Raw genomic sequence first — 549,967 nt, 5'->3', positions numbered from 1 at the left:
CCGGTGCTGACGGGGCATCCTGGGTCGGACTCCCCGCGGCCGCCCGGAGCGCCTGCCCGCTGCCCTCTCAAGCGGGAGCGCTCCCGCTCCCCCTGCGCCGGGCAGCCATCTTCTTCTGCCAAGCGCCTTTGGGCAAAAGCCGAACGGCGCTGGAGGCCGCCGCTGGGCAGAGCTCCTGGCGGCTGCAGGCTTTTCCTCGGGCCTGCCAGACGGGCAAGCATTGCTGTCGGGCCCTTGTCTCCTCAGATCCCCCTTGCAGTCATGTCCCAGCCTTCAAAGCTGATGTTCCCAAACCATCCCCAGCCCTCAGGCGCAGCAGTGTTTTCTGTGGAGCAGCCAGGCAGGGAGCTGGCATCCACAGCACCATGCTGCCCTCACGTTCCACTGCAGCCCTGAGGGGCCAGTGGAGCATCCCAGGCTCCAGCTGGAGCACCCTTCACTGGTTGTAGGCAGCCCCAGGGCATGGGGTTGGTGCTAGGATAGATGAAAACCCAATCCGTGTAACGATGGCTCTCCTGATCGGAGGACACCATCCTGCCCCACATACTTGGGCCATCTCTCACACAAAATGGCTCGAACAAACAGGTCTGGGGCTTCGAGCATTTCTAATGATAGCTGCGAGCACACAAAATACTTTATTCAGAAGTCGGGCCACCACTTACTGAGCTACTTTACATGCAGCAGTACCTTATATGAATATATATTGACTTATATGAATATATATTGACTTACATGAATATATATTGCCTGTGTTACTCAAGCAGAGCTGGCAATCTCGCTGCCAAGGACGGCTGGCCGCTGCGAGCGAGCGTGCGCGCGCACACAGCCTTGTGCTGCCTGCTGCTGCACTCTGCCGCGGGCCAGGCAGTGCCACCCACTGCTTAATATTGAGCAGACCAGGGCAGGCACATGGAAGCAACAGGGACTGGAGACAGACGGGGGCTGCAGGACCAAACGCCCCCAGGGCTTTGGGCCTTAGACCAGCGTGTTTCAAAGGAAAAGGTCATTCATTCTGGTTCAGGTTTAGCAACTACTTGTTACTTACTCCACCATCAGGCACATTACTTCCATCAAAGATACTTTAAAAATTTCTCTATGAGGCTCTCCTCAGTGCTGACATGTGTATATCTGGCCAATTTGCATGTGCCTTTCACGTGGCCTGCTTTGCTGCCATGAAAGGTGGTCTTATCTCCTCGAGAAAGTGAGTGTGGCTTGTTGGGGAAGGGCTGCACCAAAAAGATGATGTCTTGAGTGATAATGAGAGATCCGTGAATGCTCTGAAACTGTGCTTTGGCTCTTGTTGAGACTACCCACGCAAAACAGGGCAGTCTGAAATAAACAGGCTTGCAACAATCTATGGAGGAAGCAGGCAGGAGAACTGAACAAAATTATCTCCTAGTACTGTAAGCAACACTATTCACTAGGCACGTTTAAACAAGATCTTAAGCGTGGTTATCTGGCCCACAGATATTGCCTGGTCTGAGATCTGCTGTTTATTAACAGCATATATTGTATATATGTAATATGTATATATTCTGTTGTAAACTCTTTCCTCACATTGATACTATGCGTTCACGGGTGTCTCGGCAGAGAAACAGTGGGTAGCAAATCACTTACCATGCACAAATAAAAAGACTGATGTGATTAAGTGGTTAAAATATAGAAACGTAACTAAAAACATAAGGTCAAGATTTGGACACTGGAGTGACTAAAGGCAGACTCTGAAATCTATACCTCATTGTCCAAATAAGTAGTCAGATTTCCAAAGACTCTGTGGACCTTGCAGTTCCCTAAAGATTGTTTCGCTTTAGATTTCTCATCCGTTTCCAGTTTCATGGGAATTTGGCTGAATGAAGCTGCTTGTTCCTTTCTAGCTAAAAGACAAAGCATGCATTACGGAGCTGGTTCAGGCAGAGAGCAGGATAGCACTACACAGAGATGGCCAGAAAGCCAGAAAGCCAAGTGGAGACAGGCAAAGAACTGAAAAGAAACAGGCATCTGGCAAGGAGCTCTCCTATTCGGCCAGCCGAGCAGGGACAGGCAAGAATACAGGCAGAGATGGAGCTGGCTGTTGGGGCAGTGTCACCTGAAGAGATTTCTCCAGCAATTCCCAGTGGAAGGGACTCCATTTGCCTACGCTCTGTATGTTGTGTGTGAGCCTGTATTAATTGTTACTCCCGATGATCAAGGAATAGTAATAAATAACCAGAATCAACACGATTTGTGGCTCCCTATAGGTATTTCAGAGGGCAAAAGGTAGCTTCACACTTTAGAGAGTCCCCTCCTGAACTGAGGATGGCCAAAGACAAAATGGGAAAAGGAGCTATTCCCTTCATGCTACCCATCCTATTCCTGACTCCTTTCAGCCACAGCATGCAACCACAATATTTCTTAATCTGAATTTTGTAAGGTATTTTTATTCTTCCTTTAAAGGCACTGGTCAAGTTCTCTCATTTGCACCAGCAAAGCCAACAGGATTCTATCACTAACTGAAATGTCAGTCTGGCCTTGTGTTTTTCCCAGGCAATGAAGCTTGACTGCCAGGACATTCCTCAGCCACTGAACTTTATACAAAGTACCTCCCCAAGAATTGCCTGCACGCACCTTGCTTTAACCCCTGGAGGCCCAGAACCACATCAGCACTCACACAACTACGTGCTGCCATTTCTTTAATGCAATTATTCTACAAAGCTGTGCCTCTTTATGCCTTCTGTCACTTCTGTTAAACTATTTAACAAAATTATTATTTAAAAAAATTTATTTAAAAATGTGGCTTCCATTAAATAATGCAAATAGAAAAATAGTTTTGACTTCAGAGGGAGAAGGTTGTAAGAACAGCCAGTAGTATCTCACAGTTCCCAAGTGATTTCCCTTGGCAGTTATCTTTACTATGTCTGCTCAAGCACTCTATCTCAGGTCTTTACAATTTGCAGTCAAATCATTCAACAAAAAATAAAATTTACTATAAACAGCAAATATCTTATTGACAAAACAAACTCTCTGACAGAGCCAAGAGAACTAGCTTGGCACTGTTAGACTATCGTTATCACAACACAAACACAGGCTGCTTTGTTAAGAGCACCATGTCCAAGATACCTAAATAGAAGGACAGAACGATAAATGAGAACAAGGTGTCAGAAGATGAGAGCGGAAGAAACTCTTCCTCTAGTAAGCAAAGTTGTCATAGTTCTGCAGGTGGGAGAGAGCATTACGTTCCAGACACAGTGCTGCTGAAAACTTACCAAAGGGGCAAGGACACCAGCCAGACCAAGTCCATGTGCCAGAGCCCCACTGAAGGCTCAATCCTATGTGGGAAAAAGCTTGCACAAAAACAAGGCAGTACCTTGAAACACCTGTTTGAGGTACTTGTCTCTCTCCGCAGGGAACTTAGGCTTCATATCGTAGTTCTCTAAATTCCACCTATGTTAGAGGCTTAAAGATGTTGAAAATGGCCTTTGTGCCTAGTTCCCTTACTCTGTTTCTCCTGGGCTTGCAGTGTGCCGACAGACACAACACAGACCTGCAAACCTCTGCCTTGCTTCTCTTCCAATCACCAATGACAAGTTCATGCAGCAGAAAATAAGAGACTGGCAGCTGTGGATCACCTCACTGCATAAACCAGTTGCTCGTGGGAGGACCCAGTGGGAGGGCCAGGAAACCATTGCCCTCCGGTATTTTGTCAGCTGGTTTTGATCATGTTACGGTCATCTCGTCACACTTCACACACAGGACATAAAGACACTCGTGTGTACTATTCAAGCCAGAACTTGAGTGAGAGCATATGTTTTGTATATACAGTCTTGACTGGCACAGAGCAAAACAATGGAGAATTCCCATTTTCCTTAGGGAGTCATCCCAGGGGTAACTCCAGTGTTATTCTCAGTATTAATAACTCATGCCTTGTTTCATCTCTGGATTTCTCCGATTTCACCCTCCAAGTACCAGATTACATTAGGTCTTTTTCTGCTAGATTAAGAAGCCATAAACTATCATTGAAGTAGCCTGTGACAAAAAACTTAACTTTCTCTTCTATAAAATACACAGATTTAACATCTCTCACAGTAATTAATGTTTTCTAGTGCTTGTATTCTCATAGGTTTATCTAGATCATAGATTAGACAACTGGAGCTTAAAAAGTAAATTTGGGGTTGTTATCTGCATGCTTGTGTGTGCCTGTTGAACTCCTGTTCCAGAGTGGAGAAGAAAGGAGGACGGCATGTGGGAGTCTTCAGGCTGAGGAGAAGGAAAACAGTCCTTGCAAGTGTATTTGTTTTGTGTGGTCTTTCTGTGTCTGGCATGGCCTGGTATGCAGCTCATCAGGCTCCCACATACCACAGCATGCTTTGAATCTTTTTGTGAGTCCACAGGCTACAGTGGTAACTGCTGTGCAAGTGATGCCATACATGATGTATCTCACAGGTAAATTGTATCAGGCCCGGATGCTGCAGCTATGCAGACAGAGCTGGCTCAACAGCACTTGCAAAACTGAACGTTGCTGCCCTAAGGATGAGGGGCCCGGCTGCTCCTGCCAAGGAAAAGGAGGCATAGAAAGAGGGGAGGTGGAGCTGGGACAAGCTGCTGGAAGGAATCAGGGAGAGCCCTGGAGAGTTGGACCTGCTGCTCCTGCAGCCCCAGTGATGTGAGGGATGGCCACAGTTCTGCTGCTGCAAAGGAGAGACCATATCCCTCGACCCCTCCTTGAATGGCAGCAGCAGGTCTGGCCTCCCAGGAGTGTAGCTCAGGCAAAGTAGGCAGCAGCCTATGGTCATTTGGCTTCCCCAGGTTTCCTGTGAAATGCCAGGCAAATACCTATTTACAGAGCTGGTTCTGGAAGCACAGTGCAAAAAGCTGCACTAGGGAAAGAGACCCAAACCATGTGGGTAGCAGGGAACAGATTACTGGTTTGAATTCAAGCCAAGTAATAGAAATAAAAACGTGCTACCCTCTGACAAGCTGCAGCAGTGACAGCTATATGGACAGCCTGATCACCCTAGCCCAGTTCTTAAACATCAGCTGTCTGAGGGACATGTTTACTAGCAGTGAGCACCGAGGAGGCAATAGTGTGTGCTGCAGGTTGCCAGAGGAGCTCCATGGCATAGCATAGACCTCTATTACTGCTATTGTTGATTATAGTTCTGCATCCACCCATCACTGCAAACAGCTTCTCAGCAAAAAAACTCAGACCACAAGGGTTCATGGGGAGTGAACTCATGTCTGATCCCCACTAGAGCTGTGAAAACAGTTGTTGGATGGGAGAGATTTGGGTAGGCCAGGAGAAGGGGGTGTCCTTGTCCCTACTGTACCCCTATGGCAGAGCTGGGGGGGAATTCATTTCCAGAATTGTTAAATCAATACTTTCAGTAAAGAGTAAAGTGGGTCCCAGCTTGCCCTCTGCTTGGGTGCTGATCTGAGAACTTTGGCATGGGCACCTGGGGCAGCTCTGTTGTCAGAGCAGGAGAGGCTGCACAAAACACCATGCTCTGATGGAGGATCCCTGCCTCTCCACTACTATTAGGGTGGCCTGTACTGGCTGGGAGTGGGGGAGAGAAGACACTAGTAAGAGATGGGGCTAGTCTGTGGGAAGGGTTTTGGCTGCCTTCCCAGTCTTGCACTGAAGTCATGCCTACAGCTGCCAGATGTCAGGATGGGGTGTGGAGAAGAACACAGATCCCTGCCGTAGGACTCCTACTCGCAGAGCCTCCGTTGCTGGAACCAGTGGGCAGACTGTCCTCCATGGGAGTGCAGGAGGGAGGCTATGTTAGCTGGAGAGGTTTTTGGCTCCTTTCCTGGTCTCACACCGGAGCCAGGCACACAGCTCCCAGATGTTTGTGATCTCTGCTCTGGGATCTTTCAGGCTTGTCAAGGCGTTGTGTAAAGGGAAGACTTATTTCACTCCCACATGGGGGGTGGAAATGTTGAGAGCCCCCCGGAGATCCCTCTGCCTGCTTCTCCAGGAGGGGTCACCTGCAGGTGAGCAGCCTTGGAGAGGGCTCTGTCTCTCTGCAGGCGAGATCCCCAGACAAAATACTCCGAGAGCAGCGGTTGCTGAGCTTCCCTGGCATGGCTCTGTTCCTGCCAGTTTCCATGGTGATCCACAAAACCAGCAGAAAAGCACGGATCTCTTTTGGAAGACAAATAATAGGATGTGATGCTGCCTGTGGCTGGGGAGGGGGACACACCCCCACTTTTATACTGTTAACTGAGTTCTGGGGTCAGTTCTGGGGCTTGCCCCCCCCACCCCCACCCCTAGTTGGTAAGGAAAGCATTGCTGTACCATTCCCAAAGGGCTAGTAGCAGCTCAGAGCAGTAACTGCCACTTGTAGGTGTTACAAGCTGCCATAGGCAGGTTCAAATGATACTGCATATTGGTTTTAATGGACAGCACTGGCAAATGATGTCAGCAGGCAGCCTAAGCAAGCAGTGTCTGATAGTACTTTGACTGGATGGGGTTAGTGGGAAGTGCTGATGGGGAGCCCAAGGTATGTCACCATGTGGCCCAGCATGCAAGCACACGCACAGAGATACGACATACAGAGAAAATGTGCACACTGCCCTCTGTTCTGTCACGTCTGAAAGCACATGGACAAAATCTCAAACCTTTCATCTTGGTCATAGAGGGAAACTCTCCATGTGCAAGGAACAAATTCACAGTCTTACCACGAAAGTATCATGTCACCAAGACTTCACCCACTGCCCTGAAGGTCTCACCCTGCCCTCTTCTCCATTACAAAAGCGGCAAGCGTTATTCAGCACGCTCTTCCCCATGCAATTTGGAGGTGCCTGCCTGCCTGATATCCACCCACCCCCTTGCACGCAGCAACAATGGCCAAACAGCACAGCTGCCAGGATGAAAGGACATGGAGGTAATGGGTGGAGGGGTGGCTTTTCTGATCTGCATCATTTTTGTGATGCAGTTTAAGATTTTCAGAAAATTCTGGAGGAGGGGAGGGGTAAAACTGATAAAGGATAAGACGGCTTTCAAACACAGCCAACAAGCATCTTACAAAGGAAACCTAATTTTGTGTCCCTCCACCTCTGGGCAAAATGTTCTTGGCTTGGTTTCAAAGGTGCCAGGAAATTCAAGGGTTGGGTATCTCTGAAAACCAGTCTCAGGGTACCTGCAATAGGGTGACCAGAAAAAGGTGCCAATTTTGAAAACGTCATCTTAAATTTTTTTGATTTTGTAATTTCCTATCAATGAGCAGTCCCTGGGAGGCTCAGGGATTGATCTAGAACTTGTCTTTCAATCTACACACTGCCTGAGGCAAAAATCCGTGTAAGAGAAATGTCACCTTGGCTGTAGATTACAATGGCGCTTGGATTTCATTGCGCTGACTGCTGCCATACGAGAGACTCCCACCCATTTCCTCATGTTGTGCTCCCTTGCCCAGAGTCCTGTGAGCCCACAAAGGAGCTTCTGAAGTTGAGGTCGCTGCCCGGCCTCTCCCTCTGTCAGTGATTGCCTCCCCTGCCCTAGGGCAGCCCTGTAACCTCAGTCCTGGCGTAGAGATGTACTGTCTCTCGTTGGGCCCTCAGAAACCCACGCCAGGACGCAGAACAGCACTAGACAGACAGCTAATTAAAACAGCTTGAGCAGCTCCAACACAAAACTGAGTTAAGACCTTCTGCAAAGGAAGTAATGGGTAATTTTTAATTATTTAATTAGTGTTAATTGCACACAGTAGGAGGTCAGAACTCAGCCTGCAAACGCTCAGTCAGCCGCGAAGCGCGAGTTCTCCAGCCATTCTGGAAACCCTGGTCAAGGAGCAGGAGAAGGAGGGGGATTTGCACTTGGCGTCACGATGGTGGTGACGGCGGGGGAATGAAACTCTGGGGTTTTTTTCTGGAGCAGAGGGAGGAGGAGGAGGACCAGAAGTATGGGGAGCTCAGCCGGGGAGCCACCGAGGGGGTGAGCAGGCGCCCTGGGCCCCCTCTGCACTGGAGAGACTTCAGCACACCTTCCTGGCTGCACAGTCACTCTCCCTAGACAGTGACCGGCAAAGCTGTCCCACCAGCAAGGGCTTTCTCTAGATATTTAAATTGGGGTGTTTCAATTCAACCTTTCCCTTTGGGGTTTTCTTTTGGTCAGAACTGTCTTTACATTTGTATTTATTATAAAATATACTGATAATATTATATATTTATGTATGCATGTATATGTAATAATGTACCTACCCATACATGTACATATTATCTGTATAATTGCATAATGTCTAATATGCTATAGTAATAAGTGTATTATATAAAATCACAAAAATATGAAAAAATACACAAATCCATTCTGGTATTCCTTATTGCCGGAGGACAAAAGCGCGGAGCCCGCGCTGCCCGGCGGGCCGAGGCGGACCAGCTGCCCCGGCGGTTGGTAACGGCCGGCGGCCGCTCGCGCCGCGCGCCGCCGCCCCCTCCCGCCGCTGTGCTCTGGCGCCACCTGGTGGCGGGTGGCGGCGCGGCGGGCGACTTTCTCCTTGGCGTGTTTTATTCGGGGCTTTGCTATATCGAGGAAACCCACCCAAAAGGGGTGTCCTGAGAATGGGCGATGCCTATGTTCGGTTTAACTTTTCTGTGCGTACATTTTCCGATGGGAAAGTGGCCTGTATATAGGGACAATTGGGTGCAGAGTCAGTGGGACACATCTTCTGGCGGGGTGGTTGCCAGGCTCAGCCATGCATACCTGTGCCCATAAAGCCCTCTGTCATTCTTCTAAAACATGACATCACTAACTCACGCCGTTTTAAATTGGCTTTCAAATTCCTGGAAGCATGAAAGATTTATCTGGTAATATTTTCGGAAAGATTTCACAGCACGAAGCTCTATGGAGGCCTCATTTTAAACAGAAAAGTTCCACCGCACAACACTTAATTGCATCCAACAAAGTGTCCTCATAAGCCATGAAACGTGACCTGGCTTACAAAGGGAAGGATACAGGAGGTGAGCCCTTGTGCTTCCTTGGCATTGCATTCAGCCACTGGCCTAAACACTCGGCGACTCTCAATTTGTCTCTTTACAGTTTAGCAAGTTCTGTCTTAACAGGGAAACAAACTTCCCAGTGGGAAACTCAGTCATTGCCCTCTGACAGACATAAACACAACTGTGCATCTGCACTGTTTAGGCCCTCTGCTAATTACAGCTAACAGAGATTTTTCTTCAGCTGAAACAAATAGAAACTTTGGATCACACAAATGTGAGCTACACCCAGGCTGTTCCTACAGAGCATCGTGGTGGTACAGCTCTGAGGAGTCAGGGAGGAACGGGAGTATGAATGGCCATAGATTTGTTATGGGCTCTCTGTTGGAGGGGTGCTAAGATTCAGCCCCAAACCATGTCTCTGAGACACTGGATGCACATGCTATCGTATAATCCTGACTCAGGGGGCACCTGGGCAATTATTCTTAAAAAGCAGATAAGCATTGGATTGTTTTACCAGACAAACATATGGGACTGTGCAGGGGAGTAGGAAAAGGTGTTCCTAGGGCAATGGTTGCATACCTTAGCTATGTTCAGTTCAGGCATCAGTTCAAGGAACCAGTTTTCTCTTTGGTGCAAATCCACTAAGCACCTTAAGACTTTTTTCTAACTTTTGTTAAAGCTGGACCCACTCCCACCCTTACAACAGGTCAAAATTCAAGCCTGATATTTCTGTACAAGACACTTCTCTCCTCTCAGCCTTGGATTTTTTCTCATAAGGGCAAATTAACATTAGAGTCATTACCATTTATGTTTGCCCAATGATTATTTAGCTTCTTAGAAGACATCACAGAAATCAGAAGCCTTATATTAAACCTTTTATAAATTAAGAACTTCAACAAAACATTTTTCTGCTGGATCAAAATCATAATGTGATTCTTCTAATGAGGAAAAGTAATGCCATCATTACTGCAAGAAAGGGTTGCTTTTGCTTTTAAATCTAGGAGAGCTTTTGAGCCTGTACTGCTAGCTTTACATGCCCTCTGCAAAGCACTCTGCAGCCATACAGAAATGCAGAATACCAATTCCAGATTTCTATAGTCTTGTCCGAAATCAGTGCCCATAGTTTACTATCTGGGCTTAGACTGACTAGATTTATATTTAAGGTAAGCCTGCTGTCAGAAAAAATACTCTGTGAATTGTAGGCATGTAGGCATAAAAGGAGAGAAGATTCAGGACATCTTCCACCAATTTTCCTGCACAGGATCAGGCAAAATCCCCCTGCTTGCAAGAGGTTATGCTCACATGGGTTTGTGACTGGGTCATGTCTTTCAACCTCTGTAGAAGAGACAGCAGGTTTTGGGTAGCAGCAGCTGTACTACTCCTGCAAGCTCATATTCATTCCTCCCAGAGACCAAAATCTCTGGGAACTGCCCTGAATTTCCAGTGTTTGCTCCACTATCACAAAATCAATCACAGATGGTGCTTTTGATGCTGGCGGGTTGGAAAAAATAATCTCTTGGCTTATATCCTGAGCACATTTGATCTGGACTGACTGGGTGGAATCGTGACAGGCCATCATCTTGTCATTGGTACAGAAACACTTTCCTGACTGCAGCTAATGTTTGGGCAAGGATGAACATTTTCCTTTAAATAGCAAACTTCAGCCTTAAATAGTTACACTTTGCCCTTGCTGTTTGGCTGTGTTGCATACCAAAGACTTAGCTCTTAGCAACATGAAATCCCATCCTAATTAGCTTCTGTTTAACAATACCACTTTGTACCACTCTCAGAATGCCAAGCTCCTTCTATTCTGGGGCTATAGAGGAGGGGAACATTTCATATCAAGCCCAATGCAGTTCAAGACTCTTTCTGCGAAATGTGATTTTTTTTTTTAATTGTAAAGTAGTCCTGTATGTTAAACCTGAGCCACTCTGTATAAGTAAAAGTCACACTCAAGAAATTAAAGACTATTAACCAAACATAGCCCAGTGTAAGCACACAAAACTGCTGTAAGAAGTTCTGGAAAATTCAGCAGTGTCATAAAGTCAACATAAATGGTGCATGCTAGACATAAAACTTGTGTATAAGTGGTCAGGTGGTGTAATTCATTCCAATTTGACACTCAGCTGGAGAGAAAAATGGGTATCATTTACTCACGGGGGAGTCGGTGAGCATGTATGAAATAGAGCAACTCTCACACATACAAATAAGCCATCTTCTGCATTTGCATCAACACTTCCAAAACCTCCCAAGACTTTCAGTACCAAAAGTAGCTCTGTTTAAGCCTATACTACTCTTCAAAAGGAAGTAAAGTCTTGGCATACCTGACCCTATATCTCAAATAGCTGCAGTTTCATGTCTCACAGCAACATTAGCGTATTTTCTGATGATAAAACTTCCACCATCAGTTATAGGACTTCTTATTTGATCCATTGTTAGGAACTGTTCATGAACATATCGACAGACACGCAAACATCGAAGAGGAAGCAATAAAACACCTTACACTGAAACCTTAAAAACATTGGCATAACAGTGTGACCATCTGAATGTATAGGGCTGGCTTTTTTTTTTTTTTTAATGCAGGCCTGGAGAATCACTTGCAGAAAGCATCAAGACCCATGTACCTCCCTAGAATAAAAAATAAACACGATGACACATGCAGCTCTGCCCACCATAAATGCCAATGGTTAATGATGATCATTCACACATGCGGTTTTGCATTTGGTCCTTTTTTTATGCTACTATAAATATTTTCCTCACCTTACAGGAAAGTCCCTGGATTCAAGGAAAGTTTCTTATCTGAAGCTGTCTGAAGATACATAGAGTGACAAGGCCAAGCTATTTTTCTTTTCAGCCTTTCAAGAAAACTTTTTACAATCTGTTTCACTTACTATCCTTGAAACTTTGACCTAATTTCCATCCCACAAATCTACTCCCCTAGACAACATTATCACAATAATGAAGACTGTATGGTGACCCCAAACAGGTCTATTTGCTTTGAGTTCTAATATTTTGTGGTTATATAGAATTCCATCATTTTCTGTACATTGTGAAGTTGTGCAACCAATGTGTTCACATTCGTTAAAAGAAGTTTTTGTATCTTTTAAAGTGAACAAAAGAACCCCTTCTTGAGATGGGTTTGGTGCCTATTTTAAAGGAAAAAATCCGCTATCATATAACACATTCCAACCACTGTAGGTAAGTATAAAGCAATCTGAAAAAAACTTTGCTCAAAAAGCTTTGCTGAGATAAACCTAAGGCTGCAAGTTTGAGTGGATACTGGAGGCACTGTAAATTGGATTGGTCTTGGTCCTGAAATGTAATACCCAGCAAAGCTTCATTTTTCAGATCCCAGTGCCCATAAAGCCCTGGAGGCAGGAACTGAAATTTGTTGAGATAAATCCAGCATGTTTTGGTCTTTCAAACTCAATGGCATGCAGGGTGCAGGTAGGAAGCATACATCAGTGCACCCCTTGACCTCCTGCTCTGTGTGGATGACAGACAGCTCTGCAGAGCTATTACATTTGCCTCAGATGATAGAGCTAAAAGACTGTGTGCTTAGCCAGCTCTGGGGTCTGAATAAGGGCTAGCTGGTGGAGGTTGCTTCCAGATAAGATTGTTGGCTATTATTCAGTGTCACCGAGAAACCTGTATTACCTCCCGTCAGTGATAGAGTTTGTATTTGTTAATCAGCCTGATAACCTGAACTTTTTTTCACATTATTACCTTTGGATACCCAGGTATCAGCATGGACAAAAGTCACAGAGGAGCTGTTCTGATGCCGTAAGAAGAGCTTTCTGCAGATTATTTTCTCTCCCTCTGTCATCCAGCAGGTGGGAGGAGATCAACACAAACAGTGAAATATAGGGCTACTGGGTGGATTGTTCCCCGGGGATGCCCGATTTGCTTGTGCACAACTCCTCAGGGCATATCCAGTTGCCCTAATTTTCATACAACTATCTGCCAGCCTCAGGGAACATGACAGCACCATTTTTTACTCTCTTGGAAAGAAAGGAGTTGGGTGTCACGGTGTCAATATTCATGGATCACAACAAAGGGACACAAGAACTGCCCAGCAATGTCTGCACCTAGGAACTGCCAGCTGGGGTTACAGGACTGCTGTCAGCAGGTGGGGGCAGCGTGGACATCGACTCATCCACCTGCATCTTTTCACTAGTTGTTTGCCCATCAGTTTTAGACATTTCTAAGGTTACTTCTGTAAACATAGCTTCTCAGGACATCCAGAAGGTGTTGTCCTGCTATGCCAAAAATGCCCTAAAAAAAGATTATTAGCACAAGTCTCGTGAAGTTGATCTGCCAGAAAGTGTTAACTTGACTGCTGAGTTGCCCAGCTGGTAATGAACTTTGGTCATTTTTCCTTATCCTGATTATGGGGCAAGGGCACTGAGAATACAGGGAACTTAAAAATTGGGAGAGAGAGAAAGGTAATGGACCTGTTGTAGTGTAAGGGAGAAGTGAGGGACAACATAGTCTGACCATGGAAGCAGGGCTTGTGAATTCCTAGTTTATCCAAGCTTTATTTGTGCCGCAGTGATGCTTGCAGGTAAGTAACAGCTAAATGTTCACAGAATTATGAGCGCATAAATGTTTTATAGTCAGTGCAATATAGTTAGTAGTGGTGGTTCATGTCTGGGATCATGCTAGAGAAACAGCTTATTTGGGGAAGATGTACTATTTCTTTGTCCTCTGGTCTTATTAGGGGGTTCAGAAGAACATCAGTTGATGGTTAAGTCTGTACCTCCGAGACTGACTAATAAAGAACACTTAATTGCTTGTATTAGTATAGATATCCCTTAAGAAAATGGCCTACTGAAAATGTAGCTGACTCCAGAAGGATTTTACAAGCTGATATCATCTTTGGCTGTGTTAAACTATGATAGAATATTTATCCCTAATAGCATGCCCAATGTTACAAAAAAATGTAAAATGGCTTTGAATCAAAAAGCAACTATGGCTTTTTTTCTGAAGAAGCAAAATTCAGTACTGGCACTTTTACTCTCAAATTCCCCTTCTATTAACTTGTATTTTTCCTTTGGAAGGATATAAAAGAGGGAATTTAGTTCTCATTTGCAAAGACAACCATGAAAAAAACTTCTGAAAGCATTTGATGGCATAGGTGTGATAGAGGTCAAATTATGAAAGAAGTGAGATTTACTTATGCATCAGAGCCTAATTTGGGCTCCTTTCTGACTCATTTGACCAGTTTAGGATCTGTCTCATGTAGTTAGTCAGGGTGTTATGAAACAGGAAGTACCTAGTTTGACCATAAGTCTGGGATTATTTTGCCTGACTTCAGCTACCCAGAAGTCAAGAAACAGGCCTGAACTACTCATCTGGCTCCATCTATCATCAGTGGAGACAGGGGAACTTGTTCCATCTCCTTAGGATGGAGTGCATCATCATCCAGAAGTGTCCACCTCTCACGACTGAGTAAATAGGGAATTACAGCAGATGGAAAGCAAAGGATCACAATATTCTTGTAGGCAGAGAATAGCCAATACAGAACGAAGTTACTGGGATGTAGATGTAAGTATATCACGTTAAGAAATCGGGACAACCCTCCATGTTTGCAGCACTGTTAAGAACTGGATCAGTCCATAGATGAAGAGCTATGACTAATTGTGCAGATGACTTTCACAGCCAGGGAGCTGAGAGGTGCATCAGGATCTTTGCTCAAGTTCCAGCTCACTCGATCTATTGTTGCGCTTACATTTCTGAGGTTGATTTCTCATTACCAGCATCAGTTATACTAGTTGTAACTGGAAGTTTTGCAGGATGACTGGGATTATTTGGTATCTGGAGCATCATTTCTGGTCTCTTCTAGAATAGAAAGTCCTATAAATTATGATTTTGAAGTTCACTAGGCTGGATATTGTTAAGCTGGCATTTGTAGTCAGTGTAAAATATCTGATAATTATAGATTACAGTATGACAGAAAATCTAATTTCTTTTGGACATGTCATGAACTACACACTGTTCAGGGCTAGGTACTTACTTAATCCCATGAAATTCTTCACAAAAAGTCTCCTTACTAACTTTCCAGACTGAAAACTTACTCTTTAGACAATATCATGGCCATCCCTATGGAGTCTATGCTGGGGTGATGCCTACTGATGGGGAGTTCTGCTGTATAAGATATAGATGAATATTTGATGAAGTAGTTATTTATTTAGTGTATCTGTAGAGACAGACAGTCTTTTTGATGTGACTCTTCTTAGTCATCAAAAAGATTTGGGACCATTTGGCTCCTACCCCACCTGACCCGCTGACATTTGTTGGGATCACGTGTTTGTTGTGGGACTGCTACCAGGACAGTGACAAGATCCGAAAGGAAAGGAAGGAAAGGAAAAAGCTACTTTTTAAAAAAGTGCAGTAAGCTCCTTGTGTATCACTTTGATGTGTTCTTCATCATATGCATGTATATGGCAGTTTAAATAGATGATGAGGTTAGGTGGCTGCTCATCCAGGCTTCTTGGTATTATCTTCAGTCCTGTGTGATGAACTTCAGACAAACTTCTCTGTGCCTGAGGCTATCCGCTTGAATGGGAAAAATATTCATATGTAATGCATTCTGAAAGTGACATAACAAAAATAAGGTAACAGTGAAATATCAGCAAAGCTATTCAATGAACAATGCAAAAGGACCCTATTTCTAGTGGAACTGTTGTGTAACTCAGCCTTATGGACAAACTGAACGAATGTCACAGAGATCAAAGCAAGGAGGAATTATTCAGCTGTTTATATACTGCTGCTAAGAGTGGAGGTAGCAGCACAAAATCAGAGATATTCATTGTTAAGAAGAAATTTAACCAGCATTCTGAAACCTGCTGCAATAATTTATACAGTAAAATCTCTTGGTTTAGTTTGTCTCCGACGAGAGAGTGAGTAAAAGAGGAGTACGAGAAGGAGACAGCATAAGGAGGATATGCTCTCTCTTAAGGACAACTATTGAGTATTTTGGAATTATTAGTAACTCAGATCCACCGGTGCTTTAATGCATAATGGCTCAACGTACTAAATAATAACAAAGCATAGGATACCATTGGGGAAGAAGAGTCTCTCAGAGACCACTGAATCAGATTAGAGAACAGGACAAAACACAGCAAAGCTGAGGAAGAGAAGCTCAGACAGAAAAATATGGAAGATAACCAGAAGCTGTTTAAAAGTCACTGAATTTTAAAAAAGTCTCAATTTCATATGCATAATAGAGAACAATGTTGTTTAAAATGCCATCCTGGGTCAATGTATGAAATGAAGCCATAGTTAGAAAATAAAAAGCCTACATAGCAAATGGATAAAACGGGAAATATATAGCAATCAATATAAATTAGAAATTATATAATGTAAAAATAGACAAAAAAAAGACAACAGAGGAAAATCATTGGCTGGCAGGCCTTATGACAATAAAATGAGTTAAGAGTATATTAAGAACAACAGAAGTCTTAACAAGGGTACATGCTGCTGCTTGATGCAGATGATGAAATGATAAAGTTGCAGAAAAGACAAATATTCAATAAATATTTCTGTTCTGCATTTGGAAAGCAGAAAGATGATGCACTTATATCAAATGGGCTGATGAAAAATTTTCCACTCCATTAGTGACCAGGAGGAATGTAAAGTATGTACTGGGGGTAAATATTTTAAAATCAGCAGGTCTGGATAGCTTACATGGGAATACTAATAGAGCGTATTTAACTGATCTCTAGCCTACTGATATTGATATTTCATAAATCCTGTAATAGTGAGGAAATATCAGAATTCTAGAGGAGTATCTGTTCTACACCAATATTAAAAAATGGCGAAGTCAATAATCCCAATAGATGTGCACCAGCAAGGCTAACAACAGTTCAGGGAAAAAAAATGTTAACTGATAGAGAATCCTCTGACAAACAATAAGAAAATCTAGGGATGTATTTTCCAGCATCAAAATAATCTTGGGAAAAAAAAAAGGTCAAGAATAATTTAAGCATCCCTGCCATGAGCAGGAATATGACTAGAGATGCTCTTAAAGTACTTTCTAGCCCTACCTTCTGTCGTTCCATGAAGAGATAACATGGTTACCAACAGAGTACTCACTGGACAGGAGTGAATATATGTACAGGATATGAATTCTGCTTGACTTTGTTTCTTAAATTGTTTTCTCACTGAGTGCTTCTTCATGTATAGCATTCAGAACAGGGGCAGTGCTGGTCCTTTGTACCTGGATGACTCCCATTCACTGAGAGAAACATAGGACACAGGATGGTTGAAGCATAGGGAAAACAGTCCAGCCAAGTTTGTCTGCTGGACATAAAGCAGAACAGAATAAAGCCATGTCACCTGTGCTTTGCAAAAGCCAAGGAAGTAGTATTAGGATGAATTTTAGATTCAGTGCTATTCAACATTTTCATTGTTGCCCTAGAAGTAAATATAAACTCACTGCTGATAAAATATGCAGGTATTAGGAGGCCTGGTGGAATGGCAATGATGAGGGGAAAGCATTTATATAGAGCAGGCTGGATCACCTAGCAGATCAGACATGTTCAAGTAAAAAGCCTTCTACTACAACCAAATGCAAAGTTATGCATGTGGGAACCAGATAGGAGATTAGGAGATGTGTAATCAGAAACTCTAGCCTGGAAAACAGCGCTCTGAAAAGGATCAGGGTCGTCAAGAGTATGGAGCAGTTTCACTCCAGTGAGATACTGTGGCAAAAAGGGTGAAATCAATCCTTGAATGCATAAACATGGGAATAACGAGCAGAAGTACCAGGTTGCTTTTCTTCCCTTTGTGGTACTCATGAGACTAATCATATGCAGGATATTTATTTTCAAAGGTTGTTGAAAAGCTGGGGAAGGTGCAAAAGAAGCTTGGTAATTATTCAAGATCTAAAGAAAATGCCTTATTGTAGAAGACTTACAGTGCTCAACCTGTCTGATTTACTGAAAATGAGATGACTTGATTTACAGCTTGATTAATGAATTGGTACTGTTGGAGGCATAAAACACTAGCAAGAAAGGGCTCTGAGCAGACTAAGTCGTACTGAGGACTGAGTGCAGGAATTATGAAGCCAGACAAATTCAAGTGAAGAATGAGACACAGAAAATGATTAACCACTAGAACAAGCTAATGTGGTGAATTCTTCATCTCCTTATGTCTTCATATCATGACTAGATGTTTTTCTTATTGGCCTACAGCCAACTACAAATTGCCAAGCATGAGTTAGAGCATTTAATACTGGAATATATCCACGAAAATTAATGGTCTATGATATCTAAGAGGTCATTCTAGGCAATAGTGATCTCTCAGATCCATTATGCTGTAGGAGAGAGATATATTTATTAATTCTTATGATTATGTCAATAAGCAGCAGCTAAACATGCAACTTTCCCCCTGTTCTGCCCTTTAAGTGCTGCCATTTAATGATAATAAGATGAATTAAGGTTGTCAAGATAACTAATGAAAGAAACTGGAGGACTCTAAAAGTCCATGATTGATTATCTCTCTTTAGATATTCCAGTAGACGGTCACTTTACCAGGTGGACTGGCATAATACATGGGAAATATAAGTTGCTGGGTGACTTCCTTTCCCCTTCTTTGTTCCTCTGTCTAGAAACTTCTTTCTTTGGCTGTGACATGCACCTATGGTAAGTAAGTAACCTGGCCTCAGGCGCACATGGTATTAACAAAACCAGCCAAAGTATTTTTGGAAGACATGAATGGAAGTGGAGATGCCAAAAATAGGTTCTTACCCAGAAAAGTAAAAAAACCCCTCACAACATTGCCATAGGAGGCAATGTTTTTAACAGTATTTTGATGCTTGAATATGGGAACCTCCTTTGCCAAAGTGATATTTGATGTTTGGATCACCAAAACGAATAGGCATGAATTGCTGCTAATTTGATCTTGAGAATCCCTGTAGTAGCGACCTGCATAGCTGGGTGTCTAAATGCTTTTAAGAATTGGGCCCATGAGAACTTTCATCCCATATAATCCCAAAGCACTCTGGAGGCTCTAGGGGAAAGCACGGGTGCTACTGATAGTGCACAGCCTTTCAAAATAACTGTTTAAGAAAGAAACTGAAAAATCTCATCACTAATGCAACTTCAGGGGAAATTCAGGGAATGAAGAATGGAGAAGGGCACGGTAGATAACTCGTGTTTATAGTAGACAGCTTATCTGACAGATTTAGCCGCTTCTCTTGCTGCTTCAGCACTGTTTGTGAACAGCTTTTGTTCATCTCGGATGTTTTTGTTATTCAAAAAGCTCTTGGCCTGTGGAATGTTCTCGAGCAGCTCATTGTGAATATTTGATACATGGAAGTAGAGAGTCAAACTGTGATTTTTAGCTCTGAATCGCTTTTATGTATTCCTTTGACTCATCCACTTTCCACATCATTTCAAATCTCAGAGGAACACTTTTTCAATTTCATTCATACTATTTAATTGCTCCCAACCTTCTTCATTTATCTTTTTTTATATTGTAACCCTTGTCTTTTCCATCATTTCCCCTCATCCATTCTCCTCCTCTCCCTGGTTTATTATCACTACTTGACTAATGTTTGAGAATTGTATAGTAAGTGACTTGGAGCAGACACTTGTCATTTTACTGTTGCAGAGCACTTCGCATACATGTCGCGTTGTATAAATAAAAACTGCAGCTCCAGAAATATTTAGTCTCTCAATTATATTTTGCAGTATAATATGTACCAGAGACACTATATGAAATAGAATTATTTATTATAATTATCCCATCTTTGGTACTGACATTCAAAAGCATTTTAGGTAAATCATGTGCCTTCTCTCTTCTCTGTCTCAGTTTCTTAGCTAGCTCAGAGTTACAAGATGTGTCAGTGAAGTGCTAGCATTGGGTTGTTTGGCATTCTAGAAACCCTTCAAACGTAACACATCTTTGCTTATCCTGCTTTCTACTGGCGTGTCTCAAAGCCTTCTAGCAAAGGAAATGTGTTCCCTCTTTTACAGCTGGGGAAACAGAAAAACAGAGAGGTGAATTTGAGGGCATTGAGAAGACCTGGAGCATATCTGTGAACACAACCCAAGTCTCCAGGGCTCCAGCCTCCTGGCATTTTTAGTGGGCAACACTTCTCCACAAAACAGATTATTGGATCGAGTTGGACTGCACATGTTCAGCTTTGTATAGTGGCTTGCCTCTCCCCAGAACAACATGTGCATTTTGTTAAATCTGGCAAAATAACAGAAAACAGAGTTGCCTCCAAACCCTTCAGGATCTGTAATTTCCACATACATGGTATTTGCTTTTCTTCTGCCCCTGAATCCCAAATAGAAACCATGAGGGATTCTTTAATATATTTTTATTAAGAATTCAAGCAAATACAGGCTTACTTAGTCAGACATCAGTCACGCCTCTGGTAAATCTTGCCTGCTGCTTGTTCTAGAAGAAGTCTCAGGCTGCTCTGTTCTGAAGGACCCGTCTGGCATCTAATCCACATGAAGGCAAAGGTGGCAGGAGGTAGTGGAGGATACTAGCGCTCTGCCGAGCAATTTATCTGTCAGTTCAAAGAGATGATCCCTGAACAACATCCCAGAGAAAACTCAAAAGCTTTGACAGTCTCTGTGAAAATGTCTTGCTAACATTCATTCCCATGGATACCTTGAACGGGAACACCCCTGGACAGGGCTTTCCTAAACAGGCTACCCTGACAGTAAGAGATGCTTTGCTGCATGGCATTTCAGTAGCAGCTCTTAGGAGTAAAAGTTTCCTATCCACCGTGTTTAGGTTTAGAGCCAAGCTCTCACCAAGCCATAAGGTATGGCAGGTATCTATTACAGAAAAATGTCTTAAAGGAAAGCAGATGATAGCGCAAAGCTAAATATTAATGCAAATTTACTATTACAATTTATATCTAGAGGAAAGAATATGCTCTGAGTAAGTGAATGATTTCAGCAATCCCAGAGAGAAAGGCCAGAGTTTTCAAAAATAGCTCTGGGTACCTTGGGGATTGCTGCCCAGCCTTTAACGTTTTGAGGCTGATCCCAAGGACAGCACTTTACTGGCACAGACTGGCACATGCACGGTTAAACGAACAAATGTTTAGAGGGCTTCAATTTTGGACAGAGATACGTGCATGGACGTTAAGAACGTGCATGGACGTAACTCCTGCCTCAATCCCTTTGTGAATCAAGCACTTGTGAGGAGTGATGAATATGGCGTTAGTGTCTGAAGCCATAAAAACAACCCAAGTATATTTTGATAGAGCCTACAAGGGGGGGGGGGGGGGGGGAAGCCCCTGCTACAAGCAAAAGAAAGAAGAGAGGAACCCATCAGACCAGGGAGTCTCCAGCTTGAAGGAATCATGTTTGAAAGCTTCCTTCACGTTTTCTTCAATAAACTCACCGAATGAGTGAAGGCAGTGAAAATCCACGACTTGTAGTTTTTCTACCCTCACCAGAAAGAGACAAAGGAAGCAACTTCCATGTTATTGTATGAAGACCTATGCAAGCTGATCTGAGACATTATGTGATTTGTGGTATTCTTCAAAATGCACTTCCTACGTCAGGGATTTGAAGAACATTTGTCACCACAGTGATGGGGGCCCCCACAGAAAAAAAAAAGAAATTTAATTTCTTTGCAAGCTTCAAGATTGCTCTTTGTTCCTCAGTTTCCTGACAGAGAAGCCTGTATTTTGGATGTACATCTGTGAGGGGTTTATTAAACAAACACAGAGCATCTCCTCTCTATTCTATATGCCCAGGGAGTTGAAATTCCCAATTCCCAGTTGCAGGACCTCCTCAGGCAAACAGGAGAGAAAAAGCCAAACCTCCCCAAGGATGGGAAAACCCTGATTTCAGCTTGAGAGGTTTTAAACAATTGTGATGAAGTTTTCCATGCTAGGTGTCTCCTTCAATGCACTGGCTGGCTGGCTGCAGTCAGACTGAACCAGGGCTGGGTAGAGAATGGGGAGTGTTACAAGGCGAGATTCCCGTTTCATTTGTTGCAGAACCCTCTGGTATGTAGAGAGTGAGACAGGAAATTAGGGTAAGGGTGATTTAATGAGCCAGGTGGTTAAGCCCTGCTCTGGAAAGCTGGATCCCATTCCTCATTAGTTCCTAAGCAATGTCAGACAAGTCACTTGGACTAAACTGGTAAGACTAATGGAGGTTCCTGATTTTCCAGGTGCTCCTTTTTCTAGACTGAGGCTGGATTTACAGAAGGGATGAGCATCCACAACTGGAATGTAAATATAAGGAGCCGTATAAACCTAAATTCTCTGGGGAAAAAGAGATGCTATGAATCTCAAATTTATGATTCCTTTTATCTGTAACATGTCTGAGCTTCAAACCCCAGTCTGCAGAGGGAGATCTTACCTCACTGGGAATGAATACACTGGCAGCAATATTTGTGATGCACTCAGATACCAGTGTAACAACCAAATCAAAGAGTTCCTGAAGAAGTAAGTAATTTTTTTTCATTGTAACAATTGTGCCATAAATAAAACACAAATTACGGTGAGGGAGTAAGCTCTGCCAGACACAAAATGGATGAGTGAGGAACCAGCTTGCGTATTGCTGCACTGCACTCCTTAGTGTGCCCAGATACAAGAGTATAGTAGCAAGCAAATATGATTATGCTACTTTCCAAGATGTTTCCATACAGTCAGGTGTGATGCTGCACCCAAATGAATAAACCCTTCCAGAACCAGACAGGATGGTGCAGAGACATCTGAGCTGGCTTTGGGCACACATATAGAGGAACTACATCAGGTGTTACATATGATCTGTGTTATTCCAGATAAAGGCAACGCACGCATGTTGGGATTATGAGATCATTAATAAGATCAGCTGCACCTCCTGTGCCTGTTTACAAGTGGCTGCAGAGGGGCTAGAGCATACTTAGGTCACTGCAAACTCTGTTCATCTTGGAGCCAGCTTCCTGCGTACAAGCCTGGATGCTCTGCAGAGAATGGTGCTTGCTCCCGGCACCAGGCCTTGGAGAGCTCACGCCTCCTGGTGAATGCCTGACAAAAGGGCAGTTCTAGAAATCCTCTCTCCTTTGTCCCCGAGGTTTATCCTACTCCCACTTTCACTGTATTATAATCTCAACTCCATTGTTTTTTTCCTCTTCCATTACTAGCTCAGGCTGAAAGAAACAAGGCTGGACAGAAAAATAACAGCTTTTCTGGACCAGCTAATGCAGCTGGGGAGAACTGAACAAGCTCTCAGGTGTACAGCACCCATCACCAGGTGCTCGCTCTGACATTTCTCCCTCCTGCCTGTCCCCTCAGCACAGTACAGTGTTTGTCTTCATTCCCCTCACCCCTGCCTCACTGCCTCCTCCTTCCTCCCTTCTCATTCTGGGAGCCCTCTCCTTTCTCCTCACCTCCTCCTTCCTCTCTCTGCTTGCTGTGACTAGACAGGAGAATACAGATTTATGTATTCCCTACATGTACTTCTCATTTTTTCCGGTCCATCTCTGGCTGTTGATTTCTCCTTCTCGTAGGTGAGTATCTCTTAGCTCTCTTCTTCCTTTCTCTTTGACCTTTCCTCTGCTCCTTGTAAGGCATTCTCTCCTCTCATGCTGTGAAATGTTCATGCTGTCTCATACTGTGAAATGATCTCTCTCACGCTCTCTCTCGACTATGTCTCTAGCACGGTCCTCAGTGCTTTCTAAAGGATGCTATTTCACAATAAATACATAAGCACTGCATCAAGCTGCTGTCCTCTGTAGCTGCCTAATCAGATACGGTATTTTAAAGGTGCTTCTTAGAACATCAAAGATGCCTTAGCTATCTTAGCATTTTCCTTCTCAGCTCTGTTGAAATATATATAAAACAATTGGTTTTTTTTCATCCAGCCTGAGGTCACCAGCACATGCAGTGCTGTCCTAGCTTGCACAGCTCGGTTGCTGAGGTAGGGCTAGCTGTGCATTATTCTCCATTTCCCCTTTAAAATGCTCCATCTTTCTGACACTCCAGCTCTCGCAGTGAGATTGTGCAATCAGGTGACTCAGTGACAGGCTTGTTTGCTGCATTGTGGCATCCTCGGAGCAGCCACAGGGGTTTGTACACAGAGCTCCCTGGGCGAACGCTGATGGGAACGCCAGCCAGTAACCCGGGCACTCCTGGGTTACGCAGAGCTATGCAAAGCAGCGGCGTTTTTCGAGTGTGCAGCGTCTGCCGGCCCTGCAGTTCTGGGGCTGAAGGAGCAGCCTCTCGAGAGAATACCTGCCTTTGAGAGAGTCACTGCGGCCAGACATCTTGAGAATCCTTCATTATAATTGCCTCAGGGCCTGCACAGATCCGATGTTGCCTCATCATTGGGACCATTTATTATTGATATCAGAAACGCTGAGTCATCAAACAGAGGACATAAAAACATCCTTATTCTGCTAAAAACATGAGCTCATCATTTCTGGTACTACAGAAGCAGGAGAGACCAGGAAACCTGGTGCCTGTGAGAAAGAAAATGTGGACTGCATCAGAGGCCCAGGAAGACCAGAGAAGAGCCCAAAGTCAGTAGCTAATTAGGAAAGGCAGGGCGTTGCTTAAACACAGGGCTCTGGACTCAGGATCAGTTGCCACTTCTGAGTTTGTGTCACTTGAGGTTGCCATTTTACCCCACAATACTTTGATTTCTCTCTCTGTAAAGGAACAAAACTAAAAATGTCCCTCACTTCTGTCTGAAGACTATAAGGCACTTCAAGGCATTAACTAGCTAATCCTCACTGGACAGAGCTGCTGTCACTTCCATTTTTCAGAGGGAAGCCAGAGGTACAGAAGGGTCATTTGTTTGCTCGTGAACTCTAGCTCAGGATTGCAATCTCCCAATTTCTAATCCTAGAGAAAGGTATTTTTCTCCTGTGTTCTCATGCTGCTGAAGAGTTAATGTAGAAAGAGAAATGATTTTAATTTATTTTACTACCTATGCTTTAAATTTATTTTCTTACTCCTCTTCCTCGGGCAATTTTCTGAATCTGAAGAGATCCTTCTGGGTGGAAAAACACTTCCTGTAGAGATTATGTTTCACTATTCTAACAGTGAAGCTGCAAATATTTCCTTTGATAGTTGTGTTTGATTTCCTGCACTGCAGGGATGTCCTGTCAGCATCCAGATTCAACAACAGGCGCATGGGGGTTATATCCCTTAGCTGCTTGGGTTTTTAATTTGTTTTTGTTATGGATTTCTTTAGAAGAGTAAATATGAAGAACCCATACCGTGGGGTCACCAGCCAAGAAGTGTTGCCACATCATGCGCCCAGCCAGAGCAAACACTCCAGGCTTTTTGGGAGCTTTTTCATAGAATCATATAATAGTTCAGGTTGGAAGGGACCTTAAAGATCATCTAGTTACAACACCCCTGCAGGGACACCTTCCACTAGACCAGGTTGCTCAAAGCCCCATCCAACCTGCCTTGAACACTTCCAGGGATGTGGCATCCACAACCTCTCTGGGCAACCTGTTCCAGTGCCTCACCACCCTCACGGTGAAGAACTTCTTCCTTACATCTAATCTAAATCTACCCTCTTTCAGTTTAAAGCCATTAGCCCTTGTCCTATCACTACACTCCCTGATAAAGGGTCCCTCCCCATCTTTCCTGTAGGCCCCCTTTAGGTACTGGAAGGCTGCTAGAAGGTCTCCCCGGAGCCTTCTCTTCTCCAGGCTGAACAACCCCAACTCTCTCAGCCTGTCTTCACAGGAGAGGTGCTCCAGCCCCCTGATCATCTTCATGACCCTCCTCTGGACTCGCTCCAACAGGTCCATGTCCTTCTTATGTTGGGGGCCCCAGAGCTGGATGCAGTACTCCAGGTGGGATCCCACGAGAGCAGAGTAGAGGGGGAGAATCACCTCCCTCGACCTGCTGGTTACGATTCTTTTGATGCAGGGTGTTCCCGCCACACACCTGAGCCCACACCGGCAGGGTCCGGTTCTCCGGGGGAGGCACGTCTCCCCCCCCGTGGGCTCCCTCCCGCCGGGTTTAGGCTCTCTCCCCCCCGCTGGTCCCGGCAGGCCTCGGGGGGGACCACCCGGCAGGGCCTCCCCGGCTGCGGACCCAGCAAACCGGCAGCACCTCCGCGGGAGGGCGCGGTGCCGGCGCCCGGGGGGGAGGCTCGAGGGGGCCGGGCCGCTGCCGCCGCCCCGTCGTTGGGGAGGCAGTGCGGGGCAGTAGAGAAAGAGTTAAGGGAAGGTGGCGGGGCAGGCCGGCTGTCGGAAGCGAGCATGTGCAGATTGCACCCGCATCCATACTACGGGCGAGTGTCACTGGCACACTTCACCTCTCGCCGCCGCCGGCCGCAGGGCACCCATGGACACCGGTGAGGCGATGAGCCGCGGCGCGGCCGGGATGGCGGCGGGGGGGGGGGGGGGGGGGGGGGGAGAAGCCGCGGCACCGGCACCTGCCCGCGGCCCGCCGCCGCCCCCACGCCCGCCCCACCGGTAGGTGCGCGGCGCCTTCGGCGGCCTCCCCGCTGCCGCGCGGCGGCGGCGGGAGATGCGCTGCCCGGGGCGGAAGGAGGGGGCTGGCGCCCGGCGCCGTTGGTTTCGCTTTCTGGCGGCAGGAGGGCCGTGCCGCCTCCGCCGGGCTGCGGCCGCGCTTCCCGCCGGGCGGGCGTTGCGCGGGGAAGCCGGGCGGGCGCCGGCCTGAGCGAGACAAAGGCGGGCGGCGGTGCCCGGGCGGCGAGCGCGGCGGAGCGCCAGCTTCCCCGCCCGCCGGCGAGCCCCGCGGGGGGCCGCGGGAAGGCGCGGCGGGGCCCGGGAGCGGGGTGTCGCCCCCTCCCGGGGAGCGGGGCCGCGCGGCGCGGCCTGAGGGAGCGGCGTCCCCCGGGGCGCCGCTCGCGCCGCCCCCGTCGGCTGGGCCTCGCCGCCCCCCGCAGCCCGTCGGGGCGAGCGGCGGGTGTTGCGGGGGTTTTGCTCGGGAGGCCCCGGCCCGGCTGGGAGGCACTCGGGGCTCTGGGGGGGCAGGCTGGAAGAGTTGTTGAAATTGGAGCCGCTTTTCACTGAAAAGTGCCCCTTTTTTGACAAAAATGAAGTGTTTTGAAACATCTTTTTGTGATGATTGCAGTAAAACTTTATTCCAGGAAAGGAGAAATAGATCTGAAGCAGCCCAGCATTTGCAGAGCATAATTGGGAGGTGCGGGCTGGCAGTGGTCCTTTTAGTGACTTTTCTGCAACCTTGTGAATTGCTCATGTGTGTAAAGCCCAGAGGTCAGGGACCCGGATATTACAATCAGCTGCAAATAAGAGTTTTTCCTTTTTTTTTTTTTTTTAAATTAGTATCAAGATGTTTGTTCTTGTTCCATTTTTGGTATGGAAAAATATTCAGAATAGCTGAATTTTGGCGAAATGGAAAATCTGATTCCTTCTGTCCCCCATTCTTTGTGCTAGGATTTTGAAAATTGTCTCTAGGATGCTTAGGAGCAGCGATGCTGGGAGCCTGGCCTGTCCCTCTCCTCTTGAGTTGGAGTGTTATAGTGGGACTTCTTAGAGTGTTTGGCATTGCTGGTCCAAGATTACCAGAGAAGTACGAACTTGTTAAGACTCCTAATTACATAGCAGAAGCAGTAAAACTGTCACATGAAATATTTTGTATTGTTCTCTGACATCATTTATTTGACAGGTTTGTCCTGTTTACCTCTTAATTCTAAGGAAAAAGCAGTCCCTGCAGGAGCTGAATTTTTTTGCAGACAAGGTGGTAACAGCGGCGTGACTGCCAGAGCTGTGTGTGTTGGGGATTTGCAAGAAGAACAGATTGCCCGAAGAGCTCTGTTCTGTGGTTTCCAGGAACGCAAATGCATTAATATATGTACGGCATCGGTTAGAGATGGGGCTAGCTACTGTTTGGTGGTAAATAGGAAGTCCTGAAAAGAAAAATTACCACAAAATTATTAGGAAACAGAAGCGGAAGGCTTACTGACATGGAATCGTTAATGCCTGTAGCCGCTTTCAGCCAGCACTGAGGAGAACCCTGTAGGAAGTCTGTAAGACGCAGATGCCCACGGCAAACCCCGAAGGTCCTTCCTGAATCCCAGCGCCTAGTCCGAGTGAGAAGGTATGATCTCTTCCATGCAGGGATGTTGGTTTTTCTGTGTGTGGTGACAACAGCTTGCTACTGTGAATGAATTAAGATTGTTCACTTGATTTGAAAGTAGGTATTTTCTCCCTGAGGAGCTTTGTGCGTATGTCTGCAAATTTCATAGTTCTGTGTTGAGGCTCCCACTGAAGAACACGGGCGTCCCCCTGTTTGTAGAAGGGGAAACTGAGGTACAGAAAGGTGGCATTTCACAGGTAGATGTCAAATTGAAACACAAGAGTTAACTCCAAATCGTTTGGTTTAACTAGTAGCTATAGCGGCTTCCTAAACAAAGGTCAGCAGAAGTGTTACAAGCAGCTTATTCAATGTCTGTGAAACATTTTGAGATCCTCTGATCACAGGAAAAAGGAAGTAGTATAGTCTGGTGGAAGGGAAATGGAGGGTCAAGCAGGTGTTGAGGTAGTACTGCTTGTGACTGCAAAACATCTCCTTGCTGAGGCTCTGGCAGCACGTCCGTAGCCTTGGTCAGTATTGCTGTTCCCACTCTAGTGTGGGGTGATGGTGGAGGCAGAAAACGAGCTGCTTGGTCAGGAGAGTTCAAACTTGCATTCTTGTGGCAAGATCCCATAGCAGTTTACAGAAATGGTCAAGGGGGGTAAAACAAGAGTTGTGGATAGCTTATTGACATGTGGGTTGAGAGTAACCTAGATTTCTGCATACATATGGAAATGACACCTGATAGTGGGGACTCTGTGGTTTTGCTGGCAGTGTCATAACGTGATGTGGTGCCGAGCAGTGAAAGGCAAATTTAACCTTGAAGGGAGATGCAGGTTCCTGACTTTGAGTGTAAGACAGGAAGAGGTTTTGGGTAAGGTGGTGGAGTCATTAAATTGAGATATCTTTTTACAATCTATGCTTAAATTCAGCATCTTGGAGAAGTCCTAAGGAGTGAAGATGTAGGGATCCCTTTGGCCTTGTAATTTGTGGATCTACTTATTCCCACACATCAAGAGCTCTGGAGAGGAGGAGTTGTTTTGCAAATGTGCTTGTAATACCTGTCCATTTGGTTAAGACAATGACTGTACTCATCTCAAGTGCTTCAGGGCTGCCGGCAGTCACTGCATTGTGTCCAGGAAGGGTATTGCCTCTCATGGCATAATTAGCCAGATGAATTTAGTTTTTGCCTTCCTCTGAAGCATTAGAAATGAGCTACAATCGGGGATTGAGCATGCCAGGAAGGAGGAGGTCTTGGGGGAATGGGGGAGAGGGAGAGGAGACTGTTCACTCTTCCCTGGGGAAAAAAACCATCTTTTTGCTGTCATCACGTGCTTTGATGGCAAGTCTTGTTTGTATCCTCAGAATCGTACTTACCACAGAGTCTGTGGCCAGACTTTGTAGGTTTTCTCTTTCCTCTACAGCACGGGATGGGTCACTAAGGGTCATCTGTGAGAGACTCATTTGAACAGTCCTTTTGCCAGTTTTGGAGTTGCCACGCTGGCTGTGGCGTGATTTCTTGTACTCTTTGTTCATGCAAATCTGATCTCCTTAGACTAAAGGACTTCTGTCCTTATCCAAGTTACTGAGCTCTGTTGCGAGAAACTGCATGAAATTTTAATAAACTGTGATATGCAGGAGGTTTGACTAGATTTTAGGCAAAGAGTCCTTTCTGTTGTTCAACTTTCTGACAGCAGAAGGAAGTTTTTCCTCATGGAAGATGAACAGAAAGTATCCTGAAAAAGCTCCTAAAAAAGAGAAGCCTAATATATTGAGGAGGTTTAAAGGGTAGTGGCATGAAGGAGACCTGCTTGTTCTGATGATGAAATCATAGAACTAATGGGAAATTTTATTGTTGCCAATTGTACCTTAGGATTCTTTGTTTCTGGATTGCCTTTAATAAATGCCATGTTTGAGAAAATGAAATTAAGTTGTTGTGTTGTTTTGTTTTGTTTCTTTTTTCAGTCTCAGGCAGCCTGCTATTACATGGTAAGACAAGAGAGGTAACAACATGACTAATTAAAGGGCAGCAGTGCTTCATTCCCTAGGGCTAATTATTCTGTAGAAAATGGGTCAATTACATAGAGAAATTGTTTGCCAGAAGGAGGCAGGAAAAGCCTCTCTTCCCACTCCTCACCTCCCTTTTGTGGGAAGCACTGCTTACCTCCATAGGCAGTTTCAATACCTTGGTAAGCTTTCAGGTGCCACAGCCTTGTCCTGGAGATGGGGAAATGGAACCTGAGCAAACTTGTATGTGGTCCCTTCTGTCCTGTGTGTTCCTGTATAGCTGCAAACAAAGCAGCGTCCAACAAAGGTGTTCCTGGGTTGGATCTGGAGTGACAGACGTGAAGTTGAACAATACAAGTGGGAGTTCTCTTTCAAAATAAAATCTGCCTGTTGTGAAAGGTGAAGTATGGTATTTTTCCTTTTCTTCTTCTGAAAGATTGATCGTCTAGGTAGCTAATGTTTTCTGACATAAAAGGTATTACTGCTTGTGGCTTGCTTGGTATGGGTTTGTAAATGATCCCCTTTTACTTCTCAGATCTGCTTCCTGGATTTATTTTTGTATTCTTTGGTGACTTTATCGCCTGACCGTGTTGCTTGCTCTTAGCTCTGTAGGCTCAGTACAGACTGGGTGGGGGAGCAGAGGGCTGGTTTGCCTTGTACATCAGAAATAAACTGGTCTGCTTTTCACATTTCTGTGATGGTACGTGAGGCAGGAGTGTCCAGATGGTTTCTGAGCTCCTAGGTAAGGTGGTTGTGCAGGCAACCAGAAAGAGTCCTGAAAGAAAGCCAGACTGGGCAAAGGCTTTGGCTCTGCAGGAACAGATTACCAACATCTGTGCCAATTGGGAACAACGTGCTCTTTCTGGTTAGTCAGAGCGCTATGTTCCTGGTTGTACATGATACACCCAATAACGTCTAGTGCAAGCCAGAGCCTATGCACCTTGCAGTCCAGCTAAAACAAGTGTAAAAGACATGTATTTGCAGGTGTGCACTGCTCTTTAACATGTCTGTAGAGGCTAAATAAAAGCTAGACTGCTTTAGAGATTTGTTTGTAGGCATATCTAAATGAGAATACCTATCAGTTACTAGTTCAGAGGTGTGTAATCATGGCATAAAAGAGAGAAGTGTTTCATGTTACCCTTTCTTTTGTTCTGGATTTTTATGAGTGTCAGTGCACAAGAGTTCACCACAACCTTACTTCAAAACTCCCCCGCCCTCACAGGCTTCTGTCAAAGCTGGATTAAACGACTGAGGGAATCTTCCCTACCACAAATGCATGCTGTCTTGCTTTCGTTGCATAAGATCCAAGCATTAGTAGTTGTTAGGTAAGTGTTGATAGCATAGAGTGGTGAAGCTGCTGTTTGACTCCTTCCTTGCTGGATCTTTGCTCTCAGGTGCACCATATATTGAAAGTAGCCTATATGAAGGACTTCTGTGGAGCACCTTTCTGTCCCATTCTCCTTGACTCTGCTGGGAGCATGGAGGAGATGATGAAGTATTTCTGAAGGGGGAAGCTCTCTCTTTAGCATGGGTAGCTGTGGCATAGTGCTGTGTGTACTGCTGAGTGCCTTCTGGGGATGGGGAGTCTGTTTTGTTTTGAATGTTTTCACCCATAATACATGCACAGAAGATGGTCAAACTCATTCGGCTCCACCAGCCTAATCTGGGCTGAGAAATCTTGGCTGGGGCTGTGTCTATGCAGAGCTCTAGGTAGAGTGGTTCCTAGCTACTTGTGGCGGAGAGTGCTTGATGATAGTGGTGTATTTGGCTGTTTCCTCTCCTGCTAACCAGCCTAGCAAAGCTGGGCTTGCTTAACCCATGGGACACTTTGGCCCATGTATTTTCTTTGTATTTCATGTCAGTGGAGGTTTATGGAAAGGATGCTTCCAGTAAGTTCTAGAGGAAGAATTATTTCTTTTTGTGATTTGTGGTGTTTTCAAGATGTGTATGTAGTTTCCCCTAGTGGCATGGGAGATACCATGTGATTTGGTTTATTTTGATCCAGCAGTTCTTTCCAAGGCAGATCTCACAATTAAGCTTTTAATTGGAAGTGGACTTGCACAAGAGCCACAGGATGTAGGGCACAGTTTACAAAAATGCTTGAATGTCTACTAGGAAGAGAGGAGCCGCTGTGAAGGTAATGTAATGATTCCTTAGCAATATAGAACTTGGCTGTTGTTGCTTTTGGTTTTAAGCTTTGCTGCTTAATACTTTAGCATGTTGATGAGATACTGAGTTTCCAAAACATCAGCTTCAGTCACTTGAGCTGACAGAGGCTAGCAAGGTATCAGGAGCACCCTGGGCAGCTAAGCTGTTCCCGTTCTTTGCACTGGAAGACTCAAGTGCATATATAAAGCGGGCAGTTTATTATGTTATATTGACATATAACTTGTGGATGTGCAAAAAGTCAAGTTCTAGAATCCAATTCCTCCTGTTAGATAGTAATATCCTTTTGGAAACAATGCCTTAGTTTGGTGTTTGTGTAATGAGATATTATGGCTCACCATAAAGGCAACTAAATGCTTAATTCTTTCATAGATTAGCTACAGTGTAATTAGTTTTTCAAAGATCAGATCAATAAGTAGAGCATGTTGATTTCTAAAAATGTCATGTATGCACATGTTTTGATTCACCTCTGATTTTCATGGTGTGAGCTCCAAGAGCTGCGATAGTGCTTAGTACTGCAGCTTCAAGTTGGGGTATGCTACCTTGTGTGTGGGGCAGTGGGAGTAGTTTCTTTGTTTTCTTTTTTCTTTTCCCAGCTACGTGTCAGACACAGAAGACAGGAAAGTGTCATGTTCTGATGGGAGAAATGTAGTTTTCTTGGTTTGAGATCCTTGTTTGAGAAACAAGGACTGGACAATGTCATGACAATGATTAAAATTTGCTACGCTTTGGACCAGGGCTTAGCAATGTTTGGAGTACTAAAAAGCTGTAAGTGCTAACACCAGCACTTCCACTGCATCTTTCATCTGAGAATCTCCCTATTAATGAATTTTCAGTGTGTCTCTGTGAGGCTGATATTATTAGTGTCATCTTGCAGACAAGTAGATAAAATAAAATGCTTGTATAAGCACATTCAGCAAGCCAGAAAAAGGCAGGAATAAAATTCAGGAATACTAATGTTTTAACCTGTTTTTGACCTACTATCTTGTACTTTCTCTTTTGCCAGAAGAGAGCCTAAAGCCATTAATTTTGGTAGCTTTTCTCCCCCCTTTTTTTTCCCATTGGGTTAGGCAGGATAAAAGTGAGACATTTTTATGCAACATATCTAAGTGTGCATGTGATACTTGAGAAACTGGTAATCAGATAAGTTGCTAGGCAACAGTACCCTGCCTTCAATTACCAAAAAGCCAGTGAGTTTGCTTTCATAATATAACGTGTTCTGTACTTCTTCATAAAGCAAGTGTAGGTGGAGTTTGCTCCTTTTTAACTCGCCTCCTGCTTAACCTGCCATATTGCGAGGTCAAATTTGACCTGTTTAGAGAAAAGTATTCACAGAACCTGAAATCAACAGAAAAAATGTTAGATGAGCTCTTAAAGATAATGAAGTGTATGTAAGTGTATATAAGTAAATAACTGTTCCCTCCCATGGGTCTGTGGGTCTTTGATGGTTCAACAACTTACGGAAAGTAGACTGTAGCTCATCCTTGGGACCATGAAAATAAGAAAATGGGTGAGAGATTTATATTAAAACATAAATGGCAGGGATATGTGGCAAGCTGTGAGAAGGCTTAAAACACTTGCAGTGGCCCGTTGGCCCAAAAATGTTGAGAGCTGTGGTAATGCATGAAAACCTGAATGTAAACCCAGCTAGTTCGTTTTCATTGCCTTAGCAGGAACAGAATGGAGGGAACATAAGCAGGGATGAGTGTACACGGAGGAAAAAGTACATGAGAGTCTAATGATGTAAGACAGATCTAGCAGCACGAGGGAATTTGATTGTGTGTTTGTTTGAAACCCGAGTTTTGGTTGGTGTTTTTTTTTTTTTTTTAAAGACAGATTGCAGGATAACAACAACAGAAAATAAAGACTCTTGGCAGTTACACTAAACGCAGTTCTGCTTTTGGTGATAAATAGCCACAGAAGCATTTGCAGATACTGTAGTTGCATGTGGGTGCGGGCATCTGCCCAAGCCTCTTCAGCTGTTGGGTGGTGGCATGGCTTTTAAAAGAAATCTGAATCTCTGGAGGTCTAATGTGCTTCTCAAGGCTTTGCCAGAAGTTTTCATTAGAGATAGGGGACCCACCTGGAGGTATCTGGGAAAGGACGCACCTAACCTTGGAAGTCACTTGTTTCCCTCTGGTAACTGCAAGTTGTTGCTTTACAGAGTTGTTTTTCCAATTATTTTGTTGTTGTTGTTGTTCCAGAAGAGAGGCATTTCCTTTTTAGGAGGTGGGGACTGTGTAGCTGTGCATGCCCTAGGTATCTCTCTGAGATAATTCAGTCCTTTTGGGAAGGAAACTCAGCCAAACCTACCATGTTTTGTGCTCTGTCTACCAGTCTAGGTTCAGAGATGTTCAGATCACAGCTGGTCTGTGTGCAGGTTCAAAAGTCCTCATCAAGAGGTGTGTTGGGACTTCAGTTGAAGGTGAAATCTGCATCACCCTCCGTGTAAGTCCTGCCAGAGCAGGGTGAGTTTCTGAGAAGACAGATGCTCGCTTTCTGTTTCCAAATTTGGCACTTTCTTCCCAGGAGAATCCAAGATAAATCACAGAGCAGTGTTGTGACTTGGTTTCTCTGTTGGGCAGTTTATCACCGGGTAGTTGCATGGAGCTGAGCTTGCTTTTTTGGAGCACTTCGGAAATAACAAAGACGTGTAAATACTAAAATAGACAGTTGAAGGAACGCACAAGTAACCACTTCCCTGTCAGGAATTTGCTTTCCTTTTTGTTTGCTTGTTCTTTGTATTCTCATTTGATGAGCACTACTGCTAAATTATGCTAATATGCAGTCCCCAACCTGCTGACACCAGGAATGTTGGTGTCTGTGTCAGAGGAACAGTCAGAGCATGGGCAAGTGCTGTTTTGGGAAATCTGAGTCTGGCCTAGTAGTGGATTTTAGATTTTAACTATTTCTGTGTATGCAGTTGAATGGTCACGCCACTGTTGTTGGTTTTTTGTTTGTTTGTTTTTTTCCCTACTACGAACATTACATGTTTTTAATCATTAGTATTTCAACGGAAGAAGTTCATTTATATACAAAAGAAAAAAAAATCACCTTTTCTGAACAGCTTAAGCTTTGTATTAATCACGTGAGCTTTAAGGTCGAACCTTTATCTTCAACTCTACCTCTCTGCTCATGTGTGTTACGACATAGGCTTTGCTATTGAAGAGTTTCTTCAATGATTATTTTCTTTAAAGTGTAGATACATGTGTAAATAAAGGTATGGTTTCCCCAGCACTTTGAGTTCATAGAAATGAAGTTTCCTGTTGAAAAAGGAACTTACTCCTGCTGGGTGGTGGCCTGTGAGCCAGATCTGAGAGGTGATACAGCTGAGAACTAACAGGCATTGGGGTAGCACGGGGGTAGCATTCAAATGGCTGATGAGTTTCTTGGTCTGGCTCCCTGTGAAGCTCCATGGGTGGCCTGAGTGCTAGTGCCAGGGAAGGGGCTGAATTGAGTGGGACTGCGTTGTCCTAAAGTTAGGTTGGCTTGAAGCCTTTTGTAATGTTCGTATGTCTGCATTGCAGGAGTTGGGAGTGTGTTGCAGTTGCTTATTTTGAATGATTTTGTTCATCACTCTTTTACAAATCAAATTATAGGCAAATAGATCTGATTATGTAAAAAGCGTTCTCAGTGTTCTTGTGATTCTAGGGAAACGCTTTTTAAAATTTTGTTTGCATGTGTCTGATAAATAGTTCAGTAGAAACCTATATCCAAATGTGATGAAATGCATATAATGAAAATAGAACATGTGCAAATAATTTTTAGGAACATCAACTTTAGAACAATTTATACCAGAGCTAGCTAACAACCAAGTTCTTTCCCAATTTGATGTACGAATACCTAGCTGTTAAAATAGCAACTGTTTCTCATGATAAGAAGGACTCCAAAGTAGATGCAAGCCTCAGTGCATAGGCAGAAGGTACTAAATGTGTCTCTATAATACCCATGTTACATTGATTTAATTAGTGGTTTTATGCTATTCATTGCCCCGTTAATCTTGGTGGGAAGGTTTTGTTGGGGGAGGATTAGTTATTTAATCTGCATTTTTAATTGGAATGTTTTTATAGTTCAGTGTTATCTAAATAAAAACAGTGTAGGTTTTTTATTTTTTATTTATTTTTTTTTTTTAAAGGAAAGTTTTTCTGTTGAATTCCTGTTGGACTTTGGTGCTCGGAACCTCTGAGATTCATTAGGATAACGTGAAGATCCCATTTGTTAAACAGTCTGACACAAATGTCCTTGCTCTAACTTCTTCACATGCAATTAATCCGGAAAAATGCTATGTGTAGACAAGCCCTTGGTGTGTAAGATCTGTGAGGCTGACGCGAGTATGATGTTAGATACTTGTGTGTTGGAGCTGGCACCTCGAGGCATGACTTCTGTGAAAATCGGGAGTGTGGCATCCTAAATGTCAGCGCTCGAAGAGAAGTACAGACCCAGCTCACGGGCTCCACTTGCTCGGGTCATGCAGCTGTGCTGCCCGAGCCAAACACGGAGGTGAAAGGCATTTGGGTCACCGGAGCGGGGGGAAGAGGCAGCGCCGGTGCCCCCAGGAACAGGCTGGGGTGGCGGATGGGTGGCAGTGGCAAGGGCCTGCTTACACAAAGGCCACGCTCTCTCCCGGAATGGGGAAGGGAGAAGAAGAAAAGTGTGATGATTGCAGAAGTGAGGAGGAGAGGAGGTGGAGGAGATAGGGAGGCAACGTTAGGAGAGGGAGGATGGGGATGAAAAGGAGTCAGCAGTGAGGCTTACTTCAAAAATTACGGGATTGGCCAGGAAAATAGAGATAAAGCACTTTCTGTAGACTCTTGAAGGGTTAACCGAGACCTTGGCTGAGATGGTAGCAGTGAGGAACCTTTGGTCACTGGCTCCAGTAAAGTTGCTCTGTGTGTTTGCTGTGGCTGGGATCCAAAAGGACAGTGGAGAGTCGAAAGGCTCAGCCTCACCAGAGGAGAGGCAGCTGCCAGGGAGCCACCCCGGGCAAGGGGCAGGTACAGGTGCCTGCCTGGGGCTCTGAAGAAGTCAGGTCTTCCAGGGCCCAGTGTACCAGAGCTAAGCTATCCATACACATAGCTCTTTCAGTGTTTAAAGCCTCTCTTGCACTGTGCTTCATTAGGATTAAACTGTACTTCTTTGGTTTAGGAAGGCTAGCTGGTTGGTGTATTAGCTGTTGGTCACAAGCACCTGGTCCGAAAACGGCTGGCATCTGAAACGGCTTGGACTTGCTGGAGGCAACCCGGTCAACCTGCGGATGCTGTGAACCAGAAGCTGACCAAAGAGCGGGAGAGCTCCAGGATTTCTCCCCAGAAAAGGTAAGGGCTGGAGGGTAAAACTGGTGGGAGTGCACTTGTAGACCAGGAAACCAGAGCAGCTCTCTGAGTACAGAGCTGACTGCGTTGTAGATGGGACCTTTGAAATTTTAAGTATGTAGAGTGCATAAAGGATTGTCAAGATGTGACATTATTTCCATTGGTTCAAACTGCAAGTTGCTTTCTGAAAGTGTAAGAAGGATCACCGTTTGCACACATTGCCCTTGATTTCTGTCTGCTTTGAGTCACATCATTCTGATTGCTCGTAATTTATATTGCCAGACTTATTCCAGTGTTATTGTCGCTTTAAAACCTCACACTCAGATAGCCTGAGGCAGTTAAAACAATCAGGACAGTGGAGCAGTATCTCTGAGCTAAACCAGAGCAGTAGGTAAAGAGCAGAGGGTTGCTCTCTCATGTGGTGAAAGCACAGGTGTGAGTCGGATGATGAGGAATCTATTCCTGGCCCTAACAACCAGTGCAGTCTCTGCACCTGATTCACCAGTGTGTTACTCTGCTAATCTTTTTAGGCTCATCTTGCCACTGTCCTGTATCTATGGCAGTCTGTTACACTTGCAACAGAGTGGATGTAAAATGCTATCAGATTGGAAGGGTGATTTATATCCCAGAGCGAAACTTTATATTGATCCTGGCAGACGGGCTGGACATTGTGGGACCAGAACGACAATCTCCAGACCCTGCAGTATTTTCAGAGTGCTCTGTGTGTCTGCAATATGCAGCGTGGTGTCCTAACAGGAGGTTAAGCACAGGTGCTGTGATACAGCTTGCAGCAGTTCAGGCTACAGTATTGTTTTCCCTATTGTGGATAAGGTTTCGTGGGTAGGTCATGCACAGTACTTTATCTGTAACTGGGAACTCGCTTTCAATATGTAGGTGCTACATATATAAAATTCAGATTCATGTAGCACCTTCCTCCCTCAGCCTGTCCTATCTCAGGGGTCTCATTACCCTCTCCTAGTGGTAGTGCCCAAGAGATCCTATGCTAGGGTATTCTGTTGTCCCACTCTTGTAGGTATTTTTGCTCTGATAGACCCCTGTCCCTCTCTGTGACTGGGGAGCAGACCCAGTCAGCTGCTGAAGGAAAGCAGTAGACTTAATTGTGGCAATGCTAACAGTGTGAATAAGCAGGGTCAGCTGCTGCCTCAAGCTCTGACTGTGATCTTGCTGCCCGTTGTATAGCTGAATACAGGGCTTCAGTTGATCAAAAAGTGTCATCTACTGAGCAGTAAAGTCCAGACCAGTGCTGCAAGGTTATGACAAAGTAAGTGTCAGCAGCTTCCCAGGAAGGCTGCTGGTGATGGACCGAGCCTTGGAATGGGTCCAGCCGTTTTGTCAATGATGCAGCCATGAGTACTTCTGAAGAAAGCTGTGTCTGGCAAGCACTCTTGTGTATGGTACTATTGCTGTGAGTACAGCAAATGCTGCTTATCGCCTGCCCTAAAGAACCATCAAAGGAAGCGCAGACGTCTCCTATTACTGTTAAAACAAAAACTGAGCGCCGTATGAGCACAAGAAAACATAGATCCATTGGCAGCAGAACAAGACTATGAATTATTCATTCCTCCAATGCCTCCTGTATGTTCCATCCACTCAGGCTGTTCAGGATGCTGTCTGCTGGAGATGCAGACAGATCTGCTTCCAAAGCCACGGGGACATGACCCTGCAGATTGTGATCACCACTCCGCTCAGCTTGTCCTCCATGAAACTGGCTTGTGCGTTGTTGTGACATCCTTGAGGACACAGAAGTAACCTTTGATCATCCTGTGGGCTGTTGGTAGGAACTCTTGTAACACCAATAAAACTGGGACACGTCTGGTAATGCTAGCCTGGAATTGGCTGTGAGGTGAGGGCAACGAGTTAGGACCAAGATGGAAGCACTGACTGCTCTGGCCCATTTTGCAAAAGGGAGGTGGGGGGCTGCATCTTTTGTGTAGTATTGCTTTGGTTTTTGTAAGAGAACTTACACTATGTCAGTTTGTTCCTAGCTCTGTCTTGCTGAGAAGCCAAAGTGTCATCTGCTAAAAGTTCCCTGAGCACAGGCAGGATTTTTCTCTCAATGCAGAGTGCTTTAGTGGAGAGGAGTGTATTTAAATGGCTGTTTGGGAACATCTGTGAAATACGTAGTTTCTTCTCAGCTCGTTTACTAGTGGGCATTTGTGTATGTAATGGTTGTCAATTGGCAGCTGAAGTTGAGAGGCGCTCAGGACTTACGGAGCTGCAGAGACTAAATTCTCCTCCGATTCTTCTGTGAAGTGCTCTGAGCTCAGGTAAGAGGTGCCCAGTGTGAGAGAAGGCGTTGCTATTCAGAGGCTGTTCCTCAGCATAAAATGCACATACTTAGATGCACAGGGGTTTTTACTCTTTTTTTGCTTTTTGCCTCCTACTGGTTGGTATGAAGATTCCTTCAGCCATTTCACATACGCAGGCTGCACCATGCATGCCATATTGCGGACTTTTGAGCATTTTTCCCCGTTTTCCTTCTGCATCTTCCAGAGTTTGCTCTTGGCTATTAGGCTTTTGCTGAGAGATATTCAGATTTTTAGTGTGGAAAAGCTACCTGTAACTAGCAACTGCGGTAGAAATGATGGGCTTCTTAAAGCAAAAGTTTAACCCTTGCATTTACAGCTGTCTTGTAACGTGCCCCACCCCGTTTTGAGAGCACTTCAAATGTTCTCAAAGAGCTTTGAGGAAAGGAAGTGAATGATACTTCAGTCAAAACAAGACACTATAACTTGTGTCCAGAACAGTTTTCAGCTTCTCATTATGCCAGCCAGCTGGATTTGCCCTAGAGTGAGCCACCTTTGGAGTTGTCGTAGTCCAGAAGCTGAGGGAAGCTGTGGAGGCTAAGATAAAATCTCAGACTGTGTTTAAAGAGTCCTCACTGAAAGAAGTGGTGGAAGCATCCTGGGGGGAAGATTGCCCAGCTGGGTTGAGAGGAGGGGTAGGTTTCACAAAGAGGGCTCTCCAGGAAGAAAGAGTTGGTCCTGAAGCAGGTAAAACGTGTTTGTCCTCCTGTGGTCTTGACAGAAGTGAGAAGACCTGGAAAGATAAACTGGAAGAATACTTTACTTTTTTTTTTTTTTTTTTTGATCAGCGAAAGAAGTAGACAAACAGAGCAGGCAGTGGATTTGTGGTTTCCATAGTGATGTAGCTGTGGAAGCTTTTGTATGGCTGAGCTTCACCCTCACTGCAATCACACTTGAAGGCTATGAGTATTCAGCTTTCCTGCCAGGGAAATGTAAATATACATCAAACACAGAAATGGCTGAAAATGCAACTGCAAAGTTCATGATTTGTTATGTTTGCTATGTTACCTGAATATGTGGATGTTGGGAAGCTCAGCTCTATCGTGGCTTATTTCTCCTTTATCTGTTGTCCTGCACTGAAACAGTGCATCGAACTGTCATAATACCACAGTCCTTGCTGCACCAGGCAGTGATATGTTGACCTGTATTCTTTGCTTTCTCTCATCCATACATAAACACACATCCCACAACACTGATGCCTGTGACTCTCTGCTCACCCACGCTGATTTCAAAGATGCACTGATCAAGAAACGTATGCCTTACTCTTTCAGGGCATGTTAACTGATCAGAGCACCACCTGTGAAACTTGGAGAAGTGTACTTCATGCTGTTCGTAGCCGTCACCTCACTCGTTCCTGTGGGCCACCGAGATGCGCTGCATGTGACATTAAATCATGGTTTATTTTAATGGGCATTTTGAGAGTGTTTTAATAGTCAAAACATATGACCTTTGGGGAATTTTTGCATGTGGAGAGAGCTGTTTGTGACTGTGAATGGTTGAATTTGAGAGCCTTTAAATCTGGCTTTCAAAATAAATTGGAGTGCGGAATTTTTCAGCATCTCAGCTGATGGATTATCAGTGGGTCATAGAGGTAGAGGAAGGAAAATGCTCAATGTGAATGCTGGATGCACAACATCAGACAGTTAGGCACATACCAGTCCTGCACACCCACTTGCATAGTCCAGTCTTTGTGAGTCATGAGCATTTGCACCTCGTCGTCTTCCTTTTTACTCGTACTGCTGCTGGATGCTTCTCTTGCTGTCTCCGTGAACAAATCTCCATTACCTTTGGCATTTGTTTTGCTTGTCTGATGGATGTAATGGGTCATCTGTTCCCTTTATAGAAAGGAATGTTAATTATTTTCAGAAGGCTAATTAGGTTGCTAATGAGAAGCTCTACTGCAGTAATATTTCCTTTAATTACTCACTCTTAAGTGCTGTACAGAGAACCTTATTGAATATGCTGTTAAATACAAATGCTTGTATCTGGCTTAGAGATGCCCCTTCAAGCTCCCTGAAAGAAATGCTTTGGTAAACTTGGGAATCCATGTGACACAGATGACTGACCAAATGAGACTGGTGCTGAGAGCCGCCTAGTTGTGCAGCCTTTTTGACTTCGTGTGAAATTGGTGAATTCTGTGAATTCTGCAAGTGACTGGCTACAGTTGCTCTCTGTATTCCAGTTTTGCTTGACGGCTTTTGGCTGTATCGGTAACCAATTGTGCTACCTGCCAAACTAATCTGTAGTTAGATGCAGCCCTTGCACCAAATAGTTTAGTCTAATTAGCCAGAGGGCAGCCAGAGGCACAGAGAGGTGGAGTGACTCATCCAAGGTCATGTCTCAGATCATGGCAAACCTGGTGATAAAGCAGAGGTTTCGTCAGTCCTGTGTTAGTGGCTGCACTGTTTGGCCCCTTGTGCCTCTCTTAGGGCCAACGTAGCTCAGTACAAGACTTGCATCAGTTTGCATATTGCTTCGTGAGGCAGCACAGCTGCTCAGCAACCTCATCCATGTATCCACCTTGGCACTGACTTGGAAGGTCCTTTTGCTTCTCCATCTGAGTCCTGGCTGCTACTTGCTTTTCTCCTTTCTTCACCCTTTGTTATAGAAATCTCAATGCCTTTTAGAATTGCTCTGAGAGAGCTACTGTGTTCTAGATGATATTTTAGTTTTAGTACTCCCAGGATGAGAGGTGTTGGGGTGGATCTCCAGCATCCCCTGCTTTTTGAATGCTGAGCCTTCCTGCAGGTCTGCAAAAGAGCTTCACTTTTTGGCAGCATCCTCTGATGTCCAGTCCAATTCCTGTGGCTGCTCTTAGCTAGGCTCTTGGAATCTTTACACACCATAGCTCTACCAGGGAAGATTATGAGGGAAGGCTGCTGAATGGGGGCCACTTCCAGGCATCAGAAGATGCTCCCTATGCTTATATACTGATCATCATAGACCCAGTTGGAGAAGGAAGGAAGAGCTGTCAATGTGGATGCAGTGCAAAACTTCGTATGTTGTCCTGTGCTGTCAAAGTATCTAAGTGCAGGTGACTCTGCAGAGTGACTTAGGCATAAGAAATACCCAAGAAAACTATTATCAGCATGAGATAGCAAAAGTCACCCTCCAGTTCTTTTCAGGAACAGATGTGCACTACTAGAACAACTTGTATCTGTGCTCCACACGTGCATGACTGCCTTGGCTGAGGCACATTCATTTAAAAGTTAACTTTGCATATGTAGCATTTAAGTTAACTTTGCTTATCTTTACAGCTGTGGGAACTCTGAGAGACAATGAAGATATAGTGAAGCAAGTTGGTTAGCTGCAGTGTACATACAGGTTCTAAGTTAGTGCAAGCCTATGCACAAAGAGCACACTTGAAAAATGTCAAGGTATCTATTTTGAACACCATGGCATTGCTATGAACTGTTGTGCAAAGTAGTGGAAATAGTGCTGTTTAGCATCTGTGTAATGTAACGGGTTTGTTGTTGCATGTATCAAGACTAGTTATGTAATGGAAGCATATTTAGGTTGTTTTACTCATGGTGGGAGATAAAAACTTAAATGCTTACTCATCCTACCAACAGTGTATTGCTTAATACCTAGTGATTGTCATAAAAGTCCTTACATGCTGCAGGTTTGTGTACTTCTAGAAAGGAATGGACAAGCTGACCAGAATGTGTGCCTCCAGGACTGTCAATAGTAGATGCATGATTCAGGCATGAACATGACAGCTCTTAAGCATTTTACGTAACCAGGGACAAGATAACATATGGTGCCTCTCTGGTTCCATTTGCTGTGGGTCACCTGATGCTCTGTTTGTTGAGCAGATTTTAAAGATGGTTTAAAAAGAATTTAGGGTTTGGGATTTTTTTGGTGACCAGTGTGAGCAGTGTCAAACTGTTTTACTTAAAACTGAAGAATTCTTTTCTAGTCTTATCACAAGACAGTTCCCAACACACAGATGAGAACTGGCATCTTTGTTCAGCTGGCTCTTTGCCCAGAGGCATAAGGTACCTATTGTTGCCCAGAAGGAAAACAAGATAAAGAAAAAATCTTGTTTGATAAGACCTGAAATTATGCTGTGTAACCTCAGGTATTTCACTGAGGTGGATAAATCAGTGTTGTACATGCTTTAAGCACCTCTAAGTAGGTACTGGAAAGATGCAGGAATGGTAGCATCAGGAATGCTCAAACTCCACTTTTGTCTCCAGGATGTGTCCTTCTCTAGCTACAAATGGGAGCCTGCAGAGACAAAGCTTGTAACGAAGGTACCTTTGTTAAGTGCCTGAAATTAATGAATGAATTTGGGCCTCTGTGTGTGGGGGGGCAATGTTTATATGAAAGTCAAAAGCTAGTAAAACTGTGTCATGCAAATAATTAATTTGTTAGAATGGTATCATGTTGCAGTGATAGTGTAAGGCAGGTTACTGGAGGCTGAATCTCAAAGAACAAGTTGCTGTCAGAGGTGCGTTTCAGTCAATGAGGGCTCAGTGCCTACACAAAGGAGGGATCAGCTCCTCACTGCTTAACTAACAACTGTGCCTCCTAAAATAACAAGCAGTTGTTTAGAATATATCTTTAAACTTTTATCTTCAGGAGATGGCAAAATAAAAGCTGAAAACGTAAGTCAGGAGTTAAGGGCACCACAAATGAAGAGCTGGGCAGAAATTCCCTGGCAGAAAATAGTGTCACCATGGGAAAGCCCTGCCCTGTTTGGGAGCTCTGTGGCCAGTCATTAACAGGGCAGGACACTCTTGTCACCCCTGGCCAAGGCCATTCTGTCTAAATACAAAAGGACAATTACATGGTAGCTGGGTAAAGCCTTTGGTTACAGTTCAATGGAAAGAAGCCAACTGAATTGCTGTTCCATTAAAAGGCCTCTACTGCTGCATGAGACTCCAGGATGGCAGGCTTACCTCTGTGCTGCGGAGGATGGCGCAGCCATGGTTGTTTTCTTTTTTGGTTGTGCTTGTCAGGCCCCATGGGGAAACTGAGTCCTTCCGACCAGGTGCAGAGTGGAATAAGCTTCCTCTGACAAGTTGACAGAAATTAGTGGAGGCTTGGTACTTGACAGAAAGAGAAACTAATTACAGGAGGAGTTAAGAATGAACGGAACTTCATGGATGGGAAGTCATGATCTTATCACTTCCTCTTACATGTTCCTGTCTGGTGTAAGTGGCTCTGTAGCACATAGCCTGGTAGATAGCATCTCTTCCAGTGTTTCAGCTGAGAGTTTCCTGCGTTTCATAGGATTTGGCCACTAGGCTGCCATGAGACTTCAAAAATAAGCCTCTTCTGAGAACCAGGTGAAGTATGTTCAGCTCAGTATTCCCTTCTCTTCAAAGATCAAGTGCAATATGGTTTTCTAAGGAGAGGTAATACGTTTTGCTGGGTCAGCTGATATTGTGGAGGTGGGCAATAAGTTTCAGATTCTGAGGCCAGCTTTGGGCTTGAAGCTGTTTGAAGTCGAGTATCAGGTTTCTGTCTCTGATCTGACCAAAGTAGTAAGATCAAAGTTACTGAAAACACAGTCTGGGTCTGCAGTAGCTAGTTCTCCCTGGCATGAGCATTTTGCTTGTAGAGCCCAGCAGTGGGAAAGATTGTGCACATCACAACCCCAGCTGAACAGAGCCACTGGGCCACCAACTCCTCCTCCTTTGCACTTGTGTCCCCACATGTTCCTGAAGCCCCTCTATGACCATCACAAACACTTTTGGAAGGGGAATTCAGAGTTCGTGAAAGGTACTGTCCGGACTGTCCAGAGGGACATCTGTGCTTTTGTAAATGAAAGAGAAGGTCTGACAGTGAGAACATGAACTTTCTGTGTTGTGCATCAACATGAGTTATCTGTTCTGGAAAGAGCAGCTTCCAGAGACAAGTAAAAGAATCCAGAGGCAGGTAAAAGAATCCAGAGTCAACTGGTGTCTGGTCTCTCTTCTGAGATGGCCAAGGACCTGGGCCACTTAGTGCCTGTGTTTGCATTATGAGGATGTCTTGTCAATCATCAGGAATTAAACAAATATATATGAAAAAAACCAAGAGCTATGTGTGTTTCGGAACATTTTCTTTTTGAAGCCTGAAAAACAGAATAAATAGGATTCTGGTTTCTAGATCTTCCTTCTGCAGCAGCAGCGAATAAGAAAGATGACATAGTACGACACATTCTTTGAGGCACAGGCTGTCTTTCCATTTGTTTGTACAGACCTATGGTACCTTGATTTACTGACACCTGGCCACTCCTTCTGGTAGTAATATTAAGGGAATATGTGTCTTACTGTGAAGTATTCTGACACAACTGAAGATGCAAGGAATTCAGTTGTCTTAAACTTCTACTTTAGAAAGGCAGGATGTTCAATTTCATCTACAGTGTTACCATTTGGGACCGAGATGCATTTGGAGCCTTCAGCCAGTGACATGTGCTGCTAGCCCAGGGCTGAGACTGCTGGAGACAATACACAAGAGCCTGTTCCTGCTGCTGATCATTCTGTCGGGGTGCTAGTCAAATGACAGCCATGCTCCACTGCAGTGCCAGGTTAGTGGAGACAGGTTTTAAAATAGTTGTCTTCCCTTTTTTGTAAGGGCAAAACAGGTCAGTGCAGATAGTCTGGCTATATTCAGTCATTTTCTCTTCTTTCTGCATGCAGCAGCTGCTGGGCTTTGGACAGAAGGGAGTGCTGAACTAGAGAAGCACGGTGAACTCCCGCCTGCAGAGCAGAGTAGAATTTACTTTTAGTAAAACTAAAATTGTGTCTTCTATCAAGAGAAGCTGTTACTAATGTAGCCTTCTAAGCAGAGTCATCTGAGACAAGAGACTGGTAGAGAAGCAATCTTGACTTACCTCGGCACCTTTCATTGTTGGGGTTTTGTCAGCTGTCTGACAACATATGCAGTCAAGAGTCATAATCTTAACTTTTCTCCCAGTGCTCTCAAGATTATTTTTCATCCCAGAGCAGCCTTTTGGTCCATATTCCACCATCTTCCTCTTCCTCTCCCCATTCTTCTGTATTCCAGCAACTCAGCTTCCAGGCAAGACTCACAAAGAGCATGTCTCTCCTAAGCCAAGCATGGATCTGTACTGCCAGGTTAACTTTGCCACTGAGCAAAACTCTCATTCTTTGTTCCAGCTGCACTGATTCTACAAGCATTGGTGCAGGAAGATGATGTGGCTAAACTGCTCTGATATAACTTTCATAAGTCTTTTGTCTGTTGCCCTGTTTGGCCACTGAGAGACTTTTTAACGTGCCTTCCCCATCTCTTCTGACTTTAGATGTCTTGTCCATACCTGAGTGCTGCCTCTTCTCAGCAATTGCTCAGCAGCTCAACATGAGAGAGGAAAATAGCCTCACTTTTCTGGGCCATTTTCTGGCCTGTCATGGTTTAACCCCAGCTGGCAACTAAGCACCACGCAGCCGCTTGCTCACTCCCCCCCCACCCCTGGGATGGGGGAGAGAATCAGGAAAAAAACCTCGTGAGCTGAGATAAAGACAGTCTAATAGGACAGAAAGGAATGAAAAACAATAATGATAATAATAATATGACAATAGTAATACTAAAAGAATTAAACTATACAAAGCAAGTGGTGCACAGCGCAATTGCTCACCACTCATTGACCGATGCCCAGTTAGTTCCCGAGCCGCGATCCGCCCCTCCCAGCCAGCTCCCCCAGTTTATATACTGGGCGTGATGTCATATGGTATGGAATAGCTCTTTGGCCAGTTTGGGTCAGCTGTCCTGGCGGTGTCCCCTCCCAGTTTCTTGTGCCCCTCCAGCCTTCTTGCTGGCTGGGCCTGAGAAGCTGAAAAATCCTTGACTTAGTATAAACACTACTTAGCAACAACTAAAAACCTCAGCGTGTTATCAACATTATTTTCCTACTAAATCCAAAACACAGCACTATACCAGGTACTAGGAAGAAAATTAACCCTGTCCTAGCTGAAACCAGTTCAGGCCCCATTAAGGTTCCCAGCCAGGCTGGTTTGAAGGATTCTGTTAACTTGGGGTTGGTAGCCAGAAGGAGGATGGAACATGTATCCAAATTTTTATCTTGTCATTGTAGTATCTGTGGAAATCTATGGAACTTCATTGTTATCTGCTTAGGTGAAGTTAATGATTAGGAAATAGTGATGAGTTTACTTCCCTTACATCTGCCCCCTACGAGGCTTCAGCTACTAATACACTTACAATTTTACTTGTGCGTTCTTCCTTGTTTCCCTCTACAAATACTCCACGGTCTTTCCGTCCTGCTTCTTTTAGATGCATCTTCTGTTCTCAAGGCAAGGTTCTTGCAAGGCTTTCCCAAATTAATTGTTACCAGCTTTTCCTCTCTTTCTGTGCTTTGGCTCACTGCATCCTAGAGAAGCCAACACAAATATGGTAGTAACTTTAAGAACCAAGCAAGAAAATTGCTCTGCCTTCTACTGCAGCAGCTGTGTGTGTGGACTCAAATTCAAGTCTCCTTTTATCATTGTGCTTTGACCTTTTACAACTGTGCCATCTTTCTGCAGCTGAGAGTGGAAAATGTCTTCTGTGCAGATTGACAGCTGATAGGAGTGAAGAGGTGAGGAGTATTTTTATCTCCTTGCTGAGTTTAGGATTAGAGTTAGCAGTTCTTAAGGATTTTCTTTTCTAAGGTGGAAGCTTAATTCCTTTTTCAGGTGTTTAGCAAGTAGGTGGTATTAACATGATGCAGTTAAATTCCACGAGTCCTGAAGCAGATGCATGTTAGCTGCTATTCACAAGAGATGGTCTAGAATTTTTCAGAAGGCTGACTGTGTAGACTGGATCTGGGAGAAGGGATGAATGTGAGTAGGGTCTCAGCACGGACCACAGCCATAAACTGCTAGATTTGCAAAGCAGTCTAAAGATGTGGTATTGCTTTATTTCATGATCTAGGCTACCCTGTGCTATGAAAGAGGAATTCCTGGACTCCAGGCATTCAGAAGCATCTGAAGCATCCCTGTGCACATACATATAGACTTTTCTGTCTTAAGGAACCTAAAGCCTTACACTTACGCTGACTAATAAATATAGGCACGTTTTGAAAATGCTTTCTTGTATTGGAGCAATGAATCTGTTTGTTGGTTTTATTGGGGAGACTGTTCAATAGAGCATGGTCATTTGTACACACTGCAGTCACAAAAGGAGATGTGGAAGAAGGGTATAAACATAACATTAAATGGATCTGCTTTCAGAGGGGTTGTGTAAAGGCTGGAACTGAGCATGCCCTGTGGAGCTGTGATAAATGATTGGCAGGCTGCAGGTAGGAATCCTGATTCCAATAGCAGTGTTTGTAAAAGGTCACCTCAGCATAAAAATGAACACAGTCAGAAGAAGCAATTATAGGAAAAAAAAATCCATCCCCTTCAAGTAGAGGGGAAGAGAGGTCAAATAAATCAATAAGGACAACTTATAAACGTGTCTATGTATCTTTATATATCTATACATCTGTAGATAGAATTAAAAATTATGTAGGCGTAGTGGTTTGATTTGCCTTCATTAGAGCTGGTATCTGTGGTCCAGTCCAAATTAGAGCGTGAGAGAACAGTTCAGTTCTGTGATTTGGGAGAGAGGCAGTAAGAAGCTCAGAAAGAGTTGGAAAAGAACCAAGGTGACATCAGCTGTAGTCAGGGGAGACGCGGGGCATCCTTATGACCGAGCTCCCTGGCTCATGAGCTGGAGTGCATGAAGCTGCAGCTGAGAGCACATGTTTCAGTTGGAAGAACAGTGCTGGGACACACATGGGACTGTACCTTCATAAGCTAACTGATTGGAAAAGGAGGGAGCTGTGGGACGCAGCAGTAAAAGCTTATGGACCAATGCTGAGTTAAGAAATTGATGTCTGAAGAGATAAGAGGCTTCCTTGAATGGCAGGCAGAAATAGCCTGGCAAATACCAGTTCTGCGTGGGGCACAAATGCTGAGTTATTGCTTTATTTAAAAGAGCTCTTGAGTGTTCAGCTTACCACCTTCCAGAAGGCTGAGAGTTTCAGTCACGTTCCCTGTGGGAAAGCTCTGGTGCTGCCTTCTTGGGACACGCAGCACATAATCAGATGAATGAATCTGACTTGAAGGGGAGTCATAAACCGCTAAACAGTAGAGGTTTATGGTGGATCTGATGCTTCAGGTTTACAAAAGAGAAAAATGGCAGGCATGCCTAAACCATGAAGATGGTGTGTTTGTAGTTGTAACCCGAATGCTAAGTTTCCTGATACCTTGAGGAAATAACAGCACTAAAAATGTAAGCCTTCTTTTGCAAAGATGTAAATAGCAACGAAGTACCCAACACAGTGGAGGGGTATGTCTGCTGCGTAGGAACTAGGCCCTAAAACCTAAGTTTTTGTTGACTTGTTATTCAGGACTGAGAGATTTGACTGGTCTACGAAGACAGGTTTACCTAAGTGATGCGCTTACAGGCTGCTGCTTGTTTTTTCTGAATTGAAATAAACCTGAACAATAGAGTACAAAAGTCACCACTAATTTATTTGCCCATACAATATATTTCAACTGCTGATTACGTACTTTGCAAGCCAGTGATGGCATGATTAATCCCCATAGTACGCTAATTGGTGGGGACTAGTGGGAGAAACTCTGGGAAACAGCTCAGAGGAGCTGCCTTTCCTAGCTGTAGGCATGGTTGCCTACTTGAGGATCTTGTCAGACACAGTGAGGTGGTCAGTAGGATTCTGAGATTTATCCTCTTCTCCCCTTTCTTTCCAGGATGTTTCTACCTCTGAGGACCTGTGTGAACTTGAAATTAAGAAGATGCGGTAGCCACCATCTTGGAGGCTCCACAAGGATTCCTTTGGTGAAAAAGAATAATTTAGCAATCTGAGACTGCTCAAGTTTTCTCCACCAGGGCTGTTAGGAGGAAACTTGAGGAATCACAGCCTGGTGAATAGCAGATAGCACTTGGAAGACCTGGTTCTTTCACATCTCAGCAGTAGTTTAATGTTAGGAAGGAAAATATATATATTGAGGAGGAAAAATTATTTTCTGTAGAATTGCTATCAAAAGACTTCCAAAAGGGGAAAGAGATAAGAAAATTTTTTATGACAGTCTCAGGCTGTGTTTCTGAAGATGCTTAAAAGTGTGCTCCCTCATGTTTCATCTGTCTTTATGCAGTGCCTTCTGCTTGCAAGGTTTAAACCTAACTCAGCTTAGACCAAGGTGGTAGGTTTCTTTATGGTCTGCAGCAGTTCTGTTCCTCCTAGATGAAGAGTGACTGTAGTTGCTAGCTGGAGGTGTTTACACTATCCAGTTACCTACTATCAGTTGAATACTGGGAGTTTATAAAGGCTTGTGCACTGGCGAAGAGTAATACAAGGAGAGGGAAATAGTTCTTTACAGTTGTGTATATGCAGCAAGAATTTCCAGTAAAAGAAGCAGCTAACTTTCTGAAATACTGCTTTGAGCTTTACCTGCAGCAAACTAGGAGAGACTGCCTTGGATCTGTCAACAGTTCTAATTTTTTTTTGTCTTTTTACACACACTGTTGTTCTTCACAAAGTGACTTGGATTGTGTCAGGGTATTAGCAGGCTAGGATTTTAGATACTCTTACTTCGCTGCCTTGATCATAATATTTTTCTCTGCCAAGCTTCATTTTCAATGTGAAATGTGTTTGGGTTTTTCGTCTTTTTTTTTTTTTTTGCTAAACCTGGCTTTCCTCCATTGCATGCTGATTCTGGCTTGTTTCTGCAGATTGTTCAGAAGAGCTGGGCTAAGCCTATTTATTTGTTACTGATACTGACCTCTGTGAGTTGTCCAAATCAATTTATTATTGTAGTGTTGGAGTGGACTGGTGTATTTGCTTTTCATTTTGCTTTGGAAAGAAGATGGGGGCATTTGCTAAGAAGAAAAAAAAACCCTTTTCAAAAAAGAACTGTCTGAATTTCCAAACAGCTTGAAGAAACCATGTAAGATGGGTGACACATGATGTCTTGACCTTAATGTTGTCTCTTCTTTACGTCTGTTGGCTCTCTAGTACAGTAGAAAGGATATTGGCTATGGCAAAATCTTGTAAACTCTCAGCATGTTCTCAGGATAAATTCTCTCTCTCCATTCATCATTCTGTTTTGGGCTGCTTTTTCCTGGTAAGCCATGATGTGCATTATGTTCTTTGAATGTCAGATTTGCTTCGTTCAGCTAATACAACATGTTAAGCTCAAGCTTTCAAAAACAGCCATGAATTTTGATTGCCACGGTACTTGAATGCACGGTTTGAAATGAAGCTGAAATGAATACAGCTCCCAGAAGCTTATGAGTCAGGCAGTTGCCCGTCAGGGAACTATGAGTGCTCAGACCTAGGCCTGAAGTCATGGGCTGTAAACTTGCGGCAGCTTTTGAAAAATTGGTTCTAGGAACTCAATTCTGCTCCCGCTGCAGAGAATGAAGTCAACCTGGACTTACTGTCCAGGTTAAGATAATGGTGAATCCTGCAATGAGCACCCAAAACTGGAGGGCGGCTAATACAGATTCTCAGGGCAGATTGTGCCCCCCGGACATGCCATCTCCTTGGGGGCAGACCCTCCATAGTGCTGGCTCCCTCCTCTGCAGTGTTAGTGGGAAGCTCTGCCCGCTCCTACAGCGGGGTCCTGGCTTCAAAGTCTCTGCTTTGTGCTGGGGCCGCTTCAGGGGCACTTGGGCCCTTGCTGGACACTTGCTTGTTTGAGAGCTGTAGTATCAGCAAATGTTGGGGACTTGGGGCAGTTTTTCCAAACAGAGGAGGGCAGCAGGTAAGGCACAGGAGTCTTCTAGCAACAGGCTTGGAGAAGGACGTGACCTTACCTGAAAGAGATGCTGGGGAGATTCGGTGATAATACTTCTAGGTGCCGAGTTTGGACTCAGTCATTTTTCACAGATTTGTCTTGCACATCTGCTGCTTGCTTGACTCTTGACGGGTCTTAACTTCTGTCAGGAACATAGGAAACATCCCTCTTGGTCGCTGTAAGTAAAGAGCTGCTGCCTTAATTTGTTCTCAGGTTGGAGTGGTCACTGTGGGCTAAGGTGTGTTTGAGTAACATGATGCTATGTGTGAGGCAGGGCATGGGAAGTCTCAGCTTCTGCACTTCTATTGCCATTCATGAGATCACATTAGTCAGAAAACTGTTCTTTAAACTAACAGTGTCTTAGTGTTTTCTCTTTGTTCTCTGAACAGCTCCCCCTCTACACTCCCTCCCAAGAAAACCCTACCTTTCTCCTTCCCATTGTGAAATGGTGCCTTCTGGGCAGCCCACACACAGGCATTTCCAGTAAGAACTACACTTCCCCATCCCTTTGGCTTAGCCTGGTAATTGGATTAATTTAATCTCCTTTTGTCGTCATTCTTTTTTACTGTATCCCAGTTCTCTTTGGAACAGATTTGAAAGATAGGCAGAGATCAGAGGCTGCCAGCAGGTACAGAGTGAACCAGGCAAGGTAACGAGGAGTGGCAGGGAAATGATGTGCCTTCTAAGGGAAAGGAGCTAGAGACGAAAATGAGGGGAAAATGCAGATTGGAAATGGGCTGTGCTTTCTTACTCACAATACATGGCGGTGTGGGTAGAACTCAGAGGAAGGGAGACAATGTGCATCCAGATGGAGGTGGAGTACAGAGAGAGATGCAGCAAAACCAGATGATTAATACATTCAGAACTGACCAAAATCCCAGGACTCCAGATCTATCCTGAAAGCGCTAAGAGTAAGGAATGGACATCAAGTCTGTATTTGGAGACATCTGTCTGTGGCATGCTTTTAGCGTCATTGCAGGGCTTGATTAAGCGATCTGCTGGAACTATTCCACACTTCAGTACAGTCGAAATTCTATTTTCTGAGCCGCAGTTAATTGAGGCTCTCAGGTACCTGAAGGATGAATATCTCCTCAGAGTTATGACTTCAGCACATAAGTACCACTAAGACTTTACTGCATAAATCTTTAAACACTGATGAACTAATGTCTTGGGGCCAAATCCAGCACCAGTGTTCTGTAAATCTTTATTCCTAATGGTTTGTGTAAGATTTATATGAAAATGTTGAAGCCAGATTTGCAGCACATTCATTGAATGCTGTCCATGGTTGCAAAGGTGTGCCCATTTGGCGTTTACTCACAGGGAAAATACAAAATAAGAGAGGAAGAGTTATATTTTAAAAGGTATTGCCCAAAAAGGCATATCAATTTTTATCAACACATCCTTGTATCTACTCCACTCTTGGTTAAAGCAGAAAAGCAATACACGTCTGATTCTCCCAGTCTGAAGGAAGAACACAGGAGCTACAATGATGTGCCAATGAAAGTAGTTAAAAAAGTAATGAAGAACGGTTACTTTTATGTAAGTACTGTTTGGGTAAGAAGGGTCTGAGGAAGGAGAATATCATAAGCAGTAGAGCTTACGGTCAGGGAGCGGCAGGTGCCCTCTACTTCAGAGTTGTCTGCTGCTCGCAGTCCTGTTGTTTGGAGGGACTGAAGTATCCTACTGTCACGGAAAGAGTCATGCGCTTCACTTGTAAGAGAGAAGCAGCAATATGTTTATTGATATAAAACAGCGATTTAACAAAGTTTGATAGTAAATGCGACAGTGGTTTAACAAGATTTGATGGCAAGGTACACTTGAGTATTTACTGCATAGAGGACAGGGTCAGACAAAAGTGTCAGGGAGACCCTCCCGTTGAGTCATGAGGTTCAGAAGGGACCCCCTTGGGTTCTAAACTCCTTCCCAGAGAGGAGTCTAGGTGCAGCTGGATCCAGACTTAGTCCCATACTTGGTCAACAGTTTATGTCTAAACGATTATATATGTGCAATCAATCCTTTATATCAGTTAGGTAAGATTTCAAAGTTTCAGCGCTCTTACTCCCAATTCACTTACCAAGTGTCTGATGTGATAAGGATTCTCTCAGCCTCGAGGAGTAACCTTGAGAGGCCTCCCTACTCAAGGGGAGATCCTGGCGTGCAGCCCGCTGCCGTGCAGGAGAGCTCAGTGTGCCCTGGGCTGTCCACTATTTATGGAGTAAGATGATTGACTTACAGTCGTATTTGCATACCAGCCATATTTCGGTTGGCACATGCTCAACTAGCCCTTGGCTATTGTGTTGTTATCTGTCTCCCCCGAATCCACTTTGAGCTGGATGCAGCCTTCACGACCAGACGCCACTGGTGGTTATCACTTGAGCAGGGTTACGAGAAATAAAGGTCAGGTTGCGGGGGGGGAAGCACATTGTCCCACTTACTACATCTGTGCCGCCTCTGTCTGCAGTTACTCTTTCAAATTAAAAAGTAATTATGAAAAGTAACATAGGGTTATAGATGTATCTAAGGCATTTCTTAGAAATATGAACATGCATGTTATAAAACTAAATATTAATAAATACTTAAAATATGAATTTGTAAAATAACACTGTGCCCTAATTTTTTAACTGGCAGAAACAACCGGGCACTAAGAATAAGGAACTTCCTGCAGTAGTTCAAGTTCACCTGCGCTGAATCAAGTAGCTGACAGAATTTATAGCCTCAGGCCATCACTAAGCAAGGGAATTGTCTCATGGAGGTTTTTTGTTTGTGTTTTTCTTTTATTAGCACTTCAGAGTTAATTCAGAGTATCTTGACGAGGTCTCATTATACCCATCCAGAGGCTGTGAGTCTAAATAATTCTGCTGGAGTAGAGGGAACAGAGACAATCTGTGAGAGACTTTTTGAAGCACAGTTTGGCTTGGTAGCAGGGAAACAGGCAGAAAACCACTGCAAAGGAGAGCTTTGAAAAAAATGAACCAGGCAGTGCTCAAGAACTTAATCAGGCATGAATATGACATGCACTGATGTCTCCCCTGCAGTGCTTGTGTGTGACAAATCTGCCATTACTTCTTGGTCTACCATCAACCCATTTTCCGATCACTCGCCTCTTGCCTGCCCGGGCTGCGTCACCTGCAAAACCGAATGCGGGTATGGAAGTGCTCCTCTTGCACAGAAGGGTCTTGCACGTGAAGTGAGGCAGTCTGGGATTTATATCCTTTCTCCTTATTTGGCCTGGTGCATCAGGTTTATCTGTATCTTACCTCAACCTAGGGGATGATTAATATCCATTTCAGAGTTGATATTCTAAAATATAAAAGTATAATCTTCGTGGTGTTACAATATTATTTTCTTGCAGCCCTAAGTCAAGAGTCCTGCCCTGATCCTCTGAACCAGATTTCTGTAGAGAAGCACAGTCCTTCATACACTTCCCCCTGTTAGGCTTGTGCTTGTTCACTGTAGGTGGAGGGCCTCTTGGCCCCTGTGTTGCCAGCAGCGTTATCCACACAGGCAAGGCAGTTGGGGAAAGGCCTGTGTGTTCCTCCAAGGCCCATGTGTGGTTTCCATAGACTTGCCTTTTTTCTTCTATCAGCAAGCTGGAAAAGAAGGTCCTACTGGAGAAACAGGGAAAATTTCTGTGCTGGCTTAGCTCAGGCTTCCTAATAACATTGTATTAGCAGAACTATTTCTACTTTAGCTCCTTGAAATATAATTTGCTGATGATGGAAAGCATTTTCACAGCTTTGAATTTAGAAGCTCCCTGTTTTCCACAAAACAACACAGTGTGACCAGCCTCAGTACAAGCATGGCCATCCATGTGCAGTCTTCATGACTTGTTTGCTCTCTGCTGAGACAGTTGTGTAGGTGGCAGCTGTGTTTCTGGTTTTCAGGATGCCGCTGCCCATCCCACTGTAACCACCTCAGTGATGAGTGTCATTTGTTTTCCTCAGGAGACTGAATAGCTATCATATGTTCAGAGCTTTTTGGTCTCTATTACTGTCACTCCATTAAAAGTCTTGCATCACCAAGTTCAATTATCTACTTGAGGCTTTTCACAAATCTGCATCTCTTACTGAATCCAGTCTTGGCCTTCTGTTTGGATGCTTCTCCCACTAATGTCCTGCAACTACTTTTCAGCTTGATCCTTTTATCATTAATTGCTGCCCAATAAAACAATACTTTTCTCCTTCATTTCCCTCTTGAGACCTTCTTGTTCTGTATTGCCTACCAGGCACCAGCCAATTTGGTATGGCTGGGAAATAAGATGCTTGGGAACAGCTGCAATTTTAATTGTTTTGTAAATGCTCAAGTGACTTGTAACCATTACATTGTACAGTCCCCAGCTTGTGCAATGATGTGCTGTAGCTTGTTGTAGTCTCCCTAGGTGTCCTCCATTCCCTTCTATGTCTTACTGTGTACTTCTTGTTTTATTTTGAATGAAATATTTTACAGGAGGAGCTGTGATTTATGGATTTGCTTAGTGCCTAGCACAGTGGAACCAGTTTATGTTTGGGCTACCACAGTTCGGCATCTGCCCTGTCTTGGGATGCTCTTAATCAGCCGGCAGCCTGTGAGGACTCTTTCAAGCATATGATAAGAAGGACGTTCCCATCGAGGTTGGGCTGACTGGGCACGTGGCAGTAGAAGGCAAATACTGAGACAGTGTCAGTGCATTGATGCTTGTCTCCTTGCAGTTGTGGTAAAAGGCTCAGGATTCAAAAGAAGTCAACAGTGGTCTTTGCAATGGGTTAACTTGTATTGTAGATGTTGTCCCAGACCTGGTCTAGATTCAGTTATTAGACTTCTAGTGTAGTAACTAGATATTTTGCAAAGTGTAAAAAATAAACAGAGAATAAATAGATAATTATTAAGTACGTGGTATAGAACCAGGAAAGAGAAATATTCATTGCATAGAGGAAATAGTGTGGGGTAGAACAGGACGTGGCTTGTTGGATATGTTTCTGTGAGTCTTTGGCTTTGGTGGGCAGGTGTAAGGCAACAGAAATAATTGGTGAGGGGATCCTTGGAATAAGAAGGGAGGGACTGAGAGGGAAGGACCTTCTGCCCATTTCATCCAACTTTGTGAAGAGATTTTAAAAATTACAAGGAAAACCTTACAGACAGTACTGCATGCTGTGGATGCTCCTAGCTAACAGTTCAAATACATTTCATGTGAAGCTGTAGAGGGAAGTGCAAGGACTAAGGACCACAAGTGGAAAAGCTTAGAAAGGCTTATTGAAAAGAGAGGAAAACCATACAATCCCTTGGCAGCTTAGTAAAAACTTTACAATCATTTTCTTCCCTGGAGAATGACATTCCGTATTTCCTCCGTGCCTTACCTAGCAATAGGTATGACTTCTAAGGCCTACGCATATTGTGATGTCTGTCTCCTCAGATATAAAAATTTCTCCCTTCCTGCTGCAGCCATATATCCCCATTCTGACAAAAGATACCTACAGTCCATTTCCTTCTTACTGCTTCCCTTACTCCTGTACCTCTGACTGTTGATTTGTTCTTGAAATTATGCGAGAATGGAGGAATGATACAAGGATTCAAACTCCTAAGCTTATCAACTGTGCTGGCAAAGTACATTGACAGACTTTCATTCTCCTCCGAGAGAAAGCTTGTGGTGCCCTTACACATCAGCTTCTTGTGGACTGCGTGGAGATATACCCCCTGCATATTTCTCGTGTGCCACCTCCACTGCTGTCTTGCAGCGTCTCTTGGGACTGAACTGTTAGGAGACATGAGGTTGTTTGGGTGTCCATTTAAGAGACGAGTGAACAGGTCATGGATACAGCTCTGTCCTTTCCACTTTCAATATTGCCCTGTGAATATTCTGTATATCTTCTTTATGTTCATTATTATAGTTCCTTTTTCCTTATAAACGTTTCTCTTCTGTCAGCTCCTATCAGAATTTCAGTCACACTGCATGTTAATACTTTGTTCAGAGAGGCACTGCGTTTACAGGGCAGGACAGGAACAGTCTCTTTCCAGATGGCATTGGAATGACTGCACGTAAGGTTAGTGTGGTCCTTTCCTAGTACCTTGTGCCACAGAACTGACAAGTGCAGAGCAAAGAAGTTAAATAGTGCCTGATGAAGAGTCAAGAGAAACCCAACTTGAAAGAGTAAGTTTCTAAGAATGAAAGGTCAAATTCACCCTGTGTAAATCTGTAAGGTTTCAGTAAAATTATGCTTAAAATCAGCTTGGGCCAGTGACTGTAGCGTGGCAGAGCAATGCTTAGGACCTTGTAAATCTCTACAAAAAGTGTAAAAACTAGTTGTGCTGAAACAGTTCAGTGATAAGCAAATAGTGCCCTTTCAAAACCTCTTCACCAAGTTTCTTCCTGTAGAGACAATTAGAGTTTGTTCTCCTTTCCTATTTATCATGACTAACCACCTCTCTCTATGCTCAGCTGTTCCTTTTTATTCTCCTCCTTTGTGTTTTGCTGTCCTGAAGCCAAATCTGAATGAATTTCAATGGCTCTCTTGTGCTTTTTGACTTAGTATCGGGCAGTGTGACACCATAAGAAAATTATTTTCCAAATCCTAGCCATACAATGCATGAGTTCTTTAACAGAAGAAATAACAGTTCAGCTGAATAATGGGTGCAAGGTATGGTGTCTGAAAGTGTAAAACCTCTGAAATTTTCTCCTCCAGTTCCCTTTCCATAGCTCCCATCAAAGCTCAGTTTTTCACTACAGTAAACATTTTGGGTATAGAGATTGTAGGTGACAGCTGGAAGGGCCCAGGTTTTCAATGCTGTGTTCATCTAATCTATTCCATATTAGAATCAGAAAAGTAGGGCACAGTGCTGTTTCTTGAAAAGAGCAAAAAGGTGATGTGCGCTCGTTGTGAGATGACTGTATTTTTCTTCTGACTTGCAACCAGTAAGTTCTTTGGCAGCCTCACCCCTGGCAAAGCCCTTGTACCTGTCAGCTCCCTCCTTATCACCAATGCAATACCAACTGCATCCTGCTCCTCAGGCAGAGCAGTATACGCTGTCCGGGCCCATTCTGAGCCTCGGAGCCCGGTAAGGTGCCGCCTTTCCCCAGGACTTAAAATTTGCTGTGGTAAAGACGAGACGATTTAAAATTCACTTCTTTGTCAGGTTTGTCCTTTGTGGATGTTACAAGTTTGTGTGTGTTGCCACCTGGGGGATAAGGACTTGTGACATCCTTGTTGACTCCTCTCTCTCTCTCTTCATTTCAGAGTGCTTGCTGGGTTGTGCGCAGAAGAATGGCTGCGGCAGAACCTCTGACTGCTTTCTCCCGATGGTACCTCTACGCTATTCATGGCTATTTCTGTGAGGTGATGTTCACAGCTGCCTGGGAGTTTGTGGTCAACTTTAACTGGAAGTTCCCAGGTGTTACCAGTGTGTGGGCGCTCTTCATCTATGGCACCTCCATCCTTATTGTGGAGAAGATGTATCTATATCTCAAAGACAAGTGTAACATTTTAGTGCGCTGCTTCATTTACACACTTTGGACATACCTCTGGGAGTTCACCACCGGCCTCATCCTACGTCAGTTCAATGCCTGCCCATGGGACTATTCCCAGTTTGATTTTGACTTCATGGGCCTGATCACCCTGGAGTATGCCATCCCATGGTTTTGTGCTTCTTTCATCATGGAGCAGCTGGTGATCAGAAACACCCTGCGCTTACGATTTGATGAGACTGCCGAGCCGGGGGCCCCCACCGTCCCCGTTGCCTTGGCCAATGGCCATGTGAAGACTGATTGAGCAGTGACTAAGAACCACACTTAGCAATCTGAGAGAGCCCAGACCTCTACCACGGACTGTCAGCTCTGGCTCTGAGGTACTGCTCCTTGCTGTATGATAAGATTCATAAACCCCGTTTTTCTAATGGGGGTGTGCATGGGATATACCAGAAAAAAATGGAACCAATAGATTTTCTATGGATTTTACTCTTTGGGCTCCAAGGACCAATATCAGTTACTTGTTAGTTAGGTGATTTCTGATTTTAACTTATTACAGATGAAAGCAGTCCTTTTGCTTACACTTTTATGTGGAGAAAGAAGAAAAAGAAATGCTACGGTGGAAATGCATCCAAAAAGAAAAAAACCTAATTAGTGGATGGGCATGGACATGCCAGCTAAGTTAGTGATTGGCTTACTCCATTAGGCAATATTCAGGTGCTTGCTTGCAACCAATACCTCCCGTGGGACCTGAGATGCTGCAGGAACAAGGAAAATCCATCTGCTGTTGAGAAGAACCTAAGACTGGCAGTCTGCTGGCGAGGTAGATGGTGTTCCCCTCGCGAGGTCCCATTGGCCTCTCCCCAGGTTCTTTGTTGCACCGTGAATAATCTGGTGCTGGACATCTTGCTGAATTTATACAGATCTTGTACTTTTTGAAATCTCAGTCCTGATACTCACTAGAAATTTTTTTCCTTTTTTTCTTTTTTTTTTTTTTTTTTTTTTTTTTAATAAAGGCCTGTTTTGCCGAGTGAATTTTACCATAATCTGTGCAATCTGAATCTTGGCAAAAGGCACAAGAAATAGCGTAAGTCTTCCCATCTCCTCTGTCCCCCCAAAGCAGACCTTGCTTGAGGGTCTGCTGCAGATTCCAGCTCCCATGTCAGCCATGCAAACCTTGTAGAAACTGTACAGGCCACAAGAGTTTTCTGCCTTCCTTCCCAGGGATTCCTCTGTTTCTGGTGATGACGATGACTTAGTCTGGCTGCAACCCATTGTATTTGAAGGTCAAAACCTTCATGTGGCTAATGTGGTATCCAGGATTTGGTCCTCTGGCACTGACTCTCACCTTCCTTCAGCACTGGCAGGTCTTGGCTCAGTTCTGCCCAGTGATCTCCTCAGTGTGTCAAGGGGATTTGCTTTTTCTTCCCAAATTCTGCTTTAAATAACTACAACCATATTGTCATGACAATAATTGGAGGCAACAAGAGATATGCCATGCTGCCTGATACATTATTAAAAAAAACAAAAGCAAAAAAACTCCTCTGTGAAGAGCACTTCTTCATGCTCTGCCTGAGTGAGGCTTTGAGTTAGGGTGCGAGAGCAGCAGTAGAGAGGTGGAGCAGGAGGGAGTGCTGTGGCTCCATTGTAGAACTACCTGCACCGGGGACAGCTTGAAATTTAACCTATTGGGGACATTTGAGGAGTACAGGGAAAGTTGCAGTGCAGGGAAAGTGCTTGATAGTGGCAGCCACAGGTTCATAATTCGCTCTGGCAAGTCTTGGCTTTTGAAGTTAGCAACAAACATGGAGCTTCCAGCTGTCAGATGTATCTCACCCCTAACTGGTTTATGGGGAAGGTTTGCTGTAGTTGCCCTGTAGGGCCAGATTAATTTTAGGTGTTCTTCCACCATAGTCAACAGAGCTGCACCAGGGATCAGTTCGGCTTGAAATGCAAATGTGTTGTAGGATTCCACTCTTGTATTGGAAATGGCTGGGCTATTTCTGTGTGGGTCTCCTGTCCCTGGTAGGGAGTTCTCAGCTGTGAACCTGCTCCTTGCCCTGGGACATGCATTCCTGAGGGGAAAAGCACTCCTGGCCCTGTGAGGGGAATTGTTTGTTGGTTCTGCTCTTATGAAGGCAGTGTTAATCCTTTTTTGTATCACACAGAGTGCAATTATTTTATTCCTCCCCTCCCCCTTTTCATATGGCATCCGTTGCTGGCAATGGACGCATGAAAACACTGGCGGCAAGGAGTTAGTCAAATCTGCCCTGGGGTATACGATGTCTCCTGAAGCACCCAGAATACTTAGGTGGGTATTTAGAGTCCCCTTTTTATAGTTCATTAAATTAAAAGAGAACAAACACTGAACAGATTTTTTTTTTTTTTTCCATGCTGTGATGCCAGTATTATGAAATCAGAGGAACAATATGTAGTTTTATCAGCCTTGATGGTCTCGGGCGTGTAGACCCAGGCAAAATAGTCACCTGACACTGTACATGGGAAAGAAAAAGGGATGAGATTTGTACATGGGGTAATGTAGATGAGCTCTACTGGACCAGAACAAGAATTGCAAGGTGCAGGTGCGAGTTGGGATCTCCCCATTTTGGCCCTGGTTCTGTCAGGGTCACTAAATGCGGTGTCTAAAGCTGGGTTGTCCTCTTACAGCATAGCTTAAGTGTCATCTCGTGCTGCTTCTTACACCACCCCTGCATCATCTGAAACCCACAGCTTCATAGAAACATCCTTAGGATCCCCGCTTTCTCCTTAGCTGTTAGAGAATTTTAAAAAGGTTAAAAGGAGTTAGCAACGTGGTTTGGTGACTCCTAGCTGCAGCTGGGACTGGGGGAGGAGGAGGCGGCTGTCCACAGAGCTAACCTGGTGCACAATAAGAGTCATATGTCTTGACTTCGGAGGGTCCCCACTAAATGACACTGGTTTTGCTCAGTGATGTAATATTTAGATGCTCAAACTACGGAGGGGTTTCCCAGCAGCATCTAATATCTTATTCCATTATCCTTATTGCCTGTGCCGTTGTAACAGCTATTGTAGTCTGCTTTCCACTGATGTCTGACATGTACCACCCAGCTATTGCATCCTCATGGAGTGGTAATTTACACCCAGAAGTGCACTTTACTTGCAGCTTGCACACCAGAAACAGAAAGGGACCCAGCAAATTCTTAAAATCAATTAAAATAATTATACATAATACCATGTACCTAATGCAGCAGGATTAGCCAGACTTCTCCTTTCTGAGCAACATGGCTGCAGTCAGAGCTTTGTCTTTTCTGCAAAATCTCCCTTTTTAATACATGTGATGCTTCTTATAACATCTTACAGAAGTGCCCAGAACACATTACTGGGGTCTCAGTGGCAGCTCAGCAAAAGCTCGGGAGCTGGACTGAAGTTGTGGAGACATTTACATTAAGAAGAAAAAAACGCACAAGGCCTAACATTTGTTCATACGTGTATCTTCCTCAGTAGATTAAAGTTGCCTGTTTTGAGTTCACCAGCAATAAAAAAAACCTTGTGATTTATCTACCTTGTCCTAACTGCAGCAAGGAGAGAGTGGCCCATCGCTGCTTTTCTTCTCCGGGGGGTGGTGGGTGGTGGGATATGGACTCCAGTTACCCCCAGGTTCCAGTTTTGCCTCCCATCTCTTGCTTATCTCTTGTACGGTCCACCCTAAAGGATCTCAAAGTACATGATGAAATACAGAGTCTGGTGTCCTGTGCACATGAGGCAGTTCAAGCATTACTGTGATGTCTGTTCATACTCCAAAGATCTTGCCAGAGGGAGATGGTTGATTTACAGCAGGACCAAACTGCGTTTTGGTCTTTGGTGTTATAACTGAGAGAAATGTGAACATATGTACCAGGTACTATTGCGCCTTTGGTCTGAGTGCATTTTGTAATTAAAACAGAATAATCCAATCAAGGTTTTGCTTGACTAGTCCTGTGACTATAAAAGGTAAAAAAAGACTGCAGGGCTTTAACTGCTTTGAGAATTAGAAAGCGGGTGACTGAAGTCCTCCTGAGTTCAATAACATTGCTCTGCTGCTGACTGGTTTTCTGAAACCTGCACAGAAAGAAAGGGGATTTCTTCGTTCATGGGAACTTCTGCCCTTTCTGTACTATGAATAAAACATGAGCCACCACTAAGATGTGAACTGAAACCAAATGTTTTTCTATTTTAGTTTATCCTGGGCCCCGAATACATGCAATATGCTCTGTATTCAAGGGGGAGGCTTGCAGATCTGAGTTCTTTGCTTCAGTTCTTCTGCCTGCAAACTGCAGCTGAATCATCTGAGAAGGAGACTGCTCTCTTCCCCTTCCTTCTTGCACATCAGCAGCTACCAAATCCCTCTGCGATCCATCCCCTGTTGTAGAAGGAAATCTCTCTTCTGGTGCAGCCCCTGTGTTGTGGTTTAACCCCAGCCAGCAACTAAGCACCACGCAGCTGCTTCCCCCTCCCCACTCCCAGTGGGATGGGGAGGAGGGGAAAAAAAAAAAAAGGTAGAACTCATGGGTTAAGATAAGAACAGTTTAATAACTAAAGTAAAATAAAATACACTACTAACTAATAATAATAATAATTGTAATGAAAAGGAATATAACAAAAAACAAAAAAGAAAGAAATAACACCCAGGAAAAGACAAGTGATGCACAATGCAATTGCTCACTACCTGCTGACTGATGGCCCAGCAGCAACCCGCCCCTCCTGGCCAACTCCCCCCTGTTTATATACTGGGCATGATGTTCCATGGTATGGAATACCCCTTTGGCTAGTTCAGGTCAGCTGCCCCGGCTATGCTCCCTCCCAGCTTCTTGCACACCTGCTTGCTGGCAGAGCATGGGAAACTGAAAAAATCCTTGACTTGGGATAAGCGCTACTTAGCAACAACTAAAACATCAGTGTGTTATCAACATTATTCTCACACTAAATCCAAAACACAGCACTGTACCAGCTACTAAGAAGAGAGTTAACTCTGTCCCAGCTGAAAGCAGGACACCCTGCTAAACCAGAAGCTGTGCCCACTGTGCGTCCCTTTGCCCAGCTGCTTTGGCACCTAATGACGGGGTAGGGTCACAGAGCTGGTGAGACCTCAGGAGCGTTGTCCTTGTTCGGCAAATGGCCTCCACTTGCACCTGTCTTCCCTTACTCCCCTCGGACTGTCCTGAGCCAGCCCCTGGGGAAGGGACCTTCCCTTCCTTCCACCTCCCGCCCCAGGCAATGGAGCAAGCTTTGCTGCTGCCCTGGGACCTCGGTGCTGCTCAAGATTTTAAGCTAACAGAGGTCGGTCTCTGCTTGGGCAGGGGAACTTTGATTTTAAGAACTGTAAGGCTCTGGGCTTCAGGCTTATTACTAGCAGGTCATCCACAGGCATGATAGTGAATTTGTACCACGTGGAATGACTTGTGTTCACTGCTTTATGAACAAGAGGGTGCCCCCAGAACCTGCTCTGCTTTTGCCCCCTGGGCAGCTAGCACAGATGCCAAAGGAAAAAGTGGTGTCTTGACAGAAGTCCTAGGGAGGGGCTGGGGATGCACTGGTTAGTTTGTGTCCAAAGGCACCACTTCTTCAAATACAAAGCTGCGCCTTCCCACTGAGATCTTTACTACCTGCAGCAATGCAAAAGTTGTCTGCTTGCCCCAAAGTATATGATTGCCTGAACTTACTCTGAAGTAGAAGGGATGTTTAAAATCTCTAGTCCTCTTTTCTCTAGGAGATTCCTGACTTACATCTTTGTGGAAAAATACATCACCTAGAGATATGTGAGCTAGTGCTCATTAAGCCACTATAGGTACTAAAAGCCATACAGTGCTGTGCTCCATCCTGCTAAGTTAATCATGCTGAGAAGCAGAATACCTTGGCCCACAGAGCATGCTGCCCTGTGGCTATACCACTTCAGCACCTGAATTAGTACAAACGCCTCCTCAGGAATGCATTTTGCCTTATAAAATGTACTCTTAGTTGTATGGGTTCCAGTGGAAATGTTTGTCGTGCTTAAGAGGGAGAAAGACTGAGATCCTATATAAGCTTCAGCACTGCTTGTGATCTTACTTGAGAGCATCTTGTTTAAAGTTTCAGCTACTTAGCTGAGACCCTAGAGACCAAATGTGGAAGGTGACTTGTCACAGCCTTGGAGCAGGTCACTAGCATCATGCAGCTGCAGACTGCATTGCACGTGGTGTGCTGTGCAGCTCCAGTGCGCAGCCAGGATGAGCTTCCACCGTACAAGGACTGTGATGAGTAGAGGGTGTGATAGGAGCGCTGCTGGCAATGGTGGCAGAGCAAGGACTGGTGGTGACATCTACATTCCCAAATCTTCAAGAGCTGGACAGGTTGGAAGCAGCTCTTCCATGTTCTCTGTATTTGGGACTTCTCGCAGGTCTAAAGCAAACCGGCAGGTTTTTTATTCTAAGAGAAGCAGACCATTTCCTCGACTCCTTATTCTGGAGTCTGGGTGGCTCACTCCTCCTTTTGTAGCCACTGGATTTTCTGATGTGAACGGCCTTCATTAGTGTCTCAGAAAATAGCAATTTTTAAATGGTAATCCCAAATGCGTGACGTCAGTTTCTATTTATGCTTCAGTCAATTTAGGAGCTAAAGACCCTTAAGTATCTGGTGATGCTGTTTGTTTATACTGTTGTGTGGCATGCTGTCCTGCTTCGATGCTATAATGAAGAAGAAAGAGAAGGAAATACAAGCAATTTGCTCTTCAATAAAAATAAGTAAACATATGCAGTTGAGACAATATTTATTAAATATATGAGCTGAGATATGCATAATGCTTGTTGATCTCTGGCCTTTCAAATATGGGACACTTTCCAGTGCAGAGTTTCTCTCTCCTTTGTGGTTAATCCCCTTTGCAACCTATCTATATTGCTACTTCAGTATGGTTCTTTATCTAGTATTTTGGGGATGAGAATAACAGTATTTGCCTCTCTTTTTCAGTTTTCACTGAAGGATCTGTAAGTGCTTTTCACAAACTATTGAAATAATTCTCACTTCAGGCCTTGAAGTAGGTCAGGATTAACCCCAAATAGCACTGATCAGGAGCTGATGAAAACGTCCTGACAGCTCCCAGACGGTCATTTCACACCTAGGAAAGGGAGTTTAACATTCTACCTGTTCACCAAGTTTCCAGATTTGAGGAGTGAGTTAATAAAGTTCCAAGAAAGTTGCGGAACTGGGAAAGCACTACCCTGTTTCCACCATCTGAAGCTGGCCCAGAAATGGTTTTGTACGTCATCACATCGCTCCATCTGCCCAAGTTAAAGCCGGCACATGAAGGGACTGTCAGAGCTGATCGGCAGCACATTCTATCATCTTGTACAAAGTAGGACTGATTTCCCTCTGTTCGCTACATAATCCCATCTCCATCAGTAGAGTACTTTTGGGTAAATATTGCTAGGGGCAACAAGCCATGTTAGAGGCTAAACTGAGGTGACCATCTGCTCTATCAGCTCATGTTGTTGCAGTTACTGCAGAGCTTATCTATATTGCCGTTTCTGTTGTCAGACCACTCATCTGACACCACAGCTCTTCCTATTGCTCCTGTTTCTCGATCAGCTGCTTTGGTAACCTGTCCCTTTCCGTGCCTTACCTCCACTGCAAGTCCATGCTGCAATCACAGGTACCCTAAGCCTCCTGTCTGAACCCCACCTTTGGCAATTTAACACAAACGGGCTGATTGCTGATGAGCTGTAGCTTCCATTAAAGCCTGCAACAGCTGCAGTTGTCAGTGCTTTGGAAGGCAGAAAACATTTTATACACTTGCCTTCAGGCACAAGTATAGCAGCAAGTTTGCAATTATTGTTCAGTGCCTTTGCTATAACATCCACACAATGGTACATAATAGGCTTTCAGGGCTAAATTCAGCAAAAAGCTGCTCTGGTCAATCTCTTTGAGTTTCAATGTATGTGGAATAATACATGATTTCAACCGATCCTTCATATAAACGCATATACACATAGTGAGTGTGTGTGTTTAGATGCATGAACATAGCTGATGGCCTCCATGCTGCACCACTGACTGCATCATAACTTCTACTGGCAGAGAGGAGCCATCACCTGCTTAGCTGCCAACACCAGTCTGGGCCCACTCACTGCCACTTTCTTGAGCATATGAGATCCAGAGAAGATCCAAAGTGAAGCTCTGCATACACATGAAGCAGGTTAAGATGAGTTGACTGCTCTTGACCTTGCAAGCTGCGTGACTGTGTGCTTTGGTACGTGGGAAGGCCTCACTTTGATCTGGCAGGGAGTTAAAGCTTCTTACCGATGAGCGCTCAGCTCAGAGAGAGGGGTTAGGCCCATGTTTTTCAAACATGTTTTACATATCAATTTTAAATCAGATTAATGTCTAAGGCAAACATGCCATGCTATCCTGCTCCATCTTTAAAAAAAGGGGGAGTTATCACCTTGGGGACCTTCTGATGTTTTTGCTAGGGTTTTTCTTCCCCTCTGTGTGCACTGTCTTATTGCTAATGAGAGTGGTGTGTACCTAGCCTGAGTCAGACCCATCCACTCCTCTTCCTCAGCTAAGGCATCGACTGAAAGTACTCCCTCCCACCCAGGCTGCCGTGCCGATCCTAGGCATCCTTCTGTTCTGCTGCTGCTCTGTCTGTTGGCCACTGGTGCCTATCTGCCATCTCTAATCTCAGTCACGTTGCAAATTCTCCAGGCCAGGACTTGTCTTTTTGTTGTAACATTGATGTGAGCTTGTTCCCAACAGGATCTGTAAGTGCTATGATATCATAGTAAGCATTAAAAAAAGTCTCTTGAAGTCTTTAAGGATAAGAGTAACCACCCCAGCTCTGTTCCGCTAATAAAACAGCTTGGCCAAGATGGGTACCTCTGTTGCCCCTTTCCATCCAGCCTTGTTCCCAGCGTCACACAGGAAGGCAAATCCCTGCCGATGACCCGAGCATGCCAGCGGCGCCAGCGGAGGGGAGCACGGCTGGTGGCACACTAGGAGCCTCCTCCCTGGGACTCCTCTGCAGTTGACACACGGGTGTCCACATTAGCCGGATGCTGGCATGCTCTAGCAAAACAGATTTTTAACATTATTGGACAGTCATCTGGCTCTTCAGCAGAGGCTGATTGGAGTTAGCACGGTAATTATATTTTGGTTGACAAATGTGATGACAAAGCACAGCTGCCCTTTGATCTCGCAGTAAAAGCAGCATGGCCCCCAGCAGCGTCCTTATGGCGGGACTTTGTGCTGTGTGACTGCTGAAAGCAGCATGAACGTCTCCAAACGCTAGCATAGGCTACGGTTGTCCTGGCCACTAATCTCTGGGCAAGAGCCAGGCACCCAGCATGATGCTGGTGGTGAAAGTGGTGTTGCTACCACACTGTGTCCCAGCAAGGCTGCCTGTGACCTTACGGCTACCCACAAAGCCAGCCGGAAGCCTGGCCTTGGCTGCCGCCATGTATGGTCCATTAAACCCTATTTCTCTGCTTTATCTTACATCGCCTCAGTCCTGTCTTTCCCCTCCGCCTCACCAACTGCCTCCTGGCAAGGTCTTATTGCATATTAGGGCTTTGGTGTTCGTCTCAACTTCCTCGTTTGGATCTGGTGACTTAATCCTTGCCATTTGACAACTTTTCCTTGGCTGGGGCTCCACAGCACTGTCATCTCCAGCTCTTCGTTTTCATCCTCTCACGGCCTCTCTGTTGTCTCTCCTCCTCCTTGGGAATCCCTGCTCAGCTCAGCTGTGTCCTCCGTCTGGGTACCCCCATCCAGTTACATAGCTTTTACTGCCATCTCATCCTCACATCTCAGACCTCTGCCTCCCTCCTAGCTTGCCACCATCTCTCCACACCTGCATTTTTCCTGAATGAGTTACCAGCAACTCAAACTGCCTGTAGCCAGAGCGGACTTCTGCTCCCCTTTTGCTTCTCACGTTCCCCACTCCCATCCTTTCTCCCTGGCAGACACATAACAAATGGGGGAGGCAGAGACATCTTTGACCTTCTCTTCTGCTCTTCCTTATTATCCTGGCCTTTATGTCTTACCACCTCGTCCCCATCCCCTGAGTTCTCCCTGCTGGGCTGGTGCTGGTGTTCCACATGCCTGTTTCCCGTTACTCATCCCATACACAAGATGTTTTCTTCAGCTGACCTGCTAGAACATACCTTTCTCCCCATGCCAGTCTGTCTCGCTAGCCCTACAAACCCCAGCAAATTAAATCATCTGCATATCTATTTCACATATTTATGAGTGAGATACTAATCCCTGCATAGTGAAAGGGTCATATGTACAAAAGGGGAAATGAGGACACAAGCATTAAAGGGAGAAGTGGGGGAAGGGAAGACCGAGAGCAAGGGTAGGGCAGATGTCAAGGAGGCGAGTTTACAGTGTTGAAAAAAAATGCAGAAAACAGAAACAACAGCAGATCAGAGTATCACTGACAAGCCACATCAATGCTCTTTCCTTACTAGTTCTGCATTTAAGCTCTCACTTTTTCCTGCTCCCTGCACCTATGTCTTCAGAGCAGAGACCAAGTCCTCCAACTGGCTAAAAAAAATGTATAAAGAAATTAAAAAACCAGCAGACACCTGTTTTCTCTGTGCCTTCTGTGATAACAGACACCTCTCCTTCCCTTTCACCCCAGTGGAAAGCTGATCCATTTGTGAAGGCAGCCCTCCCAGGGATCCTTGCCGAATGCTCTGTCTGAGCTTCTGCCCCTGTGCGAGCAGGAAAGCTCTTTCCGGCTTCCCCGGCACAGCTCACGCGCCGTGCAGGTCCCAGCGGGCGAAGGATTTGCATGTGATGCCGTTACAGTGACCTCCCGAAACTCGGCTCTGTTTCCCATCTGTTGTGTGCTATTACTTTCCCAGGACACAAAAGCAGGTGAAATGTCTGTTGGATGCCACAGAAACCTCTCAGGCTGTAGCTGTGGTAAAATAACCCTCCTTAAAGCAATACAGAGAGATCTTTTTGTGTGCAAGAGCTCCTTTCAGATTGGGTTGGGGTTTTTTATTGCCCTATAAAGGATTCTGCAATGAGTAGCTGGAGATTTGACAGTTGCATCCCAGTCATATTTTAACACAACGCAGACAGCAGATGCTTCAAGAAGATTATATTTCTTCATGTACATTGGGTCTCCAGGGAGATTACACATTCAGGGTCAAGGGCTTTAGGGGGCTGGCTCTACGGCCCCGCAGGAGGATTCTTCTGTTTCCAGCAAAAAATATCTGTAAAGCACAGGGCATTCTGCCAAGCCTTCTATATGGAGTCAGCAGGAAATGCTGCTCCCAAAAGAGATTTTACCTATGGCTCTGTCAGGAATAGCTTTTATTATAGTAATAGCAGTTGATCAAATAGCCCCCAGTGCTGCAACACCTTGCAGCCTGAATATTGGGCTGCGCCTGAGCAGAGGAGCAGTGCTTACTCATTGGACTGTAAAAAGGTTATTCATGTGGGGGAAAACTGTCTGCCTCTGTAAAGGCAGGCAGAAACGGGCACTTTGTAACACTATGGTGTTTTTGAAATGCAGATATCTTGGCCAAGGCAATCATCAGCTGGCCAGCTCAGAAGACCTTGCAAGGGAGAGAATTATGTCCAAAGATGCAACAAAAGCCCTCATGGGGTCCCCACTGTACACAACCGACAAGCCAGAGATGATCTAAGTTTTAATGAGGTTTTACAAAGAAGCTGCCGCCTCCTACTCCCAGTCCTGCACTACTGTTAATTTATCTCCTTTGTATATTGAAGGATTAACACTGAGCAAGCCCTGCTAGAATGGGAATTTCCAATTCCACAAGACTTAGGAATCCAAACCTTGATACCAGCCCCTCTAAAATCCTGTCCTGAGAATATCAGTAACTATCAGTAAAATTCAAGTACAGATACAGGCACTCCAGGGTGCCAGCTCACAGCCGTGGTGCTCAGAAGCCATTGGAGCCCCCTCCGGCACCAGCATGGCCCAGTGCAGGCAGGTGGTGCTCCCCCAGGCTCCGGTGGGTGGTGAAGCTGGACTATCCCAACAGGGAGTGCCTCTGCAGCCCAGCCACTTGCAAGACGAAAACATACACCAGCACAGACGTGGCCCTTCCCATGCCGGTTCCTGAAAAAAAGGAGAAGGTAGCGTCCTTGGTCCGGATTAATTTCTCCGTTGTTCTGTGTCTCATGCAGTCACTCATAGCTCGCAGGCTGAGTGTAAAATGCTACTAAATCACAAAGGGAATGTTTTATGCTCACTGGATGCTGCAATAAGTAACAGCACTGGATGAGAACCAAGGGGAACACGGACCTCACTTATTGCTAAATCCTACCTCAGACAAAGCTGCTTCGAATTTCTATGAGTGTTTTCCTAAGGAAGGAGCAAACGTTAACCAAGGAAACCAGGATTTACCTCAAGTGATGAAATCTGCACAAGAGAAAGGAGCTGGTTTTAGCAGGTGCCCTCCAGAGCCTGCAGAGCCATATGGGGCATCGGTTTGGCTTTGCAGTGCAGCTGGCCTTCAAACATGAACAGCCCCACCATGTTCCCCCCACCTTCAGGCACAGAGTTTAATGGTGCCAGAAACGGTAAATGTCAGGAAGTGTTTGTGCGGTGGAACGTACAAACTATGGTTAGATAAAGCAGTGATCACAAGAGAGGCTGCATATCTATTAAAGAGCCCTTAAACAGACGTCACAAATAGCCCCGATTTCTCTCTTTACCCTGCGAACAGCTGCCATGTGCTATAGTCCCCTTGTAGGGGAGTAAATTTAGCAATAAAAAAAGGATGGTTCAGGATGCCTGTCAGAATGTGCTTTCCTGGCACCTAGCCCGTGCCCTTGCCAGGGATCAGCAGCGCTGCAGTAGCCAGCAGATCCAGGGGGATCGGGGGGTCAGGACATCCCTGTGACATCTCCTAGAGGAACAGGGGGTCTGTGGTAATTCTCTGAGCTCCCCCAGTCAGCAAAAGAGATAGAAACACCACGTTTCGCCATGACGTTTGGATCTAGATCTAACCTTTTTCAGGCTTGGGAGTAAATGAGTTTCTGAGGGGTATGCCTGGAGCACAGTTATTCAGAAGCAATGCGATAATAAATTTCATTTTACTCAAGTCATCAGTCCGTCCGCCTTGGTGTATATGAACAATGTCTTGCCCTTCTTGGATTCCCTCAATGTCCACAGTTTTGTGGCTGAAGTGGTGGCAGCAATTCCCTTTTTTCTGCACATTTTGAACAGGCAGAAGGAGGAACGGAGGCACTGGTAAGCAGGGAAAGTTAGGAGTGGGGAGGAGAGACTGAGGGAATTCATGCCCATCCCAACCTATTTTTTCCATTTCTTTTAAAATATGTAGTTTTGATGTTATGTGTTGACTTCGGTTGTTGACAGACTGCATGAAAAGAGGCAGTGTGTTACTCTAGGCATTTTTGGCAGATATGAAGGCCAGCTATCCAGTTAAGATCAGCAGCTAACCCACAACAAAGCTTAATCTCCAGCCAAAAGCTTAATCCAACAGAAACCAAACATCTGCCCTTCTCGGGCACTCTGGGATGGAGACAGAGGTCTTGGCTTCTGGGGCAGCTCCAGAATTGTTCTTCATCTTCTGACTCCTCCCAGACGGCAAAGCATGGCATGTGCACTCACTCTGTGGTTTAGCTAAGAGACTGCGGCACGGGGTGGCAGATGCCAGGCTCTCAGAATTACAGCTACAAAACCTCAGACTGAACCATACGTAGATCTAGTACAAATAACAGTATCCCTCCCTTGCCCTGTAAAACCTTCTGCTATTTCTGGCCTTTCTCTCCCAGGATCTCTTTTCATACACAACAGATTGAGACCATTATCCCTGGAATAAGAGTGTGCATGCTGCTTTTTTTTCACGGTATCTCATTCCTGACCTCGGCTGCTTTTTTACTATTCTAGTCCTGGTTTATAATAGGAAATTGAAAGCCCAAAGATTTTCTTCACATCTGACATTCATTCATCCTCCCAGCTTCTTTTTTTCCCTGTCAGATTAAAGGCAGAGAGAAAGAAACAGCCAAAACTGTGTGTTTATGGTCCGTATTTTTAATACCCAAAAACCTGATTCTGTTCTTAGTCTTGCTTTGTGTAACTTTATTCATTTCACTGACCTTATTCTGGATCCTCACCAATGTAAGAAGGAAGTCGGGTGATATATTTAAAGAGTATTTGTTTTAAACATAACTTTGAGAGTTAAGACAAACAAGTCTCATGCTCATCTGCCCATTTCCCAACCCTGATGACTTGTCTACATTCTTGATCTTATCATTCAAGCCCAGATATTTGAAAAGTGACCACAGATTTAGAGTGACTCAAGTTTTACCAGTTTAGGACATCTCTATCCTTATTTTCTTCAGATGGCTCCAGTTAAAAGTATGGCAGCTGTGCACCCCTGGGGCTGAAAGTATTTCAAGCTGGAAGCCCTAAAATCAAGCCAGCTCAAATCAGAGGCTTTTAAAAATCATTTGGCCTTTGTATGTGAATTGGGGAGTCCCCACTGAGAGGTGATGGAAACACGCAGCTCCCAGTGAAAGCTGAATGAGAGCCAGTTGAATTAAACCTTTGGTACCATAAGGCTGTTGAGTCACACAGCCCAGGATACACCTGTCCCCGCTGATGCCATGACAGCCACAGCTATGATGAAAGTCAGTGACGAATGCAGGATGGCTCCATCTTCTGTCAGCTCAGAGGCCCCTTTCCTTATGGTGCACTTTATTTTGCAAGGCTAGGAGTGTTCTCATTTCACGTCCTTCCCCTCGTGTGTGAAAACTCCTGAGGTTTAGGAAAGTATGCCTTCAATGACTGGATTGGATTGGACTGTGATGCTTCCTGCAGATTTATAAGCCTATATCCTAAGACCACTGAAACAAAAGTTCAGTTATCAGACAATTAATAGGACCCCGGTTCAGCAAAACAGCTAATCATGCATTCAGCTTCTTGCTGTACAAATGGCCTATTTTACTTCAATTAAGTATAGGCTTAATTTGCTGCATAGTTCATTTCATATAATTTGCTGTAGTGATTTAAAAAATAGCTATGACTCTGTAAAATCAATTTGTCATGGGTAGTCAGTGTAGGATGAGGATAATGTGATCATAGCTATGGCATCATGCCTAAACAATGAATGGCAAACATGCTTGCCTGGATACTCTCTATAGTAATTGAGTTTGTGGTAGTGGAGTCCTGGGGTGACATTTGAATATATTATTGTTGTGCGCTCATCCCAGTAAAATGGATAAGAAGCACCATGCTTTGAGGTAAAAAATAATCACCACAGAATTAATTTGATGTCTTCTTTCCTCTGTGGGTAAATTCTTCTATAATCATCCACTAAGAGATCTCTTGCATCTGTTCGCCCACACTGCTAAGACACAGGACACTGGGTCTCTGGTTTGATCTTGTTTGAGACTGCCGAGTTCCTTGTAGGTGGTGTGTGAAAGTGAGTGACATTCAATTGCTGGGCATGAAGATGTCTCATTCTTTCAGGGCCAGGCAGAAAACTGTAAGGCACAAACACTGTGGGAGCATAGACCTTCCTCTACTTTCTCTGCCCAGCTTTGGTGATTTCTTCTCTCTTCCATGCCACTCAGCCACCTTTGGAAACAGTTCAGCAACATCTTCTGGGGAGGATGGTGAGGACGTCTGGAGCAGTTTCCTTTGTAGTCCCAGCCATAGGGATCTCATTCATCGCTTTAAAAAGATGTAGAATGAAAAGCATGCAAGAGCCAAAGGCCCCAGACTGAAACGATTCATGGAATGAAATATTCCAGGCTTTGTTTGCTTGCTGGTTTGTGTGTTTGTTGTTTGAAATAAGAGCTATTGGGCTCAGTTCAGCTGCTGGGTTATCAGAGCAATTAATCTGTAACATCACAAAGTGAAGGCTTCTTTTCCAAAAACCAAGGCATTTTCACTGCCATTACTGATTTGGAACATGCTCCTCGGGTGGTGAGCTGAACAAAAATAGTCACATCAGGGTTTTTTTTTACATTGTACGTGAATGAGTCTGTGTTTTTTTCAGGGGCACCCCCATTTCTGGCAACTGCACAGCGATGAGTGTCTAGGACCTACCCTTCTCTGCTGGTGTTGTTCAAGCAAGAAAGCTCATCTCTTGGTAAAGTCCACTGGCTCCCATTGTCTCTTTTCTCCACTGAAGAACTCTGCAGATGGAGCGAGGGCTGTACCTGAAAGCAACAGATGTCCTACCATGACTGCTAAAACCAGGCACCATCAGCACTAATTTCATGGTGTCTGACTCTGTGTATGATGACAAGGGGTAGACAGTGCACCTTCTCTACTGGTTGCTCCAGGTGCTTGGATTTTTCTAGTCTAACTGCGGCTTCTCAATATAGGCTGGCTGCTGTGAAGGATCACAGGGTGACATGCTGGATGCGCACGTCCCCAGAGAACTGGGCTGATCAAAGGGGAACCACTGAGCTACTGAGTTTGCTTCCCTAGCTGGTCACAGTGAAACAGATCTGCTTCATAGGACAAAGTCTAAATATAGCTCAAGTTTCTGAGTAATAGGGTATGTTGCAGTTTTTCCATGCTTTAGCAACAAAAAGCTGCAGTGGAGACCTAAGGATTACCTCAGTCACATATTATCGGCTTTGTGCAATGCTCCTAAAGGCCTACTGCTGTGATATTTGTCATTTCTTGGTCTACCTCAGCATCCCAGGGAAAGCTGCAGGAAATTTTGTGGCGAGAGTGGCAAGGCCTGGTGATTGCAGACATCACTGCTGGGACAACCCCAGCACCTCAGTAAACAGAAACTCAAGACAAGGCAGTAAAAAAGGGGTGCTGGTAGGGCACAGGCGAAAGGCAGCAGCAGGTCAGGTTTGTCTTATGTAGGGTAAATTTGGTTTAGCATGTACTGGTAAAGAGCTGCTCTGGTAACAACAACTCCACATTGATTATTATGCTGCCACTCTACCAGTTCATGGCCTTCTCATCTAACAGAAACTTAACAGGGAAATATAAAAAGCCCAAAGACTTGAATGACTCCTGCTGTCCCTTTAACCAGAAAAAGCTAAATGAAGTAGGAAGCTGATCTTGGAGGGTAATCTGCTTAGATGAGTACAGGCTAAAAGTGGAATAATCCCTGAGGTCTGTCATTTTGTATGCTGTAGTTTGGGCAGAAAGCAAATGCAGCTGAATTTTTCAAAGCTGTGCAGGTGGGTCTGTCCTTCTGCCTGCAATAGCAGCGAAGGTGGCTAGTCTGCTTTTCTGTAAAAAGGGTAGGAGGTACAGATGCTCTCTTTCAAAAACTCTACAATACTGCTGAATATTTCTGAAATGGTTTTGGGGGTGATGGGTAATTCTGAATCCACAGCGGCATGTGTGAAGAGGTAGAAAACAGAGAAATGCCTTCTGCCTGTCCTGAGAAAAAAGCTGCTTTTTCCTGGGTGTAAATATGTGTGGTCAGACAGGGCCTCACTAATAGCTGAGGAGGATTCATTATAATTGGGTTTAATCCTTCCTGAGCACGAGGAAAAAGGTTAATTGCCTGGGGAGAAGCATTTATCTGGTCCACAGACTGTTCAGAGGACTGGGGGAGGGGGAGAATCAGTCAGAATGAGAAGATGGGCTAATTTTTCACACGTTCTTGATTTGTTTATTATAGCCAATGATAACAGTGAGGTTGTGCTGAGAAGCTTGTAGAAAGAACAGAAAGATGGTTTCCTTTCCGTCTACCCCATCCCTGGAGCAGATGCAGCTGGGAAAGTCTCAAGTGAAGTAGCTTTGCTGAAGCCGTGCTGGTATGGACAGCATGGAAAATAAAGCATTTTTAACCAGGGTGCAGGCCTCCTTGTGAGATATTTTAAATTCCCTTTTTTGAGATGGGGGAACCTCAAAGGGTTGGAAGTAAATGTCCATCTCCTTTGGGGAGACAGCAACAGAGAGAATACTTCATTGGAGGTTTCTTTGTGTACTGTTATTGAGCAACCTCTTGGGACCTTAATCCCAGGAAAGCATGGGCTGGTCTATACTTGCTTTCCAGTCTCAGGAGCACATGGGTGGTTTTTTTTGAAGAATGTGGTAGGCAACAAGTAGATAACCCCAAGGAATAAGAATATATTAGACTAATTAGACACTATTCAGCAAGCATAAGGTGGGGAATTGCTCTGAATATCTGGATTACCCTTGTGAGTCAGAGTTGTTGCTGTGTTCTCAGAGTGAACTCTTTTGGGGAGACACTTTCCTTTCACAGGGGTAGGGGAACACTGCTAATTTTAAGGCAAGAATTGATAGTTGGAAAAAATAGTAATAAACCTGGGGACTGTAGTCAGTATCAGTGAGCTGATGCTGTGTTAGTAATTAATGAATGATGTGAAATGTTCCAGAATGTGAAACTATTATCTGAAGATGCTCACAAAAGGCTGTCTTGGGTTTGAGGAAGAAACTTTTCTGTGGATTCTGTTCCAGAAAGGAAAAATTCTGCCATTATCTTTTCAATTCTGGAGGCTTGCAGAGTTACTTAACTGCTGAGTATTTATTTGGATAAGAACTGGTAAGTATTTCATCCTGTGCCCTTCAAATCAGACTCTGTCCCTTTCGGCTTGCCCCTTAGCAAGCTAATCACCATTCCCTTTTTTATTGTAATTGGCGTGTTTGATGTTAGAGCATTCTGCTTCTATGAGACTTCGTTTGTTATTGCTGTTACGCTTCGCCTTTCTGTAAGTCTTGCTCCAGTGTTGCCAGCTTAAAGGACCTTCTTAAATTAATGTGGTGAAGTTCAGTTCTTGTAAAGTAATCATCTCTTAGCTTTATTAATCCCTTCTTATTATGAGTTCCAGGGGCAGCTAAAGGCTTAGACTAGAGCAGCTTCTCTGACGTATCATGCCTGACGCATAAGTCTATTGGGCCAGCACTACTTACTCAGTTTACAGTCTAAATAGGTAAAACCAAAACTGAGAAGGAAAACAGATACCCTATCATTAAGGGGCTTGACCGAGGTCACAGAGCAGAGCTGTTTCCAGAGTGCCGTGATTCCCTAGTGACTACTGTCCTAGTCAAACATATGGAAGCTGTGGAGCTGCCTGCCGTGTTGCTGCTTGAGAACATTGATGGTGACTAGGCGTATGTGAACACTTCTCTGATTATCCTCTGGATATATAATATTAACTTTCTCGAGTTACACGGAGAAGATGATGCACGATTATTTGCCAGTAGATTTAGAGGTGTATCTGCATATCTGAGAAGTAGAGAGTGGAACAGTCATGACTCCACTGAGAAATGAGATGCAAAGAACTTGCAGGAGAGGCACCAGGTTATATTGGTTTTGCTCACAAATCTTCTAAACTACCTGGCTGGTAAGATTTGCTTGCCTCACTCAACATCCCAAAACAGTTCTCCGTTTTAATACAGGTATTCTGTTTTTGTAGAAGATGGGAAGGAAGCCTGTTGGCCTGGAGGTGAAGGGGAACCCTGCTGCATTTGTGAGAGGGAAAAAAGTCATCAAGGCAATGTTACTTTTTCCTGCACATCTGGTGGGAAGGTAGGGCTCCTGCTACCCCTGTACCAAGCAGGAAATAGTAGTACCTGACAGAGTTATACTATGGTCATGCCCTCCTGTTTCCACTGAAACTAAAGAGCAGCAACAGACATCCTTCCCCTTCCCTTAGACAGCTTTTCTCAATTGTGACTTAGATTTTTCAAGTCAACTTTTAAAGGCCAACTACACTAGGAGGAGCTCTTCCTCCATTTCATCTCTTCTCTCCCTGTTCAGCTAGCTATTCACTAAAGCTCTGAGTTGCTTTTGTAATGGCTGCTTACTCCCTGTCCAGCTTCTTAAATCCTCTGGACTTCTTTGGGCATGTAAGCTCCCTTCAGGGTATGAATGAAACACTAATTCCACTGACCCTTTTTGATACTATGGTTGTTGGGCATGTCATGATAGTCAGCTTCTTGCTATGTTTCTCCTGTTCGCTAGTTTGGAAAAGTGGCTGAAGTGTTCTGTATTTCACAGCTTCACTGCAGCATTTCTTTTTCAGTACAGACAAAACCCCAGTCATGCAGTTCCCAATGCAGAGGCCTTCAGTAAACGTCCCAGGTAACAGTGGTCTGTTTTTTTCTTCGGTTAGGTTAATTTCTAGAACTGTAAAGATTATGCAGACAACATATATACAATACTGACTTCAGTACTTTCTAGTACAAGCTAGAGTTGGAAAACTCACCCTACAGACATTAGTAAAGCCATGTCAGTCATGTTTGACAACTGATTCTCCCTGTTACATTCATATTACAGGGTAATAGCTTCTTCAGTCAGAAGGCATTTCTCCCAGAGCTGGCAGCAGACCAGACGTTTGTAAGCCCTCAATTTGAAGACAAGAATCAGCATTCCAATATTCTTTACTAACAAATGAACGTATACATAGCACTCTTCATGCTGAAGACTTTCAAGTTTTGTAGATGCTTTATGTGCAGAGGACAGCAGGAATTTCTAGGGTAAAGCATGGAAGCACTGTGAAAGGCAACCCCCGAGGATGCCCCCATCAAGGTTTCCGTGCCTGGAGCACACTTATTTAGTCCACCTCAACAGCCTGGCCCGGCGGCTCCCACCTCTGGGGAGGCGCTCACGTTCACGAGCGGGGATAAACACTGAACACCCCCTCGGCCCCTCCTTCCCCCCAAAGCTGCTTCTCTTCTGATGGAGCGGGTGCAGGAGGGGCGCTACCCCGGGCCGCACACCGGTGGCGGAGGCGGCCGCAGCGCCCTCACTAGGCCGCCGCCGCCGCCGCCGCCGCCGCCATCACAAGCCACAGGGCGGCGCGCGCGCGCGTGCTCCCGCCTTCCCGCCCGCCCCCGGGAACTACCGCTCCCGGCATGCCCTGCGCGTCGCCGGCTTTCACGGGTGCGGGGGGATTGGTGGGAGCGGAGCCAATCGCGAGTGCAGGCCTTGCGCGGGAGCCCCGCCTCCTGGCGCCCGCCGCGGGGAGCCTTTGAAAAAGTTCTCAGGTGCGCGGGGCCTCTCTCCTCCCCGGGCGGGCCTGGCCCAGCCCGGCCCCGCGGCAGACCCCGGAGCCGCGGGGGGGGGGGGAGGCTGGTTTGTGGCGGGAGCGAGGTTTCGGGTGCCCGCGGCGCTGCCGAGGGCGGGGCCAGGGCCAGGGCCAGGCCGGGCCGGGGCTCCGGCTGCGGGCGCAGCCCCGGGTCCCGGGCCGATGGGGCGGGCGGGCGGGCGCGCGGCTGCGTCACCTGGGCTGGGCGGCGGGAAGGGAGCGCGGTGCCGCCGCAGCGCGGCCGCTGCTCGCCTTCAGGTGTTGGGGTCGTAAGTTCGTTTTCTCATTCCAGATGAAGTGATAGTGTGAAGCTCTCTTGCAGCGCCTGTGTCACCCGGTGTCAGTCCGTGCCGATATATGTGTGTTTTTTTCCCCCCTCACGAGTGTCCTTATCCACCTGCCCGCCCCGGGACCACAGAGAGGGCACAGGCAGCGCTCCTGCAGGCATCCACTGTGATCGCTTCGGTCACAAAATCAGTTACCAGAGGTTGTGCCTAGGCTTTTGTTCAGCTGCAGCAGTATGTGGTGTATGTGCAAAACCAGAAACCACCATAATGCTCGAGGCAGAGTGTGCAGTTTGTATGATAAATTGTTATTAATACAGCTGGTAACTTGAGGGACACTGAATGCTTCAAATGGTTGATTTTCTCCTGTCTAAAGAGGATTTTGTAGAGGGGGCAATAAAGTTTCCATCTTGTGAAGATGTGGAGGCCTATGCATCTGCAAAAGTTGTAGCAATTTTGCATTATTTAAAAACCTTTTTGTTTTGCCTGAACTTCTGGCTAAATAAATACTAGGAATATTGCCTAAATAATATGTATGGAAAAGCTATGTGCTTGAACATACATATAGGTTAGGAAAACACATGTGATTTAGGTTGTACTGAGCTGAACACCATCCTGTGGAGTTTTGTTCAGTAGAATGGAATGACAAAAAAAGAAAGGGACAGATGCAAATAGCTGAGGGCTAAGGGCAGAAGGATTCGTAGTGGCAGTGTAATTTTTATCTGCTATGTAAAATAGTCTTATGGCTTATCTGAAATAATCAGATGCTCTTTAAGCAGGAATCTCGAGAAATACAATTTGCTTAACTGACTGAATATACCACAGTTGTTGCTGCCTTGGTCCAATGGTATTTTTGTTCACTTTTAGAACAAAATAACATTTACGTTGTAGTTCTTGTGTTCATATGCTTAGCTTTGGCATCTGGTTTCTTTTACACTGTTGGCTAAATTAAAGAAATCTTTATTAACTGTGTTTGTTTCATAAATTGTTACATAGAACGTTATGAGATGGGTTTGACTAGTTTGACGATCTTGTGTCTTGCATGCTAAAGTATGTTTCCAGCCCTTCAGTCTTTCTGGTGGCTCCTTTCTGGGTCCTTCCTGTTCTTTCAACATTTGTAATGAATTCTGGGTCACCAGAACCAAGTGTTGTGTTCTAGCAGTATATGTTCTAGGGCTAAATACTTATCGTGATTACTATTCGTGTTTAGGCATCCAAAGATAACCTTATTTCTTTCCATTGAAGTATAGCATGAGGAGTTCTTGTTCAGTTCACCACTGAGTAATTTCCAGCTTTCTTATGTCCCAGAAACATCTGTCCTATAAATATTGCCAACTCTTCTGTTCTTACTGGCATGATCTCATACATGGTCAAATATGAGGAGATATAATTTAACATAACTGCTTTCAGAGTGGTAATATAATTTAATGTGTTGTAGACTTATATGGTAAGTCTATATCACATTAAATTTTATATATATACACACATACACGCATGTGCGCACACTTTCCTGTTCTTTAGCAAGGAGTGAGTGTAATTGTTTGCATAGCCATATTCCAAGCATCTTTCAAAAAAAATTTTTTTTGTTTGCCCTGTAGATTGGGGAGCATGGCTGCTAAGAAACTAAGAAGAGCAAGGTTGTCTCAGGAGCTGTGTGAAAGGCTGAGTCGCTATCAGATCACTACCTGTCAGGTGAAAGGGTTATTTTATGTTTGTGGGAGGTGTTTTTTGGGGGTTGGTTTTTGGTTTGGTTTTTTTTGGGGGGGGTGTTTTAATGCATGTACTGTTTACTTTTTTGTATTTTAATTTACAGGGAGCTTTACTCCCTATAAAGTAGGGGGCATTTCAGACTCCATCTGGCCTGCTGCCTTGTAAAAATACAGCTTTAAAATGATAGATGCCTAACTAAAACACTTAAACTTGTATGTACTTACTACCTTCACATCTAAGGAACCTGAAGGTGCTTTATTTTAGCAGGGGTATGCAGCTACTACTTGTATGGAGTGAAACATCCATTTGTGAACACTTCACATAAACACATGTATACTACATAATCTAGTGTGTGAACTTGCTGTGATGTTACAGTATCGGTTATGGGTTGATTCAGCAGTACGTTCTAAAGTTGTTCTTATGAATGCTCACCTAAACAGAGCCAAGAGGCCCTATATATTTCAGTAGTATGCATCATAAATACAGGATCTAGCCCTAGGACTGCAATCTAGAAGACGATGTATGTTGAATGTTTTTCAGGTAGACAGAGACTTTTGTGGGCAAAAAGGTGTTATCTTGTTGCAGTTCCATCACACAGTTCTTGAATGTTTGGTCCTTTGACTCCATGTCCTTTAAAATATGAATACAATTTCTTTTAATATACTGGTATCAGAGAAAGGTAGGAGAGATACAGCGTAACAGTGTATAACATGGCACAGTTGGTCAACCTGTGGAATGTATACTAGTTGTGTATAAATTGCATCAGTTTAGTCCCCAGTCTTGATTTCTAGGTTGAGCTCTCTGAACTGTTCTGTCATCTTTCAGGACTTTTTATGTCTTTCCCTCTTGGAGCTAATGAAAGTGACAGGACAGAGCTACTATGATGTGCAGAAGCTTCTTTGTAAAGTCAGCCGAGCTTGTGCTCCCAAAATGCAGACAGTAAGTATGCTTGTGTTGATTCTGTTTTTGATACAATATCTGGGAAAAAGCTAAACAGTGTCACTCATCTTTTTACCTGGGAGGTTTGTGATGTCTCAGTTTGATTGCACAATGAAATAATACTTTTATTTTTAAATTTAGATCTCTGAGGCACTTTAGTTTGATGCAGTGACTTTTATTAGGCATTATAGCCTCAAGAGATTGTTTAGGCTTGCAGAATCGGTTCTGAGTGCAATAGGGAAATACGGCATTCTGTCTTGCAATCCAGCATATAAAAATTGCTTCCAGTTTGGACCGTGAAAAAGAAAAGCTTTAATACAAGCAAAGAATAAGAATTTCAGTATAAATTGGTTTTAGACATAAAATTGGTGCCAAGAAGTGAAGTGATCCTGAAAATAACTTCTTGAGGATTTTTTCCATCCATGTAAATGAGCTGTAGTGTGGTTTAGGCTACAGGTAGCCTAACTGGGGAGAGTGCAAGATGGAAACAGATGTTAGCTGCAATGCAGTGGCTGGATTTTGTTTTTTTTTTTTTTAATTCAGGTGAAAAGATGTCAAAAATGGTGTCTTTTTAGAACTGAGAGGACATGGACAGTTCTGACCTGTGTCAATGCAGCCTGCTTTTTTTTCCTGAAAAAAATAAGCCATGTCAAAGTTTATTATGTGTAATTGGCGTAGTCATTGTAGCAGTAACTCGGTGAAACTTTAAATTCACAAACATACTGCATTAAAGTTAGTGATATGCAGAATTAATATGACTTATACTGAATGGATTAAAAGCTAGCTAATTACTAGTTTTCCATCAATAACTGTTAATAATCAGTAAATTGAAGACAGGTGGAAGTTTTAAGTAGAGTTCTAGCATTTGCTTTTGCCTGTCATCCACATATTGCTATTCAGTCAAATTTCTTTGCCAAGAAGCTTGGCAGATAGTAAAGTTTGTCAGACAGCAATTGTCAAGGACTGTTAATACAGAGCCAGCTGACAGATGACCAGCTATGTAAGTGCATACAATACAGAGCTGTACTTCCAGAAACAGAGGACGTTAGCTATTTTTAAGGGATGTGGATTGAATCTTTGCAAACACAGGATTTCAAATGGACTTCAGGTCAGAGTGACTGATGTAACATCATGACTGGTGTAGCAAGAAGGTTTGACAATATCTTTGTGTAAAAAAAATAAATAGATAATAGGAATTATAAATATGGGGAAAATGCTGTCCAGATATAACATTGGAAGCTCTGACAGCAAAACTTGAGAGTATGCCAAGATGTACAGTAAAACTCTAATTTCTGGAAAACTTGCCTTGCAGTATGAAGTACAGAGTGAAGCCTACTGAGCTCATCAGAGAGGAAGTTAGTTAAGGGGTGACTTGATCACATTATATGCTGAATAGAAAAAGATAATTATATTAGAGGTCTCTAGAGCCTAGCTGAACAAAAAGCTGAACAAGATCCAGTGGCTGGAAGATAAATTAAAAAATAAATCCCTGAAATGGGAAGTAATAAGAAAATCTTTAGAAACTAATGTAAGTTACCATTGGAAAAGGTTGTCTAAGGGTGTGGTTGTGGTGGGTTGACCCTGGCTGGATGCCAGGTGCCCACCAAAGCCGCTCTATCACTCCCCCTCCTCAACTGGACAGGGGAGAGAAAATATAACAAGAGGTTCGTGGGTCAAGATAAGGACAGTTTAATAAAGCAAAAGCAAAGGTCGTGCGCGAAAGCAAAGAAAACCAAAAGATTTTATTCTCTACTTCCCATCAGCAGGCGATGTCCAGCCACTTCCCAGGAAGCAGGGTTTCAGTATGCATAGTGGTTGCTCTGGAAGACAAACATAAATAACGAATGTCCCCCACTTCTTCTTCCTTCTAGCTTTTATTGCCGAGCAGATGTCATATGGTATGGAATATCCCTTTGGTCAGTTTGGGTCAGCTGTCCTGGCTATATCCCCTCCCAAGATCTTGCCCACCCCCAGCCTACTGGTGAGGGGGGCAAAGTTGGAGAGACAGCCTTGATGCTGTGCAAGCACTGCTCAGCAGTAGCCAAAACACTGGTGTGTAATCAACACCTTTCTAGCTACCAATACAGAGCACAGCACTATGAGGGCTGCTATGGGGAAAATTAACTCCATCTCAGCCAGACCCAATGCAGCGGTAATTTTTCATTCACTTGGACTCCTGATTTAACAATTGAATTATATATATTTTTTTTTTTTTTTTTTTACTGAAAGACAGTCTGGTTCAACCCTAATTTTGTGGGTTAAATACAGAAATCACTGGGTAAAATTTTAGAGTCCATGTTAGGCAGGAGAGCTACACTAGAATATTGTTTCCATGGTCTACAGGGTTTGTTTCCAGTCTACAGGGTTTAAGTCCTGTCAGAAGTTAAACGAAAAATGATTAAAGTATGTTGCAAATCCTTCTTCATCAGTACAGGTATTCACTCTTAAAGTGAATCTGAGCATAAACTCCAATCCCATTTGAGTGAGGTAAAATTAATTGTTTTTTGTATTGGCCTGTTCTGTGTCTTGAAAGCTATTTTTTTGTGTATTTCTCCTTAATAGAACTGAAGAACAGAGAAGAAGGTCTGAATGAATTTCAAATACTATTCTAATATGCTACGTGTCATAATATAGGGAAGAACAAGCCATATTATATTCCATAATATAGAAAGGTACAAGCTATCTTATCTTAGCCTGCTGGTAGAACTAGCTGGAAATTTTTCTGATCAACTTCAGCAAAAAAAGCTCACTTGTTGGCCCAACAAGTATGGACTAAAACATCTAGCATTCAATGGTGTGGTTATTTACTTAGTTATTGATGATTCCTGTGGAGGTGCTTCCATAATGCACCATACTCCCAGCAGACTGTCTTAAGACTGGGATAAATCTGATGCCTGCATTTCTCTCGGGCATAGAGAAATAAGGTTTTCTGGAGTGGTCAGTCATGTCAGGTTATGGTGGTACGCTGTGACAGGGCTTTGAGAATCTCTGTTGTTGGGCCAGGAGTCTGAAACCTCTGGGAACTCGTAACTATAACTAGAGCAACAACCTTTAGATCTTGGACTGTTCCTTTTAAAAATCAAACTTCTGATGTTCAGGATGCTCAGTGGTTGAGGGATGTGTCAGTTTTAGCAGATGTCTGCAAGGTGTGAGCAAGACCTGTTTCTTTTGGAAACATCAGGTTTTGGTGTTTCTAGATCAGCATTTCCATTTTGTTATTTCTTCTTTGTCTGGTTTAAATTGATTCCCCAAATGAAAATAATTCTTATGAACTAGAATTCTGATCTTGGGCCAGTTCCTCTAGTCAGTGGAGGAACTAGGAATTCAACTATTTTCAGTTCTGTACCTGTCCTGTCTTCTTGACTAGTCTTCCTCACAAAATTGGAAAATTAGGAATGGCTACAGGATCAGCCCAGGCTTCTTCAAAGACTTGGGAATCTTTAGCAAACCTTTCCTTCAACCCAGGTGGTTTCAAATCGGTAACAAATGTTGGCCAAGGAGTTCTTGGTTTTAGGTTTCATGTGAGTGTTCTGCATTGGTCCCTAACCATACATACAGTGTTTACTTGTTTAAAAATTGGAGTTTTATGAGTTGAAAGCAAGCCTTGTTGAATAGGAGCATAGAAAACCTTTGACACATCATTATTAAAGGCTTATTATTTAATATTGTGGTGAGGGAGATACAACAAACTTTTAAATTTACTCTGTGAGCTATAAATGGGACATAATTGCGAGGAAGGGTGATGAGCTAAGAGAGGACTATAGCTGAAGATAGGAATAGTTTGCTCATTGGCAAGTGTTAAGTCATTCCAGGTTGATGAAAGCAAATGGGAGAAGTTCGCTATTTCCATTTAAAAAAAAGGGCATTTTCTGATTTGTGTGTTTGTTTTCTTTTTCTTTTTTCCCCTCCTTTTGTAGGCTTATGAAATGAAGCTGAGGAAGTCTGTCAATCCCTCTTCAGCCTTTTTATCCACCACGCTGCATAGTTTGGATAAAGCCTTGCATGGTGGAGTGCCCTGTGGATCCCTCACAGAGGTAACTTGTTTAATATATTTTACTGCAGTTGCACATCACACCTGGAAGTCAAAAGTCACAGATAGATTGGACTGTCTCGTGTCAGGTGCTTTAAACACAAAATACACAAAAATTTTGGATGAGAAGTGCTTTTTTTGATTGGTAGAGGCTGCACTTTTTTTTTTTTGGTGGTGTCTGTTTTTTTTCCCCCAGCATGTCAGGTAAGTAAGAAAATGAAGGAATTAAAAAATTTAGTGACCCTATTTTCCTTTAAAAAAGTGAAAAATTTCCCAGGAAATTTGGGAGAATTGTTGGCTGGATTTTACAGTGGGGAAGTTGCAGTGTGGTTTTGTGGTCAGAGCACAAGGTGCTGAATCAGGAGTCTGTCCTTTTAATACTGACTCACTCTGACTTTACCAAGTCATTAGTTTTTATGAAGGTACAATAAGCAATTATGACAAAAGTGTGAAGCATATAAGCATGAGAATGACTTTACAGAGCTTTTATATATAAATGTAACTAATTTATGCAATAAACACGTAATGTGTTCTTTTTAAAAAAGACTGTAATTAAGGCCTGTATTATATGTGCATACATTGCAACACTACAAATTGCATATCTATCTATCTATAACTCTGTCACTCTCTGGACTTTGGATGCAATGCTGCTTTGTTGCCTAGAATTTTCTTTTAAGAACAAGGGAGCACTTCATCTTCTAGTACCTGGATTTCTCTACGGCCTCGCAGAAGTTGATAACAACTTGCAGTTTCTATAATCTGGAAAGACAGGATTTGTGTAGATGCTCATAGGAGTCATTGAGTATTATAAAAACACAAAGATGCAATCTCTGGCTTAGGAATTTGCTGAGCTACAAATGGAGGTGGAGAAACGTATACATTGGAGGGAGTATCAATATATGAGTGCCCTGTTCTTATGTTATTCCCCTAGCCATCTGTTGTCTCGGTAGAGACAGAATCCAGAGCTAGATGGACGTTGGTTTTATGCAATATGTCCATACTTCCCTTCTTAAAGTAAAGTTCTGAACTCACCTGTGCACTTGAAATGAGTGGAAAAATATATATTGTGTGCCTCATGCTCTGAATTTAGACAGGTTGAAACCATTTTTTTCCTTGAACATTTCAACAGTCCTTACCAAGGGCTTTTCTTTGTCTACTGTGGCAATTTGCCACAGTAGAGGAGTACAAGTGAGAAGTTATGAAAATCTCACTGTGAGGAAAATACATTTTTTTTTCCCCACACCCTATAATCAAACTAGATTGGTTTTGATCTCAGATAGAAATCACTTATGAAATCCGATAGTGGCTTAAAACATGTTAGTGTTTAAGCAACACTGAGTTTAGACTGTAACAGTTTCTGCCCTAGTAAACTCTTATGTAATGAGGGGATATTACTTTTTAAAGATTCTGAGTATTTCTTTTTGTATACAATGTACAGGAATATACACCATACAGGGCTTAATAAAAATGTTTAAGAACATGTCCGTGAACTTACATTGATCTGTCAGAATTAATATTTTCTTCATATTTAGGCCTAGCTTTGTTAGTAATTTACTATAACAAAATTGGATCAGAAGAACTTAAGATGAATACTGCAAGTCTTTAAATTCTGGGAGAAAAGACTTCCTAAATTCTGTTTCATTGAAGAGGAAAGAGCTGTTCTTATAAGTAGCAGTGGGATACGCAGGGTCCTGAGATTGTAACGATGCTACTGTTGAGGATAGTGCCTTCAGCAGGAGATGAGTTTCTGGTTCCTAAAAATATTTTTATGAGCAAAGCAGTGGCCACACTAGGTGTAGTTTGACTCCTTTTCTTTTGGATTATTGTTAATGCAGTCAACTGACAAAATAGCACAGCCCGTGTTTGAAATGATGCTCGCTTGTGGCTAGGATCTGGCTTTCTGGGATTTCCATCTGGTCCGCTAACATTTCCTCGGTGGAGGCAGAGAATGGCTGTTCACATGCTTATGCTGCTTAAACTTCTGAATTGTGCTTCTTTAGTTGAAACATAGAGCCACTGCTGCACAGGTAGGAGAAAGAAGTAGAACAGACGTGTCTTTTCTGTGATATGCTGACTTGTCCTTGAGCCTGTGACTGGCTCACGAGTGGTGCCCAAAACATGGATGTCACCCTTCTATAGGTTAGCCCAGATAACCCAGTGTATTTTGCCTTCCTTCCTGTGGCTTGGCGATTTTGAGTAAAAGATGGCCAGAGTGTAAAAGTTTGCATTAAAGGATCCTGGAATACTTTTTTCCTAATTAAAAAAATAAGTGGATGTGATCCTTTTGGGTTGGAAGAGCCACGCAGTTAATTTACAAGGCTGCTGATAACAATGTCGTGAATATTTGTCTTTTTTCTTAATCCTAAGCATAGCTATCATTCAGCTGTCAGTGCAGTCTATCTGACATGTTCTTGCCTGAAGACCAGGTAGAATGGCTCTGGAGCACTGATAGACTTTAAGCTTGCTGATTGCCATGTTCTTGGCATTGCTCCAGAGGGAGATCCAGGAAAAGCAGTGGTTGACATGCTGGGAGTTTTGCTAGAGTTTAGTTAACCTTTGACTTCTAAGTTTTGTTTTGTTTTTTTTAATTTTTTTTTTTTTTACTTGAAAGTAAGTTCTGCAAGCAGTTAATCTCAAAACATGGATGTCAAATATAATTTTCCTGAGATGGTATAAAATAATGCTCTTCAGGAAGTAAACGCAAATGCTCAATTTTCCAGGGCTATGTGTTTTTTAATACTTCTCAGCTTGGTTGATTATCACAATACTCAATTTAAAACTTTTTCTTTTCAGTGTTTCCTTAAAACATTTAGATATGAGAAAATCTGGGAAAGTGTTGCTAAACTCTATTTTAAGAATGGTCATACTCCGTATGTATTGATGTATTTAAAGGTAGTTGGGCGAAAGGAATATATTCAAAGCTAGGCTGAACTTTTATCTGATTGTAAATGAAGAGCACTGCTCCAGGAAAGGTGTTGCACTTTAAGTTTTTTTCTGAAAAAAATTTTTGAATGTTAAGTTTTTTGTATTCTAACATATTTTGGTTAAAAATACAGAGACCTGCCTAATGCTGTTATCTTCAATAGGGGATCTCAGTAAGTGACTGAGATATTGAAGTCTGTACAAGACATCTAGTGGATGAGACCAGAACTGCAAGCACTATGTCCTTCCAGCAGTAGCTTGGTCTTGGTTGTACCCTCATGCCAGATTGACAATACTGATGCATAATAACTATTTAATCAGAAATATTATAGAGAGAACTAGGTAGACTCCAGAAATTAGGTGACTAACTTAAGAGATTAGAGGTTTTTTTTTTAAAAAAAAAAGTGTATTGCTTTTTATTTGCCTTTTAGGTACTAAATGTGGAAAGCGATTAGGGCATGTATTAGGGGTTTCTCAGCAAACGTAAAGGCAGAGAACAATTAACTATGCAGAAACTGAGTTTCTCGTTTAAAGCCTGGTTCTGGAGATTTTTAAAAGCATTTTTGCAAGAGTCATGAGTTCTGAAGTAGTTTCAAAGGTTGGCAGCACTGCAAATGTTCTTCAGCATGATTGTTAGATGAAATTTTAGTAGAAAGCTATCAAGTGTCTGCTGCTGCTGCTTTGATGCTGTACTGCAGCTTGCAAACACTTTCAGGTCATGTTCTTTTTGGATTCAAGTGACTTTGGAACTGAATAATTTTAATTTGCTTTTTTGCAGTTTACTGGAGCATAGCTGACCAGCAGATTGCCCTTCAGTGTTTTTGTTATTAGGCAGATATTCCAAGTCTGAGAGAAGTTCTCTTCAAAAGTATGTTGTGTGCAGCATTTACTTCCTGACTGGTGTGGCTAAATCATTGTGTTCCTGTTACTTTACCCAGCAGTGAGAGTGGTTGGAAACTTGGAATTTGAGTACATGAGCCACAGGGTTAAGACTTGGTGGTGGTATCTTCTACAGCCAAAGCTGCTTGCTTTTTGAGTGCCAGAGGGATTTGATTTGTGTTACGCTGTCTCGGACCATTTTTTCCCAAACCACTATTAGGTTTTAAGTTGGAAATTAAATCGTAGCTGAAATTTTGTGGTCAGATGTCAGAGCTTTTGGCCAGCTCCTCTGAGGAAAAATTAAAGTAATGACTTTTTGAATATTGAAGAGTTTAATCCCCTGGTAGCTGAAGAAGAATTAGCTCCTTGTGACTTCATCCAAACCCTACAGATGTGCCAGAGAAAATAATATATAGCTTATTGAAAAATAAAAGTATATTTTATTAGGCAGAGATAAATTAAAAACTGTTGTAGTCTTCACATTTCTATCTGGGTGGACTTGATTTTTTTTTTCAGAGCAAATTTAGAGTGAAACAAACTAAGCAAACTTTTTGCAGACATTCGATTTAAATTATATTAGAGGAATTTTAGTTTTTTTTTTTAAACTAAGATTGTATTGTTCAAAACACTTGCTGAACCAGTGGTAACTACAATATAATGTGGTAGTTCTTTAAAACTGTTCACTGTGGATTATTTAAAATCCCATTTTAATGCCCTTTAAAGGAATGCTGATAAAAGATGAACCGTTGTTGTCTTTGGGAATAGAAATTCTCTCTTGCTCCATTGGCTTACTTCCTTGTACTAGTTCGTACTGCAAGATTCCCTGTCTTTCTCTGATATAATGCTCATATCCTCAGACATTTTTACAGCATCTTTGCTGAATTAGCTCCTGCATCAGCCACTAAAATAAATGTTGATTCCAATGTACCTCCCAGGCAAGGGTGAAACTACAAACGTTTTTATGAGGTCTCCTCACAGTTGTCCAAACATTTTAATTTAACAACCAGATTGATGCCGTCCCCTCATTCATTTCAGGTCTTCTTTTTAACTAGAAACAGCTGGTGTGATTCCTTGGCTGTCACAGTCTAAGGAATGTGTATTGCCTCTGCAATCTTTATATATGCTTTGGGTTCATATTAAAGTGTGGCAGCTATTGTTGATATGATATTTTGTAATTTAAGTACACTGGATGGAGGACAGATAATTGCATAAATATGACCGATTCCTTATCTGTAATTCACTAAATGCAGTGTGTGCTTCTAAACAAAAATCATCTCATGCTTCTCTTGCATTAAAGCTTTAAGTAGATTGACTGGTATGGCTTGGTTTTCAGGCCTTGTTTAAAGACAAAAGTGATTAAAAGGATTTTAACCAACTGTTAACAGTAGCTAATGTGTAACTAGCTAATGCAGTCCCTCAGTGTTTCCCTGTAAATTTTCTGTGCTTCAAGTCATGCCACTGCTTAAAACAAAACCATAGCAATACTGTAGTATCTTGTGGTGAAAGGGTGTTTGTATTTAAAAACGAAATATTGTGCATTTAGGCTCAAAAATCAGTTTCATTTTGAGTGTCTGTTGTAAGGTTTCTTTTTTAATTTAAAACAACAGCTCTGTACCTAAGCCTTTGTTTTGGCAGTACTAGGTGTTTTGAGGAGGTATGCTTCATTTTGTAGTTTAACTTCCCTGGAGAGGCTTACTTTTATCCTGCATTATTATTTAGTCCCTACTAGCATCAGAATGAACCCATCACTCTCTGTTTTTAGTGCCTAAAGTCACTTCAACTTTATATTTGCTGTTTTTCAGCCCTCTTAGTATTTAAGATGTCATCATCTCCCTTCCCAGAAGCAGTGACAATGTGATATTGTATTTAAAGACCCACTGTAGTAGTAATGAACATATGATTGTCTGAACACAGAGCCCAGCATTCACTTACAATCTCTGCAAGATCTGCAGTGGATGAAGAACAGCATACTGCCATCTCTAGTAGAAAAATCTTGCTCTCAGAAACTGGGGATCTCATCAAACAATGTATTCTTTTGATCCTTGTGGTTTTTCTCTTGGATCAAAATCATACTGGAACCATTTCACACAAGTTGAGTGTGCTCTTTTTGAATACTGCTTAACCGCAGTAGGCTTTCAGTAAGCACAGGTGAAAGCTTAAAATTGGCAAACTGGTCTGAATCATTAAATGGAGTTCATGTTGAAATATGGTAGTAGGGTGTTAACACCAATGACAAAACACATGCTGCATAGCAGAGTGTAGTCTCTGGGGCAGACAAAATCTGTCATGTGTATATATGGTTCATATTGAACATTCAGCCTTTACAGGACGTAAGTGGTTATCCTTGTGATTTCCAAGGGAGACCTGGTTGTAACCAAGGTAATGATGATTCCTAAGCATTCATTTACATCTGTGAAATCATTAGCTCTGGACTTTGTTTTCAGCTCTAAAGGCCATTGATGTCGTGTGAATGTCAACTGTGAATCTTCTAATTCTGCTCTATTTTAGAAGGTAGCACAGAGGAGGAGATGGAAGAGAACTAGGTGTGGCTCTAGGGAAGGTCTTGTAAGAGGAGGGGGAGAGTAGGGGTCCTCAAATATGAGAGGTAATAAAGGATGTCAAAGAAATAAAGTACAAGCATAATGCTGTGTCTGAAGAAGAACTGTTTATTCTTCAGCAGATGAGTTTGACTGCAAGGCACAGATCCAAGAGTAACTGCAAGTTGCTCTTTGTGGGCTGCTTTCTATCTTTTTGTGGCTGTCTACTCCTTTGGTAACTGAAAGAACAGAATTTGAGGAGTTCTGGCTGATGGGTCTTATTTAAAAGTAGGATTAGGGTGAAATGAATGTGACATCTCTTGTTTATGTTACTAATCTTTTTTTCTTCCAGATAACTAGCCCACCAGGTTGCGGCAAAACTCAATTTTGTATTATGGTGAGTGTTCTGGCTACACTGCCTGTAAGCATGGGAGGACTAGATGGGGCTGTTATATATATTGACACAGAGTCTGCATTCAGTGCTGAAAGGTAAGATGCAAAATTCTAAAATACACGCTTGCAACTTCTTTAGCACCTTTTATCTTGGAGCCTTCAATTATTTTCTGAGCAATAATTAAGCATTTATAAAGTAAATACATGTGGTAGTTATTAAGCATTCATCTGATACGTGCCCTTATTCCACAGATGATGAAATTAATTTAATAGAATGGTTTGCTCACCTTCCTAATTTGTATGATGTTGCAGATTCCAGTTGTGGTATGACAAGGTGGATGGTGCGATCTCTAATTTATAAATGGTCTTAACAGTCCTGTACCTCAAATCTTTCTTTGCAGTTTAGTTTGTGGAGTTAGCAGGAAGGTTTTGAGGATGTAAAGGCCCAGCATTTTGAGTACAAAGGAAATGCAGGTTTTTCTATGAACAGTAGGACTGACATAGCCAGTTTTCCTTCAGATTTCTATCCTATTTCTGCTGAGTGGGGCCCCCTGCCCTTCTTCTGCACTTCTGATTTCCTTCTGCAGTAACCTTGTGTCTCTGCTGTATCCTTAGTGGCCATGCAGTACTATATTCCCTTACAGCTATAACATCTCTGGTTCTTCTAATATCTCCTGCTTTGCCCATGTGACTGAAACTGCTCAGCTATGCACTTACGGTATCTTCTAACTGCTGAATGGACAGGAGACATCAGATGCTGTATCTGCTTGAGAGTTACAGATGTATGCATGTGTTGGTTACCACTCTTCCCATGTTAACTGACTGATTAACTGTTGAAATAATTCTGCAGTATTTCATTAAAGGTAGCTCTAATTTACTTTACTTAGCTACCAACTTTTCTAAACCATAAGGATTTGATGTTTTTGAGATTTCTATTCCTTTGTCACTGTTGTTTGGAATTAGTTCAAAAGTTATTAAGGGTCTGAGGGAGGACAAGAAGTATGGTAGTCTCATCCTTGTTTGTGTAGGAAAATGGGCAGAAAAAGGTTCATTGAAATAATTCATATATTTCAGATGACTTCGCAGTTATACCCATGGCCTGAATCTGGAGTATCAAAGCAAATGTATTAGCATTGTTTAATCATTTGAAGTTATCATGGATGAGAAGGTGGGGTTTCTAACCCTATTTTTGTGAAGTTAATTTCACAAAAGTTTGAATTACTTTAAACTGGAAGTGTAATATGTCAAAGAAAAAAAGCTTCAAGCAATGGCTCTACAAAGTATGGTGATCCCTTCTTACATACCACTTAATTTTTATTTCGGGGCCCTGAAGTGTAGATAGGTCCTACCCTTTTTTACTAACGGGTGAGTTAAGAGTTGTTGCTTAGAAGCGAATACTAAAGAAAAGGAAAACAGGGGAATGTGAAAATGAAACTGCTGAAAATAGAGTAGGATGTAGAAAGGAAGCATGGTAAAAATAACATTATTACTAAGGATGAGAATATTTATGTATTAAATCATATTTAGTATTGCTCAGTTGGAAACGATAGCTAAACACAATTTCAGCAAACAAGCTATATCTTATACTTTCTGTGTTGCAACCTGTAAGGAGCAGCACCAGCAGAGTGAAGGAAGTGCTTATCCCCTTCTACTTGGTACCTGTTAGACTACATCTAGATTCTGTGACCAGTTTTTGGCTCTCAGTATGAGAAAGACGTGACAAACTGCAGGGAGTTCAGCAGGGGACGTCCAAGATGGTTGGGGGCTGGAGCACTTGCCCTTCGTGGAGAGACTGAGGGCTTGCTCAGTCTAGAGGAGAGAAGGCTTTGGGGGGATCTAACAACAGCCTTCCCCTACCAATGAGGAGGCCATCAAGAAGATGCAACAGTGGTGCGTGGCAGGGAGACAGCAGGCATATATTGAAATCCATTTCTCTGCTGATATACGAAGAAACTTTTTCACCATAAGGACAGTCAGGAATTGGAAAAGGTTGCCTAGAGAGGCTGTGCTGCCTCCATCCTTGGAGACTTCCAAAATACGACTAGATAAAGCCTCAAGTAACTAGTTCTGACTTCATAGCTGGCACTAGTTTGAACAGGATGTTGGCCTGGACATCTCCTGAGTTCTCTTTCTAACCTGAATTTTCTTACGATTCTGTAATCCTGTGTTATTAATAGATGGCAAGTAGAAGAGATATTGTTTTTGTTGTCGTTCTAAACACTTCAGATAAGAGGGCAAATATTCATTTAATAGCAACTTATTTTAAAGGGGTTAATGGAGACATTTAGCTGGCACTCTTTTTATTTAAAACTCAAAAGTCTCTTCAGAAAGCCTGAGTGTTTGTATCCCTGCTGCTTTTTAGGGCTGAGAGTTGCTAAGTTGTAGCTGTCGTACTGGCTGTAATGCTGTGCTGCTTCTAGAAAGATGCTGCATAAAGCTGGCTAATTTTATTTCCTTTGCTGAAAGGCACTTCTCTTGTCATTCTGCCTGGCAGGTCTTACTTCAGGGCAGGGAGCTTTTTGCTTCCACAAACTTTCATAGTCTTATTACTTATTCTCTAATGTCACAGTTTAGTTCAATCTAATAGCAATGCTGAGAAGAGTGATCAGAATTGAGGCTGGTCTTCTAAGATATGCCACTGGTTTCTGTAATTTATATATTTTTCTCTTGTGTAAGAGAAAGCCGTAACAGTGCAGATGGTGTCCGTCATTCAGCTTTGTCAGAACACGGACACTAGGACAGGCAGATGGAATAGCCATACTAAGTCTGGAAATCAAAATTGTTTTCATCAGTTTTGTAGCAATCCAATTCAACTCTAGCCAGCTATTAACAGAAAACATACCAGACTTATTTAGAAAGTCTGAAAATAATTTGTTTGTTTTGCTTTTCTCTCTAGCCATACTTATTGCTTGTGAAAAACTCTAGATACAAATTTCTGTGAACCAAAGCTGAGAACAAACATATTTTCCACCCTATGGGCCTCTGTCCTGACTGCATGTTCTGTGCAGTTTTTGGTCTCATCATGACAAACAGGATTTAGATCTTAAAGAACTTTGAACCTGCATGGAGCTCTGTGAACAGTACTGCGATCTCAGCAAGATTTTGGCATGTCATTTTAAGTCAGTCTGTATAATTATGTTCTTTGCGATATGCATGTCCATTAGGAAGCGTACTGTAATATCATTTCATGCAGACCATTGAATGACAGATCACTGTTGCCCAAATGGTCTGTGTGATTAATTGTGCAAATGGAAAGACAAGATTCTGTCCCTGGAAGTTCTGCAGGACAAGTTTAGATGTAATAAGTAATGCATCTAATAAATGAGATTCAGGCTATTGTAATGAAACTGTGTGCTCAGGGTAGGTATATTAACATTCAAGCTTAGTGTTTCTATTTTTAAACCAAATCTGATTTAAAAGAATTTTTCTAAAAAAGCTTTAACATTTTGGGTTGTAATAAAAGGGGCCTAAATAAAAAGCATCTAGATAACCAGTAAGTTGTGCCCACAGCTATCATCCACTAGATGCCACTCTTGGCAAGCTATAGGCGGTTGGATACGTCTGCTTAAAATACAAACAATTAAGTATTTTCTGTTATTAAAAAACAAAATCTTCGTTGTGGAAAAAAATGTACGGTGCTCAGCTTGTAACTATGAGTTTCTAAGTTAAATTCTTGGATCATCTATTTAAGGACCTAGATAAAATTGCCTTGTGTTCAGAGGGGTGGAACTTCTTTCCACTGACTTCCGAAGAGTTTGCAGGCAGTCAGCATTTCTAAAGCGTATACCATTTAGTGTCCTCAATGATTTTATGTGTAAAGTCTCATTTAACTGAAAATGTTGGCGCCTCATCAGTAAATTGTTTAGTTTTGCATCTGTGCGAGAGTTTTTTTTCAAAGCGTAGTTTCTGAATATAAAAGTATTTTGACAACAAATAATAAATATTCAACTTCCTCTGACTTCCTTTGGTGTTATCACCAGTTATCGAATACGCTTCCTTAGCCTACTCAGATAATACACAGTGGTATGCTTAACAGTTGTAATTCAAGGTTTTGAAGGGTCATGAATTTGCTAATAAGGTAATTTAGACATTTAATCATGGAATCCCACATTCAGTTCTATCAGTGAAGCAGTCACTTAAACTGTTTAGTCATTTCATTATATCAAGTCATGCCAGTTGTACCTGTACTATCTGAATGGATGGATGTTCAGTTGTAGCAGCTGGAGCCTCAGTCACTTTGTGACACAATGCTAGGGTTTTTTTTTTTTGCTATGTTCTAAAAAGTATATTTCCTTAAGATTTTATAAGCCCTTTTTACAAAGAGATAACTGGCACAATGGAAATGGTTTCAGTGAAAAAGTCTCCCATCCAAAAGACCTTATTCTTGTTTTTAAGGAGAGGTGATCTGTGAAAAGATTTTCACTTTGGCAGGCATACTTCCCATATATGTACTGCTTGTGTAAGTACTTGCAGTCGAACTGGACTCTGTTCTTTGCAGTCCTGCTTCTGTGTTGGCTGGATCTTGTAATGGATCTTCTGCTTGTTATCAGCTTGTTAAATTTCTGTGGTGACATAAGGTCCACTTTATGATTTCACTGCAAGATAAAGGTGGAAGGGAAGATGATTTGAGTTGGAGAGTACATTTGTTGAAAATAATATTTAGATATAATAATTAAAATATTAAACGCTTGGCCATTGAGTGGAGCCTCTTGTACAAAACTGAAAGAACTTTGCATTCAGTAACTATAAACTTTGCAGTTTCCTTCTACAGGAGATACGCTGTTTCTTTGCCTACCGACACATGATGTCTTTCCATAGTGTACCGCTGACTAGCATCACTGGGAAGAGAACCTAACTGACTAGCATCACTGGGAAGAGAACCTAACTGTTCTGACTTCCAGTATTTCAGTCTGACTGCTAAAGTATGCCTCTCCTTTGAAAAAGATTTCCAGTATTAGTTGGTATCTGCTTATCATTCAGAGGTTTTCTTTGTGAATACTTGATGCCTTGTTATTCCTTTTGCAGTGTTATGCCTTCTGTTTTTTTGATAGATTGATTGAGATAGCAGGAAACAGATTCCCTACTTATTTTGACTCAGATGAAAAGCTGTTCTGCATGACCCGTAGCATTCACCTGTATCGAGAGCTGACCTGTGGGAGTGTACTGAAGAGGTATTCTTTTCCAGAGTTTAAAAAAAAAAAAGACCATTTTGACTGGATCGTATATAACTATTTGTTTTATATCAAAGTTTTATGAAGAGCAATTCATTTATTTGAGGCCTTTTCATGTTGATAACAGCATGGTCTCCAACAAAGTAAAATTGCTACAGAAATCGTGCTACAGCATGTGACTAATCCTGTTGAGGCTTTCTAATTTCTCATAGACAATTTCTATATGATCTGATCCCTGTAAGCCTTTAAAGGGGAGTGTTCATATGACAGGTCTTATCTTGTCTTGGATTGTGGAGAGACCGTAGTATAAGAGTTACGTTTTCCATGAAATAGGAGTTTGCTCCTCCAAAGCACAGTTTACTTCCAGGAAGACTGGGACCCCTCCAGCAGTGGGAGGGAGAAATCGTTTAACAGTCATCAGCCTGAATGCTGTTGTTGGCAGTGTTGTATTGTCATGTTGTTACCTTATGTTAATTTGTGAACACATTTTGCAATGAAAATGAATTGTTATATTTTAGCATCATCTTGTGTATTTTTATGTTAGTAGGAGAATTATTCTAAGAATAGTTTCTTATTCTAGTGCAGCTTTATCAGAGAACAGCTAGTAGCATATTATCAACGGATTAGGTTTGGCATGCTGTCTTTGAAGGTATATGGAAATGGATTTGACCTTACTGCATACATAGACACCAAGGATTCTGGTGTTGGCATTGGGACACTGCTACTGTGAGCAAAAAGGCATAGTTTCAATGTCCACTTAACTTGCTGTCTGCCATTCAGGTGTTGTACAGTGTGGTGTTGCTAACTAGAGGTTCTTCCAAACCCCTCTTTTGGAGAGGTCTTGCCACTGGAGCCTCAGATTCCTTTCCAGATCTCTTCAATACATGCAGATGTTAGTGGGGGTGGTGTGTGAGGGGGAAAAAGAGGGGCTGACTTTCTGCTTATTAAAGTAAACCTTCTATTTAAACAATTTCAGGGTTATAAAATGGTTCTATTGTGTAAGTAATGTTATCAATGAGTGGTGTTTTTTGTTGTTTTTTCTTTTTTAGGATTATGTCTTTGGAAGAAGAAATTATTTCAAAGAAAGTTAAACTCATAATTATTGACTCTGTTGCTTCAGTTGTCAGAAAGGAGTTTGACACAAAACTCCAAGGCAACCTGGCAGAGAGAAGTAACTTTTTGGCTAGAGGAGCATCAGTGTTGAAGTATTTGGCAGAGGAGTTCTCAATACCAGTAAGTTCTTCCTCCTTTCTTAAGTTTTTGCCTTACAGTATCAAGTAATAAAATCTGAGAAGAATGAAAATGACAGGAAGATGAAAACCAGAAAAAGCTTCTAGCAAGAATCTTCAAGCAGGTACCAGCTGGAAAATAGTTGGGGAATGGGGGAACAGTAACTGTTCTGCTTGGTATTTTTTGTTGTTGTTGGGTTTTTTGTTTATTTTTTTTATTTAGGACTTCAGATAAGGTTTTACAAGATTCTTCAGCTGTGTTTCAGTGCTTTGTTTTCTAATTTTTTTTCTTAAATCTTTTATATTCTATTTTGCTGCCATTAAATATTGCTTACCCTGATGGCTCCCTTCTAATGCAATGCTTACTCTAACTAGTGCATACTCTGACTAGGTGAAGATCTTTTTCTGCCTCTGTCTCTTCTACTTAAATTTATAGAATCTCAAAAGGCCTCATGCTCTGGAACAGCGTAAATTCCTTTTGTGACTGATAATGTATGCTAATTAATGCAGAAAGGAAGGTAACAGCTCAGCAAATCCTTGTCTGTATTTTATGGGCAAGTCCACAAAGGAAGACACGGACACTCAGTGCAGGGACTGGGTGGAACTGATGGAAAAGTGCTTTAGAAGATGTAAGCTGCATAAATGTGTGTGTGTGTTCCTTCATTATATGATCCATGGAGGATCATATCAACTCAAAAGATGTCATTGAGACTCAACTCTTGGAATTATTTCCTAGTATGGGTAACCTACTTGTCACTCCAGTGTAAGAGAGAAACTGTGACAAGAACTTGAGTAAGACTGGTGAGGCCTTTTCCCTCTGACGCTCCTGAGGTCACAGCAACTATCATACCAGAAATATGCACGTCAGAGGTGTGGAACTGGCTGACTTCAGAGGAATGGATTTCCTTCTGCTGTGCAATTTCTAAAGACTTTTGATGGAGAAGATAAAACCTTGCGTAAGTGCCTTTAAAGTTCAGGTACAAAAGCTAGCGTCCTAGTTAGCGCACCCAATAATGTTTATAGTACTTTAAAAAGCCAGGAAAGAATTGTGTGTAAGTATGTATACTCTCATATTTTGGGAAAATATTATGCAGCGCTTTGAAAAAGGGGAGAAGTTTTATGGGAAGATACTATTTTTCTCTATTTCTCTATTTTCTTCCCCTTTAGACACCCCCTGCTTCCCCCTCCAACTTCATTAAAATGGTGAAGCTGAGCTGGATTGGAGCCTCTGACAGTTCAGGCTGCTGCCCTGCTTACAGTCAGAGGGACAGTGTTGATATTCACAAAAGTCTTAGAGTTCGGCAATATGAAGTAGTCTAAGATTGTGATCCTAATTCATCCTATGTAAGAAGAAAATAAAGCTTGAATGTTTAAAGGTTTCCATTACATTAAAACTAATGTGTTTGCTTTGAGGCATTTGTGATACCTGGTGTGCTGCTCTGTCCTTGTTTCTCACTGTGAACACTTTGGTAAGGAGTTCTGGGATCCTGGGCAGGAACTTGTGCTCTGGTCACAGCTCTGTCTTTTTGAATTGGTCCGTGAGGTATTACCTTTTAAATAAAATCTTTAAAGATCCATGTAATTATATGTAAATACACAGATTGAAAGCTTGTATATTTTTAAAGCACCTATTGATGAAGTTTATCAGTTTATTCAATGGAAGTCCAACTCTATTTTCACTTATAGTCATCTTCAACACACATTGCTTGTGGGTTGGTTCTGGAGTATTTTAAAGATTTGTTAAATTTTATGTTACAAAATAAACTGTGGTAACTCCTATTAGTTAAGAATTCTAGGAGGGCCTTGGCTAGAGATTTGGATTCTTGCAAACACAGATCCCTAGGCAAAGCTGTGTATGAGTAACATGCAAAATCCAACATCAGCGTGTTATGCATCTGCAAGTCTTGGTGCATACTAGTCTGCTGTTGCATACATTGCATTAACCTCTGCTACTTGAGGTTACAGAGTATCCAAGGTTCTCATTGTACATAACTGTTGGAATGATTTCAGATGTTTTTACGTACCTAGAAAATCATAAATATAAATTTGGGACTAAAAGAACATTAGTAAGGTTGCAAAGTGGTTTAGATCACTAATAAATTGCACACATGAAACAGTATCTAACACTTATTTCATGGCAGAATCAATGCAACTATATACTAAGTTGGGCAACAAGTAGTGGGACTCAGTCTGAGACTCTGAAAAAGATTTGAAGTTGATGACTGATAAGGGTTGAACTTGAAGTCAATCCTTTTGGCTGTAGCTAAAAGGTCTGATGAAAAACTTTGAGTAGTTGAGCAAGGGAATCGGAAATAAGGAGGTTGTGTCTTATCTATTTAGCTATAACTGTTACTGGAGCAGTACATCTGGTGTTAACAGTCCAGGGATGATGGTGAAAAATCAGCTTCCAGAGAATAGCCTTGAAATGACTGGGAGAAGGGGAGAGCAGTCTTAGTAATTAAGATGTAAGGTGCTTACTCTGTTTAGCTTAGCTAAGGAAATGTTAAGGGTTTCTTCACTAGTCAATATGTACCCACTTGAGGAAGAGGTATTTGATAAAAGCAACCTTCTCTTCAGCTGACAAAGGTGTACCACAGTTCTGTGGTTGGAAGCTGAATTAAGCAAGTTCAGACTTCAAATAAGGAGTGTGTTCTTACTGGACTAATTAATCATTGGAATGCATTACTGAACATAAATAGCTTCTTGTCACTGAGTGTTTTTAAATGGGCTTTTTTTTTCCCATTTCCTAAAAAGAAAATGGGTTCAAATAGGATTAAATTTGTGGAAACCCTGTACTACCATGTTACGCCAGGGTTCAAATGAGTTTAATGCAGTTCTTTCTGTTGGTGTTGTAAACTCTCTAGCTGTTTATAATTGTGTGTTCATGGTGTCAGGATATTGAGTTTGATGTGCAAAAGGGACTAGCATTCATAGCTTTTACTGAGCTCAAGGGGAACTGTTTCAAACCCAAGTAGCTCTATATGGTATGAAGTATTTGGAAAAAAGCTGACCTTAACTGCCTCAAAACTGATGGCCATTGTTCAGTAACCTCTTTGCACCTCTGTTTTCAGTTTGTAAAATGGGAATAACAGAGCTGTTAGTTGTGAGGATGCTGTGAAGACAGGGTCATTACTGTTGAGAAAGCACTCATACTGTGTCCATGAACAACGTTGAGATGCTCATTGGAAAGTAACACTTGCCATCCTCAGTGTAAAATTTAAATGATGTGTAGTAAATGAAACCTTAATCCATCTTTTGAGATGAGGAAAAAAATATTAAACATATTCATTGAATGGCACCATCTTAGCCACTGAATGAAGTGACAATGTTGTGTCATTGTAACTTTTTGTTTGACTTAATGGGTTTTGGATTTTTTTTGTTTCTAAAGTACAAAGAAGCACAAAGCTTTTTTTTCTTCTGTATGGACGTTAGTAACACATAAGTTGTTTCTCAAAGTGAACTATGATGCATGATTTCCTTTTTTGATCCCTTCTTCCACCTAACTTAGCAGTAAGCCCGGTTCCATCCTAGGATCTTTAAATAATGCCAGGGCAAGAGGCAGCACAAGGTTTGGATTGCTTCTGGTCTGTTGACAGGCCACCTGGCAGCCATACTGATGACTGAACAGTCACTGAAGCTTTTTCCTCCATGGGGCACTATGTAGCAGTGTCCCTTTTTCCCTTCCCTGCACACAGCCATGGCCAAACCCTACTTTTTTCTGCAAGGTTTAGTTGAAACTAGCCAGTCAGATCAAAAGCGACTGCTAGAAACTGAGAAGGATGGTTTGACTATAAATCAAACAAAAAGCCCTTTATTTTTGAAATCCAGTGAATATGTAAAGCTGTATGAAAAGTTTACGTTACATTTGTCTGTTTTAGAGCATGTTGTACTTGAGAGCATTTGGATCTGAATGTTTTCTGTTACAATGTATGTTGATGCTGTCTACCAGACTACATATTTAAGCAGCAGTAATCAGTCCTATATGTTTCCTATCCAGTTTCCTGACTTCCTTAGTATTCTTAAAAAGAATAGAAAACATAATACACTTTGGATTTTCTTTCTTCTTTTCTTCCATATTCATAGGAAACTATTACTAGTAAGTGGTATTCAGTAAAAGTAGTTTAGTGTTCATGCTGGTTGAGAGAGAAACAATGTTTCCACTTCAGTGAAGAGCTAAAACTAAACCCCAATATGACTAGAATTGTTCTTGAGATTTAACTGTTTAGCTTATAAAAATTGTTATTTATAGAACCTGGTCTTCTAGTTGTTAGTACTTGAGAAAATGTATGAAGCTGGCTAGACATCTCTGTGGAAAAGCACTCTAAAGCACTCTAAAAGTGTATAATAGTGTCTTTCAGGTTTTTTTTTTAAATTGTTCTTTCTGAGAACATGAAATAGCTTAGGAGGAGAGACTTTCATCTCTCACTTGTGATTTATAGTGCAAATGAAAGACAAACCTTTTGTAACTATTCTCTAATGCTTTTATTTGCTATGCTAAATAAGTTAACAGTAGTCAAGAAGCCCATAATTTCCACAGGTAATATTTTTTCCCCTTTAGATGCCACATGCTCCATTTAAAAACTAAGAATTCACTTTATCAGTATTGATAATATGACAGCAATTAAAGCTGTCATAGTCAATTTTCCTTTCACACTCAGTTCTCACATTTTTTGTTTCAGTGCTTCACACTCACTTATGCATTCTGCTCTGTAAACTTTATACCCAAGATTTTCATTTTCTTTGGAAAGCCAAACGTTTAGCTAAATATATATTTGTTTTTAGGTTGTGTAAGTTTTTTCTTCTCAAAATCAATTTATATGTGCAAATTACTTGACATCTGCAGTGCCTTTTCTGCTATCTTTGGTTAAGTGTGTTTAATTGTATCATTTCAGCTTCCTGCAGTAAAGTGTCTCAAGATTGAAGTGCTTCTGTTGGCAAAGAGAATATTCAAACTGTTAATTTTCCCTTTCTTTATAAGCAAGTATTTCCATTTGGCCTCATCCTTGCTTCTGTTTTATTCTGTTTCCACTTAGATGGTTGCTTGTCAGCTCCTCTGCACCTTTGCTATTGCTGTTCTGATATTCTAATATTTGAAAATATTGGTTTATGGAGAGCTAAACAAATTCCAAAATGGAAGATTTCTGAAGAAAAGTTGTTTAAATGCCAGTTCCCTTTGAATCGGTAATAAATATGTAGAAAGTTTGGAAAAAATGGATAGTTGATTTGTTGTTACAGTATGTAACAACACTGCATGCTGACTTTTCTAAAACTATGGAGATGTATTAGACTTCCAGGTGAATTTGTCTGTACCTGGACTGTAAGCTACTGAAATGCAAACTTTGTTTTTATACTCTGCTATTAAAAAGTATTTTTAATACCAGTGTTACAGAAACAGTAATTGAATTATCTTTGCAAGTTGTTTAAACCTAGAATAAGAAAAACTTTTCTCTACTTCCAAAACTTAGAGAACTGGTTCCATTTTGAAGTTTTCTAAAAAGAGAAATATCTTATATGTTGTACCATGTCGAAACATGTGTTTCTTTAATGAGGAGCTAACCTTATCAGAAGAAAACATTTTGGAACTGAGTTACCGGAATTTTACTAGCCATATTTAGGCCAGATGTGGTTCAAACAGTTTCTAGTGGTGAGAATTCAGTGGAAAGTATGGGTCCTTTTCTGTTGAGCTGCTGATATTTATGTAAAGTGTTTTGTTGCTCAAGTTTCAAGCATATTTTGTGTTTGTGTAGGTATGTGAACTTGAATACCCTTCCCAACTGCTAGTAGAAGGATCTTTATATTTCTACATAATCACACTGAACTCCTGGCCATCTGCTTGCTGCAAAAGGTTGAGGTTTACCTAATAATGTAATTCTCCTTTCAGTCTGGGGCTGCTACTTGCTTTGTGTCGCTCGCTCTGTCACGATTGCGCGCTCTGTTGTGCTTGTGCTCTCTGTCGTGTGCTCTCTCTGTCCATGTGTCGTGTCCGTCCACACCCCCCCCTCGCCCCGCCCCCCCCCCCCCCCCCCCCCCCCCCCCCCATGAGTAGCTTTGGTGCTTTTTTTCATGAACTCTATATATTCCTCTAGGGAACAGTGTGAAAGTTAAAACAATTTGTGACTGTTTGCTTAGAAGACACAAACAGTGCTTCTGAACCTGCAGAATTTTATTAAGATGGTTCACCAGCTTCTTGGAGAAACTGAGTTGTCCTTCTATGAACTCAATCAGATGAAAAGATACTAGCATCTTATGCTAATCATATTGTGAACGTTAACCACAGAAGCATAAATATTTAGAATAATGTAGATATTGCAGAATTTGCTGACTTTTATTATTCTGTATGAATTAAAGAAACATTGAATAGCCCTAACTTTGTTTTGAGCCATGGAAAACAGAAGTCAATTTGTTTCCTAATCAGGAAAATTGCTTCCAAAACTAACTTTCTTCTAGTAAAGACCAATTCTTGCTCTCTTCAAGATGTTTCACTCCCTCTGCACCAAAATTCAAGCTGGTGTTCATGTCCTCATTGAATGGTGAACTGAGCAGCATTAGAAAATTATGTTCATACTACCTATGAACATGCTAAACTTTTGGTTTCAAACATACTCTCTTTGGTGCAAAGAGGAATACCTAACCTTCTTCAGTGTGCTTCATCAGTTTAAGTAACAAATAGTTTGTGAAACGAACGAAACATTTCATGTTAAGATTTCCTCCCATGTTATACTTAGCAGTGTTTTCGTGCCCAGAACTGAGTCTATAGCTTTGTTTTTTTTAATTAAATATTCTAGTGTTACCCATTGTTTTCTTACAAAAACCTGCTTAAAGAAGTGCATATATGTGAACACTGCTGTTTGTAAAGTGTGGTTTGGAATGAATTTTAATTTGTGTTATTGTCTAATTAGGAAAATAAAATGGCTAAAGGGGACTTACAGACCAGAGTTCTTTCTTTGCCCTCACTAAAACTTCATAAACCCAGTTTTTGTTGGCAGATTGTTTCAATTATCCCTCTGCTCCACAGTCCTGAGCAAAAAATAATTTTGATAAAAGGGAGTTAATTCAACTGCTAAGTGTCGTTACAGTGGCAAAGTTAGATGGTTTTGTCTTCTCGTGTGGCTGTTAAAAATTATTCTCGGAAGGCACAACTTTGTTTTAGTTTAAAATGACTCGTTAAAATGTAATTATAACTATCTTCAGTACTGCTGCCATCTGTGTACTTTTTTATATGTGTCTGGAGAATATACGTTTCTGCAGTTTATGGCCCAACACAGTGTTCCTTTTGGACTGTCTATGCTCGTAAAATGTTTAATTCTGCTGAGGAAAAGGAATGAGAAATGGTAGAGCAATGTTTCCTGCTTTCATGTGGTGGTGAAGTATAGAAAAGGAGGTAGTTTAAAGTTATATGATACTGGAATTCAGTTTTCTTTTTCTTTTAAAGTATGCCCTCCATTGCTTTTTCCATTTTACAGTGCAAGTGACGTTGCCAAAAGCTATCATTCTGCACAATTGCACATATGAAATTATGCAGAAGGAAGGCACCAGTATTAATGTATAGGAGAGGGAGTTGAGAGGAATGAGATTTTATTACCAGATTTGTTTTTGATCTGCTATATGATCATGGACAATGCTTGCTATAAAGGAGGGCAGACACTTTCCCTGATATATCTGCCTTGACTTGAATTTCTGAAAGACTTTATCCAAAATAAGTTAGCGGTTTCTTGCATCTTCTAACCCTCATTCTTGTTATGCTTCTCTGGGTTCCCTTCAGCTGATTTACATCATCTTGAAAGTGAGGTGCCCAAAACTGAGACAGTATTCCAGATGAATCTCTACCAATGTTTCGGTATGGAGAAGGATTTCTTCTTATGCCTTGCAGGACATCCTCTTGTTTATGTATCATAGTACACTGTTTGCTTTCTTTGCAACAGCCTGATGTCGTTTACTTACCATTCATTAAAACCCTGGATCTGCATCTGCTGACTTTGTTACTTAGCTAGTTGCTCCTCCTTCTAATGTGTTATTTTTCCTGACTTGTCAAGATGGTTTTGAATTCTAATCTTGTATTCTAGTGTACTTGCAGTCTCCTCCCTGCTTTCCTGTTTTTGCAGGGAAAATGATCATTCTTTCTATTACAGATTCTTCGTGTAACTGTGTCGTGGTTTAACCCCAGTCAGCAACTAAGCACCACGCAGCCGCTTCCCCCTCCTCCTCCCAGTGGGGTGAGGAGGAGGAAAGCAAAGGGAAAAAAAAGTAAAACTCGTGGGTTGAGATAAGAACAGTTTAATAACTAAAGTAAAATATAATACTAACAATAGTAATAATGAAAATAATAATAATAGTAATGAAAAGGAATGCAACAAAAGAAGGGGGGGAAGGAAAAAAACCAGTGATGCACAATGCAATTGCTCACCACCCGCTGACCGATGCTCAGTTAGTTCCCGAACTGCGATCCGCGCCTCCCGGCCAGCTGCCCCCTGTTTATATACTGGGCATGACGTTCCATGGTATGGAATACCTCTTCGGCTAGTTCAGGTCAGCTGCCCCGGCTATGCTCCCTCCCAGCTCCTTGCACACCTGCTTGCTGGCAGAGCACAGGAAGCTGAAAAGTCCTTGGCTTAAGATAAGCGCTACTTAGCAACAGCTAAAACATCAGAGTGTTATCAACATCATTCTCACACTAAATCCAAAACACAGCACTGTACCAGCTACTAAAAAGAAAGTTAACTCTGTCCCAGCCGAAACCAGGACAAACTGTTGGATAGAAACAGTCTTCGAACAGACTATACCATTTTGTTCAATAAGAGACCTTCAAACACTGGTAACTGCTATGTGTCATTTTCCAATAAACTTTGCATCTACCCTGTAATAGATTCATCTAGGTTATATTTCTCTAGTTTAAGTAACATACCTATATAAGATGTTCTACTGCTAAAATAAAAATACAGTGGTGTGGTTTTTTTTTTTCCCTGCCCTGTCATGTTGTTACTCTGTATGTGCTGTAGAAAACAATAGTAATTGTACTGAAGGGCTTTTATGCCTTTTATTGGGAGTTTAGGGTTTGGCAAGATGTACTGTTTTGACTGTGTGAAAAATTGCCTGAACCTTTAGGCCAATAATCTATTTGTGACTCTGCAGAGAAGTGCTTATGTTTTGAGTATTCCATTCTTTTCGCATGTTTTCTTGTGCATCCTTCTTGTCCTTTGATTTTTATTTAAACTGTAGGTGCTCTAGGAATATTTCTGCATTTGCATAATGTGTAACTGAAAGTGATTCTAGTCTCTAGACAGGATAGCAATACAAAGAATAGTTGACCAGATTACAAGTTTTTGGAAAAATCTTACCTGTATGAGCTCAGTATAGACTAATTAGTGGTTTGATTTCCAGATTCTCTAGAGTTTGTTTGCTTTATGGTTACTCAGCCCCAGGGCTTCTGGGAATAAAGAGGACCTGCTCTGCAATTGTTACTCCTAAATAATATTGTACTAGCCCCCTGAGGCGTAAAGCGATGAGGATAAGAGGAAATTAAGATTGGGCAATGCATACGTCTGTTACAATACAAATGTGCCCAGAGATCAAAAGGAAAATCTTATTTGCTTGGAAACTGGTAGTAGTAGAGATGATTGTATCACTTCCCTCTTTGTGTCTACAGGACTGCTTTGTGAGAATATTGAATTTGTGTGGAACCAGGTACACTGCTGGGGCTGCTTTTTCATGAAGTATGATCTGGAAGCTTCATGATGCAGTCTGCTTGCTGCTGTTAACTAGAGAACCTGCCTTTTTCAAGTCTGCAAAATTTCCTTTCCTTCCGCACATGGTTGGATGGTAGTAACAGACTACCAGACCAAACTATTGCAGCTAGATGGTTGATGATCCTGTGCTGCCTTGAAAATAGGAGTAACTAGGTTTACAGGACAGGCTTTTCAGTCTGCACTTTTTCTTCTACTGTTGAGGTTCTCGTGCATTAGAAGAGGTACGGGTTTTGCTCTGGTTTCCCTCCTCTGTTTTGCTTGGAATTGGAATCTATGAGCTGTAACGTAGGGTCTCCTGAGCAACTTCATTCTGATTTTTCTACACGACGACTCCATCTTCTTTATTGAGAACATGCATGTTTTGTATCATTGTTCATTGAAGTTGCAGCTATCTATGTTGATTTATTCACCTCAATTTTCTATTTAAAGAAGGAAACCCATCATTTTAACAGCAAGCATTTTAATTCATTTGGCAGAAGTTCAGTATAATCAAACTGAGGGAGACTCATTCCAAATACGGATTCCAATGAGAATCTACGTGATTTTGGTAACCTCATCAAAACTGTCATGTTGCCTCTCACTAAAATGCATAGCTGTGTCTTATTTGAGAATATAGTACTTCTGTTGTAATATTCTAGGTAAACAAAATTAGATTTAGAGGTTTTTATTAAATAAGACTGAGCAGTCATCTGCAGAATTTTAATTAGACAGGAATGAATGAGATGCTGTTTTTTGTTGATGAGACTACATCTGAATTTTAGTAAGACAGTCTCTCCCCCCTGCCCCCCCAATACTCTGTTAACATTTTTGATACGCTGATTTGGATGAGCTGCATTGCCCACCCCAGAATACAAATCGCTTTCTTTGTCTTTTGATTCCAGTATTTTCCATACTTTACTTTTGTATTTATCATTTCTCATACGTTTGACCTGGAGCAGAGAGTGCTTTGCTCTTCAATGATATCTGAGGTCTTGACTGGATTCTTGGCAGACTGTGGTATTATATTTTTCATGATGTGCTGGTTAGCAAAATCACCTGTAATATATGAACTAAACACTACTGTTTCATGCAACTGAAACCCTTAGTTCTTGTAGAGGAAAATTGCTTTAAAAATGCTTACTGCTTAGATGCTTTTTGTAACTTCATAAAGATCCTCCCTAGGGAAAAGGGGGGCTTGCTTAAGGCTGCAGGTACATACCAGTGTTCCGGGTGCATTACTTCTCGAGAACGTTAGTTTAAGCAAACCAGCTTCAGATGTTGGCAGTCTTTGAAATACCAAACTGAAGTTATTTGTCTGTAAAGCCTATGAACAATACTAGCAAGCTACAACTGGATAACTGGAACTTTGATGTAGGGCTGTATGTCTGTTTATCAGTCTTAAATTTGTGCATCACCAAATGTATGTTAAGTCTTTTTCTTCCAGTAGTCGTGAGAGAAGATGCAATGAAAGGTAAGCTAGGTATGAAATACTACGATGACTTTTTTAATTTAGACTCTTGTCTTCTGTTATCTTCTGTGATTTCCTTAAACAATGTCTTACTCTAACAAACCTCAGGTCTGCCCAGAGAGGTTTGGAATGACATCTAAGAACTGTTCCCTTACATCTTTAGGAAATTCTCTCAGTTCTCCAGGAACAGTTCAGGAGCCTGCTGCTCACCTTTTTAGTGGTATGTCCTTTTCCATATAATTTTCTAGATAGATAGTGAAGAGCTTGTTTGGAAGAGGGATTGACTGATAAAACATTCAAGGTTTGCTTGTGTCAAATTGTTTGTGGGGAAAATTCTTAACCTGAAAAATCTTCTGAATATACACTGTCATAGGACTTCCTTGGGGGGTATATACAACCAGCTGCCTAAGGCTGGCATGTGTTGGGCTTGTATAACTTTCTCTGGTTGCATGGGAGAGCTCCATGTCATGGCCCTTCCTGGCATTGTAATGGAAACAGTCATGCCTGGACAGTGAGTACAAAGTTTCTGAGGAGGCCTGCGTACAGAGCATATGCACAGAACTAGTATACTGTGTTAGAACAGATATGCTCTACTCTGCTTCTCCAGTGCCCCTAAAATGGAGCTACTAGAAGCAAACAGATGCTGCTGAAACAATTTGTGAAGCCTGCTCCTGCTTGTTGTATTTTCAAGGAGCAGATTGGCAATAGTAAAGGAGATTGTTATTGGCTAGAGATACTGTTTGGGGTTGGCAGCAATGCTTACTGCTGTGCCTCCTTTTTCAGTTGGCTTAAGGGAGCCACAGAAGAGAGGAACTAGCAAAGTGATGAAGCTGCTGCCTGGAAATCCACTGACCTGCAGCCTGTTCTGAAGTTGTCCCTAGGAAAGAAGGCCACCAGATACAAGCTGCAAGCAGAATAAATTATCTGTGCAAATCACAAGTGGCATGTGGGTAGCAGGTTAATGAAGCCTGCATTACAGAAAGTTTGAGTAATCCGAAATCAAGAGGTGGTCAACCAGTGTCAGAGATTAAACAGCAACAAGAGGACAATACGTGCTTTTTTCTTCCTACCTGCATTGTAATTCATTTCAGTATAGAGCTTGCAACTGGTTCATACTTGCTGATGAGCCAGAACAAGGATGTAAACCAGCTGAAAAGCAACCAAGGAAAAAAAAATGTAGTGGGCAATTGTTGTGCAGCTGAACAGGCACTAATGTAGGCAGAAAGGAGGGGCAGGAATGTGTGGTTTCTGGCAGCAGCACAGATTTTGAATGTAAAACTGCATCTTCAGTAAAAAGGGTAAGCATGAGTAAAAATGCTAACCACGTTATTACTCAGAACAAGCAAAGGAAGAGTGTTAGGTACTTGGAACATCCTTTAAACTTTTAACAGCTCTAGGAAGGATTCTGTTACATACTATTACTACGATGCTTTGTACTTTGACTAAAGGTGAGCAAATGCCTGGCTGCACACAGCCTGTCCTTACATTGCTTAGGGCTTTTGTACATCATTAGGTCAGTGTCCTGGTTTTAGTCTGCATGTTCTGGTTTTAAAATGCATCATAATATACTGTATTTGCAGTTGTAATATATCCACGCATAATGAATTATAGCTGAGGTCAGAAACTATGCTGAATAGTAGACTTTCAAACCACAGTATTTCTTCCTATGCTAAAATTCAGAATGAAATGTATAACAATCCATAAAATAGCTGGTACAGTTCATAACATGCTTGCATTCCTTCATTATTAGTAGTTTCATATTCATCTGTCAGCATGCTATGGCTAAACCATTAGCCAAGTTTTTGCAGCTGCTGCTTTACAAGTCTGTAGAATGTAGTTATCTCCAGCTCCTTTTTTTTGTCTACTAGTAAGAGGAAATTTTACAGAGAACTTACTAAATTGTCCAAGACTGGAAGTTCAGTTCTAGGTGAAAGTCTGTGATCTTGATTTAACTTACTCGGCCTGTGGTACTTTTCTTGTTATTTCTTTTGTTCGAACTACAGTGGTCGCAGCAGTTGTTTCAAGTAATAGTGGTTTGTTTAATCTCGTTAGAAGTTCTGCACATAGTTGTTGTAGTCCTATATTTTTGTAGTTCTATTTTTAAAGAACCTTTTGTGCAAATTATAGTTGCTGATTTGTTTTGAAGATAGAGCCCCTAGAGAGGTCTGTTTTGAGATGAATGCGTAGTATGTGTGGGATTTTTTGTTTTGACTCACTCCATTAAAAGGTGGATGAAGATGAATATTGTTTGCAGCAAAGACAGCTATTGATGTAGAAAGTAGTATGTATGTAGACTGCCAAACTACTTTGTGCATGATACTGAACAGTTACTGGAGAATAACAATTAAGATTATTGCTAAATCGAAATAGTTTCTTCCTAGTTACTTGGAGACACAGTTTCTAGAAGTATTTTTGTGGTCCAGTACCACTGTGTGTGTGCGCATGCTTTTTAAAATGCCAATACTGTCAAATTCCAAAGGCCACAATTTGTAAATCACGATAGATACCTGCTTCTCTCCCATTTTTGGTGCCAGATAAAATCTGTTAACATAAATATGAAATTTCTAAATGATAAAATAATATTTGTGTATATTTACAAGGTTCAGTCTCCTAGAATAACATTATTTATGCTGATAGGATGTAATGAAATATTTGCCATCTTATAAAACCCAGTGCTAGGGAATAAATTGCATTTTGCATACTTGACTGTCCCACCTGCATTCAGTCCAGTCATTCACCTCTAACTGGACCACTAATGTGTCAAACCTCTTACCAGTTTAATACAGTGGCTGTTGAAATACATACCAACGAGTTATGTTTCCATTCATTTCCAAAGCCTTAAACTTGTTATTTCCATGCCAAGAGCCAACTATTACCAGACATTATTATAGAGTGGTAGCAGACTGGTCTGTTACTAGGCTTGTATTTCAGTTGCCTTAATGTCATTTGCTTGTTTTTTCTGATGTTGGAGTGTTCCTAGCGGGGTTAGTTTGAAAGAATATCTGTCTTCTGTTTGGTTAATACTCATTTTTACTTCAAGTGCTCTGTTTGCCCTTAAACACTGCTATTTTTAATATTGTTTGAAGCTGGCTTTGCAGTTCCTTCTGAAGGAATAATTGACTGGCAATAATAGCAATGTGTTTCTCCTCTCAAGGACAAACAATTTGTGCAGAAGCCTGTACTGTTTCTTCTTGGTCACTGCAATTGAGTCCTTTGGATGCTAGAGGTAAGGTTTGCATACTGGTGAATATGTCATGAATTGTTGGTACAATGACCTAACAGCTGCTTTTTTTCATAGACCCGCCCAAATATAAGGAGATAATAAACGGAGGAGATCTATGAATAACCAGGAGATGAGAGCTTGTATAGCAATACCATTTACAGAACTTGATTTGCTGTTAGTGGAGTACAGTAAACTACTGGATCTCTGTAAATTTCACCAACTTGTTTGGAATTAACGATGCAGCCTGAATGTTAGGTGCTGCTTAAAAATGTGAACCTGGCCCTAGTACAGTTGTAGAGCCTTCTGGAGTTTTGAGCAGAAAACATAAGAATTTGTAGCCAGGCCTGAAGCATATGCATGTCATGCAGACACTGTAATTGATTCTATTAAATATAACTTCAGTATTTATGTTTAGTTTTTTGTAGCTGTAATGTTCCTCAGATATTGAGAATGTCCAAAGAAATGGTAGGTAATTAAGAACAATCAGTTACGTTGCCCCCGTTCATCTGAAGGATAGACAACATTGACTATCTGGGTGTAGCAAACTGCCTTCTTTCTAGTAGTTGAATACCTGACACTTAAGATTCTGTTGTTTAAGAAATCATATAAGTCATTGGCATTTTTTAGGCAAAATAGGATATAGATTTGGTCCATAAATTTTGCTATATGTGAAGAGAAAAACTCAAGGAAAATAAAATTTCTGTGGTACCAGGCAAAGATGCCTGGTTCGTAATGCTGTGATATCAGTGATAAAAGTCATATAGGTTATATTCCTGAGCTCTAAAAATACACACAAACTCAATTACTGTCACATGCTTCTGACAGAAACTATAGATGGAATTACAATGTTACGTTTTTTTACCAATACCAAAGTTTTTCAATAATCCATGTACTGACACAGTCTATGACCTCAGAATATTTTAATTACTACAGCTTTTTTCTTAGCTTCAGTAAATCTGCTTCCTAGTTCAGAGTTGTAACTGATGGGGTAAGGATAAAGTGAAGAAAGATTGATAGGGAGTGGTGTGAAAGTTTTTTATTAGCTCAACTGATACAGTCAGGAAAAGGGAGAGCTTTTCACTAGAAGCCTGAAGAGGGGCTTGGGAAAACCTGCCTGTCGGTTGGTCTAGTAAAGGAGAATATTTCTGCCTGTAGACTTTTCCTCATCTAGTTTAGACTCTGTAGAGTTACTGATGAGCAGAGACATTAAGCTTTCCTAGTTTTTCTGTGTCGTTTAACCTCAAAATTTCTTTTATGTTTAAATTGCAGTTTTGTAATATACTGTAAGACACCAAATGCTTGTGGTCATTTGCATCCCTTTGTATGCGAGTGATCTAGTGAAGTGCGCAGTACTGATATGCGTAATCATTTGGCATTAATGAATTTTTGGGGGGATCCACTCTCCTAGTGTAGGTATGTGGAAGTTCTAACAGAAGAATAAAGGCAACAGAATTTTTTGTTAAACAGAAATGCTTGTAAAACATTTTGTAGAGTGGGCAGCTTATAGTTTGTTTTGATGGTACTGAAACGGAAACAGAAAGCTGACACTCCTCCCCCTTCCTGCACCAAATTTTAAAGCAATTGGAAGTGAAAACTGACACTGTTCAAACCTCTCTTGAGTTTTTGCAGTCATCACCATGGTTGATGTGTATCCTTGATGTTTCATCTATTGTATGTAGCAGCTGAGAACATCTGTCTTATTCCTAAAAGTTTTCTTTTTCCTTTGCTTCAGTATGTACCTCAGAGGTATCTCCAAATGGAGTCCTGTTTTGCAGGTGATTATCTTTCATTGGTTTGTTTCTTTCTCTTATCCCCTCTAAACAGGTGATAAGAATCCAGTTTAAAGACACCTTAAAATCTACTATCCTGTTATACCAGTCACAATGTTAAATCTAATTTCAATATCAGGAGTGAGTTTTCCTTGGAAATGGTGAAGAAAGTGGCAGCATAAATTAAAGTTACCCCCCTTTGTGTTAATTTCTCGCCAGTCTTTTTTCCACTCCCCTCTTGTATATTCTTCATTTTATCTGTTCACGGCTGAAGAGAGGTTATCCACATTCTTTACAACAGCAGTCAATTTACAGTGCCTGTTTAGTCACTGGTGAATTTCTTGGATTTTATGTTTTCGGAAACAAACAGAACCGTGTGTGTGGCTGACAAATTCAGACTGTACTCATCAGACTTAGACTCACAAATATTTCATATTTGTGATTGAAGGTGAAATTTCACTGGTAACTTTTTGACAATGCTATGGGCTTTTTTATATATATGTATGTGTATCTATACACACATAAATGTACAGCTTATGTTACCTTTTTTGTTCTTACAGAAGCATTTATGCAGCCATATAGTGAATTGAAGTGGGGAACTGATCCAGCTGAAAAGTGGTCTTTCAGGTTTTTTTTCCTGAATAACTTTTCAGCTGAATGCAATATCTTTGCATCTTGACTTGTTGCTTGTATTCCACTATAGTCCCTACATCCTTTTGTAAAGAACACCTGTGTTGCTAACAGGTGTTTATTTGTAAACTTAGTTATCCTTGTAGCAGCTCGTGCTTGTGCTTTTCTTGAATTGCATCTCCCCCCCTCCTTTTTTTTTTTATTTTTGCAAGTATTTCTCCAGTCTTTTGAGACCTTCTTGAAGGCTAATCCTGTCTTGTCATAGTCGGTTCCTTCCATTTATGGTGCTGATGCACAAGCATTTTGCTGGAACAGTGCAGGGGACTTTAGTGCTGCTGCTGCTGAACATCGTGCTGTGGTTTATCTGTTCCTCTCACTAGAATGTAATAATTGGACAAGATGTTTTTTTCAGCTGTATGGGTTAGGACTAAAATGTACTAATTCTCAGGTTTATTTTCTGTATTAATATAGTGAAATATAGGGATGGCAGGTGATTTGCAAGCAAATAATTTCATGCAGGGTCTCTAATTATACTGAAACTACAGGCACTGACTTTTGAGTCATCAGAACTTGAAGACAGAATTAATTCCCTGTGCTATAAGTCATTGCAATCCATTTTTTTCTTCATCATTGTAGACATTGAAATATTAGCATTTATATAAAAATGCTAACTATAGAAACATTTTCAAGAACTGCAAGTAGATTTTATATTCATGTGGGTTTTTTGGTTGCTCATTTTGTGTAAATTGCATAAACGCTCTGGCAATGTTGGTGGAATATGGAGATGATATATAAAGGAGTTGACTAGCTTTTAAAAGAGGAATCACAGGCATTTTCTGCTTTCCATACTTTGCAAATACCAGGAGTATAGATATTCTGAAGTGTATTCTGTTATTCATTTTGTATTCCATCAGCCCATTGTCATTAATTTTGTGTTCCATCAGTTGCTTTCAGAATGTGTTTACAGTCTTTTGATAGGAGGACATATTTTCTAGTAGCTAGACATTGAACTAGAAGTTGTTCGGGTTATGTTCTTAGCTGTGTTGTCTGGTATCTCCTCTGGCCCAAGTTTAACGTGCAAAGGAAAAAGAAGCTTTAATGAAAAGGCCTGTGGATCAAGGATTCTATTTGTGGCAAATACTGTTTGCTCACCAACTGAAATAAGTACAATATTCTTATTCTAACTTCCAACATACTGTCCTATAGCAATTTTGGGTGTTTTATTTCAGACAAAGGTAGTGGCTGTGTATTTTGCACAGTGCCTGATTAAATTTGGTTTTGACTGTGACTGCTATTTGCCTATTGCTTATGGAAAAATGATATTATTTCTACATGCAAATCAATTATGTTAATTTAGATCCTTGCAATAAGTGTCTAACCAGTGCTTGCTGGAGAAATAATAAATATAGGTGGGATAGTGGAGAAGCTTACTGTTGCATGTTACAAGTTAAATTCCTTTCCTTGTTAAGATTTTGCATAGTTGGTTTAGCTTAAGAACTTCAGTATTCACTTTGAGATTAAATATAACAAAGCCGTAATTACCCACTTTGGTTAGGCAGAATGCTTTGTTAGCTGAAACATGCTCTGATATTTGTTATTTAGTGGTAATTTTTTCATTATATAAACCTTTGATGTTCCCATTGACAGAACTGGGAAATGGCTGTACTGGAATTTTTTCTGCCAGTTGGTGAAGCCTTTCTCTCAGAGCAACATCCACAAGGTGGTGCCTTTTCATCACCCGAAAGGGAAAGTTTGCTTTATGAAGTTCTTGTTGGCTTTTGGCCTGTTGCTTGGCAGAAATGGGAAGCTCAGATACTGAGGTGAGAGTATCCTTTTCTCCCTGAATATAAGTGAATGCTATCGTTCTCCGTTCTTTCCAGCCTTCGTGGTTGGAAACTGACCGTGATGCTCAGAAGTTCAGAACTAGAAGAGAAAGGTAGCGGCTTGGAAATCAAAACTGAGCTGTGTTGGCAGAATCATGAAAAGATTGGCCCTGGAATACTGAAGTTGTGCAGGCCAGGGAGAATGTATACTGCCAGAGCATCTTGTGAAATCAGAGCTAGAATTGCAACAACTTTTATATGTCAGGCTCAGGCCACCTTGGTGGAACTATGCAGGAGCCTGAAAGTGGAAGAATGAGAAGTGCTTTAGGCAAGTGCTGTGCAGTTTGGGGGGGTGGGTGAAGGGGAACTGGCATAGCACTGGCAATTCTCTTTTAGTTACGTCATAATTTATCTTTGTAAGGTGAATTCAGTTGAAGATGAGGCTGTTGGAAAACGTTCTGAAATATTACCCTCTATTGCAGAATAAGACCTGAGAACAGAAGTATTATAAAGAAAGAGTTTTTCACATGACCTATATGTAATTCCCAGCTGTGAACCCTCTGGCAATGAGCATGAAATCCAAAACACAGCTGATAGAGGAAAGGGCTGTTGTCAGCTCAGACCAAACACTTGAGTATTCATAGCATGGTGCTTTTACAAACAGACATTGGAGTACATCAGAATAATTTGGCTTTGAGATCTGTGCAGGAACCTCCTCCTAGCTGTGTGCGCTTTCAGATACAGTGGCAATCAGTGCTGAAGGAGAACCAGGTGTGCACCATATTGTCCTAGTTTTCCTCCAGAATAGCAAGCCTCGACCCTGCCCCCCCCCAATACCTCTCTGCCAAATTTCCTGCTGTAAATTGGTCTTATGTTTGCCTTTATGTACCTTGTGACCCCTTCAGAATATTTGTGGTATTTTAAACCCTGCATTGTGTGCATGACACAGTGTTTAGTTTGGAAACAAAGTTTAATTTAATCACACATGCTGATTGTGGTGTTTATTTTGGAACCAGTAAGTAGGAGGCAACCTTTTATATTTTATTAGTCTGGATGAATTCTCCCTGTTACTTGATAACCATGTATAAGTTCAAATTAAAAAAATCGATATTCAAAGGAATGCTGAAACACGGATGGCACTTGAATATGGCCTCTCATCCACTCTGAGCTTGGATTCTGTTGGACACCTAAACTCCTTGTGTGTTTGTGGTTCACTGTGGTGGTAGTGATAGAGTGGCTATTTTGTTTTTGAAGGATTGTGTGTCATTCCTCTTTATGTGCCAGTGGAGCTGGAGAGGGAGCTGTTTTGGAAAGAGCAACATTCACATTAGAGGAGAGGCTTTTTCTGTTTGTTTCTTCCATCTATTACAAATGAAGGGAGCTGTGTTTGCAGAGGGAGGTTATAGCTCTGTGGCTCTGGCCTTGTTTCGTGTGCTTCCCACATGTCTGCATTTACAGCAGAACAAGCAAGTGTTAGAAGCTGATTTGCTACTCCTTGCAAACTGCCCCCTACCCGTAACATCCTAGCAAAACTGGTCCCGTGGTCTGCAGTTAATAATGCATGTGGTGGTAATTCTAGCCCCAAATCTTACCTTTCTCTGTGTGCTGAGGGGCTTGGGGAGAAAAAGGGGGTGAGTTTCCATGAGCCCTCTTTAATAGAATGTGATGGAAAAGGATGTAACAGAAAGCTGAAAGGAATCCACCAGCAAACTTAAATGCAGCATTGCAAGGACGCCTGTCTTCAGTATTTTGACTGCTGAAGTGAAGCAATTTTGATGCAAAGTTCTGTATGTCATGAAATAGCAGATACTGTATGAGATAAAGCTGTGTGTTTGTGTGAATAACTCCAAGCTGTGTTTTTCCTGTAATATTCTACTTGTGTTCTTCTTCTATAAGAAGCTTTCCTTAAAGAGAAGTGTTGGAACTCTCCCCTAATAAAGCAATGCACTTAGAAGACAAGATTTGATAATCCAGGGATTTTTGAGATACCATATGTTTTCTATTCCAAACCCCTGTGTAGCAAAATGCAACGTTATTTCCATGACAGTTATCTGGTGGCTCTTGACAAATGCTGTTTTTCTGGTGTTTGCTGTAAGTTTTTTTCCATATCTGATTTCCTTGATCTTGTGAAAGAAAACAGGATGTTATGAAAAGAGCATAATTAAGATGAGAGGAAAAACAGGCTAATTCTTTGTTGTGATTGGGGTTTGGGTTTTTTTTTGTTTGGTTTTTTTGTTTTAAATTTTAATTGAAAATCTGAAGATCTGCTTTAGATCATTATATTAACTTGGATTCCATACCTCAAAGGTGACTGTCTAGTCTTCTGAGCATAGCATGTGTGTTAATCTGCATGGAGGACAATACTTGAAGGTATGGTATCAAATTTGGCATAAAATTGATGAGTTATTTCTGTATGATGTTTTTGGCATTATCTTCCATTTGTTGTCTGTAGAAATACTGCACTTGAGTGCAGACACAGTAGATGGCACTTGAGTCATTAATTTATGATGTAGGAAAGAAAGCCAAACTCAGTTATGGAGTTAGCTGTTTGTAGCAATAGGAACATTTTATTGACAGAGCTGCTTCAAAGCTTTTGCTTTCAGTTACTTAGTCCTAGAAGAAAGTAAAACATGCACAAATTCTTTTTCAGTACAAGCAGGCCCTCTCCAAGTCCTTGAGTTTGTTGAATTTTTGAAAAGACAAATGGGCAGGACATGATCAGCCTGAATCATAAATATATAGTGCCAGACTCCCTTTAAACAGATTGCCAGTGTTTGGTTTTGTAATCTGTTGTTTACAGCATGTTCTCTAATATAGTTTCTTCATTTATTTTTTTCTAGTCTTGCTTACTCCATCAGACCATTTGTGATGCGACCTCTGATAGCAGATGAAGGATAAAAATCTGCTAACAAAGTGGATTTCTAACAATATTGTCTTATCAGAACAGTTTGAATACTTCGTTCCTTACTGTGGCTAAGTCTGACAACCAAGGCTAAGAGTATGCTGGTAGTTTTGCTAATCAAAATGTAAACATATGATTTAGGGTATTCCAAAGTGGTTACCTTATGCTATGTTTGCTGCTGTACCCTTGGACAGTACTGTTTGATCATTTGTTTATTCTCAACATTTTCAATACTAGCATTAGGTAGTGGATTGACAGTCCTGAAAGCTGAAGCGGCAATACAGACTTCCCCAATAATATCCTGTCACTGTGATTCAGCACTAATGTTTATTGCTGAGTTAAGAAGGTGGAGTCAGACTTAGTTCATGATTCATTCTTTGGCCTTTCTGCTGATGCTCTTATAATACTTATTTTAATGAGGATGCTATTGGACTTGAACCCAGGAACTAGCTTCATTTATGTTCTTCTTCCTATGTTGTTTTATCACTCTGCCAATTCCAGGTTTTAGAGTTCATAAAAATGTTTGAAGGCCAAAAAAGGATGCTTATTTACTAGAGGACAGAGTTCTAGCTGTATCTTTCATTTTGTTTAACCAATTTTTGTAAAATAGGTAGAGATATTTATGTATGCTTTACTAATGTTTATGTGATTGTTACTACATTTGGAAGAAAATGCTGCATGTTAAACAGGTGTTACCTGACATGGAGTTTGACCAGTGTGACTTTGCAGGGAGCTTACCCCTTGGTTTGTTTTGCTTTGAGTATTTGCCAGTAAGTTTCATCTCTCAGTACAGCTCATTCTGACTGGTTATACGGATGTGTATTGGACAGAAATGTAAAAACTAAGAGAAGAGTGTAGGGAACTATGCTTGAGGGTGTAAATGATTATAGCTGCTTACTAGCATGGTCTCTTCATCTCATGATTAGGACAAGTCTTCTGATGTTGTAGCTGCATCTGCCCCTGATTCAGGATGCTCTGTTCAGGTTAGAGAGTAATTAAATCCTTTTAGCAGCTAGTCAGTTTTGTGAATGTTTTTTCCTTCCAAAAAGTGAGCTTTTTCCTCTTTGATTGAGACTCCCCAGCAGGAGGTACCTTTTTGCTTTGCCAGTTGGAGAAAGCCCACATCCACTTACAAAGACTATACTGGAACTCACAGGCATTTCATTTTAATTCCAGGCAACCATCCCTTTGCTGCTGCCTTTGGAACAGCTCAGCTGTGGAAGAAGTGAGCTAATCTGGAAATTTGAAAGTGAAGTACTTAGTGAAGCCCTGGGGTTTACAGTTGGAGTAATTAAGGAGAGGAATTGCACAACCTGTAGTTGATTTTTGTTTTAATTAGTCTTCCTTTGATCTAGTCTCTCAATTTAAATTTTAAGATTTGAATCAACAACCTGCCACAGTATATTGCTTAACTCCTCTCCTTCTCAGCCTGTAGAGTAGATGTAGAATATTGTTTATGCTTTCTGTTTTGTATTTTGTTGGGGAAGGTTTTGGCTGTCACTCCTGCTTCCTATTTTCTACTGGGATTCTTGCCATCTCTCCCATCCTCCCTTTTCCTCCCTTCTCCCCTCCCAGTCTACTTTCTTTATCCTAGAACATCTTCACCAACTTTCCATTCACTTTAGGATGTAGTTGAGAATTGTTGTTACTTTTAGAAATCTGCCTCAGGCATCTTTGTAGATTGTCTCCTTCACTATGAATCAGTCCTGCTCCTTCCATGTGACTTCTTTTATTGGAAGAGTTATCTTTGTTGCTGTTGCCAGTTGGCACAGGCTTCCTGTACTCCTCTGCCTTGCTGGATGAACCAGCTAATTTTAGCTCTTATTTGAAAAATCCTTTCTTTATTTCTACCTTGGCATCTGAATTCCCCTTTTCTATGTTAATATATTCTATGTCTCAGTTTATCACCATGTTGCTTTTGTGATACAGCACAAGGGTATTTTCACATACACTGTATCTGCAACTTGAATGTTGAAGCATGCTAAAGTCTACTGTGATCGTATTAATGATGAATATTCTTTGTTTTTCTAGCAGGAATTGATAAGTGTAGTCTATGGTTGTTGTGCAGGTCCTCTTTGATGGATAGAAACTACCAGCTTTAGAAAGAGAATGGCAATTTAAGTCAGAGGCATCAGGCCAACCATGATTTCTTGAAGAAAAGTCATGAAAACATTAATATCAACATAAAACAAATAAGATTTTAGTTTTTGAAGTCTTATCCAAAAAATTTTCCTGCCAAAAAGCTGCTGGGCAAATATGGTAAATGGCATAGGAACCTGGTTTATCTGCTGTGGAAAAATAAAACTTTATATTGACATTACCAAGATTTGAACTTTGCTTCTACAAATTGGATATTTTAGAATTAATCTAAGCTATGTTACTATTAAACTTTTGTTGTCTCTGAGTGGACATGTGCCCTTTTATATTTTATAAATAAGCAGAAAAAGTTTGGAGCTACTGATACAGTTCAGTGTACAAAAATGCTTATGGATACATGCTGTAGTTGTGATTTCTTTTTGGCAACCAGTCAGTCTTTTTTTCTTCAAGTGGAAGGAGACTGCTACTGATTTTTCCATGATAATTTGCCTGATCAATGATATAGCTACCTATTTTTTTTCTTCCTACTCCAATGTATATATTCCTGGTAGCTTTTAAATGTTCCCTCCTTTATGTTTCTTGTTTTGTTACAGTCTCTGAGAATCAACAATGCGGCCGCCCTGTGGCCAGTGGAATTGCTAGTAGATGGATGGAAGGAGACCTTGGCTAGTGCTTTGCCTTATTTGTGAATTTTAGCTAGTTGCTATTTACTTTAATATCAGTGTTACAAGGTTAAAATTAGTTTTCTGGGTTTCTTTAAAGTAGTTTGGTTATCTAGTTGCATCTGTTGCATTTTGAATTAACAAAATAGGAAGGCGTTGTGTAGAAATTCTTCTCGAATGTAGTGGAATCTAACTTTCATAACTTGTGTTTACTCTCTGGTATTATGCATCTCATCTTTGATAATTACAATGAAAAGCCTAATCAGTTCTAGTCTTATGTGATTTCATGGTATAGCAGGATGTTAAGTTGAAATATACCAGGTGTATTTTTCTCCTTCGAATGATGAAACTTCTATAGCCCTTAAGCAAGCAAACAAAACCTAACGTACCAGATGTACCAGAGAAGCAAGTGGGTAGAAGCAATTATCCAGTATTTTAAAAATATGAGTATGCACCTTAAATAGTGTAAGTATAACCTTTTTATGCTCCTTGTGTTTGATTAAGGTTGTTTTTGGGGTTTTTTTGAGAGATATTTTTTTCTTGTCGTAGTTAGGACAGAGTTTCCAGTGGTAAAACTGATCTTTCTTGAGATTTTGAAGAGCAGCAATGAAATAGGTGGTAATTACCAAGAATACTGGCTTGGCATTTTTAGATTTCATACCCTGTTGTATTTTTCACAAATGCTGGGCCACATCAGATTTTCCATTAAACTGTTGTTTGTGATGTCTACTAAACAGAATATATGCATTTATTTCAACAGTTCTGATGATTACTCTTACTGGTTCAGCTGGGATTTGTCATTCACATCGAAGCTGTTCTTACAGTAGTTGACACTGAGGTAAAATTTTTGAATGTGGTTCCAAATCAAATAAAACCATATTTGAAAAGCTCTAAGATAAGTGTAAAATCGCATCTTTCCACATCTTGCATATGGAGATGACTGTTGGTTTATCATAGAATATTTCAGACTGTTGCTTGCTCAAGGAATCTCATAATCCATACCTAGTAATGCAAGTGACGCTTTGCTGCTGCTTTTAAAGAATTTCAGTCCTGCAGGTTGTAGGAGAACTTGGAGGGAAGTAACTAAATCTTATTGGGCTGAGGCTTTCCCATTATCTCTGATAATTTGAAATACAGATGATAGTGTGAGTAGCTGGATATGTGATAGTGTCTCAGAATTGAGTGGGGTAAGGCTTAAGACAGGAGGAAGATAAGAGTGGGAGTCCTCTGAGTTTTTCATGGTGCAAGAAATTTCTGCTCTGCCTTGCCTTATATATTATCTTTTGAATAAAAGCTGATTAGATGAAATGTAGGTGTGACAGCCTTTCTCAGAAAACTGCATAGAAACGCATCCCCTTAGGCCAGCGATCTTTGAACACAGCGCTGAAGAAGGGGATAAAATATGCCCAGATTGTATTGGCTCTATTTTAACTTGAAATCAAGAAGTAAAGATAATAGTCAGATGAGCAGGGTCAGCCCTGATAAAGAAATAAATATTTTTTACTGTTGTCCATTCCATCACAGTAGGAACTTAGCCTCCATCTGGAAGGTTGTTTTCCAGTTGCTCACCAATCCATTGATTCTGCTTTTGATTATTACAGTTACCCATCTCTGTAATAATGTGAGTTTATTAGGCATATTACTATGAAGCTTTGTAGTCTATAAGAATTCTATTCACAGTTTCTCTTTTAATCTTGCAGTCTGCCATAGGTTTGACCTCAAGTACTTGAAGGACTTACAGTTTCTTTGAGTATGGTTTTGACTGTCTTACAAGCTTTCTAGAAGAAAGCAATGAGATAAGAGGCTTGCAAGCAGAATGGTGGGGACTTAAAAAGGAGCTTCACCAAAGGCTTTCATTTCTAGGAGAAATAAGAAAGGTTAAACAATTAATTATTTTCACAAAGATACAAATACAAAATTCATTTTGACTGCTTGGCTTTTGTAAGGTCTTTATTACATGCACAGTTCCATATTCTAAGCATTAAAAGCGAAACAAAAAAGCCATGATCCTGTAAATAAAATTAATTATATCAGTACATTGGAAATGGAGAAAGCAAGAAAAAATTGCTGCTGTTTTAGATCTGAGGAGGTTGATGAAGTACTGCATTGTGAATTGCACATCATTATCTTGATTACTTGTTTGGTTTTTTTGAAGACATACAGGATAGTATTTTTCTGGTAATAACCTTTAAATAAAAGTTCATAGTATTGCGACACTGAGTGAGTCGATTTCATTCTAGGTTTTGAAAAAGCAAGGATGAGGAATGGTTACATGGTTATTTTGTTTTGCCTTGAAGAGAAAGCACTTTAATATAACACAGATGTCTGAACTGAATTCTGAGTGATTATGGAGATTCACCAAAAATACAAAAAATGGAAATTTTTCCAAAATACAGGGAAATTTCAGATTGTTTGGATAAAGTGATCCATCTCTCTCATGCATGGTACATATAAATATCTATGTTCTCTCTGTTGGATCCATTGTGGAATAAATTAGAAGGAAGTAAGAAAATGTAAACTAATTATTTAAGGAATAAGCTGTTTCCCCAGTAATCTATCTTTGTCCAGTCTTGGAGAGCTATTAGCTTGTTTCATGAGTATGCTGCAGTATAGGATTCCATGGGCAAGAACAGCTTAAAAAAAAAGACATGGGAGTTTTTTAATAACATGACACGGAATTTTGAGGATTGTATTAGCAAAACAAATTTTTTTTTTTTTAAATCATTTGAAGACAGAGAGCCTCCCTTTTCTGGCTGGCTGAGAACAATATCCATATGTTACTTTTCATATGACATCAATAGCTTTTAGAGCATTCTGTTTTGGAACCAATGACTGACTTTTAGTTTAGCTTTCATAGCTTTTCTTAGCTCCATGCAAATTAAGTCCAAAGCTTGTTTAATTAATGGACCTCACAGTAGTGGATTTGGGGGGATGGGTGGAGGAGATCATTCAGAACTGAGAGGAGCAAAACCTTAAACAGAGCTTTAAACCCATGTAAGATGAATAATTTTAAGATTGAGGGGATGGAAAAGAGAGCCTCTTTAGCAGAAATTTTGGGATAGTTGATCTGAGGGAGCAAGAATTGCTCAGTTGTTCCCTTTTCATGGCAGCAAAGCCCTGGTGTGTTGTGTTTTTTGGTGTGGGTTTTTTTGGGGAGTTGTTTGGGTTTTTGGGGTGGTTGTTTTTTTGGTCCGTCCGCCCCCCCCCCCCCCCCCCCCCCCCCCCCCCCCCCCCCCCCCCTTGTGCTCTTTCCCAGCCCTGGTTCTGTCTGATAGCCCATGCTATTAGCACACCTTCCCATCCTTTGCTTTCGCTGGGTCTGGCCACTCTGGAATGAATCCTGTGCTATTCAACAAAATTTATTAGCTTAGATTCTGCAATACGCTTTCCCTTCGTAAGGTGGTATGTATCACTAGTGAAGCTGTTTTGGTGGGAAACTAGTTGCCTATGTGAGTTTTTAGAAGCTTAGTATTTATGGAAAGGGAGTCCTGTTTTTTCCCTTTAATAAGTGCATAGTGTCTGAATGGATTTGCATTGTGCTACAACCGTAGAAATACTGGCTGTGTCAAATAGATCACACTTATTTCTGTCATGCTGGCTTTATCAAGCCTCGCATGGGTACCTGGGTGTCATTAAAGGAGGAACTTTTCTACTAATGAAAGATGTATTGAGTAGGTGCTTGTCTTCACTAGTTTATGAATGTTATTAACTTGTTGAATTTAATTGGCAAAAATAAGTGGATTTTCTTCACCTATTTGGTCTTAGCTACAAATATATGGGTCAGCTTATACACATACTGTACAGTTACAGTAGTGCAATCATATCTCTAAGATGAGACAGCAGTCAAATAATGTGCCCAAAAATATGATCAATGATTTGGCCACATCTGTTGGTTTTATTAGAAATGCCATGAGATTGTTGTCTAGTCAACAGAGGAAACTTAAGTTTTTACAGTCTCATCTGAAAGATCTTCAAATGGTAAACTCTGCTTGCTTTCACCTCCATCCTGCTGCAGATTGAAGCTGTGGTTCCAGAGAGTCTAAGTATTTGAAACCTGAGGCGGAGAGATGCAGGTCATTCTCTGTAGCGTTTAATGGAATGACAACATTTTGCTTGTAAATCTAGTTAGATATCAGCTAGTAAATGGAGAAGGAATGAAAGACAATGGAAATGCTGTTTCCATTTGGAAGTATCATATACCCTTCTTGTTTTGAAATGCAAATACTGAATGGAGACTTAGGAACAATAACAAAAAGGCACTATATTTTCCCCCTCCCCCTGCCACTTTTTCCACTACAAAGCAGATCTTTTAGTATTTTGTCAAGTGCCCTGAGCCTTTCATATTCAAGCCATAAAGACTGGCTGACTGGAAGGTTTGGGAAGGATAGTTAAATGGGTGGGAAACAAAGGGGGTGTGTGTATTTACTTGTCAAAGATGTGGAATTTACAGATATTAAAGCAGAATTGGCCAAGGATTAAAACCTAAAGGAATGTACAAAAAGTTGTGCTGCTTTGGGTAGATGCTATTTTCCCTGTAGGCATTTGAATCTGAGTGAGGTTGTTTTTGTATAGCTGAAGATGATTTATCATTTCAACATGCCCAGTGGGCTAAACCCTGAAAATGTTTCATAACAAAGATAACCAGAATCCATGGTATACAGATTCTGTATTCATTTGAAGGTGAACCTCAAAGTAAACATCACTGGTTTCCTGAATGTTTAAGTGGTACTTTGCTATGTTTGACTAATGGGTGTTGCAAGTTTGAGAATTTCAAATAGCAGGATGGATTTCATAGAGAATAACACTTAATGAAACAGTGGTCTGTCCAGCGAGATTTCTTTTAACATAACTTTCTCGGTCATGTAAGTTACAAAAAGGTTGTAAGTGGTCATCATGCAAGAAAATCAAGTCTCTTTAATATTCAAAATGTGTGTTTGGATGCTTAGCATGAGTGTTTAATCTCTTAAAAATATTGTTCTGTTTGAGTGATAGCCCACATAGATGATTGTTGTTTCTTTTTTTAAATACAAAATAATTTTAAGATTGTAGGAATGGGGGGGAAAAAAGGTATGTACAAGACAAATGTGTGGCCTTTAGTTTATATAAAGATAGGATATTCAGAAATAGAATTGTTGTTGAATGGAGTTTGGAATGGGGGAGAGAGCTTAAGCATTGTGACCTGCCCTGAAGTTACAGGGCAATGTAATTTCTCTTCAACTCTGAGTACAATTTGCACCTCTAGCAGCAAAGCAAAAGAGCAAGAATATTAAGGTTTTGCTGTAGATGGTACCAGATCCTTTAACTTATCATTTGATTGTTGAAAATTATTTCTCTTCCTTTGCTAAAATAGCATCACCTGATAACTTGACCCTGAAGCTTAGGTTGTAGTGATTGAGCTTTACATTGAAATGCTTGCTTGATCATAGTCCGTTTGAGGCTTTTATTTATTGCAACAAGCGTATATTCAACTGCTGTTGGTATACTTTATCAATGCTGAAGTAAAGGAAGGCTATTTTTAAACTCATAAATCTAATATGGGTAGTCTGGTTACAAGGTACACATCAGTTTTGAGATTGTAAAGGTAACAAATGTCTTGTTGACCTCTCAGCAGCTTAGATTCAAGCCCTGACAGTGTTGTAAGCTCCAAATGTTTGTTACTTCTGATCCATCTGTGACAGTGTTGTAATTATGCCTGTGAATCTTTTTTCAAAACGTTTCTCTTCCCCTTAAAAAAAAAAGTCAGCCTGTCAGCTAGAACAACAGTATCATAGAGAACCTTTCTGTTGCGATAGGGTTTTGGTTGACCCGGGTTGTGCTAAGTTTTGCCAGTTCGGATACCATTCCTTGTTTTAAACTCTGCTGAAGCGTGGTTATGGTGAGTGGCTGTTTCCTTTCATCCTTCTGTGGCTGTATGCACTGCATATAGTTTATGAAAGAGATTGGGATAGTTCTTCCGTGTCAAGGACTCAGTGGGACTACTGAAATTTCAAATTAGAATAAGGTGCCTGGTGGAGAATTAGAAACGTGAATTCCTTTTAGATTATTTATGCAGAGATCTTAAAGCAGCCCAGGCAACCGGAGAAGTAGGATGGGAGGACCAGAAGGATGGTGTGAGTAGTTTACCACATGCTTAGTTTGCTAGAATTTACTCTTAATGAATGGCTCTTAAAGCAAGCTTTGCATGCCCTTATGCATACACTTCTGCTACAATGGAGAACTTACCAGCTGCACAGAACCTGCTGGGATTGTTTAGGACTCGAAGCAACAAAATGATTATGTGATGCTGTGCAGCACTGTTATCCCTTGGGCATTTTCTGTGTGTACACTGTGCTGTGTAGGGTGTGATATGCTATATGTACTAATAGTTGTATGTACCTGTATTGAAGGAAAGGCGTTTCCTTGATTCTGAAGTCTGTCTGATTTTTATTTGGAGATACCATTGGCTTGATGTGCTGTGTGTTAATGAAACAGGTATATTGGTGTTAATAGGAACTGTACCTTAGTCTTCTCTAGCTGGGGATAAACATATGGTGCTAAGGTTTTTCTCATGACTCTTCCATGCAAAATACTGTAAATATGCAAACTGATTACTGCAATTTTCATCACAGAATCTGAACTATCTTTACAAACCATGAATTTGGGTCCTAGTTCCTACCTCAGCAGACTGTTATCCCATTTCATACAGATGAAAACTGCATACAATGTTAAATATATTTCAGGGGATTTGTAGAGATGTTGGTTGACCAGGAGCTCCCTCTGATTTTGATTTATCTGTGCTCAATATGCATAGACATGAGGGCTAAAGTAAGTTGGTGAATGCCTTGGATTAAATTAGCAGAATGAAAATGAATGATGCGCAGTAAATGCATCCATAAACATATTTAGATAGATGAGGCTAGCAGCAACAGGGATCTGAGTTATAATTAAGAAGTTGAGCAGCAACAGTTCTCCAGTTTGTAGTCTGTTTGCAGTCTGTAGAGGAATAAACAGAAGTGGAAAGCTATTTCATTGTCAAGTAGTGCTAGAGTAACACAAACAGGTAGATCAGGCCCATCTGGCAGTGAAAGACTCTGACTTCTGTTTCTTACTAGTATACTGTCCTCTAAGTTCCCATCAAACGAGAAAAGTCTTTCCACCTCTGATATGTTATTTGCTGTCAAGACACTGTCTTTATTTCTTTATTACGCATTAATATCATCTAAGTCATTACTTGACTGCTTTCTATTACATTGAAAATGTGTGTTCCTATAAAAGAGTCTGAAATTGTACACAAGATACCAGTAGTTTTATTTCTCAGAAAAATGACGTTAACATAGTTGGCAATTGTAATATAATTTGAGAAAGTACTTAATTTTCAAATGTTAATAGCAGCTGACCAACTTAGTGGTACTTTTGTATAAACTACTTCTGTATAAGAAATTATGATAAAGGAGCAAAATACATGTCTGCTGAAAGGTGTAGAGGGCAGAATCTGTCTTCTTGAATTTAGCAATGGTAAAGAGGCTTCTAAGTCAGCATCTTACACCAAGTCACTATCTTTTAATGGAAATTTTGAAGAATAACTACTCCTGCATAGATTTTTGTTGTTCCAAATTGCTCCTTCAGTTTTACTTAACTATTATGTCTCTGTCCTTTATTATTCAGTACTATGAAGTTAGGAGCTACTACAAGATTTATATTTGTTTGCTGCAAGTACGAGGTCACCCTGATGGGCTTGCTTTCACTCACCATTGTTAAATTTTGTTTTTCAAGTTTTATTCTTATATAAAACCTTTTCACTTCTGTCTCGAGGCTGTCAGCATCATTTGTTTGCATCTAGCTTTTCTTTTCTTGGATTTGTTTTCACAGAAAGAAAATTAAAGTTCAGGTAACAAATGTTTTGATAGTGCTGGGGGGACCTGAGAGGCTGATGTTCTTTTACTCTGCACTGTCAGAAAACTTTTAGTCTTTCTTTTTTCACTCCCCCCCCCCCCGCCGTTGTAGCCTTTACTGCAGATTCTACACCCCACCCCCAACTATTTCTTTACCGCTCTATAACATGTTAATACCTAGAAATGGATGCAAGATGACCTTCTTTTAGTTTCTGGATTAAACTATTTGTGGCCCATTTAAACCAACAAGTTATCTATTTCAGAATACATAATGCAGATGAATGCAGTGCCATGGAAACTGATATTAGTTGTATTGCTATTCAGCATTAGTTACATTGCTGTTCTGGCATCTGCATGCTAAATACAGGGTATGTAAATAAAAGTGTGATTTGGATAAACATGATCAGGACAGGGTTAGGAGTTTGCTATTAATATCTTAACTAACTAGCTTAATATTCTGTGTTTTCATATATGTCTAAAAATAAGCATGTTAAATTTTTACTGATGGTTCTAATGAAAGTGTTGCCTATTTGTGCATGTTTTGGAATGTGATGGTGGTGCTTGTTTTTCTGTCTTGTTTTTTTTTTTTTGTTTGTTTTGTTTTAAGCTCTATTCCATAGCATGAATGTTGAGCAAACACTTAATAAAGCACCACAAGCAATATCTTTCTGGACAGTTGTCCTTTGTTTGTAAGACTGGCATAAGCCTCTCGCTGAAGGGGGTTAGGTGGAATGTGTGTAGTGTGGATGGAGTTGAAATGGGCATGGTGCCATTGGCAACCAGTCATGAGAGAGAGAGAGATATAACGAAAGTGTGTCTGCAGTTCGAAAGCATAACTCCTAAACTTTAAAGAAACTTCTTGTAAGAAATCAATTAATAACCAGCTTAATGCTGTATATGGGAGAAGAATGCTTGCTTTTCTCAAGTATTACACTGGAAAAAGAGCTGCATCTTGACCTGCTGCTGCACTGTGATTCAGCCTGTTCTGATTGTGGTGTAAATGTATTTGTTTGGGTGCTTATTTTTTCCATAGTTACCAGCCTTAGGTCCATTGAGAGGGAGATATTTCTTAACACTCTCTGTTTTGGCAGAGAAGTTGCCTACCTTAATTTTGTGTTTTCTGGAAAACTTGCTGTGTTTTGTTGTTTTGGTAGATCACAGGCATTGTTGAATGCTCTATTTTTATTAAACAAGTACGTATAACTGGGTATCTGTAACAAAGCAGGCTTCCAGCTTCTTTGGTAAGAAATGTGATAAAATATGTTTCTGTTTGTTTCAGCTGGTGCAGGAACTTAAATACATTTGTTTCTTGGCCTCACTGACCCTAAGTACATCAGATTAATGGTTCAGAAGTTACTATTGTCTTTTTCATTGCTATAAAACCTCATACAGGCTACAACTGTGTCTTTTTGTAGTTGCTCAACCAGATATATAGGTAAGTAGATGATAGTGACCTGGTAAAAGGAAAATGTTACGGACCAGTAGATGAAGCATTTAAAACCACCTTTGTTAAAAAGCCTTCAGGTAAATGAAGTGTATGTAATATTAAACTCTTACAGATGTGCACTTTCTCCATGATCACAAATAAGGATGAACTTAGTCCCCAGAGGAAATGTGGGAGCTGTGTCTTATTGTCTCAGTGAGGAGTAATGCCGTGTGAAATGATTTATTCCAAAAATGTTCCCTCCAGCACGTTTGCAGGACTGGCTCTAAGCCTGTAGGTTAGAAAGCAGAAAGTGTCAGAGGCTCCCAGAGCAGTACAGGTATTAAATAATGAGCAGTTCATGTGGTGTGATCCCTGCAGTGCTGCAGAGTTATGCTTGTAGCCAGTTTGGCAAAAGTAGAAGGATATGAAGGATATATCTATATTTTAGATAGATGAGGAGCTTAGCAGGCCTCATATCTTTGCATGGTTCAACATCTTAGTATGTGTAAATGAAAAACTGTTTTAATTAACTGTCATTTTGGAAATGAACACAGGGAAGTACATTCCAGTTTAGGGTTCTTATAGCTCAGAATTTTGACTAACTTTTAAAAGTTATGTAATTTTATATTCTTGAACTGCATATGATACTAAGCAGGTTTTTTCCTTGAAAACATATATACACACACACATATATATATATGGCCAGGTTATGGGTTCTGCTGTATTAACTTGAAGGTTTTGGGGTTTTGATATAGTCTTTAGTCACTTTCCTTAGGTAATGAGTAGTACTGCTTTTGAATATTCTCTGCTAGAAGTGGTTGCTTTATTGGTGAATACAAGGCTCCTTTCAGTTTAGAGATTCTGCTAGAAGACGTATATAAAAAAATTTCACAAATTTCGTGGTATTTTCTTAGATCATCTGTTAACTTCTGAGAAAAATGAGGACAGCTGTCAAAATCTTTACTGAAGAGCAAAGGCTTCAAGGAAGGAAAAATAAAAGATACCTGGTGCTTCTTGCCTGGATTATTTGGTGTACTTAAAACCTTAACTCTTGAACGGACAAATGTCTGGCTTTTGTGGCCCATACATGCCTCAGGTGTCACTTTCCAAAAACTACGCTGCTATCATATTAAATAAGAATTTAAAATATATTCTGTTGCTCTTTCCATCAGGAGCTGTTTTTCGGAGGTAGATGCACTTTGGTCACCTGGTCACTTGTTAAGGGGATGCAGTCAAGATAAAGATCATGGTTGTTGATCTCTAGTCTGGCTGAGTTGTGGAATAGGTTAGGCAGGCACACCTCACCTCATTGGTGAGGCATTGGTTATATACCATATTGTCGTGGTTTAACCCCAGCCGGCAGCTAAGCACCACGCAGCCGCTTGCTCACTGCCCCCCACCCCTGGGATGGGGGAGAGAATCAGGAAGAAAAAAAACTCGTGAGTTGAGATAAAGACAGTTTAATAGGACAGAAAGGAATGAAAAACAATGATAATGATAATAATAATAATATGACAATAGCAATACTAAAAGAATTAAACTATACAAAGCAAGTGGTGCACAGTGCAATTGCTCACCACTCGTTGACCGATGCCCAGTTAGTTCCCGAGCCACGATCCCCCCTCCCAGTTAACTCCTCCCAGTTAACTCCCCCCAGTTTATATACTGGGCATGATGTCATATGGTATGGAATAGCTCTTTGGCCAGTTTGGGTCAGCTGTCCTGGCAGTGTCCCCTCCCAGCTTCTTGTGCCCCTCCAGCCTTCTTGCTGGCTGGGCACGAGAAGCTGAAAAATCCTTGACTTAGTATAAATACTACTTAGCAACAACTAAAAACATCGGTGTGTTATCAACATCATTTTCCTACTAAATCCAAAACACAGCACTATACCAGCTACTAGGAAGAAAATTAACTCTGTCCTAGCCGAAACCAGGACACATATGATTTAGAATTTGTGTCTGTTGCAAAAAGAGGATAAGATCCCAGAACATGGCAGCAGACAATTATTTACGAGATGCAATTTTGAGTAATGACTTTTCTTCATGTTCGGTTTCCTTTTAAACTTGGAGGACAACTAATGAGTCAACGCAAATATTTTATACTAGTGCACAATCCATATTAGTTTTTTTAATCAAAACCATAAGACTTTACATACTAAAAAAGAATAATTCACTTTCCATTGAAATGGAAACTAAGAGACAAAAAAAAATTGGAAATAATGAAACAGGGGTTTAAAATTATGTCAGTTTTTAAATGACCCATACATCTTTGTCAGACCAGCTCACCATCATCTAATCATGTTGTGAAGATATGGTGCTATTTGTTATGCATAAGTGTGCTGGAAATTTACTTGAGGTTTATGTTGGTTTGAAAATTCTTCTGGTGATGCTCTGCCAGTGGATATACTAATGTAAGTGTAATGCCAAATTAGTAACAGAAAACACAATCTTTTTATCAAAAGTCATCCATACTTTTCAGACTTCCTGGTTAGTAGAAATGTTGATAAATCTGTTAGGTTTTGGAGCTGGGATAGCCCTGGTTGTCATATCTTCTTATAATGTCAGATATTGTAGAAATGAGAGATTCTTTTCAAGAATTATTTTGATCTCGGCTGCTACGTTATATTTAAGTACAAATCAAAAAGATTACCAAAAAGATGCAGAACTTGACATCTGCCTACAGTTTCAGAAAAATGCTTGGTATTTACAATACAGAATTGAGATAGATTCCTGTTCTAGAAGTTACTAAAAAGAAAAGACATCTGTCAGATACATAGTGTTAGTTTAGAGGATATAGAAGCAGCTCTGAAAGAATTTCACTTTATAGAGACCTGTGGAGATCTAATGAGGGAAAAATAATGAGTAACTTTAACAAACAGGTTAATAAAAACCTCCTTTTTGTAGATGTTCCTTTACCCGACCACTATCTTGAGTAAGGTATGGTTATTTTCATCTAAGTCCGAAGTTAAACACTCTACTGATTTCATTTATTTAAACCTAAATAAAAAACAGTGGTTAAATACTTTAAATATATTTGTTGGACTTTCTTGGGAAAAATGGTTTGTTTATTTGGCAAAAATTCAGCATGATAGAGCTGTAAGAAAGTAAAATTTGATACTTCTAGTGATTTGGGTTTTCAGGCAGCTAGGAAACGTTTTTTGATGCATTTATCTTTTAGGTAACTTAGGAGCATTTGTTAGCTTGGACTTGGTGCCATGTTGTGATCAGCTTGGGTTGTGGACAGAACAAGCCTTGTGTCTGTTAAGGGCACAGCCTTGTCATCTGCCTGCAAAAGGTTATATAGACCTTAAATGTTGTCTCAATCCAATACAGCTTGCTTATTCTGTTTCATGCTAGCAGCCTGCCTGAAAGATATTCTTTGTCCTAAAATAGTGTCTCAAGTTCACTGGGATTCAAGTATTACCTCACAAGTGGTAAGGCTGTTTCAGGAAATGATGAGACTCTTGGATCCCCTACCAGGTTGGATAACTTAACATCCGAGGAGGATGTTTGCAAGTCCTTAATCCGTGAAATGTGTAAAGAACCTTGCTTAATGCATCTCCTAATTTCCCAAAAGAAGAAGGTGAGCTCATTCTCTCAGATGTTTAGTGCCAACAAAATCATGGAATAAAGTGCTGTTCACACTGGCTAAAAAGCCAGGAGACAATTTAGGGGAAAGGCTCCCCTTTAAGGAGGTCCTCTGCAACATCTACTTCATCTTGCCCCTCTGATCTTTATGGCTTTGAGGAATTAATCCAATTAAAAGATATTTATACTAGCATAAGATGGGATATCTGCCTGGGGTGTTACTGCCTTGAAACTCATGGTTCGCTTCTTGAGTTGGTGTCACTGTGTGTTGCCTTCTGTAGTCATCAGTGAGTATGCCCTTCTTCACTATTGTCACCTCAGGTAAGGGGGGTGGGAAAGATGCCAGCTCTGATAGCAGACATCCCTTAGGCATTTTCCACCTTGAGAATATATCCTTAATGATAAGGTCCAGGTGTCTCAAATATAGAAGTGGAATTTCTGAGAAACAAATCTTCTCATCTTAAGCAAAACTTCATTCACCTGGGGTTTCATGTGTCCTTGCTGAAGGCATGTTCTGTTCTTTTTCTTGTAAATGGCTGAATAATTAACATCACTATCTTGGCTTGTCACAGGTACAGTGAGTGGAGAGCAGGCTCTGGTAATCTCTCACTGAAGGCTTTCTGAACCAGTCTGTGATGGCATAAGTGTGAATTAAGACATAGCCATGTTTTACTATGTTGCATGTATCTGTTCCTTTTAAGGTGCTTCCCCCTCTATCCCCCTCCCCTGCCTGCACACAAAGTTCAAACACTGGCAATATCCTGAACATCTGTAACACGGCTGTCTGGAACTCCTTGCATCCTCCCAAGGTGACATTATGCAATTTCTGGGGCCTCCAGAAAATTCTTTCAGTTTATTCTTTTGAGGCCTTTTATGTGTGATTCCAAATGAAGTGGTGGCTGCCTTAGAGCTTCTCACAGAGGCATGTGTGACACAGACAATAACTTGCAAGAGAAAATGACATGTGTCTCAGTTGCTGGAGTTTTTTGAGTTGTGGTGCCATGTATCCAGTCCTGAGTGTAATCTCTCTCTTTTCTGCCTAGCTGTGTATGGAGTGTGGTAGCTGAGCAGAAACCTATGTCCACTCTCTTGTCTTAAAGACAGACAGGCACATGCACGTCATTTGGATCCCTCAGTCCAAAAACAAATCCAGCACTCTTGTGAACAAATTGCCTGTTTGTGAATGACTTGTGATGGGTTTCTTATCATTCAAAATAGCGCCTAGAAGATCTTTTTAATCAACAGTAAATTTATCTGAGAGTACCTAATGTGATGAATGGCATCGCATGGTCAGAGTCAGCATTCAGTATGTATTGAAATGTCTGGAACTGGCTCAGTTAAAACCACCTTATAGCTGAGCTCTGGTCTTGCTCTTTTGAATGATACAGTGCAGTTTGCTGTAATATTCCCCTCTGTCTTTTTGGCCACTTCTTATTTTTTGTGGACTGTTTAGAGTTGTGTGCTTTAATGCTCTTATGTGTGGGTTTTTTTTGTTTTTTTAATGAATGTAAACCAACTTGGAAAAGGAATTACTGGCATCTCCTAATCCCTGTGACTTATTAGGGAAGAAAAATTAAGTTCTCCTAAAAATAGTGATTTGGGGTGAAGCTTCTTTTTCAGGACTCTGGATTTCCTGGACAGTTGTCAGTTTGTTTCACAGCCTTAACATCAGTTAAGTGTAGCTTGTTTGATATTTAAGTTGTCTTTTTAATAAAGGGGGGGGGAAGGTATGAGAGGTCTTTAAAATACTACCTTGTACTCAGGAAATGAAATGTTTTGGCTTCTTAAATAAATATGATGTTTGGCCATTTAGGTAACAAAAAAATAGGGGCTGCTATTTGCCAGATAGTCAGAAAGGACCTGGAAGGAAAATATTCGGTCCCCAAGAAACCAGTTAATCTGTGTATATCTCACATCTTGGATGCTGGCCCATTGTAATGGATCTGAAAGCTTGTTGCGGGCACTGTCTTAGAAGGCCGGGTCTTGGTCTATCACATTGTGCTGTGGTTCCTATTTGTGAATTGCACCCATGTCTTCTTCCTTGGGATCCTGCCTTCTGTCTATATCCCCAAGTGTTCCATAAGAAAATCACATGAAGTGGGGAGGGGAAGACGGCTTGGATCAATCCTTTCTAAAATTGAAGAAATCCTGGAGTGACTCTTAATAGATAGAAGTAAATGATAGAGAGAAAGGACATTATTAGCGAAATACTGGTGGTGACCTGGGAATGTTGGAAAGTTAGCTCTTAGTGCAGAAAAAAAAGTCTTAATATTGTAATAGAAAAAGAAGAAAGGGCCTTTAGTCTGCAAAAGGGGGGGAAAGGAGTGATGGATGGACTTGGTGCACCTGTTAAGACAGTGGTGAGGATTTGAGTTGGTTTACTAGGTTTACCTACTTCAGTCTGGATAGAAACAGTATCTTGAAGTCATTTATCATTAGGTTTTGTGGACTACAGAAAAATCTCAATGTAAAAGTAATTCTGATACACAAAGAGCAAGGTGTTGTAATAGGCTTATTTTTTATTTCAAAGCTGTCTGCTTTCTTAACAATAGCACTTGTGAAATGTGATGTTTTGCAAACAGTATCCAGAATAACTAAATATTTAGCATTAACAAGACTGTAGAAATTATGTAGGAAATAAAAATTGTGATGGTGTGGGTTTTTTGGGGGGGGGTTGGTGTTTTGGTTTTGGCGGGGTTTTTTTTTGTGGCTGTTCATAGTTTCATTGACATCTCTGCAGAAGTTGAGGGGTGATGTTTTTGGACAACAGACTGTATCTCCAGATCCTTTAACTTGCCTTCTTTAACCCAGTAATTTTAGCACTTTTCCAGGGCGATTACTCTTGATTTCCTGTTCTCTGTTAAGTCTTGCTTCTGTGTGTGTTGGCTAGATGTCAATGTCCATTTCAAATACTGATGCATTTAAGTGTTGTTTATCAAATTATTTGTATTCTTACTAGCGTAATGATCTATAAAGCTCATATTTCTATTAATTTGAGAAGCAATTTCTAGGTCACAGATAGTTAGCACTGCCTGACCTTGTCTGAGAGTAGATTAAATCCTTGTAAAACAGGGAGTTAGAATAAGTGCGCAAATTCAGTTTAAATTTACAGACAAAAAAATATTTTTTTTTAGCCTAAAACTTGGTTTCTTGCAGATTGATACACACATGAGGAGAAACTGACACACATTTTTTTTGATGTTCACCTGCTTATTTATAAGTGGTGTACCAAGTTTTTCTTGTCTCAGTGCCAGCAGAATCAGACAGACAAATAGTTTCTTTGCTAGTATTTTGGAACTACTGTCAGTCAATCCTTAATCCAAAAATTCTTTCTCTAGCAGTTTCAGACTTTCTCTGGAACTTCCTTTTCTATTTATTTCTATCTGCTGTTTCTTCCACGTGAGTATGTATACATACCTGTTCAAAACAACTATCAGCAAATCAGTGGAATTCCTTCCTGGATTCTCCTATTTAGGAGAGATAATCCCTATAAGCCTGTGATTGGTTTTAGACTTCCTTTGCATAAAACCTAACTGTGTCTTTATAATAGCTTAAACACAGAATATAATACCAAACTTCAATGAAAAATTTGCTTAGGAAATGTAAGCAGGTTAAGCTCTGCATAAAATAATACTTTTTTTTGGATGTGAGTATGCAATGCAAATCAAAAGTTCTCTCTGCACATGCACTTCTGTCCTGTGAACTTCAAGTTCTAGAGGACCTGGTGTATAATCTGTTAATATTTCCATTTAGCTGAACCAGCTTTGGGTCAAGCTTGGAAGCAATGCAATGAGGGCAGTAGTCTGTCTTTGTGAGTAACTATTCAGTGTCTTCAAAATCAGCAAGAAGACTTGTTTCTTAGTCTTGTAAGGTCAGTGGAAGGCAAAATGTGGTATTTCTCAGGCACTGATGTACTAATAAAATGTCTTTTGTGCCTTTTCCTGATGCCATTCTGTTGTGGGTTGACCTCACCCAGCAGCTAAGCACCATCTGCTTGCTTCCTTCCCCTCAGTGCGATGGGGGAGAGAACTGGAGGAGCAAAAATGAGAAAAACTCATGGGTAGAGATGGAGACAGTTTAATAAGTGAAGGGAGGAGAAAAAAAGAAAAAAAAAAAAGTGATGCAAAGGCAGTCACTCACCACCTCTCATCAGCAGACCACTTCCCAGCCAGCATCCAAGCAACAGCCAGACCCAGTACACATACTGAAGCTCTGATTGACATTACTGGGATGTTAGGAAGGATACCTCGCTTCTCTGGTAGTAGCATGTGCAAATAATGAGAGCTAAGATCAGTCAGACTGAGATGTGGTGTTTGAGGCAGCTTGATGTTTTAATAATATTACTGTACTGTCAAGCTTTAATTTTTATGTGTGTGGGACTTTGGGGGAAGAGTATCAGGACAGGACTCTACTGCCAAAGTCAAAACGGTGAAATGGAGAGGGATTGACTTGTAGGCCATTAATTTAAAAACAGATGTGATAGGTAGAAAGATGAATGTGTTTTGCTATTTGAGTATTGAGTAATTACAACATAATAAGTAACAAGTTTCAGACTAGTTTCTTTGTGGTTAGCATTCACACCACAGAAGTTTTTCAGCTTACATTAAGAGGAAAACTTGTTGATTAGTTGAAGCAAAGTTGACTTCCTTTGGGCATTTTAGGTTTCATCTGAGGTATGTTAGTGGGATACCTATGTGAAGTCTGTGTTTTGCTTTTGCTAAACATTATTTGGGAATGTCAGTCTTGAATTTGTAAGCACTTTAAGACTGGCATTTTCAAATCTAAATATTTAAGGTCAATTGTTGAATTAAGACTGAGTTAGTGCATGACTTGAAGTTTGTGTGTTCTCTGCTCAGAAAATCAAGATGCTGATATTTATGTATCTACTTCTGGTTTTTTTCGTAACCTGACTTTTAACATGGATGTATGAAAATACTAGCCAGTTTTCACAGAGACTTTAAGGGAGTAGGTTGCTGTATTTTTATTAAACTGTTGTTTTGCTCCATAAAATATTTTGTAAAGTAACACCCTAACAGTAATTTCAGTTTTGCTAAAATATTTTATCTTGGGATCTCAAAATGTTTTACAAACGCTGATGAATAAAACCTCCTTTCACTTCTGTGAAGCACATGGTAGTATTCCCATTTAACGTATCGAATGGAACCCAGATGTAGTAACTTACAGTCCTGTGCCATAAACAGCAAATCATCTCCTCCCCTCTGTTTTTACACGAATCGTCTCTGCTTTCCAGTTCTTCACTTTATGAGACTTTTAAGTGCACAGTGCAGTGATTTACTGTTGATCACTTTTCTAACATTTTATTCTAAATGAAACAGCCCTGCAGGTTATGAGTTGCCAAATGACAGAAAACAGGAGCTCCCCCAAGTTCAAGCTGTTTTTAAAGTCTAAAGATTTATAATAAAGAAAATAATTAAGTGAATGGTGTCAGAGAGGCCTGGGTTTTACTGTTAAGCTGTCACCGACTCAGCTGTTAACATCTTTGTATTGACAAGTTTGTGGTTGCTCACTTTTTTAAAAAAACTGTACTCCATCACTGTTGAACTTGCAACTACCATGAAGGCCTGTCCTTTTTGGTTTTGTTTAATATCTCTTTTTTTAGTCACAGTGCCTAGTGGCGTGGCCATTTTGTGTCTGATAGTTGTAGCATTGTTTCAGAACTGCTGACTCCATAGGTTTGAATAAACTCAGCACATCTGTGATGTCCTTTAAAGCTGTAAGTAGGAGACAAATATCTGTTGCTGCAATTGTTCTTATTGTATGCTAAAGACATTTTAAAAAAAATGCATCAGAGATGGAGGTAACTGCTGTACTCCATCAAAGGTTCTTGTGGAAAGGTCTTTTACTGGTGACACTGTGCTGAGCGCCTGCTTGTCTCGAGTTTGGAGAGCTGCAGGCGTTTTGGGAGATTCATCCTTGATCTGCAGAAAAAAACAGATGTACATGGATATAATTTAATGAGTTGATCTCTGTATAGTGCCTCCCTTCTCTGATGAAATTGTGTAGCATATACAGTTTTGCATAATTTTAAAACAGTAGTTTGGAAGCCCTTAGCACTGGGATATTGGAAGAAGTTGTAGATGCATCATCAAGCACAAATTGCATTGCATCCTGTTAGTGTACTCTCGAGATACCTCAGCTAGCTTAAACTGACACCGAAAGGAGACTAAGAGCTCTCTTTCTCAGGTATTTAGACTTGTTTCTTCTTCCAAGGAATGGATTTTAAAATGAATCTTTTTGTTAAACGAGCGTATGTAAGGCTGGAGTGGAGAATTACTTCTACAAAGCATTTAAATGTAATACTGCTATAAAAAGGCCTTCCCTCCTCCCCAACATTACAAAGCAACTGTACTTTTTCCAGAATAAAGAATCAGGAAGAATGAGGAAAACACACACTTTTTTTTTTTTAATCTCCATGTAAATGAATGACTGCAACAGCTGGTCAGTGGGTTTTTGTGCAGAAAGGATGAGAGAAGAAAAGCCAAAAGGTAAGGAAGGGGATGAAAAGCAAAACTTTTCTGTAAAGATGACACCTGAGAAGAGAGAGGGCACTTATTTGTGAATTTGCTCTGGAAACCAGTCTGATAACAACTTTGAACAACCATCTCTCTATAGCCAAGATTATCTTCAAAGTTTTCAAACTTGGTTGCTCCTAGAACAGCAGCTCCACGGTACTAAAATTAATGCATTGTCAGGAGTTTTGTGCACCAGGAAGTCTCACTGATCTGAGTAGAAGCCCTGAAGAGTAGGATGCTTACCTGAATGCTCATGTCAGAATTATGAGCTTCACATTTTCATTGTGGTATTGATATGACTGCTATCGAACATTGCTATGTGTGTGCCAGTATAACAGGATAATTTTGAAATAAGGGGGAGGGAGTGAGCATTTGGCTAGTAACTTGTAGTTTTTAGCAGAAGAGTCTCTATAATTTTTATTTCTTGAGGACAGTTGGAAGAAGAGAAATGATATATCAGAGAAATTGGTAGTTTTCTGATGAAAACTATTTTAACTTTATCTGCACAAGTTCAGTTGATAGATCATTCTGTCTTAAGTTTCCTGACAGTTCTTTAAGACATGTTTAAAGATAAACTATGCCACCAATGTTGCATAAACAATTTAAATTGATTCCTCTAGATTTTTGCTTATACTTTTTCTGAAAAAAAAAAGTGTCAAAGTGACTTACTTGGTGATGAAAACACTGTATAGGAAGACCTTATGCATTTTAAGTAGGCTTTGTAACTACTACTTCCTTTCCTGGCACATTGATAATACAGTGTAGTGATGACAGCATTGAGGCTCTTTTGTAAATTAAATTATAAATTATGTAGCTGGTCGTGTACATGGATTGTCTGGTTCTGAGTAAACCTGTCCATCAACAGTTTAAGCTTGGAGACATTTCTCACCTAGACAGTGTTCATGTTCCTTATCTCTTTTGATTTGCATGAGTGACCTAGGGGCAGCCAATTCTTCACACTCCCCAGCTCATTTTAACTTCCTTAATTCAAGATTCAAATTTTAATTCAAGACTTGAGATTTCCTTGTTTTGGGCTACATGACTATTCAAGCCAACTGAGGCTTCATTTTCACTGTGCTTTGGTCAGACCTTTGGCACTTGATGTGAGGGTCTGTCCCTCCTGTTCAGAGCTATGCCAATCAAACATGGCAAAATGTATGAAACTACTACTCCTGGGGATCTTAAGTTGCTGGGATATGTTGTGTTTGTAAATTGCTGAGTTCCTGATGAGGAAAGGCTAGTGTTTTTGCTAATTGTAGAGGCAAACCCATGTCTTTACTGCTTTTCACTTTTTCTTAGGCACAAGACATACTACAAAATCTGAACTAGAGAATATTAGATTGTTACAACTCTGATGATAACAGCCAAGCTTTGACTGCAGGTTTGGGCTTAGCTCCAAGGAAAATGTGTGTCCTCACAGAAACAAAAAGTTACGGAATTGTCAGTAAGCTTGAATAAGATAAAGCACAACTGAGGAACAGGTATGGCCAATGTGCAAAATCGTTAGTGGTAGGACATTTGAAATCTGAGTATGTTTGATGAACAACTCACTTTTGCTTTAAAATAAACGCAACGGACAGTAGATTTAACTGTTGTGGTCAACAGCACTTGCTCAAGGTATGCAAGTAGTGTGAAAATGTAAAATTCAGTAATATACAAATATGCTAATTATATGCTACAAAATTACCTCATTTTAAAAAAGGGAGGAGAGAAATTTATGAGATAGAATATTAAAAAATACTAACTGCTTCTAAAAGACAGACTTTTGTGAATTATTATTATTTTTGTTTAAATTTAAGGAGAAAGGCAGGTGGTATGTTGGGAAAAAAGCTGTATTGATGGACTGTCACGTTAGCGTTGTGTGCGTGCAAGAGCGTTGTGTGCACAGAACGGGAAAATACTAACAGGAATGAAAATGACGAAGAAAGTCTTAAACTCCAGCAGCTCCAGAGCTAAACTATCCAGTTTGAATGTACAGTTTCATGGGCTGCCCATTCTGAGGAAAACCATCCGTTATAAATGATGATGAACATGCCAAAGCACAGTAATTGTGATAGAAGGTATCTTAATTCCTGGTCACAGAAGTGTCAAGGGGAATGATCAATGGGCAAGTAGTTACATAGCACTTGCTTCCTATTTACCATAGATGACTTTGTAAATAAGGCTTCCTTTTTCTTGGAATCGTTTGTCTTAATACTCCTTTGCACTTGCATATTTAAATCCCCAAATACTTCTAGGTCTCACTTACTTTTAATGTGCTCTTTCACTTTATATCCCCTGCCCTTGGAAGCAGGATCTAGCCATTCAAATTCTATGCCTGCTTGCAGAAAATTATTGGTTATGTGTAATGGGCCTTGTACCTGCTAATAGATGATCTGAAGTAAAAAGTCAGGTGATTGGAGTTAGAGGAAATGTCTTTGAAGTAATGATTGTTTTGCAGTTTGGCTGTAGACAAGCCAACCTATGGTCTGGCCATGTTTTCAGAGTCATGTTTATCCTTATAGCTTATTCAAAATAAATAGAAGGGGAAATTACTATTTTTATGTTAAATCAAAGATTAGCTTAGAAAGATGAGATACTAATAACAGTTGTATCATAGGCAGGGTGATTCTAGATTCAGGGTTTGGATGCATGTGAAAACTATTTTAACCTATAGAGGACCTCAGAAGACAGCTCCAGATTTCCCCTTTAAGTTGTACCAGATGTTTGTTATTTTACTCAACATGGTTACCTTGTTCCATTGTCAGTGACGGATGTCTCCTTTGGTGCTTTGGGAGGTTGCATAAATTCTGTCACTAAAAACCTTTAACGCTATCTCCAGCTTTGGAGCAGAAAACAGTGACAGAGTTGCTTCCTTCTGATCATCTTAGACTGGCTCTGTAAACTGGCCTGTCACATGTGATGGGAAGAACTCATCAGAAATCTCGTTGGGATGTGTACTTTTTCTTCTGATGTCTATGTAAACATGGGCTGATGTGACACTGAAGAGCTAGTGTGACTTGTAAGGAAAAGGCAACGTGACAACTTCAAAGACAGAATGTCCTTGCAGCTGTCTAACAGCAATAGAGTTGCACATCTATTTTTCACCAAATTTGAAATTTTTAAGGATTCACAAAACTGGAAGTACAAAAGAGAGATCTTTGTTCTAAAGATCCCATTAATTATGATTAACTGTCAGTCACATTTCAAGGAACTTGCACCCTGCTAAGATGTTGCAGTTGTTCCCTCTGTTGTCATTCAATATATTTTCTTATTTTCTGAGTGCATCATAAATATGTTGTTCTGGAAGAACGATTTGTTTCTTGGTGAAATAGCATACGAAGGAGGAGTGCTTCCTAGGCAGAAGCACCTTCCGCAAGGAATGGACAAGTGGCTTCAGGAAAACTGGGAAGAATGTAAAATAGGGAGAGCATAAAATCTGGTTATAAATGCTTACTAGGAATTGGGAATGCTCAGTTTGAGGTGTGATGGGGAGCTGCGTGCATGTGCTTTAGGGAGACGTGGGGGGAGGAAGCTAAAGACAGTATCAGAAAAGCAGGTTTGAAAAGGATGCATCATTGAAGACAGCCAAACAGTAAAAATGGTCTACGAGAATATACTGCAGAACTCTCAATATTTCATATCCCTATAATCTACCTTTACAGGGAAAACTGTAAATAAACAACTTGAGAATTTTAAAAAAAGTTACTTTCATTGTCCAACCCGTAGTACTTATTTAATTGCTAATAATCAGTCATTGAGAATGCACATTAAATGGATCAGACCATTGGCTGGGAGTTGGACTACGTTTGTAGTTCTGCCACTGGTGTGGTGTGACCTCAGAGGTCATAGCAGATGACCTGATAATGCAGACATGTCATGCCACCTCTTGCACCAGCCCTATCCCTTACCTTTTCTGTCTGTTTAATTTCAGCATGGGGTTTAGTGGAAGGGTTAATGTTTTTACTTCGCAAGGCACTGATTAAGAATATAGTTGACCCAAGGCTTTCTTCTGCTTCTATGTAGTACTGAAATGCATATTGTTGTTTGTTTTTTTAAAAGTAGAATAGTTAATACAGTTTTTCTTCCATAAAGATGAAGCTTCTTGTTGCTAAGAATATCCTGTGTTTACAATGTTTGGGTGTTCCTCAGGGACTGATGGTGTCACAGATGAGGTCAGTTTTCAGCAATATAGTTAGTGCTAGCAGAGAGCTTGGTGATGCCACTGTCAATCAGAAACCTTTTAAAGTCCCTGTTAAAAATGTTAAAGTTCTTGCCAATCAGAGGATGCCTTTTCATATGTGTCATTCAGGGGTTTGAAGGAAAAAGCCTTGAAAACATTTTTCTCTACAGATCGTACAAACTTCCATTTTTAATCCCAGATCCTGGTAAATTCCAGATGTTTCAATATTTTTGCACCAGCTTGTTCACCATTCTAGTTGATGTGAAATAAAGAATGCAATGTAGAAAGCAAATAATAACCCAAAGTACACTCCCACACAACCGCCCTGTATCTAATTAGTCTGAAATGACCAAGTGGAACTAACTGGACAAATGATGCAGGCCTCAAGCAAAAGTACCTTCCTAAAAAGTTAAGAAATTCTTACAGGCAAGTTTGTTCCCCTCCCTTTTTTTGAAAGATGGGGTGGAGCTTGCAGGCAATGAGAAATGCAAATAACAGAAAGTGAAGCCTCTGAAACAATCAGAAGCAACTTGCTGAAATAACACCTTTATAAAGATGTTTTGTGTACTATGACTATGTAGTCTATTCCAGTAAGGTTACAGTAATTACCTCAAGTTTTGCTGAAAGTATCTTAAATGTGCTCCACCCACCATAAGCTGGATTAGTTGGCCCTAAATGAGGGGAAGTATATTTCTCCTGAGATCAGGAAGCCTAAACTGCAGCTGTTGTCTATGCTCTGTATGTGAGCAAAGCCGAGCAACCTCCTCTGCCCTTGTGCTTACAGAGTCTTAAGTCAGAGGAAAGCAGTTTTCCTGTAACCTACACTTGATTGTACTGCTTTTGATGGTTAACTTCATTACTTATGCTTTTTTTTGTACCAAGTCCAAATAAAACAATTGGACTCTGAACCAGCTTCTGTCTTGATTAAGAAATGTATTTGTATGGGGTAGCATATGGAAGCACAACCTGTTAACAGCTGCAAATTTTGTTGATTAAACTAGGTGCAGACAAATTTACAAGAGGAGCTGCTCCGTGAAAAATTCCAGTTCACTGACATACAAAGGTATCCTGACTATTTTCTTACCAGTTTCCAGTTTCTTGCCAAGAAGAATAAGAGGTTTCTTGCAAAGTGTTGACACTGGAGGTTCTAAATGCTAAATGTTTTATCAATCATTTTGAGTTGTCTTGAATCTCAGTAAACAAACGTACATATCTATGCAGACACCTGGAGATACTCTTAGCCCTTGAAGACCACATTCTTTTCAAGCAAGCTTTCAGATCCTTGTGTGGCCACAGCAAAGTTTGTTTGCATCATCTGCTGAGATGCGCCACAAGGTAATGGAAGTTACAGGACACTGTGGCTTAATTTTTGTTCCTTACAGAGTTTAGTGAAATTTAGGGATAATAATACTTGCAACTCATTTGGACAGGAAGACCATATGAGTCCTGACCATGTCAAGCAAGACTTTAAACATTCTGAAAGCTTAAGATATTTTATCTTACAGTCTCAAAGCACATTGCAAATAAACATGCCTTTAAAAATCTGTTTGATATAAAAGAAATTAATCTATGGATAAGTAAAGCATGGAGAGTATAAATGACTACTTCCAAGATTACTGAGTCAGTGGCAGACCCAGCATTGATGAAATAGTCGAGAATGTCAGAAGATTTGAATCTCAGGTTAGCAGTGAGACCAAATGCAATATGAAGTGATAGTGTCAAATATGTAATGTTTAAAATGAGACCAACTTTTTCACTGTTGCATAAATGTCCAAACTCATCTGTCACTATTTGTTTTTTGGTTTAAAGAGAAATACATAAAACTTTCTTGAATTGCTGCTAGGAGCTTCATAATCTGCTTTAATGGCCTGAAGTGTGTTTGCAGTGCTAATAAGTGAGTAAATTCAACTGCTGCATTTGCTGCTTTGGACTTATAAATCAGCCTGCAGGAAAAATCTCTCTTGAAGTACAGTGGTATGAATGGAAACAAAAATTTTTATGGATTGAAGTTGCTAATTCTTAAGGGGTGATTATATATATATAAACTTAAAAAAATTCCATACTCTCAAGAATCTACTGAAGTATTTGGTACTAATTAAAGTAATTATGTCCATACATATAAAGAACAAGGCTATACTGGAGCTGAGGTAATAAAATTTTGAGTTAAATGTCAAACAAATGTAGTTCTTATGTAAATATTCTTTATTGTGAATTACAGATGGAATTTGTTATTTGGTGCGTCAGAAAGCAATACACTCCAGTATTACAGAAGAAACAATTGTGCTTCAAGATGAACACATTATTTTCTTTTCTGCTTGTGTTTTTGTCTAATATCTTGCAGCAGATGTATATACATCTTTCTTTTGTTCCAAGACAGTAATTTTAGATAGCAAAAAGGCTTTTTTTTTTTTTTAAAAAGCAGAGAATAATCTAATTGGTGCAAATCATATTTGTTGATGGACAGATTTTTAAATGAGAAAATTTAAATATAGAGAGCACCATAGGTATACTATGAAAAGAGCTCCCAGACTAAAGCTGTCTTCTGGTTGCTAGTTAAGGAATATTGAGCTTTTCACCTGTAAGTCAGCTATTCATACCTAGACCATGAGCTCAAACGAATCAGAATAAGGGATAATCTTTAATAATCTTACTAGAATCCATGTGAAAACAAATATAAAACTGTGTTTAAAAATATCAAAACATTATTGAGGGTAGTATGATGGAGAGTCAAGAGTTAGAGAATTGGAGATTAAATTTTTCTATGCAACCTTAATTTTTCCCTTTTGGTATTATGAGATAATCTAATCGCACTGTTGTGTATTTTACATGATATCTCTGCCTCAGTCTGTTCAGGGAATGGGTCTGTTTGCAGTGAAGGAGACTGTTTGCAAGATCATTGCCTCACTGGTTGCAAAAGTTGATTTTTCTGAAGTGAATAAGACCTCATCAAGACAGCTGCATTCTTCCTTGGAGAATCAGCTACACCTTTGGTTATATAAACATATATAAGTATACTTAAGGATGACTAAATCATTACAAGCAGATTTTTCACAGCTGATCATTAATAGTACATTTGATTTTCTGGATGCTTGGTTTGTGAGATTAAAAGTGAAGTGCTCACTTCTACAACTACATTCAGTAGAGGCTGTTCTTTTAACAAATTAGATGTTACCTCATGCCGTATTGAACTGAACAATCAAGTCCTGAGTGGCTCAAAGCAGGCACCCAAAACTCTTTACATTAATCTATCTGTGGCTCCATTCCCTATCTGTAAATGGGATTAATCTGTCTCTCAGCACAGAAGTATTCTGAAGGCAAAGCAGCTGTGAAGCACTTAACACAGGTTTCAGTTGCTAAAGAAAAGAGTAATTTGGTGTTCAGAATAGAACTTTAGCAGTGTGCAGTAAGTGAGGGCTTGGATTACAAGCTTCAGAATGAAGAGAAAACAAAATGAATAATTTCTTGTTGAGAGCTGTCCTGCACACATGTAATTGTCTTTTTATAGCCTTGTTTTAAGTCTGATCCTGGAAAATTAAAACAAAATAGGTCAAGTTCAATAACGTTCTATGGGACTGAAAATGAATTATAATGGGAAGTGCTAGATAGTAAAGGGGGCTGACACCCCCATCTGTAGTAACTTACGGATAGGATCCTAATGCATATTGTCACTGAGACAGCATTTTCCTAAGCGGAAGCCTTGTGGCATAATGCAGTCTTGTAATTCTGGCATCTTGCTTGAGTGCCAAAAAAAGGAATTAAAGTAAGCTTCCCCCTTTCTGAAAATTTTATGCATATAAAAACTTTGTGACAGAAGGTGGTTAGAACTGTTTATTTAGCAGCCTCCCATTGCATTGAGTGTAAACTAGTGGTATTTTCTAGTAGCTGTTATTCTTAGGGTGAGGTTTGTAGGTAGAGTTGGTAACTTCTATTAAACCATCTAAGATGGACAAAGCACTGTAATGTTGGGGGCAGGAGAACTTGATTTAGATGAAAATGCTGGTGAAATGCAGCTTAAATGACTATGCATCTGCCTTCTGCAGCACCTAGGGTAAACTGTATTTAGGACTGCAAAAGAAATTAATATGCTACTTAACATCTCATCTGAGTAGTCTTGTATTTTTTCAGTTGTTCTGCTCTGTGGTGCTTGTGAAGCCTAGTGTTGAGATAATTTTGATTCTCTTGTGCTTGAATCCTTAAAAGATTTTAAAAATGCTCATGATTCCCCAGAGTGTGTGATTCTCTCTTATTTAGGAAGTGGAGGGAGACATCATAAGGTGAACGGAAATGGAGACTAGAAACTATGCAAGTTGTGACTTTGCCTTGGGAACAAGAGAGAGATAGAACAGAGTTGTTCTTGCCTCTAGAAATAATGCTGTCCTGGAACTTTGCATGTTCCATTGCAAGAATTTTTTTCTTTTGTAGGTTACATCACAGATGATTCATTACCTCAGACTGCAGATTAAAAAATAAAAAAATCCCACCATAGCTTTATTTTTAATTATCCATTGTTAATTCTCAGTTGGGGGGAAAAAACATGGGAGAGGCTTCTTAAAACAGATTTCTGTTTGGGTTTGTTTTTTCTTACTTTGTTCCGTTTTGGAACACAGAAGGTTTCAATTGTGCTAATAATTGTGCAATATGAAAGAAATATCCTTTTTGAGAGCATCTCACCAGTCACATGATGTAACTTAAAGCTGAGGCTTGCAGTGTACTTAAAGCAAGAATTATGCTTCCTTATATGTGAGAATTGAAGTGCATGTCTTCTAAGACAAGTATTTTTTATAATACAAGTTGGTTTATTGAAAGCTTTTACAAATTACTTATTTCCCCGAGATGATAGTGATATTAAAATAATGTAGGCTCTTCTTCTCATTAAAATTCTTTGAAATAACATGAAAATGTTGTAAACTATGCTGCTGTCAACCTAAATTTGTTACTGAATTTGTCTATGTCTTATGATTTATCCTAAACTCATCCTGATGTATCCTTCACTGCACGTATTGGTACCTGCATTAGCCAAGCCCAAATGCAGTGGCAGCTTAAGTCCTGTGCTTACTTAAGGTTTGACAAGAGGATTTTGGGGAGAAGAACTCTAGTTTTTAGGTCTGAATTGTTCTATGAATTGTTTTGCAGTATAATGGGGGGAGAAACATTCCAGACCATTCTAAGCCTTACATAGAACTTCACCAATCTGCCAAGTTTGTAAAGAAAAATATTTTGAGTGAAGTGTGTGCTCACTTCTGACTGTGCTTGCTTTTCTGGTTAGCATAGTAAATCATACATACTATAGTGTACGCACATAGTAAACCTCAGAACAATTACTTGAATCCTCTCTTCTTTCTGAAATAATTCTTTTGGAAAGTTGAAGATCCAGCATAGGTGATGTGATAAAGTATTTTGTAATGATTTGTTATCTTGAGATGCCAGTGGCATGCAGACTATATGTATACATTTTAGTGTAGTGGAAGTAGATTCGAGTTTCAATAGGGATGATATTCCTGTAGGGGATAGATCTGATAGATCTCATACACTGAGTGGTAGGACCACATCATACAGACACCAGATGACTGGAAATTTCCTGTGTTTGGAGATGTCATCTATCATGGAGCTGCCCAAACAGCTTGCTCTGATTTTGTTTTTTTTTTTTTAATGTCAGGTTGGTACAAGTAAGACAAGGGCTGTACAAAAGCAGCTTTCTGGGGCCATCTGGAATCTGGCTACTCCCAGCTGCTGCAGGTCAGAGACTAACAGTCTTGTGTTGGCAGGTTAAATGTAATGTAGTGGTCTAAGAGGAAATCATTGCTTTTGTTTGATCTTCCTATACTTGTTTCACAGGCTTTCATATACCACTCGCTAATCAAGAACACAGTTAAGTGCTAAGAGAAAGGAAGTAGTCCAGCTGCTATTGTAGTAATCAAAGTACACTAGGAATTCATAATCAGCTGTATAAATAGCTTCACAATAAAACCAATCAGTGTAGTGTTACAGGAAGGGGAATTGTATACCATCTGTATTCTTGCTCTTCTTTCCCTCTGAGCGCATAGGGTAGCGTTACGTTGTTAAATCTGTTTGAGGATCTTTGCACCACAGAAGTGTGAGCTATGTGGAGGAAGTCTACCTGAGATTGCAGGTGCTGGGATGTGCTGCCTTCTGTCCATTGGTCTTAAGTACCTACTGGAACAGTTAATTTTGATCCTGTTGATCTAACTCAGTCTGTTTTGTGGAATACTTGGCAATTCATCTACTCCTCTCTTTCTGTCGTCTTCCCCATTCTGCTTTAACACATCAGGAGGTCATTTGTACTCAAAGGCTTTTTATGTGTTCTCCAGCAAGTTGCACTCCTTGTCCGCTCCCTGTCTTGTTCAGAGAAGAAATGTCAACCAATGGAAGATCATGTTTTGCTCTAAGGGAAGAAAAACTTAATGTTCTATATCACAGCACAGGTGAAAGTTGCGTGTTTTTCCTCTGTGTGCACCTATGTTCTGCCTCAATGTTGTCTGTCTTAACTGATTCTGAAGTTACCAGGCCACCAAAGGGAGTTTTAATTAGTTTGGTTATTGCATTATAATTACTATGTTTACTATCTGTTAAGATCCTCAGGGTAATAGGGTTGGGTGATTAGGACATGATCTGTGGATCTTTCGTTTTGGTGATCTTGTTGTTTTAGGCAGTCAGGGCATTGAAAGATTTCAACTTGCCTAACTTTCCAAACTGGAAGAGGTTGAAACTTGTGTTAGCCCTCTGACAGAAGGCCTCTCTATTTGTGACTGACTTTGTTAACAAATTTAAGGTGTGAAATTCTGCTAGCTAGGAAAACATTAACTTGGTGACAATACTTAAACTTTTATGTCAGCCTGTTTTTTTTTCTTTTTTTTCTTCCTTTTAGCTGCTTCTTTCTTTTAGGCGTTTTCTCAGATACCTTCTCGAGATACTACAGCTAATTACTAAACTGTGTCTCCCTTCTATAATCTGGAATATGAATGAGGTGCCATTTCTTATAATTATGTGCAATTTGCTCTGCAATGGACTCTTTACCAAAGTTCACAGCTTTTAGTTTTCTTTTTTTAACTAAACTATGGTCTTAATGCCAGTTAATAATTTCAAATACCATTCATGAGTTCTTTTCTGCTGTTACTTGTCATCTTGATCTTAATCCTGCTGGTGCTCATGGAGCTGCTATAACCTGATAATAGAGAACATAATATTATTTCTTCTGAACTGCTACTCTTTCCAACCCAACCAATATCTTTGTTAGGAATGCGAATCATACAGTTATAGCCTGTGTCATCCACCAAACTGTATGGTTTTGACTTCACTAGGTGTACTTCTTGATAGAGCTACTTGTTTCCATGGTGACATTGTTGCAGGCTGTGTTCTGGACATTGTTGATGGTGCTTATGATCTGTTTATGCTTTCAAGTTACACTCAGAGAAAATTAAGAAAAAAATACTGGTGTATTTAGAACCTCATTATTATATACACTATTACTTTTTTTTTTTAATTTATCTGTATGCTTTTTCAGCCAGTCTAAGAGTGCTTGTAGGAAATGTTTCAGATTGCAACTCAGTCTCATAACTTCATATCTGAACAGCTTTCAGTGCTTCATTTGAAGCCTGTGTAGAAAACATAGTCCCCTTTGCTGGGTAAATGTTAATACTCTTGATGTTAGTACAGGCTTCAAATCTTTCAACTTTTGTCTTTTGTCCTCCATACTCTTCTTCATCCTTCAGAAGGTTTGCTCTGTGGTAGGGTGTTTCACTTCCAGAATTGGCTCTCAAGTTGTAGAAACACTTCTGAGAGAAGGTAAAACAGATTTTATACTACTTCAGAGCCTCCATGTGTATTTGGGTTTGCTCAATTCTTACAGGTGGTCTAGCCTAATTTAGGTAGGCCTCGTAGGAAATGTGTCCTCTTGCAACCACCTTGTCTCTGTTCTCAAGAAACAACTCTTTCATAATCATAACTGAAAAAAGCGATGAATCAATTGGTACCCAGTTGTGTCTCCCTGCTTGTGACAAGGATTCTAGTATGTGTAAATTGAAGGCTACAGCTTTTGCTTTCCTTATAGCAAAAGCTTTTCTTTGTTGTGCGATCTGTATAGCTCAGTCTCAAAATCAATTATCTGGAGATTTTTGATCTCATCCTTGTCCTTCCATGCTCTGTATTTTCCTTCTACTTAATTTTTTTTTGGTTCTCTTTTTCACTTAGATATATGCTTATTTTGTAATTGCATGTAGACCATTCATAAATACTTAATACTCAGTGAATTAATGGCTTAAGGGTAGCATCTTTCAATGCATGCATGAAAAGGGTTTCTTCTTTCTCCTTTGTAAATGAAATATGTATATCTACACTCATAATGTATTATTCTGCTTTTTGTGATATAAATGTAAAATACTTGGGTCTTTTATGGTGCCCTATATCTTTGCTTGAGTTCTGGATGTTTTCTATTTTTATATAGGTGCCACATCATGGGATATGGGTCTTGGTGGGTTTTTTTTATGTCTCTGGTTTTTAAACTTTAGCTTTTTATTCCCTCCATGTTTATCCCCTCCATGTTTATTTTTACTTAACTATGCTATTTTGCAATGTTTGATCTCTTCTCTGAGGCTTTTGTTTGTGTTTGCATTTACTTATGCCCTGCTGGTTGACATATGAATGCCTTTGTAATCATGTGGTGTCCATTGCTGAATATATGTTCACATATCTTTTTGTTAGTATTCAAGTTAATAGTATAGTCAGATTCACTGGAATCTGGTTCCATATCTAGAATATACTTCTCCTAGGAATGTAACAATAACCAAGTTTTTGTTAATTCAAAGCTCTCATTCTCTTTTCACCCCAGTAACATGGAATGCATTGCACTTGCATTGGGCTTATGCACCACCTGTCACCAACTGCAGGGCAAATTTTCTGTTTACCTTGTTTTTACTTGTCCCTATGCAACCTATTAAAGTCTAAATTGCTGCATGAACTTTTTCCAAATTGAACTGGCAGATTTATTTGTTGTAATTGGAAAAGCCTCACAACATGCATATTCCTTTTACTTTATACCCTGTTTGTAGACAGGTAGTGCTTTGATCACATATTTGCAATCTAGTAGTTGTTCTCCTCGGTTTACATGTAATCTGTGGCTTGCCTTCTGATGCTGTCTATGTTTCAGTGATTACTTGAGCTGTCCTAAAATTTATGTCAGTAATGATGCAAAATTATGCAAATACAATGCTGACTCTTTTATAAACTATAAACCAGACCAGGCTGTGGTCTTTTTTTTTTAATTCTCTGAAGCAAGTTCTTGCCACTCTGAGTGAAAGTCGAAAGAGAGAGTATAAATCTGCCTTTAAAGTTGAATCTCTTAATGTTAAAAGCTGCTTCATAGCATGTGGGTGTCTCAAGTTTATACCACACAGTTCTGTGAAACAAGCCTGTTACAGCCAGCAATAGTTGGCACCTTCATTGATAGCTTCTGGAGATCAGAAAGTACGTAAAAATATATTTCACTATATAATCTGAACACTTTTGTTTCTTTTACTCTATAAAAATGGTTCTCTTGGAGACAGGGAGGGTGAGGTTGAGTAACTTTAAAATTGCCTCTGTTGTACCAGATCCTTTGTACATACAAATTCATCTCCAGGACTGTCAGGCAACTGAATTGTCTTACTAAAAAAATTGTTCAACTGAAAACCTTATGTGATCTTTTAATGTAATCCTAGCACTGGATCTGACATACGATAAGGGTGGTAAAAGTGTATTGTAAACAAGTACAAAAATACCAAAGGAAGTCATGGGAGTAATGTAAAGGAAATCTTCCTTGGGTCACATTTTTTAATTTTTAATTAAATTTAGTATTTTTTTCATAAATAATGCAAACCACAGCTGTAAAAAAAAAAAAAAAAAAAAAAAAAAAAGGAGGAAAGCAGATGTAGTTTCCATCTTTTGAAATAAGCAATCATTCTTGACAGAATATAAAATAAGTTTTAGAAGTTCTGACTCCTTGTAACGTGGTCACAGCCAGTCACCAACGCGCCATCAGAGATTGTGTCCATAATAGGTTTACAGTGCAAAATTGTGTTACTGCAATAGAACAGTGCTCGGAAAGGGCGAGAACTTGAAGCGTGCTGCTCGCTGCTGGTGCTCAGAACTGCAGAAAGCTAACGGGAGCAAGCAATAGGCTGAAATCAGAGGGAAGGTACTTTGTTTTATGCTCCTACTTACCCGATTGGACACTATCACCCTGACATAGAATTAGAGTGGGAATTTGTTCATAGTTGAATGTATGACCATCTTTTACCTTTTTGTTCTCTGTACATTTTCATATGGAAAGGAAGATCCTAAGGTATCCATGGGTAGATATTTTTGTTAGATTTGTTTAAACATTTTCATAAAAATAAGACATATGTTGGTTTTGATTACATCAGTTCTCATTTTTTCCATAAAACAGTAGTCTGTTTGGATGATGCAGTTTTATATAACTGGTTGTCATAGAAATATAATTATAGACTGTGTTTCTGAAGTTTATTTGTTATGTCTATTTCAAAGAGCATCCTGGATTTTAAATACAAAGAATCACCTCTGATTTTAGGTGTTTCAGTTTTGAATTGCTGCTTCTGTGATGCTTAAGCAAACAAGAATAGATTATACTGAGTGTCTTCAAATGTTTTTGCCCATCAGGTTGTCTTCATGATTATGTTACTTCCTCATTTTGTTGTCCCTCCTGTTCTGTTTTTTCTTCTCTTTCCTCTCTACTGCTTTTTACATTTAAACAGTTGAGTTCTTGCACAGTAGGGATGATCTCTCTAGTGTGGCTAAGAAAATTGTGTTTTAGTGAGGTAAGACACGAATTTTTAAGAGTACAACCATCTGCATGCCTGCCTTTGTTTCATCTTGCTTTTAATTTGGCTTCAGTAATGAAAATAAACTGACCTGTTTCAATTTTCTCTGTAGTCAAATTCTTTTAACTTTGCTTTGTTATGCCTCTCTCTGCTGTTGTATATAAGGTCACAAAATTAAAACCAAGCATTTAAGTTAAAAATAATAAAGGCACCCTTCTATTCATAATTTTCACAGGAGCGATTGTGACCATATTGCACACTATTATTAACTAGAATAAACTGGAACTTTTAAGTCCTTCCATCTTGCTCCTATTGCAAATGTATTTTAAATGGTTTTCTGTGAATCTAATATTATCAAACTATGGTGTGTTATTCAGTCTCGTTTATTCATGCTTTCATATGTAAAAAACCTCATCAATTTCAGTAATCCTGTAGGCAAAGTTTTGCCTTGTCTGTTTGTTGTTTTGTAGTTTTGGTTATCCCTGAAAATTTATGATTAGAAACAAACATTTTCCAGAAATACTGTGGAGCATTTGAAAAAGCACTTGATCATCTTTAATTTCTGTTGGGAATATTTTCTAATATAAATTATCATTTTAATACAAAATTCTGTGCCAATATCATGTAGTTAATAATTGGCATAACTGCATTAATACTTAAGATAAAAATTTGTTATATACTTATGTTTTTTTTTTTTAATCTAAAGATACTGAATAAGAAGGAAATTCGTACTTCTGGGAGAGCAAGGCTGAATGTTAGGGTAAATTTGGGGTATCTTGAGGAGATGGCTAAAGTAGAGTTCGACTGGTTTCACACCCCGCTGCCACTTGTCTAAGGACATAATTCAGATTGTAAATATAAGTTATAATATTGTAAGTTATTATATTAAAACTTATAAACTCACACAATCTCAGCTATAATGATTGACAGATATCTAGGTTCCGGTATGATGTGCAGAATGGGTTTTCTCATTTTGTAAATGAGGAAACACACACAGCTGTGCAAATTCAGTTTGTTAAAAGATTATTTTTCAGACATTGACTGGAGATGTGACTAGATTGTGTGTAATCCTTTAACATTATCTTGTCTCACGGAAACAATTTTCTATTTTGAAGTGCTGTGAATGTGTCATATACTTTTCAAAAGCACATAATCTATGACTGTCAAAAGTGTGTTTTGTTTTTCAAATAGGATGGCTGAAAGCTAGGCTGACACAGTCAACCATCTTGACACCTCCTGTGAAAAACAGCTTAGTTTGCAGAACTTGCATTAATCTGTGGTTGGTTGGTTTTTTCAAAATAATTAGTAATCAGTAGTATGTAGGCATTGGAGTTTTTTCTCCCACACCTTTTATATTACTATCTTTTATTCCTGCGACTGAAGCAATCTATTGTGCTGAGTATAAAAAAGTAAGTTGAGTGTGGCAAGGTAAAAGATACCGTAGAACTCATGCACACTGTAATATTGTAAAGCTGATAAATATATTAATGTATATTTATACAAAATCAATGATATGTAACATTCTAAGCTGTCTGGCTACATGCTTTGTTCATTGTTGTATGAACCCATGGCTAGTAAATTATACAGTAGGGTAAAAATGATAACAGTGAGTTAAGCTTTATATAGTTGGCTTCTTTATGTTAACACAATCTTTTCCATCAGCATGCATAAGTGGGTGATATTCTTTAGAGGTCGGTGTTCCGTAAAACCTGAAGACATTTTAGTCTAATCTGTTTTTAAAGAATGAATGTCATTCAGATTCCAGTTTTAATTTCTTTTATTGTCTATGGTTGTGTACTTGTGCCTATGGAGATTTTCCTCTTGCTCTGGCATCTGTTTTCATGAGAGCGCTGCTCTACTTTATGAATTGAGTAAACATTTTAATAAGCATGACTTTGTTCTGCTCTTGGGGAAACTCAGGCTTATCAGCATGGGTCTATTGAGAAAGGTGAGCAAAGGTCCTCTGGGTATGCCAAGTCAGCAGTCTGTGCATGCCGGGGCCAAGAAATCCATTAAAGAGACTGCAAGTTTAACAAGTCAGAACATTTTCACTATTTCCATATTTATCAAACATGTCAAGGAATGTGATCACAAGGCCTTCCAGGGATTAACTGCTCTAGTATTTTGGTTGTTTTTTTTGAAACTGTGACAAAAGCCAAGTTCTCAATGTACAGCAGTGCTTTCATATCTATGAATGTGAAGAATGACTGGCTGATCTTGGAGATCTGTTCTGAATGGCAGGTTGCGTTCTCTAAATGTTTAATCACACCCTGCAACTGATGGGGACTTATGCTTTGGGAGATGACTAGTATTTTGGCATGTTTCCCATGACCAAAAACCTGGAATGAATTTTCTGTAGTGTCTGTAAATATACTTCTGTAGATCAACCAGTCAATAATACTTCAAAACACGCATGTGATCTGCAGTGAATTTAATCTCTTTAGGCTTGCAAGTGTTATCAAAGCATTTTGAATATGCTCTCTTAACAGTGAGCACAAGATTTTGAAAATTGGAATGGGCGGGTTATGTTCCTACCAGAAAAGGAGAGCTAACCAGAAAGGAGAACAAGAAATGAGGGAACCCAACCACATGAGAGAGACACCTGTAGATAGAGGTCTGTTTGCAAAATGGGTTTGATTTCATGACTAGCTTGCTGAAACCTGACCCTAGGGGTTATTCAGTAGATTGATCTATCCCACTTACTGGTGCTGTGTACTTTTGTTGTATCAAAATTATGAACAGGATGATGGTAAATGAAGTGAAAGTTGTATATCAAGTATCTAAAGGTGAAAAATATAGGTAAGCATTGGAAGAGGTGGAAGGGTTTTCACTATTTTTGATACTTTTTTGTTTTCCAAGAGTTACATTCCCCAAACTTCGACTTGATAGTTTGAACTCATGTTCCTGTAATCAAAGACACAGGATCACATGCATGTGTGTGCATGTGCTCGCGAGTACGCGTGCAAAATTGCCTTTGAACTTCTGGCCAGTTTCAGCCAGATTTGACAGAAGATTTAAAAAAAAGTTCTTATAAATGTGGTGAAAGTAGATGACCAGCTTAAGAAGGTGAAGAACAACTGTAGGTGCCCCTAACCATGACAGAAGATTCAGCAGGTCCTCAAAGTTCTTAACCTATTGCAAACAAACAAGTAAAATACTCTGAGTGCAGTATAGCCTGTTCTGACTTTAAAACCTTTGGAAGAATGATGATGAGTTCTGTTTGAAGAATTTATTTTATGCTCCAGTAAAAAAACTGGAGTAACTGGAGCCTTTGCAATTAATGTAGGAATATTGATGAAATATAGAAAGAGACCATAAAAGAGTCCTTTTGATGTTAGTCAGTCTAGAAAATTGTTGCATCTTGTTTTCATTCACAGTGGTTAAAAAATCAGTCATGTTTTTTGCCATAGGTTTATTGTGATGAAATAGAGATTTGATGCAAGCTGTTACTTGTTTTGGGTACAGTGCCTTACTTTTTTTTTTCCTTGTCATCTTTTTCTTGTTATTTTGGCATTTTGAGTGGTGGGTTTTTTTTTCTTCGAACACTTGCATTTATGCATTTATGTGTTCCAGCTGGTAGTTCATGGGCTAGATCCATGGGACACTTTGTGTCCTGCTGTCTTTTCCTTGAGGAAGAATGGACCGCATGTGAAGGCTGTACTTGCAACCCATGCTGATTCCTGCATGTGGGCAGCAGTCATAGCCCGAGTCACCTGCATGTCAGTGTATAAGAATAAGGTGGAGGTGAACCTCCTGGTCATGCATTTGGCTTTGCTCTTTCAGCTGCTTGCTTCTGCTGCAAGGTTGGGCAAGCTTAACTGGAGAAAGTGGTATTTTGTGCTTAAGTCATTGTCTAGAAAGCTGTATAACAACGTGCGTGAACAGCGAGTATTAAAATACGTTTGAATGCTTCTTGGTAAAGATCAGGGTTTTTTTCTGTAGCAGTTTTGAAAGAGAACAAATTTGGTCAATGTTGGTCAGAACTCTGACTATTAATGAAATCATCAAATATGATTTAATATTTCTTAATGTCCAGAAGGTGCTAATGTAGCTTTCCAAGTTAAGGTAGGAAAGAGAACTTAAGCATGTTATAGATTGCTCTAGGTTAGCTCATCTGTTGATAGGATTGATTTAAAAAAAACCCAAACAGTTCATATACAGTGAAGTCTGTCTGCACTAGCTAAGTATTTTAGCATCTCCTGAGCCCAACCTGTAGCTATATATGGTTCTTGCTGAGACAGATCTCTAGTATATACAGGGCATGAGGTGAAAGAAATATTTACTATTAAAATCTGCTAGAGAAATGAAAATAGCAATAATGCTATTTCACTCTTACATTGCACCTTTCATCTAAAGATTTCAAAGCACTTTAATACCATTTAATTAAGCTTTAAAATGTCCCTCTGTTATAGATTGATTATATTCCTTGTTTACAGATGGGAGAAATATAACTAAGTCCAGTACAAAACATTGCAAACGGAGCTCTTAATAAGAGCCAGGAATAAAACCCCAGGAATCTTAAATCCTAGTTTTCTGCTTTAAGCTTAGATCCAGCAAATACTTCTGCAGGTGTTTTAATTCCTGCACTGCTCGCATGCTTAAAGTTAAATACCTGAATAAGTACTTGTAGGAATGGGGACGTAACAATTAGGAGTCTTGCCTTTTTCAATCTGAGAAACGTAAAATGCCAAACATATTTCAAGCTGGTCTTGGGCTTTGTGCTCTAAAATATATATTAATAAATAATTCTGTGGGAAATTATGCTAGATAAGTGATTGTTTTCTTTTTTAAAAACAATCAGTTCCTTACCTCCTACAGACTAAAATGCAGAAATTTTAAATATATCCTAAAAATGCAGTTCTATACAAGTTTGGCTTGGAGTGGCTTAAGAATTCAATAGTGTGAAAATTCCTCCTTTCGTACTGTCAGACATCCATACAGAGGAAGAGTGAAGTGTACTAAAGGAGTTGAATGCCCTTGAAGATCGGCTCAGCAGAAAATGTCATTGAACAGTGTCATAAATAGTGCAAGGTCATGCATTTATGTCCTAATAACAGCAGTGTATTTTGTAAAGTGGTGGTAGGTCATCATTTGGAAACAGGGAAAATAGCGTTGTGTAAGCTAGCTAGTTTCTTGGAGAGGACTGAGACATGCATGGGTAAAATGAACCTGGGATTTTAGAAGAGGTACATCTTACAGATAAAGGGAAGTCCGAATGCGATCTCATAAGGCACTCTTGAGAATTCGTGTAGAATTTAGTGGGAAATCAGCAGTGTTTAAAAGATATCAAGAAGAAATTAGTTTAAAGAAGACTACAACTGTTGTCAGGAACACCAGGCCTCTCTTTTGAGAGGAGACTGAAATACCTTTGCTTGTTTACTGTACCAGGTTAAAGATATGAAGGGATAGGAACGTAGGGGTTGTCCCTGTGCAGGAGAGGTGAAGTATAAGCTGAACTCCTCTGACGGTACAAAAAAATACTAGCTAAGTTGAAAAGTAACTTATGCTTATTGTGGAAATTAGAATTGGTTATGTCATCAGTTAGCAGTGTAGTTGTAAATCTGCCCACAGTAGTGACTTTTAAATGGGCTTTGGTCAGCTTGAGGAAAGTACTATATTTTGTTGCCACTCTGATAGGAGGAGACTAGACTTGATGTCTTGAGAAGCCTCCTGCTTGTGCATTCATTTTATAAATATAATATAAATGTTTCATAAATACCGAAGAAACTTTGGGAACAATGTAGTACCATAGGGCTAAGTTCTGATACAGCATTGCTGTTTTTTTAAATACTGCTTCCTCAGTCTGTTTGATTTCTGCCATGTGTTTGCCTTGCCCCAGTAGCCTTAACATGTTTTCAGACAGCTGAGAAGCACTAGCAGCATGGTTTACTAGGACTGTGCAGAAGTGTCTTTCAGCCATTCCTGTGCTTGCTGGGTCCTCACTGAGCTGCTGCCTGATGTGTTTCAGAGCTGTTGGAACAAGCTTCCATTTGCTCTGTGGGTTTATTTTAGCAGCTGGCTTTGCCATTCTGTGTTGCAGTGTAGAAATGTGACAGTGAAGGAGCCGCAAGGGGCCTCTATCATACAAGATCCCCTGATAGGAGAAAATTTTTCAGTGGCAGTAATACCCACAGACATGGCAGCTTGACATCACAGCAGAGGTACTAAGCTGTTGCAGAATCATTTAAAAAAAGAGAAAAAGTAATCAGTTGTCTTCCACCCAGTCCACTTGTCACAACAGTGCCAGCGGATTTGAACACAGTTTGAACCGTTTCTTTTTAACTAATGTTAATGTAGCTAATGTTAAATTAGTGAAATAATAACTAAAATATAGCTTATATGTCAGCGAAGTGCTTTGCAGGTGATGCACCTTTTAATTGTCTGAATATTAATGTGAAAACGGACACTTAATGATCTTTTTCCATTTTCAGTTGCAGAAAAGTTGTATGCTTTTTAAAAATAGTTACATTGTGGTATGAGAAAGGGAGGAAAAACTTGTTTGAAAAGCTTTGTTAAGTTTACGAAAAAGCAAAAATTTATTGTGTAATTATTTAACGATTGTTTATTTGGTGATTGTAATACAACTAGTTTACTCCCACTTGAGCTGATAATTAAAAATGTAGGAAAGAGGAATATTTTTGTTTGGTATTGCAGCAGTGAAGAATGACAGGCTCCCTTGTGTTTGGCTCAGGCAAAAGGGGTGCTATAGTCATGAGACAAATAATGTAGAACCATTTACAACCCATTCATGTTTCTTAAGTAATTTTTCTGCTTTTTTTACTGCATATAGGCATTCAGACACAGCAGTGTATATGATGCCGCTTGTAAGCTAAAAGCATAGAAGTCTGTCTTCCTGTTATTTTGTGAGATGTCAGGTAAAAAAATATATTCCTGACAAAACATTTGTTTTCCTCTGCTACTGGTAACCACTTACAAACAGTGAAATATTGTTTAATTATTTAAAACAATTTTATCTGCGTAGTACATTCTTGCACTCTTTTCAGTTTGGTCAATGGAAGCATGTTAGCAATTTTTAATAGGTTTTACTTTCAGACTAGTACACAGAAACAAACATCTGTGATGTTTGGATTGCTTATGCTGCAGGGTTAAACTTTACTCATACGTCATGCACATCACACAGAAGCACCATATTCTACTTTTGCCCTTTGGCTAGGATCTCAAGTGCCTGATAAGATGGCAAAGACAGAAATTTTTCCTTGAAAATGCTGCTCTTTGATGGTAGGTGGTGTTAAGGTACCAGATACAAAAGCATCCAGAATTTTTGTACGTCTGTATTAGTTTGTAACCTTCAGGCATATTCTACAGCATGAAAGAGGAAGAAGAAATAAAAGGTGCATCTACTCCTAGTGGGGTTGTGTGGCAGTAAGGGACATGGAATGGTCTGATGGCTTTATTATTTCCCTGACTACTTAGGTGGCTGAGCATCATGTTAGCGTGACAGTAGTGCTGGTAGTACCTACCTGTACTAGCGAGACGTAAGCATGAGTTACGTACTGTGTGTTACGTACTGTGTTCCTGGGTCCTGCAGTTAAGAGGCACTGAGTGTTTTGAAGACTCTCCCTTCTCCTCTTGTCTCCTCTGCCCAATGAGTTACGCACCATTTATTCACGCACATAACTTTAAATACTCAGGTATAGTCACTATTCAATGTCAGATGTATTTTCAACTCATTTCTTCTATTTATGTTGTCAGTTTAAAAGTGAGAGGCTATTGAATTTGCATCACTTCAGTAAATTTGGGGATGTGCCTGATATTTGGAGGTTGTGATGAGTTGAGGACAGAACCTGAATCTTGTGGTATGACAGGACAGAAAGAGAATGTAGCTGATGGAGTAGGGTGCAGGCGTACCAACTAGGGCCCCAGAGATGCACCAAACTTTTCAAATTCACTTTAACACCCCTGTCCCCACTCTGTGTCCCTTCTGTGCAGAAAATTTCATGGAGATTCCCACATTTAATTTTCATTTTCTTTGGCTGTAACTGGTTCCTGCCACATCTTCTGAGAAATTCGGAGAATAAAGTACTGTCTCCCTAATACCTGTGTTTGAAAGAAATACTGATTGGTCATCACTGATGAGAAATATAACACAGAGTTATACTGTAGTGGGCAGGTGTGCGCGCAGTGTTTTTTGTAAAAGCTGTTCTTAGATTTTTTTGTTGTTGTTGTTAAAAAAAGAAGGAACAATAATGAGAACAATTATTCATCTTGCCAAACCTGTGTTCTGAGTCAAAATTGACTTTACTAAGCTATAATAGGACCAACAATTTCAATAGCAGCAGCATTTTCCCCACCATGTGACTTGGTGAGAAAACATGGATGTAGCTGAAATGAGGGAATGAGAGACCACAGAGTCTAGCAGAGGAGGGAAAAAATTATTTATTTTCCACTTGGGTTGTAGCCAACAAAAAAAATAATCTAATTTCCTTTTTCTTCTCTGGGGTAACATAATGGGAAACATAAGCAACAGAAATATGGACAAGTTTAGAGAAGAAAGGTACAAAGACGGCTAGCTGGTTTGACCATGTCTGTAGTCATTTGTGCAATCAAGTCAGTCCCAGGTTCCCCTGCCTCACCCCCTTCGCTTGCTGATGGAGCCAGATTTCTCTGCTACTTTGAGAGTTGTGTTTGCAGCAGCCACCTCCCTGTTCAACAGCAGCACCTCCCTGATTCTGTGGGAGATCATCTTCCAGGAAGCTGACAGCAGATCTGTTTACCAGCAGCAACTGGGGACAGAGTAAATCGAAGCAAGATTTTTTTTCTTTTGTCTGAATGAGTGAATGAAGTGTTGAGATGGGACCTCATCCAGAAGAAACTGTAAACCATATGACTTTGTCTTGGTTGTGCTGTATTAAAAGTTGCACTGTTTTCTTAAAATAGTGTGTTTTGTGTTATTTAAAATGATGTGTGTGTTTGAAAATAATTTGGCTTTAAAAAAATAAGTCATGCCAAGTAGATTGACTATCCTTAGTTTTATATTTAAATTTTTTACTCCAGGAGTATGTAGGATGATAGAATGTGACTAAGGCTGGGAACCCATTAGGCTAACGTGTGTAGAGCACATATGCACAAGATGAGGTGGTTTGGGCCTCAGAATGCTTACAGTCAAAATGAACATTGAAATTTGGGCTTGTTTTGAAATCCCAGCTCCTACAAAGAAGGGAAAAAATACTTGGTTAAAAATAGTCAGGATTAGAATGTAGAAAACCTAAACAGATGGGTGTATGTGTTTCAGGACGTGTGCTCTTAACTTTCATTTCTTTAACAAGAGATTTGCATGCTGAATTGATTACTCCATAGCTGTTTCCTGCATAATTTCTTAGGTTTTTGGCTGAAACATCCTGTACCAGCCATTGTAGAGACAGGACGCTAGACTCGGTTGGAGAGAGTACTTGGATTTAGTAAGTCTCTCTTCTCCTGTTTGTGGTCTATTGGAATCCCTCCTCCGGGCTGGCTCATGACTTACAGCATGGGAGGTGTAACCCCCATAGTGCTTCAGACTGCTTATTCTCAGTCTCCATTTTACTTCAGCCCATCTTGCCCAGTCCCTGTCCCAAGGTCAACCTTTCTGTCTGGTCTGAGGGTCCTATTAATGTTTCACAAATATTTGGAAAGTGGATGTAGGGCTTCTACATGAAGTAGTAAGACATAATTACTAAAGCTTTCTAGAATATTTTAGTCAGTCTTAAGATTAGGTTTATTTTCTTAGGCCAATTTTTTTTTTCAGACAAATGTAAAGCAGTGCTGGAAATGCTTATACTGTGATAGAGATGGGAGACAGCTTAAAAATAAATCTCTTAAGTTTCCGTTTGAGTGGAAACCCAACTGGGAATAAAGTCTCATTACATGTTGAGTGATTGCAAAAAGGCCTTTAGAATATTAACCTTATCTATAGATGTTTCACATACCACTTCATTAACATTGCATCCCGATGAGTCTTTCTATTCGTGACTTCCAGAGCTGGAATTTCTAGGGAAGAGGCAGCAGCTAGCAAAAATACAATTAGATCTAATTATTGTGAAATAAGTATTTTATTGGCACAGATGACAAGAGTTGAGAAATACACACTATCTTTCATCTGTGCATTTTAAATCACTTTCCAGATGAGCTAATTAGGCCTTCTAGATAATTAGATGTAACTTATAAATAAATAATGGGAAGTGACTTGCCTAGTATCACATAGCATATCAAAAGCTGCCTAAAATGAAACCTGGGAGACCTGGCTCCAGGTTTCCTGCCATCAGCACGCAGTCAGTCTGTAGCTCCCGATGTTGCATCTAAGAAAGATGTATTTGCACAAGACCATGAAAAGTTGAGGGCTTGAATTTTCAGATCTCTGCTGCAGCTCGTACTTCATTGTACAGTATTTCACAAGGTTGTTGCAGAAGAAGAGCAGAACTCCTGCTTTGCTGAATGAAGTAATGCTTATTTAAAAAGGCAGGCTATGGCGAAAGCGTGGGGAATGCCAGTATGTTACTGTAACAAGGTGGAAGCTTTGACTTTGTTAAATTGAGTCCTGCTTTGGGAACAGTCTCTAGGTTAAATAAACAGTATTGATGTTCCCCTAACACAAAGGATTGCTTTATTTGAGGCACTGCATGTGCTTGAATGTTTTTGGTTGGTTTTTGTTTGTTGGTTGTTTGTTTTGGTTTTTTTAGTTGTTGTTTTTTTTTTTTTTTTAAACCGAAGATCACATTGATCCTGAAATGTCAGTATTTGTTTTTCCTGCCAGTGTTGGTAACGTAATTTCTTTATCTTGATGAAAGAATGGGCTGGTGTGTTGTCAGTGATTACCCCCTTTTGGTTGCTCCAAACGTCCTCTTATGAACTCAAGTCTAAACTATTATCCTTGGAGTATTGATATTGATAAACTTCTGTTCATGCTGTCTCTAGTGAAGAATGACGTACCCCTTTGGAACTGTATGCATGTAATTTGTGAACTAAGGAGGCGTCAGGTACTTCATGTGCATCGAATTAGGGTGCCTGTAGCTCTTGCCTCAGAACTTCCAGTGTGAAAAGCATGCTACTGACCGTACAACACTCACTGGTGTACTGGAATGTGTAGTGACACTCAAAAGCAGTAGGTGTTACTTTGAGTATCTTTGCTTATATTTGAAATGAACCTTTTAAAGGCTTAAAACAAAAGTTTTTGTCCCAGCTCCTTAGTCGTTTGCTTTGATGCGTGTGCTTGTGGGACCCTCTGGTGGTACCCACATACAGTGAGCAGGGCTAACATGCTGTATCGAGCTCCCCTGGAAACGGGAGGTGTTTGGAGTTCAGAAAGAGACTTCCAGCTTGTGAAATTTTATCCAGTTTCTTTGAAGTTTTGGGGAGAAGGTTCAGGAAATTGAGTACACTTCTGTTCAGAAATCAGGGAGTCTAAGTCCTTATGGAAGGACAGAATTCATGTTTTCATGTTACAGGAATCACAAAAAAAAATTAAGATGTCATTGTTCATATAACAAAACTAAGAACTTCATAATGTTGATGTTTGTGAGGATATTTTGGCATAGTCTGATCTCATTATGCAAGGAATAACCATACAGGTTCTCTCTCTGAATAACAATACACCTTTTTGGTAAGTTTTTTTTTCCTTTCCCTGAAATTAAATAATAGCATGAGAAAGACTCTTTCAAGTCATACTGCAGCATTGATAACTTTTTTTAATTAATAGGAGTTATATGTTTTGCATACATAAGCATAAACGTTACTTGGCAAGAATTACTTCTTACCACATTGTTCTTAAGGTACAAGTAGAAAGGCAAATCAATTTCTCATGGGAAACGTGATGTTGATGAAAGTATGCAGCAAATCAGGGTATTAATTTAAATAATGTGGTGTTAACCAAACTGAGTGATGAGGCAACATGAACCATGATGAACAATGATAAATTAGTTTATCCTGAAGACAAATTCATTATAATTAAGTTACAGACACTGTAATAAAAACTACGATTCTGTGACTTACATAGAGAAGATTAAATAGCAGTTGTATTAGAGAGAGGTGATTGTTGTGAATGTTTTATAGTGAGACCAGATTCTACTACCTTTCCATAAAATGATACCATGTTCTGAAAACAGTTCTGTCAGCTTCACTGGTGCTACTTGTAGAAAAAAATTACTGCTTAACATGAGTAAGGATTGCAGATAGCGAATATACGGCATTCTTACATTGACAGAACCAATACAGCTGCAAGAATCTCTAGCTGAGTTCTGATATAGAATGGAATCCTTTTAGGTAACAAAATACATTAATAACTCATTATGAAAGGTACATTCTGCTCTCTGATGTTCATGAGAGATTAAAGATCAGATTTGAAGAGACAGCCAAGCTAAATTAGCATTTTGTTGCTACTGGGAGTAGTCCTGCTTCTTTTTCCTCCCTCGCTTGTTCTGATGTTCATCTGATTCCTTGGTAAGTTGATTGAGGTTACCAACTTGCAGAAGGCTCGTTCTGGATAGATTAGCTTTCTGCCAGTGAATTGACTCACTGAAGGATCACATAAACATCAGAGCAGATACAAGGAAAGTGTCAGGAATGTGTGGCTGGAAACGGGAATGCTAAAAGGAGGAGGGAGTATGGGACCTGTTTTTGGCAGCAGTTGATCTGTAACATCAGCTCAGCTGAGTTCCTCTTACTGCACCTTAGCATCTGACTGCTTTAAATTGGTCTAGTTTTCAAAATGCCAGTCTAAAATAATCAGTATATTCAGAGAGGTGAGGCTACCTGAGAAAAGTAATGACTAGAAAATAATTCAGTCCTACCAACAATGAATTACTCTGTCAACTGGGAATAATAGACTTTCTGCTGGTATGGTGAATGACTTTGACTTTTTGAAAGAAGTCTTGTTGATAAACAGGAGAAACCTATTACTTTCAAAGCTTGTATTTCTCATTTGCCAGTATTCTACCATCCTATGAAATTAATTCAGTTGTTTCAGTCAGCGATATTGTGGATATCGTGTTGCAGCACAAAACCAATGTATGTGCTAGGGCACTGGCCCTTGCAGTCATTCATGCTGCAGTCCTTCCTGGACTGGGATAAATAGCAAAGTTCTGCTGCATGTGCTGTAACTGTACCAAAGAAATACACAATGTCTTTCTCCTTAGGTGATCCAGAATTCTTTCATCATCTGCAGGCACAGACTTTTTATGCTTTCAGAAAAAATACATATGCTTACAATCATTTAAAATATACTATTGGATACATTGTGTTTATCCTAAAGCTCTTCAGCTGGAAGTAAAAAGTGCAGAAAGCCTCAGAGGCTTGCTGTTCTTTAGTGCATCTGAATAACAAGTGTTCTCAGTGCTATTGATTGCCTTTGCAGTGTGCCAGAAGAGTACTTGAGCTCATGCTGCCAGGCTTAGTTTTTTCTTTTTATTCCAAGGCAGGATACAGAAGGATCAAGAGAGTCTGCCTTTTACTGACCTTCTAATTGTCTGTGGACAGGCAAGAAGTTACATATTTCCCTTTTAAGGTTGCAAAAATGGTCTTGTTGACTATCTTAAGCCAGGATTTTAACATATTCCTCTGCCTTTAGAGTTCGATGCCTCCATTATACTGGATTGTAGCCTTGCTGCTGTGACCCTGTCTTTTTATTACCACATTACTGGTTTTCTTGTATGTCCAAGTATAGAGGACTTCTGTACTCCAGTTATGTGCTTCTCAGTAAGCATTTGCACAAACGAGAAGGCATGGTAAATAATCTTTTGGGGTGAGTATTTAAACTTAACAGGTTTATGTATGTGATTATGAACATAAGCATATGAAATTAGCCTTTGTGTATGTCTTCTATCAAAAGCTTCCGTCAAAAAGCCCAAACAAGTCAGAGGTTTGTTAAAGTACCGCAGAACAGGATCAAGAATGAGCAAAGTAGTGTTAATCATGCATGTCAGCAGTGCAACATTACCTCTTCCTGTAGTGGCTATCCTGTTGATATCCAGTTAGGGATGATTCTTGCTTGCTTTTTATTGGAGAAACTGTGGATTGTAGTTTGCTAAAGCTTTTCTGTAAGAATATTCATGTTTCCTGCCTACACATGTCCTACAAACAAATGCCCTGTGAAGTCTCTCGCAGTTCCTTGAATCTTTGATTAGAGGTAAATTTAAGTATCATCTCAGAACAACAATTTTGGAGGGATTCCACAGGTAATAGCCGTATTTACAGTGAGTAGAGGTAGCTTTGTGGTGACAGTCTAAGAGCAGAAATTACGAGGTCTGAAATCTGTTCCTGCCTTTGTCCTAGACTTAGTTCTTAGTATAGACAAGTCACAGCATGTCTCTGCTGTGCAATGAGGATTATACCTGCCTACTTAACAACAGCGTACGTAAGTTTGCTATCCTCTCTAAAGAAAAAAGATTGTAAAAGAAGTGCAAAGTGCCATTTCAACTCTGTTTGCTTTTCATTTGTATTCTGGATTTCCAGGGTGAAGGAAAATGAGTATTTGTTTTATTGTCTCAGACCCCTTTGGATCGAAAGTACTGCAGCTGGAAAAAGACTTTTTTCTCACCCAAAGCTTCCAATTTTTTTTCTTTCTCCTCACGTGTTTTGAAAGCATTCTCATGTTGCTGCATCTGCCTTTATCAGTTATGCCAATAAACTGTTTCCATGCTGACACTTTTGAATTTTTGTCTAATATAAATTTTTTTCCGTTTCTGATATGCTTTAATTTCTTCAGAGCTGAGCCTTGGCTGCTCTGCACATGCAGCAATAGAAGCCGTGAGGGCAACTAAAACCATGAACCATTTGACTAATGGCAACTGGCTTTTTGTTGTTCCTAATTAAAATATGAAAATGGGAGAGATAGCCATGTTAGTGTCACTTTTCTCTTTGTATTTCTGCTCAGTAGTGACTTTTGACTCTACAGATTGAAATGTTTTTGTTGCTTTATACCATTTTTGGTATTGGTATAGAGATTTTGAAGCCAGCAGGTATTTTTTTTCTTTTTATTGAAATACTCCTTGGTTTGGCTTTTACGAACATTCCCACCCAAGCTCTGTTTTATTCAGTGCTTCAGTGCTGCTTTGCTTTGCTCTTTGTATCGGTTAGGAAGTGAAGACAACAAGTAAATAGTGTTCAAAACATGGAAGTGTTGGTTGTATGTTTGCCTGTTGGAACATGTAACACACCGTGCTGTTCCCAGCTCATCTTTTGTGACTCGTTCGTGCCTTTTTGCAAAAGGTTGCTCCTTCTAGGCTAAGGGGAGGGTGGAGGGAGGAGGGGGATCCCTCTTCAGCCTTTTCATGTGTTTTGTTTTAGTCCTCTGTATTTATAATGGCCTGGCTTGAAGGCTAGCACCTTCCTGTGGGTGCCACTACCTATTTTTACCAGGCGTTGTCCTTCCTTGCATTGAAGACTTAAAACTTCATACTTTGAGATTAACAGATAAAGCAATTAACAAGGCTTCAAACAGCCTCTTTGTGGAACAAATCTATTCGGGCACCTTTACACAGTGTTAGTAAATTGCTGGAAGTTTGCTTCTTATGCTTTATTTTTTCTACTTTCTTTGGACTATCTTGATAAGTTACCTGTTTCTGGAGTAACAGATAGATTAACAGACGACATAAATATGAAAAATACCATGTTGCTCCTTTTTTGTAGCTTGGGGTGCCTGGTAGGAGTTTAAAATAACAAACATCCATCAGTGTTGTTTTCCTGGTTCAAATGGCAGCTGTTTGAAACAACTGCTGTCTAGCAGTGTGTGGATAACATACTTCATGAGAAGTCACATGTCTGGAGAGTTGCATCTGAGCCAGTGTGTTTTAATTTTTTTTTTTTTACAACAAGCTATGCTGCAAATCTTTGCTCAAAAACTAGGCTTTTGGCTGATGTTCCTCAACCTCAAAGCATGTAATTTGGCTGAAGGAGATATTTTATTCTTCAACATTTGTGAAGCATATAGGTATGTGAAGAGCAACAAACTCTGGCATAAGCAGCTTGTCATATTATTCAGTCATTTTTGAGCTAAGCTTATTGCTGTTGATCTTACGAAGCACTCCTAGATCTTGGCTATGGTTGCCTTTAGAAATGGGGGTCAGCACGAGTTAAATACAGATTTTGATCTCGTTTCTAACAGCTTTTTATGCTTATTTTTTTCTACCTGCTCTGTTGGTATATTAATATAAATCACTGTAACTTGTTTGAAGGAAATGGAGCGATGCTGAGTAACAACTGCTAAGGTTTTGGACCTTATTTTTTTTCTAATGTGTTTGTTTTAGACGACAAAAGATTGCATTGTGAGAGAGAGGTAATATTTAAGCATCTAGTTTAGCATTTAAAAGGAAAGGAATAACAACACGCAGAAACAAACTTTTTTGTTACTGTGATAGCCAACCTCAACAGTAGATCCAATATTTGAAAGTTTGATGTAGCAAATGGTGAGCTGTACTCTGTCAAGATTCCAGTTTACGTAGTTGCACTAGTTGAACTGTTAAGGAGTGAAAAGTCTGTCTAATACATTTTCACAAAACTTTTAGTTGTGAAGACATGAATATAAATATTTGCGGTTGTGAAGAACTTTGTACACATCAGCGGGGTAAAATGGAATAATACAGTCTTTTGTTTGCCTCTTTTTCAGTGGTTTTGAAGAACCAGAGAAATGTAAGTATTCATCATAATTTAACAAAAGGCAATATCTCAGTTTTCCACCTAAGTCCAGGTCCTACAGTCAGAATGAGTTGAATTCAGAGGAGGAAAAGGATTCATGGGGACGATGGTTTTCAGCTGCCTTTATGTTGCCTAGGGCTGGGGGTTTTTTTGTTTGTTTTTTTCCCCAGTGTGTGGTATTGCAGCAGTCTTTGGCCTCTACCCAAAAGGTGATTGTGATGCTCAGAGATCATCTTTCCACTTCACTCACAATACACTTCATCTCCCTTCAGCTTCCTCTTGAGCATCAGAAGGCAATAACACCCTGATGGTGAAGTGTCTCGCAGCCAGATTGCCACTACTTTTCTGTACAGCAGAATCTTTCCAGGTGATTGCTGCTTTGGTGAACTTGCCGGTTATAATTCACCCTTGCTCCTTAAGCCTGTGCCTTCTGTTTCTTGTCAGCTACTTCTGTGGCTGAGAAGGAAGAGTGAGGAGCTGAAATTAATTCTGTCTCTCCCTATATATGAACATTCAGCTCTTGTCCTGATGTCTCTGGAGGCATTTGCATTACTCTCATTAACTGGTTAATCCTAATGATGCTAAATACTTATAGATTAAAGAATAATCTACAAGATTGTTAATGCAGGTTCATTTTCACGGGGTGTCACCACTTCATTTTGTCTACAACATATGACAGTTACTTCAGCACTTGGAATATTTGCCTCCCACTTGGCCACTGAGCTCTTTAGCTCGTACGATGGCAGACTCTGTTACATTGAGAGGCTTGTGGCAACGTTTGCTGTCAACTGTCTTTGGAGAAATACTTTGGTTTACATTGAGAACTAAGTTCATGAGACTAACAGGTATAGTAGGCATGGCAAGCACTTTTTTTCCCCAGGTTTTCCCACAGAGCCCTGAGAATCCTCCCTGGTTGTTAAGAGGCTCCAGTTTGTAGTAATTCTCCCTGTGGCAGAAACTTAAATGTATTTGGGCTAACCAGGGGAACTGGTAGAAAGAGGAGTGCTCAGTCCACGGCAACTCTATCAAGTTAGGCTTTAGAATATTGCTGGCAGAAGCCATATATTAGACATCTCTATAACAGCATTGCCTTTAGATTGCACTGCTTTGGTGTTTTGAATGCGTATTGGTAATGTAATCCTGTGCATAACCTAGAAGTGTGTATTTTTGAGATAACACACAGCAAGTACAAATGAGGTTAGAACATGTTCAATGACAGAATAGTATTTTGCCCAAAGACAGCTGATTAATTTTGCTACATCAGGACTCTTCTGTCCTCCCCAGTATTATGTGCGGACTTCAGAGCTGAAGCTGTGCTTCAGCTTTCCTTCTTTTTTAGGATAGATCATGTAGATGTTAGTGCCATTTACCAAATCATTTTAGGCAGCACTGTTTCCTTCTGGTGTTTTGTGCACAATGTAAAGCTACCAAGCTGTAACCTGTGCTAGCAGCGCTGTATGTCATCTATCAGCTTCTGTGCTCAGTATTCTAGTTTTCCCTCTCAATAAGGTTGTTCCCCCGTTACTGACTCTGTTACTTACTGACAGGCCTAGAGAAGGACTCTGTGGTCAGACTGTCTAGTGGGAGGCTGGGAAAGAATTGGGATTGAAGCTTCTTGCAGAGCAGGTGTATAGACCCAGCTATGTGTTAGGATTGTGCATGGCGCTGTCCTGGTTGAAGGTGGGACTTGTAAAACCGCAGTTCTGCTTCATTACTTAGAAAGGTACTTGTCCACCAGAACATCCATGATATTAGTAGTAGCCTTTGCGTACTCTTTTCAGGAGAGGAAGTACCTTTAAAGGCTAATTGTATGCTTCCTCCACTACTGTGGTGGATGGACCCCAGCTGGCAGCTTGCTCACTCTACAGAGGGATGGGGGAGAGAATTGGAAGGGCAAAAGGAACCAAAAAAGTGTGGGTCAAGATAGAGACAGTTTAAGTGAAGGGGAGGACACCACAACAAACACACCCACACACCCTCCCCCCCAACAGGTGATGCGAGGGCAGTCACCACCAGCAGACAGATGCCCAGCCAGTATCCGAGCAATGGCTACTTTGGAAAAACTCACCTCCCTGCCCTCCCCACCAGACCGCCACCCCATTTTATGGCTGAGCATGATGTTAGGTGGTATGGAATAGCTCTTTGGTTGATTCAAGTCAGCTGCCCTAGCTGTGTCCCCTCCCAACCTAGCAAGGGTGGCAGAGCGAGAAACAGAGGCGGCCTTGATGCTGTGTAAGCAGTGTTCAGCAGTAGCTAAAACACTGGTGTGTCAGCAACAGTGTTTTGGTCACCAGTCTAAAACACAGCACCATATGGGCTACTATGGAGAAAGTGAACTCCATCCCGGCCAGACCTCGTACAACTGTGTACTGTTACTGACCGTGAGGCTGCTTTATTTCAGAATTTCCCCTGTAACAGGTGCATGAGTACATATTGCTGGTCAATAAAGATACAAGCATTGCTTAGACATTGTAGTGTATCCAATCCAGTAGCTGAAATCAGACCGAATTCTTGGATTAAGCTGGGATTAACTTCTAGCATAGTCTATGCAGTAGCAAGGATCTGAAAACAAAGATTCTGAAGTTCAGTGTTTTGCTTGTAGTTTAGTCATTATTCAAACCTGACTGAAATATTTATCATTTTAGTTTCAGTATCCTCAACTACAAAATGGTAATGTTCACTGATTTCTTAAGCATGTGGTAGTAGAAAGGTAGTAATGCTAAAGGTAGGAGTGTTTGTAAGGACCCTTTATTTCTTAGGAATACCAATAATTAACAAAAAAAAAGCACTATGTTGTTATTCTTGGATTTTTTTTTTTCTGAATAAGAAAACATTCTTGAGAATTCATGGACATCTCCCAACTTTGTCTTCATCTTGAGACATTTGACAGCAATGTCAAATAACACTGTAGCTATTGTTAGAAGGGAACCTGATATTGTTGTTCCACTTAAATGGAGTTGTGCGAGGAAATGCCAGCTCTCCTATTGAGGGAACTCAATCAACTGGAAGAGTTTTTGGTTTCTTGCATTACTAGCTGCCAAATGAATGAGAAGAACTGATTTTATCCAAGTATGACAGCTTACTCAACAAGCATCTGAAGGAGTGAAATGTAAATGAATTGTCCTTTGCAGGGGAGATTTCTGGAATGTAAATCACAAGTGCGAAACAGAGGTTTTGAGCTGGTAGATCTTACATACATAGACAAAAGTCTATATATTTTAAAAGTTGATTAAATTAATGTAGAGTGAGGCAATACAACAGTTCACTTAGAGTATTAAGAGAGAGAGGAAGAGCAGTTAGTTTGGATTAACGGCATTTCATGGAATTCCAAAGAAATTTTATTCTATTCCAAACTTCTCACTGTTCCTTTTACCAGATCTTTTACTTGCACATATGCTGGGTAGATAGTATGTGGCTTAATTCACTCACAAAATCAGAGGAATTAGCAACTTTGACTTGAGTGACAAAATACCTTGACATTGAACTGCTTTTTAAAATTTGGGTTTCTCAGAACTGTTAGCTTGACTTGTGTCATTGAGTTACTTTAATTGAATTTAATTTTTGGGCCAGGGACTTAAAGCAAAACAAAACAAAAAAATGGTGTTAATGAAAACTGGGAGGGAAGAGTCACTACTTAATTTAAGATGGTAGAAATTCACATAGACAGACCAGTCTGTAGGTTTTGAAGATTCACTGCAGTTGGTTAACATTAAATACTTCCTGTTTAAGTCACACTAGCACAATTTTTAGACATGTTTCTGTTTACTTCTATGGCAGGTGTGAGATATTTACCATTTAAAAGTAAATAAAGAACCTGGGAATATTTATGTAAAATCAGCAGTGTTTAAAATCTTGGTACTTTCTACAGGTTTTAGCTCTTCAAATTCCCTCTTCAGCTTAATTAGGTGTAATATGAAACTGTATATCCTAAAGTGCAAGGTAAAGCTTCTTGTAAACGAAGAGCTTTGGGATGCATTGGCGTGAAAAATATTACGGAACTAAAGGTAGCGTTGTTTGGTTTAGACTGTTGAGAAACAAGTGCTGTTGTTTGGTTTAGACTGTTAAGAAATAAGTGCTTGGCTGATGTTGAATACAGCTAAAAGTTTAACTACTTTTCATGTACGCTAACTAGACATGGTGTAGGAAGTGCAACAAAATAAATATAAATTTTATAATCTAAATTGATTGTCAATTTTGTAACAGCATTCACTTGACTGTAGCAAATTTCCTGAGGATTAAGGACCAGATGGAGTTAATTGGCTCCTCCCAGTCAGTCACTAATCTTCAGGGAGTTAGTTTCAGTGTTTATGCTTAATTTCATAGAATTCAGTGAATTTGTATTCTGTGTAGAGGGAGGAAGGATGAATACAATCTTGGCAAAGTTTCAGTAATGTCAGTGATCATCTCCGAATATCTATGCTCCAATATCAGCAACTAATTAAAAAAACTCTGCTGTGTACCTTTCTCCCATAGTAGTCATGAATTGCATGTTGTGGTATGGCTGTATTTCTCTGCAGATGCAGTGTGTCTCACATAGGGAAAGTGGTTCCTGCTTGTGGCTATTATAATTTATCATATAAAAATAATAATTAAAAATTATCATGTATTTCCAGAAATGTTAACTGCAGATTTCACTGTGTGCCCTTTTTTGCTGCCGGCACTACAGAACAGATTCCTCACCCAACCTGTCTCAAATCAGAATGAGCTGGGGCGTAAACCACGACAGCTGGGCAAGGCTTCCAGACTACCTGGTCCATCACATGCTCATTGGACAACCACTTCATTAAAACTGGGGCGAATATTCCTTTAAAAGTGAGACAAGTCCCAGAAACACAAGCCAATGATGTCAGCTGAATGAGTCCATGCAATTTTTAGTTGGTATTTTTAAGGTCAAGAAGTGTAGAAGTTCCAGTATTTCTTGCCAGGTCCCATTTAAAGGGCAACTTCTGTTTCTGTATGAATGGAACTTCTGGTAGATCAGCAGTCTTTAGTAGTAGACAGTGGGAGCTTTGGGCTAACTGTGTTCCTTTGATAAAGTGGTTGGAAGGAGGGAATTTCACCCAAGGGAAACTTGGTTTTATGGCTTCTTCATAATCCTAACTGTGATAATCTTTAAAACAGATAATTATATAGTTGTGGTACCCAAAATGTATTAAGTGTTTTGAAGTCCTTACTATGAAAAATAACTCAGATATGTGAAAGGTAGAGGAAATGCAGATATGTAGTGAGTATGATGATGGCAAAAACAAAAGAAAATACTTGATAAGTAGGTAACTGCATGAGGTGAATCGGGTTTTATGGTTTACTTGTGTTTGGGTTTTTGATTGGGTTTTTTGTATATGAGAATGGCCAGATTGGGGAGAAACTAGGCATAGCGACGAAAGAAAAAGGAGTTTTAATGAGGCTAGGGGAGAGAGAGATGAAGGGAGTTTGAGGGAAGAGGACTGCGTGAATGGCTGATTCTCTAAGGAGGACTGGCAGAGGAAATGTGCTTGGTTGGTTTGTCGTCATTTTCCCTCCCTTTTCCTCTTCCTTTTCTAGTCAGCAGTGATTTTCCTTCAGTCTTGTTGATCACTCACAGTGCCTGGAAAGATGCCAGTAAATAGGCGGAAAGATGCCAGTAAATAGGCAGAAAGCTGCCTACTTTTTGCCTGGCAGTTGTCTTTAGCACTGAGCTTTTCTGGGCTCCCAATAAGGATGCTGTTGTTGTCCAAGCAAGAACCAGGGCTTGGCAGGCTCCAGAGCTGTCATGGAAGATTCCTAGCAGGAGGGGAGTGAGAGAGGGTGTGAATCTCTTCAGGATTTCTGGCCCCAGAAGCTACTTGTTTTATGGAAGTACTTCTTCTAAAGTGTTTCCTCTTTCCTTTATGGGCAGGATTTGCAAGTGACTTGACATATTTTGAAGTATTTCATTTTTCAGACAAAACAGGAACTGTTTTATCTCCAGATAATATCACTGTTGACATCAGAGACAAGCTTCATTGCTGGTATAAGCAGGTGCAACTGTATTGACTTGAGAGAAGTTGCACACATATTTGCCAGAGGTGAACGTCTCCTGTTTCCACCCACATAACAGTTGGGTAAATAATGATGCACACAGTTCTCGTAAGGGGATTATAGCAAAGCCACAATGGAGTTTATTCAGTTTTGATAGAATCAAGTGACTTCACTTTGTAGGCTGATAATGCGATTTACCACCATACCAAGGATTCAGGCCTGAACCAGATACAACTCGTTTCACTTGTGCATACAAAGCATTTAACTCAGTTTGAGATACGTGTTTTCTGTCAGCTCATTTATGAGTTATTTAGTGCAGGCATGTTTAGGATCAACCATCCAAGGTCCTCTTGTGTCTAAAAGGGACTAAATTAAGAGCTTGTGATGCAGCAGTTTTTACTGGCATGGAATATATACAGGGGTGAAAATAAAATAAACTTTTCTGCAAGCATGTCTTAAGTCATATTGGTGTGTTTATTTGGGACTCAGTATGAGGGGGTAGGCAGGGGGGCTTGTCTTTCCCAGGCTCTGTACACACTTCATTAGGGTTACTTTATTTATATTACAAGGTCAAATGTGATCTTGGTGCACAGGCCTCCAACTTAAACAGAAATTCCCTTGATTGTTAGTAAGATTTTTTTTTTTCCTCCCAAGTCACTTTCTGATGTCTGGCCTGATTGAAAACAGGCAGAAACTGGCACGGAACAACATTATGTCATCCTTTGCTTATATTTCCTACCCACTCATTCTTTATTTTAATGTTATATGAAGTCTTCAGCGGAGTGTGACATATTGTTATAATTACATCATTTGGAAATGTGTTTATCCCCAAGAGTTGTAATTTGATTTAGGAACTGTTTTCCCTGCTTTCAGTCTGTTATTCATAGCATGCCATGACCATCAGGCTTCTGCAGCAGGACTTGACACACCACTTTAAATATTTGCAAACCAAAACACAAGAGTCTATTGATGCATGTGGGGAGGAAAAAAGGAAGGGGACATGATTTAAGATTCGATAAAATTCTTGCAGATTTAATAAACTCTAATAATATTGTTGTAGTTTCTGTGTAAAGTATTAATTCATTCATATCTCTTTGCCATATAAACAAATGGAATTTTATGAGTGTTTTTATATGTTTCTGTAGGGTGCTTGTAATGGACGTCTTGGCCTTGTGCAATGGGAAGCAATAGCTCTTGAGCATGTTTGTTAAGAAAATTGCTGTGACTTTTAGCCATGGTTTTTGATGCCTGCAGAAAAACATATTTAATTAGAACACAGAAGTTAAGGAAACTTCAGAGTAGTGTTCAAAAACATTTCAAGATCTGCCCTATGAATTGAACAGCTGTGTAAATGTGGGAAACTGCCATTTTTATGATGATAAGAAGCAGAGTCCCATGATGTTCATCAGACGTGGAAGAGCTGCCACCAGAGGTATCCAGACCCTCCAGAGATGTGAAGTTCAGACTCCGTCCAAGTTTTTGAGGCTTGCTGTTACACAAAATGTATGTATCATGAGAATATATCCAAAGGCCCAGAAAAAAAGTATGAGGTGTGCCTTTAGAAAGAGTAAACTAGAGCTGTTCCTGCAGCATTATATTGCTGTCTATAGTGATCATTAAGGATCATTAAACTGTTTGCTTTTAAACTTCCTGCTTAAGAAATTGTTGTTGTTTTTTATATTTATATATACAAAATGAGAGAGACAACATCAAAACAAATAAATGAATGAAAGCCCACTAATCTCATCTTTTGTAACTAGTTTGAGATTACTCATGTGAAAAGAACTTTGTAGGGCCGTACCCTGGACTGTGTTTTGATTTGTGCCGGATTATTAGAGCATTATATATATATATATTTCACTTATGTTCTCCTTCAAGGAAGAAACATTTACCACATTTTGATCAAAACCTAGAGTTCATACATGGAAGAAAGGAGTATGGCTTAACTTTTCCTGCACTTGATTCTTAACTGTACCAGAATACATTTGTCTCAGTGCTGAGCCTGGGCAGATCGCAGGTGGCAAATCTTGACTTCCTGTTTTTCAAAGATACCCAGCCTGATGTAAAGAAAAGTCATCTAGGGACTCTGCAGAGTGTTCTTAAGACACACACATCCCTCATGGGGAGTTTCAGCTGCTCTGCTGGCCTGACTCTGCTATCAGCCTGCGCAACTGTCAGTGAGAATTCATATCTGTTCACAAAAATGTATTTCTTAAGTCTAAGAGTAAGAGTTGTTGCTTTAAGCAAAAAGCAATGTTATGACCACTTGCTACCTTTGTCTCGTTGTCCTCAGGGAACAATAGTGTTTATTGAGGTCTAAAGAATGGGCCCCTCAGAGGGAAATAAAGGTCACATTCACACTTTAGATCTGCATTTCCTCTTCTGAGTGCTAGTTTTAGTTGTGGACTTAGGGTGTTGAAGGGAATGCAGCTGGTTTGGTGTACTTGCACCATCCTTTCCAGCTGCCCTGCTGCCCTGTGTTCAGAATTGAGGAGTGAGGGAGACTCGTTTCAGTAGACCTTGCTGTTGCAATCTAAACTGCTGAATCCCATGAGCATAAAAGCGTACACCTTGGAGAACTTTAGGTCAATAATCTTAGTTTCTGACATTTTCCAGTCTTTTAAGCTATTAACAAATTATATAAATGTATTTTTTAATATTCTGCTTAGCAGGCACTTTGAATTTGTTTGATCATCTGAATTGCTGGATTCTTCATCAACTCAGGCAAACATTAAACTTCCTCTTACACTATGTCAAGCTCCTTTTAATAGGGTATGGTTTTGCAGCCTGGATTTGTTTTATGTCTAAGCATAGGGAACAAATTCAGGGACTTTTATTATCTCATTTGTTTTTTGGTGTACTCTTGCTCACACTGCTTTTGCAGTGGATTTCAGAATTCTGCTGGAGATACTTGTTCATGAGATTTGCAAGTCATAAACTAATTCACTGAAGAACTTCATCCCATATCTGCATGGAGAAACCCCACACATAATCCTGTTTTTCTTCTGTCAGAGCCTTGCAGTCCAGGTGCATGTTTATGAATGGGCTTTGCTTTTGTATTTCTTGGAAAATGTACAAAAGGTGTTAGGGTAATAATTTGGTTTTTATTGTACTGATTGCTTCTAGGCACTTTCTGCATTCCAGAAAAAATTCCTCTTGCCCTGTATTCTTAAGTTTCTCCTCTGGCCTTTGTCTGTTCTTCGCTGTCAGTTCAAACCGGTGCTGTAAATTACCTCTCTTCCTTAAACTAGCATTTTGCTTTTTTATTTTTCACTTGGGAGATTGGTGTGAAAAAGGCGACCAGTTTCAGACTAAAGCTTGACATGCTTGTATTAAATCTTGACTATATCTCTAAAGCCAGAGAAAATTAGTTCTTCACAGTCATTCTCACAGGGAGAACTTGAAATGATTTTGAGAGTTACATAACAATGAAGTGCAGCACAGCTGCTGGAAAAGAGCTGGCTGGAGGCTGGCATTAATAATTCCGATGTTATGCTGGGTGGGAACAAGTGCGATGCTTAATCAAGAAGTCTGTTTTGACACTGTGGAATAACATCAGTGGATATGAATGTTAAAGAGAAATTGTCGAAATTAAGTTTAGGTATATTGAAATAAGTTTTTTTACAATGGCAAATAATTAAATTTTAAATTAACATCAGTGTCATTGAAACTAACAGAATCCTAATATATTTGAGTTTCTTATGTGAAAAAGAAACCTTTTTGTAAACAATCCCCTGCTCCCCCAACACTCTTAACTAGGTTTTCTCCTCTGGCTTTGTAACCCCACCTATTTTAAAAGGATGAATATTCAGGATTAGTGTAGTGATCTTTTAAGTATTCTGATGTTTAAAAGAGATATCTCATCATATTGGTTGTTTGATTAATGACTGACTGCCACATAATAATTATAGTAGCTCAGATCCTTGAGCTTAAACACTCCCTCAAAAGTTTTGTTTACAGGCTAAGGGACCATGAGCAAAGCGGTTTCTTCAAGGCTCATTTTTGTCTTGGGTAAAATGGGACATTGGTGTCCTCTTTAAAAAACTATGCTATTAAATAGCTGTTAGCTAAATGTACTCTGTAATGTGATAGTGCATTTGCTATGAGGTCATCAAACTTTTCTTGCTCCTTTGCATATCAATGTGAAGTTCATTTAGCTCAGATCTTAAATCTGCCAAAAATGTGTTTCATCTCAAAATATTTTTTCTAAATTATTTTCTTCTATGAAGTGGTGGTTTATATTATCATATGTAGAATTTGTCATTGTCACCTCATTTCTGCTGTGCTTACTTGTGGTAGAGTATCTAAAAATTACTTGCTGGGGATGTTTAATGGATTTCATGGTCAGAGTGGGTCAGCGAAGAGTGGGGGTTTTTTGGTGTATTTTTTTTTTTCTTGTCTCTGATTTCTGGAGTTAGATTCATGTTTATAGGTTGTAAAGTTGTACCAAGTAATGCTAGATGATATATGGTTACGGGAAAAGATTATGAAGAATGTGAAGAAATGTTGAGGTCGCAGAATGAGTTACAGATCTCACTTCTTCCTTCTGAGATAGGTGCAGATACGCTTTTGCTATTATCAGCTTGTATGTATTGACCAAATTCATCTCTTGTGAAACAGTTGACTAAAACAAGTTACGGTTATATGAAACTTGATCTGAGTCTAGTTGATAAGTGCATATCTCTGAGCAGAAAGATTGCATAAAATTAATAAACGTGGGGTTTTTTTTGAAGGATTTTAAGGTAAACCTTTACATTTCTCCATCTCAACGTATTTTCTGTGTTTTGCATTAAGGCAGTGTATTAGGTAGCAAAAGGGGGGGATGTTAGCTGCTTTCTGTTCATAAGTTACTTGAGAAAACTGTAGTTTCTGAAGGTAAAACAACTAGCCGCTAGAAACTGAATTTCACTACCTTTCAAAATTAGATTTTTTCAAAATCAGATTATCACTTTTCATGTACATACCAGTGTACATTGGAGTGTTCTGGTATTTGAAAAGGTTTTTTTGAGGACAGTATTTCGAAAGCACTGAGGAAGAGCAAAGCATTAATGTTGTTCCTGAGATGTTTACCTCATGGAAGAATGCACTGAACTAACAAATGTTGAAGAGGAATACGTCCAAAACCCCAAGCTTTTCAGCCTTGTGTTTATTGTCATCCTCAGGCTCTTGGCTAATTTCTAATTGTGTGTAATGTCTCAAACCCAGGGCTCTAATTCAGAGGTAATTATCATATGATCAAGCTGTAGTTGTTATTTTAGTGCAGATTTGGGAAATAAAAGCTGACAGCTGTGTTCCAGCTGCATTTCAGCTGCACTCCATTAAAAAAATAGACTGGAGAAGCAGCAGCAGCTTTGCGATTTTTTCCATCATTGCTGAGCTCGGTGAAGTTGCCTTATCTGGTTGCCCTGTGAAATATTTGCCATGTGTCTCTGGAGCCTAAATGAATAAAACAGAAAAAGAAGGTTCAGTAAATAGGTGGAAAGATTGTAAGCAGTAGACTGAACACGCAAACACATGTATGTGCATTTGGCTCTGCTGAATATGTAAGAGATCAGCTATTAATTCCTGCCAGAGTTTCGTGTAGGGTGGATCAGAGGTTACTAGAGAGGTCAGTTCCCTTAAGTAAACCAAATTCAAGATACATTCAGTGACTTCCCTGTTATGTCTTACTAAAAACTGTCTTATATCTGATATATAGAAAGCAGTTTTAAAACTTTTACTAGGCTGTGATTTTTCTAAAAGGACTGTATCAGTTAGGTCATTAATTGCTAAAGCCAGAAACCCTATTCCTTAGGCAGGAATGAAGTTCTTTAATGGTTGGGGCACATTGGTGCATGTTTATATACCGTTAATACAGAGTCCTGAGAGAAACAGATCATGTAAAAAAAGGAAACACAAAGCTGAAAGTTGGAGCTGTAACTGATTGCTCTGTAAAAATGCAGAATGTACAAGCTCTGCAGATGAAAGCTGAGATACACTGACAATTTGGGCATCCATTCTAAAATTTAACTTTTCCTTCCATTTAGAAGTATTTGATCATCATAGGGATAATATTTTTCAGAAGTTGCCAGCTCATTCAAGAGCAACTGATGTTAAGACAATGTGCTGTAGGCTGTAATTATTTTGATGCAAAGTTTTCTGATGTTCTCTGGTTTGGCTTGCTGAATTTTTATTTAGGTTGCTTAAAGATCTCTCAGCATATATTTGTGTTTTAATTGAAAAAAACCAAACAAACCACCAGTGGTCATGCCCTCTCAATCCACCACTCAAATCTGAATTCATACACATGGTGCAGTTGAAATCTCTGTTTCTTTGATAACTGGATGAAGAGTTTGTGATTTGGGTATTTGAGGGGAAGGTATCAGATGTTTATTTTCAGAGTTATGAGTTGAAGTACTTGTGAGCTGATACTACAGAACTACTGTTTCTCAATTTTCTCTCCGATCTCTCCAGTGCAAAAGAATCTGTTTTCTAGAGAAAAGAGATGGCATTCCTTTGGGCTGCTCTCATGTGAGAGCGAGCAGTCCAGAAAAAGAAGAAAGAGCACAGTGTCTCAGCTTTGGAAAAATGGCTGATGAATGATTGTGCATCTCATTTTTTCTTCTTGGTATCCTGTAATTTATCATCAAAACTGCAGAATATTGAAGCTTGAATCAATGAAAGATGTAACAAGTCTCCTAGTCATCTTCTGGTGCCATCTTTAACTGATGTGCTGCTGCATTATGTGAGCACAGGACTTTAAAAGAAATGCTGCTTGTTGAAATCCAGGAGCAATGGCGTGAGCAAGTGCTTTCAGGTTAGGGAACAAGTGAACCACGTTGATAGGAAGTATATGGATGACACTTGAGCAACTTTGAGTGAGGTTGATGAATAATATCCACAAGTAGCATGTACATTAATAGCATGACTGGGGTTCTTGGCAGCTGAATGGCTGCCTCTGTGTCTTTCTTTGCTGGAGGCTGCAAGATGCATCTGCAGTGGTGCTGATGGGTGAAAAAAAAGTGGTATAGCTTAAGTTACCCCTTTTATTTCCTTGTTAAGCACTCCTAACTCATGCCTGTTAACACAGAAAAATGTGACACCTTTGAAACTTGCATGGTTTAATAACAAAATAATTTATTAAACCAAAGACACTTTCACAGAATTTAAACTGACTGGTTCCACAGTACATCTTTTTTGAGAATTGTTGCATTTTTTTCATAATTTGTAGATTAAATTGCTATAATGAATCTTAAGGGACTCACAATTGGCTTTTTTCCATGTAAATCCTAGAGTTCTTCTGTAACATGTTTCATATTTAATAAGTTGTAACTATATTTTTCTGATCAACATCTCTAGTCTCAAGCAAGAGAAGCATTGGGGCGATCCCATCTTCTGAGTTAGATTTATGATTGACCTATTTGTCTTTCTCATGCTCATTATTTCCTGCCTAATAGACTAATTAACTTATTATAGACAACATCATGCTGAATTCTAGTTTATTTATTTCAACAAAAACTGAGATTTAGCTCTGTGTTGACAAATATTTTACTGGGGGATTTTTTTCTTTATATATATTTTAGTAACAGCTGTTTTACTGCAAGAGAATAGCATTGGTTTGTGTCTGGGAGCAATGCCATGCCTATTCTTTAGAAACTGTCTTTTGAATGCCACCCAGAGGACAGAGAGTTAGTGATTAAAAAATTGACGGAGAGGATTGTGCCCATCAAACTGAAGAATTAAAGAACATACCCATGGCTTTCGGTAAAAAGTGTACATATACCAGCATGATAAAGTTTGTGCTTCCATAAAAACATGTGAAAACATAGACTTTAGAGATGGAAAAAGGCTATAAGGCTTCATTCAGTTCTACTTTTTTGCTTTCCAGTCCCAGTCAGTCCAAGACTACTCCCAAAATTGTGCTGCAAACCAAAATATCAATCAGACATCTATACAGATTGTAATGGAATTCTATCTAACTTTGTAGCCATTTTGGAAAACTTTCAACAAAAGAGAGATTTCAGAAGTGAGACAAAATGGTTGTAGTTGAAAGGTTAGAGCCAGCTAGACTCAGTGCATTTGGGTGGAGGCAAAATGCGTACTTGGATGGGAGACTCCCTACATACTGTGGAAAAATACCAAAAGGGATAGCTGCAGATTTCTTAAGGTAATTGGATGCTTTGGTTTTTGACAGCATGGCCTAGATATAATTTTCAAAAGTGATTCAAGTCAGAAACCCTAAATCTTTTAAGTCAGTGAGATGTTGCAAATTAAATACCTCAGCCACTTTTTAAGAGAGTTGAATTCTTCAGCCATTTATGGCCTTGTGTTGCTGAGTAGAGAACAATGTCTGTCTGTAACCTCAAGGAAGTCTGTGCTGAAAAGCCTGACAACTTAGCCTAAGTCTGTCAAGTACAGAATCCAGTCTTAGGACAGTCCATTAGTGACAAACTAATACTGGAGTTCTTGTACAGCCCTCAAACTCCAGAATGAAGTTCATAGTCAATGGATGCTATGTTTCTTTGAACCTTTCGTCATCTATGGCGCTTTCTCCTTTTGAAGGCTTATGCATATTTCGTGGTAGGTTAGCTGAAAAGCGGGAGCAGCCTGTCTGACCTGAAGGAACACATCTTGTTGTGTTGGGATTTTAATGAATATGTTGCAGAACATTCTCCAGCTGTTGCCCTCGAGAGGAAAATTATCAGGGTCTGTTAAGGCAGAATTATTTTCTAAACCACCAAACGATGTGCTCTGATACCAAGCAGATAAGTAAACAGCTTATGTGTGAAGCTTAATAGAAACTATGACAGATTTGCAGTCGGAAGGTGGAAAATTCCTTAAATTTGTTTAGATCTGATGTGACAGGACAGCTCTTGTGCAGTAGAAGGATACAGTTTCTTAAGACTTTCTTGGAATTTGTCATGCTTTCACTGCAGCTTTGGGGAAAGTGTGTGATGATCAAGTCAGTCAATAAAAGTGTTGACAATATTTTTGTCTGCTTATTGGGTACTGCAGCACTTCGGTGAGTAAAATCCTTGATGCACAATCTAAGGAGTTATCCATGTAGTCTTGTCAACATACTTCATCCTACTTTTTTTGTCTTGCTGCGTGTTGTCTGTTATGCTCATTTATTGCGTTTCATTTCTAATTAGACTGCAAACTCATTGTGGATGACTGCTTGTTTATATAGAAGTTTAGATAACAGCATAAAGTGATCTTGGTCCTTGTCAAGTCCTTTTGCTAATGTGTAAGGTAGATATTGCATTCTGCTTTTCAGATCACCTAAGTTCCAATACAGTTTTCAATTTTGTCTGAACATAGACCGAGGCCTCCAAAACTGTTCTTTTATATCAGCATGTGTAACAGATGGAGTGTAAGGTTCTACCTTCAAAAGTCAAAATGTCAATCAGGAAGCAAGTTCTTAAAAGATTGTTCCTTCTTATCACATGACAAGATGCTGCTGCTATTTGTTTTATGAAAGTGCATAGAAGCCTGAAGATTGAGATATTTTTGCATTTGGAATTAACAAGCACTCACCTCAAAAGAAAATACAGTTTAAGTAGTCAAGATAGGCAAGGGGGAAAGATGGCAAAGCCACATGTACTGTGTAACAGGCTAATATAACTAAAGCAGCTGCTTTTGCTCATAAAAGGCCTTATCACATTGGAGTTTTTACCAGGATATAGCTGATGTTGCTGCTATTGTTGGAGAGTTAAGATGATGTCTAAGCTGTCAGTTTGCATAGCTTAATTCTTTGGTTCAGCACCGATTCAGTTTAAAAGATAATTAAAATATTTATGTGTGGGTGAGTGAACATTGATAGCTAATGGAGGTTATTTGGTGTTGGCAATGTTAGGCAATTTTTAAAGTCAATACAGCCTAAATTCCAAAGTTGTCAAAGAGATTGGTGGTGGGCTGGAGTGATTTTGACACAGTGCTGTGAGGACTGAGACTAGAATTAAGGAATATTTCAGCCTTCTGTGCAGAACCGGCATGTCAGACACTGTTCTGTAGAAAATGTGTATGTGAGCATAGGGCTTAATAGTACGAGATGATCCATGACTTGGTTTAAAAGCAGAGATGGGCTTAGCAAATGTTTGAAACCAGAAGACGAAGGAGCAAGCTAGCATATAGATCAGCACTAGAGTATTTTTTCAGGGCGTTAATTTAGGAAAAGGGATTCTTGAGTCCAGTTTGACAGAGCTAGGAAGAAAAAAGGTTCAGAAAAGAGAAACAGATACAGATACTTCTCTGTCTGCTATAGTCTTTTTCATACCTTATGTATTCCATCCTTCCATTCCTGTTTAAAAACATCAAAGAAGCCCCTAGATAATTATTTGTGGAGGGCTTTTTCCTTCTAATATTCGACAACTAGATGACATGGTATCCTAGAGACAGCAGTGATTTTTCTTTAGGTGCAAATGAATCATAGTAATTAAAAGGAAAGATTCTTTTCAAAAAACCTGCTTTAAGCTGCAGTATGTCAAATAGCTAGTGGAGAATTAAAAAGATTTAAGTCAAGGTAATGTTTTCCATTTCACTGGCTTTCTGAACATCTTTTTAAAATGTGAGAGACTCCATTATCACAGGAGTTGAAATTAGAATTGTGAATGCTTTGGGTAGCAGATGAGATAAAATGAGTTGCTTTGTAAATTTGCTATAAAGCTTTATTAAATCTTGAAACATTAGGAGAGCAGTGGATATATAACTAAGGAAGAGCAGCTTAAGCTTTCTGTGAGTGTTGCTTAGCTTAATCTGCAATAATACTGCACTTGTGGGAGAGGAACCCAATACACACCACCACCCCCCAGGTGGGGAAAAAGGTAGTTTTATCACATAGCATTCAGGTTTGCTCAAGTTGCAAACATTGCACAATGTCAACACAACTTTTTGCCCTACTGAAAAGTACTGAGGAGGGAAACCGGAGTGGTCTCACTAGAAATCTTTGGTCATCTTTTTACTTTAAAGCTCTCAGGACAGTGTACAACAATGGATAATAAAGTATGATGAACTGAATACCAAAAACACTTCACAGAAGCAGATTGGATTTCTACATGGTTGGGGCAGGGTCCAGCAATGCTTTGTTGAGATGGTTCGGAGCAGCAGAGCCCCCCGGCTGCTGCTCCTTTACGTAGTCCATGAGTAGCTCTCCACTTGCCTGCTTCTCTGAGGAGCTGAATTGGAAGGGACTCTAGCTCTCCTGTTTTTATGCTTTTTAGACGTATTATCTCAAAGGTTTGGGTGTAAGCTGCTGTTACCCAGATCTCATCCTGTGAAGCATTGTAGCTTTCCTCAGTCACTGTGTTTCCCTTATCTTCTGTTTGTTTCTCTGAGATCTTGATGGCATGGGCAGACGGTTGCTGCATATTTAGCTGGAACAGTGCAAGAAATTACCCCAAGTGTTGCTTGTTATTATCACCAAGTTGGCAAACAGATTGCATAAATACCCTTTGGACCATTCATCAGAAAGTCATCTGGGTTGGCTTAAATGGCTAGTACATGAGAGTTTGCACTGAAGCAGATGCAGAGCACTTACATCACCTGATCTGTTAAATCAGCTGTAGAGGTGTAACAGCCACTGACAGAGGTTAAACTGCTTTCCTTTTTCCAGAAGACAGGATATGTCTTTGTCCTAATCTAACACTGACCTGTGCTTCCTCAGCTATTTCTGACTTGTGAATGGAGTGTAGAGTAGCACAGTGAAAACTAATTCTGCTGTCGTTCATTTCTCTGTACCCTGTTGGAGTGCGCCCATCTTATAAAGGGGAAGATTTTTTCCCAGTTGTTGGACAACTCTTACATAATAAAATAGCATAGAAATAATTCCCAAATAGGAGTTTATCCTGAGTATTGAAAGCCCTGTTATATTTTTAATTACAGACAGTATTTTTATGGATCATTAGTATTTAAAAGGCATAGTTTATTTGTTTTTAGGTATCTGGAAGAAGTATTGTTGCTTATGCAGCTGAAGTTAAACTATGATCTGCCCTGGGGAGAATTTGGGTACAAACCAAAGATTTTGTGGGGTTTTGTAAGAAGAGACAGGGATGACCTCAGCCTGTTGCTCAGGACAAGTGTTACTGTGCCAGGTAATGCTAGTGATTGCTGTTCACAGAGCTCCTGCTGCTGTATTTGTTTGGAGCATTCACACAATGTCTTCCATCCCATTTAACAGATGGAGTTGACAACCTGTAGGGAAATAAAAGGATTATTTTTTTTTTATTGCCACTGGCTTTGTTCTTTGATACATTGTATGGTGCAGTTTGTTTTCTCAAATTAATAGTGAGGCTATGTGTTACTGTATAGTTTGGTAGCAAGCTTTTTTCCTTTGACTATTTCTTCTGAAGTGCAAAATTGAAATAAAATTGCATTTAAAGAATTCAAATTATTTTCCACACTTGTGTGCCTAGCAGTGGCTCAGCAATAGTAACAGCCTATTACTGGTTTTCCCCTTTTCATCATCTTTTTTTCTTTTTTTCTTTTTTTTTTTTTCCCCTGCCAGCTATCCTTTCTTATGCTGAAAGGATAGCCAACTGGTGATGATTAGCTTGCAAAATTTGTTTCACTTGGAAGAAAGGATGCAATGGAAAGCAGTGGTCATTTCTTAGCTGGTAAAAAAAAAATTCTGTTAGAGCTTATGATAAAAGGAAATTACAATTTGAGGAATTTTGAGCACTCAGTCTTAACTTTGTGTTAACTTACAAATATGCTTCCTTCAGTATATTGAAAAGACACTTGGATTGAATGTTACGGGCCTCACAGGCCAGCTGCATGAGACCTGCTGCAGAGCTCTTCCAAGAACTTTTCTCCTTCCTCCCTCTTTAGTACTTGTTAAAAGTGTTCTCCTTTCACATTTAGATTGCTGTATTTTGTAGCAATGGGCTTGAAAGGTTCTCATTCTGTATTCTTTTACTTTTTCCTTGGGGTGTTATCTTTGGTTCTACCTTCTTGTATTATGTATCTTTCCACTGTCCATTTTGTGGTCCTGTGATGTCTTCCCCTTTGAATTTAACTGCTGTCTCAAGGCTGACAGCTTTTATGTCTGTCATGTGCTATTTTATCTTGAATCTGAAACTGTTCCTGGAACGTGTACCACAACTCAGACTCAGTTCAGTGTTGAAATCCTTGAGAATCTTGACCTGGCTCCTTCCCAGCATTACAGCTGTGCCGATGTGAAATCTCCAAGAGACCTGAATGAATCTGGGAAACCAAATACCTACGAAAGAGTTAACCTTTGTCATTTTTGGTCTGAAGTCCAGGGCTGCAGAGCTGGTCTAATGAGGATGTCTGGAGAACCCCCTGCTCTTGCATGTGATGTTGCTCTTGGTTGCCTTTAGCCACTTCTTCCCATATGAGTTTCAACATATATTTCATTCCTAGAGGGGTTTACTCCCAACCATAAGCATGTTTTTCTGAAAGACATGCTAAAATAAAATATAGTTCAGACCCATACTTAGAGTTATATGTTTCTCCTGAAAAGGCCCATGTTGTTGTCCAGTTTGACTGCAACAGTGCAATGACTTGTGTTTCAGAAAGTGATTCGCAAGCATTTTGTCTGTCAGAGAACCGTCAAAAAGTGTTTTCCTTGTTTCTTTCCTTTCAAGAGTCAGGGAAAAATTGACATAATAAATAATTACCTGCTGGCCATGTCTAGGCTTCAGGTACTCTTTTCCAGAAGCCTTCCCTTGGGAGTATTATATTATAGTTTTGGCTTTTAATAGCAGAACATTATAACAGTTTTTCCCTGTCAACCGATATGGTTGTTTATACTACGGAGTACATGTACATGACAGGTTTTGGTGAAATTTTTAGGCCCTTATTGGAGCTGAGTGTGTGATCTTAGGTCTCAGTAATTTTATATCTGGGATTCAGTTACTATTTTGTACATTCCTCTCCTACTTCCGTGCATGTCCACTTTAGAAGTTGTACTTTCAAGTAGACATTTTATGTGCATACATCACTAATTCATGTTTTGCTAGGACTGTTCTGAATCCACTTTTTGCTCCCCTTATTTTGCTTAATTCTACTTTATTTTACTTATTATTGTGACCCATTTCTGCTTTGTTTAGTATCATTCTAAACCACTGCAAAGCTTCTATTGCTCCAGCCCTGAGGTTTATGAATTCTGGCAGGATTTAAGAATGGGATTTTCCTAAGGTCTCGGTCAAGGAGCGCAGAAATGTATGGGGAAAAACAGCCAGAGGCTGAACCTTGAATTATCATAACTGTAGGATGGAGTAAGAAGAAGTTGCACACAGCTATATTATTTTCACTTTTTACCCAGACTGTTGTGTGCTGTTACTGTGAGCTGCAGAAGAGCTGCTGTGTTCAACTCCAGAGGTACTTAAGCGTGTGTTTTCAGATCATTGGACATGAAAGGCATAGCAGAAACAAAAGTTGCTATTCTTATTTTCACCCTCTGTATAATTAATTTCTCTTTAGGGAAGTAGAGCAAGATAAGAATATAGTTTGACCTCAACAGAATTGAGGCATAGGAACATATGTCCCACTGGTCAGCATTACCCCAAACACAAATATTTGAAGGTGGAGGGAGCAGAGCAATAGCAAATGAACTGTGTGCCATTCTGTCCTCCTCTGCTTGAGAGCAAGCCGTGTGTTTATTGAAGGAAATGGTTCTGCTGAACTAGTCCTGATGCTGTTCCAAGCCAATTGGTGATTACCTTTTCCATGGGGACTGAAATGAATGTGTTATATTTTAAAATAAGCTTTTTCACTGCTGCTGCTATTCAGAATTTCTGTCTGTTAGTTGTTTGTTCAGCTGGATTTGACAGCTTCTGTCTTAACTGTGCAGAGAGGCACTAGTTCAGCTTTAGTTTGGCTTAGGTTCCCCTCCTCTTTTTCCCCTCACATTAGTGTGCTTATTTTCTTTCTGATCTTCAGAACTGTAATGTACGATGAAGGAAGTCTATAAATACTAAACTTAAGTATAAAATAAATTGACATTTATTCTGCATGGCTGTAAAAGAAATAATGCACTGATTTATTGTGATCCGGGAAGTTGTTCTGAATTTCTGACTATTTAGCCCAATCCTCAAAAAAGCTGCTGGGCTAGAGCCAACTAGTGTTCGATCTGGAGAGGAGAGGAAGGGAGAAAAAGGGAGGAGAAGATCAAAAAGGTGAAGTCACATTTCTTGAATGTTACTTCATCTGCAAGGTTGAAATCGCCCAAGGTGGATCTGGAATCTGATGAAAATCTGAGTTTCCTCAGACTGTGGGGGCAATGGTGATCTAAGATTCCCTTTGAAGTAAACAGGCTTGGACATTTGAAGGAGAGTTGTAAGGTTCAAATCTGAAATCAGAAATACACCTTAAATATTGGGAAACTAACTTCTACATTTTTGTTCATGTATATCCTCTTATTTCATTATCAATTAGTGCAACAAGATAGTAATAATCAATACTAACATCCACTCTGTGTTCCAGATTGTTTGAGCTGTGCTGAAGTGGGCTGTGAATACAAGTAATTTTGTCAAAGAACTGTATGCATAAGTATATGGCATGTTTTGCTCATGCTCCATGGAGGAAAAATTGCCGTCCACAGTGACGAGTAAACTGCTGTCAGTTGTTTAACTGAAGTGGTCTCTGTGTACCTGAGATTACTTTCTTTGTTTTCCTGTTTCGTTATTTGTAAGGGAATGGACAACCTTTGTGGAAATTTTTGATTAGGTGATAGATCTTTTATCCGATGTCATCAATTCATTCTGCTGTGTCCTTGTTGAAGCTTAGACATAAATATTGTTTTCATTTCCATAACTTAGGCAACACAACAGACCTCTGGCTGGGTGCGTACAACAATGCTTAAAAGGTACTGCAGTGGTTAATTTTTTTTTTCCTAAGTATTTTTGGTTTGAGTGTTCTGGTAGCTGAGGCATCAAAACCGGTAACGAATAATGCTGTAGGTAGGGATTTAGGTATTCAGCCAGTATGTTTCTTCTAGCTTCCTGTCACTCTCCTCTGGTTTCAGACAAAGGATAGGATTCTTTAGTGATTGTATATGGTGAATAAATCATCTGGTGGAAGGATGGAGAAGGTCTGAAGTATACACAAACTAGTTCTAGTTCCAGTTTAAAATAAATTTGTAACTCTCTAAGTACCCAGTATAAACAGAGTAAAGGAGAAACAATGTGAATAGTTGCTTTCTGAACATACAGCAGAGAAGATGACCAGCTAATCAAAATTCTGATTACAGAAATGTTACAATGTAAGTGTCTCATTATCATATCATCTTGGGTACTGTGTTGAGGATATGTTTCTGAAGGGAATAATGAATGAGCATCTCACTGCTGCTAGACTCTCAGCAGATGATCATGGTCATGTTTGTTTTCCAGACCTAAAGATTTTTGCTTCTGATAAATGTACATCTTTTATCAAACTACATAAATTGGTATTATTAGGAACAACAGAAGAGTAGGAATTCCTTCATTTTATAATACATACATTAGATTCCTTAGAGGGTGGCTTTCTCGGGTAGGGCTGCATTTCAAAGGTGAATCAGAGTTGATGAAGCTTGTGTATTGAGGCGTGAAAAAACGGAAAGAAGTGACTCTATTTAGGTTTTATGGATCATACAGTAGTTTCTTGTTTCTTTGTGTACTGTGGTAGGGTCTAAGAGTCCTAAGTGGTAAGACCTGAATGTTGGTAGGTTGTTAGACCCCAGAATTTTTCCCTGTTTAATTAAAACCTAACACAGTATATCTGTGGTGGGTTGACCCTGGCTGGATGTCAGGTGCCCACCAAAGCTGCTCTATCACTCCCCCTCCTCAACTGGACACGGGAGAGAAAATAAAACGAAAGGCTCGTGGGTCGAGATAAGGACAGGGAGATCACTCACCAATTACCGTCACAGGCAAAAAAGACTCGATTTGGGGAAAAATTAGTTTAATTTATTGCTAGTCAAATCAGAGCAGGATAATGAGAAATAAAACCAAATCTTAAAAACACCTTCCCCCCACCCCTCCCTTCTTCCCAGGCTTAACTTTACTCCTGAACTTTTGACCTCCTCCCCCCCCCCCCCCCAGCAGCACAGGGGGACGGGGAATGGGGGTTGAGGTCAGTTCATCACATGTTGTTTCTGCTGCTCCTTCCTCCTCAGGGGGAGGAGGACTCACACTCTTCCCCTGCTCCAGCGTGGGGTCCCTCCCATGGGAGACGGTCCTCCATGAACATCTCCAGTGTGAGTCCTTCCCATGGGCTACAGTTCTTCACGAACTGCTCCAGCATGGGTCCCTTCCACGGGGTGCAGTCCTTCAGGAGCAGACTGCTCCAGCGTGGGTCCCCTGCGGGGTCACAAGTCCTGCCAGCAAACCTGCTCCAGCGTGGGCTCCTCTCTCCACGGGTCCGCAGGTCCTGCCAGGAGCCTGCTCCAGTGTGGGCTCCTCTCTCCATGGGGCCACAGGTCCTGCCAGGAGCCTGCTCCAGGGCGGGCTTCCCACAGGGTCACAGCCTCCTTCGGGCATCCACCTGCTCCAGCGTGGGGTCCTCCACGGGCTGCAGGTGGACATCTGCTCCACTGTGGACCTCCATGGGCTGCAGGGGGACAGCCTGCCTCACCAGGGTCTTCACCACAGGCTGCAGGGGAATCTCTGCTCCGGCGCCTGGAGCACCTCCTCCCCCTCCTTCTTCACTGACCTTGGTGTCTGCGGAGTTGTTCCTCTCACATCTTTTCACTCCTCTCTCTCTGGCTGCAACTGCCACTCCCCTGTAACTTCTTTTCCCTTTCTTAAATACGTTATCCCAGAGGCACTACCACTGTTGCTGATGGGCTCGGCCTTGGCCAGCAGTGGGTCTGTCTTGGAACCCACTAGCATTAACTTTATCGGACACAGGGGAAGCTTCTAGCAGCTTCTCACAGAAGCCACCCCTGTAGCCCTCCCCGCTACCAAAACCTTGCCATGCAAACCCAATACAATATCTTAGACACAATGTTAAAAATTATGATAAAGTTCATAAATTACAATAAAAGTAATGACAACGTTGTCTGTGCAAATTCAGCTTGGCTTCTTTGATCCTTGTAATAAATATACATAAGTCTTCATGTTTATCTGTCATTTTTCTGCCAGAAAAGTTTCACTTACCTGATATATAAAGTAGTGACTGACTTAATGTCACAGTTCACTGTGTGAGTATATTTTCTGAATGTGTGACGGTCCATGGGATATCATCAATGCTCAGGAGTTACTTCCACTTTTGTTAAATTGCATCCTTTCCAGATCCTAGAATGAGTTGTTCAAAAAGCCTTAGATCTTAATTTGTCTCTGTATGTAGTCCATATCTGCTTCATCTTGTGATTAATGTGTTATTCTGCACCCCTGCTTTATGTATATAAACTGATTCTTCTCTGCCGTTTCCTGTGCATCAAGCCTGAGCCCTGCGAGAGCAGGAAGAGGCTGGCCTGGGAGCTGGCTGCTTTAGTCTTGCAGGATTTTTAGGTCATTGGCCTGCAGAGTTGTGGCAAAAGCTTTGTGTGTCATTTTTTAGAATGTGCCAAGGAGCAATACCAGTGTGATCTGGAGGGGAGAATATATTCCAGTGAGTGTGGTAAAGCATCAGTACTAATATATTCAACAGTATTGCATATGCTAAGGTATATAGCATGGAAAATACTGACTTTTCTGCATGCTTATGTGGGGACAGTGATGGTGATTGTGTTTTAAAACAATTAAACAGTGCCTTGGGATGACACCTTTTATAAATTGAAATAAATAAAAATCCCCTTACAAGTAAGGTGCTGCCAATTCCTTCATTTGAGTTTCATGCTGTACAGCCAAACATTTATTCTGGATAGGTGAGGCTGGTGAAAGCATAAAGGCATAGTCACAAGACTAGTTTGGTTTCCTATTGTTTTTCAGTGTTAGAGATTTATTCTTCAGTGTTCTAGTGAACTTATTTATGAAGAGACTGGATGCCTGTGAAAATTGAATTGCATATAAGTTACAGTATGTGAAAAAAATGCTAGTAACACAACAAGACTTTAAATGGATTTACATTTTTTGTTATTGAAGTTTCATTAAATGTAACAAAACAATATAAAAAAGCATTAAAGGTATCAAATTTAATATTGACCTTGAATCTTAAGTCTGACATGAGTAATTTGATAATGATTAGTCTTTGTAAATGTCTTATTAGGCTTGTATTCTATAAGGAATTACACAGATGTTCTGGACTTTACTGATGTTACTCATGTCTATAGTTAGAAATGTGCATTAGGGTGTAAAGGACTGGGACCTTATCACAGCAAATAGCAACAAAGTCAATTTTGTTTGCTGCTGCTATGCAGCCAGTTGCTGGAGGTAGTAAAACCGTCATTTAAGAGAGCAGAGCAGCGCTGCATAAGCCTGTGGGATGTCTAACATCAAATATCCCCTGTACAGTTAAAGCTTCACAAGATTTTGAGATAAGCTGCGGTCAAATATACCTGGAATTTAACACAACAGTGACAACACTTTTGTTCCTGCCAGAAGTTCATGGAAGTCTTTCTGCACAGTGATACACTTTCTTCATTTGTCTCCACACATTGGCTTGCAAAAGGGTGTATGTTTAATCACCAGTACTATTTCCTTCAGCATCACAAACCTAAATTTACTGGAAATTCATGGCCACAGATAGCTTTCATCATCCCTGATGGCTGCAGTACAAAGCTCTGTGCGTAGTGGTATGGGAACCTGGAGCATACCTTTGTGGAGGGTGGTTCGTGATCTTTAGTTCACGTAGGGGCACCTGCCCTGCAGAGTTCAATTAAATTTAGTTTGAGCAGCACAAAGGAGTGCAACAGTAGAACTGGCCAGAAGGTAACAGATCGCTGACACCTCTAAGCCCTCTGTTTTATGTAGGTAAAGCAGCTCTTACCCTTAGTGGTTAAAGAATTAAGGTGGGGAAAAAAAAAAAAAAAAGTCTGGCTCCCTAAGATTTGTAACAAATGTCTTTCTGAACTGCTAGAGTACAGCTTGCTTTCTATTAACGCAAGTCTGGCAGACCTTAAGCACATAATGCAAAATGATAGCTCTTAAATGTAATTGTTGTTCTGTCTGATGTGCTAACTGGCAAAATTGGAACCATCTACAGTTTCCACATTCATAGTATTTTGGTTGGAGTGAGCGTACTTCCTTTAGGAAATAAGTGCTGCTCCACCTATGGTTCTGGAGACACAACTATATGCAAGCGTATAAAATGAAAATGATAGCAATTTTTAGTAGTAAAGACTGGACTTCTTTTAAAACAAACAAACAAACAAAAAATCTCTACCTGATTTCATAAGGTAAGTTCTGTTAAGAACATACAACATGCAGCTAAAGCAGTACTCTCCAGTGTATTTCACTCTTCATAGACTTTAAAAGTTTTTTTTAATAGAAAGAGAGTATAAAAAACCCAAAAACATTTAAGTCTCAATCATGTGACAGATGCACAAAGATTGTAAGAGTAATGATGGTAGTACTTGGAAGATATGTATTGCAACATATCTGCCTCAATATTTAAGGGTTAAGATCTTCCCTGAGTACCTGGACTACGTAACAGCAATTCATGTTAAGTACCTTACTGGGAGAGAGGAATTCATCAAGCCTGCTCTGAAGACATTGATTTGGTAGTTTCTGGCATTTTCATTGTGTAAAAAGTTGGCCAATGGATGCATATATTGTTCCTCTATCTTCGTAGTAGTCCTCCATATTCTCATGCGGCAAGGCCCCAGGATTGGAAGCAGAGACTGTGGTTGGTATTTGTCAGTAAGTTTCTGACTATTCTGTAGCACAAACTGGAGTCTGCACTGTCTTGGTGTCTTGCTCCCTTCCTCTGCACAACTGGTCTGCATTCCTTCCAGTTCTGCTGGAGATATTTGCACAGTCATGTCTGTGAGTCAGGATTCATCCCACACGTACTACATTCCTCTAAACTTCTGAGAGATGCAGTTACAACCCTGTCTGAGCTCTTGCTTGCTGACAACTATCTGTAATAGTATCGCTTGCTGGGTCTTAGCGGTGTTCAAAGGTTGTCACTATGTTCTGTCCTTTCAGAGAGATGCTGCAAGAGTCCATAATATGGGTGTAGGACCTGTGGCTTAGCTGCTGTTTTGGCTGAGTTGGGCAAAACTAGTGCAGAGTTATCTTACCTAAGGGATAAGGGACCATAACATTATTAAGGTAAAGACACCTGGCATTAAAAAGAAGACAGTCCAAAAGAAAACAGGAAATCAAATCAAAAGGGAAGTTGATGACTCTCCAAAACTCTGCAAATTGAAGGACATTGACAAAGACCGAGTGGACTTTTGGAAGTAGTGAGGAAATTAGTGATTTGTACACAAACATTTGCTAGTTTTCCATACAACAGCTCTCAGTGACTGTGTTCTCAGTACTGATGGCCAAGTACTCCCCTTTTTGCTTGCCTTCCAGGAAGTGTAATTTTGCAGAACTACCATGTCCTGGTCACACAGGTAGAGATTGCATAAACTCAACTGTTTGATAACTGTTACAAGAATATGCTTACTCTGTCCTTCACCCATTTTAACAGTTAAGGGAAAAAAAGACAGAGAGAACAATCTTTGTTCAGAGCATATGCTGACTGAAAACCAAAATCAGAGAAACATAACAACAGGTGAATATGTTGCCAGTGAGAGAATTGTTTCTGACTGGAGAATAATGATTTACATTAATAAATATGTAGCAGTTGTTGGCGCAATTCTTTAACCTAAGAATGCCTGTTATAAATAATTTTGTCAATAAGGCTTCCACCCCACCCCCCCCGAATTAACCTTCTTCTCTATAGAGAATACGGTATAGGTCTTCGAGATTTTCTTCCTGTGCTTCGCATGTTACTAGTTGTAGTAGGCTTCTATCAGCAAAGAAAAGAACTCGGTAAAGGAAGCTGTTTTAAATTTTTGGCATAGCAATGCCATAGTCTCTGTATGGACGTTCTCATGTGAATAGAGCTGAGTTGATTGATTTCAAATTCTTTTCCCATTGATGACAAAATAATACTCTCTATTGAGTTATCTTGTAAGAAGTTTTTCTCCTTTGTGGTGCTTCCTAATAAGAGCTTGAAGTAGCCCTATATGAAGTAGTGTCAGGAACTGGTGTGTGTTATAGTGCAAACATTCCCACACGTTTTATCTAATACTGGCTTTTTTCTTTGCGCTAGGAATTACCTGCCCTAGTAGTGTGATAACATGGTATTCATGAAAATGTGATATCTAGCATTAATAAAGAAAAAAGGAAAGTTGTTTTTTTTTCTTTGGTGTATTGAGTCTGAACCCTTTCTTCTTTTTTGTAGTCTTCAGTCTGATATCATTATGATGGTTTTTATTTTGGGCCTCAGGTTCAAATAAACCCACTTGGATACTGCTGGTTGTATAACAGGGTTGCCTGGGTGTGTTGGGTTTACGTGGCAAGGTTTTGGTAGCTGGGGCGGGCTGCAGGGGTAGCCTCTCTGAGTAGAGACCAGGGGCTGCCCACGTGTTAGACAGCTAATTAATAATATCTGTAGCATACACAGAACTTGAAAGAGAGTCCAACACTCTTCTACTACTTTGCTGCTGTTGGTAGATACACTTTGCTAAATGGTTCCATGGGTGTCATTTACATGCTTTAATGCTGTCCACATAGAAGATAACATCTACCACTGCTGTAGTGTTCTGGTTTTTCCTTGGTGTTTAGGGTGTAGCTCCATACTTTTTTTCCTACAAACAGTGTGATGCCTGCTCTGAAGATTTTTCATGTCTTCATGGGATTTTACTCAAGACTATAGGATCTGTATGTTTCACAAACAGTTGGCTTTTCATTGTATCTCAATGGGAATGGAATATTTTCATCAGCGTTTTAGAAAAAGAAACAGATGAGACACATGTAAGGCAGGTAAGACATACTAATTTTGGAAAATTTGTGCGCCCTGTTTTGAAATACGTTTGACCTGTTTGATTTGACTTGGTGTGGAGTGTTACACTTCTGACAAACTGAACTGTGGGGTCTTGAGTCAAGCAGTTAGTTGAATGAGGAGCAACAATTAGCAGATACTCAAAGTTTGGTCCAAACAACTTTCAACAACAGATTTGAGGAACAAAAATAATAATTTCTCATTTACTAGGAACTAAGTCAGAAATTCCAGTTAAATTCTTCTTGGTTTTTTGTTTTACTCAGCTGGTCTGCAGGTGTAGAGGATTTTGGCCGAGGTTTCAGTACTTGGAGACTACAGTCATTACTAAAACTCCTGGGCACACATTTCTGTTGGAATGCAGCTGGTGTCATGGAAAAATCAGGACCTTCGTGGTAACCCCTAACAACCAGAGGTATAGTAAACAGTAAATGTTACCTCCACCAAGATACTCGATTTTAAAGAGACTTGTTAGGATGGTGCCTGTGTGCCAAGAAATATAAACTTTTACTGATTTAACTACAGTTTTCCTAAAGGCACCAGCCTACTGCTGGGGTTTAGCCATGATTTTGATATGCCTAATAAAACCAGAAATAGTTCTGTTTAAATCTTCAAATACCCAGAATTTACTGTTCTTTCCACCACCTAACAGTTTTATGGTCCTTCACATCAGAAATCAGTGATGGTATGTTAGTTACATGGGAAACAGCACTGTAATTTTCATGATTTGCAAAACATAGTTTCTTTCCAAGGTATATTTTCCCTCTAATTAAATGAGTGAACAGGGTTTTTTTTCTTGTAGAGTTGTGCAGAAATGTAGAACTGTACAATTCAGTTTTTTGATTTTTTTTTTTTGTTTTTTAAATGTCCGTTCTCAGCTTCAGGCTGTGCATACTGTTTTGTTTTCACAGGGTTTCTTATGACTTCCAAGATAATTTAGAGGTTTGTCATCCAAGGGACATTCACTCCTTTACGTGATTTGTATGGTTTCATTTTTTTTCTCTGTTGATAGAAATGCAGGTGCCACACCTGTGAAAGCCCCACCACTTCGACCTTGCAATATGAAGCTTTACTTTCCTTTGTAAGCAGACAGTAATATGGGGACAAGGTTGAACAGTGTAACATTGTCTTTTTGAGAGCACCAATATAGCTCCTAGTACGCTTTTTCTGACCAAGTTGACCATTAGATGTTGTGTATGTTTGGTATTCTTTGGCTTAAATCTTGAGGTGGTTGTCAGTTGCTTTGTGCTTCTAAAGGGGACATACCTATCTATAATACTGTTGTCATTTAAAGATACTTTTGGCAGGATAGATGCCAAATGCTTTTTTGCTGGCATCTCCTTAAGCCTTGCTTTCCTTGGGCTTAGATGAGGACCTAAATCAACTTCCTGTATAGTAACAGTGGTACAGGACGAGCTTTGTTACTGCATACTTCAAAAACTTAATTTGCTGTAGACTTGACATCCCCTAAGATAACTGCGAATTGGACTTCAGAAGTAGGAACAGTAGGATAAAAAAAAAAAGTAGCTGAAACATTTGGAAAATATACAGCCATTGTACATAGGGCTTGAATGTGTCTGTGGAATATTAGGAGAATTGAGGGTTTTCTGTGGTTCCCTGTGAGTTTCTTGATTTTCACTCAGGTGTCCAGCTGTTTTTTTAAGAGAGGTAGCATAAAGTGAGGTGTTATCATGCATCCACTGATATCTTAAGCTGACTCACAAAACGATCCTTATGTTTACCAACATTTATCCAGCAAAATCATGGGAGTTGATCCGTGGTCTGTGATGAAGTCAAAATACTACTGATTTAGTGATCTGATACCTTGAGTCTACCCACCATCTTGGAAGAAAATGTTCTACATTCCACTGCAGAGCTGTGGGCCTCCTCTTTTTGTTAGAATTAAAATATTTGTTTCCAGTTGTGACTAATTAAAATGTCTGTTTCTAGTTGTTTTGACTTATCAGAACATGAAGGAATCCATTCTGTAACTTCTGGGCTTTTTTGTCACTACTGGGTGTTCTCATACCTTGTAAGTTATAAGAACATCGTTTCGCCCACTTACCCTGTTGGAATTTAAAGCACAACAATTTTTGAAATTAAGATAATATTTATGTTTACGGGCAGGAAAAGGAGAATGGGGAAACCATTTTTGGTAGATTTGACTTGTTTTAAATAGTAGCTGTTCAGGTTGTTTAGAAGTTAGAAATATTAGAAACAGGCCTAATTATTGAGCAGACTACAGGCAGGACAGTGAAATTCTATAAATAAATGCAAAACCACGTGAGTTTCAAATAGCAGTGTTTATTTACATAATCAAAAAATCAAAATGAATTGCTGTTTTTTTCTTTACTCTTGTAGACTCCACAGCATGCTGACCTCTCCCACTTGCGTGGGCCTGAGGTGCAGCATCACGTTCAGTTTTGGATCAGAGACAAATGTTAAGTCTTCCTTATGATCTAGAAGAGAGGGAGAAATAGAGTTTAGATCTTCTGGTCATGTTAAAAACATTCTTCTATTAAATGGCTGGGGGGAAGGAGAGCAGGGCATCCAGGAGAAAGCCTAAGAGTCAGCTTGACTTTTGAAAGCTGGCTTGGGTACTAGCAGTTAGCACTTGGATTTCTCTTTATCTTAACTCTGGTAGATAAGACCTGCAATTTCACTACTTACAATTTTTTTCTGAAGTTCAGACACTTTTGGGGCACCCTTTGGGACTTTCTGGGTATTGTAGCCTTACCATTTTTGCTTGCTTACATACCTGTAAAGACTACGTGCTCATCTGTATAATATTGAAATTGGTTACCAATGGCTATAAAACTTACAAAAGCCCCTAAAACTCTTGATTTAGAGACGTAGGAGTTGTACCAAAGGCACTTCTCTTAACTATGAAACGTTTGAAAATGCCTGCAAGTGAACAGCAGTTATAATGGTGCTAGTGAAAATAGCTGCCTCAGCTCTCGTGACCAGGTCTTGCCGAAGCCTCTATACAAATAAATTGTTTCATTCAGTGAAATTCATTCAGTAAAATCTGGAGTGTGGAAGGGGCATGTTGTGTGGATGTGCCAGGGTTATGTTCTACTGGGGCACTGTTTGCCCAAAGTGGTCTTTTCTGACGAGGAAATGACTCCTCTGTGGAATCTCGCCAGCCTGTGCTACTGGATAGCACACGTCTTAAAGGTTACTGAAAAGAGATGCATAGACAGATCTAGAAGGATCATCAACTCCAGTACAATTCCCTCATCATCTTCCCAAAAAATAATTGCTGACAAAATGTCTGTTTTCCCTGTTAAAAGCATGGATCCCCCCCCACCCCAACTTCAGATGAAGCTGAGCTATTTCTAAAATACAATTTTAAAGACTTAAATTTGTTTGCTGTGCAGAACCAAAGTATGGCAGAAGCCTTGTGAGAATATTTCACATATGTATTTCTCATTTCCTCCTAATTCTACCAAATTTGTAAAATTTGCTTTTGTCCATTTGTAAGGAGCTGAGGGACTGCTGCTGACAAATAATGGGAGTTTTTTCAGACATACAGTAGCCAGAGGCAAAATAAACTGGAGTGAGTCAGAAGTCTGAGCAGTTTATGCTTTCCTTTATTTTTTGCTCGCTCAATAAAGTGTACTCCTTAAAGATAATAAATTGCTGTGGGTTTTGGAAACTGATCTGTCCTCAATAGTGAGAATAACTATCAGTTATATTAAAAATGAGGTCAGTTGCTTCCTCTAGATCTAGTGTTTTCTCAAAACTGGGAGCTGGTTATCACTATGCCCAGAGCAATATCCTGTGCTTTATGGAAAATAAACTCTTGTATCCTTGATATAATAGCTTAAAACAAACAAAGCCTGTTGTTTACACACTTGTGAAAATTTCTCTTATTTAAGCAATTTACAGAGGTTCTGACAGGAAAATTCCAAAATAAGATATTTAAAAGCTCTACTAAATTGGTCCTTGGAAGGATGGTACGGCACTGTCTGTTATTGCCAGTTGCTTTCTTCAGTATTAAATAAGCCAAATAATGGACTTTATAGTTGCGGACTAATAGTTGTGGGGTTTTTCTTGGCACTATATTTACCTTGCCCTTCACTGTAAATCAGCTCTTAGGCTTTGCTATACTTCTAAGTAGCACAAGATTGCAAGCCTTAAGCATTCAGAAGCTGAGGTAGAAACCTTAAAAAGTAATAATTTCTTAAAAACAATTTTAAAAATGCTATTTTATTCTCAGTTTTTTTATATTGCCACCTTTTTGTGGGTTTTTAGGTATTCATATTTTCCATCTTTCATTTGTGCATTTGAGGTAAAAAATGCTGAAGATTATAGTCCTTGTGTTATTAGTGTTATGATTCAAACAGGATTCAAATATCAAGAAAAGTGCCAAGCATCAAAAGTTCAAGATTAAATGAGGAGAACTGGCAGGGTGATTTATAAGCTAAATGATTTCTTTCCTTAATGACACTATGTTCCAGTTGCTTACAGGTGTTTATATACGATCATACTTTGTTAATATTTTCTAATAAATGTTTAGCATTTCTATTCTTTCTAGTTCCAGCATTATTTTTCACCACTCCTTTCAGAAATCTTTGACTTTTTTCCCACCACTTAGTGTGTTCTCATGGGAGAATGGCAATTAAAACGTACAGTTCTCCAATTTGAGACTTTCAGTTACTTCACAGCCAGCCAGTGTATTTGGAACTCGGACTGACAGCAATTATCCTGAATTTTCCTCCTACTCCCCTTTATGCAGAAGAATTGCTCTGTGCTTCCTAAATATTATATGAAATAAACATTGTTTTAGAAAATGGTAGGGCCAGAAAATACAGAAAATAAGATCATGTGCATTTTCTTCTGGTGGATTTTGAATAAAATGCAGGTATTTAGTAGTCAAAATATTTGTTTATTAACACCCAGTGCAAAAAATGTCCAAACCTCACCAAGGAAGTGACAGCCTTGCATCTCCTTCAAAAACAGAACAGCTCTTAAAATTGGAGTTCAGCTAAGAGCTTTTATGGAGAAGTGGGAAGTAGAAGAGAAGTCAGTTTGTTCTCTTATGATTGTGTGTTTGTTCTTCAGTCTAAATATTTTAACAATTCTGATTATGAAGATAACAGGGAACATGACTAAATGAAGAAGGTGCTGTTCTCACTGTTGTTTTTCAGCTTGTAACTATACATACAGTATAGTTACAGGCCATACAGTTTTGTCTTATACTACTTGCTAAATGCAAGTAAAATGTAAGAAGAATAAATGTTAGTTTACTCTCTCTAAATATTTCTTACTTAAGCTGTATCTCAAGAAACAGTGCTATTCTCCTGGATTTCTTTTGTTTTGTTTTTGCTTTTCAGAGCAACAGCATCATTAGTTTTTTTGCTGATAACCCAAGGAGAAGTAGCTCTGCTCTACTCTGTTCATGCTGTCTGTAATCAGGATAAATCATATGGATTATCTTAATATAATGGGAGCTTCAAATTAAATTATGCCTTTAAATTGTAGTCAGTACAAGATCTAAGGCTATAGGTGACTCCATAAAGAAACAGAGAAATTTTAGACAAATACTGGTTGGTTAATGTATTGGTATCCAAGTGAAGACCAGGCAAAATCTTCTGTTGACAATAATTAAGATAAACTTAGATGTTGTACTAAGATTTGTGTTTCAAAATATATTCAAATATGATCAAATATTTGATCATAGCACATTTGCTACTGTTTTTCAGGTTTGTCTCAGGTGATGACTTTCCTAATGAAGTTAGATCCAAGAGGCAGGGAGTTTAGAGTTCAAGGTGGCTTGATGTGTCTGAATGAGAGGGAGATGTTTTCACAGTCTTTTTCTGGTCTCCTGGTCTTTTTTGGCTGAAGTTTATCCATGAAGAAATTAACACTTCTGCAGAATTTGAGCTTAGATTTCTGGCAGTGGATATGTAACCAGTAGTTTTCATATTGCTGCCTGAAGTGTTTCTTTTCTGATTCCAGTGTAGGTCCCTTCTGTCTTTGCCCTATTCTTGCCTGTAAGTGTAGTTGCCAAAATCTCAGTACTTCACCTCTATTTTCTGAAATGTTAGTTGCTTTCAATTGAAAAGATTGAGCACCTTTTGAAATCTTGTCCTTTCTGGGCTTTTGTATTTCTAGCCTCTTGTAGTTGTCCTTTTACCTCTTTATCCTTTTTCTTTTAGCATGTCACTTGGAGTATTTTTCTCTTTACTCTCTCTAGCATTTTGTGAGAAGTCCTAATAGCTTGATCCTTGATTCCTTTCCCTTCTCTGGATAATCTTTCTTCAGTTTCTGTTTCTATACAGACAATGGCACGATCTTCCACTTTTCCTAAGACTTATCCTCTTTGTCCAGAGTAAAGTCTCAGCCTTTCTTGCTGATATTTTGCAGGCTAATCTCTGGGTTAAAAAGTTCAAAAGACTCCCTATCTTCTCCATCTTCAGTCATCCATCCATCTTTAGCAGCTATGGACAAAACCATTGTTCTTGTTGTTTGGGCCTAGCTGCACCTTTGTTAGAGACTTTTTCACAAATCCTCATTATCTTGGACACGTGAGTCTCGCAGTTATTTTTTCTGCACAATTAATCATAAACACTGCCAAGAAAAAACCCTCTTGCCTAAAGAGCTCCTTTGCCATGACACCTATTAATTGCATAGCACAGTTCAACTGTAGACAGGTTATGTTTTGACCATGTCTCTGCTGCTTTCTTTGTGGTCTCCTGTCTTCTGCTTAAGAATTGAAGCGCTTTTGGGGTAGCTCTGGCTTTGCTGTGTATTTGTGTAGCACTTAACACAATGATATCCTGGACCATGAACAGGAATTCTTGTTATTGTGGTGATAAAAATAATAGATAAAAGTAAGTAAATGTAATGCACAGAAGACTAGAGTTGGGGCAGGATACAAGGAGCCTCTAGTATAGTCCACATGCATGGTCTACAGAGGCAAAAAAACCCCAGGGGGGTGTGTGTCCCTGTATCATTTTCCTTACAGATCAGTGGAATACCCATTAAAACTATGAGTAACTTCACAAACAGTAAATAGATAATGGATAAATGATGCCTAAATGGAGGACACAACTGATACTAGCTATTGCAGTGGTGATACTGACTTTACCAGTAGTGAGTGATCTGAATACTCTTCTCACACTATATGCCTTTAGCACAGAAGAAAATTGGACCATGCACCATCTCTTAGTCGGTGTAAAATGAGAGATAAGAGCAAGTAATGAGATTCTGAATAAGATCCAAATTTCAAACATTCCAAGAGTCAGTGAGCTTACGGTCCTATCATTTTAGGTTGAATACCCCTTCGGATGTATGTTTCACAATGCAGATTGCATCCTGAGGACAATCTGAAGGTGACAGCAGTGGTTGGAGACAGGCTTGCAGTAGTATTTTTAAGAACAGGTTTCTGATGTGGTAGTTAAATTGTCTGCATATCTGTTAAGTACCTTCCAGCCGGTGTAATTTTGTTACTGGTAAACACTGACCAAAGGTCCCATGTTCATTTGTCAGAATTATGGCTGTTCCCATGTTACCAATAAATAAAATATAACACTCCTTTAGATTTCCTTGCCCAAGGTCAGATACAATATTTCATACACCTGATGTATTTGTCTTAGGTAAATCAGATGAAGTAAACAAAACTGGGAGATCAACTCATAAACACCATGGTTAAGTGTCAGATTAATACTGCAAAGACTGAATGAGTTACATGTCATGTTAAACAATTTCTATAAGGTAAACTTTTTATTTGTTGGTTTAGGATGCTTCTCAAGTTCTTCCAGCAGTTTGGGTAGCAGCTTGCTTTCTGGTGAATTTTTGGAGCAAAATGATTATTTGAAAAGTACCACTGGCATTGAGGGAGACTGTGTGTGTACATGAGCTGACAGATTTTAAAATGCAGGTGAAAATTTTCATCTTGCTCTTTGGTACTTCTACCCTGGTTAGCACTGTAGGGACCACCTCTGGGTGAAAAAGTTGTGAGGCTGCTATTGCAGTCAACAGCTTTTGCCAAGACTGAGTGTACGTACTCCTCTTACCTTATAGGAAGTAGCCTTTGTATATCAGATACATAACCCGTAGCAACTTAGGAAAAAGACTGGTCAGACTGAAATTGTTTCTGATCACAAAAATTCTACAGTGAATTTTGTGGAGATAATTCATATCTTACAACAGGAAGATCTACCTTGGCATACCAGCACCGTGAGGAAGAGCAATCAGTGGTTTTCAGAGTGGGTTGGAGCTAAAAGGTACTTTCAAGTCTGCCTCAAGTCAAAAGCCAAAGCTGGTTTCATAACCATGGGGATGATAGTCATATGTACAGAAGAGAAATGGTATTGTGTCTTCATTTCCGCTGATGATAGTTCCAAATTCCTGAACAGTTGGCGAGTTCTGCTAAAATGGTCATTATTAATATCTCTTTTAGGTAGTGAAGCATCAAAGTTAATATCTGTAACTGAAGTAAGAATTTGCATGTCACCCTGTTACTGGTCTTATTCAGCCTCTCAAGCTAATTGTGGATGAACTTCATCTAGAATAGAATATAGACATATATAGAATATAGACATATATAGAAAGCTTTCTTTGTAGCCAAAGGATTTTTTTTTTAAGTTAAACAAGCCCTCTTATATACATCATCTCCTTTAATTGAGGCTCTGAATTTTATTTCTAACTGAGTATTTTAGGGTATTACAGCTCACAAGATTCTATATGTAATTCTAAAATAAAAATAAGAAGCTCAGAGAAACTATAGCTTCAGTAGTTGTCCACATCATTCAATGTATATGTTAAAAGCACCACAAAATAAAAAGTTTCTACTGCTTCCCAGAACGTAGTATCCAAACCATCTCACTTGCTCTTCAAATCAAGCATTAGATGTCCTCTTCTAACAACACACTGTACACTACTAAATAGAAGTCAACAATTATCAAGCAGATCTCCTGTAATCCAAAGCACGTAGGAAGCTGAGGCTCTAGCTGGTTGTGCTGCCCGTATTCTGCCCCAGCATCCCTGAGAGTGAGTGTGTGCATGTGCATTTTGTTAGGGGGCTGCTGTAAAGCACACTGCAAATAAAGATAATACCCTACCCTCTTCTGTCGGAGTTTTCCTGACTCACGCAGGTGCCTTCCACATACTCCTGTAATGTCTTTGATGTTTATCACTAGTATGTTTCTCTTAAATTTATGTTAGGTCATGCAGAAGTCACAGTGCCCTGTCTGAAAACCTGGTTTACGCACCTCTGGCAGATTAATAAGAGTTGCGTTGTCACATGACAGTTTGCTCTTGCAGCATTATGTGACAGGCCAGGTAAGACCAAAATGCATACTTGTTTTGTCACTTGAATTAACTTCTGTGCACAATAGTTCTGAGTAGATGTGTCGTTATTCCCTATTCCAGGGGCTATTTATATGTTTTGCGTATGGGCATTTAGGATATTATTAATGACAGTTGTGAACATGGCTACAGGCAGAACCACTGCTTCAGTGCCTCATAAAACTGAGTAACTGATATGAGATTGCTTTAGGCTTCCAACACCATAAGTTCTCCAAATAATGTTTTCTGACTTTGGAATGAATGAATGAGGGTTCTTGTATCTGGCTTAAATGTCTGGTGAGATTTTATCTGAAGAGTATTGGGTAGTTCTAGGAACACACATAGAAATATCACTAAATCTGTATCACAGTGATTGAAGGGAATTATGCCTCAAATCTCAAGCGGAGAGAAGGCCAGTGCTTAAGATGTGTACCAGTATCTTCTGAAAGGTTATTACCTAAACTGTGTAAGATCCTGTAATTAAGGTATTTTAATGGAGGCAACTGCTGCTCAAAATGTCTGATTTATACTGTGACTACCTGTAGCAGACTGGTTTAAATGAGAATATTGTGTTGTGTTCATTGGGGAAGGGAGCAGATGACCTAATTCTTCATTTGACTGCTATGGGTCCTTAAAAAGGAATGAAGGTAACTGTGTGACAATGCTCATCACCCAGCAGGTTGCAAAGTACTGACCATAGGACTACTAAACTCGGCATCTGTGCATACAACACTATATAAGAGGCCATAGGTTACTGCAAACTTTCTGTCCTTTCTGTGAAGGTTCAGGTATTGGTCATCGCTAGAAGCAAGATCACAGATTAGGTGGTAAGTGGCCTGGGTTGTCCTGTTTCTGTGGCAATGAGGGTCATGAAGAAATATTATTCAGTTAAGAAAGCTGAAAATTGTCACTGCTTTACAGGTCAAATTTTGGTGTGCATCTGTTGTTGTTTGACTTCCTGAACATCCGTGCTGTCTTCAGTGTGCAGTTTGGAAGCTGGAATTTAGATGATGCAAGGCAGCAGGTTTTAATTTCTGATGGTTTTTGCTTCTTTATAAAACCCAGAACAAGGATATTTCAAATTTAGATTCCCTTTCCTAGGTTTTTTGCTGGGGACTGAATGCAGCATTACCACATACCAGCAGAGGAATTCACGTTGAACAACATTCATTTTCAGACTCTTCACACAGAATTGTTTAGGCTGGAAAGGACTGCTTGAGATCATCTAGTCCAACCCCGAACTTACCACATCATCCAAACATTAATCTATAAATAGACTGATGTGGGCCAAATCTATTATCAGTCAGTGCTGTATGTTTTTTGTTTACCCAGTCTTTACACCAGGCTTTTGAACAGCCGCACAGTAAAAGAAGCTATAATTGTAATAATCACAAGAGTTTTTAGAAATTATTTTTTGAGGTGTCACACCCACTTGAGCAGTTTTTATTTGATGTACTTTCCTGAATTTACTTAGATTGATTTAACAAAAACAAGAAAGGCAGTGTATCAGTGACAAGCGGCTAGTACAAAGCATTTTATGCAGTGAATTTGATGTTCACAAGGTCAGTTTTTGCTGCTAAATTGTGACAGCATATCGGAGTTTATATGTGCAAACGCCCCTCATATTTCAGTTCTGGGTTCTTTGCTTTGCCGGTGAGCCTCAGTCTATTTCTGCTTTGCTGCTTCTTCCTCTTACAACGCTGGTCCAAAATATACTTTAGGAGATGAATGTAGTAACTTGGATTTAAGTTTGATGTTAATATTGAAGTTTCCAGCACCCATTTATCCATGCTGACTCCTTGCTTGTGGATTTGAAATTCTCAGTAGCAGTCTCGGGAAACTTCAGTCTGCCCAGTTGAGTATATGCATCATGAATGCTTTTTCTGCAGCATGGTGATGTATTAGATGCATCACTTTTGGCTTGTGTGCAGTCTTAGGTACAGTCTTTCGTCATCAGGTTAAGTAGACATCTTACAGATCTTTGGAATTGAAGCCTTTTACTGGAGAGAGTTTTTCAGTCTGCCATTTGCGGTAAATCTCTTTGTAGTAGTGTTATTTGTCATCCACATCAGTGGTCAGCTGCCTGACAGCTGACACAAAGGAGGACCTGGTAATGCAAACAGCAGGGGAAGTAAGGGGCTGCTCCTCTTGGCCATGGTGTGGTCTAGTCAGCTTAGGCCAACTTAGAAACTACATCCGAACAAAAACACTTGCAGTCAAACAAAAAGCTGCTTCTATGGAAATAAAGGCAAAAGTACATGGATGTGACTTAAGCACTAGAGTGCTCTCTCCCACTCCCTGACTAGATAATTTGTCACTGATAAAAGATACAGGCTTTTGGTTTGAGCTATAGACTTCTTTCTCCGGTACCTTTCGGTAGGTAGACAGAGTTTATACAGTGTGCAGTACTTTCACCCTTCCATTTAGGCTAACTGGAACTATCTGCTGGAGATTTGCTGCTTTATTTCAGACAGTGCCTAAGATTGCAGACATGATTCCTGGTTGGCTGGGAAAGAATAAATTAGAGAATATTTGGTGTACATGTGAGGAGTGATCATTCACCAGCTGGACTGGTGACTCCAGCTGCAATGTTGTTAGTAGTCAGTGTAGGCAATATAATTGCAATAAAGCATGTAAAGGGAAGAAGTCTGCATTGTAGTCAGGCACTTTTAAGATAGCATTACAGCTAATGTTCAAAGATTAACCACAGGCTTTGTGTGCCGGCAGTTGATCACTTCCTGTGATAGTTTATGTTTTAATGTGTATTAAACAATACCAAAAGCAGTGGTTTCCACCACAAGAACACTGTGAACTCTCAAACTTTCTTACAGGCCGTACAAAAGAAACAAATTTGGCATTTTCTCTTAATGGTGGTTCCTGGCACTGGTTGCAAAATGCTGCCAATTTCCAGACCATGGTTTGGGAATCAGCGCTACAGAGAGTGATTGGAAAAATGTTAGGAAAGATAGCGAGCCTAAGTCTGTAATATGGAAATAAGAACAACAAATACAGTCCTGAAGGCGTTTGACCTAGAGAGGGATTCTGTGTCGTTGAAGATTACGGGTGTTACTAGATGGCCAGATGCATCAGCCCCCAGCTGCTCTGCTGACCTGGGTGCTGCCCCTGTCTTGTGAATTTGACAGCTGTAAGACTATACTATATAATTAGTGACTTCCCTATACGCAGGTGAGCTGACCTGTTTCTCCAAGCCCAAGGAGGGCTCTGAAACACCCATTGCATTTGTTCTCTTTTGGAGTGAAGTTGAATCCTTTGGCAGAAACCCAGTGGAAGTGTCAAAGATGGTCACCTCCTGCACTGCCATCGGTGAATGCTCCTGGGGCCTTTTTTCCTGCAGGTTGTGATTTCAGAATCTGATACAAGAAGCTTTTTCTTCCCTCCTGCCCTGCCTACTTCTCTCTCAGCCTCTTCTAGGAAATGCCTGGCACTTCGCAGGATGGGTTGGCTTTGCACCTCAAACCTTCCTATTCCTAGTTACATGCTCTCAAAAAGGTGGATGAGAAGGAGAGAGGGTGAGCAAAATTACATCTATGTTCATACCTACCCTTTTGTAGAGCTGGCCTCAGGCTAAGATGAAGGGCTTGGGAGGTTTGAGACCTCGTGGATTCTTTTCCCACTGTGTCATTTCCTTTCAGCAGTGTCTGGTCCTTCAAGCTCACCTGGGTGTGTTCACAGGTAGCCAGACCTGTATTGTGAAAGAGAAATTAGACACTTAACCTTGGCAATAATTAACTCCCATAGCCTTGTTTGTTACCTCTTTGTCATGCATTTATTGTCCTTTGTTTGCTCACTTCTAAGGAAATTCTTTTTGGCATTTTATCAGGTTTTTATGAATCTGAGCAAGTGAAGAATTAAACTGTGAGGCTCAGGTGCAGAGGAAAGGTCCCTCCCCCCCTGCCCCTTGGCAATTCACCTGTATAAACATGTATCAGGGATGAGTGGAGCTCAGCGGCAGTGATAGTGGTGTGGAAACATAATGAACAGGTTTCGCATAGTGTTTCTTGCTAAGAGCCTGCTTGAGAAACCCCTAATCGTGTCTTCCAGACCGATAACCTTCCTGTCCTCAGCAGGGTGAGGAGGACTGGGTGAATTGCTTTGCTCTTTGTGTAATGCGTGCTGAGCCCCGCAAAAAGGTAACTGGAATCTCCCCTTGCCAATACCGACATGTCAGGGCAAATAACCACAAGAACGACGAGCCTGGCTATTTAACTGTTGTGCTCCCTGACAGAAAATGATGAAAGCCATCATCTTGAATGCGTAAATGCTCTCAATTATTGTAATCCATATTAAAAACTGTGTGTTTTCCAACGTCACTTTTTAACTCGGGCCTCTTGCTTTGTATGTCTTTTCTGTGTACACACAGTGCTTTGCAAAACACTGGTGCCTGCTTAGGAAAGCATTGCTTGCCAGCTAATAAAAAGGAGCAATGCACAGCTGTTGAGGGATACTTACTTAAGCATATGGGAGTGAGGCTTGATCTTTGTGATTTAAAAAAAAAAAATTATTTTTAATTGGAATGTCTTATATGTCTGGCTCTTTTGTGTACACAGGAATACTTTTTTTGTCTATTTTGCGTTGGGGACTATATCAGAAGCCAGACTTGGGTCTGTGTTGAAGCACTCCAAATTGACTTTCCTATACAATCAAGTTGTTCTTATCTACTGCTGCATGTGCAGCAGTGAATTGCTTCTCTAATTTCCCATCAAAACATTTCAAGAGAACTCAGATGTACTTAGGCTGCGGTTTCAAGGAGCAAAGTGAGCTGATGTACTAGTCCTTTCACCCAGTGCTTTGCTCCTGTGACATACCTTGCTCTAGTTTCTGTGTTCACTGTACTCAGGAAAAAAAAAAAAATCCCTGGACAGTTTTCTCATCATCTCCCTTTGCACTGCCTTCAGTGCTTATCTGGTCTTCTGCTGAGGCATTATATGTACTAAGGCAGAAGAAAGTACATGCAACAAAACAAGTGGTTAACTTTCTGTAGGGTTAGCATGCTGAAATGGCTCAGTGCAGCGTTCAGTGAACAGAGAAGTTAATATGAGCAAGTGGAAACACTTGAGTAGGGATCATGGGAGGAAGATGCCCAGCATTTAGAGTGCCCTGAAAGTTGAAATTGATTCTCAGTGTGCCTGTTGATGCTGCTATCAGAGACGCTCTTTTGAGATTTCATTTTCCTGTGTGAACTTAGTGGACTTATGGAAACTGCAGTCCAGCAGTCCTATCCTGTTTTGAAATGAATATTACTCCAGATGATATCTTATTGATGTCTTGCATAATACAATTTTAATTTCATTATTGCTGACATTTTTCAGACACTGTCAGAGAATTTGGATTACTTGTAGCAGTAACCTTCAAGATGAATAAATCTACCTAACTTATTCTACTGAAGAAAAGATAATATTGACGTGATTTTTAGCCCATCTAGTTGTCTTTTTTTTGTCTCTGTACTTGTCTTAGTATTACTTCATACTTGTGTCTCCTTTCACATTAGTGTATATTGTTTGTTTAGGTTTATGTTATGTTCCCCAACAAATGGGTTATTTTGCTTCTGAAATTCCTGAAATGAATCCTGAATGAAATTGAAGACTCACATTCTTGGTGTTGATTTGAGATGGTAGCAGGTGATCTGACTGGAACGTATGTCAGTACAGTACATACAGTAGGATTCTTACAATAATGATCAGTGGACTAATTGAATCATTCCATGTTTTCTGTGATGTTTTCTCCTTATTGACATTATCTCAGAAGTGATTTTTGAGCTTTAAAATGCTTTTCTTATTGTAGAAGTCAGATTAATTTTTTTCAAAATTTTGTTTTGTTCCTTTATTCTCATCCTGTACGTGTAAAGAGGGAATGTTGTTCTTTACAAGAATATAAATTAGAGCCAACTGAAGAAGGGCTTGCCAGAAAGGCTTTTTGGTTTTGTACTAACTACACCAGTTGGTCTAATGAAACCAGAATGGCTGCTTTCTACAAACTTTTCTTGTTTAAAGTATTGGTGAAAGGTGGACATTTTCTTTTATTCATGCATTTGATTTAACATGTTGAGAGGTGAATGTAGCTTTTGATTCAGGGTTTAAAAATAAATCAAAAAAGCAAACTGCCTCAAAATGCAAACTGAACTTTGAACTTTGAAGTAGATCTACGGACTCTAACATATCTATTTAAGCTTCTTGCTAAACTGCAGTCATGAGATGTATCTACAGGTGGTTCTGGTATTTGTTGTGGAGCCCATTAAAAAGGTGGATATTAGCTCCCTTCCCTGTGCTGTGCTTCATAGCCCTTCAATGCCAGCCTAAGGGTTTATGGTGTCATGCAGTGAAATAGCTTACTGAAGTAATCTAGGCTAAAAATAACCTTCTGAAAAAATGTGGCATGAGACGATAATGAGTAGCTGAAGGTAAGCGAGGTTGGCAATTTTTCAAGCCTGCTTTGCTGCTGAAACAGAAGCGCCATGTAACTGCCCCCACAGTGATCATTCCCATCCACGAGCGGTGCCAAAACGGCTGTGGCAGGCTTTGTGGTGTCTTCACCCAGTGCTTACTGGTGTCCTCTAAAAGGTAGCTTCTGTGGTGCACTTCTCCCCTTCTGTGCTCAGTTGGGTCGGTACGACTCTTTTGCAGGCCACCTGTGAACTGGGTCAAGAAACATGAATGAATTAAAAAAACCTGTATAAAAAGGAAAAAATGTGGGGTTAGTTTAAATTTTGACTAGTTTCCCTAGCTTGACATGTGGTGCTGCAGAAATAGTACTGATGTGAGCTGCTCAGGTTGTCAGTGCTGCACAGGGAAACATCTGTGGGAGCACTGCCTGAGCCGGCGGGGGTGTCTGACGAATGAGAAGGTCCTAAATTGCTGGAAGCGTATGTTAAAACTTTCAAGTATTAAAAGCATACATGTGAAAAATGGCATATTTGACTGTATTTCTGCCATTTACTGCATATAATATATAAAAGAAGATTTTCTGGCAGCCAAAATGCTGTACACTCGGTTTTACTTAAGAGTTGGGAGTCTAGCATAAGCTCTCTGTTTAAGAATGTTTAAGCATGATGATGTGGACACACAGAGTAACTGCAAAGCGTACAACAAACCACCTCTTAATCTGTAATGTGCAACTCAGGCTCTAATGTTTTACATCCCCATTCAATGTGGACATTCACTTGACTTCAGACTTTGTGCATACTGGACACAGGAAAAATGAGCAGTGAACTTTACAGATCAGAAATTAAAAGACAGCCAACACGTGTGTAGTAAAGAAGTTCAAGTATTTCAATTGTTAGGCTGGAAAAACAGATTTTCACTTAAAACTCACATCTGAAAAGTAATTATTTCTAACTGATTTTTTAGTAGAAAATCATGTTTCCTTAAGTACTGTAATTATTTTGTGTGCAAATTCTGCACTCAGCAAAAGTGACATTTTCCATGAGAACGGGTGTTAATTGTCTTATATCCATGTCTTGGTGTGCATTGCCTGCTGCATTTTCTTGGAGTTCCATGTGTTTGTAGCATTCTTAATTTCTGCCCCAAACTGTGCTGTGGTGTTCGTGACTGAATATGCAGTGCATCAGTTTCAGCTTTGTTTCATCACCATTTCTATGGATTTATGTTTGTTTAAAATAATAAAGATTGACTCAACATATTACTCTGAAAGTTATTAATGGTTTGTCTGTAGGCCACTACATCATGAAGAAACCAAAGCATGCTTTGAGAGCATTTACTTTTTTCTCTCAGGATTGCTGACATACAAAATACAGCTGTTCAGCAGTGCACATAATACTTGCTAGCGGTACCAGATAAAAACAAACACTACAGGAGAAATGCAATACTGAGAAAAGCTTCAATTTTCTTTTTAATAGAAAAAGAGCTATTTGTATCTCTGAATACAGATTTTAGTAAAAATTAATAGTATTAGAATGGGATAAAGCTGTGCATCAAAACTTCGTGAACTGCTCATAACCTCTCAGTATTGCTGTTTTCTAGTATTTTCCATGTAATAATTATTAATATTTTGTGTGTGTCTGATTCTTGAGTCAGTGTATATCACCAAATACCTATACTTAATCCTTCTGCATCTAGGTTAGATAAGCACATGGTGGGATGGTGAATGTAGGAGCTTCTTTTGCAGTTGGTATCTTGCATGCCTCTTTGTGAGTAAATATAGAAACCAAAATTGCTTTTATCCAGATTAATTTTGAGAGACATCTATGAATAAGTAAATGGTAAATGATGTCCTTTAATTGAAATAGTAATTAAAAATACCTTAAGCTACCAGAAGCTGAGCTTTTTTGAGAGGATTGCCTTTATTACTGTTCCAGGTCCAGTTGAATCAACTGTGCTGTGCATTTGTTCTGAGTAATTGTCTCTTGTAGAAGAAGGTCTGTTAAGGTTAGAAATCAAATTCTTCTCTACTACAGTAAATGAATTGCTGCTTTCTGCTTGCCAGAGGCACTGCTTCAAAACCAAACCAAACCAACCCAGAGGGAGTTAAAATATTTTTGTCCTAAGTCGTCATGTCTGGCCGAGGAGTGACCTCAACCTTCTCCTGCTCTGAATCATTGTTGAGAACCCACGTGCTCTAAATAGACTGAGGTAGGTTTCAGTGCCAGAAACTGTTTGTCTTTTCATGTGTCGTGGATGGCTAAATGAGTACAACCTTGACATTGTTAGAAAGGGCGCAGCTACACCCAGTTACTGTAGGTGTAGTAGCAGATTAACCACTCTAACTACTTTCGTGTGTGTAATCTTTCTAATCTTGATCAGGTGGCCATGTTGCTTTTCTCCTGTGGCACGTAGGCAGAGCTTGACTGGTTTTAATCCTGAAGCTGTTTTTACAGTGGTAGGTGCAGACAAAAAAAAAATATTTCAAGGAGTTGAAGTATCGCATACAATGTTATGTTGAGAAGATTAGGCTGCATTTATGTGAAAACCCCCAAACAATATATTTGAATTAAAGGAATTTATTAAAGTGATCCTTCAAGAAATGTCTGAGAGCAGTGCTTTTCATACTTACCCAAATTCTGTGAACTCAAATTAATGTAAGCCATGATGTAGTCAGTCTAACAAAACCAGCACACAGTTTCTGGCAGTAGTCAAATTAATACTTCAGAGGGAGAAGAGATGCTGGAAGCAAAGAAATTATTTCCTGACTGTTTTATTCTTGCATATATGATCAAAACCATAAGTTGCACAATTACAAAACTTACTGGTGAAAAGGCTGTTAATGCTGTCCCTTACTGTCACCCATTAGGGTATGAATGAGAACTTGCTTGCTTTTAGCAGCAGAAAGGAGAGCTGGTCTCTCCTGGTACTTGTGAATTACAGTAATTCTAGTTAGGCTGTTTCGATTTTGCAAAGTGTGTATATTTTGGGTTTTACTAGTTTTGTTTTCTGTTTTGGCAGCAAAGAAGAGGAGCTTAAATTCATTGGTACCTTCTTAGTAGCTTCCAGCTTTTTGTTTTCTTCTACAGGTTTGTCATACTCTGGCCTAAGTTTCACTCTCTCTGAAAGGGAAGAACAGTTACTTGAACAGCTTTGTTTTCTTCAGATAGCTTTCCTGAGCTTATGGTTTCTTGTAATGGGGCTGTCCTCTACTCTCCCTTACTTAGTACTTTCACTCACTTCATGACCTCAATCCAAAACATATCCTCTAAGATAGTCTAGCCAGCAGTGCCAAGCTCTAGTGAGAGAGTATGTTGTAGTATAACATGAATATATTAACTGAGTAGCTCTGTACTGTGTTAAGTATGGTAATAATACTAATATCATGCTTGTAGTTTAGAAGAATACACAAGAAGCCTTCAATTTAGAAAATAACACTGAGATCAAATACAGTAGCAGTTGCCATTGGAGCTGCTTCCATAAGCTGCTTCTGTCATGTGGAACAGCTACCTTATTATGCTCTTCTGCTTTATATAGGTCCTTGTACTTTTTTTATCCTTGTGATATCTGAGCATTAAATGATGCTAATGTCAGTAAGCTATTAAATGCTGTTACTAACACCTGTTTCATGTGACTTATTGTCTTCCATATGTCATGCACAAAAATGTGTTTTCCAGTTGGTTTTGGTTTTTTTTTTCCCCAATAGACATCATCTATTTGGAAGTAATCTAATATACTGTTTGTATTAGCTGATGTGTAGGAGATACTCCTTATATATATTTAAGTGTAAGACATTCCTTAGCCTGAAATTGTAGAAGAAATTTCCGCAGCCACGACAGCTGTAACCATACTGTGGCTTTCGTGTCTCACTCCCTGTCACTTCTGCAATAAAATGGACAGTAAGGAATGACAGACAGAAGTGGAAACACATCAAGATAGAAGGTATCACTATATAAGCATACCTTTTTGCTCAGCAGGGCCCGAGAGACCACAGTGCTGGCTAGCCAAATGGCTGTGGTGCAGTGCTGGTGCAGAAGCTCCTAATGCCCTCTGACACAGTCTGGTGGCATAATATATTTGCAGTGCAGAGTGAGTATTTCTGGGAAGGGAATCTGCATTAAAGTTCAGTAATGTGGACTATAAGAAGTTTTCATTGAGTCTCCTGTAACCAAATCAAACACAGCATTCAGTGTCAGTGTTGTGGTTTAACCCCAGCCAGCAATTAAGCACCACGCAGCTGTTCACTCACGCCTCCCCCCTCCCAGTGGGATGGGGAGGAGAGTCGAAAAAAAGAAGTAAAACTCGTGGGTTGAGATAAGAACAGTTTAATAACTAAAGTAAAATATAATCTAATAATAACAACAACAATAAATAATAATAATTGTAATGAAAAGGAATATAACAAAAAAAAAGAGAGAGAAATAAAACCCAAGAAAAGACAAGTGATGCACAATGCAATTGCTCACCACCCGATGACCGATGCCCCAGCAGCGATCCGCCCTTCTCAGCCGACTCCCCCCGTTTATATACGTTCTGTGGTATGGAATATCCCTTTGGCTAGTTCGGGTCAGCTGCCCCGGCTATGCTCCCTCCCAGCTTCTTGCACACCTGCTTGCTGGCAGAGCATGGGAAACTGAAAAGTCCTTGGCTTAAGATAAGCGCTACTTAGCAACAACTAAAACATCAGTGTGTTATCAACATTATTCTCACACTAAATCCAAAACACAGCACTGTACCAGCTACCAAGAAGAAAATTAACTCCATCCCAGCCGAAACCAGGACAGATAGTAAAGATAAAAGCTTTATGTGTCTAAATAAAAGATCTGGGTTTATCTTTTGCTTTTTGGAAGGTAATCATTGTGATTAACATTTAAGAACATTGTACTGTACATTTAGCCTGTTAAATAAGAGAGCACTGGGAGCAGAGGGGCTGGAGCAGGCCAGTAGGTGAAATTCTGTCTGGTTTGCTTCTCAAATAGCAGATCTCTAATGCAGTCCATGTGTTCAGCCTTGCTTGCCCTAAAGTGGTAGAGTTTTCATACTGGGGGAGGTAGTAATTTGCAAATAACTATTATTTTGCAATTCAGTACTAAAATGTATGTGTAGAGTTAGCTAGAAAGGACTCCTTGCCTTTACACAGGGAACAGAAACCTCTATGTAATTTTGGGGGTTACTATTTGGTTTGATTTCAGTGCTCTCATTCACTCAATGATACAAACACCCTCTTTGTATATACAGTACCTGAATAGAAATGTGAACAGGACCAAAAGCAGGTGTTTGTGTTACAGAGGGGAATGTTACAGCAATATTTATAGGCTATTCATTTATTATTTAAGTTATTTGAAGTTGTTGCATAAGATAGAAGTTGAAGTAGAAAACAGCAAAGTCCAGTTTTATCTAGAGGACTGGTCTCAGCTCTGCTGCAAACCTGCACAATTAAATACATGTTCACAGGAGATAAATTATTTTTTCCTCACCTATTAATTTTTAGCTTATTTGGAATCTGATTCTGCCCCTTCCATAGCGCCTTATTCAAGTGTTAAAACTAACTGTGAGTACTCTCCATAAGCTTGTGTGTAATGGAACTATTCAGCATGCAAAATACTCCTCAGGATTGTGGAATTGGGTCCTTTGGTGTTGTAAAAGAGGAATCATACAGATCCCAGACTTCTGCCTGTAAATGTTAGCAATGGATGAGTATGGCTAGCCAGTAAATGGATTTGATGTCTTTGCTTGTCCTGCTCTAACTGTCCTGTATGGAAATACATGGGGTGGGTGGCACTTTGGTTTGTTCTTCGTCATTTGTAACACTCCTTCAGCTTGTTTAGCGAATGTATGTGCCAGAGTGAACCTCTTCAGCTGATGATAATGTGGGAAATAGGTGAGTAAAATTTTAACTGATACGTATGGGTACAACATGGATTGGAACTTCGTTAGAAACATTTAATACTAGTCTTTCTCAACTAACAGCATCAATTCCTTTTTTCTTTTTTTTTCCCCTTTCTTTTCCTGGAAGAGGATATGTTTAAAGTGTTGGTTTGGTCACAAAATTGACTAAAATTGGTATTAGTTTATAGATAATGTTGGAAATCAGAAACGCTTATTTTACAGAAATAAGTTTTCTTGTAGATTGGTTCAGGAGGACATGCACAACTTTAAGAAAACAATAAAGCCAGATTGTGTTCTCTTTCATGAATTAATGTTTAATTTTCAAGTGAAAAATTGTTTCATTACTGATGTGATGTCAGAGACATGACTCCATGTAGAATTTACAGCCTGGTAGTATTTAGAAAGGCCACCTGACCACATGGATTTGTAAACTGAGTATGTTAGGCAGGAATCATCAAGGAAAAAAGCTATGGAGCCTCCTCATGTCATTTATCCATTTGATTTTCTGGTAGAAACAGTAGTTTTAAGATACAGCTAAGTTCAAGAGGGGAAGAATTAGCCATCCTCCCCAAGAAGTAGCTTTTAAATTCTGAGAAGCACACGTACCTTACTTAAAGATGTGAAGAGAGGATTTATTATAATTCTATACATTTAATATAACTTCCCAGTATAAAATTACTTTTAAGGGGTTGTTTGGAAAGCTGGTTAGCAGTGCAGCATGTAATTTTTTAAAATCCTTGTCGTTCCTATGTGCTCTGATTTCCATGACACCACTCTTTAGGGACAGCACATTTGTTATAGGAGGCTGAATTGTTTCCTTTTGCAAAGCCTTACAGGCTCTGAATATCCAACTGGCTGCTGTCCAGAAAGAAAGATTTGTGGGTTCTGCCCAGTGTCTGCAAATGTGTGATGATATTTATATCCATTGAGTTGTTTTCACTGTAGCTAGATCTGGTAAAACACTTGTGGCTTTACCACAAGTAAAAGACTTGTGGTACAGACTGAGAACTTTGAAATCAAGTTCTGTGCTTGAAGACATGTTCTGACTTCCATCGCATCCCTGGTTACTGGGTGGGAAGGAGGATCATCCTAGTTATACATCAGCCCTCTCAGAGGTGGGGAAAGTCAGCAAACCTGTAAAGAAAGAAGTAAAACTTTAGTTTTTGAAAGCATAATGCTGTTTTAAGTGTGGACAAAAAGCAGATTATTGGCTCAACTGGGACTTCAGAGGTGATTCACAATACTTTTTATTGGTAGAGTCCTTAAAACCCAGTTCATTCTGCACAGCTGTACGGTTGTGTTGACTCAAAAGTCTTTCACAGATGGGATTTCTAAAAGAAAAAGCTGCCTTTTTCTTCCTATATTTTTCTAAACTAGTGACAACAAAGAGAAGGGCAGACATTTCACTTTCATGTGTACTTTCATGTCTTCTTTCTCTTTTCCTCTGCAAGAAGCTTCCACTAAGAAGAAAAAAACAATAAAAAAATAAGGCCAATGACAAAACCTCCTTGTTCTGGGAAGCATTTCCAAGCATGAAAACAATACCAATTTAATGCTTTTATAGAACAATTTTTGCTTAAATTGACAGTGATTCACTTGATCTTCATCTGAAATGTCTTCAAGCTATTTACCACTTCCTCCAGATATGGTTTAATAGAATGATTCTCTCAGATTTTTCCATATGATGTTCCTTTTTTTTTTTTTTTTTTTTTAAAAGGAGGTAAAGTTTTGGCTCTGTACTTGATATATCATAAAGAAAGGATGGTCATGGCCCCCTCGAAACCTGTTTGCCACCTTTGAGCTTGAAAATCCACAGTCTAATTGGTAGATTAGGGTACTGTGCAGGTTTGGCCCTGTTCCTGGTTTTGCTCTATGTTTTCTGTATAGTCTTAAGTAATGACAGTGGTCAGTCTACCTGCAGGTTTCCTAGTCTCTGAAACAAGACGTACGGCTACCTTAATATCTCCTGATTTCCATTTTTATTTGAGGTCAATAAAGACTGACTTAGAGATCCTTAGAAAGATGTTTGTACATGGAAATAATTTTCTTTGAATATTCTCTTCTAACTTATAATCTTCAAATGGCTTTATGGCATTATGTCTAGAAATAATTTGTATTGGATGAAGCATACGTACCATAAAACTTTTTGGCTCAGTTCTGTACATGTGACTGTAACTGGCTGAAGATCCAAGTACCAGTGAAAGGATGTGGTAAATTTTCCTTGGAGCTCGCAAAAGTTCCCATATTTGGAACTTTGAAAACCAGACTAGGTTGATATACTGGAAAATATACTGCAGAGAAGACAGTGCTTTATTGGTAGGAAAATAGGCTGGGTGTTCCTATAGGCCTCTCTGTACAGCTGATGAAGTTGTAAATGATAGTTACTTTAATTTTGCCTTTGTTTTCCCGATTTTGCTGGATGGGGCCTACAGCATGACTGAAGCCCTCAGTCTCATGCCAATGAAAATGGCAATCAACATTTCCTTGTTCAGTTTCTTTTGTTAAGTGCAGAGTGAAACTTCAAGGGTGTAGCTAAGAAAATATTGAATTTTTTTTTTTCTTCCAGATGAAAACTTGCAGGCATTTGCCCAGTAGGCTGGAGTAGAAAAGTTATCTTGATTGTGTAACTCCAGTCTTTGGCTCTGCAGCCCTGAGAACACTTGAGCAATAGATGACTGCCATTTGCCGTTGGCTAGATAATGTTGTTGTTTCTAGGCTGTGCACTGTAGGCTGATTTTCACACAAGCAAATGGCATGGGGCTTTCCCACACTTGCAACATCACTGGTTTTCCAGCAGTATGACACTGCTTGTGTACAGAAGTTAAATTTCAACTGAAAAGCCTTCTGCTCAGGTCGGCCATCAGTTGGGCAAAGCTGTGCTCATTACCCAAGTCAGCAGTGTCTGTCAGCACGAGTGCGTAGTGTACAACAGAATTGTTTTGAAATACTACACCACGGGGTTATAGCTGTTACTTTCTTTTAGCTGCAGATTTTTAACCTGGTCCTCTCCAGCTTGAGTTTCTGGGACATCCTCCTGCAGCAGGTGCGGCTGAGGTGGCATCTAGGAGCTAGAGGAACGGGGAGCCTGACCTAGTCTGCAGAAAGGATTTCAGTGGACTTGGGTCAGATGCATGAAAACGATCAGGCATATGTGTGCAGATGGACACAATTATGCTTAACTCGGGGTGATATCTGGAATATGTGGATGTTGGTGCTTTAAGACCCTTGGTCTGAGAGTTTGCTGAGGGGCCTACTCCAGAGGTCTGTGTGTACACATGTGGTGTTTGCAGCAAGGTGTTTGGAGCCTGTGGTTTTGTTTGACTCTGAAGTTAGAGGAGTTTTTTCTTCATTTGCAGTCCCTCACCCTTTGAAATGGCAGATACAAGTCTTGAGGCTTTGATGATGTAGAAATTGATTTAATCTAATTAAATCTCCTAGGAAGTTTATCCTGTGGTTAAAGCTACTTTCTCTTGCTTGATAGCATTAAATTAAGTGCTTTGGAAGGAAAGGAATTTAAGGTCTGATCTGTTGACCACTGAAGTTTGCTGTTGTGCTGGCCTAGGAAAACATTTCCAACACAATAGCTGAGATTTTAAGTCTTAGTCTAGTTTTGTATTTTTGAGGGTTCTATGTAAGAATAAATGTTCAAAAAAGTGTTTCTACCTTTGTCAAACTCATGTAATACAGGATCAGTTCATATTCCTAATATTTGTTTTGACCTGTGAGGAAGTGGACAAGTAAAATGAATAGTAGAATAATTCACAACTATTTTCTTGACATAACTTGGTGGTATTTGGAGTTGTTGGGAGACTGTACGTCTCACTGCAGTCTGTGCTGTACCAGAAACAAATGTGAAGCTGATTGAACGCCTTCATTATTATTTGAAGTAGCATGAATTAAAATTGAGTTGAGTGAATTTATAATACATGTGCCTGTGTAGGTATGGTTACAAAGGGCTTAGAAGATAAAGGAAAAAGTATTATGAGTTGATGTTTTCAGCACTGAGGCAGGGGCAGAGCTGTGCCCCCATGAAGGGTGGTCTGGATCTGTTGTACTTCTCCTGCCATTGTCGTAGTGCTGTCTCACTAAGTCCCAGCTCTCCAAACCTCATTGCATGTAAATAATGCCTTTTGGGTAGTGATTTTGCATTATGTCAAGTTTTGTATGCCCATCCTGCCAAGGGATCAGAAAGTTCACTGGTCATTTTTTACCTGTAGCTTTGGAAAATACCCTGGTGTCACAGAAGGCAATAATGCCACTCTTTGATGTTTATACTAGCTGCTTTTCCTTTTAATAATCAGAGCAGGAGGAAATGTGTTGAATTAGCTGCATGACAGAAGCAGAGGAATTCATTCAAGAAAGTAAAATGAATTCTTCTCAAGTTTCAGGCTTCTGGGTTGGAGTCACAAAGCAGTAATCATCTTCTGGTTGTTTTAATGATTTCTTTTGTGGCACTTTCCTTGTCCGTGAAACCGATATTTACTGTTAGTGTGGGTGAGCCTGAGAAAATGAGCAATGTCATTGAGGCTTTGAGCAGTTTAAACATTAACGAGTACCTTTCTGTTGTAGTCTCTGATATGTTTGTCAAGACCGAGGGAGAGAGAGTGGATGAATCAGGATGTTACGTTGGGACTATGCGGTCTTCAGCTGTAGTTTGCCATTTCAAATACAACCCAGCTTGGTAGCAACTGGAATACTTTACCAAGTGATGGCAGTTTTCTATTGTAGTTGATATAAATGAGTAAATGTTTGACTTCATGCAAGGCTTTAGAGAAACTCCATGAGTCTTAGAGCAACATTAAGCTATGGGCCACTTCTTTTATCTGATTAAAAGTTAGAGCAGGACACTGAATCTGTGTCTACAGACGATGGCATCACACACAGACGGTCTATCTTATCTGTGGTGATTTACCTGCCATCTTGAGGTCTATGTGGCACATCCTTTTTACGTCAAACTTTACATGCACTGCACAGCACATACATACACATCAGCCCCTGATGTCTCTGTTTCCCCCAAGAAATAATGCTCCCTTGCATCTATTTCCCCATAACCCTAAAGGAATCCTGAGAAGGGAAGGATCCCAAACCTATGCTGTTCACTTAACTACTTAGGTGAGGTGAATCTGAGCTTTACCCTCCCTGTATTTTGGTCCCTATCTACAAGGGGGTAGTAATGTTTTGTATCTATATAGGAATGGATGGCTGATTACTTAAGCTGGGTGACATTTACGTAGTTCTTCTTTAACACATGTGTGTACCTAAGGCTGATGAATAATGGGCCTGGCTTGAAAAGGCAGATGTGCAAAAACTTGAACATGTATTAGCTGGGCATATCAAACATGCATTTGAGCCATGGATTCACCAGGATGACTGATGGGACTACAGACACCTTATTACTGCTGCAGAGTGTGGTGTCCATAGTCTGGGTCACTGATGTGGAAACAGTACACTATGTCTTAAAGTCTGCGTGTCTACGCAGTGTTTTGGGGTTTTGTTTCTCCTCTGGAAATAATGACACTTTGTTATGTCAATCCACTTCTGATTTTATTGAATTAAGCAAGTACCAAAGCCACAGTACAGTAAGATGTAGCAGCTGAGCCTTAGGGCTGACTTGTCCCATATCAGCTTTTCTTGCTTTGCTATATTCATCCTGGCATCCATCTCTGTAAGAACTTCAGTCACTCAAGGAATACCTTAAATCCGATGTTCAGTAGCTCCTTTATCTTATTACAGATGAAGTTTCTACATGCAAGTCTGTGTTAAACTAAAGAATTGGACAAATGGTGTCTTACCCAAGAGTAGCTTGGAAATCTGCAAATAGAGGAGTCTACAAGTAGAGGAAGACTTGTGTTACTGATGACTGAAGAGTGTGTTTCTGTTAATTCCAGAAGCAACTGTCAGAAGAATTTTAAAATCAGATTTTTCTTTCCGTTATTGAAAATGAAAAAAGCCTAAGGAGAACCCATCCAGAAATCAGGTGGTGCAAATGAGATCAGGCAAATTCATGAACACATGCCATAAACAGATTCTAAAGGGAATAGCTAGAGGTATGCCCTCTAACATCCCTAATTTAATGACTGTAGTTGCTAAGGAAGTTCAAGAGGAACAGCTCAGCCACTTTCTAAAGTACAGTGTGCTCTCCTGTTGCCACAGTCAGGAACAGGGTACTGGATTAGATAAACCATTGATCTGACCCAGCTGTGAAGAGAGACTACTTCCATATCCACTGCATGCAGTAGACACAATTGCATTGGAGCTATCTGCTTAAGTGTTCCCTGAAGGCCTTTCGGAGCAGGATAGGCGGGTTGAGTGTGGTGTCAGTATATTCATCTGGGGTTGTACAATGCAGGATGTGCAGCACAATCTTGATCTGTGAATAGAGTTTATGGGCACTAATGTAATGCAAATGATAATGGTAGTCTACAGATCTACATACTGGACTCCTGTAAGGGCCAGCGTGGCAGGAGCAGGGTCTACTGCAGACATAAGGCATGATTTTTGAGACCTGGGAGAGAACAATGAAGAGTCTGATTTTAATCCATTAGAGCACTGTTTTGAAATAACAGTCCTAGATCCTGCTCAGAGTGGTGTTCTGTGCAAATGGACATTTTTGTAATTAACATCTATATATAAGCTGGTGCTTGGGCAAGAGAAGTACCGTCCTGACTGTATTACAGACTCAGGATTCATTTTTGCATAGTCTTCAGCACTAAGAATTTTTCCTGTTTATTTTTTTGCTCTGCAGAGGCCAAAGATGAACAGAAGGGCATAGAGAGTCTGGATTTCATCTTAAGTCATAGTTTGACTAGGGGAACATTTTCTTTTTGAAGTGAGAGTTGTGAGTTTGAATCTACCTAATACAGGCAGACGCTTGTAATCAGCTTGTGGGACAGACATCTGCCTTCTGGGCCGTGCACATGGATCGGTACCTGCTGCTGGATCGGGATTATTTGACTAAGATCCACAGGGGCTTAGCAGCAGCCTGAACATTGATCTACAAACCACAGTCTCTCATTCTGCATGCTGTTCTCGTGTTAGATTTGATCACAGTGTTGTTGCTACATTAGTGTATTATACAAGCAGTTATTAAAAAATTGTAATTGAATATTATATTGTGTTACAAGACAGCTATGGATATGAACTGAAGTATTGCTAAATAGGTGATCTTTTCCAAAGTTTTCCTGAAGGCTTCAGTGACTCTGCAGATTTGGCAGTTCTGCTAGCAGTTGGTTTTAACAGTTCCTGTAGCTGTAGCAGAAAAATGCCTTGTATTTGATACCAGTCACCTCCTAGCAATCAAATAGGCCTTCCTTATGGTTGGTGTTGAACTACAGCAGTATCTTAAGCATAAAGGATGTTACAGTTTACATGAACTAGATACTAAGAAAGTTTTCTTGTTCAAAATGGAAAGATCTAGGAGCAACCATCAATATTTTTTTATTAGTGCCCTCACAGAAAATGTGATTAAAAAGCGACAAGGAAAACATTTCAACTGCTACTAATATTTCTTCTCCCTATTAACTTCCAAAATTCCAATCAAGCTTTTTTATAATGTGATATAATTTGCTGTTAAGAAGGGTATGTGAACATGTCCAGTATAGTGTTGTAGAGAGAGAATGCTTATGTGGTCTATGCATTACGTTTTAAATCCTGTTTTTCTAGAACCACAAACTCAAATCCTGGCAGGGTTAACTTAACCCTGTGTCCTTCCATAGTAGGTCTGAGTTGTCCAGTGCTCTAAACATCTGCTGGTCTTCCTCCACTGTTTATTTTTCTTCAGTGCTTTTCTTCACCTTGATACTCCATTACCATGAGGGTTTTTAAAAAAAAAAAAAAAAAAAAAAAAAAGCCATCTGGTAAACTTCACTCAGGCAAAGAGAATGCACTTTGGTTTTGGGCAGTTTTCTCTGAGGTAAGTATAAATGATGAAATAAATCCCTCCAAAGTACAGTTCATTGTAGAAGAATAAATAATTTATCTGTTGATAATGATGTTTTTTAACATACTTACTGTCTAATGTCCCTCCTCCTATGGTTTGATTTGTTAGTTAAAGAAGCTATGCAGTTACTTCTTTAAGTCTTTCCTTAATCTCTTCAGTCATTAAAACTGACTTTTTTCCCTCTTTTGGAACTTTTTCCTAACTAGTTGTCACTAACGTTTTCAGAACTGACTGGGATTGGGTGTGCTGTCTGTTTTAAAGCAGCTTGCTTTGTGCTACAGTCAGTCTGAAGTGCCGGCATTGCCGAGTATCAGGATATGAGTTTGCCAAATAGTCCAGAAGAGAAAGAATGGGGCTGGGACAGTGTTTGGACAAGCAGTCTCCACAGAAACGCTTGGTATGTAGGACATCCCCATTATGGTGGGACAGTAGATCTTGGAATATAGTTTTGGAGAATCCTGAATGGTTTAAAAGCAGCTTTTATGAAGAAGTATGAAGCCAAGGCCCAGACTAGTTGCTATGATTAAAGTATTTCTTTTAGTTTTTCACACAAATTATTACTCGCTAAATTGATGTTATAGTTAAGTTGCTGAATTTTCCTCACTTATATTGTCCTTGCTGTAAAAATGATGGCTTTTGGCTTTTTGTGATGAATAGTTGGGTTACATGTATGCTGTTGAAGAGCAGCTTTCTTCTGACCTCAGGTGTTGCTACACTTCACTGACATTACAGAACTTACATTTACACACAGGAGTCATCCTATAACATCCAGGTGTTAAAAATTATAAAATGTCTATTTATTTTGTACATTTTTTTGAGGTTGTAATTCCATAATGTCTTTAAGTGGGCAGCTTTACTGGAAAAAACAGTGCCATCCTCTCTTTCCACAAGGTGCTCATGTTCTCTCTGCCTGCCTCTGCCTTCAAGGGAATAGTGCTGTTGATCTAATACAGATTAAAATGGGAATCTTCCATTTGGCATCAGCGTCAGATTACACTCATGTAAAGTGTTAGTGGAAACCCAACCTACAGGAAGCCTATGGAACTGGGTCTGTATAGTTTCCTATTTTGGGATGAAAGACCTGTAGAAATTAAGATATCAGTATTAACAGCTCTTGGCATGCTGTGTGTTTTAGTTGAAAGCAGTTTCCTTAACTGCTATATGAGCAACTTTAGATATTAAAGTAGTTTTTGAAAGTGCTTTCTCTCCAGCTGGTGACAATGATTACCCTGGACTTACCCTGTTTGGAACAACCACAGATAATATGAGTGGTTTGTTAAAGTCGAGAAATACCCATCCTTAATTTATGCACATGTGCCTTAAGGGCTGAACAAGCCCCACAGAACAGGGTAGACAGCAGAGAACAGTTCAGTGACCTTCCTTTACCCTTCTTTCACTGAGCACTGCTGGATGTATATGTTGGCAAGAGATTCAACAGCTTGGTCTTGCTGGAGTTTCGTTTTTGTTTTTTGGGGTTGTGTGTTGGTTTTTTTTCCCTGTTCTTCAGAACCTTATCAAGTTTTATGATAATTGTGCTGTGCTCCTGCTTTGCCCACTGGTTAAAAATTGTATAGCAGCTAAGTCTGATGACTTCAGAAAAGCTGCATGTGCCGTAATAAATTGAGTTCTATAGTATTCCATTATAAATTTTGTTATTTATTTTTAAAAATATTTAGTCTCATGGTTGACCAGTCAGTCATGAAATCTTCTAATCTTGTCCAATGAGATTTGGAGAAATTATTTCTGTAAGTAGGAAAAAACATTGTGCAAATGTGAATGCTGTTTTTTCTTTATTGAATTCAGATAAATATATTATCTCTCAGGACATTAGCAATATATTTTTCATTTCTCCTTTAGAATTAATAGCTTCAAAGGAAAAACTGCTGCTTTTGAAATATGTGACCCTAGCAGATTGATTTCCTGATCAGTACATTTACGGTATGTCTACAAGACTGCTGCAGGCCTAGTTGCAGCGTGTGTAGGCATATGTGAACCAGCAACCTGTGTAAGTACCCAGTGTTCCCAAGCAAGCCCGAGCAGTGTGCCCTCCAGCCTCTGCCACTCTCACACTTCTCTGCTGTTGTTGGAGTAAAGCTAGCACCAGCATGCCTGCTTGTGCTGCAGTCTGATTGCAGTGAAGAGACAGCTTTACAATTTGTTTAACGATGTATACCTGTTGCATTTGTTATTCCTTGTTTTTGTTTGGGAAGTTTGTTTCTAAAAAGGACTTGGGGGGAAATGTAAGTAAGTTAGCGTCTTCTTGCTGCTGGTCAGGCCTAGACAGGTTTTGACCAGCTTTGCCAGGGCTTCTAGTTGTCTGCTGTTGCTAGACTAACATAGGTTAAGAATATGTATTGTTAAAATGTCAACATATTTTAAGCACCTAGAAATATGGCATGTCCTCTGAAAGGCTTCATCATTGACACATATCATCAGATGAATGAAAGAGGTTTCCTGTTGATTCAAGACTGTATACTGCTATGCCGACACAAAAGAAAGCATAGCTAAGCAAACCATGTAATTTTACCTTAACGCATCCTTGCCTTTGCTAATTTTTCATTAAAGGATAGTCAAGTGTGTATTTGTACATTACATTTCTGTGTAGATTTGACTGTTCTGCTGTGCTAGTAACCTTTCTTATAACATCTAGAATTCTTATAACATGTAGTACACGTTTACTGTGATGACTTTAAATGTGTGGTTGTATACTGAAAAACGATCACAAAAAATCGTGATCTCCCATACACATGACCTTCTGTGTCAAATATGTGTAGTCAGCAAGTCTGAAAATGCCCTTTTTTTCTGCTGGTATTACAGGCTCCCCCTGGGATCCTGAGAAGCCAGGTGTATCCCTGAAAACTGGGGAAGTGGAGGGGGACCATAAACAAAATCCTAACTTTGGTCTGTAAATGTTTATTCCACAGTCATTGCAAATAATATCTAAGATTAAAATGTTAAAGAGATTATAGAAAAAAATGTTTTTCTTTCTTTTATTAATCTCATAGATTTAGTCAGATTAGTATTTTTGTCTGGATACTTAGACAGCGTTCCCACGTAAGTTTTAATTTGTGAAAGGAAAGCTGTTGAGAACTCACAAGATTATTTGTTTAAATCCTTTATTTCAAAATTATAAGCTACTAAGCAAATCCTTAAAAAAAAAAAAAATTATTTCAATATTCATTCCCTGATTCTGGAAACAGAGTACAATCCAGCTTGCCTTTTTGTAGCTGCTTTGATGCTATTTGAGCAAACACGAGTTAGGGTTTGCTTTTGTTGTTCAACCACGGCTGAAATATGATTTAAAGTTGCTCAGTGAGTTGGTATATTAAAAATATTTAATGGTGCCGTTTCACACAATCGCTATATGCTAAATGAGTGTTCTTCTTTGAAATAAAAGGAATTTTGTACATATCCAGTCCTGAACCCTTTTTAACTTGAAGTTCAGAATGAAAGCATTCCAGGTTGTTAAGGAAAAGCGAGTCTGCAGTTACCATATGGTTTCCTTTAAAGATATTTGTGCTTGAAAAGTCTGCATTGTATTAAATTTGAAACAACGTAAATGCTGTAGTATTTGGCTCTTTTTCAGCAGGATAACCTTTGAAACATAATTCCGTAATGTAGGAAACCTGCTGTTAAGCATTGTTGTTCATCTATAAATAAAGTTTTATAAAAAAGCTTTCACTTTCCACAGCTGTTATTAAAACAAATTTAAGGCTGGCAACAATGCCCCAGCTTGTGTCCTGCATGTAGTTGTTTACCCATCCCTCTGTTGAGCCTATTGTGCTAAGACAAATTTTTTTCTTTTTTTTCAGATAATAACCTTATATAATGTCAGATTAAGATTTTAGGATCAGATCTACCCAGAAAAAGAGATCAGAGCTGTAAATTTCCTGTGCCTTTCATAGCTCCAAAGTTGATATTCATAGAAGGGTGAATTATCAGAGTGGGGAAGGTAAAGTCACTAGTTGTCCTAAGGGCTGAAATCTCTGCTTTCTTTATCCCAAAGAGAATGACAGAGCCAGAGGCATTGCAAACTTTCCCTCTCTTATACAAGCTTGCTTTTATCTCCTTCTGAAATTGTGACCAGTTCTGTAGGAGGGAGAGGTTTAGTCTTCAGTTTTGTTTGGTCCTTCGCCTGTTGAAAGCCGCTAACAAGAGCAGCGGTTGGTGCCAATTGCAATGTTTTGTTTTGTTTTTCTGTGATCCCAAAAAATGTCTAGTACAAACCAGACCATGACCACCCACTCGTTTCACATGAGCCACGGATCACTTGCCAGATGGCAAAGACTAAGGAACATAAGATTTACTACAGCAGGTCTGTCTGTCTGTCTTCTGCATTCTGTTTAGCTCAGAATAAAGCACCACTTCCTCTCCTGCCTCACTCACCCTGTCCTTGCAATGGAGTGGTGAGTGGGGAAATACTCCCATGATGACTGTGGCAACTGTTTATATTCTGAGGTACGAGATTTCGTTGTCCTTATCTGAGTTCGCATAAATACGGTGTTGGTTTTGGTTACAGTTAATCAGCTCTTTTCCTAAAGGAACACTGCATTATAATTTTGTCCCAAGCTGAGTTCTAGGAAATAAAAATCCCCAAGAACCGCCCCCACCCCCAAACCTTTGCAGGCCTCAAGTGAAAAGAAATATTTCTGTTGCTGTATAAAAACTCTATTGCAAAAGGTGGTTTTGAGTAATGCACTTTGACAGTTTGCCACACAAATGTCACTTTATTAGTGATAATGTATTAAGGAGAACTGACTAGAAATACATACAACTTCATCGAAGTACAGCTGTCCACTCTGCTTCTGTCCAAGCTGAATGAAATGCCTAAGTAAGGCTGAAATCTAAGTTAAAATGGGAACTTTAATATGCTGGATAAGATCTTTTCAGTAGACTACAATGCTGATCCAGGAAGACTCTCACAGAATTCAGTCAGCCTTAACATATGGTCAAAGTCTATGCTTTAAGTCTTTTTAAATCATACTCTCTGGCAAGATATTAGTGTTTTTGCTTCACATCTAGAAAACATAGAGAAGCAGAGTTAACACAAAACTGGTGCATTATAAACTTTATATATTTCAAACACCCTAATTTTTGCAGTGCACATTTGTTAGGGAAGAGTTGAGTGTGTTGTTCTAATCTCCTTATATTTGCCAAAAATAGATTAAAAAAAAAAAAGGGGAAATTCTGAAATTATTCCAAAGAATCGTATTTTATACTATTTTGTCTTAACTATAGTAAATGAAGGATTTTAGTTTGTTGGAAGAATGAGAGAGCAGTGTGTGTGATAAGTTCACACTGACCTGAGATCTGTGTCCAGAGGCCCTCTGCAAAGAGTAGTGCGTCCTTTTTCCTTACCTATATTGCAGCTTCATAATTTGTAACACTCTGGGGATGCCTGTGTCTCAGTGGTCATGTAGAGTATTATGGACTTGAAAGCAAAGCTTTGAAACACTCCACAGAAGAGGAAGTGGAGTGTGTGGCACATTCATGTGGTGAGTTTTTGCTAGTCTTGCTTACCTTACAAACAGGCCATTTGATAAATATAGTTGCTATATGAGTCTCACCTTTGCTTCTAAACAGAAGGAACTTGAGTGATGTCCCCTGGAGCTGTTTAAAATGCAGATAAAAATTGGAACATCTTTGCCTGACAGGAATAGTTACAGTAAAAATTACCTTTAATCAGTTGAGAGTACTGTTGCAGTTGATAAACCTGGAATTGGTGTTGAATCCAGCCAAGCTTGGAAGCAATCCTCTGCGTTGATTTGAGGGAAGGAACCCCCAGTAAAAGGTGAGATCAGCCTTTTGGCTAGCTGTTTCTTCTTGTACGTGTTGCCTTTGTTAAGATCATCTATCCTGATCTGAAGCCGGCTTTCATTTGTGTCTGGGAGGATTGCATGATACTAAACAGAAGATGCAAGGCATGCAGGACACCTTGCAGCTTCTCCTATGGGTCTTGTGTGTGTTCATAGAGAATAAGTCTGGAAGGGACCACAGGGAGTTATATCACCCTGCTCTCCCAAATACAGGATATAAGTCATGTATGTGTGTACTTGTATCCAAGCACTAACGGGGAGAGGAGATGCGATTGTGCTTTGCTGAATTTAAGGTCACGTTGGAAGAAGAGAAATTTCCCACTGTGATTCTGTGTGAGCAGTTTGCGAGGGAAGCGGGAGCCAATAAAGCGGTGCAGAATTCATCCTTCTAGGTCCTCTGCACTGATTGAAATCACTTCGTAATTTGACTTGATGAAAGCTGCCAGGAGCTCTTACATTATAAATTCAGCCTTCCTTAAAGTCTCTAAGGAGACTCTTTCATCAAGGTCAGCTGTTAAAGAGAGGGATATAGGCCCACTTTAAGTAAAATCATCACCACTGGTTTCTTTCTGATTTTTTTCCCACTGGTAGACGATTTGATAAAGTCATAAGCACTGAGTAACCCTTTCTTTAGGAGTGATCACATTGCCCAGCATTATGGATGGTAGGTTCCGTACTCCAAAACACATACTGATATTCCCAATCTACTTTTGAGCCTGAGTTTCTCCACCTTTTGTGAGCTGTAAAGAGGGAGACTGTAAAGTCTGCAGGAGGTACTATTTTGAATCTGTTTAAGATGATGATCCCTGGCCATTTCAAATGTAATTGTAAAGAGATTTGCTGAGTAAACAGGACTACTGTAACTCAATTTAGCTAATATGAAGGACGCAAGGAGGAAGCAAAGAAAGAGAGGGCAAGGAAAACATTTCATTTTCCTAAGTTTAAATCAAGAGTCTAATCTTATCAGTGACTGTTCACTTCACTCAGCCAAAACATAGTAAGCTATACTCCTCTGGATCCCTGCTTATTGCCAGGTGATAGGTGCCCAGAAATTACTGTCATCTAGTTGTTCTTTCATATTCATGTGAAATGTGTTGGGGATCTCAGACCTTACTAGCTGGCAAAAGTTACAAATGCCATTATTTATTCAGCACTTGAAGATTTAATGTTTACAGACAAGGAACTTGGCCAGAGGTAGTTTAGAAGCTCTGTGATAAAGTAGCATGGAAAAGATTATTTTGCCCTGTCCCTGCTGTAATTAATCTCTGTGGTAAAGCTCTCATTGTCTAAGGCTATAACAGTGGCAGCATTTGGAAACAATACATTTCCTTAAAAACTGGAAGGAATTCCGTATATAAAGTATATATGTGTGTATACATATATAAATGTTTTTTAACATTAACATGTGTATTACAAAATAGATAAATATGCAACAGATAAAATGAGGGGAATTTTAAGTAAGAGCTCTCACCACTGCAAACATGTTATTGTAGCAAAGGACATTTTTTTTTTAATTGAAGGGCAGCAAATACTTTTGAGTTCTATTTACTTGTGCCTAAGTGTGTTGCTTTGTTTCATCCATGAATTCACAGCAGAGGAGCTGAATGCCAGCCCTCAAAACTATTGACTTTGCCCCTTTCTCTTCCCTTTAAATAATGCAATGCTCCATAGCACCTTTGCAGTTTAAGACACAGAAACTAACTGTAAAATCTACCATCACTTCAGTGCCAGGCCTTTCTCAGAGCATTAATGCTTATAATACTGCCATGTGATTTGCATGGATGAGCACTAGTATGACGACTAGCATCCTTTTTTTCTGATATTGGCTAAGTCTGTACTTTAATTACCTTGAGGCTCCAGAAGGCATGGGAATCAGGTACCAGCACCTTCCCTAGCTTGTATTTCTTCTCAGCTGGGCAATGGAGGCTGGTGCAAGGTACCTCTTTATTGTAGCAAAAGTAAATCTGTCTCAGTTACTCCATTTACATGCTGTTTTCCTCCATACCATGTCAGTATCAACAATGGCTCGCAGGTAGACATGGGTTTGCTTTGAACCCTGACAAGATGCAGTGTGTGTTAGCTTGGTCTTGGCATTGCACTAACATGTTTTCCATTCTGCTTGGACCACAGGTACAGCAAGATTCTATTTGCCTTCAAAAGGTCATATAGCTGTACCCTGTAGATCTCTCAGACTGAATGTAGCATCAGGGACAAATAGCCATTGTCTATCTGTCTACTGCTCTTATCACAATGTTGAGAGAGAAATAGCAAAGCATCCCAGTACTATCAGCCCGTGGAAAGCCCCGACATTCCGAATGCTGCAATCCTTGCTTTACAGAGGCTTTACACTTAGAGCAGTTCTCTTGCAGCTTTTAAACCTCTTCATGTTGATTAATCATTTTCATGTCCTGACTCAATCTTAAGGAAATAGCTTGAGGTCCTGGCTGCATTGCAGTATAGATCAGGCAAGCTGGATAATAAATAGGCTTGTTGTCGGTGTGCAGAGGAATGGAAGCACTGCCAGAAGTGTCTAAGCATGCTGGGCTGAGATGTTGGCAGACTGTTGCCAGGGGCTGCTGTGGATCAGCCGTGTATTCAAAACAGGATGTTAATTGAAAAGCCTTTTTATATGAATTACGAAATGTTTGTTTGTTTTCACATTTTTCAGGCCCTGCAAAATGTATTCATTAATAGGTTACTCCGTTTACTCTTTCTTTAATGAAAGGTGCATAATGTACAAGCTACATAGCTACACCACCTCAGGCTGTGATTTTTGTCACAATTCACAAATTAAGTAAGGTTGCGTCTGGACAGTAAATGGATGGGCAGCTGCTCCCCTGTGAAGGGTGGATGTGTGGGTAACAAACCTGTGCTCCAGGATCTGTTGCTGGCAGTTTGGTTAGAGGCGTTCTTCCCTCTGAGTCAGGTCCAAGCCCATGTCCTGGAGTAAAAGATTACTGCTGGAAAGGTTACGTGATCAATGTGATGCAAACCCATGGTTTCAACATGTTGTGCTCACCAAAGCACCCCGCATTTTTTGCATGGAGATCTAGGTGTTCCAGGTAAATTCCAAAAGAGCATCTGTTTTCTTCCTTAAAATAGTCTTCAGATTTGACTTGGCAGAAGGATTTTTGCTTTCTCCTTCGTATCTATTGAGCTGTATTGTAGTTTAACAACTCAGTCACAGCGATGCATGGAGTTCAGCGGTGGTATAAATCATGTCTTGACAGTATACAGTAGCTGATACACCATAATGCAATTTGTCAGTATATGAGAAATTATAAAATAGATTTGATATGGTCTTTGGATACTTTTGAATGCACTGGACATCAGCATTTCTGCTACTCCATCTTCATTAAGATCTCTTAGTGTATATATAAAAAAAATGAATAAACTAATGGGTAAGAGATCTTAAGAGAAGTGTTCCTTCTGGACTTAGGAGCTGGTAGCTCCAGCATGGTCAAATCAAAGAGGAGGTGGCGGAATCGTGATTTTCTTCCCGATGTGGCTGTGTTATGGATTATTTTACTGGACTCAGAAATGGACAGTTGGATTGGATTTCCTTTTGTCTTGCTTCTGGCGGTCTTTTGTTAACACTCAGTTGAAATGAGGACTGTGTCAAAAATGCCTTTGCTCTTATCTTATAAGAGTCTGTCATGTGTAACTTCTGTCACTATCAAATGCAAGATAATTAACATTTTAAATCACTGGGGGGGGGGGGGGGCAGTCCAGCCACGATACAGCTCTGAGATGTCATCTGCTTGACCTCTCTTTTTACACACTGTCCAGGTGTGTTTCCTTTCAAAACTGAAGTCCCAAGTGTGATAAAAAACAGCTCAGAGAACAAATTAATCAGATCATAGGGTGTGGCCTTGGTAGTACATCTTGTTTTATCAATAGATGGTCTGGCTTCAGGGGAAAAGTATCTAATTATCTGCCTTGTTGAAAGGGACAAGAATTATATGAACAGGGCACTGCAAGAAATAACATTCCTTATGGGAATTCCTATGGGGGAAAAAAACCAAATTCATCATATTAGAATGCAACAAGACAGGCTGGAAGAAATGCTAGTTGGCTTCCATCTATTGCACAGACAAGGAAATCAGCTTACTATAAAAACTAAAACATCTGCATAAATTCTTAATATAACAACTGCATATACACACGCAGCAAAGGATAACAAAATTCAGGAGCAGAAAAAATACTGAGTTTGTACAGGATGACTTTCCATTTTAGTACAGAAAACAGAACTCTGAAACCAGATTTAGTAAAAACACCGTTTTTTAAAATTGATTTTTATGCATGCATGTGTTTTTTTGCAGGTTTGTTTAGTATTGATAACAAAGGAAAGACAGGCCAAGATCTGTATTAGGATCTAGCTTTGCTACAGATTTTCTTTGCCTGTCTTTTAATCACTTCTGCTCTTCTGCTTAAAAATATAGGGCTAATAATACTTAGCACATATAGATTATTTGATACAGATGGAGGTCAAAGTCGATAGGTACATATAAATGCCTCAAGATCTAGTTAAAATCTCCTTGCTATGGTATGGAAATTAGAAATAGAATTTCATTTTGAAATGAAAAGCGGTAATTAATGTTGCAGGTCTGCTCACTGGGCTCAGCAATGAGACAAATCTACTAGAAATCAAGGAAACGAGGCAAAAATACTGCTGAGCTCATCTAACTCGGCCAACAAGTCCTTCCCCACTTTCCCACCGTAGCAGAGAGCGCACAGCTATGTGGGGCTCCCTGCAGCGAGTGAGATGCTCTTTCATTCGGGGAGCTGCTGGAGCGCTGCCCTGAGAAGCACCAGCGGTGGGGTGCAGAGCTGTTGTCTTGAGAACTAATCTCTGTACTTGACCAAGGGGGAAAACAAAAATTGCTAGGAGGCTTCATTTGAAAGAGTGTGAAGCTGCCATGTATGTGCTGCTTGGCAAAAAGGGGGTGTATGCCTGTCTAATGTGTAACAGGCAATAGGATATCAAAGGGCTGAAGAGCCTGAAGGAACAACTGAGTATTCATTCTAAATGGCAGTGGGCAGCTGCCAAACTTTGCAAGGTGGAACAAGCTTTTAGTAGTGCTCTAAATGAAGAGTAGACCGAATATGTCTGTTTAATACAAAGAGTGGTTAACCATGCTGTCTTGTCTTGTGATCCCTCTCCAGTCTCATGAGCTAAGCAAGTTTAGTCCAATACTGTTTGGATGAGAGGCCACCCATGGCTCTCTTGGCCCATTAATATGAGGAAGCCTTTGTAGGACAGGGTAGGGGATGGAGCAGACTGTTGCATGGATGTTCGTTTTGTGGAGTCGGAGTTTCCTTCTACTGGAATAGCTTTTTCTGTCCTGTACTTAGGGTAACATTTAGAATGGTATTTCTCAAGAATTACAATAATTAAAAATCTGAAGGCATTTTTCGAGTGGATCATCTTTCAGTGAGTCACTCTCCTGCCTCCAACTTCCCTCTGCAGTTTTATTGGGTGTCCCATTCTTTTTCCATCTTTTCCCTAAATTCTTCTGATACTACTGCTATCTGCCCACACCGGAGACAAACATTTAAGAGTGTGCAAAGCGATGAGCAACATAAGGACACTATATGATGTAGCCGTTCTAGTTCTGCGAGAAGGTGTTGTGCGTGGCCTGAGATGAGGGGGTAGCACTTGTCATTGCTGTCCTGAAAATAAGTGGTGTGTGCTGCTGGCTGGCATGGACTGCAGCAGCGAGGCTGGGACGGCCGCCTTATTGTCACTGGCTTGTTGGAAAAGGACTTTGTCAAATTTGCTAAATACTCAGCTGTATTACTGCTTAGAACTGAAGGTGTGAGAGGAGTTACCTTTTCAATACCACTTGTTATATTTTCTCTTTCCCCCACTCAGACAGTGAATGTAGACTGGTGAATTTCAATATTTCTTTTAACTTGTTCTTTAATTGTTTTGATACTGTAATCCAGCAGTGTTTGGGATCACATTTTTCAGACTAAAAGGCTTTTAGGCAGTTTTTCCTGTGTGAATTTTAGAAGATTCATGAAAATATTTTGTTTTATGAGGTTCTGTAATTCTTTAAAAAAACAAAACAAAAAAACAAAACAAAACAAAAAAACAAAACCCAAAACAACACCAGGCTTTTCCCTTGCACCAGGCTCTCCTTCTCACCCCTGGCCCCCTCTATCTTGGCGATAAGCATGTTTTGGGTGACACACTTAAGAAGTCAAAAAAGAGAAAAAGTTTGTAATATATTAGTGGTTTATGGTTAATAATCAGATTTTTTTTCTCCAATAAGGAAGTATTCCCCTTTTTAATTAGGATTTTTTTTTTTAATTGAAAAGATTTGCATTAAAATACCTAGTATATCCATAAAAGCAACAGCAGGTGGCAGAATAACTTCACTGGAAGTTGGTTTCTTGGCACACTCAACTTTTTTCAATGAAATGAGAGAGAAAAACAGATGCATCTATGTGAGATGTGACCAATTGCTACTCTAGATAGTTGTCTTAACAGAGAATGTAACAGGCCATTCCCAAACACCTGCTACAAGGTTTTCTTCAGTTTTTAATGTGATTGTTTGCTTTTTACTTCTGTAGAATAGTTGAATGCTTATTAAGAAAGTTTCTGAAGAGTTTGTAAGTGGTGCCTTGCTGTTGCAGAACAGGCACGTGTGTTAGTCACCAGCTGAAGTGTAGCAAATGGTATTTTTAGAGGAAGTGTATCTATGTAAATACTACATACATATAATCCTTTCCTTCTACAGAAGAGCATTTATGTAAACATGTTGCCATGAAATGTATTGTTCTGAAGAGCAGTTTTGCTGTCATCTTTGAAGAAATAAGCTCCCTGGGAAATTACTAGTAAATCTTGACTGGGATTCTTCAACAATCAAAGACTAAAGACTGTGTGAAAGATATATCTTGCGGGTTGGGGAATGGGGAGGGTGCAGCTGTGAATTGCATTTGAAGTCTCATGGTCTGTTTAGCAACTCCTTGGCTTTCTCCTCTGCATCTTCCTGGGAAAAGTTAAGCGTTGAAAATCATGAACACCTCCAAACAATACCATTTAAAATAAATAGGACAAATAGACAACCTATTAGGTAACGGCTTCCTTCGCCTTTCTCAAACAGTATGGTAGTTTGAGGTATACATTGGGCTATAGCCAGTTCTTCAGTCATGGCTGGCTGATCTAAGATTTTGAGAACTAGCAGGACCAGAAACAAGGATGTAACGTAATGGTATTTTCTCTCATTGTAGCAATGGAAAAGAGCCTAACATAAGGGCAATTAAAATTTTTGTTCTCCTTTAAAGGTCTGAGATCATAGTAGCGGTGGGATATTATGCTCTTAGATTTGGTCCTGACATGACCCCTTTTATCCTGAAATTTTGCAAACATTGCACACAGGCAGTAACACAGCATGGCTGCTGAAAGGAGTCATCCCATCCTCCCTCCATCCAGACTGGGAAACTGCATCAGTTCTTTAGTCCAGTTTGATTTCTGACCGCAGAAACATTTTCCTGCATGGAAAGGACAGCAGTTCAGGGATGAGAATGAGAGACAGGAGAGGGCAGGATAGCTTCTTCTTGTTTCAGTGTCATCTTATACCATTTAAAACATATGTGAAACTACAGTGTCATATAGTGATTGTTCTGTGTAGAAAAGATACTAGAAATCATAAAGTTTAGAGTTGTGGGGTTTTTTTCCATAATGGATTCCTATAAAGATGTCCCCAAGGGAACACAGGAACAGTAGTTGTGCCAATAGTGTGTTTTCTTATTTTTGAAACATGTCTGAAATGGTTTTACAGAAAAATTACTTCCTATTCAGATTGCATTTGATATTATCTGCAGTGGCTGGAAATGGCCTACATACACAAATGGCAAAACCTCAAAGGTTAATACAGCTATCTCAAACTTACACAAATGATCTTTATAATACAGTGCATGTATTTAAATGTAAGATGTTCACATGTAATAACACACTATACAAATCGACATTCTGAAGGAGAAGGAAAACAGTTAACTCCCAGATACCTGGGATCTGATATCTAGGCCTGAATGACATCACATTGTACATTTGGTGTGTCAGATGGTGAGTTTGTGGAGTTCTAGCAAGGCCTGAGAACAGGGGAGTTGCAGATGGGTGTTTTATGCCAATGCATATGAGGGAATTTTATTTTGTGCTGTCAAAACCAGTAACGGTACAGAAAGTAAGTGTACAGATGGGCAAAAATATGGTGAGAAGAGGAACTTGGGTGTGTTTGTGTGTGTTGTGATGCAGCTGTTTTACAGTGGATTTTTAAGACGTTCATGCACTTGAATGTGAGCTTTGCCAGAAATCTTAGGTGTGTTCTGGGCAATCCTGTTGATGCATTTCTCTTTAACTTGTCACTTCACTATCTTTTTGATCCCCTTGTTCCTGGCAATGCCTCATCTCTGTTATTTGAAAATAGCTATGGGATCAGGATAAGTATTTGTGTAAGGTTTTTTTCATTGAGAACTTATTTAACACAATCATATTGTTTCTCTAAGTGGTCCTTATCCACTTTCTCTTTTTTCTTCCCAGCAGATTCTTTACTTGCTTTAGACATGCTTCAGGAATTTGTTTGTTTCTATGGCTTTGTTTATTTGCTTTTCCACTTCCATCATAGTTCTCTAGATTTCATTCTTATATATTGACTGCTGTAGTTTATTTTCCTCTCCGTCAGCTGTATTAGTCTGAATGTTCATTTTCTAAGGTCTAGTTGTGTATTGAAAATCATGTTTAAATCTTTCACTCTATTTATTATTAGGGCTGTCTGCGTTTTCTGAGATGTAGGCCTTCTGTAAAAAACAGCAGGTTTTTAAATTTACTTTTGAGCTGAAATGCTTTTAACTTCATCTCTCTTCTGAATTTTGCATCACTAGGCTAGCTTCTGAAGTTTTCAGACTGTGGGCACTAGTGTCAGATAGTTATGCACTTGTGATATTCCTGGATATGCCACATATCTCTAAAATGCTCCATACTGACCCTTGATTACAGTTTGTAAATGAAGCAATTAAAAATAATAATCTTAATAGACTTAATTACCTTTAGTAGTGGTAGTAGTATTGATATTATTAGTCTCAACTTTGTATGCTCAGTGTCCTTCTGAAGTGTGGAAGAGAAATATTGCTCTACTTGTAACCTCATTATAGTCTAATGGCTTGGGTTTGTATTCATGAAGATTCAACAATATAGTACATTCTCCGCTATTCTTTCAGTATACCATTACTTTGATCTACCTGAAACCTAGTTCCTCCTCTGCGGCCAGATACTGATTTTTGTTTAATAACCTATTTTTAGGTTTTTATCTAGGTTGCCTAAATCCTGTTCTGTTGTTACATCCTCTAGTATGACACCATTTCCTTTAAGCTCATAATATTGGTATGGTACATTTATATTTATTTTTGAAAATGTGTATATTTAAAATATTTGCTTGCTTGAAACTTGCTTGAAAACACCTTGTTTCTGATCTCAACCTGTCCATCTTCCAGTTCAGCTATAATTTCTTTTACCCCTTGAAGTACTAATTTTTATGACTGCATGCAATTCAGTAGTGCAATAGCCAGGCTAGTTGCAACTTACACTTACAAGAATATGCAGCCTCTGCCTCATACAGCATTTTGTCTTTTAATAACCCTTTTGCATTGCAATATTAAGTAGAACAGTATGAATACTGCCAAATTTTTTCCATTAACATCTGATTGAATTCTTTGGCCTCAACTCAGGAAAGCACTTAAACATATTTTAATTAGGGTTTTAAGTATATACTTAAAACTGAGTACATGCTTAAGTGCTGCCTTGAGTAGGAATACTTTCTCAGAATGTTCTTTGGTTTTGTCTCTCTTCCTTCTGATGTTTTGTTTTCCACAAATATGTGTGAATGCTGTACTATTAACTGTTTCTGGGCCTGACATTTTTTACAATCTCCAGTGGTCTTCTGCTGCTTTTAGTGAATGTCATAACCTTCTCTTTCAAAACTGAAAGACCGTCTTGATGTTTCGGGAGGGAGGTAGCCTTTTTATGGTTATTGTTTACAGTGATATGCAAATAATTTACTGACTTACCGGTTGTAATTAAACATATGTTAAAAGAATGCTTCCAATCCTGGTTGTGTGTTCTGAAATGTTTTGTCTTTGTTTCAATAATGTTTCTGAAAGTAGGTGTAGTCAAAAGAATGATTGATGGGAAACGAAGTCCATAAGGGCCAAAATGACAGTGGCAGCATGTATATGTGCAAAACTGTGATGTTCAACTGGGAGGAGGAGAAGGAAAGGAAGACAAATACATCCCTTTTGGAATATAGCTCTTGGAGCATTTATTACTATTCCCTGCTCAATGGTTATCCTGGCAGTGTTTAACTTAAACTTGGTTTGATCCAAAGATACATAAATACTTGTGAAAATTAGAATAACTTTCTAGTTTTGCCTATCAGCTTGTTCCAGTATCTTCAGTGTCCAGTCTGAAGCAGGTGAAATGCAGTTGGGAGTGGAGTGTGCAAAATTTCTGCAGGGTTGTGATTTATCTGGGTTTTCCCCTACATGTTCTCTTCTTCTGACTTGAAACCTCTTAACTCTGAGGGAAAGAGAGAAGTTGGGACAGGCGGGATGTCTTAGCTGCCTAACTTCCCAATAAATAGGCACTGCATATGCCAGACTTTGTAGTGCATGCCCAATGTCCTAGACATGTCAGATTTGCTATTTATATACTGTATAGCACATATTCGTACTTTTAGCCTATTAAGGATGATTTGTAGGTTCATTGTCTGCCTCTGGTGGTATTGCTTCCTCTCTGTTCGGCCCCATATCCACTGTTTTCCTTGGGCAGCTGAAAGTGTTAAGATAGACCTGTGCTACCATTATTTCAAGGTATCTGTAAGGTATTTCCGTGGTATTAATACCCTGTTTATTACCCATTTGGGTTATATGAATTGCCTCTCAGTATTCCTTCAGTTGCAATAATAACGAACAAAAAAAGGTGAATCAGAACCCACCTATCTTTGTGAAACACTGATGTAGACTGTAACAGTATATATAACCCTGCTTGGTTTTTTGTCAGTCTGCATTTGCTTTTTTAAAGCTGTTTGACACTGAGCATTGTCACATGGCCTCTAATAGAGAATTATTTCAGAGATTACACAGCTACAAAAGTTCTGTGTAAGCTATCATTATCTTTGAGTGATGGATAAACCAAATCATAAAAGCATAGAAGACATTCTTTAGTCGGAGCCATCATTCTTTTTTTCATTTCATTATGTGAAAACACTACTCGAAAAGTTCTTTTTGAAGGTTTAAATAAGAGTATACTGTGTTCTGCCTGGTCTTTTTGGTAAATGAATGTGTTCTTCTCCAGAAGTCCTTCCTTTCCTGCACAGTCACATAGTCCCAAATTTGATGCTGTTAGACAACAGCCTGAACAATTTAGGTCAGTCTGACTCTGAACTCTTTCCTCTGAAAATTCTTTTTCTTTGAATTTTAAAGCCATCAGCTAAAACACCTTCCTTCGGCACATTTTCCACTTTCTAACAGGCTGTTGTGTAGTTTCCTATTTTCTTTCTAGAAAAGAGAAGGTAATGGCAAACCTGGGCTTTGTGCTTTATAAAACTCAGGTATTTTAGATAAGTGGGCACTTTGTAAAAACCTTTTGTTTCAATCCTCTGGATTTGATTTGAGTTCCATGCTCAAATTAAATTAGAAATCTTAGTGGAAAGCCTAGGCAGAGCTAAGAGGTTTTGCTTTGCGGTATGCTAAAATACAGGTTTCAGGTTGTTTTGGAAAAAAATGGTTATGTGTGCAGTTCCTCCAGATTCTTTAACACTTTAGGCTTTACTCTGCTACAACTTTTTGGGGTGATGTGCTTCTGTCTTCTGCTTTGCATTCTGGGAGACAGAGAAGAGTCTCCTTCCATCTTGTGAAGCATTTTGAGGAAGGCAGGGAGGGTGCGTGGACATTAGGAAATGACGTACTCATAGCTCTTTCAATTCCCTGCAAAATTCCCCATCAGTATCAGACAGTATATCCCCGCAGTTGTTGTTCCCTTTAACCATTCTTCAGTTCTTCAGATTTGCTGCCTTTTTATTGCTGTTTATAACGACCTGTCAGATATTGATGCCCTTTAATGCTGGCAAAGTCTCCCAAACTCCTGTCTCCGTTTTCTGGTCTGTAAATTGCATGGAATAATTCCTGTCTATCTTTTTTGAGATTCAGGATCTGACTGTTTGTAGTGTTTTGAGAGCATCTTCTGAAAAATATCATACAAGGGCACTTCTTCATCATGTTCATTTTTTTTGTTTTGAGAAGCTGTCATATATATGTCTGTGTGTGTGTTTGTCATGTGTCTCATAGATATATATATGTGTATGATTTGAATAACTGCTTGTATGAATATATAGATTACATTTAATTATTACCATCCTGCATTACTCAAAGGTATTAGGATGTTAATATTATTGAGTACTTACTCAGTCTGAAGGTAGTTTCTGCTTCAATTAATACTTCCTCCATTTTTTTGCACAGCCAGTTTTAGATGCAGGCAAAGAAAGCAGCTGTCCAGGAAGGCAGAGTGGCAGGGTTAGCAAAACACTTCCAGTAATGGACAACCATAACTCTGCTGCATTCTTCTGCCTATGTCTGAATGTTGTGCCCCTGGTTTGAGGGGGAAGATGGAAGGAATAGTTGTGCTAGCATGGAGCTGAGTTGCATTGCCCTTCTCCAGCCTAAACTGTCGCACCACAAGGCAGGTTTTTTGAGTTCTGGCTTGGCCTGGGACAGAGGAGGTGGGAAGGGAGTGATCTCAAGTAGCGTGCCTGGACAAGCCTTCTGACATGATCCAGATCTGGGACAAAGAGCACTGAGCCCATACATACTGTGTGTAAGTGTTTATGTATAAAATTATGGTCATAGGCTTCAAAATTGAACTGTGTTGTGGCTAGACTTCTTGGTAAATTGGATCTGTAGTGCAAACAGTCCCATCATTGTTAGTTAACTTTTTCCTACTTGGTGTTACAAGTTCTCAAGATTTCATTATGAATCTCACAGCAGTGGTTGTCTGAGGTTCTTCATGTGCTCCTGTTGCTGTAGTTATTTCAATGTTATAGTAGCTTAAGAAAAAACTTTAATCTCCAAGATTGGAGAGAATCTGAATGCTTATGACACAAAACCGAAAGCAAATAAGAATATAGTCCTATATAATGCCTTTTTAACCCTTTCTTTATATCCTCAAAGTGCTACAAGTTCTAAGGAGAACAAAGAATGGACATTGTTTGGCCTTGTTCATTTGCCTAAAACATCTTTCTGGTTTTCTGGTCCCCAAAAAATAATGCTGCACACTGGCAAGGTGGAATTGGCAACTGTCTGTATCTAGATTATCTTTTTATCACCTGAATCTCATGCCATCCCCACAGAACATCAGAAATATGTTTCACAAAAGCTTGTAGTTTAGTACTATCTGTGGACTTCGGGCTGCTGTGACCTCTTCAGGTACTGTTGAGTAGACAGGCTTGAACCATAAAGTTCATATCCAGCCTTTTCTCAAACTGAGAAGCGTTTAGATCTGTGGGTTTGCAGTGGGTCTGCATTTGTTCCTGAGGCTGGCTCTTGCTGTTTGTAATCAGAATAGAAACCATGACGAAATGGATGGTGGATCTTTCTAGTGATGGTCATTGCAGATATACTTAACGGTTTGTACTGCCGAGAGGCATGGTTTCTTGCGCAGCGAGAATGACTCTTCTATTTACAGCCTTGTTCCTTGAAGTGTAATGAAACTTGAAGCACTTTCTTTGCCTCCAAAGCAGCAGTTTCCAGGGCTCCGTGCCCCACCATGTTCTAGATGTGCCAATTCTGTTCCTCCCATTTATATTTGCTATTGGTATTCCAGGCAGTTTGCATTCCTGCAGAAAGTTTTGTATTCGTTATTCGTAGTTATTCGTGCCTTTTCCCTTTTCTGTTTGAAACTCCAATGCAGGCTCAGCTCTTGGTGAAGCCATTGCAGGCCGCAGTTTTCTCAGTAACAATTCCTCTCTTGCTCAGAAGCCTGAAGAGCTGTTGAGATGGAGGTTGGACTGAAATCTAGGTAATCTCTGACGTTTCCTCCAGCCTGTTAAAAAGGTCAGCTTTTACATCTGAGATGGAGTTTCTTATTTCAGCACTTACTTGCTCTTTTTGTGTGTGTCTCTCTCTCACCCTGTGCTTTTGCAGAGAGGAGCAGAATATTTTTTCATGCTGCTTATACCAATATATCCAGCTCCTTATTGAGCTTCATATTTTAAAAGTAGTGCGAGGTCTGCATCTGTTGGTCTTGTAACACCCTGAAGAATAGCTGTTATTTGCCTTTTACTGGCACAAGAAAGATCTGAGTTATCCAGTTCAGAAAATAAATTAGTACAGCCCTGATTTGAAGCTACGCTGCATTCCTGTTATTTTGTTGTCTTTGCTGCTCTGGAACTATTCAATACTCCCTGCTCTATAAAATAGCTCTTTAAAACACCCTCAGTAAGCTCAAGAGAGACCAAAAGTTGTTCACAAGGACAAAGTCCCAGCTAATATTTAAATAATAAGCTGGCATCTATTTGTTTCTTTCTTTCTGTTTTAAATACAGTACTACTGCTTTACAGAATGTTGTACAATGTACCAAAAGTTGAACCATGAGTAATTTGTCAGATTTACCCTTCCCACACTTGTGGTGCAAACCAGTGATACTTTCAGTCCATTACCCAACTGAAGCAAAGGGGAAGGATTTAAAAAAAAAATGCAAAAAGAGAAGAAAAAGGCCCATGGGTTTTCTGGGGGGAAATTTCAGCATTTTGTTACAAGACCTACAAGCCCATACATAGAATGTATAGCAGTCAACTATTACTGCTAAATTGTAAATCTAGACATTGCCCAGCTGTACCATTGGAAGACTCTGAGAACACTTGGTGGTTTTAATCACCCTTCATGCAGTGAGTTCAAAGCATTAGGAAAGCAAAATACTGAATCCCACAATACTCTTACGGGGTAGGCATTATGCCTTCTTTGAAAACAAGGCACAAAGAATTTATTGTATCAGTAAGCAGTCGCAGCTACTTAGTGTCAGAACCAGGATTAGAAAACATGCGACTGGACTTCTGCTCCCTCCTGTTCTCTCTTGAGAATGAATTGAGGTGAAGAGTTAATAGTAAAAGAAAAACTCTGAACTGGTTGTTTCTTTGCAAATGTATTTAGGGACAAAAGCACAAAGGTGGAAAGAGACAAGTCCACGATAATGTTTTGCTTTGGTGTAACTCCTTTAGGGTCAATAAAACCATACCTGCATTAAATCTTACTATGTCTGGAATAAAAACTGAGTAATATTAATAAAATTTAAAATGAAAACTTACCTTGTCAGGCTAGTTTCTACACTGAAGTGGATATCTAATGTTCTGGAGGAGGAGGAGGAGACAAGTCTAAGGCAGCTGGAGTATAAGCCATCCATTACATGATATTCATTTCATACATGGAATTTTAAGGCTTGGTACAGCAGATAAGGGTTATTTAAAAAAAAAAAAGTAACATTTTTGAGGAGCAATTTATTGTAAAACAAGCCATAGTCAGTTATCCTTAATTAGACCCAAGGAGCAGCCAATGGCAAAAGAATTTTATTGAATTAATAGCACTACTGCTGAAAACGCTTTTCTAGTTGATACATGTTTTGATGATTGCAGGAATCAACGTAACTAAAGGGGTATATGCCATAACTGCCATTCTGCCTGCAGAAGCTGTACATCTCCACACCACACAGGGCATTTTGCGAATTAGCATCCATCTAAACATGAAAGAGTTTTTACCCAGATTCGGATATAATTGAGCAATTATCTTCAATCTGTCACACACTCTGCTCTGCTACTGCACCTTACTTTGAAGTCCAAGCATCTTGCTCTGGGTTATTTTTATCTTTGTTTTAGGAACTCTACAAATACATCCTGTCATTCCCTGAGAAATTCTCTGCTGGGCCACTGTTCCACCTGCAGCATGTCAATCCTGATGTGTAGCATCCAATAGCTCCTACACTCCTGCCCTGTGCCTGGATCTGAAGATGCACTTCCAGCCTGACCTGAACCAGCTTATTGCTTTTTCGCTCCTGATTTCCCACAATGTTTGCTCATACACCTCGATCCTATCCAGAAACACTTTTCTAATCTCCATGTGTCTCACTCCTCACTGGAAGAAGCTATTCCAGTCATGGGGCTGCAGAAAGCCTACTGGCACACATCTGTTCTCTTGACTAAAGCATAATTTGCTCCTCTTCAATTTTTCTCTAAATTAAATTAATTAAATTCATTCCTAACATTACTATCTTTGCAATCTATTCTTGAACTCCACAGTGGAGGCTCGGTTGTGGTTTCTTGAGAAAGACTTTGGACGAAGGAGTTATGATGGAGTCCAAGGAAAATGCACGATCCTGTGAATTTTAATAGCAAGTCTAGGAGCTGATATAAAAAAATTGCTCGCTGCAGTGAACAATTAAGCTAGAGCTGCTGCAAAATTTCAGTTGGTTGTCCAGAAGACATTAGCTGTCTTTCTCTGCTGCCTATATATGTAGTTTGTAGGATGCACAGCAAATCTCAAAAGATTTGACCCAACTGTGTTCACTTGGGTTAATTTGAATGAGGTGCAAAAATTATTTGGCTCTGTTAAGTTTAATTCTTAAAGAGCAAATGCTTTCTGGTTGTGAAATATCTGAAATCTTGTACCATTCCCAAGGTTTTCCTAAAGTTTAATATCACTGAAGGTGCCACAGCCTGTTTTTATTCACCTGACATCAACTCTCAACATTTCTGTAGTTCTAGTAACAGTTGTAAATATAATGGTGTACCCAAATAGCTGAATAAATAATTTTTTTTTTTTTTTTTGGTAATGTTTACAAGTATTTACATAAAAACTGAGGTACCAACAACAAAGAACAGTAATGCTGGTAGACCTGATGTCATTTCCAGTGGAACCAGTTGAGCTATTCTCAGTGATCGTGAACTTCCCAAACAAATTGATACCAAATCTTAAAAAGAAAAGGAACACCTTTGGGTTTGAATTGATTTACTTTTGCAGGAATTTCTATGTTATCAGTCTCTTAGTTTGATTTGTCTTAGTATTGGGAAAAGGTTTGCCAAAACAACCTGCAGGACTGATCCTCCCTGCAACACAGAAGAGATAACATGCTTCTACAGTACTGCCTGGTGCACGTATTTAAGCAGTGACCTTGAGGACAGGGTTGTTATCCCAAGAGGTGAGAAATTAGCTTGAGTATAGTTTCATGGGTCCGTGATTTTGTTTGGACAATCTCAAATAGGATTTTTCTGTATTAGGCAAAGCGAAAGGGGGATGTGTCACGCTGCGGTCTCAGCACAAAAATGACTCCTTGCATTTTTCTGAGTTCATTTTCCAACTTTCAGAGAGGTTTCTAATGATTCCTATTTCCAAGGAAAGTGCATTCCAATTTAAGCAAGTTAGGTAGGTAAATAGAAATTTGTCACTTTAAAATGTGACATAAACGCCAGTTTTATTGGGGAAATACTGACCAACTATATTTCCTAGTGAAAAGATTTAGAAGAAATAGGATACAGAGGCCGAGACAATGCCACTGAAGTTCCAGAATATCTTGAGCCACAAGATTTTTTTTTTTTTTTCCCCCAAATATTGAAGAGAAGAAACTTGGCTGATTTATGTCCCCTCCCCTCTTCTTTCCTCTGGGTAATATCAGATCAGACATGTTTGGAAAACAATCATGCACACACATGTATTTTTTTTTTCTGTTTTATTATGGATTATTTATCTGTAACTTGTAGGCAATTTTTTTAATGTGCTTTTGTGGAAGAAGCACTTAGGATAATCTCACTACTGAGCAGCAAGGCTTCCTAAAATGCTATAGCAGTTTTCAAAAAGTACTAATAAAACTTTATAAAACAGTGCACCATCGTGCATTTTCTATAGGTTGTATTTTTGGGGGGGGGAAAATTGCTTCAGAATATCTTAATTTATAATAATGTATTGAACATTTTAAGTGGAAGGATGTTAAAGTTTAAAGCTCTTACCATCTAATGTGGCAGGTTTAGGAGAGAGACGAAATATACCCAAGCGATTTTCCTTTGCATAAAAATATTGCACTGTATTAGAGGTATGTTGATATATTACAGATCTCAAAAGCTAGGTGCTAAAAATTCCACTTTCAGTCCAATCAGACTAAAAGATGTTGACTATTAAAACAGTCACTGTACTACCCAGCATTCAGACTGGTGTGCTTGGCTGTACCTATTTTGTATGTTTGTTGCATTTTAAGGGAGGCTGAAGCTACTGATGGTTTTGAATTATTATAAATATTTCTGGTAGAAATAGATTACTGGCTAAATTGCAGATTAGGCTGAAAAGGGTGCAAATGCAATTCAGTATATGAAAATGTCTGAAATGTAATGTTAATATATACCTACAGCTTGTAGTACATATAATTTGCAGCTGTTCATTCTCACTTGTTCTTTCATGTTTCTGAGCCCTGGGTCACAGGGAAGTGAAACTGATGGTGACTTGAGAGGCTGTTTGTTTCAGCAGCTGTGTGTTTTGTTCTCTGTATGATTTCTACTCTTTTTTTACAGCCACTGCAGCTATAGAGGATGATAACTGAATTTTGTTCATGAGAACACTTTGAAATCACCAGGGGCACAGTGTTCACTAAATGGGCCTTAGTTGCACTAAATAATGCTGTCAGTGCCTAGTTTGTTCCTGCTTTCTTAATAGCCTTCTCCTCATTTTGTAAAAATTATTGCTATATTGGTTTGATTGTCAGCCTTCTGTGCAAATATCAGTTACTACCCTAATATTCTACAGACCTGTTAAATTGCCTTGGGCAAACTGGGGGATGGAGGTATATATCCAAATTCCCTGTCACCCTGCACTCAAAATCTACTGACTGTTATATACACTGAAATAAAGTTACATGATTATCTAAAGATAGCCATTATAGATAAGTATAAAAATCCCATCCATGTCTGAAATGTGTTCAGTGAAAGGCAGCAGCTACCATAACACAGCATGAAAAGAAAACTTCTCTAACAAGTATTGTGTAAAGTATGCTGTGATCTCTAACATCACTGTAGGCTAGAAAAGATTTGCTCCACTTCTGTGATGCTGATAGAGTATGTTGAGTATAAAACAATGTAAGCCATGCAATGCTGTCTGGTGGTGGTGTTAGTAGTTACCCACCTGTAAAGGTTAAATGAATAGACAAGGGGGAGCAAATATTCCTGTAGTCCTCTCTTGCCTGCCTAAAAAGTAAACAGAAAGGCTCCAGTGCTGCAGGGCAGGCAAGGAAGTGTGGTTTGCAGGGGAATTGAACAGCGAAGCGTTGATGGGATTTCTAGCACATCCTAAAACTGCTTTCTGCTTCCACAAGGCACCGAGGAGCAGTCTGAACTAACACTGTCCTCCCTCTAAAAATGTTGGCATAGGGTCACGATGTGGGATAAGGTGGAGCCTAGGGAGAGTGTTTTAAAAACCATTCAGTAAAGCTGTAAATTATAGTAGCCATTGAGCTGTTCCAGTTTCCATCCAAGACCCAGCAAGTCTCCTGTGACCCACTGCCTTGAAGGCTTGAAGGAATTAATTGGAAGGAATCTGAGGAATTAATGGAATTAATGACATTGAGATTGAGTTGTGTCTTATATGCTATACCTCTCCAGACCTGCATGTGTACATTACTACAAACAGTCTTTCTGATGGGCTTATCAAAACATCAAAATCAAATAAAAATGCTGGTACACTAATTATCAGCTTGAAATAGACCATAAGCCCTAAACAGGTCTTTGTTAGGGGTATTTCATTAGTTTAGTTCATATTCCTATTTAATTGTTAGGAAAAAACTAAATGTAGACAGGTGTAGAAAAACTAAATAAAATAAACCCCAAATATAGAAAGAATTATAAATATATAATTTGCTAGATAGATATTAGATTGTCCTGAGGTGTCCTAGACTGCTCAGGTGAGTATAAGCCCTTCCAACTCTGTTTCTGAAATCAGGGTTTAGGAGCGGTAGTAAAGATTTGTGGTACCATTAGTCAGTTTGCTTAGTGTCTGAGCATCTGTCTCTACAATAGGGGTAACAATACATTTATTCCATCAGAAGGTAGTGAGATTTAATGTCACAGAATTTGTGTAGGTCTGGGTAAATTTGAAGTGCTGGACAAAGCAGGGTAGGTGCATGGCAGAAGGTCTGAACTCGGTGAGCGAAAGGAAGGAGCCTTCAGTCTGCTTTCTGATCTGCTAATGAAAGCTAACAAGTGCCAATAAACTAAACTAGGTTTTTCATTGAGAAAAAAGTAAGCATAAATTTTGACTTCTGGCAGTCCTGTTAAAGAGTAGGAGATATACTCAGCTCTCCTCTCAGCCTGGAGCACGCCGGAGCAGAACTGAAGTTCTGTACTACTTTGCTGATGTTCCAGACAACCCAGTTTCTTCCCCATCCTTCAAAAACAAACAAATTAAACCAACCAAAAGCCCAGTTGCTGAGAACAGCATGCGATCTAAGAACAAACTGTGAATTAATAATTTTATTTTATTTATTCTTTTACAAGACAATTTGGCATTCATCAGAAAACTCCCTTTTAAGCAGTGGTGTTTGCCGCTTTGAGAATGCAGCAGGTTTTGGCTGTAAAAGTAGCCTGTGGATTACAGTGATTTCCTGCGAGGTACTCTGCGTTGGCACAGGCGGTATCAGACCAGTCTCTTACTGTGGTACATCGCTAGCTACACGCAGGAGTAAGCTCAATTCAGAAAGCCATCATTATGCAGAGACTGGAGGGGAGGGTGGAGGAGGGGGAAGGTCTGGTGGAGACTAACCCGGACCTCTGGGCGACTGGCAGGGTATGAAGGCGGGTGGCAATCCCTCTGGGGGGGTGTCTTACGCACGTCTCTGCAAACAGGTCTGTGCAGGCTGCTGGATGTGAAGGCCTTCCAGGCACACAAACCTTTCTCACCGAGCAGCACAGCACGAGGGTGCTGCGGCGTGGATTTTGAAGGTTGCGTTTGTGTTGGCTGTGTTCCTTGTTCACAGAGGAGGAAAGGCTAAAGACCGCAGGCTATCGCTGGGTGGTAGCTATTTCAACTTGAAGACGTGTAGCTGCCTGAGAACAGCATGCTTTTGTTTTGTTTTGTTTCTTTTTTTCTTCTGGTGGAAGTTTTATTAATTCATTGTGATTATTTTTAAGCAGTTGGCAGACATGTGAATAGACGCTTTACTTCTCCAGAAGGCTTATGGAATAGAATTGCATAACTTTGTACTTTTCCTATGCAAAGCAGAATAAATTGGATGTAAATACAGTGGCCAGTCTCTGAAAGATTCCTTGGTTTCTTCCGACTCCTATTTATACCCAGTGAAATCCAGTGACTATAAAATGACCTTTGCTGCTATGAATTGCCTCACTGAGGGAGGAAAGAAGAGAAGCCTGGGTAGAGATACCGTGGCAAAGCAAGAGCTGGAAGTCCTGTCCTAGGAGCTCTAATAAGGTTGCAGCTAGCAGCAACGTGTGCTGAGCAACAGGTCTCTAATCTTTTAAAAGGTGCTTGTGAGCCTTCCAGAGAATCATTACTTTCTTGTTTCTATGCTGTTAGACTGTTTAATTGCCCCTTTTTTTTTTCCTGGATGTGATGAAAATAGGTACAGCTGAAAATAGGTACAGATGAAATTCCTCTGAGGCAAGGCCAACACTTGTTGCTAGATTGCTTATAGGATTAGGAAGTATTTCTCAATAGGTTTCCAGTGGTTTGTGTGTATATATCTGTTATTCAGGGAATTATGCCAAATTCTGGTGACAGTGGTTGAGATGTGAATTCTAACAGCTCTCAGCACAGAGGCCTCCTCTTTGCCTTCAGTTAGGGTAGCTGCTATGCCTTTGTGTCTGAAAACATCCATCTACTTCCCTCTAAGTAACGGTGAGCATCACCGTTACAGCCTATGCCTCTGTCGTGTGTAAACAAGATGGCTGTAACAGGTACTTTTTCTTTCAACTGATTTGGATTAGCAACAGTTGTTAAATGTGGGCACTTGTCTGTTGCTTATGCCTGCAGTGAAGGAGCTTCGTGCTTTCTTTGTTAGCTACAACCATTTTAGTACAACATGTAAAATTACTTTTGAGTGTCTTTGTTAGTTAGGCCTTGATTAAACACCAGAAGTGGTGTTGGACTTTGAACATGGGAATTTCATTTCTTGTAAGGCTTTTTGCTTGTGGTGGCTGGGCTCTGTCACGCCCAGCCTTGACATTATTTTCATTCTTCCCCACAGAAACCCGAGATGCTGGGGCCGGTGGCCGCTCAGCTTGGGACTATGGGACACCTACTGGGATGAGTACTGGGTGGGTGTGGTTATTTGCTTGGATCTGAGATGGTAAACTGTTGGGTTTTCTCTTCTGTATTTGGTTTGTATGAGCCAAAATAGTTTACATTTTCTAAGAATGAAGATATGTGTATATATTTAATCTCCAATCGTAGTAATAGTTGTGATATAAATATGTTTCATTTGGTCCTGGAGCCCAGAACTGTCTGTCTTGATTGTGCAGAGGCTTTTCACCGGAGAAGCCCGCTCTCCTGCGAGGTGAGCCCCTGCGGAGCATCACTGCAGTAGCCAGCTTTGAGTGCCCAGTAGCTGTGGGCACTTGAAATTTTCTCTTTAAAACTCTTATTTTGTTTAGGAGCTCTCAGTATTGCAGTTCAGACTTTTCCTTTTTCTGTCTGTAACTCCCTGATTTCACTGAAAATGCTCAGTTTTAAGGAAGTTTTCTTCCTTGTAAATATTAGGTACAAGTCCTGCTCAGGTCTTTGACAGCTTTTGACAGCTTTTGTGGCAAATGGCTACTGATGCTGAAGAAAATCTCCCTGAAGAAACGGGAGTTGAAGAAAGAGCTAATTCAGTGCGTAGTTTAGATGAAGATCACAAATACCCTATTACTATGACAGATGGTGGTAATTTAGGGTTCTTCCTTGAGCAGACCGATGCCAGTCTCAAGGAGCTGTAACAGGTTCCCAAGGAGAAGGCTGTGGTTCCCACAGCTGTTTGAAGCATGCTGCTTCACCTCAGTTTTCTCACTGTTCCCTTTTTCTGTTTCTAGGATTGCTGCCTGCCCCATCTGGCTTTGTGGTATTGCTAGGTGCACTTTCCTTTTGCTAGTGCCTCCACAACGGTCACCATTGTTTCAACCCATTACTGACTGCTTGAATGCCTCATTAGAGCTCTGTGCTTCAGGGAACCAGAGAGGTGCCTTCTCAGGGACCAGTATGAAAAATGGCTGGGGATCAGTGAAACTTGTTTTCCTTCTCCTCCAGCATGCTGAGTCAGCATCCCAGCCCCACTGACTGTCACTTGTACTTGGTGCTCTCTAGTGACATTGCTTCAGTACAGTGAAAACCACAAAATACATGGACTAATAAGGGCGGAGTAATTTGGGATTATTGCAAGTGTCCTTGGGCTTGCTCTCCCAGCTCAATAGGAAGCCTTTAATAAGAGTTTTCCTAAATAGTATTGCATGCAAAATGGGGAATTCTGCTCCGTTCTTTTAACAAACAGCCATTTCATGAGAGAGTGGAGTTTTTTCGCCTCTTGGTACATTCCAGAAGACTTTATACCTTTGCTGGTTACTGATTGATAGTTCTGTGCGGAGCTCCCTTTAATTTTGCAATAAACTAACAAGGAGGCTTAGACCACAAGTTTACAGAAAATGACTTATTTACTCAACTGGATTTACTAGGATGACAAAGTCAGATTTAGTAGTTTCAGTGTGGTCCTAGGAAGGGCAGGAGGAGTACATGAAAAATTGTACTGTATAAATAACCAAACAAAAAATAGTTTGCTTATTCTTCTGTGTAAAGCAGTCATATTTCAGTTCTTAGGCCAACTCTCTCCCAGGACCTGCAGGGGCTTTCCACATATGCAGGAACCGTGCTATTCCCAACAAATGGGGGTGTCAGGAGTTTAGGCACCTTAAATAAGTATTTTTACTTTTCTAATGTGCTTCCAGAAAACCGGCATCTCCTGAAGTCAGTGGAAGGAGATTCTATTTTCACGACATGTAAAGATTTCAAGAGAATATAAACAGCGGTGTTGACTTCTGGATTAATCGTAGATATAGCAATGACCTGTCTCGAACATGAGCGCTATTTTCTGTGAGAATTTCTTGTTTCCATTTTTTTCCAGGTATCAGCACCTATAAAAATTGGGGAAGTGATCACAAGAGTAGGCATTTTTTTTAAGTGTCTAAAATTAGGAACTTGAAAATGTATTCCCACTGTCTCCTTGTGTTTATCTCCAGGTTTTCTAATTGTAAGGAAAAGGATTCTTCTTGCTGTTGTAACACTTCTAATGGTTAAAAGGGGTTATTTTACAATCTAAGGTTGCTATGCTGAAGTAAAAATCTTCACAAGATTGGGAAATTGTGTGGTCAGTCAATTGTGTGGTCAGTCAATTGTGTGGTATTTTTAGTAGTAGACTTTTTCCCAGAAATTATTTTGAAATTTGAATCTGAGTGAATTTCTACAGTGTTTGTAATTCTGCTGGAATTGGAAGGCTGAGGACTGTAAATTTTCACTTGTTAAATAGCTAGCTTAACCAGTTGCAAGTGAATAGGCTGAAAGGTTAAAGGCAATCGTTCATTGAACTCCATAGGAGACTGCGTGCGGCAACTTTCCACTGTTACAGAGCTGTCTAGCTGACCTTTTCATCTTTATTTTTCTCTTCTTTTAGCAGTGGAGGGTGTTTTCCATTCATGCACGGTCGCTGGCTGAAGAAGCCCTACACTCTTCAGTCATCACAAGGTAGAAACAGAAAGCAGTAACACAACCTCCATACCTGTTGCACATGTCAGGACACAGTTGTGTGTGGAGAGGTGTAATGTTTTTTGTGACTCTTAGTGGTAATGAAAGTACCTCTGGTAACGAAAATATTTTGTTCCAGTAGTTGATGGTGGAAATAGGCGCTCCTCTTAAAATACTGGGTATTTTATAAAATACGATCTATTTTAAAATACTATGTATCTAAATATGATAACATTAAATATCATGTAGCAATATTCTCACTGTTGAGTGTTCTGCTGGAAGATAATAAACTTATGATTGGCATTGAACCTCTTCAGTGGAAACTATGCTTGGCTGGTAATGAAGTCCAGTATCTGACAAAAGGAACCACAACAGAGGTAACTTTTCCTTACCTACTTAGACTGAGGACTTGGCAGGTCTCCTGTACTAAACAGGGTAAATCTAATCTGTACTTTAATGGCAAATCTCCAATGAAAAGTTGAGGAAGTGCCATTGCTAATTCAGTGCAAGGCACTCTTTCTAATAAGTCTGCTTGGACTTGTGACCCCAGCCTGTTTCCAGGCGCTGTTTAGCAGTGAGAGGTGATTGCTTTCAAGTGTGGCACCTAGCAGACCAAAGGGAGATACTCTAACCTTCTTCTTCATAATGTTGGTTATTTGTAACATATGGGATCATTAAGATCAGAACTAGCATTATATTCTGTGCACACACATAGGAATCAATGTGTGAGACTCAGCTGATTCTGTCCATGCACAAATGTGGTCACTCATCAGAAAGTCACGCAGCTGTTTCACTCCGAAACTCCTTTGTCTACCTGTATATTCTCTCCAAATCACACTCAGGCTTAACTGTTACCTCAGACACCTATTTGCAACTCTCTGAATACGTTGAACCATTTCAAATGATGGCAGAATGGAGCGTAAGCATGTCTTTCAGGAGACTTTGGGGAGCAATTAATGCGTTCTTTAGATGTGACACTGGAATCGAGTGGTATCAACATTCAGGGCTTCAAGTTGAATGTCTGTAGGATTGGAGACTGCTGAAAACATAGGGTCTTGTTTGAATGACACTATTCACTGCCAAAGTATTTGTGACCAAAGTTTTACTCTGGGGAAAAATAAAAGAAATCTTAGCACTTTCCAGTAAGGGCATGTGATTGAAGATTTGAAGATAGATGTGTGTATTCAGAGGAGTTCTCTAAATCTGAGTGCCTTAACTTTTTTCTTTGGAACTAGAGCTGAGTAAAGGCCAGCTTTTTTCCTTTTGTTAGCAAGCTGTAGCCTGTTTAAGCCAGTGAGAGTTTGGAGCACTCTGCACACCTGCAGAGTGAGGTTCAAACTGTGTTATGGTAGGTGCACAAAGATGAATATTGGTTGTTTGATAATAGGAGTACCTATACCCAATGGAAGAATTTTGCAGTACGCAAAGTTGCAGAAGTGTGACAGGGAATTTGATGTCAAATTTAGTGCTTAGCTAACAGCCTCTTGGCTTGTACTTATGGGAGAACTGAATCTCCGTGTTGGCTCCACAGGCTTGCAGAAATGAAGAATAATTTTCGGTTAATTCCAAAATAAGCATTCTGTACATGCATATGGCTTCGTCTCAGAGGAAGTGTGCTTATTCAAGATAGTATTTAAACATGTATTTAAGCAAATGTTTAACTATCAGTGAAGTCATGGAACTAAGAATACATTTAATTCCCATCCTCAGAGCAAGCCAGAGAGGAACATTTATTTGGGTAGGACTCTGCGTCTTTGAACTGACTTTTTAAACAGTATAACAGGGTGTCTCGGATATTATTAGTATTGAATAATTATTGAAGGACACATCAGAAATTGAAATCTAAGTTCAGAGGCATAGCTTGAGTTAAACATAAAGAGTGAAGAAGATTTACAGTCCTACAGCAAACAGTGCTGTGGAGTTGCAGTTGCATTATTCTTGTTAATTTTTTTTTATTTTTGAAGCCTTTAAAGTTAGTTTCCTTTGAAGGACAGCAATATGAAATATGGTGTGCTTAGGTCTTTTTTTCATTTAAAGAAGATCCTTAAGCACGGTAGCTTTTCTTTAAAATGTGGTGTATAAATAATAAAATATGTGATGGCACAGTACAAAGATTATCTTGGCACAGGTCTGGGATGACTGCATAGCTTACAGAGCATTTGACACTTGTGAATAATGTGATCATTGCAGAAGTGTGCCAATGAAAACTTCATACCCCACCAATATGTGTGCGTGTATAAGTTTGTTAGTGTGTTCTGTTTCAGCACATTTTCTAGTACCGGATCGAGGAAAAGCTTCAGTGTTATGCCATATTGTTGGTGTATCTTATGCCTCGTTGCTTGAAGAGCTTCAATGGACAAGTGGGGCTGTGGGTTTTGTGACACAGTGAAAACGAAGTGAAAACAGTTTGAAGAAGGAAAGGTCTAGCATCCTGTTCCTTATCCCTCCTGACTCTTGGCTGACCACTCCTTTCATTTGCCTTGAACCAGTTTTGATGTTCATCCTATCACAAGGATGAACTCGCTCACTAAAATGGAAGATAAGTACCCTGGCAAGAAGAAAGGAAAAAGTGAATTTTTTCATCTTTGTTATTAAATTGAATCTTACCTTGTAATCTGATGAACAGGACAGCCAGCAGTGGCTGCAAGGGCTTGTGTGTGCCAGGCCCTTTCATGTCTGCTTTTGGGTGCTTATAGGTGCACGCAGCAGCTGTGGGGGAAACAGCAGAGGGGTGTGATGTGTTTCTTGTGTGTTTGCTCTTGGCAGTATTGCAATTTGTACCTTAAGAACCTTAACCTAGGTGTAAGACCAAACAAGGCTGTTATCTACCATGTCTGTGTTCACTGCAGTGGTCATAAATGCCTGGTCCCAAAAGGTGCAACCTATGGTTAAGCTGGGCAGGGTGGTGGTAGCCAGCTGAAGTTTGTCCAGAGCTTGCAGTCAATAGCAGAAGAGCATGAGGGACATCACTATGGGGCCCTGAAGGTCTTGAACTCCTGTTGAGTAGATGAAGATTTGACTTACAAACTTTTCAACTTAGTCCTGTTGATACAGTCCATAAAGCTTTCGGGCACCACCGTGCCTGTTTACAAGCACAGAGATGGGTGGGCTGACGTGAGCAGGGAGGAGGAGTTGTGGTCTTGGTAAAGGTCGCAGATTCCATCACATTGTTGGTAGCTCACATCATGCTGCCTGAAGAAGACGCAATGCCCCGCAGCACCACCACTGTGGTTACCACTCTGTGATCTGATACAGCTTATGTGGGATCTTGAAATAGAAAAAGAAAATTGAGAGTGTTGTCATATCATACTACTGGAAGTGTTAGAAAGCAGGAGGAAGCCATGATCAGAGGGAGGGAGGAGCAGTGGAGGGAAGAGCAGAGAAATTCCTCTTCCTTTTAGCAATGGCAAGCTGTTAATTTATTCCAGTAACATCATGAAACCGCATCCACAGAGTACCATGTAGGATTCCTTTCTCCCTTCCTCCTGTGTCAAGTACAGCTGAAGACAGGCCATTAATTTCAAAGAGCATTTGTTTGGAAAGTGGAGTCTGTTCTCAGTGCAAGTAGAAGGATCATTTTGGTTCTTAAAAAAAAAAAAAAGTAATTTCTGAAGTTTTTGTCAATCTGCGAAGTGGAGACCAATTGTAATTGCGGAAACTGCAGCTGCTTAGAGATCCAAAGCATTAGGAGATAATTGTGTTTGTACCTGGGCTCTTCTCACTGTGGTGTTGGCAGTGTTTGCCTTAATGCTTTCTGTTATTAGGAAAAAGTACATGTTCAAAGGTGCAAGAAACTTAATCTCTTGCAAGCAAGACCATTGCTCATGCTGTCAGAGGAGAGCACTGTGTGGGTACTACAGTCTGTTGTTTATCAGAATCTTGTGATCCTGAAAAACACTGAAAAATCCTCTTGTGTAGAGATAGCCCTGTGTAATTTAGTACTCTTGTGCTTCAGATCAGTGGGGATGTATCCCTACAGCACCTTTCTCCATGGCACTGTGTTTCAGCCAAAGGAAGGAAATGTATAAATTGTGTGGAAATTACTAGGAAAATAGATTTCCTATTTGTCTATGAAGAAAATGATGCTTTTTGTAAGGAGCGTCAAATTGTTCATTGAAGAATGAAGCTCTTCAGAACAGTAGTTTCATTTTAGGCGGCTGTATGTATCAACATACTGTTGTTTAGTATTTCATCTTTTTAACAATATCCCTTTTCCTGCACTTCTTGCACTTATCTCTTTCATTTTCTGCAGGTAGTTCAAAATTTTCTGAGTGTTGAATTTGCTGAAGGTCAGAGTAGAGCGTTGCCTGGATGCTGTGCCTGCAGGATTCCAGTCCTTGCGTGGGCTGCTCTCTACCTTCCAGTAGCTATAAAAATTCATTTCCCTTCCCCCTCTCCCTGTCTGTTTTCAGGTTATCTTGACGAATCAGATTACCACATCGTTGAGCAATGGCCTTGCGATACAGGCAGACCTGGTGTCTCCAGCTGATGATTTGTCCCTGTCTGAAGGTAAGAGATCCCTTCTATCAGAACTGAAACTCTACACTGACACAAATCCACATTGTAACTTGCAGTCTTCTCTTGTTATACAGGGGTCTGTGAGAGTCAGGTTATCAAGCCTAACATAAAACAGTCAGGGAACAAAATTATTTTTCAGTTTCTTTGAAAATCCATTTATATAAAAAAAGAGTAAGTAAGTGTATTAACTAAAAGGATCTGACACGTTCTAAGGGCTGGGAATGAATTTTGAAGCCATGTTCAGTTCTATAACATGTTCCTCAGCATTGTACTTTCATTCACATGCATTTAGAGCATTATTTTCTCAATCTTCTGAAGCTGCTGCTAGAGTTAATACACAGGCTAGGCTACAAATTTGATCTTATCTAATGATTATCAGTGATTCCAAAGAGAAACAGCTGGTTGCAAATGAAGGAGAGCCAATACTCAGTCCTGTCCCTTGCAATTATGCTTGTCTGGTTTTCACGTACAGTGCCTCAAACTGTAGCTCTCAATATTGTGTGAATGTAATATGAGGTTTTGTGTGATGTCATATACTACTTTACATCTTTATGTTTCTTTTTTCTGCATAGAATTAGAGACAAGCACACATTTTTGGGGTAATAGTGAGGACTTACTATACTAAGAAGAAAAGATAATTCTGAGCCAAGGTTTGCAAAGTAATATAATAATTTCAGCTTTCCCAACTTGCAAAGAATAGTCAGAGTACCCTCAGTCAGGGACAGATGCAGAGAAGTTTGCTATTTAGAGTTCAGTTCATGCATAGACCCAAATGTTTGATGTTAAGCAACGCTCATCTTTCCTGCAGAGGCATGGTAATCACATGTCGACTTCCTACTTTGCGTAATATGGGTATTTCCCCTCTTCCTCTCCTTGTTGCACTTTCTGATGGTTCTGGTCAGCTTATCTTTATTCTGGTTGATGACAAGCAGCCCTCTCAAGCTTGTCTGACTTAACACAAGAACAGCTTTGTGGCAAAACCAATGAAGCAGTGGTTAAGACTGACATTACTTCTGCAACTCATTTAATGGACAAGAGAAAGAGGCTGAAGAAATATTAAACAGAATGTCAAAGAGTAGCAAATAACTTCAGGGTAATGCCTTAACACTGACTGATGTGTTTACTTCATAATTTTGTCAATAGGAGCTTGGGCAAAGCATGACCCATTAAATCATTTTGGAATTGTGCTTGTGGCTTTTGTTGGCTCCATCCATTGCCAAAGTATCTCTGAAGTTCATTGCTTGAATATCGCTCGCTACCTCTGTTAGAGTTGAAATTTGGTAACTAGATTTGGAAGAGGAAGGCATCATTTTTCATCTTTATGATTTCCTTCTTGGCATGAAGTTGTTGCACATTGTCTCATTAAATGCTCTTGATCACAGTACTTGTGCTTTTCTTTGTCCTTTAGAATTGCTCTGTATGAGCTTCCTCTGAAAAGAAAGGCATAGCTGACTCTGAAGTGGAAGTAATAACAAAATATGTTCTCAGTAAAAAATATTTTGTTCTTGTGGTTAAAATATTTGAAGAGTCTTTGGAAAAAGCATGGAATAGTTGTAATCTTTCTAAATTTTCCTGCAAATATGAAAGATTTTCAGTGCTGTGTATGAGCCATAGTTCAATAGTATTCTGAAATCAGGACTACGTAAGAGATGGTATGATGATTTTTTTAGCAGTTACAGCTTATTAATGAAGCTATCATGTTTTGTCTAAAATCTCTACCACCATTATTTTTCACCTTTTAACCCAAGAGTGAATTAAAATGTCTTGGTGCTCTGCGTGTGTGGTGTTTTCCTTTGTTTCTCTCATTCCTTGTTTTTAATTAAGGGTCTGAAGCGGTAAAATGTACCAGCATGACACTTGTTGAAAATGGAAACCTTTGTTTAGCCTCGGAACAAGAACAACACAGACAGCAGCAGTGCAAGCACCTTCATTAATTCAAGTTTTATCAAGGGATGCAGGGGTGATAAACTTTCCTTCTCTCCCTTCCTTCCCTCTTCTGTCGACCAACATTGACAGATGTGGCATTTACATGAGGTGTTGTATAATGGGAGAGCACAGTGCGTCTCCACACTACGTGATTGTCTCCTTCTTTCTCATCCATAATATGTCTGCTTCTGGATTTCCAGTTTGCGTCAGTTTTAACCTGTGCTGTCTACCTGTGAAGAAAAAGTGGAATTTCAGGCCCATTCAGAATTTGATTTCCATGCTTATGTTGCTATCAAAAGATACAAGTGTGGCCAGTGTTGTTCTTTTTTAACATTGAGGTGTTGACCTGTCCTGAGAAAGTCCCCCCTAATTTATTTCATGTTATCTATTGAACAGCCTGAAAGTACCAATACTTTAATCTTCTGACAATCCTGGATACTTAAGAATCCTTAATGAATTAGTCTTCCAGGATTAGTGTGATAGTCATAATATTTATTCCTATTTTACAGCTGTGGAATTTGCAGGGAAGAGTAGTTAGGTGAGTAGCCGAAGCACACAAAGTGGATATGTTGCAGAGGCAGGAATAGAGGCCAGATTCATGACTGGGTTTTTACCTCATTCTTCCTTTTCATTCATCACCAACTAGAGCTGAGTTTGAACCAGTGACCTAGATGTGAAAGGACCCGTAACACATTTAGTCCTGTAAGTAACTCAGACCCCTTGGTTTGTATGTGTCTAATATGTTGTTTTAATTGTATCTGAAATCAGAGTCCTGTCACTGTAAATGGTTTGCTAAAAAGGTAATCTTTCTTAGAGGCAGAAATGAAAATATCAAACTGAGTGTGTTATTAGAAAGAAATGGAATGTTACAGTGGCTTTTATTTTTGCTTCTTGTTGTGCTTTAGAAGGGAATTGCTTGGGTTATGTGTTAGATTAAGCAAGAAACCAAGGAAGCTTGGTTTGATGTGTGACAAAGTTAATCTGATGAACAAACTGAAAGGACATTGTCAAGCTGTTTCAGGCTCAAAGCTTGTCTTCTGTAAAATTGTAATCTAGTGCATGAAAACTTGTGTCCTAAAAATGTTAGATTTTTGTGAGAACTTTAAAGGCTTTATAAAAGCAGCGTTGACTGTAAAATCCCACCACTTACGTAGCAATGTAAGAACTGTTGAACTGTGTATGTTGGTACTTCTTATAGGAAATGGTTATGTCTAGCTAAATTCCCAAAACTGTGCATGCTTCTGCTTCAAGACAGAAAATAAAATGCTTAGTTTGCTACAAATTAAAGTGCTGAATCAAAGACAAAAGTTTCTGTACCTGTGGGCTGAGTCCTTGCATTCATTTGGCCTTTACATACTTGCCAGATTATCATCTGAAGGAGTTCAGTAAGACTAATAATGTTTTTCTGCAGCTCTAAAATTCTCAGGCACGTAAGGCTATCACTTCTTCCCTGGGAAGCAAGCTCAGTTTTTATTTGTAGCCATACCATTCTTATGTAGCCTTCTCTCAAACCCTGTCATTGTAGGGGATAGACTGGAGCATGTTGTGAATACTGCTGTTTCATTTTCATCCTTGCTTTATGGAATAGCCTCTGTTTAGCTGTTCCAGTCAAAGACAACTCTGAGAAGCCTTAAGGTTATTTTACATTGCAGAGATGGTTAGATGAGCCCGAGACGATCACTAGGCTTCAAAATGTGGCCTGAAGAATTAATGCTTTATTATTTAAATGTGTAACAAGTACCCCTTACCCCAATTAAAATAATCTCCTTAATAAAAAAAAAAAAGGATTTAAGCTGCATTAGGCTAAGTGAATAGTAGAAATGGAGTTCAAACATCCACAACAAATATTTTGTATGGCTGTTAATTGATGTCTTTAAACAAGCTATCTGTGGCTGAGTCTACTATTTTTGTTATTTTTGCAAAGTTCACATGACAGGATTTTGCCTAATATAGAGGATCATTAGAAATTAATTCTAAGCCTGTGTGTTTGAGTGCTAGCTGGAAGGTGAAATTTGTGTGCTTCACAAGTGTTAGTCTTGGAAAACTCAGGTTAAGCAAGCTTAAGCGAATTGTACTGTGCTGCGAAGAGATAGGACAGTATGACCTACTTGAGGTCTCTTCTAGTCCACCAGTGCCTATCCTATTAATGTATCTGCCAGCTGCAAGCTCTATCTTCCTCTCGCAGACATCAAAGCCAAACTCCATCTTTCTTGGAAAAAGATCAGGGGCGTGTTGGTATGAACAAGAACAGCATCCCCCTCCCAGTGTGCACAAAGCATCAGGCAAAAAAAGGAATGCTGTCTCGGGCTTCTTCAGTCTCAGCTAGCACTTTCAAATATTTGTTTGGAAAAGTCAGAATTATTTTGTGTTTAAAATTGTCTGTAAACTTGCGCTAGCTCTGGGGAGGCCAGTGTTCAATCTTCTGCCATTTGTGTTCATCAAGCGGTTTGTCATAGCATTGTGTATTTTTAGTGCACGGTGTGAGCAATGAGTTTAGTCTGACCTTTTCATCTTTGTTGCTGTGATCTTGAATTCTTTTAAGCTGTTGAGCAGAAGTAGGCTTTAGTGTTGTGGAGACTGGAGAAAACTAAGCTACCATAATATCTTCCACCCACAGAATTTTCCTACTTTAGTTTAGGGGCAGAAGATTTGAAGCTGGAATCTTTGGCTTCTTTTCTTTGCTTTGCCCTTGATCTCCTGTCAGATTGTAGTTAAATCATTTTATTCTTAAAGCCTCAGTTTACCGTTTTTTTTAATATGGGGATATATTTTTATTTTGTAACTTTTTTTTCTTTCTTAATATTTCAAGATATTCCTATGGGGAAAATAATAAGTTGACCTGCTGTTCACCCCAGAGTAAGACCAGTTCTGTAGTTTATTACTTCTCTCCTTTCAAATCCCTTTTTTCAATCCTGGTGCCGAATGGAGAGAAAACACTGAAGGAATTACCAAGAGGACTGAGGGGCCCCTAGAGATCAGAGGCTGTTGGTTGGTTTTGGTTTGTTTATTTATTGATTTATGTGTACACTTATGCTTAAGGTTGGACCTGCAGGTGACTTAATAAAAATAAAAAGTAATATTCTGTGAGAACACAAACATACCTGTTTTGCAGGAACTGTGAACTTATGAATGAAGCAGATGTTAAACAAGTTTCTAAAACACTTCCTCCTTGTAGTTTTAAAGCTAATGCAGAATAATGCATGTCCTAGTGAAGTGCTCCAGCATGATATGAATTTAAATAGATTAGGAAGTATCATAACACTTTGGCATGTCTTAGGCCTTTAGTATGTTAGCTGAATGCTCTGTAAACCTATTGCAGGCTGGTTTACACAATTTTGCTTGAAAGAGGAGATACTTTGTCTTGGATCATTGAAACAGTGGTGTTAATTATAATAGTTTTTTAAATAGAACAATTCATAAATTAATATTCTGTCTTTTTAATATGAATCCACTCTGACTTTCTGAGACCCAAATATTTGGGAATAGTTACTAAAACCCTCTTTTTTGTTACCATTATGGAATAATCTGTATGGAGATTACTAGGCCTGTTTATGAAACTCAAGAACTATGTGGCATGGTGTAAGAAAGATCTTTTGACTGTGACATCTTATGTAGACCCTGTGAAGGTTAGTGAATTTTAGATGTGTAAAAAGGCAATGAGAACAAATAACACTAGTGGTATTGCCAGATTATTTGGAAGGTGAATCCCAACAATTAGTCCATGTCTATGCTGAGACTGCTGTGCAGGTGTGATCCCTGAAGACTAAAACACATCCCTGAAAAGGTAATGGAGTTCTCTTCTTGTTTTATGGCTTATTGAGATAGTGAAGTGCTACAATATATCTTTTGCCCTCTGCAGTCATGATGATAACAGGGAAGTGTAGTGAGATTTGCCTCTGTTTTTACTTTGATATGAATTGCTACTTCTCACCTGATGGTTTGGTTGCCACTCAGGCCCAAGGCCAACTACGCTCCCATGATGGGACAGGAGAGCTCAGTGAGCCACACGATTGTACCTCCAGGTCTGAGCCCTAGGTATCCCTGACTTCAGTGTAGGAGTTGATAGAGTTACTCAACTCACTGGTTCCTGTTCACGTGAGCTGTAATGGAACAGCTGGAGTTGTTTCTTTCTAGTTCTTTATTTTGCTGCTGGACTTAATGTCTCAGCTGTCTTTTAAGAAACTACTGCAGCATAGACCCTGTAATCCCCTTCACCAGCTAATGGTGCTGTGGGAAGCCTTTTGTTCCTTCAGTCTATTCTGTCTTTGAGTTACTTCTCCAGCTTCAGACCCTTCATGAAAAAGATTGTTAGGCCCACATACACTGAAAGGCAAGAAAGGAGCTCATCTTCCTTAACATGCTAGAAGTCAGGATAGTATGTAGCACATCCACTTCAGGAGAGGTAAGCAGTGGGCACCAAAAAAAGGAGGGTCTTTGATAAAACTCATTAATACATGTTAGAGGGAAAAATGAGCCTCCTCAAAATAGGATTTCGTTCTTGTGCTTGCACTGTGTTTGTGTTTCTGGTAACTCTGCGCTCCTGGCAGTAGTGGGGTCTGCGCCCCAGTGCTTCGGTGAAAGGAAAAAAGCTCTTCTGGCTGTTGAGAACACCTGAAGGAAGTGCACCATCATTACAGGGCCTGGAACAAATGATATTAACCATTAGGGGAAATGATACTGTGATTGTTTCTGCATGATGCAGGGTTGCGGTGGTGTATGGAGCAGTTAGATTTCACGATAACAGTGGTCATGTCAGCCTGTACTAATTTTGATGCTATATTTCAACAAGTGGGAAGTAGTGACATAATAACATCCAGCCAAATTTTAACGGCTTTTTAATCAAAAGATAAATCTCTCAGTAAAACAGTGTTACAGAGACCGTACATGTCTATGGAAGTTTCAAGCTGAATGACATATGCATAATCACTTGATCTAGACTACGAAAGGATTGAAAACTGTCAGCAGGAGCAAAGGCCTCTATACATCAGTTTAAGAGAATCTCCATTCCTCATTTCCTAATTGCCACGATGATAGAATACAAAGTTTTACTGCTTTGTTGTGGTTTCGTTCTGAAGACGTGATATGACTTACAATCATTAATCAACAATTTGTAATCCAAAAACCCTTCAGGTACATTTGCTGGGAATCAGTCATCTGTATAATCAGAGGCATGATAACAGAAGTGCTTACAGTCATAGTTGAGTGGTTAGGAGTTACCACCTCTCAGCTGCTAAGTAACTTACCTCAGCTGTGAAAAAGTGTGACCGAGTATGTGTTGCACCTTCCAATGCAAAGTAAAATGGGTTTGCATGAATCCTGCTACCCACGCTAGTTTTCCTTTAACTGCAGTAAGCTGAAAGCATGCACGGGTCAGTCACTGAGTTTCAGTTGATGGCATATAGCTGTAAAGCATTGTAACAACATTGCAATTGGTCATCTCCTTATGCCCTAAAAATGTTTAAAAATAAGATTAACTCATATTTCAGTGTCGGTGAATATAGAAACTATGTTCTGTTATACATTGGAATTTAGACTTTTGTTTATACTATAAAAGTAGCATTAAGACACCTGGTTATTTAATGGTAGTAATTCCTTCTCCTTTGCCCTTTCTTCCCATCCTGTGCAGAATAGAAAAGATTGACCTGCATTTTTACTGTGGTCCTGCAAATCAGTGATTTAAATGAGAAACACGAGACATGGTTTGGCTCTAAATTCCTTCTGCAGCCCTACGTTGTACCCCAGTGTTGGTGGAACTGCTCCAAACTAATTTATCTTTCAAATTACATTGTAAAAAATGAATTCAAAGGTAGGAAAGAGCTAAACACTATTTGTCCTTGTGCACAATGACCAATTAAATTCTGTCTTAACTTATTGTGGGTTATCCTTAAATCTGTACAAACAGAGGCTGAGGAGAAAAAATATTAATTGAATCTTCATCATTCAGTAGCATTCAGTCCCATTTCTTGTGGAGTTTTATAGTACCAGCAGTGGATCTCTCTTCTGGTGGAACTGGGAGGGATCACAAAGATTTCTGTACAGGGGAAATCATCGCTGTTTTGGCTTGTGGCATTACATGAAGCATATGGGTCACCTGCAGAACTTGAACCAGTTAGGAGTGACCCTAGGTGCAGGTGTTATGCCAAAAGGGAAGGTGAGGACGAGGGGACAGAGGATGATTTCAGAGTCTGATGCCTATGTTCTAGTTGCAGGTCCAGCTGGGTTTCCTCTGGGTTTACTGCAGGATGTTTGAAAAAGTGGCTCCTTGTTAATCTCAGGCAGCCTCTATGATTGATGATTCCCCTTAATCATAAAAAGAGCACATTGGTGTTTCTGCTTAATTTGTGTGTATTTCCTGCTTTATTATTGTAATAATGATTTTTTTGTCTTAAATGATGGAAGTTTTATAACCTATTAGCCTTTTTTGGAGGTTGAAGCTGGGTGCTTTGGCATGTGAGCATTATATCTCTCTCTCTCTCTCTCTCTGAACTTCTTCCCAGCGATGGTCTGCTCCCAAAACATTACATTCAAACCCAAACGTAACATGATAATAAAAAGACAGTTGTTGTGTTATCTCTTAATTTAATGAAAATAGGCAGTTTGAGTGTGAGCAGATTTTGTGTGCTCCACATGGGCAAAATTAATCTAATCTGGATTCTGCTTGTCTTCTCATAATATCAGTTATACTAAAAAATAAAAATAAAGGAGCATTCAGAGGAGAGCAACCCAAGTTGTCACAGTGCTGTACAGAAAGATGGGTGAAGAAATAGTAGAAGGAGGAAATGCCTGGAGCTTAACTAAAGGAAGGCTTTGTTTATACTAATTTCTACTCTCCTAAAATGTCCTGCTGTTGCTCCAGTCTCCCAGGCAAGCTGCAGCCTAGAGAAGATTCCTGCCTGAGCTGGTGCTTAACTAGGTACATCTCTCTTCTGAGGAAGGGTAGAAAAGACAGTGGCTCAAGTATGAGTAGCTCCACTGTTTAACAATGGAAAATTTGTCAGAAAAAAAGCAAACCCCAAAGCAGACGCTGCTACCAGGTAAGCAGCCATGATTCTTTGGGAGTAATTTGAGCCAGTCTGATACCTGGCAGGGGAGCTGTTGTTTCAGGCTGGCACATGGATATGTAAGGGAGTAGTTTGGGCACATTTTAGCTGAATATCAAGAAGTTGTTTCTGAGCGTGAAATCTGTTAGACCAGCTGTTCCCAAATGGTTTCTGTTTGTGCCTCTGTTTCTGGTGGTGAACTCACCCCAGCTGAGCTTGCGACCCTAAATACTAACGTAAACAATCACATCTCTGTCAGGCTTGCGACCCCACTCTGTGCGGCTGTGACCCTGCTGGAGGTTACGACCCCTGGTTTGGGAATCGTTGGGATAGACTGTCAGATAGTCCTGCAGAGGAAGCGCTGATATGCCCCATCCAGGCCAGGATCATCACAACAAATGCCTTCAGATCTCACAGTAATTTGTAGGCCCCTGCCACCAGTTGGAGAGTGCAGCCTATTAGAGCTGACATGTCACTTCGGTACATCAGGAACATCTCAGAGATCAAAAGGTCATAGTCCTCCCACGCTGCCGCAGCCTTCCTTCATGGACTCGCCTCTTCGGCTTACTTCCCTGTCAGTTGGCTGGCAGCAAGCCCCGGCTCCCTCACGGCGTGGCTGATTCAGCCACGACTGCTGGAGGTGTACCAGCTGCAGCTTCTGCCTCACCACCTCGCCGTCCTGCTGCTTCTCCTAAGCCACCCTTTCCAAAACAGTTCTCCCTGAATACTCCTTGCCTTAATGCAGGAATTGATGACTGTCTCTCTCTGCTGAAATAATTAAAAGTTATATTCAAAGTAATTAAAAGCTATATAGGGCAGTGCTAGTGGAGGCGGGCTAAGTCTTCCCCTATATTTTGTAAAACTAACTGTTATTCATATACCTGTAGATAAGAGCACAGTCTTACAGATGTGGGATGCTGATGGAGAATTAAGCAGAAAGTGGCCTCATGTGATTGCTGCTGTGGTCTGCAAAGCCTAGGCTCGTTGATAAGCCATGTAGACAGCCTGTTTAATATAAAATGCCAAGTTACAGATGTCCTAATTAGAGATGTGATTTTTAAGCTTTGTTCTGCCACAATCTTAAATGGTGTTTATAAACAACAACAAGAATAGATTTCAAATTTGTTTTTTGAAAGCATTCATTACCATAATGTAAAATAGTAATATTTTAATAGCTAACTGACTTGATAGTCCAAGGCCATTGACTTCATAATTTACAGTCATGGAAGTTTAACTGTGGTATCACTGCATAGATCTGACAAGGGGAGAAGCCTGCAACAGGTAATTTATTTTTACTTATTTTTTTATCAATAGATCCTGGAAGTTGCCAATGACAGCAGGAAGGAGAGAGGAGATGGTGCAGAAAAATATGACAATTGCTTATCATTTGGATAAAAAACTGTATTGCATAAAATTAGCTTGAATTCAGTCTGTGCATGTCTTGTTTCTGAGCTCTATATGGAGTGCTTTGTTTAGAGATGTTGCTGGACTGGTTTTCTGTCAGGCAGGTGCATAGAAAAACATTCAACTGAAAATGAGAACAGCAAAGTCAAGTTGTGGAGCATGTAAGCCACACAAGGAAATAAAGTCATAAAATCTTATGTTATAGGCTGGTTACTGTACGTGCCACTCCCAAATGAAAAAGTTGTTCAAAACTTTGTATCTGTAACTTGATCATCCCTTAAAAACTAATTACATGTCAGAAAATGGAGCATAAAGTCTCCTCCATCTGTCCAGGTTGGATATGGTGCACAAAGGAGCATATCCAATTCATAGTACCTCTTAGGTAATCAGATTAATATCTCCTGAACTGAATTTACCCTTTTGATACTGAGTCTTTCATATGCCGTGTTTCACATATCACGTTCTGTTGAAGCTCTGTGGCTTTTCAGTAATTTCCTTGAAATCTATATGTGGTATGTCTGCACTCTTTTGAGCTGTTCTTGGGACATGCATCAATTAAATATGTTTCTGGCACTCTCTTAATGGCATAGTTTCCCTGGAGTCAAAAACCGCTCCAAAGACTGAGATCATTTGTTTAATTTAAAAGCAAAAGGGTATGGAACTACAATTTCAGGCTTCAACAGCTATGCCCCTGTAGCTTTGAAGGAAGGGGAAAAAAAAATCTTGATGTCTTACACACAAAATAAATAAATTCTTGAGTTCTTAAAATATCTGATTTCATCCAGTTTTTTGCTTCCCTTGCTTATCTTTTAATTTTAATTCCTTTTTTAATATGGTGGGTTTTCAACTTCTTATCAAATTTCATTGTTGGTTTTGCTTAGCGAACCAGTGGGCTTGATTTTGTCATCTGGGTCTAAGGAAGAACTGTAAATGATGCAGGATGATTCTTAATTAAAATTACTGATAACCAAACTGAATCCAGAGTTGTATTTTAAGTGGTTTAAGCTTTTGTCTCTAGAACATTCTGGGAATATATACTGTATAGGAGTTGACTGCTGTTTTTTCGAATACATTGAGAGTAGAGGTACATAAATTCCCATATTCTACCAGATTTCTCCAGCAAGATTCATTCTGTGCCTCAAATATCTCTTAGCCTGCATCTGCAGTGGTGTTTTCATTGAGATCAGTAGCGTGGTTTTGAAGCAAGTCCTTAATGATCTTCACTTGCTGCATGTTTGTTCATTATGTGGAGTGGTTTTGATGTGCACCAACTAGAGAACTTTTGTAGGAAATTAAACCAGAAATTCCCCTCCATGCTAGCCAGGTGTGCTCAAAACCGTCATGGAGGTAGAAGGATCTAAGCCAATGGCTGGTCCTCAGGCCACAGCCAGAGCAGGGACATTCTCACCAGGGAACCAGAGCAGGCAAATTTGGACCAGAACAACAACACGCATACAGGGTAGCCGTAGGGGGATCAATACCAACTCTTTTGACCGTCTGACACTGTTGTGCCAAATTATTCGCTAATGTAGACTTGCTTCTTAAACAAACATATGAAATGTTTTCTCTTCCATGTTTTTATGTAAGTCAGGCAATACAAACCACTTCCAAAGATCAATAGGAAAGGTTAGTAATAAGCTGTAATGCCCGTTGCCTGACTGTGGTAACTTGCAGTTACTGAGCTCAGGTAATGCTTGATCACAAGAAATGACAGGATGCATTTCAGCAGGATACCAGCTCAAATGCTAGCTGGTAGGATTTGACAAGCTCGTTTGTGCTGAAGCCTGAGCTGCGATGTCTTTCATTCACTGTTGTTTATGCTATGAAATATGACATTCTGCCTGCCCTTGGCCTATAGTCACATCTCAGCTGCAGTGAGCACATGCCCTGAGTACCAAATTCCTGGGTCCAGTCATCCTCAGCATCTGCTGCTGAATGATCTTTCATAAGTCCCATCCAACTCCCTTCTTCCTTGCTGTTCCCTCTGTTTTTAACTTTAAACTCATAACGTTGATGTTCTGTTTTAAGAGTTGAAACAGTGGCTATCATGTTTGAGAGTTAGTTAATGTTGTTAAACTGCTACCCACTGAAAACTGCTACCCACTGAAAGACAAGTGACTAAGAAGATGGGCCTGCAATTTTTTTGAAGCTTTAGAAGTCTGTAAACCTTTTCCTGTCAGTGTTCAGTAGGAATGAAGTTTAGGATAAACTTCAGTGCCTTCAAGCTAATATGGTGCCTGTCAGTGACCGAATCTGAATCTTAGGAGGAAAAGTTCATGGTGGATTCAGGTTAAATGCCAAAAACCTCATGATTCTTGGAGCCTCTAGTTTGTTCTGTTGGCTGTTCAACTGGAATAACGCAAACTAGCAAAGACTGGTCACATTATTTTCCTCCAGGTTAGCATGAGGTAACTCCAAACAGCATGGGATCAACATGTCAAGTGCTTTATGTCCCTAGAGTTCATTATCTTGGCTTATGGGCAACAGCTGCCCAGTTCTCCTTTTCCTGAGGGTACATCTGCTTCTTAGTCACCGCTGTGACGGTCATGTGAGCTAGCATGAAATGAGCTGTTGGGATCCAGAGGGTTCCAGCAGCAGATGAATCACAGAGGCAGAGAGGTCAGCACAGGCTAATCTTTCCAGTATTTACCATGCACGATGTAGATATATCCTGAGATGAACCTGCCTTCTGTTAAAATGAAATGTCTTTTGTCTGGATGGGAAGATCCTGTGGGTGAGAGGAGGCTGTATCACCTTCATGCCATTCTGACTGTGTAAAGGACTTGGAAAACTTATTTTAATAAGCTGTGGGTTTCCCTTAGGTAGGGATACCTTGCTTTCCTCACTGTTGTAACAAGGTATTTGTGTCCAGCAGGCTGAATAGTAATTGTGAGCAAGTCAAATGGCACGTAATAGGGCAGCTCAGCCCATGCAATTTAGGGCAATTTTGAGTTTGTTACAGCTTCAGCCCAGGATTTGGTGGTTGTTCTTTTGCATCAGTATTTAAGGTGGTAGAAATGCACCTGCAGTTTGGTGTAGTGCTGTTTTGAATGATATGCATTTCAAACAAATAAATAAATAAATGAATACAACGTGCTGTGTCTGTAAAACAGTGGATTTTCAGCGGACTTCAACATGATAAAGTATTTCTTATTTTGATTGTGCTGAAAATTCTTGTGACAACTGTAGTTTCAATGAAAAAATAAGTTATCAGAAGTGACGTGTTCTGTGGAGATGCGTTTGTGCTGATAAAATAAAAATCTTGAAGACAAGAGAGGAGACGAGGCTGAGGTTCTTGATCAGAACTAGAGACATGCTACACAAAATAACATCTGGGTTATTGTCCGTGTGTTTCTTTTCTCTCTCTCTCTCTCACCATTCTTGCACCCTCCCACCCAAAAAATGTTGTTTTGCAAGGTCTTGCTTTTGCTAAACCAGTGAAGAATAAAACAAAAATAAAACTATTTACCAATCGGCCTTACTTCTTAGCTCCATATGCAATTATGTGGTGTTTGTCTTGCATTTTGCACAGGTACCTGTGGTAGTGGTGTGCCATATTCTAATCACTCTGATAAACAATTGCCTGCCAGTGGTCGCCTTGCACGTAGTGGTGAGCATTCCCTACACTCAATGGTGCCATTGAAAATGTTTGAGCGCTTGCTGCCCAGTTTCAGCAGTTTAATTGCTAATGATGTGTTGTTGCTTCAGAATTTAATAGCTGTTTCTGGTTATGATAAAGTTGGTTTAAACCTGCAAGCTTTTTAAAACTGAATTTGTCGCTTCCTCTTTGCAGTGTGGTTTCCTCCTTTGGTACCTTCAAAACATTGTGGTCCGAGGTGTTGGGTGAGGTGACATGACCTATTTACACTCGATTGGAAAAGACTGCGTCACAGGCACTTGAAGCTCTGTGGGGTTTTCTTAGTTCAGACACTCAGATGTGGCTTCCTGTCATCACCTGATTACTTACTTTGAATGCTAAAATGATCTTGCTAACTTCAGTATTGTTGTCTTAAACTTAAGAAGACGACAGGCATAGATTTTAATGTTACTCCTGTGTTCTGCCTGTTGTGGAGTGAGCACAGTGATGATCAAAATACCACATGGTATACTCCCTCATAGTTAACCTCAGAAGAAAGCCTCTTATTTGTCTCCTTGGCTGCTTCTGCTGCCTTTCCATTCTTCTCTCCATCTCTAGGGCCACAATTCCATATTGATTGAATTATTGAGGCCATCACGCTCTTGTTGATACACAGGCCTTTCAAACATTAAATCAAGGCCTAGTGATACCAACCCATGTCAGTAAAAAAAAGGCAGGAGGGCCCGAGAGGAAAAATCTTTTTACCCCTTAGTCTTGTATAATGATACAGTGCCCTGACTGGTGGTGGTCAGTATAAACTCTTCAGGCCAGGGACTTGTTTCTTAACTGTCTAAGCTTTTATAGCCCCGAGTATCCTGTTACTATTACCTAATAAACCAAATGATGATAATTTTGTTCGTCCATTTTTATCTTCTTTTGTCTCGCTTGACCATGTAGTGGCAACAAAGTGGATATTAATACAATATCCTTCCTCTGCCCTGTCTCCAGTGACATTAGAGATGTCTTGTGCTCGCAGGTTCTGCGATCAGAATGGTTGTAACAGAACAAATAGGCCAGGAAACAAAACTTAAAATGTTTATCCAAATCTCTTAATCCACCAGCCACTAAAAATACCCCTGCCATGCTTTCCTGCCATTTCCCAAATCCTTGCAAAGGAAAGCATTAAAGCAGCCACATGGTAGATGTGTTTAGTTGGAGGGCTCTCAGTCAGCTTCTTATCTGATGGAACTACAGAGTTCAGCATACAAAACAGTGTCCTTCATTGTTTATCCTCAAAATTTTAGCAGAAATGTGTCAAACACTGTTCAACAGCCTCAGCTGCAGCCTACCTGTTGAAAGTAGCTGGTGATTTTGATTACCTCAGGTTCTGGAGTCTATGTTGAGATGGCTTAAAGGCCGTAAAGGTTTTCGGTTTTGGCTTGGTTTTTTTATTTTCCAAAATCAAGCCTTGAAGAATCAGACCCTTCACATTAGGCTCCTGGATAAATTGAAGTACTGAAAAATGTTTTCCTGTACTTTTTTTCTTCTTTTTAAAAGAACTTTACATTCTTCCCTTATCCTTTCTTTTTCTTTCTATGACAGTCGTTATTATCACTTCCAGGTTCTTTTATGTTTCCTTCTGCATTTTTCTGTCTGCCTGTTTCTTTCTTTTCATCTACACTCTGAACACTACAGATTGCCCAGAGCAGTTGTGCTGTTTATATCATCAGTAGTTTTCAAAACCTGCCTGGATAAAGACCTGAGTAATCTGGTCTGACATGATAGCTGTCCCAGCTTTGGGCAGGAGGTAGGACTAGAGACCTTCTGAGGTCCCCTCCAGCTTGAAATATTGTGTGAGCCTATGATGCTACTTTTTTGTCTGTTTTGTACTTTTTCTTTCTTACTGTCATTTTCTATATATACTCTTCTTTGTTATGCCACATTTGTTATACCTATTTATTTATCTATACACAAGGTTACACATTTTGATGAATCTCTAATATGTACTTAATCTGTTAACTGGGGCCTCTTTCAAAAGACAGGGATCTTATTCTCTTAATAGCTAATTCCTTAATTATAAATCTACTTATTTTGTTGCTATTAAATGTGCTGATGGTTTGAAGATTATCTTTTCTGCCAGCACAGGTTAGTAAATACTTAATAAATTTTGAGGTGGAATAGTCCTGCCTGAAGGAGGCAGGAGGAGAAAAATATTTTCTCTTCTGGAGCCCTTTGGCTGATTTTAGATTGTTTTGAACAGAACTTGAAGAAACTCTGCTTTTTCCCATAATCTGAACTCTGCAGATAGGATAATTATGTTCCTCTTGAAATGAGCAATGAATTTTTTAATGGAAAACCTACTTTTGTTGGTGTGCCTCAGCTAGTGATTAATAGCATACATGCAGACCTGGGACATCCCGAATTTTGGCCTAATGAGAACCCTGGCCTGCCAAATCTCTTGCAGTACACATCCCCTCGTAACTCACAGCCCACTTCTCTCCTCTCATATTAATCCCAGGATAACATTAAACTACCAGTAAGTCATAGCCCTCAAATGTTGACATTCCTTGAAAAAGTAACTGGGTGTAACGTCAGTGATGAACTTACTGTAACTAACCAGATGTAACCAAGGTGTGTTTAAAGAGAGTGTTTTAAATCTCACCTCATGGTTAACATTAACGTTTTCGTAACACCTAATATAGGCTAGATGAAAAGAATTTTGGTGCTTTCAGGGTATTGACACAAATAACTGTGCCTTCTACTTGCATCTGTAGTTAGGAAAATATTTGCTAAAAACAGACTGTACTTTTTAATAGATATTAGTGTTACTTTAAGGCACCAAGCTGAGAGCTCTGCAAACCATAGTCTCTTTCCTCTTGTCCTTGGACCATTGAACACAAGCAGTAGTGGCACAAGCTGTTCTGCTGGCTTATCATTGTATTTCAGCTTTGATCTGGAGACTCCACATCCAATCAATCAGCGTGGAAGCTCAGGCTCCGATTTAGTCCTTTGCTGAATTTCTAAAGCTGTTGTGAAGGTCATCGATGATGTAGATACTGCAGTATGTAGTGAAACTGGTAAGCTGGCAAATACATTTTGCATCAGACTGTAAACAACTGTCTGATGGTGATGACATTCAGCTACTATTGACCTGTACTGGATCCAAACCAGTGACCTAAAGGTGAAACATCATTTCTCCTACAGCCAGTCAGTTTCTTGACTTGGGCCAAACTAGTGACCCAGCAGTGAAAACTGTATCTTATTGCATGGCCAAAGACTGAGTCAGAGGCTCCAAGTAACTACAGTGGATAGACCTCAGTTTTTTGAGCTTTAATGTATTTGGGCAGAAAATGCTTGAAGAAGTTGCAGCCAAAAACTGGCAGGTAGGCCTCATTTTCTGACCATCTCTTAGTAGCAGTTCCTACCTGCAGGTTCCCTGTGGTTCTAGACTTAAGGCCCTGTGTATGATACGTCTCTATATATGTGTGTGGATGTGTTTATACCAAGCTATTTTGTTACTTATATTAGTTTGAGTTATTTCCTTGTTAGTGAAGAAGGAATGTGTATGTAAACAAAGGCTTTTGCTCTCTGTCCAGACTCTTGTCCCAGCAGCCTTACCGATAGGGTAATCCAGTGTCTGTGAAGTTAGTCAGTGATGATGCCGGGTAACCTGCTTCTGGCCTCTGAATAAATCTTGGGGGAGACAGGTCACTGATAAGGGAGAATCATGCTGTTTACACTTTCATGCTTGTGCAACTAACGTTGCAAAAGGAAACAAATAAAAGATAATGTAACATAGTTTTTAAAGTATATTTGGCCTTTGGCCTTTACAGATAAATATCTGAGGGACCATAGGTGGACAGGGTAAGTCCATGCATTACACTCCTCCTGACTGTGTTTTCATTTCCAAGATACAATCTGTTCCCTTAAAATGAAAGTTCTGGTCTGTACTGAAGATGGCTGTAAATGCTTATGACTAAAAACAATTAATAAAATGGGTGTGTATATTCCCCAAAATGTCCAAATTAGTTAAACTATTAGTGCATACAAGAATGCTGGGATGCTAGGATGAAGGGACACTTTCCTTCTAAATACCAGCAGCAAGTAGTAACTTTTCACTTGTGAATTTAATGCTGTGGAATGGTGCCAAATCCGTTCCATCAATGTAATGGTTTCCCAGGCAATTCCCAAGATGGACAGCGGGACTGAAGGCTTTCCCCTTTTTGACTCCACAGCCTACTTGCACACAACTTTTATGGGACATCTTCATGGCTTAATGGGTTATTCCATTTATCTCCTTGTCTGGTTTTTAGCTCCTTTTTAAAGATTAGCCATACTTCTGTGTAGTTCTACTACAGCCAAATAAAGGCAATGTAAATGAGAGGAAAGAATGCAAGTTTGTGCATACAGCATAAGAAACAGACTTAAACCGTGATCCAGAGATTATCCTGGGGTGGGAAGGTAGTTGAAACTTCCTCAGCAGAAGCTGTCTTGCTAATCGGCTCTGGCAAAGAGCCTCTTGATGGGAGCCTGATATGCCTTAGCAGGATTGCCAAGTTAGAAAGGAGGAATGCTGTTTATTGCTGTACCCAGGACTGGTAAACTTCTGCTGGAATTTGTGTCCAATTCTGATTCTCAGAGTTTGGGGAGGATATGCAAATACTGGGGGAGAGTTCAGAAGAGGACCACAAAAAACGGTCCATGTTGTAGAAAGGCTTTTCCATGTAAGGCTTCAGGAGTTTGGTGAGAATGTGAGATTGCAGTGGTACTTATGCTTGGAATTGCTATTTGGCAGTTCAGTCTTCTCAGTTGTGTGGGCAAACGTGTAAGAGTGTTTAGTGACTGGAAGAAGAAGTGGTAAACTTCAGCCTTAGAAGATACAGCTTACTAGCAGTATGGGTGACAACTTTGGGGCAGCTCATCTGTGAAGCTCGTATGCTAGTTATTGATTTATTTAAGACCACATGAAACTTCTGTATAGAAACAATCTTTAACCCAGCTTCTTGGGGTGCAGACCAGGGTGGATGCTTACAGGAAACTTCTGGCTGTGTGTACTGCCATGATTTTACTGTAAGGGAAAATGAGACTGGGAAATGAAAGGCCAGCTAAACACAGTCCACTTACTTAGTATGTTTTATAGATGAAGGCACAAAATGTTTTTTGCACTGTAATCATTGGGTTTCTGAACAGCCATGTCAGAACCTGGCAAAGAAGTGCATCTGTGGAAGAAATTGAGATCTGAAGTCATCCTAAGGCATGAGAGAAAGTGCATACTTATAACTCTGCGCTTCACTAACAATATTTATATGAGTTTTTCTGGAAGTTTCCTTGAAAAACTCTTCTTTCATTTTTCTAGGCATTATGCCTAAGGAATAACTTATTCATGCTCACTCATAGCATGTGTGTGTACTGTTAGTTTCTGCATGCAGTGACATGTAAGCTTGGTGAGGTGTACAAACCAGCCTTGTGTATCTATGCTTTCTTTTGAAACATGCCCTTGTGGAACTTCTGGGATTGCGAGAACAGGGATGGATGGATGCAAATTACAGTTTCCAAATATATAAAGCAGAATTCTGGTAGAAATAGTTTTGTACTATGTTGTGGAAGAGTTTACCTTCCTTTTTTGCTGACTACAGGCAGAAGTTTTCATAGCCTCTCACTGGATGCAGCTTTTCCTGGCCACATGCTGCTCAGTCCTTTGCATTTGTAGTGGAGATCAAAAGTGTAGAAAAGCTCCTTTGAGCTGTGGCCAGTAATATTTACAAAAAAACCCCAGTCATTCACTGAGATGCTGGATGGCTCAGGAAGCTCTGCATATTTGCCAGTGTGCTGGATGCAGAGGGCTCAGATGAAGACTACGGGTCAGATTTGAAAGACGTGGGGTAAGGTGTAACTGCTGCCCTGTTCTTATGGGGCATATTCGAATTGTTGATTGCTGTCAGTGTCATTGTGCAAGTTGTTCACTTGTGATGTATAGACATCAAAAATATGCCCAAAATAATACTTCCTCCAGCCAAGTGGGATTTCTGAATTGTACTGAGGCCATCAATGACTTCCACAGCAATCAGTTAAATGTGTTAAGCCTTGCTCTCTGGTTCTGTAGAGTTTGGCGGACTTAGATCATTGGTGCAAAAAGCACTGATCCAGTACAGAACAAGGTCCTGATGAGATTAGCCACTTACATAAAGTGGGATTTTATTCCTTTCTGGTTATGTGACTATCAATGGGTTATAAAAAGGTCACTTTTTTTGCAGGGCCAAATTCAGTTATCTTTTAAGCAGAGGCATAGTTGAGATGGAATAAACCTCTGAAACAGTGAAAGTAGGATACCACTGTCTCCAAAATCTTTAAATGCTGACACTGTAAATTGACTATATGTGACTGACTTGCTATATCCTGGTGAGGAGGGAAGGTGGAGAAGAGAAGCAGCTATAATATTATAATAGATTTAAATTACTTTGTCCTTGGGAAGCACTGAGATACATGAGCAAAACCTCTTAAGTCTCATGCATTTATGGTTTTATTTTCAAACTTGGGGTTTTGAGAGGATAAGTGTGTGGAGGTCTCTGAATGGCACCCAGAGGTGGCATTCTAGACTGCTGCATACCCTGCATAAGTTCAGGGTTTTTTAAGAACATGACAGTAGAACAGCGCGTTTGGTGAACAGAGGGACCTAGTCAGGTAGAGGAGTAAAACCAGAAAGTTTATACAACTGATTGGCCGAAGAGATCCTGCAGGACACATTTGTCAGCATCACAAGCAGGATGCTGTTACATACGTTATAATATGTCAGTAAATATTATGTGAATGAGCATGGCCCAGCATCTCTCATCAATCTCAAGAGCCTGATCAGTTACAGGAAGAGGAGGACAAAGAATGAGTGGTCTGGGTTTCCCCATATAGAAGGCTTCAGATTTTTCTCCTTTGCAGAAATGGTGGCCGCTGTAAATACCTTGACAATAAGAGCAGTGATGATGAAAACTGCTGCTGCAACCATGGCTCTTGAAATACTTACCAATGTGTGAGTCCCCAATGCCCTAGTACAGTTGACTGGCAGCCTAGAACCAGCAGGACTGGCCTGGCAGCCTGGAAGGTGATCTTCAGGGAAAAAGAGGGATTCGTCTTTAACATAGTAAAGTAGCATCCAGCTTCTAATGGACAGAGGATAGAATGAAGACATGTTGATGAGACAGAAACAGTTTGTGGAAATGCCTGTGTAGGCCAAGATCTCTTGGTGGGCTACAGAATAACTACACTCTAAACTGGTAAAGAAGTGACAGCAGCTGTGGCAGTATGTACTCAAAAGACAGTAGGTTCCCAGCTTATTAAGGTTAAGAGCTTTAGGACTAGATGAAGACCTAGTCAAAGAACACGGCCCAAATGCACAAACATCTTTCAGAACCGGTAAATTCTGGTTTACACCTATAGATGAACATGTTGTGATAAAATTCACAAATTAGCATATTCCTTGAAATGTCAGTTTAGGAGTTGGCTCTGGTTATTTGAAAGTAGAATGTTAGGTTGGTTTCTGGATGAAGACATATGGCAGAATTTGGAGGTGTATAATAGAAATCTGTGTATTCTCCCATATTACGTCATGTCATGTTAGGAGAAGGAATGTTTTTACCATGGAACTACCATTGAAGGCAACAGAAATGAGCCTTGAATCCTGCTTGCCAGCTGAAGAAGTACTCAGGATCTCGCTTGGCGATCCGTGGCTCGTATAAAGTCTTTTGGTAAGACTATTTACATAAGTGGAACCTTTTCAAATAAAGCACTGAAGTCATTAAATGAAAAGATGGGAAGCATAAACCACAGGAGAGACCCTCTGGATTTGTCTTTCCTTTGGGTGACCAAATTTCATGTGTTTTGGATTAATGAGATGAAGCCTAAGGGAAGGTACTAAAAGAGAGAGGAAATTTTTGAAGTTGCTTCACCCAGTTCGCTCTGAGAAAGCACAGCGCAGTCCTTATGATCTCTGCACAAGTGTTTATACATTCTGACTTGTTTAAGAACAGCTTTCTGCTTGAATATTTTTTTTTACTTTCTGAATAAAAATTAAATACCAGCTACAATGTTGTTAACCTTTAAAATGTTCTGTGGATGAAGATGTCTATTTTGGGGAGGCAAGTTTCTTATTCATCAAGCATTATTGTATTGTGGGGGTTTTTTCCAATAAGTACCTCAATAATAAAAGACAGATCAAGCTTACTCAGCAGGAGGAGGTGAAGGATCACAAATGAGAAGAGATGAAGGGATCCTCCTCTGTCAACTCAAGAGGAACCGGGTACTTCTTTCTCAACACTTCTTTCCCAACGTGCCCAAGCCCTGCTATGTTTTGAAATGGGATTCAGGTTAAAAGTGACCTTTCTCTATGATTTTTGTTCCTTCAGAAGGAAGAAGTTATCTGTCTTGCAAATGGCATGTTCTTGCTACATCTGGCAAGAAGGCGGGAGAGTCAGCAAACAGTGGCTGTCACTTGTGTCTTACTGTGAATTAACATCTCATTTTTGGATTTGGCTTCCTGTTATCTGTCAAAACTCTCTTTTGTAACTTCAGTTCCTCCAGAAATAACTGTCTTTCCTGAGTATCTCATGGTGAAGTGGTGGTTTCAACTTCCTTTTGACTGAGTTCCAACTTAAAGGATAATGGATCTTTCTGTTCTCTTTGGTTGCTGCTCTCCCTGCTCATCTTCATAATCTTTTATTACTGAAATTGCAGAAAGTGGATTTATTTCCCAGTGCATGCGATGGTCTCTTCCATGTCTGGGAGGATAGTTTCAAATGTTCAGTTGCTAGCTTGACTGTGTTACAGACTGTGTTCAATGCAAGTGCTGTCCAGTTCTATCATTATTTCATCATCGTTTATACCTGATCGTGCTGTAAACAATTCCATATAGAAACACATCATCATCCTTGTCCTAAGGGATCTTGTCAGGAAGTCAAGCCGGTGAAGTTGCAGAGGACAAAGCCATGCACCACACAGAATGCTATATACATATACTGTCAGAGAACATGCTTAGTATAGGTAGTTTCTCCAAATACAAATTTTTTGTGTCCTAGGCTGTTGAAGAATGAAAAAAAAAAATCAAGGAAGTAATTTCATAAAATTAAAGCAAGCTCTCAGCTTACATTTGTAAAGCCCTTTTACTTAGCTGCTGCGGCTGATCTAAAAACATTTTAAATCCCATTTCCATAGTTGCTTAAGTTAGGTTTCTTCAAAAGACAGGAGTATCAAATTCTAATGTGCAGTTTCCTTTCAGAATACATATTCTCCAGGAGATGAATGTCTGAAACAGCTGTAGCTTTCACATTCCACCTATCTCTCCTAAATAAACACAAAGACGATTCAGTATGTAATAGAAGAAAGAGAAATCTATGTGTCTGTGCATATATGTATACATGTAGATGGATTTATTGATAACCACATACTCAGAAGTCTTTTACAATTGATCTGTCAGGGCAACTTGGATGAATGGTCATTCCCTTTATGTTTTTCTTTGGAGTTCTTACAATTACCAGATCTTTTTTCATCTAATAGTGAAATACTTTACTTAGGGAAATTGCAGACTAGTCTTTGGTCAACTGTTCATTAAAGAATTGATTAAAAAACCCCAAACCCCCAAACAAACTGGTCTTTAAAGCCAAAAGCTGGGTACCAGTAGCTTTAGGTGCATTTGCCCAGGGTAGAATTCGAAGATGGAGACACTAATCATAGTTCTGAGAGAATATGGGTACAAACTTTTGCATATGTAAGTGTTGGCAATATGGAAATTTCAGGCGTTGTCAATTGTTCTTTAGCTGAACATGTCAGCCAGTTCACATCTTGCCTTTTGTGATATTTGCAGTCCCTAAAGCTTTTAATGAGATAGTAAAAAAAACTTCCCAGGCCAATGAGTCCTGTGTCATGGTGTCTCAAAAAGTGTGATGACTTTGAAATTTCTTTTTATGGATTAAATGTCAGAAACAGCATCCTTCTAAAACACAACACAGTAACAGATCGGGGTTGGAGTTGCTGGTAAATTATATGTGGTAAATGTTGCTGAAGGAGTGACTTGTATATCCTAAAGAATATGAGAGCAATGGATGATTTCCCTTATTGTATGAGGCCTGGGGAGGAACCTTTAAAAGAGAAATAATATTAGAGGATAGACCAATCAAAATAACCCTCCTAAAGGAACTTTCTAATGTGATTAGGCCTGTTTTTACTAGCCCGTATAGTATCAGGACTAGTGACAAAGCTAGTATAATATCAGCACACAACTTTTAGAGTACGAGATATAAAGCTGCATCCCATACAAACATTTATCGCTGTAACAGAATTAATCCTTTGTACATGCAGGCTATTGTTTTGCTTTGTTGGATTATAAATGTTGGCAATGATAGCCCTTCTGCCACGTTACGGTGCATAATATTTGCATACAAATGTTAGCTTGTATAAGCATCCCTCTTTTCTTCCCGAATTTGCCATTTTCATCTTTTTTTTCTGCTTTTCGTTTAATTTTGTATCCTTAAATTTGTTCATTACATAGAGTATTTAAATACAGATTGTTTCTATTTAAACACAATGGTCTGAAACCGTAGCCTCAGATGATGGAGAACATTTTTGTTCTCTACTGGTGTAAGAGACTCAATGTGTCCAATCACAAAAAACACCGTATCATCTTCAAATAGATAATTCATCTATTCTTTTAGGGCACTGATTCAGCATTGAATATTAACAATGTTTAAAAACAGTGTCTCTGCTGAAAAGACAAACCAACAAAAGCAACTAACCTTTAGGGATCTAAACTTCAGTTTTGAAATAAGTCAGTATTGTGTTGTGCAAAATGGCTAGAAGTTTTCTGTTGAACTTAGATCTGATATTGTGTTTTTATGAGAGGTGATGAGGTCAAACCTCCAAATAATAATGGTTGTGTTATAATGTCTTTGTAAGTATATTTGTCAGAGTACTAAGAAGTCAGAGGGTAAAAATATTAGGGTTCATAAATACAGGTTTTGCTAGCACTGGTATTGGATTTCTCTCTGTAAAAGACTTTTCTCTCTGACTCTGCATGGCATCTCATCAGATACAAAATCACGCCTGATATTACATTAATCCTGATAAAGAAAAACCAAAGAATCCTCCATACTGAAGTTATTACACATTATGTTTTTCTTTTTTCCTTGCAGTTTAAGAATTTCAAATTAGCTAATAAGTTAGTCAAAATTCTAGAGTCCATCTTCTGAAAACGTAAAGGATAATTTAAAATGCTGACAGTCAGATGCTGCTAATGACTCTGGTGTGCTGCTTACAATTAACCCATCATAATGACTGTAGGTTCTGCATCCCAGCCAGAGTTGTTGTTTGAGGGGAAAAATGAGACAAAGCCCGTTAAGGTCTCAAAAAGTTAAAAAGTGACTTCTTTAATATACATGGTCTTTTGAGCACAAAGGGCAGAAAAGTCAGCAGAAAAGAATATATATATTGTGAACTGAAAAGAAATCGGTGCCTTTGAAATGGTATCCCTTGCTTTGCCCTAAATCTGACTGCAGCTTTTAGCTTCCACCACATGTTTACATTGGAAATCTCTCTTTGTGCATATAGAGTTTGTTCTCTTATGAAATTATGTCTCAGGGGAAGGATAATTTAAAGCCATTTCCATTTGTTATGTCTGCACTGAACTAGGCTATTAGGGGCTGTTAATGCTGGATAAACTCAAAACCTACAAGTACCTTCATCTGTGGATTATAGAATCTGTCCAACAAATTGCATGCTGATAGTACCAGAATAAGGAACTATGGGGAGTTTCACGCTGTAGCCAGCACTGGGATCATTTTATAGTGTAGCCAGCGTCAGGGTTGTGCTGATAATCACAGACGTGCATCTGACTTCACTTTAGGAAGGCTGAGTTTTTAAAGGTTAAGTCTGATGATAGCCAATGTAATTTTAGGTTTCTAGGTTAGGAGCTCTTGCTGGACAGCCTTTGAGAAAACGTGGATTGTATTTTTTGTAATTCTAGACCTAGCATCATCTTATTTTGCGTAATTATAAGTTCAAGAACAGCCCTAAGCAGGGGACAAGTTGTAAGCTGTGCTTGAGGAGTAGCCACAGATAGCACTGAAATTTGGAGGCACATCGCTAAGCTGAAGTTTTTCTTTCTTCTTCTATGCTTTGGCAAGAGAACGATCATGTAACAGTGTAACACTGGCTTATTTTAGCTATGAATTACTATTGCTTCAGACAATAGCTTAATGAATGGTATGGCTGGGAGCCAAGAATCAACCCATTCTTCTTTACCTGCTCCTCATTCACTCTCTGACCAACAGCTTCTATTGTAGTGGTAAGCTTGATTGACCATGCTTATGCTGGGATCCAAGACACAGGGACTGGTGGTAGCTTACTTGAAAGACACTCGTTCCTGTCTGTGAGTGTGTAATCCTAGCCAGTTGTACCTTTATTCTTATCAAGACAAGTAAGTTTAGATACCAATTATCTGACATTGATAATTACAGGATACATTCAGAAGATTTATAGATTTGTTGCAGATGAATGCTTTCGTAAGTGGAAGCTTGTCTTAATCTTGTATCTAAAATATTAAGCTGCAAACATCGTAAGAACTTGTTTTCTGGAGAAAGTCTTCAGTGTTTCTTTTTGCTTTCTTTGACTGGGAGATGGAAAAACAAATCACTCCTTTGGTATGTCCCAGATGACTTCAATGGTGCAGATGCATAAAGGTGAAAAAGAACAGAACAAAGTTATAATTCACAGACAGTATAAAATCTGTATTGCTTAAAATTTCCCTGTCACACTCATACCCTAATCTTCTTAAAGCAACGGTTTTGCATCACTGGATTTCTGACTGTCTTAAAAGGCCTTGGAAGTTTTGGCTCATTATGAATAACCAGGACTAGAAGAAATGAAATAGCCTTCACAGCGGTTATTAATTATGGAAGCTTTAGAAGCTTGCATTGTTTTTAAGGTGCTCCGATTCTAGCTTATCCAAATAGAGGTCAGAAGTTGCTTGACTCATTCACGGAGATTACCTCTGAGTAAAGCACGTAAAATCTGGTCTTTGTTTTTGTGATTCCAGAAATATCCTGTATGTGAAATACAGTAGGGAGGAAGAAGGAAGTAGTAGTTTCATGTGCATAACAAGTTTTTTTGTCAGAGTGATGGGGAAAAAGAAATCTACCGATTTCCAATCAGTGCTAAGCCAGTGATTACCACTGATAATGGAGAACTGATTTTTGTCTGCCAGGTAGGGCTGTTGATTCTTCACTAAATGCTATTTGTAGTACATGTTGGCTGTGGTGTTTGCTGTGGGGTGCTTTTTCACCTCAGAGAACTGTGTCCTAACCTTCACCTGAATGTCCGCAACAGAAATAGGGAGCTGCTCAGAAAGTCAGCGTGGGTCCAGTGAGGCAGCTGCACGGTTTCACAGTGAGCAAGTGTATGAAGAGGACCAGAAAGCATAAATTCAGGTACTTCTCTAGCTGTCAGCCACAAGCATTTGACAAGATAAAGAAGTGAGTGGAGTCACGTATGTCTCCATCAGAACAAGGAGAAAACTAGTTGGGAACTATAATCATGAGTCTCAGTTTCCTCAGCTGCTCAATGGGAGAAAACACTATGCACTGTGCAGATATTATCTAGGCCTTCATGTCATGAGGTGGATGCTTTTTGTTAAAATATCTGTAAATTCTCCCAAGACCTGTACTTCATATTTGTTCTGTGCTTTAATCCTTCTGATTTTGAGCATATCCTTTCAATAACATTCAGAGGAGGGCTGACTTGTTGTTTATCTCAGCTATGCTACGTTTGTGTTTCTTGTTTGTACATGTTAGTTTAACAACACTTTGAGCAAAATTATAGAAGAATTTGCATCTTAGTCATTTTGAAAGGATAACTAACAATCAAATGGGAAACTATTTGCTTCTGTGTTGTTTTATTAATCAATTTTCTTTTGGTTAATTTCTTTTACTTTTATAATCACAGCATGATTAAATTTACCTCGTATTGTTTGAATTTCTTCCTTTTTTGAAGGTAAAGGCAATTTTGACAGTTAAGTTTAGTGTTGAATCTGCTGGAGCCCGGTCAGGAGGAATTGTCATGCATTCCTCATACTACATCAATAACAATTGCAACATTCATTTCAACAGAAATGGGGTTCTTTTAATTATATGGAAATTATATATTAAACCTTTTTGAGTTGGATTACACGAAATGTAGAAATCAGTATAAACTGTGATGTTTTCCTGTAAAAGAAATATGAAACACTCATGGAAGGCAGGGATTTAAAATTAAACAGAAATTGTACATAAAGTTCAGCTGGAGAGGAACATTTATTCCAATTGCCTTACTCATTACTGGTCATTTATAAGTTTTGAAAATAATTACATATTCAGCTCCTGAAAGTGTGTCTTTTTAGGAACCAAGATTACAAATACATAAAGAACGCTCTGTTCTTAGATTCTTTTCTCTAGAGTCATTGTTTTCGTTTGCTGTTTTTTTAATCAATCCAATACAAATAGTGTGGTATGTCTGTATAAACTTACACACTTAACTTTTGGCATTCCTCCGTGTAATAAACTGCATTTGCCGAGGAAGGATAACCTAGATTATGAAACACAGGGACTGCTTTTTGTGTAAGGATGCTGTGTGCAATTTTGAACTTGTGTTCAAGGTAAAAGACTCGAGAAGTTAATTTAAAGGGAATTAATCTTCCCTCATGCTCACTGGTTAGGGATCACAGACTTCAGGTTTTGAGGACACAGAATAAAAAAGATCTTCGCTGCCAGTGACCATAAGGCTGAAATGCTTTTATTCTCTAGAGAGCCAGAACTCATCTGCAGCTTCCCCTCATTTAAACTCAAGACACTTCAGTTTCCTGTTTAGTTTGTATCTAAGTGGATTTTCTTTTAGATTGTAGATAGTTGTTTGTGTATTCTTTGCTAAGGGTTATTATTTTTTCCTTTAGCTGCTGGCTTGGGAATTGCCTGAACAGTGTTGCTTTATTGGAGAGGATTATGTGCTACCTTGGCTAGGGAATCCCAGAGGAAGCAGATACCATATAAAATCAAAACACAGTATCTCCAGGTTGCCACTCACTGAGTCTTTTAGCAGTGATCTACTTGAAGTAACCCTGTGGGAAAACAAATTTTTAGTGGTTCTTAATGTCTGCAGTACCACTCGCAATGACAGAACATGGAGAATCTGTGTTCCTTTTAGTGGGACAATCGTAGTGAATCTTTGAGTCTGGCACCCAGCTGCTGATGGTGATACAATTTTTTTTTTTTTTTTTATTCGCTGGATTGATGTCCTCCATCAGTCTGTAGACCAGCTCAAGTAAGTGTTTACATTCCCTTTGTGGCCTTCATCAGCTTTTTGTTACATCAGTGAAGCATCTGTGACACTATCCAAATCTTTCTGAAAACGTAAGTCTTCAAATTTGTCCTGGGATTCCTGGTGGAACGAGGAAGACACCATTAACTAAACTGGCTCATGTTACCTGGCTGCAAGAAAAGAGACTGTGCTCCTTTCAAGTCAAAGCCTCCCATGTCTGCTGCTGCGTCACTTCTAGTGGATTTTTCTAGTGTGTTAGCTCTTTTAAGCTCTGTGTTTATTGTCTAGAAGAGAAAAAACATCCTGGTAGATTCCTGTTTTCATAGCTCACGTAGCCATTTCTTATGGAAGCTTTGTGGACAGTGTATTGGGTTTGCATGGCAAGGTTTTGGTAGCGGGGGGGGGGGGCTACAGGGGTGGCTTCTGTGAGAAGCTGCTAGAAGCTTCCCCTGTGTCCGAAAAAGTCAATGCCAGCGGGTTCCAAGATGGACCCGCCGCTAGCCAAGGCCGAGCCCATCAGCAACAGTGGTAGCGCCTCTGTGATAACATATTTAAGAAAGGGAGAAGAAGTTACAGGGGAGTAGCAGTTGCAGCCAGAGAGAGAGGAGTGAGAAGATGTGAGAGAAACAACTCTGCAGACACCAAGGTCAGTGAAGAAGGAGGGGGAGGAGGCGCTCCAGGCGCCTGAGCAGAGATTCCCCTGCAGCCCGTGGCGAGACGGCAGGCTGTCCTCCTGCAGCCCATGGAGGTCCACGGTGGAGCAGATATCCACCTGCAGCCCATGGAGGACCCCACGCTGGAGCAGGTGGATGCCCGAAGGAGGCTGTGACCCTGTGGGAAGCCCGCCCTGGAGCAGGCTCCTGGCAGGACCTGCGGACCCGTGGCCCCGTGGAGAGAGGAGCCCACGCTGAAGCAGGTTTGCTGGCAGGACTTGTGACCCTGCGGGGGACCCACGCTGGAGCAGTCTGTTCCTGAAGGACTGCACCCCGTGGAAGGGACCCATGCTGGAGCAGTTCATGAAGAACTGCAGCCCGTGGGAAGGACTCACGTTGGAGAAGTTAGTGAAGGACTGTCTCCCGTGGGAGGGACCCCACGCTGGAGCAGGGGAAGAGTGTGAGGAGTCCTCCCCCTGAGGAGGAAGGAGCGGCAGAAACAACGTGTGATGAACTGACCCAAACCCCCATTCCCCATCCCCCTGCACCGCTCGGGGGGGAGGAGGCAGAGAAAATAAGGAGTAAAGTTAAACCTGGGAAGAAGGGAGGGGTGGGGGGAAGGTGTTTTAAGATTTGGTTTTATTTCTCATTATCCTGCTCTAATTTGACTAGTAATAAATTAAACTAATTTTTCCCCAAGTCAAGTCTGGTTTGCCCGTGACGGTAATTGGTGAGTGATCTCCCTGTCCTTATCTCGACCCGCGAGCCTTTCGTTTTATTTTCTCTCCCGTGTCCAGCTGAGGAGGGGGAGTGATAGAGCAGCTTTGGTGGGCACCTGGCATCCAGCCACAGTCAAACCACCACAGACAGGAATAGCAAAGATTGCAAAGTGTATTGTAAATGTTTCTTTCCAAAAAGGAAAGAAGCCAAAGGAATGGCTCAGAGGTCCATGTTTCAAAATACAACAGGTAAGTATACTGTCATTACTAGGCTATGATCAGGAGGAGAAGGGACTAGGCAGTTACTTCTCATTGAGATACACTTTTGTGCCTTTTCAAGTCTAGAGCTGCAGCGTTTAAGCTCACCTGCTCCTCCTTTGCTACCTGATCCACATACCAGTGCAAGAACACAGAAATCTTGGCCAGTATACGTTTCAGTTTGACTCCTTATGAGGCACACCATTGATATTTCAGTGTTTAATTCACTTAGAGAAATGAGCAACTGGTCTTGTTCTGGTGACAAACTAACATTTGCACGTATTATTATACCTTAGACACCTTGTAATTGTCAGCAACAGCTCCAAGTGGGCCAGCAGTAGGGAAAGGTCTCTACAAAGCTAAAGTGAAATATGGAGAGGAGCTCACAGAATCCGTTTGACCTCTAAGCAAGTGCTATCACACAAGTCTTCATACTGGAAAATTGTTCCTCTATTCATAAGTAAGGTAGTCTATTGCTAGGAAAGAATTGTCATCCTCTCTTGGATTGCCTAACTTTGTTTTATAGTAGATCTGAACTAACATTTTATTGTGCTTTTGCATATGCAGTGGGGAAAAAAGAGGACATAGGCACATGAGGCAGAAAGAACAGGATTTGGAGAGAGAAGAAGAAAGCAAGCTGACCCAGGCCATTTTGAGAGTTTGAAGTTTGCTACTGAGCCTGGTATATTGACCCAGGATGGAGAGCACTACAGACTATAAACCTGGTTTCTCAAAAAGCATGCCTCTCTAATCCCCTGCATCCGCTGAGGGCCTCTTAGTATTGTTGTAAAACGTCTGTTTTCCAGGGTGATTTGATTCCCATAGCCATGGGCAAAGGCACCCAAGCAGCTCTTGTTTGATTAAAAAGCTGAATTGTTTGCTGGTGACTGTAAACACAAACAGCTGCTTTCTGAAACCACACAAAAATGAGAGCCAGATTGGTACTTCTGCTGCAGGACAGAGTTTTAAACAACTCACTAGCTATCTGGGAATATTTTCTTTGGGAAAATAATTGAGATGGATATTAATAAATGCAGAATAAAATATGTGTGTATTTAGCTCACCTTCACTCTGCCCTGATTATTTTTGATGCAGGTTGATCCTCTAGTCTTAGAGAACAAAAGCAACTTAGCTTGCTTCAGGTAGTAATATTTACAGGGACTTGAACATACAACCAAAAAGAAGAACCTTACAGGATCAGTCAACACTGCCTATTTTCCATTTCTCAGTGACCTTGTTTGCATTTGTCCGGGGAAGGAGAGAAGGCGTGGTGTTGGGGACCCTATGCTGGCCTTACTGCACTGAAGTGATTCTCCTCAGACTGGTTTTGTTGATTTTTATGATCATACTTTTCTATCCACAGAGTACACAAGCAGTGTATAACTGTGCTCAGGGATGTGATCTCCTGGGTTTCACTGTTTATATTTAATCTATTTTATTGTTCTTTGCAACTAAGTATTCTGAAGGTTATGGACTGCCTTTCCCATATCACTGCGTAGCTACTGTCCTTAGCAAATATTGTTTCATAGGTTGTGAAAATCATTTTAATTAACTTTGTCATGTGTAGATGCTTATTGAAAGGACCGTCAGCAAGAGATATAGAAAACATCAGACAATTTCCTACCTGAGACTACTCAAACCAAAAGGTTGTGAATAATCCTGTTTACTAATTTACCACCTTCTGTTCATGTGGTTTGTTTTTCATTTCACTCTGAACGGACAGTGAAAACCAGTTGTATAATTATTGTTTGCCAAGTACAGGGAACATAAAACTTGGCTTTACATACTGCTTTTCATTATAGAAGTTTAACTTCCCATTTCTCAGATGCTAACTCAGACCTGTTTACTGTGGTTGGGTTCCTAAGCTTTCAGATACAGTCCATGTATGTAGTGACTCTTACACATTTATTGTATATAGATACTGCTTAAATATGCACACAAGTCTTTTCAGAAGTATTCTGAAATTACAGGACTAGGCATCTGGAGACCTGGCTTCTGTACATGGCTTTACCATCAACTTCCTGAAGCACTTAAGCAAAGTTGGAAGGGTTTTTTTACACAATTACATTGGACAGTACATAATCCTGTTCTGGGGAATAACAAATGTCAGTACAAATCTGTGCTGCATTGTGGATTCTGCTCTCCACTGATGGATTGTGAGAGTTAGGGCTGTTGAGGGCTCTTCCAGCTTTTCACCTTCCTTGCTACTTGACTCTGTGTCCTGGGAAGCATTTTACTACTTTTAATCCAAGTTTTGTTGACTTGAATGTATTTAGCCCTTGACCAGCTATAAGGGCAGTGCTTCTCTCCCCATCTCCATTTTTCACTTTGCAGTGTAACCTGTGGGCTATAACTACCCCAAAGCTGTCTTTCTGCTGATTCCCCTTTTATGTGCACTGGGGATAATGCAGCTTTTCTAGAGAGACCACAAGACTTGATTCATTGATGTTGCAAGAACTGTCAAAATCTTGTGACAGAAGCGGAAAATTTTGTTGACATTGGAAAGATGGTGACTAGAGCTGTAGTCTGGGTTCCAGCTGTAGGGGTATTTCTATTAACTAAAAAGGGATTCAGAACCTTATACTGAGCTGTTTTTGTGAACTTAAAATAATTGAGAACAGTTTTTTGTTTAGCTCTGGGTATTTCCTGAATGTGTTTGCAAGTCAGAGTGTAGTGCGGGGCTTAAAAGCCTGGCTCCAGCTTGAGATATATTAAACAAAATAACCAAAAAGAATTTATCATGGAAAGGTATGTTAACTTTTGAAAGTTTTTGTGTTACAGTTAGTGTTGCTGTTAGTAACACAGCTATATACTTTTAAATTAAAAATATTGTGTATTTTAGAGTTGTCTAAGGGGAAAAAACCCTTACTTTGCATATGCAATTATCTCCATGCACTACCAAAGTGTCTGAGCATCTCCTAAATATATAAATACAGAAATAATGATAGTGATAGTACTCTCTTCTTTTTCAGCCTGTAAAGAAGATAGATAGTTCAAAGGTTGTTTACTGCATGAAATTTCTGGTGTCATGGTTAGACATTTTGAAGAAATTCAGGGAAAGCTAAGTTGAATGTTGCCTATAGTTTTGAATGTAGTTATACCCATGCTATTCTCTTTTGGTCTAGGAGAGAGTTCCCTTCCTGGTGCAGCCAGGAGCATCCTCTTTAGCTCTGGCAGCCTGGTCTGACTGTAGGCACTGCAGAGAGATGATTACTCACATAGTGTTGACTGATCTCCAAATATCAAGGCAGAAATCTTGAACCAGATGCTGAGTGGAAAACACAGTTTTGTGTTAATGAGTTAAGAGAAATTTATATTCCTGAACCAATGAACTTCACAAGAATGCTAGACTTCACTTCTTAGTAGAATCAGTAATTTAGCCTGGAGGTCACAAGTACCAGTCTTGCTCTCCAGAGCAGTGTTGAATATAATAGAGGACAGTCTTCTCTTTAGGTGAAAAAGACTAAAGATTGATCAAATGACTGGAAGGAAGGTTATGAGGAGCAAGCAAAAAAGAAGAAAAGACCAGAAAAAAAAAATGAGGGTGTTTTGTATTCAAAGTAGCTCAGCAGGCTTTGGGGAGTGCATGTGCTTGGGTACTGTTTAACTCACCTTTGCTCCTCCCAGCATCTCTCATAACCAGAAACTCAGTAATGGACATGGGATAGGCATCAGCTATAGGTAACGTTTTCCTTTGTGTGCTACACCCATCCTTCTTTCTCTCCCTTTTCCTCAGTGCTTCATTTACTTCTTGTTGGTTCTCTGTTTTTTGATTCCCATCTACCCTTCCTCCAAGTGAAGCAGGATTTTTTGTTCCTTATTAATGGTTTGAAAAAGTACAAATCAAAAGCAGGAGGTCTGGAGCATACCTTCAACCATTAAGCTCGAGTAAGCAGCCGGGCAGCCAGGTGGGGAACCCCTTGTCCTGGTGGGGAAGGGTGTCTTTCTCTCTCCACTGACAATTCCAGTTTTGTTGCTGACTGGGCTGTAGCAGGAGCTGGAGGCACAAGAAACACCTCCGTGCTGTGCACAGGGATGGCATGGTGGGGATGTTGTTGGAAGACGGGACAGCGAGGACGCTGGCCCTCCCACAAAACCGCTTCCCCCCTCCCCCTCCCTTTTCTTTTGCAGTTGCACACAGTGCTGTGGCTCGGAGGTCATTTGTTTCCCACAGCTTCACAGACCACTGTAGCAGAAAGGGAGACAATGGTCCCTTACAAGGGGCAATGTGAGGCCTTCTTTCATCTCTAATAAGCCCCTTCACTTGCACTGTGAAGCCTGGTGTGTGTGTGTGTGTGTGTGCGTGTGCACAGTTCCAGTGTGAACCACTCTGCAGCTTCCATTGATGTAAAGCATCCAGGTTTTTTGTTTTGTTTTTCAAATGGGCAACTCTTGGCATGTTCCAGCTTGAGGTGCGTTTTCTGTTCAGCACAAGCACATCAGGAGACATCCCTTCTCCTTTTCACATAGCTATTAAAATCTAGGGTCCATCTGGTCAACGTTGGTCGGCAGAAGGACCAAACTCGGAAAGCAAGGAGAGGAGGGGGGCAACTATCTTTAGCTCCCCTCTGCCAAACACAGACTCTGCCTGTTGCTGTACTTGGGCATGGTTGCTGACTGAGCATGTCAGGAGAGCTCTGTGAGAACAACCACCCTGGCAAAGCAACCGACTGTCCTGTCACAGAATTTGCAAGCAGAGGTGCAATTTGAAAACTTTTTCTTCTCCATTGCCCTGCTATAATGAGCAGAAAAGGAAAGGGAATAAACAGTATGATGAAATTTTAAGGTGCAGGAGTTCAGAGCAGTGGTCCTCCTAGTCTGGGATACCATTTTTACCAGTCTTCTGCCTGATCCTTTGAAATCCCACTCCTTGAGCCACCCTCTAAGTCTGGAGAACTTTCCTTCCTATGTGAAATATGAAATTTTTAGCTGCCTTCTGTGCAGCAGTGAGTTTGTGCTCCAAGGTGGGAAACTGGTTCTCCCCTCTCTTGGTAGGCTCAGAGTAAGAATGTAGGTTGATACTGGTCATGAAGTTTTTCCTACTCTCTGCCCACTTTCAAAGCCCCTGTTTAGCCTGGACCACCTCTTGCTACAGTTGATTCAAATGGCTCACTGTGAGGCCCCCTTCAAGCTCAGTGCAGGCTTATCTTAGGAAATGGCTTTGGTAGTCCAGGTCCACTAAGGCTTTGTGTCTTTCTCCCTCACTACTGTATCCAGGTACTTTCGTACACAGTATTACTTCAGCAAGGGAAAGAAAATCCATCTTTTCACTTGTCTGGGTGGCTGTTGTAGTTCTCGGCTACTTAGCATCGTGCAGCCTCATGTTTCATTCTAGCATCTCTGGATGTTGTAATGGTCCTAGCATGAACCTTCTGCTTAACCTTGAGACCTGGCCTCACTTTCCTTAGCTTGCACAGATTATCCGTTTAACATACCACAGCCTGGAAAAGACATCAAAGTACATTAAGAAATGGTTATGCAAAATTGACAGACTCAGATCTCAGCTATACTCTACTGCATGTTTTTCACCATAGAATAAGTATTCTTCTACCTGTTGGAAATGTTATATTACAAAGGGCATTTTACTGACTCTGCCTCTGGCTGAGCAATTTTGAGCAAAGGTAGGAGACCATTTTCTCAATAATGTGAGACAAAGAAACTGAGTGGTCAATCAGATGATTCCAGGCAATGTAACTGGATAATTAGAGATTTCTTGGCATTTATAAGCTGGCCAGCTGAGGGGCCACTATACAAACCCATTTTCTAACGCTATCCAGATGAGAATGAACCACTTTTTTGGAGCTTTCAAATACATGAGATAGAGCAAGCAAGTGTTAAATTGCCCTCAGAACAATGTTTAGTTGATTTTATTGGCCCATGCATTGCTTTGGCAACTGGCAGACACTCCACAGTGATACAGCATTTTGGTCTGTGAGACACTGGGAATTTTAGGGAAAAATAAAGCTTTAACTTCACTTGAAAGGAAGAAATGGACAGTCTTCAGGAAAGGGTGTCTTCCTGCCATCTCATAAAAATGAGTGTCCATCATTAGTTACTTTCGGACAGGTACAGAACACTGATTGATGGATAGAGGAAGGTATGTCTTCGGTTTTGGTATATGTGGGATGAGAGATGATGTGCAACAGCTGAATCTGTTTGAGCTGGAGGAGGGATGGTATCTCTAAGAGAAATGACATTTTTCTGAGTTCTCCAAACATTTATATTTCCAGCTTCCCTGGACTTGCAAGTAAGATGCCACAGTAATTGGATTGTAACTTGTCTAGTTTCACTGTGATATCTGTAAATATCTCCCTTTCTTCTGATCAAATGCTGTTGCATAACTTCTTGCAGCAAGTATTGTCTCGTGGAATATATCACTTGACCTTTTTGCTTGCCTGAGCAGCAGAACGCCAAATGCGCTTTTTTTCAGATCATGGAAATTCAGTAGCTTCATTAAGCGATGCTGCCATGGCAAGCATCTAGTTATTTCACAATTAAACTGCTTGTGAACGTGAAGCACGTACCTCTTTAACAGAAATAAAGAGAAGGGAAAAAAAAGGACAATAAACTCCAATTCTTTTAAATCCATTGATAACTGGGGTTGCAGAGCTCAGCTAATAGGCATTTTAAATTGCTATGGCTATACCATCTTTCTTTCAATGTAAAGACCCAGCAAGTCTTGTGCAGGCTGAGCATGGACTACTTCTCCAGCAGTCATCAGCATGTCCGCCCATCCTGTCCATATGTTTGCAAAACACAGAAAGTACTTAACTATAGTACTCTCTTATGAGAAATAATACTAAAAAAATCCCAGTAATAATGAGTTTTAGATTCAGTAAATCAGTAAAAAGTAACTGATTTGTTGTGTCAGACCCTGCCTGGACTTTCTGAAGTTTCTAATGTTGCCTCCATTAAGTAGGAATCTAAATGGATCTCCTCTTGGTTTTGGCAGATACTGACCTCTTCCATGGGCTTGTTTGAGTGATACAGAGTCATTGGTAGAACAGCATTTTATGGCCATGAACTTGTGTAAAAGGGCAATTCTCAGGGCTAGGTAATTAAATCACCATTTTAACTGTTCTGTGGCTTATTAAAAGTATGTAAGAAGAGGATTAATAAAATTGGGGTGTAAGCGGACCTCAGGCAGCCTCCAACTGTAACATTTTACTCACAGGAGCATTGGGACAAAAATCTAGATTTCTTCTGAGTGCTAGAGGGCTTAGTGGCATGTATGGAGAGCTGTGTGCTGGATTTGTTGGCCTTTTCTGGTGTCCAGGCTGAGTCCTTGGGTGTACGGGTAAAGTCCATATAGTGAAGGTGTGAGGTGCTTCTGTGAACTAGCAGGCCAGAATTGGGGAAAGATTACTTGTATTTTGTTTCCAAATTCTGATTCTGATCTTTGGATTCTGAGTTGGCTTCCAGCTGATCTCCACAGCCCTGTTAAAGCACAAAAAGATCCTTCTCCAGTATTCAGAGCTGGTAAAGGAGGACTATAAAAACCTCCACAGTGGATTTTACAGAGCATGATCAACACAGTGTAATAAAAAATTATCAGAAACTTATTAAAAAACTAGTGTAGCTTATGGAGTACAGGTGCAGTACAGAAACACGTAACTGTTCTTTGCTCTATGGAATTTCAAGGGATCTTTACCTGTTGTGCTTTTCAGCTGGCATGCTAGCATCTTTTCCCCGGAAGGAAGCCGTAAGAGTTGCTTAGAGCTGTCTATAAATTATGCAGTCTCACCTGAGAGACCTTTGGACTTTTCTTTGAGCAGATGAGAGTTAAGAGATGTGATGCCTTGTGGATCAGTACTCAGTTCATTTTTGCAGTATTATTATTCTATTCCAGTCCAATTTTCAAATATTTAAAATACACTGTTTTAATGGCACTATAAAGTCTCTCCTGTGGCTTCCTCACATGACCCAGAGTGCGGCATGCTCATTGCTTTATGCTGTCCTGTCTCCTTCTCATGATGCTTTGCCAGCTCCAGCCAGTTTGCCGTTCCCTCCTGTCGCGGAGCTCAGCTCTCCCCACCCTGCTCCGCTTCCTGCCGCTGACCCCATTTCAGTCTTGGCTCCCCTCGCCAATTTCTTTCTCTCTCCTCCCCTCCCTTGCCATTGGCGTATCTTCTTCCTTAAGCCATCCAAAAATAAAGTAAGTGGATGTTTGTGCAAAATACGCATTCCTAGGTAGTAACTGGCTATTAGCTATACCATGGAGAGCAATGAGATATGTTCACAAAGATAAATGGTAATCTGAATACTTTAAAAACTGGATTACAAAGGGGAAAAAACAAACCTATTTTTAGTGAGAGGGCTTGAGATATACTTGGGACAGCAACTTAATCACAGAGCAGCGACTTAATTTCTTTTTTCTCTTTATGCGTTGGGCTGGCATCTACAGACAAACAAAATCCTGCAGTTAGGGTGTTTTCTATCTAATCCATCCAACAGTCCCCTTCATGGAGGACGTGTTTATTCTGAGCAGGGTGCATGATTCATCACCCTTGGGAGATGACGCAAGATTTGGTGCTGATCTCAGACAATTTATCTCCCCCTTCCCCCCCCACCCCGAAAGCGTGAAGCAGTTTTGTACTAGGAAATTACATCACTGATAAAATCTTTAAAGGGGAACATCCACCACGTTATGTCACAGAAAGTAATAGAGAATTTTTGCTGTTGGGTAGTGGTGAAGTCAATTTATTAGAAGCTAGTTTGGACAAGGCAGCAGGCACAGTAGATGCTGGGAAGCATTACTTTGGTGTGGAATCTCACTGAAGCTAATAAAAAGTAGTCTTGTCTTGGGTGGGAGTGGGAGAGATGCAGAAGAAAAGTGAAGGTACTACTACAAGCGTCTGAAAATTCAGTCACGCTTCAGATCCCTTGAGACTGCAGTTTCTTTACCTCTGGGAACCAGCTACCAAAGAAAAATCTAAATTGTCATTTTTGAAAGAAACTTAGCTCTTTACCTTGCAGAGAGAGCGGGATGTAGTTTTCTGCTGGGAAAATTAACACACGCAACAGATTTCCCTACTGTACTGGAGCAGGTGGGACTTACAAGTCCCACACATGTATATTTGATGTGATGTTAATCAATTAAATGAGGCATATAAAAAGAATGAATAGTCAAGTCATTAACATTCCTGTCTGTTGTCCAGCACTGTCCAGTATGAAAGGGAAATAGTTATAGCTGAGTTGATAAATATTTATTTCAGTGGTATTTATTTCAGTGGTTTCCTCAAATGGAGAACATGTGCATCCCAAGCAACACATTCTTCCGAGCCAATGCTGAAATGGTGCGTGTCCTCCACAGTGAGCCACTGCTGCTAGATACGCCAGCTTTAACATGGAAAGCAGAACTGAGATACAAGAACCTTTAAAATCATTTAAGAACTCATGCTAGCAAAAGAAAAGCAGCATGTTAATTCCATTAATGTGGCAAAACTCCCATATGGGTAATAACGAAGACTGTGCGATGTGTTTGCCAGAAAACCCAAAAGGTACACAGAATTTATTTGTGTGTTAGAATTCATTGCAAACTCAGTCTGAGGGCTCATTATAGTGTATTTAGAGCAGTCTCTGATTTTATGGCTTTATTTGGTTGTGATTCTGTTTGGATGAAACTCTCTATTTTTCAAAAGAATTTTGGTTTAGGTTTTCCAGGATGTTTTTGCATCTGTAACTGAAAGATAAATCCAGAAACAGCAGCAACGTAGCGCAAGTGCCTGACTTGTAGTTACACACTTAGGGGGAAAAAAAAAAAAACAAAAAAAAAACCCCCCAAACACCCAAAAACCCCAAACCGAACCTAATCCACCCCCCAAACCCTCCAAGCTTCTGACTGACTAACAGGTGGCTAATAATCACACTATATTGTTGTAAATGTCTTGCTATAACCAAGTTTTTTGCTGATTTTTAGAATAGGTACTCAATGTAACATGTCACCCTTGGGGCAGAGTTCACTGGGTTGTTCTGCATACATATATACTGTTTTTTCTGCCGGGTAGATATGAGTCGTTGAATACAGTTTGATTCACTTCTTACCCCAAGCTGCTAAACAGTACAGCTGTAGAGCTGCTGAGCAAGCATTGCATTCCAGTCTCAAGTACAGCAATCAAAGGAAATTAATTGTGTGTTATAGAGAGTGTGTAAAGGAACTTTATGCAGGAACTGTTATAGCAGATATGGTCGGTTTTGCTTTATGTTCATTATTCTTGTTTTCAAATAAAATTTGAGTCAGAATACATAAAATCTGAAATATTTATCTGCTTACAGATGAGATTAAAGATGGAGCTGTGAAAGAAATTGATTTGGAAAAAAAATCATAAAATTTAAAGCAGTAAAGCAATTAACACAGTTACAGAGAATCATAGTTATTAGCTGATTGTTTTTAGGAAATAATTACTAAGATTCAAGAACACTGATGTGAATACCAGTGCTGTGTTGTGGGAGCAAACAAAAGTTGATATTTTCCATTGAGGTATCTCATTTATGTATATGGTGTTGAACCTGACACCAGATTTAGGATGGAAACAAACTGGATTCTTCCATTCTGAAGTTATTATCCACATCGATATAAATATTAACACTAACTGTTTGATGTGTTTTGAGTTTGATATGTCGCTGTGTTTGGCCCAGAAAGCACTCATTTTTACAAGAGAATGAGTAAGTTTCTGTATATATCTCACTGCAGAATTCTGTGCAGAAAATGAACTCGTATTTCTCCTTGCTTGTTCCTGAAGATGGTGAGCTCACAGTTGTAGACGATGAAACGATGGCCTGAGCGCGCTAGGGTTCTGCTAGAAACACTCCGGCTATTTGTTTCCTTTCTTTTTTCCATGGATTTTTTTCTCTGAGGAAGAAAAAATCAGACAGTATAATGGCTAGAATAAGAACAATTCGGCTCTTTTGCAGCCAATACATACCTTAGTCTCTAACATTATATTCCAAATTGATTCATACACTACATGTATTTTGCTTTGGATATTACAACACACTTGTGGTCTGGCAAAGTCCTTTACAGTGCCTCATTTACGCTTCCCTCTCTGTTTGAACTGAGAAGATACCATACAGCTATGTTAACCAAACTCAGCACTACTGCTATATGTTGTCAAGGGGAAGACTAAAGTTGGTGTATATTGCACTAATGGCAGTGTCCTGATACAAGGCTGCATCAGCTACCTGCCTTTACACTAGGATGTAGGAGATGCAGATGAGCACTGACCATGGCTTTCATACCAGTCTCCATTCTGTAAACAAGAGTCTAACAGCGACTGTGCACTTATAAACTCAAAGCAAAATATGTTGTATTATCATAGGTTTAACCCCACAGTAATGCCTTTGGAGACCATACTAATACAGTTAAATGTATTTCTGTCAGTTGAAAACTGTAACTTCTGTAATTTCGTTGAAGTTGTAATGGTTATTCCTTAAATAAGTCACTACATCTGAAGAGAAAATCTAGAGAAGCCAATGGAGAATGGCTGATTTCAATTTTTCATGAGTGTGTTCTTGCTATAGCTAGCTGTGAGTGTTAACTGGCAAACGACCACGGTGCATCTGACTCTAATCTTGCCATATCTTGTAAATAAAGTACAACTGGGCTGAAACCAGCATGATAAACTTTTGTTGGGCACAGAATAGCATTGGTTGTTCAGTAAGCATCTTATTTCCTGCTAGGTTAGCATTGAGACAGTCACTGGGAGTGACATAAAGAGGCACTGGTTTTGTTGAAATGCTGTCTTTCACATGAAGCACAAGTCTGTTATTTTCACCATTTGAACTCATTGAAATTCCTGTGGCACTTCTTACAAGAGATAGGATATAACATGTCTTGGCTAAATTAAAAAACCTGATCATACAAGCCCAGCCTTTATTTTAGCATAGGTCAAGTAATCTATTTTTCTTTGGCAGTGCTTGCCTTTAAAATAAGGATTATATTAACCTTGCCCGGTGAGATCCCAGGAAAAGTTCTACATGTGGTAAAGTTTGTTACTATCCCTACAGAACTTGGGCAGCTCTTCCTAGGCGTTATGTTGTCTTTCCCACGGTAATCTTTGAATGGCAACTAAAGTGTTTGAGCCATAGCTGTCCCTATATTGCATGTACAAAATACGTCCACATTTAGGGTCAAGTACCATGGGAATATTAATAAGTACCAGTTCTTTCTAAGGTACTCTAGAGGTACCTTGTGTCTGTACATAAGCAAAGGTAAGGGTTGATACGTTTGTCAGAGATACAGTACTGCTGTTGTCCAACTTGTGACAGACCTTTGATAATGTAAATTGGTCTTGCAAATTGCCTCTTCCTTCTTGAAAGTCATTTGGTGATAGTATTAGAGGCCTTTGTGCACTGTCCCAGCCAACAATGATCGGATGCTAGAGGAGGGAGACTGGTCAGATGACCTGGAAGACAGTTATGTGATAGTTTCTCAAACTAAAAGTTACGGCATGACTCCAGGTAAGAATGAAAATTTCATAGTGGCGAGAAGGGAGGGAAAAGGGAAGCGCAGTTGAGAGGCAGTTGATCGACTTTCCAGTAAAGGATTAAGCCTGTGGTTCTTTGTAAGAGGAGTGGCTGGTAAATTATATTTCTGTTGTGCAACAATTCCTGAGTTTTCAGAAAATCTTTCTAATTGGAATGGAAAGACAAAAATGTAAATGTCTGCTCAGAGTTGCAACATATTGTTTGAAAAAATGTGAACGTGGATGCCCTCCCCCATTCTTACGTCTCCTAAGTTGTTCCCTCGGAAGTCCTGGGTCCTTGGTCCAAAGCCGTCCTTTGGGCAGGCTGCCAGAGGGTGGGCTGGAAAGCAGCAGGGTTCTGCAGGAAATCTGCTTGGCAGGTATCAGCGTGGCCTGTGTCTGTCAGAAGATTTACTGGCACGTACGTGTTTTCACAAAACACTAGATCTTTAGAGATTTATTTATTTATTTTAAAAATCAGGTTTTGGGGGTTTTTTTTACTAGCTTTGTTTGGGAAATATTATCAGCATAGCCAGTGTTGGAGTGCACAGTATACAGGTTATTCATTTGGTTCAGTGGGTGTGAATGTAGGTTAGCCATGGCTGCAAGCTGTTGATACACTTCTGTTCACCAGAAATGGCTGGAAACTACAGATGTAAAACTGTTTAAGCAACTAGGCCCAAATCTATCACCAGAGATTTCCCTACAAATCCTACTGCTTGCTGGAACAGCTGGGCACATGTACCTATCCGGAGGTAGAAATTAGAAAGCTGTATTACAAGTCTGCCGTTAGCAGCAAAGCTTTGAATCCAAATACCCCACTTTTGTAAAGTGAGCAAGTACAAGAGAGTGCTTTCGTTTTCTGGCTTTTGGTGCATGAGCTGTTGCTTTAACAACAAATTGTTTCAAATTAAGTTGGAAAGGTGAATTTCTTGAGCTCTTAACAAATTCTGCTGTGTGTTTCCATAGTAGCTTGGTATTTTTGACTGTGTGACTTGGGAAGTGCATGGTGAAATAGTTACATGGCCTCATTTTTGAGCTGACCACATATTATGAGCTTTATTTTACCTATGTTGATGATACTAGCAAGGTCAAAATTTAAACCTGCATATTTATTGTTCCAAAGTAAATTATGGAAATCCTATTACTCATTTGCAGAACCAGTTATTTAATTTCATATGATTCATTTTCATTTACTATATTTCACAAATTGTTTTGAGGACTAGTCTTCCTCCTTAAAAGAAATGTTAGAACAGTCCATTCTGGTTATCTAGTTCAAGCAATTATAAATCTCTTTAAGTAATTTCTTTGGCTGGGAGAGTTGAAGCTCATCCGTTAGAACCAACATAAAAGACTTTGAAGAATCATTGGCCTGCAGTAGGTACCAGATATCTGGGCATTCCTCATTTCTAACTGAAGGCTTTGATTGTCTAAATAGATACCAACGTGCAAAAAGATTCTCATCATGTGCACCTCCATTGACAGTAATGGAGATTATAGAATGTTGTAATGATCAATATCCAGGAGGCATCTTCCTAACTACTACTTTATAAACGGTTTTCTTTTTATCATGTTTATAGCATGATAATTAAATGATGTTGTTTAATTTAGAATTATAGTAGATTTATATGTCTAGAGCATATTCATTTATGTTTATGTGTAGAGCACATTCACTTCATATCTGAATGAATCAAACCAGTCTCCTTAAACTATCACTAACCTGAGATCCAGCATCTATAAAACATTCACAGGCATTACCTTTAGGAAAAATGCTTGTTTTCTTCAGTGTTGTTATTTCAGAAACTCCACACAGTGTCACTGCTACTAGACTCTGTGCTTTCTGGGTGTCCTGTGGCTTCGTGGCAGGTTAGTCGTCTTTCTTCACACAGCATCCTCAAAGAGCAATTCTACGTATGCTTTGGTGTTTTTCTCCTGGGTTGAAAGCGTGCAGATAATAAATATATCTTTCCACTTCCCCAGACCCTGTTTTACAGGGGAAATTAGTCTTTCCACATTATTCGGGCCTTCAACTTTTTGTTGACACTTTACTTCATGCATGAGATTAGATGTAAGCTTCTGTGCGATGGCTCTGTGCTATTGTGTGTTAGCTCTGAATCTCACATTTAGTTCACCTAGGCCACCTGTCAGCCTTTGAGTTACAAAAACTTTCTACCAGTGTAGAGCTTTTCTGAGAGCTTATGTAAGGGCAAAATTCGAAGTTGGTTTCAAAGTAGGTAACAAAGTTAATATCATAGTTGTTCTACTTTTTAATCAGTGTTCTTGTTCATTTACTTTTCAAAGCCAAGGGCTCAGAACCATGGTACAAGCTCTGCTTCAGAAGTATATGTGGAATTCCCCAGGGATTGTACTCCATCATAGCGCTCAAGTTATTTGTTTTATGTACTCCTAACCTGAGTGTGAAGAAATTTCAATTGTTTCAAGCGTAATGTAATCAAATCTTAGAGTTTATGCCTCAGGTAGGATAGGTAGCTCCAGAAGAGGTGGAAAAGCAGCAGTTATCTGTTTTTGCTATGTGGGATAGATGGTCTTCCCATTGTATTTCTCTTTTGTCACATCAGGCAGAATGAACTTGCCCATGATGTTGCTTTCCAGGAGCAGAAGTCAGTCGGCTTCATTGGTGCTAAGGTAGACAGTGAAGTTACAGCACTGCTTTTTGGAGAGGATGAGTTAAATGTATATATAAAGTAGGAATGCCTGGAATTACATCATTGGTCAATGACTAAACTTGCTTTACTTTCTGGCAATTATGTTATGCTGGAAAACTGCCATGTGCTTCAAACCACTGGATGTGCAGCTTAGCCAGTCACCTCTACTTCTGTTGTTGAATCTTCAGAAGTTCCAGTGCAACACTAGTGTAGAAAGGATAGAGATATGTCATGACCTAGGGAACAGTCCTTGCAGTATGCTACTGGCATAGTCATCAGCCAAGTAGCCATTCCCCTCTTGAAAGTAAGAGAGTAAACCAGTATATTATTTTTTTCATGTGTCACACAGTACTATTTTAATGTGTCATATAGTACTATTTATTACCAAGTTAGGACAGTGTAACATAGTACTTTCTGCAAATCTTTTTTGCTGTCTTTCGTTTACGTGAACACAGCTACTTTTCAACCCAAGTTGCAGCTTTTCAAGATTTTGTATGACACTTACCGTTGTAGGACCAGACCAACTTCCAGTCGTGTGTTAGACAGCGTTTGTCTTTTGCAACTTACTGTTTCTTCCCTTTTTCCAGAAAAGAACAACTGTCTGTACAGTGTGGAGTCTACCTGTGGTGAGGTTTTGATGTAAATATACACACTGCTGACTATCTACATTAAAAAGTATTTCTGTCCAAAGCAATGTTCTTTTCATTTGGCCTAGAAGGTGGTGAAACTGTAAAGTCCAGGGGTTAATTTTGCAGTCTCAAAGTCAAGAAGGTGAAGTTGCACAGATGAACTTTAGTACAGGAGGCTATAGTTTACCTCTGGAGTGGGGCTGTTAACCGGTATCTTCGTTCTGGACCTCAGAAGGTGTTTCAGACACACTGAATTATGGATATAGGCCTACTTGAAAATAAGGACAAAGAATGTAAATGTTCACTGGAAAGCCAGTGCAGCGAGTGGGGAAGCTGTCAGTAGGCTGCGCTGCTGGGGAGAAGTGCTGCAGGACTGTGTGCCTCTGGTGACTTGACACCCAGCTATACTGAACTGCTGCCAGCTGGGCAGAAAGTGGCAAAGACAAGTATTGCAATCTCTTGGGGAACTGAGCTCAGCAGAAATAATGGAAGTAATATAAGTGGAGCCTGCTCTTGGAGGCTAAGCATCAATGAAATCTAAATGCATTCCTAACCTATGGATAACACAAAGGAAGGGACAAATTTTGCTTGGTAGAGTTAGGACAGAAACACTGTAGACAAATATGCCGTCAGTGCCTCCAGCTCAGAATTGTGTGATCATTTGAGCTTCTGTCATATAATTAATTCAGCAAAGTCTTTCTCGTCTGCAAAGAACTGGAGGGGCAAACCACCATGTTTGAGGAGGTGGGATTTCAAGTCCAGGATTCTCTTTAGTGGAGCACTGGCAATAACATCCGTATTGGGGAACATGCTCTGTTAGTGGCAGGACTTGCTGACTTCTGTCCCTTCCTCTCTGGAGTCAAGTGTATCTCTCAAAGGTCCCTGCAGCTGCCTTGTGGACGCTGTCGAAGTGGGCGATGAGAATGCCCATTGAAACTCCAGAGGACATTATGTAAGTCCTTAAAATAACATTTTAGACTGAGTGTGATATCCTTTTATTAGGAAAAGCCATTCTCCTCTGTTATTCTGAGTGATGGTGTGAAGACTTAATCCTTTTTGCTCACTGTCTACATTGTCCAATTTTTATGTGGGGTTGGAAAATTCAACGTAATTGCTATAGCGTTGGGCTTCTGTGACTCTTCTCTCCATGCTCTTTTTTAAAAGGAGAAGCGTCTAGCGGAATGTAGGAGATTCTGAGCATTGCAGGCCATATTATTAGGTATAAGCTGAAAGTCTAAATCCTCACCAAAACATTATATGCAGTTTGTCACATCATTTGTCGCATCTGCCAGTGCCAGGAACTGACCTAAGCATGGAAACTCAATCCCATCACAGCTCCTGAATGTCTTCGGAGGCTACAAAATCCTTGGCAGGATGAGCAGAAGGAAACCTGTATCAGAGCTGTCTGCTTAACATCTGGACCTGTGTATAAAAAGTACTTAGTGTCTCAATGCAGAGCCAATTTTCTGGCACATGAGAGTGCAGAAATTCGCACACCTGATCATCATTCTCAATCTTGCTATGCTTCCCCAAAAAATTTTTTTTTTTAAACGTACACTATTCACAGAGAAAAGGATGAGTAAGGTTATACAGTTAGTTCCCATGGCAAATCCATGAATACATCAATAGGATTGCTGAAGGAGAATACGCATGTGGTTTTCTCCTGTGACTGTATGGACAATCAGTTGAATCCACTAATCTTTATCTACCCAGTCATCCTTAACACCCTCATGATATTCTCAGTTTTGGAGTAAACTTATTCATAACAAGCTGTTGATTTCTCTTCTTGTTTCTTTTTTTAAAAAAATCCTATGTCTACAGCTTGCTATTTTACTTGCAAACATTGCCAATTTGTGCTTGAAAGGTAGAGGATTGACATTATTTAGTTAAGCATCTATCAAATCTATCAGCATTTTAAACAGATTTTTAAGTTTAGCTGGAGTATAGGTGGGGGTTTTTTTCTTTCATTCTGTGATAAGACACCAAAACCACAGAATTCTTTTGGGATTAATACTGGAACAGGTAATCTCGTCTAAGGTTTCCAGGCACACAGAGGTATGAAGGTGATTGGAAACAGCCAGCGTGGATTTACCAAAGGCAAATTGGGCCTCACCAGTCTGATTGTCTTCTATGATGAGATGACTGACCTGGTGGATGTGGGCAGAGCAGCTGATGTGCTTTAATCTTCCATTTGGCAAGTCTTTTTGACATGGTCTGCTGTAGTGTCCTTGTAGTGAAATTAGAGAGAAGTAGACTGGAAGGACGAACTACAAGGTAGTGGAAAATTAGCAGGACCTCTGAGCTCAGAGACTAGCCGTCAGTTGTTCAAATTCCACCTGGCAGCTGGTGGCCTTCCTCAGTGGTCACTACTGGGGCCAATGCTGTTTAACGTTTTCCTTAAAGACCTGGGTGAAGGGACAGAGTGTCAGACTAAGTTGGTTGAAGGTACTGTAAACCCCAGACCAAAGCATCTTATATGAATAATAATCTGCTTGTATGCTAAAAAAATGGGAGAAATGATCCTTAATATTTGTAGATGCCATTTGTCTTTCCAGAGATAGTGTGAGGAAAGAACTTAGTATAAGTTACTATCCAAGATGATGTCTGCCTTCAGTTTTGAGAAACCATATAGAAATGAAAATTCTAAGAGCGCTGGCAGCTCATTGTAGAGTTGCAGGAGGTTGGAGAATTGATGTCTTGGCTATTTTTACAGCTGTTTATTGTCTTCTACAATACAAGAATACATTTTAAAAGTCCTGTAAGTTTCTAGCATGGGGAATAAGACACAATCATGGAATGCTCTGCCTGGAGTTAAGTGCGGCCTTACCTGGTCTCAGCTGAAACATACAGAAAACATAGGATTTACAGGAATTCATTGCAGATAAAGAGAATTTGTGTATCTGTTGTGCTGCAGCTAGACAGATTCAAAATACACAGCAACCTCAGATGACTACTTATAGTCAAATGATAATTCATGCAATGTTCGTATCATATATTTTAAATTGAAATACCAAAATAAGTTTGACAAATCTAGTACCTGAAGTTGCTATAACTGCATCAATATTGCCAGACTTGAATATTAGGATTGGCCTTCCACATTAGGCTCAGAAAATTGAGTTTTAAAAGATGTATATTTTGGAGATCTTTTTTTGCCTCTTGACTCCTAAACTTTGGAGATGCAATCATGACTGTTTTCAAGCCACTCTCAAACTTGTCATGACAGAGAAGTGGGTATATGCTGGGTGCAGGAGAGAGGAGAAGGCTGCATAGGAAACCATGGGGTTTTTCCATAATCACTTGACTCCAGAAATTGAAGTTTTAAAAACACCAAATATTGCAAGGTGTGGTTGAGTAATTACAGTGTGTGATGTTTTGAAGTATATTTGTACAGCTTGGATATTTTCTCATATAGTTTCTTTGGCAAGGTTTGGAGATTGCCAGGACTGCAGAGCAAATCTGAGAGGCAAACTCTGCGCTATTCCTTCTCCATCTCTCCCCACTGTTCAGATTCCAGTTGAACACTCTTGATGTTGCTATGGGATCATCAGTGACTTAATATTTTCTTTTATCTCTTATGAAATAACATCACTGTGGCAGCATCATGCAAAGAAACAGGATCAACCCTAGTTTGCTGAGGAAAGACTGTCCACTGCTTAGTAACCGCTGCTACTCTCTGCACCACTGGGCTTTTCAGCAGAGTTTGCCATAGAAGTGAAAACACAACTGGTTGAACAAGGAAGAGCTAATGAAACCCTAGCCAGAAGGTGATGCCGCCAAAACTTTGTGAGGGAACCCAGCTGATCTCTCAGGTATCAGAAATGACTTATTGGTGCCAGGCGAATTCCCCTTGCTCTGAAGCCGGCTCGAGCTTACCTGTGAAGCACTGCACTGTTCATTAGAGAATATCCCGCATTTATAGTAATCATGTAATTGCATACAAGTGCTTTCTGCCCAAGTGTTCGCTAGACTGCCTGAAGCAGTTACAGTCTAGAGAGATCCCCAAAGTTAATTTTTTGTATGGACTGCAGAGAGAATAGAGCAGTTTGAGGGGCTAGTGTATGCCTCTGAAGCTTTTCTGTTTGTGTAAGGTCATCCTCTGACACATGAATGCTTTATGTGCATACTGGAATATAGGCCAGGCCTTTCCAGATTCTGGAGAGAACAAGGTCCAAAAGGATATTTTCTCTCCTATAGTACCAGTGAAAATATATGAACATTTACTTGATTTTTTTTTTTCTTTAGAAGAATTCAGTATAGTTTAAAAGTTTAGAAAGTGTATTCATAAGTACAAGGACTTGTTAGCAGGCATTTCACTGAAATCCACTGTATGAGTTCCTTTGGACATGCTGAATTTTCTTCTGAAATTATCCTCTTGGCTGGTGAAATTCTTTCCACAACAAAAATGAAAAATGAACCTTTGTACATAATTGCAAGTAATTTTTATTCTAACTTTTCAGTGATCTTTCAGCCTTTGGCAGCCTCTTGCTTTGCAGAGTTAAGCATGCTAACATCTGTGCTTCAGAATTGTTTTTAGAAAGGTAGGATTTGCAGGTCAAGTGAAACTCCCACAATTCTCATCTCTCAGGCTCCCTCTGTGGTGCCCACTGATGCACTTCAGTGTGGCCGTCCCTCTTTCCTCCCTCTTGTCTGTCCAATTCTCGCTGTAGTACAAGGGTGTCGGAGGCCTCTTGAAGTTTATGGTAAGAGGAGTGAGTTTTGCGCTATTAAAAAGAAAGTTAAAATCCTCCTCTTCGTGGGTCTGTTCTACTATATATCCAATTGTGTTTTCGGTGAAGATATCTACATCCTCATTCATATCCAGCATTGTGTTGCCATTACACGCTGATGAGATACTGTGCCTTGCAGTCAGCATTGTTTTAGGGCTGGACAAAGGTAGTTGTCTTCCAAAATTAATTGAGGCAAGTTTGCTTAAATGCCTAAGTTTCAGTCCTGGCCCCATGGGAAGTACCAAGACATTTGCTGCATGTTTTAGCAGTGCTTTGTTTGAATATGGTCACACAGTGGCATCATTTTCCCTGAGGCATAGTCTTGGGTCTGTCACATAGAGATCCTGCATAACATTTCTCTGTAGCTCAGAACAGAAGGTTTCTTTTTCATTTAAAAAATAAACAAAACAACAACAACAAAAAAAAGAACTGTGCATTTGTTTATATCGCATAGCTATGGAGATCACGTTTGTACTGCTAGTATCTCATATGATGAGGCATCAGCTCTCCTAGCTGAAGTGTGCTGTCATGCTGGCGAAGTACTTGAAGGAATGCCATTATGTTGTTGGAAATGGCATTGGTCATGCAGCAGGGGACAGTCTCCTGTCACAGTCCGTAACAAGCCAGTACCCAGTGGAGCTGCAGTGCTAGTAAAGTGAGACATGCCAGCTTCTGCACTGAGATGCAAACCAGATTCCCAACTGCTGGTAGCTGCTGCCATCTCGCAACACTTTTCAGTGAGAGCAGAAATGCTAACCCTCAGCCCAGGCAGTCATTTTCTGCCTCCTAAGAGTAGCTTAGTAGTTGAGATGAAATTAGTGCTTTTAATTTCCTGGCTTCAAATCTTGACCAGTGGCTCTGTTTTGTCAGTGAGAAGAATTACGTGCAGTCATATGTTTTTAAAGTACATCTGATCAAGTTCATTCTTGTAAGGGGCGGGAAAAAAAAAAAAAGGCACTTAGTGTTTCCCTACCTGCTGTAGGCCAACACAGAGCATTTATAACAATCCCACCCAAATTGTTTATATGTACATGGGAGATGTTTTGATTTTTTTTTTAAGCAGATAGAGTGGTTTGTATGATCAGAAAATGTGTAAATCACCTTAATTCTTTAATTTTAAAAAATTTCCTGTAGATCAGCAGATACTGTTAAAAAAAAAAAAAGGCACATCCACACTCAGGTTTATCATCTGGGCTATTACAGCTGTCATAAGTTAATTCTCACGTTATCTTCTCTGCAGGAATTTTTAATAGCTATGTAGTATAACGAATGAAGGCTGAGCTCTTTTTTGAAATTTATCATCTCATTGAAATGACAGAGAGCTCGTATGGCATAAAAAGTCAGTTGTTATGTTATATATAACTTTTTGTTTTCATCTCCTACTGTTCTTGCAGGGAACTAAAAATGTTTTAGACAACAGATGTGGAACACTTGAAATATTTGGAATGTGTGGGAATATGCTGTGGGACCACCTGTCCTGCAATGCAAAAGACAGAATCAGTTTGTGAGCACTGTTCGTTACACTGGCAGTGAACAGGAGGAGTTGTACGCTAGAAGTAAAGCAGAATGAAGTTGACTTTACTCAAGGAAACATAGGGAAGAAAGGGGAATCAACAAGTTCAATGCTCATTAATACTTAGCCAATAATCCACATCTGAGATTCCCTTAATAAGTATAGCCTGGAGCAGTTACTCAGTCTCAGGAAGCTCATGGTTAAGAAGAAAAGAAACGGATTTTATCTGATTTAGCCTAAAATAAGGTATTTTATTTATTGTTTGACTACTTCTACTAGTCAGATCCTATCTATTTAGTTACAAATTAACAATTACAGCTAGCAATGACTACGTTTGCTATCCTTTGTGAAAACAAAAAAAAAACCCAAACCATTTACATATTGTAGAAAACCAAGGTTTTGATAATAATTTGGATTCCTTTAGAGACTGAGGATGTCGAGGTGATTTGTTGCTGGTGTCTGTTTTTCTACACATTTACTATTTATTGACTAAAGTTAACAAATGTTGTTTCACAGATGAGGGAACAAAGGCGCAGATAGGATCAGTATGTAGCATTTGCATTTCTTCATTTGGAGTTCTGGCATGTAAGCACCCACAATTCTTTATTATCTTTTTCCTTCAATGATTTTTAAAAAGGAGGATATTAAAATTGAGATGATAGCTACTTCCCTGCCGCAGGGAAGGATTGTGAAGATAGTTAATGTTTATACCAGTTGCCACCTCTTTTCCTCCCTGCAACAGTTGCATGAAACTACCATTGCTCTGGTCCATGCTACAGCGCAAAGGGAAGGTATCACTCAGTGCTTCTGCCCATAGGCAAGCGTCGGCTGGGAAACAGTACATCAGGCTCTGCCCTAAAAAATGAAAATGGTACATAAATCAGAAAGAAATTCAGAAACTCGGATTCATCCCTCGCTCTATAGACTTTGGAAACAGTGAAGTCTGGTTACACTTAATGGCTTAGGTCTCTAAATTTTGGGTATCGATGTGAAGCTGCCCTTCAAAACTGAAATCCTTATCTGATAGTACGTGCCCAGAGTCAGTGAATGAAACAGCTGTTGGTGCAGTCTCTTGATTAGGCATGATAGAAAAAGTCAGGACACACATTAGCAGTGTTTCCCACAGCGAGTACAATTCTCCCTGCCCTCGGATATAATGGCTCGCTGCTGTATACTATGCAAACAAATTACACGTACTGTGGGAGCCACAACTTCAAATTTCTCAACCTTTTTGCATGCAAAAATCCAGCATTAATGATGCTTTTTTACTTTTAGAGTCCCTCTTCGTTAGCTGGAGGGAGGTCTTTGTGATTAAAGGAAGCAGGTTTCATTGAGCCAGACGAGCTCTGCTCTGTCCTCTTTTTCACCTCCCCTCAGGGCAAAGACCAACAGCTTGAGGGTGACCCCTTCAAGAAGTTTCACTGAAAAGGAAGATGAGAAAGGCTGGACAGGCTCTTTCTAATGCTCTGCGCTGGAGCCGGGAAAAGGCAGCTGTTTCTAGCCTTTCTGTTGGTTTTTTTTTTTTTTTTTTCTTTTTTTTTTCCCCCCCTTTCCTGGTGGCTGAGATCTGGGCTTGCTGCCATATCTGTTTGTCTGTCTGTCTCATGTTGTTTTTCTCAGAGAGCTTCAGAGGCCAGTTGCCCATAGTCAGTTGCTGGGAACAGAGGTTGTTCCTTGTATCGTCTTAACTCTCCATGCCAGAGTGTTCATGCTTGAATAGGAAACAGCAAGATCTGTCAAAATAGCCCTTTTCTTTAGGGCTTTGAGGCTGCATTCTCCATGGCCATCTGTTCCCTTTCACCCTTTTGGACAATGTTGCTATTTGAAACCAACCACTCTTTGCTCTCTCCCTTTCCCCTTGCCCTCCCCCCTGCCCCCCAAATCTGGGAAAAAGGGAAAAAAAGTTGTTTCTGGCCTCGACTGGCCTCTAGAGGATTCAACCATTTTGTAGTCCAAGGATTAAAAGTGATATTTTGCAATTTTTTATTTTTCACTGACTTTAAAAAATGTAATACATCTCAGGAGAGAAGAGTCACTGCAGTCAAAAGATCATTTCGGATTTATGCATTACTCTCCACAGAGCACTTCTGTGTCCTGTCACTGCCTGATGCAGACTACAGTGAAAACTTGGCACATCTTGGAATATTTTGCATTATAGCAGGAACGGAAGGAACCTCCTATAGTTAAGGCTGTATAACTGTTTCCCTTCTAACCCTCTGTCTTCAGTCAGAAAAGCTTATCAGGATGAAATTTTCCAGTCTTGGTTGTTGTCCAAAATTGAATTTATTTGCTTAGTTGCAGATAAAGTGAGTCATTCGTTTTTGAGAATGAGATGAAGAAAAAAGCATATACCTCCTCCGCTCCAGGATGAGTGACTGCGCCGTGAAGAGGGGGACTGACTTGCTGAGAACCTCCTGGAAAGTCTGTGTCAGTCAGGGAGTGAAGCCAGACCCCTGTAATCCTCGGTCGTTTTAACATCCTCCATGTTATATACTGCCTCTGTGTGTGTGCCTAAGTACATAAACATATATGTATTTTCAGCTTTGTAAATGAGTCGGTTCTGAACAGTGAGCCACTGTGGTGTCTGCGTGTACTAAAATGTTTGGTCATTCATCTTATAGTGAGGGGGAAGACATTTTATATACGTGGGTATATTGGGTGTGCAATTAAAAAAAATGTGAAGGTGCCCAATTAACATATGTTGTGAAGGTACTCCAGGCTGTGATTTTAAAGGTACTCCAAGCACTCAGGTGCGTCTGCTAGGTGTATGTGTAGGGTTCACCAGGCCAGCCCAAAAGGCACTTCTTCAGTGAAGAGGTTGCATCCTTCAGCTGTGTCGTGGGCCCTTCTGTGCTGAGAAATAGATGCAGCCAGTGAGACCTATATTGGCAAATGCAGACTTGTGGTTAAATACCAGTTGAGAAATGCCACAGTCAACCCTGATGTTGTGAGAAATAATTGAGACCCTTGTTCTGCATTTGATAGGCAGAGTTAAAGTCGCACATAGCATTTTTTACGTTTAATGTTTCCTAACTTTTATGTTCCTAATCATACAACCAAAACATTCTTTCAGTTTAGTTTTTGTGATGGATAGTATTAAGAGTTTGGCCAAATCTGAACTCCAGATGTGCACAGCTGTAATTTGCAAACAGTCATCTCTAGCCTCCAAATGTTTGGCTGACCTCTCTTTCCATGTTGTAGGCTGAAAGAGAATTGTTTCATCCTGGAATTTCAGTTTTGATAACTCTGGCTCATGATCCAAGCTTTACAGCTCTAAGATTGTTGTTTTTATTTACACCTAGAGGGAATTGTTGTAACTGTAATCTATGGGACCAGTGTTAAGAACACTGAAGGCTAAATTTTCAAAGAAATGACAATGGTCGTCATGCAAAGTAAAGCAGTTTGCTCAGTTTGCATACAAAAAAAATCTCAACTTGAAGTACAATTTAGCATTGATTATTAAACATAGTCCTTGTAGTTAACAGCCCCAACTTGGACTCTTAATTATTGCATGTTTCAACCCTCTATATCAAGAAATCGTCACTCACTAAATTTGAAAATGATCCGGAAAGAGGACCACTACTGAAATACTCCTGTGCTCAGGAGTGAAAAGGACAGATGACTTAATTGTCTAGTTCAAATCCATGGAACTAGGCTGTGATCAGAAACTGTTATTTGCCAAGGCCTTTTTATGCTGCGTATATTGAGAAAGGTCCACTGCGGTATAGGCTGAATGTCACTGCTAGTATTAATTGAGCAAACTCGGGTGCTGGCAGTGATCTGGCTGTAGCAGCACAAAGCTCCCTGTGGCTTCTTAGCAGAACATATTTACCAAGGCAGACCTTAGTGCTCATTTGAAACTAGCTTGCATACACCTACTGTCCTTTTCCGTCTGCCATGTAGGCACACCATCAGCCTACTCCCCGGGAAATGGACAGCCGTGTCAGAAACACCCTGGGTCTGTTAGCACTAATTGGTGCTTTTATTGGCCACTTTGATGGAGAACTCAATGTGCGACAGAAACTTGACTGTCTCCCTCCTACCCCCGTCACCCTTCCACGCCCTGACTCTCAAATGTAATTTAAGGTTCATTTGCAGACTAGCTCCTACCTTGCCTGGAGTACTGCTGCTTTTGCCTGCACTGTGTCAGTTTTCTGGGTACAAGAGCTAAGCTGCCAAGACACCATTTCTTTACCAGAACATATTTTATGGAAAAAAATGTAGACTATGGGAATACAGTCTGTGTCTTGGACCGCAGCATCCTAACATGACCATACTGCTGTGAGCTGCATTCTGAAACTCATTGCAGTTTCAGAGCTACATCTCCCTCTCCTCCCCTCAGATGTATTAGTTTTTGTTCTGCCTTTCTGGGATTCAGCCATTTAGGCTTCCAGACTTCAGACTGTTATGTTGGGGGTTTTTTTTTGTCCCTGTCAAGGAGGAGTGTGACAGCTGGCTTATTCAGTTCTAGCCTGGAAAGTTCGGAAGTGGCAAATCCAGATGATGGGTAAACACTAGCAGAGACTGATGAAGTTTAGCAGCTGAGATTAACCATCCTGGGAAAATCAGATACGATAATGCCATAGCTGTATAGGTCAGAGGGCCGAGGCTTGTGGCATGCAAGGCTTCAGTTGCTCTGACAGCGGGATTCTGAATCTCGGTTCTTTATTCAAGCCTTAAGGGACCTACACACGTGTAATTCTAGCATTCTGCCCCCTCCCTCCTACATGCCTTCTGATTAATATCATGATCTGTTTAATTCCCTGAGGGAACTTAACCAAAAAAATACAGCAATAACTTGTAGCATGATTGGTGAGGTGATAATTAAAAGCATTTTCTGGTTCACAGGGCCCTAGCATTGCCAGATGCCATGATTGGGCAAGCTTTGTTTTTCAACCTATGCATCCTTTATATGTGCAGGCAGGCGAAATTCCAGATCTGGGTTGTTTGGGTTTCCCCCCCCCGCCTTAGGTCAATGGTTTGGGATTTTATTTTCTAGTCTTGGAGAGACAGGAAGAAGTGACTGCATAGGAGAGGTTAGATGGAAGAAGCTGCTTTAAGTTTTAGTGGTGAGCAACGTGGGAAAGAACTCTGGATACTAAGAGAGTTGTGTAAATTAGTACAATTCTAGATTTTAGAAAAAGAGGGAATTTCTCAAAAAGCGCCATTAGAAAGGGAAGGAGGGTGAGCTGAGGGGTAAAGAATTTGTCCGTGATTACAGAAAGGAATTGACTTAACCACTGTCTTCTACTTGGTCTTCACCATCCCTCCCACCAAAGCACTACTCATTCGATCATTCGCACTAGCAATGCAGCAATGATAGTGCCGGAAACTCATCACTTTGTGGTATGTTGTCAGGCCACAGAGGCAGAAGATTTACACCGGTAAAAAGAAAGTATCTGTTCCCAAGGATCTCAACTCCACAATTCCCTGATTTGGGCCCTGTTTCAGGTGCTGTAAACCACCAGCTGCCTTCCCACCTCCACAGATCTCCCGAGACCTGACCATTTTGGTCATGGCTGGTAGATTGTCTGGCAAGCAATCAGACCAGCTGGATTTTCTCATTTCTTATGTCAATTCCTTTTTTAGGTCAGCAGACAGGAGTCTCAGTACTAGCATGTGCATGCTCCTCTCTCTGTCTGTCTCTCTCAACTCAAAACAGAATCGACATGAACTCACCCACGTCAGGGAAAGAGGTCCTCTGGTGCAAAACACGCTGGTAACAGTGAGCATGCTGTTGTGGGATTAAAAACAAACCAGCATCTGTCCAATTCTCTGGAGGACCCTTCCTACGTCTTGACCTTGGATAGAGGTCCCAGCTGATGTTTTTGGGGTAGAATAATGGTTAATATTACTTATTTGAAAAGCTTCTAATGTTTCATGGAGAATACTGGAAGTCCTTATTTATATACAGTTTTGCTGGCCTGTTTGGTTTATTTTCCCTCATCCCTTAGGGAAGACTCCTTGTAAGTGGGCAATAATCAGCAGCAGCTAAGAGACTCTTAAACTGCAGTTCTCATGAAAAGAAGGTCTTTAGGTCAGGAACTATCTTTTTGTTCCCTGTTTATATAGTGGTTTGCATATTGCAGATGAGAGCTCTAGGAGTTGTCACAATAAAAATAATGAATGGCTGGAAAAAAGACAGCAGAAAGGACCTTATTCTTGATCTAATATCAGATTAACACTGTAAAAATCACCCAGAATGTGTACACAGATACACATAAGTATAATGATAAACGAAAAAGTGTGAAAACTCACCTGTTTGGGGCATATGAGATAAATAAACCGTGTTGTCCAAAATGAGAAGTGAGCTCATTCCCTTTCTGTCACATTCACTGCTGTCTCCATCAGAACTTTGCAGCTGGAGTCTATAAGTGGCAATTTTCGATCTCTTCATGATGACGACTGCATCGGAACAGTCTTTTCAGTGTAATCTCTAGTAGGCACTTCAGTGCTGCAGCAGTAGCGTAGCTGCGAACTAGGGGTGGTCAAAAAAATTTCCATTGAAACTTTTTTTAACTGGGGATTAGTATGGCTTTGAACTTAACTGCTTCGTTTGCGAAGTATATTTTGATGACTATACTGTAAAAAAAAAAAAAAGGAAAACTAAATTACACGTCATTGATTACTAAACAATTCCAGCTTCCAGCTAAAATATTTTTACTCATTTTTAATTAAAATTTGAAGTAAGCTGGAATAATCGGGGGAGGGGGGAGTTTGCACAGATTTAGAACTAGGTGGTTTTGGGGAGTAAAATTGCCAGATTCCCTCTCTTAATAAAAGTAGAAAAATAAGCATTTTAAAAGTTAGAATTTTTACATGGCTAGTTTTGTGACCAAGCTTGATTTCTTACAGCAGCAACTGATTTTCCTGCCATATGTCCTAAATAATAAAAGACTATATGAAGACAATGCTGTGCTCTAGGAAGTAAGTTTTGATTTTTTTTCTCCTAAGATGAACTGGACTTTGCTGTTGATATGCCTGCATAACCCATTAACTGAAACAGATCTGTACAGTTAGAACGGGGAGCAACATTTGCTTAAGTGTCTGTTCATACAAATCAGTAATTTGTGTTTGGTAATTACTTAGGTGTATGTATATATGCATTTTGGTCTGTGCTTTGTCTCAGACAGGTGATATCAAATGGTGGTCTAAGTAGCTGTCTACTGCTAGGGCCATGGCTTGAATGTAAAGGACTTGGGTTTTTTTCATCCTCACTAATTTTCTGTTAGTTTTGTGAAGGTAGAGTATATGACAGGAAGAGTTTGGGACATACCTTGGCTGACCACTGCAGAGAGTGAGACGGTCACCACTGTAGGGTAAGAGAATCAGAGTCACCTTTTGCCTAAAGAAAAAGCTGTGGAGAAGGGCTGAAAATGGCAGAAGTCAGCACGTGGGAGTTTGAAGGGCGCTGTGGTTAGTTACTTCACAGATGAGTTTGTCCTGTGGGTTGTTTTTTACTGTGTGATGGGTTTTTCCACCATTGGATATTTTTATACTTGTATTTTCTGAGTAGGTGAAGATGGAAAAATAGATTGGGGTTGAGGTTTCTCTTATTTTTCTTTTCTTTTCTCCTTTCTTTTCTTTTCTCCTTTCTTTTCTTTTCTTTGTCTCTCCCTTCTGGTGTCATTGTTAGAGATCTGCACCAAAAATACAGACTAAATGCAATGCAGGTGAAAAGCAGTGATCTTTATGAGCTCTGCCAGTGAACCAGAAATCTGCACAGCCTGAGCAAGAGGGAAAGTACTTTCATTATTATTGCATGGTGTGCCATTTTTGTTGAGCTCAGTAGTTTAATTCTTTATAAATATTTTCTCTGTACTTTTGGAGAGTTTTTTCCTCCTTTTTGATAAATCAGGCTTTTATCAAGATGATTTGATGTTAAAATTTGAAAGATTTGGGGACTGGTTGCTTCTCTATTTTGTTATTTCACTGTCGTATTGTGCATCGATCACTTTTTTGCATTTGATGAGAAAAAATTTTTGAATTACCAAATTGATAGAGATTGCAAAGGAGTCCAGTGGTGGGGATGAACCTGCCAGGCAATGACTCTTTCATCTGGAAAGACAAAAATCTATATGAGAATGTGTAAAGGGTAGAATTCATTGCTCTGTGCAGTTATACCAACAAGGAACAGGTTATTTTTTTTAATCAAGAATTTAATCACATTCTGCCTGCAAGGACTCCTTGCATTTAAAAATGTTGTTTTAAGAAGTCTGTTTCATTTGATTCAAGACACTGGTCTAGTTATCCTAATTTTCATAGGATGAGACACCAATGAAACTGAAGTTCCTTTATGATTAAATCCCCTTCAACCATATTTGCAACAATTCGGACTTGGGTTATATGAGGATTTAGTCTTTAAAGTGGTACCTCCTTATATGTAGAGGATGATAAGGTCTTTGAGACCATGTCTGTACTTGTAATTCTCTGGTTGGACATAATAGAATAATCTCAGAATCAGTATTGAGCTGAATAGCTTTAATCCTACTGTTTCCTCCAGTGAAAAATGGAAGGTGGAGTAAACCCACTTTCCCCATCCTGCCTATATGTGGCATTCATCTCAGCGATAAGGAAGGTACTTATGGAAGGTTTGTTTTAATTGCATTGATAGAGGGAAACAAACAAAATTAATCCAGCCGTTGTGTGTAAGTAAGGACAAGTGTTGTTGCCCAGTTCTACCGACAACTCCTTCTAGGGCAGTGGAGCCCAGTGTGAGCCTGTTCTTCTGCTTGGAAGCAGCACTGCAGGCCTCAGTTAAAGAATCACCCTTTCTTCTTTGGTTTGTTTTTCCCCTGGTTGTGGAGAGGCATTTACTTTGCATTTGACTCAGACCACAAGACGCTTTATTTTCACTTGTGACAGCTGTTCAGCGAGAGTGAAGCAGCCAGTTCCTCCTTTATGCTTGCGATCCAGAACAGATACAGTCTCTGCTGGTGTCTCTGCCGGTGCCCTGAAGAGCTCAATTTCACAGGAGACAGTAGAACAGGTACCTCGTGCAGTCCTTGGCCTGTCTGCTGATGTGCCCTTTGAAGATCAGTTTAATGCTAGTCCTTTTTGCGTGAGGAAGGAAGGAGTGTTTACAGGAATTGAAATCACCACTTCATTTTACTTGAGCTGGATCTGAATGTATAAAGCAGTGGGTTGTTCAGAGGTCTTCTCCCACCCTTCTAGCGTGCACCTTCACCTCCCCGTGCTAGGATCCCATCTCTGCGCTTCTGGACACCCGCTCCCTTTTCCCACATACTGCATCCATAAACTGAGATCTGCCACCTTTCTCTCATCTGTCTGTCAGCCCTGTTTTCTTACTCTCCCTAGTCCCTGTGCTCCCTGTATCACCCGTGTCCTGAGCAGAAACCATCATGCCAGCAGTGACTGGAGTGAGAGCTGTGCTCTAAGCAGGCTGGAGAGACGGGAACTGCTGCCTGTCAGCTGATTGCACATTGCTGGCTCTGTGGAAGCATCCACCCCACAGCATGGATAAGCGCCTCCATGTCACAGCCAGGAGCTGTTGCTCCATACCACTCTGAAGTGGTTCAGGTTGGACAGTTTGGGGACCACTGAGCAGAGACCAAAGTCCCTTATAAGCCTGTTTTCTTCTTGGGCCAAGGTTGGTCTGATACTCCCATCTCTAAGTATGAAAATATCGGGGTTTGGAAGAACAAGGCAATGTGTGCTGAAAAATATCGCTCTCTCTTTGAACAGTATTATTTATCCACTTCCTTTGTCCAGTTCATTAATGACTAAGTAGTCATTGAAATAACAGAAAAGATAAGTCTGAGGGTTTTTTAAGGCCATGTTTGAATATAAATCTGTTTTCTTAACATATCCTCTTTCCTTCCTCTGAGACATTTACTATCTTTTTGTGTTTAGACCAAGGAGAAGGAATGAAGCGTGTGCTGTCACTGCCCTTGAACTTCTTTGCAAAGCTGGTGCTGCTTCCTCCTTGGTTTACTTCACTTCTTGTTGGTTTGCCTCTCTGTCTGCCTAATGCATCAGCTTGCAGGAGGATCCCTTATAAAATGGAAACCCTTCCTGTGAGGCATTCCTTTCCACCCTGTAAAAAGTCTTCGCTGTAAATTTGCTCCAGGCTTACTAACCACTTTGCACCAGAGTCATAAATTTGAATAACTTCACAGAAGAGGATTTGCCTGAAAGTCGGTCACACAAACAGCCCTCTTCAGACAGGGGCTGACACAGTATGGTACAGTGGGCTTTCTCCTGTATAATAAAATAAAATAAATGACAGCAATTAGCTTGCTTGTTCTGCCACAAGCCTTACACCTCTAGCACTTCTGTTCACTCTGGGACAGGTTTTAGGCCGGGAAGGAATGCACAATTAGGAATCGCCATGGAGTGATATCTCCATAATATCAGCAGGCTCCAGACATTTAACTGCTTAAATGCCTGGCTCAGGATTGCAACAGCAAGATGTTACTCCTTCTGTTAGCTAATAGCAGAGACACATAATTTGAGGGAAGTTTGGATGTGAATTTTGCGGCTGTTTTATGCCAACAGTAGCTGCTTCTGGAATGTCTGGGCTTTTTGTCTGTAGTCAGAGGCCCCCAAGCAGCGGTGGGTGAATTGCTTCTCAGTGGTGTGGAGCGGTGGCTTCCAGCTGCATACAGAGGTGCAGTTACACCAGCTGTGAGGGGAACACCTCCACACCCACCAGAACCCACACTTAGCTGCCTCACTTGAATTTTGTGATTCCTACCCATTTCTAGCAGGTGGGAAAGAAGGACAATGTTGACGACAGGAGGAACTTGCAGCTTATTCCACATGACAAAGAGAGGATTGCAAAACTTTAAAGCTGCTTCACTGTCTTTTATTTTTCCTTAGCTTGTTTGTACAGTAATGGCATTTTACTTTTGTGGTGTTAGCACAAAAATAAAAGTTTGTAGAACTTAATGAACTTAATTAAGTAACTTGGCTTAAGTCATTTTAAGGGAATGGAATACAGACCTCCCAGCACCCTGCTTTAACACTTGAACCTGTTCTCTCCTCCAGCTGGCAAATCAAATCCAAAATGTAGATGAAAAGAAATTAAGAAATTATTATTGTCAGCACATCCACCTTCCCAATAGCGATGAGTTAGACTGATTAACAGAATAGCATTCCTAGTACTGAAACGTCCAGTTAGGTGCTCCTGTGGTGAGTTATTCAGGTGCAAGTTTGATAGTTATCAAGATATTAATACCTTTGTTTTGAGGAAAGAAAAGCGGCCATCCTTGCTGGATGGCACAACTGTAGCCTGTTTTCAGACTAGAACAGATGTTGTTCTGGAGAAGTGAGTATTGTGCGTGTCGCAGTGAGTTCCTGTGGCATGGGAAGTAATTCAGACAAGTACAGAGTCCAGACTCTTGTCAAACTATTGGCTTGAACCAGGTGCTTCACTCATTTCTTTTGTAGACCTTAAACATTTAAAGACCTAATCCAAATGCAATTGATGTTAATTGAACCTTGTATTACTTGGGCGGGGAGGTTTGAGGTCTTCAGCTGAGTCCTGTAGCGCACTGCAATCATTCCAGGCCCTTTCTCTCCAGCCTGCTGCTTTCCTCTGCCTAATGCAGTGTAATACGGTGTCCTTCTCATTGCTAGCAAGCTACTGGCAGTGATACAAATAATGATTATTACTGCATGCCAATGCTTTTGGTCTTACCCTTTACTGGGTATTTTTCCGAAATAAAAGCTTTAGTGAATGAAGAAATTATGCTTCTGCTCTGAATAGTTGGGGAAAAAAAGTAACAAAACCCACAACCTTGCAAATGTAAAAGGAATGAAGGGTTTTAAACCTGAATCTTCCAGAAGCTCTGCTGGGCCATGAGATGACTTTGTCATCTCAGTACAGTATTGCTTCCAAACCCTAGTACTTATAATTTAAGTTTCAATATTAACTGTTGCATTACTGATCATTTTGACAGAAACATAAGGCTGCTTTGAAGTTTGTATTGCAGTGTAAGTGTCTGGTCTAACTTTGACTTAGTTGACAAGGATTTCATGGCTGTCCTAGGGAAGCAATTTTGTTGCCTGATAGAGAACAGGAAGTTCCCCAACTTTAAATCTAACTTTCTCTCATTCACTCATAGCTTTTTAACAGTATGGACTGTGTGCCTCAAATAGTTCAATTTTGAACTTGCACATGATCATTTGTACCCACATAACAACTGGGATTTTATTTCTGAATTTCTTTGGTTTGTCTGGCTTGCTCTGTTCTTGAACTGTCATTTGAAGTACAAACAAGTCACCCATCTATCTGTTCATCTTACACAGAACTTGTGGTAAGCAAAGATGAAGGTCTTGGGCACTTACCTGCCTGCATATGTATATGTATGTATGTGTGGGTCACTGGTTTCGATACGAGAAAGCTCAGGTGCAATGGCAGTTCAGCAAGCTGGATCATGTGACATTATTGGAAACACTTCTTTATGTTGTCATTGCTGATTGCAGCAAAGTGCATTTTCCTTCAGGGTTATATAAAGTTCATATGATTTCAGAGACATCAGGATGGTACGTACAGCTAAGAGACTCCCTTCTTTGCAAATCTTAGAAAATGTGTAGGGTGCCTGATGGCATGAAGTAGTATTCAGATTTTTAGATCAGGGTATTGTGGCACCGCATTCTGCTCCTTTAGCTTCCCTTTTTGTTGTCATTATACGCTGTCACTCTGCTGGCCTGCTTCCCTCTCCTCTGTGTCCATAGAAAGCTGGTTTGCTTTGGGATAGAATATCTAAAGAGGAAAAGGCAAGTGTCCCCCGTGCATGGTGCACCTCCAGATATTTAGAAAATGTACCCGTCTCTCCAAGAAGGTAGGGACTACTTTGCAACATATCCTTAATTCTTGGCACTTTGTCTAGGTATCAGAGGGTAAGATGGAGAACTCACACTGCAGTTGTATAAATAAATCAGAAAGGTAGGAAATTCATGTGATAGTGCCATCTATTAAGTACCAATTGTGATTACCTAGCTTAGGGAATGATCTGAGATGACTGATTAGACTTTCCATGTTGAACCCTTCTCTGTGGCACAGTCCTGACGCAATTTCTTTCATATTTATCTTCAGGAGCTTCTGGAATTGGGAAGAGGGAATCTGGTTGTGTGACAGCAGCCCTTGGCAACACATGGAGTCACAGCGTCAACACCAGGCTCATACTACAATATCATGACTTGCCAACAAGACAGGTGAGAACTTAACAACGAAGAGAATTTAAATAAAGTTACACCAGCCGTGCTTGGTCAGATGGGCTAACTGTGTCCTTAAGCCTCTGTGGTTATGCCACGTGTGTTGAGAACCTGGCACTCTACAGCCAATTGCTTATTTGGGGTGGGGGGCAGTCAGTGTCCTTTGCTTTTCAGGGATGGCCAGTCCTCCAGTGCCTCCCTGTGTTAGGATGGGCTTATCTGAGTCACAGGACCTAGCGTTGGCCTGTTGGCACAGGCATACAAGTTCCTTGAGCTTTTAGTGCATTTCATGTTGTGGAGATGAAGGGTAATCTTTAAAGTGCTTTCCTGCGCAGGGATTTTGGGGCAGGAGTAGGAGGCTAGTCCTTTCACTGCCATGATTGTTTTGTTGTCATCCTTTCCACTCTTTGTGCCAAATTTCAGCTGTGACTGTTAGGACAGGGAGCACTCTATCTTTGGCAGCTACTGTTTGCAAGCGGAAGCTTGCTGCCTGCACCAGCAAGCTTAACTTTGAGCAGTAAGTATGGTATTTTCCATATTTCCAATTTTCCAGAAGTATGCCTGCAAAAAGGAGAATGCTTACCCTTTTCACTAAGAGACCTCATGCTTTTGAGTGAAATATAGTAGCATTTTTGACTGCGATCTTTACCTCTTAATTTAAAAAAACTGTGAAAAACTAGGAGGCAAGACATTTGGGGTTTGATTGAGGGAATAACTTTTTTTTTGGTTTTTAAAAACATCATAACCCATGATTTCATCTGTCCCTTGGGATGTCTGCGGTTATAATCTCTTTTGGCTTTGTCTATTCTGTTTTTGCATTGATGTAACTCTTTCCAAAGGCTGTGACCCTCAGTCTTAATGTTATTGATTTTGTGCCCATTAAAGTAGAGAGCTGTCAAAAAAATTGCTAAGCAAAATTTGTACCATCTTACTCCTACAGTATTATTACCCACGTGCGTTCAAATTGGTGCCCCTGGTTCTACTGCCACAACACAAGGTTTCTCGCTTTTAGGTTGCAGTCTTTAGAGCCAGAGGAGAAGAAGCCATCCTGTTTTATTCTGCTCATTGGAAGTAAAATTATAATGATGGCACTTCTGTTCCTACGCGTAGTGGGCACTGTGAAGCAGCGGTAGTCCTCTGGACTCTCAGGTAGCAGGTTAAGTGTGTCAAATGCAGGTAGAAAAGGCATCTTCTGGACTCGCTTCTAAAGACCATGCACAGTTGTATAGAAACATACTCTTGCTGCTGCTGCTTTTATAAGTTCTCTATGTTCTGCTTCTTATTCTGGTCTGTAATGAGTTCTCCTTTTCTACATGTGTGTGCAAAATACAAAGCTGTTCACAAATTTCCTGGATCACTTTGGAGGTACATGAGAGGTGGAGTTGGCAAAGGGAAAAGGGCAGAAACTGGGCTCTGTGCTACTTCATGATGCACAAAGTTGGCTAAAAAAGATTAAGAACATTCCTCTGGTGGTGGAAAGAGGGAGCAGTTTTCCTAAAGAACATTTGGATAGTAAATGTAGTTTTTCCTGATTTTGTTAGAGAAGTAATAAATCACAAGTATATGAAATGTTGTTTTCAAGCCTTTAAAATTCCATTATAAAAAACATATTATGATCCGCTTAAAAAAAGCAGGTTTACTCTGTTCCTAACTAGGTTTATCAGGTGCACCATCTTGCTTGCATGTAAAGCCATGGGCTCATTCTGTTTTAGTTAAGCAGAAGATCTCACTAAATCTACAGTGAGGAAAAACAATCTTAAAGTAAACGTTAGTATATAGTATTAAAAGCAAAGTAATTGGAAACAGAAGTGTGATGTAAACAATGATATGTCTGTGAAGTCCGTGAATGAAATGGGATATGTCCATGATGTCCTGTATTATCTTGTTGCTGATATGTGTCCTTTTTTTTAGATAAATTCTCTTTTCTTAAAGTCATAGAAATCTTTCAGCTAGACATGCAGTTTCCAGTTAGAGGAAGGCATCTAGAATTACCCTACCTGTAGCAGCACTGTATTGATTAAATTACTATTTACACACATATTTTCTTTTATAATTGCTTTATACCCACTTTCAGTAATAAATTGTGAATAAAGGTGCCTCGGTTCTTGAGATGCCATTTCAGTCATTGTAAGGTGGTTCTGCCAGGAGGTATTGGATATCAGTGCTTTGAAAATCAGCACTTTTTAAAGAAGCTTAACTTGGAGGTCCAAAAATTCCCAAGTCAGTAATCACTTTTACAAATTCTCTTCTTATTGTTTAAAAAAAAAAAAAAAAGGAAGCCTGTGATTATCTGTGTAGTCTTGGTTTTAAAGTGAAATTCTGCCCCAGGAAATTACTGAAAGCACACAGTTGTTCCAGAGATTTGGGTGAAAAGTAGTGCAAACCCAAGTTTTCCTTGCTTTTCACAATTTGTAACCCTGCAGAATCAATACTGTTCAAACAATAACCTGTGTTTTGTTCTGACTTGCACAGTGGACACAATTTTTTCTTTCAAAAGCTAGAATTCATTCTTTCTTCAGTCACTTGACCTCCTGAAGATGCTCTTCCTGGCTCTACTTTCTCTCCTTCTTTCCCTGGAGGAGCTGGGGCAGTGGTGACAGTCTGAGGGATCTTCCCTTACATCTGACTTCCATGGTGGTAGAGCCAACATGCTAATCCTCACTGAGAAATCCTACCCATCAAGAGAGATGAGCGCCTCTTGAGAGGCACTGGGCCATGAGGCCCAAGGGTGGTATTGTGCAAAACGTGAAGTGATAATGTAATCATTAAGGAGGATTCAAGCAAGCAGTTTTCCAGAACCATAGTATCTTCTGGAGAGGACAGGCCACTGGGCTGCAAGATGCTTGTTCTTAGTCATGCAGTATTCGTTTCTGGGAAAGCTTGGGGACGTAGTCCCTGTTCCTGAAACTTTGGGGAATGCCAGGGCAGCAGGTGGCAGAATGAGTATGTAACAAACATAGGGAAATTAAGCATAGAATTCCTACACAGGGGTTTTTTTTAATATATTAAGTAAAAGATGCCTTCATTTTGTTTGTCCAGCAGACATTTTTTCAGCCAACTATCCCTTTTTCCACCCCACCCTCCGTATGTCTGGTGAACATTAATAAGACAGCAGCCAATTCAGCAAAGTAATGAAATTTCTGGGACATCCTGCCTGCCTTAAAATCAATTAGGTTTGCTTTATTGCTTGGATAGGAGCAGGTTTCGGAACAAACAGATGAACTTTCCTCTTTTGCCCTCTTCTAGAAGCCAGTGTTCTGGTTTTTGTTTCCTCCAGAACAGAAGTAACACCACTGGGGGAGGGCAGAAGGAGGTTTCCAGTCTGCATTTAAATTCATTATGCCACCAAAACCCACAAGCATGGACAACAGTAGGAGTCTTTTAACTGCTGAGGTGGGACTGAGCTGCACGACTTCCACAGTGGCACAGTGGCATAAGAGCTTGGGAGAGAGCAGGAAAAGTTAATTGTTTCGCACAAATGGGTTCATGAAGGGAATTTGCTATTATCTTTATGGATACTGATACTTGGTTCTCCCTAAGCACTCTTGTAAGTAGTTAACCATGACATTTGTTTTCCTGAAATCCATATATAAACATGCAGACCCTTTGAGTTTGGGCCAAAACCAACAGGGCTGCACTAGAAACTGTCAGACTCCTCAGTTACCCCTGTGTGTATAATTATGCTTTTTTCCTGAACTGAAGTCAGCAGGCTCCAAGGTTACTGTTTTCATGTGTGCTCAGCTGTCTTTGGGGGACAGCATGGTAGGGTTTAATACATTGACATGCTGTATGTAACATTTTATTCTTGTCTGTTGGAGACAAGGTGCTGGATTAAGTGAGACACTGGCCAGATCTGGTATGGCAACTTCTATGGGCCTGGTTTATTTTATAGTTTACAAGGGATTTGTGAGACTCATAGTATTATGTTAATGTCTGTAACATGTTTTGAAATTCTCAGATGGAAAGTGCACATAGAAGTGTTATTTTATAACAAAGCAGTGTTTTCCTGTGGTATTTTCAAGAAAGAGCATTTAGAATCATAGAATCATAGAATCATTTAGGTTGGAAAGGACCTTTAAGATCATCCAGTCCAACCGTTAACCTAACACTGACAAGTCCACCGCTAAACCATGTCCCTAAGCTCCACATCTACATGTCTTTTAAATACCTCCAGGGATGGTGACTCAACCACTTCCCTGGGCAGCCTGTTCCAATGCTTGACAACCTTTTCGGTGAAGAAATTTTTCCTAATATCCAATCTAAACTTCCCCTGGCACAACTTGAGGCTATTTCCTTTTGTCCTGTTGCTTGTTACTTGGGAGAAGAGACCAACACCCACCTCGCTACAACCTCCTTTCAGGTAGTTTTAGAGAGCGATAAGGTCTCCCCTGAGCCTCCTCTTCTCCAGACTAAACAACCCCAGTTCCCTCAGCCACTCTTCATAGGACTTGTTCTCTAGACCCTTCACCAGCTGCGTTGCCCTTCTTTGGACACGCTTCAGCGGCTCAATGTCTTTCTTGTAGCAAGGGGCCCAAAACTGAACACAGTATTCGAGGTGCAGCCTCACCAGTGCCGAGTACAGGGGGACGATCTCTTCCCTAGTCCTGCTGGCCACACTATTTCTGATACAAGCCAGGGTGCTATTGGCCTTCTTGGCCACCTGGGGACATTGCCGGCTCATATTCAGCTGGCTGTCGACCAACACCCCCAGGTCCTTTTCTGCTGGGCAGCTTTCCAGCCACTCTTCCCCAAGCCTGTAGTGTTGCATGGGGTTGTTGTGACCCAAGAGCAGGACCCGGCACTTAGCCTTGTTGAACCTCATACAATTGGCCTCGGCCCATCGATCCAGCCTGTCCAGATCCCTCTGTAGAGCCTTCCTACCCTCAAGCAGGTCAACACTCCCGCCCAACTTGGTGTTATCTGCAAACTTACTGAGGGTGCACTCAATCCTCTCGTCCAGATCGTTGATAAAGATATTAAACAGAACAGACCCCAATACTGAGCCCTGGGGAACACCACTTGTGACTGGCTTCCAACTGGATTTAACTCCATTCACCACAACTCTTTGGGCCCAGCCATCCAGCCAGTTTTTTGCCCAGCAAAGAGTATGCCCGTCCAAGCCATGAGCAGCCAGTTTCTCCAGGAGAATGCTGTGGGAAATGGTGTCAAAGGCTTTACTAAAGTCGAGGTAAACAACATCCACAGCCTTTCCCTCATCCACTAAGCGGATCACCTTGTCACAGAAGGAGATCAGATTAGTCAAGCAGGACCTGCCTTTCATTAACCCATGCTGACTGGGCCTGATCACCTGGTTGTCCTGCACGTGCCATGTGATGGTGCTCAAGATGATCTGCTCCATAACCTTCCCTGGCACCGAGGTCAGACCGACAGGCCTGTAGTTCCACGGATCCTCCTTCCAGCCCTTCTTGTTGATGGGTGTCACATTTGCTAACCTCCAGTCAACTGGGACCTCCTCAGTTAGCCAGAACTGCTGATAAATGATGGAAAGTGGCTTGGTGAGCACTTCCACCAGCTCCCTCAGTACCCTTGGGTGGATCCCATCTGGCCCTGTAGCCTTGTGTGTGTCTAAGTGGTGTGGCAGGTCGCTAACCATTTCCTCTTGGATTATGGCGTCTTCATTCTGCTCCCCATCCCTGTCTTCCAGCTCAGGGGGCTGGGTACCCAGAGAACAACTGGTCTTAGGATTGAGATATGGGCTGGAGCTTTCAAGCCATGCCAAGTGAGCTGTTGTGCAGCAATTTTCCTGCTTCAGGTAAAGTGTTTCAAAGGCATAAGTATATGGTGACTCGTTCTTAGAAAACAAAACAAAACAAAACCAAAACCCCTTCTCTCATTCAGACTAATGCCAGACATAACTTCTATTGTGTCCTTGGTTACAGACCAGCTGTTTGTCTTGCTCTGCTTACTATCATATGAATAAGCCCTGAATAAGCATTCCAAAATTGCAATGGTGAAGTAACCATGGTACTCGCTGGCATGGGGAAGGGCTGGGAGAGAGCCAGGGGGAGTGGGGATGAAGTTTTACATTTGTGTGACTTGCTAAGGCCAACTGCCATGATTCTTTACCTTAAATTTGTTATAATTTCAGTGAAGCAGTTCTTTCAAATTGTACAGATGTTTGGCTGTAACTCATTGAGAAAATATATTACAAATAGAAATAATGTAACTTGTTGCAGTCATGATGGTTTCAGAGCATAAGTGAGACCAGATTTATCTCTCCCTGTAAAACGTTGAAGGTAGTTGTTACGTGGACTCTGTAGCTGTTGGATAGCTGTCCCGTTTTAAAGATAACACCAGGTGAGGTTTTCATCCATAAAAAAGGGAAGCAAATAAACCACAGAAAATAAAACCATTTCAAACAAAGCAAGTAGGCTGTGGAGAAGAAACATACACCTAGTACTGCTATCTGGGGTTAACACTTTCTAAATTTTGCCTTAATATTCTGGAGGATAGCAAGTACAGAAATGAAGTTTGGAAATGGCATCCAACTTTTATGTGTTGAAACATAATGGAAGATTGTAGCCTTATACTATAAAGGGTTCTAATTACTTTGGTGAGATGGTAATATTTGCTGGGGACAAAGAAGAGGCAATGAAAGGTAATCAGACAGAACATGTACTGAAATCACTCTGAGATGGAGGGAATAAGGTCTAATAAATAAAATACAAACAGCATAGGTGTGTTTTCTTCTGTTAACTTTGTAGCAGTTAGAGCTACCTACTAAAGCAAATGGAGAAGAAGAAAATGCGATGAAAGAAAGATATTTTTAATAGTCTTAAACATAGTTTTGGAGTCAGATGAGGAGGATGGAGATGGCCACTAGTGTTGAGAAACGCAGACAGAAAGCTTTTCACCTACTTCAGTGGGCGCAGAGGAGAAGCTCATTCGGTCTTTGACACAGTGGGGCAAGAAAGAGCCCATAGAGAACTGGGCAGTGAAATCAGTGTTTGGTCAAAGGAGATGACTGAGGATGTGTGAAGGTTGCCCATCGTTATGTGTGAGGCAAGAAGTGTTGCTCTTTACATTGTCTTCTGCTGAGCTAGAATTTGGGGAGACTCAGAAAAAGAAGTCCCAGTACCCTAAACAAGTACAGAAGAAAGCTCTGCATGTGGGTTTTTAGCAGAAGTATTAAGACAAGTGAAGTGCCATTCAGCAGCTGCGATCCATGTCAGGAAAACCTGTCTCTATATGCTACATGAATCATGTGCATTGTACAGTAATGCAGATTATGTACATAGTACAATACTTTTTTTTCCAAGTATTTAGATGTGAGAAAATCTGCAGATGGCAGTGGATAATGAGGTCCAGTAAGCAGTGATAGAAAAGGGATGTGGCTATTGGGTTGTTTTAAAATGGAAGTGGTGTAAACTGTGTATCTGTTCTAAGCCATGTTATTATATAATGTGCTTGTCATATGGAAATCAGCTCTGTGAACACACAAAGAGATATTTTTTTTTCTTTTTTTTTTTAAGATAAGACTGATGGTATGGAGTCATGCAAGGGATAGGAAATTTTGCAGGAAAGTAGATTTTTTTCAGGTGAGATTAATTTTTTATGGTTCTCCATTATGGAGTATGCTGCTTTTGAAGAAATAGCTGTGGAAGGACTGCAGGAGCACGTATTTGAATTCTGCAAACCCCTCCTTCTAAAGAAATGTTTTTTTCTAGGATACACAGTTTACTTCAGAGACTTCTGCCTCACCTCTGCTATTGTTTGAATATTTTGAATCAAGATACAATGAAAGGTTGTTATGGCCTCAAATTTCCGTGCATGTGTACAAACCACATCCTTTAAAATACATAAATAAGAAGCTTATGGGTTTTTTCTGATTAAAAAGGCTCTAGACTGATAACCCTTATGACAGAAATCTTTTGATTATCCATAGATCGTATAGAAGCATAAGCAGCAATATGAACTTGAGTTGCATGTGAACAGGATGAAACTGGACACAATGCACAACTGTAGCATAAACGGATGATTATCGACACAGTATGATACTGACTTAATCCAGCAAAAGCTCCAAATGAAAGGATGCCATAAAAATAGAGAAGGTTCATTAACAAGTATTTGGAGCTCAAACATCACTAGGTCACTTACTTTCCTGACTCGTGTGTTTACTCATGTCTCTGTTTGCAGTAAGCTTCTTTCTTAATGGACTTGTGGGGGATGGTCATACAATATAAACATCACCGTAGCCCTGTCTACATTAAATGGGACTGGATTTATGGCCCTCTCCTCTTAACAAGACACTTTTATATAGAGAAAAATGTTTCCATCGTTCTTGAACAAGAATTCATTTACTCAGGAGCTTATATAACACTAATCAATGTTATCTAAGAATCTAAATAGAAATGAAAGGACCCTAAATAAAATGGAAAAGAACGGAAGAAAACCTTTAAATAGTTCATCTTTTTCTCTGTCCTTTTTTTAATAAGCACTGCAAGTTTTCTTAATGAAGATTATTCTAATGTCAGATTGACAAAATATAGCAGCAGCTGTGCAAACTTCAAACTCATAGATCTGTAGTTCAAAGCATCCTAAACAAAGAAGCAGGAACATCTCTGAGGCAGAGAGGCAAGCTCAGTCATTAAGTTATACCGAGTCTTCCTACCGGGGCTGGTGGCAGAGGTGGGTACTTTCTGTTAGATATCTTTGACTGATAGGCCAGTCAGCTCTCAGAGGAGACTCCTCTTTGGTTGCTGCTAACCTACACCGGTTAAGAGTTAACCATCTCATATTTTCAAATTACTATGTAAGCATTTGCTGACTGATCTCTGCAATGCCCATGCCAGGTGCTCATAATGGAGGAAACTGAGTCATAAATAAGTAACTGGCCAGAGTAAATCCTTTGCAGCTGGGAGGAGAGCTGGAATCTCTTCACTGCCACTTATGTGCCACTAAGCTTGATCTTGCTCAACCTTTACTGCCTCTGTTTCTGGCACTTAAGAAGTCTTTGTACCACCTTGTAGCATGTAGTTTCTCAGCTGTGAAGGTACTCCTCCTGCTTCCCTCTCCAGTTTTCTCTGTAGATTAACTCACTTGCTGAACTGGTTTTAACTGTGGTCACTGACTTCTCTCCTGAATCTCTCTCCTTAGCATGCCCTAAACTTTTCTTCATCAATGTTCACCATTAATAAAAGGTTAATGAAGCTGAGACTGTGGCTTGAGCTTTATGGCAAAAATCTCTCTCTGCTTCCTTGTTTCCAGTTTCTGTTGATACCATAGCTGATTTTTCTAAGCCTCAGCTCTAGAAGTCACCTTGCATTCCTATGTGTCTCCTCTTTGCAGATATCAAAACTGTTCCAAGTTGCAAGTTCCCAACAAAGTGAATAGCTAGCACTTAAATTTTTAGATTATTAAAATGCTTGTCCAGCCTCTTATCTTCCACATTGGTTAATGCAACATCTTCATTTCTAGTATTATCAACCCCATTTTTTTTTCCTCTTCCAAACATACCACAGAAAATAGAATTGTTACCTTGATGAGACCTACTTAGTCACAGTGATATTATTGTTTTAATTTTTACATATTTTCTCAGTTCCATAACTGGGCAAATGGCCTTTTGCCTAGGTCTAATTGATAATTGTGCACCTTCATGTTAATTAGATAGCAAATCCTCAGAAATCAGGGCTATGTCTCCTGTTCTTTATTGGGAGCCACTTAAAGGTCAGGATAGGAGGGGTAAGATTACTATAACAAAATCTGTTCTGAATATAAACAAAGAACTTCAGTCTGTGACGCTGTTGATCCAACGCCCTTTACAAACACTGTATTTACAGTTCACTAAAACAGCATAAAAATAGGAGAGAGAAAGAACCAGATATGACTTTCAGGCTCTGGTCTGAATTGTCTGAAGAATGCTCTGTTTGTAAGCTTAAGCCCCATTGCAGAGAGCGAATGAACACAAATTCCCATCCTGTTTATACAGAATCACTTTTCTGATTTTGATTGTACTTCAGTGTGAGTTTTCCCTTCAAAACAGAGTGGAATTAACCTAGAGTAGATTCTCTCATCAATATCTGAAGTGTCATTGCTCCTAACATCAGAGTGGCAATGACCAAAGTTGTTTATCCTTGGAACGCCTTAGCAAATCCTCCTGCCCCCTGTCTTCTACCAGATCCTCTTTTTTTTTTCTTTTTCTCTTTCTTCCTATAATTGAAAACAAGCAAACTAAAATGTCTGACTCAAATTTAAGTGTTTATTATTCAGAAAAGTTCTGCTAAGTTTGTCTTGGAATATAGTATACTTCAAGTTTGGAGGCATTCTTAATAGTGAAGAAGATCAGAATATCATTATGGAGGAACTGGACAACCTTAAGTAGTGAAAATATAGTGGAATATAAGATTGATAATAGAAATAATCTGTAAAATAATATTGGGCATTACAAAGGAGTTTCTGCTTTACATAAGGAACATACAAACTTGAAGTGAAGCTAATACTGGAGTGGTTTAGTTTATCACAGAAAAACTAATTCAACAGTGTAATGCAATCATGAAAAGGGTCTGTGCTATCCTAGAATAGATCAGGCAAGGTATTTTCAAAGGAAAGAGAAAAGTGTTTGTACCATTGTGGAAAGGCACTGGGGACATCTCTGGAATGCTCTATATGGCCTGGACATTTGTGTTCAAGCTACTTTCTTCTTCTTTCTTCTCTTTCTACTTACTTTCTTCCCAGGTAAGGTCTGTGCTAGATAGAATATATCTATTGACATAGCAACAATTTTGAGCTGTCACTGGTAAAAAAAAAAAAACCTCAGATAAAGTTTTAAAACCAGACAAACTTTGACATATTGACTTTACTGGGCAAAATGCATCACATCTTCTGTGAAAAGGTAGGGATCAGACATGATCCCCATGTTGAGGCATTACAGCTTTTATGATGCTCTAAACATCATCTCAGGAGTTTGTGTATCTAGGATATTATACTTTGAACTTGAATTTTTGCCTGTTTTATGAATCTAAAGTCATTGAACTGTTCTAGAATGACAACACAGGAAAATGACAGCCAGTGAGTGGCGTTCAAAATCCGCTGTACAGAAAACAGTGTGTTTTCTTCGGTTCAACCTTATCAGTATATCTACCCTGGGTAGGATCAATTAATCTAGAGGGGTTTGCTCTATGTACACTTTTTGATCTTTGATCTCTGTAATTCCTGTCTATGGTATCAGTGACCTTAGCTGCGATCTAAAAACAGGCTGAAAAAGAAGAAACCCTCTTAACTGCTTAGAAACTGAATACAGACTGCTGACCCACTTTAAAGAATAAAAACAATTTTGACATACCACTGCCTGAGATGGATTGCACCTTAAAACAGAGGGGGTTTTGATGGTCTCCAATGTTGGTGACCTGTTGGGAGCTGCCTGGCCAACTTTATCACGTCTACCCATCATAATGCATCAAGATGATAATAAAATATATAATTTTTCACAATATTACCTTCCCCAGGACTGATTGTAACTGTTGGAAAAATATGATGGGATTTTAGGACACCTGTTCAATCAGGAATGGAAAGGATGTGTCCAGGAGATTGTAGTGTGTTATACCCACATTGTGGAAACATTTTAAGATACTTGTGACTAAAAGGTAAAAGGCAATATAAATAGCTACCTGAGCCATCCTGCTTCCAGCTCTCACATGTAGTACTTATGCTGTACTTTGATTAGGGAGAGGTATGTCCTCTGGATACATATTAACAGAAAACAGTAATTTCCTCAATCCATGTTGAAGTTCAGTGTTTCTGACAGACTTGTGATTGATGGATAACTTCAACTTTTCAGATACTGGTAGGAAGTACTGTAAAGTGCAGCTTGGTTAATGAATGGCTTCTTCCTTGAGTATTCATATTGGAGCAACACTAAATTGAAAATAACTAACCAGGTCACTTGTCAATAAATGCCCCTGTCTCATCAAAAAAAGTGACAGACCTGGGTTGCAGCGTAGCACGTGAGGCACTACTGAGGTTGTTCTCCACTGGAAAGAGCTCATTTGATTTATCTTGGGTTTGCAAGGCCCTTTCACATTTGCGTCACAGTGATGGTTCATGGTCTCCCTTATCAGTCATTTCCTACAAGTGAGCCCTGAGTCTCTGGCAGAAGTTCTTGCACTAGTCCTGAGTGAACAACCATCCTTGGCTTTTTTCTGCCATTTGACTTAATTTGGCTGGGCAGACGTCTCTGCAGTTCAGGGTGTTTACCTGCTCCACAGCACTGAACTGGAAGCTACGGAGTTCAGGTTGCAAAGACACCTGAGTTGGCCTTGTAGGGAGCTGCCAGTGGTCCAGGAGGTTTGGCTTGGAGTCTGAGTCAATAAAGCCTTATCAGGCCTGAGCCAGCACTGCCGTTTTACTCAGCAAATTGATGTTTCTGGTCCAAATTGTGTGTTTGTTCTTCACTGTATGTCAGCGAAGTTCTTTCTCTTACTGTCACTATTTATTTATCTAGCTAATAATAATATAAAACTCTGTACCCGTAGTCATCTCAAGCTACAGATAGAAAGTCACCTAATCCCCTCTCAACTTGTGTTGATGTTTCCAGCTGGATGTGATACATCTCATATCAAAAACAAGAGGAAACTGCTTTTTTCTCCTTTTTTCATAAATTTTGTCTTACTTCTCACTTGTGATCTTGTAACGGCCATCTCAGTCTTCATTTGAAATAACCGAGCAGGCTGAAAAGAGAAAATAAAAGTGTAAATTAGCATGAAAAAATTCAAGGAGTTTCTTACTCATCTAAATTAATTGGTATTAAATATAGAAAAAAAGCCAAACAACTTGCTGTAAGAAATGTAATAAAGGCTGCCATTTGGGTGCCATTGCAGGAAAGAAGAGGTTGAGATTTTTTTTTCATCAATTTTTTTCCCTACAGTTATGCATTTTCTTTGCTATGGCTACATTTTTGTCCTTTGAACATAACAAAATAACTTTTCAAAAGTTCATACGTAGTTAAGATCCCTAATGCACTTCTTAAGTGTAATCCCCATGCAAGAGAATATCTAAGAGCCCTAAATGCTATTCCCAGTAATCTTGTGAAAAGAGTGACCATTATGTCTGATCTTTGCTTTTGTTTCTTCTCCGACATAAAAGGGTTTATTAACCTGCTAGTTGTTATTTGGGGCATATTGTCATCAAAAAATTCAGATCTGATGGGTTATAAAGCAATGTTTCAGGTCCTAAAGGGCTGTCCAGCCTTTAGTGCACTGGACTAAGCATGTTTGCCTTTAGCTGGTGGGGATTGGTGGGGATGCACTACCCTCTAGAAATGTAAATGAAGTCTCCTGAAATGTTTCATGTTTGTTAGGGAAAAGTTTTTCTAGGACTCTGTTATTCAACAGTTGTACATTCAGCAATACAGATGATGTTTATAAGGCCATTAGGTTTTCTTTGAACAAATTGGTTTCCACTTCCTTGGTAAAATTTCTCCCAATAATGTTCTTGCTAGAGAAAATCAAAGTCTTGTAGAAAGACTGAAATTATATTTTAAATTAAATCTCTCACCTTTTCTCAACACCCGTAAAGCATGACAGTACTCCAAAAGCACATGCATTGCGTCTGAATGTATTAGCTCGCAGATCTGTTAGCATTTTTTTTCTTGTCCTTGTTTTGTGATGCCCAGTGGACTCTAAAATATACTATGCTGAGGCTTTACATAAGATAATATTACTGTCTCTCGCATGTGAATTTAGCAGTGTTGTGTTAGCTTGTCTCCAGGGACTTTACTTTTAGGAACAGAACAAAGTGAACACACAGAAAAAGTTGGAAAGGGTTTTTGTTTGTTTCATGTCAAAAGCATTTTGCAGCCACTAGTGTGGGTGAAAAATATTTATGCTGTGGTCTAGGACTTGGATGAATCCCAGTCTTTTTGGCCCAAGTCTGGGAATTTAGGATTATGCCTTTACATCAAGGAAGTATGAAGGACACTTGTTTTTACTGAAGTCCAAAAACAATGAATGCAGGATGGGGAGAGCACACTTGTGATGCTCTTTTACAATGGATTAATTTTCTTTCAATTTATAAACAATAACGTTGAGCTTTTTCATCATTTAGAAAGCCAAAAAAAAGTGAAGGAAGGAATGAGTATTGGCTAAATAAAGATTTGAGAGACATTAGAAACAGGCATCAGGGTTGAATTTGGAGCGGATACTTTTTTATCTGTAGAAGATAAATATGTTGCTAAAACTGTCATAAAAAAGGTTCATAGAGATGTGAAGAATAATAAAAGTAATAAATCATGATGGCAATGCATATGCTAATTACATACTTAAGAATGTATATTCCTTATGTTGTGCTGGTGAATTACAGCGAGCTGATCTACTCCATGCAGTGATGAGGGCTGGATGCTGTTTGGATCCCTACCTCTGCCGCCACGTGGGCAGAGGAGCCAGCGGCATCTCTGTCTGAGCACGTGGTTCTGTGGAGGAGAAGGTGCGCAGCTGCTGGGCTTCTGTGCCGTCCTCCTCACTGGTCCTGTCTCTTCCAGGCAAGTCTGGCAGGTTGGGTGGAAGCAGCCGTGTATTCTGAGAACTGCTCTGGTGCTATTGTACTGGTACTCCCTTAGGCATCCTTCCCAATTCGGGACGCATGATCCCGGGGATAAGGCAGTGTTCCAGTATGTGTTGTAAATAAGAATTGTGTCCTTCAGCCCTTTTCTTATTTCCAGAACCCAAGTCAAACGGAACAGTATGGAAGGCTCTGAAAAGCTACATAAACTTTATTTTCTGTTCTTCTCACTGCCAGTGTGCTTTAAGTTCAATGTGTGACCGCAAGCTGTCACACAGGAGAATTCCCCTAGGAGGCTGTGTTTATGCTACCCGACTACTTCATCCAGCCACAGCACCATCCTCAGATCCCTTTTCTCGGTACTGTTTTATTGTGGTAACCAGGACATGCTGGCTGGCTGGCCGCTTTCCTGCTTAGTAAAAGCTAGAAGCATTTTCTCCTGAATTACCCTTCACATTGGACAATTATCAGGGCTTTGGGCCTTAAAAGTATTATAGCATAGGAAATCATCATGGCCAAGCTTTTGTGAAGTTTCCTGGCCTCTAGAGGACTCTCCACTGGGAAAATTAGGAGACACTCGGAAACAGAAAAGACGACAAAATTCATTTTACAAAGTAGGGAGGAAGGCACGTGGCAGGGAGACAGAAAGCGCTTCTGGGAAGAGGAATTTCACAGGGTCTGGTGTTACATGAGCAGAAGGGAGCCGACTGGCCCTGCATACACCGTATTTCTGGGGGTAACTTGCACCAGAAGTCTGGCTTAAGTGGAAGTATACTGGCGGCAGCCTGTTTTTGTGCAGTTCCCTGGCCAGGTTGCCGCAGTTCAGACACCATTTGGATAAACATCTGGGATTGCATTTTCTTTTCCAATTAAAACTTGAAGTCGCCCAATGTTTGCCTGGGCAGTGCAGTTCCCTGCCACTGAAGTTATTCTTAAGTTACATACATCTGGGTTAGAGGGTTCAGGGGTCTGCTCGCAGTCTGGGACAGGACAGCTAAGCAAAAGCAGCATTTTGTTAGATTTGGCCTATTGCATTCAGGACAGTCATTGCTCTGGAGCCCATCAGAGCAGTTCACCTTGGAAAGTTTTGCTTTTGTTGTCTGTGATTGTCTTTGATACTCATTTGAGGTTTTGATGGTTTCCTTCCACTGAAGTTATGTTTACTCAGTCCAAGGATATTCAGAGCTCCTCATTATAGTGCCTGAAGCTAAAACCATGTCCGAATGGCAGTACATATTACATGCTGAGCTCTCTCACTTGAAATCCAATGTTTGGCACACCACAAGGACTGAAACAATTTGCAGACTGGTCATCCGCTGCTAGCGACTGCCTGGATAGGCACAGCCAAAACACGTGTCTTTGTTCTGGTTTTATGAGAGGGGAAGGAATTGACCCCACTGAATATTTGAGAAAATAAATAGCAGAGCTGTTGCTTATTGATCTTTCTGCTGTACCCTCTGGGTAGGGGAACGCAGGGTATCTCTGGAGCTGTGCTTACCTTGCAGAAAAATTAATACAGTGAAGTTGCTACAGATGTCTATCTCTGTGCCTGATTTTGGACTGAAGCAAAGGAATGCTACCTGATTTTCATATAATTGCTCAATAAAACAGTGGCAAAGTTAGGAAGAAAACTCATGAATCCTGATTCCCAGCTCCTGGCATTATGCACTATGAAAAAGTCCTTTATATATGTATTGCTCTTTAGAAGCACGATCTGAAGCCAGCCAGGTATAGCAGGTCTTGAGATATGGAGAGTGTCCTCTTTCCTGGACTTGTCCACTCCTCTGTTTCTCCTCTATTCTTAAAAGATTCTTGGTTTTCATTTCTATCTCCTACTTCTGTTTGTTTTCCTTCCATTTCTTTCCTTTGCAAGTATTGAATGTCTCCTCTGGGAGTAAGCCTAGCCACATGTGCGTGCAATGATGGTTTATTTTTATTGGAGTCATTGCCTGTGACTGTTATTCATTACTATAGGAAGAACTGCACTAACAAACTGCTCCGAGAGCTTTTTTTTTCTGTTGTAAAAAGTCCTGTTTTGTCCATAGCCATTGAAAGTATCTACTGCCATCATTAAGACATTGAGAGTTTGGAGCTTGGACACTGGTACTGCTTCCTGAATGTCCTGTTGTGTCTGGTGTTGCAAAGCAGAATCTCAGCTTCTCTCAGCTTCCTTGCATGCTGTCGCTTTAGGTCAGCTTTTCAAACATCTGTCCGCCTTTCTGCTACCTAAGCAACTCAATTGGCCTCTGCTGGAGGAAGAATTTGTGGTTGCACAAAGCTAGTGCAGTCACTGATTACTGTTGTAGCCTCTTATGATAATAAAGGGTACAGCCAGAAGACCACCAAACAAGGCCTGCCTGGGATGAAATGGCTGATTCAGAAAAGGCAAGTCAAAAGTAGTATAAAATGCTTTTATCTCACTTGCACTTCTAGTCTTGACACTGGATAAGTAATGAGCAGCCCTATTTCCTTACTTTTATTCTCAAGTTACCACACATTGCTGTGTCACCGTGGGCAAGACCACCATCTCCCATCTTTAAGGTCATGTAAGGAATTCCTGGTACTTCTTTAGGATGAATCTGTAGCATAAATAATAAAATTATTGGTAGTTAAATTAGGAGCATATGCTTAGCGTAAATGTAAGTCAGAGCTTAGACATGTAAGCAGCCTAAATAATTTCACATAAGAAATACAGCCATGTAAAATCAATGAATATTAATTAACCATTTCTGAGGTCAGGGTGGAGCACAGTGAGGAAAGGTGGGTGATCTGCCTAGGTTTACCCAAAAGAACATAGGACCTTACTCTAAAAGTTAATGCTAGGATAAAACAAACGGGCAAGAAGTGGTTTATCTGAAATTTGGCTAATATCACATAGGTTCGTGATTTCTAGAGATTTTTTAAAAATATTTCAAAATCTCTGCTTCCCGCTAGCACTGACTGTTAAAATCAAAGGTAATCTGTCAGAATTTGGCTGAGAAGGTTTGATCTCTTTGACATTAGTTTACATTTCTTAATATAAGTGCCATGCTGATATTTCAGGATTGAGATTTCTTTTAATTCTTTATCCCATGCTGAATCCATCTCATGTTTTCCCGCGGGCTTTTGAAGCTTTCCCTTCATTAATTTCCTTACTCAAATCAGTGTCCACTGTTGCTGTTTCCCCTGCAAAACTGTCTTAAATGCATCTGCATTTCTCCCTCCCTCACTTTTTCTTAAGATGAGAGACAGGGATTTCTTGGCTTTGCAGTCTTACCAATGTTTTTTAACATATGGAATTTGTATGCATTGCACTAAAAGAAAATAAACAGATGTGCTGCTACATTTTGGGGGGTGAGACAATGGCAGGATGGTCAGCTGCCTCTTGAGTCTGTTAATTTTGCTGTTGTTTCCAGATGTGTACTAATGGACATTTTGAGGATCTACACACAAACGCTGCTTGCTTACTTTTCTGCACTAATTGGTTTGGATTTATGGAATGCCTCTCATAAAGTGTCTCTAGCTGCCATTGTTGCTTTTCTATAAAGTAGTAGAAAGGAAACTCATTCCTAAACAGTTTCCTCTGGACAGGATTTTCTTGTGGGGGAAGGAGAGATACAATCCATTTAAATTGCTCTATAAAGAGTTTTATTGAGTTGTGGCCCATTAACCTGGCCTTGATGAAAGCCTTTTCAAACAACTGGACTTCAGGGTGCATGACACAAATGAAATTATAGTTTCCTAAGAAATCATTTTAATCCAAATTATGATTTTTTTTACTTTTTTTTTCACATGTACAAAAGTGGTAGGGACTCCACATCTGCTCCCAGGACTGGGGCATGTTTGTAGCCCCACCTCTCATTGTTTGCTCTCTAGTGCTCAAGACTTCGTAAGCTTTCCCTATGTCAATCCACCAAGTTTGTTTTTACCAGGGAGAATATATGTGTGGGGTCTAGATGATTAGGAAGGCTGAAGGATGACTGTGTATATCTCTTTTCCCTCAACCTGTCTGTTTTTCCTCTTTATTCCCAATCATTGCCCAGCCTGCCCAGCCTGTAGCCTTTTCTACAGACAACAAGCATACAGGTGCAGACAGTACTGCTGGGGTGGCTGAGCTTCCTTCTGCTTGAAAGGGGAAAATCTGTGCATAGAGAGCTTTTCCTTGCAACGGGATTTGGAGGAAGATACAAAGCAGGGGATAATCATTTCCATAAGAAAACACAAGTCCTTGATAAAGTCAAACAAACTCTACAGTGATTTGTTTGTGAAGGCAATGTGATTTGATAACGTCTTATTTGGATTTTGGTACTGATATCAGCTATACAATCTTTAGGAAAGTATTTAATTTCTGAACTTCAATTTACCCAAATGCATGATGGGGTTATTTTTTCCTCACTCTTGTAAAGCCTTTTTAAAATCTACAGATTAAGTACCATATACAAGCAAAATGTTGTTATCCCAAGAATCGTTTGCAGTGGGAGATCAGTAAATTGTTTATAGGTATATCCTGCGAGCTTAGTAAATGATTGCAGGATACCTAAACTACATTTTTTTCACCAGAACACTAAAAACGTACTAGGGTCACTTTTTGTTTCTGCAACAAGGAGCAGTTATCTCCCAAGGTAAATCGGAACCCATTGCAAGACTGAAGCCTCAGAGATCTCCAATGTCTAACGAGCACTAGTGTTTGGTGAGGCTTGGCAGAAAGCACGACCATTTTTTCTCCTACCTTGTAAAAAGCCATCCCATTGCCCTGAAGGGTGCTTCAATGTGAAGAGGGAGCAGGGAACAACTGGTATACTGCTGTGTGAAGCCTTGATGCCACTGTGGCATTAGTGCCTGTTAGGGAACTCTTCGTTCTCTCCTTGGGCACCTTTCCAGTGGGCTGGAGGCAGCGTGGCCTGTGGGATTGGGAAGGAGAGCTGGCCCTGGGAACTGCGTCACAGCTCCTGCTCAAAAGTAAATGATATGCAGAATAAGGACTGCCACTTTCGTTTCTAGAATATATCAAATTCCTGCACATAGGGCCCATGAAGAACCAGAAGGGAGGGCAGAAAAAACAGTTATGAGGTCTGCTGGGATATCTGATGCAAAATCAACTTTGTTGTTTTCCTTACTGGCTTTTTCCTGGGCTCTGTTGCAGCTGAAAAAACAACCCTTCTAATCTACATTAAGAAGGGAAATTCTGGCATGAAGATTGTCCACCCAGACAATTTGGCACAATTAGGGGAAAGATTTGTTTAGCTTAGCACTGATTTTATTAGTACGTGAGTCTAACCAAACCTTGAGAGGTAGTCTTTTCCCTGTTGAATGACAGTGTTGACGGTGTAGGTTTCCTTCTCAATTCTCAGCTATGCTCTTCCAAGCGAATGTGGTGTAACTGAAGAGTTCCTCTGAAATGCACCAACTATTAGCAACTATTGTTTACTGCAATAGGACAACAATGTGAATTAGCAAAAAATCCCAGTAAGCCAGCATTGTTTCGGTAAGGGCAGCAAGCCTAGTGAGAGCCAAACTCCTTTCACAGATCTCACGTATTTGGTCAGTAGATCTGAATTCCAAAATATGTATTGGCTGTAAATGTGGTTCTGTTATTCATTCAGTCCTTAGTGCACATATACGCATTTTGTCAGTACAAAAGATAAGATAAGGTAAATCTAGCAGGAAAGGAAATCTAAGGAAAAACTTAATACAGAACAAAATAAAAAGAGAAGAATCTGTTAACTGATAAGAAGCTGACATACTTTAACAGAGGCTTCAAATGGTTTCACTCGTGTTCCTCAGTCATTGCTAAGAACCAATTTCTTGTAATAGTCTTAGTGAAAAAATGGGGAAGAAACTGGATGTCTTTCCAGTCTAAATTGAAATGATGTATTAAATGTTAATACAGCTGATTTTCTCAAATATTTCATTGAAATATCTTAGTCCTTTACTTTTGTTAAAATCATTAGTTTTCCATTATGAAATCATATTTTTTTTACCATGTGAGACCTCATAGGTCAGTCAAAATCATTTTATTATTTCACTATTTGGTATTTTATCAGCCTGGCATTTTGATAACTAATTTGATATAAGACTCTGTCCCCTTCATCTTCTTTACTTTTTTTTTGGCAGGACACTGGCTTGATTTCTGGTTATCAGACTACTTCTGAAAGTCCATCCAATACATTTTCCAATTCATCACTTTCCTTGCTATTGACAGGGGATGTTGTCCCAATAATTAGTATTTTCTGCTGGGCTTCTGCAATCAATTTCTGTGATTCATCTCTTCCATAAAGCTTATAAACAATAAACTGTATTAATAAAAATGCTTTCCCTAATTAAAAAACAAACTTTAAAGTACAATTTTTCTGCTGTCATCATCAATTCTCTCTAAGCCTTTTGTTTCTCAGCTGCTCTGCCTGTCTCCCATTTATCTTCCTTTATCTAATCTAATGGCATCTATCCTGTTTCTATTCACTTTTCATCAAGGTGATATATTTCCTCTTCCATAGTACCTTTGTGTTCATAACATGCCTCATGGCAGAAATCATTTTTCAGTTGTTTAATGTTTATTCTACATTGTTGTCAAATAATAAATTATTATTACAAATCTCCTGACAGGGAAATGTGATGCTAGAAAGGAAAGAAAGAAAACTAAGATTTGACCATTTTGTAAAGTTAGGACTTTGCAAAATTTAAAATAGCTTTGATTTTTACTTCTCTCATCCATCTCTATCATTTGCACTTTAGCAGGACAGCAGTGTAAGAATAACTGCATCTGGATTTTATATTCCATTCCAGAAGCTCATGGATAGCATTCCAGAAGCATCGTGGATAGGATGAATTAGAAAGACTCAGTACCGTTTCATCATTTTTCTATGTCTATTTGCTATTCATTTCACCATTTAAAAAATCATTTTTGTAATCTGAATGCCTGTTAACTTCTTTAGACTATTATTTACCGTTACTGTTTACTCATCTCAAAATGTGTATTCCTTTTCGTGCAACTTTGCACTGAAGTGTCAATAGGAAAAAATTTCTGGTGAGGCCTGGATTTCATCTTTGATTCCTTGATTAAATAGTCCTTATCATAAAAGGTGTGTCTTTCGCTTAGCTGGTTAGGAAACAAAGCAATAAATTCCTTTACATACATCAAGAACATTAGTGGAGTTGTATTTTCCTTTCTTTTCCTGAAGCGAAAAAGGAACCAAGGAAATCTTTTATGTTGGACTGAAAATTTAGGTTCTTAATCTTAAGTTTGGGAAAGTAAGATTGTGGAAAGAGGTTTCTGTTTCAGCTTGTTAATAAAGAATTCTGATTCAGATCCAGGTTCAGATAATAAACCTTTCTGTACTCTCTCCAGTTTTTGGCCAGGACTGATTTAGAATTGGAACAAGACATATAGTTAAATATATGTGAGTTTTAGAAATGCCTGTTCTGCCTGAGCTGTCTGCTTCTGACTTATCCTGGAAGACCCCTTGTGTTCTCCACATCCTCAGATGGCTGCTTGGAATCTTAGGGAGAGGAGCAGATGCTCACCAGAAGATAGAGATGAGAAGACTTTAAATTATAAGTTCTGTATTTGAAAACAAGCAACTTTTTCTTGGTTTATTGACCACAAAGATCCTTAGTTGCATATGGACCATCAAGGGACATTGTTAGTATGTATTGTTCCAAATCTGTCAGTTCTATCAGCATAAAAGATGAGTTGGCAGGGCTTTGATGCTTCTCAGGATGCTCATAGGACTTGAAGAGACTTCATAGGTCATGGAGTGCATCCCAGGCACTGCTTTGTATCCCTTTCATAAATATTTTAATCCAAATCCTAAAAACAAAGAAAATTTTTTTTAGCCTTGCCTCTTTGAGTTGAAGGCTCTTCCAGAATCTCACTTTACTGATGGTTATAAACTTTAAAATTTCCAGCCACAATGTCTTCATGGCTGCATGTTTGTTCTTGTGCCAGTGTTGTCAGCTTGAGAAGCTCTTCTCTTTCTTCCTGCTCCGTTCTCTCGTTTCCCCTCTCCCCCTTCACTTACACCCATAGACAACAGTCAGCCTTCATTTTTGCTAGATTCATTGAGCTAATTTTTTCTAGTGGCCTCTCAGATGAGCACTCCATTCTCCTCACCAGCATACAGCCCATCTCTTGCAGTTTGAGTTCATGAGTGACCTGTACTGTTCATGGTATTCCAGATTAAAGCTTGCTAGTGGCTTGTACAGAAACACCAATGCATCCCTGGTTTTGCCAGGTGTGTGTGGTGGTGTGCTGTACAATTGGATCTGCCATTGTCCTGGCTACATCACCTTGTGGGTCAGTAATCTTGTGAGGTATTAATATGTCTGGGAAGTGTTTTCTTTTCAATAACTGACTGTTTCCCCTTTTGTCTTACAGCTTCTGTGCTTGTCCTTGTTTTCTTCATTATCAGTTCCCATTTAGCAGTGTTAAAAACTTTACAGAGATCCAAATAGATGAGGTCCAATTTATTTCAGATTTCTAAAAAATTCAAAGGAGGATGTCAGGTATGTCTGGCATGACATCCATGTTTCGTTTTATCCCATTTTCTAAGTCTTTAGTTATTCTTCCCTTCAAAATTTCTTCTAAAGCCCTGCGTGATACTGAAATCAGATCACAGGCCTCAACTCACCAGTTTACATTTTTTTCCTCTTCCCTTTGAGGACTATGTTTGCTGCTTCTCAGTTATCTTGCATCATCTTCAATTTCATAGATGTATGACAAATACTAGCTATCAGACCTAAATTCACATGCTGATTCTTACAATGTTTTTTCAATAGAGATTCTCTATTTCCTACTGAGTGAGCTAAGCTCCTGGAGTTTTCTTTCCACTCAGTTGTTATTTCTATATCTATATGATATAGATAATTCCCATTATCTGCCTTTTCCTCTTTTTCAGCATCGTCCTGCTTGTTGAAAACTGATTATTTCTTCACTCATATCTAGAATATATTTAATCACTATCCCAATGTCCTTTCATTATAACTCCAATTTTTATTTCCTTTTTGATATTGTTAATAATCTTTCCAGGGTCAACATTACCTTGATTTTTGGTAATGCTTGATTTATACTTCCACTTCTTGGCCTCCACAACATCATTTTCTTTTTTTGATATGTATTTCCTTCTATGTTTTATAAGTTCCTTGTGTATACATAAGAACCTACTCTGTGTTGGCTGTTCCAACCAGAGGATGGTTTGCAATGACCTTTTACAGTTTTTTCTCTTTGGTTGAAACACAAATCCAAATACGTATTTACTTTTTCTTTAAAGTTATGTTAATGTAGAGTTTGGTGTTATCAAAAAGAATTCTATGTACTCTATCTGGTTATGACATATGCAATCATACTTTAAAGGTTATTTTTCTCAGTAAGCAAACATTCAAAATAAAGCAATACCTTTGAATATTCTGAGCTGTTCCCGTTTCACTAAAAAGGAAGCTAATTCTGAGCCTCAGATGTAACTGTGCAGCAGCAGCCTTTCAGAGGGCCCTGTGATGTGCTCCTGAAAGGATGTGATTTATTATATTTTTTCATTGCTATACTTAGTTATACACATATTGTAACTGTACAAAAATGCAGTAACAGAATGTACATAGGGTTATTTGAATGTCTATCCATTTGCACGTACAACTGTGCCTAGTGCACATGCATATATAGGTTAGTATTTATGTGCATAGTAATGCACAGAATGCCAAAAATTTGACCTTAGACATCAGATTTGTAACTGTTTCACTTCGGGCCTTTCCGATTAAACATCCAGCTGTTGTGGGAGACTCTGTAGCTAAGCGTTTGCACAGTTTTTCTACCCCATCCCCTCCCTCATGTTCTCAGAGCTGAAGGAGTGTGCGAAGCACCCGGAGGCACTCTGCTTTCCTCCTGGCAGAGTCCCCCTCCTGCCGCGTCAGTGGGAAGTGCTGGCTCTGGGGATAACGACGGGCAAGGGAATTCGGGTTTTGTCAAGGTGCGTCACGGACGTGGGATGTGACATGCGCCTCCCTTCTCCAGAAGTTAATTCCAGACAGAACAGTAATTAACATGGAAGAGGGGAAAGTGCTACCACAGCAGTTTTCCTACTTGGAGTAGTTCACAAAGGTTGTATCGCATCCTGAGGTAGTTTTGCCAGCTTCATATGACTGAAAGGAAAACACTGACATTTGGACTGGTCTGATGTTCTCTGGCTATATTTGTGGTCTTTATGTGCCTGCCTTTATTTTTTACTGTCTGAAGAAGAAGGGAGACTATGTTTGGTTTAAATTCTGAAAACCGTAAAAATGTTAGCCACCTGTGGGTAATAATGGTTATGTTTGAAGAACCAGATAGGAGGATTTTGTTTCTTCAGCCTGTATCAGAATCAGATGAGAAAGAGTTGCAAGACATCTAAGCATGATCCTGTCTGCAGACCACATACAAATACAAATGAAACCTACCTACAGACACCCTTAGCATTTAAAGTGCTACAGGAAAGTCACACGAGACTTGATTCTGCAGCAGAATTTGCTGCCAAATCCTCTGGTTACATAAGGATGCTGCAGAGCTCAAACTTCTGGTGCTTGATATTGTTAATCTTATGTTTAGGAATAAATGTCTCAGTCCTGTATGTCTATTAAGTGATTCAATACTGTCTGACTTTTCAGTGAAATGTGAGCAGTTTTGGTGAGCATGAACTTCCTCATTTTTCTGTAGTCTCTCTTGGCTTTTATAAAACCTGCTCACTGTTTCCCTGCTGATTGTTAGGCACCACCAACCAAAATTCATATGCAGTGACCCTTAGGAGTGCTTGAAATGTTTGGCAGAATTAGGGCATGACCTTTGGAAATAATGAGGTTTTTTTACTCCATTTGAAATCAGCAGGATCTGTTGTGCCCCACACCTCTAAAAATAAGATTGTTACTGTCTGTAGTTCTAAGAAATCTGTATTTGGATGTATCTGACAGAGGGCTGCCTATCTTGGGCCGAGAGGGTGTAGTTCCTGTCAGGGCTTTGGAAATTTAGGCACCGAGGTGCGTGGTGGTTCCACAGCACGCTGCTAGGCAGGCCTCACGGACGGGTTAGATTAAATCAGTGCATTGAAGGAAAGGAAGTTGGCGAGCCTGCTCTGTGTCCTGAGCAGTCACAGCTCGGGCTCTGCGATATTGCTCTGCTTGGAGCAGATCCCTGCAGAGGATCAGCATGGACTGAGGGGGAACCGCCTGCCCAAATCACGTCCTCAGGGGCCAGGGAGGCGGGAAGTCTCTTCCAGGGTGCGCGGCCACCACTGGGAGGGCTGGTTTCCAGTTCCCAGCCTTTTCTAGCTGTTGAAGAGGTGAGCAGAGAAACGTGTTTCAGCTTTGTTCAGCAGCTCTGTGCCAGAGACAGAGCAGCAGCACACTCTCTGCTTCAGCCACTGCTGTCAGTGTCTTCTGCAGGGCCCACATGGGCACCATTAGATCAGTGTTTACAGTGATTACAGTCTGGGCAGAGCTCACTAAATTTATTATTAAAATGTCACTTTCATGTAGGTGACAAAATGGGGGTTATTTTGAGGCAAGCTGTGAGGGAGCAGTCCTCGGCAATGAGCAAAAATCAAACGGCCAAGCAATAAAGCCTGGCACATTTGTGTGAGTTTGCCACTGCAGGTCCCACGTTCCCTACCCTGCCAACAAGCCTATTTCTTTGTCTCCAGAGCTCTGCTGCAGCTCATCTTCCACAGAGGACGGCTCCTCCGTAGAGGAGCCAGAGAGCTTACGATATTTCTGGCCTGACCATGGAGGGCCAGCACACCCAAATGCCGAGCTAAATTAAATTGCACTATACACCCCGAGGGAATTCCAGTTCCTATTTTGATACTCCAAGGACAAGATCCTTGAATAAAGCTTGACTCAGTCATTACCCCTTTTGCAAAAGAGGACATCCAGATACTTGCAATGGCATGTTACCGTCCCCGGTGTGGTGACCCATGGGTGGATCGTGCTCCTTCCAAAGGAAGACAGCGGGTGGAGTTCTTGGAGAAGCCAAGGGGGCACATCTGTGGAGTGGCTAATGGTGATTAAAATTGCGTTACACGGTGGCAGTTGTGGTTTTGGTCAAATTTGTCTTTCTCTGAGTGCAACCGCCTGAACCAGCAGGAATGATTAAGCTTAACAGGATGCCAATAAGACAAGCAAAACTTGCTGCTTTCATGTTGCTTTTTTAGGAACTGTGAATCCTTTTGAAGTTGCAGCATGATCTATACATGCGTATGAGAAGACCTCAACTACTTAGAAGTGACAGGGCTAGATCAATAAGTACCTTGTTATTTCTGCAGTATGCTTTACTACTTCTGGAAGTTAAATCCGGTGAGGTTATTCTACGGATTTGAGCTCTGATCAGTATGTTATAAAGATGTGTACTTATATATTAATTGTTTGTTTTGCAGCTCCTGGTTGCTAAATCCCCTGTTGCTCCATTCTCCGCTTTTTTCTACACCATTGAGAAATCAGGCTTGGTTCTTCAAGGTAAGACTAGCACATTGATTGTTTTGCCTTTCCAATTAGTATTTTAAGGAAGCTGAATGTAGATAATAGCAACTATTGTTGAAAATGGTGCTGTTCATACCTAATTAAAAACCCACACATTTAAACAGTCTGGTGGACAAGGGCAGTCTTCTGCTACATTCACTGTTTTGTCTTGGATTACACTAAATTGGTTGTTGCATATTCCCATGGATCTAAGAATGGGCCCTGAAATTATTAATCAAGGCTCCCTGTGTTCCTTCAAGGTAAAGTATGAATGGTTCTGGCAACATTGCTCCTATGGGATAGGTTTTTCCAGGAGAAACATACCCGTCTATCATTAATAACCTGCTCTAATAAATGGTTCTTCTTTAGCAAATGGCTTGACATCAATAAAAATACAGGAAATTAATATCTGTTCTCTATTTTTGTGATCATTTTAATGCTAATGCCCCATGGTCTTAAATAATCCTCAGATTCTCTAGGATATGAGGTAGTGTACTGAAAAGCTGGATATTACTGCCATGATGGCAGGGAACTAGGGTTCCTTGTGGCCATGTCCTAAATCACGTACTATCAGACCACAGCAAAAAGGGAAGTTCAGCTCTTCCCTTCTTTTCTCCATTTATCCCAATAAACCTTCCTTTAATATCCTTACTTTTTGACAGACATTCGTAGATCAATTTTGTTGAGTTGCTGTCTGTTCATATGCAGCCTGGCTCCCGATTGCTGCATCAGTTTAACAGACTAAATAAAACTAGTCGGTGCCTGTCACTTTTTGTTCAGAGGGTGCACTCTGATATGCAGCCGTGGCATTAAGAAAAGTGAGTATCACTGTTTCTCAGGTTCCAGTGATTGAGAATCACTGATCCCATAAAGCGCTACAAACATTTTAAGGAATGTGAACAGTTCTCTTCCTTCTGATTGCCCATTTCTCACCTTCAAACAGGCTGTACCAGACCAACGACATACTTACATTTACTAATGACTAAATACTAAATACGCTTACATCGCTGGTGATACGTAATGTAGGAAAACAAAAGAAACAAAAATGTTTTATGGTGCATTTTTGCTTCCATTTGATCCATCTACATAATGATAATGTGGGAGTCCATCCGGTGTTCCCTAAGCCTTTGGGTGCTATACCCAGTGTATTCTTAGATGGCATTTTGGGAATTTGATCTGCTTTATTTGGTATCAGTAATTTTAAAAACGCTACAGGAACTAGAAACAATTTTTATTAGTTTAAACCGAGATGGCTTGCAAGAGTTGGTCTAGATGTGTTTTGGTTCAGTATAGGGCAGAAGACAAGCTACTTTTCTATCTTGAATATCTTCTGAGTTGCAGAGATGTTTCTGGTCATTATAAAAAAAGGCAGACAATTTCCTGCTCTGTCATCAGGCACTAATGTAGTGAAACTTTGGGAAAGAAAGATTTCCCATTTCAGAAACAGGAAGCATTTGTTCAGAGAGGATCTTCATTTGTTTCAGTTCTTTTCTGTGAGCCAGGAATACAGCTTTCCAAGGACTGAACCCTACCTTTAAAGAACAAATGGGCCTGGTAACATGTAATGATGATGGAGCAGGACTCTCTGATAGGAGGATACCATTATATTAGGAGTATGGCAATTGCTCTTTTCCTTGTATCCGTATGTTTCTGGGGTGCACATTTAAAACATCATTCACCATTTTTCTAAAAACAGGTGAGATACCATTTTGGATTTCTCTAAGTAAATGCTGTCTCGGTATCAGGTATTCTTTGTACATTTTGGAAGGCAGCTTGAAGCTCCTTTGTGTGAGCCTTTTCTTACTTTCTGACTACACCATTATGTTGAGGAAGGGCATGGTTCCCCTGTTAATGTGCCCCAGACTATTTTACAGAGACTTGTAAGCACTTACACACGAGCCATCTCACTGAGTTGTACAAAGTAAATATTGCATGTTCTCATCCCACATTTCAATAATCATTATTTCTATGGAAAGAGGAAGGGAGTGAATCACCTGGAAATGGCTGTTTCGGATAAGATGCAGAAAGTGGCACCAGGCTGCTTCGTGCAAGAGAGGCTAGAGTTTTATGAGAGTTGTAGCTGATGCCTCTTTCCAAAGGGAAGCTGGACGCAAGGTAAGATGTCAGTAAGGCAACTGGCCACAGGTCAGCCGGTGAGGGAGTGTCCCTGCATTGCTGCTTGAGGGACATCGTATAGCGCTAACAAGTGGAATCTGTCCCGCAGCCTGATTGCAAAGGCAGCTTTCCCATCCAGGCTTTGTTGTTTAATTCAGTTGGTGTCAGGAGGTGAGCACATTCAGGGTGGCTGATGGGAACAAGTGGATGGGTGTGGGAACTGGCGAGAAGCAGCAGCTGGCTGAAGCACCCAGGATTCTTTCTTTTTACTCAGGGGGTCCCATCCCGGGACCATTAACCAATAGGCCATAAACAAATTGATATCGGAAAATGCGGCTGGAAACTCCTTGATTAGTGAGGGTGAATGGGGAATGAAAGACAAAGTGAAAGTGTGATTTAACAGTTCCACAAGCAATTTCCATTGCCACCTCTGAGGGATTAGGATGTGTGGAATAGGCTAAAAATGAGGAGGAGCTCCCCCCCCTTTTGTTCTGTGGGCCGGAGGATAATAAAACGGCAGGAGAGGCAGTGCGGCTAGTTAGGGATTTCACAGGCTGCTATTTGATGCAGTTTAAGGAGCCCTTCTGCTATTGTTGCAGTTAAAATGGGAAGCGGAACTGTTCTCCATTCGCAAAAATCTCCAGCGTCCTCAGGAAGAGGGCTGAGAGCAAAAGGCTATTAAGATGGTAATGCTGCCCCATTTGGAGGAGTGTATCAAAATCCTCTTTGTCAATGTAAATCGCTGCTCTGTTTCCCTGGTATCTTTGCATCTCATGGCCCCAGTGCAAACACAGAAGTGTTCGGAGGAGACCCTAGTGAAGGCAGAACTGCTTCTCTTTTATTGTCGGAGGAGAGCTCCAGGCTGCCCAAGGGTGCCACGGAGAAAACTTCTTTGCTTTTATAAACTTGAAGTGTTCAGGGGTGAAAAGAATCCATTTATTCACTCATTCTTTTATTTCCACTTGCAGACTAGAGAAATGAAATTTGATGATTGGAAAGCAAGATTGGCCAGTTAGAGATTTAGCAAGGAAGGCCAGCCTTCAGTCTCCTTTCATTGCTTCAGTATGCTCTGTGCTGTGGAGGGGGTGGAGTGCAAACCCAAAAAAAGCCTCGGTTGCCTTTACATTGCAATACAATGTCATGTAATGTACTGTCATGCTGTACAATGTGACTCTGTGATGAACCTGAATTGTGAGTGCAAAGTCCAGTCTGACAGCAGATCTCTATTTTGTAGAGATCTTAAACAGCAAGGCAGAAGCCTGGACCTAAGCACCACAAAATATTAGAAGTTTTACTGTCTGCTTGTGTATTCTATTTAAGGACTTGCTGTTGCTTCCCTAATTCAATATACTAGTTAAAGTGAATGAAGAGATACTGTTAAAAAGAAGAATAACAGTAAAAAAGCTCCAGATCTACTTGATTAAGGGTGCAAGTCACAAGATGATTTTTCTCATTGGCAGTGATATAATTTCTGTTTTGGATTGGAAATTATTAGCTGGTAATTCTGTTCCTGGTGTATCAGTCAGAGCAGATTCTGGGCTGTTCTTGCCTAGTTGTAGTTTCATTGAAGCTGAATGTAGCACATCCTGGGTTAGGTCAGCTGAACTAGAAGATGCCACTTAGCCATGCACACCAATACGCGAAAAGAAGATAGCCTGAATAAGCTGCTGTCAGTTTAAGCTGTATTCTGTGGGCGATTGTCTGAGTCTAGCTTTAGAAGCAGCAGCATTCTGGGGCATAAATACAAGCTAGCAACAGAGCCTAGCTATTAGCAACTGATAGCTTGGCTGTTTGTGGAAGTAAGTCTCATTCCATCTCACCTAAGTAGATGCCCTCTGTTACCAAGAGGATGGTGCTGCAAAAGAAGACAGGGAACATGGTGGCTGGTTGCCAGCTGGAGAGTCTGTTGGGACTTTTCACTGAATGCTTTAACCAAGTGATTAACGTTGCTCTTCACTGAAAGAGCTCAGAAGCACTGAAAACGTAAGGCAAATAATACTAGTGAGCTAGGACTTGCTTTTGAGTAATGTAAAAAAAATAAAGTAAAAGTAAAGTAAAAAAACTTATTTTCCGTTTCATAGGGTTTAAAGATGGGTGGAATCAGCAGTTCATCCAAACTGACCTCCCATATATCATACATGTTTCCTTCAGGTACCTGATAACTTATGTTACACTGAATCATGTCTTCTAGAAAGGCATTCACTTTTGTTTGAAGACGTCAAGAAATGTGAGTTCCTGGTTTGCCTTGACAGTGTTTTCAAGTTTTAGCTACCTTGCTGCTAAATACTTGTTCTGTATTTCAGATTAGAATTTGTCTGCCTTCAGCTTTTGGCCTCAGTTCTTGTTATGACCTTCAGTGCTAAATAAAGCACTGTTGCCGTTAAATGGTTGCCGTTTTGCATGAGGGTACTTGACATTAAGATTTATCCTGCTATGTTTTATTCTTCCTTTTGAAAGAAAGTTATAACTATCTGCAAATTTAACCTCAAAACTTTTGTGTCTCATGCTGACTGGCTCCCCTCACTACCCAAAGAAAGGACAGAATACCTTGTATTGCTAAAGAAAAGAGTTTGATTTTTGTGCCAGCAGGACTGGATGATAAGTTAGTTGATTAATGCACCCTTTCTCCTGCCCTCCTTTCCACTGCACACGTGTCTGTGTGCATGCAACCATGCTCACCTTGCCTGTAATGTCTTACTGAGGCAGGTAACTTCTGATAAGTAGAAACAAAAGATATGTGGCACTTGGAAGAGAGTGTCTTAGGTTTTAAGTTTCACAGTACTAAGAAGGAAAATATCTAGGAACAGCTAAATCTAGGGAAACTTTGGTACATTATGTGTCATTTGTCACTAATGTAATGAAAGAGGCTCATTTTGATCTCAAAATAGCATAGGGTCTGAGTTTGTAGTGCAGCATGGCAAACCATCTCCGAAGTGCTATAACTAATTTATATGGCTGAAGCAAGTGGAAAGTGCCTCATTTTGTTTTGTAAAGAAATGAGTAGTGAGGTAGAAAGGGAATTCTGAAAGAAAGGGCAGCATTATTTGTATTGTATTGTGTGAGTTTGAACAGTGAGAGAGAATGATTTACTGCATCAAAAGCTTTTATTCAGTTGAAGAACTGTAACTATAAAGTGACCTTTGTCTGGAGCAACATGGATATAATCTGTAAAATGAAGCAGGGTTGTACTTGATGTGTGAATGGATGCAAGACAGATTAATGGGAATAAAGTTGTGCATTGCTATTGAGATGGTAACAGATTTGCAGTGCCACTGGTGATTTCCAGCCCTATTGGAGGGATAAAGATGAACTGATCATTGTTAGGATCTCTGTGGGGTGGAACCGTTTTTGCTGTATTCCCCACAGGACACTGAAAGCCTCATGCTATTTCTAACAGGTTTGTAATAATGAGAGCAAAAAAGCACGATCAGTTTGTAGGCTAGATCTATCCTGGCAGTAAGGAATGTGAAAAAAATAAGACTCCCATCATCCCAATGCCAGCAAAATCACCCGTACAGATGTAGCTGCCATCAATGAAAATGTCCTTTTGTTCAGCTAGTTCATGGCATTTTGGGGAACAGGTTACTAAACCTGACCCAGGAATGGTATTTGCTTGGGTGAGGGCGTCCTCACTAGGTGGCCTTGTGGGAATCGCTCTGCTGCTCTGCAGCAGCGTTGGCAAAGCCTCGCTGGAGTAGCCAAACTCCATGGCTGTCAAATGAAGGAGCCCAGAGGAACAAAGCACAGATGCAAAACCAACTAAAAATTATAATGAAGAGAGGTGGAGGGAAAATATTTTAATTGTGAAGGAATACTAGAGGCATCTTGGGTTTGGATCCAGTAGAAAGAAAATAAGCTCTGTCATTTTGATAAAATTAAATGTTTCTGTCTGCAAACATGATCTTTCTAGTGGCATAGTAGATAGACAACAGATTGGTAAAGTTTCTGGCCACACTTTTTGCTGTGAGCTTAACTTGTGGGAGGATATTATGCAGGATAAATCTAGTTTAGCACAAAGTATTGAATTACCTGCTTATTTCTGAACACGTATGTAAAGACACTGAAGATACAATACTGCTTTCTTGCACTGAAAGCCAAACATGTCCCTAAATGCTTTGCTAGATTGCAACTGAAGTGCCAGCATTTAATTTTTCTTGTTTTACTAAACGTAATATGAAAAAAACCTAGTGCAAGCAGTGTGCCAAATCTGTTCTCATTTACACGTGTGAATCAAAACTGATTTGTTTTTAATCCAGTGTTGTTAAAAAAATGAGCTGAAGAGTAGAAGTCTGTATTTGCAAAGACATTCCCCTCTTTTCAAGGCTGGCATAGGCTTCCTGGGACAAAATGGTCTGACTTCAGAGCAATCTTCTCCTTACCAGTCTCTCTGTGAAGAATTCCTGATCAAAGTGGGCTGCTCCCCTGTGTTTTCAGCACAGCGCTAAAGCAAATGGCCTTTTTTCCAAAAGGCTTTTAACATAAAGAGTGAAGTTGTCTGTTGATTAGAGGTAGTATCTGATTTGTGACAGTATATTGTTCTGCGATCTGAACATTGTTGTAGAAGACCAAGACTCTACTAGTAATTGCCTGTATTTAACATAGAAGATGTTACATCTTTCAAGCTACAGATTTGTAAAATAAGGTCAAATGTACCTAAAATGGACTTAATGTTCTTAATCAAACACATTCATGAGTAGGAAGCCAAAAAAAAGTCTGTCTACAAACATGTTTTTCAGCCAGAGTAAAGTCTCATGCTTTTGTGTGCAGCTTATGAAAGTAAAAGGCAGTTAAGTCTCACTGTGATTTATCCCTTTCTCACGTAGGCACTAGATTTCTTTTGCTGTCCTCAAAGGTTATGTCTGTTCTGGCTTCACTACTAGCATGTTTGGTGAAGCCATCACTACTGTCATTTTATCTTGTAAAACAATAGTTAGCAATAGAGGATTATGACCCAAATGACTTAACCTTGGTAGTACATGCAACTTTTCTTTAGCTATAGGACTTTATGTATTCTCCATATTAAAATCTTGTAAAATCTCTGAACATAAAGCCTGCTTGCCAAAGAGAAATGCTGGATGCTTTATTGTTCCCTGTGCTGGGGAGGGGAGAGTGGTGCAGAGATCCAACAGTTAGCTACAGTCTAAACCTGGAAATGTCCAGAGTGCAATCCTGTGTAGATGGGCACATTTGAATAGCACTTCATCTAAACTAGAAAACTTTGACTGAGGCGGGGGCTTATTAGCACAGTGATAACGCTTTGCAAATAGGGTTCCTGCCACTTTGGCCCCAGTGCTGTTTTTCTTTGAAACTTTCTCTCTGTTTCCAGAATTAACACACCTAGAACAATCTCAGGTATCTCTGCATCTGATGTGTAGACTTGCCCTGTCTTTAAAACTGGACTAACCACAAATTTAAATGATCTTATCATATAAGCTTAAATCTGTCTTGATAAGATGGAACAGGAATATATAGCACTTTCATAGAAACAGACACACATGTGATAAACCCTCCCAACAAACAGGTTTTTACTTCAAAAGGTTTTTCTCATTACGATCATTCCCTAAAATTAATAACATTGGGCTGTTAGTGTATTTTCTGTAATGTTCATTTGAAATTTTAACATAGCGTTAATGATTGTTGTAGCGCTTCTCCTTATTGTTTGTGTTGTGATGAAACCAGAATCTGGTCCTTCGTCATTCAGTTCTGTGGAGACCCCTGAAAAATTTGTGAGATTAAATTTCAGGGCTGGATTGAGTTAACCAAGGGTTACAGAGATGAGAGAGGCAACAAGTTTAGTCAGCAGTTTGTTAAAGCATGGTGTATCAGCCCCCGCTGTTCCTTGGTTTGCCACCTGAATAACCCTAGAGGGTCTGCCTTAAGGCTCAACTGAGGCACGGCAGTGCACGCGTGACTGCAAGGGTGAAGAGGAAGCGCGGGCAGATGATGCTACAATTAACAGTTGAACAAGAGATGTTGTTGCTGAAAAGATTTTACTTTATTGTCCACTGAATCTCATTTTCATTTAAACTTCCTAGCTTTTCCATTACAGAAACAATCTCCCATATAGTCCAATGCCCTGTGAAGGTGTGCTCTCCAGAAGCAGCAGCAGAAACGTGAAGAGTGACGTTTCTAGAAAATGTTGTGGGACTATTAGAGTGCTATCAAGCAGTCTGCAATAGGGTGATTTCTCAGTGCTGTGTGCTGTTGTGGAGACCTCAGCTGGGATGTGCCTTACTACTGAGTGAATAAGCTTAGAATAAGCAGGCTGATGTCCTGAGTCGTGAACACGAAGCATAGCACTCCTGAAGATGTTCTGAGTGAGTTTAGGGATGAGACTCTTTTGCTTAGTAGCATATAGAAAACATCACATTCCTCCTTCAGGCTGCAGGTGTTTGAGGAAGGATGTAAGTCTTGAAGCATGTCAGACGGGAGCCGCACACTACACCTTTTACTTTCTTCATGCTGTATTTGTGCTGTGAGTGAATTACCCAGAACAAGGTATGGGGCAGCCAGGCACATACATTGCAGCTGCGAGTTTGTAGACTGTATCCTGTCTGCCGTGGCCATTTGCTGAAGTTCACAGAGGAGCAGAACATCCTGTTTGCTTAGTTTTCTTTTGTCTGCCCCGTACCAGCACAGGGAGAATATTCCTATATATCTTTTCTTTTCTGCTCTGAAATTGGATCACAGTACTCATGATTGTGTTCAATAGCTGGAAATGCTGAGGATATCCGATTGCTGAGCTCTCTTATTTTAAACACCACATGCCAGGAAAAGTATGTGGGATCCCACCAGCTTAGCACTGGAGGGTGCAGGATGCATCAACAGGAAAACCAAACAAAACATGAAGTGAAATTCATTTGAAAAGGGAAGGGACTCATATACCACCCATCAGCAGTGTTTAAACTCTTCGTATCCACACAATAGGCCTTTTATTTTCCTTCAGTTCTTCTCAATATGCAAACTATCTTAAATTGATTTTTAGAGCTGCAGCTGTCACTGAAGTCAGTGGGAGCTGTAGGTGCTTGTTACCTTTGAAAATCAAGCCAATGTATCCTAATGTGGTAGCAAAAGCCAAAACCGCTAAATTAGGGTGGTTAAAGAATAACTCTGATAGTTCTGTAATGTGATCCCAGCCACCTTCATATTTGATACAGAGGCAGGCTCTCATGCTGTGCACAGCAGAGCTCAAAGGTATGTTGTTTCTTCTTTGCCTTTCAGCCCTCCTTCCCCTACAACTTTGTGGCCTTGCTTCATCACTACAGTCCTTCCAGCTGAGTAATACTGAATAGGACTCTATTGGAGTTTAACAGAGCTAACTTTTTTTCATCCAGAATACTTTCTTTTCCTTGAGAAACAGATTTGCCTCCCCTTTTTCTCTCGAATGGGCATTAGGCTGAACTGGGGAATAAGTGGTCGCACAGCTGACCCATAGCCTCCCACCTACTGTAGCAGCAGCGAGGATGAGCAGCCACCCGAGGCACTGTTTGATTTTCATTTGGAAGATTTGTCGTGCCCTAGGAAAGGTTCCTAAGCAGTGGCCAGAAGTCAGAGCAAGTCCAGATTTCTCCAGTGTAGAATGAACTAAATTCCACTGTCACGTCTGAACACGAGGGGAGAAAGGCATCCCTCCACCTGGTCCCAGCTGTCTGGGCTCAGGAAGGACACTACTTACTGCTGTATCACTCGAGGGCACAGGAAACTTCAGCACACAAACTGGATCTGCAGACTCGAGTCCTCTTCTGGCAGAGGGGGTAAATGAGCTGGCCCACGTGAGGGCTGCAGCTGACAGCATGGCGCTAATTGAGGCCGACTTGCCTCACGCTCAGTTCAGGAGCGTGTCTTTTGTGGACAGATCTTTGCAGAAAAAGAGCCTTGGCTGAGGATGAAGCTGTCTGCCCCTCTTTGCTCCCCTTCCCAGTCACCGCTGGAACAACTGTGTCCACTGACACCTCTTTTCAGTGTAGCATCTTGACTATGCCTGTGTTGATGGTCCAGAGAGGACTGCACAATTGTCATTAAATTTGTTCACCTATCCTTCCATAGTGTGAAAAGTGAGTGATAATTTAGTAACTTTCCAAAACAGTTACTTGTCCAAGAAGAGTAAAAGTCTGCAGGAATGCACAAGTGATAAGTCTGTGGTAAATCGTCTTTGCCACCTGTCTGTTACAGATCAGAGGGTATGGATTTTGCTGAATGACTAAAGGCCTTTTTGTCCATAAAGCAGGAGATGTGACAGGGAGGGGTCTGCTGCTGATGTTGATTTCAGGAAGTGTGATCAGATGCCTGGATGTTTTCAAATAAAGTATATTCCAAGCCTAAACTGTGTTCCTCATGTGCACTTCCTTCAATAGTTGCCAAGGATTAAGTTGTTTTGGCTTGCTTTGGTTTTGGTTTTGGGGTTTTTTTTCCTAATGCTCAGAATCAGTAACTTAACTGGTTCAGAGAAAGCTAGTTTAAATGGCCTTCTGTTATTGCTTGCCTCTTCGACTGGCAGTTTTCTCAGTTCATTGGTTCTGTGTCTTTTTTTTTTTCATAGTGCCACATATTGTTGGTAAAATAAGGAAGCTTGAAAACAGAGGAAGTAGAGGTAATGTTGATATTGAAACACCAGCAATTGAAAGGACCATTCACGGTTTCCTTCAAAACAAAACCAAGTGGTAAGATAATGCTAACCAGGGCTGGGTGCCCAGGAGAGCATCATAATGAAGCATCCACTGTTATTGTTCAACTCAGTGTTTGTTCTTCATGTGAACAAAAGGAAGGAAGAACTCTGCTATCAGGCTAGAGAGGAAGGAGTCTTTGTTGCCCTTGGCTACCGTAACTTTAAATATGAGGAAGCACAGGGCACTGCAGCATAACCTTTCTGCAGTATTAGATGGGGAAAACTGATAGTTCACAAGGTTAAGGGCAGACAGTCTGTTTATCTAAAGACTAGGCTTCCCTTGCATGACAGCCCCAAATCAGGTATGTCAGTGGTAGTATTTATTTAGGTTGTGAAGTTTTAAAACCCTGGTTTTAAACCCTGGTTCCTCTGCTTTGCTGCTTCTCTGCCATTTGATTCCTCCTCTGCATTGTTGCTCACCATCAGGAACAGTAAGAGATTGCATTTCCTTATTGAGTGTGACAGGCATCGTGTGTCCTGAGTGTAAAGTTCAGTCATGTTGCTGAAGCATCAGGAATGTATCTGCTGGAGACTGAGTCAGGCTTACTGTACTTTTCTACTCCTGATCCACCCATAGAGTTGTCTGCTGAAGTGGCAGAATCCCTGCTGTCCCTCTCCCTGTCCTTCAAGTCATGAGGCTGACACACTGTCAGATTAATAACAAAGTTTACCATGCTCAGAGCCATTCTTCCAGATTTTCAGATGACTCAAGCAATGATTGTGTCATCAGGTAAACTCAGGTTATGATTTAAATATATTCCTTGCAATCATGAAAGTTTGCTTAGCCTGCCTGTGCGTTAGTCTTATTCTGGCTTTGTCTAGTTCATGTACCATCTCTACATATCAAGAGACACTGGAGAAACAGATTTACACCCCATTAGAGGCAATGCTGTGTTGTTGGGGTGTTTGAAAAAAGTGGGTGCATATTTTGATTCTGATATAAAGAGTTCATTCCTTGTATATGATGCTTTGAAATTTCTCGACACAAAATGAAAGCAGGCAACAAATACTTACCAGCTTTGTCTTCACATTCAAGGTGCACCCCTGCATTGATTTCTTGTTAATTCACAGGTTACCATGGTGCATGATGTACAAAATGACACTTTCACACATTTATGACAGAGTCTATTTCCATAATTCCAGAATCCAATTGTGCTCACAACTCTATTCTACTGGTTAGCTCAGATAAGGGATTTGCTTTCTCCAGCGAGTAAGACATGAGTTTCAGAAGACTGAAACTGCAAACTTCTATAATACAGTGGCTTCATAGATTATATGTTTTGTGAAGGCTCTACCGACATTACTGTAGACAGAGCAAGAACTTTAATTAGAGAAAATAGCCTTGTTTTGTTTAATGCAAGTGTTCTGAGAGCATGTTGATTTGGCAGAGTGAAAGCATTTGATAAGAATACAAATAGAATGGGGAGAATCCTGTGAAACTACTGAGAGGATCAAGTGTAAGCAATATTCTTCAAGGGGTCATAGTATGTCAACTATATACAAAACTGATGAAGGCAGGAGAATTAGGGCCAAGCTCAAATTAGATATGCTTCTTGTGGTTCTGGAGGTGATCAGCTTGTGTGTAAAACCATGCTGGATACAGGAAGAAATAAAACAAATACTCCATATTATGTTATTGGTATTGTGGCTCTGTAAAACCACTAAGTTCAACACAGAAAATGGAAAGAAAACTCTGAATGTCCTGGAAAATAAAATTAAGAAATAGAATGAACTCAGACCACCCACCAAAGTAGCCTTCTGGAAACAGATTGATCTTTACTTCACACAGTAGATGTGAAAGCGCAGTAAAATGCTGAAAACCCAGATGGAGCAGCAGAGGAATGACTCTGCTTAGGTTTTTCACGTTACTAGCATCTTAAAGTGTGGTTGTTTTTTGAAGAAAAAAATCCAAGATTATGTTTAGCACATCTTAGTCAAGCCACAGCAAGTATACTCAGTTTACAATACAAATGCTTTGGGTTTGTTTTGTTTTCCTAATTGCTAACCCTAGAAATTACTTGTTTCCTAAAAGCTAAAAGGGCTTCTTTCCTTCTCACATATCATCATGAGTGGTTTTAATGGAATACATTGTGTCTTCTGTGCCAGCTAAAACAGTTGTCTTCAGTTATGCCTGTCATGGAGGTTTACATATGCAGTTACAGTTTTTGTACTTCAGTGTTAAAATAAAACTGAAGAGGCACAGAAGAGATGGAAGTTACTTAGGTTTTTGGTGGCCCATTTGCTGAACAGAACTAGCAAGGCTGACTGAGTAACTAACATTCATTAATGCAATTGAAGACAATAGATGAGCTTCTGAGTACTGTCAGGGAACAATTACCTTGAATAAAAGTAGGTGCTGGTTTGACGCATCTGTAATTAGAGCTGCTTAGCACTGTGGAAGGGGTTTCCTTTCCCTCCCAGGGCTAGAGGGCTTGGCAAAACCTCCTTTGGGATGAAACTTTAGAGCAGTTCTCTGAAAGCCTTCTTGGGGAAATTACAAGCCTATGACTTTCTTTATAAACTGTTTTTATGACCATCTAGATCGATTGATCGATCGATCAATCGATCTATCTATCTGTCTATCTTTCTATCATTATTTCAACTTACAGAGGACATAAAGACCATGTAGCAGATACCAGAGGATTGGAAGTCTGGTATCAAAGCCACGCCTAATGGAATTGCTTCTCGTTGGTGGAGTATCTCTGACAGACTTGAGCAGAGGTTTGAATTGAGAGTGAGGATCCCACTATAATAGATATGAGGAGCGGGGATGGATATGGCCATGGTCTAACTGGAAAGAAGAGAGGGAGAATTGTGGGGAGCACAGCTGTGTGTTGCGCTGCAACAGCACGCATCTTGTGGGCCATTAATGGATGGGGGTAGGCTAAGCCCTTGCAGCATTCCTCTTCCCACTGCCTCACCTTTCCACCTGCTTGGAAGGGGAAAGCTATTTCAATACCATTTTACAATACAAATCAGAAGACATCTCTTTGATATAGTTAAATTGGGTGTGATTTACTCCTTTTCCCTGGATAGAGGCTTACTGGAGCTCACAGGGAGCTACCCTGGACACGGGGAGAGAGATGCAGTCTTCACATGGCTCCTCTAATGGGGTTTCTAATCAAGGGACTGGACTTGATAACAGAATAGTTTGCTGTGGGAGATAGCTGAAACCTGCCTGCAGACAGGTAGAAGCCTTTTATAAAAGAATCCTACTAAAAAGACTAAACCTGTTACCAGGAGGGAAACTTTTTCAAGTGAACTGATCTGACAAAAGAAACAAGAATAAATGAGGCAGTGTTACTGCAAAACAGTGTTTCTTAAAGAAGCAAAATGGCTTTGTTTCCACAAACTAGCAAGAGGGATATTGGATGCTACAGCAGGAGTCTCATGGCATCAGATTCACCAGCCTGGTTGTTTACTTGTAGGGATACATTCACTGAACGTTTGAAGCACTCCAGGAAGAAAGGAGAGACTGAGGACTTCACTATGTTTTATTAACATTCTCTTTCCAACACAAATCACACTGAAGATGACAACAGATAAATCCTGATTTCACTTTATTATTAGTTGTTGAGATATGCATTTATGAAAAGAAATGGGAAACAGATTACACCAGCAAACACATCTGGCCTCAGACTGGCCTTCAAGTCATCCAAAAAGAAGCACGAAATATGGCGTTGTTTACAGCCAGGCACTTACAATCCCACACAGCTGCAGGGGTGAGAGGCAGTAGAATAAACTCTCAAGACAAGCTGACAACAGCTCCACTGCTGGGGTGCCCCTTTTGCAGACGAGACAACAACAGATGAAGAAATCTTGAGAATGACCCAGAGCAGTGCTCATTAGTGAATGAAGCGCAGGCAGGAAATGGGACAAGATTCCTTTTGTCATAGTTTTTCACCCAGCTGTCTGCCCGTCCCACAGCCACCCACGTGCAATCAAATATAGTCATAGTCAAACTCCAGAAAAGTTATACAAATAAAACCTCCAGTGATTGCGTACAGACCCCTTCCAAGTTACATTTGCCCCATTAGCAAGGAATGAAAAATTGCTGGGTTTAATCCAGGCACATTTATCATTGCAATTGAGACTTATTACGAGGGGTTGTATTCAGGTAAAGCTGATAGGATCATGTAATTCCTCTTACTCATGTCTGTCTGTCCGTCTGTTTCTCTGCATATCTACTGTTTATTATTGATTACTAGCACTTTTACTATGTCTGTTGTATTTCCTTCTTATGGCAAAGCTGTAATTTTTACTTATGCAGCTATACTCTCTTTGTTTGTGTAAAACAGATGTGTGCAATTCCCAAAATGACAGCATTAGCAAGCAGCAAAAAACATTTCTGGACTTCTGAAATGGATTCTCTGAGGAATCAAATGCTATTTTGAGATTTTTAAGTTAGCATAATGACATCAAGACTCCAGCTTCTTGGCTTCTTTTGTTTGTGAGTACAGCTCACATCAAATCTTGCTCATAGGTTATTAAAAACCTTTTTTTTTTCTTGTGGATTGAAAGCAGTTTTTTACCTATATTTTTCAGCTGGAGTTAAAGAACAAAAGTCTGTTGCAGACAACTCTATAACTCTCCTTCTAAATGGCTGCCATCCTGCTGCTCTCCACCCGGACTGTTGACTGCAGGGTGCTGCGAGTAGTTACACTCTACTCACTTGCTATTCATAGTCCCTTCATGTTTGGCTTTGCTCCTCAGTGGCAGTGGCCATTTTAAAATAGAGCAGTTGTGTATGAGCTGTTCATGCAATTCCTCTAAAGGGAAACTTTTAGTGCATCAGCACTGAGGTTGAACATCAAGAAAAATGAGTGTCACATTTGCAGCTTATTGCAATTATTTTAAAAGTCATGGATTCATGCAGTCTTGAGCCATCCAGTGTCCTATGACTGTGTGTCGAGTTCCAGAGTGACATAAAGCAGCCCAAAGAATTCAAACTGGCATAAAAACCCCAAAAAGTCCAGCCCCTTCCTGCCCAAAATTAAAATAATTTGATTGACATTCCCAAATTTCAGATCCTTAGCAGTATCATATGATAGCATTCTATAAGTGTTTAAATGTGTTATTTAAAAAACTCAGCACACAAGGAAATTAATAAAGAAAACTGATGCTGGGAGATCTGGGGCTGAGAGCACATAACATTAGTTTAGGGTGAAGTACACTAAAAACACGCTGTACTAAGAAGTGAACAGGAGTAAGTCGATGAAGAGGTTGCTCTTTCTGAGATGGAGGAGGATTATGGCATTCAACTCTCCTTCCTTCTATGTGACAGGAGGAGAAGAAACAAAGATGTCTACAGAGAGTGGTTTGATACCAATAAGACAAGAGTGTTTTGTCCATAATCATATTAGTACTGGTGTATAGCAGTACTGACAGACTCATTGACAGTCATCTACAACTGCAATCATGAAACAGCACTACAAGGAAGTGATTTTCTTCTGTCATCCTTTACCATGGTGAGAAGACTGTTGTGTTAAAGCCTCTGAGCTGTTGTATCATACCAAAAATAATTTTCCCATTTACTTTTTGTAGCAGACTAGTTTGCCTTTTCTTTTTCATACTTGTTAGAGCTAATCTAGAGTAGTTTTATGGACAAAAGGAGAAATAATTTTGCATTACACTGGCGTGGGCTTTGTTTCTTCTTTCACTTGCCCTGAGGAACCCAGAACTGGTTGTTTAGAGGACAACATACCCTTCTTTATCACTTGTTCTCCCAAGGTACCTCAGCACTGATCTAAGGCAACTCTCTCTAGTTCAGCACCCCTTTTTAGAGATCCCACTTGAATCAGTCCATGTGGGTATCGTGGCATTCTTTTATACTCACAAGTATCTACAAGGAGCTAGTCTAAGACCAACTTATTCCACCTTAGCTACCAGAGAGACATGAGATACAAAGGGGTCATAGTTGCTAATCAAAGTGATTTTAAGTTTAACTGGAAAAGGGTGCTGCAAACTATCAGGACAGTCTTTGAGCCATCTGGTTTGCCACTTTTGGAGTCTCATTAATATCTCTTCTGTGTTGTTACAATGGTAATGGTAGCTATCAGACATTACTGCATCTCCTCTTACCAGTGTGTCTGGGTGCAGTATCACTAGAGCTTTTAGTTGTGTATTTTTCCCCCCACAACTCTCATTTCTCATCTTTATTTGAATCACAGGCTTGTTCAGCAGGTCAGCTAATGGAGAGCAGATTTTTTACTCATTCTGGTTCTTTTTTTCCCTTTTCCCTCTATTTATATAACACACAATTTGTAATCTTTTTAAAACCAAAGAAGAGAGAAGTCTTGAGTTCATCTAGATTAAAATCAGCTGCAGCCTATTAATGGACTCAGCCCAAGACTGAGACTTTAGGAAACAAAAACACTGGACTAAATTAGACTGAACTGGCCTCTGTCTCCTGGTGAGGGGATTCATATAGTGAAAGGAAAGGGGAAAAGGGGGGTAAAGGGAGAGGATCTCCATGTGGTTTTAATTCATTTTGATTCTCTTCCTGAAGCTAATTTACCCAACACAAAGGCTCTGTAGTGGGCAGCCAGCTTTTCAGAAGTTTGACTTTCACTGATAAACAACTCAATTCCTGTTCTGAAGGTCTGAGATAGCTCAGACCTGTGTGTAATCAGCCAAGGTTTAATGTGAGTATTTTGGTACAGGGTATTTCAATTACATATTAGAGTCCTTTCATCATCTGTCAGAGTGTATCCTGAAGACTCTCGGATAATTGATCTAGCTCCTCCATTCATTCTCTCCCCAGAAACAGACAGTGAATTGTCTCATTGAAGAATCAGATCAGCAGACACATGGGCATGTTGAGCCAAAAGTACTTCCACGGGCATGGCACTCTCAGAAGGCAGTTTTTAGCTTCTTCTGGGCATAGGAGCCTTTGCCACCGAAGTAGCAACATACTGTTTTCTGCTGAAGGGAAAATACTCAAATGTTCTATTCATCCCCTTTGCCATTAAATCTTTTTTATTGCATTCTTAGCCCCATTGGTGTGTGTAGTCCTCTAGCAACATGCAAGAAATTACGTCTTTGCCCTAAAAAATCCAGACAGTGGGTGGAGAAGTGAAGCAAACAGTAAATCATTAGCTGGAAATTATTTGAGTGATTGTTAGGCACAGACAGCCTTTGGTTACAGTTTTCATGTACTTAGTGATGATAACTTGTAATCTAAGCAAAACTAAAAGGCAAATGGGGAGATTAATGGAAGGACTGAGATGGAGGAGGGAGTGGAACTGGGCCTTGAAAGGAAGGGTTGACTGAGACAATATCTGTGGATATATGGTTTCCCAATGCCTCAATCCCATGTGCAAATATTTGTTACAGTAAATGAGTATATGCAGGGCACATATCTATCGCTGACTGGCTAATGAGCCACAGCAATCAGCACTGCTCTTTTAAATGTGCCCTAGGAATGAATACTATCAAAGTAAATATGGTTTTAAGATTGAGATCTGAAGAAATCTGGCTTCAGCTGCTAATTCGTGCCAGTTTTGTGTAATAGTGGACACAATAATTTCTCCATGTCCTGTTTTCCATCTTCTTTTCTAATTTACAGAGATACTGAAATGTTCAGCATTATGTGTAGGATGCTCCATTTCTACAGTGTTAAAGGGCATATATACATACACAGATAATCCAGGTATTGCACAGTTATCCAGAAAGCCTTATATATCCTTATCTGGGCATATTTTTCCAAAGTGAATTTTGCATTTTCATGGCTTTCCCGCTTTATAAGTCAATTCAAGCAAAGGTTTAAATACACATCTAATCCCTTATACGTTGCTTGTCTTAAGTAATTTCTCACATTTATAACAGGTCATCTGGAGACTAGGTTGAGGAGGACATGGTTTTGCCTTGGGATTCTCATGTAGTCCTTCCTTGTCCTGAACACATGCTGTACCTCCCCCTCAGCACCCAGTCCACCTCCTGTGTGCCACAGTGCTCTGAAAACAGGCCAGAGATGCTGCAGAGCTTTTGGGAATTAGACTGGATTTTTAAGGATAAATCAAGTTTGATTTGATATACTGGTGCTGTGAGAAAGACTATTTGAATAGCAAGGTGAAGGACTGGAAATCTTCTTAGCATTTCCTGCCCATATTTCTTCTTGCCAAAACTTAGGGCATGATACAGCTGAAATAAAGTGACCCAAAAGCTTTTGGATACTGTTACATGTCCCGCTTTCTTCTAGGCCTTCCTCAAATGCTGCTATAAGTGAATTGGTCTACTGTCTTTTTCAGTTACTTTGTTTTGTTCTTTTGCTTTTATTCTGTCAGTAAGTCCATTATTTGTCTAACACTCAGACAGATCACTTCCTCCCCTCTCACCAACACGTTAGATACTGATGACTCCAACAGAGGTGGTTAAAACTTTATTCAGAAATAACTGGAAGGAATTAGCCATCTAGGACTTCGCCAAGGATAAGGTGTGGTTAAAGGATGAAACTGAAGTCCTTTTCACCTGCTTAATGGGTTTCAGAGATTTATTTTAAGGCTCAGAGTAATCAGTATTCTGAGAGAGTAAGTTCATTTTGGATGGCTTTGGATGGCTTTCGTTAAGAAGAAACCTGTTCTTGGTATTCTTTAACACCTCCCCCTCCCTTCCCCCCCCAATAGACAGTTTTATGCTTTTACTATTCCACATGCCTTGAGTGACAGCTAGCAAAATACCAAAGAAATAATTACAGTGGTTTGATGTTGTAAAAATTATGTACTTAACGTTGGCTTACAGTAAGCCTCACATGTTAGGATCTACTTCATATGTCGACAAAGATACCATATTCATCCCTAACACTTTTAGGAGCAGAGCTGCACTACTCATTGCCCTAATCTCCACATTTGGGGCATCTGTTCCCATGATTCCCTTTGTCTTGTGAGGTCCAGACCCTGCGCAGCCTGTGTTTATTTGCAGTCTTTTGTTTTTAGCAATTACTAAACAAAGAGGTATTTAACTGTAGCCTTATTTAGCTTGAAAGGAAATGTAGTGCTAGATCTACCAGTTTCAATAGGTTTTAACCCAAGACATAACAAAAAGCCGCAGTCTTTTTCTTCCATTGATTCAAACCTGAAGAAACCAGATATGTTCAAACAAAAAGCTCTGGGGAGAAGGACGGAGTTCAGACAGTCATTTCAAGGCATCAAGCTATGACGTGGAAGTTATTTTCGAGAAACCTGTTTTAGTGTGTTTGCAAACTGGGGCAATTTACTATATTGCTTACTCTCAGTTCACAGTGTAAAAGTTGTCTTCACAACCGTAAAGCTAGAAATATACTTTTGAAAAGGAGAAAAAAGATTTGAGAGCACAACATTCAGTTACCATGAAAAAAGTTTTATCTTGATATTCTACCCTGACCCTGTCTGATCTGATCTTTCCCTGTCATACAGTGCGTAGCAGTAGGTCTTGATCCTGGAGATTCCCAGGGATGTGACACAGCAGAGGTGATGTGTTACCTCTGAGTACCTGTACCAGGCTAGGCTCTAGTTACCCATGTGCTATTAAGGGCCTGCAACACTTGCACATGTTTTACATGTAGAGAGGAAAAAGCTCACAATTTTTCAGTTTTCAACTACGTAAAGTTCTCTGCAGAGAGGAAGAAAATGGAGAGAGAGACATCCTGCTTTCGTGTTCTTCTCATGGTTCTGTAGCTGGCCGCACAGGAGCATGTGCAGCCACATGTGCCTAGGCACCCAGAGCTTAGTGCTCTTGAACACACGTGCACTTACGTGACTCAGAGTAAGTTCCACTCCTCTGGTCTGGTGGCTGTTAACAGAACAGGAAGCAGGGCTTGTTGGGAGGATTTATTTTAAGAAGCTGTTGTATAATTTTGGTTCCTTTCGGCTGCAGTGTTCGTTGTCAGCATATGGCTGCTCTCTTGGGGATGCTCTGAGTGAGCTGTACGGCCATCGTTGTTGTTTCTCATTTGCCTTGCTGTGCTCCAAACTTAGTGTGGTTTCAGAGTGCTCTGCTGATCTGTCAGGTCAAGCTCCTTGGGTGCCGCTTCTCAGATGGTAACCAGCAGTAGTTCACCCTGGCTGCTGTCAAACCTGTTCAACTTTCTTTAAAACTATTCCTGCTAGTGTAACAGTCTACCAGTATTTTACCATGAAACTTATATCTTTCAGGGAGCTTCTGCATGTACGATGCTCTGGGGAAACAATAGGCAGAAGCTGCTGTACAAGGTGTACTTTGCTCACAGTCTGAAACTAGGTTTAAGAATAAAAGGCAGAATAATAGAGCATCCTGTAATATGATAGGTTTTTTACAGAAATACCATTAGGAGGATCTTTATAGTCATTGCAATACTTTACCTGTGATTCTTCTTAATACTTTATGAAATGAGATGGCTTTATTATTTAGAGAGGTCCAAGCAGTAAAATTGTCCTTAGCCTGGGAGTTTTGCTGCTGGTCCCTCTAGCAGCTGTTGGGGAACAAGCCATGAGTTCTTCCTTATCACCACTGCCTGGTGGGTGAACAATGCATTTAGAGTTATTTCGGTTTGCTTTTAGCCTGTTGGTGAACCTTGGCATAGAGCCTGAAGCAAAATGGTGGAGGAAGAATGAAGTTATTGGCTTCAGTCATCAGCAATTTTCAAGGAAACTAAGATGGCTCAGTCTGGTGCATTTTCCAGGAGTTGGATGTATTGTGCATTGCTCTCAAAATTTTCATGCTAGGCAGCACTTACTTTGTGGATCTTTTGTACCTACAGGCTTCCAAGCAATATAGGCTTCCCAGTGTGGGTCAAATTCACTTATGCTCTCTGTCTTCTTGCTTGCAGCACTTTCCACAAGAGTCTAATAGTATCAGGTTATTTGTTTCTCTTCCTCGGTTACTAGTTCTAAAAAATTTGTCTCGTACCATTCGGAGAGAAACAGGCTAGTCAATAAAGGCAGAAATTGAAGAACAGTTGGCTGTGTTAGTAGAGCTCTGAGAATCCAGTCATGCTGGTTTTCTGAGTGTACTTAGCATTTCACTTTGATGTTGTAGTCCTGTACAGTGAAGGGTGAATACAAAAGTAGAATGTTGGTACTAGTCCAAACCTTCAGATGTTTATCATTCGTTATCTGAATTTCACATACCTGCAAAACTGGGCTTGAGGTTCCACAAGAGAAGTTTTCTTTTGAGGTTTTTGCTTTGATTTGGGTTGGATCTATCCAGAAAATGTCTTGTGGTGTATTATTTGAGGTTTTGCAGTTTTTTCTCCATCAGGAAATAAAGTTCCTGAAATTCTGAGCCAGCGGAAGAAGGTGAAATAAGATAGAAGATGCTCGTGTAGACAATTTCACACATGTTCAGAGGTTTAGTCTTCAGATTTTTGCCAAGTTTTGTATAAAAGTTTGGTCTGGCTCTGATGTCATCCAAAGCGATTCATCTGCTTCTCACTGTCTCCCAAGTGGGTGAATCACACTGTATCTCCAGGATGCACTATCAACATACACAGACAGAGGTACACTAGAAAACATACTGTCCTGAGGTCAAACCATTTCCATGTAAGTGACAACTAGCAGATACATGGAAATGTCCTTTCCTGGTTTTCTAGATAGTCCACTTTTGATTCCCTCTGCCTAGAAAAAGGTGAGGCTGAGAAGGAGGCAAGCATGCCTGTCAGAAGAATAAGTTTCTTTCCTGATACCAAGCACCATAGTTGGGAAGATTATTTTCTCCTTCCTGCTAAGTCCCCTGGCACTTCTGTTTTTTCCTCAAATATTGCTTGGCACTATCCACTGGAAGAGATGGTCCTGTTTGGGATAAAACCTTATTTATTTCCCCCTACCCCCACTTTCTATTTTTTTGTATTAGACAAGAAAACTGCATCGTTTGAGGAATAAAAATCGAGCTCCTATTTCTACATCTGCTTTTCTCCCCAACCTTTTATCTGTTGATTTGACTGATTTGCAGCCCTTCCTTCCCCCCTTGCTGTTAACTAATGGACTTTGGTATTAAGCCAGCCTTTCAGTGCACACACCACCATGCCAATGAGAGTGTGTGCAGCTATTCTGTCTGCTTTGGAAGGCTACAGATGCAGCCAGAGCTAGAACAATTCCCATATTGATCCCACACTTGTCAGTTAATCCGTCATAAGGCATGGGAATCCTAGCCCCTTCCACATCTGCCTGCATAACTGCAGGGGGAAAACCAATTCTCTGAAGCTCTCACCAGGGAACAAGAAAGCAAAGAGAAATGGGAGCTCACTGGGAGAGAGGGCTGTAAGCTGCTGGGCTGGAGAGCCGTGAGATCGCCTACCTGCTCCACCCTTTCCCCCCGGCTCCTTTTCATCCTCCTGCAGGTCAGCAGGATCAGGTTTATGTTAGCGAACCATGAAGCTTATCAAATAAATGCTGCAGCAGCAGGTGTTTGGCTGTCTCCACAGGCCAAGTCTAACAAGGTTGATATTGTGTCTGTGGCCAAAGTAATGCAGTAATTACTTTTCTGGGCTTGGAACCCCCAAGAGGTTTCTGGGAACCAGTTAGAAAAACAAACCTTGCTAAGAGCAGGGGATTTTTAAAAAGGAACAGTGGTGCTCTCTGTGCCAGAAGGAGAGGACAGGCGTTTCGAGTGCAGCATCCAGCATGGTGCCCCGTCCCCCTGTAGCTTGCTTGCCGGAACAGAGGCAAAGTGCTTGAGTTTGGTTGCTCACGTTGGGACAGGCAGCTTATTTTGGCCCACGGTGGCATGTGGAAAGGCAGCTGCTTTCTTTAAAGACGTTAATGTGGTACTGCAAGAAGAGCGAACCCCAGGTTAGGGGGGCTCTTGAGTGTTTGCAATTCCATCTATATAATTGAATTTGACTTACAAATCAGGAGATGCATAGCATAGCGTTCCCACTGCTGTCTGTTTCTTGCTTTTGAGCATTTCCCTAGTAAGCTATAAGCGCAGAAACTGAGTTACGGACCATGATGCAGCCTAATTACACCAAAGGGAGAACGAGATCTCAGAGCACAGCTCCACTGTGCTGTGCCCCTTTATCTCAGGTAGTCCATTCCAGGCTACGGAGGGGAAAGTTAAAACAGGTCTGTACAGTGATGGCATTTTGAGGCAGCAGTCTTCATTGTTCTTTTTGAAAGAATATTGATCATTTAGGCCAAAGCTTTTTCTCTGTAGCTGATTATTACACGTGATAATGCCTATTATCATAAGGTCATTTAAACCAGGTTTAGTAATTGCAAAAACATCCTCAACTACTGGAAATTTCTGCTGCTGCTGTGTGGTTGTCCAGGAGACCAGAATTTGAAAGTGAGAAGAGGAAGAAAGCAAAACTGATTAGGCATTCATAGGATTGCACATTAGATTTGAACCTGGTATGTTTAAAAAAATACTTTTTTTTAATAAAGAATCTATAAAATTCTTACTACATATAAGGAATTCTTTAGGCATTCTTCTCTGCTGTTGAATCAAGCTACAAAGCAATGGCTTTGTAGTGATGAATGAATTTTTCCAAGCTAGGAAAGTCAGCATTTCATTAATGTCTGGCAACACTTTCCCATTCCTACTGTTTATGTTAAGCTCTACTTTTGCATATTACCTCGTATTATGAAGACCTGGTGCTTTGGTGACAGTCCAAAGATACCATGCCATTCGCTCAGTGTTCTTCAGTGTTTCTTGCTAAGTGTTTTGTTCTCAGTATGTTGTTGTGCTGAACATACTGTAACTGAGTGTGCTGTAAAGCCTTGCTGTGAATGCCATGGCATGCTAGTGCCCAGTGTTTAATTTTGTGCTAGGAATACTGTGCACTTGGAGGTGAGTGCTATGGGTAGGTCAGACACTTGCTTCTTCAGGATATTCAGTGAGTTTCCATAAACACTGCCTGAGTGTAGCAAGTAGTGAAGAACTGCTGTACTAGGACTGCTGGGAGGGAAGATACTGTGATTTGCCTCAGCATTATTGCTTTAAAGTCTAACCTTAGTCTGCTCTTGAAAAATGGTGCTAGGGTTGCTTCCACAGCAATTTCCCCATGCTGTAAACGCAATACAGATCAGCCAAAAATCAGGCAGGATATGTACCTCCTAAGATGGCCAAGACGGTGCTTATAAGGCTCACTACTTTAATTTGGGACACAGTTGCACAATATAGACAATTTTGTTTAATGTGGTACTTTGATTTTATATATATATTGTTGAACCACTTGTACAACATTTAGAAGGACACACAGAACAGCTTAATTAGGAGAGATTTTTTCATCACGTATTTTGCAAATATTCAGGAATGACGTCTGAAAGTTATCATTTGGAGGAAGCGTGGCTGCAGAATTTGGCATACTTGCCTATCTGTACTGAAGTCTCAGATTCTGGGGGGAGATGAAGGCCCATATATTTATTTTTCTGTAAAAAGCAACTACCAACTATGGCCAACTGTAATAAATCATTAATATTATTAATACTGGAGAGGAGTGGATCAGCAAGAAGCCGTTCAGGATTGAGCTGTATGACAATGTTAAAAAGAGGCTGAGGCATGTTAGGATTGGTGTTGCAGTGGCAGAGCTGTGTATGAGAACCTCACACACAACTTATCAGTGTTCACCTGAGTGTAACCAGACATGAACCAGAATATACTTGCTATTAATATTGCATCTGTTTTTTGGTTGGTTTTTTTTTTTTTTTTTTTTACTTTTGTGATTAGAAGAATGTGCCAGTTTGTGTGCGTGTGTGTGTTCTGGCAGTGGAAGAATGAAAGTGCTTACAGTTTCCATATGAAAGCAAGAGCATGCCTTCTCTAGGCCCAAAACAAAAGTACTTCATAAAGCTCAAGAAATAATGGCAAAGAGGAAAACAAGTGGCAGTGGATTAGATGAAGGTATTTCATGTACTGTGATATTTTGTGTACTCGTCTGGAAAGAAACAGAAGAGACCTTTTGAAGATCATTGATTGGAAACAATCTTTATTACTGATCAAGTTCACCTTTGTCAAAAAGATGATTATTTAAATATTAGGCATCTTTTACTCCCATGGCACAAAACTGATTCAAAGACTTGACCTGATAGATCAACTGTTAAATGGCTCATTAGATTAGATAAGGGAGTTGGAATGTATTTGATGTTAATATTACATCCCTACATCCCATATCAAATCTCTCTTCATCTATCATCTAGTGAAATATATTACCCGAGTATAGGATGTCATCTGCATGTTGTGTAGCCTTCTGAAGGTTGGGGATTGGCTTGGATATTACTTTCGCTTTTACTACTTTTTATTCCCAGTAGAAAAAAATGTTGGTATTGGCTATAAAGAGATGAAAATATGTTGAAGTTTTCATGAATTGGTAATGGACAACAGAGTTCTCAACTAATAGTCAGTTTACATTTAAAACTGGGCTATGTCAGAAAGAAGAAAAAGGGACTCTGCTAACCAACCTGAAGAGAGTGGATTTAATTCCATTCTTTAATGGAGCAGATTATTCCTGGCTCTTTAACATAGAAATTGCCAACATGAATGGAGTTACATGGACCCCTGCAAAGACTCTCCTCTAATATAAAAAAACCCTAATATTGTCATTTCTCGTTGGATTCCCAAAACAAGGTAATGGTGTGATATACTTGGCAGGATGCTAAAAGCACATCTATCGCTTAAATGAACTCACTCTTTTTTCCTTGATTAAGAAGTTCTATTACTCCATGGCCCAGATTCATTCAACTTACTTTTTCTGTAGCCCATTTCCATTCATGGCTTATGGTCAAAACAGGAGTTTAAATCTCCAGAATTAATCTTAAGCCCTTAATACACCATGTGATTTCTGGCCCAGCAAGGACTTGGATCTCACAGTAACATATACAGCAAGAAAGTGATCTCAGCCTTCCCATTTCTTGTCTGAACCTGCCGAGAGCCACAACGGAAACACATCAGAGCAATAGTGATGCAGTTGCTGAAGATGCCATCAGTGTTTCCAATGGGACTCCTAAAAAACCAAAACAAAACAAAGCCTTCTTTCTTGAACCATTGATAAATTGACCATGAGAGTTAACATATTTTAGATGTAATTTAGCTTTTCATGATATTTTCTAAGCCTGTGATGAGTAACAGTAGCCATTGATCAGTTACTAGCATGGTATATGCACATATTTTGTATTTGGGAGCCAGTCCTGATGTGACTGTGAAGTATGCATAGAGGTTGCCTAAGCAGAGTTTCTCTTCTTCTGGGCAGCATTATGTATTGAGCTTTTAAGCATCATTTGAACACTCAGTGTTGCTTGAATGACTTGTCATATCCCTCCCAAATGCTTTTGCATTCTCAACATGGACAATTGTTTTTTTTAGTGACCTGCTTTCAATTAAAAAGTGATAAAATGAGCCCTTGACAAGTTTATCATGAACTAATTTCAAGTGCTCATGTATTCCGAAAAGTGAGTCTGAGGCAATGGCTAGAGGCTCTTACTAAAACATGCAGATACGAACTCTTAGAAGAATTCACTGGGAGGCTCTCTTGAACAACTGCCTGTGTAGAATTGCTTCTTGTTATCCCCAAGACAACTGGTTACCACGATGATTTAAAATCTCTGCAGATTCAGCAGAAAATAAATAAAACTCAGGCCTTTACGTAGGTTAGTCTGATTAGTCTTGGGAACGCACACAAAACTGTGGTGCTTACTGTGAACAGTGTGAGACTCAGTCTGACTTTGAATTTGAAAAATTCAAATAAAATTTCAGAAAGTTCTAGCTGGAATGCTGAAAATTTCCCTGTTGACTTTTTGGAGTGTGAGCCATCTTATAAAGGGTTCATGCTGTTAATGCTAAATAAATAGGAGTTTTGAGATCCATTGCATGGGAAACATGAAGTCTGTAGTATCAGAAGGAAGACCAGTGTGTCTGGAAATCGTAGACTCCAATTCTCCTTGTTAAGCTATTGAATTTGTCTATTTTCCTCTCTTTCTGAAGGTGTCTTGCTTAGAAGTCCCACTTTAGTCCATTTTTCCTTACATGTATCTGTACTAGTTTTTGAGGAAGTGGCGAGAGTATTAAAACATACATATCTATCTATATATATCTCTTTCTGTCTTAGTAAGACACATGTAAGTAAAAAATTCCTTATGTTTTTTGGAGTAGTGGTCTTAGGCCACTGTTAAGATTCCTGTTTCCCAATCATTTAATACAATGGAAGTTTAATCAAGGGGTATCAAAGATATACCTTTGGCCAGGGGAAAATAGTTTGGCAAACAAAAGGTAGGAATGGTAGAGATAGGAGGTCTTTTAATATGTTTCCATGAGACAGGATAGAAAGAAAGCAAATGCAAAAGAAGACTAAAGGAAAGAAAAGAACCATAAGGGAGAAAAACTTAAAGGACAGTACCCAAACTGAAAAGCCATTAGGGAGAGAGAATCATCTGAGAAACTCCAAAAGGTGGGGAATGGAAAACTGGAATTAGGAGGGGACCTTAAAAAAAGTCAAGCCTAAACCTCTGTCCGTGCTGCCAAAAAATCTATTTTGCTCAATTTTGGCTAAGCAAGATAAACATTTTTTCTGGCATGTATAGGTGGTGGCCCAAATTTGTTTGTTAAAATTAGGTTGAAAGAAACCTTCCAAAAACGCTTTTGCCTAGTCTGGTGAATTGTGCTAAATCATATTTTTACTTTGAGTCAAAAAAATTTGGCCCCACAGAGGCCAGCCAAACACCGAGGCAGATCAGACACAGTTGGATTTCACAGCTGTTTTTAAATTCTGTGGTTTTAGCTGTGTGGATGTGGCTTAGCTGCAACATCCCGCCAGAGCTCCCAGGGAAGGAGCACCTCGAGGTAGCATTCTCCAGCTCTGCCAAACATCAGGAACAGCATAAGCAAGGGAGATTCAGCACTCAATGGTCTTGATGTCTGTAGTGTAAAATCACAACAAAAATGCCTGCAGCAGACTGTAACACAAAGAAATCAAGGACACAGACAATTAGTGTGAGTGTGCTTGTTCTACAACAGCATGCCATGTGTTTGGCTCCATTTTGTACAACTGCAGTGGGGCCGGGGCCCGAAGTGGATCAGAGACCTGCTTCGAGAGGGGGAAATGTGGCTGAATAGTGCCTTTGTCTTTGTCTGGTTTCACGAAGGTTTGTTACTCGTTTGGAGTTGGCCTAAATGGCGCTGCCTGGTCTGTCTTCCCAAAGAACCATTCTGCTGGGTGAGGATCACCAGGCACAGACGTTTGACTGTGGCCACGTACGACCATAGCCAGGTTTCAGGCTGTAGTGATGCTGATCTCTCAATTCATGGTCACCAGCAGGTGGCCAACCGAAGGCCAACTTCTGCATCAGTTCTGGTGCTCATCAAACCGCTCAGTGAGTTGTCTAAGGGAGCTCAGAAATCTGTTCACTTTGTACTTGTGGGTTAGCCTTTTGCCACTTTTGCTGCCTGAACTGACTTCTTGCGGAGTAAGATGAGCACTGGCGCAACGGAATCAGCAAGGCTGGATGAAAGAGAGATGGAGGACAGCACAGGACCATGTCTTTTGCTAGCCATTCGCAGTTACAGTGATTTGGCTTCGATGTCAAACCATGTGGGACAGTGAAGTAAAGCTACTTGTTTCAGGATAGCATACCCTCAGCTGCAGGTGTTGCAGTGGTGGAAAAGACTGGTAGCACAATCCCAACAAAAGCCATATATTTCCACTTTTTCCTTTGAAACAGACAACTTTTTGGAAGCTCTGACAAACCTGTGAGTGTAGTAAACTAATAAAATGTGGCTTGGTACACATCTGTACCTTGTGGTTGGTTTACTGTATCTACAAGTTTTTCCTGCAGTTGGCATACTTAGAAGTCCTCTTCATGGATTTCATAGAATCTAATAATGGGTGACTTAGTAAGCCAACCAGGGACATTTACAGGAGCTCTCTCCTCTACTTGGTCATCTCTTTCCACTGAACTTCTGTAACCTCACATATGTTTGAGAACCCCTATCCTTTGTCAGACTTGGTTGAATAAGTTATACGTTGGGATACAGAATGTGATTGCAAAAGTGTTGTCTGTGTAGAAAACCAGGCTAAAAAAGAACCCGATAAACAGTATTAGGAGGAAAATGACACAACTGTATTGTTTGACTTTAGTGATTGCAAACATGATTTTAACATTTCTTCCTTCAAGCAATGTCTAATGTCCTACTGCTTCTATTCAACAGAATGTTGCAACTTGAACCTGTTTGTTTTAGTTGAGCTGAGAAAAGACTGGACTTGTAAATCCTAATGTAACTCTTTTTATGTCAGTTCCAACGCATGCAGAAGAGCTAATAAGGACCTGTTAAACTGATTCTGGCTGTTAGAAATATGGTCTATATCCCTGGTCCTTAGACAGCTTTTGAGGCTTACAGTGCTCCATGGGATGTAGGGCGTTAGCTTTGGGCAGCTAGCTAAAGGCATCTTTGTCTTATTCAGCACCGTTTTCTCTGGTGTGCCTCCATTGAGAGATAATTGGAGGAACAATGGCGAATTAAGCCACTCAGCCTGATTTTTCTGACAGTCTGAGTACCTAAAGATCCTTGTGCTGTTACTGGTTGTTTTGCGATAGCATCTGTGACCCCTATTCAGTATCCAGAGCTCCACAATGTAAGGCACTGTGTACATGCAAAGAATAAAAAGATGGCCCTTGCCCTTGCTGACTTCAAATATGGTTTATGGTTCATCCAACAACTCAGTATGTCAAACTGAACACCAAAACTCATGGCCAACAAAATCATAAACTATTTGAAAACAAACTCAGCTTAAAAAGACCACATGAATCACCATGTAAATGTTGTCCTCTTGTACACTGGAAACATTTCTGACTTCTGATTGGCACATTGATAAATTCCTGCAACTGCAACCAACATCATGTGACAAAAGGGCTAACCCAACATCCAGCATTTCCTAAGTGATCATAGATGGAATCACACTTCTTTACGAGCTCTCAGAAAGGGAAAATATGTTTTTAAATTGCTGTACTGGCAAATAGGAAGGGCAGATGGGGAAAACCAAGAGCAACATATTTAGTTGCAGTAAGTGCCCAAAACCGTAGAACGAATACCAGTGTTTCATGAAAGAGTGCTGCAAAGAATTTGAGCAGTCCATTTTTCTTACAGAGTTATCTAGCCATAAGCCATTCCCAGTAGATGAACAGTGCCCACCAGTCTTTACCAGCCGAAGAGAAAAGGGGAAAAAAACTTTGCAGTTAAGTTGCTGTGGTCCTTTTTGGACTTGCAGTAGTTTTGCAAAGCCGTGTTCGCAGTCATTCATTCTGTTTTCAGCAGTGTCCTTGACCATACCCCCTGCCAGTAACAGGACCTTTAAGTCCGAGAGAGAGAGAGAAACAACTTTTTCTTTTTTTTTTTTTTTTTAAACCAACTAGCAGAGGATGTGCTGAGCCAAAATAGAAATAGCAAGGTCAGGTCAGGGCAAGGCCCTGCATTTCATTAGCCAGGCCTGGCTAGGAGTGATTAAATATGTACAAGAGGCTTTGAATAGATCCAGGGAGGAGGGATGACATTGTGGAATACAGAAAAATCATTCTTTGGTGCTGTCAACTGACTAAATACAGGATGGTACTTAATTAGAGAGATAAAAGGAATTTATTTTAATTATTTTCATTTTGTAGAAGCGAGGGGATTTTTTTCATTTTATGCTGAGTGTTTTGTAAGAGGGGGAGAGGAGGGTCTGGACAACAAGCGTGAGCCTGGCTTAACAGAATCCAGATAGCCTCGAGGTACATGTTGACCTAGCCTGCAGTTCTCATGAGTATAACTTGATGAAGACCCAGTAAAAAGGACAAAATTATATTGGCAATGGAATCAAGGCCCTGTTAAATTTTGGAGGCGCTCCGGTTAGAAACCGATGACCTTCTGAGCACATTGCACTGTCTGTTTCATTAGACATGTTAGAGAGAGAATTTGAAAACAATGGAGCTTTGAAGCCAAATAAAGTACTGTGTCAAGTGGTGCTTTGGCTGCCCAGCTTGAATTTGCTATTGGGGCTGCCTGACTTAACTGACATTTTATAGCTGTATTGTAATTCTTGTATGACAATCGCATTGTTGCATAGGCACCTAGGCACTGAATGTCCACAGTTTGTAGTCCTTTTCCATAGAAACTACCAGCCCAGCTGGTCGAAACTAGAATACATTTACATTTGTCCAGAGCACCAACAATAATGTCTTTGAAAAATTTCTAGGGGCTGTTTTCTTAAAGTAGCCTATAGGAATTTGGATCTCAACTTTATACCTCTTCTGAAAGATGATTCCTGCAGCAGCATAGCACTCCTTAGTGTCATGTTGGAAGGTCAGTTCAGAATCAGCTGGGGATTTCTGTATACTCATTTTTGCATGACTCTAGCGTAAAACATTGTGAAAGGCTAGATGTAGTTACAGTAGTGCAATCTCAGTGTCTAGACACTAGTGTATTTACACTGGTATAAAGATACTTGTATCCTACTGGTTCTTGTTACCTAAATACTGTATTTTTCCTTCTGGTCCAGTATGTCTCAATGACCTAAGAATTGTTTTCTTGGGCAGTGTCGTATCTTCTTTGCTCTATTACAGTAGATATAAAGCTTACAAAAAATCTTTTGCTCTTCTGAAAGTCATTTGACAGTGGAGCTGACATTAATGGTCAGTTCACTGGCAGAGGAATACAATTTGATTTATATGTTTTCTTGCTAAGATGTCAGATTGACAGCCCTGGGAACAGAAATACTCAGCTAATTGCCCAAACATGCAGCATATTGCAAACTTTGCCAACCTTTCACAGCGATAGTATCTTGATCCTTGAGCGTGAGAGCATATCTAAGCCTTCAGAGGGCATTCAGTGCTGAACTCGATAGGGCCTAAGAAGTACTTTTTTTTAGATCTCTTCATGATTCACTAAGGTAAAAAATGACCATGAGTTTCTTTTGTGTAAAGCAATTGAACAGCCAGCCTGGCAATAACAGCTCTGAGTCAGAATTAACAAGAGCTATGTTTCAAGCTATGGTAACTTTATCCTGAAAGGCTGCAGATCCCACTTCCATCCTATGAGTGAGCACTTCCCCCGGTCATTGTATCTCTCCCTGCTGTTCCATTACCAGGAATGACCAGTTGTGGGCCTGCAAGTTTAGGTCGCACATTCTTCAAGATTTCTAAACTAGCACTAGTGTAAATTTAGTCTCTGAGGCTTCATCAGAAGCAGTCTTTGTCAACAGATGGTTGCTGAATCAACACCGCTGTTCCTGTGTACCCATCAGCAAGTCCTAACTGCTGACTAATTGTGAAACTTCTTGTTCTCTCCCTGACCCTTCCCACATCTGCTCTTCTCCTCCTTTTCAGGTTTTCCCCCTCCCATTTCCCCGTTTCCCTTCACCTTCTCTCCATCCACTCCTTTTCCATTTTTTTCTCTCTGCTCTTGTCAATTCCAGTCCTCCTGCGTGTCCCCATTCCTGCTGCTCTCCCTTTCTTGCATTACATTTTTTCCTTCATCTGTCCCCACATTTTTTTCATTTATTCATCTTCCTGCTGCTGCCTGTCGCCCTCCCCTCATTGTCACATGGAATAAGCAGCAGTGCTATGAAGAGGGGGATGCTATTAGCAGCATTGTTTTAATCTATCCTGTATCATTCCTCTGTCTTGTCCTCGTAGTTTCTTGTTACCAGTTGCCTTAATGGTGACGTAGTTAATATATCAAATTTTATTATTTTCCTTCCTTTTCATTAGAAATCCAGGAGGAGGAAGGGAGGCAACAGGGATGTGCTTATTTGTCCTTTTCTCCTCCCGTGAAGCCAGGGCGGTTGGACTGTGCCCTTTTTCTGTGCATAAGAAGGGATAGAGGCCCTGCCTTGAAAAACTTGGCTTTTTCTTCCCTTGAGGTTTTCTTCCAGGCCCTTTTTTAAGTGAATGGAGAGGAGTGATTTTCTTGTATTGCCGGCATTCTTTTCTTTCCCTCCTCCCCTCCGCGCAGTCACGTCCCTAATTAATTGAATTCCCTACTAGACCTTTTGTGAGTCATTTCAATTACCCATTAGTGAAGCAGCCTGGGATTTCTGCTGTGTTTTCACTCATCTTCCTGGAATTTCTCTTCTCCTCCCTCCCCCCCTTCCTCTTTTAGTCACTCTGGTCTGTGAAAAGCGTTAGATGGACTTCAGCGCCGAGTGCCTATATTGTTTGCAGGCCCAGCTGCATACTTCCACACTCTGCCTTGTGCGTCACAGCTATTCATCTTGTTTTGTACTTGGCTCTGCTGCAGATGCTGTAAATATGGTAATTTTAGATTCCCTGATTGGAAAGGGTTGCAGGGCGGGTCTAAGTGGTAAGAGCACTGTTTGATTTACACTAGTTCATTCTAGTTTCACAGAGTTTGGGGTTTTAAGGATACAGCTGAAATGAAACATGGTTTTAAGGGCAGTTTCTTTTTTAGGGTTAGGAGAGGGATAAATGTAAGGTTAGCTTTGTGTACTGACATGCAAAAGTGCTGCCCCAGAAACTCTAGGGAGACTGGAAAGAAATAAAACATGAGCAGGAGGTACCTCCTCAGATTATTATGTAGGATGCCTTCACACACGGATAGCTGCAAAATGTGGATGGATCTGAAAACTGCAAAAATGGAAAAGGTCCAAGACAGAGAACTGTGAAAGCCAAATCTGGAATTTGACAGAAATGCCATCAATACTGAAGTACTGTAGACTTATGGCAATCCCTGAAGAAAAAAATGAATGAGCAGCTTATTTCTAGAGAATTTTGGAAATACTGGGCAGAGCTGTAACAGGTAACATGCATTATATTTCTGAGGAGAATAAGGCAGTGATAAAGCCAGCTTGCTAAAATTATGATGGATGCAGTGAGTGCCTGAAATCTGATGTCTGGAGAATCACATTTCTATTCTGAAATTAAATTTGTACAGCACATGAATCTTTCAGGCTCGGGGTAATTCTCAGGTGATACAGAGATGCAAACAGCATCACTGGGAACCAGCCTGCCGGAAACGTGCCCCACGCATCCCAAGTTACAAAAGTAATTTACAGTGCTCAAGCTATTATGATACTTTCATATTATTACGATACTTGTCCCTGCAAGGTTAGAGTATTTCATGAGAGAACTGACTTTTGATAATCAGGCTGTTGTGAGAAGGCTCTCTCTCACGGCCTCCCAGGGGGGGCTCATTTGTTGGACTGACGGGAAGTGAATTTATGAGGGTTCCCTGCACATCGGTATTCATAGGTACTTTTTTTGCCTCCTAGCTCTTTATCCAGTCAAAGGAGAGAGGAAGGGAATGGTGTGAAAATACCGCTTGGTACAGACACATTAAGATGTTTGGAGGAGACCTACTAGGAATTATTTTACCTTTTATGTCTTGAAATCTTGGCCCCCTGGTAAGCAGCAGTGGATTTCAGAGGTTCATTAGATGACTCTGGAGTCTGCTACTTCACAGGGTGACGTTATTCAAGTCGAAACCGAGACACTGTAAAGAGAGAAAGGAGCTAGTGAAGAGTTGCATATATGAGTCCCTTTTTTCTTCATGGGGCATGCAGCAGCAGGGCTCGTATCATTTTATTTGAAGTTATCAGGTCATGGCAACACCTTTTTTTAGCTGTCTGTGGTGTTGCTCTGTTTTCTTGCAAACATACCATTGCTAGTATCATGTTACAAGGTTTTGTGATTTGGCAGGTCTTACACCTTTTTATTTCTTACATATCCTCTTAGGTTAAGTCTTCCACTGCAGAGTTAGCCCGGTGAGGACTGCTACCCAGCTTCTGGGCTGAGTGGCAGCAGCGTCTGAAATGGAGCCTTGGTCTTGCTGTCACTTCACCTGATAAGCTGTCCCGCGTGTGCTGGAGGATGCCAGCTGTGCCAGGGGTACTGACTGAATTGCCCAAGCTCCGGGTGGCTTTCTGTGCCTTTCCATAGTAACTCTTTTCTTTTCCTGAGACTACCCAGTGGGACAGAGGACTTCTCCTGCATTAGACTGAGAAAAGAAGCCATTTGTCACAGCACAGAGCTGGCTCCTGGAGCACTGGGAACATAGCACATATACTATAGGTGAAAACCCTGTTAGCCCTTCCATGCCAAAATATATCTGATGTTCATTTACCTTATGTGGGACCTAAATTCTCCTCCTATAATGTTACTAGATTTCTTTATATGGTTTTTGCTGCTGCATAACACTGCTTGGCTCCTACAAAGTACTGCTGTGTTTTACTCCAGAGCTGCTTGCATCTTAGTAGTGGATAAAAACCTGACACCAACTTAAATAAGGTAGTTAGTTCAGTCAGTTAGTAAAGGAGCTACAGAAATTTAGGTTTATTGTATTCCTAACCTCTCTTGGAGTTTTCATAGATAGGTCTGTGTGTATAAATAAATCCACAACTTCTGGAAAATATGGTCCATTGTGGAGCTATTTTGGACTTCCAGGGTTCTGGGCTGTAAAATGCCCTAGAGCTTGATAGGTTCCCAATTACAGGCTATTTTCATTACTGTATCTTTTCTGAGAGAGCAGCAAGAAAAACGTTGATTTCTGAAATAACTGAACACTGATGGAGTTTTCTATTTTTACTTCTGTTTTGATACACAAAAACTAGATTTAGAATATGTCTGCTAAATCCCTCTACACTGCCAAAAGCAAATGATAAGGATGATTTTAATTCCCCTTGTCTCAGGACTATCCAAGGGACTGGCTCAATCTCTATACACGTAACACATGCTAGTGGTTGCTCCAGCATATGCCCATTTATAGCATTTCTCTAACAGCACCTTCTCCTTCGGCTTTCTGTCGCTGCTTGTGCTCTAGATGAGGTGCACTGTTGGGAAAGGGAATATCACGTGTGACATGAGAATCACAGTGTGCCAATATAGTTTTCAAGGAGCGTTAGTAGTTATCAAAGTTACAGCTATCTAATACTTAGGTGTCATGGTTTAACCCCAGACAGCAACTAAGCACCACGCAGCCGCTCGCTTGCTCCTTCCCCCGCTGCCAGTGGGATGGGGAGGAGGATCGAAAAAAAGTAAAACTCATGGGTTGAGATAAGAACAGTTTAATAACTAAAGTAAAATAAAATATAATACTAACAATAATAATAATATTATAATAGTAATGAAAAGGAATATAACAAAAAAAGGAAAAAAGAAGACATAAAACCCAAGGAAAAAAACCAGTGATGCAGAATGCAATTGCTCACCACCTGATGACCGATGCCCCAGCAGCGATCCACCCCTCCCGGCCAACTCCCCCCAGTTTATATACTGGGCATGATGTTCTATGGTATGGAATACCCCTTTGGCTAGTTCGGGTCAGCTGCCCCGGCTATGCTCCCTCCCAGCTTCTTGTACACCTGCTTGCTGGCAGAGCATGGGAAACTGAAAAATCCTTGGCTTAAGATAAGCACTACTTAGCAACAACTAAAACATCAGCGTGTTATCAACATTATTCTCACACTAAATCCAAAACACAGCACTGTACCAGCTACTAAGAAGAGAGTTAACTCTGTCCCAGCCGAAACCAGGACATTAGGTTATGGAAGCACACCCGTAAGATGTAAATAGATAATTAAATATCATCTGCCCAATCTTTTCCATTGCGTGCTAGCAAATTACTTGCTGGTTTTGAGGGAGAAATGGTCCTTTGGATGTGATTTGCCAGGAGAAAGGGAAGGGTATCCGTGTGTGCAGCCATAAGGTTTGTAATTTATCTGTACTCTGTGCAAGTAGTTGGTTGCTCCTCAGAGCTGTAGAGCTGAGGATAGGATAGCTTCATGGTAAGTGAATAAGTAGGGAGGGAAAAGATGTGTAGGGTTCGCAGAGGATGTAAGTGTCCTGCTTTTGGCTGGGATAGAGTTAATTTTCTTCCTAGTAGATGGTACAGTGCTGTGTTTTGGATTTAGTGTGAGAATAACGTTGATAACACACTGATGTTTTAGTTGTTGCTAAGTAGTGCTTATCCTAAGTCAAGGATTTTTCAGTTTCCCATGCTCTGCCAGCAAGCAGGTGTACAAGAAGCTGGGAGGGAGCATAGCCGGGGCAGCTGACCCGAACTAGCCAAAGGGATTTTCCATACCATAGAACGTCATGCCCAGTATATAAACAGGGGTGAGTTGGCCAGGAGGGGCGGATCGCTGCTGGGGCATCGGTCATCGGGTGGTGAGCAATTGCATTGTGCATCACTTGTATTTTCTTGGGTTTTATTTCTCTTTTTTTTGTTATATTCCTTTTCATTACAGTTATTATTATTATTATTATATTATTGTTATTATTCTTAGTTAGTAGTCTATTTTATTTTACTTTAGTTATTAAACTGTTCTTATCTCAACCCACGAGTTTTACCTTCCCCCCCCCCTCCACATCCCACTGAGGGCAGGGAGGGGAAGCGGCTACGTGGTGCTTAGTTGCTGGCTGGGGTTAAACCATGACAGTAAGGGAGATCAAGGAGAAAATAATGAATAAAAAGGGGACATTCCGGGAAAGAACTTACAATGTAATGATGGGGAAGATAAGACCTTAGTAGCTGTATTATTTTTGGAAGAAGGAGAAGGGATCAGATTAGGATAATCAGAGAGATCAGGGAGGAAGAGATAGGTAGTAAGGACCAAGCATTTAAGCATGACTCGTCAGGTGATCTTTTGCCAGGTTTGAGATCAAATGAGGTTGGATATATTATCAATTTAAGTGAACACATGTATGTAAAATACATGTTCAAAAATACTTTGCAGAGCTGGACTCAATACTGTGTAGTGCAGAGAATTCTCAACTCTTCCTGACCTCCCTAGCACCTTTCAGGAACTGCTCAATACTTTGTTTTGTTCCCAAATTCATTTTGCTTGAGCACTACCCTCAGCCCCACTAGCAGCTCTTCCCAGCTCTGAGTTGCTTAGTACACATGGCAGCTTTCAGGGGTTCAGGCTTCATTCACGTACCACTTGGAAGTAGCCTGCCATGTAACTTCACAGGGTGAGCCCATTGCCAACTTCTGTCCTTCCCCTACCTGTTGCTGCATTGCCGCTTGATGCGTGAGAATGACATTGAAAAGTGTATCTTACCCAGTGTCCTTAACTGGGTTAGTATGTGAGTGGGGTTAGTATTTGAGCCAGTTTAATCCAGAATTTCCTAGGTCCCAATTCTGTATCTAATTCTTCTACAGAACAGATGTCTAATCTAGTCCAGTCCATCTGTTGGATTGCAAATGGCAGGTTAAATCGCATACATGAAGCACAGTGCATTTAACAGGGCATGCAGTTTACAGGGAGAAGATGGGGAAAAATCTCCTTTGAATTGATTCCCTTCCTCACAAATAACTTGTAAACAAATTATTTCTTAAAAAAAATAAAGTGTTAATCATGCCACCTTTTTTTTTAATCTAAACAGCTTGATGGCAAAGGTATGGCCTAGTCATCCGTTTCTCCCTGGGGTTTGTATTTGATTTTGCAAGCACTCGGCACTTGGAGAGGGTCAGTTTGCGTTCCCCTCTCTCTCCATTATGTTATGTGCTTAGAGGGGTTTGTGTGGGCTATCACACTTGGCTCCCATGAGATCCCACATCTGGTAAAGGATAGAGTGTATGACCCCACTCCCAGCCTCTTCCTTACCTCCAGCCTCCCCCCCATCATCTGAGAAGGTTAAACTAAAAGCAACATCTATGATGGCAAAGGTCCAAGTTTGAAATGTGTCCATTGTATGTGTTCAGTTCAAAAACAACATACCAAGGCGAGTGCAGTCCTTATAAGTAGCACCCCTGGGCCTTCTTTTATTCCAAAGCAGAGATATTTACCCAAGGAAAAGAGGGAAGTGACGAGGTAACAGAGTACACATGTTGTGAAAATATGCAGGCAGAGACTGAAGAAAAAATAACATTCTGCCACAAGTAGCTGCCTTGTTCCTCAACTTTTTTTTTTCCTTCAGATTAGAACCAGCCATTTCTTGTGCTCTTTCAAGCACCTTCTGTGGTTTCCTGACAGCTGGCTGGAGAGGATTGAAATCTGGCTTGAAAAATGGGCCATGGGTCATGTTATTTTCAAGAGAGGAGAAGCAAAAATTCCCATAATCGTCAAAATTCACAGGTTTGGGTTTTGGTGGTTTTTTTTTTTTAGAAAATCAGTGGTGAATATTTTAATATATAACTTTAGTTTAAAATTATTAATAAAGAACAACTACAGAATTAGCTCTTCACTTCTCTTCCCTCTAATTGATTTATAATGGCAAGCAATATTTCGTGTGGAGTTGCAGCCTGTCCTTTTACTCTGGAGTGTGAGAGGGAAATGTTCAGCTTCATAAAACAGTATGCTGGGGTTTTCTGGAAGTATTTTGTTGGGATTTTTAATGATGTGATAACACTTCTCTTGCAAAAACTGTTTCATTAACAGAAAGATAAGTCTGAGCAACAGCCTGCAGGCTGGTATTCTTGCTCCTGGCTCTCCTGAGCCTGAATTGAAAATACCGATACATTCCCAGCTTTATGTTCAAGCAGATGGTTTCTGTTAGGAGTTATAAACCTTTCTGGTCTTTTGTTCTTTGGTGAACAAGTTCTCTTTTTTAAATATTTTAAAAAGAGAATACTTAGTTCATAGAAGTGCTAACTTATTTGACCTGCATTTTAGGGCATGAGGCTTCCTCTTGGGAACAGGGTTCACTACCCCTGCAGCCAAAGGGCACAGCCCAGAAAGGCAGTGCTGTCAACTGGGTTTAAGGAAAGAAAGGAAAGAAAGCAGGAGCAGGGTGAGAGGTACAAGAGAAAAATGTCAGCAGGAGGCAGCAAGTAGAGAAAGTCAACTATCATGCCCTGCTATATGGAGAGAGCCACGAAGTCCAGCAAAAGTCCTACTGTCTGTGGAGCATGAGGAAGGTGAAAATGTTGATTGACTCTTGACTTTTGAACAGATGGACAAACGAACAACCCCAGGCAGTGGCAGAGCACGCTTGGGGCAGGTACAGCAGCTCTGGGAGTGGAGGGACTGCATGAGTGGAGAACTGCGACCACATCACCTGACCAGGGTATACTCTGCATCAGCAACTCTGCATCCTCCAAGATGTCTCTCAGAGCATCTTTCTTCTCTTTGCTTTAATAATGTGTTACAGTCCTTTCTGTAGGAGAACTAGAATGGGGTCAAAGGAGAGTATTGTCAGTATGGTCTAGTCCATCCATAACACTTCTAGAGACTCATTTAATGGCAATTTTAATAAGAGTGTTTTTTTCTTTTGCGATATGAGAACATTCTCTAAGAATTGGAATGGAAGCCCATTCCATACAGTTCACTGAATAGAGGGGGTTTTAATGGGTAACTCAGATAAAAATAGTCATCTATTCTTAATCACAGTTAACTCCTTTAGAATGAGAATAAGCAGCACACTCTAATGGGTAGAAGATGTTGATGGAAACAAGGAGCTCCTTAGTTGTAATGTTCGCTCAGCTCTGGACTTGTTGAGTGACAATGGATAACATGGGTAAACACTTTCAGTTAGTAGTTAATAATATTGAACTACTTTGTGAAAATGTGTGGGATAATTAGTTAGCATCTGCAAAATGTTTGGAAGATATCGATTTCCATATTTCTGCTAATTATTTGTGACAGTGCATCATACTGAATGGTGTAAAAGAAATCTGTTAAATTAACTAAACAGATGAATGCATCTTCAGATCCCCTCATGTCCATGCTACAAATGATAAAAGCCCACTGATAAAAGACGAAACTGATTGAATCAAATTTTCTCATCACATCACTGGGTTGCACTGATTTATATGAAGCTATGCCCTTCATTAATGATTTGGCTTACTGTGTCCAATGTATTTATAAACAAAATTTATAAATATAAAATATACCAAGTGAGAGGGTCTGCTGTCATAACCTATGTCTATTTTCATTAGAGATTTCTGCACCAGAGGTACAAAAATCATTGGGAAAGGGTATGTTTTGTAGTCTTCAGCTGTAGAATGAGCCCTTTCAGTGGTATTAACTCTCCCACATTCACACTAGAAAGTTGACTTGGCTTCTGGAAGTAGTATTGAGTGCCAAAACAGATTACTCCTACTGTGTAACCACTTTTCACCTGTTTTTGTATACGAAGGCATTAATGAAAGAATACTTCTTGGAATGGTTTAATGGTTAGAGGAAGGTAGTGCAATTCAAGGCTTTGCTAGGCAGTAGCTTAGGTACACTCAGGGATTGTTTGCAAACCACAGCAAACCACTTTAACTATCTGTAAAGCACCTTCCCTGTCAGAAAAATGGGTGTAAGAATATTACCACTTTGCAGGCTGTGTTACTCATAAGCTGTTTGCAGAGACTTAATGCTCTGAATCACTAGCTATTCTTATTGTAGTATGACTTTAAAAAAAGTCTCTTTTTTTTTCTAGTTTTGGTATGATTGGCTATCATAGCAATAGCCCTGTTTTTCATATGACATACTGTACTCACTATTGTTTGAAATCACCATTAGAACACTTGACAATAACGTTTTCTTTCTGAACTGGCTTGTATTTTTTCCAGCACTGTTTTTTTTTCCTTTTCCTTTCCTGTTTATCTAAAGTAGCTGAAGGAAAAGGACACATTGCGTCAAGGCTGATAGGACAAGAATTAGACCTACTGTATGTGCTGGCTGTATTCAGGCCTACAAGCACTTCCTTTCTCCTCCCCCATATCCAAAGCCAGCTCTGCTCCATTCTTTGGGGTGGGCAGGATATTGAGATTTACAAGACATCTACCCTTTGAAGTACTGAGAGACCATGGTTCTTTCACATTTCTTTACAAAGCCTGAGCCTGAGGAAAATAGGTACAGGGATCGTGAGGATGGAAAGCTTCATATTCCCCGCATTTCAGGTAGTGTGTTTGCCCTGGGACTAACAGTAAAGGAATACGAGGTTTACTGTGATTTGGTGCTCGGGATCGGTTACAATTTAAAACTTGGTCTGGGCTTAGTGCAGAGGCAAATTCTGAAGTGATTTAGTCCTACTGCATACATGTTGACTCCTGCGTGGGTATGGACATAATGGGAGAATTTGCCCTCGTGGAGTTGCAAAGGATTTGTTAACATACGGAAATCCCACCAGTTTAATTTAAATCAGTTTAACAGATTTACTGAAACTCGTGCCACACCCATGTTCCTCGTCTGTTTAAGCTGCATTTCATTAAGTGCTTACACAAGGGTTTGCAATAGTTTAAGTAAATTGGATATAAACTGTACATTTACTTGAAGCAGTGTAATTTTCCTACGTAAACAAGAACGAAGTCAAAACCGATGGACAACCCCCTTCCTCCAGACCCAGCTGGAAGGCGTCACTGAGGCCAGTTACTTACCACGCTCCTCTGTCAGCCACCTCCAACCACTCAGCCATGGACGGGGTTTGCGTGTGCACTCCCCAGTATGTTTCAGGGTGGAGGGTAAAGGTGCATTAGCTCAAACCACTCGTTTAAAATGATGTGACAAATCCTGCCTGAAGTATATTAGGGAGCGCTCACACCGGCAGCTCTGCCAACTGCTGGGAGACAGCAGCCCTGAGCAGGGTGGCAGTTAGAGGCAGCTGGAGGGCAGCAATATCTCAGACTAGTTCAGCTGTTTGCAGAGTGAGCGTCTGCCCATCGCCTAATTTGCACACAGGCTAGGTTCCCTTCAACCAGCTTATTCATACCCCTTGCTAAAGAATTCGAAGTTGATTTAATTTACAAGTCAAGGAGCATCAACTTCTATCCACTACTGTGCCAATATTCAATCTGTCACGTGCCAGGAGATTTGTCTACTGTAAATCATTTCCATTTCCCAGTTAGTGCAGAATATTCAAGAGAGCAGGTTTCAGTTCAAAATCCAAAGGGACTCCCCTTGCCATTTCTCTTCAGGGTAGTTTACTGTCTATAATTCTAACTGTGGAATACCTATGCACAGCTGCTTTTCAGTTTCACTCTCTGTTTCGTTTTGCTCTGTTTGCCATTGCTGACCAAAAGCAGCCTCTTTTCTTTCCACTACCTTCAGTGGAAGTAAGTGGGGCAGGGTCCAGTTGCCTCTGTCATAACCAGGGAAGATCTTTTGTAAATATCTGAAAAAGCGCTTTAGCATTAAGGAGTGAACATGTAGGAGTTCCTGGGCTACATTCAGTAGCGATTGAAAAGTGGATCAAATAGTTTCTTTCTGCATTTCCCCAGGGTTCAGCTCCATAGCAGTTTAAACTGCTCAGTCTGCTGTGCTCCTACTCATTCAGCTCCCAGCTGTGTGTTCCCCTCTCCTTCCCTTGCACTGGCTCCGGCACTTTCCTGACCTGAATAGTTGCATGAACTGGCTTAAACTGGCTGAAAAACAATCCAGGGGGATTTTTTTAGGCCACTCAGCTGAGACTGGTTGAAGGTGCCATGGAACTGCATCTTTAGGTAATCGTTCATCAGTTCCTCTAAGCTTTCCCGTTACATAAGGGAGTGCTGGCTGGTGCTGTTTCCAGAACAGTTTCTGAATTTGGTGGCCTGTGTTTCGTAGCTGACTTACAAATGCAATTCTCCATGCAGCTAGGACCTTCCATAAAGATGAGGCAGTATACATTCTTAAAACCACTTTAGTGTCCTAAGTTAATTGCTGTATAGGCTGCTTAACATCATGAAGGGTTCAATTTCAGTGGGATAGTACAAGTCTGCAGACTTATATTAAGCATTTTGCTCTGTAAGATTGGGCCTACTTTGTCTCTAACAGTTACTAACAGTAAACTAACAGTTTGAAGGCATTTGCCTTTCAGAAGAAGTCTGTAGTAAGAGCAGGGGTTAGAGCTCTGTTTGCTGTAGCCCATTTCTTTCCCCTCCCAGCAGAGAGCTGTTGATTGCCTTGATTGCTTCTCCATAAGGGATCCTCACTCCGTGTTGACATACAGGACTGCAGAGCAGCGTACACATCCAGGATGGGACCTAGAACTTTACTCCTGCTGCTCATCTTTAGTCTTTCGGATAAGAGTCAGTGGTCGTCCTTGCAGTTAACTAGGAAAAGACCACGGTCAGGCCTGGAAGCTTTGACATTGGTGTCAGCAGAGAAGTCCCAGACTGAATGGTTAGAGCCCATACACCATTCCTGTCCTTAGCCTTCCTCTGCCTGATTCACTGGCCATGCACTGGCAGACAGTGAGGAAGCTTGGGCTGCTGCTCATCCATCATGTGTGTTTTGTAGTTGGAGAGCTCCTGATCCCAGCATTCTTAGGGCTTTTTATTTTTTAGCAACACTAAACTAATTTGCAGGCAGAACAAAATGAGAAAGCTTTGATCAGGCAATCCTGGTTTGTTTTTGCTGTTTTCTCCATCTATTGAGTAATCCCTGGCAAAAGGAGGGTAATAAGGAGTTAGTGGATGGCTGTGTTTGTAAGCACAGAAGATTGTATCACTACACCTGCAATACCAGAAAGCATTTACAGCAAAGGCATTGTAGACATATGAAAGCCCAGGCAGCAACCTCCAAAAGAAGCCCACAGGTTAAGGCCAGTGCAGATATAGGCATGGAATTGCCCCTGTTATCCAGGGACCCAGGAGCATCTGGGTATATCGATGTGTCCTAAGTGATCTGTTAAGGAGTTTAAGGTTCTTCTGGATGTGTATGGTTATTCGGGCATTTGGAATTGCTGTCACCTTATCGTTGATGGACAGGCAGAGCTAGTCACACCATGATTGTTGCAGTTGTCTTATATCTTCTGTTATAAAATCTTGTTTTCATCTAATTATAATTTACCATAGCATTTGAGCCAAAAATGCTTATATAAGGGACTTGTTTCTGGATGGTTTTGATGGAAAGTTTCTTCAAAAAGTTTGTATTGAGTTAGGCAAAAAGTGGTTGTCTTACAAGTGGTTGAAAGCAACTCTTCTTTTTTTAAGAAGCTCTATGGCCTCCATTTTTGAGTACAGCTTGCACATTATTGATGGATGAATGGGATGTTAGGAGAAAAAAAGGGGAAGGATTTTTATTTTCACATGAAAATTTATGCAGATAGTGATACTCCGAGCATGCTCCAGCACAAAGTTGAGTCCATTTTCTTTTGAAATTCCTTTTTCTAGCCTTTAGGAACTGTTGGGTCACTGGAAGGCAGTACTAGGGAATGGGCAGTTAAGCTGTATCCCCCGGTTCACAGTACTCCTCTGGGCATCTTGAAGGTACAAGAATGGGAAGCAGCAAGGAGTAGAACCATAACAGTGATGGGCTGGGAAACTGTTGAAGCAGAAGAGTGTGGGAGTGACAGCTGCAATGAGGTTTAAGATTGGGGTGGGATAAGAAGGAGATCCACGTAGAAAGATACAGCTTAAAGGGACTCATTTCCAGACCTTAAATGTATGCTGAGGTTTTTGAATCTCACTATTTCACTGTTACGTAGCAATTGGCTGACAAGGTACTTGCTTCATTCCCCTCTTGCCTTTAGAAAGAACAGTGTGGTTCCTATTTGTGCAAGCCGTTAAAAGTATACATCTTAGGTCTAAAGCTATCCGAACCCTAAAAATACCAGCATTTTTCTGTGATGGAATGTTGGGGGGTAATGCAATTTGACATTTTAAATTAGTAATTGTTTGACAACACTAAACCAAAACCTGGTATTTTGGCTCTAGGATTTTCCATCTAATACAACTGGAACTCAGTAAATTTTGCAAAAAATTTACATATACGGCAGCAAGTCCAAATCCTGATGTCTCTTCACTGATGGGCCCATTCTGCAGGAACATTAAGGGCATCTAATTTATGAATCCTCTGAAAAAAGCAGTTCAGTAGTTCAATCCAGAGCAAGGGGGCCTTTTGGTGAACTATAAGGCAAGAATTCTATCTAAATAACACTTTAAATTTTAAAGATCCCTTTGGTAAAATTGTATCTACTTCTTCAGTACAAATGAGTTCATGGTAAGGGCATCTTTTTACTTTGGTAATAACTACATTTGTTTCTTTCCCTAAGTTTCTTTAAACTTTTGGAGTAGTCATGTATGTAATTTGAGTTTGACCTATTTCTAGCAATCACAGAACTTGCTTCAAACTCTGGCTATTCTGAAATGCTCTGTTTTGATATTGGCAACATTTAAACCCTTCTCATCTTTCCCCTAAAACTGGAAACTATCTCTTGATTTGTGAGGGGTAAGGAGTGGCTTGAAATGATAAAAACGTCTTAGGAGACTATAAAATTTATCATGAGCTGGAGATCTATTAGCATGTAAAATTTTCTTTGGCTTGATTGCATCTCAAAGTTTACCAGAACATACACAAATAGTTTCTAGTTCTAAGAAGTGTGCAGACCTCAGTTTTGCATATGGCCGTCTCTCTAAACCACAAGTCACTAAAGAATGTCAGTGTGATGTTTGGCTGGTTAAAGGAGGGCAGCGCTCCTAAAGCAGGCTTGTGGTTTTATCCCTGCACTAAGAAGACTCAAACGTTAGAGAGATTATTTTCTTTCACATGTATTATAATTTATTTTTTTTCCACAGTCTGAAGTAGCAGCACCTGTGTAACCTTATTTAACTGCCTTCACACATTTTCTTTCCCTCAGCTAATATTCTGCCAATGTGACAAACTTTCCTCTCTTTGAACTGCAGAACACCGTGAAAGCTGGTATTTCTCAGCCTTGTCCAATAATGTGAATGTCTTCTATGCACTGTTCATGGCAAGCTGTCATTTTACTAGTACTGTAAGAACACAACTACTATCAAACAAGAATAAATCTTACAAGGAAGCTGTTACAACTTGCTTAAAAAAAAAAAAAAAAAGGTCGATGCATATAACGATCTATTGTTTGCTTAGCCCTGAGTCTTTCCCAGGCATGGATCATTACAGATAATTTGCTGCTGCTCTTTGATAAAGAATTTTTTCTACAGTAGAGGCTGTGAGAAACGTATATCCATAGACTTGAATTCAGTGTTAACAGGAGGAGCTTGCAGTTTTGTTTCCTTACCTTTATGTTGACAAAAGTAAAAAATAATATGTTTTACAACCTTTAAGTCCTTTCCCATCCTCTGAGGGCCTGAGGGATGTTCATTCAGTTTTTGACTTCTCAGCTCATTCTGCTAACGAGAATGCCAGTTAGGCTGGGGTATTTGAAACCTGCATATAAGTTCACCAGGGACTACAGAGGACCGAGACTTGTCACATATTTAATTTATATTCACTGGGACACTACAGAAAAATTATGATAATCATAGTTTGCACCCCAACCAAGGAATCTTGTCTCCATTCTAGTTTATTTTCCACTCACAAGAATATATCCTTTTCTATCTCTACAAAGATTGTAGTTCACAGCAAGTGATCTGCCATGTGGGTAAGTGGCACTCAATTCCTCACTTGCTGCTCTCTGCCATCTGGCGCAATTGCTTTGCTATCTGTTACTTCTTATCCAGCCTAACAGAGCTGACTGTCCCTGGAATGGCCTAGAATTGATTTCAAAGAAATGCAGGTCTGTGAAAAGACAGGCACAAGTTCCTAGCAAGAGGAGGCAATTCATAGCTGAATTCAGTCTTTTGAGTCCAAAATACCTGCCTTCCAGTGACCAGAAAGTCTTATTTTTACAGTGAACAGCCCTTTTGTTAGAGCTCTTGGTAACATAGGAAAGGGAATTTGTTAAAATACTAATTTTATTTCCACACTATCACTTTAAACATGAGCCAACTCTATGTTTTCCTGAGAACCAATGAGGCTTGAGATTTTTTTTTAATTAAAAACCAGCAAAGGTGGGGTTTGTATTTTCTTTCCTGTAGAATGCATTTGAAGCACCTCTGTCTCCAGCTGGCTATGGGAGCAGAGCCAGCCCATAATGGTTTCAAGCCCAGTGTGTGCATAGGGAAAAGGGTTTTCACCTGATTGATGACTCTGAAAGCATTTGCAGTGCAGAGTGCTGAAGCTGGTAGCACTGAAGTTGTTTAGAAGAGAAGAGAGAGGAGGTGGATGTGTTTTTCAAAACCTGGCAATTCTTCCCTGTCAAGTGCAGTAAATGGTGCATGAAGGGTCTCATTTCATCTGCTTGTGGGCACTTTGCTCCATGAAACCTTTTGAAGTGGTTGCCAGAGGATGTAGCTGAGATTGGTTGAACTTCCTCGGAGTCCTTTTCCCTGGCCCTACAGACATTCTTTCAGCTGAGCTGTCAAAAGTTTAGTTATTGGGGCTATCCATTAGGACTTTGTAGGAGTAGGCCTGAAAATGAATTGTTCACCGTGATATTGCTTAAGAATGCAAAGCAGTGTGACACTGAAACATCTTCCACAGTCTCGGTATCCTTTGCAACTTTATATAACATTTACTGCTTCCCAGGCATCATATTGCTCCAGTTTTAATCTGGATTTCTTAGGAAATTCATAGTATCTCTACCTGATCTATAACACAATGGCCCCATTGTCATTTCCTTGGGTATGATAACAACGTTATTGTCCAGAGTGACTTAATCTTTGCTTTAGGGCCTTGTGATCTTGCAGTCATCTTTATAGCACCTCGCTAATGGGAATGCTTCCAGCATTATGCTGGGGAGGGGAAAAGGAAACATCTTTGTAAAGGAGTCTGCTCTCAATCATCACATGTGGGTAGGAGTGAGGTGTATTACGTTCAAGGTTCACAGGTTCAAGGAGCAGGAAATGGGATAGGGTGTTAAGCAGAATGTGAAACGGCCCCCAGGATTACACCTTGGAGGAGCTGACTTCTTTTTGAGTGGGGAGGAGAAGACACCCTCAGGAGCACTTAAAAGTATGCAGAAGGTAGAAGAAATATGGAGACTAGAAAGAGGGCAAGGAGACTGAGGAAAGAGCAAAGGGCAAGGTAGCACAGACCTTGCTCATTGGGATGTGTGTATGTAAAAATGGGGCTGGATATCTGAAAATGTGCTTTTCTGCAGGTTTTCAGGTTCCTGCTTCTCACTAGCTTGGAAGCTGCATGCATGGCCTGTTTCATGATAGATCAGTGTTTCCGTGTGGAACCGTAAAGCGCAGACAGGCTTGAAGATGGGCAGGTGGCAAGAGAAATTATCTGAGCTTTATCAAAAGCCAAAAATTCAGGGAGACAGACATTTGGTTTCAGTCCTGGGCAGATGCTCAGGTCAAGTCTTATTTTGTCCAAACCACTTCCCCTACCCTTAGGCGTGATATTTTCAGAGTGAAAGGACAGGCAAAGCCCGGGGAGATTCCAGAGCACGGCTTGTTTTGCAGCTGGCTGGACATGGAATTCATCAGCGACAAAGCAAGACTCGCTTTTCTCCTGCGGATATAACGAGAGCTCGGACTTGTGCACGCACACAGAAGCATGTACACGCATGCATGCACACACACCAGAACAAACCAGTTCTCTCCTGTCTGCTGGGGAGGCTTTGGTTACAGTATCTGAAGCCAGAGTATCATTTAAGCCATTCGGACTCTGAGCGCTGTAAGCCCTGCCTGCCTCCTTCCTCTCTCAGCACCCAGCCAGAAAAATCCTCCCCCTCGCCTCCGTCCCTTTCCAGCACGCACAACACAAAAAGCAAAAACCAACCCAAGCTTGCCTTTGCAGCTGGGACTTATCAGCCAGAACACACACATATAGGTCATCCATGGGAACTCAGCAAAGTGTTGGATCAACGAGAGCACTGGGGGGGGTGCAGGGCAGCAGGAGGAGCAGGGCCAGATTCTTTTTTTATCGTTATTATTATTATTGTCTGCTCTTTTAGAAAGGAAAAGGAAGAAAGATTACAGCAGCTTTTCTATTAAATGAAAAGATTAGCATGCCGTGGATGCTTTGCTGGGGCGTGATGAGATTTGCAGCAGATGAGTTGGTTGCTAGGCAATGCTAATGAAAAGCAGGCTTTCAAAACTTCTGTGCTGTGTGGGCCCAAAAGTTATCTAGCCTCCCTCCTGCAGCCCCCCCACCCCATGCAACCTCCCAAATATTTATAAAATCCTCACCAGGAACAAGAAAGCCAGATGCTGGGCTGGGCTTTTGACAAGTCGCTCTTCCTGAGCTGCCTGGGAGACACACACACACACACACACGCGCACGCACGCACGCACACACATGTGCACGCACATACACACACACACAAAACTTTGCTGATTTTCTTTTCCTCCGTATGAAGGAGGAGGTAATGGAAAACAAAACAACAAACTTGAAAAAAAATAAAAAAAAAAAAAGGAGAAGAAGAAGGAAAGTGAGCAGTGTCTCCCAAACCAACTCGTTCTCTGGTTTCGGAGTTCAGTCAGAGTTTAGGGCTTGCATGTGTGCACGTGTGCATGTTGGGGGTAGGTACGTGTTTGTTTTCGATTTCTCTCCATGCGTTTTCAAGCTGGGCTCTAGCTCTTCCCCTCCTCCCGTCCTGCTGCAAGCCTCCTTTCCCTTTCAAGGCCTTCCGACACAACGAACTTATTTTCCCATGCTCCCTGTGAAAGCTGGGGTATGTGCGTGAAAGCTGCAGCCTCGGAGGACCCTTTTAAATACAGAAATTGAACGTTGCTGAAGTTACAGACAGGGTTTCTGCTATTTTTACAAATGACCCGTGTCTTGCTCCCCTTCTCAGAAGTATCAGCATTCTTAGATATCTTACCATCTGTCTCTCTCAATTGTTTTTTTAAGTGAATTTAATGTTGGTATGACAGCCTTGAAGACTGATGTTTGCTGCTTGCTCCATATTCTCCTTATTGCTCTGGCTAGCGTGCCTCAATCCTAAAGCAAGTCCTTTCATATCAGCAAAAAAGCATATTTCCATGGTCAGTTCTTGGCTAAAACTGCCAAAGAGGCAGCATTTAACAAGGTCTAATTCAAAATAATCCAATCGAGTCATATAGCCGTGTCATGAAAAAGCAACACTTTGAAGTTACTGAGCTACCTTGGGCCTCTAGATTGGGCAGGGGAACCTGCAGAAGCAGTGTTTCACTGCACTGCCCACTTTGAATTTCACCCATCCCCTGCCCCAGTATATCATGTTGGATGTGAAAGGCTATAGTCTGCCTTTAATGCCAGTGTGTATTTTTTGTGAATGCTTTTGGGGAGGTAAGAGGTTACCATGAATTGGAAACAGAATTTCAAATTACTGTGAAGAGTGAATATGAGTCTCATATGGTGGTCCCATAAAGGTAGTCCAAGTTCAACCATTAACGATCTTGGTTGAGGTCTGCAGAAGCCAGTGGCACTTGGCTTAATGAAAACAAGAGCCTGTGGGGGTTTTGTGGGATTTTTTGTTTTGTTTTGTTTTAAAACATGCTGGAGCAGCTCTGTTTTTCCTGGACTCTTTCTCACTGATGCCAGTATGAATTGTTAATCAATAAGAAATTCCGCGAGCAGCCAGATTTTGTGGGGCTGCTGCAGTGACCTCTTTACACCATATTTCAGATGGCAGAGGCCTATATGTTCTTTTTTTTCCTTTTCTCTTTTTTTCTACCATCAGCACTGTTTTAGTCAGTACTACGTGGATAGATTCAATATTAAACCAAGGTCCTGATCGTGTGTGGTCATTAAAAATCTCAAGGCATTCCCTCCAGAAGTTAATCTTTCAATTATCAGTTAGAGGAATTCAGTTTTGCTTCCATAAATTCTCCTGCTGTTTCAATTAAATAGGGATGGCCAATTTCTAAATGCTTGGGAATACAGCCAGCTGCTGTGCGCGGACTGTGGGATGACTATTCAGGTAACGCTCCATTATTTGAAGTAAGAATTTTGGTCCTGCAGGACACATTACAGGACATGTTAGGGAGTGTGGTAAGGGCACAGCAACCACATGCCCTCCCTCCTGTCCTTTGTCAGGCCAAACAAAATGCCTGGAGGGCTCCACGTTTTTGAAGCCTGGCTCCAGGCATTCCAAGGCTGCACAGACATGCCTGCAAGGTATTGTTGACCGTTATAAAGGGAAACTTATTTTTCACCTTTTTCCTAAGCTGTTTTGTAGTACTGTCCGGGGTAGCCAACTGCTGCCCCTGGCTCCATTTCAGTCATGGATATAGGCATTCCTTTGTGTAGCTTGGTCTTCTTTACTTTGATATTTTCTAGAATAAAAAGTGATGTACAAATGCAAAATAGGGACATCTCTGGAAATTAACATTATCTGATGTTCTATACTCTGAAATTAAAACCCAGCATGTGCCTTTCCCGCATGGTTTTGCTCCCACCAGAGTGGTGTCCCGAAAGCCTTGCATGCGCATGCCCACTGGGGTCACTCCTTGTACTGCATGTCTTTGCAAGCAAGCAGTCGAGTGCTACAAAAATACTTTGTTTTGTGATGTTAACACAATTAGGTGATGAATGTAAAACACGGCCAGTTTTCATTCATATGCGACTGCATTTTTCATTTTTACACTAGGAACTACTAAATGTTGACCAGTCAGGTCTTAGCAACATGCTGGTCAATAAGAAACCCATTTGATGGTCACCTCTGTGACCTCTGTGCATGCTATATCTTGTATTCACATATACAAGAATTAATAAAGGAAGTGCTAACCCCTCCAGGAAAAAGGAGCCAGACCATGCGATTTATCTACATTTACTTGTGGGAGATAAAGTTGGGATAAATCTGGTGAAACATATTATCCTGTAGGCTTCAAGGTGTTTGATTTGTTTAAAAAGTAGCTCACACATTTCAAGTGTGCAACTGAAGACACTCCTGATAGCAAACTTTCCTTCATATAAGGCTTGCCTGTGTGCCCACTGGAGTCAGTGGACTTTCTAGGGAGTAAGATAGGGTGCATAACGGATTTGGGGGTAAGTACTAGCAGATCTACGCCAGCAGAGCGGTATTTGCTGATCAAGAGATAGCAAAACATTTAATTTTTCCCTCAAGAAATGCTGTGTAACTGAAATTTGCTTTGCTGGATTTCTGGTTCCACAACTGCCACTACCATCCCTACTGATTGTTTGGAGAAGGTCCTCTGCAGATTCACACACACTCAATTGATCATGAATGAAGCTAAGAGCAGTTATTAATCTTACTGCCTGGTTGCACTCTAAACCCCCTTCTAATCCTGCCTCTGTTCTCTTAGACAATGAATGCAGTGAGATGAAGGCAGGATCAATGCCAGCATGGAGCTGCCCTTTTTAGTAGTTGTCGTGGCAGGGTTTTATACATCAGCAACAGTGAGTGGTTCTCAGTGTACTGTGGGGAGAAGGGAGTAAAGATGAATTAAAAGGGTCAGACATTGTGCTCCTGAAGGGATGGCAGGGTCTCATCCTGACTCTTGGTCTCTGGTGAATTTTTGGGTTCCTTGTATTTAATGGCTGACCTAACGAGACATTACAGCCCTACTGCCCTTTGGAGATCCATGAAGAGCTCAACACAAGCTAAGAAAGGGTACATTGTGTCTTTGATCCACTGGGCAGTATTTCACAGGCTGGCAGATTTAATAAAATCTCAGAGGAACCTCAGCTCATTTTTTAAGAGGCTTAACATTGAGTTAAAAGTTCCCTTTACTCCTGCATTGTTGGAGACCATTCCCTTCTTGTGTGCTGCCAGAGGACCTGCAGGGAACTGGGGCTTCATGAGCCCAGATTGGATGTAGGCAGCTGGTTGAGACTGGTTAGAAATCTGCAGGAGGAATAGCGGGATGCAAGAAGCTTCCTAAACCTTTTTGTGTTTCTCAGTCTTTGAAGTCATCCGGTGCCTCACATGCAGTGTGAAAACTTTGCTCCACACCTGAAAGGAAAACCAAGCCACTAATAAGGCCTTTTGGTCAGTCATTTTGAGCTGCATGACATGAAAAAACAATGTCTAGTACCACTACTTCTAGTAATGTTATTTGTCCGATCGTCAACATTAAGTAAGGATAACTGACTCCACAACTAGAAACATGAACAAGTTCACTATCAAGAAGTCCTCCCCTGATACAGTGTTTATAGAGATAGCCAGAAAGCAAGTATGAAGGTGGAGAAGATCTTACAAAGATTGATAAATGGATCCTTGGCGCTTCAGATAGTGCCATAGTTTCTTGCTCAAAGCTGCTAATCTAATGAAAAAAGCAAAAAGTGGGTAAGAAGAGCAGAGAGCCAGGCAGGCTGGAAGAGATCCCCTCGAGCAGCAAGCTTTCATTGATGTTCAGTGCTGAGGATGGGGAGCATTTGGGCCAGGAAGCAAATTCACTACGTGCCATTTTGGAGTGCAGACCTAGAGCAGGTCAAAATCTGAAAACTGATGAATACTGAAAACTGCAGAGTTTGTTTTTGAACATCTGATCACTTTAACCACTACTCTGCTCGCTCCTGTTATTGTTATGGAGGTGCTGGTTATGGACTGCATGGATAATTTCACAGCAAGAGTTCCAATCTAAGCCATATGTTGACCCTTCAGTCTAACTTTATATAAAACAACTATTGCTAGGAAAATGTTAGTGATTAGTTTAAGGGAGGGGAAGGATTTTGCTTAGATCTTCAAAAGTGCAGGGTAAATACTTTTGAAGTCCCAAGCACTCAAATATTACCCTTTTTTGAGAAATGAAATACAGTTCTCATGGTATTTCACTTACCACTAACTCTAAAATAGAATCCTTTACAAACTCAGAAATTCACTGCTACATTACTGCCCACTCCCATGGATAATGCAGGCTGCTGGAGTTTTGGATTTGAAAAAAAAATGGAATCTCCACCCAAGGACTAGTAGCTAAAATTTTTATTGTCATTGATTGAAGTTTGGCTTTCTTGGTGGATAAAGGTTTATGTACTTTAAGAAGCTTTAACATGAGCAATTAGTCAAAATTGGCACCTGAAAAGATTGGAGATGGGGAAGGGAAGGCTCCAAACCCTGCTTTATAAGAACCTTTGCCAATTTATACTTCTCTTGTAATACAGCAGCTGAGGCCCCCCTTTCATTGATCCTTGTAAGATCCAGCAGAACCGTGCTCCCTTCCTGCTGGCAAATGCAGATCCTGCAGAGATGAACAAAATAAAACCTCCACAGATATGTTTAAGATAACTCATTTCTTGAGAGAAGACAGCAGAGGGGAACAAATGCTTTCAGGAAGAAGAAATTGCTGTTTGGAACTGATATGTCTAGGGGCACTGTTGAATATCAAGACAAAACAAAGAAAATTAAATGAACTATCACAAAGGAAGAGGCAGTCATGTAAAAGGCAAAGATGATTTGTGAGATTTTGCAATAGCCTCCCGAGGGGAGCAAGGCCTTTTGCTTGAGACATTTAAAATTAGACTGGACAGAGCAATGGAAATTCAGCGTACGGGCCCCCTTGGGACAGAGTGGATAAGCCACTGGGTCTCCCTTTGCATGTTCCCTTACTCTTTTGTAACTCTTCCTGAATACCTCCATTCCAAATAATCATTTGTCTTCCCCGGACGCCCATCCTGGCTCTCTGTTCCTCCCCTTTTCCCCTTTAAGAAAGGAGCCGTGTTTGATTCATGGTGTCAGTTATCTTCCAAGCTCTGCGCTGATCCCAGGGGTAGGAGCTCATGGGGCTGATGAGGGTAGGAGTGATCAACTGCAGGCTTTCCTGTTGCTGAGCTTGCTGCAGGCCTGACCGTTTTTAAGACTTCAACAGATGTTTCTGCTTAGAAACTATTGGCATCTTTATGGACTGTTTTTTCCATTCTTCCCCCCCGGCCGGTGTCCCAGCAGCAATGAATTATGTAAGACTACATTCTAGCCTTTTCTTTATTAATATTTTTGTAGATGCATCTCTAAGAAGTACATCTACAGTTCTCTCTCATAGTTTTAGGTGCATCAGCTTTCTCTTTGACCAAAACACCCACCTACCCTTAAAAACACTTATATGCCTTTGTGTCGTCTTGCAGATACAGATGCCAAAAATACAAACACTAGAATCCCAGCTCCTGGCTTGAGATTCAAGACATCTCTCATTGTTCATACTGTGGTCTTAATCAATATGCCTTATGCTTAAAGGTTAACCCCTTCCTACAGAGCTGCGTTTATTTGTCTCTTACTGCTGGTGCTTAACGAACAGTAATTATAATAAGTAATGGAAGGAGATTTAGAAACTGCTGCTAGAGCTCAAAATGGCTCCAAAAAGCATCATCCCCACCTGGCTTAGTGGTTTAGCTGACAGTTATTAGAAATGAACAAGTTTCAGACAGTCTTGAGTGGACTAAATGCACTGGGCTGGTTTATTCGCACTGTTGATAAGCAGTTGTAATCCCACAAAATACGCTGTTTAATGCATGCAGGGCACCTGATGCAGTCTGGGTAGACTTAACCCTTTTACATTGTACAGCAAAACTTCAAAGCTCAAAACTTGCTAGATTAAGTTTGTTAAAAAGTTGATGTAAGTAATATGTGCAAGACCACATGCAGATTACATTAACTCGGGAGACAGAGAAACTTTCTGCATTGGAAAATTTGGCATGGCACCACCAGACTACTACTTGATTTCAGACGTACTGTAGTAGCAGAAATAAGCTGTTTCTTTCTTTGGGAACACACTACTAGAAGGAGACAGAGTAGTCTTAGCCAGTGTGCCACAGCCAAATGTGGGATTTTCATGCAGGCCTATGTCTAGTTATTACAGCAAAGGGTTGCTGTAAATCCTCTTGATGCACTTAGCAACTGAATTCCCACTGGAAGGAAAGCACATCTTTGCCAATATAATCTCTCATTGTTCACCACCTCAAACTCTTTTTGTGACTGTGCTGCTCTGACAAGGCACAATGTCATTGCAAGTGGTCCTCTTGGCATTTTACTCTTTCATGAATTTAGTGCTGATATAAAGCTGCTGAGTAGATGACTTCCTTTTATTTACAGTGTATGTATAGTTCTCCAGTAACAGCCAAGCAAGTTCACGTAGTCCTACCCAGGTGCCTCTGCACTGGTTTTGCAGGACAGTGAGGGCTAGAGAAAGACTTAGTCCTTTCTTGGTGCCTTGTCTGAGACTGCCCAGCAAGAGAGGCAGTGGTACTGGTGGGTGTGATGTGGCTTTGGATCACTGAGGATACAAGCTGGGCTTGGCAAGACTGGCCACTGGATTCCCCCTCCAAAGAGAGCAGAGTGTGGTATTGTCAGTGCAGGCACTGGATGCCCCTCAGCTGGCCTGGGTGGCCTGGACTCACAAGAGGGTTCAGCCCCCACTCAAGTCCCCTGCATTTTCCCTCCTGGAAGCAGAGTGGTGAATCTCACCTGGTGAGAGCTGAAACATATATACAGTAGGAGAATATGAGTTAAACTTTAATTGTCCCAGCCTTTTTCTGTCTTTCAGTAGAAAACCATACTATAAGGATTGCCAGGTCAGCCAGTCCAGCATCTTTTGTCAGTAATTGAATTTGTGAGAGAACTGCATACAGTAGGCACTATGGTAGACAGGGATTTTTTAAGGCTTTTTAGTATTTATTTACTGGAAGATAAGACATTGCTGATGTGAGCAGGTATTTCCCCTGTTTTGAACAGGGAGTGCCATTGCAGTTGTCAACATTTTGTCGACTGATGTAAAGAAGAGACAAACTCAGTGCCCTAATGTCTTCAGAGAGCTGAACATTGCACAAACATCTTTGTTGTACATCCTCACTGCTGCCTGGTTTTGCTATTACTGTTATTTTTAAAATCTAGTGCTCTACTGGTGAAGAGAGTCACATGGCAAAATGGAGAGACAAGATCTAAACTCAAGAATTCCTGTGCTTGCTCCTTTAGAAAGTGCTGTTTTTCTTAGGAGAGTTTAATTCACTTCAGGATCCAGGAGAGCTACGAGCCAAGCTATGAGCCATTATCCACTAACAAAAATCTGCAATAATAGCAAATGGAGCATGTAAGCTGCCTTGCCAAGGAACTTGATGCTCTCTTTTCTCCGAGGTCTCTGTGCTGAAGGTCTCCCCAGATCTCTCCCTGTTAAATATGAAATCTCGTAGCTCCCCAGGGCCCATGACTGACCCCCTGGCTAATGGCTTTTTGCCAGTCCTGTTTTGTATGGTTATATTGTTGGCTGACACTGCATTTTTACAGTTCAGTTTTGTTTCTCATAGTCTTAGAAGTGGCCATTTTCATTGTCACTAAATACATCTCTTTTTGCCCAGTACACAGTATTCTCCTGGCAGCTTGGTGCTCACAGACTATAGGGAGCTGTAAACAACACTGTTTATACTTTCTGCTGATACCAGAACATTAGCATATAAATAGGGGAGAGATTTAAACAGGCTAAAACAACCCCAGCCTGGCCTATTGGGAAGGGCGGACAAGCTGCTTTTCACTCTCCTTGCCAAGGATGTCAACTTTTCTGTGGGACTATTGCAAGAATGAAGGGCTTAAAGAGATGGGAAGCTTTTATCTGACAAAAGAAAGGTCGATGAGCCTTAGAAATGCAGAAATGGACTGAATAACAGTCTGCCTGTTGGGATTTCCTTGTGAGCCCTGTTGGTGTTAGTGTGGGGATATGGAGGGAGGGAAATTACTTACTTAAAAATCGCCATTAGGCTGTTGGATAAGAGCTTCCTTTAAAGGGGGACTTACAGTAAAGTGTTAAAAATATGATAATTGCACCTGGAATGAGCATATCACTTTAGAAAAAGTTATTTCATTTACCTAAAGAAACATATCATGTGACCTTTAGCATTTTTTTAGCTGCACAGTATTTCGGAAACATGGTACAGCCAAATACTAAATCAAATAACCTCCCCTATCTTATCTATCTATTGAATTACTAAAATTCCTCTCACCTTTGGCACCAGTGAGAGATAGGCACGAATGCTGCAGTTACCATCAAATGGCTTGAGTCCTTTTTTCATGCAGTTGAAGTTCGATTTTATTTTTTGTAATAGAATATGTAAAGTAGCATTAACAGAAGCGTAGAGGCAAGGGAGAAAAGAGGTTCTCAGTTAACAGTCCTTTGGAAACCAGAGACCAAGACAAGGAGAAAGAAAAGCCAGAGATGATGTTTCCAGGTGAGAAAAAGGTACTGTGGAATTTTAAAGAAAGCTGTCACATGACGAGTGGGGGTGAAACTGTGAAACAGAACTTATCTATGCTTGGGATTTGTTGTGGGCTTTGCAGATGTGCCTCAGCGGCACATAGACCTTTGGAGATACTTCCATTTCAGGGCTGGAGAGCTTTGGGTTGAGCAGCCACTTGCCCCATTCTCCTTCCCTCTGCTGGAAGGGGGAATGTTTGCGATGTTGGTTTTCCTCTTCAGAAGCAATGAAATTTTGTGCCAAAACAAGAAATTCCCATGATTGTTTTGTACCATCACCTTTCTGCTGTCTCTGGAAAAAAACAGTTTCAAAGTTACATTCCCAAAACTGGAAGAAACACTATGATTTGCATAGTGTTTACGACACAAAGGTTGCTGCAGGAGTGTCTTGCATAGCCACTGTAAGTGTGGCAGTGAGCGGGACACATGAAAAAGAGGAGATGGAAACTGAACCGGTTTTTACTCTAGGCCTCTTCCTAGAGCTCTTCATTTGCCACATCTGCGTTTGGTCCTCCCTATGCCTTGACTCATGGGCCAAAACGAAGCTGAAGTCCTGGAATAACTAGCAGTGGTGGTAAAACACAAGTCAAAAGGCACTTTCCAAAACAAACTGCAGTGTGCATGCAAGCTTGTGCTTCTGTGGTGAGGAGCTAGTGCAAGCAGGAGGCAAACCTGTTCTTTGCTTGGGGTGCAGGTTGCCAGCAGATAAGCCACTGCCTTTGTGGGGGTAGGAATGTCCGATTGCACACTGCTGGGGTGGCACCATGAGAAAAGGAGACACTTCTGCACTGGGGGGCAGTGGATGTCCCAGAAGGGGAAAGGCATTAGGGGTCGAGGGCTGCAGAAGACTCCTGTATTTCAGAAGAGGCCTTGATCACAGAGCCACCATGTTCTCCCACAGGATTAGTTGCCCTTAGATTAACCTCATTAGCAGTAATTATAAAGTCTGACACATTTCCCTGTCATTATCTCCCCTGTATCATGCGGTAGGACGTCTTCCTCGTGCTTCTGTCTTTTTATCTATCTGGTAGATTAGAGACCAGCATTTTTTCACTATGTTATCTCTCAAGCTTTTTTCCTCTAATATCAACTGGCCAGTTTTAGCACGGGATACATTGCAGTGATCGAAGTTTAGTATCTTGCCTTTGTCGGGCAAATGTGGACAAAAAGGACAGCTAGTTATTGTTCAGATAGTAACCTTAATACCACTGAGGATAAAACTGTGCTTTGTCTTTGGGTTGGTATTCCAGTCCCATGGGCTTTTCCCAGTCTTTAGTGAGCACAGGCCTGGCAAAATGCTCTCCATCTTGTGGAATTCCTAGGCCTCTGTTGGGAAGGAGATAGCTAGAGCACCACTGTCCTGGTGGCTTGAGGGAAAGGTTAATAAAGTACCAAGGGGCCTGTGTTCAAGGCAGGATGGTCAGCCAAAGACTGAGCAGGAGAGAGGAGCTAGGAAGTGCATATACAGCTCTCAAAGTTAGTTTATTTAAAGGATGTGTGTGCCCAAAAGACAGAGGAAGGATTCTGTTCAAACCTAGCAAATGTGGAAGCTAAGCTGAGATGCTCTTTGCTAGTGTGGATCTCTCGCACTGGAACAAGAGTGAAAACAAACCAAGGATTGTGGTAGTGGGTCTAAGAGAGCTGCTTGGCCATGCAGTCCCCATGCTGGATTTAAACATCCTCTGTATCACAGTGGACATTCTTTATTCTGGTACCCAAAGATCAAGAAGCAGAGGTAAACCAGAGCAACACTGTAGGCATTAAATGCCCAGGATGGAGAGATGATATCTGGAGTTCAGCTATATTAAATGTTCCCTCCTGCTCCATACACTCAGTTTATGTTATATGCAACAAGATTAACTGGAACTTTGCCCTTCCTCAGTTTGGTTGCCACTTGTAACCTAGGCAGGTCCCATTTGTTCTCCCTCAGAAAAAAAAAAAACCCCGTTGATAGGCCCTGTTGTATATACTCCTCTCACCAGAGGGCAATGAAGTCAAGTCTCTTAGTATAAGCCTGTCTGGTATCACATAAGCGATGCTCCCTGTGTGCTGAAACCCAAAAAACACCACTTGACTCGGCAACAGTATTTGAATAGAAAGGTGGCACTGGGTCAGGGTGACTCCAGCACAACAGGTGGCACACAGATAAGCAGGCTGCCCCAATTGTCCACAAAACAGCATGGAATACCAGTGGGAGGACGTGGCAACAGTCACTGCAGGAGGAACTGGCATTCACACCTACTTTGTGGCAGATAAACTTATCTGCATCTCAGTAAATCTGCTTCCAAAGTGGCTTTAATAGCCTGCATTAATAAGCTAGATGCATTGCAAAAACAATTGGGTTTGGAGGCAAGACACTTCAATTCAAAGCAATTGAAGTCAACCTGCAGCACAGCTCAAGTGCAGAAAAGCTGTGATGGACAGAAGGCCCGCAGGAAGTGAAAGGGGAAGAGAGTTGAGCATGAGCTGCTGCCAGTCCTTGGAGGATTTTAAAGAGGGCTGATCTGAATTGATTGAATCAAAAGTGAATGGGAGAGGCTAACCGATGCAAAGAACTGCATTTGTAATGTCTTCATTTTTCCGCTACCTTTCCTTCTTCTCTCTAGAGCGCTGCTATTGCACCTCACAGCAATAAGCAGCTCAGCCAAGGACTGTCATTTGGTATTCCAGTGTGACCCAGTATTTTGCAGGGTGCCAAACAGCCACAGTGTAGATGCCTCAACCCTCCCCCCAACCCCAACACACAGAGAAGCATCTATGCAAAGCCTTACAAAGCCTTTCAAATGCCCTGCAAGTGGGACAAAGATAGGAGGAAATGAGATCTCTTCTCAGATTTCAAGAGTCCATTTAAAAATTGTACTGTGTGGGTGAACTGGGGTTCTCACCAGCAGGCTTTGGGAAATGAAACTTTTGCTTTTTGGGTACTAGCTTGACTTTGATCCAGGAGGCCCATCACAGCTACTATTTAACATTTGACCCGGAGACTGTTGGAGGAGAGTGTGTTTGGAGAGTGTTTCGAGGGACAGTGACTTTCTGTGAAGCCCCGTGGCCAGGTTGCAGCTAAATTCCAGCCTGTTCAGATGAGTGGTCCCATTTCAGATCAGAGAGGGCTGAGGGCAGGATAGGCTATGGAGGATCAGGTCCCACTCCCTCCTGGAGCAACTGAGCAACATGCCACCTCACCGCTCTGGCTCATACCTGTGCTGTGGTAAAGGATTTCAGACTCTGGAGCTATCAGTCCATCACCACGCGTGAACACAAAAAGTGTATTTGCTGCAAGAGCGTTGGCCTGGGAAGATGGCAGGCTGGCCAGGCTGAGCTCGGGTGCACCCGCTGTGCCTTCCCTCCCTCGCCACTTGATAAATACCCCGCTCCTTCCCCCACCCTCCTGCCCATTTTCCACAGCAGAGAGCAGACACAAGGGGACCCTTTCATCTTGGCACATCCCCTTGCTGATTAATGTGATGCAATGTTCCCACAACAACAACACTATGCCGGCCATGTAATTAGGCGGGAGATAATGAATGCTTCAGAGACTATTCAGGCAGCAGTGCCCGCCTCCCCGCCGAACAAGCTCCTTTCTCAGCAGTGAAGCCAAGTGGAAGGAGAGGCAGCAGAAATGCCATTGGTGCCGCGCTTAATTGTGCAGGAATCGGGGGCTCTCGCAGTAGAAAAGAGAGTAAGGGCCGGTGTGGGAGAGATGGGCAAGTGGGTCTACTCTGGTATCTCGGGGCCAAACTTTTTGTTGTGTCTTTTCATGTGTTTGACCTTGTGGCAGGAGAAGCCTTAAATGTGCACATCTCTGGCTTTGTATGTGTGTGCCTTTTTTGTTTCAAATCATTAGGGAAAGCCATCATTTAATAAGCATAAGAGTCTGTCTTCTCAGTAACCCAGAGGCAAAGATGCTGGTGCTACTTAGTGGCCTTTGAAATGTGGGAAACACACTGGGGACACAATAGGCTTATTCTCTTTTAGGGGGCTTTACAGTTAAGCTGCCATTGTCTGGCTAACATTAGCAAGAAAGATACTCCCCTTTCTCCCCGACCCCTATGTAGACTCTGAGAAAACAACCAATTGGTTTAAAATGCACTATCCAAATGCCTTCAGATCACCCGAGAATAAAGCCAGCAAGGAGCTGAAAGTCTGTCTTATCAGCTGGAAGCCAATGAATCTACTGTCAAAGGTCTTAGCAGAAATTCAGTCCTCTGCTCAAATTGCTTTCTGGAGTTTTTTATCATTTGTTTGTTGATGCAAAGTCTTTTTAAATTTCATACCTGGCCATACCACATACTAAATGTAGGCAGTGCAGCCTGGTGTAAGCAACTGGTAAAATTCGTCATAAATTGACTTCAGTAGTTATAAAAATAAAAAGGTAACTGAAGTTTTGCGTTTGGTGCAAATAGGCAGAAAACAGCTGTTGGTGATAGCAATGAAGCAGGAAAGCTCAGTTTATGTGTGGATTAGGTTAACTTCTGAGCAAAAGGTCACTGGAGGGTGGAGTATATCAGAAAGAGCAACTTACAAGTTATAAAATAGAACAATTCATATGCACACTCATATTTAAGCCTGCTTCACTCCAACAAGCTCTGAAGCCATAACGTGCCCTTTTGTAAATAAGTGCATTCCCAGGCAGACCCACTGATCACCCTACTGAATTAAGTGACAGACTCTTTTGTGCATCCGTTCTTGAATGGCAAATGGATGCAAGTTATATTATTCTATTGCTTAAATCCATTTTCTAATCAATTTAGTATATAATATGCACTGCATATCACTGCTGCACATTTTGACTCTGCATCAGATGGTACACAGAAAATTCTTAAGCTTTCTTAGTATCTACAGCGTCAAAAAAACAGATTTCACTGAGAATCTTTTCATGTTGCAAAGTAATAGTAGAGTTGTGACCAAAAAAAAAAAAAATTCTGGCAGGGAGAACAGCTTTTACAAAAGAAAATCAGTTCCACTGACATCTTCACAGAGTTACCCAGTGGTATGCATAGTCATGTGCCTCCGTGTCGTACAAACACACTGCATTCGTTTGTGCCATACCATTGCGTCCCAAAGCAAATGCACGTAGTCTCACTGTAACCCTTAGATCATGTGTCATCTATTTACCCTCCCTCCGTCACATGCACAAACACGGCCTACAGGCTTTATGTGTGAAACAGAGAAGGGAAATAGATGACACATGATGTGAGGGTTATAGTGCTTCTAAAATTGATGGTCAGCATTTTATTGGTGTCAGGGACTCAAAGGTTAAGAGGTAAAAGAATTTATATTGGAACTAAGGAGCCCAGTTGTTACTGCCCAAAACTGAGAAAGAACTCTGTACTGAAAGAAGATTCAAACATTGTCCTTCTGTCTACGCTGTTTGCTGGCAACGAATGCTCTAGCGTGAACTTAGGTTAGTACTTCTCTCAGTAGCATGATGTCCTCCAGAGGAACGTAAAGTCAGTGTCAGTATTGATTCTGATTTGTAAACTGTATCTATATTGATGAGTGCTATTCCTATAAACTGGCCAGGCTGAGGTAAAGGTATTTGATTATCTCACTGACAGCTTGAGGCAGCATCCTGTAGCAGTGAACACGTTCAACAGGTTTCAAGAGGAATGAGCACAAGCACAACTCATGCAGGACCTATGAGACCAGCTTGCTCTCATAAAGTAGGATATCTCCTTGTGATCTCTTTTTCCCCTCTGCCTAATCTGATAGCAAAGCAAACTGCATCAAACTCCAGCATGCACTGCACATCTGGGAGTGGATTTTCCAGTACAAAAGCCATTCAGTCACCAAGAGTTCAGTGACATGACCTTTCTCAGGGCAACCCGCAAAGAGATTGGCACTTCTAGAATTATGTGATGTTGACAACATTTGGAGTTCAGTTGTCTCCGGTAAAAAAACAGATGTTTTGCTTCTGCTGGTCACAAATTTCTCCCTATGTTCACCGTTCTAATTTCTGTTTAAAGTTGGATTCAGCCAAGAAATGGACAAAAATTTGCTTGGGAACTGTCCCAAAGAATCTGCCATCTGAACTTCAGAATGTTTTGTTGCTTTACTTGCTCTTGACAGGCTCTGAAACCCATCCAGATCTCTAGTTGGGATGGAATTTCTTTTGTATTTTTTCTATTGGCCCAAGTGATGTGAGGACCATCCCAGTGAAACCCTGATACTGTAGTAGCAAGGAACAAGGTAAGGGAAGAGGCTGTCTATGTGTCCCTTGCTGCCACTATGACAAGGAAAGAGTAATGCAGCCACCTACGCTCCCAAATTATGGTAAACCTGGACCATATTTTGGTCTCTTGTGGCTGTTGCAGAATAAACCAAAGGAAAAGTTAGGTAAGAATAATGATGCTAAGTAGCACCAAGATCACGGAGCCTTTGCTGACCAGTTGACTTATTTTTTTATAACTCATGCAGCAGCTTGTGTAGACTGAGAGGCTCCTGCAGACAGAATACAGAGTGTTAAGAAGTCAATAGGGTAACAGTTCGTATTCACTTTTCATTTGCTGTGCAAGCCCTTTACTCTTAGCTGTTCTGGCAGAGCAAAAGGGGTCTACCAACTGTTTCTGGACTGTTTCAGGGTTGAGGAATCCCAAGACTGGCACAAGAAATCGAACCAGGAGAAGGAGGCATGGCCAAAGTACTTCTGTTCTCCAGCAAACCTCAGCAGCTAGGACAGTCTTTCCGCACAGCTCAGAGCAGGTGTGGGAACACGTGCCATTTGTGCCAGGCACGCAATCCCGGAGTGCTGTGGCTGTAGGATGACAATTTTGCTGGGAAATGGGAGAGAGAAGGGGGAGCAGCAGGAGGCCTGGCACGGTGCTGAGCTCCGTTCTGACTCTGCACACCAGCTCTGGCATTGGTATAGTCCTGGCTCTGTGCTCTCTGCCCTCCCGTGCCCAGCGCAATACCAGCCACATGTGAAACTCCTGCTGACTCACACCCATGGCCTGGAATGGTCTTGGCTTTGCCTGTGTTTAGTTCTCCGTGCAGCACACTGTGGTCATGTTCTTGTACAAAATCCTCTCTGCTAAGTGTCACTATCACTGTCCTGATATGGGCATGCAAGCCCATTCCCCAGCTGAAAAACGTATTTCTGGCCCACCTACTGCTAACTTCTTCCCAGTATAAAACTTCCCAGTACAAAAATTCCCCACTTTTAAAAGGAATTGGAGTACCCTGGGCCAGGAAGAGGGCTGTGGGAAAACAACACAATGGCTTTAGGTAAGCAACCAAGTAACCAGCTCTAGGGGACAGTACAAAAGAGGGGTGAAAGCAAGTCTATAGCCTGCTTCTGTGCTTGCCAGCCACAACAGGCAGCTGGTTTGCCAGTGCTGAGAGCTCAGAAATAAGGGAACACTAAAGAGTTAAAAAGGTTTTCAGGGAAGGCGGGCTGGTGAGAGAAGGAGGGAAAGAGGAGGAGCAATCCTCTTGTGCACAGACTTTCCAGAGCCTCCAGAGATCAGTAAGGCCGAGGGAACCACAGGCCTATGCATAGGATGCTTATTTTTTTCGATCTGTTTTAATTTAGATGTTTGGGATCTAAATAGATAATGATTTACCCTAAAATTGATGTATGGTGAGAGGATATAACTTGTCATAGCAAACAGAACTGCAAGGAATGACCGAAATTCAGCCCTCAGATTCAGCCTGAAATTCAGCCTGATAGCAAGGAATCTTACAGTCATATTCAGAGACAAGCAGTGGTTTGCTGTGAGTCATTAAAATATTTGAGATCTGAGAAGGTACCAAAATAGCTCAGACATGCACCTATATGTGTCACACTTACCCACATCTTACTGGTCCCTGGTAGCCGGCCTTTCTCCAGTTTAATTTCATCTCATTACCCAAAGATACGCCCCTTGTGCATTTATTTTGTTAATGAAATGCTGGCTCTATTGGAATATCAACTCTGTAGGGGTTGCCAGGACATATAAAAAGGAACAGCCATAAACTATGCTCATTATTATTGCAGTGTAATGCCAGGTCTAGTACTGCTTCCAGAAAGCAGGAGAGGGAGAACAGAACTTAACATGTCCCTGACCTGTCCAGAGGGACAAAACAGAGAGCTTTTATTTTATTTGTTTCTACAGTGACTCAGTCTGTAGTAACTGGGTTAAAGTCCACTTAGAAACGAATAGAACAAAAGGCCTCCTGTTAGTGCTGGACATTTTCCCTCTTCAGATATCACCAGAAGGATTTAAAAAAAAAAAAGGGGGGGGAAAGAAAAAAAGCCTCCAGCAGAATGCAGGAAACCACAAGCTTATGGGAATGTAGCAGCACTTTGGAAAGGAAAACACTGCCTCAGACTTTCATCTGCAGGGCTTGCTTTTTTTTTCCCCCCCATTTTTTCCTTACCTTCTTTTCATCTCCTTACAGCTAGAAGCATTTGCCAGGTCAACACAGAGCCTGGATAAGAGGCTGGTGGGGAGAGCAGTTAGGGTGCAGGAGGTCATTGCCAGATCCCAGACAGAGAGAAAAAAAACTGGCTTGTGCAGATCACTGTAGTCTGCAAGGGGGCTCCAGCACAGAGGGAGCAAGTTTTGGTGCAGCTGGAGCTTGCAACTTCAAGTCTCATAGTTGCTTGCCAGACTGAGGGTCTTACCAGGGTTAGAACCCTGGATCCTACAGGCCATAATACAAGGGAAAAAAAAGGGCATTTTCATAATTTTTATTTGGTATGTCTGGTCTTTTTTTTTAATGTAGCTTAATGACATCTAAGTAACAAATTACATAAAGTTCTCTAAGATATAAAAAGTATCCGAAATGCTTTCTGTCTTCCACTCTAAGTATTGTCATGGCATGCCTGTGTTTTCATTATAAAGCAAATATTTTCCAGCAAGCATTCACTGAATTTCACTAATTTTCACTTCAGCTTTTTCCTAAGGAATGTGAACTGACAGTAACAGAAAAAGCATGTTGAAATTATATTTTGCATATAAGAATGAGCATTTTACTGAATTTTCCAAAACTTTTCCCCTCTCAAAAATAAAAGCAACCCCAAACCTGAAGAAAATTGCCGCTATCTAAAATGAAATGGAAAAGTGGAGTTAAGTGTTACTTCTTACCTATACCTTTAGCTATTATTGCGATCCTGTTTTGTGCAAAAGGATATGTTACTTTTTGTTAGGTGAGCTCTATGTTGACCTGGATCAGGGAAACAGCTTGGTGAATGGTGTAATGAGCAATGTGTTGGGTGTAAGGGAGGAATGGGAATGCATAGCCAGAGCTGGACCACATAAGCCAACTGTTAGTTTAATTTAGACTGCTGCAGAACCATAATCTCAAGTGGTAAGCTTCTGAGTGACTTGACCAAGACCGCATAGCACATAAGTAGTTACTTTATTTAGTTAGATGACTGATTCCATACTGAGTTACAGAAGTTTGTATTTCGTGTGTTCAAAATAAATAGGTAGAGTAGACCTTGCCATGCCTATTTCACTGAGAACTGATGACACTGTGCAGAAAATTCACTCTTTAAAACATATTTCCACCCTTAATACTAAGTGAATCAGTTGTTTGTAGTAGTTGGTACCGTGATATACGCAGTGTCTCCTCTTTAGGTCATTGGGGCTGGTTTCCATTTCAGATAGTGATGAGAATCAAAAATCAAATGGCTGGTTTTTGCTCATGTGAAGTGAGTTATTCCAGATCCTAGTGGACAAGTTATCTTCTGTAAAACCTCTAAATTTGGCTTATCAGTATTTTCATTAAAATAATCAAGTTCAAATATTCTGTCTTCTTATACAAAGTCTCCTGCCTTAGCCTTCTCTAGGCTGAAGAATTTGAGTTCTCCTAACCTCTCTTCATGTGTCACCTGCTCCGGCCCCTAACAATTTTAGGGTCCTTCCACAGGACTTCACTTCAGCTTGCCGATGTCTTTCTTGCACTGTATGCCTTAAGACTGGACACAATATTCCAATATTTGTTAACTAACAAATTAAAGGCTATTTTGTCCTTAGTGTGATCACAGCTAGTCACAGCGGAAAGGATGTTTTAAAACCCTGTCCAGAGCTAGAAAATTAAGCCTGACTAGCCAGGATGTTTTAAAACCCAGCTGGGACTACTTACACTGAAAAATTCCAACATCTTACAACATGTGCTAACTAACACACTGTTCAGCACTCACAGTAGATAAGAAGGGTGACTGTTCCTACCTGGATAGTTTTAAGTCCGGATCTTAGTAGTTAGCTGTTTTCAGACGTAATTTTAAATGGAACAGTTAAATTTAGCATCATCCCAGTAAACAGATGTTCTAACACAAAACCATCTTCTAGTGTAAATATGCTGACTTGGAGCATGTTTGGTAGCTAGTGCAGTTTATTACATGATGCGCTTTGATCTCATCCTTATGCATCAACCGTCCAGATGGAAATGGAAACATGCTGCTGGTTCATAAGGGAGAAAGCTTGCATAGCTCTGGCTAATGGGGGGTAACTGGAACATGTCAGTCTCTGCTGTGTCACTGTAAAAGCATTGCATCGCCACATACAGAAAGGCACATTCGTTGCTTTTTAAGGTCCAAACCGTCCTTGATAACCAGCACTGCCAATACCAGTGTTCAGAGGGAACAGGGAATGGAGAACATTCCCTGAAATTTGTTTCAGGTTCAGAGCTTCTAACTCCACCTTCCTGAGCCTCCAGAGAGAAGCGTTTTTCCTCCGCTCCATCTGGTACGGCACTCTGGAAAACTTCAGCTTGGCCCACGCCCTCCTCAGCCCCTGAACTTTGTAATTTTTCAGCTGCCAGAATCACTAACTGCCCAGTTTTATGTAACTCCAAATATCTGCAGTGGAGCTGGAGAATACACACATGGAGGAAGTTTTGTGGCTTTTAAGCTATGCCCAGAAGTTTGCCTTATTTTTTTTTTTGGTGGGAGGGGGAAGAGGAGGAATGCAGTGGGGGTATACACAGGACTTTTCAAAACAGAATGGAAATTCTGTCTGCTGTGAGGATAGGTGTAGGTTTGCTTTTGAAATCCCCTTCTTCTTGGAAGGGGCCCGAAACACATTTTGGGGCTGTTATATTTGATAAGTGTAAATACATCAGTAATAATTTTTAGAGGTTTTCAATTCTTCGTGTTTGTTGCCTGTTGCTCTAGGGGGCCAAATCTGACATAACAGCTATTGCCAATGTCTGTATAGCCCAAAGGGACCAGTGGTTTTCCCCAACCTCAGCCAACAGTTTCCCAGATGAATATGCTGTGCCTGGGCTTCTGCAGCCAAGCAAAGCAAACGGACATGCAGCTTTTGTGGCACTTGAAGCTTTATACTCCAGTACCACAGAAAAAATGGCAAACACTCAGAGAAGTCAAGCAGGGCAGGGAGGCTGGCATTTCCAGGGCCCGTAACCCCCTTTTCCCTCATTCCCTTTCAAATTGTTTGCAAAGCCCAAGTCAATTTTTGTGTTTGCCATTTCAAAATAAATATGTTGTGGTGGTTTGTGTGTGTGTGTGAAAGACGGCAAACTGGAAGAATGAGGCTTAAGCACTGTAATAACAAAACAGCAAACAGCCTATCAATCAAGCTGGGGACAACCCTGCAATAAACTAGCGTATCCAGACCTGTAATCACAAGTGACCTAGCAATAACAAATCAGTGCATGCCTATGGGTGTGGGAGAGAGATGAGCAGAAGAGATACATTCCCAGAAGAGCAGAGAACGAGAACAGAAAAATTGAGGTGTGGAGGAGATAAACAGGAGGAGCATGCACTTTGAGTGTGTTGTTTGTGCATGTACATCCTAAGCAGCTGAAGTTAAAACTTTCTTCGTGTTTCCTACAACATGCGGAATTTCATGCTTCTGCCAAATGTTGAAACAGGAGCAAAAATCAGCATCAGTTCCTCTTGAAACAAAATTAAAACTGCATGAAAACAGCAAACTGTTAACACAGCATCCCAGTCAGAGTTGTTATCTGCAGGCCAGTTGTGCCAGTGGTCTGTAGCCAGAGAAGCCAGAGGTAGGAGCCACCGCAGTGATAGGAGGATGAAACAAAATGAATAGCAAAATGGAAGCTTACAGAAGTAAGCTGTCAGTAAGGTTAGTTTTAAAGGGATGTGGTTAAAGATAAATATCAAAGTGTGCATAGCAGACCTATGTTAATGAATTGCAGTCTTTCCAGTGACAGAATTGGAGTCCTTACTCAAGTCAGATTGTAGATGTGGAGGTATGATGCTCTTGCCATATAACTGAAAGGTGTCAGTCTTCTCCCAGGTTGCAAGACTATCTTCTTGGATGGATAAAATGGAGCTTTTGGTTAGGACAACTATGTCTCTCCCAGTGATGAGGAGTGACTGAAACAGCAAGAGAAGAGTGAACGTGCTTACAAATGCAGTGATTCATGACCGTGTGTCTCCTCTGTCCACGGGAGAGACAAATATGTCAGTGCAAACAGAATTACTGCTTCACAGTCCTTAGTGAGATTTTTTTTCTACAACCCCTTTGGGACCCTGTTGATGCACAGCCTGTGTGCTGCAGGCTGAATTGGTTCCTGAGTGCACTTAGTATTTAAAGACATTAATAATTTAGGACTCTCTGCCGCAGCTTCATTTGGTGTGATTGGAGCTTCTGACCTCTCCAGGCTCTAATTCCCAAAAAGCAAGGGACTGGGGCACAGGCACAGAGAGCGCCCAGCTGTGGAACACCCTACACATTGGGATATGACCATGGACTCCAGGGAGAGCCTTCCAAAGGGACTGAGATTAATGCTTGGCAAGGATAGGAGTTATTTTACCAAAGTCCCACTTTTTTATCAGATGTCTTCACCTTGTTGATATTGTGGAGCCAGAGAGGTTAGGGGTCTGAACAAACAATGTTGTTACTGCAGCAGTCCTGCTTGCTTCCCATATCTTCTCCTGGCTTTAAGGGGCCTGATGAGTTGTTGGGTCTCTGGCATGTAACCAGAGCCCCTCACTCAGTGCTGTTTGGTGCGTCCTTAGCCAGTGCCAGGCTCAGAGGGCAATAGACCTGACTCAGGAGGCTCTAATGGAGGTAACGACAATGCTGGAGTTTACAGCCAAGGTTAGGGACAAGAGAGCGGCCCATCTTTGGTGGAGGCCATAAATGGTTGTCAAGTTCAGATTGGGGAAAGCAGCAAATGGATGTGTCTGGGTTTTTCGTTTCTTCCAGGGCTGACATGGGAGGCTGAGTGACTGAAGTCTGACCATACACTGAACCTTGCACATTCCAGACAGGGCACTGATCAAAGCTGGCCAGAGACATTGGTTGTGTGGAAATGGGAGGTGGTGCCCTGTGTGTGTTGTCACGTTAAAGGCTTTTTTCTCTCGAATCAAATTTGGGCAGTGCATTGGCATAGGACTTCTTCCCTCTCCACACTGCCCAGGCCAGCTGGCTCAAGGCTCTAGAGCTTGGCAGGTACATTTTGGGCTGGGTACATATCAGCAGTGTCCTCCCTCTCTTGAAATTCTTAGTTTTACTTGAACTGCTGTTGAAATAGTGGAGTTATTTGTGCAGAGGATGAGGAGAACTGAAAAGAAAGAGGAGGTCAAGAAGTGCAGCTTTGAGCACACATCCAGAGCTACTCCACAGGGGGTGGCTGGAATGACAGAAATGACAAGGGTGGCGGGCTGGTCTTGTGGTGCTGCCAAGGGGCAGAGGGCCAGAGCCCTTGTCTCTCCCTGAAATTGCACAGGAGAGACAAGCCCAGGATCCTTCTTACCCTCCAGTGTAGGACGACTGTGTGAGGATGGAGAGGTGGGTCCCAGTGAGACACATCATTACCCTATACTTCCGAGGCCAAAGTTGCCCCATGTCCCCTGTGGCCAGGGAGAGGTGTCTGCAGTGATTCCTCTCAGCACAGCAGAGGGCACTCTGTGCACCATCACAGCCTGCACCCAAAGGCTCCAGCTTTCACTAACTGCCAAGTGGATGGAGCCAACATCGGCTTTGCTTTATGGTGCCAGGCCCCAGCTCAGAGGATGTGCATATATTTTTCTAAGCTACAAAAATTGACACAGCAAATAGTCCCAGCATGGGAGGAAAAGGTAAAACACTGTGGCCTCATTTCAACAAAAAAACTCATCCATCATGCGGAGAAGTAATTGAAAATCATGGCGATTAAATACATGCCAGCAAATATCTTCAAATCCTAAGTAAGTCACTGGTGCCCAAAATAAGCAGTGCCTGTGGACATTTGGAGGAAAAGGTAGTGCTTCATGTTTTCCTCTGTCAGCCTGTGCAGCCTCCGAGTCCTGTACAGCCAACTTGCTTCTTTGGGATTCCTCATCAGAGGCAAAGGGTTAATTTCAGGGAAAAGGAGAAGTTCTCTCTCTCTGGATGATAAAAATTATAAGGAAAAATCACAGTGTGCTTGGCTGTATTGGGAATGAAGTAGTTGTGTCCCAGCTTTGCATCCTGGAAATAAGCACTTTCATAACCAAGACCTGTAGTATCTTAAGTGGAGAGGTGATATTCCAAAACTGCGGATAGCACATTCTTGTGAGATTTAGCAGCTGCCCTTGGAAAGGTGTTCTGTAAATTTCCTTTTTTATTCCCCTCTCCATATTTTTACTTGGTTTCTGTTTCTCGTTTTGCTAAAGATGAAACAACAGATTCAGAGCTCTAACTTTGGGAGAGTCAGACGTATTCAGATTTTTAATTGGATTCGTGTAGCACAACAATGGGTTAAATCAAAACACACACGAAACCAAACATCCCTGTGTTCTAAGAAAGTTTGATTCCAGATCCAAACATCATATCTAAATTAAATTCTTGTTTCACCGCTACTAGCCAGAAACCATGGTGAGATAAGTGAGATCAGATGGGGAAAAAAAGGAGGCTCAAATTTATGGCAGAAAAGTTCTCAATGTAACAGCATATCTTTGGCTGCCCTGTCAAGGAAGGAAAGAGAGGAATATTTCTGTCTACTCCCACTTTACAACTGGCTAGGTACACTAACTTTTTTTGCTTTCTTCTGAATGAGTTGACTTTTGCTGGAAGCAGAGTACTGGCATGATCTGGTATGAGAAGCATGTGTTCCCGTCTGCCTGGCCTCTCCTACTGGGCAGATCAAACATGGCTTTCAGGTAAAATGCTGCCTGCCTTCTCTGTCTTGTGCTCAGTTACTAGCAATGATGGGCTTGTATAGGAGCTGTTAGGAAGGCCTTGAGTCTCACCATGACCAAAGTCTCACACAATTGTGGAAAGTGGACTATATGACAGGATGTACAACAAGGCCAAACAACGGGCCTGATGGAAGGAGTAGATGGCAGGGCAGAGGGAGAATGAATCTACTATGTGCTTGGCCTGCGCAAACTCATGTAATCACAGCCAGGAAAGTTCAATTCCAGCGTTATTTGTGTTTAAGTGAAAAGAAAAGGAAAGAGAAAATCTGGTGGCAGAGAGGGGAAAGTACCACACGTCAGACTGGAGTTGAAAGGAATATGTAGGAGATTCCTGTCTGAGGCCTTGGTATGTGTATGGGGTGTTACAAACCCCTCTGCTGCCCCAGTTCCCCCAGCGCCTTCTCAGGGCCACAGCAAGCCTGAAGGAGTGCCAGGAGTGCACCTCCAGCCCAAGTGGACATACGTGGTGGTCTTTATCCCCATTACAGGAACAGCAAGACCGACACCTGGAGTCACATGGTGGGTCTAGTTGTCTCTTGTGAAGGGGTGCAACTCCATTAACTGCAGAAGATCCACTCTGACTTGTGACTATGTGTGAAAGAGGAATTAAGCTGAGTAAGTCCATGGCGGAGCAGAGCACACAGCTGAGGACTTCTGATGGCCTGGCACAACTTTGTGTTGTGGCTTTGCATTGTTTCTTTCATCCGTATTGGAAAAGGTGCATACGTGCATTGCAGCAAGCAAAAACTTGACAGTGTTTTCACTTCCCTTGCACTGCTTCAGCTGGCATCTCCTCTCTCTTTATCTTAGCGCAGCTTCTCCTTGCACAAGAAACCACAAGCGTGTTGAAGCTGCGCTGCCGCAAGCAGAACAGCACACGGTCACATCAGCGGGTACGAAGCGTGGAGCCCTCTCCTCCCCCCGCTCCCAGGACAGATGCTGTCAGCTGTCCGTTACTCCAGGTTACCATGAGCCTGTTCCCTGGGTCTCCCAAAGTGCGTCTTAAGTTTCTGGCAGGAGGGCTTGGGGGACCCAGAAACAGACCTTCTGCCCGCTCCGGCAGCTCCACGTCGTGCCTGCCTAGCGCTGACCTTCCCTGCCCTTCGGCCTCTGCCCTTTCCTCCTGACCTTGTGGGATTATTCCCGCTGTGCCTTCTCCAGGAGAAGGCCCCTCGGCTGCTGCTTTAGTGTCGAGGGTGATGGTGCGAGGAAAGAAGAAAATCCCCCTCCAATGAGTTGCTTTTGTGGAGGGCAGTAATCAATAGCCTGGGCACCCTGCTGAAGTGCTGGTGGAAAAGCACGTTAACCCTCCGTGCACTAACCTCCCCCAGGCCGCCATCTTCCCCCCACAGCACTCTCAGCTGCCCTCATTTCCAGCCAGGAGGGCCCTTCTCTGTCCTTAAGATACGAAATTGTGCCCGTCCTGCCCTATTTTCTAGTTTTGGCCTGAAGAACAAGATCGGAGGTGGCATTTTTGCTGGAGTTTATCCTTGCCCTATCCTCGTCTGCTTGAAAGGTTGGCTGTGGGTACTGGGAAGAGCCACTTCCTTGGTTACTGCACCACAGGCCACGGGTGCTGGAAGGGGGAAGCAGGGGGGGATTTTTTGTTTGTTTGTTTGCTTTTCCCTGAACTGTGAAGCTCTAGGCAGTGCTGAAGGCAGGATACCAGACGTGACAGACAGGATCTGGTTCTGCACATTCTCCCTCCCCTCTCCCGGAGGAGTGGGGCTTGTGGCCCTGGCAGCCTTTTCAGGCCTTGCCAGCGGGGGAGTGAGAACTACGCCCATGGATTGCATCAGGGCTCTTTTTCTGGTCATGCTGGTTGGTTATAATGAGAAAATACTCCAAATTCCTAGTGAAAAATCCTTTCTTCCTTTCGTTATTACTGGGCCAGACAAGCTAAGCTAGCACCGGAGCACTGAATGGTGGCTGGCTAGCAGCGCACACAGCGGTGCCAGGGTGGGAGGCAGGACTCCTGAATCCTCACCCAAGCTTCGCTCTGTGGTGTTTTATATAAACCTCAAAAAATCAGTTAACTTGTTGTACATTCTGTCTGAACATATCTGGGCATGAAACAGGATCAGTGATACAATCCCAAATGTTGTTTAAAAGCTCAGTTACCTAACATGAGTAAAAAAGATCTTGCTGTGAAAGATACTGAAATGCAAAGTGGTGGGACTGTCTCAGACTTGATTTCTGAGCAAAGCTGCTTTCAGATGCAGCAGCAGGTACCTTAAAAATGTGCTTCATTTTTTTTATTTCTGTTCCTCATCTTCTGCAGAAATTTAACATATGTTCTGGACAGTAGGTTGGATCCAAAATGGATGAAGACTTCCAATTCAAGGTGGCTTGCCTCATCACTGAGGTATTAGCAGCGAGGTGTGACTAGAGGTAGTCAGCAATGCAAGTTGTTGTGAAGAATGTACTGGTTAAATCTTATTGGTGGACTGTGAAATGTAAATGAATTAATATTTAGAAAAGATTTTATGATTTTTCAGTTGCAAACCCGAGTATATGTTCAATGGTTAACAGACTAGTGATCGAGGCATAAAGACATCCTGTCAAGTCCTCACAGTCTCTGAACTGGGAAGATTTATCTTGGTTTATGTCTGAGTTGATTTCTCTCTGCTTCTTTCTCAGGGCTTTCTTTCCTTCTTTTTTGTGATTTGGATCATTGCTTTAACTCCTGGGAACTCTGAGAAGCACATTTTCTCTTTTCTTGGGAGATGGGCACTAAATTTCTTACAGAAATGATTTGATCAATATGAAATCAACAGGGAAATTAAAGCGCTCATTCTCACTATAGGTGCACTCCATCTGTGGGGGTTTTACTTAAAAACAGAATGAAGAATAGGAGAAGGTTGAGGATCCAAGATTTGTATATATCCTACATTGTCAGTCTCTGTCCTGTTATGTGGAGATAACCTTCAGTTCCTTCCCTGTATGTTTCCCATTTCCCCTTTTATTTTAATTTGTGTTTCAAATCACAATTTTCCCATGCTTTTCTTTAGCCTTCTTTAAATACTTTTAAAATATTCATTAGCCTTATAGTAGTCCTTCTAGGTAAGTAAATGTCTTTTAACAATAAAATCTTCTACAGGTGGGAAAACTGAGATACAGAGTATTAAATAATATAATTACTTAATGAATTCAAAAATATTTCAAAACTTTTAAGTACTTTTCCTTGTCAGCCTGTATTTTATACTTTAATATCAGAGAAACTTCTCTGAGCATTCTTTAAATGAAAAACGTTAACTGTGATGGTGGGCAAGGAGCAGATAGTGAACATAGTCATATTGGAGGAAATCCTTGGGAATTCCAAGTACCTGTCACATCTCCAGATGGCCTGAAGGCCATGTTTTATATTGCAGTATTTCCATTGGTTTTTGAAATAGTTTTGAGACATTTCCAGATGTCTTGATTGGAAAAGGTGCTGCTAAATGTTGAAGCGCAGATTACCACTATAAAGGTATAAGAATCTCATGGAAAAAAATCTTACCCTTCTTTCTTTTGGTGCTTATGTAGCCCCTATCAGCATAGTATCTGAGCATCTTGTATGTATTTAAAAATAGAAATAACAATAACAAACCCTCTGTCTCTCTCTTCCTTCCCAGCCTGTAAGTGAAATAGCTTGATTTGTTCAAAGGACTTTTTCCTTGTGGGTTCTAAATATTTAACTGTGGTTTTGCACAGTTTATCTACTGTTCCATTACTCCACTGAGAGGGGGAAAAAAAGATGCCATTTCCATTATTTCGTAGAACTGAAAAAGCCACAGTGTTACGTGTTCCCTCTACTGATTCCCATGTAGAGCTTAACCAACACCATTCCCAGAGCTCTGCATTCATTACTTTATTGATGCACAACCAGGGATGTTTTGGCAGGATTCGGTGTTGTGTAAGCCACGTGTGATGTTAAAGGAAGGCTACTATATATGTTAATTGCAGCCATTCACAGGATGGGTGTGGAGATTTAATATTTGCTTGTAGAATATATTTGAGAAATCATTATATTCCCTTATTAATACACTGTGAACTTGATAAAGTAATATTATGTTAAATGAGGGTCATTTTTCTCTGTTTTTTCTGTATTTCTGGCCTCAATATAAAGCACACTGATTGTTTTAATAATGAGCTTGATTTCTCATTCAAATTTCTGCTTTCTCCTTTGAGATAAGAGTGTGTACAGCTCCATGTTTTCCATGTTAATTATTGTTTAAAAAGCACTGTACAGGATTGCAAAGGAATTTCCTGAAGACACTGAAATTTATGGCCACTGTTAGCTCTTTTCCTAAGGGAGTTCTGAAGATTCATCCCTTTCATGTGTCAAATTTCTTATATTTATCTCCCTGAAAAGATCTGAAGGCCTTAAACTGAACCAGGGAATTTGTACAGTCACTTGTGCTGGGGGAGGTGGCTTGTTATTTAGTAAGCAAGACACTGCATGGAAAGTGAACTCAAACCTCTTCAAATCATCCTAAATGCAGTGACTACTGAAAGTAAAGCTTGAGGCCATAAAGATACACATCACACTGTGATCCCAGTCCTCAGAGTTGGACGCTCATGTGTCCATGGCCTTGGACATCAGAATGAGGCCATGTTCCTTAAGAGTCACCATCTAGATCAGCTTTTTTTGGCTGTCATAGTTATTTGCATATCCTACAGCAGGGAGGCGTGTAGACCTGGATGCTCTGTGCCACTGTGACAGCAGTCTGTTCTTCTGATACAGCATGATAATTGCTAGCGCATCTAAAACTTTGCCTGTTCTGCCAGCATCACCTCTGTTTTTCTGTGTTTGACTAAGCAGCAGGGTTTTTCTTTGGCTTTTATTTGAGCTGAGGAATTCAGATGGCTGGGAAACAGTGCTATCAGTTTGTAAAGTGAAGATGGTATATAGTTCGGCATCATAAATGCTCTCCTGGCATCCAAGGGTGCTGTGTCTCACACATTTATACATGTCTAATGGTATGGGGAAGATAACTGAGCCATGTGGGCCTCTGTCATTGCAGAAGTGTCTCTGTGTATCATGACCCTTTGGGAGGAGAAGGAATGTAAGATGAGTCTTGGTCTTTTATATTCACATGCAGCAGAGTGTTAAATTGAGGCAGCAGCATTTTGTGATCATTAGAGCTAAAGACTGCTGAGAAATGCTATATCATCTGAGTACTTCCTGCCCCTTTCCTCATAGTACAAAATAAATTTCCATAACAGAAAATATTGCTCTTTCAGAAGTGTCACATTATTTCCAAGTTACACAATCTAACAGTAGGAAAAAGCAATTAAGAATAATACACAGTTCCAGAAACAGGACGCAGATACTTGTCTGAATGTATCATCTGCAGTACGCTTTATGAAACATCTGACGTTCCTGTAAGAACCTCTGTGATGCTTCCAGTTCCTTTATACCATTAGAAATGTAGCATTTTCTTCTGTCATCCAAAGAAGGATCTCACAGCTAATAATAGTTTTAAAGAGCTATCAGTGTTCAAGTGGAAACTTCAAAAAGTGCTTCCCTTTTGTAAGTTAGTTCTGCCAATATGTCAAAGTTTCTGTCATTCTTTACTGAAAATACCATTAGTTTGGAAACAGAATATCTGCTGCTTCTTGTCTGTGTCTTTTGGTTAACCTGCTTGTGGTATCTAATCATGCAATTTCTGGTTTGGGAAGTGATTCTCCTTCTTCTTTACAAACTCGAGCACATACAAATATTCCAACAAGAGTCTGCCTGCTCATGTGTACAAAAATGCAGAAATACTGCCATCGCTGTTCTCCTAAGTCCTTTAGTACACCCATCTGTTTTGGGACCTATTTTGAAATCACTCTCACTATGGTAAGAACCTCTGAGTGACTTACGGAGGCTTAGGTCGGTGGCTTGGTTTGCCTTTATTCTGGCCCACTCCTCACTCATCTTGCACCAGCCTTCTTTGCCCATGTGTACTCTTTTCCACCATTGCAATAACCTTCCCCTTCCTTTACCTCCTTTCTCTCTGTCCATCTGATTCCAGACACCAGCCCCAAACACTTTGTCTCTACCTGCAAGGCAAACCCTGCTTTGTTAAGTACTTGGAGTATGGAAGTAGGAACCTCATGAATTATAATGCTACCTCTGACACCCAAATGTTGGGCAAGACACTTTAACTTTCATCTCCTGATTGTTTCCCTGGGTGGCTAAGCAGGAAAAGAATTCCTACTTAAATGCTTTGCAGAGGTTCTGTGGGCTTAATTAGATGTTGGTCTATGAGCTACCACCATTAAAAATACAGGCAACAGTATGGGTGCTGAGGAGTTTAACCACAAACATCTCTTTCAGTGTCTCTCTTATTCTTTTAACTTAATTAACAGAAGTTAATCTTCTAACTTTATAACTTAATAGTTTTACAGCTTAGAGTTTATGAAAGGCACCACAGCAGATCTTCTGAAAATGTAATTGTGTATTATTATAATTATGGCTAAGAAATTTACTTTGTGCATTAGCAGAACAGGAAAGTAAGAATACTTTGCCCTTCTCAACTACTTGGCGCTAAAGCACCCAAACCCCTGCAATTTAGGCCTTGGTCCTGCACTCCATCTGTATGCTGCACATCGTGTGAATGAGAGGTCCTTTTGCCAGACTGCATAGAGTATTACCTGGTTACAGACAACACGTTTTAGCTATAGATCTCAAAGAACTTCACCAAGAAGGGCACATACAATTATCCTCATTTGACAGTAGAAACAGTGTAATACAGTACATAGTAGAATGTAGCATTAGCCAACAGGGCGTTCCTGGCTCCCTTCTCCCTGGTCTAACAAGTGGGAGCTGTAATAGCAGTCTCTGCATCCTTCATTTTACAATATGGAGAGACAATGATAGTGGTCCTTTAAACAAGCATCTTTATACTCAGTGCTTAAATCAAGGGAGATGCAGAAAACTATAGCATGAGTAAGGAGTGAATTAGTTTTTTAATTCTTTCATGCTTAATTACTTCTGCTGTTTCTAGCAACATAGAGAAGAGTACTTTTAACATACACATCCACATCCAGTTGCCCACAGCACATGCTCAGCCTTTCGTGACTGAAGTTGCATGCACGTACAAGATGGCAGAAATGAAACCACTGTGAGTCTCTTTAAGATTTATAAATGGCGGAGGACTGAAGGGGTTAAGAAAAACCCTCTGCATATACCTGGTATATAAAACTGTCATGTAATCAAATGAGAGGAATGCACTCCACTGTGTACATTAGCAAACACTCCATGCAAGCTGGCTGGCAGAGGCTCAGGGTTTTCAGTGCTGCCTTGCACTACAAAGCCCTTCTTTGTTCTCTCAGCTCTGTTTTAAATATCTGATGACTATTCCACACCATGTCAGTGCCAAATCCCCAGCTTCACTGCAAACTCTTTACAACAGCACATTGTGGGCAGATCGGATGGGGATGGGCTGGTAGAGTGTGGGTATCTCCCCTTTCTTTGCTTCTCAGGCAGGTCCTCTCACCAACTCTGCCATCTCCCTGTAATTTCTGTAGCCCCTTGTGCAGCCACCTGGATAGTGTTCAAAGCCAGAAGGAGTAACTTGGGAGTGCAGAAATTGAACTTGGATCCTGACATGGCAACGGCACTCCACAGTGTGCATCAGGATGGGTGTAGTCGAGGTTCAGCCAAGGAAGGGCAAATGAATCAAAGAGTGTTCTTGCAACAAATATTTTTGTTGAAACTTGTTGTGCCTATAGTGTTGTTGGCTGGATCTTGCCTGAGCTTGCTAGCCAAGTGGGATTGGGCTTTGAAAAAAATTAGATGAAAGATTTCCTATGAACATGCACACAGAAAGGCAGGAAGTGATGCTGATGACTCAGGAGATGGTGATGTTCCTTCTTGATTTGGAATTAAAGTACTTCCCTGGAAGGATATTAACACAGCAGCACACATCTCAGCCTCTGTCAGATGAGATGTTAAACCAGGTTCTCATCTCCTCATGCTCATTAAGGATGCTTTTTCACATGACTTCTACCTATATTTTAGTTAGAAACGTGATGTTCTAGCTTTCTGTAGGAGGCACTTATGTGGCATTGCCTTAACTGCTACGTTGATGCTCATTCTGCACAAGAGACGTTTTTTCATTCCAGGAAGAAAACATTGCTTGAATACATGAAGACGTACAATAATAATATGGCATCTTCTTCTTGGTCCTAAACCTACTAATTCTGTTCATGAAGAATACTTCTATTTTTCTGGATAGAGTCAGTGTTGTTTCCTGCAATGTTTTGGGATTTCTGTGCATAGACACTGGGGCAGGAAATAGTAAGCTTTCTGAGTTAAGAGAAGATTTTATGCAATATTATTTCAGTGGTGCTGCCCACTTTTGGCGATTAATGTGAAAAGAAGCTAAGCTGCTCAGTTTCCCATTCTGTTTCTTGTTTCCCTTCCTGAAGCTCCTTGGCATCCAGTACTGGTGTGCTGGAAACTCAGCCGTGCAGTGGGTGGCTGCAGTGCCTTCTAAAATAAACAAACCTGTTTTCATTCAAATTTCTTCATTTCACATGCAAATATTTCTTGGTAGACTCAGTAAGAAACCCTTTCTAAAGTAAAACCTATTTATTAAGGGCCACTTGAAGGTGCGTTGTAACACTTTTGCTTAATCATTTAAAATCCATGGAAGCTAAAATCATTGAAAGCAAGGTTTACAGCACTGCAGAAGCTTGTGCAAGGCCATATTTGCCACTAAAGCTCTTTGGCTTAAATAATCCTATTCAGTGCACACTCTGTATAATTGATTGTATATCAGAATCCTTCAGGGGACTTGCAATGGCTGCTTAGGCTATGCAAGCGCAGGCACTCTTGTCTTTGCCATGTTTGCTTCCCTAGTACAGGACTGAGTACAAATAGGAATGAATTTCTCTTTGGTAAAGTATTAATACGTGGTAAGGAGGTGTTACTGTCATTTTACTCAGAAGGGATATAGCGAAAGAGTTGAAGGGACTCTCTTAGTGGTATATAGAAGTCTGTACCAGAGTCAGAAATTGAATCCACATGTTGTATGATGCAGTCCAATGCCTTATTCGTTAAACTATTGGCTCTCATCTTGTATAGTACCTCCCATCACATACAGAGTCCCAGCAAAGTTCACAAACAAGACCCTGTCCCATTAGGCAGAGAGTGACCAGCCAGTGAGTGTCTCACTTTTTAACACTGTAGCAGGGACTATGAACAGCGTACAGGTTCCTTTTAAAAAAAGAAGAAAATACCATGGGGCATTTTTAATGTTCTCCCAGAGTTTGGTGGAAACCAGTTTAATGACTAGTATTTTCCCAAAGGGGAATCAGTTAGCCTTTTTATGATACTTTCAAGAAATTCCTGCTTCCTTTCCTTGCCCTGGCCTCTTCACTGTCACCCTGCAGAGATAGTCCTTGGGCAGAGTGTGGCCATCCACTTGGTCTTGGTCAGTTCACCACAGATGAATGAGCAAGAGCTCCAAAAGGGATTGACACTAAAGAAATCTTTTCCTTTGTGCACCAGATTCTTTTTCCAGACCTTTTCCTCCCTCTTTCCCCATCTTTACACATCACTAGCTGCTTCCTCTCAGCCTCCTGCTTCAAAGCCCTTGCATATACTTAGTGCCCACCTAGCTGTTTGCATAGCGGTGCTCTAGCAGAGGGACACGCACTTCTGGCGGGGAGGTAAGAACTCTCTCATTTGCCGTTGTTTGGTTTTTTAAGTCCATTATCAGTGTATTTACATGGCAACTTTGACCATCTGAGCACAGTGAGATAGTTATCTTGCTCTTCCAGCTTTATCATTCACTGGAAGAGATTACAGAAAGTCAGGTTTTTGAGAGACAAAGCTAGGACCAGTACCTTGCCTTGCAGGTGGGTGCCTGTGTCCTTTCATGCAGGCTGCCAGGAGAACAGGTAAAGTCAGAAGTGGAAGGACTTGGGAAATACTCCAGCTGTAAAATGCTCCAAATGTAAAATTATTTGTTTCTTATAAGAAGCAAGTTACTCTTCAGGGGAGGACTGCAGCTGGCATAAACCAAGGGAATCTACAAAGATCTGCACCACAAAAGCAGCAGCTAGACTAAGTAAAAAGAAGGCTGTGAGTTAAAAAGCTAGCTATATTTTGTTAGGAATGACTGAAGTAAGCTGTTTTCCTGGCAGTCATTGTTTGGTGGAGCTGAAAGAATGAGCCAGGTATTATGCCATTACTTTGAGATGGAACATTTGGGAGAAATTAAGTAGATTTGCTCACTCCCAAAATACTTCTGGGCCTTAACTCAAGAGTAGGAAGTTCAGCAATGAATGCAGAGCCAGAGCAACCAGGAAGGTCAAGAGGGATTCATGATTCAAGGTGATTCGAGCTGAGCAAGGGGTGATCACTTCATGCAGAAGTTCTCTTTTTACTCCTAGTGAGGACTCTGCACTCCTGTGTCCCAGAGCAAGTGTGCAGGTCCCATTTTCTGTCAGGCAGGTTGAATGTCATGTGGGTTTTGCTTCCCGCTATGATTTGGTTGTGTCTGCAAACAGCTTCTTGTTGCCATTCATAGGAAGATGCAATCCTGATGAATCCAGCTGTATCTGTCCAGCACCATACTGATGATGTAGTGTCATCTGCTTCCTTCCAAACCAGAACCTCCCTCTTTGCTTTCAGACTTTACCTGTCACAGTGGCAGATGCTCTTGTAACTACATATCTCAGCTTCCAAACTTTCTGGCACCTAACTTCTTTGGCTTTCCTGTGAGCTACCAAATCTTTGGACCCAATCCTTCAGTCCCATGAGTTCCCACTTAAGTCAGTCATTGCATAGCGTGAGCACAGCCAGGCTCTCTCTTGCCTTTTCTCCAAACACCAACTGAGTGCAGATCTTTTATAAACTGGTAGAAGTTGAACTGTGGATTGGAAGAAGAGCAAATGAATAAAAAATTCCCAATGTGTACATGTAATGGAAGGGCACCTCAGTGCAATGCCAACAAAGAGCCCCAGCTGACCGCAGAAGAAAAAATTCACTGGACTATTTAAAGTGGCAAGATCCTTCCCTTCTTTCCAGTGTAAAACGCATGCTTGCTAATATGTGGACAGTGTTGGGGAGATGTACTGTGTGAAGATTTGTTTTCTTTGAGAATATGACCATACTGCCCTGAGGAAGAAAAAGATTTCAAGTGACCTTTCTCCACTTTGTTGGCAAGTCAGCCACTATATCTCCCAGGATAACAGGAGTGCCTGATACACTGAGCAGATGAGCCTAGAAGGATGTGAGGAAAGCTACTATACTGGGATCAATAGCATACTTTTTCCTTCTGTAGCAGGTAAACATTTGACCTGATAAATACTAGAACTTCCTCATCTGCTTCTTCCTTTTTACTTGTCTTTAAAGAACATCTAAATCCCGGTATCTACACATGCTTATGGAGAAGTCCATCTGTGTATGGTTCCTTGGGAAGTACCGTCTATGTTTGCTTAGGAAATCAGAGAGAAATTTAGGTGTTAGAGTGTCGGTGGAAGTTTTACACTGATTCCATTTACATTTAGCTGAAATACATTGAATTAGATTGCCTGCTGCAGTCAGAAGAAACAGAGTTTTACCTGTACCAGTGACATGTGAGTTACAGTGTGCTCCAGGCTGCGCTGAGGGGACCTCAGCTCATTAATATAATATTTTTAATGTGTTTTTAGTGTTTTGAGGGGCTTTTACAGAATAATGTTTCCAACAACAACCTCTGTTTAAATGTTTTGCTCTCTGAGGTGTGCATATTCACAAAGAGAGCAAGTGGGGGAATGTATTCAATTGTTTCTTATTTTAAACAGGAATGCTTTTCATTTGATCAAAATTGGAAGGAAGCATCATTTGACAAATGAGTCTATAAGGCTGCTCTTTTTCAGAAGAGCTAATGTTTTGTTCCTGAGACATACTCTGCATATGTACTGCTAATGCAGTGCTGAATCAAACAGCATCCATCTGTAGGAGCAGCAGAGCTGAAGGTCGAGGAACAGACTCTGCAGGTGTCCTCCCCCAGGGAACTTTTCATACCTGCTGTTTGGTGCAACCTAACCTATTACATAAGTGAGAGATTTGCTCTTCTGACAAATGTTAATGATCCTCAAGGACTGTATTGTGTTGGCAGGGATGATTTAGAAGGATTCAGAGTGAATGTGAGAGGCAAAAGGCAGCCTTCATCTACTGCCATATGTTGGATGGTGCTGTTTGACTGTGAAGGTGTCTGATCCTTCTCCAAAACATCGGTGATACAACCCTCCAGTATTAATAGATAAATCAGCAATAAGTATATGTTTTCTTTTCCCTTTTGTGCCTATTTTTAAGTAGATTTGAACCTGATGAAAAGTACTGGAGTGACAGCCCTGGTGATTTCACTCTTCTATTCCAAAACCAAGATGAGTAGAAACCATGGGAATGCAGACTGCACTGACGTGGGGGGAAGGACATGCCTTTTCAGATGGCTGGTACCCACTGAGACACAGTCTGGAGCAGACCTGGCTTATGATTTGCTCTTCTGTCACTGGGAACAAGAGGAGGGAGGGAAAGACTGTGCTGTTGTACTTGGCAGCGGGACAGCACACCAGCCTTTGAAGAACTGACAAAAAAGAACTACATAAGATGGTTGTATGGTATCTTTTTTCGTCTTCTCTCAGTAATGCTAAAGAATCAAAACACACAGTAAGTAAATTCCGATATTAGCTTGGAGTGAGGGCTCCTTGTATTAAAAGAATAACTGCACTCTGTTGTAGGGATAAATTCATTGTAGGGAGCTGCCTGAAATCCATGAAGTTTCAGCCAGGACTAATTTGGCCCTTGCCTTTGAGTCAGCTCGTACAGTCACACAGTCTATTATATATTTAGAAAACATTTTGCTCTACCAGAGATCCCTCAGGATCTGTCAGTGAGTATTTCTAACGTCTGCTGTACCTGTTCCTGCTAGGAACAAAGCACTATGCTGCTGGCAACTGAGTACATCCCATACACAGTATTATTTTCAACCTTTTTTTTTGCTGTTGCTGAAATAGCATCATAGAGAACCTGTATTTCTGGAATAGAGAGGTAGTGCTGACCTTCTGACCCAGAAACCCACCCCAGTCTTACAATACAGTCTATAAAAGGGTGCTGTAGACAGCCCCAGAGTGAACACAAGGCATTAATTCACTGGAGCAGTTGTGCTGACATCCTGGATCGTGAGAGCGCAGCTGGGGCAGTTTAAGAGCGGCAGTCAGGTTCCAAGAGGGAAGCCAGGCTTTTATTATTCACACTACAGTCACCTATTGTTTTGCTTCTTGTTTTTCTCAAGATATTTAGACATGTCTGGTGGGCAGGAAAGTGAAAGACTGGGAGTGCCAGCTCTAGGCAGCTGCAGCACTCCCAGGTACTCTGCAAACTTCCTCCTCGCAGCTCTGTTCCTGCTATTTCACAACCAAGCTGTAGCTCCTGCCTGCACATTTGGTCCTGAATCTCACAACCAAAGTACCTCCAGCCTGGCCTGCACACGTTTGGCTAATTTCAGTGTGTAATCCCACACAACGCTGCCAAATCATCTCAAGTTTAGTCAAGAGCAGCCAGGCCAGGGTATGTTTTAAAATGCAACTGCAAATAGGGCTTAATTATACAATGTTCTGTAATGATTTTATGATAGCAGCTGAAGGCTGGCATGATCCTTTTGACTTTCATTTCAGCTGGGATCTTGGACAGAAGTGAATACATAAGTCATTAAATGACTCTTCACAGCTTCAAAAGGATACTATTAATGAAACCAGAATACTTAATATTTGTTAGCTGAATAAACCCCAACAATTCTGATTCTCTGGTCTGTTAAGCCATGTGAAAGTATAAAATGGCCTTAGAGCAGTCAGCTACCCAGCAGAGAATTCCTCCTGCTTAGGGTTTCATTGATGAGAACAACCAGCTGCCCGTTCCCTCCCCTGTAGATGTGTATAAGAAAACAATTTGAAATAAATCTGGGTGTACTTTATCTTCTGCTAGATTAATTCTTTGGGGTAGTCCTGTTATGAATGAGAGCTTGGCACCTCAGGGCCAAATATCTGCAACTAGCTTCTCTCCCTGTGCCCTAACTTCTCCTCCAAGCCACTGTCAGAGAGAGTGGAGAAACAATTTTTACCATATTAAAAACATTTGAATAATTTCTGTTATCACAGAACTCATGCCAGTTCCACCAAGATCCAGAAGTTGATGTTATGCTATCATAGAAGTCTTGGGACTCCCTTGTTCGCTGGTATAATCCACAGGGAGGAATTTGGGCTGTAGCATGGCTTATGTTTTAGAGAATCTGATCACTGTCTGGATTCATGTGCCAAAAATTCCTTTTATAGCACTCAGGGTGACACCTTTCTTCCAGGTTCCAGACTGCCCAGAGCAGATTGTTTGCATAGAGTCAAACTTACACACTCAGTTTCCCATGCTAAATAAAGGTAATCTAATGGTAAATAATAAACCCGCCTGAGGATGGAGGTGGGGGTTATCTGATGTTTACATAGGGGACACAGATAGAGGAAGAAAGTTTTGTTTTGCTTTTTAGAAGCATTCTAGATTAGTATCTCCAGCTTTCTGAATATAACCTGCAGTCAGAGGCTCCTCCGCTGCCTCACCAAGTCCAGGCCCCTAATTGTGCCTTGCTTCTTCCTATGCAAAACCACTGTGATAGACTTTTATTTGGGAATTTACTGAGAAGCTGGAGTGATTCATGCAAATTGCCCGGTGCAACAACATGTGTAAATGTGTTTCTCCTTTCTGCTGCTAGTTGTGATCTTCCCCCCATGAAATAGGACTCTTTCAGGCTGGTAGTGATAGTAGAGTCACAGTACAGTAAAACTTATCTCTGCAAGGATAAAAATACTGTCCTTTTTCATGCATCCACACCTTCTCCATATTAGGAAAATTGCTGGCTGCTACTGGTGGAGAGTAGCAATGGGTGTAGATGAGCCACTGGTGAAAAGGGTTTCCGTTCAAGGGCAGATTGGGACAAGCAGTGTTTGGCACTGCTCAGAAACCAGACACAGAAATCTGCAAGGCTGCAGCAAAATTGCGTCTGGTGCCAGCACGTGCTATTGGCATCCCATAACAATAGCGGGTATGCTTCCTAGTGTGCAGAAGGTCTCAGCTATGCCAAAGCAAGGGCGCTCCAGTCCTGCTTTTCTGCCAGTCACTATCAGTACTATAAATAGATGCTTTGGGAGTTTGTTTCTGGGAATATTTTGCAGTTAGAAGGTGCCACATTAATAAAACCAGTGATTAAAGTTTGTAGCCACAGACTAAGGCCAAGATTTCAGGATACATTTTCATCAGTGGAAAGTTACTGCTGTACTACCCACTCCTCTGCCCATGCACATTGCTGTGTAAGCTGTGACCGTACATCTGTGTGATTGTGATGTGAGCCACATCAGGGAACATGAGGGGTTTGGATGTTTTTTGTCTAATCAAACTATCCCTAAATCAGTTTGTTTCCTTTATTCAGCTCATGCCACAGCTGTGTAGGGAGTTGTGCTGCACCAAAGGTGGGGAGGTGCACCATGCATGAATGTGTTGATTTTGATTAAAAAAAAAAAAGTGCGTATAAAAGAATGAATGTAAAAAGTCTTGACTCCCCGAGCTACTCACGTTTCATCCCCTCTATCATGAGTGCTAGTTGCAAAGGTAGATTTCTGGTTTGAAAAATTAATAACGTGTCAGTGCTAATACACTGGAGATTCATGGACAACGTGTTGCATTCCCAGGACTGCTGGTGCTGGCTCTTAGCAAAACTAGTGGGAGTTTTTAGGTATAGCAAGTATACCTAATATTATAGGAATACTTACAAGTAATTGTATTTATTATTCCATTTTTGGAGAATCATGAACAAAGAAACAACCAAATGCTCTTTACCAAAGATAATGGTTTTAAAATGGGGGGGGGGTTCACCTTGTACTCACTTCTTTCTATCCTTTTCACATCATTGCTGTTTTATAAAGGTACTGCTCATGGATGAGGGATGCTTTTAGCTTCCTGCATGCCAGTATCTCTGTCATGAATTTAGGTGACATGTTGATGGAGCACATTACATTTTTATTCCTATCTAAATAATACCAAATCTGAAAGTGGATATCTATTCTGTTTGTATTACCTTGCTAATCAAGAGCCTGATGGAGTTAGATGAGTTGAGCTGGAAATTTTTACCTCCATTTTTCTCTAAGTACAGGTTGTAGTCAGTGCCTGGTTAAGCTGATCCTGCAGTGTTTTGGCCAGTTCAGTCTTACATGCCCGAAGCAACAGGTTTTTTGCCTTTTCCTCTGCAAAGAGTTTATGCTTTTTGAGCTCTTGCTGTGCATACTGTCTGTGGGAAGTGTGTGCTCACACCTGGGGGAAATACACAAAGCAAAGTGCCTTTAATTGCTTCTGGAACAGTACAGAGAATTGTTTAGACTAGATTTACTTTTCTGATTTGTGCTTAGAGACAGAACTGACCTCTGCCAGAACTACAAAGAGCACCCAGCTGAGGCTGTTAACATCTCTTAGGAAACAGTTCAGGAACGAGCCTAGCTCACTGCCCAGTGCTGTAGTGATTACAGTAAATCCTCATCTTCTGCTGACTTCAGCGGGGTGTTTGCAGACAGCAGTTCTGATTCGAACGGGACCTCAGAGCCCAAAGAATGTAAAACACATATCAAAATCTACTTGGTCGTAATAGCAGTTTTCTTTAGCAGCTTTCATTTATAATACCTCAAACTGGTATCTTTTTCCTTGAAAACAGGACATGTGTGAGTGCTCTGCTTGAGGGGAGTGTGAGGAAGAAAAAGCTCCATGTCACCTTTAATGAGAGCGGCAGCATCTTCTTGTCTTTTGTCTTAGGTACTATAGTCTCACCTAGTGGGACAAGTCAGACCACAGAGCTCTGCTCCAGTCTCTGTATTTTGCCAGTTAAGTGTCCTTATTTCCCCAATCCTTAGATCAACTTAAGGATTGATACAATGATTTACATGACTGTTTCTAACATTGCCCTTGCACACTGCATCATAGGCATTGCTACAGTTTCTGTCGTTGTTTGTTAAGTCTTTGTAGCTGTTACCTCAATCTCTGTCTCGTTTGATTTGGCATCCTTGTCTCCTGGTTCTGTGAATCCTGTATGTTGCTCTGCTCCCGAGGCAGCAAGGGTACCTACTCCCCATCCCTTCTGTTGCTGGATAGGTATGGCTCTAAAAAGAGATACAATGCTTCTGTCACTCCTTGTTCTGCATTGAAAAAATGTTCATTGTTTTAAATTACGCATGTTTATTGTATTACTGGTGAAGAACATGTGAGCACACTGCAAAATAGGTACCTCAGTTACAGCTCTGCAGCTTCTGCAGGTAGGTTTGGTCTTGCTCCAGTTCATATACGTGTATATCACAAATGCTGGTATGTTAGTTGGCAGAGGCTAGCCTAGAAACTATGTATTTAATACAACAAGGAACAAGATCTCTCCTTTCACCCTTAGGGACAGCCCTGTAGGACATATGAGTAATACAGCTGTCTAATACATAGAGAGCCAGTGAGAGTGCATCTCAAAAGCAGCCTTTACCTGTACATGAAGCACATGAGAGCACTAATTTAAAGAGAGCCACAACTTGAAGTTTACAAATAAGAGGATATACAGGTCCCTACAAACATTAGCTGATACTGAAGCCAGATGGAAAATGGCTGCTGGTTTTTGACTTCCTCCCAAACTGCCTGTTTCAGAAAGACATCTTTTTTTTGTCTGTTATTTGTAAATACAGGCGAAGTAAAGACTGATGGCTAAAGCAGCCAAATCGTAGGAGCACTTCCTGCTTCTTCGCAAAATGGCCGCTGCTCTGGTCTGTGCTTCAAAGGCAATAAGCTGCTCTTCGCCTGGCACTGCAGGCAGGACCTGGCTTCTCCCCCCGACTCACAGACCCTGGATCTCTGCTGTCTTTCACCAAGTTTAGGGACTTGGTGCCTATGCAGAGGTAACACTTTCTGCTCACTTTTTTAAATCTCTTGGCAGCATACTGCTGCCTAGAAGCTGAAAGCTAGATTAATTTGAACAGCAGAAAATACTTCGGCATTTATGGATATGACCATCTTTCTACTGTTTTGTCAGTAATACTGTTTACTTGCATCTTAGTTATCCCCTAAACAGCATCAGCGTGCCTGAGATCAGCACCTCAGCTTTAATGAAAATAGGTTTCGTTTGTTATTTGAGATGTCCTTTAAAGTGCTGAAGATGGATGCTCTGGGATCCTGGGATCTCAAGTCTGAGAAACTGTCTGGAAACAAGAGTGACACGAAAGAGCTGATGAAATGTTTAAATCAAGTGAAGGGCAGAACAAAACCTGTGTAAGAGATGGAAGGGGAACTTGATTGTTCAACACCTTGTTTTTGTAACGGCAGTAAGGAATTTAGAAAGTGTTACACCATTTTAATTTTGAATGTACCGCATCTATAAAAGGTAGCCTTTTACTTGGTGCTTGTTCTGTTTACAAGTAGGTGTAGGAGAATGCACGGTAACCTACACATGCTTTGCAAAGAGTTAGTAACACGTTCATAACCGATTACAGTTACACCATGGAGTACCCTTGCAGATGTAGTTACCTTATGGAAAAAGTTTTCCATGCCTAGCTAAGGAACATATTTAGGCCATTTCAGCCATAAAAAGGAAATGAATGTACAGCAGAGGTCAATGCCCTAACTGTTCCGTGCCAGAAATTCTTTGAGGTGGTATTTATACTGAAGTATGCATTATCTGTAGCATGTTTATAAATATGTCTGCTAACTCTATACAGCATTTCTGCTTGTAGAAGCTCTTATAATAACATATACCCCAGGGTTTCATTTATCCTTCTCCCAGCCTGATTGTTCTTTTTTCTTTATAATTCATTTAATTGCCTAACACTGGCAACTTGAGTTTTTTTCTTTTTTCTTGCTTTTTTTTGTTCCTTTCTTTTTCCCCCCTCACAAATTATTGCAAGTCATTGTGCACTAAATATAGTTCTGCTTTCTGCTTTCCAGATGCTGAGAGCTTGGCTTACATCCTTATAGCATTCCAGCCTAATTCTCTCTCTCTCTCTCTCTCTGTCACACACATACAACTATTCAAAGCAAATTTATTGAGTTCAATGCATCAAGAAAATCTTGATAGTTCTCTTTGTAGAATGGAGATTTAAGTTTTATTAAAACTTGCTCATGTTAAATTTTTGACAGCTTTATGCTCAATTGCTGTACCCCGAATTCATTGTTGTGATGGCCCAATATATGGTTCTTGCTGACTCACATATTTCATAAAAGATTTCATCTGTGCACACATCTCACTGTGCATTTTAATTATTTCGGTCTCAAGTTTTACAGTCTGATCTAGCTGGGCAAATTTCACTTCTGGTACAACTGGAGTACATTGGCATATCAGGACCAGCTTCAGGGATGTTTCAGCTCAAAATGTGGAAGTTCCACAGCAAAAGTCAGTAGAGTGGAAAAGTATATACACATTTGAGCCACAGCTGCAGAATCAGTTTGGACGTGATTAGAAACTTATTACAGCTATCCAAAGCAACACTAATTTACAGGAAAATTAACTTTCTGCTCTATTTCTTTTGTGAGCTGGTGCTGTTATCCTCATAAGAGCTGCCCACCAGACAAGTGACTGTTTTGGTAATGATCAAATAGTTCCTATATAGGGTATGTAATATTCCTAGCTTGTAAAGCAATTTGGACTAGCAAAAGGCACAGAACAAATCTGTAGTTTTCATTTACCAACAATTAGTAGTGCCTCGCACCAGTGCAGTATTTTTTTAATTGGAAGGATCCCAATTTAAGATCCATATTTACGCTGAAATTTGCTAGAACCAATGTATTTGGATCCTTTATCCACTATTGAAATGCAGCTGTGGTACAACATGGCAGCTGTTTAGGGCAGGAAGCAAGGAAAACGTGGTGTCTAATCAAAATTGCAGTGGGAATTGACGGGCAGAACATATTTACCCTGAAGATGGAGCTGTACCGCCAAACACAGTGGGTAATCCTGATTGGGGCTTTGGCACGCTACTTTAATACAAATGCAAAGAACTATTAGTTTTGAGACTTGGTTAATGCACCAGGATTAAATTTCTCTACAGTCTTTTGTAAATTGCCTCAAATCTGTGTTGGCCATGGCCTCTTCTCCCTCCGGACAGCACTCTGTTCCCCCTCAGAATATTGCCTGGGAGAAGACCAAGCCCTGTCCCACCACTAACCCCCTTCCTGCAGCATCTGCTCCTGAGAATTGCAACAGCCTAGCTAGCTGTGAGATGGGCTGGGAAAAACAGAGGACTCGGGCTCTGTGCCATTGCTTAATTTCCATAATGCTTACTTAATGTCATAAACGTACAAAGCCTACAAAACATCGGCAAAGTTGTGAGGCCAGATAAAATCTGGTTCCTGGGACAGATCTGTGCAATGCACGGAGTGCTCTGTGGGGCTGATGAGAAGCAGCTTCCTGGGAGGTTTCCAGCCCTTGGGATTCCAGAGGAACCGTGGTCCCAGGTGCTGCTGCCGGGGCTGCCCCATAGCAGCTTGCACATAAATATTAGTATCAGCCTGTGGCTTGCTGTGCATCCACTTCAAAAGAGGCTGCAGCAACCCCCACCCAAAGTCTCTCACAACACAAGGAGCGTGTCATTCAAAACAGAAAATAGCTGTAGTTCAGCACAGGGTTGGCGGGAAAGGATCACGCAGGACATGTTACAGAAGCCCTCCTGGCATCCCACTCTCCTGAAGACTGGCTGGGGAAGGGCTGGGGGGGCTGAAGGCGATGGCCGTTCTTGGAGCCTAACAAGGGGCTACATTGTTCCTGGACCTATCAGTTGGTTTCTAATTCACCCGCAGCCAACGCGCCATGATCAGATCACAGCTGGCCCAAGGATATGCTTTCCAGTGCATTTAGTGCTTGGAACAGCCCCAGGTTTCGGGAACACATGGTGAGGAGGAGGGGACAGCTGTGAGACAGAGAAGGGAGCTGATTTTTCCTTCCCTCAAGATGAGCTTTTCTTTCATAATTTGATTGTGTTAGCAGCATTCCAGGTTGTAAAATTAATTTGGAGCCTATCTAGATCTGGGCGAAGGGCAGACAGAGGGAAAGGAGGGTGGAACAGGCAGTGGGTGCTTGCATGGCTGCATGCCCCCCGCCGGCAGTGCCCTCTCTCCCCAGTCAGCTGTGCAACTGCTCGTGACAGATCATAGATGGATCCCGAGTACTCAGTCTGTGTCTTCTTTCAGCTCAGAGCTTTAAGATAGCTTTGTTTGTCTCTAACCTGGGGATTATGTAGCTGCTACATCCCAGTGGGGTGTATCTGGCAGTAGCTGAACTTCCTTGTCTGTGAGCAGTGACTGGCTTCATGGCAAGAGAGGGGAATGTGCTGAGTGTGACTGGGGACTGAGCTGGACTTCAGTTCCAGGCGGACCTTTTCATTTATCTTTGCAGCACAGTGCTTCTGAGTGATTCCTGACTTTTTTATTCCGATTTCCTGTTAGACAATAACACACCATTCCTCACCTCCTATCCTAAGCTTCCCTGTGTTTTGTAAACGGTTTTGCTGTTTCACCTAGGAGTGGCTGCAATTCAGGGAGGAATGAAGTGGTGCCTGCCTGTTTGCAGGTTCTTAAAGCAAATCTGGGATCTCCTTGTCATCCCCCGAATCTTTCACTTCCCAGCAGGAATTTTCATCTCTCCTTCCCTTTCTTCCAGAGCTGATCTGAGAAAGGCAGCTGCAAGTGGCGTGTGCTGCCATTGGCTTCTCTGTTCCGCTGCAGAACGTCAGTAATAAACTACAGCTTGTCAGGGAAATCTGCAGTTCCCTACCTACAGCCTATACTTTGTAGGCCTATAAAGTACTTCAATGCTTGAGAAAGTCGATCTGTTAATCAACAAAGGTAATAAGCCAACTTTTTTCTCTTTCCCCTTACAGGGCCCCAATTCTATAAGGAGTCATAGAAGTTAAACATTGAAAAAGACCTGCAGTGTAATTGAGTCCATCTCCTGGTAGTGTGGGGGCGTTCTCTATTACAGATTTTTATTGTTATGTCAGCCTGGTTTTAAACAATCTCTGCAACGTGATTTACGCATTCTCTTGAAATATTATGCTCAGCCTAACACATCCCAACATCTTGAAGATTTTCCTCATACAATTATCTAAATGGTTCCTCTAAAAATTGATCCAGTTTGTCTCAGTTAAACCTTTCCTCTTCTGCAACATGGTTCATTCTACTGAAAAAACAATTCACTTTTTTCCTTTAAAGGGGCTAGTGGGACAGCTAGTCTGCTATTTGGCCCGGCTGCAGTTGGATCTCATTTCTCAACCCCACCCTTCCCCTTCTCTGAGGAGGAGGGGCAGTCTTCATATTTTCCCTTTAAGCTGAGCTATGAAAAATAACTGTTTGCCAAAATCTTTCACCTTGGCTGTATACCCTCACAGATGTTTTCTACAGCATAAACAAAGCAGCAAAGAATGTCGGGGCACGAGGGAGGCACGATAATTGGGACAGGGTAGAAATCGGCTGGAGAATTACAGCTCCAGCCACTCAGCTGTAGTCTGCCTTTCAGAAATGCACAAGAGCTGCTCCCACTGCTCAAGGAGCAGAGCCAGCTGTAAAATCATCCGCAGCTTGATATAACATGAGCATTCAGCCATGCAGTCTAAGCATATGTAATGCACACATCACCGTAGCATGTGTGCAAATTAAGAATAGTGGTAAATCTGGCTGGTAAGACCAAGTCCTCAGCTGTTCTTCAGCCATCTCCCTGCTCAAAGAGAGATCGTGCCAACCATTGCAATTGGGAGAATAGGAGGAATTGCGGGAAGAATTGTGTTGTACATTATGCCCTCCCAATGGCAAAATCTGGCTTCACACCCCAGGGCTGAAGTTGTACTGTTAGTAGTGTCCAGAACTTAAGAGTTTTATCATGGGCTTTGCCAGCTCCAAGAGTCTATTGACTACAGTTGTCTCAATGAATTGGAGTATAGGTCTTAAGTACCACCACCTCATGGCATGAGAGAATTTGCTGGAGCAAGTGAAACAGCCTGAATTTTGTTGGGGCACAATGTCACTTTGTCTATTCTGCTACATTTTGGACCAAATAAAATGACCAGATGACTGTGAAGTAGGTTCCAGCTGCTAATTTTGAAGGGAAACGATTTGGAGGAAAGGAAGGCAGGAACCATTGGGACTGGCAACTTATGTGAAAAGAAGGAGATGCTCTTCCTAAAACAAGTATTTCTAACTGTTGCGCTGATTGAATGCAAGGCATAGCCATGAGTCCAGTAAGGTCCTGATGAGATTCTGACAGCAGGAGATGGTGGCAGTGATGTGGTTGTTCACCTAAGCCTCTCTGTTGTCTCAGAATACTGCTTTGGGCCAGTGGAAAAGTTTTTACTGTAAACAAAGTCAGTTCTTGTTTAGGAGCCTTGAAAGGAAATTCATAATGACCAGTGTAAACCACCTGGTGCAGATGAAAGGGGTCAGGAATCTGGGCAATACTTAAGCAATTTGAGGCTTGGGAGGGAACCTCAAAATATCTCCTATCATCACATACGAATCACAAAGAACATATTGGTTGTGTTTGATTATATCCCAGAGGATCAGTTTGTGAGCCCTCCTGCATATGCTGGTGGGTTGAGAGGCACCGAAACAAAGGGGACCGTGGTTGGAAAGATTTGCATATTAAGGAAAAGAATGTGGAATGTATGTATTATGTGTAGTAAGAGTGTGGAACTAATGGCTTATGACAGGGATACAACTATGGAATTAATGTGATTTGGCAGCCAGGCATTAATACGGAATGGACAATTTTGGAGGAAGCAGAACAGGAGTGTGTAAGACTGTAGTTGAAGCTAGTTCCTTGCAGAAAAGCTGTATCAAGAGAAGGTTTCTTACACACATATATGCAAGACTGGACAGAGTTTATCCTTATGTCATTATTAGGAAGTAGATAAAGGTCTTTATTTGTATTTGTAGGATGTGAGAACCTTTTACTCTCTATTGAGTTGACATGAAGAATCCTTTTGAGCATACATCCTGCTGTTTTGTGTGGTTATGATTTAACTGCCATCATAGTTTCATTGTTTAGGGCTCCATTAAATATATTTAGGCTTCTCTATGGAGAAAACAGAGATGAATATATTTATGGCTATCAAACATATGTTGTGTTGCAGATAAATATAACGATTGTGTATAGCAGAGCACAAGATCTACTGCCCTAGATACTCTCAAACATCCTTGCCAACTTAGAGCATGATGAAGTTGGTTCATGCTTCATGGGGGACCCAGGAAGCGTTGGTAGTCCTGGTACTAGGACTGTGTCAGCAAAAAGTTCCTGAGAAACAGCCCCCGTTAAAAACATCACAGCATTTTCCAAATTATCTCATTCTTTAAATATTTTTCTGTGCCTATGTAAGGTGTCATGTTAAGATTCAGACTCTCACCAAAGCATTCTCAGCTGTTCAATATTTGTTCAAGCTAATAAACAAGAGAAAATAATCTCTGAAATGTTATTTGTAGTCATTTGGAAGTCCATATCAGTACATGTCACACTGACGAACACCATGGTTAGGGCTCTGTTCAAGGAAAAGTTTTTCTATAGCACATTGGTAGCTCCAAGTGATACACTGTGGTCATTAGATTGAGCTCCATTTGTTCACTGTGAGTTGAGCCATACTCCTGGCAGTTTTTAGAGAATACAATTTGTTCAGAGACATGTTCACATCTCATCTTGCGTTTGCTAATGAAGGAGTTCTCACCTGGGGCCAGCACTCTCCTGGGTCTCCCTATGTCTCACTAGTACATGCACTTCTCAGGTCCCATCATCTCTGCTTGACATCCCTGTGCTGAAAGAGAGGAATGTATTGGGGTTATGAGAAGGATTAAAGGAATGGCAGAGATGAGGGTGTTGCAGCAGTGTGCAAGCTGGCTCTGAATGGAGGGGAGAAACGGGTGTGCCAGGAACGAACCAGCAAAGAGCTATGGATGAATGAAGTGTGGCAGAACTGTGCAAAGGGTGTTTTTGTGGATTTTGTCTGTTCTGTGCATATTTCTACTATGTCTGTCAGCCTGAATAGAAGTGTCCCCACTGAACTATCAGCTTTTGCATGACTCCAGCATGTTCCTGCAGCCAGTCCAGTCTGGGATCTGTCTCTCTATATGGTGGCAAGAATGCAGTCTCTTCTGGTCCCTTTAATGTGGGAAGCCGCTAAATATAGTTGTCTTAAAACCAGGAAATAAAAAGTTAAGGTATATGCCAGCCTGTAACTCAGCCATAAGCCTGCCCTCTTTGAGCAACGCCTCAGCGTGCTGGTTAACACATGCTAGCACTATTGCTCTCACCACTGCTACAAAAGAGTGTCACGAGCACTGCAGGAGGCTAACACATTTTCTTTGCTGAAGCCTTGGTTGCATAAGGGAATTGAGCAGCATCACCATTCCATAAGTACTGCTACCTCGTAAGCAGTATTTCACGATATCTCTGTCATTCAGTCTCTGTTCAAGAGGAGGCGTTACACGTAGGTGTGGGAGGCCTCCGCTCAGACACTTAGTTTGCTCCACATAAACCATTCCAACCATTCCAGGCTTGGTAGATGTTACCAGCCATGGCCTCTCGCCCTACGGAGTCCTTCCAAAACATGGCTTGTCAGCTCAACTCTGGGATCCGAGAGACACATAGCATCATAGAAATGTTGGTTAGAAGAGACCTCTGGAGGTCTGTAGTCCAACATCCTGCTCAAAGCAGAACTGTCGCCAGCACTTAACAGGTCAGCTGTGACTTTGTCTAGCCAAGTCATGAAAACATCCAAGGATGGAGATTGCACAACCTCTCTGGGTAACCCGTTCCAGTACTGGACTACTCTCCCAGGGAAAAGCTTTTTTCTGATGTTCAATGCAAACCTTAATAGGAGATCCTACACACTTATACTGACATATCTGAAAGACCAAGAGGTGGAATGAGATATACCTGATCCTCTGAAGTTCACATCCATCTCTCACCATCACAGCTCTGCCATGTTGCTTCCACCAGTCATTACAGCTACGTGTCACATAGCAAATGGAGCTGTGGCACAGGCAACTAAAAGCTGGAGCTGAAAGCTGATGAGCACTATCCAGATAGTAGCTTGTTCACTTGGACATTTTTTGCATCTACTGATTGTAGAGTCACATTAGCCAAAAGACCCACTACAGAACCAAGGATGACCTGTGTAACACTGACCACAGGCTCTTCTCTGGTCACTCTGCCTTAAGCATAATGCCTTATACTTGACCAAGGGATTTCCCACGAAGCTGTGATTTGAAGATGTCAAGAAATGGACAATATGAGAGTACTTTGGCATTGCATTACTTTAACTTGGCAGCAGCCTTTCTGAGGAGCCAGATGCAGTGTTGGGATGGGACAGAACTCGTATTGCTTGTGGCTGCTGTGAATCTTAGCTTGTTATTTTATGGCTTTGGGGGAAAGGTGTTAAACTTCAGCCACTGCTCACAGTACAGAGTAGCACAAAGCAGCACTGCGTAGCCCTAGGGGTATACTACTAAAGGTTTACAGTATCTAATACAAAACCCAGCAATGAGTCTTTTTCATTCCTCTGATTGCATGTGCAGACATTGATTGAAGTCACTCCTGTGCTGTCTTTTTGTGTGCAGGAAGCTGTGCTGAAATGTCAAAATTATTTCCCTTGCAGCTCTAGTTTCTTACTAGAAAGAAAGATTGTCTTCAGAGCTGATAATAGCAACTGGAAGTGTTTTTGCCTTCTTGTCACCTGTCCCACTCCACTGTTAGACACTATAAACTGTCATCATGAAATTTATGACAAATGAATCAGTTGCTTCTCTACTTCCTAAATAGAGTCCTTCCCACTTTCATTTTTCTACCAGAAAGTTTTCCCTTTCTGTACTCTTACAAATAAGATCACTTTCCTTTCACGTCCAAAACTTACTTCTGAAGAAACAACTTAAGAAGTGTTTTCAGGATGATCCCTGGTTGAATCATCAGCACCGCTTCCTGCTTCACCCTCCACCCTCCCTGGAGTTCTCTCAGTCACATACCTGACCTGAACCTAATTAGTTTGTGAGAGCTAGAAAGTTTGCCACCCGTGGTGTGGCTGTGGGCCAGGCAGGCAGAGTTCTCTGTGCCTGGTACTGTAATTGTTGTGAAATCTTGCTTGATGGACAGGAGGTTATTCTGTTGTTTGGGATTTTTTTTTCAACAAATGTCCTGGAAATGTGCAGGAGCATATTTTGAAGCTCAGAGAGTTGACTCTTTAGAGGCTGTGGTGCCAGAAAGATCCCCATGTCTTTACCATTGCTGAGAGCCAAAGAAGATCAAAAGCACTTTCATTTTGAAGAATATTTTTTAAAAAACCTTAACACATTTTGTCCTGCTTTTACAAAAGTCCTTATCATTTTGTAAGGTCTGTTTATGACTCTTGTCACACAGCGGAGCCTTTATTAGGTCCTCAGGAGTAGTGTCTATTGCTAGAACAATAGGACTTGTTACTATGCTTCTCTCTACCAAAATAAGGGGCTGGTTTTGTAACATGAGCTCTTACAAACAGCCCTGCTGAACAGTCCTGTTGACTTCTTCAAAGCTGCCTGTATCCGTAAGGATTATGGCATTGAGTGCTGCTCCTTGTACAGCCCTAGGAATCAAGCATGGTAGGGAAGAATCCTCCTGCCATCATAGGAGGTATGGAATGGGCCACCAGTCTTTCCCATGCCGTTATACCGTTTTGCACAGCAGAGGAACAAAGCACAGCCTGGTGGTGTAGGCCACTTCATTTGTATCTTGCTTAACTGTATATTTTTCCTCCCCTCTACTAATGGCCCTGTAGATTTTCCAAGGGACGTACTACTCAACAGTAAATGTGTCCACTTGTTTGCATGGATATTGTGGTGGTGTAATCTTCTCTCCCTCCTGAATCACCAGTTTCAATATCATTCTACATTTTTGTTGGGGCAATGCAGCACTCTGAAAGCGAGGGCCTGGCAGGCATGTAAGAGCCAGGCATTGTGCGGACAGGCTCTATGCAGCATCCACAGTGTAATCCCACCAGTTCGTCTCAGACCTAGGTAGTCTCGCTCTTACAGTCTGGGGTTCTCAGCTCTGCTATTCATGTACCCTGGTCCCAACTTGCAGTGTATATGTTATTCCAGTCCTTGCGCTCTATCTAGCTGGTACCCAGTCCACACTCTCTCCTGAATCTACTGGTGCCTAGCCCTTGTTGCTAGTCCTAAAAATCTGCCAGAATCTCCATGCCATTTACTCTGCCAGACTGTCAAATCTTTCATCAGTCAACCCCTTACCTGAGGCTCTAAAAATATCCCATGAATTTCACAATGACTTGTACTGACTACTGGTCTGGAAGTTCTGCTTTGGAAATTGAATCTTTAAAGAATTGAAGCTGAAAGCAGCTTTTTTAAGTGTCCTCATATGTTTTTAACAAAAATTGCCCACAGATAGCTGTAGTTAGAGTACAGTTCCACATCCATTCCAGCCAACCTAAATCAGGGCTGCTATTGCCCAGCCATGCTTCTGTGTTTTCTCAACACAAACAGTGTGTATCTGACCCTGGAATAGCATAGTTCAGGGAGCTAAAATGGCTGAAAATTAACACTACAAAAAAATCAGTTTTCACCATCCCCTTGACCAATTTATTGCAAGGCCAGATGAGCACCAGTGCAGGTACAAGGAAGGAGATGGGGGATTGTGATCAGGGGCTATAGGAGGCAGAGCTGGTGCAGCCACAGTTTAGGTCAGATTATACTGTTGTGGAATCTCAGCCTTTCTTTCTCACTGGTTTTTACCCATGCCTGTTCTCAATGTAAGAAGCACTAAAAGTGCATCAATATTCAGTTGTAGGGAAGTAATCAGATAATCAGATTATTTGATTTTCAGATAAGGAATCTCAAACACAACCAGAATTAGAAATTATACTTATGAGGTACATGTATGCCATGATTGAATTTTCAAGATTAAGAGTTCAATGCTGATCTGAGTCTTTAATCCAGCCTACTAGTAAAATTAAAATCCAGAAGAAATTAGCATAATTCCTAGGGAGCCAGTGGGAGTTATTTCCACTGCTGAGCTGAATGTAGTCCTGAGGGTTTTCTGGACTTTAGGAAAGTTAAGGAATAATTTTGGTTGTATTTGGTTAAATCCTAGTTCTGTTTTCAGCATAAGAGAGTGTGAATAACATTAAAACCACTATATCAGTGATGTTCATCCCATTGTCCATAGATCCATCAGGGTCCACAGACTTCTAAGGAGTCTGCAAAAGATAAATGAAACCAGCAAAAACACTGTCAGGAGACAAATTCACAATGTAGTGGTCAGGCATTCCTTTGGAAAATGGCCCCTGTTCCAGGTAATTTCTGCAAATGAGTGGAGGCCTGAACAGCAGGGAAGAAATGATCAGGTGCAGATCACTATCGTCTGTCCAACGTCAGGCTGTTAGGGATGTATGGGAATCATTCCCATCTGATAGCAATTTAGGCACCATTATAAATGAGTTGTTTCTGTCAAGGTCCTTGAGAATGGATGGCTGCATCACAAAAACCAGCTTTACATTTTGGATTAAATGGATTGATGATGGTAATCCCAACAGAAAAAGAATAAGAGGAGAACTGTAATGGGAGCTCAGCAAGCCTCTCAGCTCTGGAATTGATCCATTGGTTGTGAGAGTGGTGGGAGAGGTTTGAACTAGTCTTGAGCTTTCTGTATAAAGAATATTCAACTTAACTTTTTATCAACATTTAGTTTTATTAAAAAATGAAGGCTGCAAAATTTAGTTGCTTTAAAAGGTCTCCAGTTCTAGAAATGTGGTCCTACCTTTTCTCTTATCTTTGGAAATACTTGTTTATCCAGCATAAAAAAATCATGAACAAATTCTGCCTTCAAGATTTATAAGCCTGATCAGTGCTTTAAAACCCCTGGAAGCAACAGCTTTGTTTATCTCCAGAAGTCCAAGAATAAGCTGATTTTGCTATTTTTAATCTATCCGGAAATATGCAAAGAAGAGAACTTAATTGCAAACAGACCAAACCTTATATAGGAAATGGGTATGTCCCTTGGGGGCACCTAAAAAGTGAATGTCTGAAATTAAATTCATATACTCTTGTCCCTTGCTCCCTGAAGCACGTACTCTTGGAATGAAAGGGAAGGCTGTGGGCTAGCATCATATCCCAGTAGTTTCTATCCATTATAACACTCTGGCTATCTTAATATTCAATTAACAGATGTTTCCCAGCATGTATGAGCTCTAGGTGACTAGTTGTATGTGTTTGTAATGAAACCATTAAAGAGAACAGAGAAAAATTAGAAAAATAATGGCTCCATTGCTAGGATCTTAATTTGGTTACCAGAGAAAAATGAAGCAGGAGTATTGTGATTCCAAAATTTCACCCACACTTTTCTCAAGAGAGTGCTACCACACCCAGCCAACAAACAACGGTGAAACCTCGCATCATGAAAGTAGTTCCCGTCACCTGCCCGGTGATTCTGAAATCAGGGTTGTCTTTTTCTCAACTTCCAAATGTTACACTCTGTAATGGGTAACATATAAGGTCCTAAGGTGGACCAGGTTCATTTAGCTTAACAAAAAATCTCCCTACCCATGATAAAAAGGGAATGGCATTGTTTTTGTATAGGCACATCAGCAGCCTCTGACTGCCAGTGCCATTTTAGTGTTAGCTCTTCCACGAGTCATTGCATGACCATTGAGTGCATCACACGTTATTCTCTCTGCATGTGCCCTACGCTGCGTCATGGAGCTTGGATAGAGCACTGGCCCAAAACTGTGTGTTCCTGCAAGTTTGGAAGCAAACCCATCCCAAAGCTCCTCAGGCATCTGCACTGATGCACATCTATCAGTTGAGCATGTTTTGCTGTACTCCCACAAACGGCAATGGCACGGCTGTGCTCCCTTGGATATCCCACAGTCTTGCAACTGCAGCCCTTGCCCCACTTCATCAGGCAATGCTGCGCAAATTGCTGCTAACTTCCATGCTAACTCTCTGGCCACCTGAAGAGCGTACCACACCGCTCCTGTGTGGAGCCTACTTGCCTTCAGTGCAGAAAACTTTGCCATGCCCCATGCTATCAGTAGCCTCTGCCGTGCTCTCTGGGCCACAGTGTCTCTTGAATCTGAATCCTAGCCTCCATGTTCTGTGGTCTAATAGCCAAAATGGTCTGGGTAACATCCTAAATGCCGAGTGGCCTGCCGGCAAGAGTGCACACAGAGGACCCAAGAGCTGTAGATTTATTGCTTGTAAACCAAAAAGTATATTAAAAAAAGAAGAGATAAAAATAGATGGGGAGCTTGGGGACCGGAAAGGCAGCCAGTGGAGATTAGATGCACTGCTGGTTGACTCATCCAGCTTGTTTTATTGTAGCACAGTTCCAATAACGGCTGTATTGTTTCAGCTTTTGTGCAGTGAGCAGACATTTGTTTTGCATCGAAACTTTTTCACATAAAAGTGCTCCATTTTTCATTTCTTCTTGCATTTCCCAGCATTTCTACTGGCAATTACGAATGGGAGAGGTGGTAGCTCCAAAAGAATATTAGCCAACTTCTCAGCTGGTATAAATCAGCAACACCCCCTGGTATTTAATAGAGCTATGCAGCTTTATACCAGTTGAATCTGCACCAACTGTTCTTTTAAAACGTGTCCCACCTTATAAAGAGCTGTATTTTCTTTGGTGGTGGATTCTGAAGTTAATGAGAAGTATTGGACCGACTGCCTCACAGAGCGTGTGCAGCGCACATCTTGGCAGGATCTGCTTCCTAATGTGTGGCTCTGTTCAATCTGAGGGACTTCTTTGCAGGGACTGCCAAAGAACAACAGCCCATTGTGTCCTGTCTGCTGGACCTGGGCTGTGATCTGCTGCCTTGCAGAAGGCCTGCACACAGGCCATCCGCTGCCTGCTAGCTCAGTGTCTCATAGTGCTTTTAGCTCCTTCCTCACTGCAATTCATTAAAACCCTTCTGTGCCTGCATGTAAGTGGCTATGAAGAACAGTTATAGTGAAAATATGTGGAATGTGTGTCAGGCTTTGTTAGCTGTTCACAGCTTGCTTCACGACTTTGAAAGTGCTGCCCTGCCAACTTGGGCTCCATTCAGAGGCAGAGGAGTTCTCTAGAAAGAGGTTTGGAAATAACCACAAGGAAGGAGGAGAAGAAGTATTTACCTTAAATGAGATGAGATCAGGCGGATCTACATGTGCGGTGGAGGCTGTGCATTTGTTACAGGATGATGATGTTTTGCAGCTCCTAGAGTGCGTGTGGACTGAAGGAACACTTTGGGTTCTGTGCAGCTTTTCAGAAAAGACCATTTAAAAGTGATTTCATGAGGCAGAACCTGGTGATCAGGTGGGTCACTTCCCACCCATGTTCCTACGCTTCTTATTATCAGCCCTTGAGCAAGCCAGCCTCTGCTGTGTTGACAAGCGAGGACTAGATAGCTGTATATTTTTACTGGGATTTTGCTATGGTTTTAGTTCAGATGTTTATTTGCATGTTGCCTTCATCGGTTTCTCTACACAAATTACACAGAGTAAGTGCTATGGACTGTGTAGCTGTGCTAACCAGAAAAAATGTCTTTATCTCTTCCGTTTTTTAATTAGCAGCATGGAAGAGGGAGGGAGAATCTGCCAAAATGTGACTTTGTTTCATCAGAATCTGCTCCCTTATAATGGAAGCTGTATGATAAGAGGCTTTTTCATGGTCAGCTTGTGAGTAGTGTGTGTAGCTTGCAGCCCACCCCTACCATGGATGTACACAGATCCTTTAAAAAAACACATTGAAACCCCAATTTTGAGACTCAGGCAGCTGTATAACCAAAAAGAAGGTCTAAGTTGATCCACAATCAATTTCTATAAGCGCATATGAATAAAGTTACTTCATAAGTACGTGAGTTATCATCAACTATTTTCTACAACACAAAAAATGACCTTTTTTTTTTTTTCATAAACTTTTCAAGCTCCTGAATTTCCGATGACAGTCACTTACAGGAATAAATGGTGAGATAACAGCAGCTTTGTGTAGGATTGAGATAAATTTGGGTCCGAAATAAATGAAGACCTCTGTAAGAGGTAGAGTTAGGAAATAAGTGTGTGGGAAAATTGGAGTGAGTGAGAAGGCAGCAGGGAAAAGGAAGCCACAGTACAAATTAAAGTAACAGGGCTGAGTGCCAAGATCCTCAGAAAAGAAAAGAAAAAAAATTCCTTGATTAGCTAAACTGTTTGCTTTACTATATAAAAACTGACCTCCTTGAGGAGCCCTGAGCCCTGGCCTCCTGGGAGTCTGAGTACGTGCGGGCGAGCTGCTGCCCTGCTGATGGCAACACAAATGCTCCAGCGCCAATCTTCTGCCCTGTGGATTTGCAGGTGCAAATGCTTCATCTGGCAGGAGCTCTGCCTGCATCAAGCCGACAGTGCCTTAACGTTTTATCCAGCCCAGCAATATATATTTTCCTTCTTTTCCAAACCACTGCAATAATCCCAGTTCAATTAGCTACGTGTGAGGATGTGTGTTGAAGGGAACCGCTGTCTGTCCAAGCAGCTATAATGTGTAGGCCAAGCATGAATTTCGAAGGGACAGATGAAGGACAGAGCTGGCATGACAAGCCCATGACTCCAGCCAAGCTCAGACCCCAGTTCTGGCTACAGCAGCTAGTGAGGCTTCCCACCTGCCCACAGCCCTCCTGGATACAGAGCACAGTCTGATGTATGTTGCCCTCGTTGTGAGTCCCCACTTCCCAAGGAATATCCCCATCCTCCTGCCTCAAGGTCTCTGCCCTGCACAGGAGATGCTCTAGCACAGAGATCCTTACAGAAAACCACTGACCAGACCTGACACATGCCATCTTAATGCAAAGGCTCATTAATGTCATCATTTGCATTACTTGCTGTTCTTGATATTGATATTGATATTAATACTGATATTATTGTCTTTCTTCCACTGATCCATTCACAATGCCATCACCAAGCTGAATCATTGCTGCAGAGGAGGAAATTCAAGAGCTACAGGGAATGTGCTTGAGCACCTAACACTTGTGTGGGCGTGCTTTCCATGCCTGCTGATACTTTTTGAATGTGAGTTGTTCTGTCCTAGACAGAATGTGAAAGAGGAGCTATCGCAGACAGAACTGCTCCGAGAGCATAGACGGGGAGAGTTATATGTGGAAACCTTTTGTCAGCAATTCCCTTTTACTCGCAAAATTGTTACTTGCTGCCTAAACGCCCATCTTCCTCCACTCTGTAACTGCAAAAAGCCATAAAGGAGGTTAGCTCATGAAACTACCTTGTACAATTTAATTAAGTAATATAAAGACTGCAAGAGAAGAGCTCTTTTTTAACAGCAGAGGATGCAGGGCTTCTTTGTAATGGAACAAGATTGAAACAACCGATATTTAACATTTGTAAAAACTTCTAGAAATGAACTTTTCTAAACCCCTCTATTATAGGAGAGTGTTATAATCCCAGTTTTACAGATGGGGAAACAAAGATGTCGTTGTATTCACAAGGCTTCTAGAAAGCACGTAGACATAGAGCTCAGTTCCTGGAGCAGAAATCTGTATCCAGGCTTGGGACTATACCTCACTATCAAGAGCTCAGAAGTTCTGCTTTTTCTTGTAAAACTGCAATCACATGGGCATCTAGCTGCAGGTTTTTTCTATAAACCAAAGCTTCTCATCTACACAAAATCATTTGCTGTGGCAGGGAACGCTCTGTCTGGCCTTCAAAATGCACGGGGCTGCAGGGTGTGCAAAACATGCATGTATTAAACTGTTCTCACCTTCCTTGTTTGAGTACATTAAGAAAGGTGAGAAAGGTCGGATGGAAGCAGTTTGCAGGAGCCTTGAGTGCCAAGTTTCTGGACATGTGAGATTTGCTGTGCTTAAAGGTGTATTCCGGCATCCCTTCTGAGGAAGGAAACAAAGATTTTAAGCCCAAGTGAAATCAAATCCCTCAAGCAAGCTTAACTCAGGAATGTAAGAGCACAATACCAACAGCAGAGGGATGTCACTAAAAAAGGAAGAGACAATATCAACTAGTCTCTGTTCATACTGCACTGTTCATCCAAGAATCTCCAAAGTTTTCAGAAATACCAGTGAACTCTCAATACACCCCGTTGGATGGCTGGGTGCTTCTGTCTGCGTGTTGCAAATGAAGAAACAGAGGCACAGGAGGCCGGGCAGCTGTTGTGTAACACAGTGGCGTTAGATTTTGGGTGAAGCTACCTCACACAGTCAGCAGATGCCTAATTTACTAGCTTCAGTAATATTGCCCAGGCCAAAGGCGGTCCAGGGCTTCTGATCTCATTATTTAACTGCTAGGTAACATACTCCTTTTAGTCCTTTTTACAGGGTTCAACAAAAGGCAGGAGCAAATCACCAAATTGTCCCAGAATTTAAAACTGTTGATATATAGGTTGGTTGTTTCTGCTGATGAGGTGAGATGTTCCAAAGTCACGAGAGCATCAGACTAGAAAGTGAAGGCAGCCGGGAGCCCGAATGCAAGGCGACTGTCATGCAACAGAACACAGTGCCTAGGACATGCTACTGATGGGTAAAGTACACACAGAATTCAAAACCCTATTAATGCCATCAAATTACTGGTAGCCACTTGTTAACCAGACAGAGAGAAATAGAACGAACAGTTTCTGAGCATGAGCAGGCTGCATGCACGGGAACAATTTCTGTCACAAGTTTTTTTATTCTGCTGGCTTTTTTGAATGTAGCGGACTGCTGTTCCAGCACAGAGTGAAGACATTTGGAATTGCAGTGTGATTGGCATAGCAAACCCAGGAAAACAATAACATGAAATGAGAGTTTTTCACATAAGTAGAGTGAATGAAACTGATTCTGTATAGTGTTTTCATCCCAAAGTGCTTGAGAAGTTTGTTTATAAAGGGATTACTTCCCTGTGGCTCAAATGCAGCCACCTCCGGGCTGAAATGCAGTTGTCTTCATTGCACATCCAGTGCTTAGGCTTCTTGTGAAAGATTTGCTTTATTATGCATCTGGTTTCATCGGGCTGTTCATAATAAAATGAGAACTTTGCAGCACCTCATTCAGATTCTCAGACTGGAAAGGGCAGTTGTTAATGCCAGAGGTCCTAAAGTCACTGAGTTTTCCAAGACAGAATTCAGAGAAGTTATGCTAATATGCAATTGCAAATAGTTACAATCAACATCACATAAACTGTGCTCAGTGAATCCCAAGGACCGGGCAGTGTTGCTTACGTCTCTGGAACTGGAACATCACAGCCACAGTTGTCGGGGTGGCAGGTCATGTTATTCTGAGCTTTTTGTGTCTTGACTCTGTTTCTTTACTCTTCTTCAAGACCCCCATGATTCTGATGACACCCTTGAAGATGGCAGGGAATTGAAAGACTGCAAGAATGAAAATAATTTAATTTGATTTTTTTGTCAAGCAAAATGTCAGTAGTTGACTTCCTTCATGGGTTCCATCTTGATATAACAGACCTAAAACTAGATCACAGCCTAATTCCACACTTCTGAGTAGCAACCAATTTGTTTTGGCACTATTTCCTACTAAGTCGTTGATTAGGAATAATGGAACTAGAGTGGTAGAGCTAAATCTATATTTTACTGAAGACATCTTACACTTATTCCTGCTACATTGTCAGACCCTGTTTACCTCAGCAGGTACAGGATGTGTAGTAATGATAAGCTTGATATACCCTGCCACCTGTTTTGTTGTAGTACCTTATATTAAGCTTACCTCAGGGAAGTAGAAATAACAATCAAGAGAAGTTATATCATTTTCCTAGCCAGGATACACTATTCATACTTCACCTGAAGTCAGCAACAAGGCTGAGAATATTCTCAGTGACAGGCTCATATACTTTCCACTGGGTCTTATCCCCATCATAAGCACAATTTTTAAGCAAATCATCACATACAAAATCTAGCTCTGGACTTTGCATCATTGCTCTTTCATCAAATGCTCTAGGGATTATGTTTGAACCCGCCAAATCCCTCCCAATCTGCAAATCATAAATTCATAACTGAAAAAAAAAAATCCTTGTATTCATGAGGAGAGGGGGCTTTGCCAGGCCATTTTGGCAATTGCAGTAAGTGGGTTATGGTCAGTTTTCTAACACAGGCTTCTCATAAAAAAAAAAGACAGGAAACTTTTTACATTCATGGACAAATGCCAAATCCTTCCTCTCTATCTGAATTCACTGACACTCAGATTTTGTTAGCATTCATTGCACAGAAATTACTGACCTCCAGTTTTGACCACATAGCTGCAAGAGGGTTAGGCTAGTTCTCTTCTGGGGACAACTCTTAACTGTAGTCTTAAGATACCTCAGGGCCGCATCCTCTTTAAGGTCCTCCTTCAGTCTCTGGAATTGTTAAGCTTTGTAGTCAGTCTACTGCCTGTCTTTTTATAGTGGTGCCCTGGGGTTGGCAGGTCACGCAGCCAGGTTACACACACAGAGCTCCCATTCCAATGAGTCCTTGTGCCCACCACTTCTGCACCCAGTCCAGCTCCTCTGTAACCTTGCTGTATAGCTTGCTATGATAATGTCTCTCCCCGGCATGTTATAGCTGTTGTGAGAAATTAACATTTTTGTCTGTCTAGCCCAGCTTAGTTTTTTTTCAGGACAGCTCTGAAGCCTTTTACTGTGTTATTCTGGTTTTTTTTTTCTGCTGATCTTAACATCATCTGATCTGTGTAAATGCTGAAATCTTGGTACATCATCAAACATCTGCTGTATTTTTTGAGAAACGTCTCAAGTTTGGTGAAGCAATCCAAATCACCAGAAATTGTGATTCTCAATTTGCACAAAATGCGTGCTCTGTTTTTTAAGGGCTTCTGCCAGACCCTGCTGACACATGAAGCATAAGAAAATATTTGGCATCAGCCACTTCCCCAGAGATTTTTCCTCTTGTAGGTAGTGGAAAATGATCCCTCTGTACACATGTATTCAATTCTTTTAGGTCTATTCATAAGCAAAGGTTTCATCTTTTTTTTTAGCATACCCATTTTGATGGTTCCTCTGTGCAGTTTATGGTAATGAATATATTCACCTCCTTTTTTAGCCTCTGCTACAGGGCCCAGGGAACCATGCCAGCGTTGCAGATTGTGGAGCAGCCCTCAAACTCTTTTTCAATGTCTTGATCCCCCAGCTTTCCAAAGAGAAGGGCCTCTTGAGAAGGCTGAAGAATGGCTCCCACTTCTCTTAGATTATGATTTTTGAGGCTATTGTTTACCTGTCTGGCTGAGATTCTAACCCCCTTGCAGAAGTAAACCCACCACTATTAGTCCAGAGTTTTACCTGTTTCCTCTGTGGCACGGCTGGTGCTGGCACTGCTGCTGGCAGTACACAGGCTCCTGCACCAGTGTCCACCTTCAGGCCAGTAAATGTCATGTTTGCTTGATCAAGCACGTAGTCTTGGGAGCCCTTCACAGCTCAGACACCTCTGTTAGCCCACTGTGCCCCTCCACAGGGCTCAGTACTGCTGTCCTTCAGGGTATGCATCTCCTGTTGACACCCTCCAAAGGATGACAAGACCCTGCTTGTTTAGATACTCTATCCAACCATGTGCCCAACACCCCCTGCTGCCAAGAGGGAACTCGGGGTTTCATTGCACTAAATTATGGGGATAAGGGCCTGCCATGAAGCTGGGATGCATGGTTCCTCTTCCCTTCCAGTTCAGGGGAGGTTCAGGTCCTGGCCTATCTGCTGTTACCTAGGAAGCTCAACAAAGTAGACTTACAAAGCAGGCCAAATGCAAACAACATTTAAAGCTCCATGGCCCCTTACTCATGGGACTATGCTGTGTCAAATCTCAATAGCTCACACTTAACAGCCTTGTCATTATGGAGTATGGGCACACAACTGCTGTTAAAAAGAGAGAGAGCGAGGAAAAATAATAAAAAAAGACAAAATGCAAGAGGCTTAGGAGGCCCCTGGTTTCCTTAATGGAATTAGTCCTTCCTTTATGAATTCCAGGGTTAGATGCTGTAAATGTGATTCGCATACTCCCTCCCCTCACCAAAGCAGAAAGATCTGCTAGACACATGTTCGGAGCAGAGCGGGGGAAGATATGACGTGACTCAAGAGCCTGGAAGGCTAAAAGGAGTAGATGGGGGAGAGCTCTGCAGCCCTTGATCTTTGTAAGATTTACTGCCTTTGCCTCTTGCAAAGATCTTTTTTTTTTCCTGGAAAATTGCTAGCTTCTAGCAATTTAAAAAAAAAAAAAATTTGGCTGGGGCAGTAAACAAGATCTTTGAAGGGGGAAGGAAGCCAAGAGAAAGTCAGGCCCATTAGTCACGCAGCTGCATTTCCTGTCACAAAGGACCCCAGTTGAGTAATCACTCAAAATATGCTTGTTATTTTTTCCTATTTTATTTCGACTTTCAGCCTGCCAATATCTACTGTAAGAAAAAATTAAACCAAGAAAAAGTCTTTTAGCCTCAGAGGAGAAAACAATGTAGAATCAGACATTGGTTTACATTATTTTTCCTTTTCTTTAATTTTGATAGCCTAAAAACACTTCAGTCATATGAGAGGAATGTTGGTAGTGCAGAGTGGGTCTGAGACAGTCCTGATGTTTTCAGGGCATATAATTTCAGCAGGAGTGTGGGTATCAAAGTTCCTAGGCTACACTTCCAGCTGCTACCATTAATTCACTGTACAACTTTGATCCAGTCATGTATTAATTTATCTGTAATTTATTATGAAAAGTAAAGATGATAATAGCTTCTGCATAATTGTTTTGTCAGGCTTCATTAATGGTGCTTATAAGTAATGTTGGGTCTTCTGATGAAAACTTTGTAGGTATTTGTCTAGAGGAAAATCAGTCAAGACTGAAAAGAAATAAACTTGTAATTTAAAGCAGAACATTCTTATGAATAGATTTTAAAAGAACTTATATAAAAAGAGGTGAAAATAGGAGCAAGACTATGAAATAGAAGAAGGAAAATCTTGCTGACACTTTCTCTTGAGACACTCAGAGGAAGAAAAATACAGCAAACCTGTCATAGGGAACAACGCCCTTCGTAATGTTGGAAGAGATCGTGTGACTGATTGACTATACCACCTCCCCGCTTCTAGATCTTGGATTATAAGATGCTGGCTCTGGTCGATCTGGTACCAACTTCAAAAAGAAGCCACAGATACATGATGAAAGTAAAGCTGAAAAACCTCTGTTTTTCCAGATTGCTGCAAAGAAGATACCTCTTTTATCAACAAACACAACTCCAAAATACAAACCCCCACCTTTTATTTAATCAAAAGTAATGAGTATGGTGACCAGGCCACCTATAAAGAATGGCCATAAGCATGTTTCAGGGCACATAACAGTTTGTAACTTACATTCCTGAGTGGGGTACCTGACTATACGGCTATGTGAAAATGATTGCAAAGGGATTGCAAATCCCTGTTTGGATTGCTATCTAAGTAGAGAGTAGATGATTGTAGTTTACGCTACATAATAACATGACTTCAAATACTGCACAAAAAATGAAGCTTACATTTGCATGTAAGTGACTGGTAATGTCATATAATTCTCTAATTTGCACACATTTGATACCACAGATGTGCAATGTTTTCAAACCACAGCTTATAAGCAGATGTGATTTACACAGCAATGTAAATCACAGCTTCCTAAAGCTAGTTAAAGGGTGTAAACTCAAACAAATGTGAGATTTACTCCAATTTGGTTTAAGAGAGATTTTGAAAAGCTGTTTACATGTATTTTTAAAAGCAATTCAGAGTGATTGTTTATGCATATTTACACTGAATGGAAAAGTAAGAATCTTGTGAGTCATGACTCAAATATGAAAAATTCTGCTCCAGATTATCTTTATAAATTACGTTAATCCTTTGTCTTTCCAAATGGCAGGCGAGGCAAGCTGTGCTCCTCAACGGGCACACAAGTGTACACTCCCTGGTTTGCGGTCAGAGCTAGCACTAGGTCATAGGGGCTGTCTGCTACTCTCACACCAGATGACTTTCACTGCTACATGTCCCAGTCTACTGGATCCCCACATCATGACATTCTATGCAATAGCAATAGTTTTATGTGCCTAAAACTAGCTCTGCCATGATGTGGGTTTATAAAGGCCATTTCCAATGATTATTGATATCTACACAGTTTTGAAATCATATACTGGTATGTATGAATGAATGGAAATTATTTGTTTACCAGAGTAACATAAACTTTGTGCATTTCCTTTTATGAGTACCGCAATATGTGATAATATTTCCTATACTAGTGTTGTAGGGATGTATTAGTATAAATCACACCAGTATCTAATACATCAGACTCTATAATAAATAATAACCACCTATAGAATGAATTATACCTGATCAGTATTTGGGTAGCAACTAATATTTCTCTGTTTACCTACCTGGTTATCCTAGGAATTTTTATGGCTCTATAGCCATGGTATCTGAGTGTCTCCAAACCTCTGAACCTTTGATGTACCTGTTCTCTCCACACAGGTCTGATGCATATTAGTACAATTATCCCTGTATAGGTGTGCCACTAAAGTCCTAAGATGAGTGACTAACGCAGAATAACTTCAGAAGCCTATGACCTCTTGATTCACCTGCTGGCTGTGAAGAATTACTCTCTCTCTCTTGCATAGATGGGAAGCTGAGTCATAAAGAACTAAAGTTACGTGCCCATAAGCACATAGATAACAACAGAGGTGGAATCAGAACTCATGGTGTACAGATCCTCAGTCCTTGGCTGGATGCATTAAGTTACTCTCTCCTGTCTTTAGTGAACTGATCATAGTTGGTAAAATAGCTAGCAGTTGTTGCTCTTTGCAGTGCAGTGCTTCTGTGATGTGTGTGAAGGGGACTTAGCAAATAATTGCTTATCAAAAAGCTAAATTAAGTGGGGAACAGGGCAGTTGCTTAGTACATTGACAACTGAACTTATCAGCCCTTCTACTAAACTGCCGCATGAATTTGGGCAATTACTTCACATCCACATGCTGACATTTTTCTAATTTAGTATAGGGTTAATAACACACTTGGAGGTCCAGGCACAAAAATCACCATATAGTGCTGCTCCACTTCTCATTTAAGACAATGGAATGAGAGAGAAAAGGGAAGGAACAGGGAGAATAATAAATTTTCCCATTTAGTTGAATGAAGTTTCTATGATACAACTCAAAAATCTCACTCTTGAAACAAGAGTGGCTGGTAAGAATATTTTAGTTTGTAGTTTTATGTTGCCAGCGGACATGTTGATGCAGGGCTGTTGTACTAGGGAGGGTGTAGACTTTGCAGCTGTGGTTTAGGGGTTCTGCACCCATCGCCAATCAGCACTGGACGGAGCCCTCAGGGTCTGTCTCAGAGCTGGTTTTCCTTTCCTCCAAATACAGTGTAGGACTGTGGAATCGGGCTATATGTAGCAGACGTATAACTTCACTTTCAGAGCAAAACTGACTATGAAAGGGTTAACCCGACTAATGGCAACACTTCAGTGAAATTGAGGGAGGTGGAACTTAAGTCCCAAGTCTTAATAAAATGCAGGTGTTTTATTGTTAGGTTAAAAACTCCTAGTCTTAAGACTCCAGGAAGCATTTAAAAACAAGGAAAAAATGTGCTATTGAATAAGAAACTTGGAAAGGCAACAACAGGCCGTGCAAGGCATTTACAGAGAATGCAGCATTCAATGGCTAAGGCCTAGCTTAAAGTTCACGGAGGGAAAACAAAACATAAATATTAGATGAATGACACCTCTCACAACATGCATCTGGCCTCTGAGGTATTACACCTAGGATTAACTTTTGACATTCTCCTTTCCACCATCATGACTTTGCTGTCTTACCAGCTCCCTGCAGAGTATTTATACTCTCATTTTTCAACCTTTCTGTCTTCTTGTTTCCTAGTCTGTTTGGGGACTCGACAGGGTGACAGGCAGCATGAACATTGCAGTTGCAGTGCACAGATAGCTCCACTACTCTTGCAGCTGCTTTTCTGTCAGGGGTAGGACTTGTTTTTTTTTTTTAAATCTACTTTAGAACTAGCTAGTAAAAAGAAGTTGTAAAGAAATCACTAATCACTGTTTTCTCCTCTTTCACTTCCCCTCCTTATCTCAAGGAAGCAGAAAATTTGGGGGAGCATTTTTCAGTAAATTGCACTGTTTAGGTCACAGAGTTAAGGGATTGCACTGAACTTTGAGCTTTAGCTTCAAGTTCCTCATGTGTTTGGAGAATAAAAGTAGTTATGAGTTACTAAAGGGAAGTGGAACATGAAGAACCAGAGAAGTCTAAATGTACTTATGGTGGCCCAAGGCCTAAGATTAATGCATCGTCATCCCCATGGGCCTTAATTAGTGTCGCAGAGACAGGCTGGGTATTTTTGATACCTGTATAGTGAAAATAGTTAACTAACTGCCATCCATAAAAACTCATCCCCCTGGGAGAAAGTCGGGCATCAATTTTCCTGGCCTTAGCCTTGGTGATATAAATCAGCTGTCACTACTAGAGGAGAAGGACAGAAATAGTCCATGGAGTACCTGATAGGATGGGAAGCAAAAGAGTAACTTGGGTTTTGATGCAAGAGTTTCACAACTGCAATTTAGTAGGAGACAGAGAAGCAACAGTGAAGATGGTCAATCTGCCAGTCATTTCATTTAGAAGACTGACAGGTGAGATATGAACAGTACTAAGCAAAAAAATATGTGACATACAGAAAAGTCTAAGACAATGAATAAAAATGAAACTGATGGAGCTGTTGAGCCAGCTCTCATTTACATGGAGCAGAGCACTCAGGACAGCTTGAGTAAATAATTCAGAAAACCAAAGAACAAAAATCAAAACCCTCCGTAATCAGAGCAGGAAGCCCAAAAAAGCCCAGGCTGTGTGCCCTCTGTGCACCAGTGCACTGCATCCTTGCTACAGCTGCTGTACTGGGCCATCCGAACTGACGGGCTGGAATACAGGCATCAGGCAGACATGGCAGAGATGAAGGAGGAGGGTGAATTGTATATCCAGCCTCTTCTTCACACACATCTGAGAATAAACCTTCTTGAGTCCCAGCCATCATCAAAAACAGGTGTATTTTTAAGAAGCATCTTGTGAAGATGCAGTGGAAATGCAGACTGCAGATTAAGAGAGGGGCAAAGAGTAGAAATCTTCATTAAGAGTATCTCAAAAATCCTTGTAGGAATCTTTATGTTGGCCTGAATGTGCTCAGGATCAGGCCCTTGAGGAAAGAAGAGGAAGTCTCTGCCAACATTTGTTAGCTGCTCCCAATTTTAGATCTTCCCTGGCCTTCTCCTTTCCTCCTTCGCTTTTGTAAGACTGCTTTTCACCCCACTCCTACTCTCCTTTGCAGCTGCCAGTTCCTGTTACTAGTGTCAGCAGTTCTCAGTCTTCTCGGACAACCCTGCTGTCATTTGTGCCTTGCTACCTGAGGGAAACAACCCATGCTTTCTGTTCCCTCCCGAAAAGTCACTGCAGCTCAAGCTCCAGCAAAGCTAGGCCAGCCCCTGCTCAGCGCAACCCCTGCCCAAATCCAGCGTGTCAGACTGCAAAAACTGGCAATGCCTCTGGTCTCAGCGCAGGGAAATAGCCAAGATCAAAGTTAGAAGCATGGTTTCTTTATTCTCTCATCAAACTGGCCTTTATTTTTTCTTTCCAGTCTTACAATTATTCTTATCTTTTCTGATGTATGTTATCTCTGGGAGTCACTGAGAAGTAGTGGCTGGATTTGCAATAAAATATGTACAGCCAGGCCAAAGTGTTTTCAAATTAGCTTGTGTCAGCTTTGAAATAATAATGATGTCAGTCATTGAAAAACTCAAGACAAGTACTTTATACTAGCATTAAGTATTAGCAATAATCACTAGTGTTAGGCCTCATGGTTATCCTTGCAGATACTGTTAACTCTTCCATATCATACAAGAGAGAGAAAGATTCTTCCTCTAAACAAACTCACTACTTTCTGTGCTGTAAAATTGTCTCGTATTTGACTTAAAGAATTGACTGATAACCTTTGCATTCTGTTTCTTATTCCTCCATCTTTGCATGATGAAAGTTCCCCTTCCAAATTTCATTTCCCTCATGTATATTTATTTTAAATGCCTGAAATGAAAACAAAAATCCTTTGCAGCTTTCTTCTGTACATATAAAATGATGTAGTTAACTACTTGTAAAAGAAGCAAAGATACCCATTTAAAAGAATAATAAATAGGTAACTCGTTGTGGAGGGTGGCACCAAGACTGAGACTGTGCCAATGGCACAGAGAACAGAAAAGATTAATTTCAGAATATTGAAGAAGATCAAAACCTTTGCTTTTATGCTACTCTCCCTATAGCATCTTAGTGTATTTTAAGAAATGGCTAAGGGTATTTTTAACCTTATTCTCCAGTTTTTGTAAGTGGAGTAAAGAATGTCTACCCTAATTTATTTTTTATTTCTTCTAGCCGAGCCTAAAAGGTTTCAGCGTTGCACCTTTCACAGGTGATCTGTAGCTTTTTTAATGGGAGTGAAATGCCTGAAGTGCTTACATGCAGAACAGCAGGACCCAATGGCCTTCATTTCACAATAGGTTAGAAATGGACTTTAAGGGCAGTGGTGCGGATGCCTCCACCCAAGCCAGGGCTCAGAAGGGATAGGTACAAGTGAGTACAAAGCTGTTTGCTTTCCCTTTCCCTTGCATTACTGTGGGATACTTGCAAACATTTAATTAAAGCTATTGTATGCATGCTTAACTTGGAGATATCTGTGGTTCCTTAAAACCATTACACAGGAGCACCAAAGAAAATACAAGGGAGTCACTGAAGGAAAATACAAATGAATTAGAAAAGCATAGCAACCGGAGAATACATTTCCCATAATACAACAGTCAAAGGTCATGAGATCACAGATGCTCAGTTGCTCATGCATATCTTCTATTCTCTCCACTTGCATGCTTGCTCCAGAGAGGGCAAAGATTTAATGAGGATGGGGCTAGCTTTAGCAGTTCTCACCCTTCCTCACACCCTACATCTGAAAGAGCATTGAAAGCCTCTTTGAAGTTGGAATAGACACACATTGAACTGTCCCAGTGCACACATACAATCTGGGGTTTTCTCATCAGGTACAAAAATACAAGGTGACTGTTCTCTTCCGGCTGCCCTGGATGTGAACAAAGCTGTTGAATCAAAGACTTATTGAATTTAGGGGTGGAAAGAAGTTTCTCCATTGCATCTGTCTTTTCAAACTGCAGTAGCGGCCCTTCTCAGAGTCTCACAGTTTCTATTAGTCAGTTCATTTTTCCTAGCTCCTTAAGAAGAAATCCTGTTCAGACAAAACAGCACACTATTTACAGGAAGCTTGGCAGGGTCAAAAAGTGACTGTAAAACCGATCTCTTGTTAAAACACATACAGTATCTGCTCTGATGTAGATACTATTAGAACTCAGCAATCTCTGATTTGCTATCAAGGCCTTGAAGGTGATTTCAGAGTCAGATCTGTTAAACTTGGTGACATTGTAAGTGTTATCGCTTGTCATTAGCAGAGCTAACTTAGTTGCTCCAAGTCCCACTTAATCTATCCAGCTCACTACCCGCAGCTTCTGACCTACTTAGTCACTTCCTGTCTTTGATTTTCGCCTTAAAGCCTCTTTTCTATGTTGGCCTGTGACTGCCATTTAATCTTAATCAAACTTCCTTGGACTTCCATTACTGTCAAGTACAACTCCTCTCACCATAATACCCACCCTTCTGAGTGCAAGAAAACTGATTTACAGCCAGCAGTCTGCCTCTTCTCTTGTGCTCTTAAGTTCATCTTTGCTTTGTTTTTCTTCCTGTATGAGTCACTCCTTCCCCCTCTCTGAGACATTGTGCTACACTTTCTGTTCCTCTCAGTCTGTCAGTGGCTGAGAAGCTGCCGTGCACGCCTTTACTGCAGAGATCTGGTGAGTATTATTGTGTGTGCCCAGCTACCATGTGCGGATTCGGAAAAAGCTGAGCACGAAGAAATTGAGTTGGCCACAGGCTGCTACAGAAAGTCAGCTAGTTTAATATGCTTTTGCCTCTGACCAGAAATGATGACCTGCTCTGTTCCCTTATGCCTTTCTTAGGAGCTACTTACGCAAAACACAGCTGTTTAGTCTACACCTCCCAAACCCAGCAGCTCCCCTGCTACTTCAGGGCACCTGTTAACTATACAGATGCTGTAAGGTGGGTACCAGCTTAAGGGCTTTCCCAGTTCTCACTGGTTCACTCATGCTACAGTAACATGCCTTTGAAATAGACTTCTTCAGCTAGTTTCCTTCTATGACCAGAATCCAATTTAAAGATGTTAATCCAGTACCATGGTGACCTTTGCCTGCACAAGAGCACTCCTGAGCTGGTAAGGTCTGTTGTTTTTCAAGCTTCTGTCACCAGCTCAGAGAAGTTCAAAGATGTGGCCCTATGCTCTCTGAATGTCAGATACAAAACATTTGATGGCAATGGCAGCTGTGTGTAACACGTAGGAGAGATTTGTTCAGTCTCTCCTTACATGTACGCTCTCTCCCAGCTCTTTTTTCAATATACCCAGTTCTGCTTTTCCCTCTTCCTCCTAATTCTGTGCTCATCAGCACTCATACTCTTTTGGGTTTTGTTGTTGTTGTTAACATATGGAGGTTATATGAGCCATCACTGAGTGCAGCCTTGTCCTCTCAATAAGCAGAAAATACCATACATTTTGGAAGGAAGAATTAGCTACAGGCCGTTCTCATTAAGCCTCTCCTTCAACTTATCTCAGTTTAAATTGTATTTTTGAACTGCAGTCACTATGTGGCATTGTAAGTTGAAAACAACCACTTGAGCCCTTTCCAGTGAGGCTTTGAGTGGCCCTGATAGTAGGCATAGAGGAGAGATAAGCAGCGCATTGAAGTTGTAGTATCGCTGTAGCTGAGGGCAAGGAGTGAATGGAAACATACCCTCCCTCTGGCACTGCCTGGCTCTGGACGAGGGGAGAGGAACAAGCTGAGCAACTCAGGTTCACATGCGGTGGGAGCCACCGGCCTCTCAGCTGATGACAGATTAGACTCAGGGCCTGGTTAGTGGCAAGACTGTGATTAGACCTCAGCAGCATCTGTCTCCAGCAATAAAGGAATTACTGCTGCGGGCTGCGATTTTCTCAGCAAACTGTAATTATACCAGGAACCTCATTCCTGCTGTTTTTCTCGACAACTTAAGTGCAAAAAAAATGTGGGTGAGGGTGCAAGGAAGCAGAAACTGTGAAAGGAGCAGGAAAGAGACACCTGTTTATTTTTGTTCAGCTCGTTCCAATTATTTTCTCTCGGTTTCTTAGATTCATATGAATCACAGACTGGTTTTTCCCAAAGGTCAGTGCCAAGGTTTAACTCCCTGAAGCTGACCTGCCATCCACCTGAAGTTGATAGGACACATCCTCTCGGTGCACTTATGCCCCATGGCATCTTAGATGAGTGCTGTGGCACTTGCAGAAGGTGCCACACCAACCTCTGCCCTGGCAGTGCCCCCTCCCTCCTCCCATGGGAGCAGCGGTGCAGGGTGCCAGGCTCTGATCACGACTGTTCTCAGGACACCCCCAGGAAGGTATGGCCTGGGCAGAAGTGTGGGATATTGGAGATTGGGCAGGGTGAGTTTGAACCTTACTCCCAAAGGCCCTGTCTAGGCTAGGATTTAAGAGTTTGAACTTAAAAAGTGTTAGGTTGTATACAGTAACTCTCTGTTTTAAAAGATGTAGAAAAGGCAACGTAAGTTTGAATTCCCAATAACACCTGGTAAGTTTTGCCAAAATAACAATGTCAAAAAAGAGCAAGATTTCTTTGCAAGATTTCTGTACCAGAAAAAAACTTTTTGTTTGTGCAGTTGTAACTCCATAGAAGCCCATTTGCCATTAGTGGTTTTTTTGCTCAGAATATAAGAAGAAACAGATTTTTTTTCAATTTAAATCTAGGAGAGGAGGAAAAATATCTAAGAGTAGAGTCTGCCAACATAGCTTTACCATCTAATACTTAAAATGTAGACAAGGTCAAAATTATTCAAACTAATCTATGATGTGCTCCTTTCTTAACTTTCCTCAGGGCTTTAATGTGACTGTTCAGTATACTTTGAAGGCAAGAGTGTCTTGTCTATGTTAAACAATTTTACATCAACGCTATACTCATCTAGAAGAAAGCAGAATTGTTCCTTACTAGCACGTCTGCCCTCCGTCCCGCAGCATGTCTGGTAGCACAGCCGGGGATGAGAGTGTGGCAGCAGGAACTCGACCCTTGGGGCTGAAAGCACCAGGAGGCAGTATGTTGGCAAGCAGATCCCTGTCTCCAGAGCCAAGTCTCTGCAGATACTGGTGGGAAAGACACACATCTGGAGTTGTCTGGAATTGGCACAAATTGCTGTGGACAAAGAGGAGAGAAAGGAAGGGTTAGAAGGAAAGTGGAAAGAACTCTTCTTACACATTTCGCTTTCTTTTCCATCTGCTTGTGTGATGTTGCTGTGAGCTATTAAACAGCTGCAGTGCTCTGCCCCAGAAGGTACTCTGTTTCAGTAGAGATGGAGAATGATTCCTACAGCTAAGTGCTTTGGGAGCACCCTGGAATGAAAGGGGCGATAGGAATGTTTCTCTGATTGCCTATTGTGCTGAATACACTTGGGATGGCAGCACCTGGGGCAGTAGCCAGAGACGCTGTTCTGGCTCCTCAGACCTGAAGCCCCTGGCAGGCAGTGGGTACTGATGGGTACTTCTGACTCATCCTTTGCGCAGTAGGTGAGTCCCTCTTGTCTTTTGCCTTCCAGGCAGAACCTCCCAACTCTCCCGTGCTGGTTCCAAAATTCAAGGAAGGCAGATTACTCAAGCAAAAGGTGTTTGCAGACTGTGAGACTTTGTAGCTTGGGGAGATAAGGGTAGCGAAGGAGGACCAGGAGAAGGAGGAGCGGGCGTGTTGCGACTGCCAAGGACTGAGCAGAAGAGCATTTTTTTTGCATCCATTCAGACGCTCAGCTATTTCCTGTGTTGTTCCTGCAGTCAGCATGCTCCACCTGCTTTTACTTAACCATTTCCTGTTTACAGCTTCCAAAAACTTACTGGTGAAAACACTAATCTGCCACAAGATCCATCTTTACAGTCCCTTTTGGGCAGGCTTCACTGATTTTTTTTCTCTCTCCTTGGTACACAGACCTTTCAGACTGAGGAGCTGTGTGCTGTGTGTGCATGTCTGCATGCATGTGTGTGTGTGCATGCAGTCAGTAGTTACATCAGGAAAGTATGTGCTCACTCAGTAGTTCTTTCTGTCTCCATATGCCCCTTTTTTTCTTCTCCTAGTGCTGGCTGCTTTTTGCAAACTTGAGCAAAGAAACAAGCAGTGGCACTGAAGGCAGGTTCCCCTTTCTGTAGAAGAGAGGGCTCCAGATATTTAGAGGACTCTTCCCATTACTTTCAAGTGTCTGAGAGCTCTCCCACAAATGAGGGATTTGTTCCCTGGATAGCTTGCCCAAGCTTCAAATTAGAAAACAGCAAGGCAATTTCTTCTAGTCTGCTGTTCAGTTTCTCAGGTGTGAAAGGCAAGGTGTAAGGAGCAGGAAGGATCAACCAAAGAAAAATAAATCTCTTTCTTACAGTTGTAGATGGCTCCCACAAGTTCCCATCTCACACTTAGTCACACGTCTTGTAGAAATCACTAGAAAAGCACACACGCTTCAAGTCTACTCTCCTTAGCCATGCTATAGATAACACTGCAGCCACCACTAAAATCAAACTTATTTGTCACTGCTTTTGCTGTTTGTTTACTTTTTGTATTTCTCTTCTGGAGCAATGAAAATAGATTCTTCAGTTTCCTCTCTGATTCTCATGCTCTTGCACAGCGCTGCAATGTTTGGGTTGTGGTGAGCACTGCAGGGGAATGTTCCCTTCTTAAAATAAATCATGGAAACATTTCTGTTGGAATCAGAGCTTGTAGAAGTTGTGGGTTTTTTTAATAAGAAGAATGTTGGGCCAACTTTGACCTGACACCATATCCCTTTAAAGGGAACAGACTTGTGATGCATGTCAGTGTATATATACTGACATGTATATATGTATGTGTGTATATGTATATATATGCATACACACCAGTATACGTGCCAGTTATACTGGTATAACTGAGCACTGAAATCATCCTCTAAGAATGCTGGACATGTTGGCCCTGTCTCCCTCCATCAGACAGATCTGCAAATTCCTTAACTAGCCCTACTGCAAGTTAGTGTAAGCCAGGATGCTTAATCTGCTGACTTAGGTGTAGAAGGGGTAGGTCTATAAGCATGCACTGTCACTGTCACTGAGCTGTTTCACACTTCTGTAATTATGTTGATGGGCTCACACTCACACACGTTTCTGAATATTTTAAGAAGAATGCTAGACCCCCTGTTTTAACTGTAACATAAATATGCACAGGTAGCACTTCTGTATGGGCTAGGAGGTATGGTCTGGCCATCGCTGATGTCCAGGCAGCTGTCTGCTGTAGGCATAGCACAACCCCATTTAGATCAGAGTTTGCTGAAGTATCCTTCAAGCTGTCTGTGAGCAGCTTTTGAACTTTCTTTTTAATCAGGAAAAGGAAGCAGTTGTTTTCTGCACAGAAGTGTCTTTCAGATTGGCCCAAGTATGTAAAATGGTTACTTTGGTTCTCATCCAGCCCAATTCATTCAATAGTTTGTGTCAGGGTACTTGTCATCAGTGGCATTTGCCCAGGGTGAGTCACAGCCACCCAGGCAATGATCTGAGAGAGCCTTCAGATCTTTTTCATCTTCATTTTACAGGCTACAGCCCTGGTAAATTCATGACCGTATTGTACCACACAGCTCTTCCTACAGCAGCTCCTTTTTTTCTAACCAGCTTTCAGCCCAAGAGGCAGCTACTTGCAAAAGAGACTCTCTGGTTCGGTGCCCATCTTTGTTTTCCAGATGTTTCTCTCACCACGCTGCTTTCCAGTTACACTGCAAATTTGGGTGCGCTCAAGATATTTTTGCCTCCCTCCTCCACCCCAAAAATGGAGGAAAGCTGAACTACATGAATATGTAGCAAGAACGAGACCCTCGAGGAAAATGGCAGGGAGGTGTAGAGGACCACGCAGGACTCTTTCCAGGAAATGGGTAGAAGGTTCATCACATGAGTCACTGAAACCTTAGATGACTAAATTCTTGAAGAATAAACTGTCAGAAATACGATACTGGACAGGACAGTTGCGGGGGGGGGGGGGGGAGAAGAAAACTTCTTAAATAGCTCTTGTTTGTTTTTTTGTTCGCGATTCATTCCTGAGGAAATTGCTGCGTCTGTGGCCAGGCACTGGGGCAGAGTGCAGGCGGTGCCAGCCCTCCGGTGCAGAGGCAGCAGGCGAGGTGTGCTGGGGTGCGCAGACCCACCGCTCCAGTCCCCAGCGCTCCTGCCAGAGGGGCTGAGAGGGGATCAGGAGCACGCCATGGCCGTTCTGCCCAAGTGAATAAAGTAAGACAGGATCACTAGTGCACATATGCCCTCTGAATCAATTTGCCTCTTTTTGTATACCAGCAGGTATGAGACCAAGAGGAAATGAAGGTATTAAAACTCTAATTGTAAGCTCCTTTTAAAAATCTTTCTTCCTCTACCTGCTTCAACCAGTAAACCAAGTTGTATCAATAAAATTGGCCCAAAGCTCTGAATTTGGATTTCAGAGAAGGTCTTAAGATTTTAAGTGCCAGTAACAACAGAAGCAGTCAGACTCCCTCCACAGCTACCTCCAGAGGAGCTGAACTAGCATTAGCAGCAGCGGGAAATGTTCGCAGTAGTATCTGAGTGTGGAGAAACCCCAATATTCCAGTACGCCGCTGCCAGTTCCCATTTTGGTGAGTTTGACCTAGAGCATTTAAGGTTTCAACATTAGTTCTGTGTCTTATAATGCTGTTTACGTAATGATCGCTCATTTGGTTCCCATTAAAATCATGGTGTTTCTTCTGCAAACCACTGCTTGTAAAAATCAAGCCACCCAGTTTTTCATTAGATTGTAATACAGGAAATAAATTATCTGTCTGTAGGATGCACACTGTAATTCTCAAACAGAGAATAGGGGGCTTTTTTTGCCCTCTTGGACATACAGAGTTCAGATCTCAGACGTAGGAATGTGAAAGATCTGTTAAGCGTTGCTGAATCTATCATCTCCTACAAAAACACAATGTAGTTACTCCCCATAAGATGTTCCTCAGATACTATATTGATAAAAAGAGAGTGTACAGCTCTTCATAGTCAAAGCAGCGAGAATCCTCTTAAAATTGTAGAAATGGTAGGTGTAGCTCTCGCAGGTTGTCCCAGCACCGCTACCTTTCGAGGCAGTGCAGAACAGTTCCTTGTATTATATATACCAGCACTTTGAAGAATTCAGTTTCAAATGTCTCAAACAATGGGGGTTTCACCGCTTCCTGTGGGAGCCTGCTCTGCGGCCTAACTCGTTTCACCATCTGGAGCATTTTCCTGAGTGTCTGCCCACTTTTAACTTTCTTTTAATTGTGCACCCACTATTTCTTCTTAAAGGTGGCTCGCCAGAAGTTTCTGTTGTGTGAAATTCACGTTACGTCGTGTTTTTTTATTTTTTATGAGGATCAAGAAAACACTGAAAGATTGATGGCTTCTTCTCTTTGCTTTTTCTTCCTCAGTAATAATAATAAGTAATTAACAATGTATTGCTGGTTTTCTAGCCATTCATCTCAGCAATTTACAAGGAAGGTCAACATTGTTGTACTCTTTTTACAGATGGGAAAAACTGAGGCACAGGGCAGGAAACAACTTGCCCAGGATCATTCAATAAGCCCATGGCAAGACTTGGATTTTTAACTAGGTCTCCACAATAGTGCTCTACTCTTTTTTTTCCACTCTTTTTTTTTTTTTTTTTTTGGTCCAGTCCAGTTCCCTTTGGCTTTGTTGGAGTACCTAGGAAGGACAAGCTTTCCATGAACTTTATTCAGAATTGTCATATTGTAACTAAAAGGTCAGCTTGTTGAATATTTAACAGTTACTATCTTTCCAATGTGTTGGTTAAGCATCCTAATTAAGTAGTGATAAATAAAACCAACAAAGCATTTTAACAGACTGATTCAGTCCCTAGGGCCTCCGAGCTGAATTTCCTTCAGCTTGCCTGTGTTTTCCCAGTTGCGGATTGTCCAGATTGAACACAGTATATATCAAGCACACTCTTATCAGTGCACTGCAGGGAGATTTCCTTCCTCCTCAGTGCCACCATGCTTACTTCACCTGTCGTATTTCCCTTAGCTGTGGTTTTCGGTAAGCGTGTTTCTCAGAATCTGGATAGTTGCTGAATTATAAATCTTCCAATTTGGAACAATAACACCGCAATCTGTACAGCACGATGCACTGGGTAGGGAGCGATACCCAGCCTAGCACCGAACAGGCTCACCTGGGTATCAGAAGCAGTCTGGCCTTAGCAGCACGGGGCTCTCCGTGGGCTGCTAGCAGGCAGGGTGTTTCTCCTGCCTGCCTTAAAGCTTCTGCCTGTCCGGCCTGTCATTTCAGTGAATACCTTTACTGGGACTAGATCCGCCTGAGCACATGGTAAGACGAGTTTTGTTCCTCACCTCCCCATGGGAATGACTGGGGAAGGCAGCCACAGCCATGTGCTCGCAGTCCGATCTGCAGGGGTCTCGTAACTGCCCCACACTGATCGGACGCTGAACTGACAGCACCCATCATGTGCGAGGTGCAGCACTCTATATGGATAGAGAAATGTAAAATTAGAGCTCTGGGTAGGCCAGAGTTATATCTGAGGGACAGCACATAGATCTTCCTGGCTGCTGACCACTTTCAAAGCATGCCAGTAAGTGAAGCCCTTACCATCTGAGTTATTCCTCCCACTGCTCCTTCAGGCCTCCTTTATTCCAGGTATCATTGAGCCAGCATCTGAGGATTTACTGAAAGCTGCAAGACTGCTGTAGGTCACTGAGCACATTGTCTTTGCTTTCAGATTGAGTTTGAGAAATTACCAGCGGTGTCATGCTTATGCCTCCTGGCCATGTGAACAGAGGAAGCTAAGAAGCAACAATAGATTACATAAAGCAGGGAAATCCCCCTCAAACTTCTCCCAGACTATCTCAAACTGAACCTGATTTGCATACATACACTACAAATAACTTTGCAATGGCTTCTAGCCCCATGAAAAGGTTACATGTGCTTGCCTATAATCATTTAGGCCAGTTCCACCAGTTGAATCACTCAGAGAAAATAAAAAAGACTGAATCAGAGCCTGTATAGAAATCTAAGCAGTTTTATGTAGCATCAGCGTACTTCAGGCAAGGATACAACTGGGTAATGCTATTCCACACAAAATCAATGCAAAATGTTCGATACCTATTAGTAACTAGCGCTTATTCTAGAAAAACAGTGCTAAAAAGCTACGTTAAGCTTTATAATTTGTGATTATGGGTGGGTGGTATAATTCTTCAGCTAAACTTGCAACTAAGCTTCCTATACAAACCCTGTTTGGTGGAAAATGGACCTTACTGAAAACCAGAAAAAAGCTATAGTATCCTGTAGTTGAAATCTATGGCCAGCTGCTTTACAAAATCTGAGACTCATTAGGCCTGGAATTCCTGAGTGATGCTGTTCAAAAAGCAGTGGTGTTAAGCAGACTTCCAAAATTCCTGTGATTTTTTTAAACGTCATGGTTTAACAGAAACAAACAAGTGAGCAAAAAAGAGATAGCATATTGAAAATGCATATTTACTGGCTTATCGCAGGCTCAAAAATGTAGTCGGCTAATACGACACTACAAAAATCTTTTACATTATCTTTGGTGCACTAAGAATGACAATGTTTATAAGCCTAGTACATCATGACTACGGAATGCCTGAATTCTTCTTGAAGACAGACAGTATTTTCTGTTCCCTTGCTGAGAGAGTGGGCTTTTGGGGGGTTGGGGGGTTTGTTGGTTTGTTTGTTTTAATAGAATAAGAATATAGAGTTCCCAAAGGCTCGCTAAGAGCTGTTTCTTTGGAAAGAATTTGCTCACCTACTCCCTTTCCTAGCTTTCTATTGAAACAAGTTCTCAGATACATTTCCTGCCAGCCCTCTCCCAAAGCTAGATAGAGTATATACAACTGCACTGATTCTTTAGGCTCTCCCAGTAAATTCACAGAAGGATTTTCTGTACATTTTCTGGGTTGTCAAGCCAGCTCTACATTAAAATTAAGTATAGTTATGTAGGGATTTTGAACAATGTTGTAGATGCCTTGCAGTAAATGCCAAAGCTGTTTTAAACAGTCTCAGAGGTGCTTTTGTAGGTATAGGATATTTCCCTTGAGGAATTCATCAAAGGTGTATTGGCAAAAGTGGGATTTGATCTTCCTGCATTAGGATTATCATCATTGTCAGTACAGTTATACCAGGACAGCTATATGAGCAACTCTTTTCTAGTGTAGTTGCTTTTCATATAGTTAACAAACAGGGCTAGAGAGGAGGAGGAAAACTGAGACACAGCTTCCCCTGACAACCTGTGTAAGCCTTGTGGGCATTCTACAATATCACCTCTGTTAATGTTAATAATGTCATGGCCTGTTGCAGTGGAATAGCTTGCCTTTCACCCTCCTCCTTTCAGCTTTATTGACTTTCTTCAAAGCTTTGATACAGAACAATAGGAATCAGCCCAGGTGTGAACTGGCTGTTCTGCAGAGTCCTTCAGGCAGCTGAGGTTTCCCTGTGCTATGATGGAGCTTGTCTCAATGAGTCAGCTGTAGAGAACGGAAGAGGAGAACTACATATTTGAATAGGCTTGGGACACCTTGCAATGCAGTTAATAGCAGCAAACATGAGGACATGACATGATCTGACTGATCATTGATTAGTGATCGCGCTGCCTCGAAAGATAACGGTGCTGGGATGACTTGCGAGAGCTACACCTACCATTTCTACAATTTTAAGAGGATTCTTGCCACCCATAAATCTGATTAGTACCTTGGATATTTTGGTCCTGATAACTGTGTGTGTTTCTTCAGTTTATGTTCATCAGCTTGCACGTTGATCAGGAAGGCTTTCATTTTGTTTTTTAATATCTCCTCTCACAAACAACAGTCCATTTTCTACATAAGGTGCCTAATCACAGTAATATAATATCCTGTATTTACATAGAAAACTTCATCCCAAAGTACTTTACAGCCTGGCACTGACATGGGACTAAGATTAGAAGAGGAGCAGCTCATACTGGTTAGGAAGCAGGCTCTGCTCTCAGCCTAGGTACTAGTAAAGCATATAGGGTGGAGCCGTAATATTTTCTCTGAATCCAAGGCAACTTGCTAATAGTTGGAAAATATATTGGTATAAGCTGTGCTCTGTTTAACTCTAGGAAATGTGTTTGAACTGTAGAAAATAAGCTGTGGTAGAGAATGTCAGTCCTCTTGCACATCCCATTCTCTGTTCATAGGCACTGGCTACCAAAAAACAGTTTTATTGGAAAATTAGGGTGATGCAAAGGTCCTCAGCAAGTATATGCTGGCCTTTGGAGAGCTCTGCCAAAGGATGGTAGAGGGGCCTGGACTAGTCTAAGGTTTGGCTCCAGAGCACAAGAGTAGCATCAGAAACTTTGCCAGCCAGAATGAGAAGGAGAGTCTGGACACTGGTCACTAGAAGGACAGCCAGGCAGGCAGCAGAAAGAGGATCATTACATATAAGTCCATCCATTTTCAGCAAGTCTGTGAAATTAGTTCATACTGAACTAATTACCTTGATTTGTTTTGTGGATTAAATGGGTTTCCAAGTGGTTGTTCGCTGGAGGAAATGGTAACTTTGTGATCTCATTCTGACACATTGGCATTGATGTGTCTGTCTTTATTGTGTGTTTCAGATGGAAAGGATCAAACAAATTTAACCTGGGAAGGAACCAATCCTGCCCTGCAGACCATACGAGTGAGGAACACTGCCTTGAAAGATACTTTACTTGATGCTGCTTTACCCAGCACTACTGGTGAGACTCTGAGCAATACATCCAATCTATAGAAAGGACAAATGAAACCTCCACTAAGAAATGAATGAATGACAACATTGGTTTTCAAAAATCTGGTGAAGCAGGTAGTGAGCATTCTTCTTCTTTTGTCTCTTTAAAGACTAACTTTAAAACCAAGTGCTGTTCTTTGTATGTGTGGGGCAATACTTAACTCTGAACTTATGAAAATCCTGTATTTTGTTCAGGTTAATTTAAGTGACATCATAGTAATAAAAGCCTCTGAACAACACACATGCTACTGAAGAAGCATGAGCCACACGTGCCTTCCTAATTCACCCCATCACCTCACCAATCTGGAGGAACCGACAGTCAAACACACAAGAGTGCTTGGTGTCCACAGCCTATAACATAGTGAAATGTTCACTTCTGCTTTTTAAGATAAATGATAAACCCACTCATTGGCTTGATTAAGAAGCAATAGTTCAGTGAGCTCTTATTCCTGTAACTCACTTGAAAATCATCGGAGATGATGCAACAGAGTTGCTAATAGCCAGGCTCTGACAGTTCAGAATGGAAGGAGAACAGGTAGCAGTCCAAAAGGTGGGAAGATCGGTGTGTATTACAGCTGCTTAGCTTCCTCTGTCTTCAAAGCACTTTTAAAGTATTCACAACGTGACTGCAAACCACAGAACTATTTACTCACCTTACAGACTTAGAGAATGTATGACTTGTTCAGGGCCGCTGAAGGCATCGCTGGCTGTGCTGTGATCAGGATCAGGTTGTTCCCGGTTGTCAAGCCTCACATCCCTAAGGGAAAGTAGTGGGTTGGTTCAGTTAGTGCCAACTGCTGATGCACGGTCGCCGTTGGCCCAAGAGGCTGGTTCTGTCCTCTGCAGTCACAGGGAAAGCCGCCCTGAGTAACTTCTTGAAAAGCAAAGTAGCCTGTACAGAAATATGGGAGGTCTGGAGTACTGCTGAAGTGGCTGTAGGTAACCCAGCAAGGAAATCGGCTGCGGTGGGGCCACCTGTGGTAGGTAGTGAGGCAAGCAGGTTGCCATCTGCTGTTTGCTAGGCAGTCTTTGGGTGACAAGAGAGTTCCTGGGGAGCACATGGCCCCTATTAAAAAGTACTGGACGCCATTACCGTGGCAGTGTAAGAGACTGAGAAGCTGATGGGGTGTGGAAGCTGATGTTGCGTCACTCCCAGCCACCAAACAGGATGGCATGGAGTAGGCTACTCTGCAGCTATCTCCTTGCATGCCTGCTCACGCAGCTTTGGGCTCTCCTTTAACAAGGAAGTTTCCATCACAACAAGGAAGCTACTCCGTTTCAATAAGCTACTTTTAAAAGCTAATACGTTTCACCTTGGGGAAGAGCAATTCTCCAGCTTCAGTGTTACCAGTTTTGTGCTTTGAAGAGACCTTTGTAAAATTTAATTTTAATTTTGTTTTAACTAAAGTTTAGATTTTCTTCTTGACAATGCTGCACTACTGGCCGTTCAGTCAAACCCTGCTGAACTTGCTTGTAGCCATTTTATCTGGGTATCTTGTAAATATTTGGCAGAGCACTCAGACACAGAAGTGTTTTTTGCTCTTACAGTCACATGCCTCGTTCCAGGACCTTTCAGAAGCACAAAAGGCTGAAGGCAGGGAAAATTCCACTGAGATGCATTCAAGTCTCCAGGGAGCAACTGCACTCTGTTTAGACTAAAATTTCTCATTGCTGCCTCTCCCTTTTTTAAAAAACATGGAAGGATAGAGAGGGGAAGCTGGAGGGTAGGTTTTTTTATTATTATAAACACCGAAATGCAAGCACTGTTTCACTCATTTCTCTCATATTGCAGGACCATTTGTGGTTGGAGAGGGAGATAAGCTTTTTAATGCTCTCTGCACTACCTGGGAAATTTCCATCCAAGTTCTAAAATGTTTTACAAACATTAATGAATTAAAGCTTAATCCCCTTCTTCTCAGTCCCGTGAAGCAAGTACTAAATACAGTTTAAAGACAGGGCTAATGAGACTAAAAAAGTTGTGCCTTGCCTGAAGTCACATGGGCAGTGTGGCAAGAGGACTCGGGTCTTTGAGTCCCAGCTTTCTACCTTACACCACAGACAACACACATTCCCCCCCTTTTCAAGGCTTGCTGTACTTCCCCTTCTGGGATATAGTGAAAACATGCTGGCATCACACCTTGAGATAACCTTGTTTTTTCCCCCTTGGAACAGAGAGACTACTCACAGCTGCTGTCCCATGGGATTAAGATGTTGAAAAGATCAGAGAGGGATGGGGGCTGGGGGGGAAGCAAGTCAGTGCTCTGTCTGCCTTGGGCATTTTCTGCCTCCACTGCTGCTACTGGAGTTGGTGTACTATCGGGAGTAACCTCAAACATTTTTGTATGTGCTTCCATATAATATGCAGGCAGGACTGTGGTAAAAATGCCGTAATCAAAGAGAGAACTTGGCTGACAAGAAAATTGGACAGATGAGCCAATAAGTCACTCCTGTATTGAATATATGTGATTTCATTATCCTTCTGTATGTGACCTGCATTTCTTACCGCTTCTTATTATCAGAATCCTATAACTACTGCTGCAACCATCTCTTTCACCTCTTCAGAAGAGAGGGATAATCCATCAGCCAGTTCCTCTCCAGTGCTATGAGTCAGGTTTTTACCAGGGGGATTAATGGTCAGTTGAAAAGAGTTGTTCCCAACAGCGAGCAAAAACCAATGTGCACATGAGTCATGAAGTGGAAGAGAAGGAAACAAATCTATATATTTAAAGGTTTTGAATTATTTCTTTTCCCTTAGCTTCCCTTGTCCACACCAATCGATAACCAGACGTGCAAAAGCTGGAAATGTATTGGCGGTGGCTAGTATAAGCGGGACTGAGAGCTTTCCCACTGTGCAAACAAACCTGAAGTCAGTCAGCCCCCAAAACCAGATCAGTGTGTACCTGCTATTCCAGCCTGTGTAGGTGAGAGATGCTGGGAGAAAAATCAGATCACAGTGCAGCAGCCTCCTCCTGTCTCTCCTGTGACCCTGCCGTGTACCCTGGCACTGGTGTCTATGGCCTCTTCACACTGTTACCTTCTATGACAAGGCCCCAGCGTTCATCCTTAGGTACGCTTCTTCTGTAGCACCCTTCCCTGCAGAGGATCCAGACTCACTGCAAATGCTGTGCACAGTGCTCGTTTCATTCCCCGCTGAAAGGCAGCCAGGGCTGGAGTGGAACATGGCAAGCGCTTCGCCGCGCCTGGCAACTCCACGCAGCTGCTGAAAACAAGCGGGGAAGAAAGCGGTGTACAAACGCAGGGGAATTTTCACATAGGCAGGATGTAATTAGTAGAGCTGGAATTTGGCCAGGACGCTGGGGTTAAAACACTGGCTTGCAGGTAACACACTGGGATCTTTCATAATTCAAATGTTCAGGATCTCCCGTTTCCATCTTACCTGGAAGATGTCAGAAGACCGTTCCCTATTTAATGTTCCTGGGCAGCTCTCGAACATCTGACACAAAGGAAAAAGTGTCTAATGGTGCTGCACCTGCAGTGCTTCTCCGCCAGCAACTGTCCACCGTGAACAGCTGAAAGGATCACATCCTGACAGGGCTACGGCTGCATCGTGGTAAAACACGGCACAGCTGCCTCCATGCCTTGGGGTTCACTTCACCCTTAACTCTCATTACTCAGTTTTCAGGCCCCAAGTCCCCACCAAACAAGAAGAAAAGATGATAAAATTAGGGTAGCCCCTCACACATAAAACACAAGAGAGAGAATATTACTATTAGGTGCTGCTTCAACCTTATTCTCTGCCACTTGAAATGGTACCAAATCAGTATTGGACAACAGAGAATTAGATGAAGCACTTCTCCCCAGTGCAGATGAGTGAGCTTTTCCAACTGGCCTTGCTGGTAATACACAAAGCGTTAAGAGCTTGTGCCTCCTCCTTCCTTCCAGCAGAGAAATCACGTTCAAAGCAGCAAAACATTTTTTTCCCCTTCATGATCTCACTTTCTGTATAAGCAATCTTTGTGTTTACTACGAGGATGTTGAATGTCCACAAAAGGTCAGGGAAGTCATTCATGAGCCTCACGTGTGGAAAGTCTGCACGACGTTTCTACCACGATGTGGCCCACAGTCTGAAATACAAATAATTGCAAACCTTTAACCCCTCGTCCGTCAGACCTACAGACCGTGTACAGTTCGAAGAGCTGACTTCCTCCCTGTGGTGCAGTGCGTGCAAGCAAAACAAGAGGTGTTCCTGCCATCTGAGAAAGCATAATCTCTGCATCAGTAAGTCATAAAAAAGGGACCCCTCCTATGCCTGTGAGGGCTCCCCGTATCGGCTTTTGGTTTGTTTGGGGTTTTTGTATTTCTGGGCTGCCATGCAAGTCCCCCTCTTTGTCAAGTGTTGCTTAATACAACCACCGACCAAACTTGCTGAGAGCACCTCAGTCAGTGGGATAACAAACCTACAGACTGACTTGAATGGCAAAGTGAGCTGGAGAGAGTAAAGTACGGGCAGCTGCAGGCAACAGGAAATCCAGCACTAATAAATAAAATGTCTTATAGCCAGAAAGAGGAAATAAACAGCAGCAGCACAAACTGAGAGGACAGAAGAGAGGAACACAGCATAACTGTGGCGCGGGAATCACTGCATTACAGTGAGCTTACTTTTACAGAACGTTGTCCCGGTTTGTTATGTGTTCAGACTGCAAAAAAAAAGTGGGGGAGTGGGAGGACTGCTCAAAGAGAGGGTCTCTATCAGAAGAAGTTGTCAACAACCACTGTAATTAAGGAAGCAGCCAGAGCACACACAACCTGAGCTGCCGCCAAAGTGAAATGAAAGCATTTTTTGTTTGCAGCCGTAGCCCCGAAGGATAATAAAAGATGGTTCTACCGTGCCAAGTGAGGAGCTGCAGGGACACCGTTTCTAGATGGCGAATGCCCTGCTCCCATCTTTCCAAAATTACACGCTGTGGAGAGGCAGCAAGTTACTCTTCCTACGTGCACTTTTGAAGCACTTGCCTGCACACCCCGTCTGACTGCAGCAGCCACCTTGGGAGGCCAGCCACCAGGCAGGTGAGCCCCCAGCCACCATGGTAATGATGGAGGTGGCACCAGCTGAGCTCTGCCCCCCAGCCGATGGGCTTTTCTGGCACTGCTTGGTCCAGATTGCGGAATCAGCAACCCTTAATTTTTCCCCCTCACACTCAGCCGTGGTTGCACCACAGCCCCACGGCATTGCCACCACCAGTGGGAGCTGCCGCATTCAGAAGAGCTGCACCCCGCTCTCCTCCCGAGGGCGGCTGCGTTTAGGAGGCTCGCTGGTGCCTTGGCAAGGACCTTCATGCATGGCATGCCGAAACAGTACTCTTCTTGCTGCTGGTAGCATGTTTCACCTGGAACGGCTGCGTGGCCTGCACCCGTGCAGCAGTGGGTGCTGAGGAGCAGCAGGTGGGCTGGCAGAGCCAAGGGGGTCAGCACGGACCTTCTCAGCCGTGGGACAGTATCATGAGGCTTTCACCAGTGGCTGTAGAAACTCATGTGCAGGTTCAGCGAAGGGAAAGAAGTCATTCACAAATTGCTTGCATATTTCTGAATTCATTCATTGAGTGGCGTTTGCCTTTCATCCTCCCCCCAAGCCCTGTGTGCATTGCTGGCATTCTCTCCCAATCCCATATAATAATTCCCAGGTCTCCACAAGCCACTGCCTGCCAATGGAGCCCACGGTCACTGGACAGCCAGCCCGGTCACATGAAAAGTTACATGCAAAGGTTTAAGCTTTCTCCTGACCCCAGCCCCCATTCCCGTGAATCCCCTGCAGTGTTTTCCTAATCAGGTGCCAGGGAAGCTTTGCACCAGGCAGGGTGCTAAGAAGGTGGCTATTTAGCTGCAGCATTTCCAGAGTCTTTGAGCTCTCTCCTAAGCTGTAAATACAAGCAGTGGAGCCAGGTGAATGTCTGACAAGGCTGCCATTTAGACCTGAAGAAAAAAAAGAACTGCTGCTTTCCAACCAAATGCACATTGGTTGGAAATGTTACCCCACTTTCTCTAGCCCAACAGCTGTACTAATGGTTAATTGCTTCAGCAGGGTATGGAAATCACTTCTTAAAGCCTGTATACAGGGTACACAGCTATGATCCAGTATAATTTTAACGTTCACTGGACATTGCCAATATGTTTGTTACTAGGGAATCAAGAAGAAAATACAGTCCTTTTCCTAAAGCTTTCCGTTACCAAATTCTAGATGATAGTGCAGTTTCTAATACATCACACAACCTGTGAAAGTGACAAAATATTTTCTTTCGCATCCCTCCTACCTGTGAGACATCAGAGAAAACACATGCTTTTGGAGAATCTCAAATGGAAGTGATTTTTTATTAAATATAGATGAAAAGCAGAAATGTTCAAAAGCTGTTTCTGATAGATAGGCAGTGACAGTCATTTCCTTGCTATCGCTGTAACATGAGGGAGTGCAGGTATCTCCTGCAGAAAGAGTTCTTGTTCTCTACGTGATGCTTCCATGTAGGATTTCACGCATGTGACAGTGTATGATTCATGAATTGTAGCTCGGCTTTAGAAAGCATGGGAATTGTGTCTGGCTGTCAGGGCCCAGTGTTCATCTGGGCTTCACGTGGCCCACAGAAAGACGTGCCAGTCGCACCTTCACACCAAATGGATAATCAAACCGAGCATTTGTTTTCAGTTTTGGTTCTTTATTTTGGAGGGGAGGGGGCAGGCTGGTTATGAACTCCAACCTATACATGCATTTTTGTGGGTTTAAGTGAAAAGACCATGGCAAAGTTTTAAGTTACAGCCTATTTATATTGTTCTGTTTTAAGCTCCATCATTACCAACATAACTTTCAAAACCAAACAAACAAAAAAACCAAATAAAATTGACAGTATTTTTCAAATTCTCTGTTTTTCTCATGCATTCAAAAGTGTAAGCCTGTTCTGCTTGACTGGCTGGCTGTTTGATTGTTGCTTAACATTTTATTACATCGTTTAATTCTTAATTGTAAGCCTCCAAAATCATAAAATCTGAGTTCTAGTCTCAGTCTCTACACTCAAATGTAACTACTGAAAAGTCGCTTGTCTAACTCTTTAGTATATATGGCATTTAACACACTTTGCTTAAACGGGATATTTCCAACTCAATCCAAACAGGATACTTGAGAAATCCTGCTTCTCCCAGATGAGAGCATACCTGAATAATATAGGAATGACTTTTCTCACTGAAAAGCATTAACAAAATACATGCATAAATACTGGGGTTTAATCAGCCGGTGCTGCCTGTTTATTTAAAGGAAAAACTTATTTAACCCTTCAGGAGGGATTCAAACTACCGGTGAGAATAGAGATAGGTCTGAGCACCCAAATGGTAACATGTTTGTAGAAGAAAATATGAGTTGGTTATGTCTGTGCCTGTGATCTGCTGGCATTGCCCACCCTGCCACATGACGGCCAGGAGACGAGCGAGGAGGATTTTCCATTTCTGGAAAGTGCAGTGAAACTGGGGTGCCTGGTGATCACCAAATTGTCTCTCCTTCTATGAAGGACATTATATGAAGGACTTCTGTGAAGTCTTCAGGATACTGCTTGACTTTCATTCAGTCAAATATTTTGACAACTTGAACACACAAGCAGAAAATGGTTTTGATTTTTGGCCCCAGTGGGCCATCTGTGAAGAAGAATAAGTAGCGCAGTATGTGCCATGTCTCTTAACTACCCTTCCTTGCCAGAAATGTATGTATGTGGCCTGTTTCCCAGGCTGTGGAAAGGGTTATCATTTCCAGTCCACCAATTCACCCTTCTCTCTCCACACACCCCTCACCATCCTAACCCCGCATCAGCCTGGGGTGAAAGGAAACATCACTCTGAATTACTATACTGTTACCTGTCGGGGGCAGGGGGGGTGTGTGTGTGTGCATGTGCACGTAATGCATTATTTTGTGCATGTTTCTGAGAAGTATGGTATTTCCAGTCACTTTACAGTGGCACAAAAGAGAAGCAGCAAGCCGAGGCGGTGCATACGCAGGCACATAAGAGCCAAACCTGCACGCCTCTCTGCTGTGCTCTGCAGAGCCATGCTGGTTTGTGCTAGCGTGCTGCCGCGGCGTACCTTCGGAGGAGCCTTGGGCCAGGGCACCGCACGGCTTGGGGAGATGCCAGAGGAGCTTTTGTCTGCGCTTTCACTGTGGGTTTAAGAAGGGCGATTAGCATTTGGGTCAGAGCACATGGAGCAGCCCGGGCTAGGGTGGGAGAAGTCACACTGCAAGGCCACACTTGAACGTGGCTACTTGACTGTACCACCCCAGATTCAAAGCCTGCTTGTGTGGGGCTTGTCCCATCATGCGTCATGCTTTGGTTGTCAGCAGCAGTCATGGGTTCCTGGGGGGGTGACACAATAACCTCTTTATGCTTAAGAGAATAGCAGGGGAATTGCGGGACGCCATTGGAAACGTAGCGGTGAAGAAGTGGTTTGGCTTTGTCTGTCCCTCAAGGTAAGGTGCCCAGGCAGTTGCTGAGCTGCCTGTGATGTGCTGGGAGGAGCCCGTGCGTAAAGTAGCATCGAAGGTGAATGCAGGACTGTGGGTATCTGGATGGGAGAGGGTGGGGGGAAACACCCGAGGAAGACCCCATGTTACCTCTGTGGTAACAACATGATAAAGCTGCTTCTTTAGGGCAGAGATTTACAGCAGCTCACTCTGAAGTCTGGGCTGCCACAGTCTTGTCACCCCCACTGCCTTCAACACCCGTGCAGCCCCACAGGGAATCAGCTCAAAGAGCTGATCTGGCTGGAAATTAAACTGTTTTTTTTAATTAAAAAAAAAAAAAAAGAGAAGGTTTGCTTTACTAAAACGTCTCAAAGTTTCATTCAAAGAGAACTGGACAAATAAAAATACTAGGAATTGAAAAGGGCCAAAACAGATAGAAATTTGAAAAAATACTAATACGGACTATTTTTAAATAAAAGCTAGTTAAATTTTTCTTACTGTATCCATCACTGGCTCCTTTGCCAGCCCCTCAGCCATCCACTCCACAAAGCAGTAAGCCTAAACAATTCAGATGATATGCTAAGCAGAGCTACTCTGAATATGGCTTCTAGCCTAATAAGTCAGAGCCTTATCCAGTTCCCATGAAAAGCATCAGGAAAGTTTCCTCCAACACTAATAGACATAAGATTGGATTGCAGAACAACCAAGTAACTTTTGACCAAAAAGTGAAGTTTTTCTAAAGCACTGATAAAAGATTCATGCAGGAGAGCACAGAAACTCTGACTGGAGCAGCCGCATTGCTAAATACGTTTCAAGCGAGCATAATAATTGTTGGAGCCACACTCGTTCTCACTAGTGATGTGTGCTCTAAGGGGAAAATACAAACCAAACATTTTTTTAAAGGAAAAAAGCATTTGTAATTTCTTTACGGTGGATGTGCAAAAAGACTCTCCCTCTGCTGCTGGGAAAACCAGTTCCTGCTCCATAAGCATTAAAGCATATCCTAATTTTTAGAAAGCATTTGTTAGGCAAAACATGTTATTTTTTATGATGCTTTCTTTTTTTGCAATTAGAATCTTTCTGTTGATGCCAGCTGCTTTAGTTGTAGGTATCTTCTGGGAGGTGGTGTCTGTCAGTAAGTCCCACGTGGGTGTCCCCTTGGCTGTCTCTCATAGCCGCCCTTCTATAAATCACAGCATATTAAAAAAGAGGGGATAACACTGACATGTGAACTAATCCCCACATCAAAGAGAGCAACTCTCCCTCCTCTAAACACCCTCCCCTCTCTTTTGCTGGGAAAAGTCTAATGCCTAGAAGGTGATTTACACAAAACTTCATCCCAGTTGTTAGGAAACTTGCAGTGCCGCTTACTCGCCAACTGCAGAAGAAACCTGGGAATCAGGATAACCACAATAGCTAGCCTGCGGCTTCCAGCATTTGGCAATTCAGCAGAGAAAAAAAAACAATTGGCTTGTTGCAGCAAACGTGTATATGTTGATTGCATGGCAGGATAGGCATGTATATAGACAGATGTAAACGTGACTAGTAATGTGGGTCTGTACAGGCACATATATATCTGCATGTGTCTACAAGTACTTGTATAGGCACAGGAGTACCTGTCGTAACACATACATGAACACACACAGATGCACACACAAATACCTCTATCTGCTAGGAGCAAAGAGGGCCAACAGGACATATATATGAAAAACATAAGCCCATATGGGCATACAACTGTGCATGAGGTGTCCTAGACATGGAGAGGGCTAGCCATCTGTAGCATATGCTCTCTTAATGTATTCATTCCTGCCGTAGGCTTGTTTTTGAGCTAATGGTTCAAATGCTAGGAATATATGCATAAGGGGAATACTTCTATGTAAGACAGGATTAAAACATAAACTCACTCCTGCCCTTGCCTTTGCAAATGCTCCCTGTGCACTGACTAAGCACACAAGATGATACTTCCAAATAATTGACTGTCTCCGGAATGCAACTGAAGGGAGGAAAAAATACCTCTGTCTGGCTAGATAACTCTCTTTTTCCAAATCAGCGCTGAGTCTGTGCCTGTGCCGGGCACACTCCTTCAGACATACCAACAAAGTGTATGTAGCATGGACAAAAATTGTACTGGTAGTTCTGTATTTGTAATCAATAAGCAAAAATACCCACCCTATGTGAAATTAGCTGTATTACAGTGCGTTTCTATGAGTATATACATGCATATAAACTAGATACCTCCACCAGCATCACTGCTTCTGGTTGATTAATTCAGCTGTGCTTGCTGCTCTCCTCTCCCACCACCCACCCAGGGAGGCAGGGGTGCCCTGGGGGCAGCATGCCCCTCCCCCGCCCCCATCCGCCTCCAGGTCATCCCTTGCCCCAGGCAGAGGGCCATGAACACCTTGTCCGCATAAGCCAGCGTCACTGCCAAAAGAAGCGCGTGAGGATCACTCCCAGTGCAAGAGAGTGAACTGGAGTGGGGAACAGAGCTGGGTTTAAAAAAAGCTTCCTTTTTGTAGGTGTTGGTTGGTTGTAATCCAGCTGCATTCACCCATGCACTTCGATGTGATTGCACAAGAGCTGAAGGGTGGAAGCAAGTAGCCGGGGGCAGCGAGACACCAAGGCAACTCCCTTTGGTGGCAAGTGCTGGCTTAAAGCATTCATGAAAGTACAGCCTGGGGGGAGAGCGCCAGGCGTGCCAGGAGTCCCGCATCTCCCACTCCACTGACAGGGAAGGCACGGCATGCGTGTGGGGAAAGGCAGAGACCAAAGCTTTTGTTGTTCCAGTTACACGCTCTCTCCACGTAGATGTGCAGCTCTCTGTGTGTCTGTGCCCGTCCCCTGCCCTGTGTCTAGTGGAGAGGATGCGAAAGAAACCCCAGTGTGGTTGCACCTTCACCTCCAGTACATGGAAAAACAAACACAGCCATTCTCTTGTTTGTTGATTTAGTGCAGGGTGCTCCTTCCATTACAAAACCATTTCCCTGCAGGCAACAGGCTAAAACCTATTTGCTTATTATTCTGCAAAAGAAAATGAGGGTTTCAGGATGGATGCAATCTTCAAGGATCTCTTCTGTTGATAGAGAGATTGAAAGGAGAGAGCCCTCCCAGCTACCTCTCAGCAAATATGCCATGCTTCCTTGTTGTGCATAACTTTTCATGTTTTCCAGCTCAGAAACACACGCCACATGTATCTCTCTTTCTCCTCTTCTTGAAATACAAATCTTAGTATGGGAGAGCTTTGTGCTTAGAAAGTTAAACGTGTGCTTCATCACATGTATTTATTTAGAGATGGCTCTGACCACCGACAGCTGCATCCAGAGCTGCAATTTGCAGACACCCCCACCCCCCCTGCATCTATAGTTTTCAGAGCCAAAACCCCAGACATGAACACTTCTAAACAAGGGAGAAGTTTCCTCCTGCTGCTCAGGTTGATGGCTGCCCCAGCTCTCATTTAGGACAGTGTAAACACCAAGCTGACTTTTTGAACTGGCACAGCAAAGTTGGACTCTGGGTGTGAGATAGATACATCTTTGTTCGAAGCAAACACATACGAAACATATCACAAGTCTCTCCTAGTCTGTTTTTATTTATGAGGTGCACCCGGCGGCAGTTCCTGGTGCTGATTGGGACAAGTCTGGATGAAAACTGCAAGAAGAGCAGCAACGTTTATCTAGAGCTGGCACCAGTTTTGGTACTCGGCTGAATTATCTGTTTCTACTGAGTCAAGAGCTCTTTGTTTGCACGAACACCACCACCACCACCACCCCAAAATAATCAAACTACTCTCAACACCTTTTTTTGTCAGTTAAAATCACCTCTCCGCCAGCTGGTCTTCTAGATGGCAACTCTTCTGGCTGGCCTTTTAGGTGGCTGGCACTTCACCTTCCTCCCAAATCCAAACCAACTGCATTAAAAAGGAATGAATTTACATTGCGGGGGGAGGGGGGGTACCCCAGACAACGTCAAAGGAAAAGCAGATCAAAAAGAGCTGCTAGTATTGGATAGATGGGCTGTCCTTTCAGCTGCTTTGGGCAATGTCCTTTCAGCACAAGAAAAGCTCAAAAGAATTTGGTTAATCTGTTGTTAAACAGAGAGTCTGTGATGGGAGACAGGTCTGTCATCGTCCGGGCAGGGAACTGAGCCTGTCTGTAATGGCTGCGAGCTCCTTCGCCCTTTCCCAGCATTTCATGTCCCTAGCGGCAGTGAGTTCACGGACTTGCACCTTGCTGGCCCGGCACTGACGTCTCTCAGCCCTGTGACGCCAGGACCCCTTCCCTCTGGCCGCTCTCAGAAACGGCAGCAGCACGCGGTGTGGGCGCTGCTGTAGCACAGCACACCCGAAGGCTGCCGCGGCCAGAAATCTCTCTCCGTAACTCTCCTGTGCGAGGTGCTTCAGACGAGCGTGGAAGTACCTCGCAGGGCACTGGCGGTGGCCAACCTGCTGCTGGTGGTGATTTCAAAAAGTTAGGAGGTCAGCTTGAGTCCTGAAGCAAGAGCTTCAGCATGACTTCCAGTTGTAAGTCTGAACATAGACATATAAGAGCAGCCTGGCCCACGCTAAGGTGTGGGGCTCCCGTGACTTCCCACAGACAAGCTTGCCACAGCCTCACTGCTCAGTGCGACAGCACAACTCTGAATATCAAATAGAAATGGTGAGTAGCCCATAGGCCTGCTAGCCAAGATACCACAACATCAGAAATAGCTACGGCAGGTTGAGAGGTTAACAGTAAAAATAAGTCTATAGACTGTAGGAAATGTAGGAAGGGTTTAAGTTAGCAAAATGTAGTTACGCAAGTTTGAATAAAGCCAAAAGGTAAGGAATAACACACTGCGTTGGGCAGCCTGCAAGGCTGTGAATTATGAGGACCTCGGATAGACGCAACATGACGACTCCCATCAGAGCCATTCCTCCCTTCTCTGAATCGGCTGTAGACATTAGTACTAGCAGGGAGGGATTACAGCCACCAGAGCACCATAGCGTGCTCAGGGGGATGGGGTTTTTTGAAGTCTCCCACCTAATCTTTTTTTCTACATTATGTTCTACTATGAACATAACGTCCTGTTTAGGAGTGTGTGGCACATGCTTTGATGGCAACAGCTTACTGTTTCTTTCTTTGGCCATAGAGGGTGTGCATGTATATATGTATATATGTGTGTATATGTATGTATATGTATGTGTGTATTTCTAATTTTAAAAAAAGACATCTTCACCCAATGAAAATTTCCAATTCTTTAAATTTTTATTTCATTGCCTTCCTTCTCCGCTGCTTTTCAGCTTAGCACACTGGCAGCATGCTCTAAGTAACGGGTTAACTCCCCTCTCCGTGACTCATTTCTAAGGTCTCCCAGGCAGGATTCAGTATGATGGTGTCAGCGGCTGCTGCAAGAGCTGTTTAAATGTCTCCGCACGTACCGGGGAGTGAAGCGCTGATTCCGGGCAGCGGCGCTAGGAACGTCAGGGTTTGTTTAACATGCGCTGAGGACCTTCCTAAAAAGTCAATGTGCCTCCCTACAGTTTTGTGGACTGGCTGAGCATTACCGTGCAGTTGGTTCAGCTTTTATTTTAGTGCATGAGGGAGCATTGTCCTGTGAAAGGGAACCTTCTGGTTTTGGTTTAATGGCAGACTGTGTCACTGTAATTTGATTTTAAATTATCTGCTGTCGAGCCTTTCACAAGTGAATCCAACACACATGCATTTTCTCCATAACAAATTTGACTGTCTGGAGAAACAAAGGTTGATAATTAAGCTCACAGCAGTTTATCAGGATGGGGCCTAGGCATGGCCTAAAACCTCAACAAGTTAGTGCCTTAATTTCTGGATACTTACCAAAAACAAACCTTCAACTTGGTGCAGCTTGCCCATTCTGGATAATCTGGCTCTCTGAGTCCGTGGGTAGGCTGCTGGGCTCTACTGAGAGAAGTTGGCACCTCAGTATGCAAGGGAGGAATGCCGAACGAGCAGACACCACTCCAGGGCAGCCAGCCATGCCAAGTCAAATGCATAATTCAGCAAGATTATAGTTAATCTGGGAGATACATTTCTCTCCAGCCAATGCATGAGATCCCAGCACCTTTTGTACTTTGAAATACCATTAATTAATATTTATCAGATGTAAAATGCAACACTAGCTACTTCATATAGTATGCCTTTAAGCATCGTATTACTATTCCTTTTTAAGCACACGCTACAGCCAGGCAGACTGAGGCAGGTGATTGCAAGTGTCACCAACAGCAAACACCCCTCAGCTGGAGGCCAGCTTTTAAAATCCATCCAGGCTTTAAACTGGCCTGTCCGCGGTGCAAGGCAAGGCCCATTAGCAGGAGGCCAGGGACAGCCACCTTACCCATGGCTGCTTACACGGTCACGTGGTTCAAGAAACAAAAATAATCACTGCCATTTTCTGCTGGCATCTTTGCTCCTAACTCGCATAGGAGTTTGGAAAGCACCTGTGCTCATCTCTGTCCACCATGCCCTGCTTTCGTCCTAGTGCTCAGCTGCCCATGAGGAGTGCCAGGGCAGGCGAGCCGTGCTGTGCCGTGCCTGGGGAGCATGGGCACCCTCACTCCTCACTGCTGGGGTGCGCGTGGGGCACCCCACACTGACCCCCAACTGCACTCCCTCTGTCACCAAGAGGCAAATCAGTTTGACCCCCAGCCGGAGCGTGGTGGGGGGTAAGTCCAACGTGTTTGACAGTGCCAGTACCCTGAGACCACCGTGGCGGGGGCTTCCCAGCAGTTTGGCTCCGGAGGCCGCAGCCTCTGGATAACTTCCACCCCAAATGTATGTCACATTTCCTTCCAGTGAAAGCAAAATATTTACACTAAGCCAGGGTCACCCGGCGGCCGCTCCGCTATCGCAAGCTGGAAGTGGCTGCGATACTGTAAACCGAGGGGTGCAAGGGCGGAGGGGATTAGTGTGGGCCTCCAAAATAAATGATGCGGCTGGCTGGCAGCCGCTGCTGGGAGTGGTGGGCACCGGGGAGGTGGGTGCCGGACGGGTCCCTCATGGTGAGACGAGGATGGGCTGGCAGCAGGGCTGGTGGCTGCCCTGCCAGGCCGGGAGCTCAAGGAGACCGGACCGGTGTGGTGATGGCGGAGCAGAGCGGATGCTGGGGGCGAGGGAAGGCAGGTTTGCAGAGCCCGGATAGACGTGTCCGGTGTCCCCACCAGCCACCCCTCCCACCAGTCCCTGCGCAGCCCCAGCACGGTCAGTACCTGAGGCTATGGCCTCACCAACCTCACTTCTTTATCTGTCTTCAAAGAGCTGTTGGAAATACTTCTCCTGTTCTGCAGGAGTGTTTTGGGCACAGTTAAACCATCCTGGAAGTTGCTGGGCTAGACGTGCCCTATGAAAATGCACTGAATTCAGTGATTTAAACCCGTAAGCTTGAACTATAGGACTCACAGCCCCTGTATTCCCAGACACCCCAGAGAAAGGGTGGCAGTTTTCCATTGTAGTAGCTTGCACACAAAAGATCTTCCTGAGACAGCTCTTCCCACCTCCTCACAGCCTGAATCTCTCCCATATGCTGCCAAAATTTTCTTCTTCATCCCAAATCGCACTGCTGATCAGCACCCGAAACCTCTGCTGCATACTGCAACACATGCATATGAGTTGCTGGATAAAGTGGCTGGCAACTCCTGGCCACCTACCCATCAGATACCACCGACTTCTCCTCAGCTCCCGCTGTCCTGCCCTCTTCCACCCATTTGCCCGAAGTGGTGGCCCACGGCTGGGTTTCATATGTGACCGTGGCATGTGGACACCGGAAAGGCTCTGTCAGGTGGTAGGCAAAATGGTGCTCATTTTGTAGGCCTGGAAACCACTGCAGGGGCATGAGGACACTTAGCCTTCCAGTGCCTGGGCTGCTTCAGAAAGCCTTCACTCACCTGCTGAGATAGACATGACTGTCAGGCATGAGCCACAGTGGAGATGGGGATGGTTCCATCTCCAGACCCTCTGATCAAATGAGGCCATAAGGAGCAGCAGGTGAGTTTGAATGATCCCACAACCTCTTCTGCTTTTGTTACGCTGCTGCCACTCTCCCAGCAAGGTTCGTGTGAAAGCATGTGGAGAAACCAAAATATTAACAGGACATTCCAGTTATTCTTGGCTGTCTAAGGGAGAGGTAACTGCACTTCTTGCATCCAATAATTTTCCCCTGGCACTTCTTGTAATGATTATCACGATGTCAATATCCGAGATGTTAGTATTGGGCCAAAGCTGAAGAGGGTGGCATTTGGCCACTCTCTACCACTTGGGATATATGGTTTTCCCCAGCTTTGCAGAGAAGTTGCTTTATGCTGATTACTAAGCTATTAGGTATGCAAGGCATAACTATAGCAGAAGGGGATTTCTGTGTGGGAGGAACAGTATGATTCAGATATTGTCTCATCAGCCTTGCGAAACAACATGTCCAGTCAACAGAATACGCTTTTGCAATGTAGCCACCCATTTCTCCACTTTTATTTTATACACTTAGCCATAACCCCAGTGCACCAGGACCTGGGAATCAGCCTAGCAAGCTACAGGAGGATCGGTCAAGAAAAGGGGAGTTTACAGAAGCACCGAGATGACCTAATACTCTAATAGTGTTTTCCTCATTGGGAGACATGTCCGGAGCATGGCAAGGGGAAGGAGGGAGCGAAAGCTCTCTTCCAGCTCCTGATTACCACCTCTTGTAACAGCTCCTTAAGATAGCTGGCATGGGAAAGTGGTAACAGGAATGCTGTCCCAGCTTTGGAGACTTGCCTGCTTCACAACCAACCCAGTATCTGGAGCACAGACACGTGGCTGAATATTGCTCACATAAGCACCTACTGGTTTTTTGCACTGGTTGTTTAAAGGGGTTCATTGATGCAGCTGAGGGAAGAAGTTGGCCGTTGCTGGATTATTATTTCAGATCAGCCTTCAGGAACATACCACCCCGCATTTTCTGGGGTTGCAAAGGAGGATGGCAAGGGTAGAGGAAAAGCACTGATTTCAAGAAAAGATATTCTAAGTTGAAGATCTACCTGAGAGTGTCAATCGCTATCTTAACAGGTAAAAATACTTCTTGGAACACTGCACTTATGCATTAAAAACAAAATTATACCAGGACCCTTTTCCTCCCCAGAAAACCCAAATTTAAGGTAAAACAAAAGAATTCCTGATGTTTTAAGGTTATGGAAGTTCACAGTGTAAGTATCAGCCTGCCCTTCCCAATGATGCCCCTGAGAAAAATCCAAGCCATCCATAACAGTTCCACCTTATCAGGGACCACAAAAAGCAGAATGCCTTAATCTCACCCACATGGGGACTGGGCCAACTCTAGCCGTCACTAGGAGTATACAGCGATTTGTTTTTAGCACATTCCTGACAAGACAAATGGCACAGAGGAGGCAAACGCTCTTCAGCCGCCTTCTTAAAGGCTGGCTCAGAAAGGCAGAAGCTTGTGCACTACAGTGTGGTGTGCCAGCCTCCTATCTCAGTATCATTAAACACAAAACTAGTATGAGTCTTTGCATACTTTCTTAGGCTTCACACATTCTTTTCACGTGTGTTACTAACATAAAAATTATACTATTGTAGATATGTTTTTGTGAAGCCAGCTAAAAGGCAGTGTGCATGTGTCATATATTCAGTACTTTAGCCACCCTCAAGAAAGGAGGGGAGAAGAGGGCAGGCTGCAGCTTGCTTTCTTAATAACATGCAAAACCTTTAAAGCTCAGGTTACACTAAGTATTTTGGCTCTAAGCTCCAGCTATGAAGCAAATAATAGCCCAAAGACTCTCCCTAGAACTGTACTAGTAAACTCCATTAACGTCTGAAGCGCAATGATGAGGGGCGTCTGTGCCAAAAGAACCTGCTGGCTATAAGATACCAAAAATACTGCTTTTTAAATAACAAATTTTAAGATCTCCTATCTCAAAAGCAATGTCACCAGCAGGCATCACCTCACCTCCTTCTGGAAGTGCCTTGGGGCTGAGACTTACCCCATTCCCTCTGTTACAGCATACGGGTCCTCCCTGATCGTGGCTTTTGTGCTGTCCTCTCACGCACACTGGCTCTGTGTGACAGGCTGGCTCTCGTATGAGCTGGGCCTCTGGCAAGTCTTCTGCCAACCCCTGCAGCCCAAGGGAGTGCTGGATGGAAGACCAGACTGACCAGTTCCGGGGTCTGACCCAGCATGGTATGAGAAAGTCTTGTAATGTCTTAGCAAAGGGACTGAACTCTTGCAAAAGACCATGAAAAATGTAACTCCCAAGGAAACAGAAGAACATATGATACATGATAAACCCAAAAAACCAAGTCTGAAGGCGTCAAGGGTTTTTCTACCGAGTTTCATAAGGGAGTGCAATTAGGCCTTATATAGCCTGTCCTTGGCCATGCTGCAAGTGGTTTAATGGGGCAATATCCAGTAAATAGAGAAATTAAATTATACCAGCATAAAGAGGCCATCCTCTTCAGAGCCCCTAAACTCTCCTCCAAATGGCAGCACTTCCTTTTTCCAGATCTATATACAACATGATGGTTCAGGGCCTTCCTAGATATGAAAAGGCCCATTCTTCCTCACCTTCCTCTTTCAGTGAAAACATATATGATGAGAAACCACATGCACACGCACGTGGGTTGGCGTGAGCCCCAATGTGGGCACAGATGGTGTGTCTGAATGAATGGACACACAGAGGTCTCTGTGTAGGTAAGAATGTTTACCACGTGCGGTGCTGGGAAGTGCATGCATGATTCCAGCTAAAACCCACAAGATTGCCTGTAAGATGTTGTAATGTAAAGATTCCTTCTCGTATGTCAGAGCCTTAAAGTTTTGTGCCATTGGGATGGTGTCAGCTGGAGTTCAAAGATGAGACAGGCTGCAGGTAGGAAACAATTTCTAAATCAATTTGTGCAGTTGATTTCTGCAAATATGATTAAGATGCCTGCAACAGACAAGGCCATCAGATCTGAGTGAGTCCTTTTTAATCTGATTTTTCTAATGAACACCTCTTTTACGGAGTGGTAGACAAATCATCAGCTTGCCCTAGTTGGGTATGAGCCCCATGTCCCTGTTTTGCCCAAGGCAAAAATGTCTTCATTGCAATTTCAGGTAGGCAGATTCAACACTGGAAGTATTTGGCACCTTACACCAAACTACATACTGGCCACAGGGTTCAACATGTTTTCTATAAAATCGGCTTCAGCAGAGCTCTGTTGTCTCAGTGCTGTCTGTTGGGAGCATGCTTGCAGAAATCACACAAAGGATCATGTGGGTCACTTCCCCCATGTTGAGAAAGAAATGCAGGCCAGGTTAGGTGAGCTGCATATGAAAAGGAAACTAAGGGCATACAGGGCAAAAGGATAACAGATTCTTAAACTGACTTCACCTTTAATATTCTGCAGTTGTTTAAGGAGAATTCAACAGAAGCTTTGCCACTGAAATGTTATTTTAGAACATTTGTTTGAGAAAAAATGTCTTTGTGAAGACATTATCTGAAGAAATTAATTCATTTAACATCAGCAGAATTCCATAATATTTTGCTTCATGTGTGGTCCTTTCTCCTATACTATTCCCATTCAGGGAGAATATATTTTTGATAGGCAAGTAGTCCTTCTTTCCACTTTTTCATTCTCTGCTGGCCTCTCTAAGATTCTAGATTTGCATCAGATTGCTATCATGGTAATTTCTAGCTCAAGTAAAATCAACAAACTTCCTCTCTTTTCTTTCCTTCTAGTCTTTAAGGCATTCTAGAAAGTCCAGGTGCCCTTGTGGCCAGCCCCTTGCTCTGTCTCCCAAAAGGCCTTTCTTCATTTATTTGTTGTTAGCTCTGTCCAAGGATTTTTGCCTGCACTCCTCTGTGTGTAAGTCAATAATTCTTGGTTCTTCCCAATCATTTCGTCCCCTCTGCTCCTGCGATTTACACAAAGTTGGAAGGCTGCAGGTGGAGATGAGATCCTCCCCAGCTTTCCCTTTGGCAGGTTTTGCTGCCTTTGAGGATGCCGCTGGTCTTTGATGTGGGGATGGGCACTTGGAGTAAGGCTGAGAAGGATGTTCTCCAAACTTGACCTGGATGGGGAAATACAATTCCCTTGGAGAGTTTTCTTTTTACAAGACTGTAGGCCTAGTTTTTGTCCAGGTTTCTTGCAGCTGGATGGTTCATGCACACTTATAAATTGTTTGCTATATATAAAACTCTACTTTTTCTGAAGCTCAGGTGACATTTACTGTTTAACTCCCCTCCTGAACTCCTTAGTGGAGGAAAAATAAAACCAACAACCCACAAATCCATGCCAGTTTTGGCACCTTTGCCCTTATGATTGACACCTTCCCTCCACTGCTGGGTTAAGACCGCTGCAAGTGGGAATTCCTTCTCCTGGATTAATTAACTCTGTATTGTTACTGCCTTTGATCTACTGCCATAGGAACAGGAACGAGCACTGGAAAACCTCCATTTGTGTGCATTTCTTACGCAAATAGCTCTGGACAGAATATTAAAGGGATCATTTAGAAGATGGTGGGCAGAAACAGTCCCCTCCCCAAAGCTGCCCTTGAGACTGACACTCACTGTGGAAACTGCATGGGAACGGTTACAGACCTCTAGTGGCTCTGTTTATATAGCTCGTCTAGCTTCCTAATTGCTCACCAGCACAGTATTTTGGAAAGCTGTATAGAGATTTCCCATAAGGATTACAACACGGTGTCATTTCATCTTCTCTGCATTTCTCATCCCGTTGTCTGTTTGTTTTATTTTCCTCACCATAACATCTGTCCCACATCGCTGAGAGATTTCACAATTGGAAACCTGCTATAAATTATGACACGGAGTTAAAGGACTTCAGTGTTTGCTCTCTGCTATTTTTTTCAAGGGACACTGGGTTAGCCACCTCTTTAAAATAAGCCTTCTCTTTTTTTCTATTTATATACTGATGTTTGTAAAAGCTGTCTTTAGAAAATGAGAAAAAAAAGAGTATTTCTGTCCTTCCTGCTTGTACCCTTTTCCACTTATCTTCCATTGAATTCCTAGAGAAACACAAACTTCTGGAAGTGCTTGCAGAAAATAATCTTTTGCAAGCTCTGTCCCTAATGGCCCGCGGGGACTCCAGATAAAAAACAATTGCTCACATTTCTATTCCCCAGCGTCTGATGGAGACTGTGGCAGCTTTAGCGCTGCTAGTGCCAGCCTGCGTCACCAGTGCCAGGGCTGCGGGCTGAACTGGCCTCTGGTTCCCACCAAAATGGAAGCAAGCAGTCTTGAATTATATAAAGCAAGACAGCCAGCTCTGCTTGGCTCTGTAGGAGGCTGCGATTAGCGTGCGATCCTAGCAATAGTCAAGAGTGACAGAGTTGCAGCGTAACAGTTTTATACTGATCAATGCTTTCAAGGTTAGTGTCACGTATCATCACCACGTAAGGACCAGAGACATTTAAATGCGAGATAAAACACGCAGGACTATATTCTCATAATCCAAGGATGTCTCAGTCTTTGGTGACTTTACCTGCCAATGAAACCTTTTTCCTCCGAACCAGAAAGCAGCGCATACAGCTCCTGCAGGAGTGCTCTTGGCTCTCAATCACAAATGAGCGCATTACAAACCACAAACGTGGAGCACTTGCAATGCTCCACAACGTCAGCCTTGCTTCCTCCAGCAGCCAGGAGAGAATCAGAGATTTATACGGCTGGAAGGGATCTCAGAAGATCACTTAGTCCAGACTCAGGTCCCAAGGCAGGATCGTTATACTTATGTCACTCTTGGCAAATGTTTGTCTAACCTCTTCCTAAACGCAGGATGGCGATTCCACACCCTCCTCAGATTCTTCTGTGTGTCATTATCCTTACTGCTTGCCTTCTTCTAACATCCAACCTCAGCCTCCTTTTCGGTAATTTAAGCTCATTACTTGTCCTATCCCTCATGGATACGGAGAACTATTTATTCCCCTTTTCTTCCCAGCCACCTTTCACATATTTGACAGCGGTAACCCTATCTCCCTCAGATTTCTCTAGACTAAAGAAAGTCAGTTTGTTCATTCTTCCCTCCTAGCTCTGGTTTTCAAGACCTCTGATTATCCCTCAACTGTCCTCTGGACCTTCTCTTGAGCACAGCACCCACAGCTGGACATCACACTCCAACCGCAGCTTCACAGAGAACTGAGCAGAAGGATTATTTGTAGGGTGCATGCCTATGCACACATCCTAGTAGGGCATTTGCCCTTTTTGCATTAGCAATTAACTCATATTTGAATTGTGACCTGGAACATCTCTCAGATCCTTTTATGCAGAGTTGTTACTTGGGCAAAAATTCACCACCCTATATAAATAGAATTAATTATGCCTGGTGATGCCCATGTATAGAAACTGAGAACTGTCCTTACTGAAATGAATCCTATTTTTAAGACCACTTGTCTAAATACTTTTTAATTGTAGCTTTATATTTCGGTATACCCATAGTCCCCTTCCAGCTTTGTGGTAGCCAAGAATATGATAGTCTCTATTCCATTGTCCAAGCTGTTCATAATCCCCTTAAATCAGACTGACCCAGTATAGACTCCCAAGCAACTCTTCTTGATCCACCTTTCCCATTTTAAAGTATAACTAATAACTACTCTCTCTGTGCGGTTTTCCAATCAATATTGCATCATCCTAGACCAGCTCCATCTACCACAGGTTCCCTTAATTTGCTTAGGAGTATCACGTTACACTGTGACTAAGCCTCACCGCCGTCAAAATATAGGACTACTATTGCTTCTCCCTTATCAACGAGGTTGTTTTACTCTGTCATGAAAGGAAATTTGACCCGTTTTATACAATTTGTTTTTGACAAATCTATGCTGGCCATTATTCATGTCTTTGTTTTGTTTTAGGTGCTTACCAAAGTTTGATTGTTTGTTCCAGTATTTTTCCGGGAATTGAAGTTAAACTGAACAATCTGTAATCCCTGGCTCCTCCTTTTTTCCCTTTTAAAGACAGGAACTACGTCTGCACTTTTCCATGCTTCCAAGTACGCTCTCTGGGCTCTGTAACATCCCAGAAGCTAGGCGAGGTTACGCCTAGAGCTTTTGCCGTTAAATAACTGGCTGAAGCAATTACCCTAGGATGAAATCCATCTGGCCCGACTGACTTGAACACTATCATCTGAAGGATCTTCTGATCCACTCTTTGTTGTAGTTTTGTGATCTCACCCCCCTCTGTCATTGACATTGATTGCAATATTTATCTGAAGCAATAACAAATGCAAAAAAGGTATAAAACACCCTGGGACTCTAGCCATGAACTGTCCATAGCCTTTCTTCCCCACTGGAGAGCACGTTTTCAGTCACCTGGGTCTTCCTCTTGCTGCGAAAGTAGTGACAGAAAAACTACTTGTTACTTTAAAGTCTCTTGCTAATTGGATCCCATTTTCCTGCTTGACCTTTGTGATTTTGTCCTCACATATCTAGCCCAGCTTCTGCATGTTTTTTTCCCTGAGGCTGACATCAGAGAAGAGCTGATGATTTCTCCGCGTTGATCTACTGTTATATCTCCTATGAATTCTCTGGTTTTTGGGTAGCCAATGCTCGTTGCTGTTCTCTCCAAGGCGCCTTCTACATCATTAAAACTTCTCACTTGCCCAAGGTCCAAAATGACATGCCTTTAATTACTGAGTAAGTGGCTTTAATGGCATCACCACTGGTTTATCTTGGTCTAGGAAAGATCAGAAGCCTGACCTTTGTTTCCACCTCTTACCAACTGTTAGGCTCCACCTGGGAACATTCAGTCTCTGCTGGTCAGTTTTTGTTTAATCTTGTGTTCTTACCGTAAGTGATGGGTGCAAACCACATAATCTTCTAACCCAGATGTGAATTTTACATAGTCCCAAATGCTAGAAATGCTAGAAATGTTTACAGACAGAACTATTCTTCAAGTTCATCTCAACTGCTCATTGGAAAAACATCTTTTCTCATTTGGGTACTTTTTTTTGCTGGCTTCCCTCTCAGCTAGCCTGCTGAGCTTGAAGGCAGAACAGACTAGACTGATGGAGTGGGGAATGTTTTTGTTTTCATACATATGAAAAACTCAAAATTCACTAGTAATATAATCATGCTAAACTCCTGCCTGCACAGAAACTCTAGCTTACCTTCTGTCGTCACATATTCTTCTCATCAGTAAAGATACGCAAGAGCTCACTGCTTGAGGAAGCTGAAGCTGTAACAGCAATGCTGTAAATACAGCACTGTTATACTGCTATAATGGTGCTCTTTCAAAAGAGCAGCATAAGCAGCCAAAAGGGGAAGGAGTTCAGACAGTCTTTCTGTTGCCCAAGAGGAAGCAAATTTCAGATAGTGCTTTGGTTCCCTTTAGTTATGATTCACCATAAATGAACAGCTAAAACATTAGTTGATAGTAAGGCCGTGCAAGCAGGGACTTCCAGAAGTGGAGACTCAAAGGAAAAAGCAGAGAAAGCTGGCCCCTTGCCTAGGTGTGAGTCGCCTTCCTTCCCATTCTGCTGCTTTTGTTTTTAGGGTTCCTGTGCGTTTTGCAGTGTCAGCCAGTTGTCAGAGAGGAGAAGACAGCCTTGCATGGGTTTTAGTTAAGCCTGAGACCCCAGGCACCTCCTAGACCCTGGACTGGGACATGTTCGCTATTGCTAACTGCTGTTAAACCAAAGCAATGATCTAGATCATAAAGCAAGTAACAGAATACCCTGCTGATAAACTGCGGTATATGGAAACTATCCACAACATTTATGGATTGTTAGAGGTTAACACTAGAAGGAGCAAACCATAACGGCTCTGTTGGCCTCCTCTAACAGAGTTGTTATCCAACCTTAGCATGACAATTTTCCATGGTAGAAAAATTACCTCTCCTTCTCAGCCTGGGCAAATTGCGCCAACAGCACAGTATCCCCCTGTTCAGCCACTCCTACCGTGCCTTCTGGTCTGAGTTTGTTGTGCTTTCAGCCACTGGATCTTGTTTTGTCTTGTCTTACTTCCTCCCCATGTCAATACGCATAAATCATGTGTGACCTATGTGTAAAGAGACTGATGCACAGAAGCACATGATGTATCACATCTAAAAACCAAGAGAGCATGACAGAGACATTTCCAGTTTTTATAAGGAATCATCAGAGGCTACTTGTCAAGAAACAAGGAAAAAACCACCATGCTTGGAAAGAAGGGAGAGAGGTGTGTTGTCAAGCTGGCAAAGAGATGGGGGGGCATTAAATCCCCCAAACAACAGACACATTCTCCACTGTCCTGCACATGTTACCACTGTTAACACCAGGTACAAAATGGGTATAAAATGACATTAAACCAGATAGTGGTGTAGGGCAATGGACGAGATCTCTTCTGCCAGAAGACTACAGCGGCCTATCTCTCCACCTCTTTTTTACAAATCCATATCACATTGAGCAAACAAAGCCTCACTGAACTTACATTTGCCTGCTCTGCGTGAGACCCCGAATCAGTGGAGATGGGTGGCGTGAATGAAGGAGCAGCATGCTACCATTTGCACGCCCCCCCCCCCCCATGAATATATGATGACCAACGTTAATGAAAGGTCCCTAGCAAACAAAGTTTCTCCCTACCAGTACATCCCCCTATCTAAAGCTATGTTTACGTGAGGAATGCATTTACTGATTCAGATTATATTAGCAAAACCAGCCTGTTTGCTAGCATGGCTCAGCCAGGCAAAGTAAGGGACACCTGTGACATCCCCCCACCCCACCATGTCTCATCGTACCTTTGGCTACAGTCCTGCTGGCAAAAGCTGTGGTAGAAAGACTGGAGGACGGAGAAATGAGACTGGGGGATGTGCTAGATGCCAAACACCTGATCCCTCTTCAGAGGGAATCCCTCGGCAAAAAAAGGATTGTCTTACAACAGCCTGCAGAAGGATGGGCTGATACCTGAAAGAGATTAAAACAGTAAAGCTGTACTCAGGCTGAGCTGCCATGTGGAAAATCCGATGCTCTCCATGCAGCAAGGGTCCCTGTGTGCTCCTATAGCTGGAGGGGAGGGGAAAGTACTAGGAGGAGAGATTAATAAAAACGTATTTGCACATTTCAAGGCTGACCTTATCTTTGGAAATAATAGCTAACTTTATCCCTTGCAGTAGAAGTAAGCAGTCCATGTGCCTCACCTGCACAGCAAGAGGGGAATTCTTGGCTGGAGGGAGGTATTAAGGTGGGGAGAAAGACCTCCAGGGGAGGAAGGTTAACATAATTATTTACAATAATGGATTGCTTTTTAATAAGAACTATGAGGTGGCTTTCCCAAAAAACCAGCCTCCTTTAGGGCCCATGGAGGAAAGGATCAAGCGAAACCAGCAAGAATCTGTGGAAATTTTCTAGCTAAGACTGGCAGAGTTTTGCGGAGAAAATGTGCCATTTGCCACTGCTGCCCCCTCCCCAGCGCCCAGAGCTGTGCTGGCTGGCAGGAGCGCAGTCATGCCACCCCCTTCTGTCCCCACAAGAAGAGAAGCCTCACATCAAAGTGAGTGCTCATCTCATGATTCTCATGAGCAAGAGGATGCATGGGGCAGGTGCTTGCTTCTGTGATCCATCATTCACGCGGACTCTCAAAATACAGCTCTGATAAGCAATCTGGCTAATTTTCAGATTAAAGGAAAGCATGCACTGTCAATTACCGCACTCTGCCACTGTCCTTGTTGCCAGCGAGGGATTAAGTGCTACCCCGGTTTCTTCTGCTGAACACAGACCTTCTAAGAAGCTTCCCTATCAGCCTGCAGCCTCTTGCATTCTCTAGCTCTTCAAGATATCCGCGCTCACTGAGACGTGCTGTGGTGGGATCCGTGTTCTCCTGAGGCAGCAAATGCTGGCCCCAGTCAGAGGAAAGGCACTTGCCAGAGATCCCAAGGAAAGAACTGTGTGAGGTTTTGCTAGGCAGCACTTTGCTTCAATCCATGAATCTTTTCGAATCCTATACTTGCTCTGGTTTTGTAAAGGCTGGTGCAGACCAAATAAAGTAAGCAACACCATTTTCAAGGCAAACATTTCACGTTTGCATTCAGATTTGACCTCTATTGTCCCTGAGGTCCACATGTCCTACTTAACTTTTATCTTGCTATTTCTCAGGAGGCTGGATGAGCCAAGAGGAGGAAACGGTAATGGGCTATGGGACCTCTCACCTGCAGCCTACACTTCTGTCAAGCAGCACCCTTCGCTGAGGCTCCAGCTTGCTTTACAAATGTTTAAAGGGTTGATTTACAAAAACTCTCAGGAAAACAATTATACATTTATTTCTATCAAACATTTTGCAAGGGAGTGATCCTGCCCCCCACTTTGATAAAAGAGTTCTCCATCATGGGGGTGGCAGGAGAAAGGGAGTGAAATAAGATAACTCTGCTCAGCTTGCCTCAATTTAATGAGCTCCTTTAGGCCTTATCATTCACACTGTGCTTTCCCCCATTGTGAACTTCTCAGCCTCATCAAAAAGAGCTTCTTTTCTTTTTTTTCTCTTTTTTTTTTTTTAAATCAGATTGTGTTTGATCAGGCCTTTCCCCTTTCTTGCCACAATCCCCCACATCACGCTGGAACTGGTACCAGTGGAGCATGTCGGCATGCCCTAGCAACAGAGAGATTAAGGGAACTACCAGCTCCCGAGGACGGGCTGGCTCGGACTTACTAATTAACTGCAGTGAAAGAAGTGAATGAGAACAGCCCTTTCTTTGGGGCAGAGGAGGCACTAGAGGTGGATGAAGCCAAAAGAAGGTTTCCCTCCCCCAAAACATGTGTCAACATTCAGACCAATCCTTTCTTAATAAGACTTTGTGTACGTACGGGGTTTGTATGGATGGGAAAAGGCTGGCAGCGGTCAAGCCTGATGCAGAAAAACATGGGTGGGACCGAAGTCAAACCATGGCTGCCCCTGCCTCACATCTGGCTGTCTCACACGGCGGGGACCTGTGCGTCAGATGCTGGTCGCTCCAGAGAGGCAGGTCCACACGCAGCCACGCAGGATGCGCATGCCTCAGGCTATACCCCTCGGGCACCAGCCGGCGTGCCGCACTGCTGTCCCCGGGCACAACGGGGCTTGTGGGAGGGTGACAGCAGCAGGCTCAAAGCTGTGACCCTCAGGAGCACGCAAGGCAGGGCTGCGAGAGAGCAAAGGGCAGCTCAGCAAGGGAGGTCGGACGGGTCTGCAAATCTGCCACAGAGGCAGGGCTCAAATATGGGGAGAGGGGCTGGACCGTCCAGGGGTTTGTAATGAAACACGAGCAGCCCTCCTGGCCCCTTCAAACTTTGGCATCCTCCTGGAGTCCACCTTTACCGATCGTGCCCAGGACCGACAGGCTACAGGTACCTTTCACACCAAATCCCGGTCAGAGCCTGTCCATTTTCAGTCAGCCGTAGCCTCTGCTGGTAAATCTTTTCTGAATTATGAAATACTTGTGACATGTCTTTTTTTTTTTTTTTTTTTAAACCGTTACTTTTTGTTCTTGCTGCTTACGGGCGTTTTGCCCTGGGCTGGGCGTGGAAGTGAAACTGCTGAAATTCCCGCGAGCAGGGCAGGGCTGCTGGTGTTCCTGGCCTCAGCAGGAAGCACCAGACACGATGACAGGCAGCAACTTCTGGTAATTCCCCAGCCCGTTTTGCTAATCCATAAAGGCTTAGCCAAACTGGATAAGTTTTTAAAAATCTTCGCAGCTTGGTGGTTTATCCAAACCAAACAGGCATCTCCTCGCTTGCGCTCCAGTAAGGCGGCTGGGATGGGGCCCCGCTCGTGCCCTATGCTGCTACCAGCAGGCAGAAAAGGGGAAGCCTGGCCGCCGGGGCTGCCCCGCTGTGGCATGGCTGCTGAGTCGGCCTCCAGCGCTGGTCTGTTCCCCATTTCACTCAGCAAACCCTGTACACCCTCCTGCAGAGAGCACCTTCCCAGAAACCAGCAAAACCTCCCCTGGGGAGGCGAATCTGGAGCCCAGGAGCTTTATTTCCTGGTCCAACACAAGAAACGCCAGCCCACCGTTCTGGATCCCCATCCCACACCGATACCTGCCAAGCCCCGTGGGGCTGGAGGCACCGGCACAGTTTTCCCCTGCCAGCATGCAGTGCCTGAAGCAGGCAGTGTGGCCATGGCAGCGGGTGACTTGCGGGAGGACAGGGCAGGCGGGCAGGTTCGTGGTCCCCGCTGTTCCCCTGGGACGTGCCGCGTCCTGTGTCGAGCACCAGGAGATGCAATGCGGGGTGCAGCATGTTACTGGCCTGGGGAAGGGTTAGATGACTAATAAGCTCTTTTCCATTTCTGCTATTAGCGATACATGAGCCTCCCCAAACAGACTGTAGTCGCTGAAAACATTTCTCAACTACAATGCCACTGAAAAGGGAACTGTAAAATCCTGTGCCTCACTCTGATAGTGTGGGGTTTTTTCTCTGAGAAAAGGCTGTGGAAAAATGGTATTATCTTTTACAAAACAGAATTGTGCCTTTGCATATTTAGCTTTGGATCTGCTGGTATTAGAGACAAAGTCGGATTTTATTACTTTTTATTTCTTCTAGCCCTGCAGCACCAACACAGACAAGCCATGTAATGAACTGCAGAATCTTTTCTTTCTTGAGCACCAGAAGTGATTATTTTTTTTTACTGTATACTGGTTCAATCCTAACTTTGCTAACACACCATAAGCCATATATAGCATTTTGTAGCTTCATAAAACTTGCAATTTTTTTATATTCAGATGTACTGCTTTCCAGAGTTAATCTCTATGGACTTTAATTAAATTTGTGTGGCCTGCTGTTGATTTCATCCTCTTCTTAAATTTTGCGGGACCTTGCCATATGTGTTTGTACATAACCATTTTTCAGCGCAGACCTGTGCTTGAAATCCACTACTGCCTGCAATGTTCTGGTGCCTGGGAAGGGAGGAAGCACTCCAGAGCTGCAAGTTCCCAATGGAAACACAAAAGGGTTAACTGGCTGCTGGCTGCAGAGACTATTTCATGGGACTCTTCAGATCTCAAATGCTGAGAAGGGACATGAAACAATAATCCCTTAGAGAACATGCTAAATAATTCAAGGCTAGTTCAAAAAAAAAAAAAAAAAAACCAACTTTAAAATATTTTGTTGTAACAGTTTGGCCTTTCTTAATATAGCTTGGAGGAGCAGGCTATCTGGCTGCTTTCCGAAAGTCCTTGTTATGGTATTTAACGAACCCTAGGGATCATTACACTATAAATACGCATCATGTTTATATAGATGCATTGGGCAACCTATTACAATGCTAGGGGTTAAAAGTCATTTCCATGGATTCCCAACCAAGATAAACTCATCCACACCCCCGAGGTGAATAGTATTTGAACCTGTGTTTGTATAAAGAAGGCAGTCAGGCTTTCCAGCACCTGGAAAATGGGCAGGCTTATCTGTTAGGCTTATCTCTCACGTTTGGCTTTTATATGTAAATTTGTCTGCAGGAGCAGTAATCTATAGTCAATGTCCTCTCTGTCTCAGGGCTAGTCACTGCAGGCCAGCGTCTCCTCCATTTGCAGGCAGCAGCAGCCCTGCAGCTGGAGGGGAAGCCCAGCCCAGAGCTCCCTCTCCTCGGTGGGGTACCAGGCTGGGAGCAGCAGCCATCTCATCATGTGTCTCTTGAGGGAACTCTTTCGGTTGGTTCCCCTCAAACCACCGGGACCTGCCAGCCAGGGCTGGGCAAAAGTGGTAAACTCCTCCCAGACAGCATATGCATAGACAGTTAAGGCCCATTTTAAACTGCTGCTTGGCTTAACTAAACTAATACCCAGGTAATGGAATATTCTAATAGTACCTGAATTAAGCAGGATATTTTTAACACATATATGCGTGTATAAACACACCCACCCACCCACGGAAATATAGCTGGGGTGACTCTGTTAAGTCTTCTGAGAAAAGGACTGTGGGTTGAGACCAAATGCGGAAAACATTACCCAGAAGTGTTGGAGAAAGAAGGAACAAAAAACCCCTACGCCTCACGTGTAGTAAAAGTGGCTGCTACGTCTGTCGCAGACACACAAACAGGAACAGTTTCCCTGGTCGTGCCTCAGAGAGACCACTGGAGAGAAACACAGTGCCTCGCAAGACTGAAAAAAAATGCAGTGGGATTTCAGACAAGAACCCAATAATCCCGTATGAACCTGCTGCAACAGACGGTGGCAAAAGCTAACTGCTAACAGCCAGCACACCAGGGCAACAAACAACCCTGCGGAGAGAAAGCCGGGTTTTAACCATTGCAAGCGCTCAGGCCACCTCCGTTAAAAGCTGTACCATGCAGTATAATAGCCACAAACTTCAGACTGCTCTTCCTCCCTGACAGAACAAGTTCCTTCTTGCTTCCACCTTCTCCTATTTCCGCATAGCCCACAGGCAAACCGGAGTGCCTTTGGTTCGGAAAGCAGAGCATTTCTTCCCAGCATCAAAGGGGCACAGAGAGCGTGTGGCGATCGCTTCACATACACACCAAGGTGCATTTCTTGCTAGCGGCTTCCAGAGCTGCCTGTGTGGCTACTTGCCCCTGCCTGCTCTGCTCATCAGCACACAGAGGTGTGTACGGCCGTTAAACTAACATTACATCACCTGGGATGCTGGAAGTCAGCTGCCTGGTTCCTCGCATGGGGGATGCAAGGCTCCGCCAAGTTCCTTGGGCGTTACTTTTCTGTCTTCCTCATTTCATGGGTTGGTTTTTTTTTTCATTTTCAGTATTTGCTTCCAAGAAGGGATTAGGTGTGATGGGTGTGGGATGGATTGCACCGGCACTGCTGTGTGAAGGAAACGGATCCATCCGTAGGAAAGATGTGGGTTGTTTATTAGCAGCTTGCATGACTCCAGAAATCCCAAAGCAATATGCCGGACACCAGCAGCACAATGACTGCGCAGAATTACCCTCCGCGTAATGGCAGAGCAGACCCAGCTTCGGGCATTAACGTGGCTCTGAGGACAACACTTCATTTCACATCTCTGATGGAAAGCTTTAGTAAAAAGTCAAGTACCCACATGGGATTAGAATAATAATAATAATCTCTTGCACTTCAGTATAAAAAATAGGGTGTGAAATCAAGCGGCTGATCAGTGGTCACAACTATTACCACACCGAGTCCTCAGCTGCTTTATTCCATTCAACAAACTACAATATTTTGATGCAGGCCCTACAACACCAGGAACATAGTGCTTTGTCTTGCTTTTACCCACAGGAAATGTGGAACGTCAACAACACCAGCATTTTTCTGTCAAAGACCTGTGGAAACTGCTTGCCCAGGCGGAGAGAGGTGCTAAAGGAAACCCAGCCAGCCCCAGCCCCGAGCCATGCTGGAGGCAGAGCGCAGCTCACCCTCTGCGAGCTGAGGAGCTCTGCAGGGCTCACAGGAAGAAATAGCCGCAAAAGCTCCTTTTTATCACTGAACTCAGCAGCTGCGCCTCCAAGTACACAGCTCTGACCTATTTCACCACATGCAGGCACCAGTTCTACATCAGCGTCAGCCCAGTGACGTCTGTGGGATTACTCCATTCCTGCATTAGATAAAACTCAGGCCCAAAGAAGATTCACTGAGGAGGAAGATGCTCTTTTGACATATTTCCTAGCCCAGCCACCCTTGCAGGAGACCAAACTCAGTTTTTGCTACATGTTTGTTCATTTTATACATCAAAGTATTTGTCTTTTGGGAGCTCTCAGCACCAAGCCAGGATACTACCCCTCAGTGTGTGTGTTTACTGCCTCTCCTATTAAGAGATCCCAGTCAACAAGTGACTGAGTTGCAATGACTGATGTACCTAAGTGACACAAACACCAGTGCAAGTGCACTGGATTAAGGGCTGCGGGGGTGAGAAGGGGGTGCCGGAGAGGCCAGGGAGCCCTGCTGGGAGCAGGGTCAGTGGCTTGGCTGCAGCACCATGTGGCCATCACACCTTATCCCTTCTTGGTTGTTCCCCGTAGGTCAATGCCAAGATCTGGCAGGGGCGACCCTCTGGGGTCCAGAGATGAAGCAGGGTATAGCTCCCAGGAGACGGAGTACGGGGAACGCATCTGAAGCCTTTCTTGTTGGTGCTGTGTGGTACGGTCTTTCCTGCTTTTCCCTCCTAAAATTGAGCTATTTTCTTTGTTTTCTTTGTTTTGTTTTCTTTCATCTGTTTTTCCTGCTAGTTACTCTCACGCCCTAACCTTTTCTTTCTGCTCTGGATGTTCTCTTTCCTTCTGACCCTCTAGATCCTTTGCAGCTCCTTTATTCCCCTGCATCTCGCCCTGTGCTTCCTGCCACCACCAAGGTCACACGTGTCCTTTTCCTTCTAAGCTCCCTCTGTTCCCCTGTCTTCCATTTTTCACTGCTTCAGAATTTCCTTCCATACTCTTCCTCCATTCAAGTCTCCCATTTGTCAGTGGGCATAAGGATCTTCAGCCAGCCTTTTAGCTACCAGTTTAGGGGATGCTGGAAGCCAGGCCAGCAGAACCACTGGAGCACATTAAATGAAGCAGAAGGTGAGATTGGAAAGATGGCCAGAAGCAGAGTGAGTGTGTGGTGTCAGATCAGGGAGATAAAACCTTTTGTTTTAACTGATACTGCTGCCAACAGCAATCCGGTCTACTGCTGCCAGCAGATAGGTGTGCCACCGTGCCTCAGCAGGCAAGCCAAGGGATTTTCATACCTCCTGCAGCGAGGATCCGGATAGGCTGTATAGGCAGTTTAAACCTAAAGCCGTCATTGCTGTTGACTACCCCTTACATAAAGCTATGCTCAGAGCTCAGTAAGATTGCAAAACCAAGCTCCTATATTTAGAAAAAAACAGGCTTATGTTGCTGGTGAAACCTTAACTCAGTCCCTGCCACGCACATGTTACAGCGCTTTCTTGCCCAAGACCCCGCAGGAAGCCTGTTGCAGAGCGGTGCCCCGGGACGCAGGACAACACTGTGGGGGCTGGAGAGAGCCCTTCTGCCCTTACCTCCCATCCTGCGCTTCAAATGAGGCGGGCGTCTTGCAGAGCAAGTAGTATGCGATCACGTAATTACAGACTGTGCCATAATGCATGCTCACAAAAGAGCTGAATTAAGGCTGAACAGGCACTTACAAGCACCATTACATCATTAGACTAATCTCTCCTTGGCTGGCCATGAAGGACCTCATCCTGTTCCCACTGAAGCCAAAAGACCATACCTCTATCGACCTGAGTGGAAGCTGGCTTGGGCTCGCCCCAAGGCTTGTTCATTGCTGTTAGCTGCTAGTTGAGGCTGTACCCTTGAACGCACTAAACTTTTCATGCATAACTCATATACCACACCTAACACTTACTTACACTTTCATTCAAGTAGAGACTTCAGCCCGGGTGCTGTGGGTGGTGGAGTGTGAGGGGAACTTGCTCTGCCGCCACGCCCGCCCTACCTGTTCAGCCTGCTGAGCTGTTAATCGCCCTCAGCGGCTGCTCACGGCTGAGCAGGAGGCGGAGAAGGGCTGCTCCCGCCCTGCACAGCCTGCAGCCGAAGCACTCCCGGCCACAGCAAGCTGATTAAGTCTGTTTTCCCACCCTGGTGCATACACGAGAGCGCGGCAGGGCTGGCTGGGCAGTTGGGGCCGAGATGCGGTGGCAGGTACACCCTTCCCTGCACCCACCAAGCCTTGCCTCCCCAGCACAGCCGGCAGCCCCCGAGCAGCCGGGGGACGGCAGAGGCAGGGGTTGAACGGAGACGTGCACCGCCTCAGCATCGTGTCGCAAGGCTGGTGCCATGCTCCTTCGGGCTAAACGGCTGCTGCGCTGCCTGTTACTTTCCCAGAGCAGATCTCCTTACCTTTACCACTTCCCCAACCTATCTGGCTTTCCTTGCAGGACACTTGCCTAAATACATGCATTTTTTTCCACTGCTGTGTCCTTCATTTTAACCCCAAAGTGTAATTTTTGAAAAGGGACCAAATGTCTCAAGATCTACAGAGGACCCTCCAGCTCACCTAAAGGTGAGCAACCTTCACATGTGAACGCGTCTTAACCTCAACCCTCTTGTTTCTTCCAAATATTGCACGCAGTCATTGGAATTTTCCTTCACAACAACCTCACAGGTGGCCTTTTTATCACCTCAGGAAACCTCTTACCATTTCTGACATCTCTGCCCCCGTGGCTTCCCGTGTTGCTGATTTCAGAGTTGCACACATCAAAGTGATGAAGACACACCTCACTCTGGGGACAGAGCAGCATTATCACTCCCCAAAAAATCATGTGCAAACTGCCCAGTTCAGCCACTGCCCTTGAGAAACGAATTATTCCTCAATCTGACAGACTGAGGATGCTTTTCCTGTTATTTCCTCTAATGTTTTTCTTTGGTTAATTTAAACTGATCAGTTTTAACTCTCTTTTCTTGTATCGTATGAAAGAACTCTATCATCTTCTTCTGTTTATCCATGAAAGAATGGATGAGGTAATTTTATATTACTCTTCATACCATCGTTTTGAGAGATGAATGCAAGTGTTTGTGGATCTGCATTTTACACATGCAGAAGAAAGGGGGAGAGGGACAAATAAAAAACAAATACAAGAAACTGAAAGGAAAAGGAGTGCAAAGGGAAAAAGAGAAACTCAAAAATAGGCAAAGTATAGGTACACGAGTGTGCAAGTTTATGTACACCGGCATACTCAGGCACGCTCTCACTGTCTCCCAAGAAGCCTGATATTAAGGCAGTTGTTCAGCTGTTTCTAATACATAGCATAGAAAAACTCTAGCTGGAGAAACTTTTTTTTTTAACAGTGAGTCATCCATGAGAAAAATGTGGGTGTAGCTTTCAGGGAAGGGGCTGGGGGAGGTTTTATGAACTCTAATTTTGCAAACCCCCATATAGGAAGATGCATGAAGTTGATCAAGACACAAAGCGTGTCCCTCCCTCCCTCCCAGACATGACAGAGCGTAATCAGCTCCCATTGAGAGCCTGATTGCACCACTTGCCCTGTGCTGGATCTGTCCCAACGTCCAGGGACCGCGGAGAGGGGCGGTGGGAAAGCTCTGGGTTGGCCCCACCAGGGTAGCCCCAGGCATGGCCACCGCCACCAGCCTTGGGCAATACCTAATGCAAGGACCAACCCATACCTGGCCTCACCATGGACACCGCTGATCACCTGGGATGTTTTCCGACACTTACCTGACCACATTTTTATACAGATCTGACGCATCCGTGCTTATGCTCGTGTTTTACCTAAGCATCAGCTGTTCTTGAGGGCCAGACTTCTGCTGTTGGAGAGATGACTTTAAACCTGGAGTAATTCAGATTTACTTTGGTGTCAGTGAGACCTGGTCAGTGAGACCAGGCCCCCAGGCCTGAGGGTTTCCTTCCAGCCCCTTCTTCAGCACAAGTACCAAACATATACCACGAGCCATTATCCCAGCCCATCTGTAAGCAGAGGCTGGGAACGGTAAACACCTTGTCAGGTTGTGAAATGCCCATTGATTCTCCCAGAGTGTAAACACCATGGGAGGAAAGGTGGCTATCGCTCGGGGGTGACAGCCTGAAGATCAGGCTTTCTCCCTTGGCTATCCTGTAGCCTTTCTGTGGGAGTTTAAATTCAGATGTCCCAGTTTTCTCACCAATTAACCAGAGTGACTAATACAGACTAGTCTTCCTGGGAAGAGCTGAACACTATTCATGGGTGCCGCACAGAGCACTCTTGATGGTTAACATTTTTCTGGTGGGCAAACCCGCTGAGACCCAGAGCTACCTTATTGTCAATTATTCCTTGGTGTGATTCAAGGGGGCACAGCCAAGAATAGCAGCAAAGTGAGCAGCAGACCACTTACCAGGACATAAAGCATAGTGGTAAAATCTATGAGAGTGTCAAATTGCCTTCTGGGGAAAAGGTAAGGGCTCCGTTCCTTGGGCTAATTAAAAACAGACTGACTGACAGGCACCACCAACAATATTTTGTGGGCAGCAATGCTTTTTGACTTGTTTAAGATGGACTATCTGGCTTAACGAAGGGGAGGCTGACTCCTGTAACTCTGTGTGTGACTGTAGAGAAATGCTTTTTTACTCTAATTACATTATTCCTTATATACACCAGGGTTAGTGAGAGAGAATTTGTCTCTGGGTCTTTTCTGTCTGTTAAGTTCCATGGTTTGTGATTCACTAGAAAAACAAGGGTGGTTGAAAAAAAAAGTTGTTTTCAGCTGTGTGGTGATGAAATACAGTAACTGAAAATGCTGTGGGTTTTGAGGTTGGATTTTGTGATTAAAATATTGTTAGGTTCAGGATAGGCTTGGTTGGTAAAATGAGTTACAGTAAGACATTGTGCTTTCACCTCTAGAAAGCTGAGTTCAGGCCCTGTTTAAGATCACAAAACCAGTAAGTAGTTCAAGATGATTAACAGTTTCTGAACCAGCGTGAGGCAGGACAGGAACACCCTGGGGGCCAGGAAGGTCAGATTTGATTCCCACCACCAGCACCGCTGCTTTGGGGCCCCCGGCCTCAAGCAGAGGAGGGCACTGCAGGCGAAGGAGACCTCTCCTGGATGGAGGCAGGGGGGGCAAAGATCAGTGTTACAGGAGGTGCTGTGGGTCTGGATGAGGGCTGTGCAGCCACGTGGTCGTGGCAGGTGCCACATGAAGCAGATGCTCTGCACAGGCCACCCGCACCAACGGTAGAAGCTTGATCCTGTTTTGTCCCGGCCACCTCAGTCAGTCTACGACAGGCAGGCATGGCCCTGCTACTTCTGAAAAACAGTGCAACATCAGCGGCTCTTGGGCATTTCTTCCTACCTGAGGTATCCAGTTCAATCCTTAAAGCAATGACGTTTCTCAAGACCATTTTGCAATTTGTTTACATTAAGCATCACAAGCTGCTGATTCAAACAGCTAAGTTGCAGCAGAAACACTGCCAGGAACCCTCTCGAGTTCATTTTCCCCACACGCTTTCAGTTTTAGCCTATCTTAACAAAAGACGTGTACTCTCACCAAATACACAGCTTACACACATGCAGGCCAGACAGCTGTAATCGGCTTCAGTGCCTTCCAAACTGCTAACTGCAAAGCAGTGCAGCAAGCAGATTTGCACCTCTGCTGTCGAGCTGCCACGGCCAGCCCACTAGCCAAGTACCAATTGCACTTGAAATAAAGCATAGATAGGGTGTAAGTGGTGCATCGTCTCTGGTCTGGTGCTCTGCAGTTACTCTAAGTGCAGTTAATGCGGTTACTGTTAGCAGAGGGTTACAGATCTACCCACAAGTTAATAGCTGTGTTCAGATCTTCTTATCTAGTTATCTGGAAATAAAACTGAGCTTTTTTCATAACATATTATTGGGTATTTTCTGTTACTTCCGGGATTTTGTAAAGTACTGTCACAGGGTTTTTTTCTTTGTTGGTTTTTTCTTCCATAATTTCAATGATTCCTAGAACGAAACAAGAATTTGATCCAATTTGAACTTGAGTACCCTTTTGTACTAAAATGTTTTCTTTTAGCACTTAAAGATACTCCCTCAGTTTCTAACGTTTATCTGTAAGCTTGGCTTACACAGGGAGTTACAAACCCATTCAAAACCACAACATGCTTCCAAAGTGCTTTAGGGAGCTGTGTATTATTTGATCCATTTTTCGGACTGGTCCCCACTGCTGCATAGAGCGAAGCCTGGCTCTAGCCCTGTCTCCCTTACGGTAACCACCAGCCCACAGCACCATTCATAGGAACTTCTCTCATCTCGGCTTAGCTCGTCAGTGGTGTAGAGGAACTGTATTTATTTACTTTTTCTTGAGTAAAGAAAAACCTACCCAAGGCTCTGGATAACCCAAAATGCAATTAACAAATCCATTCAAATTCTGCAATAAGAAAGTATTGGGTTCAGGTAGGACACCAGTCAGGTGGCACTGCCAGAAATTCCTTTCAGTGCTTTCCTCGTCCTGGGGAGCAGACTCGTTTCCCCCACCAAACTTCAGTCTCTCCAAAATTTGGCTTTAGGAGTAGCCCTGGAAAACCAGCAAATTCAGACCAGTCCTGGCAGAGGCAGGGGTTTCCAGCATCCCAGCGTGTCCGGGTGCCCCTACAGACACCTTCTCTTTTCTAGCAAGGGGGCTCCAGCGCAGAAACTCCTGCTGTGAGCTGCTGTGACAGTATGGAGAGGGAGAGTCAGACGCTCATTAAAGCCAATTGTGGGCCATTCAGTTTTTTATAGGAAGCAACCAACACACAAAACTGCATCCAGCATACGTCCTGGAGGGACATAGGCATTGGGGGCTCCCAAGGAGATGACCCCTTGAACAAACGCACCACTGTGCTTCTGCAGTAGCTGCCATCTCCGAGAGGGTTTAAGATGGGACCTCAGGAAGGAGCATTGCAGCAGTCTAAATCTGCCAGTTCGGGAAATGCGGATAACGCCCTGTCAAAGGGCAGCGTTGCAAAACTGTGGCATCACACAGCCCTTTCCACCAGAAAGGTTCCCAGAGCGTCATTTGCTAGAATTTTGCATCACTTTTCCTTGCACTCTCCCAGGTTAAGTCACTGTTTTCCCAGCACTCTCCATGGGATAATGTTGCACAACTCCAGGGAGGCTTAAAGCGTTCTTGGGAAGCACCCGGGCTTGGCTGCTGGTGGATGAGGATTCCCAGATTAGACGGCCTGTTGGTCTAATCCAGTACATCCTTGGCTCCATCCGGGGCAGAAGCCCCGCTTTCCTCCCAAATATCGTCAGCTTGAAATGGAAAAGAAAGGCAGAGCGTGCATGACTGCTGAGGCAGCACAGCCCGCTTACCCTGCCGAAAGCTACGGTGTCCTCGGCAGTGCCGCAACGCCTCCCCGCCCGGGCAGCTGAAGCTTCTGCTGCAGCAGAGAAACAAAACAAGTGGTGAGAGGAAGCGTGGTTACAAACACCCGGGACGCCCCGTTCCCGACAGCCTGGCTGGCGTTGAGGGAAGGATGGTGAGAGCAGCCTGTGGGAAGGGGGCGTGCTGCGGCTGGCGGGCGTCCCGCACCCCGCTGCCAGGCCCCACCTGGCACTGACGCAAGGAGCAGCGTCCCTGACAGACACAACCAGCTCCTCCAGGCCGTCCTCCTGCCTGCCGATGGGGGACCTATGGCTGGGCCCAGCTCAGCACGCCCCTCTCCCTTCCCACCTCTGCTTGGGGTGTCCCAGGGGCTGTCACGGCCCAGGGTAGCCTCCAGTCATCTGCGACACCTCTGCCAGGCGAGCTGGGCCTGCAAAGGTGCTTCTTTGTGCCCCAGGGCATGGAGCGGCACAGCTCCCAAAACCCCGACGCAGGGAGAAGTGGGGCAATGACTGAGGTGTCACCAGTCCCTCCCATTACAGACGGGCGTAGGCACGGCACCACCATGGTGATGCTTCTCCCAGCACCTGCAGCTAAAATGATCTCCAGCGTGCAGGTTAGGAACGTGTTTCCCACACGGGAAAACTGGCAGGGGCCATGACATTTTTCCCCCCCATTTTAAAAGCGGGAGTGAGGACCAGACCAAGATGAGGTGGGGGTGTCTGTGCTGAGGGCTCCCAGTCATCTCTGTTTATCGCTTTGCTGCCAGACACAAGGTACAATTCCTATTACAGCTCTCATTTCTATGCCCCTTTGTTTAATTTAAGTGCATCACTGCAACCTCACATCACAGGCATGTGAGCTGAAAACCTCTGGTGCTGTCACAGACAGCAGCTCAGCAGTAACTCAGCACTTTGGATCCTGGCACCACTGGATCCTGTCACAGCACAAAAGCCAGGACAAACTCCAGCACTGAAGCATTACATGCAGCCGTTGGAGCCACGTCCACCCATTGCACTCCGACTCCGAGTGCCATGGAAATTTTGCAGGAAACGTCCTGGTGAGCGCCTCGGAGGGGAGGACGATTCCTGGTGCGCGTGGATGGCGTGGGCAGGGAAGGACAGGGAGGGAGGGAAGGAGGCAGGTGCTGCGGGCGGCCGTGACTCACCTGCGTGGATCCCACACAGCTACCAGGCTGCCTGCGTCAGGAGGGCTGCGCTACAGCCACGTGTACTGTCTCCTGTGTGCAGGGCTAACAAAAGCAGAAAAGCTCCTTTCAAGGGAAAGGGCCGGCATCCAGGCAGGACTCACACTTCTTTCTCCCAGTATGCAACCGGTGTCGAGAAAAAAATCCCCTTAAACTTTTTAAACTTACACTTTGTAATATTTTTTTTTCACTTGAGAATACCTCAAGGGAAATTCTGAATACCTCACTGTTTGGGTTCATTGGTATTTATATCTGAGCTGCAGTAGCAGAGCTGTGTGAATAATTGATTAATGTTCCAGGCAGATCTCAAATAAGAAGACTTGAGTTTCCTCATCGAATGGAACCTGCTTTTTTCCCCCCAAATAGTAATTCTCTATTCAGGAAAGCACCCAGTGCTTAATCTGTTCATTTCTTTCTCTTTTCTTTTTTTTTCCCCCCAAGAGGGTTGTTTCATTTAGAAATTATTCAAATGTAACCAAACTTGATTTCAAAAAATAATTCTAAAATGAAAACTAGCATTTAGATACTGCTGCATCTAAGCATGGCAATGGTTTTGAGCATTTTCTGCTAAAGCTATTTGCAAATACGATACATTTTTGCTGGCCTGAAGTAGCACAGAATCAATTATCTATGCAAAATAATGTGCCCAGCGCGACTTGAGATTGTTCTCTTAGTACGACATTATTCAGGTAACACTCATGAAAAACGCTGCCTTGACGTCCGTGGAAGCAGAAGAGCTTTGTTTGATCAATGCTTCACAGCATGAAAAAAAGCAGCGCTGACTTTCCTCCTCTGTTGTTAATGCAGCTTCTTCGGAGGGCCTGGCGAGGTAGCCAGGGTGAAGGGGAATTCAGTTTCCATGACTCATCCATTCCTGGGCTGCTGCGGAGACAGCCAGCAAGTGGTCAATCGGTGGCAATTGTCATGGGGAGCTGGTGATGTGGATGCTCAGACCATCAGCATATTTCACAAGAGCCATTCAAAGGCCCTTCCTCTTCAGGAAAGCAGGACCAGAAACTGTCTCTAAACCTGAAAAACACCACCTGTATTTCTTACCAAACTCCTATCATCTCAATCACCTTCCACTGTGTCGTTTATTTAAAAGTTGCTTTTTTATAGCATTTTTAGCAATAATGAGAGTAAATCAACCAAACCACTAACTGAGTAATATAGCAGGGCCAGGTAAGTGTCAAGGTTGTATACATCAGGCAGAGAAAAACCAAGTGTGCTTCAGAGGAGGAATATTTTAGAGAGTATTGTAGGAGAAGACATTTTAAAATTATTCCACCTTCTAATCAAGTCTTTCTCTAAGCCTTCCCCCTATGGCACATTGTGTTCTCAGTGCTCCTTAAAGTTCATAAAGACCAAGAAATATGTTCAACAAAATACAGAATAACAGTATGCCTCAAAAAACACTTTAAGCTCCCTACACTTATTCCGGGAGGCTTCCCACAGTCCCACGACACAGCTGGATTTATCTAATGCTCTATCTGAAGGGGCAAGTCTTATTTCCACCAGATCTCTTTTTCAGCCCTTCCCTTGAGCCAGGTCTTCACTGAGTCAGTAAAAAAAATTCTCTTTTTTTTTTTCTTTTGTTGGGCAATTTTCAATCCTTTGGCAGCAGAAAAGATTTATAGTAGTTTAAAGGGCCAAATATTCAGAGCATCTCTTCCTTGAAGTTCCAGCTTTGCTTTTTGGGGGGGCTAGGAGATGTCTTTGCTAAGCTTCAGCTAACTTATGTGTTATACTTGTATTCAGGAGCACGAAGAAAGCAGACATATGCCAGGTAATTCCCATGCATATATCCTCAGCATGCTGCATATTGTGACAACAACAAAACCTTTACACATTGCTGAAGTAGCTCACACTCGTAAGCTGGCTGGTTAGTCATACCGTCCCCACTGCTGCTGGAGATAGGCAGGCATGATGGGAGGGTGAGAAACCAGCAGTTTATGAGGGCAGCGAGAGCACAGTGAGGATGCAATTACTGTCCTGGAAGGCGGAGGCCTCTTCTGCAAGCCAGCTCCCATCGGGCTCCCAGGTGGTGGCCTGTCTGCAGCTCCTCAGACCAGCACTGGTCCTGCCCCCTGCGCTGCCTGTCCAGAGCATCTGGGGCAGGGGGAGAGGATATCAAACAAGCATCCACCAGACACATCAACTTGAACTAGTTTTTTCTGCTATTCTCTCAGGGGATTCACTTTGTTCTGGCAGATACACAGAGAGGACCGGGGGTACAGTGCGGGTCCCGGCGGCCAGAGTCCCTGTGCTGCTTCGCTTTCCCATGCAGGAAGAGGGGATGTGGCATCAGCAGAGAGCTTGGCCTTCGTGGTAGCTCCCAACTCCCGCCACCCCTCCGCAGCCCACCCTCTCCAGTTCCCCAAATCCATGCAACAGATGTGGACATCTCAAAATACTCCAGAGCACAGTGCAGAGTGGGGAAGGCTGGGAAGGCATGATCCCCCCCACCCAGGGTCACAGCAGGGCAGCGTGGCCCACCATGCCATGCATCGCCCCGGGGAGGTGGGTGCTGGGTCTGAATGGGGGCTGTAAAAGGACACTTGGCATCCATGTGCTGGATGGCCCTCCTCTTGTTGCTATGCATGCATTCAGCATTTAAATCCGGCTTCATTTCCCTCTGAAAGCTTGCATTGCAATTAAAAAAAAAAAACCAAACACTAAAAGCAGTGTTTTTTTAAGAACAATTTTGTAGTACAGCAAACTCCAAGCAGGAGTAGGCTCACTTGTGCTAGGTGCTGTACAAATACAAAGGCAGTTCCCGAATGAATGTGTCCCCATATGATCGTCTTTTGTCCAAGACATAAAGCGGCAGCTCCGAAAGGCTGGTAATCTTTTTCCATGGTGCTATCCAGGTCTGAAATAAGTGGGGTGTGGTAAATCTATGCTGACGTAAATCAGAGAAGGTGTTCTGAAGAACCCAGGACAGGGAGAGCAAATTAAAACCAGAGCAGTCTGGCAAATATTACACAAGAAAAGCCTACTCTTTTTTCTGTTTCTTATTTTTGTGACTGCAGAAATTCCCCTCATCTTAAATGAGAGAAAGGAGGCCAGGAGGCCACAGCCAGCATGCTTTGCCATGGTGAACTGGCAGTAACCAAACAAAGAGACTGGCAATGTGACTGTGAACCAGCCATCCTGAAGCTTACAAACTGGAGATTCAGAGCTCCAGCTGGATCAACAGCTTTCTCTTGTCTCTGGTACGGGATGAACCCAAACCTCACAGCCACATACAACTATATCTGGGTCAGCTGGGAATGGGACTCTGTACCAAATCACCAGTGGCACCGTTTCTCTCCTCCAGGCAGTGACAGTGTTTTGGTTTGGGCTTTTTTTCCCCCCTCTAAAAGCTGCAGAAAGCTGTGGAGCAGACTTTTTCCACTTGCTGAGGACAAAAAACTCCTCTGCTTGCTGCATTCGTTTGCTAAATAGCATGATAGCCTGTGAGAAACATTCTGAAAAAGTTGTTTGGGCTTGATTTTTACGTTCCTCTTCCTCTAGCGAAATGCTTGCAAGTTCGGTACAAACAGATCAACACAGTCAAGCACAGCTTGTAGCCTAGCTACATACTTCAGCCTTTGCTCTGAACTACTGAGGTTTTGGATGATGTCAGTCTGGTCTCCTGAGGGCTGCTGTTGTCATCAGATAGTGAGGTCGATAAGGCACGTGTTATGATGAGGCATGCTGTTGGGTTTAACCATAGTATCGTGCACGAAGTAGCCAAGAAAGCGGTGCATTTCCTGGTACAGTGCCTTGATAAGGCTCTCGCTGCTTCATAGGTATTTCCACCACACTGTCTTCTATGTTCAGCACGCAACAGATTGCTGACAACCTGAAAGGCCAAACAGCGCCAGGGTTCAAAAATCTAGTTCCTCTATCAAAACCATGTTTGTTTGGGACTTTTTGTTTCTTTTCCTGATCTCAATTTCACTCTCTTCTTTTTTTAAAAAAAATTTATTTAGCCTTTTACAAAGCAGGTAAAAGCAGGACCCAAAACAGCTGTTCAGAGCTGGACAAAGTACAGTCAGTTTCTGGAGCAGTTTTTTTCCTGGTCCCTCCTCTAGTACTCCCCCACTGCATTTGGGAAGCACCTGAAATCTAGCACAGCCTGCGAGCTAGGCCCTTGGCTGGATTTGAAGGCTCCAGACCCCACCAGCACTTGTTTCTATGCTGGCTGCTCAGATGCTCAGTCCTGAATTGCGGTTTCTTCCTCTGTTCCTGGTTTACTTTATATTGGATATTATGATTTGTTTTACTAGCAGACCAAATGATAACAGTTCAGGACCAGTTCTGTGTGTCAGAGAGCACTGAAAAGGCGTTTGTACGTTGCCTTTACCTGGAGCTGGACTGGATTTTACTTTTTTAGCATCCGTGTTTCTTGTTTACTTTTTGTATTTCACTTGGAGCAGGGGAACAGGCTGGATCCCCAGTTACCCCTCATTGCCAGCTGTGGAAAAGAGTCATGGCAGTCCTAATCCTACCAGTGGGACCACACAGAACACACGTGCAAAAATCGAAGTAATCCACACTTCTGCCAGCTCTAGCCTTTTCACAGTTAATCTCTATGTACCAGAAAAAGGGGAATAATGTACTTTTTCAAAACCCTAATTATACAAATTATCATCTTGAACCCCACTGTCTACCAGTTTTTAACGAAGAGCGAGCCCGTTTCACTACCTGAATAAATCCTCTAGGACCCAGTGGGGAAGTATAGTGCCCGTGTGTTAATGTGGCAGCAAAATCCTGACCTGGCAAAGGCATGATCTGTGCTGTCTGTGAGAGCCATACGAGCCCGCGGCCTTAGCAGTGAGGCGAGAGGTTGGGTAGGACGGTACTTACAGCAATGCAAGGGCGTTGGGTTTTTTCCATCCCCCAAAGGAGATGAACTCAGCATACCCTTTGAACTTCTTCAGGCCTTTTAGAAAGTAACTCATTATGAGCTTTTTAGCACATGAAGGATATGAGGTCCTAGCCCTGCAAAGGACAAGGGAGGCAAAGCCAGAGGAAGGCACCTCGCAGGAGCATAGCTCCTCATTTCAGCAGGCTGGAGGAGCTTGGTGGGCTTCCAGCTTGTCTCCTGACATGGTCCCACCGGTCTCTGACTCTCAGTAGAGCTGGCGACCTACGGGGCCAGGAGACAAGTGGCTTGTCTACACATTGGGGGAAATTTAAATCCTTTGGTCTAGCCAGAGGGAGAGACAGCACACATCTCGCTGCTTTGTCTCTCCCCGGAGGAGGGTGCAGGCAGAGGTGCCCCCAGACCGTGAGCAGCGTGTTACAGCCGTCGGCTCAGGGAGTGGGTGCTAAGCATGGTGGATGGAGAGCAGGGCTGCAGGAGGAGGAAGCACAACTAGGAAGCGAAACGAGCATCTGATCCTCGTTTGCCAGCAGCCTGCTCCTGCCGCGTGCTGCTTAGGCTAGCCTCGGCGAACGGGCAGCGTTTGCTCTGCCCCAGCTGCCCCCCGCCACCTCCGCTTCCAGAGCCCCCTCAGTGGCAGGGTGGCCATGGTGGCTGCCCGCTGTCCTCTGCCGGAGCCAGCAACGAGTGTGGTGGGAGCAAAGGGCCCTTTCTCTCCCACGTGAAGCCAGCGGCCTCCCACCGAGGGCTGGCCCCACGCAGCGGCTGCGCCCAGCCCTCTTCTACCCACAGCGGTGCTGCCCTCTCCAGAGCTCAAACCCACTCCAGACAGGTTGCTGCCTGTCGCACCTTTTGAAACCCATCTTGTGTTCACTGTTGCCTGCAGTGGTACAGAGAAAGCATCAAGTGCACTTTGTATCTGAACCAAACCAAAAACCTCATCTCACGCCCTCTGACTTCGCCCACCTACGCCTCACACCCTCCTCCGCTCACTTTCCTGGGGTGCTCAAGGCTTAATTGCTTGTGGGACACAGGGTTATGGTCTTATCAGCCCAAGTGGTTTTGATTGCTAATCATGTTGCTTGTGATGACATAGTCATACACTGAATAAGAAAAAAAAAGTGGAAGAGCAGATAAAGGTGACCTAATAAGCATGCTGTTGATCAACCATCTTTTTACACCAATTTTGATAAGGCCTCTTATAAAGATTGTTGGAGGAAATAAATAGCATGACCCAAAGGGCGAAGTTTTTTATGGACAATAAACCAGTGACATAATAGGAAACAGCGTTACAGGTTGCCCCTCCCTCTTGGAGTCAGGAGTAAGAAGGACCCAAGAAGCTGTACTGTCCTGTCCAACTCGCTGACAGAAATGAAGTGCAGGTACCATTGCTGGAAAAGTGTCTATCTGATATTGCTGGTTGTCCAGCTCATCTACTCCGTATGGGTATTTAGATTCAGAGTTTCTGTTTTTAGCAACTAAAATAAGACTTTATTGCTTTTTTTTCTTTGGATACATTAGGCATGTAATCTGTCCTCTTTCTTTACCACAATTGGAAACCAGATTCTCATTGCTGAAATCCTAACACAGGTCAAGAACGATTCATAAAACCAGCCAGTCTGCCTTTCAGCTTCCAGATGAGGCAGATGTTAGAGAAAATATTTTACTTGCAGTACACCCAGAGGTGATGCAACATCCCTGAAAGAGGATCATCACTGCTTTGTCAAGGAGCCTCCTTTTCAGGGCAAAACTTGACTCTAACATATTAGTGACGTGGTGGCTGCTGGTGAGGGACACTGGATGATTTAGTTGATTTATATAACTTCACAGAGTTATTCAGAGTGGTAAAGCAGCACACGGTGAAAGGCTTGCTATACTTTTCTATACTGACCAACACTAGGAAACCAGGCAAGCTGGCTGCTGATACAAAAGGGAGATGAACATTTGTGATGAACAAGAAGGGACTGTTTCCTTTCCCACTGCATGTTTGCCCGTTGGAAAAGAGCTGATCAGGGAGGTCACAGGGCCAAACTCTACAGCTGAATTTTTTTAAGGCCGGATAATTTTATGACCACTGTTAAGCGCTGTAATTTATGTAAACCAAGATAATGATAAGTGGAAACAAACCAACTCATGTTTCAAAGCCTATGTTCCCCGGGGACAGGGACGAGTGTCTCTCCTTCAGGAAGGAAAACCGAAGGGCAGGAGCGCGGCTTCCTCTGAGCGGGGCGACCGCCCAAGGATCCTGGGTGCCATGGAGTACAATGCTAACATCAGAGCTAGATGTTATGCATGCATGCATATTCATACATGCAACCCAGTGGGGATAAAGTCCCAAGAACCAGGCACTCACCACCACCAGGCTGTGTGAGGGGAGCCAGGACGCCCCACAGTAACAGGGCAGGGCCCTGGCTGGCAGCACAATGCTGTGACAAGAGGTCGAACTCTGTATCCCATTGTATTCCTAACAACAGAACCAAAATAATTTGATACAGTGCTTTTCTCCTGTCCTCATCACAGATTAGGCCAGGAAGGTTGAATTTGCCTCCACAAGAACCAGAGGCAGGACAGCATCAGTGAGAGCAGAACCAGGCTGAAAATGAAAGTCCAGGGTGGGTTTAGGACATCCTATTTTTGAGCAGGCATGGGAAGAGAGGAGCGGAAAGGTTTGGAAAAGCAGATCCCCTGGGAACAGGCTGGGGAAGAGTGAGGCTGGCAGGAAAGCTGAAAGGTGAAACCACACGTGCCGTTCTGCAAGGACTTCACCTGGAAGTTGGGCTCCAGTCTCGTTAACCGCAGGGGATGGGACACGAAGTTAATGGCCACAAACCTCTGTAGGAGACATTCAGGTTAAGTATTAGGCTACATATAGAGAGGTTAAAATAGCCTGAGCGTTGAAACTCCCTGACGAGGGAATGCTGTGGACGTGTCGGCGCTGGAGACGTTCAAGGCTATCGCTAGACAACTCTCTGTGCCTGAGAAGTGGTTTGGGGATAATGAGATCAGTCCTGTCATAGTTAAGAGTGAAGGTCTGGATGACTCACTAGAAGTCCCTGCCAACCTGGATGATACACAGATAACCCCACGGGCCGCCGGTCTCTGGCCTCCATCACGAGACTGCTGGCCGCCTCCAGCTGCTGGCCCTCAAGTTCTTACAAACTGCTCACTTCTGAAACAAATTTTTAAATGTTTCGAAAACATCTCCAGTTCTGTTTTCATTCACATTGGAAGTGTTTTTCTGGTCAGAAAAGTGCTGGAAGAAGGAAAATATCTTGGTCAGCAGATTCAGTCTATGAATCCAAAGACACATTACCTAAACTTAGAGGAAAATTATTTTCTGCAGCTCCCCTAGTTCTTTTGGCTGGGCACCCTCAAGAGGGGGTGAATTAGGTTTGTTCATAGCTTTTCAGTCCCATGATAAATTTGTAAGTCATGGGGAAAATGGGGTTATGTGTAAACACAGCACAGAAGATCTGAGGCTGAGAGAAAATAAACAGGGAGCCTCTTTGCACATTTTCAGCACCATCCCTTTTCCAAGCAAAAGTGCACCTTTTACACTCTGATGTTGGCCTTGAACAAAACTTTTCCTCATTTCTTGTGACTGTAACTTCTTAGTAAACCAGGACTTTGCTAGTGCCTAAAAGCCCTTGCAGCATCTCCAGAGCTATGAAACACAGTATATTTGCTCCATGTAGCTGTAATCAAGGTAAATCACGATGGCTCCCACATAAGACTGCTCAAGAAATCTCTTTATAGCAAACACAGCAAGAGCTTCAAGAAATAACTTCATTGGCGTTTGTTCCATATTGCTTAATATCTCCTTAGGGGCCGTGGCTACCATCCCAAACAACATTTCTATGGCTTGTGTGGCTACATCCTTTTCCTGTGAATCAACGTTGGCATCTGCTCATCCAGAGTATTCAGGAGAAATATTTGCTGTTGCCTGGAGACTAAGACAGGAGAAAAAGTATCAGGAGTCCTAAATTATTTTTGCAGCTCTTTCTCTGATACTGTGCCACTGCCAGACAATCCCCTTCACTTAGCAACTGTATATCTAACGGAGTTTTAAAACCTGTGGAATCGGTACAGTTATATTTGCCAAGTGCCCGAAATAATACCTGTGAAGTCCTCCCAGGCCCACACGTGAAAGGCATCATGTAGAAGTGCAAAGTGCATCTACTGCATAGGCCAAGCAGACTCCATCCGTCTTTGTCAGCATCGTCATCGCTTGCACTTTCTGTCCTCTCTAGGAGGGAGATAAACCCCGCCGAGACAGAACGACTCCACTGAAAAACGTCTGACCGGCTCATCTGCTGACCGGTGGTCTGGTAGCACCGGAGGTACTGCAAACATACCATACCTATGGCTTTGCCTCCGCCCGGCCGGTGTGGTAGGACTTTTAACTACACAGAGAAATGCTGAACCCTGAAATGTTTCCACTGACTCCAGTTGTTAAAACTTTTCACATCACACCGACAACCGCTCGCATATGTGGGGGATGAGGAAACTTCCTTCCACCCAGAGGTGCAAGAAAACTCTGGAGCTGGCAGTCACGTGCTCCACACAGCCTTACAACCCGCAGGATCCTGCATGGAAAAATTTCACTTCCATGTGTTGACTGAGTTAATGTGGTGGGGATAGTGGGCGGACATAAAATGAAACTATGAAAAGAGATTAATTTGCAGCTGGAGCCCAGGCAGGGAGAACTCCGGTCCTCTGTTTGCTCAGAAAACGGCAGCTTTAACCAAAACCCAGTCAAAAAGAAGAGGTTAAGGCAGCAGTAGTAAAAAAAAAAAAATCAAAACCGGGCAAAAGTTAAGCAAAGCCTCTCTGGAAATTAAGATGTGGAATTCAAAACATTTGCAGTATAATAAACCCAGGCGAGCCCATAAAGCTGCACCAGCCAAAAGGAGCTCTGTTCTGCCTACGAGGAAACCTGAACCGGCGTCACGCCTGGCAGCAGCCGCCCCGCAGCCCCGCTTCCTCCCCGCCTCGTTGCAGAGTTGTCTTGCTCGCTGCCCTCGGCTATGTTTAACGCGGCGTCTGTTTCCACTCTAACCCTTCAGTTTGGAGGGGGAGGATATAAATCAGCTGCGGAGCTGCCCACAGGGCTTAGTCACAGCAGGTATTGGTTTAGGGTGTCTTAGAGGAACTTTTTTTTTTTTTTCTTTTTGCTGGAAGTATTCTAGGGAATAAGCATTGGCTTTGTGAGGAACAGGCGTTGCTTAAGGGGCCAGAGAGTCTCCAAACAAAGGACATTTTACATCACCAGGCAGAATCATCTTCTAATGTTTTGGGCTGAACTCGGCCTCGAGCATGAGGGCTGTTCCACGAGTTCCCAGCAGACACTTGCAGTGTCCCTGCTGAGCCAGTCTCACCCGTCCCTCCCGGTGTTCCCGGCCCCAGAGAGACCCTCTGCGACGGGTGTCACCTCTTTCTCCCAGCTGAACTCCTTCCCAATGCTAGTTTTGCTGTTTTCCTCCTGTTTGTGGCTGGTTCATACCCCTCAAACTGCTTCTGCTATGGGGCCCAGGTAAGGAAGGCACCATTCTTCACCCTTAATTTTTTTGGCTGTTTTCACTTCACTCACCACACTTTTGCCTGTCACCAGAGCGCCTAGTCACTCATCACACCACCTCCCCGCAGCAGAACTGCCTCCCTAACCCCACTGCGGGGTACAAGACCACATGTCTTGATGTTTGCTTGTTGTTATGTAGGGCATGGGGAGCCTCGCTCAAGCACAAGCCCCTCTCTCCCTCCCAGGCAGGTACTGGGGCTGTGCTTTTGTGTCAGTGCCGCCCCTGGACACGTGTGCAGCCTCCAGCCCCTGCAACACCTCAAGCACTGGAGCCAGGAGCCTCTTTGCTCACACACTGACCGTTGCACCTTCTCCCTAAGCCTCCTTCTCCAGACTCAAGCACATGTTAGCTTTCCCCAACGCAGGCCACACAAATTGCAGCAATTAGCAAGTGTCAAGGGCATGCTGTGGTTTTCACATGTATTACTGCATCTTAATACTCATTCATATCCTTGGGCATAGTCATCAGATAGATAGTATCCATCAGGCTACATTATCCAGACCTTCCCCTAAATGCCACTGCTCCTGAGCCCCACTGAAGAGACCCAGTTCATTAGCCTTCATGCATCCAAACACCATTAGTTAAGAAGTCTTCAGACTCGAGACAGCAGGGCTTCTCTCTCACCCTTGCTATCCCCATGCTGTGTGGACTTGATCTCTAGCTCTTGCCTTGCTCCCAATCTCTAACGGTGACCCCACCATCTCCTGCCCCACCACCACCTCCCCTCTGCTGTGCAAGGCCTGGCAGAGCCCGATCTTCCCTACATGATTTGCAACAGCAGCTCCAAGTCCCATTTGCAGACCATTGCCCTCCCTGCGCAGGAACCGTACAGACTGAAAATTTGAACCAGCTTGTAACAGTCCTCCAGGCATATTTCTACTGTTCTCCACTTCTCCAAGTTCTTTTCCACTCTGCCTCCCAATTTCATGACTATGCTGATGAGGCAAATTCTGTCAGGACCAGGAACTTGGAGCATTTCAGAGTCCTTTTTAAGTGGTATTTTTTGTTACTTGCAGTCTGGCACACCATGCCTATGTACAAGTGATGCTAAACAAAGGTTGGCCAAAACTAGATAGTAAAGTTCCCAACTGCCTTTAAAAACAACAACAGCAACAACAACAAAGAAACCCTATTTGACTTTGCAGCCCTCACCTACAGAGAAGTTCGGGAAATGAGGTGGCCTCTGTTTCTACAGCTCCCGATTGCAGAACTGCAGATGTTTTGGTACAAAAGCCACATCTAGCCCATAGCAAGGGAATAGCCAGTACAGTCACTGGGACACCTACAGCTGTTGTAGGAATTAGGAAGAAGGGAGGCAGCTATTGGAGTGGGATCTGAGCCACCTGGAGCTCTGCAGATCAAAGTCATCACGTTGCTCCTTACCAAGAGGCAACTGGCACAAACAGTCATACATGCTGGCTGTAATTTCCAAAGACAGCTAGACATGTTGAAGGTGGATAGCACTAGACTCACCTGACTTCGAAGCCAAGAAATAAGTGACAGCTAATGCCTGCAGCCCAGAGGCATGGACCCAGTCTTCTTACAAGGAGCCCACAGCAAGCATCCATGACTATAACAAAAAGTCATGAGGAGCAGCAAGAGCCACCATAGGTGTCCTCCTGCCCCACAGTAAAAGCTGTAAGTGCAACCTGTAAAGTGCGCCAAGGCACACTCTGCCATGCCACCTTACATGGGACAACAGGTATCTTGTCCTTGTGGGTGCTTCTCTCTGCCCTGGCACACCAGGCATGTCAGGAGCAACTGTGCCGGTGCACAGGCCAGCCCTGGCTTCCTGGCCACTCTGAGAGTCCCGTGCACTAACTCAACGAGCCAGAGCATGGAGGAACCCTCAAGTCAGAGGAACATGTGTCTCAAAACCATCATGCCAGGAAAGGCTATTTACCTTTCTGAGCCTTGGCTAGGCTATTACCAACCATGGCGAACTGCTAGGGGACACAGATGCTAACCCTACGAGAAACAGCATGGACAACTCATCCATGGTAAATCCAAGGAAGAACTCATCCCTCCAGACTAGCTGCTGCCATATACCCAAGCCGCAATGAATGCTAATTGTATCAGATCAGGCAAACCCCTGCGTTGCTGGAGGCTCTTGAGTGCGCTCTCTCTCTCTCTCTCTGTGTAAACTTCTGATGCTGCCTGTTCTGCTCTTCTCTATCCCCTGCATGACCTAGCTCAAGGTTAGTTTCAAAAAAACAAAACACTGAGTGATAGAGCATTTATCATTAATAAACTCACAGGAGAAAAATGGTGCTGGCTTCCCAGAACCAGTGCACTAGGACAAGGGAAGTACACAAGTACTGTGAGCAAAGACCTACTTTTAGCACAGCTTCCCAGTTGTTTGTCATACCAATAGCACCATGCAACTAATACAGCTATTTTCTTCATCAATTATTAACTGGGCAAAGACTATTTGTTTGAAGAGCTGCACAGAAAGTCCAGAGAGGAAGCGAGCAGTTTCAAGCTCCACGTGCACACCCTGCGATAGGCTTGGGATCCTCTCCAGATCAGATATGCCTTGCTCTTCAGGGGCCGACAGCTCAGCTTCCAGCAGTGGGGAAGGAGGCAGGCCTGGGTGCTTGCTGCAGCTGGGCATGGGTCTTCCAGGCAGAAGCCCATCTCTCATGTGGGCGCCACCACCTTTGTGCCCGGGGGCAAGGCTGCAGTCAGGAGAAGGTATATGAAGGCCGTTGAGCAGTACCAGGGCTGTGCCCGAGGCTCTCCTCTCAGGGATCAGCACGTAGACCGCACCGCGTGCTAGTTACGTCAGCATCTGCCGAGCAAACTCCCCATACAGCTTTTGCACTGTTCATGGGAACCAGCTTCTACCAGCCACACTCCTCTTCCACCATCTTTCCTCCACCTAGCTCACCTTTATTGCCA

At 41.5% G+C, this 549,967-nt stretch overlaps 2 protein-coding genes and 1 pseudogene across 2 annotated transcripts; all 3 read left to right on the top strand.

Annotated features, from left to right (window-relative positions):
• The first annotated feature begins 26,141 nt into the window (after positions 1-26,141).
• Positions 26,142-60,860, top strand: TMEM229B (transmembrane protein 229B). Its single transcript, XM_050898036.1, has 3 exons — positions 26,142-26,198; positions 37,226-37,395; positions 59,680-60,860. The coding sequence occupies exon 3, from the start codon at positions 59,707-59,709 to the stop codon at positions 60,208-60,210; it is 504 nt and encodes a 167-aa protein (XP_050753993.1). The 5' UTR covers positions 26,142-26,198; positions 37,226-37,395; positions 59,680-59,706; the 3' UTR covers positions 60,211-60,860.
• A 21,908-nt stretch (positions 60,861-82,768) lies between these two features.
• RAD51B (RAD51 paralog B) lies at positions 82,769-495,721 on the top strand. The gene is made up of 10 exons (XM_050897196.1): positions 82,769-82,852; positions 83,696-83,809; positions 87,727-87,843; positions 94,530-94,666; positions 99,622-99,741; positions 100,791-100,974; positions 269,704-269,800; positions 335,773-335,891; positions 362,774-362,852; positions 495,154-495,721. Exons 1-10 carry the CDS (start codon positions 82,769-82,771, stop codon positions 495,303-495,305), a joined length of 1,203 nt encoding a protein of 400 aa, XP_050753153.1. The 3' UTR covers positions 495,306-495,721.
• On the top strand, positions 263,332-268,541 carry LOC127017327 (60S ribosomal protein L15-like; annotated as a pseudogene).
• Positions 495,722-549,967: the final 54,246 nt, after the last annotated feature.

The sequence above is a fragment of the Gymnogyps californianus genome, chromosome 5, assembly GCF_018139145.2.
Source record: "Gymnogyps californianus isolate 813 chromosome 5, ASM1813914v2, whole genome shotgun sequence".
NCBI lineage: Eukaryota > Metazoa > Chordata > Aves > Accipitriformes > Cathartidae > Gymnogyps > Gymnogyps californianus.
The sequence above is the reverse complement of the archived record's forward strand: the minus strand, read 5'-3'. Positions and strand labels throughout refer to the sequence as shown.

Coding starts and splice junctions, on each gene's coding strand:
- TMEM229B (XM_050898036.1), top strand. CDS start 59,707: ATGGCTGCGGCAGAACCTCTGACTGCTTTCTCCCGATGGTACCTCTAC.
- RAD51B (XM_050897196.1), top strand. CDS start 82,769: ATGGCTGCTAAGAAACTAAGAAGAGCAAGGTTGTCTCAGGAGCTGTGT. Junction 87,844..94,529: donor CCTGTGGATCCCTCACAGAG/GTAACTTGTTTA, acceptor TTTTTCTTCCAG/ATAACTAGCCCACCAGGTTG. Junction 99,742..100,790: donor TGTGGGAGTGTACTGAAGAG/GTATTCTTTTCC, acceptor TTTCTTTTTTAG/GATTATGTCTTTGGAAGAAG.